This window comes from Castor canadensis, chromosome 5 (assembly GCF_047511655.1).
Source record: "Castor canadensis chromosome 5, mCasCan1.hap1v2, whole genome shotgun sequence".
Classification (NCBI taxonomy): domain Eukaryota; kingdom Metazoa; phylum Chordata; class Mammalia; order Rodentia; family Castoridae; genus Castor; species Castor canadensis.
Genome location: NC_133390.1, coordinates 67,649,270 through 68,225,985, shown reverse-complemented (window position 1 = coordinate 68,225,985; position 576,716 = coordinate 67,649,270). Strand labels below are relative to the sequence as shown.

The 576,716-nt window shown below is 39.8% G+C and overlaps 8 protein-coding genes, 1 non-coding gene and 1 pseudogene across 33 annotated transcripts; 4 read left to right on the top strand and 6 right to left on the bottom strand.

The window, feature by feature from the left end:
* Positions 1–14,225: 14,225 nt before the first annotated feature.
* Gpr156 (G protein-coupled receptor 156) lies at positions 14,226–101,805 on the top strand. Of its 2 annotated transcripts, XM_020162134.2 has the most exons (10): positions 14,226–14,447; positions 33,263–33,719; positions 33,886–34,019; positions 66,095–66,224; positions 66,446–66,556; positions 71,321–71,446; positions 72,348–72,443; positions 85,363–85,599; positions 91,612–91,770; positions 98,111–101,805. In XM_020162134.2, exons 2-10 carry the CDS (start codon positions 33,624–33,626, stop codon positions 99,425–99,427), a joined length of 2,406 nt encoding a protein of 801 aa, XP_020017723.2. In that variant the 5' UTR covers positions 14,226–14,447; positions 33,263–33,623; the 3' UTR covers positions 99,428–101,805. The 2 variants fall into 2 exon arrangements, with proteins under 2 accessions (XP_020017723.2, XP_073929340.1); XM_074073239.1 differs by lacking the exons at positions 14,226–14,447; positions 33,263–33,719 and adding an exon at positions 64,564–64,786 and having other exon boundaries at positions 33,900–34,019.
* A 54,905-nt stretch (positions 101,806–156,710) lies between these two features.
* Gsk3b (glycogen synthase kinase 3 beta) lies at positions 156,711–329,891 on the top strand. 2 transcript variants are annotated; one of them, XM_074073237.1, is made up of 12 exons: positions 156,711–157,328; positions 222,562–222,755; positions 237,191–237,274; positions 252,923–253,033; positions 259,163–259,293; positions 262,246–262,352; positions 266,267–266,364; positions 285,053–285,148; positions 294,906–294,944; positions 298,128–298,314; positions 310,256–310,354; positions 324,374–329,891. In XM_074073237.1, the coding sequence occupies exons 1-12, from the start codon at positions 157,241–157,243 to the stop codon at positions 324,439–324,441; spliced, it is 1,302 nt and encodes a 433-aa protein (XP_073929338.1). In that variant the 5' UTR covers positions 156,711–157,240; the 3' UTR covers positions 324,442–329,891. The 2 variants fall into 2 exon arrangements, with proteins under 2 accessions (XP_073929338.1, XP_073929339.1); XM_074073238.1 differs by lacking the exon at positions 294,906–294,944.
* LOC141423722 (small nucleolar RNA SNORA61) lies at positions 284,659–284,790 on the bottom strand. Its single transcript, XR_012448542.1, has one exon. It is a non-coding gene; the product is annotated as a small nucleolar RNA SNORA61 (small nucleolar RNA).
* Nr1i2 (nuclear receptor subfamily 1 group I member 2) lies at positions 329,126–368,615 on the bottom strand. Of its 4 annotated transcripts, XM_074073233.1 has the most exons (10): positions 368,341–368,615; positions 345,534–345,643; positions 341,381–341,594; positions 338,429–338,562; positions 337,915–338,102; positions 336,926–337,200; positions 335,465–335,607; positions 335,175–335,291; positions 334,788–334,893; positions 329,126–333,411 (listed from the first exon to the last, which is right to left on the bottom strand). In XM_074073233.1, exons 2-10 carry the CDS (start codon positions 345,553–345,555, stop codon positions 333,264–333,266), a joined length of 1,347 nt encoding a protein of 448 aa, XP_073929334.1. In that variant the 5' UTR covers positions 345,556–345,643; positions 368,341–368,615; the 3' UTR covers positions 329,126–333,263. The 4 variants fall into 4 exon arrangements, with proteins under 4 accessions (XP_073929334.1, XP_073929335.1, XP_073929336.1 ...); XM_074073234.1 differs by lacking the exon at positions 345,534–345,643 and having other exon boundaries at positions 341,381–341,599; XM_074073235.1 differs by lacking the exon at positions 345,534–345,643.
* Positions 368,616–381,342: 12,727 nt separating this feature from the next.
* Positions 381,343–463,221, bottom strand: Cfap91 (cilia and flagella associated protein 91). 3 transcript variants are annotated; one of them, XM_074073231.1, is made up of 17 exons: positions 452,105–452,307; positions 445,503–445,579; positions 444,839–444,996; positions 443,853–443,936; positions 443,329–443,385; positions 439,353–439,534; positions 434,699–434,876; positions 429,326–429,483; positions 427,213–427,395; positions 426,103–426,245; positions 415,010–415,126; positions 413,644–413,715; positions 412,930–413,076; positions 409,953–410,174; positions 406,223–406,371; positions 405,584–405,675; positions 381,343–383,225 (listed from the first exon to the last, which is right to left on the bottom strand). In XM_074073231.1, the coding sequence occupies exons 1-17, from the start codon at positions 452,226–452,228 to the stop codon at positions 383,209–383,211; spliced, it is 2,160 nt and encodes a 719-aa protein (XP_073929332.1). In that variant the 5' UTR covers positions 452,229–452,307; the 3' UTR covers positions 381,343–383,208. The 3 variants fall into 3 exon arrangements, with proteins under 3 accessions (XP_073929332.1, XP_073929333.1, XP_020032114.2); XM_074073232.1 differs by lacking the exons at positions 381,343–383,225; positions 452,105–452,307 and adding exons at positions 399,193–401,391; positions 463,193–463,221; XM_020176525.2 differs by lacking the exon at positions 381,343–383,225 and adding an exon at positions 399,193–401,391.
* Cox17 (cytochrome c oxidase copper chaperone COX17) lies at positions 459,551–467,050 on the top strand. Its single transcript, XM_020176535.2, has 3 exons — positions 459,551–459,781; positions 461,993–462,081; positions 466,927–467,050. The coding sequence occupies exons 1-2, from the start codon at positions 459,675–459,677 to the stop codon at positions 462,075–462,077; spliced, it is 192 nt and encodes a 63-aa protein (XP_020032124.1). The 5' UTR covers positions 459,551–459,674; the 3' UTR covers positions 462,078–462,081; positions 466,927–467,050.
* Positions 467,051–474,684: 7,634 nt separating this feature from the next.
* Popdc2 (popeye domain cAMP effector 2) lies at positions 474,685–492,035 on the top strand. 2 transcript variants are annotated; one of them, XM_074073230.1, is made up of 4 exons: positions 474,685–475,647; positions 481,540–481,648; positions 486,385–486,934; positions 491,552–492,035. In XM_074073230.1, exons 1-3 carry the CDS (start codon positions 475,157–475,159, stop codon positions 486,889–486,891), a joined length of 1,107 nt encoding a protein of 368 aa, XP_073929331.1. In that variant the 5' UTR covers positions 474,685–475,156; the 3' UTR covers positions 486,892–486,934; positions 491,552–492,035. The 2 variants fall into 2 exon arrangements, with proteins under 2 accessions (XP_073929331.1, XP_020032122.1); XM_020176533.2 differs by having other exon boundaries at positions 474,686–475,647; positions 486,385–486,793.
* Positions 485,458–485,760, bottom strand: LOC109694537 (vacuolar ATPase assembly integral membrane protein VMA21-like; annotated as a pseudogene).
* Positions 492,036–499,574: 7,539 nt separating the features above from the next.
* Positions 499,575–536,223, bottom strand: Pla1a (phospholipase A1 member A). Of its 13 annotated transcripts, none has more exons than XR_012447959.1 (14): positions 535,979–536,220; positions 526,022–526,223; positions 524,038–524,215; positions 523,468–523,576; positions 522,304–522,405; positions 519,912–520,001; positions 517,863–518,030; positions 516,425–516,514; positions 511,717–511,825; positions 507,320–507,484; positions 506,541–506,675; positions 505,254–506,201; positions 503,199–503,428; positions 499,575–501,699 (listed from the first exon to the last, which is right to left on the bottom strand). XR_012447959.1 is itself a non-coding variant. In XM_020176531.2 (11 exons), exons 1-11 carry the CDS (start codon positions 536,049–536,051, stop codon positions 506,591–506,593), a joined length of 1,371 nt encoding a protein of 456 aa, XP_020032120.2. In that variant the 5' UTR covers positions 536,052–536,220; the 3' UTR covers positions 506,223–506,590. The 13 variants fall into 13 exon arrangements, 6 of the variants coding, with proteins under 6 accessions (XP_020032120.2, XP_073929326.1, XP_073929327.1 ...); XR_012447958.1 differs by lacking the exon at positions 503,199–503,428 and having other exon boundaries at positions 505,254–505,402; positions 505,540–506,201; XR_012447957.1 differs by lacking the exon at positions 503,199–503,428.
* A 3,435-nt stretch (positions 536,224–539,658) lies between these two features.
* Positions 539,659–558,282, bottom strand: Adprh (ADP-ribosylarginine hydrolase). 5 transcript variants are annotated; one of them, XM_074073222.1, is made up of 4 exons: positions 558,187–558,282; positions 548,725–549,078; positions 545,979–546,339; positions 539,659–545,154 (listed from the first exon to the last, which is right to left on the bottom strand). In XM_074073222.1, exons 2-4 carry the CDS (start codon positions 549,035–549,037, stop codon positions 544,740–544,742), a joined length of 1,089 nt encoding a protein of 362 aa, XP_073929323.1. In that variant the 5' UTR covers positions 549,038–549,078; positions 558,187–558,282; the 3' UTR covers positions 539,659–544,739. The 5 variants fall into 5 exon arrangements, with proteins under 5 accessions (XP_073929323.1, XP_020032127.2, XP_020032130.2 ...); XM_020176538.2 differs by lacking the exon at positions 558,187–558,282 and adding an exon at positions 551,399–551,550; XM_020176541.2 differs by lacking the exon at positions 558,187–558,282 and adding an exon at positions 547,178–547,334 and having other exon boundaries at positions 548,725–548,864.
* Between the last annotated feature and the right edge of the window lie 18,434 nt (positions 558,283–576,716).

Genomic DNA, 576,716 nt, shown 5'->3' with positions numbered 1-576,716 from the left:
TTTCAATAACTTTAATATAAGCATCTATAACTTTTATAATTAGAAAAAAGTTTTTAAATGAATGTAATATGACATACAGTGCTTATGTGTGTGTGTATAATATGCATAGCAAAAACTCTGAAAGAATAGTTCTCAAAATGTTGCAATAGTCACCTTTGGGTGGTGGGATTGGAGCTGATTTCTATTTTACTGTTTTTGTTATTCTATATTCCTTGAGATGTTTGTAATAAATATATTACTTTTATAAGAAAAAGTTAAACTGCTTTAAAATTTAAAACCTTTACGTATTTTCCATTCCTAATAACCATGAATGACTTGCCCACCACTCTTGGGTTCCTACTGTGGAAAAACAGCTTCTCAAATACAGAGGCAGGTTAGCTAAGCTCAAAATAGACAAAGCGTACCAGTCCCAGAAGACCACATATTTTATGATTCCGTGCATATGAAAGCCCAAAATGGGAAATCTATAGAATCAGAAAGTAGATTAGTGATTGCTTAAGACCTGAGGGTCAGGTTGGGGGAGATGGATACTAGAAGGTATGGAATTTCCTTGCCTTTTCCTTATGCTTTATGACATTTTATGCTGCAGAGTATAAGCAATAGTGATCTAGTGGAAGTCTAGATTTCAAAAAGGCTCCACAATATCAGAACCATACTGTTTTGTGATCTCCACTTTGTAGATGAGGAAACAGAAGTTAGAACTTATAGAGAGAATGTAGCCACACAGCTTGCAAGTAGAGGCAAGAGGCATGTCTGCCTCTGCAGCCCATACCCATTCTGCATTGCTGCTGTGACCTTTAGCTATGCTGGAGAAGGGCTAGAAACATTTCTTCCCAACAGCCTTTTCATGTTGTCCTTTCAAAAATTGTGGTAAACGTATAAATTACAATTTATTTTATTGTCATGCTGGGGTAACATTGTAGCATTTACAAAAGTTCTCATAATATATCAAATATATCATACTTTAATTCACCCTTTGTTTTGTTTTTAGATTGGGACAGTCTTGAACTCCTGGACTCCGGAGATCTTCCCAACTCAACCTTCCAAGTTCTAGGACTACAGGTGCTTGCCACCATACCCAATTATTTGAGCCATTTTAAAGAGTGCAGTTCTATGGCATTAAGTACATTCACATTGTTGCTCAACCATCACCACTATCTATTCCAGAATAGTCTCATCTTCCCCAATAGAAGCTCTGTATCTATTACATAGTAACTTCCTATTCTCCCCTCATGCCAACCCCTAGCAACCGCCATTCTCCTTTCTGTCACTATGATATTGACTACTCTAGGTACCTCATATACATGAAAACATACAATGTCTATCCTTTAATAAGCACCTCATCTCACCAAGCATTATACCTTCATCCTATCGTAGCAATGTGTCAGAATTTCCTACCTTTTGAAGGCTGAATCAGATGCTATTGAGTGCAAATATAATATGTTGTTTGTCCTTTCATCCATCAATGGACACTTGGATTGCTTCCAAGTTTTGACTGTTATGACTAATGCTACGTAGATATCTCTTCTGGTAGAGATCGTGAGATGTTCTAGTTCAACCTTCTCATGTTAAAATAAAGAGGCTCCGAGGAATGAAGTTAATATTCATATGAACAGTAGGTTCATACCTACAAACCAATACATCATATCAATGTGAGAAATCCCTCCCAAGAAATAAAGAAATAAAAGCATCAATAATACCATCACTAAAGAAGAGTGGATGTCTTCCAAAATTCTAAAACCACAATGGGTGCGAACTGTTTCAGGAGCACAAATCAAGTAATTTCGTACAAGTAGAGTGGGAAGATTCTGGTCCTTTAATGTGTGGGTGCCAGTCTTGTGTGAACCAAAAGGACTGAGTCACAATAATTAGCAGTTCTTTTGAGTATATATCCAAGATAAAAATTGCTGAATCATATGGCAAGTCCATGTTTACTTTCTTTTTAATGAATGCATCATTTCCATTTGCACTAGCTATAACTTCTTTCTGAAGTATTGAAATTATTCTAAAATTGACTATGATGATGGTTGCATGTATTTCTGAATACACTAAAATCATTGAGTTGTAAAGTATAAATGGGCAAGTCATATGTTCTGTGAATTAGTGAATAAATAAGTTTTTAAAAAGAAAGCAAAAAAAATTCTGTTATGAACACTAAGACTAAGCCCTTCTTTAGTTCCATTTCCAAGAGGAGCAGGACAACCACCAAGCTTCCCAGCCTCAAACAACTGGCAGTTTGCATCAGCTGTGCTGAATTATGGACATCTAGTTTGGGGGAGTCTGGTGCTCTTGTTAAAATTCTCCCTCTGGTTGCATAGGGCCACAATGTGTAAAATATTTGGTGGTGAAAGTGGGTTGGAGAATATTCATTTTATTACTTTAATTATTCTTAATATAATGTTTACTTATTTCCCACGGAGTTTTCCTTTGTGTCTTGTTCCTGCCTGTTCAAGTCCCACTCTGTCTAACAAGTGAAGACTAGGAGACAGGTCCCTGCTAAGACTCATAATGGCAATTCTTTTCTACAGCTGCTCATGCATCCAAGCAAGCACCAACAAAAAACTTTTCTTACTGTTTGGGAGTTGAAATGTTAACTTGAGAGTCGTTTAGGTGCATCCTGTGAAATAAAAAACCGAATAGCTATTTGCTAACTACTGTGACTTGGTCCTTTTGGTTTACATGAGGCTAGCACCCACATAAGGACCAGAATCTTCCCACTCACTTTGTAAGAAATTATTTGATTTGTGCTCCTGAAACAGGTCTCACCCACTGTGTTTTTGAAACACTGGAAGACAACCACCTTTCTTCAAATATTATACTGTTGATGCTTTTAATTCTCTGGATAGTTTTCTCACATTAATACAATCTATCAGTTTTTAGGTGTGCACCAAGTGTTTATATGAATATTACCTTCATTTCTTTGAGCTTCTTTATTTTTAAAATGAGGTTGAACTAGAATATCCCCAAGATCTTTGCCAGTTTTGATATTCCTTTACTGTATGCTGAGTAAATTGCAGAGGAAGGCATTAATTCAGGGGATAATTTTTCCTTTTTTTAATAGTTTAGGCTCTATTGAGAGACCCTTTTTTCTACTCAGGGTCACTGACACCTAACCATTATGCCCTACTATCTCTACTTTGCAGTCAAGAAATTGCATATTCTCATTGTCATCTACCTGTTCAATTATCTTCCTTTACTTCCCAATAAGACCCCTTCAATTCCATCAAAATGGGCAACTTACCTTGAGCACTTCTGCCCCTGTGCACACACTCTTTCCTCAGGTTAGTTTCAAGGTAAAACTTCTGTAACTTTATTTTTAACTCCAAAGGAAACAAAATGAAAAGACAGTTAAGATAAGAATCCAAGAAGGTAGAGAATAGAAGTTATCTTTTTCATGAAAAGGGTTAGCATGGGAGATAGGAAGGGGAAAGCTGTAAGGCTTAACCTGGTCAGGGTAGAACTGTACATTTACAGTCTATTGATTCAACGTTCTGGGTTTCAGGAAAGAGCCTATAAAAGTTTATATCAAGAACAGGGACTCTGCCTATAACAAAGCATCACATCTGCTAGTCTGACACAGGGGTGCCTTTCCTTCTGATCTACCTTAAATCCTCCACTCTGCTTAAGCAGAATCACTAATGGTACAAACAATCCAGGCAGGGATTTTATCTTCTGAAGGTTTCTATTAAAATGTGGAAGGATACATTTTCTAGCTCTTGTTAAGCTCCCTTTAGTAATTTCATAATTCAGCTGGATACCTGAGCAATTCCAGGTATGAAACACTTTGCAAGTTAACTTCAAGAAATGACCCAAAGACCTAAATTTAAAAGTGCCCCAAAACATGTGAATGAAGAGCTCGATTCAATCCCACATTAATTCTTCGAAGAAATGAATTATTAACACAAATTACTCAATAAAGAGCAATAGTGATTATTCTAAACATGGGAAACATTACACCATTTCCATTAAAATAAGGCATAAAACAGGAAAGCTCACATTATTGTTGTTCTTTTTTTTGTAGATTCTGGCAAACACAAGACAAGAAAAAATTAATTATAAAACCTGGGAAGATGTCAACTTGTTTATTTTCTGTAGATATGTTGTTCATCCAGAATTTTCAAAAGATTCCTTTTTTAAAATAAAGAATTAATAAAAATTAAGGTGGCTAGAATACAAGATACATTTTAAAGCTTGATCGTTTTTCAATATATATTAGTTATGGAAATGGGAAAAATATTTCCTCCAAAATTGTAATGAAACTCAAAATATTTAGTAAAAATTTAACTAAGAAGATAGAAGCACATGTAGAAAAACAGAATAAGGACTTCCAACAATGTATACTTTCATAAAAGCATTTAAGAATACTGGCAAAAATGGTTAAAATCAACTTTTAAAGGTTGGAGATGTAGCTCAAAGATAGAGCACTTACCTAACACGCATGAGGCCATGGGTTCAATCCCCAGCACTACAAAACACAAAAATTAAAAACCCAAAATCAACCTTTCAAAAGTGTAGAAATTAATCAAAGGCTCATAACGATATGAGGAACATTTATTCAAATAAAATAGTTGAATCTTGATCGGAACAGAAGGAGTTGTGGCAGGTTAAGTTATAACTTATTCTATTTCTATCTCCCCCTCTTCAGTTCTGTAGGACTCTTAAAAATCAAGAGCTTCAGAACCATGAGAATTGCAAGAACAAGCATCCTTGCAGACCCTGGAGGAGACAATGAATTTGGAGCTCCAACAAAAGCTCCATCCATGGAGAATTGTCACTATTTGACCTATTTGACATCTCCTTGGAAAAGCCCCATTCACAGGGCTTGTCTTTATCTGAACTCAGACTAAGAAAAATTCTATTCCAAGGTGTTTGTCAAAAATAATCAGTGAGTCAGGCATGATAGTACACACCTATAAACCCAGCTTCCCACCCTCACACCCCTTTCCCCCAAAAGTGTAAGTAGGAAGACTGTGGTCTGAGGCAGGCCTCAGGCTCGAAAAAGCAAGTCCCTACCTGAAAAACAACTAAAACAAAGAAGGGTTGGGGGCATGGCTCAAGTGGTAGAGCACCTGCCTAGCTAAGCATGAGGCCCTGAGTTCAAATTCCAGTACCAGCAAAAAAAAAAAAAAAGTTACTGGCAATTCTTCAACATCACAGTTGCCTGAGGCAGCAATACCAGTTGGGACAAATAAAATGCTGGCCAAAGGTTTTAAATCTAGTTGGGTACAGTGGTACACATCTATGGCCCCGGCTACTCAAGAGGCAGAGGTAGGACCAACAAGATGCCAGGCCAGCCTAGGCAAAGCTAGTGTGAGCCTATCTGAAAAACATACTAAAAGCAAAAGGACTAGAGGTGAAGTTCAAATGGTAGCGTGCTTGCTTAGCAAGCAGGCGCTCCTTAATTCAAACCCCAGGGTCAAAAATAAATAAATATTTTAAAATAAATAAACTTTGGAGAATGGGATGTCCACAGGAGGATTAATAAGTGCTGTCATGTTCCTGGGATGCAAAAGGGAAAGTGCATTTGTAGGGTTGTGTGCATAACCAGAAAAGACCTGAGAAGGCCCTAACCCCACCTGCGGCTGAGCCAGAAGCTCTGAAAAGCAAGAGGTGAAGACTAAGACCAGGTTGCAAATTGTTGGAGCATTGAAGGCTTGCCCAAGCACACACTTAGCACACACACCTCCTCAGCAGAGGGTGAGAAAATTATTGGTTTAAGACATTTAAAAAGAAATCTGTATTCAATCATTAGCTAACTACTAGCTAGCTAAGCAGAACTTCAGTGCTGAATAAAACAAAGAGCACAGACTTTGTAAACTTAGTCCTAGGTCCCCAAACAAAGTAACAAGCAGCAATAGCAGTTACAACAATAACAACAATAGGAACACCATGAAACACCACCAACCAACAGCATAAAAACAATAGCAAACACCATGGCTTGTGTAGGGAAATCTGATTTTCAAAGTTGTCACATGACATCATTGAAATATTCTCATTTTCAACAAAAAGTTGTGAGATACACACACAAAACAAACAACAACAACAAAACCCAGGAAAATATGGCCCATACCCAGGAGTAAACGGGTGAGGAAAATAATCAAAAGAAACTCTCCAAGGAAGTCAGATTTTCGATTAAAGCTTTTAAGTCAGCTATTATAAAAGATATTCAAAGAAGGGACACTATGTGTGAAGAACTTGTTTTAAACATTAGAATAAAGCAAGGCATGGTGGCTCACACCTGTAATCCTAGCTACTTGAGAGGCTGAGATCAGGAGGATCGAGGGTCCAGAACAGCCTAGGCAAAAAAGTTTGTGAGACCCCATCTCAACAGAAAAGAAAAAGATAAACAAAAGCTGGGTGTGGCAGTATGACCTGTCATCCTAGCTAGGACTGGAAGCCTAAAATAGGAGGATAGCAGTCCAGGCTGGCTTAAGCAAAAAGTGTAACTCTATTTCCAAAATAACCAGACTAAAAAGAGCTGGAGACATGGCTCAAGCTGTAGAGCACCTGACTAGCAAGTATGAAGCCATGAATTCAAAGTCCAGTACTGCAAAAAATACAAATCCATGAGAATAATATATCACAAAATAAGGAAGATAAATAGATGTTAAAAACATTTTTAAAAGAACCAAATAGAAATTCTGGAGATGAAAAGTACAGTAACTGAAATAATAAACTCATTAGTGAGATTCAGCAGCGGATTTAACAAGTGGAAGAAAAAACAATCAGCAAATTCCAAAGTCCATTGAGATAATCCAGTCTGAAAAAGAGAAAGAAAAATGAATAAAAACTCAAGGACTTGTGTGACATCAAGAAGCATACCAAGTAAGCCTACTGGAAGTTTCAGATGGATAAGAAAGAATGGAAAGAACACAACAACATTTGAAGAAATAATGACTAAAAACTTCCCGAATTTGATTTGTTAAAAAAAGAACTAAGTGCAATAAATACAAAACCATCCACATCTGTACACATCTTAGTCTGTTGGTGCTACTATAATAAAATATCAGACTCAGTAACCTATAAGTAATAGAAATCTATTTTTCACAATTCTAGAGGCTGGAAGCCCAAGATCACTATTCAGTAAGAGCCCAGTTTTGCTTCCAAAATGGCACCTTGTTGCTGCATGCTTCAGAAGGGATGAACACCCTGTCCTCACACAATGGAAGGAGACAGGGCAAGAAAGGTACTCCCTTCAAATGCCATCCCCTTGATCAGGATGCTGATCCCATTACTGGAGCAGATGGTGAATGATTTAATCATCACCAAAGGCCATATCCCTTCACACTGCTGCATTGGGGATTGTGTTTCAATATAAATTTTTGAGAGGAGACCATGATTCAAACCATAGCAGGACATGTCATAGTCAAACTGTACAAAGTCAAAGAGAATCTTTAAAGCATAAAAAAACAAATGGCTCTTCACATACAGGTGATCCTCCCTGAGATCCACAGCTAATGTTTTGTCATAAGCCATGAAGGCCAGCAGGTGCTGAGTTGACACATTCAAAATGCTGAGAATGAAAAACTCAGTCAAGAATTCTATGTTTACTGAAACTGTCCTTCAAAAATGAAAAAGAAGGGCAGGGGGAGTGGTTCACTGATAGAGCACTTGTCTATTCTGCATGAGGCCCTGGGTTTGATCTCCAGTAAAACACACACACACACACACACACACACACACACACACACACACCAAATACCTCAGACATTGCAGGAAACCAGAATTTTTTGCTTGCAGACCTGCTTCACAACAAATGCTAATGGCAGGCTGAAACAAAAGGATACTGGACAGTAACTCCAATCCACATGAGGAGACAGCATTGGCAAAACTAATTAGGCCAGCATGAAAGACAGTATATATATATATATATATATATATATATATCCTGTTTGTAACTCTTCTAGTGATTTAAAGTACAGCCCCATAAGGCAGTAGCTAATTATAAAACTGTTAATAGGCTTGTACACAAAACAACACAAACAATAGCACAAAGAAAGCTGCAAAAAATAGAGCTAATTGGAGTAAAATTTTTGTAGACTATTAAAATTAAGTCACTATTAATCAGAATTAGATTATTATTATTATTATTATTTTGAAGTACTGGGGCTTGAACTCAGGGCCTGCACCTTGAACCACTCCACCAGCCCTTTTGTATGAAGGATTTTTTGAGATGGAGTCTTGAGAACTATTTGCCCAGGCTGGCTTCAAACCATGATCCTCCTGATCTCTGCCTCCTGAGTAGCTACTGTTGGAATTGATAACCCTCCAGTGCTGAAAACAGAAACACAAGAGACAGAAAATCTTGACAAGGCAATTTTCTCTTGAGCAAGAGGGTGCAAGCCTGTGCTCACTCCCACTAAGCAAACACACAGCACAAAATGGATGACAGTGGCTCCTCCTTATATCCCTGATGCAGTTGTACCTGCCCCTCACCTGGGATTTGTCCAGGTCAAAGGTTCACAGTCTCCCTCGATTGGCTAAAAGGCTTGAGGGATGGGTTAGGGCATGCAGTTTGGCGGGCAATGGAGTTGAACAGAAATCCGGAAGGAGAAGTAAGGACCATTTAAACATGTGAGTCACCTAAGATGGTGACCTGAGGAATTTTTAAGTAATCTAAGAGGGTAACAAATACTTTGATAGAAAAGATCATTTTTCTTACACTAGGATTACACATGTGAGCCACCAGCACCTGGCAAGAATTAGACTAGTTTTAATTCAGATATTAACCACAATGCCCAGGGCAACACTCAGAAAATAATCAAATATATACACTAAAATAAACGGAATAGACTTGGAGACTTCAGTGGCTGAGATGAAGGAGAATCCTTTTAAGATACTGCCATCCTGAAACTCATGGTGTGAATTCCTGGGACAGGAGTCCATTTGTCCTAGTGAGCATCATGCCCACCCTTATTGTGGTCAGGAGAGTGTTGTTGATTCTAAGGTATTCCTTTTTTGGGGGCACTACTAGGGTTTGAACTCAGGGCTTCATGCTTGCTAGGCAGGCACTCTACTGCTTGAACCACACTTGCAGCTCAATATTCCAAATTAAAAAACAGACAAGAACATATATATATATGAGGCAAAAGGAGATCTATACATGTGTATATACATACACATTTATATGGAGAGGTTGGCATGGAAAGGTTAAGGAAAGCTGTACATTGTTTCACCTTTTAATTAGTTGGGAGTGAAGGGAAGAATGGTGAGGGGAGAGACATGTAAATACAGACTAGGACAGAAGGCATCTATAAGAAAACACAGCATATATGAAGTTATTCCATATATCCACGTGCATGTACCTAAAAGAGGGGCATAAAAATATCACTGGAAACATTAACAATGGCTGTTTCAGGCTGTGGGGGTTTATCCCCTTCCTTATACTTTTTGTATTTGAATTTTCACAGTAAGTACACAGTTTACGTGCAATCAAAAAGGTTATTTATTTAGAAATACGTGTGGCCAATTGCCTTAAGGGACGAAGATGAGTCAGAAACACACCCCATCTTGCAGGCACTAATGGTTACTAGAGACACAGGAAGACACAGCCAAACTTAGCAAGGACTGAAACAGTCACAGGATGATAGAAAAGAGATGTGGATTAATCTCACAGATCTGAGAAAATCCCGAACACTGCAAAGGACAAGGCACTTGGCTGGACATTGAAGGCTTGGGACAATTCAACAGGTAAAGTCAGGCATAAGGGAAATCCAGAAGAAGGAGACGTGTGCAACATAAGCAGAGGCAATAAAATCCAGGGCGCATTCAAGGAATGGCAGTTGGCTCACCTTGGGAGAATTAGAAGGCAGGAGGTGAGAGGACAGAAGGTTGGAAAGGAAGGCTGATTCCCCACTCTGAAAGTTAAGCCAGTATGACACCTGCACAGGACAGTGACTGCAGGTCTGTGTTGGGGGGCTGGAGGGATAACTTGCTTGTTTTGTTCACAGAGTGACTTTTCTTAATTATTTTTTAATTTTTTACACTTTTATTAGCATAAATGAATTGTGCAAAGGTGTTTGACTGTTATAATTCCATACAGACATGCAAGTACTTTGATCAAATTCTCCCCCTTTATTATTCTTTCTTATCCTTTTCCCCCCTCTTAAAAATAATTTTAATAGGTTTCATTTTTCTGTTTCCAAAAGTACTTAGACTATATTTACCCCTTCTTCACCCTCTCCTATCACCCTCCCCTCCCACTGGTACCTTCCTCCAAACAGAATCATTTTGAAGGTCTAGATTCTGCATATGAAGGAGAACATGCGATGATTTTCAGTACTATTCTATGACATAATTTCATTCCTCTTTGTGGCTAATACTCCATTGTGTATATACATTTTTTTTATCCATCACCTAGAGTGATCCCATACTTGAGCTATTGTGAATAATGCTACTATAAACAGGGTTATACCGGTATCTCTTACATTCCTTTGGATATATGTTCATGAGTAGTATAGCAGGATAATTTTTAAGGAACCCCATATTGATTTCCAGAGTTGCTGTGAGGCGGGCTATTAACAGGGAAAATAACCATCCATGGGACTCCCTTCTCTTAAGCAAACAGATATCCCCATGCTAGAGTTTTTTTTCCTACTACTTCTCCAGCCCCACCCTGAACCAACTCTAGAGCACTGAATCCCCTCCAAGCTGGTTGTGTGATAAGGCTGTGTTAAGCATACCCGCCAGCTGCACTAGTCCCAAGGACCATCCAGGTTTTTCCCACCTTCCAACTTGTGAATTGGTCTTTAAACAAAGAGATCAATGTTTCCATGCCACCTGGCAGGGGCCCACTGCTTTTCTCTTGTGATGCTTCCTCTTCCCTTTCTTCTTTTTCTTTCCATAAAGTTTTGCAATTTGTGTCCCTATCCAGTTCTCTGTTCAGGTGACACAAGAACTTGGGATGTTCTGGACTAGTGCCTTCTTAAACCACTCAGCCCAGTAACAGCTGCACTAATTTACATTCCCACCAACAATGTATGGGGTTCCTTCTACCTTCCCCATCCCATCTTCACCAGCATTTTTTGTTGTTTTCTTGATGATAGCCATTCTGACTGGAGTGAGGTAAAATCTCAATGTCACTTTGATTTTCATTACCTTTATGGAGAAGGATGTTGAACATTTCTTCATGGATTTAGTTATTTGTACTTATTTTGAAAACTGTTCATTTACCCATTTATTAATTGGATTATTTATACTTTTGGTATTTAATTTTTGGAGCTCTTAATATTTGCTTTGCAGAAACTTTTTTTTGTTTGTTTGCAGTATTGGGGTTTGAACTCAAGGCCTACACCTCAAGCCACTTCACCAGCCCTTTTTTGTGAAGGGTTTTTTCCAGATGGGTCTCACAAACTATTAACCTAGACTAGTTTGGAACTGCGAGCCTACTGATCTCTGCCTCCCGAGTAGCTAGGATTACAGGTGTAAACCGCTGGCATCCAGCCAGAAACTTCTTAGTTTGATGTAATCCTATTTTTCAATTCTTGTTCTTATTTTCTGAGTAATTGGGGTTCTATTCAGAAAAGCATTACCTATGTTCATATCTTCAAAGATCTTCCCTATGTTTTCCTCTAGTATTTTCAAAGTTTCATGAATTACATTAAGATGTAAGTACATCTTGAATTAATTTTGTACAGGATGAGAGATAGGGGTCTAGTTTCAGTCTTCTCCATGTGGATATAGTTCTCCCAACATCATCTGATAAAGAGGCTGTCTTTCTCCAACATAGGTTTTTGGAACTTTGCCAAAACTCAGATCACTGTAGCTGAGTGACTTTCTTGCTGGGTCTTCTCTTCTGTTTGATTGATACATGTCTGCTGTACAGTACCATGATGTGGTTCTGTAGGATAATTTGTATTGTCATTTCTCTAGCATTGCTCTTTTTGCTCAGAATTGTTTTGGCCATTTGGGTTTGTTTCAGCTATTGTGCTTTCAAATGAATGTTAGGATTGATTTTTCTCTTTCTGTGAAAAATAACATTGGAATTTTAGTAGGAATTGTATTAAATCAATAGACTGCTTTCAGTAGTTTACCCATTTTCACATAGTTGATTCTGCCAATCTATGATTATAGAAGGTCCTTATATCTTCAGTTTCTTTCTTCAGTGTTTTATAGTTTTCATTGTAGAGGTCTTTCACCTCCTTACTTAAATTTATTCCTAGATTTTCTTTAGGCTATTGTGAATGGGATTGTTTTCTTGATTTCTTTCTTAGTCTGTTCATTGTTGGTGTAGAAAAGCTACTGATCTCTTTGCATATTGATTTTGAATCTTGTTACTTTGCTGAAAGTGTTTTTCAGAACTAAGAGTTTTTTTGGTGGAGTTTTTAGGGTCTTTTAGGTATAAAATCATGTCATCTGCAAACAGGGATAATTTGACTTCTTCCTTCCCTATTCAAATCCCTTTTATTTTTTTCTCTTGTCTTATTGCTCAGGCTAGGAATTCTACTATTATATTGAATAAGAATGAAGAGAATAAACACCCTTGTTTTGTTCCTGACTTTAGAGGAAATGTTTCAGTGTTTCCCCATTTAGGATGTGTTAGTTATATGTTTCTTGTATTTCACCTTAATTTTGTTGAGGTATGTTCCTTCTCTTTCTAGTTTCTTCATGATAAAAGGGATATTAAATTTTATCAAAGACTTTTCCTGAATCTATTCAGATGATCATGTGATTTTTGCCTTTTATTCTATCATTTTATTTTGTCTTTTATTCTGATTTTTGCCTTTTATGTACTGTATTATGCTAATTGATTTGCTTATGTTGAGCCAACCTTGCATCACTGGAATGAAACTAACTTGATCATGGTGTAATGTGTTGTTGAATTCAGTTTGTGAGTACTTTATTGAAAATTTTTGCATTTATGTTCATTATGGAAAATGGTCTATAATTTTTTTGTCATGTTTTTATCTGGTTTTGATATTAGGGTAAAAGTGGCTTCACAGTATTTTTGAGAGTGACATTCTTAAGTCTGTGTTGATGGTGGGGAGACAGAATGCAAGAAAACCAGTTAGGAAACTATTAAAATGATTTAGCACAAGGTAGTCAAAGTCTAACCAAGAGCAGCAATTTGTGAATACAGAGAAAGGGAGGTACATAGGACAGGTCCAGGTAGAAGATGGAAATCTTCAGTGCCAGCAACGGAGGGCTTAGAGATACTCCAATCTGAGAAGCAGAACACTGGAATGGGAAGTGGGGACCAAGCTGTAAGGAAGATTCCAGTATCTTGTAGAATAAAGAGGGGGCATTAAGAATAACTGACTAGGAGCCTAGAGGAATTCTGAGTTAAAACACGAGGCCCAAGAGATCAGAAGGGCAAATCCTTAATCTCCAGCCCGGTTCTTGGATCTGAAGTGAGCAGTTGCTCAGAAGCCATCTTAAATCCAGGGACCTCCAAATTGAAGGATCAAATTGACCTCCTCAGGTTCTGCCCGTTCTAAACGAAAGGGTGTGGCTGTGCAGAATAAGATCTGGAAAGAACCCTACCATATGGTCAGAGTCAGGGTGGCCTTACTTGGCTTCCCCCTTCTCGCTCCCTCTACAACCTAGGGTTCTCTCAATCCAGTGGCAAAAATGTGGAATTTAGAGAGCTAGGGATGTGACTCAAAGGTAGAGCACTTGCCTATTAAATGCGCAGGATTTTACAATGAAATAAATGAAGAAATAAAAAATCAAACTGGATTCCGGGGACCCTCTCCAGCTCTCTGCCTCTATGACTTCCCCTTAAGGGTGTTCTAAACATCAAATCTCACACCTGTTTCTAAGTGACGGACAGTCACCTGGGGGGAACTCCTTTTTGCATTCTTGTTAAAAGTAGCATTCTTGTCCTTCTGATTAGAAAATAAATACAAATTCTATGCGAAGAAACTGGAGTCCCCAGAAAGGATAAAATTTAAAAAGAAGAAAGAAACGAAAGAGAAAAAAAGGGCAGGGAAAGGGGAAGGGAAGACCAATGGGTAAATCTCCCAGGAATGAGAGCATTTGCATGGAATCCCTCCAGCCTGGAACCAGGGCGGGTCTGGGACGGAGCCCGCGGCACCAAGGCCCGGCGGGCGCCCGGGATGCGCCCCGGGGGTCCCGCAGCGCCCCGCCTCCAGCCAAGCGCACGCGGGCCGTGGCGCGGGGCGGCGCCAGGGGAAGACGCGGGCGCGGCTGCCAGGCCCGGGGCAGAGGCGGCTGCCGGGCACCGCGCGCCGCGCACTCCTCAGAGCGGCCATGGGCGCCGGTCCCCGCCTCCGCCCCGCTCGCCCGCCTCGCGCCCTGCCAGCCCGCAAGCCCACGAGGGACCCGGCGACCTCGCGCGTCCCGCGCCGGGCGCCCGCCGGACGCTTCTCCGCCGTCGGGGACCTGGTGAGATGAGCACGGCGCGCTGGAGGATCCCAGATCCGGGCTTTGTGGACCTCGCTGTGGACACGGCATCCACAAAGCATCCTACAGTTCTTCGGGAGTGGGTAAGAAAGTCTTAGAAACTTAGAGGAACACTGGTCATTCATCAGAGATGTGACAATTTCGCACAGCCCTGTAACTGGTGTGAAGAGGGCCGGCTGTAGATATTGTGCTTTGTTGAATAAGCGACAAACTGCTGAGAGAGAGAAATCTGTAAACTTTTATTGCTCTGTGCTCTGTCCAACTGCCTTATTTCTGGGTGCAGAGGAGTCCCCCGGGCCCTGCAGCATCCTGTGCCCCGGCCAGCACAGCACTTTTCCCAGTTAAGTTAGCTCCAGCAAAAGTAGAGGTTCCAGTTAGAGCTCAAGGCACATAGGTGCTACTGCAGGATGCAACCTAAGTCTTTCTTTAAAATTGAGTTTTGTGAGCATTCAGGATAGAAGTCTGTGGGGAGAGAGGTCATGGCATGGCTACTCTTACCCTTCCTTGGGTTTTAGGTACATGCAGGCATGAGTAATAGGTAAATTACGCCCTCGCCTATAATGAAATGTCTTGTGCAGTTCTTTAACCCAGAGCATAGAGGATGACATGAAATTTTTGCATACCTAGGTGAAAAAGGCAGATTTTCCAGGTGGGGATTAAACACTGGAAAAATTGATGTAGCTGTTAGGCAGCAAGGCCTGCAAAAGAAAACTGACTTTTCTCCATCATTGGCTACATTCTGTCCAGCCCATCTCCCGGTAGCCTGGGTAGCAGCCAGGCTTTGAACACAGTGGAGTCTTTCATTGCAGCAGGTGGGGCAAATGGACATGCAGATAAATGGGCAGTGAGCAAATAAGCACTTGCATATGGGTGAAGGCAATTCGACTGGGGAGAGTAAAATGCTTTGGTAGGCTTTGTTTGACTTAGGCATCACTCTGGAGGAGTGGATACGTGTCTTGGGCCCCCATTTTGCCAGCTTCATTCCACATCAGGGCCACTTCTGTCTCCAGAGAGTTCCTTTGTTTTTCCCCTCTCTCAAGTCCAGCTTTTAGCTTCTCCCTGTTCCCCAATAAAGTCTAGTGTTGGTCAGACAGAGAGTAATGGTGCCTGAGGATAGAGAACCTCAAGTCCAGTGAAGGCAGAAACGTGACTGAGAGAGAAGCAGAAGGTGGGTGAGATGAAGCAGCTCCCAGCCTAGCAGGCTCTCGAGAGTGAAGAATAATGATTGAGGACAGGGAATACCTGAAAAGGAGAAGAGGGGCTTAACAGTTTGTTTCCTGTTGAGGGTTCAAGGAGTCTCCCCCCACACCCTGGGTTTTGTTTTGTTTGTTTGCTGTTTGGACATAGGGCCTTTCCAGATGGAACTGGAGGAGGACAAGGGCCTCTCTGAGTAGTGCCCTGTCTGTTCCCAAATTCACATTTTATCCTGTCCCTTGAATGTTTTCAGAGAGTAATTGAGAGCTGGGGAGAGAGGAAAGGAAGGCCAAATAATGAAACAGGGAACAACGTAGGCTGAAAAGTTTTGATTTGGTAGTTGAACAGAATGTTCTTCGGTCAAAAAAATCAGAGCCTTTATTTTACAGAACGGGCTGGGAACTTCAATTTTTATGTTTACTTGCTGATTAATTTGACTGATAAAGGACACTATCAGTGTCCTATCTATCTTTCCTCCTATCTTTTTTTTCCTCCAACATTTTATTCTGAAAAATTTCAGGTATACAGATTTAACTCTCTCTCTAACATGAACTGCTTAATAAAAATGAGGATTTAGAATCCAGATGTCTGTGATTCAGCCCTGAACAGAACTTGAATCAGAAGGTAGCTAAGAAATAGATGTATGAAGGAAATTAACATTTTGGGGGGAAAGATGAATTTTACTCTTCCAACTCTCTTCTCTAAAGAATCTTGGACAGATCTCTTAATTTCCTTCTTTTTCTCATTTGTTTTTAAGCTTAGGGTAGTTTGGGCACATGGTAAAGAGGTGAGAAATGCACGCACACATGTAGAGATAGCATCTAGACTTGTCTGGGTAACCCAGGCTGGCCTAAACTCCAGATCCTCCCACCTCGGCCTCCCAAATGCTGGAATTACAGAAGTATGCCCTTTTCCTGTCTTTAAGACATAGATTGTGTTATGTGACTCCCCTGGGTCATGCCCTCCAACAGCTTCCCCTTGAACTTCAAATAAAACCCAACTCTGCACCAGGACTTTGTGTCCTGCCTGCTTGGCCTCACTGGACCAGGTCCTGTCGCTCACTGCCCTCCTTGGTTTTCCCTCAAATACTGGCACTACTTCTTCAGCTCTCCAGGTCTTAATGTGACCTTCTCAATGAGATCTTTCCTGACCACCTGATCTAAGAACAGCCTTTGTCACTACCACCTGACTCTCCTTTCTCCTTCCTGGCACCCATCACTATCTGATACTGTATATCTGTTTCCTTGTTAATTGGGAACATCCCCCACTCCAATGGAAACTCCATGTGGACAAAAGATTTTTTTTAATTTCAGGTTATATTCCTGTTTGGCATGTGATAAGCAATGCATAACTACTTTTGAATTAATTAAATAATTGAATGGCACAAATAAGGCATTGTCTCCATAAGGGTTATGACACCCTTGGTAAAATACTAGAAGTCCTTCTAGGTAGTTTAGGTAATCAATATTTTATAGGTAAATGAAGATCTTGGAGCTCAGTGACCTTCTTTCTCCTCACAGCACTTCTGAGGTCTGTGCTAGAAGCTGGGCCAGTTTTGACAACACATCTCAAGCAAGATATACAAAATTTCAGCCCCAGAAAATTTCCTCAGGCCTCTTTCTAGGCACCCCCACTATCTAGAAGCAGTTCTGATTCCTATTATTTGGATTTTGCTGGTTCCTAGACTTCATACAAATGCATTTACATTTTGCTCTACATTGTATCTGTGAGGTTCATCCACGTTGTTGAGTATATTGTAGTTCATTTATTTTTATTCCAGGCTAGCATTCAATGTATGACTATCTTCTGCATGTTTATTCGTGCTCTTATTGATCGACATGTGGGTTGTTTCCGGTTTAGGGCTATTTCGAATGATGCAACCATCAGCATTCTTATAGGGTCTGCCTTCTTTTGAGTCCTAATACTTAATTTGAAAATCTTCCTCGTGCCACCCATGCCCAGAGATGTACGACTAGATGCTGAGGGCTGTGATTGAGATAACAGCCTGTGTGCCGCCCAGCTCCTCCGAAAACTGACCTACCTCCCACTTCCCCAGGGACAGCACCAGGAGCGGCTATGCCAATCATGGGGGGCTCTTGGGCACACCTTAAATGTTTTTAGGTCCTTGAAAGAGACACTGTAGAGTGTTTCCTGCCATTGCCAGTGTATTCCCGTCCACCTCTCTCAGCTTCTCCATTCCAGTACTAGTGAACGCTCATCAGCCTCTGAGCTTAATGCTACCAAGGTGTTTAAACATTCATAAGCAAGGGTCTTGTTCGGAGCCTGATAAAATATTTATGTGTTTCCATGGGGCATTGGTTTCCATCTAGCTCTCTCAAGGTGGTTTTCTAAGAGGTTTGCCATAACCGTGCAGTACTCAGATGGTGCGGCCTGAGAACATTGTCGGGTAGTGAACACAACCTCACAGAGCACCCCGCTTTCTAGGGATGAGGGAGGATGAGGACACGGAAAAAGGAGCACTCAGGGCGTGTGGATGGAACATGTGCTGTTGAGAATGGCTCTGAGAAAAGAAGGCTTGTTGTGTGGTAGCCTTCAGGGTGGGAATCCAGAGGAACAGTGGAAAGAACCTGTTAAAATGAGGAAGAATTAATTGAGGTGGGCTACCTGCCTTCTAAATGGAAGAACCCTGATGTGACGAGGGTTACATGAGACTACATCCGTATTATAATTAAATTATTATATCTGGCTATGGGTCTGAGGGTCGGGGTGGGGGCGGGGAGCTAGCTGGGATTTCCAGGTGGAGGGGACAGGGCCACTCCTCTGAGGAAGAAGTGACTTTTGTTGAGTTCTGAAGGAGGTGCAGAGGGCGTTCCTAGAAGGACAGAATAACTTGAACAGGTATCTGAGTGGGGGCCAAAGTGCCAGGGTGGGGTAAGTAAGGGGAAGGACACGGCAGGGTTGCAGTAAGAGGTAAAGCTGCAGTTAAAGGCCACCAGTGAAGGGCACAAGAGTGGACCTCGGTCTGTTTGTTATGGGAAGACATGTCAATTTTGACTGTTCAGATTTTGAGTCCCTCTTGGGGGGCGCATCCAGCCTCGGCAAGGACTTGAGGTGTGTGTAGCATAGCCTGTGTCCAGGCCAGTATAGAGGCTTTGTGCAGTCTGCTGTAAGGGGGTAAAGAAAGGAGGCTAGAGTCATTCAGTGCTGCCCCAGAACTGGCCAGAAGCAAGTCTCACCTCGCACCTTCCTTCCCGCAACAAACAGACACTCCACTCATGATGTCCCAAGTCACATGGTATCCCTACGCTGCGTGCTGTGTCCTGTCTCTGTCATGACCCCTTTTCCTCAGTGGGGGGAGGTCTAAATACCCCTTCATCACCTGAGTCCAAGTCTGGGCCAGTGTATTTCAGATGTGAGTTACTGGGCAACAAAAGGCGAAGCAATGAGGCTGGCACACCATCCCTCCAGAGCCCAGGCCCGCTGTGACCAGCCCACTGGGCTGGCACGAGAAGGACACTGGCAGTGGGACGTTCTGGTCATGTGCATGGATAATCCATGGACAGGGCCATCGGTCACCTTCCACCCGTGCTGTCCTTCCAGGCTGCAGGTTCCTATTCAAAAGTGGCCATACTTCTTAATAAACTGAGATAGTTACGTTTTAACCTGGAATGAAAATATGTAGGAGGGATGTTAAACGCACCAGTTATCTATACCTGATACTCATGATCGGAAGAGATAATTGTGGAAGTGAAGGTTCTAGAAGCTAGTCTTGAGTGCTCAGTGAGGAGATTTGTACATAAGCTGTCCCTCGGTATCTGTGCGGATTGGTATCTGCCCTTGGAGATACCATAACCTTTTATTGCTCATGTCTCTTATATAAAACGGTGTGGTATTTGCATATAACTTGCACATATCCTCTCATATACTTTAAATCATTTTTGGATTGCTTATAATCCCTAATACAATGCAAATGCAATATAAAGAGTTGTAATATTCTATTGCTTAGGAAATAATAACCAAAAAAGTTTGTGTATGTTCAGTACAGACATAATTTTCTTTTCCCCAATATTTTCAATCTGTGGTTGGTTGAATCCACAGATACAGGACCTGCAAACGCAGAGGCCATCTGTAAACAGATTATCCAGAAAGCTTCGGAGTTCTGATAGGAAGAAGAGGCTTCTTGGAATGAGGACAGGAAGTGACATGGGAAGGCCTTGTGGAAAACCATGATTCTCCCAGAGTCGTGATGGTTGGAACGGTTCCAACCATCCAACCATCTGTTGCAGAGGCATGGGTTCCTGGGTGACATTGGGAAAGTGTGTCCTGGGCTTCCCATTGCAGGCTGCCCTATTGGAATGTCAGACTGTGCACACTGCTAACTATCCATTCTGCTTTTCCAAGGATGTTTGGGAAGACCTTGAGAAAGAAGGTAGAAGTGAGGGCTTGATGGTGTGGTCTGGGCTGTAGCTGTGGTAAGGACCTGAAAGTGCTGGTGGGAGTCTTTATTGCCTCTAATCTTAAATATTCCTGATTTTCTTTGTGAGATAAACTCTGTCATGGTGGAGCCATGTGAGCTGTAATGTTTTCTCTGAACACCTGAAAGGGGCCAATGCTAAATTGAGTGCCTTTTCTGAACAGACGTTTTAATGATTTTGTGTTGTTGCCTGAGTCGGTAATGCTGCCTGCTTTTGGCTACTGCTAGGATAAACCTAGACCACTGGAGTGAAGAGGGAGAGGGAAAGCTAATGGCAGGAGACAGGAAAGGGAACAGAGTAGTGGCCTGCTAGGATTTTAAGTACCCAACTGAGTGAGAAACTGGGATGGAAGAAGATCAAATAACCACTCTTGGGAATCTCTCCATGCAAATCTTGCTGACTTCCAAAGCAGCTGTGAGGAGAAAGGAGAGGAGGAGGCAGGAGGCTGCTGCCACAGTCAGTCTGAGGCCTAACCCACAAAAACACAGGAGTGCTGGTCTCAGCAGCAACACTGGGTCCCAACTCCCCATTCACACCTCCATACATTCCCTCACTGTCGCTCATCACACTAGCTACAAATGTGAGGCGTTCATCTATACGCAAAGATACCCAGGTGCAGACCACTCAAAAAGGTAAACAATTCCAAAATAACAGTGGGAAGTTTAAAAACGAGTATTTTTCTTTTTTCAGTTTCTCGTGTTTTCCATGTTTGCTGTAATAAGCATGGGCTTCTATGATAACCAGGAGAACATTAAGGGAAAACCTATTAAAAGAGGTTAAGTAGGGATAGAAGAGGTGTGAGTGGGGGCGAGTAGGATTGTAGAAGAGAAAAAGGTGTTGGAAGAGGAGTGAATAATTTAAAAAGTTAATTTTTCACAGACTGCTAGCTTCTTCCTATTTGTCTTTATTTTTGGATGTCTTATGTCTCTCCCCCATCCCCTTAAGATCTGAAAGTGTCTATTGGGACAGAACCAAACTGTAAAACCTGAGCCAAGAATCATTTCTCCAGGGCCATTACCTTGGCTGGTGCCAGTAGGAGGGCCTCCAGGTGGCTTCCAGTGGTGCTCAAACTATCTTCCACCAAAGTGTTAACACAGACCTCTTCACCCTGGGTGGCAGCATCTCTCCCACTGTTCCAAGTTAGTTCCTACAGAGGCTGAGCCAGCTTTGCACTTTTCTCTCAAGCATGGAGTAGAAACCAACAAAGCCTGTGAATAGCGGGTTTTTCTCAAACAAAAGCCTGTGCTATTTTTTCGTCCACGACTTTGCAGGCCGCTCACTGGCTCAGCTGGCCCCTAGGGAAGCTCTGTGGCTGTGGCTCTGGAGAAGTAGATATGATTTTTCATTTCACAACCACTGGCTTTGTCCAGGGGCATTGTCAATTCTGTGTTTTAATTGGCTGCTGTTGAGTGACACAAGGTGAATCCTCTCTCTAGGAGCCAAAGTTATGATCTGCCTTTGTCCTCTAGGATCAATTAAAACCAAATGCCAGAGAACCACCTTCCCCATGGAACTCTGGGGGCTGGCATTACTTGCAGTTACGAAGTCTCAACAAATCCTTCTGAAATTTTAAATTTTTTACATTTCTAAATTATAACAACAATACACACCCATTATAGCAAGTTTAGTAGGAAAGCAATCTATAAGAAAATGTTATTGGATCGCCACTTTCTCTTCCATGTTTTGGAGAAAACTATTGTCAAAAATTTAGTGTGGGCCTAGGGTTATAGGTCAGTAGTACAGTGATTGCCTCACATGCACAAGGCCCTGGGTTCAATCCCCAGCACTGCCAGAAAACAAACAAAAAAGTTCAGTATGAATTCCCTCATGCCTTTCTATATTCAGACAAACAGATGTAGAGATAGTTTCTATTTTGTATGTAAATGGGATCATATAATACCAGTTTTTCTGTTTGTTTCATTTATTTCTGTTGTTTTAATACATACAATTGACCCAGCTTATTTCTATTCCCTACCTAATATTCCATTCTAGAAAATTCCAAAATTTCTCCCATTATTTCCTATTGATAGATATTCATGTTTTCCTCCAGAGTTTTTTGCTTATTTTTACACAACAAGTTTTGTCTCAATAAACCTTCCACATTTATCCATCCACTTTGGAGCTGCTGGAGGCATTTTCTGTGGTGCTAAGGACATAACCCAAGACCTTATGCCTGTCGGGCAAGCAGTTATACACTCCCAGCACTCGTACACTTTGGTTCTTATTTCTGTGGGAGAGGTTCCCTGAATTGGCATTTCTGGGCCAGAGGAAATGCATGCCATCTTGACTCTCACCATGGGTCTCCCCTCCAGCACTCATTTCCCTCCCTCCTTTGTCTTTCTCCCAGCTCTCCCGCGCCTTTCGCCTTTCTGCAGGAGGGCCTGCAGGGAGAACTCACTGTGCCAAGCGTGGATTATATGGGCTCAGTGGAGAGTGGGGTCTGCAGGATCCTGGTTGCATTGTCTCTCTTGTTTCTGGTTGGCCAAACTGTTGACAGTCCCCCTTGCTCATTTACTCCATGCTGTGGAGTGGAATTACACTTGGCCTTCATCTGTGGCAAGAGCATCTCAGGGTAGCATGCTGGGGGGAGGGAACTTTCAATCAGCTCAGTTACAGCACTGCCTGCAAGGCCGTATGTGATGTGTGTTTCTGTTCTGTCTTTTCTTTAATAGCTGTGCTGAGAACGGCTCTTCCATTCCCGGCTCAGGCTTCTCCCTCCATTTTGAGGATTTGGGATTTGGGGAATTTTATAAGTATATAGTTAATCAACTGTAACTGATTACTTGACATGAAGGTAATTAGTTAAGAAGGTAGGGGTCTTGGAGCTTAAGGATCAGTGCCAAGCAACAGATGTGAACATTTTTAAACAAATGATTTCAACAAACCTGGAGTTCAGGATGAACTTCCCAGGAGCATTTGGCTTGCACATTGAGTTTTGCTCTTGTTGGGCAGGAGTGCATTAGTCCCCGAGACTGGAGAAGAGTGGGGTTCCCCACCTCACCAGAGCTGCAGAAAATACCAGAAACATGAAGGGAAGCTGGTGAGTAAAAGTGAGATACGGCAGTAAACTGGTAAAACTGTAGTACATAGATGAGACTTACAATCCCCAGGGAAGGCAGGGTGTAAAAAGAGGACACTTTGTGGACATTCGTGATCTCTAAATCCATATCAGAAGCTCCAGGGCGAGCCTGTGTTTAGCATGCACACATTTAGCTAAGCAGGGAAAAGAAATGATCAAGTCCTGTAGGCAGGGAGTTTGCTATTGGCTTCTTTTTTTGGAGTGGTTTGGGACTTGAACTCAGGGCCTCATGCTTGCTAGGCAGACGCTCTACCACTTGAGCCACTCCACCAGCCCTGCTATTGGCTTCAATATGCTACCTTTTTTACTTAGCAGCTTTGGAATGGATTTCTGTGTCCTAAATTGAACTCTAAAGTAAGAGAAACCCAGAACAGAAGTTGTTGCAATTAATTTCTAGGGAGAAATGTTTAACTTTAGTTCGTCCGTGTGTGTGTCTTCAGAATAAGCACTACCCCTTTGTTAATACATATGTTTATATAAAATTTTAATTTTCAAAGATGTGGTGAGTAATAATGATAGTAGAACTAGTTCCCATATTAGGTTTGTCATTAGAATTTAGGGACTCCATGGTGAATCTTAATCGGTCTCATAGTTAATGGCAAGGAGAAATATATCTTACCCGTTTGCACTGTCATTTGTGTTTGTAGAGTAAGGGTCTTTAAACAGGTGGTCTTGGCAGAAAAAAAAATTAAAGTTAAAGATACTTCAGGACATTAAGCATCTGTACCTGACAACAAGGGACTGGTGGCAGTAGACTGTTGTTCCCATGGGGGACATCTAAAAGCTGGGTATAAAAAAATTATTTGAAGGCATAGAAGACCGCCAGTGACAGCTAAGCCTTGAGAGCTAAGATCTCAGGAAGAAGAGAAGCTCGTTGAGTGCACCACGTCCCAGACTGCTTTTTCTCTCAAAACACTTGCCATTTATTGAGTAGCATGTGAGGAGACACTAAGAACCCAAATGATAAGCAGCCGTTAGGAGTCACAGAAGCTGAGCAGAAGTCTGCAGTCTAATAGGCTGAGGAGGAAAAAAAGTGAAATTCAAGGATACCAAATGACCTGGGACACGACTGGGTCATGGAATGAAAAGAGGGGTAAAGAAATTAATCCTTAGTCTAAGCAATTTTCCTTCCACATCATTCACTGACTTCTAAATAGCTCAGGCAGCAGGTAATAAATCCAAGCAGAGGAGCTGAGCACAGTAGCTCAAGCCTATAATCCCACAAACTTGGGAAGCCAAGTTAGGCCAGCCCAGGTAAAAAGCAAGACACTATCTCAAAGAACAAGCTGGGAGTGATAGTGCATCCCTATAATCTCAGGTATGTGGGAGGCAGAGATAGGAGGATCAAAATCTGAGACCAGCCTAGGGCAAGAATTGACAGACCCTATCTGAAAAATAACTAAAGCAAAAAGGGCTGAAGGTATGGTTCAAGTGGTAGAGTCCTTGTGCAAGTCCTGAGTTCAAACCCCAGTAACAACCCCTCCCCACCCAAAAAAAAAAAATCCAAGCAGAAAGAAAGTGCTAAAAAGCTGAGAAGCTAATCAGAGCTACTTGAAGTCTTATTGGTCTGGGAAGATAAAAATTGGAGTATGGATCTTACCAAGATGGATGGGCCTGAAAAATGCCTATGCTGTTTATTGTGGTTCCTGAAGGATATGCTGGAGCAGTCAGAGGAAACCAGAAATGGATCAGGTCTTATACAACACCAAAACCCAAATCCCAATCAGCTCAGTGGCCAATTGGATTAAGGTTTTTATTTTGACACCCCAGCAGAAGCCTTCTCCAGTTCTTTGGAGAAAAGAATCCAGAGCCTCTACAGTTTTATATGTGGTTTAAGATACTCAGTGAAACAAAACAAAAACAGGCATCCCAGACACAGTTTAAAGACTATGGTGCAAACAGGGAGAACTCTGACTTGAGCAAACAAGAGCTTTAAGTCTAAGGAGACAATGGTTAATGAGTTCAGAGGACAGGAGTACCAGAGAGCGCCACAGAGAGAATTCCAGAGATTCCCTCGGGGTACACTGTCTGCAGTTTTGATGTGCACTAAAGTTTGCTAACTACTGCATTACAGATTTACAGAAAATCCTATTCTCCACCCTGCTTCCAGATTGGGTTTAGAACAATTTAAGGAAGTGGCTACAGAATGTTGTCTAATGTAGCCTGATGTTGATAGTTTACATTTTCTATCTTCTCCTCAAAGAGCCCAAGTTGCTCTCACACAAGTGTGTCCTGGGTGCATAGCAATGCTGGGCACCAGTGCAAGGAAAGCCGGTGTCCAGCTGAAACTGGAGTGTAGAAACACAGCATTTGAGTCCACTTATAAAAGCTTTTCTACCAGAAAGCTTTCCAGGGATGAGCCCCAGAAATTCCAAGGGCTTTGGCTCTCAGCCTGCTTTGTGGGGTAGAACATTCAGTGTCTTCAACAGACTGACCCTCACAAGTTGTGTGGCACCCTCACAAACATCCTTGAAGAAGTGCCCAGTGCCACCACACTCAGTTAGCAAAGTCGCTTACTGAATCCACTCAGCCTGTGTTCTGAGTACCCCGCAGGATAGAGGTCTCAGCTGTAGCAGCATAACCTTGAGCTGTCCAAAACCAGCTCTGAATCATTGAAGTGATCATTCTTTCTGTCCTTCTGTTGCCTAAAGCTTGATTTGTTATCACCCTTGACTGTTTGGCTGATGAGACATAGCACAGGGCACTTCACAGCAGTTCTCATTAAAAGAGGGCAGCCGAGTAGAATTCATTCTTGGCTCTTAGTAGTTTTCAAATGAGAATTATATTGCATATTAATGAACACTAATTGACATTTGTGACTGGTTTTTATGGAAATCATGCACGTATAATTTGCATAATAGTACCTAACTGATTTTAGGTAACAATGCGACTCTGGAAAGTTAGTGAGGGTTTTTGTACAGTGCTGGGTTTTGCTTTTGTTTTTTTTTTCAATTCTCAAGTCCAGTCTCTGCAATAGTATGGAATATAAACAAGTCTCTAGAACCTGAATACAAGGCAGCAGTAACTCACAGCCAGTTTGTATGGTTGTGCCAGCTTGTTCCTGAGAGGTAGCAAAACACATCAGGGTAGGTCTCTGAACCCGTAGTAGCCAGGGGATGCTCCCGCACTCCCTCTGCCTTCATGAATCAACTCTCCTGCTTCTCCTGAACTACAGGAGTATCTAGTTGGCCCTGAGGATTGTTCCTAGGACTCGGAAGGCTATATAATGTCTTCTGAACATCTCTGGGTCATGTCAACAAATGTGTGTTAATTACCTGCTATACTCTAGGCCCTGTGCTAGGTGCTAGAGCAAGACCATCTTGGCTACTTCTGGCTTCATCTCTAGCTCTTAACATAATGACTGCTGGTAATGGTTAATTAATGTTTATTGTGTTAACTTGATCTCTGCCCTTGGGAATCTGTAGTTCATTCTTCTTACAAAATTTGATTTTAAACAAAATAATGATCTTTGCTCTTGATGCTAGAAGAAACATCAAGGATTTAGAATCCAGGACTCTGTTAGGAAATTTAGAGAAACAAGATATCCTTGGCTACATATGCCCCAAGTCTTCTAACTTGTGAAAATGAAAGAAGCCACTATTTATTGATGATATAATAGGTATTGGTTGCTTTTGCATACATATTATCCACTGTATGATTTAATCATCAGCAGAATCTATGAAGTGTAGATAATATTATCTATTTCATAGGGTGGGCACCTAAGACTTGGAGAAGTAACTGACTTAAGGAGCCATATTCAGAAAATTATGGAACTAAGATTTAAATTCAGTGGAGACTTTGCCTGTTACAGTACCATTTATAATGTTAGTTGATGCTAGGATGAGTGAAGTAGTCAGACTGCAGATGCTGGGATGGAACCGTGAATTGGCCGGTGGACCCTTGAGTGTGCTGTGCATTCAGTTGACTTACTGTTGTAGCTATCTTAAAAGCAAAAATGTCATTTCTTTTTCTTTTACAAAATCACAGAATAGGAGGGTGAAACAGGTTCTGTGTGGGGAGGGGTCGGGACCAGTGGGAGGGGGTGGGGAAAGGGTATAGGAGGGTGAATATGGAGCAAATACTGTGCACACATGTATGTAAATGCAAAAATCATAACTGTTGAAACTGCTCCAGGAATGGGGGCAGGGGGATAAAGGAGAATGGTGGAGGGGGTAAATTCAACTATGATTTATTTGATATATTATAAGAACGTTTATAAATGCCACAATGTACCCCCACCCAGCACAACAATAAAAAATAAAATAAATATGTTTGTCAGAGTTGAAAAAAAAAAAAAACCTACTGTTTACAACACTTCCCTAGGTCCTGTGGGAACCCAAACCAGTAACCAGGTTCCCTATAATTTTACCAAGAAGCTAGAGAAGTTCAAACACTGTATGGCAGGTTTTTTGCAGTGCTTGGAATAGTAAACGAGTGCCTATGCATGCTAGGCAAGCACTGTACCACTGAGCTACATCCTCAGTCCTAGATCAGTCTGTAGAATCAGCTTTTAAGTTCAGGTTTATGAGGACAGATCCAATAAGCTCGTGTGCAATCTTTTCACTCCTCTGGCATTCTCCAGTGCTCTTGCCCTGCCGTGTCTTTTCCTCCATCATGCTTGATGGGTTCTTGATGGCTTCCAACGCATTATCTTACTTATTCCTGTATGTGTCCACCGAGTATTGTTTGCCTCCCCCATTGGAACACAATTCTATAGCAGTTAGGGACCTTAATTTGTTCACTAGTGTTTTCCAGGTCCCTAAAATAGAGGCTGTCACATTGCGGGTGCTTAAAACAGTGTCACATTACTAAATAATGGAAATCCCCATTAATATACATACACGAACCCCTTATACATTGATCTCATTACTTCCTAATCCTGGAACTGTCAAGATTCAGAGTTTTTTTTTTGTGGAGTTCCTAGTGTGCATTTATCACACACACTAGATAAGCATTCTACCACTGAGCAGCTTTCCCAGCTCTGACAAGATACAGTGTTATTGTTAATAACACATGTTCCTCCTCAACCACTAATGAGAATACGAACCAAGACAACTGTGTTTGGAAAAAAAAAAAAAGGATATAGGTACCAGGTGTAAAGGAGAATTCAATATATGTATATTTTCCCCAATAGGTAATGCTTACTTATGAGCATAGCTTTAAAAAAATAATAAAAACTTTTTTTTTACATTTACTCACACATTTATCATTTCCAACACTCTTAATTCCTTTTCATAGATCATTTGCATCTGGTATCATTTTACTTCTGCCTAAAGAACTTCCTCTAACATTTCATGCAATGTGTGTCTCAGATTTTCTCCAGCTGAAATGTCTTTATTTGACTTTTGTTTCTGAAAAGACATTTTCACAGGGTATTGGATTCTGAGTTGACTTTTCTTGTTTTGTTTTGGTTTGGGCAGCACTTTAAGGATGTTGTTCCATTCTCTTCTGGCTTACATGAGTTCTCATGAAAAGTCTAGTGTGAGTCCTGCCACCATTCTTCTGAACATACTCTGGCTGCACCTAAACTTTTACCTTTGTTGCTGGTTTTCAGCAATTTTATTATGATGTTCTTTGTTCTGCTTTGTCTTTCAGTGTTTATTCTGCTTGAGGCTTGTTAAGTTTCTTGAGTCTGTATATTTATGCTTTCCATTAATCATGAAAAAATTTGACCATTTTAAAAATACTTTTCCAGTCCCTTCTCCTCCCTGTTTCCCTAGCAATACAAATTGCATGTATGTTAGATCACTTGCTATTGTTCCCTGGGTCGCTGAGGCTATGCTCATTTTTATCAATCCTTTTTCTCTGTATGCTTCATTTTGGATAATTTCTATTGCTCAGTTAACCAGTATTTCTTTTTATAATGTCTAATATAGGATATTTTAATTTCAGATATTATATTTTTATCTCTAGAAGTTCCATTTGAGTTTTCCTTGTATCTTTCCTTTCTGTCCTGATTTTGTTCATGCTTTGCTGTATACTCTAGAATATATTACTAATAATTGTTTCAAGGTCTTCTTGTGCTAGTTATATATCATTTATGTTATTTCTTTGCTTATTTTTATTAATCTATTTTTAAAAAATGATGGTTATGGGTAATTTTCATTTTTTAAACGCTTGGTAATTTTTTGCATGTTTGACGTTTTGAATTTTATATCACTGTGTGCTGAATCTTACTATATCCTTTAATGAGCATTGAATTGTGTTCTAGAATTGGTGAGTTCTTTTGTGGCTCACTTTGGTCATTTTAAGCATTAACATGATAGATTAGGAGTAGCTTCTAGCCTAGGGGTTAATTTAGTTCCATTACCAAGGTAGGACTTGCCTGAGGATTCTGTCAAATGTATTGTGTATTACGGGGTCTCTCTACTCTGGCTGGTGGAAACACAAAGAATAATAGCTCCAGGAATTGCCTAGCTACTGCCTGCCAGTGGTTATTTCTTCAACTTTCAGTCATTTTCTCTCATTCCTGCCAAGATCAGTACTCAGAATAAGATTGAGGCTACCTTGTAGATTCCCTAAACTCTGTCTGTCCCTTTGTCTCTGTACTCCTTCTTCTCCGTGATTCTGCCGTACAACTTCTAGCTACCTCGACATCCCCAAACTCTGATATATTTTTACTTCAACAACACTTCTAGGTTCTGTTTGCTTTTTCTTCAGGCACTACCTCTTAGTAGCCACCGTCCTGTGATCTGTGTTGCCTAATGCTTGAAAAGACTTTTTTTCATGTGTTTGCCCAGTTTTCCAGTTTTTTAGAGCAGGAAGTAATCCTTCTAGCAGTTAATTCTTCATGGGTGGAAGTAGGCATTCTACCAACTGCAAAATAACTTGTTAAAGACAGTAGTCATACGATAGTTTTTGATGGCCACAAGTAATGTATGAAAGAGTTGAGGAGGTTCTGAGGAAAGGTACATGAATTCTGAGAGCTAGATAACTGTAAGAGACCATCGTGTGTTTGGGAACCATGTTAGCTAACGCAACATCTATTTTCCTGGACCAAATTGCTGGGAAGGTTTCTGTAATCTCTCAAGTAAACTGCAAGCATTACCATACATGGCCTTGGATCTGCTACTGTCCCTAACAGTCATCTTATCCCTGGAGACCTTGTATATAGGGAAGTGGGGCAGGGAGATGTTGCTTTTGGAGGGACCTGGCAGACCTTTCTCCTTGAGCCTTAGATTCTATATCTATTTTTTGGTCCAGTACTTCACCATTATCTTCTGACTACTCTCTACCCAGTTTCACAGTCACTCAACACTTTGTTAAACTATTCGACTCTGTCCCCTCAATGACTGAGCCCTTCACTGTTCATCAGCTCCTCATGTGCAAGCTTATGTGAATGTGTGCCAACTTTGAACATGTATATCTGCTCCATAGGGAAGCTTAATATCATGGTATACATAAAGTTCCTATACTGCGTATCCAGGGACTGAAGTGGAATGGGGGTGCTCACATTCAAAGTTCCATGCCCATGAATTCAGCCCATTCAAAGGGACATTTCAGATGTCCTCAGAAATGTATCCCAGATCAGAGCATTGCATCTCCCAGAAATTTAGAGAACAACCCCATCATGTTCACACAATTGCTCAAAGATAATTTTAGCATAATACTGTCAGCCCTTCTGAAACTTGGTGTTAACCAGGGTTTCTCAAATTTAGTGCTATTGGCATTTGGGGATGGATAGTTCTTTGTTGTCTGGACCATTCTATGAATGTAGGATGTTAAGCAGCACTCCTGCCTCTATCTCCTCCTATATGTCAGTAACACTCTCCTCCCAGCTTTGACAACTGCAGATGTCTCCAGACATTGACAAATATCCCCTAAAGGTGCAAGATAGCCCTAGTTGAGAACCACTGTTATAGATACTATGATGTCCCCCACTCCAGGGAACCCACAGAAGGATAACTCTGGAAACCAAACCTAGATAAACCCAACAGGCCAGTGGTATCTTGGAAGAGGTCAGTCTGGAGTGTCTGCTCCATGTACAGTATGTACTAGGAGGACATTGACCTTAGAATGCAAACTCCTAGATCCAAGTCTTGCCTCTGAAGATTTGGAGCAATGTTCTCCACTTCTCTGCTCTTCTATTTCCTTATTTGAAAATGAGGAATAATATTTACATCACACAAGACTGCAGTAATGAGAACAAAGTGAGGCTCATGTATACATACACACACCCATACATAACAATATGCTTCTTGCATAGGACAGAAGGATGCATACACATGGACTTAAAATGGTTCAAAAATAAGTAAACTGAATTTTCCAGTATGGTTAAAAGGGCAATATTTAAAAAATACATCTGCCAATCCATCACGTAGTATAGTTCTCCCTATAATTAATGATTTTGATCTATGCTATATGGCTCAATAGGGGATGTCTAATTAAAAACAAAAAGAGTGCCTTTTCAGTAATTAGGTTTAACCTGAATTAGAATTCAAGTAGCCAGATTTTTATATATGCTTCTTATTTTTGCATTCAATAATCTGACCAGATTGCACAAGAATTTAAATGTCTTGATGGGAGACAGTGGTTTTAGTTCTTTGGGGATTGTATTGTAATGAACCTGGTAAATAATTCAGGAACATATTAGAGACCAGTGAATGGGTAGCACCTGGTGCAATATCATTCATGCCTGTACCCACAGCATACAAAAACAGCATTCTACACCTGTCACTATTGTTCTGGCCTAAACATAGGTCCTAGGTTTTGAAAATATTGAAATAGTAATTAATACTTTTGTCTAGTTTTCCTTCATGATCATATAATACTGTGCTAAGCTGTTTCAACAATACCAAGCAGAAATGTGCATTCTCATAAATTCCCTTGTCAAAATTTCAATAGATTTTTCTCTGTTAAGGAATGAATCGCTTTAAAGAATTAGGGCTATATGAGGGAGATGGACATGGGAGGATTGCAGTTCAAGACCAGCCTGGGCAATCATAACTTTAGTGAGACCTTATCCTTAAAAAAAAAAACATGCTGCGGATGGTGGTACACATCTGTAATGCCAGCTTCAATAAGAGGCAAAGATAGGAGGATCACAGTCCAAGGCCAGCCCCAGGCAAAAATTGAGACCCTATCTGAAAAATAGCTGAAGCAAAAAGGGCTGAGGTTGTGGTTCAAGTGGCAGAGTGTCTGTCAACAAGCACAAGATTGAGTTCAAACTCCAGTACTGAAAGAAAAAAAAAAGGAATATGTCCACTTCTTCTACTGGCGTTATTTTAAGCTTGTTTGGCATTCTGCCTTTGCTCTGTAAAGTTAAACTTTTCTTTTCTTTTCTTTCCTCCTTTCCTTCTTGCCTTCCCGCTTTCTTACCTCCCTTCTTTTTTTATTTTTTTGAGACAGGGTCTCATGATGTAGCCCAGGCTGGCCTCAAACTCTGTTTTGGTTCCTTTCTTTATTTCTTTGGCAGTACTGGGGTTTGAATTCAGGTCTTCACATTTGCTAGGCAGGTGCTCTACCATTTGAGCCACTCCTCCAGCCCCTGGCCTCAAACAGGGACTACAGGTGTGCACCACCACAGCCCACTAGAACTTCTTTTTCAATCACAGTATTTATATTTTAAGCATCTTCTGAGAGAAACATCATCCTCAGGCAGCTTCTCAGATTCTCCCCCTCTTACCTGACTAGCCTGCCTCACCTCATTGAGCCTGACAGTTTAAAAGCAAACAAGCGCTCTGAGCAACCCCAACTGACTGGACATAGAATTCTTCTACACCCTGAGGGACAAGAGCTACAGTGGCCTGTATGGACAGCATGAGTCGCTGAGTCCAGCACCACCCAGGATCAGGCAAAGGGTTAGCTAGGAGACAGAAAGACCCTGGAAGAAGGGGGGCTTCCTGGAGGGGAAACTGAAAGTGTGCCTTGTAAGTCTAAAGTGGAATTTTCATAGCACTGGGCAATAAGAAGGATCTAAGAGAGACTGCAGAGCTTTTCACGTAGAAATTGTTAGATATTGCTTATTATAATGGCGTAAATATATCAATATATTTAATATTTTAAACCTTTGCAATATGTAATAACAGAATATATAATTATACAATATATGTATTATATGATTACATAATGCAATTTAACTGCATGCACATGTGTGTGTGTATGTGTGTGTGTGCGTGTGTGTGTGTGTGTGTGTGTGTGTGTGTGTGTGTTAATAGATCAAAAGATCAAATTCCTTTCCTTCCATTAGGGCCCAGTGTGAAAGCAATTGGAGCAGTGACTGCCCTCTGGTGGTGATCCAGAATCATCACTTTGTATAACCTAAGGGTTTCTAAGATGCCCACTCTTGATCACAAGGTATACACTGGCAGCAGGGGACCAGTTGAAGGATGTCTGATGTTGGAGTTTGACTGATAATGGAGGCTGACAAATGAACCCTTCGCTTCCACCTGAATTGGTTGTTTAGCCTGGATTCTGAACCAGGAGCCAGCTCTACAATGGGGCCTCTGAAGAAAAGACTGTTGCTGCTGTGTTGTAGTCAAAGGTCTGCATCCTTACCAGCGGGTAACCAAGACTGTGAATAAGTGCACACTGAGCGGGCATGTGGTGACATGGAGACTGAAATAAACTGCTCTGAATTTTGTGATAGTTTTCCTGGCCAGGAACTGGATCAGAGACCCATTCATGATCTCTGCAGGACAACAATTGTAAGTGAGCAGCCATGGGGCATTAGTGGTGGGGAGGGGAGTGGTAGTGAAGGAGGAAGAAGGAGAGGAGGAGAAAGAGGAACTTCTCATGTGGACATGTATTTCCCAGCCTTGGTGCTGTCTATAGGAGATCCTTTATATCTAACAGCTCTTTATTCTTCCTCAGACCTCTTCCCAGCACAGCAGTCCATCCATCTCATTATCTCCTGCCCTCTTGGGTGTTGTTTGGACTTTTCTCAGCTGTGGACTACTTCTGATGCTCTTCTTTCTTGCCTTCACAGTTCGCTGCAGGAAAAACAGGTAAGCAGCCCCATGCCCAGCTTCTCATCCCCTGTAGCCAGAACTGAGAAATCCAGAGGGCTAGCATTATTTGGCATTACAAATAGCTAGCTAGTATCAGCAAAGCTTTCCTCCCACTGTGGCACTGTGCTATGTGTGAAGATCTGGCCAAAACACTCCTGGCCTTGCAGTATAATTCCTTTAGGGAAGAGAAAGATACAGCCCAGTGCTGTGCTTAATTACTACATGGTAACCAAGGAAGAAAATGAAGTCTTTCAGCAAAGGAGAGTACATCCTTCTGAGAAGATGAAGTATTTGTATTAAAAACAGATTCCATGTAAAGAAAATGTCCAAAATAGCATAAAAGTTTGTTAGTCAGTTTGGGTGGGTCAAGGTTTCCACAGAAACTAGCTTTACTGCCTGGCTATTCTGCTAGATGATTCTAGCAAACTTGAAGTCACTGGTACATCAGAGTAAGCACTTGTGGTTCCCAGGGAACCACAAAAGAAGCAAAATGGCAGCTTTTCTGAAAGAACTCTGAGAATTTTGCCTTTGCTGCTCTCCAAGCCTTCCCTCAGCTTCCATCCCATCTCTCCCATCCCTATGCTGTTGCATCCCCCACACACACATTACCAAGCTGTCTCCTGAGAAGCCCTGCTCCAGTCCTCTCTCTGGTCCACAACTGACTTCTGGCTGGAGCCTGCAGTCAGGATTCAGCCACTCCTCCAGAAAGGCCAAGCTCTTCCAGCCCCACTCCAGCCTTACACCTATGCGATCAAGTGGTTGTGCTCCATTGGCCATGGATTCGTCACTCAGATGAGGATCAGTCAGTTGTATTTGTCTAGCAGGCATCTGGGGAACCCTTGCCACTTTGGCATCAAGGACAGGGAATTGTAGCAGTGGCTAGTTTGGCTGGATGTACCTCAGCATCGCAATGACACATGGCACTGAGTACACTCCCAAGGCTGCCTTAGCCATTTTCATTCCGTTCCTCAAACATACTGAGCTTACTCCCATCTCAAGGCCTTTGTGCTTTCTGTCCCCTTTCTGTTCCCCAAGCCTGACAGTCTTCCCTAGAACTTCCCGTGACTAGTCCCTTCTTATCTTATAGATCTTAGCCTCAGTGTCACCTCTTTACAGAAGCTTTCTCTGACCGACCATCCTATGTAAAGTGACAGGATGGCCTACCTTACCCAATGGCCACCCAACTTCCTGTCTCATTCCATAGCCCATTGCTCTGTTTATTCTCTACATAGGGAGCATACCTGTCCAATAGTACCATATTTATTGAATTGTCTGTTTTGTCACTATCCCCTACTAGAGTGTGAGGTCTGTGATCACAGAGACCTTGTCTGCCATGCTCACCATGGTGCCTCCAGCATTTGGAACAGACTTTGGAGCATGACAGCTGTGCGGCAGCTATAATAGTGATCCTGGGAGGAAGTTTACTTGAATCCCAATGGTGGCCACTGCCAAGAAAATGAGTAGGAAAAGTCAAGCATTTCAATGTCAGAGAACCACAGAGTATGGCGTTTTCGGCTGCAACCCATGTCTATAGTGCAAACTAATACTCAAATGGCAAATAAGAAAAGGATATCATTGATTCACGTGTAATTCCCCTCCCCTCCTCCCCCCCCCTCCAGCTAACCAAGAGTTTAGAGCATTCCAGGGCAAGCTTTGTACAGTTAAAGAAGGCTTAAGCTAAGAACACGATGGCCTTGTCTTCCCTTAGTGCAGGTAATGGCCAGTTTAATGGGTTCAAGAACTGTGTCGTCCCTATCCACGAAGCTGTAGGAGTAGATGAGGAAGCAGAGGAAATGTGCCTTACGCTCAATCAGTAATCAATTGATTGTTGAAGAAAGCAGAAAAAATCCAAAGCATATTTTAAATTTTGGTGATAATGTTATCTATTAGAGATAAAGGCTCTGGCAACTACAGCTTGGGATTTAAGAATATTGAAGACAGTGGTAATCTTGGGCACAAGTGGTAATGGACATTTACTGAGTGCTAGTATTTTAATTATATAATCATTTATTAGTACTTTTGTTAAAAAGTTAAATATGAATTGAGTGTTAGTGCCCGTTGTATTTTTCTCTAGCTCATTATTTTTAAACCCAGTTTTGCAGAATGCAAGGGCTAGCAAGCGTTAATATATCTTGTTAAAACAGAACACCTGTAAATAGCATTAAAGTAGAAACACCTATACTTCTTTTATTCTACTAAAGATTTTTACTGCCTTGTTTGCAGTGGGAGATAACTTGGCACAAAGAATAAAATAATAACATGTGCTATGAATAAAAATACATTTTAAAATTAAGTGGCTTACAAGGTCAGACAGGGAAGATAAAGCAAACCATTTTCAAAAGTACTTCACTGCATAATAAAATTTGTCCAAAGGAGCAGCATCACAATCAGACGCCTCATTCCATTTCAGTTCTGTGGTCTCTTAAATTTGTGTTAAGAGACTTGTGTACTTGTGTGTGCCAGAGGAACAAAAAAATTTAATAAAAATAACACAATAATGTTTAAGTTCAGTTGCAGATACTATATATTTTAAAAATATTGTTAAATGTAGGCTACAACAGAAAATCAGTGAAATTTGAACAACTCTATAGACCAAGTTGACCTAATTGGCATTTAATATAACCCTTCACCTTACAGCAGACTACACCTTCTTTTCAAATGAATGTGGAACATTTACCAAGACAGATCACATTCTGAGCCATAGAAATAGTTTCATAAAATTTAAAAGAATTCAAGTCTTACAAAGTATGTTTTCTGAGCACAATGGAATTAAGTTGAAAATCAGTAACAGAAAGAGCTTTGGAGAATCCTAAAATAATCAGAAAATAAGTAGAATGCTTTAATATGACCCATGATCAAAGGAAAAATCAGAAGGAAAACTAATAACTCTTTTGAATTGAATGAAAATGCAACATATCAAAATTTGTTGAATGCCTGCAAAGTAGTATTTAGGTGGAAATTTAGAGTACTAATCTCTATATTAGGAAAGAAAAAAGGTCTCAAATCAGTGACCTCACCTTCCACCGTACAAAGAGGAAAAAAAGGAGCAATTGAGTACTAAAGTAAGTAAAAGAAAGTTTAAAAAGGGAAACAAGTTTCAGGGGAAATTAATAAATTGGAAAACAAAATCAATAGAAAAAATCAGTGAGACCAAAAGCTGACTCTTTATGAAGATCAATAACATTGACCAACCTCTAGCCAAACTGATAAGAAAATGAGGGCAAGAGAGAAGATAGTGTGTTCATGGGTTGGAAGACACAGTATTGTTAAAATATCAGTTTTCCCCTAATTGATCTATAGACCCAACCCAATCACAGCCACATTCCCATCTTTGTTTAATTGAAAACCTAATTCCAAAATTCTTATGAAAATATGAAGAATCCAGAATAGCCAAAAAGCTTTAAAAAAGTTAAGTTACTGGAGTAGTACCACCTGATTTTAAGATGTATTACAAAACTATAGTAATGAAAATAGTTTGGTACTAGGCAAATTGAGACATGTCTAACAACAAGAAAGGAATACACTACAGAAATAAACCCATGTTCATGTGGTCAACTGATAGTCAACAAAAGCGCAAAGGCAATTTAGTGGAGAAAGAACAGTCTTCTCAAAATGAACTTTGATCCACACCATATTCAGAAATTAACTCAAAATGGACAATAGGCATAATTATAAAACCTAATACCATAAATTTTATTTAACAATAAGAGAAAATTTTTGTGACCTTGAAATAAGATTTCTTAGATTCAATATCAGAAGTGTTACTCATAAAAGAATATGTTGAAAAATTAGACCTCATAAACATTAAAAAAAAATCTCTTTCACAGGGAATTCTAAGAGGGTGAAAAAAAAGGCACGGTCTGAAATAAAATATTTGCTAATCGTGTATCTGATTAACTACTTATATACATGTGTTCAAGGGAAATGAAACTATGTCTATAGAAAGAGTTATACCTAGCAACTTTATTTTTAGTAGTTAAAAAACTGGAACTAGCACAGCTATCCATCAATAAACGAATAAGCAAATTGCTGTGTGTTCATACCATAGAGTACTACTGAGCAATAAAAGAATGAATTATTGATACTTGGAAGAATATGGATGAATCTCAAAATAATTATACTGAAATAAAGAAGCAAGGCAAAAAAAGAAAATTTAGATATAAGTAGATATGTTCATTACTTTGATTATGGTATCTTATGGGTATACACAGATCCCAAAATTATTAGATCATGTACTTTTAGAATGCTTGTATCTCACATTTTAGTAGCTTCATTGAGGTATTAAGACATGTTATACAAGCATTCTTTTTCTGAGAAATTTCTAATGGGGAGAAAGTATACCATATCTTGTATCCTTTGTAAAAGGGCTGTGCTAGGGATCCTAAAACCCATCTGGTAACTTTGCTAGATGTTAATAATTGATACAGGAGAATGTTTTCTTTTTTCCCAGATTCTTCATGCAGTTTAATAAGGACCATAATAACCTAACTATTGGAACACAGCAGGTATTTCAGGTCCAAAGGGAAGCTCTCCTGGTGCTTCTCCTGACATACACAAAATAGGGGTAATGTTGTAAGATCTGCATTAAGTTAAACTTGTCCAATAAAGTCTTTTATTCTGAGACCTTATTTCACTATCACTTGAGATGATGACTCTACATGGTACTTGCTAATGACATCTTGTTATAGCTTAAAATTAAAAATAGCATTCCCCTAATAATCTTCAGTATCTTGGATTTTACTATCTGAGAAATCAAGAAATTTGAGTAATAATAATTGTGTAGGATACGAATTTTTAACCCTTCTTGCAAACTAAAAAGTTAACTTATTACTGTTTCATGAATGTTAGCAAAAGACCCAAGACAAAGTACTTAAGAGTTCATTACAGCAGAAATAGTAGTAAGAGGCTTCAGGCCTCAGGAGGACAATGAAGAGCCCATGATGGGTGCTTGCACACATGATGCACTGCCATTCAAAGACAGGAGCCCTGAGCCTGGAGGATTCACTGCCTTACACTGAGTTATAACAAGCTTGTTTTCTGTCTGTGGGAGATTACCTGATTGCTTAAGGTTACTCACTGCAAACACAATCGTGAGAAGGGGCCTGATAATGCACAGCGAGGCCCTTGCTTCTTGGTGTACCCAGCAAGAATACACAGAGCTACTCAGGACCCATGGGAGGTTTGCATCTTCTACTGGGAGCTCTTAATAAAGCCACCTGCCACCTCTGCCTTTCCCCTGGGTGGGCCCAAATACTGGTGAATGGTTGAGGTATGTCTATCCCCGTGACCTCCTTGTTCCACCACAACTTTCTTCCCTGTTAGAATCCCACACAGGCCCTCTAACTGCATCTGGAAGGGTTGATTTTCATACTTTGATGTACCCAGCTGTGTTTGCCTTCAGAAAATCCAACATACTGCATGAGTCATGGTTCTCAAGCATGCTTTTGGTGTACCCATCTCAGAATCTCTCTGACTCCCTAGGTTTTACATAATTATCCATTATTATGAAATTCCTCAAATCTTGACACTTTTGAGAAGGGTTAGACTCATCTTTATTCTTTCCACTTCTAAAAGCCTTATATTATCATCTAAGTGAGGGGTATCTATCAGTGTCAGTAGTAAATATTTACTGAGCTAAATACCTGTGTGCTCAGGGAACTGTGTAAAATGTGATTTAAGGATTTCTGAGAGCTTTGAATGCATCCCCTAGGAAGAAAAACATGAGCAAGTCAAAATATGCGTTCTGTTTTTGATAAATAGCCTTGCAAAAAATAATGCCTTGCTGCAGGGATAAGAGCTTTGCTTCTTTCATATGGATTGTTTCGGGTCTATCCTCTTTGTGGTTTGATTAATTGGAGCAGAAAGCAAGGTGACTGGGAGTAAAGGAAAACAGTACTGATTTTTTTGCACACTATTGTGCTCTACAGGGATTTCTGTGATCTTCTCTAGAATCTCTGGTTTGATGGTTACTGACCAAGAAGCAAAAGGGGAAGCCAGTCAGTCCTAGAATAAATGCCAGTCATATAGCTCATTGTGGGGATGGTGGTGAAGGGTCACAGGGTGGATAAGGCAGTGTTGACAGAGGCAGATCCTACAAAAAGGAAGCTAAGGTTCATAGAAGGGGGAAAATGTATCTGTAATCAACTCCAAAGGGTTGGGCAGAGAGCTAAGAATAGGTGATGCATCATGAGGTCAGAAGTCATTGGCCTGCAGGAGAGGTTCAGGAAAAGAGGTGCAAAGCAAAAGCAAGGCAGAAAGATCTAGCATTGTGAGCAGGAGTGAGGTCTTTCTTGGGTACTGACTGTGGCCAGGAATGTAGGTAGATTGGCAGATGGTAATGAAGCAGTCAGGGTAATGCATGGGAGTAGATTTAACACATCTTTGTGTCTCCATTGTGCCTGAAATTCACTCTGTTTCCTGAATGAGCAATTTAACTGGCCTAGAATATAATAGAGAAGGATGATACAGGTGAGTTCTCAGTAGACAGACATTTTTATTCTGTTTTTGTTTGTTTTGAGACAGGATCTCATCTCACTATGTAGCCCACACTGGCCCTGAACTTGTGATCCTTCTGCCTCAGCCTCCTGAGTGCTGGGATTACAGGCCTGTGTGTAGTCTAATGGAACAAGATAAAATCTGGAAATAGTTAAGGAGTTTTGGAGGTTTTCCATAGATTGTGCAGGGTCAGTCAGCAATCCACATTGTGGGGAGAGGGAAGGGAATGCAACTTGAACCTTACCTCAACAAAATTACTTCAGGTGAAAGGCAAAACAGTGAAGCTACAGGAAAATAATAGAAGAGAATAGCTTCATGACACTGGGACAAGAAAACATGTCAAACAACACAAAAAGTACTATTCATAAAGAAAAAGATTGCTAAATTGCTCTGCCATAAAATTGAGAATTTCTGTTCTTAAAGACACCATGAAGAGAGGAAAAAGTCAAGCCATAGATTGAGAATGTATTCATCAAAGAATTTTTATCCAGAATAAAGAACTATGAATCAATAAGAAAAATACAAACCACTCAGTTTTTAAAAATGAATTTGATCCAAGTACATTTTATGTATGTATGGAAATAGAATGAATCCATTTTTATAATTAATATATGCTAATAAAATAATAAATAAATAAAAGCAAATAAGGACAAAAGATAAGAACTGGCATTTCACAAAAGGGGATATCTAGATAGTCAATAAACCAGTGAAAAAGGACTCAACTTCATTGGCCATCAGAGAAATACAAATGAAAGCCTGATATAACACTGTGCTCACTTGAATGTCTACAATAAGAAAGACTGACAGAATTAAATGTTGAGATGAATGAGGAACAATGGGAGTTCTTATGCATTGTTATGGAAGTACAGTCATGCACCACTCAAACAGCAGGGATATTGTTCTAAGAACTGCATAATGAGGTGATTTCATCATTGTGTGAGTGTCACAGAGTGTATGTACACAAACCTAAATGGTACAGCCTAATACACACCTAATTTATATGGAACATGGCTATATATGCAGTCTGCTGTTAACCAAAACATTGTATATGGCTCTTGGCTGTATAAATTGATGCAATCATTTTGGAAAATTGTTTGGCAATATCAATTAAATTTGAACATATTCATACCCTAGGTCTCAGAAATTCCAACAAAATTGCATACATATATTCACCAAAGTATTCTTAACAATTTTTCTATATATATTCTATTTTCTATATATATTCTTAGAAATTTTTCTAGAATATTCTTAGCAATACTATAATAAGCCTTAATACATTTTGTGTTGCTGTAACAGAATACCTGATGCAGGGTAATGTATTTTTTAAAAAGAGCTTATTTGGCTCAGGATTCTGGTGACTAAAAAGTCCAAAAGTCATGGTGCCAGCATCTGGCTGTGTCATAACATGGCAGAGAAATGGAAAGAGAAATGGTCACATGCGAAAGAGACCAAATATGTCAGGGTAGCCTCACTTTATAAAAGCTTGTTCTTTCATAGTAATGGAATTCCTAGCCAAGGCAATTAGGCAAGAAGAAAGAATAAAGGGAATACAAATAGGTAAAGAAACTGTCAAAATATGCCTATTTGCAGATGACATGATCCTATACCTTAAAGACCCAAAAAACTCTACTCAGAAGCTCCTAGACATCATCAATAGCTACAGCAAGGTAGCAGGATATAAAATCAACATAGAAAAATCATTAGCATTTCTATACACTAACAATGAGCAAATTGAAAAAGAATGTATGAAAACAATTCCATTTATAATAGCCTCAAAAAAAATCAAATACCTAGGTGTAAACCTAACAAAAGATGTGAACGACCTCTACAAGGAAAACTATAAACTTCTGAAGAAAGAGATTGAGGACGACTCTAGAAAGTGGAGAGATCTCCCATGCTCATGGATTGGTAGAATCAACATAGTAAAAATGTCTATACTCCCAAAAGTAATCTACATGTTTAATGCAATTCCCATCAAAATTCCAGTGACATTCATTAAAGAGATTGAAAAATCTACAGTTAAATTTATATGGAAACACAAGAGGCCATGAATAGCCAAGGCAATACTCAGTCAAAAGAACAGTGCTGGAGGTATCACAATACCCAACTTCAAACTATATTACAAAGCAATAATGATAAAAACAGCATGGTATTGTCAAAAAAACAGACATGAAGACCAGTGGAACAGAATAGAGGACCCAGATATGAAGCCACACAACTATAACCAACTTGTCTTTGACAAAGGCACTAAAAATATACAATGGAGAAATAGCAGCCTCTTCAACAAAAACTGCTGGGAAAACTGGTTAGCAGTCTGCAAAAAACTGAAACTAGATCCATGTATATCACCCTATACCAATATTAACTCAAAATGGATCAAGGATCTTAATATCAGACCCCAAACTCTAAAGTTGATCCAGGAAAGAGTAGGAAATACTCTGGAGTTAGTAGGTATAGGTAAGAATTTTCTCAATGGAACCCCAGCAGCTCAGCAACTAAGAGATAGCATAGATAAATGGGACTTCATAAAACTAAAAAGCTTCTGTTTATCAAAAGAAGTGGTCTGTAAACTGAAGAGAACACCCACAGAGTGGGAGAAAATATTTGCCAGCTACACATCAGACAAAGGACTGATAACCAGAATATATAGGGAACTTAAAAAACTAAATTCTCCCAAAACTAATGAACCAATAAAGAAATGGGCAAGTGAACTAAACAGAACTTTCTCAAAAGAAGAAATTCAAATAGCCAAAAAACACATGAAAAAATGTTCACCATCTCTAGCAATAAAGGAAATGCAAATTAAAACCACACTAAGATTCCACCTCACCCCTGTTAAAATAGCCATCATCAGCAACACCACCAACAACAGGTGTCGGCGAGGATGCGGGGAAAAAGGAACCCTCTTACACTGTTGGTGGGAATGTAAACTAGTACAACCACTCTGGAAAAAAATTTGGAGGCTACTTAAAAAGCTAAACATTGATCTACCATTTGATCCAGCAATACCACTCTTGGGGATATACCCAAAAGACTGTGACACAGGTTACTCCAGAGGCACTTCACACCCATGTTTATTGCGGCACTATTCACAATAGCCAAGTTATGGAAACAGCCAAGATGCCCCACTACTGACGAATGGATCAAGAAAATGTGGTATCTATACACAATGGAATTTTATGCAGCCATGAAGAAGAACGAACTGTTATCATTTGCTGGTAAATGGATGGAATTGGAGAACATCATTCTGAGTGAGGTTAGCCTGGCTCAAAAGACCAAAAATCATATGTTCTCCCTCATATGTGGACATTAGATCAAGGGCAAACACAATAAGGGGATTGGACTTTGAGCACATGATAAAAGTGAGAGCACACAAGGGAGGGGTGAGGATAGGTAAGATAGCTAAAAAATGAGCTAGCATTTGTTGCCCTCAATGCAGAGAAACTAAAGCAGATACTTTAAAGCAACTGAGGCCAATAGGAGAAGGGGGCCAGGAACTAGAGAAAAGGGTAGATCAAAAAGAATTAACCTAGAAGATAACACACATGCACAGGAAATTAATGTGAGTCAACTCCCTGTATAGCTATCCTTATCTCAACCAGCAAAAACCCTTGTTCCTTCCTATTATTGCTTATACTCTCTCTTCAACAAAATTAGAGATAAGGGCAAAATAGTTTCTGCTGGGTATTGAGGGGGGGGAGAGGGAGGGGGTGGAGTGGGTGGTAAGGGAGGGGGTGGGGGCAGGGGGGAGAAATGACCCAAGCATATGAATAATAAAAAAAAAAATTAAAAAAAGAATAATAAAAAATAAAAATTAAAAAAAGAATAATAAAAAAATTAAAATTAAAAAAATGAATAATAAAAAAATTAAAATTAAAAAAAAAACCAAAAACTTGTTCTTTCTGAAACTATCCTAGTCTCACAAGATGAAACCCACTCCCATGAGTTGGCATGAATCCCGTCTTAAGTTAGTGTTTGCATGGCCCAAAACACCTTTTAATGTTTCCACTACCTCTCAACCCTGTTACATTGGGGACCATAACTTAACATCAGTTTTGATGGGAACAAATCATATTCACACCAATGCAATGCTCACACTGGAAGCTGCTCCAGTATCCATCAATTTAACATTGAGATAGCTCATGATCTATTCAGTGACTGTATACTACACACAATGAGAACAAAGTCTGCAGTTACATTCCACAATATGGATGATTCTCACAAAAATAGTGTTGAGCAGAAGAAGCCACACACAGAGATTAGACCCTATACGATCCCATTTATATGGTGCATAGATAGGCCAATCTAATCTAAGATGTCAGGAGTAAGGACAGCATTTACCCCAAAGGTCACAAGGGAGAGGAAAGGGGAGGCATAGTGACCAGAGATAGCAGGAGGAAGTCTTCTCAAGTGCAGTGTTGTGTCTTCTTGACCTGAGTCCTGGTTGCACAGGTGTATTTGATTTTGAAAATTCAGTGAATTGTACATTTATATACATGAAATTTTCTTTATACTTAGTTTTCTTCAACAAATTTTAAAAATTATCTTTGGATTTCTTTATAAGACAAAAAGGAAACATCCAAAAAAGGACATAGTTTATTAGTAGAAACAAAAAAAACTTAATACTATTTTCTAAAAAACTTTCTTTCTCTACCTCCTGAACAACTCCACCAGCCCTTAAAAGAATCTCTGATTTACAACTGTATTGTGAATATTGAAGGCTATGATGGATAGTTTACTATAAATGAGACTTATTTATGGTACCACTTATAATAATAAAAAAACTAAGAACTTGTCTTTACTTAAAGACTCAATTAAATGACACCAAAGGCTCAAACAGCAAAAGTAAAATAGACACCTTCAACATCATCAAAATTAAAGATTTCTGTGCTCCAAAGAATACCATAATGAAAGTGAAAAGAACCAACAGAATGAAGAAAATGTTTTAAAATCATATATCTGATAAAGGACTTACAGCTAGATATACAAAGAATGCTTACATCTCAACAATAAAAAGGCAAACTAAGATAAAATGGTATCTTGAATTAGCTTTGCTGCTATTGTGCTTCATGTAAATGGATTCTTAGGGGTGTAATCTCATTCTCATGGTAGGAGTGTAACTTGGTACAAACAGTTTAGAAAATAGTTAAAAATGGGCAAAGAATCTGAATAGATTTATCTCTCTAGAAGATACACAAATGGCCAATAGGCACATAGTTGCCCATGAGGGAAAGGCAAATCAAACCTACCATGATAGACAACTTTGCATCTACTAGGATGGCTGTAATTAAAGCATTAACAAGTGTTTATGAGAATGTGGAGAAATTGGACCACTGATATTACTGGTGGGCATGTAAAATGGTACAGCTGTTGTGGAACTAGTTTGTGAAACTCCCAAAATGTTAAAATGTAGAGTTACCATGTGACCTAATAGTTAAATTCCTAGGTACATACCAAAAAAAATGAAAACCTACATCCACACAAAAATTTGTGAATGAATGTTCATAGCATTTTTTTATATTAGCCCCAAGGTGCATATAACTCAAATGTCGAATTTAAAAACCAACCACAAAATACCATGCACTATATGATTCCAATAGATCTAACTAAATTTTACTATTAAAAGTCAATACAGGCCAGGTATAGTGGTTCATATCTGTAATCTCAGCCCTCAGGAGGTTGAGGAAGGAGGATCTAAGTATGTAGGTTGGCTACATAGTGAGTTCCAGGCCAGTGTGGACTACATAGTGGAACCCTGTCTCAAAACAAATAAATAAATAAAAATTGATAGTGTTTTGCCTTTGATGAGAAGGGAAAGGATAATAATTACCCGGAGGTGTTGTGATGTTTTCTTATTTTGACTTTTGTATAGCAACATAGATATTTTCTTTGTGATAATTCAATTAATTATACATTCATAATTTATATACTTAAAGAATGCCTTTCATAGCCCAAGATTATTTATTTATTTATTTACTTATCTACTTATTTATTGTACCAGAGATTGAATCCAGGGCCTCATGCATGCTAAGCAAGCACTCTACCACTTGAGCCATGCATGCCCCCAGCCCTTTTGTTTTAATTTTGTTTTTGAAATAAGGTCTGGCTAACTTTGCCTGGGCTGACCTCCTGACCTCAATCTTCAGATCCTCCTGCCTCTCCCAAGTAGCTGGAATTACAAGGGTGGGTCATCATGCTAGCTGATTTTTTTAAAAGGCAAGCTGTCAGGGATTTATTAAGTGTAGGAGTCATGAGGAGGAAGTGGCTATGTCTTCAAGGGAGTGTTGAGGACAAAGAGTCAACTTCCAAACACTTTTAATATAATTCCAAATGTTGTACACGGAATGTACCCTTCCCCCCCAAATTCATACATTGAAGCTCTAATCCCCAATGTGACTATTTGAAGATAGTTTTTTGGGTTAAATGAGGTAGCAAGGTAGGGCCCTAATCCCGTACAACTGATGTTTTTAGCGGAAGAATTGGAAACAGAGGTCTTTGCATGCATGCTCAGAGAAGAGGCTTATGAGGACTCAGCAAGGGAACAGATGTCTAGAGGCCAGGAAGAGATGCTTCCCCTGAAACCAACCCCGATGAAGTCTTGATCTTGGACTTCTATCCCCCTGAACTGTGGGAAAACAAATTTCTACTGTTTAATCTAACAAACCTGCAGTATTTTATTATGGCAGCTTGAGCCCACAAATGCACCAAATATTTTTGCATGTGTTCAACTGCTTCACCATAATAGCCTTTCTTCCTTTGATCAAATTACTCCATCCACATTTAGTTTTACATTTCCTCTCTCCTTTGTTTTCATAAATGTAGCTGAGCATCCAAATTCACTTGGTTTGGACGCTCACAAGATTAGCCAGTAATCTGACATTAATCAGTGCCTGATCCATTTCTATGCCACCTTTCCTCCCCATCCTACTGAGAAGCTTGCTTTTGCCTTTTTTCTTTTGATCAGATAGTAAACATCTTTTCAGGCATTTTGAATTTTGCTATTGTCAATGGTGAGTGTGTGTGTGTTGGGAGGGGCGGCGATCACCATGTTAATCTATGCACAGTGACCTTTGTTTCTCTCTGACTGAGCAGATGTAGGAATTAATCATTGTCACTCCTGGATGGTGCGGTTGCAGCTGTCCCCCACTGCCTTTCTGTCCCTGATAGATTTATTGGTGTGTTTTGTTTGTTGAAAAACATGCCTCAGCACAAAAGAGCTGGTAAATTAGAGGAGCTTATCTGTAAGTCTGTTTTTCCCTATATATCTGTACTTAGATATTCTGAACTTTAAAAGAGAGAGCAAGAGAGGAAAAATGAGCTGGTGCTGCTGTTTCTGTAATGTCTGAATGATTCTTTCCCATTGAGAATTTTCACATTGGAACTGTGTCATGGCTGTCCAGCCTAGGATTGCAAAGAACTGATTGTCTTTTACCCTCTAGATCCTTTTTGTTCACAGCTGTAGCTTAACTCCAAACTATTAGCTTAGTCTCTCCCCAGAACCTGGGCATATCTTGGCTCTTAGGCACAAGAATATTAGTGGTCTGGGTATACTTAGTGCTAAATTCATTTTATAGCAGTCCCCACTATAATCTTCAGATCAAAACTGCCACTTTCTGGGACCCAGGCATCCCCAATATGTAGATACACTACAGCTTCAGCAAATCAACCCTCAGGGATACCGACACTAGCCTGGATGGAAATCAAAGCAGCCACCACCTTTTAGAATCCCCCGTAAGTTTCCTGGGCCTGATTTTTGCCTGTTTTTATCCTCACTCCCTCCATCAGATCAGCACATGCCAGGGCAGAGGCTAACAGGGAGAAGCCAGGTGCCTGTTCTGAGTCTGCTTGATCATTTTTGGCGGCCCATTGACTGCTCGGAATCCTACACCTGGCATAGACATCCATGCTGGCCTGGGCCTGTCTGGCCCCACCCCTCCCCCTGACTGGGAGCTCTGAAAATTTTCTGCCTGAAAGACTGTGAGGCCCACTCACAGTTTTCTCTTTGTTGACTCTGTCTGTTTCTTTTCCTCAGAATGTCTCCTGGCTTTAGACATCCTTCAATATTCAATCCCTAAATCACTACTGCCTGCTCTGTTTCAAGTTCTCAGAGTCTGGCTTGTGGATCCATCCAGATTCCTGAATTTAAACTCTTCCAGGATAAACTTTTCAGTCACCATTTGAGCCTCAACTCTGACCGTTTTTCTGTCTCTCATGGTATACCAAGCACCTTCATATGAGAAGGTTATATTAATCCTCTGAATGTCAACCTTCATGGATAGTGCCTGTACCAGGCAATAAAATTTAAGGATGATAACAATCATTCTTAAATTACTATGCATTTTGCTGTTGGGTATTTTATTTTTTCATAGTCTAAATTTTCATACCTGAGCCTTTAAATGTTATCTTATCTTTCAAGTATTGTAGAATTTTATTCGGTCACACTCAAGATCTCTTTGTGATTTAATAAGTTGCAGTCTCAACCTCACTGGTCTCTTTTCCAGATTGCAGATTGCTGTGTCCTCCTTCAGTAAGGACAGGTCATTCCAGTTTTCCTTCTCTAGAATTTATTTTCCTCGTATCCTAAAGGTGACTAATGTAGAAATTTCATTGTGGCACGTTGAGAGACTTTAGCCTGGGCTTTAGGGCTTTAGAAGTAAAGAGAGGAGGTGGCCTAATTTCGTATGAGATATACAAAAAAATAAATAAAACAAAAATGATATTGGCAAGTGAAATCATTCTCAAATATCCACGAGTAAAAGCGCCTGAGATACTTATGAAGGCTGTAGGAATACAGTTACTCTTTTTGTCTTTCACGACAGTATCAAATTCACCTTTCAAAAGTTTGCAATTCAGTGTGTTTTAATATAATCACAAGGTTGAGTAAACATCACTCAATGGTGATTCTAATGTTAGAGAATTACTAATTCAGAATATTTTCAACACCCCCAAAAAGAAGCCCTGTACCTGTTGGCAGTCTCTCCCTCTCTCCCCCTAGCCGCAGTCTCTGGCAGCCATTAATGGATTTCTTTATGGCTTTTCTTATTCTGAACATTTCATATAAATGAAATCATATGAGGCTTTTGTGTCTGGCTTTTGTCATTTAGCATAATCCCAGCTTGCTTACTGGGTATGTCAGTGTTGTAGCATTAAGCAGTACTTCGGTCCTTTCTATGCCTGAATAACATCCCATTGTATGGATGCTACAAATTTTGTTTATCCATTCATCAATTAAAGAATATTTTGTTCTTTCCACTGTTTTTGATATTATAAATAATATGCTACTCAGATATTCATGTACAAGTTTTTGTGTATACATAAATTTTACTTATCTTGGATATAAGTAGAATTGCTGGATCATATAGTGACTGTGTTTACCTTAAGTTCAGAACTGTTTATCAAACTGACTTCACCATTTTGACAATCTCCCCAGCAGTGTAGAAGGGCTCCAATTTCTCTACACCAACACTTGTTATTGTCTTAATTCTAGTCATCCTGGTAGGTTGTAATTTGGTATCTCATTGCGGGTTTTATTTGCATTTCCTTGATGACTAATGAGACTCTTCATGTACTTATTGACTACTTCTGTATCTTCTTTGGAGAAAGTCTATCAGATCCTTTGACGGTTTTTAAAATTAGATTGTCTTAGGAATGTACTTAAAATTAAATTAGTAGTTCTCAAAATTGATTCGTATTATAATCTCCTGCAGAGCTTTAAGAAATGCCCAGAGTTGACCCAGAACAGTTCAATTAGAATATCTGGGGGATAGAAACCAGGCAGCAGCTTTAAAAAATTGTTCACTGGTTCTAATGTTTGAGATCCATTGCTATAGATGAGATGACCAAGGTGATAATATAATATAGAAATAGTCATGATTGGGACACTTAGAAATTATGAGGGCTATGGTTGTAGCTCAAGTGCCTAGCAAGTGCAGTGCCCTGAGTTCAAACCCCAATACTGCCAAAAAAAAAAAAAAGGAAAAAAACTGTAGAAATTATGTCAGGTACTTAAAAATGGGAGACTTGACCCAAATGTGAATTATAAAATGGCTTATCAGGTCAAGAGGCAGAGGTTGACTATTTAATAAGGACTTTCGGCAGAATAAGCTTTCCTATAACAGAAAATTTGAAATCACCTATAGCTACAGAAAATGACCTAGCTGTGGTTCTTGTCTAGTGACTTGGAATTGGTTTTATGAGGTAACCATGAGAGAGTATTCAAGTAAATGCTAGTGGTATGATACAATTAAATCCATAAGCCCAGAAAACTTATTTCAATTATTCAGTGTTCACTAAGGAAAGTGAAAAATGAGTGTTAGCTAGGAGAAAATTGAAAGGGTTTTGAAAGTCATAGGAAGATTGGAAACTCTTTTAAGAGACTTTATTGGAAGCATGGGAAAAGAGCAACTGAGAAGTTTTTAAAATCCAAGCACATAAAAATGTTACAGTCACAGTGGTTGTTGTTCAAGAAAAATGACATCTCTCAAAAAATGTAAAAGGTTCTCCAGAGGAGAGCAGGGCGCTCACAGTATATGTCAGGTTAGGTACAAAACAGGAAAAAAGTCTTTGAGAAGCACTTTCGAAGACAGTTGAAAACGCATAAAGGGATTGTTGAAAATCTGTTAAAAGGAAGAGGCTAGATAGTGGTACCTTTTGCTACCAATAGTGAGGCACAGAGAATGCTCAGGTACCCAGAGAAAACAGACTAAGCTAATTACATTTTCTGAATTTATTGAGAAAGATACCAGAGGATTACCACTCATAAATTGCCTCCTATGGATGGATCAGTAGTAGTTGGTCAGATAGTTTTCTGTGTTTTACATATTTAAGTCAGGTGGGCAAAATAAATATAGATTAATCATGGGGAAATACAGGTATTTGTTTTGAGACTCTCAAAGCCTTCCAAAAGAAGTCTTGTCTTGGCCAAGCCTCCCACTCTTATTACCACCAAGCCCCTTAAAAGAATAGCCATCTCTACTTCCTTGTCTCTAATTCATTCTTCAACACATTCTTCTTACTCCATGAAAAGTCATAAAATCTGATTCCTTGCTAGGTTATTAAAGCAGCAGCTATCTTCTTAGACTTCATCTGTTTTAGCTGACAATATATTAACATCATTAACCATCTCCTCTTCATCCTTTCTGAAATACTCTCTTTTCTTAACTTCTACCATATATGGATGTCTGGTTTTACCTCTCATCTTCTTACAAGCCACTTTTATTGGCTCCAGAATTCCACCTACTCATTTCATTTTGATATTTCTTTGGCTTCTGATGTTGATTCACTTCTTACACTACACCCTTCGTCTGATTTTAACCCTGCCTATGATGTATCCCCATCCCTGTCTTTCTCCAATCCCATCGCCTAACTTCATAGTTGTCACATAGATTTTAATTTAGACTCCATGACCAAAACCAGACTCATATCTTTTATTTTTTTGACAGTACTGGGATTTGAACCAGGGCCTCATGCTTGCTAGGCAGGCATTCTATCACTTGAGTCACTCCACTAGCCTCAGACTCATATCTTAACACCAGTATTGCTCTCCCTCCATGTAGTTGATATCATGGTTAATATCACTGCAATTCATTCATTTCTCATTCTAAATTCCTTTGTCTCCCTACATATATAGGTAGTATCTAAATCTCAGATATTTAACCTCTGAAATAGATCTCAACTTTGTCTTTTATTGTCCATCTCCATTGTCCAAGTATAGTTCTAATTTGCTATTTGTCTAGACTATTGAAGTAGCCCCCAACCCATCTTGCCCACTTCATAAGCTAGGCTACTATCCTTTGCCAGCAATTGAATACACACACACACACACACACACACACACACACACACACACACACACATACCCTGGATTTCAAACAAGAATTCTTCCATAGGTAGAATTTAAGATTTAAGGTCTGTTGTAGACTGACCCTAATGTACAATGTTCTCTTTTTCCCTTTAACTTATGCTCTGGTCGCACAGAAAGTGGCCATTTCTTGAGCATACCATGCACATTTGTTCCTACCCTTCTTGTTTCAGGACTCTTCCTCTGTTAATTTGAATCCTCAAAGTCAATACAATAGATTTGTATTGTCATACCTGCCACAATTCTGGCATACAGAAGGTGAGTGATAAGAATTCAATGTATTGAGCTACTTAGAAAAAACTGAATGGCTCATAAATCGCTGCACCGTTCTCTAGAAAACAGTTTGGCAGTTTGTTAGAGAATTAAACATTCACTAGCTGTGCAATTCAGTCATTGCTGTACTGGGTATTTACTTGAAAACATATGGTCACATAAAAACCCATATATAAATGTTTATAGCAGCTTTATTTGTAATAGGCAAAAGCTGGAAACGCTAACAATGAACTATATGGAAAAAATTAAGAAAGCAATTCCATTTAAAATAGTGTCAAAAATAAGTGAAATGAAATCTTAGGAAGAAATTTGACCAAAAATGTGAAAGATCTGTTTACTGAAAAGAACAAAACACTGATGAGATAAACTGAAGAAGACACAAGTAGATGGAAATATATCCCATGTTTATAGATTGGAAGAATAAATATTGTTAAAATACCATTTTACTTGAAATGATACACAGATTCAATGTCATCTGTACCAAAATTTTCATGGTGTTTTTCATAGAAATAGAAAAAAGTTATCCTAAAGTCCTTATGGAACCACAAAAGATCCCAAATAGCCAAAGAAGTCCTTAGCAACAAGAGCAAAGGGACAGGCATCACACTACCTGATTTCAAAATCTGCTATATAGCTGTAGTAATAAAAATAGCAGGGTGCTGGCATAAAAACAGACATATAAACCAAAAGAGTAGCATCCAGAATCCATGCATTTAAGTCAATTCATTTTCAACTAAGGTGCCAAGAACACACAAAGTAGAAAGAACAGCCCCTTCAATAAATGGTTTTGGGAAAATCAGATATCCATATACAGAAGCATGAAGTGAGACTTTTATCTCATACCATATACAAAAATGAACTCAATAGGAACTAGAGAAAAGGTTAGATCAAAAAGAATTAACCTAGAAGGTAACACACACACACAGGAAATCAATGTGAGTCAATGCCCTGTATAGCTATCCTTATCTCAACCAGCAAAAACCCTTGTTCCTTCCTATTATTGCTTATACTCTCTCTACAACAAAATTAGAAATAAGGGCAAAATAGTTTCTGCTGGGTATTGAGGGGGTAGAGGGTAGAGGGAGGGGGTGGAGTGAGTGGTAAGGGAGGGGGTGGGGGCAGGGGGGAGAAATGACCCAAGCCTTGTATGCACATATGAATAATAAAAAAAAAACTGATGATTAAAAAAAAATGAACTCAAAATGAGTTAAAAACTTAAACGTAATCCCTGATACTATAAAACGTCTAGAAGAAAGCAGTGTAAAAGCTCTATGACGTTGGTCTGGGTAATGATTTTTTGTTGTTGTTGTTATAACCCCAAAATCACAAACAACAAATTGGATTATATCAAACTAAAAAGCTTCTGCACTGCAAAAAAAAAAAAAAAAAAAAAAAACGGAGTGAAGAGACAACCTGTGAAAGGAGGTGAAGTATTTGCAAACCATACTTCTGATAAGGGGGAAATATCCAAATTATACAAAGAATTCAAATGACTCAATAGCAAACAACGAGCCAATCAAAGAATGGACAAAGGAACTGAATAAGCATTTCTCAAAGACGTACAAATAATCAATAGATGTATGAAAAATGCACAGCATCACTAATTATTAAGGATATGCAAATTAAAGTCACAATGAGACATTACCTCATATCTGTTAGGGTGGTTATTATCAAAAAGACAAAAGATAAGTGTTGGTAAGGATGTAAAGATTATATACTGTTCCCCATTAGGTAAAACAGTATAGAGTTTCCTCAAAAAATTAAAAATAAAGCTACATATGATCCACTTCTGGGTATGTGTCCAAAGGAAATGAAATCAACAATGTTAAGGAGCTATCTGAACTTGCATATTACTGCAGTACTATTCGCAACAGTCAAGATATGAAGCCAACTTCTGTCAACAGATGAATGTATAAAGAAAATGTGATTTATGTATACAGTAGGCTGTTATTCAGCATTAAAAAGGGAGACTATCGTTTGTCACAACATGTACGAAACTGGAGGGCATTATACTAAGTGAAATAAGCAAGATACAGAAAAGCAAATACTGTATGAGATCATTTACACATGTAATCTAAAGGAGTTGAACACATAAAAGCAGGGCATGGTGGTTGCCAGGGACTAGGTTGGGGTGGGAGGTACAAAGGAGGAGCTGTTGCTCAGGCAAAGGGTATAAAGTGTCAGGACAAATAAATTCTGGAGAGCTGTCGTACAGTGTGGTGACTATAGCTTGTAATAAAGTCTTCTATACTTAGAGATGAATAAACGAGTATAGCTTAAATATGAGCAGCAGAAAAATTATAAGTATATCCAGCATGGTGGTACATGCCTGTAATCACAACACTTGGAAATCAAAGGCAGGAGGGTCATAAGTTCCAAGCCAGCCAGGACTACATAGTGAGCCCTTTCTCAAAAAATAAAAGTATATGAGGTAGATATATTAGCTTTATTTAATAATTTCATAACATGTACATTTATCAGAGTATGTTATTCACAGTAAATATACAATATTTGTTGGTCAATTATATTGTAATAATTCTGAGGGGATTGAGAATAACCCAAATGTCCTTCAGCAGGTGATGAGACATTCTACAATGGAATACTACCCAAAAATAAAAATAAAAATGGGTGGTAGAGTGCTCACCTAGTAAATGTGAGGCCCTGAGTTCAAACCCCAGTACCACCAAAAAATTTAAAAATCTATCAAATAAAAATGGAACAAAGTATTGATACACACAACTTGGATGGATCTATAGGGCATTATGTTTAGTGAAAAAGCCAGTCACAAAGGTTTATTATACACAATATAGTTCCATTTATATAACATTCATCATGGACTACTTTGTAATGATGGAGAACAGAGCAGGGGCTGCCAGGAGTTAGGGTTGGAGGAGAAGGGTGTGAGTATAAAGGAGTAGCATGAAAGAGTAGTAGAGCGTGTGTGTGAGTGTGTGTGTGTGTGTGTGTGTGTGTGTGTTAGCTGTTCAGTCCCCTGATCTTGTGATGTGACATTAATTTACATAGATGACTAATGTCATAGAAACACACAGATTGCATGTAAATCTGATAAAATTCAAATACGGACTGTAGTTCAGATAGTAAGTACTACATAGTGTCAGTCTCCAGGTTTTGATCGTGATTTCTGATTGTGCAAGATGTTACTGGGAAAAGCTGGGTGAAAGGTACACAGGAACTCTCTGTGCTGTTTTTGCAACCTCCTATGAATCTTAAACAATTTCAAAATGAGAAGAAAGAAGAGAAAAAGAAAAAAATTAAATAAAAGCACTGCTTGACATAATGCTGAAATGGGGCACAGGAAGTAGAGGAGAGCTCACTGCCTAGTGGCAGTGGGAAATGAGGAAAGAAATATGGTGATGTCTTCTTTGACACCATGTGATAGTCATGGCCCAGTGCTGTCGACCCCTCTCAGGTCCACTGATCACTCCTCTCTCCAGGAGGAGTGAGCACTAGGGTGGAGAGAAGGGTGAAAGCTTCCTTTACTGCAACTTTGCATGAGGGGAGAATGAGGAAATCTTTCTTCAGTGAGCCTGGTTGGGAAAATGGGAAAAAAGGATGACAGTTCCATGTTATCAATGTTCACAACAGTTTACATTGTAAATAGTGAAAGATTGAATGGCATAACAGCTCAGGCTCTGGAATAAAATCCCACTTCAGATCTCAGCTTCCTCCTTACTCGTTCCGTGGCTTGGTCACACTACTGAACCTTGGTGAAGCTCATCTCCCTATTTAAAGTCACAAGTGATGACACTATTTATCTCAGAATGCTGTGAAGATTTTATTAGAGACTTCATGTAGAGCACATAGCAGCTGCTTAGCACATGTTGAATAGGTAGTCCATGTGGGCTAGTCTTTTTAATATTATCCTACATCCCTACCAATACTCTTAAGAAGTAGAAAAATGCACTCAGATTATTCTGACCATAGTGAAGTTTTGATCATTCAAAGGTACTTCAGGATCCTCTTTTACTTCAAACTCATAAAATCAGCACTTAGTCCCTACATGTGTAAATACAATTTGACTTAAAATTAATAGTTGCTACTTTCTATCACGTCTTGTATGTGTTCTGCACCTTAGGGACATTGTCTCTTACCTTTACAGCACACTAAATAAATACTACTTCCTCCATTTTTCGGTTGAAGAAACTACATGTATAGCTAATAAACTAGTCAGTCTGATTTCAAAGTCCACACTCTCCACTACACCATGTTACCTTGGTATTCAGCCATGAGATGCTTACACACACACACACACACACACACACACACACACAATCTATTAGTTACTCTTTTTACATCAGATTACAAGACAGAATATGTAACTCCTGTCACAGCCTGGAGCACACATTTCCAGGCCATTGCCAAGACTAAGGCTTAGAGACACTACACCTTGACAAAAACCAAGATCACAAAGCCAATTGCAGTGAGAATTCAGTGTGGATTTCCAGCCAGTGAGTAAAATCAAGAGGCATAATAGGAAGTCTTCTAAGTCCAAGGTCTAAGCCAGCAATGGGAATCTGGAGGGGTAAGCAAACCCCTCAGAAGGCACAGTAGGCTCTGTGCACCCCAGAGACTTGAGACGTCCCCTCTGTCTCCTCTTAATGACACTGCCAGCTTTTGTGGAGCCTCAGTTGAGGAAGCAGGTAAAAACCCTTGGCCTACCAACACCACTGCACGGTCCAGAAAGGCATCTGGAAAAGGTTCATTAAGAGTGAGATGGTTACAATAGCCTCAAACAAAATCAAATACCTAGGTGTAAACCTAACAAAAGATGTGAAAGACCTCTACAAGGAAAACTATACACTTCTGAAGAAAGAGATTGAGGAAGACTATAGAAAGTGGAGAGATCTCCCATGCTCATGGATTGGTAGAATCAACATAGTAAAAATGTCGATACTCCCCAAAGTAATCTACATGTTTAATGCAATTCCCATCAAAATTCCAATGACATTCATTAAAGAGATTGAAAAATCTACTGTTAAATTTACATGGAAACACAAGAGGCCACGAATAGCCAAGGCAATACTCAGTCAAAAGAACAATGCAGGAGGTATCACAATATCTGACTTCAAACTATATTACAAAGCAATAACGATAAAAACACATGGTACTGGCACAAAAACAGACAGAATAGAGGATCCAGATATGAAGCCACACAACTATAAGCAACTTATCTTTGACAAAGGAGCTAAAAATATACGATGGAGAAATAGCAGCCTCTTCAACAAAAACTGCTGGAAAACTGGTTGCAGTCTGCAAAAAACTGAAACTAGATCCATGTATATCACCCTATACCAACATTAACTCAAAATGGATCAAGGATCTTAATATCAGACCCCAAACTCTTAAGTTGATACAAGAAAGAGTAGGAAATACTCTGGAGTTAGTAGGCATAGGTAAGAACTTTCTCAATGAAACCCCAGCAGCACAGCAACTAAGAGATAGCATAGATAAATGGGACCTCATAAAACTAAAAAGCTTCTGTTCATCAAAAGAAATGGTCTCTAAACTGAAGAGAACACCCACAGAGTGGGAGAAAATATTTGCCAACTATACATCAGACAAAGGACTGATAACCAGAATATACAGGGAACTTAAAAAACTAAATACTCCCAAAACTAATGAACCAATAAAGAAATGGGCACGTGAACTAAACAGAACTTTCTCAAAAGAAGAAATTCAAATGGCCAGAAAACACATGAAAAAATGCTCACCATCTCTAGCAATAAAGGAAATGCAAATTAAAACCACACTAAGATTCCACCTCACCCCTGTTAGAATAGCCATCATCAGCAACACCACCAACAACAGGTGTTGGTGAGGATGCGGGGAAAAAGGAACCCTCTTACACTGTTGGTGGGAATGTAGACTAGTACAACCACTCTGGAAAAAAATTTGGAGGCTACTTAAAAAGCTGGACATCGATCTACCATTTGATCCGGCAATACCACTCTTGGGGATATACCCTAAAGACTGTTACTCCAGAGGCACCTGCACACCCATGTTTATTGCGGCACTATTCACAATAGCCAAGTTATGGAAACAGCCAAGATGCCCCACCACTGACGAATGGATTAAGAAAATGTGGTATCTATACACAATGGAATTTTATGCAGCCATGAAGAAGAACAAACTGTTATCATTCGCTGGTAAATGGATGGAATTGGAGAACATCATTCTGAGTGAGGTTAGCCTGACCCAAAAGACCAAAAATCGTATGTTCTCCCTCATATGTGGACATTAGATCAAGGGCAAACACAACAAGGGGATTGGACTATGAGCACATGATAAAAGCGAGAGCACACAAGGGAGGGGTGAGGATAGGTAAGACACCTAAAAAACTAGCTAGCATTTGTTGCCCTTAATGCAGAGAAACTAAAGCAGATACCTTAAAGCAACTGAGGCCAATAGGAAAAGGGGAACAGGTACTAGAGAAAAGGTTAGATCAAAAAGAATTAACCTAGAAGGTAACACCCATGCACAGGAAATCAATGTGAGTCAATGCCCTGTATAGCTATCCTTATCTCAACCAGCAAAAACCCTTGTTCCTTCCTATTATTGCTTATACTCTCTCTACAACAAAATTAGAAATAAGGGCAAAATAGTTTCTGCTGGGTATTGAGGGGGGGAGCGGGAGGGGGCGGAGTGGGTGGTAAGGGAGGGGGTGGGGGCAGGGGGGAGAAATGAACCAAGCCTTGTATGCACATATGAATAATAAAAGAAAAATGAAAAAAAAAAAGAGTGAGATGGTCACAGAGCCCCTGGCAGCTGGGGCCACTAGGGGGAAGTGAAAGAACACTGGAGGAACCCATGCCTCTGCACGGTCACTATCTGGCTGTCAAACTACATGCAGGTCCCTTTATCTTAAAATGAGGATGTCAGGGAGTCACTGGCTTTCAACCTGTGGCCCTCAGGGACTCCAATCTTGCCCTAGACAACTGGAGAGGGAAAAGTGGTGGCAGCAAGGAGGTCACACCTTTATGTGACCTCCTTCTATCTCTTCTTAGAAGCACCCTCCTTCTGTCTCTCCTAAGTCCTGAACTCCAAGACCTCTCTGAGTCTAATGATTAAAATTAATTTAACAAACAGTAAGTTTGTTACTAAGTTACTACTCTTCAGAGCCTGTGGAAGGTGCTGATGGAGACAATGTTGGACCAAACCCAGAATCTTGAGTTCCCCAATTCTGGCCTGGTGGAGAATGATTCCAGCAGGCTACTTGTTCAGCATTCCTCTTCGGTCCCAAGATGCACCAAGGCCCAACCCTCTCCTCCACAAACCTGAGAATGGGAAAGAGAAGAAAAAAGGGAAAGGAAGCCTCCCGGGCCTGGCAGGTGAATCTCTCCTGCCTGAAAGAGATGAGCTTGCACGTCACCTGGGAGCTGATGATATGCAGCAGCCTCCTGGGATTGGATGCTTTGTGGCCTACTCAAGTCAGGGCGTCTGCGCTGCCTTTTTGGAAGTGCTGCAGTTCTCCCACTAGGAATTGCTCAAGGCCTTGTCCTGCAGTGAGAGGGAGGAAAAGAAAGTTGAAATCACTGCCTCATAAATTACAACCCATGCCAAATTGTAACCCTAGAGTCTAAGGTTCTAGAATACAAGAGAATATTTTTGTCTTTCTGCTGCCCTCTACCTTGCACTTAAAAGCACATTTGAAATACATTTCAGTTGCATGAGACACAGAAAAAAATACATTTGGAAACTAATTTTTTTAAAAAGTCCAATGTGGAATATAGACATAATACTCCTAAATAAAGCCATACAAGCCTCCTTTCCAATAAGGATACCCTTCAGGACTTTTACTTTTCTCCTCATCATCAGTTTATCTTGAATTTATCAGTATACTTTTTCACTATTTTCCCTAAACTTGAACTGTTAGAATGAGGTAATGGGCATTTGGTCCTATATCTCAATTTCTGTCTTTTAGCTTCTAAAACAGTTACCAGGTATTGTGGTTCATACCTATAATCCCAGCATTTAGGAGGCAGAGGCAGGAGGATCTCAAGTTGAAGGCCTGTCTGGGCTACATAGCAAGACTCATTAACAAAACAAAACAGTGAAATAGTTGCAAGGATACATTTTTCAATTGATCTTTAGTTACCTTTACAGTCCAAGAGAGCTATGAATTCTGAAATATATATATTATAAATATAAATGTGTATTTGTGTAGTAATACTTATGTATTCATATCCATAGATTTTGTTAAATGATTCAGTAAATACTGAGAAAAGAACGCTCAATATTAAGTTTAAAATTTATCCTATTTTAAAGGTGGAAAAGAAAGAATAAGTAAATTGTATTTGCAGTGAAAAGGTTAAAAACCAAAAATGTGGTGTCCTAATGAGCTGAGAGATTATATCTCCTTTGGCTTCCTATATTCTTGACAAGTTCATATTTGGGAATTATTGAATTAACACAGAATGGTCATTAACAAGATAGTAAGTAGTAAGGCATGGGGACACTGAGGTCATTGGTTAAAAGGGAATGTGAAGGCAGGATATTTTGCAGTTTCTTTTGTACTTAATACCTAAATATTTTATTTGGATGATGATTGATTGGTTGGTTGATTGGAATGTAAATTCTACAACATTTCTGATAACCACATCAGCCTGTTCCTGGTTAAGGAAGAGAGGCAGACATGCATATGACTGGGTTATTAATAATCCAGCAGTAGAGGGAAGAACTTGCCTCTGGAATAACTTGAGAAGGGACGAGCTGGAAGGGACCTTAGATTTCACCAGGTCCATTCATCAAGTGTTTAGCAAAAAAATGCATTCAATGTCCACATGGGGGTTTAGTGTTGGGAGTTCATTATGAGCAATTCTAATTGGGAGAAGACTGCAAACAATAACAATAATAACAAATAAATTATATATTATACTAAGAAGTAAAATGTACTGTGAAGGAATGGAGAGGAAGGGAATAGAGCAGGATAAGAAGAGTTTGGAATCTGTGAGAAAGTCATAATTTAAAATGGGGATGTCATCATAACCCTGGTTGATAAGGTAATATTTGAGCAGGATATGCAGGGAAAAGGGAATGAGACATGCAGATATGTGGATGGAAATATCCAGGCAGGAAACACAGCACATGAATGCCTTCAGTGTTTGAGTGTCTGCTGTTTTCAAGAACAGCAAGGAGGACCCTGTGACTGGAGGAGAGTGGGCAAAGGGAAGATGTAGGAGATGAGGTAAAGAGATAATGGGGACCAAGTGATTGAGCTTTTGAAAACCCTGGTAGAAGCAGCTTTCCCAGGGAAAATGAAATCCATTTGGGTTTTGAACAGAGAAATGACATGATCTGATTTGTCTTTAATGCATCACAGCCTGCTATGTTGAAAATAGACTTTAGGGAAGTTGCAGGGTGAAAGCGGAGAGACCAATTAGGAGGCTATTGCAAAGTAAGACTTTGATCAGGTGGTGGCAGCAGAGGTGATGAGAAATAGTTGAGTTCTGGATGTATTTTAAAAACAGAACCAACAAGATTTCATGACATACTGAATGTGGGATGTGAGCAAGAGTCAAGAATGGCTCCAAGGTTTTTGGTCAAAGAAAATGGAAAGACGAGTTCCCATGATCTGAACTGGGGAAGAATATGGGAGAAATAGGTTGAAGAAGAAGACAGGAGCTAATTTAGGATTGGTTGTAGCAAAAAAGCAGCTTATTAATATTTAAAGTTCCTTAAGTAGAACTATTTCAAATGATCATAAGACCCAGGGTGTAACCTGGTATGACTTCTGAAGTAGAATAAAGTGCTGTTTTTATGATTAAAGAAGTAAGAACTCTGAAGATTGAAAGGTTAATGAGATCTCCTGGAATGGTCCTCTAAAACAGAGGCCCAGACAGGACAGGAAAATACATACCAGCCCTTGTGACTCATGGTTTACATGTAAATGGTTAGAGGTCACACTAACATTAGTTTGAGGTGTGCAGAATTTGAATTAGGTTTGGATTAGACTCAGAGATTAGAAATAGGCAGAGGAGCAACAAAGGTCTTATTTGTGGGAATGTGTCAGATAACATGATAAAGCTGTTTGGAGCTTTGCATGAAATAGATTTATAATTCCATTGTCACATTGATCAAAACAGTGAATTGAAAGAGAAATTCAATAAAGTACCACAATTTAAATCTTAATTATTTTACAAGAGAACTTTACATTTGGTTTTGTGGTGTTACAGCTCAATGACACCATTTACATCAAATCATGTAGCATTTTGGAAATTGTTTCAGACTCAATGACTCTAAATATAATAAGTCTCCAAGTTCAAAAAACCAATAATTTATAAAGAATTTTAAAACATCATACCTGTGAGCTAGTAGATGTCACTTAAGCATCAAAATTCATTAAAGATTATTGAAATGATAACTCAGGATTATACAAGTTCTGCAGGGGCAGATGAAAATTTACCTATAGACATTGAGGCCTACTTGAGAATAGAAAAATCAAGAAAGTTCTTGCCTCACATTTCCAGTCAACAAATGAAGGGAAAATAATAATGAAATCGTTATATAATCTTTTTTTTTTAAATTCTACTTTGTTTCAGCCTGCCAGTCACCTAATTTTAGACTTTATTAACTCTTCATAAATGGATCACAAGTCATGTAGATGTCGCTATTTGTAATTAAGTATGTAATATTTATCTTCTGGCTGTGTGGAAAATATTTGTTTGTGGCTAAATTAAAATGCTCAGCTATGTAGACTTCATCTTAGTTCAACAAGAAAATATAAATGACATCAGTGGTTGAATACTTACCAAAGTAGCAAAGATATTTCTCAGACACCATAATTCACCTACTGAATTGTAGATAATTCACCTTTAAGTGGCTTTGCAGGTGTTCACTCTGCCAAACAAAATAGGGAAATCATCTATTCATTTTTTTTCTTTTCTGAGGCAAGATTTCAATAAAATTGCTCAGGAAAAAATACCAGAATATACATATGTAAGTCCACAGCATGTCTAGTCAAACAGTGAATTTGCACCAACGGCTGAGATATGAAGACTATGTAATGTCTGTTTCATCAAAACTAACTAAATTGAATTCCTCTTAACTAAATCAGAAAGGAGACAAATTCTAAATCAGGATCTCATGTAGTACTGAATCACACAAAGGAGACTGGATTGTGATGTTCAAATTAAATGGGCTCAGAGAAGTGAGCAACCAGCCTACCCATCAGTGATCTAAACACAGCTGTGACACCAGGCAGGTATTTGGTGACGAGGTTGCCATCAGATATTCATGGCTTATGTGCAGGAGCATATGAGCGGCTGTGGGAAGAGTGGCTTCAGGTATTTGTCTTGCAGGAACCACCCACTTTTCATTACCACTGCCCAAGTTCTGCCAGCCCAGGTCAGCAATGCCCTGTGATCTAAGTCAGAGTCAATTCTGGTCCCTCTAATGTAGGACTTTTCTTGTGGAGCTGCTGGTCAACATCATTCTTATTTATGTAGCTAATATTTACCACATATTCCCCCTTTTTACGTGGAGAGGCAAAGAAACTAAGAAAAATCACCCTCCATAAGTCCACAATGTGAAGATATGGTGACAGAGGATGCAGACCTGAATGAATAGTTGGGATGGTAGGATAGGGTTAGATCTTCTACTCGAATATAGGACACGTAAGGTAAACTATAGAAGAATGTTCTTTATTCATGAGACTCTTTTGAAAAGTGCTAAATGTGTCATCTTGAGAAAATAGATCTGAAAGTAATGTGCAGGCTGTATTAGAGCAGAAAAATAAATTGGTGTTACAAAGAGCTGAAGGTTGTACCAAAAATCTGAAAATCGATGTGCTTGCATCCCCTTAGAGTTTGCAGAGACCTTTGGCCCACATCTCACTCAATCCTCACAATAGCCTATCCAGTGGATACGAAATGAGACAGTGTCTTCATTTTATAGGTGAGGAAACAGAAGGCCTATGATAGTCCACGACAGACTCAAAGTCACATGGCTGTGAGTGGCAGAGCACATATTCTGACCTGACAGACCTGACTCCAGTTTCAGTGCTCCTAGCCTGGTTGTATCCTGGATAAATGTGACAGCAGGAAATGAGAGTGAGGGAAAACTCAGAGAAAGGCTTTGGAACAAGAAGGAGAAAAACTTGGTGAATGATAGGATAAAGGTAATTAAAAAAAAAAGAAAATAGAAGGAAAAGGTGATTCCTAGGTTTCCAAAATGTGGGTGGCAGAGTGGCTCAAGCGGTAAAGCAAAATTATAATTCTGGCCCTTAGTGTTAGTGACATGACTACTGTGTGCCAGGCCCTATGCCAAGCGCTCTGCCATATTCTTCATTAAATTCTCACAGTTCTTAGAGGGAAAGAATTATTGTTATCCTCATTTCATAAAGAGTATACATGACAGTTGTTCTCACTTTTAAACAACAACAACAACAAAATCAATGTTTTTGCTTAAAGACAAGGTTAAACTCAACTGGATTCGTTGGTCTATGGCAGCAGTAGTGGGGGCCTGAGTCTTTGGTTGGTAGTTTGGTATTCCTGTGTGTATAGATGTATTATTAATGCCAGCCACAGGGTAACCAAAGTGGCCCCGTGGTGGTTATGACATGTGCAAACTGCACCATGTTAAATAGATGCTTTGGCCTTGGCCTTGGTCTCTAAGATGCTTGGCTGGGTAATTGAGAAATGAATGCTTTACTCCTCCATTATTTAAAAATGAAAGTATAACTAGTAACTATCAAATAATTATTAGTATTAATATTACACTTATGTTGAACACACTATCTATACTACAGTGCTTAAATATAATTACATTCCTTTTTGTTACTTGTTACTTTTGTTCGGTAGTCATCAGTCACTGTCCAATACCCTGGCTTCCCCCTTAGATGAACCAATTCATATCCTGAATTTCTGCTGGTCCCCAGGGATTGTCCACATATCCCTCTAACCTCATTTCACACTACTCTATGAAAAGACCCTGCCCTAGTTTCCTGCTTTTGATTTCTGCTTCCTCTTTCTTGATCAAATAGAGAAAGAAAAAGTTTACAGATCCAATAAACAGTGTATACAAAAAATTCCAAAACCCTCTCCAAATAGCTCATTTCTGAAAGATCCAGGCTCTCTCTCTGGGTATCTACCTGCTAGTGATGTATTTACTGCCTGTGACAATCCCTTAGCAACCCTAAACGTTATGAAGAACATCCCAACTCGCTGACGACACCTGTGTATAGGTTGACAGCCTTCTTTTAAAAGACTTAAGAGTTATACAAGCAAGAAGGGCCAGAATGTAGTTCTTTTTGAAAATAAATGTAACATCTAAGTATTCATTCAGAGGGCAGTAAAATGGTTTCCTCCCAGTGGCCCTCACTCTGGGGCTACAGTGGAGCTTATGGTGGGGAGGAAGCTTTGATCTTGAAAATCTCTAACCGTAGTGAAAGGATTATGGCTCTTTCTTTCTTCCTATTCCCATCTAGGATTGTGAAGATGTCTAGCCCCAATCTGAATATCGTGACCTTACTGGGCAGCTGTCTGACTTACAGTAGTGCTTACCTGTTTGGGATTCAGGATGTAGTAGTGGGGTGCTCCATGGAAACTCTCATTCAGGTAGGTGATTTTTTGAAATTTTGTTTTGAATATAACATTAAAGTTTTAATACTTTTTTCACCAGCTGCTCCTGTGAGTGGTGGTTCCCTGTATCCTTGGTGGGGGCACCAAAAGGAAAAGACTACTCAGTGAGACCCACCTTCTACCCCATGCCTCTGTGGGCCTGAGGTTTCGCAGATCTGAGTACATGACTTTTTGCTTCTGTCCCCTTCCACCTGTAGATAAGACTGTCCATGCTGTGCATTGGGACCTCCCTTGTGTTTGGCCCCATTCTGGGGAAGAGCTGGCGACTCTACAAGGTGTTTACCCAGAGGGTTCCTGACAAGAGAGTGGTGAGTAGGCAGCCAGTACACCATGCTGGATTGCAGACGGAAGCTCCACAGTGGATCAAAAGCTAGAGAATCTGATACATATCACTGGGTCTCATTCAAACCTAGCAGTCATGTGGCCTCATTTGCACAGGGCCTGGCAGACTGTCACTTGGTACTGCTGGGAGGCAGGTCTTTGAACATGAGTCTACTTCATGTGTACCCCCAGGTCCTGGGGGATCCTGTGTGCTGGCTAATACCTGGCAATAGTGGAAGGGAGAGTAAGATTCTCAGAGAGACTGGTGCTTGGCACAGATGTGAACTGGAAGTGGAGGGAGAGAGAGTGGTTACAAGAAAGTTTTGGCAAGAAAGCCAAGTGATTTCCCTCCGCAGAGCCCCATTCTTTTTCTCTGCAGCAAGCAGTTCTCTGTACTGAGGACGACATAGCTAGAGCAGTAGCAAGAAGAGGACATTCTTCAGCAGACAGAATCAACCCTGGAAGCCACATATCAGCCACATCGCCTATTTGTCCCTGACATCAGGCCTCAGTGTAATCACCTTCTTCCATTTTACCTGACTCTCTGATATGATTGCCCAGACCTCAAAGCCTGACCATCAGCCTTTTTAGCTAGAGGCTCTGCCCAGACCTAATATATCATTCAATCAGAGTCTACTTCTCTAGGATGATGAGATTTTTTTTTTTTAGCGTATATTATTGAATCATGGAGAATGTTTATCAAAAGTTCAGCTGTGGATAACCACACAGATGAAAAAGATTGCCTAGCAGGACAAAAAGTTCATCCCTTTAGAACACTGATTCCTTTTTCAAAAATAGCTTTTTTTGAGTCATAATTGACACACAATGCACATATTGAAAGCATATGATTTGATAAGTTTTGACATATGTAGAGACACCCATGAAACATGATGCAGTGAATATATCTACCATCCCCCAAAGCTTCCTCAGGCCCCTCTCCTGCCCAGTCCTTTCATCCCCTGTCCCTGTCCTCAGGACACCATTGATTTCGTTTCTGTCATTATAGATTAGTTTGCATTTTCCAGAGTTTTATATAAGAGAAATCATACAATATGTACTCATTTTGTCTGACTTATGTTACTCACATAATTATTTTGATGAATTTTATAATTATTCATCCATGTTTTTATGTGTTGCAGTAGTTCTTACTGTTGAGTAGTACTCCTGGTAAGACATACATTTGCTTTTCTGTTCATCTGTTGATGGATGTATGGGTTGTTTCCATTCTGGGGCTATTAAAAATAAAGATGGTGTGAACATTCATGACACATCTTTGCGTAGACTTATATTTTCATTTCTTTTTGATGAAAGTATGGTTTCATCGTGTGATAGTGTATATTTAACTTTTTAAGAAAGTGCCATCTGTTTTTGAAAGTGATTGTAGCTATCTGCATCCCAACAATAGTATAGAGGGTCCATTTTCTCTGCATTCTTGCCAATGTTTGATTTAGTCAGTCTTTTTCCTTTGGGCTATTCTAATAGGTATGGCTAGTAGTATTTCATTGTAGTTTTAATTTGCATTTCCTTACTGCAGTGTTGAGTATCTTTTCACATATTGCTTTGATTCCCATATATATATATATATTTATATTTTAGTGAAAATGTCTATTCAAATCTTTCATCTATTTTTAAAAATCAGATTGGATTGGGAAGCTTATTGAGTTTCAAATGTTCTTTCATATCCCAAGCAAAAGTCCTTTATCGAATATATGATTTGTAAATATTTTTTTCCACTTTGTGCCTTTCTTTTCATTTTCTTTAATTTTCTTGTCTTTCAAAGAGAAGACATTTCTAATTCTGATTTGTCAATTTGTTCTTTATGGAGTATGTTTTTAATATTATATCTTAGAAATTGCTTAACTTAAGACATCAGAAGACTTTCTCCTGTGTTTATATCTAGAAATTTTAGAGTTTTAGTTTTCACATTTAGGTCTATGATCCATTTCAGCTTAATTTTGAAATATGGTTTGATGTGTTAATCAAAGTTCATTATTTTACATATGGATATTCCATTGTTCCTATACAATTTGTTGAAAAGACTGTCCTTTCTTTACTAAATTATTTTATACTTTGTTGAAAATCAGTTGTTCATAATTGTGTTAGTCTATTTCTGGACTCTCCATCGTGTCTCACTGTTGTGGTTTATTTTATCTTGACAGGAACCCTAAATTACCTTGATTTCTGTAGTTTTTTATTAAATATTGAAATCAGGGAATATTAGTTCTCCAGTATGTTCTTCTTTTTCAATGTTGGTTTGAATAGCCTAGGTCCTTTGAATTTCCATGTGAATTTTTAATCAGTTTGTTAATCTTTACAAAAATTCTTTTGTGATTTTGGTTGGGATTGTGTTTAATCCACAGATAAAATCGTAGAGAATTGATTTCTTCACAACATTGTGTCTTTTTGAGCCATAGATGCAGTATATTTCTCCACTTATTAAGGTTTTCTTTGATTTGTCTCAGCATTTTTTTTATATTTTTCAATATAGCTCTTTCATGAAATTTGCCACTCTTATCCCTAACTTTCATGTTTTTATGCTATTGTATGCATTTTTAAAATTTTACTTTCAAATATGTTTTTCCTAGTATATAGAAATTCAATTGATGTTTATCTGTTGATGTTGAGTGCTGCAACCCTGCTAAACTTCATATTAGTTCTAGCAGCTTTTTCTATAGTCCATCAGATTCTCTACACAGGTGATCGTGTCATCTGTGAATAAAGATCTGTTGTCTGATGGCCCTGGCTAGAAACAACAGTACAACCTTGAGTAGAGGTGGTAAGAGCAGATGTTCTTGAGTCATTCTTGATCTTACAGAAAAAGTGTTCAGCCTTTCATTACTGAGCATGGGTGTTAGCTGTTGTTTTATTGTAAATGGTGTTCATCCAGTTCTTATTTTTCTGAAAATTTTTATAAAGAAATGTTGGGTTTGTTAAGTTTTTTCCTGTGTCTGTTGAAATGATCATATGGCTTTTCTTTTTTAATTTGTTCATATGGTGGATTAGGTCAAATGACTTTAGGATATTAAACCAACCTTGCATTCCTGAGATAAACTCCAATTGGTTATGATATATAACCCACTTTGTATATTATTGGATTCATTTTTATAAAATTTTTGTTTAAAATTTGTGTGCTTATGCTCTTAGTGGATATTGCTTTGTCATTTTCTTTTCTTCCAAAATCATTTTCTAATTTTAGCATTTGGGTAATGCTGCCCTTAAATAATGATTTGGAAACTACTCTCTTCAATTTCTAGAACAGTTTATATAGCAGGGGCTCACATATAATATAAATACTATTAGTATATATATATATACTAATACTATTAGTATATAGTATATAATATAATATAAATACAATAGTGTACTTCTATTCTTCCCTAACCCATCTCTGTGTTATTGGTTCTGTTTTTACATATTTTATGAGCCCTATATGCAGTTGTCATTATGTTTGCTTAATCAATTATCTTTTAAAAGTATTTAACATTAAAAAGAAATCTCATATTTTTCTATGCAGTTACCATTTCTAGTGCTCTTAATTTCCTACATAGATCCACATTTCATCTGATATCATTTTCCTTTTGCCTGAAGAATATCTCAAATTCTAGTGTAGCTCTACTAGTGCTGAATTCTTTCAGCAAGATAATCTCTTTCTCTCTCTCTCTCTCTCTGTCTCTCTCTGTCTCTCTCTCTGTCTTTCTCTCTCTCTCTCTCTCTCTCTCTCTGTCTTTCTCTCCCCCCCCCCCACTCTCCTCTGTCCTCTCTCCTCTCTCTCTCCCTCTCCACTCTCCTCTCTGGATTGGGTTGTACTCAGGGCCTTGTGCACACCAAGCAACCATTTCACCATGGAGCTACATCCAGCCACTGAAAGATGTATTTCAAGATATGGAATTCTAGCCTGAGGTTTTCTTTTCTTTTCTTTTTTCAGTACTTTGATGATGTCCCTCCACTGTCTTCTCACTTGGCCTTATATCTGATGAAAAATCTTATATCTTCATTATCTTTGTATAAGGAAGACTTATAGCATGTCTTTTTTTCACTGGTTACTTTGAGGAGTTTCTCTTTGTTGCTGATTTTGAACAGCTCAATCAAGCAGCTGATTTGTTTTATCTTACAAACACCATGAATCATTACAACTGCTGTGCTTCTTTCCTTCACTGGTTGTCAAAAGCTCAGATCCACATTTCTGCTCCAATTCATCAAAGCTCCTCACCTGAACCATTATCATATTTTTTATTTTTCTCTTCCCTGGTATTTTTCAGTGTTTTATCCTGTCATATTTTTTTCTTAATTTTACTCCTATGGTCACAAAAGTAATATATTCTCTTCATATTAAATCAACTAGTTCATTCATGTAAATAAAATGTTAACAATTCCTTCTGTATCCATTCCCGACTCTCAATCCCACCTTCTGAGATAATGGTTACACTGGTGCTAAAATCCCCACATTTTTCTATGTGCTCATAGAAACATATCTAGAAGTAGCAGTTATTTATAAGAACCTTTAAATCCCTTGTTAGAAAAAGGCAGAAAGTGAAAAAGTTCAATAAATGGAAATGCTTAATGGTAATAATGATGAAAAACCACATAGAAGTAATTGCAAATGTTTGGTGATTGTTTGTCTTTGATGGCTGCATTTGAAGCTCTTTGGGAGAGCTGTCCTGGAACCTGTAGCTCAGAGCATGTGGGAAACTCCCGCACCTATGTCATATAGCCAGCAAGCAAGGGGATGTTTGACATTGACTCTTTTGCAGATTATCAAAGACCTGCAGTTGCTGGGTTTGGTGGCAGCACTGGTGTTGGCTGATGTGATCCTGCTGATGACATGGGTGCTGACTGATCCCATCCAGTGCCTTCAGATCCTTGGGGTCAGCATGACGGTGAGGGTCCAGTCCCTAAGGAATCTAATTCCTGACCAGAGGCATTATCCCAGCAGTATCCACTGAGTGTCCATCTTTGCAACAAGAAGAGGAAGGAGAGTCAGCTGTGGCTGCCATTAGCACCTGCCCCTTGTCTGCAGGCTGTGCTGCCCCTTCCACTGCTCCTTCTGCCCCTGGAGGTCTTCTTATGGGTGTCCCCTGAAGGTCAGCACACTGGAATCTGCTTGACAGTTACCAGCTTTCACATCATCAATAATGAGAACCTTCACCTCCCGGAAGTTGTCTTGCCCTGATCAGAGAGAAGTAGCAGAGGTATTTTGAGGTAGTCTTTGGAGTCAGCCAACTCTGATTCAAATCCCAGGTCTACCAAGCTCACCAGTTGTGTGACATTGGGGAGGTAATTCAATCTAAGTCTCTTTCCAGTTAGGTAAGGTGGAGGTAATGATACCTTCTATCTCTTAGGGCTGTGAAGATGCAAAGAAACAATTCAGGACAAGGACTTAATGTGCCTGGCACAGTGTTCAATTAGAAGAAGTATTGTATGTCTCCAGCCTCAAAGGGATTGGGGAATACAGTGGAATTATATCAGGATTCACTTTATAAGGATTCAGCTGTTTATAAGTAACATCCCCTGTATTTTAAATCACTGTGCTAGCAAAGCATGTGACTGGGGGCTGCACCCTGCTGCCACCCAGAAGCCGCTTGTCCACCCACCTTTATCATCTCCCTCTCATAGTCAGTCTCATTTAGGTTCTAAGGCATCACCTACATTTTCCCCTTTTTGCATACTGAGGGGGAAATTATGTACTGTCAAGGAGTTGAACTGCAGGGTGTTCACAGGTCTGCTGTGTGATCCTGCTGATGGTGGGCACCCTCAGTCCTGACCCTGTGTCCCTTCTAGGTGACAGGGAGAGATGTGTCCTGCCTTCTGACCAACACATACTTCTGTGCTTCACAGTACTCTGATGTCTGGATTACTCTTGTTTTGGGATGCAAGGTTGGTAACCATGTCTCTTTGGGATACAGTCTATGTGTCATCAACAAAATGGATATGAAAATGGATCTGAACTAATGAGGACTGTTAATTAATGGTGTCTGCAAAGAATGTTGAGCTCAGAGGAGGGCTTTGTTGATGCATAAATCCTAAAGCCATGACACCTTAATTTCTCTACATTTTTGTCTGTTTGGAGGGTCACTTTTCCAACTCCTGTCCTCCCTCAGTCAGTCTTCCCCACATCATCAGGAATTCACCCACTGTTTTCAAGTCATGGTCATGGTCTTGTTTTCAAGTTAATTTGTCAATACCCTTTTCTCAGCAGCTCCCCTACGAGAGAAATTATGAAGACTTCTACCCAGCTTAATTATCCTCTGCATGCCTTTACTATACCTTTGTGTCTTTGTTAAGATTTGGGTCAGGGCTGGGCACTGATTATAGGATGGTGCATGGCTGTAACCCCAGCTATTCCAGAGGTGGAGGCAGGAGGATCTTGAGTTTGAGGCCAGACTGGGCAAAGTTAGCAAGACTCTATCTCAGAAACAAAACAAAAGGCCAGGTGTAGTGACTCATGCCTATAATCTCAGATACTCAGGAGACAGACATCAGGAGGATCAGAGTTCAAGGCCAATCTGGGCAAAAAGTTACTAAGATCCCATCTCAACAAATAAGCTGGATGTGATATGACACAGCTGTAATCTCAGCTACCAGGGAGGTGTAGGTAGGAGGATCCCAGTCTAGGAAAGCCCCAGGCAAAAAGCACAAGACCCTATCTGAAAAACTAAAACAAAAAGGGCTGGTACAGCTCAAGTGCCTGCCTAGCAAGTTTGATGCCCTAGTTTAATTCCCAGTACCACAGAGGAAAAAAATTGGGTCAGGTATCCTGTTGCTGTTCACCCACCGCAGGTTGGAAGCAGGTCTGGCTCTAAGACAGATAGCACCATCCGTGGTGTCCTTTGATTGGCTCCAGCTGCCTCACAGTGGCTCTTATACTGCCCCCCCACCTTCCATCATTATCCTCATTTTTTCATTAGATGAAGGGTACTGTCTCCAGTTGGTGCAGGACACCCATGCAGGGCTCTGAGGGAGCCCTCCGAATGCACTGTCCTCTTACTTGGGTTTTGAGGGGGCAGAGAACTGGCTCTGAGGTTACAGGACACTACATGAAGACCAGGGCCAGCCACACCTGACATGAGGCTGCTGCTGACTTCCAGGGCAGAGAGAGAAGCCTGGAAACCGATTGCTGGAGGAGGTGGAGGAGCTTCTGTGGCCTGATGGCCTTTGAGGAAACTCTACTAGGCTCACCTCTAGGAAAGTGTTAGAAATATCTTTAAGATATTGGGGTATCACGAGAGAGACAACACTACTCAGAAGTAGTAGAAGTAGGCAAGGCAAAATTTACTTCTGCAGAAAGGTGCACACCAGGAAGTCTGGGAGGCATCACACTGGGTGGGAAGTCCATGGGGGTTTTAGTGTCCTTCTCCTGTCCCTGGATTGGGCAGGTTTTGATCTGATAGTCTACATTGTTGACTAATTAGAAAGTTAGGAGGGAGCTTTGGGAACAAAGAAGTTTAAAAGTTTAGGGAAGCAATAATTGTTTTTGGTTATCAGCTACGGAACCGGGGCATCTAGCAGAATTCTTGCCCTGGCCTGGCTGAGGGTAACAACCCTTTGTCTTAATAGAAACTTTTATCATGTTAAGTCCATGAAGCAAACATATGGGAAGTGAGTTAGTAAGGCAGTTATTACTGATTGAATTCTTTGACAGAAAAGACCTGACCTAAGCTGAGTCTTATAATTTCCCCTTTTTATTTACAGTTCTTTTCTTCAAACTTAGCTAGCATTAATTAACTTTCTTGTTCAACTGTGTCTAATAAGAGGAGATTGTCTGGGTAAGAGATGGGAGTCTGGTGAGTGCAGTCTCAATTAATCTTTGGATGAGCCTTCTCATATACAGAATGAGACAGCACCCTACTGTGGTCATTACTCCTAACACAATTATCAGGGATGTGAAAATGGATTCCATTTTCCAAACCATTGTTCCATCAAGCTATTAAGTGGATCATCTACTCTGGAGTTTTCTGCAAGATCATTGGCAAGAGTAGTTCATCCCTGTAAAGCCTTTGTGATGGTGCCATCAGGGGTGGTATCATTGGGGATAAAAGTACAACATTGACCTCCTATCATTACACAAACTCCTCCCTTTTCTGCTAACATCACATAGGCCAATTTGTTTTCCCATGCCATTCGGCTTGTGGCATCTAATTGCTCTGCTATTCCCTTGATGGCATCTCTAGTGTAGTTAACAAATCTCTGTTGGTTATAATAGAGATAATTGATCCAATCTATATTTTTATTGACTGTGGACCACCAAAATAGTTCTGACTTGAAGCCTGCTGCTATTTGATTTCTAGCCTTGAATTCATCAGGGACCCCTTGGGGACTTTAATGGCATCTATGTAAGTCAAATGACACTCCTGGAATCATCCCTTCTGTCCTTCTTTTATTTTGGAACTTGAGCCCTCTTTTTGACTAGCTAGGTTGTCGAAATGCCAGGGTGAAAGAGATAGCCAATTGAACCAAAGCACAGGTTCCACTCCAATTTTTTGGGAGAATCTCAAGCAAAGGCCCTCTACAGACATCTGCTCAGGCTTTGGCCAATACATTTTGATTGCTTATCTCATCGAGGAATCAACATTCATTACAGCCAGTCAGGTTACCCATGAATGTCAATGACTCCCCATACCTAGAGAGGCACGAGATGTAATTGGTGTCAGGGGCTTCGAGAGGCTTTCTGTCTTAAGACCTTTTACTACTAGAAGCAGTAATGACAAGTTCTTGTAATACTCATTTCCCCAAACCAAATCCTCCTGATATAGAGGAGTATGCTTGCCATAATGTTAGGGTCTGAGGTCCATCCTAGTGGGAATGAGACCACCTGAGTCTCTGGTCTACCTGTAATGCATGAGTAACAACTGATCTTATTTAAGGCATATACAGAATATTTTATCCATTGCATCCAGGCAGTTGTCTCTCCATATCCAGTCTCTATGTCTAGGGTTTGTCTTAAGTCAGTTTCTACTGTTACTTAAACCTTTTCAGGATTGTTTAGTGACTTTTCCCCATTATCCTTCTCTGGAGTAAGGTTGGTAAAGTAGGCTGAAGATACAAAGGACGATTGGGAAGGTTCTCCAATTTGGTTTTTGAGCCTGCTTATGAGGTCACATCTGGAGATTGAGGACCCCTGTTCCATAAGCACAGGTGGCAACCTGTGGATTCTCCCAAGCTGACTTTGTGTTAAGGATGGTCAGTAAGAGAGGATTACATTGGAGATGTGGGCAGTTTTTGGGTGGGATACCTTTAGTTAGACTTATTTTGGGGTTTAAAGGATGCTAGGCACCTCAAAGGGCTAGGTGCTCTGGGGTCAGCAGTCCACCCCTGAGGTTGAATGGTCCACCAAACATCATCCCAGTCCAGATAAGGCCCTAGCCCATTAGTAGAGGTCTCCCCTTTGGACATAAATATGTATCCTCTTGGGATAATTGCCTTTGATAACTTAAATCCCCACAAGATAGGGCTAGACCGGCATCAAAGCAGCTAACCTGAGGGTCAGGACCTTTAGTTATATTTGTAACCAAACTTACAGGGTACATACTATCTTAGATAGCAAGAAGCCATTTATAATCTTCATTGGACATAGGTAGTGCAGGCTGAGCACAGGAGATTGCACCTAAGATTACCAGGCAGGCTCTTAGAGCCTTTTTATAGACAGTTTCATAGGGTCCATGTGTGGAGTGGCCATCCATCATTCTTGGCGAGGATCAGGAGAATTTTTGGCTCTGGTATAATGGGTCCAACCTCCTTCTGCTGTTGGGAGAGCTGTCTCAGTCATAATACCTGATAGGGTCCTTCCCAGATGGGCTCAAGTTTGCTCTCCTCTCATGTTTTTACCAGGACACAGTCTTCAGGTCTGTAAGAGTGAGCTGGGAATTCAAGAGGCGGAATTGGGGCCAAAAAGCCTTGTAGCCTAAGAGAAAGTAAAGTTGAGGAGACACCTAGTTTGTAGTTTTTAAGAAATTGGTCCTTTGTCTCCATAGTGGGGAGATCTGAGGACCTTCCTAAATAGGGTAACCCAAATAACATCTCATATGGAGACAGGCCAGTGTCCTTCCTAGGGGCTGTTCTAATTTGGAGGAATGCTATAGGAAGGCCTTTGGTCCATGGAAGTTTGGTCTGTAGTATTAATTTGGTCATTTGTCTCTTTAGGGTTTGGTTCATTCTTTCTACCCTTCCAGAGGATGGGGGGTGCCAGGGAATATGATATTCCCAAGACATATCCAAGTCTTGAGTAAAATCTTTGATGATGGTGACTGTGAAGTGGCTCCCATTGTCTGAGTCTGTATTTTCTATTAATCCAAATCTTGTAACTATGGACTCCAATAATACCTTGGCCACATTATGGGCAGTGGCACTGGGCAATGGAATCGCCTCCACCCAGTTAGTCAATGATCTGCTGTAACCAGGAGATATCTCAGTTGCCTTACCTTGGGCAACTTCAGTATAATCGACCTGAACACTTTGAAATGGTCTTAATCCTGGGCTCCTTCCTCCTGGGAGCTGTTTTCTTGAAGCTTGTTTATTGATCTTTCTACAGGTCAGGGAACTCTCAGTTACTTGTTTAGCTATGGTGTATATTCCTATTTTCTTAAGACTATATCACACATAGCTGGGTATGTGATGACTTCCTTTATGTAAATGAGATATTGTTTCTTTCATTATTGATTTGGTGAGCATTTCTCTACCATCAAGTAAAATCTATTTTCCTTTGGGAGTTTTGGAAGCCCCAGGTTTGATAATTGTTTTTCCTCTTGAAGATGAAACTTCAGGGTATGATCAGGGTAAGATGGAAAATGGGTGCCTCAGATTGCAAGGCAGACTCTTTAGCAGCCTCATCTGCCATTCTATTTCCTTGGGCCTCCATATTGTGCCCTTTTTGGTGATTTGAACTACTGCTATTTCTTTAGGTTTCGTTAAGTTTTTTAGGACTCGAGTGATTAAGTTCCTTGTGAACAATATCTTTTTCTTTACCGTTAATCAAACCTCATTCAGTCCAAATTTTTTTGAATGTGTGTACTACTCCAAATACATATTTGGAGTCTGCATAGTTAGTTCCTTCCCTTTTCTCTAAATGTTTTAGGGCCTGATTAAGTGATAATTCACAAGTTTGAGCTGACCAATTATTAGATAGTTGGCCTGATTCAATTGCTAAGTAAGTTCCATCTGTCACTGAGTATCCGTTATGTCTCTCCTTCAATTACCCGGGAAGAACCATCCAGAACCATCCACAAAGAACTTCTCACTGGTCTCAAGGGAGTCTCTTGTAGGTCTGGTCTTACCTTGGACTGGTATTCTATCAGGTCTAGACAGCAGTGGTCAATAGGATTTGAGGATTGTCCTCCCACCAAGAATTCACCTGGGTTTAAGCTATCATCCAAGGTGAGTATCAGATCATCCCTCTCCAACAGAATGGCCTCATATTTTAAAATCCTTGAGTCAGTTAACCATCTCCCTACCTTCTGGCTAGGGATCATTCTCAGTTGATGAGGCGTGCTTACCATGGGGATCTCCCAAAAGTCAATTTTCTGCTCTCCTCTGTTAGAAGAGCAGTGGCTGCAACTGATTGAGTACATTCTGGCCACCCCCTTGAGACTGGATCTAAGATCTTGGAGAGGTAGGCAACTGGCTGTCTTTGTCCTCTATGGTCCTGCTTTAGGACCCCTAAGGCTGTTCCCTTATCAACAGTTACAAATAGGCTTTTCTGAAGAGGGCAGAGCTAACACTGGAGCGGTGACAAGGGCCAGCATGCTTTAGAGTGCCTAGGGACTGTAATTCCTGATTTCTGAAGAAGAGGGTCAGGTTCTTCATCTAAAAGTTTAAGATAAAGCCCCTTTGTTTTAAGGGCATATGAATCTATCCATAATCTACAGTATCCAATAAGGCCCAAGAATTTCCTTAGCTCCCTTTTGGTAGTTGGTAGAGGCATAATAATTATTCCACAGATCTGCTCTGGGCTTAGTCTCCATTGTCCTTCACTAATAACATGTCCCAAGAGTTTAATTTCCTTCTCCACAAGCTGTACTTTGGACTTTGACACTCTCAGTCCCTGTTGACCCAGAAAATTAAGCAAGGCAATAGTTGCCCCTGTTACCCCTTTTCTTTTTGTCCTCCGAGATTAACCAATCATCTACATATTGGAGTAACTTAATCTGTGTGTGGGGGGGTGTTAAGAGTCTCTAATACTTGTTCAAGGATTTGTCGAAACAGGCGAGGGGGTTCTGTGAATCTCTGAAGCAGAACTATCCATCAGTGTTGTATGCTTCCCATTTGGGGTTCTTCCAATTTAAAGTAAAAGAAATCTCTACTTTTCGCAGCTAAGGGACAAGCCCAAAAGGCATCCTTTAAGTCTACTGCACTAAACCATTTATGATCATGTGGTATCTTGCTGAGGAGGGTATAAGGATTTGGGACCACCAGGTGTGTCTACTTTGCACAATTTGTTTGATGGCTCTTAGATCCTGGACTAATTTCTAAGAGCCATCAGGCTTCTTAACTGGAGGATTGGGGTGTTTTAAGGGGACATGCAGGGTTCAAGAAGGCCATTCCTGAGTAGTCCCTCAGTGAAGGGTTGTAATCCCAGCCTACCGTCCAGAGGAATTGGATATTGTTTCCTCCTGACAGTTTCTCCTTTTTTAGTTCAATGTGAATTGGAGGAACTTTTAGTCCTCCTCGGTTTCCATCCCTAGTGCAGACCTCTGGAAGAATTTGATGTTCTTCCTCCAGAGATAACAGGTTGAGAGACACCTGCATCTGTTTTTGATGTATGTTTAATCCTGTCCCCAATTCTGACATTAAGTCTTGGCCCAAGAGACTGGTTCCTGCTTCAGGGACAAAGAGAAAAACTACTTTTGTCTGTCTATCTTTATATCTTAAGGGGCTTCTATGAATAAAGGGACATGGAGTCTCTCTCCTTTCACTCCAGAAACTAATAAGCTTTCAGATGACAACTGCATACAAGGAGGACGGAATGCTAAAGACGAGTAAGCTGCTCAGAATCAATTAAAAAGGTTATTTCATTAGTTCAAATCTGACCTCTACATTTATCAAGGGTTCTTGGAAGGATCCCTTAAACTAAAAGAGCCCCTGACACCCCTAGTCTTCATCAACATGAGAGGTATCACCTGTTCCTCCTTTTTCCAATTTGGGCATTCTCTCTTGGAATGCTGCTCCTTACCACATTTGTAACATTCATTTCTCCCTTCGTTGTCCCTTGGGGTGTTGCCCTTTCTGGCATCCTCCTTGGGGAGCCCACGGTCCCTGGGCCCATAGGCCCACTTTATTTTGAGTCATTTGCTCTATGGTGGACAGCACTATCTTGGCCTTTTGTTTTTGTTTTTCTTCATCTCTCCTTGTATAAACCTTTTGGGCTTCCCTTAATAGTTCTTCCATATTTTTACCTTTTCAGTTGTCTAATTTTTGTAACTTTTTTTGCTGTCAGGCCACCTATTTGTTACAAAATGAAATTTTAATGTACCCTGATCTATGGGGTCCTCCACATTTACTCCTGAGGATCTGCTCATCTGCTCTTTTAACCTGTTTAAGAATTCAGCTGGGTCTTCCTCTTTGCTTTATTGGACGTCAAAGACCCTGGCTAGGTTTTCAGATCAGGAACTGCTTTCTCAAATTCCCTTTAAAATTAAATCTCTGAGATCTTTAATGTAACCCCAATGAACAGCATCATTATTATCCCATTGGGGATCCTGATTGAGAATCTTTACATCTGCAGGGAGGACATTAGGACCCAGAGGATGCTCATGTTCCCAAACCATCATGGCTACCCTCCTTATCATTCCTTTTTCCTCCCTGGAGAACAAGACACTTAGAATGAACATTAGTACAGCCCGTGTGTAAACCTGTGGGTCAAGAAATTGGTCAAGTTGATCTACTACCCCATGTGGCTCTTCTAGCAGAGACCTTAATTTTCTTTTTAAATATTTTACCTTCAAGCCAGTGAGAGGAACCTTAATAAACCCAATTCCCCCACCCCCTAAGAGAACCTCTCAGAGAGGGTATAGGGTCTGGGATTATTTTTCATGGTGGGGGGGGCAGGGAGGAAGGTTTTGAATATCCTATTTACATTGCTTCAATTCCCTTCACAGTCTGGAGAAGGAAGTGCCTAGTAAGGGAGGGCCTAGGCTGCTGCTGCTCCACAAGGGCCCTCATTTTCTATCTCTTTTCCCTCCCTGGGTGAATTTGCCTATAGGCTCCCTGGCCTCCTGGATGGAGAAGGTTCAGGGGCAGAGCCCTTGCGTCCATAATGGGGAGGAAGGCAATCAAGGGGCTCCCATTTGCTTTCTTTCTCTTCTGATTTAGAGTTTTCAGTCTTGGGCATTTTAAGCAGAAACAAAGTCATAGGTCCCCTCCACCAGCAGAGGGCATAATTTATTTCTTCCTGGCTTACTGGGCTTTTATCAGTTTCATATTCTATGAGTACTTGGCAGACCCAGTTTTCATTGGAGCTAAATTTTGGCCAGAAAACAGACAGTCTTAAGTTTGGCTCCTGTGTCCAAATGAAAGAACGATATTTAATCATTTTTTGTTTCTTTTTATCTTTCATCCTAAGATTTTCTGCCCAATATAGTAATAATGAGACTGAGAGGGTTATCTGGAGGAATAGAAGATGAGTGTACTTTCTTGGGAGTCTTTCCTAAAACTGAGTTTTTATTTCCCATCCTGAAATCCTGGCTCCTCAGGAAAATATTCAATGTCCTGTGATGGGGATTTCTTATACTGTACCCAAACTGCTTCCTCCTTCTTCCACCAATTCCCTCATGGGCTAATGGGGTTAGGAATCTGGAGTTGCCACATGTTTTGTGTCTGGGACAAGTTCCAGTCACACCCACACAGCCTCTCTCCAGGATGTCCCAACCACCAAGGCAGTACTTGACTTTCCTACCTTGGTCCCATGCACAGAGTTATCAGGTCCACCTCGGTGCTTGCTTGGGCCAACCCCCTTTCCCAGCATTGCCACAGAGATAGTGAATTCCCCCAGCCCTGAGGCTGCTGCAACAAGGCAGCAGGACAGTTCTCCCCTGAGGAGGGAGTCTCCACAGCCCCATGGGTGATGTGAGAATCCCAGACGAGCCCCCACGCTATTAGAAATATCTTTAAGATATTGGGGTATCACGAGAGAGACACTACACTACTCAGAAATCAATAGGCAAGGCAAAATTTACTTCTGCAGAAGGGTGCACACCAAGAAGTCTGGTAGGCATGCACACCAGGTGGGAGGTCCACAGGGGTTTTATCTGATGCTATTCTGTCCCTCTTCTGTCCCTGGATTGGGTAGGTTTTGGGCTTACAGTCTTCACGGTTGACTAATTAGAAAGGGACCAGGTTAGGAGGGGGGTTTGAGAACAAAGTTTAAAAGTTCAGGGAAGCAATAACTGTTTTGGTTATCAGCTCCAGAACCAGGGCATCTAGTGGAATTCTTGCCCTGGCCTAGCTGAGGATAACAACCCTTTGTCCTTAATAGAAACTTTTATCCTATTAAGCTGAGTCCATGAAGTGAGCATATGGGAAGTGAGTTAATAAGACAGTTATTACTGATTAAATTCTTTGGACCTAAGGAGATTCTTATAGAAAGTGTGGGAGGCCGTTGCTTCTGAGGAACTGGTCTGGGGTGGGCAGGCAGGGCAGGGAAATGTGAGCCTTAGAACATGACAGAATGGGAATGAGTTCTGACTCCCCCCCTTCCTGACTGACCCTAGAGTTCATTTAGCCTCTTGGAGCCTCTGTTCCCTCCTTTGTAAAACAGAATGATGATGACATCACCTCAGAGCTGCTCCAAGCTGCTGGATAGTTAGTGATGTTGAGGGTTTTCAGACACTCCTGGCCCACAGAAAGAGCTCAGCCATGTTAGATATCATTGTTATCATCAACATCATCATCATCATTGTTATTGTTCTGCGGTTATCCCCTAGACAATTTGGAAACATAGTACTCTCCCAGTTCCTGGAGCCCACAGCAGAACTAGTCCTCCCCAGCTGAGCAAGCCAGCATCTCCCCCATAACACTCTGGACCGCACCTTATTTGTTTTCTCCATTGCATTGTACATACTCCCATTTCCTTTTATTTCTCTGTCGAATCGTTCTGTAGGACAAGGGATGAAAGAGGAAAGAGTGCTGAGAACCAGGAAATGAACTGAGTCCAACCCCAAAGGCCCCCGTCAGTGAGGCACCCCCAAGTGAAGCCCAGTCTCCATATTGAGTCCCAGCGCCCCACGTGAGCCTGTCGGCTACCTCCCTGCCCCACTCTTGACAGTGAAGGCAAATGACATATAAGGACCAGGTGTGACACACTCAGACAGGAGAATTTATTCACACCTATTTTCCATGAATGGCAGACAACAGCCAAGGAGTTAAAAGGAATGAAAGCCTTTAGGACCCAAATCATGAAGCAACAGGGCCATCGACCTCTACAAAGAAATGAGATCTCCATGAGCAACCCAGAGCTCCAGGAGGAAGTTTAATTGAAATAAACAATAATTCAGACACCTTCTGTCCCAGTGAGTCCTAAGGGAAAAAATAGGAGAGACAATTTCCCCTTGTAGGTAGGGTCTGCTGCCCCTTGTCAGCTTGAAGCAGATACTGAAAATGTACCCCACCCCCGCTTTAGCAACCCAATAAAAGAATTTTTTGGAATATTGCCTCTCAGGGGGAATTTGAGGTAGTCTAAATTAGGGACTCATAAAAAAAATTACATCTTAGATTAACCATGCTTTGGCTCAGGAACTGCCCTCACCTGGCTGGGAACCACCCATTCCCCTCCCTGGTCCTTGATTGGCTTGGAATCTCCTTCTCCCCTTCCCATAGGTCATCATAGGTTTTAAAAGCACCTGAAGAACAGAAAAGCTGTCTCGGCTTCCGGTTTCCGCCAGGGCCTCACCATGCTTCCCTTTATATTTCCCTTCCCTAACTTTTAACAAACTCCATTTATATCCCCCCAAAAAGAATTGCAGACAAAAATACGATTTTATTAGAATCATAAAATTACTAATTAAATTACCAATTTTATAAATTACTAATGATGCAGCTCTATCAAATGCCACCTGAATTAATCAGTTACCCAAAAGTCAGGCCCCCTTGCCCCTGACTTTTGTGTCCTCCCATCTGTGAAGATCTCAGAGTGGCCACAATCAGCCCGTAGGCCCTATTTGAGACACTGGGGTTTGAGGCTCCCAGAAGGTATCTCTGCCATGCTGATTTCTTACCCCATGGCACAACCAATGCTCCAAAAATTATATCTAGAACCATCCCTGCAGGTGAAGTTAGCCAGGTTGTGTGACTGCAGGGTCACTGGGAGGAATCCTGTAGATGCGTGACCTGACTTTCCTTATTGTCCTGAACCCCATGGTTCCCAGCCCCAGCCCTGCCCCATGGCATCTTCACAGCCATGTGGTAAACATATTTGCTCACTTCCTGTCAGCCTCCCTACCGGATTGGGCACCCTGAAAACCAGGACCATGACTCATTCTTTGTAGCAATGCTTTCTGCCCTAGCCTAGTGTGCCACTCTCCATGAAGTCAAAAGACAAGCACGTGTGGGGTTTTATGTTACACGTTACTGATTAAATTTAAAGCTTTGATTGCTGTGGATATGCAGCCCTTTCTGGGAAGGGCTGGGTGCTGTGAATTACTTTCTCCTTAGTACAAGTGAGAACTTTGAGAGCAGGTAGGTATTCATGAAGGGAGGGAAAAAATAGGGCCCCTGACTTCCTCATGGTGGGGGCAGGGAAGGTCCCAAGGCAGGGAATGTAAGTGGCTACCATGTCGCCCCTCCTTCCATCTTGCCGAGGTCGCAGCTGCCTTTGTTCTCCTTTTTTTCTACCTTTCGTGTCTCACAGCCCCACTGCACAGAGCCTCAGGCAGCCTGTGGCAAGGCTTTGTGTCAGTTAGAAAGCTGTGTCCCTTAGAGGCAAACGCTGGTCTTGTAGGCGCAGAGCTGGCAAGCAGATGGTGCCTTTGGATAAATTAGAATCCCCCTTCTCACTCCTCACACACACTCAGCACTGCCCTGCTGTGGCACAGGACTGACAAGTAGACTCCAGGCCACTTTCAGCTCCCACAGGCCCCCTCAGCCTGGTGCAGAGCAGAACCACAGCAGCTCACGGTGCCCCTGCCCTTCTAGTGCCTTCCACCCCTTTCTGTAGGGCCCTTACGAACCCATACGAACCCATCCTGGGCCTTGCCCCTGAAAAGCCCTGTCTCATAGCTGGCTTACTGACAGCTGATAAACTCATTCCTAATGACGGGGCAGAAAGCAAGTTTATTAAGTACCTACTAAGGTTAAGTATCTACTGAGAGTAAGGAACTTCCCTAAGCGTTTCCTGTGTGTTAGCTTAGCAAATCCTCGGTTTTATAGAAGAGGACATTGATCCCAACCATATTGCTGTGCCCTGGTTTTTGTGTGGTTATTTCAGTTTTTGTTGTTTGTTTATTTGTTCTGGACATTGTGGGGATTGAACCCAGGGCCTCACCCTTGCTAGGCAGGTGCTCTACCACTTAGGCCACACCCCCAGCCCTTTTGCTTGTAGTTTATTTTCTAGGTAGGGTCTCATTATTTTTTCGGGGCTGACATTGGACTGCAATCCTCCTACCTCTGCCGCCTGAGTAGCTAGGATTACAGGCATGAGTCTTGTTCTTTTGTGGCAGGGTCTCACTAACTGCCTGTTATAGCCTTGAACTCTTGATCCTCCTACCTCTGCCTTCTGAGTAGCTGCAATTACAGGCATAGGTCACGGCACCTGGCTGCTGCTTTGCCCTGTTCCACTCCTCTGCGCCTCGGTTCCCCTCTCTGTCTCCAGGGGCTGCTGCTGCTGTATGGTACCTACCTGGCTGGCCTGACCGACCACGTCAGTTCTCCTCCTGTGAACCAGTCCTTGGCCATCATGGTCGGGGTCAACCTCCTGGTGCTCGCTGCTGGGCTGCTTTCTGTGGCTACCCGATACTTGCACGCCTGGCCCAACCTGGTTTTTGGACTCACATCTGGAGGCATCTTTGTTTGCACTACCACAGTGAACTGCTGCATCTTCGTTCCCCAGGTACGCTCCAGGGAGAATTCTGTGAGGACAGTCCTTTTAATTGCTGAGAGGTTTTGCTGGACATGACAGATCATCTTGATTTCTACTGGAACCTTTCCATGCTATTATTGGAGAGTCAGAGAAAGGCACTCTCCTGCTTTGTCCCATCTCACTAGCCTGGGGAATGACAGCTCTGCTCCTGGGTCAGCAGGCCAGAGGGGGCCCCACTGTAGTGGTGCCTGTCCCTTAAGGTCCTCACATACCTGCTTCCTTGCCCACCCTCCAGCTGGCTTCACTCCTTCCCAATTCCTCTCCATCTCTTTCTTTTCCTAGCCTGGGAGAGTGGAGACTTTCTTTCTTTCTCTCTTTCTTTCTTTCTCTCTTTCTTTCCTTTCTTTCTTTCTCTCTCTCTCTCCCCCTCTCTCCTTCTCTCTCACTCTCTCTCACTCTCTCTCCTTCTCTCTCCCTCTCCCTTCTTCCTTCTTTTCTTTCTTCTTCCCAATTTTTGGTTGCAAATTCCCAGGGAAAAATCTGTTTGGAATTTTATGATTTAAAATACCTTTCTTTCTTCTTATTGGAGGAAAATTTAGAGACATAAAAATGTGGTTCATATTATGGGGAGTAAGAAGAAAAAAAATCAAATAAAGAAAAGATAGAAGCAAAAATATCCAGACAGCAAAGAGGAAGAAAGGAAGTCGTAGGGAAGGAGTAGTCCATAGGCTCTGGAAGGAAGGCCTTGTGAACTTGGTTATGCTGTGCCTGAGGGTCCCTGAGCAGCACCCATCCCCATAACAACTGGGGCATTAGGCACCTTATTTGCCTCCTACTTCTCCTATATTCCCCAAGGCCTCTCTCATCCTCTCCTCCCTCAAGCAGCTGATTCCCTTGGCAGCTTCCAGGTGACTGAGCCACTTCTCCTGGGGTTGGCAGGTGGAGGGTTACAGTGTCAATGCAAGGGAAGGGAGAGCTTTAGCCATGACAGCATGGCACGAGCACGGGCCCTTTACCGTTCTTTCTGTTCACTACTTCTTGATAAACATACTCAGCAAAATAAACAAACATGGAAAAATCTGCTGCAGCAGCATTAGAATCTAAGGATGGGTATTGCGACTGTGCCAGAAAATGGAGAATATTTTGCAGGATCTCAACGTTGTAAGAACTAGATTGCAGGAAGCCATTTAGAGTGGATGTAGCAGAAAAGGGCTCTGGGAGGGAGAAGCCTACCCCTCAGCATTGTTCATTAGCTGGTCTCTGCCAACAACCCCTTTCTTCCTTGCTTGTGTCCACTATATAGGCTGAAAGACCCACACATTTGCTTTGCCAACCTCCCTTATAGCCCGAGGTGCACCTGTGACACTGTTTGAACACTGGAGGTTTTCTGGGAAAGCTTTTGCCTTGAATGTGTGTGATGCCTATAGTGATGGCAGTCATCTTGCCACCATGAAGGAAATACACCAACAGAATATATTATCCTAGGAAAATTAGCTCTTCCCATGTAAGACTATAAATTCAGGGAAAGGGGATCCATAAAGAAAACCTGCAGTTCGCAAAACAGACCCCAGATATCTGAAGAATTGCTGAAGCTGCTTTCCTCTGAAGTAAAATAGAAGTTTTTAGAAGATATCTAATTTGTCTTGTAATAGAATTCAATGCCTCTCCTTGACCAAAGCAAACCATTTTACAAAAGGACATGGTCCTAAGATAATGAAATACTGAATAAGGGTGAAAATATGGTTTGAATCTTAAGTCCCAATAAAAACATTGAACAGGCAATAGGACACCACAAAGTATTGACTTAGTTAATTAAGAAAATAAAACAAGACAGCAGATAAAATTGAGACTAAATAGGAAAGTACAGAATAGATCAAGGTATACAATTTAGAGCTTAACTGGAGTCTCTGAAAAGCACAGGATAATTTGAGACAGAGATAATCATCAGGAAAAAACCCATCCCCATCTGATCATGGTCCATGTCTAAGATGGAGTGAAGCAAGGTCCACGCCTGGCTCTTGTTATCTGTCATCTCTCCTCTCTCCCCTCTTCCCTCCCACCACTGTACTCTGAACCTAGGCCTCCGCCACAGAACAGCAGCTTCCACTGGTGTTTGAATTCTCAAACTAGGACAGTGGTGTATCTGGAAACACCCCTTTCTGCATACAGCTTGAAATCTGACTTCCAGGTTCTAACTAAGCAACAAGCCCTTGATTTGCTAAAGTGGGAGTGGGGAGATCATCCTGGGTTCAGGAACTGGGTGGATGGACAGTGTTGTCCTTCCTCCTGGCTTTCTTGAGATTCCCTGTCTCTCTATCCCTCCTCTTCTGTTTTCTCTCTTATGCTTTTTCTCCTCTTGAACTGACCACAATGCTAAACTAAAAAATATATTTTATGGTCTATTTTTTTAGGTTTAGAAGATAAATTATTTTTCAAAATATAAAAATTACTGAGGGCTGTGACTAAATTGATTTTCCTCTCTGGCTCAGAGAGGTCTTTGGTAGAAGAACGATCTCCCTGTGAAACTTGCACTGTGTGTCACCAGGATGGCAGGACAGCTGAGTGACTTGGAAAGCGTGCAAGGGGAGCTACAGAGAAGGCAAAGGTGGTAGTGTGCAAACTCCACTGTGATGGGAGGGGTTCGGGAAAGCAAAAGCGCAGATACCCCAAAGGGCCTCTAGGCGGCGCTGGAGAGCCGAGTGTAAAGGATGCCTATGAGGAGCACGGACCGAGAAGCTTCCACACAGGCACTCAGGAAATGCCTAAGTGTTTATGCCAAGCACTGAGATCATCACCAATCAGCCAGCCCCTGCCTTTGTGGCGTGAACGTGACCCCTCCCCCATCCCTCCGCTTCCTTGAAGAGGCAGGTGGGCCCTGAGCTTGGAGATTTTCTCCTCCTGCCCCCAAAGCATTTCATGTGATCCTCTTCCTAGAGGATACGTAGGACTTCCCACTCTGCCTTACAGGCCCTGCTAGACTGGTCAGCTTTTTAAAGGACAGCTGCGTGCACTTACTCAGGACTCCCTTCAGCCATTTCTTGGCTGCTGGGAACATGGTAGTGAAGCTACCACCTCAAGTCTAGTGGGGAGCCAACATGAGAGGAATTAAAATATATGTGTTAAGTGCTTTGAAGAAGCCACACCCAGCCTTGCAGGGAACTTGGTGGCACCTCCCAGCAAATGGAGTGCTGGAGGTCAGTCTTGAAGCACTAGTAAGAGTAGACCCGGGAAGGACAGCGGGTGGCATTTCAGATGGGATAACACTATGACCAGAGGCAGAGAGGTAGGAGAGACTATATGCTAGGTCTGTATGTTCGGAATATCACAAGTCTTTGCTATTTTTAAAGCACAAATGGAGACAAGGAGAGTGTGGCAGGAGGCAAGAGAGGCACATATGGAGAGCTTCTGAAAGCCCTGGTGTAACTATTGAAGACTTCTCATTTAATCTCACTGTATTAGCTTCTTGTTGCTGCTATAACACATCACTGCAAGTGTGGTAGCTTAAAATAACATGAATGTATATCTTGCAGTTCTGGGGGTCAGAAATCTGAACTGGGTCTTGACTAAAATCAAACTGTCATGAGATCTGTGTTTCTTCTGGAAACAGAAGAACAACCAGGTCATGAACCTCCCTTTTAGATCCTTCTCTAGGGAGAATTCATTTCCTTGCCTTTTCCGTCTTTCGGAGGACCCTCGCATTCCTTGGCTCACTGCCCTTTCCTTCTCCTCTGAGCTAGCACTGTGGCCCTTCAAATCAACCTCAATCTCTCTCTCTCTCTCCCTCTCTCTCTCTCCCCCCTCTCCCCCTCTCCCTCCCCCTTCCTTTTTCTCCATTCCTCTAAGTGTGTTTCTGTTGTCACACCTCTTGCCTCCCTCTTATAAGGACTCCTTTGATGACATTGAACTCACATGCACAAACTAGTCTTTCCTCAAAATGTTCTTTGCTTTGCAGGGCCCATAGACAGCAGTGACAGAAAGTATAGAGAATGTTTAGGTTATATGGCTTAAAAGTGCCCAAGGAAGAAGACGAAGGGGATGAAATTGAACAACTTTGCTCCTCTATCTATCCTTTGCCCAATCGGTCAGAAAAAAATCATAGAAGACATAGACTTCTAGAGTTGTATCCAGAACAATCTCCCTATCCCAAAATCCTTGTTACGTTTGCCTTTTGCAGTGTAAGGTCACATATTTGTAGGTTCCAGGATTCAGAGGCAGGGAAGCATTTCTGAGGGGGGCTGTTACTCAGCCTACCACACCCACATGGCCCAAGAATGAGCGAGCCTATCCTGGAGGAAGCACTGCAAGCCCTGAGGCTCATGTATAACTATATGCCAGAAACCCTAAAGGGTCAAGTCTGAAGAACCAGGAACTTCACAAGCAGGGAAGTTGGGGTTGGAGGGCTTTCATCAAACGGCATCTTGGACAGCTTAGGGAAAAACTGACCCACAATCCTAAAGGTGCCTCATGCGTGTGGTGAGCAACTGCTTACAGCCCTGCAGAGAGAGATCAGACTGGGGGTGCAGGGGCTAGAAAGGAAACACCACTGCTAAGGAGGGGGATGCTGAGAGGGAACAGGAACACCTCATCCCTGCCAGGGCAGTGTATAAAGAACATCCCTCGCAGGTCAGCTCCCTCCACACAGGACTAGGGAATGGCCCTGTGATGTCAGTTCTAGTAGCTGTTGCTAAGGGACTCTGTAGGAAGGGGGCCTTTGAGAAGGATCTGAGAGGGAGATTCATGACCTGGTCCAGCAAAAACAACTCAGACTCCTGATAGCTTGATGACACAAGCCAGGTCAGCAGAGGACCCAAGAAGACCTGGGTGAGAAGGTTGTGCCACACCTGAGGGTGGATTGAGAATCCTGCCTGACTGATGAAATTTGGATTGCTTAGGAAACGTTTGATGAATCAATAAGGAATTCCACAGTTCCCTTGGAGCCCCTGGGATACCTCAGCATCATTTCTTCAGCTAACATGCCAGAGTCTCCAGCATACATGTCTTAGCTATGCAGAAAGAGAGGCTTCCACCATTACAGCCTCCTGTCACCCACATCTCTGGCACTCACCAGGTGGGTGTGGTGTCCTAGCAGCTTCAGAGCAGACCCTGTCAGTAAATGTTCTATGTCAGCTCCATACCTGGTAAAGTGGACCAGCTCATGCCTCCACAGATTGATTCTCAAGGCCAGTTTCTGCTAAAGAACATCCCTAGGATACCCAGGGCCAACACTCTCCATTGGCTGTGTGAGGACATGTGGTTTGGCACACTGCCGGTAGCTGTGGGACGCCCATGAACTAACTTTGGGAACTCAGACAAGTCATAGTCCTTCTATTCAAGACTTTCCTCATTTGTTAATGAAAAACCATGGTTACATGTCAGATCTATCATTTTTATTGACATCTGAGGTTTTCTATCTGTTTGAGCCTTGGCCATTGATTTGAGTTAGAAGGCCACCAACAAGGAACTAGGTTCTCAATAACAGGAAGTACCTCATTACTCAACACCTGAAAAATAATTGAAGTCAGCTACAAGTTGGATATGAAGGTGCATACCCAGCACATGGGAAGCAGAGGCAGGAGGATCTCAAGTTCAAGGCCACCCTGGGCTACATAGTGAGACCCTGTCTCAAAACAAAAACAAAACAAAACCCAGCTTCAGTTTCATTTGAAACATACAGTGTTTAGAATGCCTGCCCCTATGGCAGCTCTTAATCCCTAGCTTCGGAATACAGCTCTAGAAGTCTATGTCCTCTATGATTTTTCTGACCGATTTGGCAAAGGATAGATAGAGAAGCAAAGTTGTTCAATTTCGTCCACTTCATCTTCTTCCTTGATTACTTTTAAGCCATATAACCTTCACATTCTCTATGCGTTCTGTCACTGCTGTCTATGGGCCCTGCAGAGCAAAGGACATTTTGAGGAGAGACTAGTTTATGCATATGTGTATCTGTGACAGTGTCATTCCTTGGTATTTATGAGAAAGAGCAAGGGAATGTGTTTCTGGGTGTGTAATTAAATAAATAACATGTGTTCTTTTTACTAACAGCTGAAGCAATGGAAGGCATTTGAAGGAGAAAACCAAACAATCAGACACATGGCCAAATATTTCAGCACTCCCAGCAAAACCTTCCATACCCAGTTTGGTGAGGAGCAGAACTGCCACGCAAAGGGGGAGAAGAGCTCCATGGAAAGGCTCCTCACAGAAGTAAGCGGTGCCCCCCCACTGGAGGATTCCCTGTAAAGAACTCCAGCCATGTGTGGGTGGCCCCCACAGGCTCTTGTGCCCCACCCCCCAACATTCTCTTTTCCTCCCATTCTCCCACATTCCCCAGTAGCAAGCAAAACCTCAGCATCTCCCCAGTGACCCTCATCTACTTCATTCATTCACGGGCAGGTATATATTGAGTCACTCTTGCATGCTGGGCATTGTGCTAAGTGCTGACGAACAACACATAGTTCCTGTCCCTGTGGAATTCACAGTCTAGTGGAGCAAATAGATATTGATCAAGTAAACATACAATCATAAATCCTAATAAGAATTATAAAGGAAGAATTCTGGGTAGTACATCAGATTAATGGGTCACCACCCATTAGGGGCTAGGGAACCTAACTGAGATCAGTCAAAAAAGACTCTGCAGATGAGAGCTGAAGGTTAAGTACAAGTTGGCCAGACAAAGAGTACAGGGAAATTCAGAGGGAACAGCACTGGAAAGGCCTTGAGTTACAGTGGATGCTAGCATCTATGTGACACATTTTTTCTATATACATAGAGTAGTACCCCTGTGTCCAAGATCCCATGGAGTCCTCACTGACTTCCCCAGGGATTAAAAGGGGATCCCAATCATTTTGTCATCCCGGAAAAGTCCTGCCATGTGTACAAATGTGGAAGGGGCTGAGCAAGGGCCTATCAGTGTCTTCACAGCACTAATGCAGATCCAAGCAGCCCAGCCCTCATTTCTTTTGTACGTGTGCCAGAGTTGGCCCCTCTCCCAGACAAGCATTGCGTGGGCTTGAGGCACGCACGTGGGCAAGCGTGAGGGTTGCATTCCTCAGGAAGAAGGCCCAGGGCCCAGGGGGATTAGTCAGTTTTTTGGCACTAAATCACATTCCATATTTTTTCAATACAGAACATACCTGAGTAGGTGCTGTGTGGGAAACTATGTTTTTGCAATGGGACTGGCCCCTGGGTGTGAACAGTCCTGTGAGATATTGGTTTGGTGGAGACCTAACAAGCACCCAGATGAAGGGCCAAGCTTCCCTGGGCACCCACGGACCCTGTTCTCTAGCCTCCCACACCACAACCTCAGTTCTGAACCTTTATGTCCATCAGAGAAACTTCTCCATTTCTTTACTATTTATCATACATTCAGGACGTCATTTCAAAGCCAGATTTCTCCTCACCTGGCAAGAGAATAGCATTGCCTTTGATGCTCTGTGACGTCTTCAAAGAGGCATTTTATTTTTCCAGCTAAACAGAAGGCCAGGAACTTGGCTAAAGCTGCCAGGATGGTTTTCATTTACAATCAGCTAATGCTTGAACAGCCAGGCAGACTGGCTCTTTAGCCTTATGGTAATTTGTGCTGTGCTTTTTGTACTTCTGCCATGCAATCCTGTTTCCCACACAGTGGCTAAATCTTCTGTATCCAAAAGGATATCTTGAGTCTTCAGAGGGAGAGCCCTGACAGGAACAGGTACATAGGCCATAGAGGGCTGCCTCTCCAGCACCTGCTCCACCTCGAACATCTTCCCCAGAATAGCTCTGAGAAGAAGCAGACAGTCCTAGGGCCTAGGGCAGGCACATGAGAGAGCCCAGTATCTGCATTTCCAGTGCCAAACCTGCCTGTAGATTAGCACAAATAACCTCTTCTGCCCAGTTATGTGCTGAGCCCTTTCTGCAGCCTCTCTGTAGCCTGGAGCCTCCTCTTACTTTCCCACAATCTGGGCTGTCCACCTTCTCTTTCTTGCCCCTCTGGCCTCTGTGATCCAGGCTTCCCTGGAAGCTGTTAGGGCAGCATCCACCACTGACCTTCCAGTCTGAGTGAGGGCAGCAGGCAGAACCCTTCCAGAGAAGCAAGAGGTTGGGTGCATCCTTAGGGCCTGCACCCCATGAAACCCTCCTGTGGACATTTTGCCTCCCCAACTGTGCCAAAGTAATAATTAATAAGCTCATTTGAGAGCAGCTTCCTTAGGAGGTCAGATTGTGGTCTTGTGATGGCAGGGCCTCACACCAGGCCTCTAATTAGAGTGCAGCCATGGTGAAAACAGAGTCCCACTTCCTTTTCTGGAGGAAGGGAGATTGACTGTTTATGTTGATGTTTCTAAATCTGTTGCCAGCCAGCCTCAGATGTTTGGTTTGCTGGGATAAGAATACTCTTCCAATCTCCCGTACTTTCCTATACTCAAAGGAGTTGGTGGAGAAGGCTGAAGAAGGCATTTTTACTCACTGGGGTGTCATCAGCTGGTGGCTTCTTCCTAACTCACTGAGGCAGTAAAGGCCTCCTGAGGCCAGCATCACATGCAGAGTGCTCTTCAGGAGGAGATGTCAGGTCTCTCCTGTGCACTCATCACAGTCATATGATCCTTAAAGACAAATCAGGCACCTCCAAGTATCATGAAGGGCCTGAATGATCCCCCTGTTATTCACCCACTCTTCTTTCCACTCACCCCGCAGCACCTAGACCCTACCCCTGCGCCAGGAGGGAGAGAGAGAACAGGCAGGTAGGTCTCCCCTGAAAGTCCCTCCATCTGACTCACCAGTCACTTAACTGGTCCTGGCTCACTCCTGGTGGTAGACTAAACCCAGGTGAAACTGGGAGTACCAAAATTAGCAGTACCAACATCTCCTTACTGCTCTACACAGGAAGTGGTGGGTCTGCCTGGTGGGTGCTGCCACAATACTGGACTATTTAGTTAAGTTAGTGACCCATTAACAGACATTCTGGGCAACTCTTGCATCTAAACTTGAGAAGTTACCACCGGCTCAGGCCACAGGCAATTTGTATTATTATTTGAAAGCAGGGAACACTTTTGTTTCTAGAGCATGATAAATGTGTATCCCAGAACTCATACTCATCTTCCAGAAAAGGTGGCCAGAAAGAGGCAGCATTTTTTTTCTTTTTTTATTATTCATATGTGCATACAATGCTTGGGTCATTTCTCCCCCTTCTCCCACCCTCTCCCTTACCACCCACTCCACCCCCTCCCTCTTCCCCCCACCCCCTCGATACCCGGCAGAAACTATTTTGCCCTTATCTCTAATTTTGTTGAAGAGAGAGTATAAGCCATAATAGGAAGGACCAAGGGTTTTTGCTGGTTGAGATAAGGATAGCTATACAGGGAGTTGACTCACATTAATTTCCTGTGCGTGGGTGTTACCTTCTAGGTTAATTCTTCTTGATCTAACCTTTTCTCTAGTTCCTGGTCCCCTTCTCCTATTGGCCTCAGTTGCTTTAAAGTATCTGCTTTAGTTTCTCTGTGTTGAGGGCAACAAATGCTAGCTAATTTTGTAGGTGTCTTACCTATCCTCACCCCTCCCTTGTGTGCTAAAGCTTTTATCATGTGCTCAAAGTCCAATCCCGTTGTTGTGTTTGCCCTTGATCTAATGTCCACATATGAGGGAGAACATACGATTTTTGGTCTTTTGGGCCAGTCTAACCTCACTCAGGATGATGTTCTCCAATTCCATCCATTTATCTGTGAATGATAACATGTCGTTCTTCTTCATGGCTGCATAAAATTCCATTGTGTATAGATACCACATTTTCTTGATCCGTTCATCAGTAGTGGGACATCTTGGCTGTTTCCATAACTTGGCTATTGTGAATAGTGCTGCAGTAAACATGGGTGTGCAGGTGCCTCTGGAGTAACCTGTGTCACAGTCTTTTGGGTATGTCCCCAAGAGTGGTATTGCTGGATCAAATGGTAGATCAATGTCTAGCTTTTTAAGTAGCCTCCAAATTTTTTTCCAGAGTGGTTGTACTAGTTTACATTCCCACCAGCAGTGTAAGAGGGTTCCTTTTTCCCCGCATCCTCGCCAACACCTGTTGCTGATGGTGTTGCTAATGATGGCTATTCGAACAGGGGTGAGGTGGAATCTTAGTGTGGTTTTAATTTGCATTTCCTTTCTTGCTAGAGATGGTGAGCATTTTTTCATGTGTTTTTTGGCCATTTGAATTTCTTCAAGAGGCAGCATTTGGTATCCTGACAAGCCCCTTCCTATATGGATGTGCTTGTGATATTGCTGTCCCCACACCCTTGGTCCTGTGTCATCTGCCCAAGACCATCTGTTACCCACAAGGATCGATCCCTGCTCCTCTCTCTTTGAGCATCAGAACTCTCTGAAGGTGGACACAGAATCTGAGCTAGACAACCCACTGCTGCACTCCAGAAAGATGGCCAGAGTGTGCTCATGCCCTGCCCACCTGCTCCCAGCTCTCCTGCTTCCTGCCCTATAAGCTTACACTTAGGGTGGGCACACCTCTGCAGCTGTCACCTGCCAGCTCTTCAGGGCATGACCTGTTTATCCACTGACATCCACACACTTGAGTTACAGAACCGCTCCAGCCTCATTCATCTTCTGGGCTCCATTCTAGAACTACTGAATCAAGCTATCAGGGACATAGCCCCAGTAATCCTTTTTTGTTTGTTTGTTTTAAGCTTCTACAATAATTCCTTTTTATAAAATCATCACACATTAATTATACAGATTAATGGGATTTGCTGTGACATTTCCATACATGCATATATGTGCATTGATCATGTCCATTCATCCTTCTTCTATACTCTCCCCTATCACCTCTCTCCCTATTTCCTCCAGTCCTCTTCCTACTCCCCAGTAGTCCCTCTTCTACTTACAAGTCATTTTGTAAGTGTCCACACATGTCAGAAAACATTCAATGCTTGTCTTTCTGTTACATCCATTTTCCTGCAGATGACGGGATTTCATTCTTTATGACTGAATAATACTCCATTGTGTACATATACCATATCTTTTTTATTCAGTCATCTGTTGATAGACACCTGGCTGATTCTTTATCTTAACTATGATGAATAGTGCTGCAATAAACATGGACATGCAGGTATCTCTTTGTATGCTGACTTCATTTCCTTCAGATATCTACCCAGGAGTAGGATAGCTGGATCATCTGATAGTTCTACTTTTAGGTTTTTGAATGAGCTCCATACTCATTTCTACAGTGGCTGGACTAATTTACATTCCTGCCAATAATGTATAAGGGTTTTTCTCCACATCCTCACCGGCATTTTTTTTTTTGATAACAGCCATTCTAACTGGGGAGAAATGGAATCTTAATGTAGCTTTGATTTGCATTTTTCATATATTTGTTTGCCATTTACATTCCTTCTTTTTCTGATGATCATTGCCCATTTTTAGTTGGATTCCATTCCTTTTGTTGTTGTTGAGTATTTTGAGTTCTTTATATATTTTGGATGTTGTCCTCTGTTCAATGAATAGCTGACATATATTTTCTCCCCTTCTGTTGGTTTTGTCTCTTTGCTGATGCTTCCTTTGCTGTGCAGAAGCCTTTTATTTTGATGTAATCCTACTTGCCAATTCTTGCTTTTGTTTCCTGTTAAGCTTCTATAATAATTCTGATGTGCACACTTCTTTGGTAGATACTGACAGCTGATATTGCCTCATGGTAACTTTGGCCTCTCACCCCAGAGGTCCAGCCTAGGGACGTGATAGTACCAATCCCAGATTCTTATTGGCTCCTCCTGGCTCCATCCAATTTGTCTGGAATCTCCACCCTTCTCTGCATTCTTGCCATTTCCCAGACTGTTTAGCAACAGGCAAAATACTTGTTTCCCCATTTTTTTGGCAGGGGCTGGTACTAGAGTTTGAACTCAAAGCTCATGCTTGCTAGGCAGGTGCTCAACCACTTGAGCCACTCCAGTGGTCCTTTTTTTTCCCACTGGGTATTTTCAAGGTAAGTTCTCGAATATTATATGCCCAGGTTGACCTTGAATTGCAATCCTCCTATCTCTGCCTCCCAAGTAGCTAGGGTTACAGGTGTGAGCCACCAGCGCCCAGCTTTGTTTCTCCATTTTTTATCCCTCGGAGATGTGCTTCATATTCATCTGTAGTTTACAAAAGTGTGAGAGACCCACATTTGGACAATCCTAAACACTCTTCGAGCTGGCATACTACAGAGTGCCCTGACCCTCTTGGTGCTGGGGAAGGTGAGAAGACGCTGAAGCCACCAGCAAGCAGCTAGGTTGGGCCTCTTCCCTCCTCACAGACAGTGCCACAGCCTGGGAATTGGCAGGGGGAAGAAGGGCACAGCAGCTATTCAGTGCAGTAGCCTTTATTGAGCACCATCTGCCCGTTAACTGTGCTAAGTGCTTTGTGTGCACCGACTCATTGCACGAGGTTGAGGTCGCCTCAGCCTGAGGTCACCGGGCAGATGTTAGAAGAACTGGAATTTAAACCAAGGTCTTCTCTGATGCCTCTTTTCTCCACCTTAGGAGGCAGTATGGAACCCTTAGCCACATCTTTGGTTGATGGTTGTGCTTGTATTTTACAGAAAAATGCTGTGATTGAAAGCCTGCAGGAACAAGTAAACAATGCCAAAGAGAAACTAGTGAGACTGATGGCTGCTGAGTGCACCTATGACTCCCCAGAGTGGGTAGTCCCACCCACCTCTTCCCATGGCAAGGGTGTCCCAACTTCAGCCTCAGCCTATGGGCTGGCAGATCAGGAACCTTCGGGATACCCCTGTGTCTCTCAGAATGATATCCATGTGGCTGCTGCAGACTACCCAGGCACCTCAGGACCTTTCCCATGTGTGCACAGCCCCAGCACACCTGAGAGGAATGCCAGCCCCTCCCCAGGCCAAAAGGAGAAGATATCTGACTTGAAAGGCTTTTCTGATCATTTAAACTCAGGTTGTAGCCAGAAGTCACAGGCTGAACAAAGCCACAGCCCAAAGAGACAAGACCAAGGACCCATGGTCCTCAGCCAGACTTTCATTCCCAGCAGAAGGGCCCAGGAACAGAGGCAGAGCTCAGAGGAACCCCCAGAGAGGCTACCTCGGGTCAGTTCAGTGGTCAGAGAGAAGCTTCGGGAAGTCTTACAAGAGCTGGACCTGGGTCCTGAGGCATCCCTCTCCACTACCCCATCTTCTCCCCAGCAGCCCTGGAAGAGCAGTGCCTCCCGCAGCCACCAGAAGCTGCTCTTTTCCAAGGAGCTGGGCTTCAGCCCACATGTGGTGAGGAGGAGACGGGCAGCCCAGCACGCTTGCTCACACCTCTCTTCCTCTGTGCCTTACTATGTGGGGCATCATGCAGGTAGAACCACTTTTGGGGCACACAATGGGCTGAATGTGCAAAGTGGGGATAGCCCCAGGCTAGATGCTGAGATACCAAGGCAGTCTTCCAGAAAACCCTCACCACCTACAGACCATCAAGGGAGGCCAGGCACTCTGAGGGGCAGCAAGCAATGTCATACAGAGCCTCAGGGGGTCAGAGAGTGCCTTACAGCTTTTCCTCCCCGGCCTTCTGTTTCTGCCCAGGCACAAAGTTCCACCATCCCACACCTACTCCCTTCACCAGACCTGCCTAGACGGTGGCAGCTTCAGCCCCCTGGAGCCCCCATCTGTCCCTCCTTGTCTTCTCAGTGCAACTACCTTGACACTGAATCCAGCAGCTCAGATGAGTTCTTCTGCCACTGCCACCGACCCTACTGTGAAATCTGCTTCCAGAGCTCCTCTGACTCCAGTGACAGTGGCACATCAGACACTGACCCTGACCCTGCCAGAGGGCTGGGCTCCTGGGAAAAGCTATGGGCCCGCTCCAAGCCCATTGTGAACTTCAAAGATGACTTGAAACCCACACTGGTTTGAAAAGCAGCCCCGTTGGTCTGGACTGAGAAGGCAGTCCAGGTCCAGCCAAACCAAGGCCTGCAGGGGAGAGGCAGAGTATGTCCTTGGGAGAGCATACCAGCACCCTGTGCTTGACCAATACTGACATTGTCTCAGCTGTGCTCATCTTGTTACTCTGAGCACTTTTTGGTGTACAAAAAGTGAGGTATTGCCTGTCTTGCTACTACCTCACAGGATTTCTGTCAAAGACTCCAGTCGAGTGACTATAAAAGGCACTGATTCCTTAAATAAATGGGTTATAAGAGCTTTCCACCCAGATCAGCCTGTATTCCATGAAACTCTTAATGTATACCAGAGAGCCAGCTGGATGGACAGGAAGATGGAGAGAAGGATAGGGGATTTCTGCAGAACCTACTACATGGTAGACTATGAGCCACTGAACTAGACTTTCAGAGGACAGACCTCAATTCTCCTATATCCTTGGTCCTACCACTCCTGGAAAGGGTAATTTTCTTTCTGCTGAAGGTTGTAAATAGCACCAGTCTTGGGCTCTAACTTCTGGACAGACCTAGCAGGGGCCCCTCTACCCTACTATTTCTTCTTCTTGCCCATCCACCATCACAGCACCTCACTCAACATCATCCCCAAGATATTCCGGTGTCTGTGTGCCCATGGCTACCTAGGTCTCTCTTGTGGGCTCAGATAGTACTCAAGGCCCATCTCCCAGTGAAGAAGCAGAGTCCTGAGGGAAGCACATATCAGGATATAACAGGGTGGGAAGACCTTGATGTCAAGAGGTACATTTAGTGCCATTGAGATTGCATGACCACCAAAGACACACAGACCTGGAAACAGAATGGGGAAATGGAAAGGAAGAAATGGGTGACAAAAAAGTCAAGAAAGAAAGCAGGCTGTGAACATTTCTCTTGAGTCTGGTTTGGTACTTGGCAGTAACTCATTACACAGCACACGCTGTCATTTTTTTACGGATGGGGACTATGAGACCTAGAGAAATGAGGTCACTTCCCCAACATCACACTGATGGAGAGTGGATGATGGAGAATTTGCACACAGCTGGTGGCCTCCACGTTGAATTTCCTGGGGACGCATCTCTTCACTTACTCTCCTGGGAGTGGCGGGCTCGGCTCAGCAGACAGGAAAGCAAAGGTAGTGCAGTCCAGGAAAACAAACCTAGAACAGGTCTGCACTTCCTGCTGCTGGGGCACACCTGCACCTCCAAAGAAACCAAGGAGCTGGTAAAGGATGAGTGCCAGGAACTCATCTACCGCCAAAGCCACAGGGAGAGCACAGCTGGGTCCACTTTACTTGTGGCTGAGCCGGTTGTAATTTACAGGCTGTCCTCCGCCTCCATAACCTTGCCACATCTGGGGATGTTCATAGATTTTTGGGAAGGAGTTTGGGCCTTAGGGAGTGGGTATTTGTCAGTAAATGTCCCTCAGATTTATCTAGACTCTTGAGTCTGCTGATAGCTCTCAACCCTCCAGCTTCTGGACCTCCTGGCAGCACAGCTTCTCCTGATGTCTACTTCTAAATGTCAAAATTTATTCTGTGTGTGGGTTTGTAGTTTCTGTGTGTGCTGTTTGCTGTCCAAATGGTACCTTAATAAAAGAGAAATAACTCCCAAGGCAAGTCCTCTGAGATTATAGTCTTGGGCTAGGGAGGTAGGGCCTGGGGAAGAGTGAAGCACCCAAAGAAGGGAGACTGCAGAAGCCATCAGAGTTGTTTCTAGATTCTTCTGCCTTCCAACCATGTCTTCTGCCCAACTTGCATTGGTAACAGGCTCTCCTGTGGTCTCCCCATATAGCTTTCTGTCCCAGGAACACTCACCCTAGTGGATGGAGGAGACACCTGAGACCCTAGACTTCTCCCTACCCCTGGGGATCCTGTGGCTGGGCTTTACTTCTCCTTGATGGGGAACCTCATGCTGGCAACCCAGTGATGCATTCAACCTTCTCACCCTATCTGCTTTGAGACCTCGGTCCCACCAGCCGGCCTTTTCACACATCCACCCTTCCATCTAGACTTTCCCTACTTGTGCACTTTGTGAATTATTCACTCTTCAAGACTCAAGTGGAGCACACATTCTCTCTTCAGCCTTTCCCAAAAGCATCCACAACTAAAACTAACAAATCCCCTGGTTGAATGAGAAAGGATGCTTTGGGTCTAGGTTTTGGACTTAACAGTATAGAGGCTTCTATTATGCATTTTGCCTCGAATGACTTTGTAAGCCATACTAGGCATGATTAAAAAGGTGGACAGTCTACCCCAAATTTTCCTTAGTTATAACTTAGTTTTAAAACTATGTGCCCAGCACCATGGCTACCTACCCAAAAAAAAAAAAAATTGTCTCCAAATTTGTAGTACTACCAGCTTCTTTCCTGTAAAGCTTCCTCCCAAGACGAGCTAACCCAGTGATGCAATTTCTAAAGGGATGAGCGTGCCGTTGACTTTTGGCACACTCTTAGTTATGCTCTTGAAGAAAGGGCAGTAAATTGTGCAAGGAATCCTGGAGAAGTAAACATCGCCTCCACTGCCATCAGTAGGCCATGTCGCTACTAGCCTTATGGTGTGGACTGGAGCCAGGCCTGATTGTGACACCAGAATATGTTCTCTGCTGATTGAAAATCTCGGGACTGGAGGTGTTCATCCTCATGACGAAGATTTGTTCCTATCTCCTGATGTGTCCCAAACCCTCTTTCCTTAAAAGATCAACCTGGCAAAAAGCACCAGATGTAGGGAGCATGTTTTTTAAAAAAACAAAATAACAAAAACAAAAACAAACATTGCTTTGGAAATAGCAAAGAGAAAACGCCATGCATACTGCATAAAATCTCTTGTGAGTCTGAGCCAGGCGTAATGATGCAAGCCTGTAACCACAACTACTTGGAAAATGGAGGTAGGAAGATAACAAGTTCAAGGCCAGCAAGGACAAAGTTAACAGGACCCTATCGTAAATAAATTGAATACATAAATACAAAAGGGGTGGGAAGTATAGCTCAAATGGTAGAGCACTTACCTAGCAAGCACTTGGCCCTGGGTTCAATCCCCAGTACCACAAAAATAAATAAATAATAAAAATCTCTTATGTGTCTATTTTATTACATCACATTTAGTGTGTTTCCTCCACGAACTGCAAGTTCCTAAAAGCACTGAGTATGTCATGTTTGTCTCTCCTCTACAGCAGCCCTAAAAGCACTGAGTATGTCATGTTTGTCTCTCCTCTACAGCAGCCATCAGAGAACTTTGCCCAAAGTCTAAACCCAACACATGCTTTGTGGGTGAATTTCTGGGGAGAAAAACAAACAAAGGAAGAAGGCAAAGACCCTGTAGTGGGACAAGGGCGGGGCATGAACAAGGAGACAGAACCATCTGGCTTCTCTGCCTTCCAAGGCATTAAGAACATAAAACACCACCACTGCCAGACCCAGAAGAAACTGAATTCCTAAAACGACAGTACTGGAAGTCTCCTGGGGGGAGGTGGACTAGGATAATGGAGTTAATGGAAGAGAAACAAGAGCATTCTTTTGATGTCTCCTAAAGATGCCTTTTTTGCAGGCTTATTAATGGGCAGCAAGCAGTATTCACAGGAGGGTATCTGTTCACCTCCCTCACTCTCTCCTTCCTGAGTCCCTTATCTCAGAACCCAAACTGCAGTCTCTCCAGCCCCTCTGGCTGTGCTTTTCCCAGGAACACCCTGGACTCTATTCAAGGAAGGTCTCGTGTATCTTCGGTGCTCGAGAGGCTGAGAGCAGGAAGGTACCCACCTCCTGGTCCTCAGATTTTGCTGTCCCTCACCTCTGGTACCCGCTCTGATCTCTTTCTCTATGACATGTTCCTGATCTTAGCAGCCCCAATCAAACTGCTTTGGAATAAGGGAACCTGTTGGGTGCGATGTTCAGTGCACTCTAGTGACAGGAAATGCCAGTGTCACAAGGCAACATAACCTGTTGCAAGCTTGACGAATCTGGGTCAGGGTTTCCCAAGATGTGTGGGCTCAGAGAATGAGTGCTTGGGGGAAGACCTGAAAGGTCTGTGGTGACAAAGAGAAAAAAGGATAGAAGAAGGGAAGGAAGACAAGTTCAAAGAATGGAGAAAGGGCAAGAGAGGAAAAGATGATGGAGGAAGCAGGCAAAGAAAACACAAGCAACTCCACTTGGTCAGTAGGCAGTTCGTGGCAGTTGCCTCTTCTATAAATGAAAGCACTGGCTTCTGTTCCCAGTGGAGAGAGAGTGAGGCTGGCTTCTGCAAAGAAAGGCAGAGATAGCCTTGGGAGTCCTTTCTTCAGTGTGAATGTGACTGTTGGCTCATTTGTTCACTTTCCCCACTAGATTCCTGGAGCCTGGAACATGCTATATTTATCTTGGTGTCCCCCACACCTAGCACTGTAAACCTGGCACATGGTTGATGCTCCTCAAATGTTTTTCAAAAAGAAAGAAATCAAGGAAGGGAAGGTGACCCAGTGAGAACTATCTTATGGAGACCCCAGTGAGGCAGTTCCCAAAAGGTCACCTGGGAAGAAGGATTTAGTATCCCATCTGTTCATGGGAGGGGTGTAGTTTTGCTGAGTCATCTCAGTTTTAAATCCCTGGAATATCTGAGCCCTTCATCAAAAGTAGACATGTTAGACAGGCTGTCTTCTCCACTAATTGTTGGATAATAATTTTCTGTTCCCACTACAATGCCTGGGCTAAAAGTCACCCACATATCTATATGGCTTTTAGCAAATTGTATAGCTTCTTTATACCTCAGTTTCCCCAAATATAAGCTGGAATAATGACACCTACCCCTGAGGTAGTTATGAACGCTGAATGAATTAATATGTAAAATGGTTTGAACTATGTCTGGCATATAGCAAGCATTGTAAAATTTGTTAAATAAAATATCTTTTAAAAAATAAGATATCTTTTAAAAGTTTGTAAATATCTTAGGTGTTTTGAAAACACATTTATATTAAGAAATCCCTTTTAAGTTTTGCTTTATACTTAAATTCCCCTTTGTTACCTTCAGCTTTTTCCTGTGGGAATATACCAAGCAAAGTGAGGATAGCCCTTTTGTTCAGCCCACATTTCTTTTTTTGTGGTACTGGAGTTTGAACTCAGGGCCTACGCCTTAAGCTACTCCACCAGCCCCTTTTGTGTGTGTGTGTGTGTGTGTGTGTGTGTGTGTGTGTGGTGGGTTTTTTTGAGATAGGGTCTCAAGAACTATTTACCCAGGCTGGCATCCAACCATGATCCTCCTAATCTCTGCCCCTTGAGTAGCTAGGATTATAGGCGTGAGCCACCAGTGCCCTGCTCAGCCCACTTTTAAGGCAACAGAATTTTCTCCTGAACGCTTCTCAGTTAAGTGCACTTCCTGCAGGACTCAGGTATCAAGGCAGGGACAGAAGGAGAGGTATAGTTGGAAAGTCAGGAAATCTGACTTTTTTCTTGAATAGACCCAAGACACACAAATAATTTCCTTTGTCAAATAGTGCATATTTTACAATAGAAAAAATATACAGGATACCTACTATGTGTCTTTTAGTACGTGTCTCCTTTAGTACTTAGAGGCACTCTACAAAGTAGTCTCCGCTGTTTCCCAGATGAGGAAACTTCAACTGGGAGAAGCTAGGTAACCCCGAAAGTCATACACCTAGTTAGAGACAGAGCAGGAGGGTGCACTGCAATCTCACTTGATTTCTAAGCCCTTTTACTCCCCAGAGCACACACTACCCAAAATTCCATGCAGCAGGGCAGATACCCATGCCAAGGTTTTCTTAGGACACCAAAGTTTCCTGAAGAAAAGCAAGCTCGTCTGGTTCTGTAGGTCTATTGCAAAACCCTCTGTGCTGAGTCATAGAGGCTGCTTTCTGAAGCTACCTGATCACTCCCACCCCCTTCAGGAAGTTCAATGCTGAATACTTGTGATACTGGGGGGAAAAAATTGAGTGAGCTACTCAGTGTTTAACAAGACCACGGCTGGTGGAACAGAAAGGTGCTGGACCAGACACCCAGAAGACCCTGTAGTAACTGGAAACAGTGCAGGCCTCAGAGCTGCTGAGACTGGGGAGGGGCCACAGAACCCCCTTTTCGATTGCTGAAACTCCTTGCTCTCCATTTCCTGTGGGGCGATAGCTCACTGGCTCGGGATGTGAGGCCCTACACCTGGAGCTTCACCTCCAGCATTCTCACCTTACCTAAAACTCTTCAGGTGTTTCCACAGCTTGCCCCACCCAGCTCAGACTCTGCACTTGTACTCCACCTCCTCTTGCCTTCATTTGAACTACCCCAGCCTGATGAGCCCTTCCCTTCTGCTCAGTTCCAGCTGTCATCAGATTTAGTAGGCAATAAGTCACATACTCCTGATCTGCCCCATGGCCACACTTGTATTTGTTGGTCTTAGACTGTTATATAAATCTTTTATTGTTACCTTTTCACATGCTCATAGCTTGCCTCTCCGATAGATTATCAGAGCTAGGTGGTGAGAGCCATGTGTAATTTCTCCTGGCATTCCCACACCATCTTGCACAATCCCTGATGCTTGTAGATCTCAGTCAAGATTTCTAGGTTCATTTTGGAGAGGAGCCAACTCTCATTTTGCTCCCACTCTTTCTGTTTATACCAAGAGTATCCTGAGCAGAGAAAAAGGAAGCAGGTGGTATTTTTCTCTCAGACCATACCTGAAGTTTAGCATTTCAGCAAATCTCTGCTGTCTCGTTGGAAAGGATAACAAACATTTACTGAGAGCCCGCTGTGTGCCAGGCACTGGGACATCAGGGCTTACACGAACTGTTGAGAGAAAGTAAGCTCACAGGACTCAAGTAGAAAGGTGCCTGTCTCAGTCTATTTTGTGTCGCTATGATAGAAGCACAGATGGGGAAATTTATAAGGACCAGAATTGTATTTTTCAGTAATCCTAGCTACTTAGAAGGTGGAGGCAGGAGGATCAGCCCAGACAAAAAAAAAAAAAAGTTAATGAGACCCTTTTTCACCAAGTACAATGGTTCACATCTGTAATCCCAGCTACAAGGCTGGCCTTGGGCAAAAGCGCGAGACCTTAAAAAAATAACAAAAGCAAAACAGAGGTGGGAGCATGGCTCAAGTTGTCCTGACTTCAAATCCCAGTACCTCAAAAAAAAAGAAAGAAAGAAATTTATTTCTCATAGTTCTGGAGGCTGGGAAATCTAAAATCATGGAACCAAGTTCAGAGCTGCAGCCTCTGCAGGGAAAAATACTGTATCCTCACATGGTGGAAGGCAGCAGGGCAAGTGAGCCAAGCACTGTGTGAAGCCTCTTCTCTACACATCTTAATTACATTCATGAGGGGGAGACTTCATTGCCTAATTACCTTTTAAAGTCCCACCTTTTAACACTTTCCCATTAGCAACACCTAAATTTTGGAGGGGATACATTCAAGCCATAGCAATTACTAAATCCCTGGCCCCAGATTCCCCAAATCTTCAAACACCACCACCAGCAGCACTTCTCTGGATGATTTCTATCCCTGAGAACAGCTATAGGAAGCTGAAGGTGTCAAAAAAAATAAAAATAAAAAGAGGGCGAACACATTAATCTGCTGTTGTTGCTATTGTTCCTGCCATAAAGCAGAGTAGTAAACATTGGAAAACAGGAACAGATCTTTCACACATTCATCTTATGTCACAGCAGGCACTGTTACACTCAGGAAGAGGAGGCCATACCAGCGGAAAGCAGCAAGATGTCTTAGTCCCAACAGTTATCCTTGTCACTTGGAACTGCAGGACTTCCAGGCCGTGGCCCTAGTGACCTAGGCCTTGCAGTCAGAAGCCTCTGCTATCAATCAGGTCCTAAAAGGTTTTCTTCCCTCTGAAACACTAACTGCCATTCCTGGGACATCCTGAGTCAAGTTAGGGTCTGAACATCAATATTTTTAAAGTTTCCAAGGTGATGATGTTAGAGTGTAAAGAATTCAGAGCCCCTGAGCCTTGAATCCATCTCCTGGGATGTCAGAAGGAAGCTTCTAGGTTCTGTCTATCATTTCCATCCTCAGGCCTTGCCAAACCCGGGCCTGAGGCAACCCCACTCCTCCCTAAACATAGCCCACAGGTACTGGGGAAGGCAATGGAGCATGAACATTACACTCCTACACCTCTCCTGTTCCTCGTCCCTCTTCTCCTTTTCTGTCCCTAATCTCAGATGCTCATCTCTCCTCCACAAGCTCACCTTGCCACCTTCCTACCACTGCACTGTCCCTTTCAGCAGCTGCTGTGACCCAGCACCTCACTGGCACACACTTCCCTGCTACTTGGTCTTAGAATGTAAACTTCTATAATTTGGCTCTTAAATGTCCTCCAAAGATCAATGTGGTAAAGGATCAGTACCCAGTGTGGCACTGTTGGGAGGTAGTGGAACCTTTAGAAGGCAGGGCCTACTGGGAGGTCTTTAGGTCACTGGGGCTGTGCCCTTGAAGGGGATAGCAGGACAAACTCTGGCTCCTTCTTTTTCCTCTTTCTCTCTTTTATTTCCTGACCATGAGGTGATAAGTTTCACTCTGCATGCATTCCCACCATTGCCATCTGACACCCCTACCAGAGGCCCAGAGGCAGTGGGGCCAATCAATCATGAACTGGAGCCTCCAAAACAATGAGCCCAAATACTTTTTTCTCTCTAAAGATGATTTGTCTCAGGCATTTGTTATACTGATAGAAAGCTGTCTAATACACAACCCTCATATATGCGTGCTCTGTCTTCCTCCTGGAATCATATATTCTTTGGCAACAAGAACCATTCCTTGTACCTCTTTATGCTGTGACAGCAACAATCCTGGGATGTTGTGCACACAGTAGACATACCAGTGCTTAAATATTGAATGGAGAAAAAGAAAACATGAAACAAGAAAGGACAAATTGTTCTTCAACAACTACTTCCTACACATCTACCATGATGCTGGTAGAGAAACAGTGAATAAATAAATGAAAGACAAAATAATTTCCCAGAGTGACAAGTGAGATTTAAAAACATAGCGTAAAGTGTTGAGAAATGGATGAACACATAAATGAATCAGTGAATTTACCAAATTTCTAGTACACACAAGCTACATGAATATTTAAGTTATGCCCACCCAGGATTTTCCCCACCAGATCATACAAGAGGGAGCCACTAAATATCTATATTAATTGGCTCTGGTTGTTATTAAAAAAAAAAAAAAAGACACGCTGCTACTTCTCTTCTAGCTGCATCAGAAAAGATATCCAAGTCCCACACCACCTGGACCCCTGCTTTCAGTCCCTGGGCCAACTATGATTAAACAACCAAAATTTATTGGCTCACAGTTCTGAAGGTCTACAGGTCTGAGATCAAAGTGTCAGCAAGGTTGGATCCTTCTGAGGACTGTGAAGGAGAGACCTGGCTCCTAGTCTCTGTCCTGGGCTTGTAGATTTTTGTCTGTATCTTTTTACATTGTCTTCCCTCTGCATATCCCTGTGTCTGAGTTCCCCCTTTTTATACAGACACAAGCCATATTGGATTAACTTCATTTAATTACCTTTTAGACCCTCTATCCCAATAGAGGAAACTTCTATTACTAGGAAACTTCTACTTACAAATTTTGGGATAGAATTAAACTCCTAGAAGTGTCCAAACCAAGTTTTCACCTTTCTGTCAAGATCCGCATACCAGTCAGAGTTTACAACTTAAAGATTCATTTACTCCTTTGTATGCTGTTTGAGGGCCGGAATGTTGTGATTGTTCACATCCTATTTCTTGAGTCATTCATTAACATCATGACTGGCCCATGGAAGATACTTCATAAATAAATGATAGGTTGAATTCACATTTATCCAAGAAAACTCAGGGCAAAGAATGAAGCTGCTTAACCCAGGAAACTAAGAAAGGTTCATAGCCTGCAGCAGTTCTTGGATCTCTCTGAGTCAAAGGAAATTATGTTTCCATGACACAGAGTCTGACTCTGGATTTCTTAATTAGGGGTATTTTTGCATGATGAGAGGAGACTTGTTTCTGAATAGTCATTGCTTTCCTCCTCTCAAATCAATGGCCCCTGCTTCTGACATGAGAATTATCCCTACAGCAACTACATGAGTCATAGGGAGAAGGTTGGGCTCCCAGGAGTGGGGTGACCAGCAGGGAAGAGGGAATCATCTCTAGCCAGAGACACCTCACCAGGATGCGTGGGAGAGCAGGAGGGCTCTCAGCCTCTCGGTTGCCAATGCAGCAGAAACAACAAGAGTTTTCAACTGACGGTCTCCCCACCTTTAACTTACACCTAGCTGCTCAGTAAAGGTATCCAAAGTCCCACATCACCTGGACCCCCTGCCTCAGCTCCCGTACTAACTATGAGAGGTCCAGCACCCAACAATCCATGGGTGTGAGAGGTGTGGGCCGTCAGCACGTCTGGCCTGACATTCATTCCCATACTGAAGTCTACTGTGGGCTAGGGTGGTCCCATAGAGGCCACAGATGTGGTATCTTAATCTAGACGGCCTGGGTTCTCTGAATGGGGCACTCAGAGACACCTGAAGACATGCTTCCTATGTTGTCTTCCATCACTAAAAATGTTGAACAAAGGTTTCAGCAAAGGCTTTGTCAGAGTGGGCAGCATTCTTGAGATTACCTGTTCAGATAAACAAAATGAGGAGTCATGGTGAAGCAGTAATAGGTTCCAGTGCTTTTTCTAACTGTATCCTGTGTCACGTGTCCAGTCCACCAAACTGGACACAGCAAAAGCCTAAGACTGACATTTGGAAGGTGACCCGTGGTTCTGAGGCACATCAACCAGAACTTCTGACAACATAAAGAAGAGAGCCTTTTCCTCACATTGTGGCAAAGACACTACTAAGGAGCCACCATGCTGCTAAAACAGCTAAAAACCATCCAGGCTTTCGGTAGTGTCTTTGAGGAAAACACACAGAGGGCCAGGACCAAATCCTTTAACTACAGCTTCCCAAGGAGACACTGGGGAGAGGACTCTCACAACCAACACATACTGCTGATGACAAGACTTTGAGTTTTTGCTTTGCCCCTCTGTCCTAAAACTTAGATCAGCGTTTATCAAATGAGGAAGATATTTTAAGGAAGCTACAAGAACTTTCTGAGAATTTTTGGAAATTTGGCCTTTTATTTCAATGATAATATAAAAATAGTTCTTAGTTTGTTCTGAATCATCTGGATGACGACCTTAGATCGCCATGAAATTTCAGGGCCTAAGATTGTGCTTGTGAATGTTTTCACAACAAATTCAAATGACGTCAGGGCCTGCTGTATAAGTGAGAATTTTGAAATGGTTTGAATATAAAAGAGTGGTGGGAAAATTGAATCATCATATAGCACATGATCAGTGTGAAAGAGTGTATTCTTCAAAAATAAAGTTCGGCCGTATTCCTGGCCCTAAATGCTCTCTGAAACTTTGCCACTACCCTGTGGAGAAATGGAGCGTCCTCCCTTTAACCTACGTAGTCTTTTTGAGCGCCTCGCGAACTGTGATTGAAGTGATGCTTGCTGAATTTTCAACTTATGTTATTTTTAAAAAACGAAGAAGACAGAGTTTCTGCCTGACTCTTTCTGAACACCTGCCCTTGGAACACAGTTCTCTGTTGTGAGGATATTCAGGTGTCATGGAGAGGGCGTCTGGCCACAAGGCCCAGATAAGACCAGCCAGCAACCAACATTTACTCTTAGACCTGTAGGCCAAGTCTGGTTATTGCCTTGTTTTTTATAAATAAAATTTTTTTTTAGAATACAACCAAACCCATTCCTTTGTCTATGTCTGCTTTTGCACTACAATGGCAGAATTAGTTATGACACAGACCACAAGGCCCATGAAGCCAAATACTATCTGCAATCTGTTCCTTTAGGGAACAAGTTCCTCAACCTCTGTAGGAACTGATTCCAGTCCCCAGGTTTTGAGCCACTCTAATCAAGGTCTAGTGGAACAAAGATAAACTGTCCCCATGAAGCCCTGCCCAAATCTTAGATTTGTGAGCCAAATATTATTGTAATCCATTGCATTTTGAGATGGCCTGTTTCATAGCAATAAATAATTAAAAATCATTTTAATTATGCTGAACTCAAGAGAACTTGGCTGGTAATGCTGCATTCAAACTCTTAAGCTTGGAGCTTACCTTTGTGTATACCAACAGCAGCAAGTGTAATAGGTAATCCCAATAAAGGATTTTTCTGTTCTCCATTCTAACAAGAATTAAATTAGATGTTCCTTTAATTCAGATTTCAATAATACCACCATGCTAGTTTTATCTCCAAGAAAAGATAATGCTGTTATCTAGTAACACCTCATTAAACTTGGTCTCCAAGAATTGCTTGCCCACAGCATTGTGGTTAAGTGAGAGGTCTGATTATCCTATACTATCAAGCACTGCTCGTTTATCAGTAGTAATAATTTCTATAACATATGTATGCACACAGGTATCCTCTGCATGAAAATAACTGAAGCCAAAATGCAAACGCAAATTAAATATAGGACCAGAAACAGAGCTACTTCTATTATTAAACCCCTCTAGGCTGTATTTTAGCAAAGCACCATCTCACACATTACATTGTACACGATTTTGTGGATTTGGGGTTTACCATGATGATAACTTGTTTTTATAATTGTATAAGTTGTAAATAGAGCTGTGAACTTAGGATTTTATGCCTATATATGTGTGTGTCATTAGAATGCTCAGTACAGCAAGACTGTAAAATATTTCTTTCCTTTAAAATATGTCTATAAAAGAAAAGGACAAACCTTGTATGATTCCACTCATATGAGATACCTAGAATTCATAGAGACAGAAGAAGAACAGTGGCTAGAAGGGCTGGGTGAGAGTGGAATGGAGAGCTGGAAATGAATGGATATGGAATTTCACCATGGGATCACAAAAAGTTTCTGGAGATGAAGTTTCTGGTGATGTTTGCACAGCAATGTGAATCTACACTTAAAAATGATTAAAATTTGAAATTTTATGATATATATGTTATCACAATAAAAATGAGGATTGTGCTGGATGCTGGTGGTTCATGCCTATAATCCTAGCTACTCAGGAGGCACAGATCAGGAGGATTGCAGTTCTCAGCCAGCCCGGGCAAATAGTTCTCAAGACCCTATCTCAAAAAACCCATCAAGACCCTATCTCAAAAAACCCATCACATAAAAGGGCTGACAGAGTAGCTCAAGGTGTAGGCCCTGAGTTCAAACCCCAGTACTGCAAAAAAAAAAAAAAAAGAATTGAATATTGCCCAAATATAAGAAATCCTAGCACAGGTTTTAAAAGCAGCTGAGGATACTTCTAGGAACCTACTTTCCAGATATACCTGTTTAACATAGACTTTTGAGGTTTTAATGCTCCTAGAATGAAAAGAGTCCCTCTGGAAAAGGGAACCAAAGAATTTGTGCTCAGGGAAAAGCATCTCTCCTTCAGACTTAGAGATGCACCAGCCACAGTCACCCACAACTCTTAGTAAGAGGCCCTTTGACAGACCCCATTATGGGAGGAAGGAAGTGATTCCAAAGGTTGGGATTGGGGAGCTCTGAGAGGAGATGACCTTGACCAGGAAGCACAACCTGGTTAACCTTTCCGTGGCAACTCAGCAGTTAATCCTTTTTTTTTTTTATTAAAAATTAAATTATGTGAATTTTTTTTCTTTTTCTTTTATTATTCATATGTGCATACAAGGCTTGGTTCATTTCTCCCCCCTACCCCCACCCCCTCCCTTACCACCCACTCCGCCCCCTCCCTCGCTCCCTCACCCCCTCAATACCCCGCAGAAACTATTTTGCCCTTATTTCCAATTTTGTTGTAGAGAGAGTATAAGCAATAACAGGAAGGAACAAGGGTTTTTGCTGGTTGAGATAAGGATAGCTATACAGGGCATTGACTCACATTAATTTCCTGTGCATGTGTGTTACCTTCTAGGTTAATTCTTTTTGATCTAACCTTTTCTCTAGTACCTGTTCCCCTTTTCCTATTGGCCTCAGTTGCTTTTAAGGTATCTGCTTTAGTTTCTCTGCGTTAAGGGCAACAAATGCTAGCTAATTTTTTAGGTGTCTTACCTATCCTCACCCCTCCCTTGTATGCTCTTGCTTTTATCATGTGCTCATAGTCCAATCCCCTTGTTGTGTTTGCTCCTGATCTAATGTCCACATATGAGGGAGAACATACGATTTTTGGTCTTTTGGGCCAGGCTAACCTCACTCAGAATGATGTTCTCCAATTCCATCCATTTACCAGCGAATGATAACATTTCGTTCTTCTTCATGGCTGCATAAAATTCCATTGTGTATAGATACCACATTTTCTTAATCCATTCGTCAGTGGTGGGGCATCTTGGCTGTTTCCATAACTTGGCTATTGTGAATAGTGCTCAGCAGTTAATCCTTAACATAACTTCATTTTGGTTTTTTTCTGCCTCAAATGAAAACCCCTCTTCTAGCAGAGGGCAACCTCTGAGCAACAGTAGAGACTAAGGTACTTCCAGCAGGAGCGGGAGGATTGGTGAAGGAAGTGGTGTGCTCAGAGGGAGATCTGGAGGCAAGCATTGCAAAGAAATAGCAGTACACACTTACTGCTAAATTGTGTGCTTTCCTTTTTCTCTCCTTCAAATTCGTTATGTTATTCATCTGCTTTAGATCTTCCCAATAAAACTGTTTTTGTTTCCTCTTTAAAGAAGAGAAACTGAGCCCAGAGAGATTAGCTCATTTGTGTAACTTGTCACACAGCTTATAGAAAGCCAAAATGATGACTTGGGTCTCTCCAACTATAAAAACCTTGGTCCCTGCCCCTTTCACCTCCCTTTTGTATCAGTCCTGGCCTTCTAATCCTGACCTTCACCAGCTCTGTAATGGTTTTGCTTTGCTACACATCAGCCACCTGACTGGAGTCCATTGGGAAAATAAGGAAACAATACTGACCAATACTTCCAGCTTGGCAACAGGAGAAGGCCATGCCAGGGCCACACATGGTAGCAAAGGAACCAACAGACATCATTCAGGGGCCACTGATGTGGGAGTTGTTGCTCCAGAATGTTTAATTGAATATGCTGGTGCATCTAGGAACAAAGCTATTCCATAACACAATTAGCCAGGCTAACCCCTCTTTCCTAGCAAAACAGCGCCAAGACTTGCCAACTAGCCATACTATTTAAAAATAGTTCTAAAAATAATGTCACAAGCAACTTCCATTTGTCCCTTTCTAGGAGAAGGTAAACAAGTAAAATCAAAGGCAGCCACCTCTTCCTGTATTTGTTTCTTCTCTTAGGGCCAACCCACTCTCCCACCCCACATCTGCTCTTCCTCCTCTCAAGGTTGCTCCATCAACTCCTCTTCTCATCAAGTTAGACACCGATGCAACATTAGTCACTGACATTTTTTGAGTAATTCTTCACACTTTAATATGAATTAATTTCTTGTGTGATATTGGCCAACTTGACATTTTGATTGATGTTCTCCAGTAACCAAACCAAGGAAATAGAAACTGAAAAAGGACAAAGGAGGTTGTACTAAGTGACATGTACATGCCATGACAATTTCACACTTGAAGGGGTTGATAGTGTAAGAATGGAGCTCACACTATAGAAAGGTTTAGGATACTGAATGACAATTATACAGCTGGCCCCAGACCAGAGGCCTGACCCCAGAATACTGTGATGTGACTTTGGTCTCCTTCTGGTCTTTGAGAAGCTCATAAACATCCCTTTCATTACAACAATCAACTCTTCAATATCTACCCTTAATTTTACTAGAAATATTTATGAAATAACTCAGACAGTGGCTGGGGATGTAGTTCCATGGTAGAGTATACAAAAATCACTCAGAGAAACATTAAAAGTGAAATAGAAAACCTTTAAGACTCAGTAGGCATTCCATCTGACCACACATCCCAGCTATGCAGAGGAAGAGATAGGAGGATCTCAGTCCCAGACTGGCAGACAAAAGCGTGAGACCCTATCGACAAAATAACTAATGCAAAATAGGACTTGGACTGGGGCTGGGGCTCAGGTGATAGAGCACTTGCCTAACAAGAGCAAGGCCTCCAGTTCAAACCTCAGAACTGCAAAGAAAGAAAGAAAAGAATAGAAATGCACGTTCAAGCTCCAGCTAGACCTGCTGAATCAGAATCCACACTTTTACAAAAATCCCCAGATGACTCACGTGCACATTAAAATATGAGCAGATTGTACTTGAGCACACCTTTAGACCAAGAATTTCACAGTGGGTGTGGTGTCCCTGTAAACTCTGGGATGCTCTGTCTGACCCCATTGAAATTAATCACATTTACCAGTCTATGAACACCTGCGGTTACCAGTAGTAGTGTATAGTCCATATAAAAACCAAATGAAGGATGTCTTAGACTCTGCAGACCTACTGCACTCTGGGTGTGCTTTTCTTATTGAATGAATCAGATAAGGCCAAGAATGAGTAAGCCACTTGGAGTAGGAGAGTCATGTGACCTATGGAATGGGGGACTTACATTCTGGGCTTACTTGAATGATACTCATGAAATCTGAGAGACCTCTGAGGTCAAATAGTAAGCAGGCAAGCATGGCTGAGTGCTGCCCTCAATCATGCAGTATTTTCTTTGAGTGAGGTAGAACATTGTTCCCAAGTGTTCCCAAGGACAGAGGAGTTATAGTTAAGAGCAAAGTATGTTCTTGGGGATGCTAAGAATGGAGTCCACCTGGGAAAAGAGCCCAGACCATCCATGAAATTGAGCAGATTGCCAAGTCTAAGCCCAAACTCATCTCTGGTAAATGAACAGCCATAGGTCCAGACAGCAGGTGGCAGCCTGGGAGTTAGGCAGCCAGTATGTTCACAGCCAGTTCAATATGGAGGAATCTGCTAAGACCTAAAAGGGCATCGTGTGGGGTCCAGGATCTCCAGTTAGCACTTGTAAATGAAGCCAGATCTGGAGTTTAGGAACAGAGGCAGAGAATGAGCTCTTGTGCTAAGAAACAGAATTGAGTAAGGCAAAGACATTAAACATACTTTCATAAATTTTAATAAATGCATGAAGAAGAAATGGAAAAAAACTAGGTCCAAGGAGACGAAAGTAGGATGGGATTAGGACAGAAGACTCTTCTGTCCACAAGTCAATCTTATCCCAAGAATCCAGAATCTAGTGAGCTGTATCACTCACTTCCTTCTTTCATCTTTTCTTGGTATACAGAAAGTAACTCCTCTGCCTTCTCCCTAATGAGGTCCTAAGAGCACCCTTTCTTTCTCTGTCTCCAAATATATGTTGGCTTTTCCTGCTAGAACGTGAAGGGAGGCTTACAATCGCTTGTAACTTAGAAGCCATCATTTGTGCATGAAGTGTCCAGTCAGAAATTGTTCCCAATTCATGTGAACCATGTGTGCGTTTAGCTATGTAGTCATATACGTGTGACTGGGAAAGTCACACGTATATGACTATGTATATGCACATAATATATTAAAAATAGCTGGGCGCTGGTGGCTCATGTCTGTAATCCTAGCTATTCAGGAGACAGAGATCAGGAGAATGGAGGTTCAAAACCAATCCAGGGCAAATAGTTCATGAGACACTATCTCGAAAAAACCCTTCACAAAAAAGGGCTAATGGAGTGGCTTGAGGTAAAGGCCCTGAGTTCAGCCCCAGTACCACACAAAGAAATGAATTTTTATAGTAGTTATTTAATAACATTTTATATTTATGATATTCGTTAATTTCGTGGCAACAGTTCAACAATAACTATATATTTGTTATTAAACTGTTACCATAAAAATTAGCCAAACCCTCCCTCACCTCAAACAACTATTTTTAACTCTCTGACATTCCTGTGTGCCTCAAATTGAAAAACATATCTGAATATAACCTGTGTTGTCCCAGGCCACACCTGCTGACAAAAACTAGGGTCAAAGTAATGGCAAAAATGGCACTTCCCTGACTCTGCTGTTGCCCTCAGTTACTATTTCTAGGAGTTCCTAAGCAGGAGTGGGGATAGGGGTGGCCTTGGGTATTTTTACAAACAAGTTCTTTTTAGTTACAAAGTGATATCTACTGCCCTCCTCTCCTCATGTCCTGACAGCTTTGGTGGTCACCTCCTGCCGGGCTCTACACCCAAACTGTAATGCCTTTGCCAACACCTCCACTGAAGCTACTTTACAGATTTAGTCACCTCAGAGGTCCTCCCAGGACACTCACTGTCTTGGGGTCTCTGATATCACAAGCTCAGTGAATGACAAGGTGCTACACTTAGAACCACACAGTGAGCCGCCTTCCTGGCATACCTGAGGTTGTATGCCGTTGCCAGTGCCGTAGAGATGGCTTGCCATCTAGACAGCCCAATAAGTGTTCATGTGGGAGAGAATCATGCTGCAATTAATTAGTTATTTTAAAATTCAGCCTTAAAGAAGAATGGAATTATGAGGATCATCATACTGAACAAAATAAGCCAAATTCAGGAAGACAAGTATCACATGTTTCCTCTCCTGTGTGGATTTTAGGGGTTTCTCCCCTAAAAGGACATGAAAATAAAAGGGGGTATTAGAGATATGGGAGGGGAAGAGCAACAGTAATAAGAAAGTGTGCTGGAAATACCACTCTTGGGGATATACCCAAAAGACTGTTACTCCAGAGGCACCTGCACACCCATGTTTATTGCGGCACTATTCACAATAGCCAAGTTATGGAAACAGCCAAGATGCCCCACCACTGACGAATGGATTAAGAAAATGTGGTATCTATACACAATGGAATTTTATGCAGCCATGAAGAAGAACGACATGTTATCATTCGCTGGTAAATGGATGGAATTGGAGAACATCATTCTGAGTGAGGTTAGCCTGGCTCAAAAAACCAAAAATCGTATGTTCTCCCTCATATGTGGACATTAGATCAAGGGCAAACACAACAAGGGGATTGGACTATGAGCACATGATAAAAGTGAGAGCACACAAGGGGGGGGGTGAGGATAGGTAAGACACCTAAAAAACTAGCTAGCTTTTGTTGCCCTTAATGCAGAGAAATTAAAGCAGATACCTTAAAGCAACTGAGGCCAATAGGAAAAGGGGACCAGGTACTAGAGAAAAGGTTAGATCAAAAAGAATTAACCTAGAAGGTAACACCCACGCACAGGAAATCAATGTGAGTCAATGCCCTGTATAGCTATCTTTATCTCAACCAGCAAAACCCCTTGTTCCTTCCTATTATTGCTTATACTCTCTCTACAACAAAATTAGAGATAAGGGCAAAATAGTTTCTGCTGGGTATTGAGGGGGGGAGCGGGAGGGGGTAGAGTGGGTGGTAAGGGAGGGGGTGGGGGCAGGGGGGAGAAATAAACCAAGCCTTGTATGCACATATGAATAATAAAAGAAAAATGAAAAAAAAAAAAAAAAAAGAAAGTGTGCTGGAGAGGGTGGCTATGATCAAAGGACATTACGTGAAAGTGTTGAAATGTCACGATGAAACCCACTACTTAGAACAATTGATACACACTAATAAAAAATTCAGAATCTTCTGCCCTAATGATTAGTGGTAACAAATGATGACACAGACTAACATTACCATGGAGAAGTGGAAAGAATTTCACTATAGAAATTCAAAGGATAAAGTTAAAAGGGCTGCAACTCAGCATGGGTTTTTAGAGATTAGCAAAATTGTTATGGCTAGGAAAAGCACTGAAAACTTCTTAAGTGAAGATATGTGAACACAGGTGCAAAACCAAGAAAGCACAGGACTTGCTCAGTGACCCACTTGGCTGGAACTACGAGCTCGTGTAAGGAAACAGTGAGAAATACAGCTGGAAGGTAGGTTTGGGATTGCCACACTGAAGACAACTTTTTTTTTTTTGAGACAAGATCCTATGTTGCCCAGGCCCTGAACTCCTTAACTCAAGTGGGCCTCAACCTTCCTTAGAAGCTGGAACTAGATGCACAGCAACTGGCTTGATGAGAGCACTTTCTTTTGGGGGTGGGGTCCTGGAGTTTGAATTCAGGGCCTTCCCCTTGCTGGGCAAGTACTTTACCATATGAGCCATGCCCCCAGTCCTTTTTGCTTTAGGTTAGTTTTCAGATAGGGTCTAGTTTTTTTGCCCAAACAGACCTTGGATTACAATTCTGCTACCTATGCCTCCCTCATAGCTGGGATTACAGGAGTGAGTCACCACGCCAGGCCTTGACAATAACTCTTTTTTTGAAAAAACTGGGGTTTGAGCTCAGGGCTTTGCTCTTGCAAAGCAGGCACTTTAACACTTGAATTAATTTTGCTCTGGTTATTTTGGAGATAGGGGTCTTATGAAGTATTTGATCCAGCTGGCCTCGAGCTGTGATCCTCCTGCTCTCAGCCTCCTAAGCATTAGGGAGCTTAGCTGCTTAAGTCATCAAACCCTAATTTATTTATGTTTAATTTATATTTTATATCTATTGGTACATTAGAAGAAGAAATAGCTTCTAGTGACAATAAATTCATCAGAGAAAATGAAAAGATGGTAGATATTATGAATTGAACTTTCGTTTAGAAAACCAGGACCTGTGAGATAAATGTATTTCAAATGTGATAGGTACATAAATTCAGATGGCTTAATAAAATAGTTTTTCCCAGATCTGTCTAAAATATGAGAGATCTTTCTTCAAGTGTTTCCATTGATGTTTGACATTTGGTTTCATTTGTTTTGATTTGGCTTGAGTCTTTTTATTTTGTTTTGCTTTATTAATTTTCAAAACTATTACAAGAGTAAAAGGAATTTTTATTCTTATTTTGACATGTTTGGTGGGAGAAGATTTTACTGTAGAAGCTGGAAGTTTACATTCTCACTTTCCCAGCTCCTTTGCCCTTGGGCAAGGGGAAGCATCAAACAAAGGTGAATTTCCTGGACATTGAAGCAGGGATGATTGTCACCAATAGGCAAGTTTCTCTTTGGGGAACAGATGAAAGCAGAAGACTTTTTTGCCTTTTTAGTAACACTAGTTTTCAGACCAGCAGCCATGGTATCCAGAATCTATGGGTCAGTGGCCGCGTGAACTGCAATGGCAAGGGTTAGTGTCAGCAAGAGCAGCATCCTCCCAAGACTTGCTCATGGTGTGGTTTGGGGCTACCTTGTGGTTGCCTTCTTTCCAAATCTGGTTTTACAGACTTTAAGGTGGTTAAGTAAGTTCCCAATCTCCTTTCCACAATTCCTCTCCCATTTAACTGGGGCTTGGTTGGCTGCTATTGCTTACAAGAAACTTGGCTGATATATGTCACTGTAAAAAGAAAATATTAAAAATAAAGACAAGACAAAATCACTCATAATGTCATTACCCAGACAGCAGTGTTTTATATTTTCTTTATATAGCCATATACATTAAACACACACATGTACAATTAGTTAGGGTGTTTTTTGATGCACCTTAACTAACAGACATTCAGCCTATACTGTTCCTAGTAAAACTGCTATACTTGGCATCCTGACCTCTAAATTAACCTAGGCTTCATAGACCCCAAAGTATAGACTGACCCCCAGCCAGCCTAAATGATTCTGGCTTGCTGGACTCTTTGAGTCCACCAACATCAATTCATGGAAACATGAAGTCTGCATCCTACTAACCAGAGTGACTGTCTTCCAATTAAATGTGGCAACCAGCAGCTGCCTGCAAAACTCCAGGCTTTGTCCCCCTGCAGAGGTTCATCCACCAATTTCCCAAGGGCTTTCAGCAAAGTTCCTTTATGGTACAGTCTTCCTGGACTGTCATCTGAATCTATGATGTGTTCCCTATAGTTCTCTTCTCTGTTCTCTGCAACCCCTTTGGCTTGGAGCTGAAAGTTTCCCTTGGTTCTTGATTCTCACACTTGTCTTTTCTTGAGCCTGACATCATCCAAGGTTGTCTTGAAATCTGGCCTTGGGCCACCTTTAATTCCACCCTTTCCTCCTGGAGTTTCCTGCCTTTAATTGTTCTACTGACTTACTTAACCAACTCCTGATTTGTGTCTTGGTGTTTCAGATTACACAACCGGACAAAGGTCAGGACACTTGATCTCTAAACTTGGTGCCAAGAATTGGGTCAAAGAGTCAAATGTCTCCTTATACCTACAGGTATCCTATAATTATGGCAAGTCAAGAAAAGGGAAGTAGTGAAAAAAAATCATTAAAAACAAGGCAATCCCGGAAGATTATGGGCTAATTTTCGCTTTTTTTTGTAGTTTTCTATATTAAAGCATATTCTTAAACAATGTGATAATTTTGACCACATGTAATCCATTGATAACTAAATAATGTTTATCCATATTGAAAAATCCATTTTAGAATGATTTTCAAGTATATATTAAACCCAGTTGACCTGGGTTTTTGTTTGTTTGTTTGTTTTGCCCTTTTAAGGAGTTACATAAAAAGTTTCAATTTAGTTCAAGAGAACTAGAAATAATGATGAATAGATCAAAGTGTCTACTAGGTATTGAGTGTTATTAATTACAGAAACCTGAATTAAAGTTTCCTTTTGTTTTAGCAGGGAGTCCTTCATAAAGATCAGCACCTATGTCCCCTCTACCCCAAGGCTGAGGGTCCTCATGTTTGTGTAGGGGAGCCAAAAGGAAAGGAAGAAAGGGTATAGAATAAACAATATCCTAATGTCAACATAAACCTCTATTTCATTCAAGTCTTTAGCGGACTCTATTGCATACTCAAATGTGTCATGGAAGATTTGGGGAGATGGGGAAGGAAAGGAAGACATCACTGAAAAAAGAAAGAAAAAATTGAACTCCAAATTGGGTATGACAGAGGAGCACAGGAAAGAAAAAGATGCCAAACATGAGATGCAAATGAGACATCAAAAACCAGAACTAGAGCCCTGTTACCAGTATGAGCTGCCAGCCCCACCACTTTCCTGCCCCATGTCAGAGGAATATGCTGTCGCCTAGGAATATAGGCCAGGTGAGGTCAGGTGGCCAGATATTTCTTAAATCTTGAAGAATAAAATCACCCCTCCTGACACTGGGAGTTAAGAATTGAGTATTTCACCTCCTATGCTCTACTTTGGTTTTTCAGGAGCCTGTTGTTATCTCCATTTGCATTCTGCTACAGTAGGACCTACCCAACAGAGAAAAACACAATTAAGGAACTTACTTATTGTGTTGGACTGACTTCTTGAGCACTATGCATTGGTCATCAGGGACTCATTGACACGAAAGCCAAATGATGTTGCCTAAAAAATTTGTATCTTTAAATTGTCCAGCCACCTTGAATATGCCCATCTTCCTGTGACGTTCAGAGACAGAGGAAATAGAGAAAAATGTGTACTTCCAACCACAGAGTGAAGGAAAGCAAACACCCATTAGTAAGGGTGAATTGACTAAATGAATTGATGAATGAATGAATGAGTGAATGAACAAGTGAATGGAGTGAATGAATAAGCACACCTTTCAGAAAACCCTGAGAATAGCACGTGTTTCTTTAAAAATATTTTTTTTCTATTCTTAATTGAGAAAAGGCTGCTTTTCTGACTTGGTTTGCTCTTCAAAGCCTGGTCATAGCAACTTACATTTAAATTGTTTACCCTGCATGATCTCACAGGTTCTGAGTCACATGCCAAGGAAAGGAGTTATGCTGTCTCCTGAATTGAATGTACGAGTCAGGGGATGTTTCCTCTTGTTGTTTTCTGTGCCAACACTTTCAACTATAGGCATGAAAGTCCCTCATCCACAGTCTTAGGGTCACTCTGTTCCTGAGCCGATCTCAACCACGGCATGTCTTCTAGACCTACCACCTACTGGGGCCTAGATTCAATCTTAACACTCTTTATGCATCTTGGGTGGGCATGGCAACCCAAGTGTCCATTATGCTACCGTATCCCCCAACATACCACATTTATCCATCTGTACTTGACCTACTCCTGCTTGCCCAGAGTTCTGCCCTGAAACCTGGACTATTTACTCAGAATCTCAACTCTACCTGGATCCTAGCAGCCTTTCTTATTCTCTCTTGCACCTTTAAACGGAGGCTGAGCAAGGATTTGAATGAACAGAAAATTCATTCAAACTTTGAAAGTTAAGCTCCTGTCTTTTCCTGGTCGGAAGTGTTAACATTGTCTGGAAACAGCTCCCAGTCAACAAAGTGACCTCCGTTTGGTCGATACATGGAGGTGAGCCAACAGTTTTAAAATAATATCCCTGATTATCTAGGCATATGGAGTGTGCATGGGGCTAATACCGGTCTGGTAGGCAAGATATGGTAGCAAATAGATTTAAAGTCGAGTGGCTACCATCTGTAGCCATGGTTTAGTTTGAAACCATCTGTTCATTCTTGGCAAGTATGGTGGCTGGGTCTCCCTTCTTAGAGAAAGACAGGTAAGAGCTAGCTCTTACTTAATTGGCCTGGAGTTCAGGGTGCAGTGTCCAGTTCTAATAGGATACTGGCTTGCCGGAGGATACTGGCTTGCCAGACAGAAAAACTAAAGTAGGTACCTCTTCTATAAGCTTTAACACAGAGTAGGAGAGTAAAGGGCAGAGCTTTTCAACTGTGGGTCTCAGTGAACTAGTAATTTTGAAATCAATTAAGAGGGTCTCTACAAACATTTTCAAGGAAGTGAAATTAATTAAGGAATAGTGGGAGTCAAAAACATTGAATATAGTAAGAAGTGTGTTTCCTGCAAGTTTTGCTTCAGGTATACGTGCTTGCTTATGAACTAACTCTCTCTGAGATGATATGTGAGGAACAAAGGGAACTGAGGGATAGAGGGACAGATGTATTTTCACTTTGAATTTGAACTTTTTAGCATATACAGAAAATGGAAATGTAAGCAACAGAAAAAATCTGCAATAAATATAATGGTCAAAAGTTCAATACTCATAAACAAATACTACAAGAAAACCACAATTACACAAAAGACAGATTTTTTTTTGCAACACTATGATAGCACCAAATTGGAAATGACTCAAATGTCTATTAATGGAAAAGAAAAAAACTGTGGCACAAGCCTACTTTGAACAATCATATAGCTGTTAAAATGAATGAAGATCTATATGTACCAACATGAAAAGATATCCAAGTAATATCATTCAATGAGAAAACATTCCATAAGAAAGGTCAGAATGATGTGTGTCACAATATCACTTTTGTATAAAGGAAAATTTATTTATTCAACAATTATTGAAGATTGACAAAGTGCTGGGAACCAGTATAGCTGTTGGGGCTCCAGCAAATAATAAAACAGACAAAACTCTTGACTTTGTGGGTATTATGTTCTTATAGACTGACAACAGACAAAATTAATAAGCTTTGTAAGATAAGAGAGAAATGTACAATGGAGAAAAAAATCAGGGAAAGAGAATAGAGATATGGGTAATACAGGTTGCAATTTAAAATGGAGTGACAGAGGAGACCTTCCACAGAAAATGACATTTGTGCATAGACCTGAAAGAAGAGAGGAAGGAAGCCATGTGGTCACTGACAGAAGAGCCTTCCAGGCAAAGAAGAGCAAGTCAATGGTTCTGAGGGAGGAGCAAGCTTGGATAGAGTGTGACCTTGGAGTTGAGGTCAGTGTCACTGGAACAGAATGAGCAGAAGGAGCATAACTTTTACACACCAAACAATGTAGGTATGCACAAGTTTAACAAGTTATTTAAATTCCCTGGGCAAGTAGATTGGTGGCTGTGACTAACTAGTCCACATAAGAAGATATACAGACAAAAACCCAACATTTAAAACATTTGCATTGCTTCTCAAATGCAAAAAATCAAATATTGGAGGCAGGCATTTTCCCCAACATGTTCCCTGGTCATCACCAGCCTGGTGGTACTGTAACTCTCTATTCTCCACTAGGCTGTGAGCTTTGTGAGTGTGCAAACTGTTTCTATGTCTGTTCTGTTTACGTTTTCTCTCTGGAGTCTAGCACTGTTCTTGGCGCTCATGGGCATTCATAATGGCCAGCAGTTAGAGTGCTTACCAATTCCAGGAACAGTTCTGGGCACTTAACTCACTTAATCTTCACAACATGCCTTTGGGGGATGTACCATTGTTAAACATACTCTACCAAGGCACAAAGAAAGCAAGTAACTTAACTGAAGGTCGTATGTCAAGGTAAAAATTTAAACCAGGCATCCTGGTGCCAGAACTTTGACTTAAATCATTACAATGACTTTTAATAAATAGGCTCAATAAATTTATCAGGTTGGAGATATAACTTAATACTAATATTAACTAAAATAAAATTAATAAAATCTCTTGCTGGAGAAGGTATGAGAAAATAAGCATACCGCCCCACTCACCGGAGCACAGGGACTTAATAGAATCTTTTGGAAGAGCAGTCTATAAAATTTATATCTGTTCATTGCTTTGATTGACAACTTCTTTAATGTACAAGGGAATAATTCAGAATGACAAAAAGTTGTTTGAATAATAATGTTTATAGCTACACCATTTAAAATAAGGAAAAATTGGACATAACACAAATGCCTAGATTTGAGGACTGCTTTTCCAAAATATGGGGTAAAGCAATGTAAGTATATAACTATTAAAATGATAACTTTGTCATCTATATTTATGTCTTAAAATGTGCATATGAAAAAAGCTAAGTGGGAAAATAATCAAGTTAACATGTACACAGGCACCAAAACTAAATATTCTAGTTTTGCAGTGATAAAAATCAAGACATTTACATGAGTAGTTAACTGTGTTAAGACAATAAACTCTTTGTGCTTGTTCTATAAAAACTTATAAATGTGTAATAACAGACAGTTCATAAGGCTGAATTCATGAGGCAGGTTCTATAAAGCCATTTCCTTTAAAAACTGCCTGGAATGTTGGTTCGTGTACATCCAAACCTAGGATGGGCAGAGAAGCCCTTTCAAGCATGCTCCAAGGTGTAGAGAAGTGAAAGAGAGCATATGTAAAGCACTTTACACTATAGATTTTTTTCAGAAACATAAAACATTTACATTCAATAAGTGTATACATTGGTTAATTATTCTCTCCAAATGGTTGGTTTTCAACTCTAGCTTTAAATTAGAATCTTCAAAATATATATTATTCCCATAGAATATTTTCAAACAGATATAACTAGGTCCTAACTCAATCCCTCACCATCTCCAGGATTGTAACTTAAACATACGTATTTTGAGTAAAGATTTTAAGGAAATTCTAGTAAATATCTAGGTTTAAGAACAAGGAATGACACTTAGAAATGTATATACACATGTATTCTTAAAACCAATCAGTGTCTCCCTTCAACAAAATTAGAGATAAGGGCAAAATAGTTTCTGCCGGGTATCAAGGGGGTGGGGGGGAATGGGAGGGGGTGGAGTGGGTGGTAAGGGAGGGGGTGGGGGCAGGGGGGAGAAATGACCCAAGCATTGTATGCACATATGAATAATAAAACAATAAAAATTAAAAAAAAAAAACAATCAGTGTGACCATTTTTCTATATCCCCTAAAGGATTAAATCTTTTATTTTACCTAATTTAATAAGTAATAAGTACTATCTCCCAATGGATACATTTATTGAGCATAGTCATTAAAAGGCATCAGTAAAATATATACTTTTGAAAATGCTGACTGAAGACTAGAAACAATCTAAATATCCATCACCTTCAGACAGGTGAAATAAGTAATCATACTTCCACACAAAGAAAAATTATACTGATTTTAAAAAGAATGGAGCATAACTGTGTAAAAGTAGGAAACATCTCAAAGATACATTGTCAAAAAATAAGAGCTAGAGGAGTGGCTCAAGTCGTAGAGCATTTGCTTAGCAAGCACATGGCTCTGAGTTCAAAATCCCAGTACCATCAGAAAAAAAAGATAACTGTGAGGCACAAAACAATGCATTTTTTATGTTGCAGTTATTCCCTATTTTGCTATCTTACCCTCAGCTTATATATTTGTAGACTAGATCTGTAAGGAGACACCAGAAATTGTAACTAGTTACCTCTGGAGACTTTGGAGATTGAAATTTCAGTGCTTAAGTTAAAGTATAGATTAACTTTTCATCAAACATCTTTACAGGTTCTGTACCTTAAAGCATAAAATACAAACAATGAGGTATAACTGGAATTCCAATGACATTAGTGAGCTTTCCATCCCTGTAACAAATACCTGGGATAAATCAACTTAAAAACAAGACATATTTAGTTTGGCTTATGGTTTCAGAGATTTCAGTCCATGATCACTTGGCCATGTTGCTTTGGGTTAGAAGTGGCACAGTACCTCATGGTGGGAGCACTTGGCAGAGGAGGCTTATTAACCTATGGCAGCTGTGAAGCAAAAAAAGAAGGGGCAGGGGTCCCAACATCCTCTTCCAAGGCACACCTCCACCCACATATGCAACTTCCTTCCATTAGATCCCACACACCTCTTAAAGGTTCCACCACCATCACATAGTACCACAGGCTGGCGACCATGCCTTTACCACATAGGCCTTTGGGAGACATTTATCCAAACCAAACACCAGTCTATCTAAATTTCATCCATGATTAATTGTTGCTAAATTATCTGGGATATCAACCCAGATGTAAGTTTGATGGTTACACACATCTTTCGTAGGCCTCATTCCCTTCACCATTTTGTTTTCAAGGCTGTTAAATTGATCTTTCTTCCAGTGTTCAGCTCTTAATTAGTAATTTGTCCTATTTTTCTCTTTGCGAATATATCTGTTCCTGTATCTTGAAGCATTCTTATTTGAGCTACCTGATGCTTCCTGGTGATGTAATCAGCAAGAGATGCGGCCTTTGTCCTCTTTCCACTAACCTAAAGAGGTCAGAGGGACAATCCCCCTCCAAGAGAAAATAAGCAAACACCCTAGAGTTCAATACCTTTGTTGGATTCAGCACCATCTTTTCATGATTTCATTCAATTGGGTTTCTTTTAACAATCATAATTTCTTCCCTAGCAGGCCTTTCTCATCCTAACAGCTACAAACATTTCTGTGCAATGAAGTTCTTTATTAAGAAGAAAAGTTTTGAGAATTTTTAATAAATTTGCTGCTAAGTATTCCCTGGAAAAAATTTTCAAAAGGAATTTTTAAACACAATTTGAACAAAAAGCATTTAAGTATATTGTTTGCTAATAATTTCTCTTCTGGGAGGCAATACCTACGGCTTACAATTATCACAGAAACATCACAAGAACTGAAGGGGTCAACTAGTTTATTTCCCATTAAGGATGAAAATCACTGACACATAACGTGTGGTCTTCCCAACTTTCTTCCAACATTAATAGTTTCAGTTTCTTAATGGTTCTCACTGTTAGAAAGTTTTTGTTTTTGTCTCTTGAGACACTATGTATTCCGTACAGGCCTCAAACTTACAATCCCCCTGCCCCAGTGTCCCAAGTGCCAGGATTTGTTTTTGTTTTTTAGTGTCAAGCCATGTTCTATCTTCTATAATTTCTACCCTCAGATTCTTATTTTCTTTCTACTTAGGGAAAAAATTAATACCATACTGCTAGGAAACAGATGGTACATTCAAAATGGATGGCTAAGGAGAGTTTAATAGAGGAGCTATTTACAAGGACGTCTTTTCCCTTTAAGGAACAAGGCAAAGGATATCTATGCAGTATTTATCATTGTGCTGGAGGTTTGGGCCAGTGCCATTTAGCAAGAAAAAAAAAATGAAGGGTTTCTGAATTAGAAAAAGGGAAATAAAAACATCTACATTTCTTACAGAGGGAGTGCTGCAAATTAATTTTTTTAACTTTCATGTGCCTGAAAATTTTTATTAGCTCACCTTTGTTTTTGAACGATATTCTCCTTGTAGAATTCTAGGTTGACTTTTTTCCCCTTTTCAGTACTTTAAAATGTTGCACTGTTTTTCACTTGTATTAGGTATTGCAAGAAATCTGTCATCTTGTCTTCCTTCTTTTGTATGTAACATGCCTGAATACTTTAAAGTTTCTCCTTTCACGACAGCTTTTGAACTTATTACATGTCTTGGCATGTACTGTGCTTGGGGTTTGCTGAGATCCTTGACGCTGTAGGTTTACAGTTTTCACCAAACTTGAAAAAATTTGGTCATTATTTCTTCAATTATTTTTCTGTCCACCCCCTCTTCTTCAAAAATTATAATTATGTGTACATTAGGCATCTTAAAGTTGTCCCACAGCTCACTGATGTTGTCATATTTTTTTCATTTTTCTTTTTGTTCTTTAATTTTAATAGCTTTTCTTGTTATGTCTTCAAGTTTACCAGTCTTTTTTTCTGTGATGTTTAATCAGCTGTTAAGTACATCATTGTATTTTTTAATCTCACACATTGTACTTTTAGTCTTTAAAAGTTTGATTTGAGCTTTGTAAATAACTTTCATGTCTCTACTTAAGTTTTTGAACCTATAGGATACCATTTTAATATCTTTATCTAATAATTCTAAAATCTCCATCACTTCTGGGCTGATTTTAATTAATTGATTTATCTTTTCACAATGGGTTATAAAATCATGTGTGTGTCTTTACATGCTTAGTAATTTTTTACTGGATTCCAGACATTGAGAATAATAATGATATGAAAACACCACACACACACACACACACACACACACACCCCCCGCTATGCAATTTCTCCATACACTACAAAACATTCCCTAATTATTGGAAACAATAATTCTCTTAGGTACTAGAGTAGTCTAAAATGTAGGGATCTTTGGGGTTTAGATATATGGAATTTATAAGTCATTAATCATTATGTATGATTTATTTTTCTAGTGAAGAAGTTATGGTTGATGAAATCAAATGTCTTTTTAAAAAAATCAATAAAAAGTGGTGGATAGGCTAACAGTCCATATTTTCTTCTATTCTCTTAGTTGATGAATGACCTGGGACCAACTGCTTATCTTTTAAGGAAATCTACCTGCTCTTTTTATTAATTTTATTTACATATCTTCACATGACTTTCTTGAAGTATTTCCCTATTTGTAACAGCAGGTTTACAAACTGATGATTTTTTTCACCCTTTGGGTGGTCACCTGAAATTAGTGTCTGTTTTTATTGTTATTTGTTTTGTTGGTTAGTTTGGTTTGGTATTTTGAGATGAGATCTCTCTATGTTTCCCAGACTGGCCTCAAATTCCTGAGCTCAAGTGATCCTTCTGTTCCTGCCTCAGCCTCCTAAATAGCTAGGACTACAGGTGTGTGCTATCACCCCTGAACAGTTTTTAAGGACAATTCCTAATAGGCTTTACCATTGCGATCTCAGTTTTCTTGTGGGTAATGAGAATAACAAAACTTAGCTCCCAAGGATGGCGTAAGGACTAAATAAGAGTGTGGGAACCTGCCTTAAAGGATACCTGCCCTGTGGAAGGTCTGCCATGAATGAGAGTGAGGCAGGGGTAGGAATGTGGATACTGGTTAACTTTGAATCCATGTTTTCCTAATTGTGGCCCTTTTGCTCTGAGCTTTGTTCCAAATCAATCTAATCCTGAAGTATTTTTAGATTACATAAGAAATATATTTGAGAAGGCTTATTTGATTCTGTCTTCATACCTGACCCATTTCTTTTGATATCACTCTTAACTCCAGAAAATGAAAGTACTTGCCATTTAGCCACATGATCTCTGGGAACCAGACTGGACATTAGTGGAGAACAGTGGTTCTCAGAGAGATCCCCAGACCAGCAGTGTGGGTATCACATGGGAGCCTATTAGAAATGCACATTGGGGATGGGGGGGACTCCAGAAATCCTAGATCAGAAATTCTAGGGAAGGGATCCAGTAATCTGTTTTAGCAAACCTTCCAGGTACATGCTAAAGTTTGAGGATTTCTGCTAGAGCAATAGATGAGTAAAAAGCTGACTGTCCTGGGCTGGAGGTGTGGCTCAAATAGTAGAGTGTATGCTCTGCAAAGTGTGAAGTCCTGAGTTCAAACCCCAGTTCCACTGAGAGAGAGAGAGAGAAAGAGAGAGAGAGAGAGAGAAGAGAGAGAACTTTCCTTCATAACCAGACCAACTTCAACAACAGGTTAAAATACCTATGGTACAGGAAAAATGAAAAGTTGAGAAGGAAATGGGTATGCACAAATGCATGTGTGTGTGTCTACTCTTTGAAAATCAAAAAGACTCCTGTAGCCAGAGTCCAGAATAACAGTAAGACTCTGAGGTAGCTGTGGACCTCAAAGAATTTTGAAAAATTATGTTCTTTTCAATTCATTTTTTTCATCATAGGTTTAAAGAGTTGGAAAGGATATAATTTCCAGCATATTATAAATAAATCTATTTCATCACTCTTAAGTTTTTCTAATGGTATCCAAATACCAGTGTACCTTGATATGTACTTCATCCACTTTAAAGATCTGTAACAAGCTCTTCTTTCACAGTTGAAATTTTATATATTTTAACCTTCTTGAACTTATATTTCTAACCCACTTTCTCCACAGATTTTTAACCTAATACAGTATATTTCTATGCTTGAAGTCTTTTATGGGTCACCCTATCATTCTTCCACAAAGACATACGCATGTGTAAGTTGTAGATTTAAATTTTTCCCTGTTACCACAAAGCTCTAAGTGTTAAAAGGTTTCCTTTGCACTGAGGCACGACATGATTACTAGGAGTGCCCAGCTGAGCACAATGGCCTACAGTATCTTACATTTTAATAACCTTATTAAATAAAAAGTAAAGTTTTTATTGGAATTGCAATCTTTAGATGAGATTGAGAGACAGTTTATATATCCGGGTTAAAGGAATTGTCACAGTACCCTTTTGTTGCCTGGAGATTTAACTTCAGGGTAATGTGCAACAATAAGATTTAAGATATCTTCTGTAAAGTAAAAGAATCATCATGAAGTATGAGGAGTATGCAAGTGCGTACTCAAATCAATTTTAGGAGAGTTCATGTGCAACTTGAGTTACTTGAAATCAACTCCTGAAAACCATTTGTGCCCCTGTGCACATTGGAAAGTCACCGCATACCTCCAGGAGAACCTGAATTTGAAGACTACTGTGTATGAAAAGGGTGCTAAGTACTGGGCATGATAGCTCACTTCTATTATCCCAGCTACTTGGGAGGCAAAGATTGGGAGGATCGCAGTTTGAAGCCAGTCCAGACAAAAAGCTAGTGAGACCCTATCTCAATCAACAATGCTGGGCGTGGTGGCATGTGCCTGTCATTCCAGTTATGTGGGAGGTAGAGATAGGAGAATCACAGTCCGAGGCCAGCCCAGGCAAAAGTATGAGATCCTATCTGAAAAATAACTAAAGCATAAATGGCTGGGAGTGTGAATCAAGTGGTAGGGCATCTGCCTAGCAAGACTGAAGCTCTGAGTTCAAAACCCAGTACCACAAAAAAAGGAAGAAGGAAGGAAGGAAGAGAAGAAAAGGGAAGGGAAGTCAAAAGACCCAGTCTTGTTCTGAGTTTTGATTCTGTCCCCTTGTGCAAAGTGGGGGGGGGGAAATCTACTTGTTTATTGGGTTTGTACCATGTACCAGACGCTTATTAGTTGCTTTCACATTTTATTCATACACATAGTAACTATATAAGGCAGGTGTGGTAATCATTAGCTCCTTTTTTTTTTTTTTTTGGCACGTCACTTTCAGATTGGCCACTACCTGTCTGTGTGGTGGGGATTGGTACTGGCCTCCCAGAGGTTCACTCCCCAAGGGATTAGGAGGTGATGTGGAAAAGTGGTGATTCTAACAGAATCTATGTTGGATTAAAGTCTAAAGAGTTTGACCTGACATTCAATCCAGGCAGAATTAGACAGAGCAGATGTCAGGGAAAATGACCTGGCATCTGACAATGGGACCTCTCAAAGGAAGTCAAGGGAAAATTCATGTAGCTCTACTCAGGTTCAATAAAACCTATACAAAAAAGTATTTCCATTTCTTATATACAGTGAGATCTGTTGAAAATCTGATAAAGTCATAAGACCTATAATGTGCCTAATTCAAGAGTCAGTTAGAAACTAAAGTGAAAGAGTAACTAACCCCCATTAGACTTTAGAATTTTGGATCATATGACTATCATATGAATTTTTAAATTTTACATGTATTGTACAACATCTCAAAAACAGTAATCTACAATTACTACTTTGACTTCATTGCTACAAATTTATTCCCTAATTTAGTTCTTAACTGCTTGAACCTGGCTCTACTATTTCACCAGAATTACTTTCTCCAAGGTCATCATACTACTTCCTCATTGATAACCTCACTAGCATTGTCAGAATTTTTGTTCTCTAGGAGCTTTCAGCTGCATTCTGTGTGACTGGTTTCTCTTCTTTCTACATTAATGTCCTGCCTTGGCATATCTGACATTAAACTCACCAAGATTTTCTCATACCTCCTAAGCACTCCTTTCTCCCTTTCCTCTTCCAAGGGCTCCTTTTATGTAGCCTTAAGTAAAGGTTTTCCCCTTAGCCTTGTCTTTTTTCAGTCTTGATGATATTCAACATCCTCATCCTCTAGGGAAAGTTTCAAGCATCTCTGTTGATGACTCACAGGTCTACATTTCAGATTTGCACTCCAGAATCTAAGTACTGAAATATAATTGCTTGCTAAATATTCTCAGGCTTTCAAATTCACTATGTCCCAAACCTAATACTTCATTGTCACCTTGAAACCTGCTTCTCCTCCTGTAGTGGGGCTACTATCCTTCCAGTCACCACACTAGAAATATTGCTCGCTGACTTTTGACTTTTCCCAGTATGTTTCTAGAAAGTAACTAGGAAAACATAAATAAAAGCATGAAAAAGGCTTGTAGGCTTGCTTCAACGACAACGAAGTAGGGAAAAGCTGGGAATAGTCCTAGTTCATAAGTGGTCTGCCTGGAGGGAGGGTCACCCTTTGGGACAGTGAACTAGCAGTTGCTGTATCAGTAGGTTAGAAGCCCCACGGATAATGTCTCTTTTCTGGCCACACTGCTATAATTCAGTACTTGTGTTTTTTGTGTCGGATTATTGTAATAGCCTCCTAAATATAAGGCCTTGACTTAGTTTTCAAAACCTACCTGTACAAGTCAAGACAGGAGAGATGTGAGCAAGCAGTAGAAATGGCAAGAGGCTGAGGAGGGTGGTTAGCTGGCTATTAAAAAAAAAGAAGCAATAGTGTGAAGTGGATCTCAACAAAGTTCATGCCATGTTGTATCACATTATAAGATCTAGAACAAGTGACATGACAGGGCCTCTCTAGTTAGAGTGTGTGGCAAAGTGGGAGGACCACCTTCTGCTTGTGCAAGAGCATACTAAAACAAATAGAGACAAAAGGAGTTTGTTTGAGAGAGTAATCAGGAATGGTGAAAGAGCCCAACGTGATTTCTTTTGCAGATTGTTGATTAGCTGGAGATCATTAACTTGAAGAAGATACAAGGGGGAGAATAGAGTTGTTTTCATATCTGTAATGTACAGTCTTGTGGAAAGTGCCTAAGAACTTAGGAAATGTCAGAGCTGCTCTGAGCTGGAATGCATTAATCTCAATAGCCATCATATGCCCCCTACTCTGTGTGGGGCATTGGAGAGACACACGAGGCAGGACAGTCTCTACCCTCGTGGAACTTGAGTTGCACTCTGACAGATGATAAGCAGGTAAACAAACAAATGAATAATGTAATGTCAGAAAGTGATAGAATCAGCCACCATAGAAAATGATACTTACCAGATACCAGGAGGACTTGAGCCTGGCTTTGACCACCACTCTACCATGAGGTTTTAGAAGAGATTTAGGTACTGGATGGGTCATTGATTTAGAAGACCTGGGGAAAACATTGATTCCCAGATTTTATGATTTTCCTTTTTGACTGTCACCTACCAAAATAGGAATTCCTCACAGATACCCCAAGGCTTAGAAACTCCAACACCCCATTCCCCTTGCTATTCCAGGAACAAGCCTGCACTGAGTGAGTGAGTCAATAGTGACTCAGTGTGAATATTTGCCCATGTGGTTCTTTTGCCTGGAATGTCTCCCTCACTTCCCTGCTGCTCAGAATCTGACTTGTCCATAAAGGTTCAACTACTCGATGTTACTGAAATACACTGTTTCTTGGGCCCTGGGCCTGGCGGCACTTACTGTGTAGTTCTATAAATGCACTTACTATATTTTACCTCTCATGACTCCATTATTTCTCACTCTGTTTCCCTACTAACTGTGATTTTCCTGAAGGCAGGGACCATATTTTTCTCTTATTATTCCCCTCCTCAGTGCAAATGTTCCTGTTCAGGGCTTTGCATCCAAAAGATACTGAACAAATAAATGAATGTTATGCCTGGCAGTACACTTACTCATTATTATCTGTAATGAATTAGACATGGCCACTGCTGGATGTGAGAAAGAGAATAACCTATTGATTTATTTAAGGACCTTTCCTCCCTAATATCTTCATGTCTCAATATCTTCATTTATAACATACCAACCATACCTACCTCACCATACCTACTTATCAAGTTCCTACTTTACAAGCTTATTGCAATGATTAAGTGCACTAATCCATGCCAAGTACCTCGTTCAGTATCTACCACATAGTTCTCACTAAATATTATGATTATTATCATCAATATGAGGCATTCTTGCCCTCTAATAGCTTTACAGTTAAAAGCTTTATAGTTTAAAGTTATGTTTTAAGGGTATGAAGAAAACGAATTTCTGTATAGACATAACACGTGAAGGCAGATGATTGATCTTATATTTGGTAAAGTTTCTATCATTGTTACAGGCAAAGATAAAATTAAGATGCCAGTCTCAACTTGTATTGAATTTGAAAATAGTGTAATACAGCTAGGATGCACACCTGTAATCCCAGCATTTGGGAGACTAAGGCAAGTGGATTGCAAGTTCCAGGCCAGCTTGGGCTACATAGCAAGACCCTGTCTACAAAAGAAAAAAAAAGCTAATAGAAAGACTGAAGAATTCTGTAAGGACTGGAAATGAGACAACTTTCCCCTAACAGATAAGAAAATGGCTAGTTCAGAGAAATTCTGTGACTTGCCCAAGGCCACAAAGCAGAGTCAGAATGGGAGAGACTAACCTTAGCCTTCAAGATCTGCCTGGCTTCTTGGTCACTGCTCTCTCCACTGCACCCTGCTGCTTCTCAATTGTATGGTTGAAGGCACCTCAGGTTGGAGGTGCTGTTGCTCCAAGACTTACAGCCCCATTGCTAGCACACTGCCCAGCAAGCCTAATTTCAGGATGCAGATACTCTTGAAGCCTTCGGGAGAACTGACTCACAGGCTTAGTCAGGTAGGCTGAGTCCTGCAGATGGAGGCTACCTGGGGCTCCCTTTGTGAAGGGCTGGGGACAAAGAGAATCTGAGGCTTGCCTGATGTGCATTTTACCAAGGAGAAGGAAGAGAGGATTACACGTTTCTGCCTCTGATGTGCCAGGAAGACAAACTCTGGACTAGATCCAGACATGCTCAAAGTGCCAAAGCCAAGAAAAGAGGATTTCCAAATGATGCTTGGGGCAGGAAGCAAAACTCAGAAAGGGCTATCTCCCATCCCCTGCTCTTTCAGAAATGTGTACTCTTAACAAAGAGTTGCAAAGAGAGTAGAGTTACCCTGATCTCAAGCAAGGGAAAGGTGTTAAATGCAGAGGCTAGAAGAAGCCAGAGAAGAAACTGAATCCCACAGGAGGAAAGAGACACTAAAAGCATATCTTGCTGCTATACCTGAGTCTTGGCCTTAACAGAATTATACACCAAGGGACTACTGAATAGATTTAATGCATTATATTTATAGAGGGCTTTCTGTCACAAAGAGTTATTTCAATACTTCACAAATTCAATTTAATAAATATTTATTGAGCTTTTCTTGTATCCAAAGTGTTTAAGGCCAGCCTGGACTACATTGAGTTTGAGGCCACCCTGGCGCACAGTCTCCAAAAAAACCAAAAAACAACCAAAAAAACCCCACAACAACCCCCAAAACAAAACAAAATAACAATAAAGTACTGGTGGCATGGCTCAAGGGACAAAGTATTTGCTTAGCAAATGTAAGATTCTGAGTTCAAAACCCCAATACCACCAAAAAACAAAATGAGGAAATAAAAAGCAAAATACAGCCACTTTCCCTCCACTGCAACAGGATGGCATGACCTCTAAATCCATTTCTCCAAAGTATAAATCAAAATCACTTACCTCTCTCTCTGGCTTATGGAGGGCTCTTGTGCACCTTTATTGTGTGCCAGGAAAGAGGGAAGCTGTGGATGACAGAAGAGTCACTCACCTGAGGACTAGTGTATGTGTATGTGCATGTGCCTTTGTATTAATGCAAGCAGCTGTTTTGTGCAGAAAAGGACAAAGTCTGCTCCACTGGGCTGCTTTTGACCTTTGTTGTAGGCAGCTCCTAGTGCAAAACGGGTAGGTTTTTAGTGGTAAGGTTTGAAAAGGAGTAACTGTTAGCCTGGACTAATACATTAATTTGTAGGTATATTAAGACTTCACTTAATTAAAAAAAGATTAAATAAATAAATAAGTAAAACTTCACTAATTTAGGCTCCATTTATTGGAATTTGAAATAATCTGAATAAGTACTAATGTCTATGTACCATCATAATGTAAAATGATGATGAGTTTTTTTTACAGTTCTGTAGTCATGATTTAAACACTAAAGAAAACTTACAAAAATCCCAAAGCACATTATAAGCAGTAATTGATATTTAAATATTTAAGAAATGAATTACAAGTATTCTGACCAACTCATTCAAGGAAATGCAGAAATTTATTAGTCTCATATTGAGTAACATCATGTATTTGAATGCTCATAAAAGTTTCTTTGATTTCTTTATCAATATTATTATAATCAAGGTTTTCCTTCCCTTTTCCCTTTTCTTGCCATTAGTGATACTCAGTAAGGCTAAAGTCACTACCTTCCATTTTCTATCCCATAAACAAAGAAAATGTGGTTTCCTATCTTCTAGTTGGGCAAGTCATAACAAGGTCATGGCATTGAGGCTCCCCAACATAGTTACCCTTGAAATGATCTTGTTAGCTTCAATTCAAAGGAAAAACTTGGTGAACAAGAATAATTTGATGGGTCATTCCCTGGGGAACTCTTGACACACCTGTGAATTATTACAGTTCCTGAGTCATTCAATTTACATAGAAGACACTTGCTACAAATTTCCCTTCCAAAGCTCATTGACCAAAAGAGTTTGCACATTTATTCCCAGCTTTAGTGTATTCCCTATATTTAGGTCATTGCTGCAAGCAGTGTGTTGCAAGCTCGATGGAGTTTTAAATTCTCAATATGGCTTCATGCATCATTTGTGACATCCTGTTCCCTGGGTACCAGTTCTACACACCTGTGCTTAGGATCAGAGGAACAAATCGTGCATGCAATGGAAACATGCTACCTTGCCCACAGTGGAAGGGCTCTGTGTGGCCTTGAGTATATCATCTCATTTCTCTGGGCTTCACTTTCCCCAGCCATGAAATGCAAGAGTTGGATGAGCACTGTCTTTTTGATTCCTGCTAGGTCCGACAGTACCTATTTTTACAGCATGAAGCAGGAAGAGGTAAGATTAGAAAATTGTTAGAGGCTGGTGGTGTGTGGCAGGAGGGAAAGTTGAAGGAGGACTTTGAATGTAAGTGTAAAAAGCTTAGATTTTCTATAACAGACAGAGGAATTGATTTAGGTTCCTGAGAGGCAGGGTGAAGTGATGACTGGCGTGAGAGTCAGATCCATCTGACCGACTGGGGTGTTAGATGCTCTGGAATGGATTTAGGGATATCATGTGCACACTATAACAACAAAGTCAAAACAAACATCTTCTCATTATTTTTGCCTTCAGAAGGGAAAACATGCCATTCCAGTCTTCTTGAAAAGAGATAATGAAGAAACTGTATGCTAAAGAGAAAATTTAGGATAGAACTCTTGTTATCTGCCAACAATCATCCTCACTCACATCTTACATGAGTACACATCTTTAAAGATTTCAAACAATTTTCACAAGCACTGTTTCATTTCATCCTCTCAAGAATCAAATATTTTCCAGCAATGGAAAAGTTTCTAAGCCATGGCCAAAAAGAAACTGATCACAGACTCTTTTAGGTGACCTTGCCACAGTAGCATTTTCTTATGGGATGGAGCAGACAGCTAATGGTTACACAGAGCAGGGACTCTTGGGGAGCAAGTCATGAGTAACAAGGCATGGAAGTCTACCCTGCACTCAGCTGAACAGCAAGTGGGTCCCTCCTGGACATCTTTATGAGTTTCCCTTGACTCTGTTACACTGCCCAACCTTTGGGAGATTAGAGTCCCTCACACAGCCAAGTGATTTTTCAGGACAACTATCCTTTTATCTGAAGGCGAACTAATAGGCATGTCACACGCAACCTATCTCTAAACAAGGAAACAGGTTTAAATTGACCTGAGATTTTTCTATCGATAGGTAGTAGTTATCTTAAGTGCTGAGTTGATTGAGAAGAATCCTGATGTTTAGTTATCTATTATACCTACATTGGTACAGAAGGGAAGAATGGTGGCAAAAATTCTTATTTTTATCATACCTACCCTAGGCCTTAACACTTAGGACTTAAACCTCCCACTCAAGGACTTATCTGGGGCTTCCAATTTGCCAGGTCATTAGTGAAATGCTAGTTAGTACTATTCTGCTCTTGGTCCAGCCTGCAGCAAGTTCTTCAGCAATGGTCCATAAGGCCATCTCTAAAGGAGACTGGGCTCTCCTTCTGTGTTATAGGTGCCTTTGCCATCCAAGATGGAATTTGATTGTCATTTGGCTCTGAGCGTGGTAAGCATCCTCTTCCTAAAGGAAGATAATCCTAATTTTAGCCAGAGAACATGTTGCTTCTTCAAGGAGCACGATGAGGCTCTTTTTCATAAATAGTCATTTGGATGCTAATAACTTATATCCTCAACACTGATGCCCAAGGCAGTGTCTTTCCATTGACAACCTGGGAAAAGTACTGAAGTTTATTCCAGATTCACTGGGTCCTGGGGCACTTTCCAGAGAGAGAGAGAAAAAAATCTATTAGATTACTTAGTAGGGTCTCAACCAGTCTCTAAAATTTGCAACTTTTGACTCACTTACTTTGTAGATAAATTTTAGTGTTGACAAAATCTTGTAGAATACCATGGTCCTTGAAAATGCACAAAATGTCAATGCAGATTTTCTCAATTTAATTTGCTTTTTTTTCTGTAAAGATTACAAACTACTGCTCAGCTTTTCACTCTATTATGAAGTAATGCAAATCCTAATTAGATAGGAAGTTCCCTGTCTATGTGCTCATTCTTGGCTTCCAGAGTGGCTGTCAAAGTGAGCTCAAGTCACTACTTCAACACAGTATGGACAGGAAAGTAAGGACAATTTCTGTTTTGCTTCCAAAGAAAACATTAGTATCCCTGTATCTTCTTAGTGGCTTGCTACCTACCTCTAACTCCTCATTTCCTTAAGTATTCTTTTACCTATTCAAATTTGCCCTGCAACATAACCTTACCTTCATAATTCTGACTTTATAGTCATGGAGTCTTGTTTCCTACTAATGAATCAAATATTCTTTTGCAGTATTTTTTTTTCTTTCCAGTATAGGAAGTCTACTATCTACAATCTTTGATCATTTTCTCACTATTTCCACATTTTCACAGTCCTTAAAAGTAAGGGAGTCAACATCTTAACTCTTCTTCTCTAATTCCACTGTTTCTCAGCTGTCTCATCTAACCTTACAGAGTAAGTGATCAATTCCGTATGGATGGTGTCTTGATAGAGCTCCAAATTTCCTTCTAGATACTGGCCTTGTTTCTCCTCCTGCTTTTGAGTTGTGACATGTAAAGATCCTGGGGAAACCTGTTAATAGAGTTATATTGGCTTGGAGTAACTATAGTTTTAGTTTGTCTCAAGTGTTGTTGCATCCCTTCACCTTTAAAAAATTTTTGTGATTCAACTCATCTTTCTCTTGAGGCCATCACTCTGGCTACAGGGGTGGGCATGTGAGATAGAACTGGCCAGTAGAATATGCCATTCCTTAGTTCAGTTATCCCCTGAACATTCCCTTATTTTCTGGGTATTTGTTATATGCTACTTTGGCCAGCAATTATCTTTTATAGTCATCCATCAAACCATTCAGCAAATATTTGTTGAAGATCTTCAAAATACCCAGTCTGTATCTTATCTCTTCCAAACAAGATGAAAAAATCTTTTTTGTTTTGCTTTTCTTTGTTTTGTTTTAAGATAATTTATTGAAGTTTTCCCAAACAAACCTTTTGGGAAGCAGGAGGTCCATAGCATGCCCCTGCAACAAAATAAATGTCTACAAAGAGGAATTACAGGTTAACAGGGGTGGAGAGAGAAGATCAAATTGAATAAGTATTGGCTCGACCTTCAAAGCAGGTGTTCCTGTAACTAGGAGCCTGAGATGCAGCTCAGTGGTAGGACTCTTGCCTTGGAATGCAAAAGGCTGTGGGCCCCATTGACTCCAGCAAGGAGACCTGTTGCTATGGGAAGGTTTACTTAAAATTTCATCCATCTAGTTTTTCAAGAGTCCACCAGTTGGGGAAGGGTATCAGTGTTTCGAAAAGGTTTTGTCAGCCATTTTCAAATGAAAATCAAAGCAATGGCCGAGCCTCTTGCAGCCTCAGTTAGCAGTCTCCCCACATCTATTTCAAGACAGTGGGTAGCACTGGAACCAGGAGTCTAAGGTCTAAGTTCTGTTGGAAACCTGGAATTTCCTTTGCAGCCCTTCATGTCCTAGGCAGTGTTACGAAGTGTCCTCCACCTCAGGAAGTTGGGACCCCTTTCCAACAACTGTCCTGTCTTTAGGAGACAGAGGACCCAAGCACTTAACTTCCCTCCCTTCTCATTCCAGAGTACACTGGCTTCTGACTAAAAATAAGCTGGCAGGCAGGATGAACATGAAATCTGAAGAGTTGATGCTGTAGAAGCCAAAGTCACACAGGCTTTCCAGGATGCTTGCCTCAGACAATGTGAAAAATCCTTAAGGGCAGTGTCCATATCTTATATTCTTTTTTGATTCATTCTCATTAAAAATGATACTTTGGCTGGAAATATTGGTACATCTCTGTAATCCCAGCTATTCAGGAGGCAGTGATCGAAGTGATCCCAGTTTGAGTCCAGTCTGGGCAGGGAGTTAGCAAGAATCCATCTCAATAAACAAACTAAATGTGATGACACATGCCTGTGGGCCCAGCTACATGATAAGCATATGTGGGAGGACTGCAGTCTGAGGACTGCCCTGAGCAAAAAGCTTGAGACCCTATCTGAAAAAAAAAAAAATAAAAAATAAAAGAAGCTGGGGGCAGGATGCAAATGGTAGAGCTCCTGCCTAGCAAGATTGAGGACATGGCCAGGCACCAATGGCTCATGCCTGTAATCCTATCTACTTAGGAGGCAGAGATCAGGAGGATTGTGGTTCAAAGTCAGCCCAGGCAAATAGCTTGTGAGACCCTATCTCAAAAAAAACCATCGCAAAAATAGGGCTGATGGAGTGACTCAAGTTGTAGACCCTGAGTTCAAACCCTAGTACCACAAAAAAAAAAAAAAAAAAATTGAGGCTCTGTGTTTAAACCCCAGCGTCACCATAAAAAATGCTTTGCACATAATTAATATTTAGTAAATATTCAGTAATTAAATTATAATTACAATCATAATTCAAATCTAGTGGGACTCTATACACATCTTTCCTTTAAAAAAAAATGCCCAACTCACGTCAGGCACCATGAACATTGCTCTGTATTCTAAGCATGCTAATTTCCAAGGTATCTATTTTTATGCAATTATTAAATATTAATTACTACAATATATAAATACACCAATGAGAAAAATAACCGTGAGAAAAAAGGGGGTGTCACTTTATAAACTGCTATCATTTTATGAGACTTTTCTTGCCTTCTTAGAGTACACATTTGTGCCTTTTCTTTAATATTATTCCAAGAACATAGTGGAATGCCAGGCATCTTAGCCAGAAAAGGTATAGTTTTCTGTACCTACTTTTTTTTTTGAAAACAGGGTCTTTGTAGCCCAGGCTGTTGTTAAACTTGTGATCCTCCTGCCTCAGTTTCCTCAATATTGGGATTACAGGTATGTAGCACCCTATTCAGATCCTTCCATTTTTTGGTCTATAAAATTGGAGTAATATTACCACTTTTGTTCACCTTATAGGTATCAATGCACATCTAATACCATAATGTTCATTATAAACTATTAAGCACTATATGAAAGGTAACCCCAGAAGGTCCTGTTTGGCCAGGTTTAGGTTCTTAAAACAGTGTTTTAGGTGGAAATTACATATTTCCAAAATTACCCTTTTTAAAAGAACTTCGATATCAATAAGTTTAGTCCAGCTAATTTTTCCTCCCAGGATTGAAAGGAAAAATTCCTCCTATGAATTGGAAGGTGTTGCTTTGGGTGAGCATTAGATAAATAATTGTATGTAACTTGTATTTGTGGGTCATGTTATTAAAAAACCCAAATTATGCCTGCGTTTTCACAAACTATGAGTATCCTCGGTTCGGTGACGATCACACTAATGAGCACCAGAACAGGGACTCCTGAGTGAGTGAGCAAACTGACTCACACACCTTGCTGGGTTTTTTTTGTTTTGTTTTGTTTTTTGTGGTGCTGAGTTTTAAACTTGGGACCTCGTGCTTGCTAGGCAGGTGCTCTACCACTGAACTACTCCCCCAGTCCCCTTGTATTCTTTATGAGCTAAAAAATCTGATTATTAACTAATTGCTCGTGGATTTGCAATCTATATTTCATTGGCACCTGTCAATGCCAGAGCTCCAGTTCCTTGTAAAGTCCTCTGCTCATAATTTCTTTATTTTTCTTTTCTTCTTTTTGCAGTACTGGAGTTTGGACTCATGGCCTTGTGAATGCTAGTCAGAGACTCTCTTTGGAGTCATGTCCGCAAACCTCCTTTTTTGCTTTATTTTCTGGATAGGGTCTCACATTTTTGCCTTGGGCTAGCCTGGGCCCCATGCTTCTACCTACCTATGTCTCCATGTAGCTAGGACTAAAGGCTCACTCTTGGCTTATTAGTTGAGATTGGGTCTTGCTAACTTTTTGCTCCAACTGGCCTGGAAGGGCCTACACCTTGAGCCACTCCACCAGCCCTTTTTTGTGATGGTTTTTTTTTTTTTTTTGAGATAGCGTCTCCAAACTATTTGCTGGGGCTGGCTTCAAACCAAGATCCTCTAGATCTCTGCCTGCTGAGTAGCTAGGATTACAGGCATGAGCCACCAGTGCCTGGCTCAAAAACAAGTCTTATACACTGTTGGTAGGAATGTAAATTAGTACAGCAACTATGGAGAATAATACAGAGGTTCCTCAAAAAACTAAAAATAGAATTACCATATGATCTAGTAATCCTACTATGAGGTATATATCCAATACAATGGAATCAGTATATCAAAGAGATACCTCAACTCCCATGTTTATTGCACAATCTTCACAACAAAGAAGATATGGAATCAACCAAGATCTCTATCAATGAATAAATGGATAATAAATGTGGTGTATGTACACAATGGAATTTGAGTCATAAAAAGGATGAAATTCTGTCATTTGTGGCAACATGGATGGAACTGGAGGACATTACACTAAGTAAACTAAGACAGAAAGAGAGTGATAAATACCCTATGTTCTCACTCATTTGTGGAAGCTAAAAAAGTTGATCACATAGAAGTAGAGAGCAAAATAGAGGTCAGTAGAGGGTAGGAAGGGAGGAGGGAGGAGGAATAGTGAGAGGGTGGGTACCAAAACACAATTAGAGAAGGGAGCACCACAGGGAAACTATAGTCTACAAGTAATTTTACATCTCAAAGTAACTAGAGTAGAGTTTGAAGGTCTTCAACACATAGAAACAATAGTATTTGAGGAAATGGAAATGCTAATTACCCTGATTCGGTCAACATACATTGTATTTACTATCAAATTATCACACTGTACCTCACCAATAAGTACTAATATGCTAATTTAAGAACAGAACAGGTATTATCAGCAGCCATATGGGTATCTGCTGCTGAGGCTCCTGTTCTGTTTCTGTTCTGTTGTCTTTGAAAGTTTCTGCTACCTCTCAGTAATTCAGTAAGCCAGAATTGTTAACCCAGTTCACCACTACCTTCTGCTGGACATCTTCATGATCCACACTGAACCCTCAAGGAATAAAATTCTTCTGTGTTTCCTGGAGCCTCCGAAACTGTAAAATTATGCCTTATTTTCTGCACAAGTAGAACTAAGTCCTGATCTCTGATTTTTGGATTGTATTTTGTGAAGTTACGGAGATTCACATACACATCTATTTCTGCCTTTGATGTTCTCCAGGGGAGTCCACAAGGCTGCTAGAGTATGAATTCTTGAGTTAGGTAGGTATAGTCCCTTCAGTTCAAAGGTGACATCCAAAATAGGTTAACAGCTGGCATGGCTTGGACTTTGACCACTTGGGACACTCACTGGGGCACTGAAGTCATGTGAATTGAAAAAAACCAGGCCATTTTTGCCAGCTCTGTTGTCAACTATACCAGGATGTCAGCACAGTTGAAGAAAAGAGAAAAACAAAAAAACAAAAAAACCGGGCCAAACCCCCTCGTCCTCGGCATCCACACTTATCTGCAGTCTTTTTGCCAAACCCATACTTAAATCACCTCGTGGCAGCCTGAACCCCCCATTTGGCAGATATACCTGCTGATGTGTTTGATGCCCAAGGTGTCAAGGACGACAGAGCCTTGTCCTTAAACTGTGATTCTCTGCTGTATCTGAATGTATCTAACTTAAAAATTTGATCCTCACATTATATTAATTCAACAAGTATAGACAGTTTTTAAATGTAAAAAAATGCAGAAAACCAACAAATTAATAAAAGAACTTTTTTACTTTAGGACATTTTATCTGAGGCCACATTTACTGAATTCCTTCTATGAGCAGCATCAATGGAGATCAAGGGAAACACTTCACATGTCCATGTAACTCCATTTGAGAAGGAAGGAGACTAGCTATGATGATCACCCAAGTGTGTCATTTTGGAAAATCTGTTGAATTCTTATTTTCTGCTTGGTAGTTTCTCTGGTGCTTAGAAATACTTCACTTTACCTCCTCTGATGTTAGATTAAAAGCTCAACTCTCAGATTATAGTTTAATTACTCAGTGTTCCAGCTGATGTGGTGATGTAAGAGATTTTTTTTTTTTTTGGCAGTACTGGAGTTTGAACTCAGAGCCTTGTGCTTGCTAGAGGCAAGTGATAGGCAGGTACTCTATCACTTGAGCCACACTCCAGCCCTTTTTGCCTTACTTATTTTTTGAGTAGGGTCTCATTTTTGCATTGGTTGCCTTAGACCTCAATCTTCTACTTACCCCTCCCAAGTAGTTGGGTCAACAGGTGTGAGCCACTGAGCCTGGAGAGATCGGATTCTAATTGTAAAACGGCCTTGGAAATATTTCAAAAATGCAGTTGAAGAAACCAAAGTCAGATTTGATGATATATACAGCACTTTTTTCAAATGCTGTGAGCAAACTGTGTTTCCTGCCATATCTCACACAGTCCTGGCCACACAATAAGCACTTTCTGGTGGAATTAGGCAGATATATAGTTCTTTTCATGTGTTCTCCAACATAAACCAGAAAAATTTATGAAACTGTATACAATCCCAGCCAAGTGCTTAATGATAGAAACTAGAATAAAAGAGACACTCTTGATAAGAAGAGTAAAAAAGAAAACTATGTTCAAATCATCAAGAAATGCTAAGAAAAAGTAGAAGTGTACTGATAGGAGGATGTATTCAGCATGCTGATTCTCCAAAAAGGAAAGAAAATCTGAACTGCATTTTCCTGAGAGTCTGGAATGCTCCTAACAGAACAGTAAGAGCTATTTAGGGAAGTAATGGTTATTTTTCCTAAATTATTACCGTGTGTATGTGTGTATGTGTGTGTGTGTATGCTCACACACAGGCGTGTGCCGGGGCCTTCTGCATGTTCTTAATGATAACTTTTGTCTTTAAATACTAGACACTACCAGTGCAGCCACAATATTGATGGTAAGAATAAGGAACCACAGATGTGTTGAAACATTAAGGGGTTTACAAAACTGAGCCCTAAACCTATGCCCATAAGAATCCTTTCTGGTCTGCAATCTGGCGTATCCTACTAGGTCTGATTCAGATGTTACACGGAAGCACACATTCCTCAGGGCTTTGTGTATTCCCTCCCATTTCCTTTCAGAATTCCACCCAAGTCAGAGGAATGACGGCAGAGCCATGACATGTCTTGATGGCCACAACACAAATGAGATTGGCCTCACTACGTGGGGGGGTGCGGGGGTGCGGGGGACGGGACACACAGGCCCTTTCTGCATTTTGGAATTCCTTTCTGTTTGGCCCATAGGACTTAATTTTTTTCAGATTTTTTTTAAACTCTTCCAGTCAAGATATTAAACAGCTAAGCAACAGAATGCCAATTTTCTTGTAGTGTTTATATTTGCCATCAACATAATATAAAGACTTTAAGACTTGTTCTATTCTAAGAGATGCAAATTCTCTCTCCTTGTGAAGAAAATCTGACCATTTCTGATTTACTGCTGGCTGGTAAAGTCCTAAAGTATTGGTTCTGAGAATTTCTTGGGCTTGTAGTCATTATTATATTTTAACACAAACAAAACAAAGCAGAATTACCTAGAATTTGTTATAAAGTATGCTTAAAGTGTTCACTGAACACATGCTTAACTACTTTCAATTCATGTGAATTCATTTACTCAATGAGTAAGTGAAAATGTGTGCATTATAAGCTTTAAAAAGCTCTTTAAAATGTGAATGAAAATGGGATAAGATAAAATTGAATTAGTTCAAAATAATCTAATCAGCAATAAAAAAGTAAACCCCATGATTATCCCCTTAGGAGCAAAAATGTGACAAGCATAAAAACTGAAAAGAAGTCCCCAAGGGTTTGTTTTTCTTTTATCATAGATAGTGCACTCCTTTAGATGCTAAAATTATTTATGTGATATGTCAAAGGCTTGATATGAAACTTTTAATACAGTCTGTCTCCTTCACAGTGCTAATGTTTCAAACGCTTTCCCTCTTCTTTTCGGGTACTCATCTACTGCTTTCCCATTTGGGTACATCTCATTGGTTGTAAGATTCAGGACCAAGTATGCTGTCTTATTAGCCATGGAAACATTTTCAACAACAAGACAAATCACCCAATGTATGCTATTTCAATGATAATGTCTTATATCTGCTAAAATACCTCCCATAATTCTCCAGGCTACAGGCCAAACCTAGATTTGTCTTGTAGCATTTGTTCTGTGTAACATTCAATGCTCCCTCAAATGTGATCCCAAATTACCCTTTCCATCTTATCTTCCATTAGTCTCCTCTATCAGTTTTCTGTTCTAGCCAAACTGGTTTTTCTGAAGTCAGATGAACAGATTTATGCTGTCCTTAACTGCTTGGACAGCTCCACCACCTAAGGGTTTACTAAGAGGGGATTTGTCTGGTGAGTTGGAATTGAAGTGGTGGAAAGTAATTTACTTCCCCTCTCTTTTCTTCATCTCCAAATCCTACTACACATCCTTTAAGACTCTCTTTAGACTGAAGTGTCCTCACTTACTATACAGAGGACTGATGAGTAATTTATTTGCGCATATGTTAACCACCATATTAGTATGTTCTGCCTTACGTTTTTATGATTCAAAATGTGACCTTAATTTTTCATTTCATTACTTAACATTTCATGTATTTCTTTCCCCAGATGGTAAGCTCCCCAAGGACAGACACACGGCACCATCCAGGTGCTTCTCTATATTAGATTCCTTGAATTTAGTATGTACTTAAGAGATATTTCACTAATATAACTCATTTAACCAAGGATTATCAGTAGTATTGTTGTTTGGAAAGTTGTGTTGAGAATTTTTAAAAAGAATTTCACTGTAATTAGAGACCTCTGAAGGACATAAGAATCACAGTGAAGAAGTGAAATTTTGGGGGTTAATTCTCTTTAAAATCAAATGAATAGAAATTATTATAAAATACGAAAGTGAATATTTTAGTCTGTAAATATTTTAATACACAAACAAAATTATTCCAATTTTCATTGGTATTCAATATATACATATATATTCTTGGCAGTACTGGGGTTTGAACTCAGGGCCTCATGCTTGCTGGGCACTCTACCACTTGAGCCACTCCACCAGCCCTTTTGTGTTGGCTACTTTCAAGACAGGGTTTCTCAAACTATTTGCCTAAGCTGGCTTCGGATAGCGATCCTTCTGATCTCTGCCTCCTGAGTAGTTAGGTTTACAGGTGTGAGTCACCAGCACATTGCTGGTATTCAGTATTTTCAATATTGATCCAAAATTTACTTATTGTTTACAGAATGGGAAATGTGGTACATGTACACCTGAAATTCTCTACTTTTCAATTGTTATTGTTTTATAAAGATTTTGAGTTGCTTTTAGTCACTGTATATATTTTTACTGGTTGCTTAATAAGGAGCTAATATAGCTTCATTTACTTAATGACCTATTTAATACTAATTTCCTATAAAGGAATACTAATTTCCTATAAAGGAAAACTAATACTGTTTTCCTTTATTTTCTCTTGGCCCAGATCTTCTGTGCTGCCTAATTTCAAACTACCTCCAGGTCTGAATATGTATGTGTAACATAAATTTCTGTCATTGTATAGCTTCTTTTCTTTGCTTTTGAATACTCTTCCTTCCTTACTTGTTTGGACAACCAATCTTTGTTTAAACTAATGGTTTATAAACTTTATTGTTCTTGATATTTTACTAACACGATAGGCACATTATAAGATATACAAGATTTAAGTTACAATAAAAAGATTAAAGTTATATTTTTAAAATAATTCTTTTAATTATTTAAGTCCCCACACCTTTTTCGTTCTTACATTGCAATACCCCTCCCCCCAGCCCCAATCATTAACAGTGTCCCTGATGCAGTGTCTTTACATGTTTTGGTGACTGTGAAGACTTCCTACAAGCATTGCTACATCTCAATCATATCTTAATTTAGGGTGAGCCTTGGCTTTAATAAAGGATAGTAATTTCATATTTCAAAAACTTTTCTTGAGTGGGGGAGATGAGAATTAAAAGGTAAAATGCCCCACTGGATAGGGGAAAGTTTATTTTATTGTTTTAGCTCTATTGCACAGCATGGTGAATATGGCTAAAAACTGAGTATTGTACATTTTAGTATCACTATTAAATGGCCTCATGACAAAAATGTCAAATATTTGCAGTCATGGATAGATAAATTAGCTTGATTTAATCATTCCACACTGCATTAAAATTAACATCACTTTGGTCCCCATAAATATATAAAACTATAATCTTTCAGTAATAAAAAAAATTCGAAAATTTCAAAAATTTTAGGCCTTGTTAAATGTGATCAGCACATTGTTTTTACTTAATGATTTAACTAATGAAAAGCTCCTTATCAGGAGTAGGAGCATGTCTGCTTTGTATTTTGTCTACTCACTCTTAAAACTATTAGTAAAATCTGTAGTCCTGTATTTTACTTGCAGAAACTATTTTTAGCAATTTGTGAAGGTTAATTTAAAAATCAAATATGATCTAGAAAAGCACTTACTTAAGCACAAGTACCATTTCTTGTAAAGCATAAGTAATATGCTGCTGAAAATTAAAAAAACAAACAAACAAAACGGAGGGCACCTTGAATTCACAACCCCTTGAGACTGTGGATCTGCCTCCTACCCTGAGGATAATTGTATTGTGGACCATGTAACATCTGTTCCTTTATGTAAAGACTCAGTAGAGCACCAATGTCCACCAGGAAACTAATTTTTGGAAATGTAACTTTTTACTTTTTAAGATAAAAATAAATTCTAATAGTTCTAGTGCTTCAAGGATCATACGGTTCAACCCCTACATACATATACCCAACTCTGGACACTGCTAGTTTAATTATAACTTGGAAACCAATCCCTGGGACACTTTCCTTCCCCTATGCTTGCTCTACCTGTATGTGTACAAGTCTACTTCACTTTAAGAGTCCCTGTAAGGGCCGGGGGCATGACTCAAGTGGTACAACACCTGCCTGTCAAGCGTGAGGTCCTGGGCTCAAACCCCAGTATCACAGCAATATGAAAAATTTAAAAAAGAGTCCCTCTAGGACTGGGGGCAGGAAAGTAGTCGTCTGTGGATGGTTTTTGTTCATCTTCATACTTCTATACTCCTAAGGTCTAGCACAGTGTCTTACAAAGACATCAAGAGCTTGATAAATGCTCACTAAATAGACTTGAGTGGTTTGATTTGCCTATTTTAGAAGGAAAAATTGCCAGGGCTAGGGCACAAGTTAACCTACAGGTTTGAAAATTCACCTTCTAGCTGAGTGGATTTGAGCAAAGTACTTTGTTTGTTCCTCAGTTTTCTCATCAGTAAAATAGTGGCAATAATAATAATACTACACCTACCCTGCAAGGAACTCTGAACATCGTATCTCCCAACACCTAGCATAGTATTTGGGATGAGCTAACTTTGTTATTGATTAGTGTTAAATAGCTCTTGCTCTTACTTTCTAGTTAAGCTCCAGCTGATGATTCCTAGTACAGTCAAAAAGTCATATTTCATTGCCCTTTCTTTGATATGTCAACCTCCTCACATGGTCTACTGTCATACCAATTTCTTTTTGGCATTAAAGGCTACTTACAGAAGGGCAAATTCTGTAAGCTACTTCAGAGCTTTTAAAAATGTCCCAATTTCTGGTTCTTCTGCTCAGCTCTGAAACTGCCTCCTTGAGTCCCACTAAAAATGCCTGTCTAGCTGCTGCTGACCTTTCCGGTTAAGACTATATTATATTCTATGTTCCTGTGAATATATAGCAAAGTTATTGACAAGAGGAAGAAAATTATGACAATGCTGGAAAGTGTGAAGATAAGCTCATTCAAAATGCAACCAAAGTTATTATTTCCATACATCTATGTGTGTAGTGCAAGTATACACACAGGTAATTTTACCTAAATGGAATTTACAGTATTACTTCTTGAAGGAAGGCAGAGTGATGTAGTATAGAGGTTGGATTCCAATCAACTTGGTATAAAAACCCATCTGCCATTTATTGTGTGACCTTGGGCAATATATTAATCTTAAAATTCACCCCCCCACGCCTATTTTTAAAAAAAGTCTATCGATGCTTATCTCTTGAGGTTTTGTGGAGGATAGAACAGGCACCAATAAATGGAAATTTATTTTCCTTTCCTCTTAATCTTCACTTTGATCTTGACATTGGAGGGCTTTTCGAGGCTTCATTACAAAGCAACTCTTTCCATCTGCAAGTGCCTAGAGTACAGAGACCATATCTTATTAAATTTTGAAGACAAGCACCCAATGACATTTAGATATTTAATATGTTACTAAGTAAGTGATGCCCTAGGGAGAGTTTGCTCATGGACTTCTGTTTGGAATAGTTCACTCTGTGTTCATCTAAACAAATTGCCTCTCATAGTCTATATACTACTTCTTTACTAAACCTGCCTACATTTTCTTCTAGCTTCAATTAAAAAATGCAGCTAAGTATGGCTGGTGGAGTGGTTCATATGGTAGAGTGCCTGCCTAGCAAGTGTGAGGCCCTGAGTTCAAAATCCAGTACTGCCAAAAAAGAAAAAAAAAAAAAAGGCAGCTAAATGACTTTTGAGCAAGCCATTCGATCACTCTAGGGTATAGTTTCTTCATTTGTGAAAACAGAAAAACAGCTTCCCTTCCTATTTTATTGGGTTATTGTATTGACCAAATGATAAAATGCAAGTCAAGGTACCTCAGAAACTGCAAAGTGCTATATGAATGAATGCCTGTTAATAATACAGGATGCATGAAGCCATTTTATCATACATTTTAATTTATTATCTACTAGCTTATAAAATCTCACTGATTCTTTTTTCACTATTCACCTGTTCTGTACCACCTAGCTTTCCTACATTTATTTTTTTTTGAATCCCTTGGTTTATTGCTACTTCTGGTTTATAATCACTGATCTACAGATAAGGGACCATCTGACAAGTCCTAGAGGAAACCAAACTGTTTCTAGGTGTCTGAATCCTGGCTCTGCCATTTTAGTTTTGTGGATTATGAAGGTTAGTAAACTTTTTGGGCCTCAGTTTCCTCACCTGAAAATTGGAAGTAGTAACAGTACTTATTTTAAAGGATTGTTGTAAATTTAAATGAGATAGTGTGTGTGAAGCATTTAAGAATCTGGTCACTGTAAAACACCCAACAAATATTAACTATTATAAATGATAAGTGGTGGGAAGCAGGTGAGAAGGTAAAGAAGACTAAAAGTTTAGTTTTATTAGTTGAATGTTAACTTTCAGTAGTTCTACATTTTTTTTTTTTTTTTGTGGTCCTGGGGTTTGAACTCAGGGCCTACACCTTGAAGCCACTCCACCAGCCCTTTTTTGTGAAGGGGTTTTTCGAGCTAGGGTCTCCCGAACTGTTTGCTCAGGGCTGGCTTCGGAAACACCCTCCCCCATCCTCCTGATCTCGCTCTTCAGTAGCTAGGATTACATTCGTGAGCTAGTTCTGCATTTTTAAAATGAACCTTCCCATCTCAAGTCCTATTTGCAGACTGAAATACGTAAAATTTTTCTATAAAATTTCCCCCCTTGGTCAGATTTTTATAAAACAGCATCAGTTCAAAATACTTGGAGGCAGCAACAGAAAGGCTGCTAATCATAACCTTAAGGTATACATTTTTTGTACTTACTACTACATACAAAAAGAGCCAGTTTGTATAACCTAATATTTGTTATTTACTTTCTTGCTGGTTGGGAGCAAGGGATGGAAAGTAAAGAAAAGGAAGGCAGGATGTAAAGCTTTGCCTCACAGCATCTTAGGAACAATGGCAAAGGTCTTTCATAATAGCATTGGGGTACCATTCAAATGACAGAGTTGCCAAGCAAATGATTTTGCTTTTAACATTCTTTACCCTCCCCCAAGGCATACAGTGACCTCATGTTCTCTTTAGATTGCAAAGAACAGGGCTAATAAAACCTATGCTCAGGTTTGAGATTACAAATTGATTGCCTGTTGGCCACATCTATTCTGGCCTGGAGGGTTTTGAAATACTGGTTGCCAACATTTAAAAGTCTAGAGATGTCACACAGAAATCCAATTTTAGGGTTCTCTTGGGAAGAAAAAATAGAATATCTCCCTATACTAGACCCACTTTCCTAGGGGCAACAATCTGCTTGGGCTGAGCAGCTGCTCCCTTTAGTGACGGCATGGATACTACTTTCCATATTCCCCATTGTCTTGTATCAGGCCGGTCTCACTGTTCGCTTTACTTGTCTGGCCTCTCTTAGACATCCGAGTCCCCGTATCCTCCCTAGACCTTTCCTGTGTCCCGTCAAGGCTTACTTTGTTACGTTCCAAGTCTCTCATCGCTTTCAAAGCAAAAGCTAGATAATCTGATCAAGTACATGTATCTTTGCAGGTGCTTTCTGGAGACAGCGTCTTAACAGAGAGGGATGACTGCAGACGGAAATTACAAGCACCACTAAATTCCGACCGGGATACAAGGGCCCGTTCTACTTTCTCCAGTCTGACGTAGCCATACCTCACAGTTCCCTGGTAGAACAATAGACACCGGCCTGTGAGAACAATCTACCCCTACTGCACTTTCTAGATCACCCAAGTTCCACAAGAACCAAGGCTAGGACAAGCAGTTCCGACGCCCCAACTTGCTCGGAGGCTTGGGGACTTCCAGCAGAAGGCATCTCCCTCACCTGCGCTCGGTGCTGGGCAGTCGCGCCCAAGGAGCGCGCGCATCCAGCATGAGCTCATTGCTCAGGGGCGTTTCCAGAAGGCCGGGCCTGGCCGCGTGGGCCTCGTCCTACGAGCGTCCCCGCAGCTGCGCGGGGTGCGGCTGCTCCGAGGCGCGCAGCCTCGCTGGCAGCTTTGTTCCCACTTTAGCATATGAGCGCTCGAACCCGGCCTTTCTTCTGGGGAAGACGCCCCCGGTACTCGGCACGCGCGAGCTGCGAAGGGCCTCGGGCACGCAGAACGGGCCGCGCCCCAGGGAGAGCCTCTGGTGGGCGGGGACAGCCCCTCGCCCCTTCGCTCACGAGAGCGCTGCCAACCCAGCCCGCCGACCGCAGCAGTTTCGGGCTGGCTGCGCAGAGGTCCTGCGCGTCCTAGTTGCGGTTTCCACATGGGTTTGGAGCAGCCGTAGGCTAGCCCATCAGACAGTCCGCCACGACCCCTGATTGCCGATTGGCCACCGCCATGCGCTTCGGCCTCCCTCCTTTTCCCTTTTACCCCCACTCCTGCTCCGAAGCTGGAAGCCAATGAGAAGGCGCTTTATAGGCGCCCTCCCTCCGCTTTCTTCTTCTTCCCATCCCAGCGAGGGAGGAGAAATTCTGACTGGCCAGGTGTCCTCGGAAGCACCTTTCCCTTCACCAATCACCGAGAACCGTACACTCCCAGCGGAGTTTTCCAACCAATGACAAAGCGGTCGCAGAACCCAGCCGTGCAGTTTCTCCCGCGACTCCGGCTTTCACTGTGCTTAACTCTTCTTGTTTTTTTTTTTTTTTTTTCCCCTGAGGGCCGGCAACTTTGATTGGCCACTGTTGCCATTGTCGGATTTGTCTTCTAGCCAGCCACAGAACAAGGCGAAACCACCTTCTTTCCCTTCGGCTACCTTCGGCATTTCCCGCTCTTTGGGCGTGGTTTTCCAGCGATACTTTCTAATTGGTTCTTCATTCTCATCGGCTTTTTCCGGAAGGGGCCGCAAACAAGAGACGTCGTTGATTGGCTCCGCTTTGGGTTTCGGCTTCACAGCCGAAAGCAGGCGGGCGCGGGCTCGGCGGGCGATTCCCAGACGCCTGTTATGCGGGCGGCGGGGCTCCGGGTGGTGTAAGGCTGGGTGGGGGAGGAAGGAGGCGGAGAACGAGTAGGAAGGGGGAGGGGGAGTGGGGAAGCGCTAAGCGGCTGCGCAGACGGTGCTCCTTACACAGAGCAGCCCCCGACCCGGGCGAATGCGGGCTTGTGGTGCTGCTGCTGCTGCCGCCGCCGCCGCCGCCGCCGCCGCCGCCGCTGCTGCTGCCGCCGCCGCCGCCGCCCGGGCCGACTGACAAAGGAAGGAAGGAAGCAACCGAGGAGCCGGCCTTGCAGCCGCTGACAGGGCTCCGGGCTGGGGGCAAAGCGCGGACACTTCCTGAGCGGGCACCGAGCAGAAGCGAGAGGCGGAGGGCGGCCGCGCCGGTGCCGTGGACAGGGGAGGGGGCCCCGAGGGACGGAAGCGGTTGCCGGGTTCCCATGTCCCCGGCGTATGGGGAGCAGTCAAGGAGCCGCTGCCTGGGTTCTGAAGGGAGCTGCCTCCGCCGCCGCCACCACCACCACCGCCGCCGCCGCCATGGCCGCTGGATCCAGCCACCGCCTGCAGCTGCTCCTGGCGCAATGAGGAGAGGAGCCGCCGCCACCGCCCGCCTCTGACTGACTCGCGACTCCGCCGCCCTTCAGCTCGCCGGGCCCCGCCGTCAGCCCGCCGAATCCCGCCGCTGCCCGGGCCGCAGCGTTTCCCGGCCGTCGCACCCGAGCCACCCCTCCGCCCTCCTTCCCATCCCCCTTCTCGTCAAGCGTGAGCCTCGTGATCCTTCCGCCGCTTCCCTTCTTCATTGACTCGGAAAAAAAATCCCCGAGGAAAATATAATATTCAGAGTACTTATTTTCAATCAAGTATTTATCCTCGTTTCACGTGATATATATTTTTTAAGGAGCTCCCTCCCCCACCCTTTTCCTCCTCTCCCAGGAAAGGGAGGTGAAATAATTGTATTTTTTCCCCCAGTCCCGGATCATCTATATGTTAAATATCCGTAGCAATCTGTCTTGAAGGAGAAATACATCGCTCGTTTTTTTTTTTTTTTTTAGTAGCTATACAAAAGCCAAGATTTCGAAGGCTTTTTCTTTTTCTTGTGGGAGAACTTAATGCTGCATTTATCATTAAGCTAACACTCCAACATAAAACAAAAGGAAGAAAAGGAAGGAAGGAAAAGGTGATTCGGGAACAGCGATCATGTCAGGGCGGCCCAGAACCACCTCCTTTGCGGAGAGCTGCAAGCCAGTGCAGCAGCCTTCAGCTTTTGGCAGCATGAAAGTTAGCAGTGAGTATCGATTTTATTTTACACCCCTTCTCCACCTCCCTCTTCAAATAAGAAACCTCGGAAATACCAGGATCTTAAACTCTTAGGCCTCCTGATGGAACAATCAGATAGGCATTGAAAGAGGGCAGAACCTGTCTTCACTCAAGGATGAAGCAGCTCCTTCCTTTCTTGTCTTCCCGTCCCTCCTCCCCGGTCTCATTAACCTTGAATGGAGAGAATACGGTTGTTATTCGGATGATTTAATTGGAAACTAATTTTCTTTCTTACACTTTGCTTGTTGTTGGTAGTCAGCTTTATCAAGTCCTCGAGTGTTTCCACGTTAAAATTGTGATTGAAGAGTTTTCTTGCTCCATCTTTTTGAGTAAAGAGGACAAGACTTGGCTCATAATCCATGATGTGCATTTGCAGAATGTGCCTTCTGGAATGAAGGTGGATACTGTAGTTAGTTCAGGTCTCAGGGATTAGAATTTATATTCGTAATAGAGACATTAAATGTCCCAGATTCCTAATTCTTTTCTTTCTTTCTTTCTTTCTTTCTTTTTTTTTTTTTTTTTTTTTTTTTGCCTGTGTGACTATACAAAGTATTTCTTCTTTATCTGGGCATGAACTTGCTCCGTGGTTGGCATTCACGTTTGAAGGCCAGCGATGATCCCTCCTCCCTTTAATAGGGGAGGGTGGGAACCAATAAATATCCAGCAGTTGCATCTCTTAAGTGCATTGTCTTCAGTTGAATAAGTGGCTTAATGTATTATCTATTAACCTTCCTGTTTTGACAGTGTCAGTCTGCCACCCTATAGCATGTTTAATCAAAAGGTAACTTGGAAGCAGGTCCGAGTTTTGATTGAGGTTTGTATTGTCATAGTGCCAAATACTAAGTTAAATGTCACTGACTCATTGTCATTTCAGTTCAGTTTTGAAGTGCCATTGCATTTATTACTTGGTAAGTGTTCTAGAGTTCCAAGGGGATCCCGTTTTAGGACTGTTTATAATACTGTTTCATTAGTTTCTGTCACATTTACCTAAGACTGGAGTTAGTCACAAGAATATGGATTTAGGCCTTTTGGTCTTGGCTTCTACAGAAGGCTGTGGTCCCGGAAATAATAGGGATATTTGGGTTGTATTGGACGTTGTTCAGGGTTGTCTCTGTTGCTAGACTGTTCTTTTGCCCTGGATTTGTGTTGAAAAGTGTGGTTCTTGAAGTGCTTGGTATACTAAGTATCCAGTGTTCCAAAGTATCTATTTCTGGAGATGTTTATGTGGTATTAATGACAGCTCATTTAAACATACTTCCAGAATTTGACAGAAACATATATATTGTTTCCTTATTGTCTGAGAAAGGGCCTTGATGATGGTAAACTACTTTGTTGCCTAGAGGAACTAAGAACTGAAGAAGTAAGATTAAAAAAAAAAAAAAACCAAATGTATTTGCCATTATGTGAAATTGTTTATAACATAATTTGATCACTTTTAATTGCATTTAAGATTTCAAGTCATGTTGGCTTTTGGAACTTGCTTGAGTCCAAGGTAATACCTGAATGGGACAGATTTTTGAAAGTTAACAATTTTTTTCCTTTTCAGTGACTAGCTAGTAGAGAACACAGGGTATAGGAAGAGGGAAGCTGATTTTGCATCTTTCAGAGAGGGATCATGCTTTCTAAGCACTTTGTGGGGTCATTTGAAAGGAATTTGAAAAAATTCTGGAGTAATTTTCAGCTATGATGAAGCAAATCTTATAATAGCTACTTAAGAGCTTCTTGTGGTACTGGAGTGTTCATATGTTTTACATTTTGGTCAGGTAGTTTAAAACCCCTGAAAATCAGTTTTAGGCAATTCATTTATTAGACATATTTGAGATCTGTAATGCTAGATTCTGATGCTAAATTTTGGAACTGTTCATTTTATTTCCAGGATTTTCTTTGAAAGTGATTTCCTAGTTCTTGATGGTTAGAAATGTTGATGGAAGATGGAGTAATTCTTTGGTGTGTAGGTTAACGTGTGTAATTTTATATTACCATATTGGTCAACGTAATATTTCCATAGTTGGAGTTTAATGCTGATTTTGTGTTTTGACAACCTCTTCTTTAAGGACTTACAGAAAAAAGGGGGGGCTAATAAGTATTTGTTACGGTGCTGGTGTTCTAAGGGGCCCCTATTCAAAACATAGATATATAACTTTTGGCCTCAGAAGTTTTAGTGGTTAAGGCAAATTGTGAGGAAAACAATAGCATAACTGAAAGATTATAAAATGTAAATTGTATCTGTTGTTCTGAGAGACAAAGAAGAGGGGTGGTGAAAAAGAAGGGTTAGGGAAGGGAAGGCTTCTCAGAGGTGTGTTTAAAACAGGTGCTAAAGGACACTGTAACTTCAACTGATGGAGAAGTGTGAAGGATTCTAGGTGGAAGGAATGTACAGAAGCAAAGAAATGGTGATTTTTGTCTGAGAGGCAGCAAGCAAGTTGGTAAATATGAATTAAAGGGGCCTAAGTAGTAAAATAAGAAGAGATGGAATTCAACAAATAGGGGAGGGTTAGCTGACAGAACAAAAGGGGCTGCCTATGTAAAAGTTTAGTTGAGATTCAGGAGAGATCTGGATTTACTGTAGATTGTTAAATAAGATATTTGAAGATGATTTGGACAGCTGAGTTGATGGATTTATGTAGAGAAACAGACCCTTTTAGGGAGATAGTAGGGTATGTTGTGAATCATGAAGGGAAAAAAGTGAAATGTGAAAATGGTATGATCAGAATAGATTTGAGGACAGTGAGTGTAGAACTGGCAGGACTTTGGATTGGACTGAAGGGGAATATTTGTGAAGGAGTCAGGAGTTAAAAATATATTCTGAGGTTATTGGTCCGGAAGACTTGACTGCCCAGTTATATTGTTAATTGTAATGAGAAAATTGAAAAAGTGCTGCGATGAGAAGGTAGATGAGTTCCCCTTTAGGTTCCTTTGAAATTCAGCAGACAGCATTTAGTTACTGGAAATGATATTTAACTTTTCAGTGTATTAATTTCAGTTTCTGATTTTTCTGTACCTAAAAATGTCAGGAATATATTTGGGAGCAGAAAGTAGATGTTTATATTTAAGTGCTTTTGACTAAAGTCTAAAAAAGAAAATACTTTCTAGCATAGATTTAAAAGCCTCACACTTGAAACTTAGTTCCGTGGTAATTTATTTGGAAACAATGAAAATGCTTGTCGCAATAAACTGTGAACTAAACATTTTAGGTAACTTTGTGTAGCCTCTAACTTAATCCTTGGTACATGCTTAAAGTTTTTTTTTTTTAAACTTGTGCAGTGGCTCATGCCCATAAATAAGCCTAGCTACTCGGGAGGTGATGATCTGGAGGATCACAGTTTGAGACTAGCCCATGCAAAAATTTCATGAGATCCCATCTCAACCAATGGCTGGGTATGGAGTCATGTGTCTGTCATCCCCAGCTAGAATGGGATGGATTTGGTCCAGACCCTATCTGAAAAATAACCAGTACAGAAAAGAGTTGGTGAAATGACTCAAGTGGTAGAGCATCTGCTAGCAAGTACAAGGCCCTGAGTTCAAACCCTAAGACTGTCAAAATAAAACCCAAAACACCAACTTTAAAAAAAAAAAGATTATTCTTTTACTTTACATTTAAAATAATAAGTACAGATGGCCCTAGCAGAAATTCAAAGTTGATTTTATCCCAAGTACTTTTTGCCCTTTTTGTTAAGGCATTTATCCTACATTTCAATCAACATATTTCAAATACTTTTTTTCATTTGCTATTAAAACAAGTATTTTTTGTTTGCATCCAAGTTTGAATGTTATTGAATAAATGTTAATATCCTATACAGATCCTTGTTTAGAATCACATATTTTACTCAAAATAGAGAAAATAAGGGGACTATCTGCCCATGGCAACTTTGGCTAAAATATTGGCAGTAAATACTTTTGGTAAACTAATGGAGATGTAGTTAATTACCTAAGTTTAATGTTTAAATAAGAGGTTTGGATAGAGGAAAATAAGTCAGTGACTATCACTTAAGTTATTTATTCATATAAAGTTTTTTGATCAAAATTTTTATTAGCAAAGAGAGTAATTAAGGGTAGTTCTATACAGAATACTGCAGTAGTAAGTTGAATGGTGTTTAACAGTAAAGAATAGGTAGCAACTGAAGTCTTTCTATTTTTCAGGGAAGTTTAGTCTCCTGGCATCTCAAAATAAGATTATTAAAAAAAAACTAGCCATTTTCTTGGTTATCCTTTGTTAGTGCAGAAAAGATTGCTCATGTGTGACACTGAAAAGTAGAATCTTACTTTTCACTCCTTTCCCACCTAGACTTACCTAAAGTTGTTAAAATACTTATTGGAATAAGACTTGCATGTTGTCTTTGTTTGTACCTGTAGAATGCTGTCAAGTAGCAGACACAGATACTAGAAAGAAACTTCAAAGGAACCTAGAAATTCACAGATCAATTTGTGGGGGATTGGGGCTGGATTTAGAAAATGAAGTGACATCTTCTCATTTCAGTGAAACTAGATGGTAAGCCCACCCTATTCGTGGATTTATTACATGTGGTTTTGACCAAGTGTAGTGAAAAAATAATAAAATCAAAGATGTCAAAAACAAAACTAATTCTCGCTCACATCACACAACTCAGTAGATGCAGAGAAGCTATCAGTCAGTCCTGTGTTATTGCCAGTTGTGTTTAAATGAATGTGTGATCTGCTGAGTATTTCTCTTCCTTTAATTTTGTGAAAAATCTGCCTCCCCCAAAGCAAATGGTGCGCCCAAAGCAAGGTAAAAGTGAATGTATTTAGTTTAAGTGGTAAGTGAAAATGTGAGATTTGTTGAATGGCGGCATGTCTTTAGGGGAAGTTGGACAGTGTTAGGGAAAAATGAATCAAGCATCCACAGTACAGCATTGAACTCTGCACCCAGAGCAGTGGTGTTTTTTTCTCAACTGTGGGCCATCACTTTTGAACCATATACCTGTGGATACCAAATGGCTTTTGTACTTGTATCCTGTCTTGTCTGTTCCTTATATTGGACTTGAGTTGCTGGTGTGAGATACTGTTTTGGATAAACAAGGCTGGGACAGCCAGAATTTTTAAGTACCAGCAGCAGATTCTGAGACTAGGGAAGCCCTATGTTTGTGTGCTTTTTATACTTAGAGAAGGTTGAGGAAGGAGCCTTAAATAACGGAGGAGGGGCAGAGCACATGGGTGTGAACAGAGTTTGTACTGGTACTAACAGGTCCAACCTGATTCCCCAGATATCATTCTAAGAACAATCACCATGAGCATAGGTATTTGTTGGGACATTTAACATTTTCTAGTTCTTTTTTTTGGGGGTGGGTGGTTGGAGGAAGGGGAATTTTGCCCAATTTCAAAAACAAAAACATTTTCATGGTTTATGGGTTTTAAAGAGGTTGTAGTCTTTGTTCCTATGTTTGGTTATACAAATTGTCTTTGAAATACTTGAATGTGTTGTAAAAACCTGTGTGAAAAGCATGGTAAGGGAAAACTGACAGCTAAAAGAGAATAGTGTTTTCCCAAACGTTTCCTACCATTAAACTTAAACAATAAAGGACTAGTTACTCCATGATAATATTTATTTTTAAGAGAATTTTTATTCTAGTTTTTTTAAGCTTTTTAAAAAAATTTTGGGTGGTACTGGGGTTTGAATTCAGAGCTCTGTGCTTGAGAGGCACTCTACTGCTTAAGCCCTTAATCCAGTATTTTTTTTTTTAAAGTAATACTCAGTATGCAGTGGACATTCAGTAAATTATTCCAAGCCATACTTATGCTTGCAATGCACTTCGTCTGGTACATGATACAAAGACACAACTTTGTAGATTTGGGTCTGAGTTACAGTCTCCCTTCTTTTGCTTATATTATGAAGACAAGGTGGTTGAGTCTTATATTTTTGTGTTACACAGTTTTCTTGGAACTTATTTTGCCAAACCAATTTTTCCTTTTCAGGATACCATGGACGATGATGATATAAACTGAGCCCTTATTATATTCTGTTACTAACGTGGTCTGGGATTGTTAATTTCCTGATTGCCCTTTTAAATCAATATAGTGATAAAAAGTAAACATTTTTGAGGAAAGAGGAACTTTTTTCTAGGAACTTGACTTTTAAATGATTGTATAACTTAATTTATAGGCCTAGGACTTAATAGGCATGCTCTAAAGCCAGAAAGGTAGTCAGTAACCAGGCAAAAATATTAAGAAATCTTGGTACAAAGCAGTAATATTCATATTCCATGTATTCATTACCATTAATTGTATCATGGTACAATTCTTGACTTAGGAAGGTAAAAATAAATAAGTTATCTTAGTAGATGTGACTACAAATAATAATGTGGAGTACTTACTGAGTATTTACTAAGCACTCTGCCAGACTCCTTACACACTGTCCTATCTTAATCATTGTGACAACTCCACAAAGTAGTGACTATCGTTGTCCTGACTTTATAGATGAAGCAGATGAGATTCAGAGAGATGAAGCAACTTGTTAAAGATTACTTGGCTGGAAAGTTGCTCATTCAGGATTTATACTTGACCTGATTCTAGAGCCCTTGCACTTTTTCTTGTATGTTATAGAGATTGGATTGCTGTTCCTTAACATGTGGATTCCGGAGATAAGTTAAAGTGCCTTTTGCTTTTAGGACAGTCTTTCACTGATAATTTAGCAGTGACTGTAAGACTGTAAAACTTTCATCATTACTGTTGCTTTGAAATTAGTTCCAGACATGCCTGTTAGCCAATATAGCATTTATCCATTTATAGTTACATTGAAAAAATTCTCAATTCTTTTGGGGAAGTCTTCTTTTTTTTTTTTTTAATTTTTATTTTATTCATATGTGCATACAATGTTTGAGTCCTTTCTCCTCCCTTCCCCCGCCCCATCCCTTACTCCCCCTTACCCCTCACTACGCTACCCGGCAGAAACTATTTTGCCCTTCTCTCTAATTTTGTTGATGAGAGAGTATAAGCAATAGGAAGGACCAAGGGTTTTTGCTAGTTGAGATAAGAATAGCTATACAGGGAGTTGACGCACATTGATTTCCTGTGCATGTGTGTTACCTTCTAAGTTAATTCTTCTTTTCTCTAGTTCCTGGTCCCCTTCTCCTATTGGCCTCAGTTGCTTTAAAGTATCTGCTTTAGTTTCTCTGCGTTGAGGGCAACAAATGCTATCTGGTTTTTGAGGTGTCTTACTTATCCTCATACCTCCCTTGTGTGCTCTCGCTTTATCATGGGATCAAAGTCCAATCCCCTTGTTGTGTTTGCCCTTGATCTAATGTCCACATATGAGGGAGAACATATGATTTTTGGTCTTTTGGGCCAGGCCAACCTCACTCAGAATGATGTTCTCCAATTCCATCCATTTACCTGCGAATGATAACATTTTGTTCTTCTTCATGGCTGCATAAAATTCCATTGTGTATAGATACCACATTTTCTTAATCCATTCGTCAGTGGTGGGGCATCTTGGCTGTTTCCATAACTTGGCTATTGTGAATAGTGCTGCAATAAACATGGGTGTGCAGGTGCCTCTGGAGTAACCTGTGTCACAGTCTTTTGGGTATATCCCCAAGAGTGGTATTGCTGGATCATATGGTAGATCAATGTTTAGATTTTTAAGTAGCCTCCAAATGGGGAAGACTTCTTAAGACAAACATTAAGAATATTAGGACTTCTGCCAGCACAAGAAAAATAATATGTAGTATTTTTTGTTTAGTGTTAAGTCAGAGTACTGTTTTCTATTGAATAAGTACTGACACTTTGTAAATAAATTTGGTATAACTCCAAGTAATGTTAGTCATTCTTAAAGATTATTATTTCTCTCCATTTCTTCTCTTTATTAGAAATTTTTACCCTTTTAAAATTTGGTGGCAAACTTCAGGACATATTTTTTAAAATTGTATATTCAACCAATTAGTTATAGTACAATATAGTTATATATTGGACATTTGTTAGTGTCTGAAAATGGCGTCCCCTGTTGTCCCTCCTCCAAAGGGTAACAGTTATATATCATCTGTTATCTGCTGGCAGATGAAACACACTTTCTCACTTACTGGTCTCTAGGCTTTTGATGGTTCTTTATTATGATTTAGCATGTAGTTGTATTTCATTCAGTTGTCTGGTTTCTTAAAACCATACATTAGAAGGGAATGGCTGGATACAGATGTTAAGTGCTACACACCTGCTGAATAGAATAGACAGGAGATTCAAGAAAACATGCATACTGGGATTATTTAGTGTAGGCTTAAATAACTCGAGGGGAAATCACTCTGATAATTGTTCAAAATATTCACCTAGGCAAGGTTAAATTATACAAACTTAACTCTCTTTTAGACAGGAGGCAGGAAAGTCTTTTCTGGAGAGTGGGATTCTTCAATAGCCTCACTATATCAAACATCTTCTATAATTTCTTGGCCATTGAAGTGATGAGGAAGAGAACTGGGTCATATCTGATTGACCAACCTCTAGTTGGAGTCTACCAAAGTCTTTATTTAGTATGATAGCCTAGGTTGTGTTCAAACTCTCTCCTCTGTAGTCCATCTGCATTTTAGTCCAGTGTATGTTTCTCACTCTTCCATATTCCATTTACATACAAATACTCAGCAACAGTTTTAATCATTTTAAGACTTTCTACTTTTTTTTTCCTTGGTGGATGTATGGAATTTACATTTTGTATTCTTACCCGCTTGGCTCCTGTTTGTGGAATCCTATGCAGGACTGATGGGATCATTTAAGCTTCCTTTTGAATTTTGAATAGCTATTTAGAGAGCACGTTTACCAAATACAGTCTGGCCTATGTAATGAGAATGGAAAAAGGGGGTATTTTAATTGTTGTGATGAAGAAAAAGGATGATCATAACAAAGAACTTTTTCTTCTTTTGTAGGTCTGAGGTGGGTGTTTTAGATTTCTTAACAAAGAAGGCTAACCTGTTTTTTTAAGTGAGATATTCTTTATACTTCTCTTGTTCTATAAAATTAGTTAATTCTTTCCAGTTAATTTACTGCTTTCTTTATGACTTGTTTTGAAGTTATTGAGTCAAATAAATTGCTAATGGTACATTTTTAAGTGTTCAGAGACAGTACCTAAAGAGTTGAATGTGCTGGATTTATGCCTGACATCAGACTTTCAGTATAATAGCAGGTATTGCTGATATTTTGGTATTTTAGGGCTTTCATGTTATACACATTATTTAAATTGTGAAAGAAAGAGGAAGCTTTGAGTTGGTAGGGCTTCAATAATTAGATATAATTACATGTATATACAAGAGCAAGGTACATCATCTTTACATAGCGTCTGGTAATAGCCAAATAATATTAATTGGGTACTTTGTCCAAGACAATTACATGTTTTATTTACTTTGCCTTCAAACAATGTAAAAATGGTTCAAAATTTAAAAGGTGTACAGTGAAGTCTTCCCATTTTTTTGCAGCTACCTTTTCCCTTTCTGATAGCCAGCATTACAATTTCTTAAGTATCCTCCATAGATATTTTAAGTCTTTAATGATTAATGATTTCCATGATGGACTTATTTGTGTATATGTACCAAAATCAACTCTGGTTTTAATAGAAGAGTGTTAGAATTAAAAGAAAATTTAAATCAGTTACTCTAGAAAATTACTATTGTTTTTCTGCCTAGTAGATTATTAAACTTTGTTTTTCTGAATGTGAATTAGATGGAGAATAAATAAGAAGATGAGAGAGTTCCTTTCTTGGTAATTAGAAGTAAAATGCAAATAGTCTTAAGCATTGAGTACTTAGTAACACATTTAAAATATTTCTGACTGTGCATGTATTTAAGAAATTATGTGTAGTGCCAAATAGATGTAATCTGTCTTCTTTCTGGGACTAGATGCTTATTTCATGGTAGAGAAAAAGACACAGGAGAATTCATTTTTTCCTTTAACTTTCCATTTTTCTAACATCTTAGGTGAGAAAACCTGTTCTCTTGAGAGATCAGAGGCGCAGAGTGCGTCAATGTTAATGAAGCCTGTGCCTTTTACCTCTTTAAGAGCGCATGGTTTCATTCTGCTCCTAAACTAAGCATTCCTTAACTCTTTTTTTTTTAAAAAGACATTATTTTTAAGGGCTGGCAGATTGGCTCAAGCGGTAGAGCACCTGCCCAGCATGTGCATGGCCCTGAGTTCAGCCCTTACTACTGCCAAAAAAAGATTTATTTTTATAAAGTAATAAATTCATGTGATTTAAAGAAGTCAAATAGTATAAAAAAGCTTATAATGGAAACTCGTCTATCCCCAGTCCTACTTCTCAGGTGCAACCTTAAGGATGATAACTTTTTCCTGTAGTAGTTTTTGTCATATTTTAAATTAATATGCTTTTAGTTTTTGTTTTAATATTAGATATTATTTTTTGTCTTCTCAATATGGTAGATATCATTTATTGCTGCGTCCACCTCCCTTTTGCTGTTATGCTAATAACATTATACCACTATTTTTAGTTAAACTATTACTTAAATTATTCTCAGTATCTAAACCCTGATATTATTATAACAGAAACAAGCAGTATACAATATTCACATTTCCTTTTAAAAACAGCTTTTTTGAGATAATTCACATACCATAAAGTTTATCCATTTAAAATATACATTTTAGAGGCTTTTAGTATTTTCATAGAGTTGTGCAGCCATCACCACAGTATAATTTTAGGATACTTTTATCACCCCCGGAAGAAATCTTGTACCCATTAGAACCATTTCTGATCATCTCTTTTCCCCTAGCTCTAGGCAAGCACTAATTAATTCCTTTGTATTTGTATACATCTATTTTAAAAATTTCATATAAATGGACTTACACACTTAAGTGGCTTTTTATGACTGGTTTCTTTTACTTAGCAGAATGTCTTCATGAGTCTTCCATGTTGCAGCATGTATTAGTGCCTCCTTTTTGATTGCTTAATAATATTTTATTACATGGAAATACCACAGCTCATATATGCATTGATCAGTTGACGGACATTGGATTGTTTCTGCGTTTTGGGCTAGTATGAATTATTCCTGCCGTGAACATTCATGAACAAATTTTCATGTAGATATATATTTTCATATCTTCTGAATATGTACCTCAGAGTAGAATTGCTGGGTCATATGATAATTCTGCATTGAGCATTTTAAAGAACAATAGAACCCTTCCCAAAATCACATTTCATTTGTTTAAAGTTTTTTTTTTTTTTGTAACTTTACTGTTGCCATTTGCATTGACATTACTTTAATTTCCCCATCACAAATGTACCATTTTATTGGACTCTTTTCTCTAGAAGGCTTTGTCCTCTCACCCTCTTTCTCTTCCTGGAGCTTTTTTTTTTCTTAGAGCCCTTGTTTTACTGCTGGTATCTGACCTGGTTGTACTCCAGAACCCATTGAACAGCTCTGACTTCATTCATTGCTCTTCAGGGTTGACTCTCCTGTTTCCTGGATCCAGTATCTTTGTATCACTGAGTAGTTCTTATCTAATACATTCTTGTGACATCAGCCAGCAGTGCCCAGAGTACCAGCTGTTTGGTACATTTATCTGAAAAAGTTATTAGTTCATTATTTTTTGTTTTTGTTTTTCTTTCCTTCTTCCCTCCCTCTTTCCTTCTCTCTCCCTCCTTCCTGCCTTCCTTTCCTTCCATCTGTTTCTTCCCTTTCTTTCCTCTTTTTTTTTTTTTTCTTCTCATTTTTCTTCTTTCTTTGACAGTTTTGATAGGTAGCTCAGGCTGGCCTTTAACTCACCATGTAGACCAGGCTGGCCTTAAATTTGCAGTTTTCCTTCCTCATCCTCTGGAGTACTGGCATTGTAGATGTGTACCACCATACTGGACTCATTGTTTTTTCTCTATTTGCCCTAATAGGGCAGTTAGGAAGGTGACACTTTTGACAGTTGTGTTCACCTTTTCAGTATTTAGACATTGAGAAACAGATGTTGATGGTTACTTTGTATCATTATGATGAAGTGATTACCATGCTAACATGAAGCATCAGCATGAAACAAGTATAGAAATCTGAATAATATGAAGGAGTTGTTTAGGCCAGAACTATTCTGAATTATGTAAGCCACAAATGTGAGAGACATAGACAATTTCAAATTTCCTGTGGGCATAGACAATTTCAAATTTCCTGTGGGTCCCATAAAGTAAAAAGGCACTGATGAAATAAAATTTAATACAGTTTATTTAACCCTGCATATCCAAATTTTCTCTCAACATATAATAAATATAAAATTACCATTTTGTATATTTTTTGGTAACAAATCTTCATAATCTAGTATTTCACACAGCATACTGATTTTGAAAAGACACATTTTAAGTGTTTGGTAGCCACATATTGCTAGGCAATTCAGGTTTAGAATTTTGTTCAGGAATTATTTTCAATCTGCCCAGTCATTATATATTTTAGTTATTTTCAAGTAAGGGAAAAGATGTGTATAGATTAAAAATACTTCATTGACTTGCATCATTGAATTTTTTAGTCATATTTTCAGTTTACTTTGAAATTTTATGTCATTAAAGAAGGTTGAAAGAATTCTATGTTACCCAGAAAGTGCTCTATATAAGGGATAATGATTTTCTTCCCCTCTTTTTTTTTTTTAAACTGGTATGCTTGTTAGATATTATTATTGCCATGATTGTTCTAGCGCAGTGAAATTTTATTGGCCCAAATCATCTGCTATATGTTCTTTCCCCTCAAAGTCTCAAAGACCTAGTCAGATTTCAGAGTCTCAAATGCCACCCCGACTATTTACTCATCCATTTCTTACCTTGAGGCATGGAATTCACTTGCTTATACTTCTTGTAGCACTCTATATGACCCTTATATTCTGCCTTATATTGTAGTTAACTTGTCTCTGCCTTATATTCTAGTTAACTTGTCTCACCTTTCTCAAGGAGATCATAAGTTTGAACATGGCAAAAAAATATTTTATTCACCTTTGTATTTCCTGCAGTGTGGAACATAGTTTTCTATATAGGTTACTTCATACATACTTGAGCTGAAGGTAGTTTCTTGGGGTGGTAAAGTATATAGTAGTGCTACAGTAAGGAATTTGTAAGTTACCAAATGATCAGTGATGTCTAGGAACACTTATTTTGATATGAGAAATTGATTTATAAAGTTAGACTTGATTTTTTTGACTCAGTATGAGGAACAATAGTAGGGAAAAAAGAAATGTGGACACTTTAGCATTGAGTAACTCTACACTCTTTGGATGATTGGCTGTATGAATGAAAGAATCCAGGTGCCAAATTAGACTCCTGGTAAGCATAGTGCTTTTAAAGCACTGAGCATGAGGAGTTACAGTAACCTCAAGTCTTTCCAGGATTTTATTTGGATTGGATGAGGCTAGAAGGGAAACCTGACATCAATTTCTTTTCACCAAGTAATTTATTCTGCAAAAGGGTAGGGATAAAGTAAGTATAGAATATTTAAATATGAACAGTTTCTTTCATCATATGCACTTGGGATGTAATTATAGTATTATAGGGGAGTAATGAAAAGTCTAGATCTATAAGTAATAGTACTTTGATAAACTATATCAGTTCTAGAGCTTTCCCAGAAAGGGTCAGGAATATTAGTTACAGTATGGGTTCTGTTGCTAAATAATGCAGTTTCTTAAATAGTTGTAAAATGTGTCCATATTTGATTCTGAGAGAAATAAAATTGATTTCTGTTGCTCTTCATGGTATTTGCCTTTGGACCAATTGTATACATTGTGAAATGTTTGGCTGGCTTGAGATACAATTCTTAGACATGGAGGAGATTTATTTTTCTCTGTAAGTAGGAAATACTTGCTAGGCTCTCTTGAAAGAATTGTCACTAAAGAACAAGTTACAGTTATATTTAAATTCAATTGAACATTAGGGATAACTTACTGAGAGACTTTTAAGACATGTATATATACACACACGTACGTATACATACGTATATACACATGCTTGCCATATATACGCACATATATTCATGTATTTTTATATATATATGTAGGATATGATTTTCTGTCAGTTTCTAGAAAATCAAAGAATGGCTGTATACTTTGGTAAGACAGAGGAAATATTATAGTATTATATTTCTGTTTTACATTGGGTAATGACAACCTAGTAAGAAGCAAAATGAGAGCAAGCGGGCCAATTCCTGGGGTCCTTAGGAAAGAAAAATCCATGGAAACAGGAGACTGACTCATGCTTTTTACATGGTATGAATATAAATTATATACATTGTTTGCTTTCAGTATTTTGGAATATGATATTGTTTGATATAGTTTTACACTATGTACAGTTTTTAAAAAAAAATCCCACATATTTTTTTGTTGTATTTGTCATGTATTCCCAAGAAAGCCTGTGCACTTTCTGAAAGTTTAAGCAAGAGATAAGAGATGCTGCTATGAACTAAAGAGTGAAGGTTGGAAAACTAGAGAAAAGTTTGTGGTTATAGTGGATATTGAGTTTCCCTGGATATTATTGGAATGGCTAGATCTTTAGCACTAGAGTACATCAGGTTTATCTACCTTTTGAGTGTCACATTTAACTTTCTCAGTGCTTTAAACAACATTATCCCTATGTAATGGGTGAGGAAGCTGAGGTAAACAAGTTTTAATTGCTTGTTCAGGATTTTACAGCTAGTAGAGAATAAGTATAGATGTTGAATCCAGGCCTTCCAGATTTTTCCTGAGCACTTACTACATCATTGCAGTGTACTAAGCAATTTAATTCTATCTTATTTAATCTCCACTACAATCCTGTAAGACAAATGTAATTTACAAAGGAGGAAACAGGTTTATTGGGCCTCATACTCAGCAAGATTCATAGCCGTTAATTGAACTTGTTATCTTAACTGCTGCACTATATGACCTTTATAATTTGGAAAGGAAATAGGACAATTCTGTGAAATTGGGTGAATTAAGGTTTCTCAGGATAAGGTTTAGGACTTTTATTTACTTTTTGTCATGTTACTTATTAAGGAAAAGTAATTGTCAGTCATATACAAATAAACTTTAACTAGTTTTCTTCTGTTAAAGTAAAAAAATAATAGCGAATACCTTTCTTTTAAAATTGATCAGGCTCTCTATTAAACATTAGCTATTAGAGATGGATAAAAAGTACAATTAAGTGGGGCATGGTGGTACATGTTTGTAATCTCAGCACTCTGGAGGCTGAGGCAGGAGGATTGTAAATTTGAGGCCAGCCTGGGCTGCAACTATGTTAAAAATGAGTTTTGACCCAAAACCCATTATCTTTAACTGACAGGTAATTTAGACTAGAGCTCACTCTTTTTTTTTTTTTTAGTGGTGCTAATGGGGTTTGAACTCAGGGTCTTGTGCTTGATAAACAGGCACTCTACCACTTGAGCCATGCTCTAGCCATCTTTTGCTTTAGTTATTTTTCAGGTAGAATCTTGTGATTTTGTTTGGGGCCATTCTCAGACTGCAGTCCTCCTACCTACAGACTCCTATGTAGCTGGGACCACAGGCATGCACCACCATACCCTGTTTATTAATTGAGGTGGAGTCTCCTGTTTGCCAGGGAGGGCCTTAAACTGCTCTTCTCCTGATCTTCACCTCCTGTGTAGATGGAATTTCAGGTGTGACTGTACTGGACTAGTTTAGACATCTTATTTTAGCGGTATTGGAGTTTAAACTCAAGGCTTTGCACTTGTTAACCCTTGAACCTTGCCCCCAGTTGTTCATGCTTTAGTTTGTTTTTATATACAGTCTTGTACTTTTGCCTGGGCCAGCCTAGGACACTGATCCTCCACATCTGGAATAGCTAGGGTTATAGGTGTGTTTTCCATGCCCAGCTGTTCTTTTGAGATAGGGTGCCTGGGCTGGCTTTGAACCATGATCCTCTTATCTCTGCCTCTGGGAGTAGCTGGGAATCTATAGATCTTATTCTTAATGACTTTGCTCTACTAAAGAGTATGTGAATGAGTGTACAAAAATGGAGTCCTGCTACTTCTGGTAACTTGCAGGTGCTCATTCTGAGCCTGATCAACACAATACTTCGGTTCTTGCCTGATTCAAGGCAAGAACCGAAGTATTCTACTTCACCTGCTTCCGTCCTTATTTCCTTTGGCCACTGTTCCCATTTTTTTGTTGTTGTTGCTTATATTATTCTTGCATGTGAAGAGTCTTTGTATTTAGCTTGACATTTATTAAATAACGAGTGTTAAAAAAAAAACCCTAGAAATTTAAAACTTTGAGTCTTAGACATTAAATTATCACACATGAATCTCTAGTTATGTTTTTCTTTGAACTTGAAATCCTCCTTCCTCAACCTCCTGAGTGCTGGGATTATAGGTACATGCCACCACACCCCACTCAACTGTGTAATTTTTGGAGGTAGTTAAGTATTAATAGAAAAGGTTGTTTTATAGTTCTTGGTGAAAATTTTCTGTGCCTTTGAATTGAACCTTCTTTGTCGATGAGTGTTTTAAATTTCACATTATTGTAAAATCTTGTGATTATACAAGTTCAGATATAATGTAATTGGCTTCTATCCTCTGTCATGTCTGTTGTCTGCAGATGAGACCAGGTACACTATTTATTTCATAAATTTCTAAGTAATGAAAACTGTGTGAATTTTGGAAAAACACTGTTTTCTGGTAACTTTGGAAGAACAAACCCTGTTTTCCAAACAGTTGGATTTTACTGGACAGCACTTAAAATAGTGTCTGGGTTTTAATGTGCAGTATGAAATTTATGGAATACTCATACTATCTGGATAGTACTTATTTGTCAGCTCAACTATACAGAATGAAGTTGTTATCTGGTAGGTAAACACTGAGGAGCAAAAGAATTATCAAAGACTCTGAAAGGTTTTTTTTTTTTTTTTTTCCTCCCTTGAACCTATGTGAAACTCATTTGGTCAGTGTTTCCAACAATAGTCACTCTAAACAATGTAACGCTGGAAATAAATATTTTGTGACCAAAGAAGTTTAAGGTGTGCTGCCTTCAGCATTCCTTGAAGGATTGGTACTCTTTGGGCCAGCTTTGCCTTAGATATATTTGAACCTTGCTTTTATTTGAGAAGGGAAGGAAGCCACTGTTTCAGTAGCGTTTACTTCACAGGGCCTAAGTGATGTCTCCATTTTACAGAACTTGAGGCCTTGGGTGGAGGTTAAAGGATAGGAAATTTAATGGGGCAGAACTGGGAATGGATCCTTACTGTCGCTCCTAGATGTTTATTATTTTGATCTTGTTATGGGTTTCACTCCTTAAGACAGTTATTTAGCAGTAATATGAGGAAAAGACTCTGCTGTCCTATTTAGGGAAGAGGGAAAGAAAGGATAGTAAGTTGACCATCTGACACAGGTCCCATATCCTTTGCTTTGCGTAGATTAACTCCATGTTCCATAGGGAAAGAGTTCAATATTATCTTTATCTATTGCCTTTTATCTACCTTTGGCTTTGTAAGGTCATTGTGGCCCCCTCTGATAAGGTATAGTAGAGTTTAGTGTGTTTACTAACTTTACAGCTTCAGTTTCCTTATCTGGAAGTTGTGATAATACTTAAGGGAAGTAATTATGCACATAAGATACACAGTGTCTGGCACACAATATTCTTTGCTGCTGCTTCTATATTTGAGGGGAAAATAACATTACCAGGTGCCTTTTTCAAGATGGAAGTCCCATCTTGAATATATTTTGTAGGGCATTAAGAAAATTGCAGTTTCTACTAGGGCTCTGACACTTCTTTAAATTAGTACTAGTTATAACCAGCAGATACTAGCCATGTAGATTCCTTTAAATATTTGTCTTCTTTTTAATGTGAAATGTATATTTTATGTAGATAAGATATTTGTGTGGTCAGCCTTTTTAGACTGCAAAACTATTTTGAGGCTCATCTGTATACAGTAACAATTTGGTTTGCATTGACTATTAGGTATTAAATGTTTAATTATAAAGTATTTAAACATGAAGGCCCACCAAATTACTATGGGATGTGAAAATCTTCTTTTCTCCCAACTGTGATGTCTGTAGTCTTAACCAGTAACTAACTTAAGTGGTCTGAGATGCACTCCAAAAACCTAGAAAAATATTTTGGATCATTCAGAACCACTAAGGCTGTTAATTGTGGATTGAGTTAAGTAGACTGTTGTAGTTTTTTTCCTTTTAGTTTTTATTCTTTCCTCTCTATTTTGTGGAACTGGGGGAAAGAAGCCCTTTCTCTCTTCTGAAAATTTACTTTCTTCCTATTTTTATTTCTTGAGTGATTCTCAGAAAGCAAAATACTCTTTATCCTTATTAGGACAATTGTAAAGGAGCAGTGACCAGTGCCTCACTGCTTTATCATTAACTAAGGTGAGGAAGGGAAGAGTGAATCACAGGTTCCTTCTTCTTTTCCACCTCTCTTCCCCCTTGACTCTATGGCTTCTAGTAAAATGGAGTATTTTTCTCTAAACTTCCTTTATTTAGCAACCTGGCACTCCCAAACATATGGTGAACATTTTTTCCATTTTGGGGTTTTTATTTAAAAATGTTTGTAAATTATTAAGAAACTTTCAGTTATATAAAACTAGACAGAATTGTGTAATGAACCATCATACATTCATTATCAGTTTCTGTAATGAGTCATATACTGTCAGTCTTGTTTCATCTATGCCCTCATCACTACTGTTTTAAAGTAAATTTCAGATATCATAGGATTTTTTTCTAGCAAACATTTTATTATATATCTCTAAACACTCAGTGTTCACATTTCCTCAGTTGTTTCTCTTTTTCCTTAAAAAGTTTTGGTTTGTTTGGATTCGGTTCCAAAATGTAGCCCATATGTTGAATTTGGTTGTTACTTGTATTTCTTCCCCCAGTTAATTATAAGTTTTTTTCCCCTGTCTTTTCCTTGCCATTTATTTATTGAAGAAACCAAATTTGTTCTTCGGAACTTTTCACAGTCTGTATTTTGCTGATTGTATTTCTGTGGTCACAATCAGAAATATAACCAATGGTTATATTAGTTATATTTTTTTAGTTAAATGTATAACATCAGGTAGTACATAATATCAAGTTACCACGTTTTGTGATTGGTCACTGGGTTTATTCTTTCTAGCCCGTCCACTGTCCATTGTATAGTTCCCTTTCATCTAGTGGTTAGAGTGTAGTCACACTTGTCCTGTGCATATTGTCTGTGGCTGCTTTTGAGATATATAACAGAGTTGAGTAGTTAAGCCATACTCTGTGACCTGCAAAGCTTAAAATACTTACTTTCTAGCTCTTTACAGAAAAAGTTTGCTGATTCTAATCCAGATCATTATTTCATTAAGGGCTTCCAGTGTTGATATTTTTTTATTCCTTGTGTATTTACTAGCTGGAGTGCTTATATTAAGAACAACTTTACCTCATCAACAGTATTACTATCTGGATGAAAAGGAGGATATATGTGTGATTCCTTAGCTAGTATTTGTTAGAGGTGCCAGTGAATTTTTAAAAAAAGTATCTACATGAACATATTAGATGTTTTAATCTTGTACAGTTATTCCCAAATTGTCCCATATTTGCTAGCCTGAGCCGCTTCGTGTTGGTTCTTGTGTCCTTCAACAGAACCTCAGTAGTCCTTGGTAGCCCAGGTTGCTTGTATGGTAAGATGTTCCACTCATCTTGTATGTCACCTGCCTTAGAGCTAAAACCAGCTCTCATAAGGGGTGATGATTCCTTTTAGTTGGAAATAGTATTGAGGATCACAGTCTGGGTGTTTGTTGCTAAAAATAAAAAATTTTTAGGCTTTTGTAATAAAGAGACTTTTTTTTTAGTTTGGTAAAATAAACATAAACTTACCATTTGAAGCATTTTAAAGTGTATACTTCAGTACCCCAAAAGAAACTATTAAGTAGTTATTCTCCATTTTCCCATTGCCACAGACCTTGGCCCTTTTCAGTTCCATAGGTTTGCTTGTTTTGGATATTTCATATACTTGGAATCTTACGTTATGTGGCCTTTTGTGTTTAGCTTCTTTGACTTTGTAAAATTTCAAGGTTTATTCCTGATGTACTGTGTAACAATGCTTCATTACTTTTTATGGCTGAATAATACTCTAGTGTATGGATATGTTACCTGAACTATTGAGGTTGCAAGGAGGAGGTCTCCAAAAGGGAGGAGGCCTCTATCTGGCCTTTGGGTTCTGAGTTTGTGGCATTGTTACAAAAAAAGAATTTTAGGACACATAGAGGTAGATACCAAAAAAACTTACTAGTAAAGCAAAGCAAAGCAAAGAAATGATAATGCAGATCCTAGAAATGACTAGGGCACACCTGATAAGATATGCAGTGAGTGCTCTAGCATCAGGGATGTTTATGGTGAAAAAGTGGGTTGGAGATGTGGCTTAAATTTGCCTTAGAGTTTGCTCTGGACACCTGAAACATTTCATCATTCTTGCTGTTATTCTGTTCTATCAGTTGAATCCAGAGATAACAAGATTGGTGAATTAACTACATTTTGAGCCATTATGACGTAGACATCTGAGTATACCTTAAACAAAGGATAGTTTCTGCCTAATGCTCCCTTCAAGACAGGTGTCCTACCTTAAATCAGTTTTGCCCTTTGTAAACACTTCTGTGATGAAAGCAGTCATTTTCTTAAATGTTTTGTTTCTAGGACAAGTGTCTTTGTTTAAGCTATCCTTATGCAATTCCTGGAGCACACTTAATTATTTGGGCAAGCTGGCAGGGTCAGAGGGTGGGAGCTACTTCCTATCTATCCTGCCTCCGATGCACATACCACATTTTGTTCAGTTGTTGGACATAGGGATTGTTTCAACTTTTGGCTATTCTGAATAATACTACTCTAAGCATTTGTGTGCAAGGTTTTGTTTGAACACCAGTTCTTTCTTTTGGGTATATACCTAATGATAGAGTTGCTGGGGCAAATGGTATTTCAATGTATATGGGAAATAGTCTATGTTTTCTACAGCAGCGCCATTTTACGTTATTGCCAGCAGTGTATGAGGGTTCTAGTTAGTTTCTCCACAACCTCTCTAACAATTATTTCCCACCCCCCCTTTTTTTTTTAATAAGAAAGACAGCATTTTTGCTAGCTTAAGATATAAACAGCTACACAGAGAGATTCCTAGTATTGCTTCCATGCACATATGTATTACAACCCCAATTGCATGACTCAAGTGGTAGAGCAACTGCCTTTTCCCTGTTTTTGATTATGGCTGCTCTAATCAGTGTGCAATGATTTGCATTCCCTAATGACTAATGATGCAGGACTTCTTTTCATGACTTTGTTGGCTGTTTTTGTTTCTTCTTTGGAGAAATGTCTATGCAAGTACTTTGCCCTTTTAAAATTATGATGTTTACCATTTTGGTATTGAGTTATAAGGGTTCTTTATAAGTACTTATATAATTTTAAATTTCTCATTTTTGTGATTAGTCTTTGCTCTTTAATAAATGAAAGTTAAATTTTGATGAAGTCGAAGGTACTTAGCTTTTTTTTTTTAACTTGGTTCTTTTGGTGTAGAAGGTTATGGAGATTTACTTATCTGTTTTTCTCTAAGGGTGTTGTAGTCTTATTTTATAGATTTAGGTCCCTAAATCACCTGAAATTAATTTTTATATATTGTGTGTAAGGTAAGAGTCTAGTTGTTTAAATTCCATTTTTTTTTCATAGAACCTTAGAACCTGTTTTCCCATTGAATTGACATGGCATTGTTATTCCTAATCAAATGACTATAAATGCCTGGATTCATTCCTGGACACTCAATTTTATTCCTTTGATCTATGGCTATCTTTATGACAATGCTATGCTGACTTAATTACTATTGCCTTGAAGTTTAAGTTCCCCAGTTTTGTTTTGAAGATTGTTTTGGGTATTTGGAACCCTTTGCAATTCTGTTATGAATTTTAGAATTAGCTTTTCCATGTCTGTAAAACAGCTCTTTGGGATTTTGATAGAGATATGATGAATCTGTAGATCACTTTGACATCTTTTTTTTTTTTTTTTTAGTGTGTGCTTTTATTAATATAATGGTTCTGAAGCAGGACCATCATTTCCCTCCATTGTTTTTCACTTTTTAAAAAATTTTTATTTTATTAATATGCGCATACATTGTTTGGGTCATTTCTCCCCCTTCCCCTGTCCCCTCCCTTACCCCCCCTTACCCCTAGGTACCAGGCAGAAACTATTCTGCCCTTACCTCTAATTTTGTTGAAGACAGAGTATCAGCAATAATAGGAAGGACCAAGGGTTTTTGCTAGTTGAGATAAGAAAGCTATATAGGGAGTTGACATGCATTAATTTCCTGTACATATGTGTTACTTTCTAAGTTAATTCTTCTTGAACTAACCTTTTCTCTGGTTCCTGGTCCCCTTCTCCTGTTGGCCTCAGTTGCTTTAAAGTATCTGCTTTAGTTTCTCTGCATTGAGGGCAACAAATGCTAGCTAGTTTTTTAGGTGTCTTATCTATCCTCATACCTCCCTTGTGTGTTCACGCTTTATCATGTGATCAAAGCCCAATCCCCTTGTTGTGTTTGCCCTTGATCTAATGTCCTCATATGAGGGAGAACATACGATTTTTGGTCTTTTGGGCCAGGCTAACCTCACTCAGAATGATGTTCTCCGATTCCATCCATTTACCTGCGAATGATAACATTTTGTTCTTCTTCATGGCTGCATAGAATTCCATTGTGTATAGATACCACATTTTCTTAATCCATTCTTCAGTGGTGGGGCATCTTGGCTGTTTCCATAACTTGGCTATTGTGAATAGCGCCGCAATAAACATGGGTGTGCAGGTGCCTCTGGAGTAACAGTCTTTTGGGTATATCCCCAAGAGTGGTATTACTGGATCAAATGGTAGATCGATGTCTAGCTTTTTAAGTAGCCTCCAAATTTTTTTCCAGAGTGGTTGTACTAGTCTACATTCCCATCAACAGTGTAAGAGGGTTCCTTTTTCCCCGCATCCTCGCCAACACCTGTTGTTGGTGGTGTTGCTGATGATGGCTATTCTAATAGGGGTGAGGTGGAATCTTAGTGTGGTTTTAATTTGCATTTCCTTTATTGCTAGAGATGGTGAGCATTTTTTCATGTGTTTTCTGGCCATTTGAATTTCTTCTTTTGAGAAAGTTCTGTTTAGTTCACTTGGCAGTTTCTTTATTGGTTCATTAGTTTTGGGAGAATTTAGTTTTTTAAGTTCCCTATATATTCTGGTTATCAGTCGTTTGTCTGATGTATAGTTGGCAAATATTTTCTCCCACTCTGTGGGTGTTCTCTTCAGTTTAGAGACCATTTCTTTTGATGAACAGAAGCTTTTTAGCTTTATGAGGTCCCATTTATCTATGCTGTCTCTTAGTTGCTGTGCTGCTGGGGTTTCATTGAGAAAGTTCTTACCTATACCTACTAACTCCAGAGTATTTCCTACTCTTTCCTGTATCAACTTAAGAGTTTGGGGTCTGATATTAAGATCCTTGATCCATTTTGAGTTAATGTTGGTATAGGGTGATATACATGGATCTAGTTTCAGTTTTTTGCAGACTGCTAACCGGTTTTCCCAGCAGTTTTTGTTGAAGAGGCTGCTTTTTCTCCATCGTATATTTTTAGCTCCTTTGTCAAAGATAAGTTGGTTATAGTTGTGTGGCTTCATATCTGGGTCCTCTATTCTGTTCCACTGCTCTTCATGTCTGTTTTTGTGCCAGTACCATGCTGTTTTTATTGTTACTGCTTTGTAATATAGTTTGAACTCAGGTATTGTGACACCTCCTGCATTGTTCTTTTGACTGAGTATTGCCTTGGCTATTCGTGGCCTCTTGTGTTTCCATATAAATTTAACAGTAGATTTTTCAATGTCTTTAATGAATGTCATTGGAATTTTGATGGGAATTGCATTAAACATGTAGATTACTTTTGGGAGTATCGACATTTTTACTATGTTGATTCTACCAATCCATGAGCATGGTAGATCTCTCCGCTTTCTATAGTCTTCCTTAGTCTCTTTCTTCAGAAGTTTATAATTTTCCTTGTAGAGGTTGTTCACATCCTTTGTTAAGTTTACACCTAGGTATTTGATTTTTTTTTTGAGGCTATTGTAAATGGAATTGTTTCTCAGTTTGTTCATTATTAGTGTATAGAAATGCTAATGATTTTTCTATGTTGATTTTATATCCTGCTACCTTGCTATAGCTATTGATGATGTCTAGGAGCTTTTGAGTAGAGTTTTTTGGGTCTTTAAGGTATAGTATCATATCGTCTGCAAATAGGGATATTTTGACAGTTTCTTTACCTATTTGTATTCCTTTTATTCCTTCTTCTTGCCTAATTGCTCCGGCTAAGAATTCCAGTACTATGTTAAATAGGAGTGGAGATAGTGGACATCCTTGTCTGGTTCCTGATTTTAGAGGGAATGGTTTCAGTTTTTTGGCGTTAAGTATATTGCTGGCTGTAGGTTTGTCATATATAGCTTTTATGATGAGGTACTTTTCTTCTATTCCTAGTTTTCTTAGAGCTTTTATCATGAAAGGTGTTGGATCTTATCAAAGGCTTTTTCTGCATCTGTTGAGATGATCAAGTGGTTTTTGTCTTTGCTTCTGTTAATGTGGTTTATTATTTTTATTGATTTTCGTATGTTGAACCACCCCTGCATTCCTGGGATGAAGCCTACTTGGTCGTGGTAAATGATCTTTTTGATATGTTGCTGAATTCGGTTTGCCATTATTTTGTTGAGGATTTTTGCGTCAATGTTCATTAAGGAGATTGGTCTATAGTTCTCCTTTTTGAAGGTGTCTTTGCCTGGTTTTGGGATATCACTTTGACATCTTAACAATATTGTTTTTGTATACATGAATTCAGGATGTCTTTCTGTTTGTTTAGGTCTTATTTAATTTCTTTCCCTCAGTGTTTTATAGCTTCCAAGTCATAGTTCTTTGGATAAGTTTATTCCTGAGTGTTTTTTTCCTGGGCAGGGTGTTACTGTAAATTGAATTGCTTATTAGTTATTCTTCTTACATTGCTTATTGGTAGCATGCAAAACATTCAGATGTTCTTTTTGGTGTGTGTGTGTCAATCTTATATTCTTCAACTGCTGAAATTTATTTATTTATTTGGAGATAGGGTCTTACTTGGTAGCCCATGCTGGTCTGGAACTCCTGCCCTCAGCCTCTTGAGTCCTGGGAGTAGAGGAGTCTGCCACTATGCCCAACACTATCACATTTTTAAAAGTTATTTTCTCTTATGCATCTTAAAAATAGTCACTTTATGTGTATGCATATATATTGATATTAATGTAGTTATTTTGAAAGTATAGAAAATAGTTGTCAAAAACAATTTGTAAGAGTTCTTTGCAATTAATGTATGTTATATTATGGATGTACAGTCAAATTATAATTTTAAAACAATTTGAAGAGATTCTGTGAGTTAAGCCACCCATTTGATACATAGTTTGCTTTGTTTATTTTGCTGTCAGTTTTTTTTTTTTTTTTCATTTTTCTTTTATTATTCATATGTGCATACAAGGCTTGGTTCATTTCTCCCCCCTGCCCCCCACCCCCTCCCTTACCCCCACTCCACCCCCTCCCGCTCCCCCCCTCAATACCCAGCAGAAACTATTTTGCCCTTATCTCTAATTTTGTTGTAGAGAGAGTATAAGCAATAATAGGAAGGAACAAGAGGTTTTGCTGGTTGAGATAAGGATAGCTATACAGGGCATTGACTCACATTGATTTCCTGTGCGTGGGTGTTACCTTCTAGGTTAATTCTTTTTGATCTAACCTTTTCTCTAGTTCCTGGTCCCCTTTTCCTATTGGCCTCAGTTGCTTTAAGGTATCTGCTTTAGTTTCTCTGCGTTAAGGGCAACAAATGCTAGCTAGTTTTTTAGGTGTCTTACCTATCCTCACCCCTCCCTTGTGTGCTCTCGCTTTTATCATGTGCTCATAGTCCAATCCCCTTGTTGTGTTTGCCCTTGATCTAATGTCCACATATGAGGGAGAACATACGATTTTTGGTCTTTTGAGCCAGGCTAACCTCACTCAGAATGATGTTCTCCAATTCCATCCATTTACCAGCAAATGATAACATTTCGTTCTTCTTCATGGCTGCATAAAATTCCATTGTGTATAGATACCACATTTTCTTAATCCATTCGTCAGTGCTGGGACATCTTGGCTGTTTCCATAACTTGGCTATTGTGAATAGTGCCGCAATAAACATGGATGTGCAGGTGCCTCTGGAGTAACAGTCTTTTGGGTATATCCCCAAGAGTGGTATTGCTGGATCAAATGGTAGATCGATGTCCATCTTTTTAAGTAGCCTCCAAATTTTTTTCCAGAGTGGTTGTACTAGTCTACATTCCCACCAACAGTGTAAAAGGGTTCCTTTTTCCCCGCATCCTCGCCAACACCTGTTGTTGGTGGTGTTGCTGATGATGGCTATTCTAACAGGGGTGAGGTGGAATCTTAGTGTGGTTTTAATTTGCATTTCCTTTATTGCTAGAGATGGTGAGCATTTTTTCATGTGTTTTCTGGCCATTTGAATTTCTTCTTTTGAGAAAGTTCTGTTTAGTTCACGTGCCCATTTCTTTATTGGTTCATTAGTTTTGGGAGAATTTAGTTTTTTAAGTTCCCTGTATATTCTGGTTATCAGTCCTTTGTCTGATGTATAATTGGCAAATATTTTCTCCCACTCTGTGGGTGTTCTCTTCAGTTTAGAGACCATTTCTTTTGATGAACAGAAGCTTTTTAGTTTTATGAGGTCCCATTTATCTATGCTATCTCTTAGTTGCTGTGCTGCTGGGGTTTCATTGAGAAAGTTCTTACCTATCCCTACTAACTCCAGAGTATTTCCTACTCTTTCTTGTATCAACTTAAGAGTTTGGGGTCTGATATTAAGATCCTTGATCCATTTTGAGTTAATGTTGGTATAGGGTGATATACATGGATCTAGTTTCAGTTTTTTGCAGACTGCTAACCAGTTTTCCCAGCAGTTTTTGTTGAAGAGGCTGCTATTTCTCCATCGTATATTTTTAGCTCCTTTGTCAAAGATAAGTTGCTCATAGTTGTGTGGCTTCATATCTGGATCCTCTATTCTGTTCCACTGGTCTTCATGTCTGTTTTTGTGCCAGTACCATGCTGTTTTTATTGTTATTGCTTTGTAATATAGTTTGAAGTCAGGTATTGTGATACCTCCTGCATTGTTCTTTTGACTGAGTATTGCCTTGGCTATTCGTGGCCTCTTGTGTTTCCATATAAATTTCGCAGTAGATTTTTCAATCTCTTTAATGAATGTCATTGGAATTTTGATGGGAATTGCATTAAACATGTAGATTACTTTGGGGAGTATCGACATTTTTACTATGTTGATTCTACCAATCCATGAGCATGGGAGATCTCTCCACTTTCTATAGTCTTCCTCAATCTCTTTCTTCAGAAGTGTATAGTTTTCCTTGTAGAGGTCTTTCACATCTTTTGTTAGGTTTACACCTAGGTATTTGATTTTTTTTGAGGCTATTGTAAATGGAATTGTTTTCATACATTCTTTTTCCGTTTGCTCATTGTTAGTGTATAGAAATGCTAATGATTTTTCTATGTTGATTTTATATCCTGCTACTTTGCTATAGCTATTGATGATGTCTAGAAGCTTCTGAGTAGAGTTTTTTGGGTCTTTAAGGTATAGGATCATGTCGTCTGCAAATAGGGATATTTTGACAGTTTCTTTACCTATTTGTATTCCTTTTATTCCTTCTTCTTGCCTAATTGCTCTGGCTAGGAATTCCAGTACTATGTTGAATAGGAGTGGAGATAGTGGGCATCCTTGTCTGGTTCCTGATTTTAGAGGGAACGGTTTTAATTTTTCTCCGTTAAGTATAATGCTGGCTGTAGGTTTGTCATATATAGCTTTTATAATGTTGAGGAACTTTCCTTCTATTCCTAGTTTTCTTAAAGCTTTTATCATGAAATGATGTTGGATCTTATCAAAGGCTTTTTCTGCGTCTATTGAGATGATCAAGTGGTTTTTGTCTTTGCTTCTGTTAATGTGGTTTATTACGTTTATTGATTTTCTCAAACTCCTAGAAAAACAAGAACAAGCAAATCCCAAAACAAATGGAAGGAGAGAAATAATAAAAATAAGAGCTGAAATCAACGAAATAGAAACCAAAAAAAACCATACAAAGAATTAATGAAACAAAAAGTTGGTTCTTTGAAAAAATAAACAAGATCGATAGACCCCTGGCAAACCTGACTAAAATGAGGAGAGAAAAAACCCAAATTAGTAGAATCAGGAATGCAAAAGGGGAGATAACAACAAACACCATGGAAATCCAGGAAATCATCAGAGACTACTTTGAGAACCTATATTCAAATAAATTTGAAAATCTAAAAGAAATGGACAGATTTCTAGATACATATGATCATCCAAAACTGAACCAAGAGGAAATTAATCACCTGAATAGACCTATAACACAAAATGAAATTGAAGCAGCAATCAAGAGTCTCCCCAAAAAGAAAAGTCCAGGACCTGATGGATTCTCTGCTGAATTCTATCAGACCTTTAAAGAAGAACTGATACCAACCCTCCTTAAACTGTTCCATGAAATAGAAAGGGAAGGAAAACTGCCAAACACATTTTATGAAGCCACTATTACACTTATCCCAAAACCAGGCAAAGACACCTCCAAAAAGGAGAACTATAGGCCAATCTCCTTAATGAACATTGATGCAAAAATCCTCAACAAAATAATGCTGTCAGTTTTTAGGAGTAACTTTTTTCATTTTGAGTTTTGTTTTGTAATTGTGTAAAATATTTATATCATTCCCCAACTACAATATGGGGCAAAGTCAAAAAAGTACTTTTTTCCTTCCCCTGTCTAGGTAACCATTTTTACATTTTTGGTTAAAGAAAAATAAATGTGTATACTATTCATTGTCCCCTCTTCTTTCTAGATAAAACTTAGACTTCTTGTTTTGTATTTTGTATTTTCTTTATTTAATAGAAATCCAGGAGGTTGCTTTTTATGTGTGCACAACACTTGATTTTTATCCAGCAGTCCCATATGTATGGATATTAGGATATTACATAAAGAAATTCTATGGAACCAGTTGCTTGGTTCTTCTGGTGCTAAAACTTTGAGATATTTTATTTTCATTTTTATCATGAAGATATTTTACCAGAGATACTCAGAATAGTATAGAAGTGTTCACAATACTGCCATCTGTCTGCTTTTTTTCTCATCTCATTTTCAGAAATTACCACTAATAAGTTTGCTCAAGACATTTTTAGGCATGTACAACATTTATATATAACAAGTATTTTGAAATAAAATTGGAATTGTATCTTGACAGGGTCTCACTATGTAGCCCATGCTGGCCTCAAAGTCCTGATCCTTCTGCCTTGCCCTCTTTAGTTCTGAAATTACTAGTGTGAGCCACAATGTCTGACTGGTTTTTAAGATTATATCATACTAAATATAATGTAATATGATATATCAATATATATGTATTGTGTGTGCATATATGTGTGCATTTTACAAATTTTCTGTAATTCTTGCTCTAAAATTCATAAGGTGGTGTGTTCAGCTATATTCCTCTTTATTTTCCTTGTTGACTCAAACTTCTTTTTTGAAAAAAAAAAAAGAATTTTTATTGTAGCAGTCTGTTACAGTTTAATGCTAAAAGTAAGAAAGGTAAAGTTGGGTCGCTTATTAACCATGAGAATCAAATGTAAGTTCTTTAAAAACTGGGAATAGCCTTGCCTGTCTTGTTCATCCCTGGGTCTCTAGCACCGAGGACAGCGACTGGCTCCCCATACTTTACATTTTCTGTATCTGTTTTGTTTCACTATAGGAATTATATCTGGATCACAGCATACAAACCATGTATATTCTTTTTGTCAGTATATCATTGACATTTTCCCATGCTAGTACTTGTTCTTTTAAGTGAGTGTACTATGGGGGGTACCATAGACTACACAATTGGTAGTTTTTAAAAAGACTTTAATTGAACTCTTTATTTTCCCTTTGACTTTGGCATTGGTATTTTGTTTACATATAATAGTGTAAGATACTAAATTGAGGATTATGATGGAGTGAGAGTGTATAGTTTCCTGTAAGTTCTTTAAGCAAACATGTGTTTATAGAGTGACAGTGTATGTAATGTCTTTTAAAAATTACATGATTATTCTGACTATGAATATTGGAATAATTTATTTTGAAATATTTTTCATAGCAAGTCACATAAGGAGGAATAAAAATAGTCAGCATGTGAAATAAAATTCAACTTAGTATAACTAAGGGAAACAAATATAAAATGAGATAAACTTAATACCCCTTGTCTCCCAAATTGTCAAAAGTTAGAAGTATTCAGTTTGTGACAAGGGTTTTTCAGAGATACATTGCTGAAGTAGAATAAGTTCAGATATTCTCTCTGGAGAACAGTTTGACAGAAATTTCGAAGTTATACTTCTGGGTCTTTATTTTAAGGAAAAGTATTAAGAGTATACCCACAAACTTACATATACTTGAATGTTTATGAAAATTTTTGTTCTGGGTCTAATAACAGTACTACTTAGTGCTTTCTCTATGTCGAACATTACGTTTATTTATTTGATCTTCTCAATAGTTGTATGCTAGTCACACATTAGGATGACAAATTATAACATAGAGGAATATTTAGCATGGAAATAAATTCATAAAATGGGTAGAAACAGCATGTTGTAAAGAAATATGTGCAGTGTGAGTCCACTGACTGCAGCACAATCTAGAAGATAATTAACCTGTGATAATATTAGCTAGAATTTTTGGGTAGTTACACTTACAATCCTGTTTTTCAAATATTTAGTTTTGTTCTTTTTGTTGTTTTTATTTTCTGGTTATTCTACAGTGAACATTTATTCTCTAATAAGAAACTTGTTATTTTTTTAAGTGTCCTTTGATTTTGCAAAAGGTTTTATTTCAGGATTTCCATGAACAGTAAATTCTCTAAACACTTTTAAAATAGATTTCCCTTAGTAACAATTTACATCAATAAGAAACTCTTGGTGAGCTCTTAAAATAGGAATTAAAATGAAGCTCACTTGTACAGTCTTTGATTTTCTGCTAATTTGTTGGTCTTTTTTGAGGATAAAAATGGAAAGAGTAGAAAGCTGAGAGTAAGCATCTTAAGTTGGAAGCCTGACAATGGCATTGTGGTTGCTGGGAGTAAAGCTTTACCAAAAATGAATGAATGAATTTGAATGAATTAGATACACTTTCATGGTATTGTAATCAACTGTTTCTCTTTCTCAAAGAAACTGAGTTAACTCTTGTAATTATTGCAGGGTGGCAGTACTGGGGATTGAATTTAGGGCCTTGTACTTGTCAGTCATTTTTTGCTTTCAAGTTATTTTTCAAATAGGGTCTTAAGCTTTTTGCCCAGGCTGGCCTCAGACCTCCATCCTCCTACCTATGCCTCCTGCGTAGTTGGGATTACTACATGTGCCATCATACCTAGCTTGCTTGTTGAGATGGGTGGTCTTCCTGGTTTTTTGCCTGGACTTGCCTGGAACTGCAGCCTTCCCTATCTCTGCTTCCTGAGTAGCGGGGATCACAGGCATGAGTTACCAGGTCTTGCCCCTAACCTTGAAATTGGTTTGTTTCAACTCTTCTGAGTCTTGCTACCCTTTACAAAAAAGTGAAAAAATGAGCTTAGAAGGTTGCTGCTAATGATGTAATGGGTTCAGCAGGATCTAGGGCAAAACCCCTGCTATTTTTATGTAGTTTAATCTCTTAAGACTTTGTTAAAATGTTTTTCTTAGGTCTTCTTTTACCTCTTGTTTTAAAAACTGCAGCCCATGACCCTATACTTTCTATTTTCCTGTTAACATTTATTTTTGTGGTGCTGGGAATCAAACTTAGGGCCTGACATATGCTAGATATCTGTCACTGAGCTACATCTTATTCCATATTCTTAGTATTTTATGATAAATAACAAATTTTTGCTTGTGTCTACTCTTCCTTCTTTTCCCCTCTCTCTTTTAATATGTACGCTCCATAAATGCAAGATTTTGGTTTCTTTATTAGTTCATTGTACAGTCCCAGAATTTAGAATGGTGCATGGCACACAGGATTTCAACAGCTTTTTTTTTTTTGGAATAAATGAATAGGAAGCACTCAGCATTGGTAGATGGTTGTATGTTCTTATTGGTTGATGGGGGTAAAATTTAAGTGTTCACAGAAGGTTAGAGTTTCAAAGTTGTTTTGTAATATGTCTGTTTCATTTTAAGTCTAGTAATTAAATTGTAGGCAAGTTGGAATTTGAGAACTTTGCTTCCTAGCACATGGTAGCTTATTAGATATTCCTAAATGAGTCCTGAAAAAAAAAAAAAAGCTAAAAGTGATTGGGGAAACCCTACTTGCTGTGACTGGGGTTTGAACATAGGGCTTTGCACTTGCAAAGCAGTTTGGTCATTTTGGAGTTAGGTCACATGAACTGTTTGCCTGGGCTAATTCTTCTGATCTCACCCTCCCAAGTAGCTAGAATTGCAGGTGTGAGCCACAGCAAGTTTCTGGTTTAATAGGCATAGCCTTTTTGGTGAGGGAACTAGACTTAAGATTTTAGAGCTCTGCTTTCTTACTCTATTTTTCTGTTGTTCTTGCCAACTTTACAATTCACCTCAGGACTTTGTGTTTGTAAATGTAGTCCTTTGGAAATTGGATGTTGTGAGGAAGTGGGTTGGTTAAAACTTCCTGCAAGATTGTTTTTTTTTGAATCAGAACTGTTGAATGTTAATTAGCATCACAGCTTTGTTGGAAGGTTTTTAGACTTGAGTGATAATGGTCCTCTATTAGAGAGGCAGAGTATTAGCTGTTCTAAGGCCTCTACATTTATTCATCCAACACTTCAGGCCATCTACATGCTATGTTCTGTGCTAGACCCCTAAAGATAGCAAAGTCAAATAGAGCAGATGAAGAAAAGGTAAAAAAAAGTTCCACAGTGCATCTTCTAGTTTGAAGTTTTCCAAAAGTCAGAGGAATTTATTTTCTTGGTCAATTAAAATTAAATCAAACACAAAAGTTAATGTGAGCCTAAACTATTAAGACTATATCTAATCAGTATAATTTTAATAACAATTTGCCAATGAGTCAGAGTTTACATGTATGTGTCCTTTGAAGAAATTAGTACTTACTGAATATTTAGAATGTCTTATACTCTTTATATGCATTCTTCTTTTAGTATAGTTCTTACAACAATCCTGAGAGATAAGAATTGTTACCTTAATTTTACAAATAAGAAAATTGAGTATAGAGAGGTTAAGTAATTTGCTTAAGGTTCACAGCTTGAAAGTGGTGGATTTTAAACTAAATTTCTTGAAGGCACATTCCACTAATGTAAAGTACTATCAGTAGACTGCTTTAGAATCCCAGTCCTGTTTAACTCTGACATTAAACAAATGACTTACTTTGAAAATTTAATTTCCTTCATCTTTAAAATGATGATAATGGTAGTAATAGTAGTACCTACTTCATAGAACTGTTGTAGAGGTAAAATTATGTAATACATGAAAAACAGGTTGGCCCATAGTAGGTACTTATTTAATAAATATCAGCTGTTAATTATTTCTCCATCTTTAGAATTTTGATTTTCCAAGTTTGATGTTTTTGAAAGTGTTGATTAGAAGGGTGTTACTATATTTGAAAAGGGAATGAATTCAAATAGAATGATATTGCAAATTTTGTATGTCTGGGAGGAAGTGAGAGTTTGCAGCATTTACAAGGAGATTTATTTTCTGAGGTAGATTGGTTGTTACAGCTGTTTAGGGAGATTTTTCTTAGAAGAATTTAGAAATGTTATATTTCTTGTCAGGAAATGCCTTTCTTTCTGATTGAATATTATAAAGTGTTTATACTATAAAGTATTTGAAAACAAGAGGGGAAGCAAAAGCTGAGGTAGAATTAATATGAGATATTTTAATTGAGGAGTGTGGGGTAGGGTGGGCAGTAGGGGTTTTGTGGACTAGATGTTTTAAGACAGGAAGTTAATTTAACATCACCTGGTGGGGTTCATGAATATTGCAGGTTTAGTATTAGAACAACTGGGTAACCTGTATTGTAACTCAGGGCAAAACTTGGAGGGCAGGAAGTTAGGGTTTGTGTCATGCTCTGAGAAAGCCCACATTCACTTTTTATGTATGTTACTTGTGCTCTTAAAAGAGAAACAATGAAATTGTCTAGGATATGATAACTATCAACTTGAGTCATTCTTTTCTTCCATCTATCAAATAAATTACACTATTCCATTAAATGTTTTCTAGTCCTGTTGAAAATTTGCACCTTTTTTGGTATAGGAAATGTTCATGGGTGAAAAATTCTGCTTTGTAAGGTCACCTTCTCTATTGGGTATCTCTAACACCCACAGATTACCTTTGTAAGGGAGAGGAGCACTTAGTATGTTTAAAAATAGTAAACTGGATTATTTCTCTCTGAATTTCTTAGGATGTGTTTAATGATGTTTAATGTTGCTAAACCCACACAGGAGTTTTAAATGCAACAGAAGCATTTTTTACTTCTATTGATAACCGGTTTAGTAAAAAGATAGTGTTGTAAAGTTCATCAGTGATTCAGCAAATTATAGAGGTTTCATTTCTTTTTAAAAAAATATTTACTATTTACATAGCTATGTTTATGATCAGTGTTACCAAATGATCATAAGTGCCTTGGTTCATGTCTTGAGGACAAAATATCCCTCCCAGCCCTGTTGAAGCTGACAGTGATAGGTTAGCCACTTGACCATTAAGTGGTTCTAGTTTTTCCTAGAAGGGAAAAGAGATGGGATCTTTGTAGACTGTTGAAATAATGTTAAATGCCTTTCAGTTGAGGAAACTACTATACTGTTTATAGGAAGTATTGAATTATCTGCTTTAGTATTTTTGGCTTGGAGTGAGCTTTGGTTGTCTTGTATGAAAGGTTGCTTTATGGCATAGTGCTTTTGAAAATTAATAGTCACGGTAACACTTGGAAATTTCAGCAACTCTTTTGGAGAGTTTCTTATTTAAACTAAAGCTCCCCTCCCTAAAAAACTTTCCATTTCTGTTAGCCATAAAATAATTTCCCTTTAAGTATAGTCAGTTGCTATAATATACTTGTTTCCCAAAGACACATTGTGTCAATAAAAATTGCTTTTATATTTTTGATTTTAGGAAATTGAGTTGCTGATGGCTCAGTACAAAATTCTTTTAAAATTCCCAATGAAAGTAATTTTTTCATATGTGAATTTAATAGTAATATTTTATCTTTAAAAAAATTATAGGTGTGAAATATATATATAAAACTTAAGCCATGCTGAATAAATTAGCATTTGATGACACAAGTCTAGTTTTTGCTCCAGACCACTGGCCTTTCCTTTCATGTCTACTATTATTAGAGAGTAAGTTAGTTATTGATTTATAACAGACCATTTCAAAACTGGGATTAAAACACCCACCATTTATTACTACTCATTAGTCTTTGGATAAGCTAGGTAGTTCTGTTGATGTAAATGAGAGTTATGTGATCTTCTGTGGACTTCCTCTTGTGCCTGGTGGCTTAGCTAGTAGATTAACTTGAGCCTCATTGGTCTAGGGTAGCCTCACTCCATATATGTGGTGGTTGGCTGGGTGGTCCACTGTGGAAATAGGGTCATATTCTTAGATAGCAAGAAGTTCAGCTGTCTTGTTTGGGCTTGTGTTTCATCATGGCTGAGCATTTTTTCAACAGAGAGGAGTGGGAATATCAAGGAAGGGTTCTTGAGATCTAGGTTCTGAGTTGGGACAATGTCACTTTCACTGCCTTCTGTTGGGCAAAGCAAGTCATCTAGCCACTTTGGATTCAAGATGTAGAGAAAGACTGTAAAGCCACATTGATTAAAAGCGAAAGATTTTGCAGTTAATCGCCCACATTTAATATAGTGTTTTAAGCTACACACACACACACACACACAGTAAAAGTAATGATAAATCACAACACATTCTGCTTAATAGCTGTGTTATACCTGTGTAAGAAAAACGATCTTTTCTATTAAAGTATATGTCACCCTCTTGAATTACTTAAAATTTCTCAGGTCGCCATCTTAGGTGACTTGCAATGTTTAAAGGGCTCCTGTTTCTTCTTCTGGATTCTTGTACAGCCCCATTGCTTGCCAAATAATGTGCCCTAACCCATCCTCCAAGCCTTTTAGCCAATTGAGAAAGGTTCTGAACCTTTGACCTGAACAAATCCCAAGTAAGGGGCAGGTACAGCTGAGTCAGGGATATAAGGAGAAGCCACTGTTGACCATTTTGCGCTCATGTGTCTGCTCAGCTGGAGTGAATAAGTGCTTGCACCCTTTTGATCAAAAGAAATTGTCTTGTCAAGATTTTCTCTGTCTCTCGTGTATCTGTTTTCAGCACTAGAGGGTCTTTAATTCCAACACCTGTAACACCCAGTTTATATTATTTCCTTCAGTTACATCTTCTCCACATAGTGCAAACTAGGTTCTTCTAATTAAATATTCCCAATTAGTAGAGATGATAGTTGAATAATTCCCTCAGACTCATTAAGAAAACTGGAAAAGAGATACCTAAAATTGTCCAGTTGCCTATTTTATTCTGATTAAATTTTTCTGCCTTTCCTGAAGGCTTTTGTCTTTCTAAAATCTAAAGCACATTAAATAAATCTGATTTCTCATAGTTTATTTAGTTTTATTTTCCATTGTTCTGTTCTCTGGCTTTCCCACTTTAAAAAAAACCCATTAACCTTTTAAAAGTGGCATTTAGTACAGTCCCAGTATATATGTACCACCTTCATCAAGTTTCACAGCATGTTCAGCTCCCTGAAAGAGAACTGCTTACTATGTAGTCATTCCCCATTCCCTCCTCCTCTTATCCCCTGGTGTCTGCCTATCTGCCTTCTGTCTCATCAGTTTACTTATTCTGGGCTGTCATATGTTTTTAACCATTGTGCATCTGTTTATGTTATTTATGCCTAAAGTATTCTAAATCCTACTAGATTTCTTCAGTGTTTTACTCACTGATTTCATCCTCATATTCTATCCTGCGGTTTAATTTACCTACAGTGACTCTTAGCACTCCACTCTGCTGAGTATGCTCTTCTCAGATGGTTTCCTCTTGGTTTTCCCTGTGGAGTGTTCTGCCTCCTGCCTCTCCCCATTTTAGTGTTTATATTTCCATCTCAGCCTTTTGTTCTTACTTTACTCACCTACCTTCCCTTGGCTGACCTTAACTACTTCTATGACCAAATCTAGACCTCTTCAGAATTCCACACTCAGATGTTCTTTAACTAAAACAGAAACCATTTTCCTTTCTCACTTTCTGTTCTTCTGTAAACAAAATGAAAAATCACTGTTCATTGCCTGTCTTCTTCATCTCTCTTGATAAATGGCACTATAATTCATAGATATCCCTGGTTTTGTTCCCAAGAGTCAAAGTCATTTCCTCTTTATACCTAGTTCTCCATCTCTAGGCATTCTTCAAGTCTACCCCCTAAAGATCTCTGGAATCTATTCTTCATGATTTCTACAGCCTCTACTTTAAGTTGAGGATCTTACCACCTTTTGCTTAGATGAGAAGTTCACAACTGTAGTTCACAAGGCCAAATGTGGCAATGCTTATTTTTGTAAGTCAAGTTTTAACTTGAATACAGCCTTGCTCATTAATTAATATATTCATTGTTTATTGTAATGAAGAATTTTGTACTTGTGACTGAGACCATAAGGCCTCCAAAGTCTAAAATATTTACTCTCTGGACCTTTACAGAAATTTTTTCCTACCCTTGTGCTATTACTGAGTTTCTGTCTCTAGCTTGTCCACCCTTCTCCTTCTCGCCAGGTAAATATTCAGAAGTCTGGTCATACATTGCATGAATCTTTTATTTAATATTTATTCCTTACAGAATTGAATTGAAGACCTTTATCATGACATACGATTCCTGTGTACCTTTCTGGGCTTATTTCAGAAGGCATCCTGATCTCTGGTGTGTGCTTTAACTTCTACCCGAAATGCTTTTTTCTCTGTGTTCTCTTTCTGGTAAATTTCTCTGTCTCAGGAAATCTTTCACAGATACTGTCTTCCTGGGAAGTTGTTATGGTTTAAGTCTGAAGTGTGTTGAAGGCTTAGTTCCCTAGCTAGTGGTGCTATATGTGGGGTGAGTGATTGGATCATGGGGATGCTAATGGATTAATCCTTTGAATAGTTCATAGCTGAATGGACTATTAGGAAGCAGACCTAGTTGGAGAAAGTAGGTAACTGGGAACGTGCCTTTGAAGGGTGTATCTTATCACCAGACCCCTCCTTTCTTGCTCTGCTTCCTGCCTGCTATAAAGTGAACAGCTCTACTCCATCACATACTCCCTGCCGTGATATTCTGCCTCAACATGGCCTAGAAATAATTCAACCAAGTGTTCATGGACTGCAACCTTTGAAACCATAAGCCAAGTAAATGTTTTTTCCTGTAAGTTGTTTTATCAAGTATTTTATAACAGTGATGAAAAGTACACAGAAGTCTACAGACATTCCAGATTATTCCCCTTTTATTGCTTCCTTCACACAATTTACAACTTCTGTTACATTCATGACTATTGTGCAGTGTTATCTATTTAACAGTATTCCCCTGGGAGACTTCAAAAACCGACCAGGGCCAGTCCTAGAGCCAGGCATTGTCAAAAAGTGTTTGTTGATCCAATTGCTTTTGTGTTAGTCTCTTCTTAACTAGACTGTCAATGCAGGAATTATGTCTCAGACAACTTTTACATCCTCTAATTATATGGAGGGAAATGCTAAATACAGTAGATACAAATTTTGTTAAACTATTGATTCAAATTATCTAGATGAGGAAGCATAAAGATTCCTTTTGGAAGGCATGGACATTCATTAGAGTAAGACTATCTAGCTAAGTATATTAAAAAGGAACTTGATTCCTTAACTATTTACCTACTAACTTAACTGTTTTCTCCATTGGGAATCTGATTGACTTCCTTTGAATATTTTCTATTATCAGTTAGGCATTGTCAGATCTATTCTGCATAATGTACATATGAAGAGCAATTGATATGGAATGTGCTAAGTGGGTACATTATTGTAGGATGGAGTCATTCTAAAAGTACTGAGTTAGTCAAGCTGTAAGTGGGAGCAGAAATGGAGTGCTACTGGGTGCTGTTTCTTTACTAGACTAATTTGCATTCTTGTGGTATCTTTGGAAAGATTCCTAGTAGTAATAGCAACAGCAGTAGCAAACACCATTCTAGTGTTTTTCATGTGCCAACCACTGTTCTAAGCATAGTATATAAGTTAATTTATTTAGTCCCTATAACAGCCCTATGAGGTAAGAACCTTATTTATAGATGAGGAGTATGAGGCACAGGAAATTGAAATAAATAAGCATGGCCAAAGTACAGCTCGTAAGTGGTAGAGCCAGGATTTCACCCAGGCTGTCTGGCTCCAGCCTAGCTCTTAGTGACTGTGCTAAACTTTTTCTGTGGATCGTGGGACAGTTATGAGGACATAGTTCTTTCATTCTTTATTTCCCTGGGAAACAAACTCTGAAGTTTTGGGTCAGTAGGGGGAAATGAGAAAGTACTAAATGTTACAGGTAGGTTTTTATTTTTATTTTTCGTAAGACGTGTATCTATCATGATTAGTTGGAGTACTTTTTTTTTTTTCAACTCTGGATTTTGAACTCAGGGCCTCATACTTGGTTAGGCAGGTTCTCTACTACTTGAACCATGTATCCAGCCCTTTGTGCTTTAGTTATTTTTCAGATAAGGTCTCAGGTTTTTGCCTAGGGTTGTCCTCTTACCTGTGCCTATCAAGTAGCCAGGATTGCAGGTATGCATCAGCACGACCTATCTGGAGGATTCTTTCCTTCCTTCCTTCCTTCCTTCCTTCCTTCCTTCCTTCCTTCCTTCCTTCCTCCCTTCCTTCCTCCCTCCCTCCCTCCCTCCCTCCCTCCCTCCCTTCCTCCTTCCCTCTGCTCTATTTTTATCTTTTACTTAAGTTGAAGTTGACACAGAAAGTTTTTGTTTGTGGTCTTGTCTGTCCCAAGTTTAGTTAGTCTGTGGTGCTTACTAAATGATTGGTTTAGGCAAAGAACTTTGACTATGGGGATAACAGAGCCAAGTACATTACAACTGGAAAGTTAAGTGTATATCATGAAACATAAAATCATATATGTGGTTCCAGAACTTACAATCTTTATGAAACTGTGAAGCTATATAGTCTCTTTCTATAAGTATATTAATAATTGTGATAGCCAAGAGAAAATCACTATTGGAACTGTTTGAGGTTGAGCTTCTTGGTGTTCCATTTGGCTGGCTTAACCAACACATGGAACTGTAACTTATACACAGCAGACTGCATGAAGCTTAAGGGTACAATTCAGTGTATTTACTACCACCTAGATTAAGTATAGAACATTTCACTATTACTCCTTTCTTGTGCCTCCCTCATCACACAGTAGGTAGGTATCCTACCCTGTATGTTGCTTTATTTTGTTTAAAATTGTATTTGTTACCATTGACTTGTATTAGTTTGTCTTCTGTGTCAGAGTGCAGACTTGGTTTTGTTCACCAGTCTGGCTCAACAACTATTTATTCAGTATGTTAATTAAAACATAGTCGATTGTTTCATATATTACTCTGTGGTACCCAAGTGCTGTTTTAGTACTAGGTGCTGAGGATAGATGATTGACTTACTTCAGTTTTCTATGAAGAGGCTTTTGACATTTAATATGACACTGACACCAATTTTAAGACGAGAGCAAAACCATGCTGGTGTGTTTAGTTTGTGCTGCTCTTTGCTCATGTGAATGTTAGGAAATAGGAGAAAGTTGCTGTCAGTGAGATAATGGCAGGCTATCTATTGGATTGCCTTCTTGAAACTATCTCATTTCTTACAGTTATCTCAGATTCTTAATTTACACTCTTAATCTTTTTGAATACCTTGCAAACACTTGCAAAAGACTAAATGTTGTTCTTATGGAGAATTGTGAAAGAAAAACAGATTATTTGATCTTTAGTTTCTAAGATACTTTGGCTGTAGTTTATAGTTCTTTTCTATTACTTTAGTTGAAAACAATGAAAATTCTGTTTGCATGTCTTTATTAAGTGTGAGATAAGCAAAGAATTTATGGCTTAGAAGTCCTGTGGTTTTTGTTCATTTTGGCAATACTAGAGTTCACACCCAGAGCCTCTCACATGCTAAGCAAGCACTTTACCTTCAGCTACACACCCAGCTTTAGTTCTAATTTACATTCTTGTAGAGGAGAAAGAAAATTTTGTGGTGAAAGTGACTTACAATTCTGATTGCTTCTTCTGTCAAGTTTAACCCTCACATTATACATTTGATGAAACTGGAGTGCAGAGAAATTATGTTATGACTACTCTAGTACATAACAAGAATCCGAGCAATCTTAATTTATGAGTTTCTGTTTCTTTTGCATCATGTTGGCAGTAGTATCCCTGGAGAGCTTTATAAACATGTATGTGCTAGAACACCACCCCCAAAGTTTTAATATTTATTAGATTTGGGGTGGGGCCCAGATTTGTGAAAAGATTATAGAAACAAAGCAAAACAATAAAGCTAAAGCACTTTATCTCTTAAAATTTTAATAATGAATAAACCTTCCAAGTGATATACTGTTTTCTGACTTGGACTCATTGTGCTATTATGTTTTTCATTCTCACATTCTCTTCTTTTCAGTTAATAGACTTTCTAGTGTTAGGTTTACAGAAAAAGTGAACAGAAAGTACTTAATTCCTATATAATCCTCTCTCCCTCCTCTATTTCCCCAATATTGCCATCTTGCATTGGTGTGGTACATTTTTACAATGGAACTTATTACAGATACTTTATTACTAACTAAAGTCCATAGTTTATCATTCATTATTGCCTCTCTACCACCTGTGCCACACTCCCAGTCCTTTTTGCTTTGGTTATTTTTGTGATAGGTTCTCAAGTTTATGTCCAGGCTGGTTTGGACCTCGATTCTCCTGCTTATGCTTTCTGAGTAGTTGAGATGACAGGCATACACTGCAATGTCCAGCTTTTTTATTGGTTGTGATGGGGTCTCAAGAACTTTTGTCCATCAGCCCTCGAACCACAATCCTCCTGATCTCCCAAGTAGCTGGGATTATAGGTGTGAGCCACTATACCCAGCCTGAGTTAATTTTTGTGCATTTTATTTAATTTTTACCTAAGTTTTGTTGTGTAATTCATTTTCTTGCATGTGAATGTCCAGTTGTTCCAGTACCATTTTTCAAAAAGATTGTCATGCTTTTTTTGATGTTCTTTCAAGCATGAATTTTGGTAATTAAGATCAAATAAGATACCTGAGGTTATCATAATTAATACTTTGACTATATCATGCCCTTAAAAGTAGCTTAACTGTAAGTAGCACTGTGAGGGAGAATTTGGGCTCTGGAATAGACCAGTTCTTTTATTCACATTTTGAATTTGCCATTTCATCCTTGAAACCTTGAATGACTTGCTATGCTATGTCTTACTTTCCTCCTACAGAGCCTAAGAATTCTTAGGTTAAGTGAATAATCTATAAGATACAACATTTGATATAGCATTTGACATATGTAAAATTATTGATAGTAAAGAATTCTTCAAATGTTTTACATACTTTTAATTCATCACTTTCTATTGTTTTTTTTAATTCCCTACAGTGTATTTTAGGGAAGTAATAAGGATGTTTAATCTAAACAAGCATAAAAAGCATACTTGGATTGTTTCTGTCATTATTGATGCCTCTGAGCAGAAGGAGAGTTTTATTACTGGCTTACAGTAACCACCATTTGAAGATCATAAAGTAAAAAACTGGACTTTCGTATTCTACATACTCAGCATTTTCTAGACTCAGCAGACATCAGCAAGTAGCTGAAGATGAAAGGTTATGTGTGTAAGATGATGGTGACAGTTCACTATTTCATTCCTTTGCATGTAATATATTACTTACTGTCTGCTTGCTTATATATTTAGGATTGTTTCTTATTTTAGGTTTTGTTTGAGTTTTCTCCCTAATAAATGTGAGTTCTTGAATATCTGTCACAGAACTTCTGAATAAAGAAGTATGTTGCTTAATTGCTATGGATAAGCTATTTGTTTTCAGTTACTATGTTCTTTTATTTTACCATTTGATCCTTTCTTCCATAGCGTAGATGGAGGAACTATTTACAGCATATTAGTAAATGCTTGCCTGTTTTTCAGGTTAGGACTGGGTAGGCTAGAGGGATAAAGTTCTTTAGGGTAGTACCCCAAGTAAAAGCTAAGCAGTTTTCTGTTTGCTTCAAGTAATTGCCAATGAATAAGATGTATTTCTGTGGTTTTTCTGTAGTAATAATTTCTGTGTGTTTAGGAAACAGAATATTGAAATGAAAATTGTTTAGTGCTCTGATAGAAATTGCTCCCCTACTGAGTTACCAAAAAGTTGGGGTTTTGTACACACGTACTTAAATGGAAAAGTGAGACCTGTTGAAACTATTCCAGGAATGGGGGCAGGAGGGATAAAGGAGAATGATGGAGGGGGTGAATTCAACTATGATACATTTTGTAAAATGTTTTGTAAATGTCACAACGTACCCCCAGTACAACAATAAAACAAAGTTAGAGTTTGTTGATTAAAGAAAATTTGATTTTTAGGCTAACTCTATTTCTGTGTTTAGGAACTTATAAATGTGTGTTAACAGTGTTTCTAAAATGTTTATTGAAATGTACTACTATTTTGATCTCTGTGTATTCAGCTTCTTTCTTAAACCTACCAGGTGGCATAGATTTTTTTTTTTAAATTCATTTTTCCCCTCAGAATCATTTAATAATTAAATGAATCATGGTACCTCTTTCTCTTAGGATACTTTAATTGGTGATGTCCTGAGGATATTAAAACAGCAGCAACAATTAGCGATCAGTTAGTTTAAAGCATAAGAATTCCTAATGACAGTTTCTAAATTATTAGAATAAACTTAAATATATTCATGTTTTTTCTGCTAAATAAATTGAAAAACCCCACAAGACTTTCTTTGATAAGTTGTACCTGGTACCCATTTCAGATACTCAACACATTTCAGAGCACTAGTAAGCTCGACATTGCATAGAATATAAAAACTTTTAAATGTATATTCCATTCATGATAAAAATACTCAACAAAGGAATGGAAGGGAACGTCTCAGCCTGAGAAAGAGCATCTGTGAGAAAGCAAACAAACCCCCACCTCATATGGTGAAGCCTAGATTTCCTGGCTGTCCTTCTAAGGTGAGAGGCAAGAGAAGTGTAGCCACTTCTGCTTTTATTCAGCATTGTACTAGAGGTTCTAGCCAGGCAAGGGAAAAAATAAAAAGGCAATAAAAGTAAAGCCTTTTCTGTTTGAAGATGTATGAAGAAAAACCCTAATCCATTAAAAAAAAATGATTAGAACTAATAAGTTCCCTCAAGGTTGTAAGGTACATGTCAGTGTAAAGATTAATTGTATTTCTATACAGTACAAATGAGTACACTGAAGACAAAACTAAGGAAACAATTACACTTAAAATAGTATGAAAAGGAATACAATACTTAAGAATAACTATAAATTCATTCTAGAATTTATAGTTAAATAAATAATTTCATTCTAGAAATTATGAAGCATTCTTTTTTAAAAAAATTTTAATTTTATTCATATGTGCATGCAATGTTTGGGTCATTTCTCCCCCCTTCCCCCCCCCCGTCCCCCCCACAAAGCATTCTTAAGAGAAAAATTAAAGTCCTAAATAAATGCAAAGACATGCCAAGTTCAGGAGTTAGAAGACCTAATATTGTTTAGATGACAGTGCTCCTTTCACCTATGTATTTAATGCCTTAATCAAAATTCTAACTGCTGGAGGGAGTAAACTTGGTTAATGTACATTGCATGCATCTATGGAATTACCACAACGAACCCCCGCCCCCATACTATTAGTGCATGCTAATTTAAACATTAAAGAAAATTTAAAAAAATAAATAGAAAAAAATAAAAATATTTACTCCTTTTTTTATTTTTATTTTTGTCAGTACTGGAGTTTGAATTTAGTGCCTACCAGGCAGGCGAGTTACTGCTTGAGCCAGGCCTCCAGCCCTTATTTCTCTGGTTTGTTTGGAGATAGGGCTGGCCTATACTGCGGTCCTCTTATTTATGCTTCCTGCCATAGCCAAGATAAAAGGCACATACTACCATGCCCACCAGTTCATTGAGATGGGGTCTCACTGGCCTCAAACCACAATCCTAATTTCAGCCTCCCAAGTAGTTAGGATTACAGATGTGAGCCACTGAATCCTTCATTCTTCCTTCTTTAAAAAAAAATTCTAATGGTATTCTTTTTGCAGAAATTGGTTAACTGATTAGAAATTAGATCTTGTTTTAGTTTCCTAGGTCTGCCATAACAAAATACTCAAAACTAGATGGCTTAAAGTAGTAGAAATGTATTTCACAGGTCCAGAAGGTAGATGTTCAAAGACAAGATGTTAGCAGGACAATGCTCTCTCTGATTGCTATAGGAAATAGTCCTCCATTACCTTTTCTAGTTTCTGGTGTTTGCTGGCATTGTTTGGCATTTCTTTGCTTGTAGATCACTATAGTCAATCTCAAAATGGATTGAAGAGTGAAAACTATAAAACTCCTAGGAACAAACACAGAAGTAAATCTTCATGACCTTAGATTAGGCAGTGGCTTCTTAGATAAATACTGTGCACATAAGAAAAAAATAGGTAAATTGGTCTGTAAAAAATTTTGTGCTTTAAAACATCATCAAGAAAAAGACAGCCTATAGAGATGAAGAAAATATTTGCAAATCATATGTTCTATGAAGATACACAAATAGTCAATATGGACAAGAAAAGATGTTTAACATTATTAGCCACCAAAGAAATCTGAATGGAAACCTATTTCCCATCCACTCGGATAACTAGAATAAAAAAGTCAGACTGTAACAAATACTTGTGAGAATATGTAGAAATTAGAATGCTCATTCCACTAAAGGTAGAATGTAAAATGATGCAGCCACTTTGGAAAACAGTCTAGTTTTCATACTGTATAATCCAGCAATTCTACTCACAGTTATACATTTATATATACAGGAACACAAATGCTCATAGCAACATTTAATAAATAGCCCAAAGTAGAAGCAACCCAACTGCCCATCAACTGATGAATAAAATGTGGTATTTCCAAAGGATGGACTGTTATTCAGCAGTCAAAAGAAATGAACCATACAAAGCAATCTGCAACATGAATGAAGCTGCTTTGAAACATTCTAAGTGAAAGAAGCTAATCACAGAAGACCACATGTTCTATAATTCCATTCATATGAAGTATCCAGGATATGCACATGCATAGACACAGAAAGAGTAGGTTAATGTTTTCTTAAAGCTTATGGGATGGAAGGACTGGGAAATAGAAATTCTGGTGTGCGGAGTTGCTCTTTGGTATAAGGAAAATGTTCTGAAATTGGAGTGATAGTGTTACAAGTCTGTGAATATACTAAAAGTCACTGAAATGTAAATTTTAAGTGGGTACATTTATGTTATGTGAATTATATCTCAAAGTCATTTTAATTCATATTGTATTTATTTATGTTTGCAGTACTAGGGCTTGAACTCAGGGCCTCGCACTTGCTAGGCAAGTGCTCTACCAATGAGCCATGCCACCAACCCTTTTTGTGTTGGTTGTTTTTGAAATAGGGTCTTGCTTTATTTACTGGGGGCCAGCCCGGACCACCATTCTCCTACTTGTGCTTCCCCGCTTAGCTAGGGATGACAGGTACCTGTCACTGGCTCAGCCTTTGGTTAAGATAGAGTTTCTCAAACTTTTGCTCATGCTGGCCTTGAACCGTGATCCTCCTGATCTTTGCCTCTCCAGTAGCTAGGATTACAGGGTTGAGCCACTGTGCCCACCCATATTATCGTTTTATAAGGTTTTGGAATCCTATATTCTAGGTGAAAACTACACATTAAATATTAAGTAAATAAGAGAAGCTATAAAATAGAAATATATAAGCTGCCAGATGGTACAGATTAGTACTATTCAGTAAAAATATATTACAAGCCACATATATAATTAAAAATTTCTAGTAGCCACTTTATCTTTCCTTCACTGTAACAAATACCTGAGGTAATCATCTTATAAAGAGAAAAGTTTTATTTTGGCTTACAGTTTTAGAGGTTTTAGTCCATGATCTGTTGGTCCCATTGCTTTGGGCTTGTGGCAGCATATCATGGTGGGAGTGTGTGGCAGAGTAAAACAGCTTACCTCTTGGCTGGGAAGTGAAAGAGAAGAGGGTGAGGTTGGGGCCCCACTATTCCCTTTTGGAGGTATGTCCCCAGTGACTTAAAGGCCTCTAACCAGGCTCCACTGCTTATGCTTTGCTTGTGATATTGGGGATTTAACTCAGGGCTTCATGCTTTGCCATTTAGCTGCACCTCCAGTCCCAGGCTCCACTTCTTAAAGATTCCATAGTCTTCCTGTAGTGCTACTTCATGGAATAACCTTCCAACATAGAGTCCGTTGGGAGAAATTTAAGATGGAAGACGTATAGTGACCACTTAAAAAAATGAAAAGGAATGGATGAAATTAATATTAGTAATGTGTTTTGTTTAACCTGTATGTAAAAATATTAACATTTCAAGTAATCCATATAAAAATTGAGATGTTTAAATCCTCAATCTGTTATGCGTTACAGAACATCTCAACTCAGACTACTCACTTTCAAGTGTTGATGTCCTCATGTAGTGACTGTTTATTGGACAGCACAGGTGGAGACTATGTGAATCCAGAGAGAGAAATAATCGTGTAGTCTGGTAGGAAAAGTTATACATAGTACTTGAATTATTTTGCTTGTTACTTCATTTAGTGATTCAGTCTTTTCATCTTACACATATTTGAGCTCTTACTGTATACCCTCCCCAAAAAAACTATAACCAAAATTGTACACATCTTATCTCCTCCTATAGAGTTAGAATATTCCCTGCAAAACAAGGGATGATGACAACTTCATGTTGGAATTAAGTGAAATATGAAATGTAACATACCCAACACAGTGCTTGTTAACTTCTCTGCTCACTTCAGGCTTTTGTCTCTGTACCCTTTAGTGAATGCATGAGTTGGGGATATGGTGAAAAGAGGCTTACGAGATAGCATTCTTGGTTACCCATGAAATTACATGACTTCTTTTCTTTTCCTCAGCCTCTTTCCCTGCAGGGCTCTGTTTCTTGGTCCTAGAACTCAGGTTTGTACTGTTAGTACAAAGCGCTATTTAACTAGTGTTAAGTGGGTTTCTGTGGGTTGGTTTAAGAATGTAATTGTTGCTTTTTCCAGAAATTTCTATGTTTTATTCCACAGATGAGGTGGCAAAACTTTGTGTATTTAATAAATTGAAAGAAGTATAATATGCCTAAAGAATAGTGAACAGGGAAGAATGGTGAAGTGAGAATGAAACCAGATCTTGACGATTCTTATGGCATATGCTAAACTTTACATTAAAAAATTTTAATCGGGAAATGAGATAGACAAGTGTCATTCTTAAGTGAGAAGTTAAATCTCTAAAGGGTGAAAGAGTGGCCTGTGTTTACAGAGCAACTCTCAAATGATAATTTAAATAAACACCACCTGTTTATTTAATTTTGGTGGGATTGGGGTTTGAACTCAGGACTTCACGCTTGCAAAGCAGGTGCTCTTATCTCTTGAACCACCCTTCCAGTCCTAACACTGTGTATTTAAAGTTCAGGAGTATATGAAATAACCTGGGAAGAGTATGCAGACAGATAAGAAAGGGGATAGAAGACTAAGCCTAGAATAACTCCAATATTTAAGTGTAGATAGAGGAGCTGGCTTAGAAGAACCTCTAGTGAGCAGTGTGTTTTGGATGACTGACAGAATATAATGGTTCTGAAATGGCAGTAGGGAACAAGGAGGACATTATCTAAAAATATTAGAAGAAACTGAGTAACATCAGACTGTGGGGTTTATTGATAATCTCTTTGTAAGAGTTAGAGTTTCCTTAAGGCCTGAAGGTGGAGCTTGCTTGCTCATCAGAGTAAGAGTTCAGAGGGCATTCTAGAATGGGTGGGATTGAGGAGTTAACTCAGCTAAGTGGGATGTGTAAAGAATACTTGAGGGATGAGAGTTAATGACAACTTGGAGAGGCTAGTGTGCCTGGCAGAGACTGAAATAAAGACTTGGTGTGATAGTCTTTCTTATAGTCTCTTGTAGACTGGAGGGATCTGTGGCTTTAGTGGTATAGCCTGAAAGGTTCCAAATAGTTGGTTGGATGAGGAAGGATATTTTGGCAGGTAAGCCTGCTTCTGCAGATTATAGTTGTGGCATGATGAGGCTCCAGGCTAGCTTCATGTCGTTCCTTTGTTAAGTAGTAATAATGCAGTGTTGATTATTGTATGATTTAAATGAACAGAGAGTGGTTCATAAAAGTTGAAGCTGGCTGGGTACCAGTGGCTCATGCCTGTAATCCTAGCCACTCAGAGATCAGGAGGATCATGGTTCAAAGCCAGCCTGGACAAATAGTTTAAGAGACTCTATCTCGAAAAAACCCATCACAAAAAAGGGCTGCTGGAGTGACTCAAGGTGTAGGCCCTGAGTTCAAACCCCAGTACTGCAAAGAAAAAGAAAAAGAAAAGAAAAGTTGAATCTGAATAAAGTATAACCTTTTAAGAAATCTCGTTTTTGTTCATGTGGAATCTAGACTTAAAAAAGATAATATGACATGATTGTAAAAGGGGGCCTGTTTGGTGGTGGGGAAAGGAAATTAGGGGGTTACTTGCCCATAATTCCATTGTTATTTTAAAATGTAGTAAGTTGTAAATGCATTTAATATGTCTAAGCTGAAAGACACAATTTGGCAACACAGAATAGCAAAGAATAGGTTGTCTACTCTGTGATAGTGAGGTGGACAGGGATCTGGGGCTTGTGCCACTGCCCAGCATCATGAGAATATGGTACCACATATTGTTAGCCTGGCTGGGAAAAGATAAAAATTCAAAGTTCAAAGTATGGTTTCTACTGAATGCATATCACTTTCCCACATTGTGTAGTTTGAAAAATTGTAAGTCAAATTACTGTTAAGTTGGAGCAGTCTCTATTTGCTTATTTACTAGATGAAATGGTAGGCACTTTTGGGGTTGGGAGTAATGACTAAAATAAGAAGTGCTTTCTTAACCTGTAACTTAATAAGAGATGGAAGGTAAAAACTAGACTATAAAACCAACTGTTTGAAATTATTCTCTTCATTTGGTTGTTTAAAATTATGTACTTTTCAAAGCTGAAAGGTATTTATAGTTCACATTTATTCAGTCCTTTCACTTCATAAATAGGGGAACAGACCTAGACAGGTTTCTTAACTCTCATAAACCAAGCAGTGGCAGAGGCTTGGTCTTTTTCTTTTTCTTTTTTTTCTTTAAGTAGTGTGTTGGTTTTTCCATAAACATGTACGTTATCATCGACCCTAGCGTTTTAGGTGACTGATTTTGTTTTTTCTGTTTGAATGCCAGTAGATTATTTTTTAATCTTGAGATTAACCAGAATACTTGTCTTTGTTATTTTGTTTTGTGTGTTTTAAAAAAATTTTTTTAATGGTTCTTTATTCATAAACTTGATGCAAGTTTACAAAATTTACTATACATTGCCAAATCTGCGATGAAAAATAAAATCCAAAAAAAGAAAGCATGCCACATGTGCAGCTGTCATTTTTGCTAGGTACTAGGATAAAGAATTCAATAATACAGTCAAGATTTAGCTTTAAATTTAAGGAACTTCAATGCTTTAAAAAAAAGTTCTGCCTTGTCACTTGTTATCTGAGAAATGGCTTTGTTTTTTGAATAAGAGTCTCCCTAGGTAGCCCATGCTGGCCTAGAACTCTTGATTCTCTTTCTCTGCCTCCCCAGCGTACTTGTTTTTTTCTGAGTGTTTTTTCTGGTATACATTGTACCTTTTGTCCTGTAAATAAAATTTCCAGGAAACTTGTGTTTTTGAATACTTTTTCTGTTCATTTGTGGAGTTTTTTGGAACAGTGATTATCCTTATGTTGAATTATCTTTGTTCTTTACCATTCCTTCTGAATTCACTATGATTTCTTTTCTTCCCTGTCATTCATTTTCATGATGTTCATTCTGGTGGTATTTTTTTGCTGTTTGTTTATTAGATCTGTGATTGTTATTATTAGATTTGTGATTGTTTTGTTGAGCTAAGAAACAAATTGAGAACTGTAGTGGGCCAAAAAATGGCCTTTCAGAAGATACTTGTGTTAGTTAGCTCAAGCTGCTATATCAAAATACCATGGATTGCTTAAACAATAGACATATATTTCCCTCAGTTCTGGAAATTCCAGGCCAAAGGTGCCAGCAGATTCAGTTTTTAGCGGAGAGCCTCTCTTTGGCCTGAGAATGGCTATGTTTTCACTGTATCTTCACATTATGGAGAGAGAAAGCTCTACTGTCTCTTTCTCTTTTTAAAAGGGCACTAAACCCATCATCAAAGTACCTTCATGACCCCATTTAAACATAATTACCTATCAGTGGCCCTCCATCCTAATTCCATCACAATGGGGTTTAGGGCTTCAACCTATGAATTTTAAGGGGCCTGAAATAATCAGTAATAGCCATATCAAATCCCTTCAACCTGTGAATATTACCTTATGTTTGCAGATGGTAGTTAAATTAACAATCTTGAGATCATCCTAGATTATCCCAATTACAATTGTCAGTTTAAAGAAAACACAGAAGGGAACAGACAGAGGAGAGAGTTAACCACTGAGATAGAGAATAGAATGTTAAAGCTACCAGGACACAAGTGAAGTAATGCTTTCAACTGTTAGAAGCAAGAAGAGGCAAGGAATTGATTTTCTCCTAGAGCTTCCAGAGGAATTCAGCCCTGATGATGTCTTGATTTTGGATTTCTGATCTCTAGGACTCCCCAGCAAGTGGCAGTTTGTCACTGCAGCGATAGGAAACTAATGCAGTTTCCCTTTTTTGTCTGTTGTTTTATCAGCCTAGATTCAGTGTCTTGGTTTAATTAAAATTCTTCTGTAGCACCTAACTCTTAGAAGGAATTATTTTCTGCTTAGTAGATTTTATTCCAGTAATAGGTATGAGACAGAATCTCCCACACTCAGTGGCCAGTTATAGTTCTTGGTTTGGCTTTTGCATGTTTTTTTCTTACAGTACATTTGTGTAGTTTCCTCAACTTTATTATGGTTAAATTGATCAGTTTTTCTCAATTTTTTTTTATATGGTGCCCACCAGCAAAATCTTCCTGAGTCTTTCTCCTTACTCTGGATCTGTTTTTGTCTTTGAATGTAGCTGTTGTTTTTAATCCATTTTTCTGTAGCCTGAGGGTGTGATAGAGAGGTAAAGAGAGGTCCTCTGTCAGTGCAGTCTATGTAAAGATCTATTTGATCACCAAGACCTGGAGTATATTCTACTTTAGTGGGACTGTTTTTTTCTCTCACCTTCTGACACTAACCTTATAGGTAATGAATGAATAAGACTTTTTTGGGGGATAAATAACATTTAAGTGTAGGAGACATTCCCTATATTTCCTTCCCTCTCTCCATAGCTGCCTATGGCATTATCATAACCCACTTTAAAAAAAATCATATTGAAGAGTATCATAGATAGTTCTCAGTTTAAAAAAAAAAAAAAGGTATTTTTTTCTGTCCTGGGTGAAAAAAGGGATACTAATTGATTTTACTTTCTCAGCCTAGATGATTTAAAAAAAACTAAAAACAGCATGTGTTTTGTTTTCACTCATGATAATTGTTTTCACTCATGATAATTGTTTTCCAAATGTAGCATGATAAAATGTCTAATTTCATAAATAATCTTCCTAATTAGAAGTTGTTTACTTTTTATCAACTTCAGTTTCAATAGAAGTATCTAACTAGAGATGGCAAAGAACATCTGAAAAGGGCAAGTTGTGTTTCAAGAGAAATTGTTTCCTACCTTTATGTCCTTGAGTTCTGACATTGTAAGCAATGGGTAAGCAGTGTGGGTGGTACTGTGTTATGGGGTGTCTAAATATGTTCTTCCATGATCTACTTACAAGAGAATCAGCCATATGTTTTAGGCAGTGGCACTGGAACCAAGTCCTTATTGCAGAGCCTCTATGAATGTAAGAATGTGTCATTCCAGTGGTCTTTATTTAATAGAACTCATCTCTTTTAGCAGAGCTTTGTGGGATTGACCCAGTTGACAGCTTTGCTTGAGGAGTGAACCCGGACTTGTGTTATTTGGATGGCATTGCTAGGCTTTCTAAAGCCTGTTTTTTAAGGGGAGAAGGTTGGGGATGTCAAGCCATTTTTTGGAGGAATATAGGGACAAATAAACCAATGTGGATTGATTCCAAATAATTAGAATTAGTTGGGATGTTAATTAACGTGTTTTTCTCTTAGGATTGGTCCTTATTATAGTTACATTAACTTTAAACATAGCATCGCTACTCATATAGTTGTAAATTGAAAAAAATTAGTCACAATTTGAAAATGAATGAGTTCTCTTACAGAATTGGAATTTATGACAGAGTGCTCATTACCTGGTTATTTTATTTTCCATGGTTAATTTAAGGAGATTCTTGTAAAGCTATTAGGAAGTAATCTATTTCCATTGTAATAGTTTAACAAATTTAATTGAAATATTTTAGGTGTATCTCTCCGTTAATCTCTCCTCTCCCTATTATACAGAAAAACTTAAGCTGATAAACAGATTGTGTTCTAATAATGTATAAGTTGTTTTGGAAATAAGAACATATTTTTCCATGGAAAGTTTTATAAATACATAACATAGAAGTGCCTAGGTTCCTAGGCTGTCTTATAGAAACTTAATAACTGAGCCATAGTTAATTCAAATACTTACATATTTGTAGTGCCAAATAATATAAAGTAATAATTTTATAGGAATAATAATTAAGCAAAAAAAAAAAGAGGAATTAATTTTGAAAAATTCTCCTGGATGCTGATATTTGATTGATAAAAAGAAGGGATTTAATCACAGGGAGATAGAGAGTGGAGACTGGTGGGAGGCTGATAGGCCTTTCTGCATACTTTCAGCAGCTTTACAAGACATTAGTGCAGAACAAATACTAGCTACGGCTAAAGGTTGATTTTTAGCTCTTGAAGTGGAATAAAGTCAAGAGAGACTAAGATTTGAGCACTGTGGAAGGTAGGGTAACTTAGGATTTATGTTTGAAAAAGTTGCTTGGAGTAGATTTAATTGACATGAAAATAATGCAGTTTCAGGAAATGGAAGGAGAGTATACATGTGAATGATTGCTGATATAAGAAATAACATGTTAACAAAATGTTGGTTAGCAATCCTTGTGCTGGTTAGATACTGCTGCCTGGTATCTTTGGGAACTGTTCAGAATGGGAGTAGTATGGTACTTTCCCAATTTTGTATGGATGATTTCAGAGTTGGACAGCAACTACCAAAAATATTTAAATAGCTTAATACACATTTGAGGTTTGTTTTTTTTTTTTTTTGCTGGGACTGGGGTTTGAACTCAGGGCTTTGTATTTGCAAAGCAATTGCTTTACCTCTTGAGCCACACCTCCAGTCCTAAATTCAATTATTCTTAAACAAAACATTGAATTTACCAAAAGCAAGACATTGCATTTTAGCTAAACTAGTAGGAAATTCCTAAAGCTATTGTATTGTATAGAGGAATTTAGTCTTCATATTCCTTTTTGTTTATTGATTAGAAAAATCTCGCTTCCCTGTTTTTTCAGATCCCAGTATATTTCATATTTACAAAGTTAGGACATGTTCCTTTTATTCCCACTAAAGTAGCAGCTGCCATTCAGCAGTGGATTCCTTTGTATTATGCTAACGTCTTCCAAGTGCCTTAAATGTTTGCTATGAGTTCCCTGGTTTGATTTTTCTTTAGGGAATTCTGGCTCTCCTTTCATTTTAGATGATTTATTTCTCAAGTAGCCTTATATCTCAGGCAAAATGAGACAGACTTTTAAAAAACGTGTTCTTCATCATTCTGAGCGAGGTTAGCCAGGCTCAGAAGACCAAAAATCCTATGTTCTCCCTCATATGCGGACTTCAGATCTAGGGCAAATACAGCAATGTGGTTGGACTTGGGTCACATGACGAGGGGAGCACATACGGGAGGGATAGGTAGTAAACCTAAAACATGAAAGCTTTGATAGCCCCACTCCAGAGGAACTAATACAGAAACCTTAAAGCGACAGAGGTCAACATGAGAAGGGGATCAGGAACCAGTGTAAAGATCAGTTAGAGATGAATCAACTTGGGTTGTAACATGTGTACAATGAAGCAATGCTAGGAATCTCTCTGTATATCTGTCCTTAACTCAACTAGCAAAAACACTTTGTCTTTCTTATTATGCTTATGTCTTCTCTTCAACAAAATGAGAGATAAGGGCAGAACGTGTTCTGCCTGGAAGCCACGTGGGATGAGGGGGAGAGGATGGGGACGGGGAATTGACCCAAACAATGTATGCACATGTGAATAAATGAATTAAAAAAAAAAGGTGTTCTTGCAGTTTCTAATAAGTTACGAGGACTTTTACTCAAAATGTGTAGTCATATTGGACTAATATGACTATAGTTTACTGCCTTGTAAACTATTAAGTGCTCCACAAGTGGTATGTGGTGATCAGGATTGGTATTAGAAAAGATTGTCAAATAGGTGAATTTTGTCTTTGCAAGTGACTTAATCCTTTTGCGGTGGTGACTGGAAGGCATTTTAGAGGTGCTTATTTCGGTGACCTTCAGATCTTAAAAAGTTTCCAAAATATAGTGGAGGCCTGCAGAAATTTGTTCACTTATAAATGAACATTTATTTTATAGCCTGCTATGTTCATAAGCATAAATCAGGGACACTCCAGTAAATGTGTGAGGAACGTGATTACTGCCTGCATATAATGGGTATTAGCTGTTACATTGCCATTGCTAGGCATGTAGGACCAACCTGTGGTAAGCAATAGTACTTCGGGAGAAAAACAAATCCTGCTCTCTCTCCTCCCCTCTGTCACTGTTTGCCATTTAACAGCAATTTTTAGCTTAATAACTTCCACTTTAAAAGTAGGTGGGGTAGCTCAAGTGGTAGAGGGCAAGCACAAGGCCCTGAGTTCAGCCCCCAGTACTGCCAAAAAAAAAGTATAAAAATTTATGTAAACTTACAGGAAATATTTTGGGTTAAAGGGTATAGATATCTTTGATTCGTACTTCAGGGAAAGGCAGGATTACATTGGGAGTATTCGAGTTGTCAGAAGGCAGTATTCAGGATCAAAGGTATGTGTGGATACAAACAGACCTAATCCGTATATGTAAAGTGTGGTTTCTGCTGTTCAGCTCACTATGGACTAGAATTAAATACACCAGCTTTGTAAGAGCTATTTTCTGGTTTCCTTTTAGATTTGTGAATGTTGAAGATTAAAGCCTTAAGTGTACTGTTTAACCTCCCTTTCCATTCCATATTGGCTAATTTCTAAATCAAGTGGGTACCTTTAAGACTTAAAGACTAATGTAATTTCTAAAAGTCAAAGGTCTTTATGAACACAATGCAAGCCTTTTATGAGGATTTTCATGGAAATTAAGGAAAGGCTTAGATCGTGTGAAATATTTATTCATCTTGGGTTTTGCTTTGATTTTATTCCAGTTCGTGCAAATTAGAAAAAAGAGGAATATATGCTTCGTTCTGACGGTTTTTAAGTAAAATAATATTTAAGTTGAGACTGCTGAAAATTAGCATGGTCCTTTCAGATTTTTGATTTCTTGAGTGGTTTAAAACAATACTATAGTCCTAGCAGAAGTAGAAAGAGTCCATCGGAGCTGTTCAGCGGGCGTTCGTTGGAGGAGCGTTGTCCGCGGGCTGCGCGATCCGGCTCTTCATTGGTCAGCCTTCTCTCTCTCTCTCTCTCTCTCTCTCTCTCTCTCTCTCTCTCTCTCTCTCTCTCGCTCTCTCGCTCTCTCGCTCTCTCGCTCTCTCGCTCTCTCGCTCTCTCGCTCTCTCGCTCTCTCGCTCACTGTGCACTGTGCGTGGAGAAGCGGCGACTGCGCTCTGCGGGAGGAGAATGGCCCGCACCAAGCAGGCTGCTCGTAAGTCACTGGTGGTGGGAAACCCTAGCGCCGCCAGGAAACGCGCCCTCCTCTCCACCTGCGGGTGAAGACACATCACCGCTACAGGCCTGGGACTGTGGCGCGCTGACCGATTCGTCCTTACGGAAATCGACCCGCTTCCTCTCCGGAAGCTGCCTTTCAGAGGTTGGTGAGAGAATCGCCCAGGATTTCAAAACCTGAAGCCCCTGGTGCGCCTCAGGAGGCCAGTGGAGCGCACCTGCTGGGTGCGTTGGACTGTACCAGTCTGTGCCACCCACGCCTAGAGTCACCATTGTGCCCAAAAACATCTAGTCGCGTCCCCCATCCCCCAACAGGGACAGAGAGCTTGAGGGAAGGTAGTTTCAATGGCGTTTTGTAGTCGATTCTGTAAAATACTTTGGTTTAACTTACGACTTTCTTTGGTAAGAAGAAATTGTTTATAGTATGTTGCATTTGTATGTACATCATTACATCTTTGGCTTAGGATGAAGGCGAAAAGTGACAGTTCACAGACCTTAGCGATGAGGACTGTGGCTCAGGAGTGACAATTGCTAATAATGCACAAGAGAAGGGTGATATGTCTTGCTTCTCATGATGCATGTTTCTGTATGTTAATGACCTGTTAGCTATTAAGGTGTTAGAACTGATAAATGTGAACAGGGTCCTTTTGCAATAAAACTGGTTATGACTTAATTACCAGCGTTTAACAATTTGGGACTTAAATCTGACCATACACACTGATAGAATGTGGGTGTTTTCAAGGGTGAACAGACAACTCCTAACCACCATGTAACTTAACAGTTTCCTTAAAAGAGAAAATAAATATGGCAGCTATTGAATACACTGTGCATTTATAATAGCGTTTTATAAATTTTAACATTTTACATTCACCTGCAAAAATGAGTCAGCTAAAATTAGTTGAAAAGAAGTATGGCTATTTCAAAGTAAAAATCTGGTAGCTAGTTGATACTTCTATCAGAACCTTTTATAAACATTTGAGATGTTCGGTTTTGCTGAACACAGAAAGTCAGTTTCTGAGTGCAGTAGGGCACGGTTTTCCAGTGAATGGACAGGTCTGAATTCTGTGGGCAAGCTTTATTGAGGAGGTCCCCGGGCAAATAAGTGAAACTTTTCAAATACCTTATGCTCTCCCATGTATTAAATGATTGTTCTGTGTCTCATAAGACTGTTGGAGGAATGAAATGCATATTGTGGTTCTTTCTCAGAGCATGGCAAAAACTGCATTAAGAATCATTTGGGGAGTGCTTATTAAAAATAAGATTTTTGTGAGCCTTACTTCAGACCTGCTGACTTCTTGAGGGATAAAATTGTAGAATCTTCATTTTTGCTAAACTCTCTCAAGTGATTCTTAGGCCTACTGTGAGTGGTGCTTACAAGCTGTAAACAGTTGTCAAGGTATGTACTTATATACACATTGACAAATATTGTATGTAAGACCTTAGCTAGGTCTCCTGCCCAGTATTTAACCATTGTTGCATATCTGTAAGTACATCAAATGTGTCAAAGTGAGTTATTTGTTATTTGTTGCCATGTTTTCATTGAGTCCTCCATTCTGTTTTACTACTGGTCAAGGCTCTTCTATATGCCTTATCCCCAGGAATTTGTATTTGATTAATGGCAAGCATAGGAAGAAGTAAACTTGGTCAACTCCAAATCCTAACCAAGTTGCTGGAATGATTCTTATGTAAATTAAATATTCAACTTTTGCTGAACACTTCCTTTGTGCTAAACCCTATGCTAATAAGCAGTAGGGAAATGGAAATGATTGAGATAATGTCTGCTTTTCCTAAGTGTGCTTAGTGAAATAAAGGACTCACTTTTAATAATTATAGAACATTGTGGTAAGCACTGAAGTAGGTCACATATAGTGTGGTCTAATAAGTCAAAGTTCAGAGAAAGTATAATTTATTTAGCATCTGCTATGTGGCACGCAACTAAAAAAACTACTTCATCTATGTTACTTAATCATCACAAGAATTCTGTGATGTAGCAGTTATCTCCATTTTATAGAATCGTAGTGGTAGAATGTGTGATTCAAACCTTAGTAGAGGCCAGGTACCATGGCTCATGCCTGTGATCCCAGCTAGTCAGGTGGTATACTGGGAGGATCGAGGTTGGAGGTCTGTCCTGGCAAACAGTTAGCAAGATCCCATTTCAACCAACAAGCTGGACATGGCGGCAAAAGCCTGTCATTCCAGCTGAGTGAGAGGATCACCATCCAGGCTGGCTCAGGCAAAAAACAAACCCCAAAAAACCAAAAACCATGAGACCCTGTCCTCAATATAACTAAAGCAGAAGGGTTTGGGGACATGGCTCACATGGTAGAGTGCCTTCCTAGCAAACCTTGGTAGGACTTCAGAGTTCATATTTTTTCTACTAAATAATTATGCCTTTCTTAAAGACAAAATTTTGACTGGTTTTATTTATTTATTTTTTTTTAAGAAGGAAAGTTTTATAGTTCTTCAGAATTGATGCTTGTTAATCCCATTAGCAAGCTCTTGTTCTGTGATTTAAAGGCTCTGGAGTAGTTTCTTCTGTTCTCTGCTACCCTGTGGTTTCCTTTCCATATTTAGAAGTGATGCACAGGGAAATCTCCAGAAACTAGCCTCTTGTGTGACATCTGTGTGTTTGTTTGCCCTGCCTCTTCTTTTGTTTATTTTTCCTATTTCCAAAGGGAATTCAGTAAATTCTTTTGTTTGATTTTTACCAATCCTGGGGATAAAAAATGTCTAAGGGAAAAGGCCTTGTTAGAAAGACTTTTTTTTTTTTTTTTAAACACATCAAAGTTACAAAGAAATTGCCCTGGAATTTTTTTTTATCACGCTATTTATCATTAGGATTGATTTCACTGCATCACCTACCTGGATGGTATTCCCTTTATTTCTTCAGTGTCATATTCCAAGGTATGTGAAAAATTGAGCACTCTGCCAGGAGATTCCACAAAATGGAATAGAGCCCCAATTTCATGATGAGAATTAAGTTCATTTTAGAATTTATCTTAACTGTGATTCTGTAAGCCTTAGTTCGTTCTTATTTCCTTTGCTAATTTTTATGTTTGTTCTAGTAGGTTTATTTTGGAGAGAACATCTTGCTTTAATAGAAGTTCTTTTAGTGAGTTGGTTAGCATAAAATGTTATTTGAACTTTGATTTTAAAAATTTAAAAAACTGACAATGGCAGTGCTTCCTTTTCTGACAGCTTTTAATCTTACCTTAAAATCTGTTATTTGTCTTTGTGATAGAGCATGATATGCAGTACTGTTTTTCTATATTAATGTTTTTGTTAGGTAGAAAACATCATGAAAATGCTTTGTACCTCATGTGTAGTCACAGGTTGGTATGCTGGTTTCTCTGGGCTTTTGTTGCAGTTATACAACTTTATATTATTTATACACAGAGATCTCATTCTGAAGCAAGGGAAGATTTGCTCACCACAGCAAGATCACCAGAATATTTCTTGGACTGTGTCATGAGTTGCTTAGTTTGTTTCAGCAATGTGACTTACTAATAGTGTCTAAAATCTCTTCATTAAAAATTTTCCAGTTACTGTTTTTCTCAGCTCTGAATCCTAAGAAGTGGCTTCCTTAAGGGAAAAAAAATCAAATGCCGTTGTTAAATGAACAAAAGTATGTTCAACTTTGAGATTTATCATTCATATAAGATTAGAATGTCAGTGCCAAATCCTTAAATATCCTCGAAACAGCATTTTGAGTTTTGGGTGATCACTTTATACTTTGGATGTGGTCCATGTCACAGTGTTAACATTTGTTCATCTCAGGGTGGGTTGCTTTACTTCAAAAGACTTCGAAAATATGACCACAGTACTCCTTACAGGTACAGCCCTGTGTTTGAGAGATTGGGAACTAGGCTGCTTGGATCACTTTAGAATATGCCTAAACTTGCTAAAGGTTTTGTAAAAGCTGTGTTCTGTTTTTAATAGTCTTCACAAGAACATTGTTCTGGTGCATGCTGTCTTTTTGTTGTTTCATGAGGAGTCTCTTGTGGTTTATACATTTAAGATTTCTCTATTGTGGTAAAAAGTAGGGGATATAACTCTATGTTCTAATTATAACAGGATATTTGTGCCATGTGAGCAGATTCTAATTGTTTAGAGGAGTCCCAGGAGTGCTCTGGCCAGAGAGGGCCTGGAGCGGAGCTAATTCCCACTATTCTGCTGCTGCGCCTGAGCACAGCAGCATAAAAATTCAAAAATGAAGACCAATTTTATTATAATGGCTAGTATTATATAATTAGTGTGAGAATCATTGTACCATGTGTTCTGGGAAATTAAATATTGGGGAGAGTGCTTAGTTTTTTGGTAGTGAAAGTGGTAGAAAAATTTTATCAGGAAAGGAATACAGTTTCAATAAGATGAAACGGGGTCATCTCATCTATAGAGAGAATTGAGAATGACTTTTTTTTCTTTTTTTTAAATGAGACAGATTTGCTGTAATTTCTAGTTGGTTTTTTAATGAGGATTTTGACCTCTTGGAAGCAATGCTTCTCTATTGGTGTGGTCCAAATTAATCCAATTTCTAGTGGCAAATATTAAATTGTTTGGATGTCACAGAATTACTTGTTTTTTGTTTTTTTCTTTTTTTTTGTGGTACTAGGGATTGAACTCAGGGCCTTGCAAGGCTACGTGACCCATGTCCCCTGTTGTTTTAGTTTGCTTTTCAAACAAGGCCTCGTACTTTTGCCTGTGATGGCTTCAGACAGTGATCTTTCTACCTCAACCTCCAAAAGTAACTGGAATCACAGGCATACACTACTAGGTCCGGCTTGTTTTTGAGATCACGTTTTGCTAACTTTTGCTTAAGCTGGTCTTGAACTATGGTCCTTCTGCCTCTACCTGCCAAGTGGCTGGGATTACAGATGTGCACCACCACACCCATCTTAAATTTTTATTTTTCATGTGCTTTTTGGGGGTATACATTTCAAAACTTAATGTTACCAAAGTGTCTTTGGAAATAGATTTTTATTATTTTTTTAACTAGGAAGGAGTAAATTAGTTGAGGCCTGAAAACTGTAATAGATTGTTCATTCATTGCCTTACTCTGGAGCTGATCTTTTTTCATTTTATCAGAAATATCTCCTTTCTTTGAAGAGAGGGTAGGAAATAACATGAAGTTAATCTTTCAGCAGTAGTAGGAAGGTTATAAAATATAGCAGAGGTAGCACAGACATGTAAAGAGTTGTGCTACTTAACATTTTTCAGTAAATTAATCTTTCATTTGCACAGTAGACATGATGTATCCTTAACATTTATTACAAGTATTGAGGTAGATGAAACAATGAATGGGAGAGTTCTTTGTAAACAATGACATTTTATCCAATCAGCTGATTACAGTGCTAAGTGGTGACATGTTTTTCCTTGGCACAATATCTGCTGACTGCCAGTGCTGGTACTGTTCATGCCAAATCATCCCCAGTGTTACCTTATTATTTTTTTCAGCTCTGTTATTTCAGATCTTCAGTAGAACAGTCTGAAGAGTGTTATGTTTTCAGAATAAAACTTCTAGGATGCTTGAGGTCTGTGGAAAACTTGAGAGTTATTGCTTCTAGTATGGACAAACATTTCTTATGAAGAGTTCTCTAACTGCTTGAGGGAAAATGGAGTAAGTCTTTTAATGCCTGTTTGCATAGTATGTACCTTTTCTGTAGATGTACAAGAGGGTGAAAGGATTGGTCTTGTCCACATCAGATCTTCCTTTAAAGTGAAGAGGTCTCGAGAACCTGTTTTGAGTACATGGGATTAAGCCTGCCTGTTTAATCTTTCCATTTGCAAATCACGATGCTAGAAGACATTCTCAGACTTAAGCATAAGAAGTGCTGAGTTCCAGAGTTCTGATGGGTGTATTTCATTCCGCTTCACAAACCCCTGAGAAAGGTTTTTGTAGTAGCAAGGAAGCAAGTGGGCAAAGTCATCACAAATACTTCTGTTGGTTCTCTTAATGGAGCACATACAAAGCTGTAGCTCCTGTTTTCTTTATTGAAATATCATGCAGTAGAAAGGCATATGTTTTCAGAAAAATTTGTTTTCAATTAAAATTGCTGTGTATAACAATCATTTTAAAAGTCTATTAATTCACCTTAATTAAAATGACAATATTTTGTTTTGTGAGTTAGTCTTGTGAGACTTTGCAAGCAGTTTGTTCAGTGGAATTAATTCAATGTTCTTGACATCTTTCTTTGGTGATTTGATTTTAATTTGGATGATCTAGGGAAAAGTCAGACTGGTTTGAAATCATTTCTGCTTTTTATCTTCGAGACAGTTGGATTATAAGAATGTATTCAGTGCTTTGGATATTAATCCTTCTGGATCTTCCTTTCACTTTCTCTTTGTTTAAAGTTTAAGTTCAAAAGACTGAATCTTTCTTTAGGAATGTAAAAATCTAGAAAAGAATGGTTTATTTTTCAAATGAGGAAGAAAATAACTTACAGTAATATTTATAGTCAACTTGAAAAGTTGTAGTTAAAATTAACATAGTCAGATTTAGGGAAATGGGGAGCATGATAATTCAGAGCTTAATTTGACTAAACTGGGTTTCTAGCAAATATATCTAACCTTTATTTTACTATAAGTTTAGACTTGAACACTCAAACTCTGAGGTCAGGTTGATTGTGTTGTGAATTCAAAGCATAAGTAATAGTGTTTCAAATAAATATTGTGGTGCAGACAAGATTTGAGTTGTCTTTCCATAAGTGATATTGTGCAAATTAAATCATACATATTTGGGTGTTTTACCTTGGAACTAAAGGCACACGTGTTCAAGATATTTGACCATGATGTAATAGTGTAATCAAAATGTAAATCACCTAGCTATTTTATGTAGAAGTCACTCATTGCTTTCCCTAATTCTTTTGCATCTTTAGAAAGTAATCTTTTAAGCAAGAAAAAGGGTTAATCTCACAGACATTACTTACTGGCTTTTGTCTGCATTAAAACTTCATAAATTTAAATGGTTAAAAATACTGGTTATAGTATGCTACCAATATCTTAGATAGTCATTTATCTAGCAATTTATATTTGTTAGAGGAAATGCTCATGAGTCTTATTTTTTTTCTTATTAGGTTAGTATAAGTCAAGTTAGTATTCAAAAATTGACATAATGAAAGAGTAATAGAAAAAAATACAGTTCATTCAGTGAGCCTAAAGTACTTAGACTGTACTGAGAATTGAATTTAGATTTATCAGGAAAGCAAGAAGAAAGAAGAGTCATAATTGCTATTTCAGTATGATTCTAGTTTCTAGAACCTGTTCATATTCTAAAATCACTAAAAGAACAATTTAAAACTCTGTAAAATCAGACGCTAGGCACTCTAATATAGTTCAGAATAGTTTAAGAATTCGGAGAATAAGAAATAAGATTATTGTGGACTCTGCCTAATTAAGTAAGAGGTGGCACTTGAGCTTGAATTGAGGGTGTTTTGGGGTTGTTGTTAGGGATGGGGGAAGGCGCAAAAGGAAAGATCAGGGCTGCATATGAGCAGAGACCAAACCAGTAAGCTTCTTACATATGGGGCTCATTTCACAATGGGTTGGATTTTGCTTTTAGGTTTTACATCCGTTAGCCCAAAATTAAAATTCTTTCCCCGATCTGACCATTTTCCAATAGGTGTTGTAGTAATTTTTTCAAAGAAAGTAAGATACGGGGAAGCAAAAACTCAAAACCTTACCTTCCAAAAGGTAGAAGGGTCTAAATAGGGTTGGCATGTTTAAATATTTTCAGTTGTATATATTCTCAAGTCAGAGGCCTCAAAATACTGCAAATTCTGATGGGGTTTGCTATTTGACCTTGGGCGATTTTAACCTTCTTGCTATTACTTTTTTTGTTGTTTCAGATAGGGTCTCATGATGTAGCCCAGGCTACCCTGGAACTCATAATCCTTTTGCCTCTGCCTACCAAGTGCTGGGATTACAAGTGTACACCACTACTCTTGGATTTCCCATTACTTTTACTATGGGGACAATATATTTATTTCGTGGAGTTGCTGTTTTAAGTAAATAATGTCCTATACATATATAAGCATGACCTATAGAATGTCTGAATGATGGTTAAAAAATTGCTTATGATCAAAACAACTCTACATGATAAACTAAGATGTGCATTTAAAGTAAGTTGTAGTAAAGAATACACTTTGGCAGTGTTCTCAGTGTAATTCTGTGTAGTTCTCATTTTTTTTTTTTTAAATCTTTTTCTTCCTTTAGGAGATAAGGATGGCAGCAAGGTGACCACAGTGGTGGCAACTCCTGGGCAGGGTCCAGATAGGCCACAAGAAGTCAGCTATACAGATACTAAAGTGATTGGAAATGGATCATTTGGTGTGGTGTATCAAGCCAAACTTTGTGATTCAGGAGAATTGGTTGCCATCAAGAAAGTATTACAGGACAAGAGATTTAAGGTAAAACCTCTGGTATTTAATGTATTTTGTTGCTGTTTTAATGCATGTAAATGATTTTTTTCAATTGCTTTTTCTTAGCTACTATAACGACGTGATTTCTAGTTTTATATTTTATAGACACAATATTTACTGAAGCTTAAAATAGTACTTTTGTAAATCATTGCTGAGTGATATATTTGTAAAATCCTGTGAAAGGGAAGTTAAAAAATAAAATTCTTTTTTAAAAAGTGTCCTCTCCTTGCATTGTGCCTCCTTGATAAAAGAGATCAGAGAAACACTGGCAGAGCATATGTGCAATTAATACACTTTGACTGTGCTACCTTTCTTGAAAAGTATTCTTTAATCCACAAAACAACACTGTTACTTTTCCCCATAACTGTCTTTCTTTGATGCCTTGTTTCATTTTCCTTCTTCCCCTAGGAATCAGCAGTCCCTAAAGTGCAGTTCTTGTCATTTATTTTCATTTCTTACACCATCTTTATGCATGGAAGCTCGGATGTCATCGTTGTATTGTGGTATATAGTGAAGATTTACAAGACCTGAGCTCTAAGTAAGGCTCTGCTAGTAACAAGCTGTGCAGTCTTAAGCCGTTCTCTACTCCTTCTACTTCTGTAACATTTTACTGAGAGCTTCTCATGTGCTATGAACTGTTTTAAACATTAAGTCTATAAAAATAAGTACGAGATAATCATTGCTCTGAAACACCACACAGTGTATAGTATGTCTATCTACCTGCTTTAGAATGCCAAGAATATTCTAAAGAGTTTTTTTTTTTCCTGCAGTTTTAGTTTCCAGCTGGGTATGGTAGCCTGCTCCTGTAATCACAACTACTTGGGATGTAGAGGCAGAAAAATCTCTAGTTTGAGCTCAGCCCTGGTAAAGGAACAAGACCCTATGGCAAAAACAAACAAACAAAAGTCTGGTGGGTGTAGCTCAAGTGATAACAGTGTTTGCCTAGCAAGGTGCTGGCTTGGGTGAAGGACTTTGTGTCTGCATCACCACATGACATTGCTAGAGCATGTGCAAAGGGAGAGTTCACTTGGTGATATAGGAAGCCAGAGCTACAGAGCATCTTGGGTTAGGCTTGCTCTTTGAGCACTCTCAAAGAGCTCGGGTCCCACAAGAACTACATTAATTCCCTTTGAGGAATTAAGGCGGTGCCCTTAATGGTCCTACTATTTCCCATCAGGTCCCATCTCTTTAAGGTTCCCTAGTGCCTCGCAATACCATCGCACTGAGGACGAGGCTTCCAACATGTGAACCTTTGGGGGACACACTCAAATCATAGCAGCTTCTTTTTTTTTGAGACAAGATTACCCATGTTTCTTGTGTTGCCAGGACTGGCCTTGAACTTGTGATGTTCTTGCCTCAGCCTTTGAAGTAACTGACCTTACAGTTATATATCACTGCATTCAACCAAAGCATAGCAGTGTCCTGTTTGTCACTTGTTCTCTTTGCTAAATACTGTGCATATACAAAGACCCAGTTCAAATTCTCTCTATGAAATTTTCCAAATGATTCCATCCAGCCATATGGTTCTTGCTTTACTAAATTCCTTAACCCTTATTGTCCATATACTAAGAAATTCCATGATTTTTATGACAGGATCTCCATATTTATTGTCTCCTGGCTTTTTTTTTTTTTTTTTGGAGTAATAGTTAATGATGTAAGTATTCACTAATACTTACCAGATCCTTATTGTATGGAGTTTTTTTTTAAAGGCGTAGTTTTACTTAATCCTTACCATTGTATTATAAGATGGATACTGTTTATTATTTGGGTAATAAGTACAAAGAAATTATAAATTAACTGGATCCCATTGGGGTAAACAAAAATTTGAACCCAGACATTCTGTCTCTAGATCCTACTATATTTTATCATCACTGAATCAAACCCTTCCCCCTGCTCTGACATACAATATTAAACCTTACTCTATATTGTAGTATCAGATTCTCACACTTAAACCTCTGTCAGTATTGAACCATGCTGTCTTTTCTCTCCCCTCCAGGTAGAAAGAGATTGGATTATGGCTATATTATATTTTATTTTATGGGTATACCCTAATTTGAGTCATTACCCTATTGATAGCTATTGAGGGTTAGCTATTAAACAATGTATGTGCTTTATTGGAATAAATTTCTTATAAGCAGAATTTTATGGCTATAGAGTAAATTAATTTTTGATACAAGCTGTCTTCAAGTTTGATTTGTTTCAATTTAAATGCACATTATTTGAATAGGAATAATACCCATTTCCTGTGCAGTCTGTGTGTATAAGGAAGATTTTTAAGTTTTTCAAGTTTGTCATTTTAATTTACAGTTTTATTTCATATGCTGTTATTCTTTAACCACTTTTAAGGGTTTGTATCTTCTGTACTCATTTGTTAAGGATTGCATTAATTACCTATTGTTACCTACCATTAATCAGAGAACTTGATGCAAAAAAACCATTTTATCTCAGTGCTTCTAGAGATTGTGGATTCAGGTGTGGCTTAGCTAGGAACACTAGGCCCAGGGTCTCACAGGACTGCAGTCATGGTATTAGCTGGGGCTATAGTCTTTTCTGAAGGCTTATCTGGGGGGTGGGGTGGTGGTATATATCTGTCTCCAAGCTTACTCATGTGTGAATTGACCCACATGGGTCGCCTGTTACATGTGCCTTTCCATGATTCCTTATGACATGTCATCTGACTTTCCTCATGGCAATTAACCCAAGAGAGAAAGAGTGAGTAAGCCCAAGACACCCAAGGCAGAAGCCACAATCTTTCTATAAACTGATACAGGAAAGGTGCGGTGATGAAACAAGAGGGTAGTGCCAGGAGGCAAGAGTCGCTAGTGGTTATCCTAGAAGCAGCTTGCTTACACTAAGAATTTTGAACGATCTTTGGTATCATTCTGATAAAAGGCCTGCTCTGTTCTCTTTATAAACCATCTGTTTTTCTCTAGTAGTTGTATTTCTTTTTACATATTTCTTGAATCCATTGTTATTACTGATAGGCATATTCTCTGTGGTAGCCTGAGATTTTAGTTTGGTTCTGTTATAGGGGTATATAGAATAATATCCCCTTTCCTACTTCTTTCTTAGTAAGAAAAAAGAGATTTTGTTCATCTGGAAAGCAAATGGTCCCAGAGAGGAATTGACTCCTGCCTAAGGTTCTACTTAATTTTTAAATTTAAACAATTTTTGAATTTGCATACATTAATATGAACGGATCAGTTTAATTTTGTCTCTCATGAAAAATCCTTTTAATCTTACCAGATGGAAGTGTTCTTTCTTCTTTAGATGTCTTGCATAATTAAAAAAATAATTCTGATGACACTTAACAGTTCCTATTTTATGGCATCTTTATTTGTGTACTTGTATACTTACCTAATTTTGAAAACTTTTTTGTGAGGGGCAGTACTAGGGTTTCAACTCAGGGCCTCCTACTTGTTAGGCAGGCACTCTACCACTTGAGCCACACCTCCATCCCCTCCCATCATTTATTGTTTGTTCATTCATTCATTGTTTCAGTTCTTTTTCAGATAGGGTCTCACATTTTTGCCCAGGGCCAGTCTCCTACTCTGCGTCCCACATTGCTTAGATTACCAGTGCACACCACCATGTCCGGCTTGTTGGTGAAATGGGATCTGGCTAATATTTTGCCCAGGCTGGCCTTTTACCTCAGTGTTCCCAATCTGTCTTCCAGGTAGCTGGGATTTTCAGGTGTGCATCACCACCCCCAGCCTGAATTACAAAGTCAATACTGAGGTCTGCTTTATTGTTGTTCTAATGCCCAACCAAATGAAATTTGGATGGAATTGAGTTACATTTCATTTTCTAGCCTAGCAAGCATGAGGCCAAGTTCAAACCTCAGTACCACCAAAAAAAAAAAAAATGCTTGCATTGTCCAGAATTAATTTTTAAATAAAATTAATTTAAACTTGTCTAAGCAAGTTCCTTAACTTGTCTATGCCTCTGGCTCCTCTAGAGTAGAGATAACAATATTGGCTGCCATGGTAGGTTTATCAGAATCAAATGAAGTTATGAAGATAAAGCTCTTAGCTCAGTGCCTGGCTCATGGTAAATTTTCAACATTCTGTAGCTGTTGGTGTCATCATTACTATTGCTAATCATAATACATTATGTATCATAAACTTACGATACAGGGTTTAAGGAATGTACATTTAAGTTAGCATTAACTTACACACTAGAGCCTCTAAAACTAAGAATTCAAGAACTTATAATGGGCTAGAGGTATGGCCATCCCCTTTTTGTGATAGGTAAGTTGTTTCTATACCTGATAGGGAAAAGTATATATAAATTCTGTTTATTGTTTCTACAAAATGGGAGTTTAAGCTACCTGGGCAATAGGTCATTATATTACTGTAATTTACAAATAAGATTTTCATTTTACAAACTGATTTTAGCAGTATTAAAAGAAAATGTAAATTTCATCTAGCGAATCCATTATGTTATATATATGTACTAAGTGCAAAATTGAAATTAAATACGAGGAACTTTCCTCTTAATTTCTAGAGCAGGTGTTGGTAAACTGTGAATCTGCTTCTAGTTTTTATAAATAAAGTTTTACTGGAACACAGCCACATCCATTTCTTTGCATATTGTTAATGACTGTTTTCTACTAGAACAGTAGAGTTGAGTAGTTGCAACAGAGTACATATAGCTTTGCAAGCCTTAAGATCTTATTATCTGGTCATTTCTTGAAAATTTTTGCTTGTTCTTATTCTAGGACATTATTTTAGTGGTTCTTGTTTTACAACTTTGGTCATTCTCAGTCTCTTATGTTGATTCCTTTTCCCTAAGTGTAAGTGTTCCTCAAAACTCTTTGATGAATATCTTGTCTTTTGTGGGGCTTATGTGATACCATATCTAGATTCTACTTTCTGCTAGATTCTGCTTTTCTGCTGCACGGGAATCTAGCCAAGTCTTGCCATCTTTTCTTACTTTACATCAATTGTATATACTTCTGTGGCTTCAAGAACTATCCAGACCTCTTGCTAGAGAATAAGATGAACATATTCAGATTGCTTTCTGGAACTTTCAACTTCAGTGTTCCTCAGTCATTTCAAACTGAACATTTCCAAAGATGAATTTATTCCCTCCTGTTTCCCAAACTGCTTCCTAGGTTATATTAATAGTCACATGAGTAAGAAGCCTGAAAAATCACCTCTTCCTCCTTCCACTTATCAATCCAGAGCAACAGGTGGTCAAAAAACTGTTGTTCTTGCTCTTGCCTCTTAGACCTGTTTTCTTCCTTGGATTTTCACTGTTTTTACCTCACAGCAGTCCTAGTTTTATCTGTCTTCCTCTCATCCCTTCAGTAACCTTGTTAGCTAGTGATCTTCCCAAAACAAATCTCTTGCTTGAAACATATCACCGGTTTTCATGGCTGGTGATAGTTAAACTTTTAGCCTTATATTTAAGACTTTCCACCTGACCCCTTTGCAGAATTTTGCAGAGTAAGCAGCAGATTTTTCTTCTCTCTTTTTCCACTTATCTATACCACCTTCCTTTTAAGTTTTTTTAAATTTTATTTTTGAATTATCATACATGAATAATACAAGGAGATTTGGTTGTGACAGTTCCATACATGTAACTTGAACAAGTTCACCCCTCCATTATATTTCTCTCGCTCTCTCTTCTCTCTGTTATATCACTTTCTAAGTGAGAGACGGAATCACACTGTGTGGTTGATTTGCTCATCCATTAGAACATGAAACCTTGGAAGACTGAATGTTTACATTTTCAGAGCCACATTTCTGACATGTAGTTGACTTCAAAATATTTGTTCTGCACACTGAATTATTTTGAGATTTTTTAAGTCAACTATAGGGTCTTTAAGGGGAATCTGAATTTACTGTGGAATCAATGAGTTAGACATAGATTAAACACTGTCTCAGTCTTAGTGTGATTACTAAGAATGGGTTACAAAATTTGGATCACCCTTGTTTTTTGCAGATATATTTTAGGAAAGTATTCTTTAAAGCAAAACCTTTGAAGTGAATCCTGTTTTACTTGATTTTTTTGAAAGTGGAGTTTTCAATGGTGGGGGAAAAGATCTTCCAGTAGAATAAACTTTGAAGAAGAAAGGATGATAGACAGCCATATGCTGCCTACATACACCCACAGTATTAACCTTGCTGGTTGTTTCTCACCTAAAAGTTCACTGTTCCTTTATGGAGCTTTACATAATGGCACATAAAGTACCCTTCTGGGAATTTCTTGACTCCATGCTTTGAGCTTCTAGAAGCTTTTCTTCTTTATTTAGGTGTAAAGTGGCAGGTGATAGGAAATTGAACAAAAGCCCCTGTATCTATGTGTTCTTTTTTGTTGCTGTGACAATATAGCTGACACAAACAACTTAAAAGGAGTAAAGATTTATTTGGGATCATGATTTCAGTGGTTTTAGTCTATGGCTGGCCAGCTTCATTATTTCTGGGCCTGTGCTGAGGCAGAGAATCTTGGTGGAAAGACATTGTAAGAGCTGCTCACATCAGTGTAATCTGGAAGTAGAGAGAGAGAGAGAGACAGGAAGGGGCCGCATGCAAGGTGAATCTTTCCAGGGCATGCCTCCCCAGAGGCCTACTTCCTCCAGCAAGGCCCTATCTCTCAAATATGCTATCGTTACGAATCTATCAAGGGATTAATTCATTGATTAGGTCCAAGTCCTTAGGATCCAATCCCTTCTCAATTTTTGGATACACTAGCTGGAAACCAAGCCTTCAACACATGAGCATTTGGGGGGACACTTCCTGTCCAAAGCACAGTCTAATTTAGAGATGGATATGTTTGGGTATTGGTTAAAAATGAGAGAATAATTTTTCCTTTAAATGTGTCCTTTAAAGTAAGTTTGGAATGATTAGTAAGAATCTAATTTATGTGTAATCTTTTGTCTTTTCTATATTGGAAAACTGCCTCTATGGACAGGTCATTCTATAGAAACTCTTTCAGATTTGTGGGGGTGGGGATTTAGGGTTCAGTCCAGGGCCATGTTCATGTTAAACTCTAAAACACTGAGCTACACCCTCCTGCGGGATTTGTGCTTTTTAGCTATGATCCTTTAGTGAGACAAAGTATACATTGCAACTGTGTTCTTGAAAAATAACTGAAACAAAACAAGTTTCTTGAAAAAAAGAAAAAAATCTTGACTCAGAATCTAAAGTTCTAGCCTAACCCAGCCTGTCTTATCTAGTCCTTTTTCATTGCTGATTCTCTGGGTCCCATAGTTTGGAAAATATGAAAGTTAGAAGGTAGAAGCAATTGCAAGAGCAGAATTTACTTCAGTAACTTGCTTTGAGAGCTCTGTGATAAAGGTAGAAATTTTAATTTTTACTCTTAAAAGAGTTTGTAGAAGTTTGAGCAAACTGTAAGTATATAGTGACTATATTGTAATATTTTATAAGCTCTTTTGTAAACCATTGTATAAAACACAACTGAACTGTGGTTGTAATAATGAATGTAATAATGTATATGATAAATTTCAAAACATTTTGAAGTGCCACAGGAAAAACTGAATGTGTGTTGGATCACCTAAGGGTGGCCTGGGGCAGGAGGTGGAAACTAAGCACTTAAGGATAGGTAGAATGTGTGTAAGTTGGAGACAGGATCAAGGCAGTTCCCTGGTTGTGGCTTAAAATGAAACAATATTCTCACTCAGGAATAAGCAGGGTCTAGGTATAATGTAGAAATCATATTGTTTGTGAGTGGAAGATAACATTAAATTGACAAGGTTGGGCGGGGGGAAGAAAGGAGAAATGACCGAAACATTATATGCACATATAAATAAAAGAAATTAAAAAAAATTGACAAGGTTATGAAGTGATTTTTGTGTGTGTGTGTGGCTTTTAGTCTAAAGTGTATCTCCTATAAATAGACTATAGCTGTGTCTTTTTTAAAATCCAGTTTGGCTTTTTGTATAGTTCACATTTGAATCACTCCTCAAGCCCCTTTTCACTTTTAGTTATTTTTCATATATGATCTTGCATTTCTAACCCAGGTAACCTCAGACCTCAATCCTCCTACCTATGCCTTCTGAGTAAGTGGGATTATAGATGTGAACACCATGCCCAATTAGTTGGTTGAGATGGGGTCTTTGTTAGCTGTTGGTTTAGGCTGGCCTTTAGCCACAGTCCTCCCCAGCTTCACCTCTTGAGTAACTGGGATTACTGGTATGCACCACCATGCCCATCCAATTTGTTTCTCTTATGTTGTTTTTATCTCTACCTTCTCACTTACTGCCTTCTTTTGTTTTGAACAAATATTTTTAGTATATCATGTTAGGTTCAGTGTTGAATTTAATATTTAAAAAAGTTATTATCTTAGTGATTGCTCTATAGATTCCAGTTTGCATTTCAATCGATCACAGTCTACTTAAGGAAAATGTAGCACCTTTACTCAAATACAGCTTTATCTCCCTCCTTTGTGCTATTAATGTCATATGTATTATATTTTAATTATGCCTCAAACCCAGCAATACTTATGTCTTTTGATGAAATTAAAGAAAATAAAAGTTTCTTTTATACTTTCTCATATTTTGTATTTTTAGTGGTTTTTATTTCTCCTTGAGGATTCAAATTAGTATTTTCATAAGGCTTTTTTTTTTAAAAGATAAGCAGCCTTATCTTTTTTTTAATATCTTTATCCTTTCATTTTGAAGAATAGCTTTTATTTATTAGCACATATTAATTGTACAGTTGTATTAGATAATTGGTTTCACTGTGACATTTCCATACATATTGTATTCACCCACTCTATTACTCTTTTTTACCCTCTCTCCCACTTTTAAAATCTTTGTTGCAAGTTTTAAAAATGTGTTTCATTATGACCTTTTCATACATACAATGTATTTTCATCATATTTGAAGAAAAATTTTATTGTAAATAGCGTTCTTGGTTAATAGGGTTTGGGGCATTTTGAGTTTTTATTTTTTAAAATTGCCTTTTGGCCTCCAGTTTTGTCTGCTGATTAATCAGCTGTTAATTGTATTGTTTTTCCCATATTTATAGTAAATGATCTGGTTTTTGTTTTTTCTTCTTTTTTTTTTTTTTTGGCAGTACTGGGGTTTGAAGCCAGAGCTTATTAGGTAAGCACTCTACTACTTGAGTCATGCCCTCAGCCCTTTTTTGCTTTATTTGTTTTTCAGACAGAGTCTTGAGTTTTTGTTCAGATCTAGCATTGGCCCACAGTCTTTCCTACCCATACCCACTGTATAACTGGGCCCATGCCAGGTTTGTTTGTTGAGATGGGATGTTGCTAACTTTTTACTCAGGCTGGCCTTAAAATGTTTTCCTCCTGAGCTTTGCCTCCCCAACTAGCTGTGAAAGCAAGAGCCATCATGCCCCACTCATTTCTGTGTTTCTGCTCTCAGGCCCTTTTATTTCTGGTTTCAGACTGTTTGAATGTAATGTGCCTAAATGTATATCTGTGTTTTTCATATCTGGACTTCATTGACTTTCATAGTGTAGATAGATTAGTGTTTTTCATTGAAGTTAGGAAATTCCTTCAGACATTCTTTTCTCTTCCTTCTTTCAAATACTACCTTTATACCCATGTTCCTATGTGTGATATCCCAGAGTGTCTGAGTCTCTGTTCATTTCTCAGCAGTCTTTTTCACTTTGTTCTCTGAGTTGCATTCTATTTCCCCATTTTCAAGTTTACTGTTTTTTCTTTTTTATTGCCACTTCAAATATCTTCTTTTCCCCATAGTGAATCTTTTATTTTTGTTACAATATTTTTCAAGTCTGGTTAATTTCCATGTTTTAAAAGTGAACCTTTCTTTATTGATACTCCCCTCCTTGTGTTATTGTCATGGTATCTTTCTCTAATTTTCTAAAGAGAGTTTTGTTTGGTACTTTGAACCTAATTACAGTAGCTGCTCTGTATTCTTTCTAGATGCAACAGCTCTGTCTATCCAGAGTCAGTTTCTGTTGACTACTGTTTTTGAAAAATGGAATATATGTTACCTTTTTCTGATTGTTGCATGTTTCACAATTTTTAATTGAACATTTTATGTTATACATTGTAGCAATTGTGGATTCTGACTTTTTATGAACCTTCTGAAGGTGATTGTTTGGGGGTTTCGTTTTTGTAACTTGCCTGGTTGTAATCTATAGAATCTTTCTCCACAATAGTTAGAAACCCCTAAATTTTGTGTTATTTTTTTAGCATGGCTTCTTTGGGGTTGCCCCTTAGTGTAGCTTATTGGTCAGCCAGTTATTCATTTGAGATCTTTTTGGTACTTAGTCTATGTCTGAGTTAGGAAGTATGTTCAAAATTCAGGCAGTTTTCAAGTTGGCCTCACCTTTGTTTTCTCTGAGGCCTTCGTGTGTGTGTGTGTGTGTGTGTGTGTTTTACTGGAGATCAAACCCAGGGCCTCATGCAGAATAGACAAGTGCTCTATCAGTGAACAACTCCCCCTGCCCTTCTTTTTCATTTTTGAAGGACAGTTTTGGTAAACGTAGAATTCTTGACTGAGTTTTTCATTCTTTCAGTCAGCTAGGGTTGACCAGGGAGCTTATTCAGGTCTTTCATGTTCCTCCCATTTCCAGGATGTCTTGCCAGTCTTTCATTTGCCTCACCTGAGACTACAGGATAGTAGAGATGTGAGCTTCCCCCCCCACCCCCCTTTTTTTGTTTTCTATCAGATTTGCTGTTTTTACTGCCAGTGCCAAATGATTACTGCCAGTTCTAAATGATGGTAGTCCCCTCTGGAAGCACAATTTCCAAATTTTCATGGAAACCATCACGTGGTAAAACTGCCTCACTGAGTCAGGTGGTAGTAGGGGAATGAGAGCATCCTGTAGGCAAGAAGGCTTACTTCACCCTTCTAACTATGGAGTCTGCAATTTTTCATGGGTAATCATACTTTAATTTGTTGTTTCCCTTGATCAATTTCCAGTTCTTTAAAATAGTTGTTTCCTATAATATGCTCCAGTTTGATGGGTGTTTTGCGGGAGTGGATTTCCAGATCTTATCATTCCTCTATAACTAGTAGTCTCCCCTCTTTTAAAACTTTTTTCCTGTTAATACCCAGTGCCTCCTACACCCACTTTAGTTCAATCTTGTTAGGCTTTTGACAGCATAGTTCTACTGAAACCAACATCCTGCATTTGCCATATTGTCAATTTTCTGTTTTAATCTTATTCAACCTTTCTGCAGCTTTTGAAGTAAGTGGTCACTCACTTTTTTTTTTTTTTTTTTTGGAAAACTCTTGGCTGCTCCACTATTTCTATTCCTTTCCATTCCATGAATTTTTCTCCTCCTGTGAACTTCTTCCCTAGGTGACACCATCAGGTCCCTTTGCTTTAAATCCTTTATGCAAATGGCTCTCAGATATATGTTCTTAGACCCAGTTTCTACCATGAAGTCACACCTGGCTTTCTGGTAAGGTTTTAAATTTAATAAATGGATTTTAAGCTTAATATCACCATAGAACTCTTGATCCATGTTCTTCTTCAACTTTTCTCTCTTCAATTTTTAGAATGCTCTCGAAAAAAGTAAACAGATCATAATCATTTCCCTTCTCAAAATCTTCATTCTTTTATTTCCTTTACATTTGGAGTGAAATTCAGTTTTTTACCATGATTGACGAGGGCTTCTATATAATTGCCCCTGCCTACCTCTCTGAACTTACCTTCTAGGAATGATGTAACCATGTTGTCCTACTTCTTGAACATACTAAGCCCATCTCTATATATTTACATTTGGAGTCCCCTGTTATGCCCTTCCCTCAGACCTTCAAATAGTTTGTTACTCTCATACTATACAGTTTTTTGTGAGGATCTCACCACTTTTTTTTTTGTTTTTGGTGGGACTGGAGTTTGAACTCCGGGTTTGATGCTTGCAAAGCAGGTACTCTACTGTTGGTGCCACACCTCTAGTCCATTTTGCTCTGGGGTCTTGTGAACTATCTGTTCAGGCTGGTCTCGAACCACTGTCCTACTGATCTCAGCCTCCTGAATCTCAAGGATTACAGGTATAAACTACTGGTGCCTGGCCCTTGTTAGTCTTGTTCATTGTCATATCCTTAACACTGAACAGGACTGGCACACAATAGGCACTCTCTGTGGAATAGCAGTGTTTCTTATAGCATCGGGGTGTCATTAGCTAACTGATAATGATTCAGTGAAAATAAACAGTGGGATAACTGTGTATTTAATGCATCCCAGGCATGAAAGTTTATTGAACATTGGCTTGAATAATACTTAGAAAAATTGCTCTATTAAATTTACATTTTGGATCATTTAGGGAATTCTGTATTTTTGTAGTACAAGGAACCTAGCACCTTGTGTATGCTACGCAAGTGCACTATCACTGAGTAATACTCCCAGCCCTGAGGAATTTTAAAATGAGTAAATTTAATAAACATCATTTTTAAAGGGATAGAATATGAACAGAAGAGACAAACATTAGGCAGATAAATGCTTAGGTTCCCATCTTTGCTTTATATGGGACTTCTTTTTGATCAAAGACTAGTATGCAGTCTTCTACTTCTGTTGTCTGGGAATAAATAATTCTCTGTTACTTTGCTTAATAAGTAAAAAGCCAGTCAATTTTACTAGCTATATGTTATGGGAGGGATGAGTCTTGCTTTATTGGCAGTTCTCTTTCCAGTCTAGCTACATAAATGTGAATTGGCAAAAAAAAGAAAAAGAAAAAAAACCCCAAAACCAAACCCCACAAAACAAATACTTCCATCAAACAGCTTGAGTTTAGAATGGAAATGGACATAGTTTTTAAACTGTGTTCTGCTCTCTGCTACAGTTAAAACTTAGAGTCTGTTAGCAGTTGTTATCTTTGTGAACGTAATTGTACTCTAATCTCTATTTATTGCTTGGCTATGTGTTTTATAGTAAGTAATAGATTCACAGATTAACATCTTATAAAAGAATTTACGGTATCACAGCATACATAAGCCTCACTCTGAAGTTCAGTTTAAAGGAACATGTGCTAATTTCTGCTCCTGTCTTCTAAAATCTTGAGTCCACTCTGCTCTAGGATAGTTCTGACCAGGATTCTTGGCCTCTGCACAACCTCCCTGTGTTTTTACCTCTTTTTTTAACAGTAATACCATTTCCTTCCCAGTTTCTCAGGTATATATTTCATCTTTTTAGCTCTCTGAATCATATTTTCTAGCCACGTATTTTGGTATATCTAACCTCTGAGAATATTGTTGTAATATATTCTCCTTGTTAATCTATAATGTATTCAAATTTACTATGGAAAAATATGGTAAGAAGTCATCATATTATTTACTGTTTTATTTTCAGGAAGAATGAGCATAACTGTAAAACTTCCCAAACGGAAAACTGTGTGTTCTTCAAACCTATCAGGATTGTGTAATTTCTAGTATGCCAATTTTTAATCTTTTCTAAAACTTAGCAGTTGAGCCATTTCAATTGCGTTAACTCATGTTTCTTTAACTATATCCCAGAAAAAATAATAAGATTGCAATAACTTTTTCACCCCCAGCCTCATTTATTTGTTGAGAAGTTTAGTTTTTTAAATATGGTTGCAAAAAATTATACTAGTTACAGCTTATTTTAGATAGTTTTTATGAACTCTATAGTCAGTGGTTCTCATACTGTCTGTGGCAAAGTACCAGTTTTTATTTCTAATTCACCAGACTGATGTTTTTGCAAAACACAACATCAGTGAATTAGTAGAAAACTGATTTTTTTTTTCTTTTGTGGTACTGGGGTTTGAACTAAGGTCCTTAGGCTTGCTAGACAGAAGCTCTACCACTTGAGCCACACAAATGTCCCCCCACTCCACAAGCCCTGTTTACTTTTTTAAAGTTGTTTTTTGGATAGGGTCTTGAATTTATGCCTGTGTAGGACTGGACTGCAATTCTCCTATTTATGTTTCCCATGTAGGTGGGATGACAGGTGCATGCCACCATGCCCAGCTTTTTCTGGTTAAGATGGAGTCTCCTGAGCTTTTTGTGATCCTCCTATTCTCCACTTTGCAAGTATCTAGGATTACAGGTGCAAGCTACTGCAACTGGCTTGAAAAGCAAAATTTTAACTCAGAATGTAGGTCCCAACTTATATGATCAGTTTCATGGATATAAAATTATTCTGTCAAGTTACTATAAAAGATTTTAAGCATACTCAATTTCTGTATTTATCTAATTGCTGAGGAGGAAAAAATAGATCATGGGCTTGAAATAAATACATTACAAAATAGGATCATACTTCTTTAAGATGGTTCTTGTTGCATAGACTGGTCTTGAATTCATGATCCTCCTGGCCTCAGCCTCTGGAGTGCTGAGATTGCAGGTGTGTATCACCACCTTCAACTTAATATACTTTTTAATAGCGTATCTATATAGCCTGCTGTTTGTAATGTTTAATGTTATTTTAAAAACATCTTAGTCAGTATGGTGAGTAGCTGCTTTTCTTTAAAAATTATTTTCATATGTTTCTTTGCAGAACCGAGAGCTCCAGATCATGAGAAAGCTAGATCACTGTAACATAGTCCGATTGCGTTATTTCTTCTACTCAAGCGGTGAGAAGGTAGGTCTGAAAGAGTGTGGACTAAACACTGCGATAAGCTTGTTATCCTTTTACAAATAACCTCTCCCCCAACTCCAGCTAGTTTCGCTAATTAGATGGAACAATTCAAAACACAGGTTGCAGTGATTCTGAGCTCAAAATATCGCCATTGAATATCATTAGTTATGTCAGGAAAATGTTAATGGAAAGATAATGAGTTTTTAATAATTTTCTTAAAAATTGGGCATGGTGGTATATCCCAGCTCTTCGGAGGTTGAGGCAGGAAGATTTTGAGTCCAGAATGGGCTACATAGTAAGACTGTCTTGAGAGAGAGGGAGGAAGAGAAGGAAGGAAAGAGGAGAGAATAATTTTCTTCTTTTTTAGTGACTATCTCTCTTTAGTTCTCAAGCAAATTTATATCTTTTGTTTAATATCTTTATTAATATCTTTAATTTAATATTTATGTGTCCCTTATGTGCTTATGAAACTCTGATATTTCATATATTTAATGGAGGACCATGTGTTTAGTGGACGTTGATTATAGGTGATGAGGAAGTAGGAGGACTTTGGTAGGAATTGGCCAGGGAAAATGTTGTAAAGGGTATAGTATACAGAACGTATTGTATGTGGTCACTATTTCTGATCACATTTAATTCTGTGAAGGTGAAGGATAGCTAAGTCTGTGCTGTAAACCTCCACATGCTTTCTTTCCTCCCTTGGCCTTTCTCTTCAGAGGATGCAATAACTAATGTCATTGTATTCATTGAAGCTAAAAGCAAAGACAACTAGTTTCTTATGCTTTACCTTGGTGTCTCTGTTCCTTTTTCCCAATTTCAGTCTTTCCTTGTTTTTTTTTTCCTTTTCTCTTCTTTTCTCTGTCTGGTTTGGGGCAAAGGGACAGGAAATTAACAACCAAATCATTGATTTTTTTTTTTTTTTGGCAAAATTAATATGACTGAATAAATTCACTTGACATTTTGGATTTCTCATGTTGTTTGATCCACAATGCCTTTTGATTTCTAGAGTATTCTTTTGATTTTAACTTTTCTAGTGTGAGTTTTTTTTTTTTTTTTTAATTGTCCATTAAGCTGTATTTAGATTTCCTTGGACATTCTTTTTTCCCCCCATAAGAAAACCTGTAGTATGAGAGGATACTTGTGTCTTTAATTCAAGGATGTGACAGTCATGTCTGCTGATCTATAATTACTGTGTGTTATAACTTAAACATTTTTACAACCATAATTAGCAAATCGATCATTTATTGATTGACACTTGCTTTTTTTTTAAGTTTAAATGATGCCTCTGTTTATATAAACCCTCATTAACTATTTTGAGCTCTTTTATTTCTAAACCCATTTACTTGATTCATTCTACATTTTCTTTTATTCTTTTAACTTACCAAACTGCCCATTACTGTCTTTAATCTTATCTGTTTTGGCATGTCTTTACTTTTTCCTGTCCCTTCCCAAATAAGATTATAGAGGATCTGCTGTGTTCACAACAGTTTTATAATGGAATTTCACCTCCTCATGGTTTTTGATATTAGATGCTAGATGTCTTAATACTCCAGGGAGGAAAGTAAAGGTCAGAATTATTTGTTCCATGAGCCATGGTATTACATTTAGATACATTTGCAAAGGCCTCCTTGCAAAGTCCCTAAACATTTTCTCTCAATTGCTTATTTTAGTTCATATAGCATTCCCTATATACCAGGTAATATTTTAATGCTTTACAAATATTAACTTATTTAACTTTTATGAACTTAAAGTGTAGGGCAGAAGGAATATCAAACCTTTGAATGCAAGGTACCTGATGGGTTATCTGTCTGATTTTGGTTTGATGGCAAGCCCTTTCCTTTATGTAATCCTGCCTTGTTGGTGACAGCTGACTGGCTACTATCTAAGTTTCTCACAGTATGAATTCCTCCCTGCTGCTGCTTACAGATTCTGATTTATGTTAAACATTCAGAAAAGTCATTAACAAAAGTTGAAACATACTTTCTAATATTTTATATATCAGAACTTTTTCTTAAGCAATGTAATTTTTCCAAATTAAAAAAAAGACACTTCATAATGTTAGAGAAAGGGAGGAGGAGATACTGCTGAAAATAATTATCTTTGGTCAAAAAAAGGGAACACCATTAGTGGGTGCAGTAGCTCATGTCTCTAATCCTAGCTACTCAGGAGACAGAGCTTGCGAGGATTGCAGTTTGAGGCCAGACTGGGCAAAAAGTTAGTGAGCCCCCATCTCAACCAATAGCTGTGGGCATGATGGCACACACCTGTCATCCCAGCTACGCAGGAAACATAGATAATGGTTCAGGATGGCCTGAGCAAAAATTGAGACCCTATTCCAAAAATAGCTAAAGCACAAAGGGCTGGTCATGGCTCAGTGGTAGAGCACCTGCCTAGCAAGCTGATCGCCCTGATTTCAAACCTCATCATCATCTTCTCATCTCCCCAAAAAGGAAAGTTTTCTGAAGATAGACAGAAATACACAGGTTCCCTTAATCACCAGTTACCAAAAACATCATTTCTTATAGCCCTGCTCATGGTGTCCACTTCTGCATTGTTCTGGCAGGACTAACCTACCATTTAAGAAATCATAAGTAAACTAATTCTATCCATAGGAGAGGATGGGTTCTGCTGTAGAGTTGAACACTCTGATTCTCCAAGAATTGGTTTCCATGCTGGTTAGAAAGGGATCTCAACACCCTTAAAATTCTTACAAATCTTTAAAGAAATTTATTTCTGAATGTCAGTCCTGCTTTTTGGTAGGTACTTTTCTTACATATGCCTGTGTACTGCCTCTGTGTGTGTGTGTGTGTGTGTGTGTAGAGAGAGAGAGAGGAGAGAGAGAGGAGAGAGAGATTTGGAGATTTGGAAAGTGGAATTATAAATTAATAGTTTGAGATGGGCTATGAGACATGCAAGTACAGATGTTTGGTGTGTAATTGCAGGACTTTATACATGCTGGGGCCAAGTGGAGGCATGACATTGCTACTATTGCTGCTATTAAAATAAATAAATATTTTAAAAAAATTTACTGAGATTTGTGGCTTAATATCTGGTCTCTCCTGGTACTTGAGAAGAATGTGTATTTTGCTATTTAGAAATGAAATGTTCTATACGTGTCTGTTAGGTCCAGTTTGCCTGTAAGTGTTCAAGTTCTCTATTTCCTTATTGATCTTCTGTATTGACGTTCTGCCCATTATTGAAAGTGGTATAGTAAAGTTTCCAACTGCTATTGTAGAACTGTTCCATCATTCAGTTGTCAGTTTTTCCATTATATATCTAGGGCTCTATTCTCTGATGCATATAGTATACAGTTAATATATCTTCTTCATGAATTAACTCTTATCACATATGTAATGTTCTGGAGTCCTTCTGTTTTTCTTGCCAGTGCTCTTACTAGACAGTGCTCTAGCCAACAGTATAATGTTGACTAAAAGAGGTGAAAGCAGACATCCTTGTTCTTCTCTGTTTTAAGGGGAAAGCATTGTTTTTCATCTTCAAGTATGATGTTAGCTTTGCGTTTTTTACAGATGTCATTTATCAGTTGAAAAATTTCCCTTCTGTTTCAAATTTGATGAAACATTTTAATGATGGAATGTGTGAATTTTGTCAAGCGCTTTTTCTCCAGCTATTCAGATGGTCATGTGGCTGTTGTTCTTTATTCTAAATTAATATTTTAGTACTAGAGTGCCCCCTTTATTTGTGGGGGATATGTTTCAAGATGCCCAATGAATACACATCCAAAACCATGGACATTACCAAACCCTATATACTAGGGTGTTTTCCTCCTGTAAAAAGTTAATTTATAAATTAGGCACAATGTAGATTATTAGCGGTAATTATAAAATAGAACAATTATAACAATACAATATAATAAAAGTTCAGTATCTGTCTTTGTCTCAAAATATCTTAGTGTACTGTACTCACCCTTCTTGTTGTAAGATAATACAGTACCTACATGATGGGATGAAATAAAGTGAATGATATAGTCATTGAAACGTAGTCCTTGAATGTAAGCATTGCAATACTTTGACAGTTGATCTGATCTCTGAGAAGACTACTGAGTTACTAATGGGTTGGTACTGCATATAGTATAGATATTCTGGACAACAGGGTGATTTGCATCCTAGGTGGGACATAATAGGATTTCATGCTTCTCAGAATGGCAAGCAATTCAAACTTATTTTCCATTTAATATTTTTGGACAGCAGTTGATCATGAGCAACTAACTAGAACCATGGGAAACAAAACCAGAATAAGGGAAGAGTACTGTAAATTGGGTTTTGAGTGTTCAACCTACCATGATCTATAATTATTTTTTTCTGTTGCTGGATAGTATTTTTCTGAGGATTTTTGCATCTGTTTTCATGAGAAATATTGATCAGTAGTTTCCCTTATCATGTCTTTGTCTTGTCATGTCTCTTTCTTGATGTCAAGATGATACTGGCCTCATAGGATGACACTGACAAGTGTTCCCTCCTCTTAAAGTTTTTGGAAGAGTTTGTGAAAAATTAGTATTTGTCCTTCAAAAACCTAGTAGAATAATGAAGGGGACAAACCAAACAGAAGGACATTGTGTGCACATATGGAAATGTCACAACAAAACTCACTGTATAACTGTTACATACTAATAAAAAGCTAAAAATTGAAACGGCTTAGTAGATTCCAAGTGAAACCATCTCTAACTGGGCCTTTGTTGCATTCTTTTTTTTTTCCCAGTTGTAATAGGTTCTTTAAATTTTCTGTTTCTTCTTTTGTCCATTTTGGTAATTTTCTGTTTCATCTAAGTTATCTTATTTAAATGCACAATTATTCATACTATTTCCTTGAAATTTCTAATGGAAGTTGTGATGACCTTCTTTCACTCCTACTTCTGATAATTTGAGAAAATGCTCTTTCTCTCCCCCTCTCTCACTTGCCTTCCTTCCTTCCCTCCCTCTCCCTATCCCCTCCTCCCCTTCTTTCTCTTCCTCAGTTTTGTTGTCAGTTTTGTTGGAGTTTTTTTCAGTAAGTCAACTTTTGGTTTCATTGATTTATATTTTTCCTAATTTATTCTCTAATTTATATTTTTCCTAATTTATAGTTTTCCTAATTTATTCTCTAATTTATTTCTGTTCCTTTTGCTTTCTATGGGTTTAGTTTCTTCTCTTCTTCCTCTTTTTTCTTTTCTTCCTCTTCCTCTTCTAGTTTCTTAAGGTAGAGGACAGGTCTTTGATTTGAGATTTCTCCCTTTTTATGCCACTTATTTGTCAAAGGTTGTACTTAAGTTTCCTTAGCCAGTTAGATTTCTTCTCTTCACCACTGGATGTGTACATGGTTTGGGTGCTGCTATTATATAGTTGAGGGAGTTTCCAGTTGTTTGCTATGTGCTCAACTAGGAACTAGTAAATTAGAATTTTCCCTATGATTACTCCCAAAAAGCAATAGTTGGGGTATTCATTCTTCCACCCTGCCAGAGATGAGTGTGATCTACTTTTAAGCCTGGTTTCCTAGGTTTAACCATTGGGGTAAAATGGCATATTAGTCAGTATTTCATCAAAAATTATATGTAGACCCCTTGAGCCAGTAATTCTTTTGTGCTGCATTGATGTGTCTATGTGAAACTTGAGGAATGCTTTCAAGTCCCATGTCCTACTTTTGATTCCCCCTAACTATGTGTAGCCTAGCACCTGTGGGCATCTTTATTGATCTCAAGAGATGACTGGGATTCCAAGTAGGCTCTTTCCTTGATTGTCAGTATTAGGCTTCTAGTGACCTTGTGTTTTGTTGGTATCATAGAAATACTATCCTCCTCTTAATTATTCTCCATAAAATCTTCATTGCTTTAAGCAATGCCCAAAAGCATGAAGTTCTTTCCATTCTGTTGCAAATAAAGGTCTCTTTAGGTAGACTTTATGGGACACCCTTTTCCTCTAATAGAACCCCTGTTCCACTAAACTAGAACTAGTGATAAGGACCACTTTTCTCAAAGTGATACTCCCTACTTTATGAGCAGGTAATGGAGAAAAAGCAGTAGCAGGTTCTTTCCTTTATCATTTACTCCTGGCATGGGACCTTTGCCCTGTGAAATAGTTGAGGCTGAGACTATTAGGGCTTTAGCCTGCTGCATGTACAGTAGTGCTTCTGTCTTGCCAATGGGGACTAGGTAGAGGAAGGAGGCCCAGCCCTCTTGGTTGTGCCCAGCTGGAACAGAGCTTTTGCAGCTCAAGACTGGGATGAATAAGAAATGCCACTGGCCATCTGTCCTTTTTGGTGTGAAGGGAGGACTAGTCTCAGACTAGAACCTGAGGTAGGTTTCTTGGCCCTGCTTGATTGGAGTGGAGTGCCCAGGTAGTGCTCCCTAGAGTGAATATTAGGTAGTGAGGTAAGGGAGCTCGTCTTTGCTCAGATACCACAGATTCTGTTTTATCAAGATTTAGTTGATTTTCTTAACTGTTTTTTTATTTGTTACATACCCTTAGAACAGTTTCCAGATACTTTAAATGATTATTTTTAAATTATTTTATCAGTTACATTTTCATTTTGCTAGGAAGAGATTCTTTTGAGCTTCTTGCTCTGTCATTCTGGAAGTCCTGTTTCTCCCCATCACACTCTCCATTATTTTGTATACTTTGTTAATGTACTGCTTTGGAGAATTGTTATGCTAGGTATAAAAGATGAATAAAATAGTGATTTTCAGCTGTAGTGAGTCCCTACAGTAGTACAGTGGTCTAGGCTAAAAAGTAATCACTGAACATTGCTTTTTGTCATTTGTCTTTTGCAAGCACAATAAATTGGTGCTAATATACTATAATGCATTACAAAATGTACCAAAATATTTTGAAACATCAAGTAAATATATATCCTATGTATGAATACTAACTTTTATAAAATCTTATGACCTATAAAGTTTTTCTATTCATTTTCTCTATTTTTTCTTATTTAATCATAACAGTACTGCAAAGTACATGATGATGTTATTTTATGTTTTATCATTAAGAAAATCAAAGTCTACTGTGATTAAACAATTTCCTCAGTTTGTATTTTTAATAATGAAATTTATAATCTCAAATGCAGATTCTTCAACTGTAAAGTTTCTGTTCTTTCCAACTATTTTCTCTTTAATTCTTAAAATTCATCTCCTTTCAGTTATTGGCACTGCATTTAGATATCAAGGTAAACTATAAGGTCTTTGTCTAAATGACTTTGTGGTTTAGTGGGTGGGAAAGACAGGAAAAGAAATACACTACAGAATGATACATGATATTGAAATTATTTTTACTACTAAAAGTAGTATGAAGAAAAGTAAGAAGTTGTCCAAAAGGATCAATGAAGGAATTACATAAAAGAGGTGATACTTACTGAGGGTTTTTGAAGCCATATAGGAGCTATTTGGATAAATCATATAGAACAGGTATGTATCAAGTTACACTACAGAATGTTTTAATGGTTTGATGATGTTTAACATCACAGTTTATGTAGAGGAGATAGAAGTAGTGTATACTTGCAGATGTATAAAGTATGGGAGTGTAGAGTTGATAAAGGGGAGACTAGGGAAGTAAAAATGGGTTAGTAAATGATTATTTAGGTCAAGGTCAACCTCCCAGTATGAAAAGGAGGTTATTGTTTTTTTAATTAAATGAAACCTCAAGTTATAGAAGCATAGCATAAATAAGTGTAACGATATACATCTCTCTAGATTGATTATCTAGATTAAAACTTTTACTTATGAAATGCTACCATTTTCATTGGACTATAACCAAAGGAATGACAATATAGGTAATGTAAAATTCTTGTGTTTGATAGATTATGAAGATTTATTCACAAAGTATAAATGCTACTATAGCCTCAAAAAAAATCAAATACCTAGGTGTAAACCTAACAAAAGATGTGAATGACCTCTACAAGGAAAACCATAAACTTCTGAAGAAAGAGATTGAGGAAGACTATAGAAAGTGGAGAGATCTCCCATGCTCATGGATTGGTAGAATCAACATAGTAAAAATGTCGATACTCCCAAAAGTAATCTACATGTTTAATGCAATTTCCATCAAAATTCCAATGACATTCATTAAAGAGATTGAAAAATCTACCGTTAAATTTATATGGAAACACAAGAGGCCACAAATAGCCAAGACAATACTCAGTCAAAAGAACAATGCTGGAGGTATCACAATACCCAACTTCAAACTATATGACAAAGCAATAACAATAAAAACAGCATGGTACTGTCACAAAAACAGACATGAAGACCAGTGGAACAGAATAGAGGACCCAGATATGAAGCCACACAACTATAACCAACTTGTCTTTGACAAAGGTGCTAAAAATATACGATGGAGAAAAAGCAGCCTCTTCAACAAAAACTCCTGGGAAAACTGGTTAGCAGTCTGCAAAAAACTGAAACTAGGTCCATGTATATCACCCTATACCAATATTAACTCAAAATGAATCAAGGATCTTAATATCAGACCACAAACTCTAAAGTTGATACAGAAAAGAGTAGGAAATACTCTGGAGTTAGTAGGTATAGGCAAGGACTTTCTCAGTGGAACCCCAGCAGCACAACAACTAAGAGATAGCATAGATAAATGGGACCTCATAAAACTAAAAAGCTTCTGCTCAACAAAAGAAATGGTCTCTAAACTGAAGAGAACACCCACAGAGTGGGAGAAAATATTTGCCAGCTACACATCAGACAAAGGACTGATAACCAGAATATATAGGAAACTTAAAAAACTAAATTCTCCTAAAACTAATGAACCAATAAAGAAATGGGTAAGTGAACTAAACAGAACTTTCTCAAAAGAAGAAATTTAAATGGCCAAAAAGCACATGAAAAAATGCTCACCATCTCTAGCAATAAAGGAAATGAAAATTAAAACCACACTAAGATTCCACCTCACCCCTGTTAAAATAGCCATCATTAGCAATACCACCACCAACAGGTGTTGGAGAGGATGCGGGGAAAAAGGAACCCTCTTACACCATTGGTGGGAATGTAAACTAGTACAACCACTCTGGAAAAAAATTTGGAGGCTACTTAAAAAGCTAAACATTGATCTACCATTTGATCCAGCAATACCACTCTTGGGGATATACCCTAAAGACTGTGACACAGGTTACTCCAGAGGCACCTGCACACCCATGTTTATTGCGGCACTATTCACAATAGCCAAGTTATGGAAACAGCCAAGATGCCCCACCACTGACAAATGGGTTATGAAAATGTAGTATTTATACACAATGGAATTTTATGCAGCCATGAAGAAGAACAAAATGTTATCATTCTCTGGTAAATGGATGGAATCGGAGAACATCATTCTGAGTGAGGTTAGCCTGGCCCAAAAGACCAAAAATTGTATGTTCTCCCTCATATGTGGACATTAGATCAAGGGCAAACACAACAATGGGATTGGACTTTGAGCTCATGATAAAAGCGAGAGCACACAAGGAAGGGGTGAGGATAGGTAAGACACCTAAAAAACTAGCTAGCATTTGTTGCCCTCAACGCAGAGAAACTAAAGCAGATACCTTAAAAGCAACTGAGGCCAATAGGAAAAGGGGATCAGGAACTAGAGAAAAGGTTAGATCAAAAAGAATTAACCTAGAAGTAACACCCACGCACAGGAAATCAATGTGAGTCAATACCCTGTATAGCTATCCCTTGTTCCTTCCAATTATAGTTTATACTCTCTCTACAACAAAATTAGAAATAAGGACAAAATAGTTTCTGCTGGGTATTGAGGGGGTGGGGAGGAGAGGGAGGGGGCGGAGTGGGTGGTAAGGGAGGGGGTGGGGGGCAGGGGGGAGAAATGACCCAAGCCTTGTATGCACATATGAATAATAAAAGAAAAAGAAAAAAAGAAAAAGAAAGAAAGGAAAGTGAATCAAATAAAAATGTGAATAAGAAAAACAAACAAACAAACAAAAAGAATTAACCTAGAAGGTAACACACATGCACAGGAAATTAATGTGAGTCAACTCCCTGTATAGCTATCCTTATCTCAACCAGCAAAAACCCTTGTTCTTTCCTATTATTGCTTATACTCTCTCTACAACAAAATTAGAAATAAGGGCAAAATAGTTTCTGTTGGGTATTGAGGGGGTAGGGGGGAGAGGGAGGGTGCGGAGTGGGTGGTAAGGGAGGGGGTGGGGGCAGGGGGGAGAAATGACCCAAGCCTTGTATGCACATATGAAGAATAAAACAATAAAAAAAAACAAAGTATAAATGCTACTGATGCAGACGAAGTGGTAATTATCATCTGGTTGAAAATATTAATCTAGGCATTTCTTTTGACTGTCAGTTACCACCATTGAATGTTATTTTATTGGTTGGATATTGTTAGAAAGAATTGAAATAACAAAGAAGTGTAGTAAAGTCTTATTTACCTAAATCCCCTAATTTCACCCTTGGTAGAGGTGGATTGCTCATATGAGGACATACACCTTAATGCAGTGTTTTACATATTGTTTTGAAACCTTTCCCAGCAGTTCAGTAATAGGGCTTTTTATGTCACTCTACATAGACCTTGACATCCCTGTTTCTACCTTTCCTGTTGTTAGCACTAGTGCTTGTTAAAGTTGATGAACATTTCTAACAGTTAATAAGGTATAATGTTGATACATTATTAGTAATAAAGTGCTTTTTTTGCTAAGCTGTCATATATTTTGGGCATGTTTTGTATGTTTTCTAAAAGTAGTATAAGTTTTACATTTGTATGTAATCAAATTGTATTGTTTTAATAACTTGTAACTCTTTTGTACTCTTTTGTTTTCTTTTGGTACATTCATTGCTTTTGGTTTTGTCTTAAAAAAACCTTTTGGTAATTTGGTAGTTTTGTTTGTTTTGGAGTCTGTTTGTTTGCCACCTAAAATTCTCTGACCCAATTCTGAGGAGAATCCTCCTGGGCCGGCTTGATGTGGTTTTGGATGTCTTATCATTAAGTTGTCTGATAAGTTGTCTGATGTACTCCTTTGCATCCCACCAGATTTTTAGAATGATATCATAGTTTTAAATAAAATTCAAACTTCATACTATTTGGTTTCTTTGACCTCAGAAGTCATCTGGGATAAAAACATCATAATAGTATCCATTTTCCAAAGCTCAGATAGTGTTATCCTTGCTGTTATTGAGTTGTTAGGTGGGATCAAATTTTGTTCATTTCAGTGTCTCTTCATATGACTTTCATGTAACATTTGTAGAGGAGTGCTTATCAGTGATCAGAGAGTAGTCATAAAATAACAAGGAAAACTGAGCCATCATGAGAAATGCTTCCTAAAGTACGCATCATGTAATTTTTTTTAGAGGTTTCTGATTAAGATCCACCTTGTATATACAAGGTTCCTTTCAAAGGACTAGTTACAGTATCTCCTTAGCCAGTTTTGGAAGCCCAGCAGCAGCCCTTTGAGGTTAGTTTCTCATTATGCTAATGAACTATAGTGTTCACTATCTGCATCTGCAATCATGTTCTTGTGTGTTGCCTTTCTGAATTTAGCTTTTAAAATTTACAGCTAATCCATGAATCTTCCAGAATCTACACTAGTAATCCTAAAGGGATTACATTAGGATTTCAGTCGACCTCAGATATTTCGGAAAATTATAAATACTAAAGATGCTGAATCTTGGTCCTTCTTGAAATGTTAGTGTCCCCAGATTCTTGAGTGATCTTTCAGGAACCTCTGAATAAAACTGTACTTTGAGAATGTGAAATACTACTGCTTTCTTTGTATGTAATGTTTCCTAGGGCTGAACATTCTCTTTTCATAGGTTTTTTCCTGTTTTTAATTCATATTAAAATATTAATAGTAAGCCCCCGTATTTCTCATGGTGTAGTGAAATAGAATATTTAACCTATAGCAGACATGACTTTTTTAACCTTCCTTTGATATATTCTGCTTTACTAATATGAATAAAATCTGCCTGAAAGGAATCTCATCAGTAATTCAAGTACAAAGTAGAGAGGAATGATCTTTACTGATCTAAATATAATATTTTATATCCTGTGTTTTTCATTAGCAGTATCTCAAATCAGTTCTGTTAACTTGTGGATGGGATGTTCTTCAGTTCTTTGGCTGTAACATACTAGTTGATGTCCCAGGCACAGCAAAAGAATCACAAAAAGTAAAAAAAATAGTAAGGAATGATTTATTAGCAAGGGAAAGGTATATCTGGAGATGTGAGACAGGCAGCTCAGATGAGGACTGACTGGCTTGAAGTTGTAGGGGCTTGGGTTTTTGTTATACAATAGGGTAGAATTGCTAGATGGTGCAAAGTAGGGAGTCCTCTGGCCCTCTGCAAATGGTTTTGCAACTGCACAGTGCCTGCCCAGGTGTGGAAAGTCACACACCTGCACTTTTGAGAAGGTAATGGGAGGCATCTGCACATTTGATCCTCTTTGCTGTTCCTCTTTTAGCACTACCAGTAGAAGGTCATATAGTGGTCATTATTCCCCTCATAGTACATGCATAGTCTTGGCACAGGAAATGTGCTGGTAAGGAGGATATAGTGCTGTCATCTTAATTCCAGTGGCATTTCCTATTTCAGCTCTGTTCAGTTGTACTGCCATTTAATTTCCAGATGAATTACTGCAAGACTTTTTTGTTTTTTTCTTCAAGTGGTCCTGGGGTTTGAACCCCAAGCTTCATGCTTGGCAAAGCAAAAACTCTGCCTCTTGAGCCACAGACTCACCATTTTGCTCTTGTTATTTTGGAGATGGAATCTCACAAACTGTTTGCCCAGGCTGGTCAAACCAAGATCCTCCTGATCTCAAACTCCCAAGTAGCTAGGATTATAGGTGTGGGCCACTGGCTCTTCAGGGAATTGATATGCAGCTTGATCTTGATTCTGTCTGGTCTGTCATACTAAATAAATTAATACTCTGATTTTATACATTGGGCTTTATCCTTTGTTAAGTTTCAAGTTATGAGTTTGGTTTTTATTCCAGCCTATTAGAGCTCATAAATTTCTTATTCAGTCTTGCATTTTAAGCTATTCTTCCTAGTTTGTGTCATTCTTAGGTGGTTGGATTGAAATCAGAGATTCTAAACTGACTGCCACATTTATACCCTAATACATTTTATTTGACTACCACATTTTGGTGGGAGTTGTTTATTAGGAATGCTTTTAGTTAAGTCTTACACTGGTTTACCAAACACTGCCCATTACTTCATTATAGCTTGGCTATACCTTTATATTTGTTACTTAGACATTGAAGGCATTTGCTTTTGCAACCCCTAATAAATAAAATTACCTATTATGAGGTTAGTCACCTTCCTATCACTGTGACAAATACTTGAGAAAAACAACTTAAATAGGAAAGATTTAGTTTCAGAGATTCCAGTCCATGGTCAGCTGGCTCCTTTGCTTTGGGCCTGTGGCAAGGCAGAAACATCCTATAGGAAGGACTTTGCCATCTTACCACATGGCAGCTTACCTCATGGCAACTAGAAAACAGAACATCCTGGGGTAGGATTTGGTCGCTCTTTCATTGGTATTCTATTTCTGCTGTTTGGAAGGGAAATGTTTACCCTGTGCCTATCTTGCTATTGTATGTTGGCAGTATATAACTTGAATTTTTATTTTATAGGGCCTCATAGCTAATAGTTTGCCTTGAGTCTCAGAGGAGACTTTGGACTTGGATTTTTGAGCAATGCTGGAACTGATAAAACTCTGGGGACTCTTGAAGATGGACTAAATACATTTTGTATTGAGATAAGAGTACAAGGCAAGGAAGGGCCTAGGGACAAAATGTACCCTTCAAGGACACACTCCCAGTGACCAGCTAGGCCCCACCTTCTAAAGTTTCTGCCACCTCCCAGTAGCACCTCCCTCTAGGGGCAAAGCCTTCAACACATGAGCTTTTGTGGGACACTCCAGATCCAAACCATGGCACTTACAGAGGACAGAGCTTGTAGTCTTAACAACTAGAAACTCTTTCGCATTCGTCTTTTAATTCTTCTTTTACATTCTTCCCTTTTTCTATGATTGTTTAGAAAATGATGTAAATTATAATCTAGTGCTATACACATCTCTAGGCTGTTCATAAATATACCATGGTTAACATTGTCAAGTAGTTTTATTAAAATCAAAAACTCTTATAATTGAGTAATAGGTTTTAAAAAAGAAAAGGTAGCTTTAATATCTATACTAATGATCTGTCTAATACCTGAGACTCAGCATTCCTGAATTCTACTTATGCAAGTTGAGTATTTCATATCTAAAATGCTTGAGACCAGGAAGTGTTTCAGATTTTGGAATATTTGCATATACATAATGAGATATCATGAGAAAATGGTATCCAAGTCTAAACATGACATTCATTCATGTACAACTTAAAGCCTGAATATAATTTTATACAGATTTTTAGTGTACCTGAGTCTTTTTACTTTTTTATTGTTGTTTTTGAGATAGATGTCTCTACATTGCCCCAAGTGGCATGGAACTCCTGATCTGAAGTGATCGTCCACCCTTAGCCTCACAAGTAGCTAGGACTACAGGTATACATAACTTAATGTTTATATCTTGACTGTGACCTGTTACATGAGGTCAGATGTAGAATTTTCCACATTTGACACTCAAGATATTTGCAATTTTGGAGCATTATGGATTTTTACTATATTGCTTAGTTTCTGTGTGTTGTGAGTTTCTTCTTATGCTCTAGAACCTTGCTTCATCAGTTATCCCTTTCCATCCATATAACTTTAATCTGTCCTTATCTTCTTAGTCTACAAATAAATTTGGTAAATAATACAAATGAAAAAAGCACAGCAACAATTTTTCTTTGATTTTACTTCCCTTTAAGTTACCAACTGCTAGAATGTCTCCTTACTTTCACCACCAGAGATTTTGTAAGAACAAATGAAATTAACTTCCTCTTGTTCCTTGCTTGGCATTTGCTTGTTCTTGAACCCAGAATTTCTGGAACATTGACCTTAAGAAGGTAAAGCAGAATAGGATTTTTTTCGCAACTTCTCACCCCCCTTTTTAAAACATGTAGCAGCTTGGCTAACTTATTTCTAGCTACAAAAGTGAAGGAAGAGTTTCTGGGGATAGAGTTTCTGGTAGGGGTATATTGTGATAGCAAGCACCATCATTAGACTGAGGTTGGACAGAGAAGGGGTGCTGGAGGTTGAAGAGGAAGAATGGATAAAGAAAGTAGTCTAGAAAAGTGAATGGACTAGGCAGGTGTGTAATTATTATTGGACCAGTTGAATTTACTGATGATGACTTTAACCCCTCCTCTTCCCTCCCCTCTCCTGTACTCTTTCAGCCTGATATCTTGAGTATAGGTTTGTCTTTGCCTACAATGCTTCTTTTATACACAATTCAAAAGTCTCTTTTATACCTGCACCCTTACTTCCTCTGTAGGGCTACTGTCATATGGGAAATGCTCAGTAAATGCTGAAATTGAAGTTCTCTACTTGAGTTTGGTAGGTGAGATGATTTCAAATCAGGATACCTGAATTTTTTTCACAGTTTTGAAATAGCTATGTTTTAAACATGGAATTATTAGTTAGTTGTGGTAGACTTGTATTTATAGTTAAGTTTATAATAGAACGTGATTTTATCTAATTAAAATTTGACACATGAAACTTCGCTTTAAAATATGAACAAGTGAATGTATGGAGAATTTAGACCAATTCCTAATCTGTGTTTTAATAAATTCTTTTCAGAAAGATGAGGTCTACCTTAATCTGGTGCTGGACTATGTTCCGGAAACAGTGTACAGAGTTGCCAGACACTATAGTCGAGCCAAACAAACACTCCCTGTGATCTATGTCAAGGTATGTAAAAACGTAACAATTTCCTATTTTAGAAAATACTTACTGTGAGCCAGGGATAGTACTGGCTATGTTTTAATTACATTATTGCATATAATACTCAGGAAAAACTGCAAAGTAGGTATTGTTAGTTTTTTTAATTCTTGTATAGTTTTAAAACATGAAGTCTTCCCTTTTTAAAAATTTCAGCATCAATGGGCTTTGAACTCAGTGCTTACTTGTGCTAGGTAGATGCTCTAGTACTTGAACCATGACATCAGCTCCCCCTTTTTAAGGTATTTTTTTGTATAAGGTCTCATGTTTTTTTGCCTTGGACGTGGTGCTCATACCTATGCCTCCTAGTACCTGGGATTACAGGTATACACAACCATGTTAAGTTCATTTGTTGAGATGGGGTTTGTGCTAACTTTTTGCCTGGATGGGGCTCTAACCACTATCCTCCCCCATCTCCCAAGTAGCTGAGATGACAGGCATGAACATCTGACCATCAAATCTTCACTTCTTTTTTTTTTAAATCTTCACTTTTTTAATTTTCATGACTTACACTAAATATACTCTGATAAAATATAGTGAATTTTTTCACAGACAATGGTGGATTTTAATTCTGAAAGCCATAGCACCTTTTTATTATTTTCTGATTTTATTGTATGAGAGACCAAAATAAGAGCATACCGCATAAACTTATGTAAAACTATATACTTATAAATATGTTCAAATTCAATGTTCTCTTGACATTTGTAGATATATTTATTGCATCTGTATCAGAACATAAACTTTTGGCAATTCTAAACCTATAAGCATTGTTTAGTTTTTGATGTAATATTGATGCCATCTTACTTATTTATAGAACTAATAGCATGTCAATGCACAACCTGTAATACCAGCACTCAAAGCTGACGCAGAAAGATCATGAGTTTGAGGCCAGCCTGGACTACATAGTGATACCATGTCTCAGAAAAAAAAAAAGGCAGGGGTAGGGGCTAGATGTGTAGTTCAAGTGAAAGAACACTAGCCTAGCAATGGCGAAGCCCTGAATTCAAAACCCCAGTACTACAATGAGAGAGAGAGAGAGAGAGAGAGAGAGAGAGACTGAATACACCTTCATTACATATAATTGATATACAATAAAAGAACTAAAAAAATAAAAATTTTGCACTTTATAGAAATGACTCTAGAAAATAAAATGTCATTGACCAAATGTTTTATGTTCAGAGTTTTGAAGTTTTTCTTAATTTTTACAATTTCAAGCTTTACTGTAATAAAATAGATACCAAGGCAGGAACATTAATAATAGAATTTCTTTTAGGACTTTTGGTAGCTAGGCACTTTTGACAAAGGCATTCAGGGGTCCTGTTGAATTCGGTGTTGATTCCAGTATAATTTTATTTGCACTTATCAAATTTTTTTTGAGGTTGTGGATAAATTGATGGTAATAAGAACCTTCAGATATATTTTTTTCCTATACATTTCCTCACATACTTTGTTTCTGGTTTTAGCAGATCCTATTCTAGATAACTAGCATAGTAAAGTATCTCTTTGAACTCACTAAATCTAGAGTGATTATTTGAGCTACTTAGTTTAGAATGATGATGGTTTGGTTCTGCCTGCCGTGTGGTTTTTACTATTGCCAATGAAGAGCATGGGCACATTTATGAAGAAGAGACTCTAGATCTGTTTTCTGAAGACCTGGTTTTGAGGTCCAACATTGCTACTTAGTTATGTGGTTTTTATACAAGTCACTAGTCCATTTTCTACTGAGCTTCCACATTCATAAAATTAGACTTCTTTCTGCCCACGATATAGCATTGTTGATGTGTAAAAGAAGTTTATCATATGAGAAAACACCATGGTGGCTGTAAAGTAGAACTAATAGAAGGTCTTAACATGATCACAAAGTGGCATATTGTGGACATTGAATGGGAGGTTGGGCTGTTTTTTAATTGTTGTTTCAGTTCTTTAATTCAACCAGTAAGTCCCAATTGAGTCAATAATATCTGATGCCTAATAAAATGTTTCATTATTCGTCTTACAATCAGAAAAAGCTACCTAAGTAACAATGAAATAAGGTAAAATATGTTATAAGAGTGGTTCAGATGTCAGAAATACCATATAGTTTTTAATGGCAAAATCTTGGAAAAGAGAAGGGTACCCTGATACTTGTGTTGGGTCTACCCTCCAGATTTGTTAACCTCTCCACAGAGAATGTGATCGCTTGCTAAGCAGCACCTATTTCTCATTATCTTTTTTTTCTTTTTTTTTTTTTTGTTGGGACTGGGATTTAAACTGAGAGTTTCATGTTTGTAAAGAAGTAGCTTTACCACTTGAACCACACACCTCCAGTCCCTTTTCCTCTGGTTATTTTGAAGATAGGGTCTCATGAACTATTTACTGGGGCTAGCCTCAAACCATTGATCCCCCGAATCTCAGCCTTCCAAGCAGCGAGGCTTACAGGTGTGAGCCACTGGCACCCAGCCCCACTACTTCTTAATGTAAGATAGGCCAAGCAACTTTCTGTTCAAATATTTGCCTGCAGAATTTTTGCTTATTTGTGTATATTTTCTTTAGTACTCTAAACATTTTTTTGTTGAAAATACCAAGTATATTTAAAAGTAGATACAACAGAATAGTGAACCCCACATGTACCTGTCACACAGCTTCAACAGTTATCACTTGTTAGCTAACTTTATCTCATCTGTACCTCCCTCTACCTTGTAATTCCTTTATTATTATTTTCATATGTAAGTACTACAGTATATCTGTATCAAAGATCAGATTTTCTTTTAAAAAGGGGTAATTCTGGTACTGTTGTAATAGTACAAATCAATCATTAGCATAATCAAATATCCAGTTTATATTTCCCATGTCTTATAATTTTTTTGACAGTACAGGGGTTTGAACTTAGGGCCTCACACTCACAACTACCACTTCCTTTTAAATTAGAATATTTACATTCTTCCAAAATAAAATCTACAAAACAAGATTATGTTCAAAGAAACTTAACTTTTATCTCTGTTACTTCTCTGTTCCTTTCTTCCCTCAGGGTTAAATATTTAATTTTTTAGAAACAGTTTATCCCTATCACTTTTAAAATAAACACAGATATAATTACTTTATCCACTGCCTTTGCCCTTGCCTATAAATGGTAACATAAGATATACATTTCCCTGTATGTTTTTTTTTTAATTAAAAATACATCCTGGATATTGCTGTGTATTTTCTTATGTGTATGTATGTGATATGTGTGTAGCCTTCCCTTTTATATCTGCATGTTTTTCATCATATGGTTGGAAACTTTTCCAGCCACTGACCTATCAATCCATGTATTATTTTTCAGGTTTTATCTCATCTGATTTCTGTTACTACAAATAATGGTGTACTAGAAAACCTTGTTTGTGCTCACATCTTTCTGTATAAAAATAAAAATTGTTGGGTTAGATGTCTGATATTGTTTAGCATTAAAAGATAAATAATTTTCCCTTCTGGGAAAAGGGGTCATTCTTTTATATGACTACAGCTCTTCTAGTACCATCTTCCATGATAAATACTGAGAGTCAGCTGTTGGCTGTAGGCATTTTTCTTTCGGAACACAAATCTAATGTTTAAGGATCTGAAAAGATAAACAGTGTCTGCAGTTGACGAGTTTATGAGTTGATCTCCTTCACTTACTCTACATAGTTTTTTGGGTTTTTTCCCCCCTGGTTCTATTATATGAACAGTCTCAAGTTGGGAGATGGAAATAAACCTCACCATCTCATAAAGACTTCTTTGATGTACATGTTACCAAAATTGAAACTGCATTTTTTTGTGATCAGCATTGACCTTTTGTGGAGTTTCTGAAAATGCTTTGTTACCTGTTTTATGGTACTGCCTACCTTGTAGTTGATGACAGTTAATACACACGTTTAAAAGGTTTTGAGTACTTTTGCTTTTCTAATGAGCATCTTTTAGAACTGAGTGGCTTTTAAAATGGTACTCTAAAACAGATAACTAACACATCATTAACTTTTTTTTTAAGAGATGGGGTGTCATTGTATTGCCCTGGCTGGTCCTGAATTCCTGGGTTAAGCCATCCTCCTACGTCTGTCTCTCAAGCGATGACAGGCATGTGCCACTGCACCTGGCTTAAAAAATTTTTTTTAATGGGGAAAAACTAATTTAAGGACAAGGTCAGGGTTACATAAGGGAGCTGGATGCATTTTTTGTCAGTGATAAAATTGTTATTCTCTTACTTGTTTTAAACATGTCGTGGCACACAAGAGAGGATACTGGAGTTGTGTTATATTTGATTTCTTAGAACTGTGTTCCTTGGGGTTTAATTTCATCCCCTATAAAATGAGGACAAATGTGTGTTTCATAAGTGATTGCAAGAATGAAACAAATGAGTAGAAATAAACTTGGTCTTGTGACTGGTACATGTTAAATCTGTTATATTTCAAACAGTTCGATTATATTTGAGCTTGTTTTCATTTTTGGTTTGTGGGGGTTGAACCCAGAGACTCACACATGCTGGAGAAGCACTCTACCTACCACTGAGCTACATTCTAAGCTGTATTTGAGTTTCTAGAAAATAGTTGAGTCTTTTACTTAGTTATGTAATTATATTACAAGTATATTTTTGTGCCTTTATTTAGTAGAGTAAAAATATGGCAAAACAGAATTTTAAGAAAGAAGTATTTATCCAAGCCACTACAGAATATAGAAATGTGATACTGGGCACATTGCTTAAGCAATTTGTGAGTCTCTGTGCCTGTTACTTTATGTTTAAAATGGTAATAATAATACTTATTTCATTATGTTATTATACAGATTAAATGAAATGGTATATGTAAAACACTTAAAATTGTGCCTGGCACACAGTAAGTTGGGTTTTTTTGTAAATATTTTTGCTATCTTTCTAGTGTAGAAAGCTTTCCAGCTTTCTTATAAAGTACTTTTACAAAGTGAAATAACCATGAAAAGATAAAATTGCATACTTCATTCTTATTCTTCACTTTTTAAAAAGAGTGAAGAGAATGGAAATAATTTAACCTTTTGGGTGAAAAAATATAGTAAAAATGGCATCCTAAAATTAACCTCATTTAAACTGTTAAGCATTTTTAAAAGAAAGCTTATGTTTTCAATGAGTTTTGCTAACCTAAATATTAATACCCTGAAATAATAGCTAATGAAATTTCCCCATTGGTAAATTAATGCCTGTGAGCTCAGTTGCATATAGGAGATAATTTTCTTCATAATAATGAATGAATTAAACTCTGAAAGTAAGCTTTAGGGCTTGGAGATTGGTTCTGTGAATACTGATACAATAATAGAATTACAAAGGTTTAGAAAACATACATGGAAACCTAAATGCTTTACTTATAACTCTAGTAGCAAAATGCTGACCTTATTGAAGGTCTTATTTATGCATTTTATGTCATGCTTTTATTTTAAATAAAGGTTTAGGGTATACTCAGTGTATCTTTTTGTGTTACAATTGAAAAAAAAATCTTTTAAGGTGATATTGGTAGTCACCTAGGCATCTGTTTGAAAATGACATTTAAAGTCTACTTCTGACATATATTAATAGGAAGAGTGATGATGATACTAACAGAGTTTCTGATGTCTTCTTAAGCAGTTGATTAGATTTCTCATTCCACCTCTTGATTTTCCTGAACCTCAGTATCAATAACCTGGAGGCTGACATCTTAGGAAAAATAATTCTAAAGATAATACTAGAAATACTTTTCCATTAAACAGTCTGATATACTAGAAAAAAAAAAGATAAACTTAAACGTCAGAAGATCTGGCTTCTGGTCCAAATGATACTACTTATCAGTCATAGGATTTGGAATAACTGAACTTTTCATTTGTTTTTTAAATAAAAAGCCCATTGTAACTGGCTTGAAGTGAGATGTTAGTAAAATAAAAGACTATGACACACTTTGTAAAGTTCCTTTTTTTTTAATGTCATTAAAGGATGGTATACATATATGGTTAATGATTCTTTAATTAGTTAATTCATATAGAAATGACATGAAACTTGACTGAGGGAACTTGAATGTTAATAATCATCAGCATTTTGCCTGTTCTCTTCGAATGTTACTTTATTTACTGCTAAATAGGATGTGCTCAATTTTAATTCATTTATTCCAGTTGTATATGTATCAGCTGTTCAGAAGTTTAGCCTATATCCATTCCTTTGGAATTTGCCATCGGGATATTAAACCACAAAACCTCCTGCTGGATCCTGACACGGCTGTCTTAAAACTCTGTGATTTTGGAAGGTAAGCCAACTTTCTCTTTCCCTTCCTTACCCTCCCATCTCTTTCTGTTCCCCCACCCCCACCATGCTCTTTGAAGCATATTCCTTTTACAGTGTCAGTCTAAAACTTGTAATCCTTACATGGGGAGTATAAACTAATACAGTTCCTTGTGAAGGTAATTTTGATAACTTCTGTCAGAATTATAAATTCCAACTATTGAACTCTAGAATTATTTCCTTTTAGACACATTTACAAACTAGTGTATATACAGAGATTTTTTTCATAGCATTGTTTTTAAATATCCAGTAGCAGGACAGTGTTGAAATAAATTATGATACATAGAAACAGCCTACCCAGTAAAAGAATGAGGCAGTGCTCTCTAAATTGGAAGGGAATAATTTCTAGGAAATGAAAAAAGTAAGCCTTGCCAGGCATGGTGATGTATGCTTGTAATCTTAACACTCAGGAGGCTTGTAGCCAATAAAGGCTATGTAGGAATTTCTAGCCCAACCTAGGCTAGAACTCAAAAAGAGAGGGGAGGAAAAAAGGCAAGGTCGGGAGTACATACTACCTTTGTTTTAAAAACACAGTGTGACTGTGTGCATGAATTATATCTATTATCCCATAACATTGATTGTCTCTGAGAAGGAAAATTGGGAATATAGTATACTTGGGAAACTTGCTTTTTGATTGCTTGTGTTCTTCAAACTTATATTATGTATATATAGTCTTTTAAAAATTATTTCTATGTCATTAATCTCAATTCAAGAATGAGGCAAAAGGTCTAAAAACAGCTTTTTTTTTCCTCTTTCTTTATTAACCTTTTATTCTCCCTTTTCTGAAAATTCCAACATATTTTTATTTCCTAAACTCCTTTCTGGATAATATCTGTGACTTTGTAATAAAACCATATCCTTTCCATCTCCATAGTTTCCAGCATTGTGTCTCTGTGATACAACTACAACATGCAGTCAAACCTAAATCTCATGTTAACACAGGCAAACTCTGCTGTTTCTTCTCTGCTGTCATCTCAGAGTACTCTTTCATCTCTACTTCCGAAGACATTTCTATATCACCTGGATTCTCTCTAGCTTTATTCTTTTTTATCCTTGTCACAAATTTTTATTTTTCAGTTTAACTTTGACCGACATCTTCTGGTGTCTGTATTCCTACTTCTTCATAAGACTTGTACATCAAGTACAATGGGTACATTATGGGTTTCACAGTAGAATATACTTTTCACAGGCTGTAGCCCTTCTTAAAAAACCAAGCAAATCTGCTCTATCCTAAGTTAATTCTTAGTCTCACCACTGTGTTCTCTTTCAAACCATTCCCATCATGCTCTTTCCTAAATTCACACGCTTATGCCAGGATCCAGCTTGCTTTGCAGACTCTCACTCTGGTGAAAAATATTAAGTCAAAACTTTTATTTGATGCTTGAAAGAAACACTATTGCTTATTATGTGAAGGAAAAATTTCCCAAATCAGATGAGTTTTATTATTAAAAAGACATTGAGACAACAAGTATAATAGTTTCTATTCTTACCATGATATCACAACATTGGTGGGACAGACCATTCTCTTGGGACATAAAAATAGCTTGTCTAATAAATTTTGAATGGGGGATTTCATTGTATGGTAGCAGTTAATTTTTATAAGCCCTCTGGTAATAAAGGTGCCTTTTTTTGTATTTAACAAAACTGGTTTTGGCAGGTAGGGTTTAGGAGACATTTTAGACTCTTAGGTACTAGGTAGTTGGTGGAGACTTGAGCAAAACAGTGTTATTCTCTTCTTAGTAATTCTTTACTAGGTGGAACAGGGCTTGGAAGTTGTTAAAGTACTAGATGAAGTATCTAAGGACTTAAGATTATGTGTGACCACTACATTGGGCAAGGAGTTAGAGCCAGCCTCACTTGTAAGAAAAGGAAAGTAGCTTCTACAGGAGCTTATTTATTTGTGTCTTTAGGTTATATTGAAAGACATCTAAAAAGAGAGAAACTGCAATTTTAAGTAAGTATTTTAAATGGAAAATACCACAGCAGAGATAGAATCCATAGGTTGTGAATTATTGCTGCCCTACAGTTGAAGCTTCATCTTTTTTGAAGTTTGTTGGACAATGAGTATTTATACAGTTAAAAATTGACCAAAATGTACAAAATAAAGTAGAGTGAGTCTGTATTCCTTGAGATATTTATCCTGAGTCAGAAGTGGCCAATTTCTTACAGTTCTAAAGAAACATACTGGGCTAAGGAGTACTCATTCTTACATTCTAAGTCATTAGCATGCTTTTCAGTGGGGAGAGGTATCTCTTATTTTTCTGGCCATCTATTTTATGACTATTATTGTTGTCTTTTGTTTTTGTTTTTGTTTTGGTGATACTGGGTTTGAACTCAGGGCCTTGCATTTGTTAGGCAGCATTCTATCCCTTGGTCCACTCTGCTAGTCCTTTTTGCTGTCATTATTTTTCAAATGGGTTCTTGCTTTTTCCCTGACTAGCTCAGACCATGATCTTCTTATTTATGCTTTCCGCATAGCTGGTTTGTCACGCACACGCCATCACACCAGCTTTTACTGGTTTAGATGGGATCTCATGGACTTTTTGCCCAAGCTGGAGATCTTCTGATCTCCATCTCTTGGGTAGCTGTGATTACATCTGTGAACTACTGCATCTGGCTCCACCATTATATTTTAGAAGTAGAATTCAGGGAACAAAGAATCAGAAGAAAGTCAACATTAATTCTTTTGTAATTTTTAATCTTTTTTTCCCCTTAGGTAACATTTGACAAATGCTTTGTTTAAAAATTATTGGTTTTTTTTCCAGAGTGATATGATAAAATTGTTGATTTGTTGGAGATAGTTATTTTCTTTTGGATGTCACATGATTGGAATGATACGAAGCTTAGATAAACATTTGGTATTTTGAGTAGTAGCAGTATATTTAAAGACTATTTATTTTTACTTTTTTTGTATTAGTGCAAAGCAGCTGGTCCGAGGAGAACCCAATGTTTCGTATATCTGTTCTCGGTACTATAGGGCACCAGAGTTGATCTTTGGAGCCACTGATTATACCTCTAGTATAGGTAAGTACTGATTCTGAATATAATGCATGTAATTGTTAATTGCATCTTGATTTTAATAATTGATTACTTTTACTGCTGTGAAAAAAGGATGTGTTCTATAATATATTTTTCTTAGGGATGAAATACAAAAGTGTATAGAATTTTGGAGGCTGGAGATGTAGCTCAGCGGTATAGTGTGCTTTCCTGGCATGTGTAAGGCTCTGGGTTTGATCCCCAGCACCATGGGAAAAAAAAAGTACCAAATTCTTAAGATTTCATCTTTCAGCATTTAAGATGTACCTACTATTCTGTTTTAGGGGTCTTTTGAGTATTAGAATTATAAAACTATTATTTTATGGTCGATTAATGCATTTGTTTTTATCTTAAAAGTTTCAAATAAATCCTAAGAAGCATACCTTTTTTTACATCCTTTTTAAAAATCCTTCTGAAATTTGCACTTTTGAGCTTGATTCTCACCTAGACAATTTGTAAATAATGTTATTTAATTAGGTTGATAATGAAATTGATAGGACAACTGACCATATTGCTGTCTCAACTGGTTATTTAATTTCAAGTCAACTTAAGTTATTAGTAGTTCAGTAAACCCATTGATTCTTTAGAAGTCTTTACCAGAAATATTTAGTGTTAGAAAGACTAGAATAAGAACGGTTAGTTACAATCTTCATCGCCCTTGCTTTTTCCCCCATTTTAGTGCATTGGCTAGGTGTGAACAGAAAGACCATGATCAGTGAGATTGAAACAGTCTTTCTAATAAAAAAGAAATTTTCTGGTAGGAACAAACACCTCTAAACAGGAACACATCATTATTATTTTACAAAAGGGCAATATGGGACTGGAAGTATGGTTCAAGCAATTTAGCACTTGCCTGCCTAACAACTGTGAAGACTTGAGTTCAAACCCTCATACCACCAATAAATGAATGAATGAATAACAAATGGATAATATGCCGAAGCACACTTTACCACCAATAAATGAATGAATAAACAAATGGGTAATATACCAAGGCACATTTTCAGTTGTGCCAAGAGGCTGATTGATACATCATTTCTTTTCTCCTCTGTCAGTGCAGATTTCTACCCAGTTTAAAAAAGGCACATTTTGTGAAAATAAGTTTGCCTTCAGGACTTGGGAAAATGTTCAGAGTGCCTATGGCTCTGCAGACCACACTTTGAAACCTGCTTCACAAGAGGAGAGATTATAATGGCGCCCATGTGTGTGTGTGTGTGTGTTGTGTGTATGTAATACTAAATCTTATCATGACTATGTTATGTGGCATATATTAATGGAGAAATGAAAAATGCTGCAAAGACTCTGTGGCCTGGGGTCTACTTGAGTTTGACCTACAAGTTTACTGCTACTGAACTGTAAAGTGGAGATTGATAATTCTGTCTTCCTGTCTTAGTGGCTATGATGAGTGAAGAGAATATTGATGAAAGTACCATAGACATGTAAGGTGGTATTATTTTTGTGATACTTATTAATTTGACTGACCCAAGAGCAAATTTTAACCCTTTGTCTTTGGGGGTATCATTGGATTTTCCACTTGCTCAACATTTTGTTCAAATGCATGATACTACTTCTTTGTACACAAAATACTGGGTTGAGCTGTACTGCAGTCACTTAAAGGCAGTTTAGTTCTTCTAAAGCAGTCATAACCTTATCCTCTGATACATTAAGGAATGTTAAACCAGGGCCTTTGCCCCTAATAAGCCTGAATTTGGTCTCCCATTTAGATTTAGGATTTAGCCTGCATCTCCAGGCTCTGTAAAATTTGTAAACATACCAAAGAAATAGAGATTTGGGAGTACACTAACATAGGTACATTTCTCGAAATTGTTTTAACGACAGTGTTTGAAGTGAAAGTCACTAGTTCTGATTAGATTATTGTTATTCTTGGATATAACCATAGCTAAAGCACTTGACTCATTATATTGTTTTACTGAGAAATGGCAGAATGAGAACAGAGGCTTCTTTAGGACAAGGAATGAGCTTATAGACCTTTAAGTAAAGAATCTAGTCTTCTGTAATAGAGTTTTTCAAGACGTGTCTTGATTGGAAATTAAGAATGGTTCCAGTCCTAGTGCTATGCTACTGAACTTCTTTTGGTAATTCATTTAATTTTGTCGTGACATAATTTCTGTGAAGTATGTTAAACTAACTACTTGACCTTGAAAAATCACTTGATCATGAAACAAAATGCTATTTTGGCTTAAACCTTAAATAACTAAAACTCAGCAGGCCAAAGCATTGTTTTCTTGGATTAGCCTTCTTTTGAGTTGGAGTTTTATTCTGTTTGGAGAGTTTCATCATTTGTCCTATGACATAAGAACAGAAAAAATTTTTGGTTATCTCCTAGAAACTGAGTGGTAAGCAATTTGGCTGATTTAACATAATTCTTTTGATTCTTCTGTTGTAATTGCTAGGAAATAGTATTCTTTGATGTGATTTTTCACTCCTTATATTCCCCATATGTATAACTGAATCCTGGCAAAGAATGCATTTTCCATTGTTACTGTTTTTATGAAGGCATAATTATTTTAACCTTGTCTTCTGAGATGAATTATTCTATATTATAGAGGAAAGAAGTGGGTACATATTACCTTCCATCTAATTAGCTTGCTAAGGGGATATTACTCGGATAAGTACTTACAGGCTGGGGATATAGCTCAATGGTATAACACTTGTCTAGCACATCACAAGGCCTTCAGTTCTATCACCAGCACTGCACAATAACAAAAGAGAGAAAGAAAATAGTAGTTACTGGAATAGATACTTTCAATCTGTCTTTTATAGCGTATCTCACCACATCAGATTTTTAAATTATTGTTGTCTCCATTCTATTCACTATTACTTGTTTTCCCAGCTGGTTAGTGGGAAAACCCAGCAATGGTTTGTCTTCACCTCCCTAAAATACTTGAGTGCTAATACATAATTAACCCAGGAATCTGAGAAACTTGGAAACTAAAAGGCAGCTTTTCCTTATAGAAAGTCCATATAATTTATCTTCAAATACTTTTGAGAGAAAAAGAGGATCCTATTAGTGATTATCCCAGGATAAAAATAAACCAGACCTATCATGGATAAGCCAGAATGTATGCTTTAAATTATCTTTTAAAGTTAATTAAATTTATTAAGCTAAACTTGATACATTATTAGATTTATTTAATAACTTATTATTCAATACAATACATGTATATGTATTATATATACATGTATTATTATTTGCATTATTTTTTCAAGTTTTCTGTCAGGATTGAAGTTCTTCTTTAGACTTAAAGGGAATTATTTTTGGACTAGGGGCATGGCTAAAGTGGTAGAATGCTTGCCCAGCAAGTGTGGAGCCTTTGGTTCAATCCCAGTATCACAAAAGAAAGTGAATTATTTTTATAATCTATGAAATCAAATACATTCCTCTGTTTTTGCCAATATTTTGCATTTAAAATGATAATATATATAAGCTCACTTCTCTGTCATCCTGCAACATCAAAATCAACCATTTAACTCTTAAATGTTTTTCAGCATTTGCATTGGCTTAAAACCCAATTTCTCTGGGAGATTGAATCAGTGCTGTGCTTGCTGCATCTACTAATGTGCAGAGAATGTGTCACTTTGAGTTATTGTTAAGAGTGATAAATAAGTAGTCATTCTGTAGTTTTGGAACTCTGATCTTGTTATGTGAAGACTTGATTACGTGATGGTAGATAATGATAGACTTTACTCTTTATTGGAATATTCTCATTGGACTTATTTCCTCCTTACTAAGATTAGTGCTTAATTTAAAAATGATTAGAGAAGTTTTTGAACTTTTTTTCCTACTTTGGATTATTTAGTATTTTCCTTATGATAACTTACTTTACATTTTTCAACTCAAGCTACAATAGTTTTAATAAGCCTCTGTTTTATTTTCTCATTAGATGTATGGTCTGCGGGCTGTGTGTTAGCTGAGCTGTTGCTAGGACAACCAATATTTCCAGGGGACAGTGGTGTGGATCAATTGGTGGAAATAATCAAGGTGAGAAAGTTGAATTTGAACTTTTGAACTGAAAGGAATTTTGGTGCTATTTTAGTAATACATCACAAACATACGTGAAGAAACTTAAAAAATGGAAAAAGTGACCTAAGGTCACTTAACAAGTCCAACTATAGAGCAGGTAAAAGAATACACTAGCCTTTTGGTTTTCTTCTGTTTTATGATTCTGGAAAAGCTGTATATATCTGATTCTGGAAAGGGATTTATCTGTTACTAAAATGTATGTAAGCTGGATAAAGCAGAAGCAATGTATGGTTTTGTTCACCATGTTCTCTCTGGAACACATGGGAGATACTTGTTGTTATTCAGTATATCAGTATTTGCTGAATGAAAGAATGAATACCTATATGTATACCTGCTTCTACTGATAGAATTAGAATCTTACTTAAGGTTTTAATACAAATTTATGTTTTTATTTATTTAGTTGTTGAGACAGGCTGACCTCAAGCTCACAATTCTCCTGCCTTTAGCTTCCTGAGTGCCGGAATTACAGATATGCACCACCACACCCAACTCTATAATTTTAGTTGTTGGAGCTATCATCACCTTTATTGGCAACAGAAAATTCAAAATAGTATCTTGAAATTTATGTTTTCTTTTTATGAAAGATCTGAAATTTTGAGCTTTTAAATGTCATATTTTAAAAGTTTTTAATATTTGAGGTCTTAAAGAAAGCTCCTTCCCACCCCCCACATTCACCTTTTAAAAAAAAATCTACATTTAAACCACTAGATGCATTAACTATGGTTTCCAGTTTGGCCAAAGCAACACCACCAACTGTTTTTTCAGCCTTATTCATGATTTCTCAACTTTTCCATAGATTTGTAAAACTAAAAATCTTGTTAGAGGCCATTCAGTCTTACCCTCTAGCTAATAAAAGAGTCTTTCAGTTGTATTCCTGAGATGATTTTTCAGTGTTTTCTTGAACACTTCCTACATTAGATGGCTCCTTTGGGTTGTAGCCTGTTTTATATTTGGACAGCCATGATTCCCTGGTAATTTCAACCAGTTGAACACAGGACTATGATCAAGTTATTTTAAAATCTTTGTACTTCATTCTACAAAAATATTTTTTCTTTTGACCAAAGGTGGTTTGGCTAAGTGGCATTGTATAGACACATGATTGTAAAGGCCAGATCAGTTAAGATCAGTGATCTTCCTTACTCTCTCTATAACTTCTTACAATTTACAGCTGAGACCACTGTGGTAACCATCTCTTTGTGGAAACCATCTTTTAGTTTCATATGTAACCTTTAACTTTGTTAACTGTACTACTTCCTGATTTCTGTACTACATTCAGATCTAAGTTTAAATACAGTGTGCTCTCTTTGCTTCCAAAATCCTGAGTGCTCATTGCCTAAATTAATGCTGTATTGCAGAGTTGACCTCTGTAAAAGGTTGAATAAAGTATTTTATGCTTTATGGATCAAAAGGCAAAATCAAGGATGTTACATAGGTTCTAAATAATAAAAAAGAAACATTTCCGTAAGATTTTTGTCAATGAAATTCAAAATACATTAATTGAGTATAATTTTTGTAATACAGATCTATAATCAGAATAAGTTTGTTTTTGAGGGGTATAATATTTCTCTTAATTATGATTCAAAGTTAATATTCTCTATCATAAAATTTATGATCTATAAAATTCTTACCTCATGAGCTTTACCAAAACATAAAGGAGACTGTAGCTTCCTGTTCCTGCTCTAGTACCACAGCTTTTCTTCTATTCTAAGGTTTTCACTTAATGTACTTGAGTCTACTGTACCACAGTTCTCTGGAAATTCTCTCTCATATTTGTCATATGCAGTTAGCTCATTAGAATATTGTATCATTTCTCTGCTAAATATAGTAGCAAACATCAGTGTTAAGTCTGTATATCATGCCTGCTATGATACCATAAACTTTTAGGTCTAGAGCTTGTTTGTACCACTTTTAGTCAGTCCTTATAATTTAGATTTTGGTAGAAGCAGTCAGCCCTAGTCAGGGATTCAAGAGTGGGTTTGAATTTTCCATCAAAGGTGGTCTCATACATGCCCAATTCAGTTCTCAAGTTTTTGAAATAATAGTCATGAGCTCTAGTCCTTATGGTAACTAGAGAATCCACATTAAACTGTTCTTTTTTTCCTGTTTTCTATCTTGGGAATTTCTCTGGAATATCTGGGGTAGCTCACCCCACGTGAATAGATATCTCTGTCTCTGAATTTGAGTTTAAACAGGAAATGGAAGTGGATAATCATATACCAAACTTCATGAGATTTTTTTTTTTGTGGTGGACTTGAGTCATAATTTTTAATTTTTCTAAGCAGGGACTTTGTTTTATTGTTATGTTTAATATGAAAAGGTACCAAAATATTTTCAGGAAAAGCTTGATTTGAATCAAGCTCCTAGACCACTGCCCATTCATGAATTTGAAATTGCCTGGGAAATTAATAAGAGTTTATGTGGTTGTTGTATGTGTTGTTGATTAAATTATATTGGCTCAGATGTCCATGCCAGTAATTTATAGCATGAATAACACAATTTTATAAATGGAACTAACTTTATGTAGTTCCAGTTAACCTTTTTATTCTCCATCCCTATTTTCTAATAAGAAAGATTTTACAAAATATTTAAAATAAAATTCAAATACAGTATCTTCAGAATAAGCTAAAACCATAAGACCACAGAACTGAAAGTCATGAGGAACATTTCTAAGCATAAAACTACTTAAATTTTAAGATTATCAGGTTAGCATTACATTATACTAGTCCATCTCTGCATATACAAAAATGAAGGTTTGCATTTTTACAACAGTTGTAGAAGGAAAAGTTCTGTTGACACCTTCTCAGATAATAAAATATTTTTTCTTAAATCTCCCTTAATACATACTGGTCATAATAAATCTTAAGAAATACCTGACGTGGTTTCAGATATATAGTGAAAAGTAGAATGTTCTTGGAAACTTCCATACCAGGAATTTGTAAATATACATTCACTGGTATAGTACTATACGTTGACCCATCTTGTCTCAGTCTTAGAAATGGGATTATTTAGAAAAGACAGTCTTCTGTAGGCTTTTGTAATCCTGATAAGGATATTAATTAATAGTTACTTTAAAAAATAATTATGTGTCCCAATTTTCATGCTCAGTGCAGAAGATGAAGAAAGCACATAAGTACAAAGAAAAGAATAAAAAAACAAAAGCAATCATCACTGTCATGGCATCTTATGAAAAATAGTTTTGTAAATATTTTGATGTTTAAATAAAACTGCCATCTTAGGGTTTTATAGACTTTTAAAACTAAACAATTTTTAATATTTCACATGTTCAAAAGGACATTTTTAATTGACTACATAGATTCCATTTCTTTCCTGGCAAGCAGTCTTTTCACCATAAGTGGATGATTTGTTGAAGAAAATGTGGTAAAACTATTTAACCATAAAAAGGACAAAGAACATAAATGAACCTGGAGAACATTATGCTAAGTGAAATAAGCTAGTCATAGAGAAAGACACACCACATTCTCACTTGTATGTGGAAGTCTAAGACAACTGAACTATAGAAGCAAAGAATAAGAGTGGTGGTAACGAGTGGCCAGAGGATAAGGTGAATGGGAAAAATTAGTCAAACTTTACAAAATTGCAGTTAGAAAATAAATGATCACTACTTAAGGTAAAGAATAGGTTAATTGCCTTGATTTGATCCTGCTACACTGTGTACATCTAACATCACTACATCCCATAACTATATAATTAATAATTTTCAATTGCTGTTTTTAAAAAAATGAACTCATAATGGAATAAAGACATAGATGTAAAAACCAAAGCTATAAAGTTCTTCAAAAGAAACAGGTGTAATCTTTGTAACTTTCAATTAGCCAATAGCTTCTCTCTTTTAAGAATATTTATATTACTGTATCTTAGTTGTACAAATTAATAGATTTCATTATGACACTTTCATACATGTGTATAATGTATTTGATACTCACCTCCCCCATTACCCTGTTATTCCTCCTCCCAGTCATCTCCTTTCTCTTCCCAAATGGCTCTCCTTCAACTTGCATGTCTTTTTTTTACAAAAACTAAATTCTAGATTCACGTGTGAGAGAAAACGTGATATTTATCTGAGGATGGTTTATTTCACTTAACATAATGATCGCTAACTCCATCCATTTTTCTATAAATGGCTTTCTATATGAAATGAATAAAACTCGAAATTGTCTTTATTCATTCATCTGTTGATGGTCTCTTAGACTGATTCCTTGGCTTTTCTGAGTAATGCTCTAATAAACACAGGTATTTAGGTAACTATTGTATACTGACTTAGATACGTTGAGATATCTAAATGTATGGCTAGTTCATATGGTAATTCTATTTTTAGCTTTTTGAGGAACCTCCATACTGATTTCCTACATCCTGGCTGGGCTAGTTTACATTCCCCAACAGTGTACAAGATACAAGAGGTCTTCCTTCCCCGCTCCCCTCATTCTTCACACTGACCATCATTTGTTATTTTTTGTTTTCTTGAAGATAGACATTTGGAATGGAGTAAAACTGAATAACAGTGTCATTTTCATTTGCATTTTCTTGCTGGCTAAGGATGCTGTACATTTTTTCATGTGTTTATTTTCCATTTGTACTTCTTCATTTGAGAACTGTCCAGTTCATTTGCCCATTTATTATATTCATTTTGTATTTACTTTTTTTAGTCCTTTATGTATTCTGGAAATTAATCCTCTCTCTAGCAAAGGTTTTCTCCCATTCTGTAAACTGTCTTTTCACTTTCATAATTAATTAATATGAAGAAGCTTTTTACTTTGATGCAGTTCCATTTGTCATTTCTTGCTCTTATTTTACTGACCTATTGGAGTCCTATTCAGAAAGTTATTGCCTATGTCTGTAGCTTGAAGTGTTTCCCCCATGTTTCCTTTTAGTAGTTTGAAAGTTTCAAGGTCTTTCATTAAGGTCTTTGATCCATTTTCAGTTTTTGTACAAAGTGAGAGATATGGATGTACCTTCAGTCTTCTAAAGGTAGATATCCAGTTTTCCCAGGACCATTTGTGGAAGACAGTGTGTTTTCTCTAATGTATGTTTTTGAAACCTTTTGTCAAGAATCAAGTGACTGTAACTGTGTGGGTTTATTTCTGGGTCCTCTATTCTATTTCATTGGTCTATGTGTCTGTTTTGTGCAAATACCATGATGTTTCTATTTCTGTGACTTTGTATTATAATTTGAAATCAGGCATTGTGATACTTCTAGCATTGCTCATTTTACTCAGACTTGTTTTGACTCTTTGAGGACTTTTGTGCTTCCGTAGGAATTTTAGAATTGTTTTTTCTGTTTCTGTGAAGAATGTCATTGGAATTGTGATGGGGATTGCATTGAATCTATAGCTTCGTTTTGCTAACGTAAACATTTTCATAATACTCTGCTGATGTGTGAACATGGGAAGTCTTTCCATCTTTTAGTGTTTCTTCTATTTGTTTTCAATGTTTTATAGAGTTTTCATCACAGAGAGCTTTCACCTACTTGGTTAGGCTTACGGTTAGGTTTATTCTTAGGTATTTGTCCTGCCCGCCCTCCCCTCACCCCCCCCCCCGGAGCCCCCTACCCCACCTTGGCTGTGAATGGGATTGTTGTCCTGGTTTCTTTTTCAGCATGATTTTTATATCCTTCTTTGCTAAATGTATTCATCAGATCTAGGAGAACCTTTAAGTATAGAATCATATCACTTGGAAATAGGGATAGTTTGACTTCTGATTTTCCTATTTGTATGCCTTTCATTTCTTTCTTTTGCCTTTCAGCTCTGGCTAAGAATTCAAGAACTGTAATGAATGAGAGTTCAGTTTTCCTCCATTCAAAATAATTCTAATTATAGTTTTTTTGTACATAGCTTTTATTATATTAAGATATGTCCCTTCTATTCCTAGTTTCTTCAGAACTTTCTTTTACCATGAAGGAAAATGGAATTTTATCATTTTTTCTGCATTTGTTGAAATAACCATATAATTTTTGTCCTTGATTCTGTTTGTATAGTGTGTCTCAGTTTATTGATATGTGTATATTGAACCATCCTTATGTCCCTGAAATGAAATCAGTTTGATCATGGTAGATGATCTTTTTAATGTGTTGTTGAATTCTATTTGGAAGTATTTTGTTGGAGATTTTTCATCTATATTCATCAGGGGTATTGGTGTATGGTTTTCTTTTTTGTTGTGTCTGTCTGTGGTTTTGGTATCACAGTAATACTGGCCTCATAGAATGAGTTCGGAAGCATTCCTTGCCTTTCTATTTTATGAAATTGTTTGAGAAGTGTTGCTGTTAGGTCTCCTTTAAAGGGCTGGTAGAATTCAGCAATAACTGTGCAGACCTGGGCTTTTCTTTGTTAGGAGATTGTTTATACTGCTTCAATCTCATTACTCTCTATAGATCTATTTTGGTTATTTATATCCCTTTAGTTCAATTTTGGTAGGTACTATGTATCTAGAAATTTATCCATTTCTTCTAGAATTTCCCATTGAGTTTTCAAGATGTTAGTTTTCTTCTGAATTTCTGTGGCATCTGTTGTAATATCCTTTTCATCTCTAATTTTATTAATTTGGGCCTTCTCACCTTCTTTTGATTGATTAATTTGGTTAAGGGTTTGCCCATATTATTTTTTCTTTTCAGAAAATCAACTCAATTTCATTAATTGTTTGCACTGTTTGTTTGGTTTTTTTTAATTCTCCATTCATTAGTTTTCACCCTGATCTTTATCATTTCTTTCCATCTACTAATTTTGGGTTTGGCTTGTTCTTGCTTTTCTAAAAGCTTGAGGTGTATCATTAGTTTATTTAGTTGAGATCTCTCTTTTTTTTAGTATAGGCATTCATAGCTATAAGCTTCCCTGTTAGAACTGCCTTTGCTATATCCCACAGGTTCTGGTAAGTTGTGTTTTCATTTTCATTTGATTCTTGGAATTTTCATTTCCTCCTTGATTTCTTCAATGAACCACTAATCAAAGTATATTGTTCTATCTCCATGTTTTTGTATAGCTTCTGTACTTTCTTTTTGCTATTGATTTCTCATTTTATTACATTACTGTCTGATAAGATATAAGAAACTATTTCAATTTTTTTGTGTTTGTGAAGACTTCTTTTAAAAGTTGAGCATGGTGGTGCATGTCTATGATCCCAGCTACTTGGAAGCTGGAGGCAGGAGTATGGTAGGTTTGAGACCAACCTCAGCAAAATTAGTGAGGCTTTTATCTTGATAAAAAAATAAAAACAAAGAGGCTACAGAGTGGTATACTTGCCCAGCATGCACAAGATCCTCAGTTCAATCCCCAGTACCACCAAAAAACAAGAACAAATAAAAGAGAACTAAAATGTAATATATTGTGGAGAAATTTCCACAGGCTGCTGAAAAGGATAATGTATTCCACAGCTGTTGGATAGAATGTTCTGTAGATGTCCATTTGATTGATACTGAAGTTTAACTCTGAAGTAAGTTTGTTTGTTTTTAATCTAGATTACTTAATAGGAGTCATGCATTAAAAAGTCCCAGCATTATTATATCGGTTCAGTAGTATTTGTTTTATGCACCAATGTTTGTAGCATATTTATTGACAATGGTTATATCTTCTTCGTTTTTAATATGTAGTGACCTTCATTATCCCTTCTGATTTTTGCCTTGAAGTTTGCTTTGTGAGATATGGGTACAGGTACTGCTTTCTTTTCATTTCTGTTTTCTTAGATTATTGTTTTCTGTCTTTTCACTTTTGAGGTGTGTGTGTGTGTGTGTGTGTGTGTGTGTGTGTCTTTGCCAGTTAAGTGAGATTCTTGTAGACAGCCAACAGTTGAATTTCATTTTTTAATCCATTTAGCCAGTCTGTATCTTTTAATTGGAAGGCTAAAACTGTTCACATTTAGGGTTATTATTGAGAGGTAGATACTAATTTCTTCCTTCTTTATCTTAGAGGTTTGCTGGTTTATTGAGTTACTCATGTTTGAGTCTTTCCTACTTCTCATTTGCTCATCTATTCTCCTACTAAGATTTATGCTTTCCCAAATTCTGGTGCTTGTGTATATCTCTCTTTCTCGTCTGTGTGCTTATTCCTTTTAGTTCTTTCTGCAATACTGACTTAATGGTCATGAATTGCTTTAGTTCATCATGGAATGTCTTTATTCTTTGATTTTAAAGAATGTCTTTGTTAGGTATAATAGTTTTGGTTGGCAGTTGTTTTGTTTTAGGGCTTGAAATACATTCCCACTTCCCTGATCTTTGGGGTTTCTGCTGAGAGAGCTTGTTATTCTGTTTAGTTTGTCTTTGTAAGTAACTTGGGGCTTCTTTCTTGTAACTTTTAGTATTCTTTCTTTGTCATTATACTTTTAGCATTTTAACTATAATAAGACATGGAGAGATTCTTTTCTTGTTATGTCTATGTAGATTCTAAACAGGCAATAGTTTCTTAGATGTGACACAAAAAATACAAGTAACAAAAGAAAAAATAGATAAATTGAACTTCATCAAAATTAAATATTCCTTTTTCTACACATATATGAATATGGAACACTGAAACCGGTAAAGTCATTTTAAGAAGTGGAAAGGGGAAGAAAGAGGGAATGAACCAAACCAGGGTACATTGTACGCATATATGGAAATGTCACAACAAAACCCATGTACAACTATTACATACTAATAAAAACATTTGAAAAATTAAGTGTTTTCAACAAAGGGCACCATCAAGAAATTTCAAAGGCAGCCAGTTGCAGTGCAGAGGCTCAAGCCTGTAAATCGTAGGTACTTAGGAGGTGGAGATCAGGATTGTGGTTTGAGTCCAGCCTAGGTAAAAAGTTTTCAAGACCCCCCATCTCAACCAATGGCTGGATCCAGTGCCACGTGTCTCATCTCACCTCCATAGGGAAGCACAAATACGAAGATTATGGTCCAGGCTGGCCCAGACATATATGCGGAGACTCTATCTCAAAAACAACCAGTGCAAAAATGGCAAGGGTGTGGCTTAAGTGGTAGAGCGCCTCCTTAGCACGTAGGAAGTCCTGAGTTCATCCTCATGTTACCACAAAAAAAAAAAAAATTTACAAAGACAGAATGGGAGTAAATTTTCACAAATCATGTCTGGTAAGGGACTTTTATCCAGGGTATATATAAGGAATTCTTTACCACTTAACAAGGAAAAAATGCAGTCTGTGAAAATTAGATAAAGCATCTGCATAGACATTTCTCCAAAGAAGATATACAAATGGATAGTAAGCACATACAAAGATGCTTGGCATCTCTAGTCATCAAGGACACATGAGTTGATACCATGATGAATACCACATCATACTCACTACAAAGAGATGAAGACACAGAAGTGTGCCGTTGAGGATGTGGAGACATTGGAACTTCCATATATTTACAGTGGGCTTGTAAATAGTGCAGTTTGGCCCTTCCCTGAAAGATTAAACATTGAGTTACCATATGATCCAGCAATTCAATTTATTCAATTCATATCCAAGAGAATTGTAAATATGTCTACACAAAACTTGAACACAAAGCTTATAGCAACATTGTTTGTAAACAAAAAATGGGAACAACTGTACATTAACCACTGAATAGCTAAGAAAATGTCACACAAAAAAGATCATGTTATGTGATTTCATTATATAAAATGTCCAGAATCTTTGAAGACAAATAGTAGACTAATGGTTGTCAGGAGCTGGGAGGAATAGAAATAGGAATGGCTGCTTATGGGTTAAGGGTCTCATTTTGAAGTAATAAACATATTTAAAGTTAGATAACAGTGATGGTTGCACACCTCTGCAAATAGTCTAAGTGGCACTGACTTGTAGAATATAAGTGGGACAGATTATATCTCAAAAAAACATGACTTAAAAAAAAAAAGACATGTATGAGAGCATCTACTCGTGGAACTATTGTTAGGATAGCTTTGCTGCTTCTGCCATAATTTAAGGAAGGCAAATAAACTCTGATCATAGTTTTGCAAAGATGTCTATAAGGACTTACCTTATATGTACCTCTCACCTCTCACCTATACTTAAAAAAAAGGGAACAGAGAAGCCAGGCATGGTGGCATACTTCTGTAATCACAGCATTCACGATGAGAGAAGAGGATTGTGAGTTTGAGGCCAGCCTGGGCTACATAGCAAGGTCCAGAGCAGCCTGGGATAAAAGACCCTACCCTGTCTTTTTTAAAAAAAGGTTGAGTTAGCCAACATTTGTTGAGAAAGAGTGACTGGAATAGAGCATGGGCATGTAAAGGAACCCTCTTATAGTAGTCCACAGCCCCCAGGTTGAATAAATACTGTACTAAAATTCTTAAGTTGTACTAAAATGGCATGGCAACTTGCTATTCTTTGCTGAATTAAGACTTGTGTTGCTGCTGTGACTGCTTTTTACCACGTAGCTTTTAGAAGTCGAAAGGTGACTCTGAAAGGAAAACATTGCACCTCAGAAAGGGACTGCTTATACCAAAATTACTGTCATGTTTGGGAGAGGTAGAAATTTTATATAATCTGCATGTATTTAGAGCTCATTATTTTAGATACTTAGTGTAGTAGATTTTTAAAAAGAAAGCCTGTACATTGTAGAGAAATTCCAGAGCAGAAGACATTTCACATCGGTCCTATAGAAGTAAAAATTTATAGTACTAATTTCATTGTCATTAGAAGACTGATACTTTGAAATAGAATATGTGTCTTCTAGTTTTCTAGTTAGTGAAATTTGTCAGGCTTAGGATATAGACAACCAAACAGTATTCCAAATTGAATATGTGGTTCTTCTATGCAGAAAAGAAATGTTTAATTATTCAGACATGTATACAATCATACAGTTATTTTCACTTATTTTGAAAGTATTTATTACCTATTGGTCTACCCATACATTCCCTCAGTCTTTGAAGATACATATCACCTTAACTATATATTTTGATTTAGTTACCAAGTTTTGCTAGATGCTGGGCTCAGAACATAGAAGGCCTTTTGCCCTCAAGGAGTTCAAAGCTGGATTGAGAGGAGGAAGGGATCAACTGAGGGCCACAGAGGAAAGTATGTGTTACCCAGGAATCTGAGTAGAGTACAAAGGCTGTAGCATTCCATTTGGAGGTACTGCTATCAGGAAAGGCTTCATAGGAAAGATAATTCTTAAAAGCCAGGCATGGTAGCACCCAACTGTAATTCCAGCACTCAGGAGGCTGAGCAGGAGAAGAATCATGAGTTTCAGGTCAGCCTGAACTACAGAGTTGCAGGCCAGTATGTGAGACCCTGTCCAAAAAAAAAAAAAAAAAGATAAAACTGAATCTTGAGCATGGAAAGTTACTAAGTTACTCAGTATTTAGAGAGGGAGGGAATGGTTAAATCCTTACTGAAATAGGTCTGTTTTACGTTTATTATGATTGCCGTTTATGGTTTATGAATAGCGGGGTTGATGGAATATGAGTTTACCAGTAAAGAGAAGTATGGAACTGTAAGCAGTTGCCAGATCACATTAGCCTATGGGTATATGAAAGCAGAATTTTAAGCAGAGGGTTATTGTAGGTTTCTTTCACTTCATGCTCGCTTTGCTGAAGTTTGGCGACCTCTGGTGTTGAACTATAAAAAAGCAAGCCAGTGGAAGAAATGTATTTCAGAGCTTTTGTTAGGTGCTTCCTTTGGCTTTATTTCTCTGAAGACAATAATTATTAATTCATAATTCCTGATTTGATATTGCTCAGTGTCTAGATACATTTTTAATTAATTAAATGATAAAAGTACAAGAAATGTGGATGGGACCAGGTACAGTTAAAGGATTGATTTATTAGAAAAGAATGAACAGCATTCCCAAAGGGATGTGACTGATTCTTTCCATTTTTTCCACCCCCACCCCATGATGCTCAAGTTCAGTTACCATTTTTCACAAATTCCAAATATATAACCTATCTGGAGAAAATCAAGTAGAAATATATGCTTAACCTAATTAAAAACTTAATATAAAACCTAGATATAACAAAAGTTGAAGTAGGATAGTTGATTTGTCAAAATGTCTTTTATTTGTGGTACTGTTATAGATGGCCATGCATTCAGAATCTTTGTTTTTAGTCTGTCACTTGCTTACTTTTTAGCTTTAATATTGTCCTGTATATTACCTAGTCCTTATTCTCCACTCACTCTACTAGTGTGTATAGAATGTGCTTCTGACTAATCTGCCTTCTAGATTCCTTAAGTAAAATTAGCTTTTCTCTCTCCTTTTGGGACTTTTCCTGAACCTCTTCCTCATCCCAGTCAGTATTAACACTTTGACCCCTCACATTATCTACATTGATTTTTTATACTGATCTTTGCTTTTGCTGTTGATTTACATATGAGTCACTTGACAATAGAAGCTAAATAAATGTGGGGCTTTTTTAGAAGGGCGGTGGTTTGATTTTTTTTTTGGTGGGGGGAGGACTGGAGTTTGAACATAGGGCTTTATGCTTGCAAAGCAGGGGCTCTACCACTTGAGCCACACCTCCAGTTCATTATGTGTTAGGGACACATTGTGACATTTACAAAAGTGCTTACAATAATTAAATTCACCCACTCCATCATTCCCCTTTATCCTCTCCCCCCTCTTAGAATAGTTTCAGCAGGTCTCAGTGTTCCATTTTCATAAATGAGTACATAGTATTTCCACCATATTCACCTCCTTCACCTTTCCTTATGTCATCTCCCCTCCTGTTGGTACCAACCCTCCAGACAGGACCTATTTTACCTTCCTGTCCTTCATAAAATTTTTCCTTGATAATATCGTACCTTAACTTTCCTAAAGAATATGCAGATTGTATATAAAATAATTTTGATTTTAAGGTTTGACTGATATTTTTAGTGCTGGTTTTAAAATAGCATTCTAGGAGGATGAACATCTGATTTGTGTCATGTAGTAAAAGCAACACAAATTACACAATGGTCTTTTATAACCAAGTTAATATATAATTTACATATTATTGCATGTAAAAGTGTAGCCATTTTAAGTGTACCGCTTAATGAGTTTCAACAAACATACTTACCCCTGTAACTACCACCCTGCTCAAGAACATTTTTAGGGACTCGGGGGAGTTGTAAAATGTATATGAAACCTCCAAAGACCCTAAATTGCCAAAGCAAACTTGAGCAAAAAGAGCAAAGTTGGAGATACAGTATCTGATCTCTGAATGTAATACAAAGCCATACATTTTATGGTACTGGCATAAAAATTCACACATAGACCAGTGGAACAGAATAGAGAACCCAAAAAGTAGATCCACACATCTACAATCAACTGAATTTTGAAAAAGGCATCAAAAACATACATTAGAGACAGGAAAGTTTAAGAGTAGTGTGCTGGACCAGGCATGTGGTACACACCTGTAGTACCAGTCATGTGGGAGGTGGAGATGGAAGGATCACAGTTTGAGGGCAGTTATGGAAAAAATGTTAGTGAGACTCCCATCTCTACAGTAAAGCCAGGTAGGTAAGTGGGAGGCAGAGAGAGGAGGATCATGGTCTGAGGCTGGCCAAGCAAGAAGCAAGACTCTTTATCTTTTAGCCTAAAACTAAATGTGGTGGGGTCGGAGACCCTGAGTTCAAACCCTAGTACCACCAAAACAACAACAAAAAAAACCTTAGTCCTTAATACTTATAAGAAAGAAAACAGAAACAGAATGAAATTCTGCCATTTGCAGCAGCATAGGTAAAACCAGAGGGCATTGTGTTAAGGGAAGTAAGCACAGAGTAACCACACATTCTTACGCAGGCAAACTAAACAGTTAATTTCAAAGATGTGGTTATCAGAGGTTAGGAAGAGGGGATAAAAGGTCAAATAACGTTAAAATACAAGTAGATAGGCAGAATAACTTTCACAGCACAGCTGGGTGACTAGAGGTTGTAGCAATTTATTACATATTTTAGAACGAACTAGGAAAGAAGAGTTTGAAAGTTTCTACCACAAATACTAAATGTTTAAGAAGATGGCAATGCTAATTATCCAAATTTGATCATTGTATCAGATTCCCACACTATACCCAATACGTACAATTATTATGTATCAGTGAAAAAAATTAAACATATATTCACTATAGAAAAGGATTCAGGACATACCTTTTTCTACACAAAAGAACTTAGGTCCTTTTTTTTTTATGACATAGTCAATGTAGTTTAAGAAAGTTACTTTTTTAAAAAACTCTCTCGTGTTTTCTACCATTAATACTGGGGAGAGCATTTTCAGGAGTCATACCTGCCACAGACTAACTTTGAGACCTCAGTGGTCCTTAGGCTTCTTCAAGTGTACATTGAAATAATAAAGACCCTGTAAATTTTAAATGGGAAATAAGGTTGTCACAGTTACTAGCACAGTGCTTCTATATTCTAGGAGCTCAATAAATATTGCTTTCCATAGTTCTGTTTCTTACGTACTTTTTTGAAAAGAGAATTGATATTTGATATTTGTTGACTCCATTCAACTCATTTGAGGTGATTATAGTCAGCTTACTCTTCTCATGACTGAACTTACCTAGATCAGAAAGGAGTTCTTTGTGGCCAGCAACAGTTAACATCTTTCGGGCTTTACCCATCTCATTGTCCTTTAAATGATTAACTTCTTTGGCTTCCACTGTATTTTCTGTGGGACCTCTTCTAGCCACTTGAAATTCTGTCTTAGTCTTGTAAGAAAACTTCTCTTTTTCTTTATGCTTATGTCACGTAGGTCTACATCTTTAACACTCTTCTACTTGCTTTGCCTGTTAAACACTTTTATAGCCACCTATCTTCTATATAGCATGTACTTCCAAGCTATTTTTCTAGCCTCTAGCTCTCTTCTAAATGATATGCCTAATACTCACACTTGGTAGAGAAGAACTCTTTCTGATTCTTCCAAAACAGCTTGTGTCAATATTACTTTCTCTCTATGTCTGCTCCTTCATGCCTAATAACCTAAAACATTTTTTCATAATTACTAAAATTACAAACTGAATTGTTTCTACTCCAACCAGATCTCATAACCGGACTCTGATATTACCTCCTAATGTTGTACCCTAGAAGAGATTTAAATTATGAACCAACTCTGCTTTTAACTAGGTCTTACCTCTGAAAAAACAGATGCTCCTTCTATTTTTTTTTTTTTTAGTGGTTCTGGAATTTGAACTCAGTGCCTCATCCTTGTTAGGCAGACACTTTACCACTTGAGCCACTCCACCAGCCATAGATGCTCTTTCTGGGCCTCAGTTTTTCTCATGTTTAAAAATGTTTGCTCCAAAACAAACAATGAGCCAACTCAGCAGACTAGAACCCATGGCCAAATATAATCTGTACCTGTTTTTGTTATGGTTCCTTTAAGACTTAATAAGACATTTTAACAGCTTGTTTTAATTTATTTATCATTAGAACTCACTAACAGAAATTATTGCTTTTTTTCCTGTTTTGTTTTGGTTTTTGTGGTGGTAGTTGTTTGAACTTAGGGCCTCCCACTTGCTAAGCAGGTATTCTACCACTTGAGCCACTCCACCAGCCCACATTTTTTCTTTCTTGAGAAAGGACCATGTCATAGTAAAGTATTCTTCTTTAGTGTCATATTTAAGAGCTTTTTGAATTTTTTGTATTCTGTAGTACGTGGTGAATCCTGTTAGTCAGTTTGGGAAGAATTTGCCCTTAAAACTTAAAAATAATAAAAATAAAAAATAATTATAGTTAAATATTTAGCAAGAGAAATTAAATGTAGAACATACTGTGATGTTGATATGTCTGTTTCCCCATCTAATAACCTTAGCGATTCAAAATTATGTGACTGTAAATCAATGAAATCATTACCATATTGTTCTGGCAAGCTTCTTTATTTACCTAATTGCTTTTTTAGAGTAATTGATAGTGAATATATCAATGCCATTTTCATTTACAAGTTAGTAATTAAAGCTTCTTAAAAGTCACAAATCCACATTTTGAAGGTGAAGAACACAGCTGGTTAAATTCTGACAAGTAGTTTTAAGTATAATTAAGAATCCTTTTTATATCATTTCTGTTCATCAAAGCAGGTTATGTCCCAGTATGATCACAGATGTTTCCACATACATGTGCTAATATGTATTGAAGAGGGATACTACATGTGATAAAAAGGAGTAGAGTAAAACGTTATAAATGTTGGGCCTTAATGATAAATATATACTAACCTGCAACATTTTGAAATGCCTCAAAAAATAAAATGTGTTGATATATGTATAGAAGGTTGGAAATGCGATGAGCCAAATGTAGTAACTAGTTGGGTAAAATGTTTTAAAGGGCAGTGCCTCTGAATTTAAGGAAACAGGTGTAGGAGTGAACATACACATAGCACATCTTCTGGCTTTCGCATTAAATTAAAACTTTATATAGTAAGCATACCTTGTGTATTTTGGCATGTGTCTCAGCCATTTTGTTATTTATTTCATGGATCTACTTCTATGAAACATATAAAACAATAAAAATTTTAATGTGAGGAGCATCCCAACTCTTTTTTATACAGTGTAATTCTTGAATTCTCTCATGCAGCTCCTGTAGGAAAATAAACTAAATGTCTGGTGTCTGGTAACTCCAAGTAATCTGTGTCCATACAGTAAAAGGATATATTTACCAGTATTTAGCTATTACTACTTTTGTCATACTTACCAGCTCATAGAGTTAGGACTTTGTCATTGTTACATAGAGGAGGGCTGCACAACAAATAAGCACTTTTGTAAATGTCACAGTGTACCCCAGTACAACAATAATATAATAAATTTTTTAAAGAATCAAAAAATAAAATTTATTTTGTAAATTATTTTACATATTTGCTATTTATGAGGTCTTTATATATATTCTTTATTTTTAGTTGACACATAGTAATACACATTTGTGGGTTGATATTTCAGTATATGTATATATAATGTATATCATATCAGGGTAGTTGACATATGTCTTTTTATTAGAAATGTTCAGAACCCTCTGTAACAGCTATTTTGAAATACTCAGCTATTTTTTGTCAACCATAGTTAATACTACTGTGCTTTAGAACATTATAAAATTATTTTCCCTAACCATCCACACTACTAACCTATTAACCATCCTCCCCCATACTCTTCCCACGCTGTGGTAATCTTTGTTCTACTCTCTACTTCTTTGAGATCAACTTTTAGGTTTCATCTAAGTGATACTGATTTTTCTCTGCCTGAGTTATTTCACTTAATATAAATGTCCTTCCATTCCTACCATGTGTTGATGCAAATGACAGAATTTTGTTCTTTTTTATGGCTGAATAATCCATTGTGTATATGTACCACATTTTCTTTATCCATTCATCTGCTAGGTATGATGGGTACCTAGGTTGATTTGGTATCTTGGCTGTTGTGAACAGTGCCTCAGTAAACATGTGAGTGCAGATGTCTCTTCAGTATTTTCTGAATGATAAGAGTTCTTCATATATTCTAAATACTTTGCAGAATGTTTCTCAAATGTTTTCTTTGTCTGTGATTGTCTTTTCTTAAGAGTACCTTTTGAAGAACAAACCATTTAAAAGTTCAGTGAAGTTATGAAAGTTTTAATGGGGTCTAAAGAATTAGAACTAAGAAAAAAATGGAAATTGTCACTTTGCTCTGAGTGTTTTTAGAACTATCCCTGATTATTTATTCAGTGATTGGTACCACAAACTAGGTACTTGTACCCTTGCATTACTCTCCTTTAGTGCAACTATCCTTAAATTGTAAATGGTCTACTACTTTATTTCAATAAACTTATTTTGTACTAAGTCCTAGAGTTAAAAAGATAGGTCATGTATGGTATCTGTCTTCACAGTGTGCTCATGTTTCTTGCTTATACTTGTCTTGTGCAGCCAGGATCATGTACTTAACTTTGTCCCATGCCTAATACAGTTTTAGAAGCAAAGAAGTGCTCAATATATTTTTGCCTTCCATTATAATTACGCTTATTTCAGTATACAAATATGTGAGTTCTTTGTAGCAGGAAATCTCTTGTTTTCTGTGTCCTCCACAGATCCTAATGTAGTTCCTATATACTGGGGACACTCACCAAATATTCAGTGATTGAGCAAAATTAGTGATGACAGTACTTGAGAAGGTTCTCTGATTAGCACATTGGTAATCTAACCTTTGGCTATACCTTATTAAGTAAGTAAAAGATACTCTCATCTCAGATGTTTACCAGTGCAAATAAGTTGTTTTTCTAAACTGAATAAAGCTGCCTGATTTTCACCTTAAATTTTTTTGTTAGTTATTTGGTTGGTTAGTTGGTTAGTGCTGGAATCAAACTTAGAACCTCACATATTCTTTTTCCTTTTGGGGAACCTGTTTGAAATTAACCCATATACTATATGCCAGGCTGCAACACTGTGAAGCCAACTTAAATATTACTTTTCCTCCTTTCACACCTACCAACACCAGTGTTCAGATATGACAGGAAAGGGTATCAAAGGGTTACTTGAATATTTTTTAGTAATTTTTTATGATCCGGATTTAACATCAGTATTATCATATAAGTCTATCAAAGAAGATAATATAGCATGGAGTTTGTAGTCAGTTACAAATTAAAAGGCTTTGTCAAAGTATGCTGTATTTACTGAAATTATATGCTTTATTAAGTTTGAAATTCCCTTTTTTCATTAAAACCAATGCATTGAAACAAAAAGACTATTTGTAAGTGTACAAAAAAGATGGCAATAATTTCTTTATTTATCTAGGTCCTGGGAACACCAACAAGGGAGCAAATTAGAGAAATGAACCCAAATTATACAGAATTCAAATTCCCTCAAATTAAGGCACATCCTTGGACAAAGGTGAGTTAAGAGAGTACATCAACCAACAGTTAACTAAAACTTTGTCAGTGTTCCTAAACTAAACTATTTTGAAACCACATAGCTTCCCTAATACAAGTGCAGAGCAGTTCTGCATATAAAGATAGTTGAGTAGTTGTCTTTCAGTTTCATTGACTATGTATAGTTTTATTCCCGTTGATTTCCTATAGACAGTTTCCAGCTGGACTTTCATTTGCAAGGTAAGAACAATGTGCATATATCTTTAAAATATTGGAGCAGGATCTGATACATAAATTTTGGAAATCTAAAATTCAGAACTCAATTTCTTTATTTACATAGAGGTACATAGTTCATTATCATATAGCAAATAATAACATACATTTCATATGTTTTCTTTATTCCTTTAAGCCACTAAAATATATACCTTATTATAGATGATACTGTGTATTTTTATTTGTATTCCTATGGATATTTTGGGAGCTATTACAAAGCTGATGTATTCTGCCAGGAGTACACATTGAAAGCAGTTAGTATGTTTATAGGATGTCAGTAGCCATTGGAAAGCCTAATCTTAACATTAGATAGAACCAATTCTAAAGAGCACAATTACTTATTTGCTAGATGACCTTTTTTTGCTTTGATATTAACTGAAATTATTTTGAGAAAGATTTTATTTCACAGTTTTTTTTTCACCTCAGTTTGATTTGTGAAAGTAAGTATGCAGAGAAAACCATAGAATAGCTTAGGGTTTATAGTTAGAGTCAATCTCTAGCTTCCTTTTTTTGCAGATTCAAAAACTCTGGCCATAGATATCAAGTGAGTTATCTAAGACTATATATAGGTGTCTTGTGACAAAGTAAGCATTAAATTGTGCTTGTGCGTGGTGTGCATTCACATGTGTGCACACATATGTTTAAGTCTGGATCTTTTAAGCTTATAGTAATGTGCCAGGCACCATTTACATACATATATGTATATCATGTATTTTTTGTGGATTAGAAATGGTCAACTTTTTAGTATGTATTTCAAGAAGAGACTTTCTGTATTTAAATTGTCCACGTGGTAGAGCACCTACCCAGCAATCATAAGACCCCTGAGTTCAAACCCCTATACCACCAAAAAAAGAAAAATTCCATATAACAGTTTGTTTTGTGCATTGATAAGTTCATTTAGTTAGTTATAAGTTTTTTATAATAAAAGGTAATGTAATGTAGGCTATAGATAAATAAATTTATACTTCATAGAATCAAAGTAGGCCTGTTTCCTTCTCCCTCCCCCTCCCTTTCCCTCTTCAGTTGTATTATGATTCCAGCTACTTAAAGTTGTCACACTCTCATTACCTCTCTTTAGAAAATCTTTATGACTAGTTATTTCTTTCCTATTTGAAACAAAGACCTCAGTAGTATTTTAGTGTTTTGTAATAATATTTAGGCACTATCATTCTTTACTGGCCAGAAATCAAGGTGTTGCCCCCTTCGTTTTTAGGATTGATCATAAGCACTAGTCTTTGGTAAAGAGTTTTTACTTAGAGTGTGTTTTGAATTTGAGTCAGAAGATATTAGGGGCTGTCACATGGCTTTAAACCCAGAGAATCCCAGGTGACCTGATGGATTTGGGGGATAAGCTGCAGTTTGGATCCATTAAAGTTATTAAAAGTAAAAGTGTTTATAGTAAGTGATTAGAAGTATACTATGATGTCAACTAGGTTAAGGGGAAAGCAAAAAAAAAAAACAACATGGAAAACTGTGTATTGAATAAATACAAGGAGTTATTCCAAAACACATTTGAGTAAAAGGAGCGTGAATAATTTTATTTTCTTTGTTTTGTGTATCCATATTTCCATATATTCTCTAATAACCATATTTTCATGCGTGAAGAAAGGGAAATTTCATTTTTTGGTATAATCTTAAGTATTTATCATATGTAGAACACACAAATAGAGTGATGAAATTGAGATCATGGGATCCCAACAGTCCCCAACCTCATTTTCTCTCTCACTCTCTTTTTAATCAACACTACCACCTACATTAGTGTGTATCATATTCTGCATTTTTCCTCTGGATTATATCTTTCCAATACAAGTATTAGCCAGAGTGAAATGTGAGGAATGGTTGATTATAATTAAAATGCAGGTAACAGACTGGTCCCAGTGTCTCATACCTGTAATCCCAGTTACTTAGGAGGCAGAGATAAGAATTTTTAAGCCTGCCCTGAACAAAAACCAGACGCTCTTTGAGAGTGCCTGCCTAACAAGCATGAAGCCCTGAGTTCAAGCTCTAATACAGCCAAAAAATAATAATAATAAAATGTAGCAAACAGAAGAACTGTGGTAAAATGGTATGCTTCAAATTTTCCTTTGCCCTCTTGGATTCCTAATGTTTCTCTAATATCCTTAATGCTTTTCAAACTTAAATAATCTATATAAAAGCCCTTTTACTTAGGTCTCATTCCTATGCTATGCATAGATAATGTCTCAATTCTCTTATCTTTTCTGTTAAGATTACTATGAACCCTTTCATCTAGTGTTCTTTGACATAATTTGTTCTCACTTCATCTAAATGCATACTATGCAGTGAAAACTTCATACTATATAGTAAGTAGGTTTGTGTTAATTTCTCATTAGCACACAAAACTCAGAAGTTTTGTGGTTCCTTTCTCTCAGCTAGATGATCAAAATATGCCTGTTTTGATTTTTTTTAAAGTTTATTGTCCAAGTAAAAAATACAAAAATTGAAGTTCCTAGGGGTAGCTCCTTCTCATCCTATTATGACAGTTTACAGCAACTTGAGGAATTCTACCTTGGCTATGGAATCATTTAAAAGATGAACATTATGTTCTCTAAAAGGAGAGCATCTTGCCCATGGGGTCTGAAGAACAAGAGTATGAAAACAATAATTGCCTTTCCTTTATTGGTGTCTTTCATTAGAACCCACTCATTTCCTAAAGCTGTGGATAGGTGAAGCCTGGTTTCTTGGGCTGCAGTGTACTACTACAGCTAGATCCCCAGAATGATTAGCTTGTGTTTTCAAAAAAGCAGAAATAAAGAGTAAGGGAGAAAAAAACCCCAAAACTATCTGCCTTGGAACCAATGATATAATAATGCAGCTAAGTAGGAAAGCTAGAGAAAAACCAAAAACACTGAGATGATCCTGTTATAGAATCTTGAGAATGTAAAAATCCATCAAGTTGTCCTTGACCATTACATAATATTGATCGAAACTTGATTCATTAATAAAGCACTTGTTTAAGTAGTCTAGGAAATAGGTGCAGTTGTTTTCAAACAGAGACCATTAGTGGAAGTTGGAAATAAACCCCTCTGCATTGTTGTACACTTGGAGGAAAAAAGAAATGAAAGCAAAAAGCAGTGACAAAAGTAGGTTGAGAATTAAATACATTTAGAGATTGGTTTGGAAAGAAGCAAAGGAAGCTTAAATTCTAAATCCAATATGTGGAGGTATGGTTAAATGACAGGTTGTTAGATATGAAGTAAGGATTAAACACAGCTACTCCTGGTGTTTATGCTTCAACCATTTTCTTTTGTAAGGTAGTGGTTATCTGCCATGTCTTTTCTTCGGATTCTTTTGAAAATACAGCTATAACATGCTTATAAAGGATTATTTTATTTTAGTTCTAAATAAATGTGTAAGTTCTACCTCCAGAATACTTCTCTGATTTACCCTTTTTTTCTTTTTTTCTCTCTACCACCCTGGCCTTAGTTTAGGCTATTGTTATATCATAGAATTGTAAAATTAACCTACCTCCAAACTGATTTCACTCCTTCAGTTTTATACCATTTCAATCCATCCTACTCATTGCTGTCAAAGTCAGCATTCTGAAAAGTAGCTCTGATATTTGTCATTCCTTTTTAAAACTCTTCTCTTAATTCCTCATAGTGTTTAGGAAAGTTTGTCATAAATTACATATAATGAATGACAAGGGTGATTGTCCTGATTTATGCTTATCTAGTATAATTATAAATTGCTTATTTCTTTACTCTCAAAAGTGTCCTCATTTGGATGACACATTATTAATCACTTTGTTCTTAATCTTTTCTACCTTTACTTTCCAGGAAAAAGGTTGGTTCTGTTCCTGCTCCTAACTGTTTCCCAAGTTCCCCCAAATTCATCCATCCTTAAATGCATATTGTTAACAAATGACTTTAAAAGTTTAGTAGATTAGGGATTTCTAATATGATTACATTATTCTAGGACTGGGGGCATGACTCACATGGTAGAGTATCTATCTAGCAAACATGAGGCCCTGAATTCAATTGCCCAGTACTACAAAAAAATAAATGAAATTTTAAAAATTACATTATTGTTATGTGAGGGTTCTTCCCTTACCCCCCTCCCCAGTTTCTGTATGGTAAGTATCCTTTCTTTGGCCTGGTAATAAATAATCCTATGAGGTCAGACAAGGAAGACAGATGTCTGTATGTTCATTCAGAGTAATAGTAATCATAAGTGATAGAAATGGTTTGTGGAAGAAAGTAGACTAGAATCTCAAGGGCCTAATCTCTTACCCTTATATTAGGGTTATTTATTATATCAGCTGTATACAGGAATGTTGTTCAGCTTATAGTTTACTTTGAAAGACTACACACATTTTCTGGTCTAATGAACCTGTTTCCTAATTGTTCCCCAGGGAAAACACATTCATTTCTACCTCTTGCTGGTGTCTTTCCCACCCACCCTCCCAACCCATTCTTATTCTCTGCTTACCAAGTCTTAACCTTTTTCAGGATCTCAGGTCCCTCTTCTCATTGTCCCAAGTTCTCTATAATTATGCCTCCTATCTTATGACTTCTGAAATACCTAAGTCATACCATATGGTTATAGAGTCCCTAACTTCTGTTTTATAATGTTAGTGTGGATATGAATTACCTCAAAGTGTTTGTTACCAAGCTTTTGGCATATATGGTAGTTTAATACTCAGTAGTTAAATGTCCATAGGTTTGTAGGACCATAGGTCATTTGGTAAGTATCCCACAAAACATTATCCACAAAAGCCAATCCTTACATACTTGATTTCTTAGAACGCTCTTGACATGCTTCAGTGCAAATGAATACTATAATACTACTGTTGGAATTGATAAACCTCCAGTGCTGAAAACAGACACACAATTGACAAGGCAATTTTCTCTTGATCAAGAGGGTGCAAGCATGTGCTCACTCCCACTAAGCAAACACGGAAGCACAAAATGGATGACAATGCTCCTCCTTATATCCCTGATGCAGTTGTACCTGCCCCTCACCTGGGATTTGTCCAGGTCAGAGGTTCACAGTCTCCCTCAGTTGGCTAAAAGGCTTGGGGGATGGGTTAGGGCATGCAGTTTGGTGGGCAATGGAGTTGAACAGGAATCCGGAAGGAGAAGCAAGGACCATTTAAACATTTTAAACATGTAAGTCACCTAAGATGGCGACCTGAGGAATTTTTAAGAATCTAAGATGGTAACAAATACTTTGACAGAGAAGATCATTTTTCTTACACTACCAACTAACAGAGTAAGCAGAAAAATTGAGTTCTGAGGTCAGACTCTACTAATTATTTATTCTCTATGCGTTAAACATAACAAACAAAATTTTAAGACTTTCTTGATAATTTTGTTTTCAGTACAAAATTTTTCAGAACTTGACAAATTTATCTGTTTCAACTATTATTCAATACATTACTAAAAATGCCCTCAAAGGGGCCTGAAAAGTACAAAAGAGTATTTATTGTCAACTTTTTCTTTAAAGATCCACTCTGTCTACCTTTTTTTTTTTTTTTTTTTTCTGGCTTCTATATCTTACTCATTTCATTCACATGTGTGCTAGAAAACATAAAAAACATGTTGGGGTTTTCTGTTGGTTCATATGATTGCCACATACCTATTTCATTCTGTTGCTTATGATAAATCAGATTTGATGTTATTACTCAATACCCTCTGCCCTGAACGCTCTACTCATTGTCACTTAGCTTGTGAATACATAAAGTATGCTCACTACTGAAGTTTCTCTATTAGTGCTGGAATTGCCACTTTCTCTTCTTTCTAATCCTATTGTGTGCATAGGTTTCTTCATTTTCCTATTTACTTGAACTAGATATTCCCATTTCCTTGCTGATACACATTAAAATCCAGCTTTCAGCTGGGCATGCTAGTGCATGTATATATGGTCCTCATCTACTTGGGAGGCAGGAGGTTCACAAATTCAGGGCTAGTCCAGGCAAAAATTAGGGGCACCATATCCCTTTTTAAAGTGGAGAGTGGGAGACTGGGAGGGTGTAGCTAAAGTGGTACAGTGCTTGCAAGTATGACACCCTGGAATCTCCAGTGCCAAAAACAAACACAAAAAACATGCAGCTCCTAGGAGTTGTCTACCATGCACTGAGCCCTGGGTTTGATTCCCAACAAACATACACCCACTCACAGCTGACTGGGGATAAACTGAAAAAGAAGAAAGAAATCTGTTTCACGTTTTTTCTTTAAATCCTGTACTTTGTAACAGGATTTACAAAGTAATCCAAATTACAAAGTAATGCTGTTCTGGATACCATAAAGAATGCAAAAAAACCCCAAAAGAGTGAAATAAATAGTTCTTTGGAATGTATAGTTTTGTCCTTTAAAACTTACACCTGAAAAGCTCAGTTGAAGCAAGTATTAAGTAATGTAAATTAAGTACTTTAAATGTTCAAAGGTGTTCCAAACACTGTACTCGGTATAAAAGGCAGACCTTAAGTAAAGATGATGAAGGGAAAAAAGAAATCTTAAAGACAATAGGGGGTGGGCTGTTGAAGGAGAATTAGGATTTGCTTAGGTGCAGAAAAAGGTTAGGATTTGTATCCTATGTGGTGAATATACTAAGGTGGGAAGATGTGGTTGAAAAGAAAATAGTCCTGTATTCTTGGAAGGTCAGCTTAACTGTCATCACTGTTTTGTGAACAATAAACAATTAAATTGGGTAAGTAGGTATTTGGTAAATTATACTTAGGTGTAGGCCTGTTGTATTGTTTCATCAGTAATGACAGTACTTTGGCATAGTTAAATGCTGATACCTATGCATAACTTTTCTTATGCATAGTAGAACTCAACAAAAACTCAGTTAATTGAAATTCACTGAATGCTAGGCTAGTTTTGTCATGGCTGTGGAAAGGATTCTTTGTGCTTCTTGTGATCAACCTTCTATACCTGAATTTAGGAACTGATATCTTCAAAAGTTAGAAAAATGTATCTGTTCAGTAGGTTTGACCTGTATGTATTCAGCTTATGTGTCTACCTTGTTAGATACTAACTTCAAACAGCAATTTTGCTTGGTCTGTGGGCTCTCTGAAGGTTGGTTTTCAGTAGCTGCTGTAATCATTTTTGGTAGTATTAAAGGGAATTGGATTACCTTGTTTATCAGTGCATCAGTAGGTCAATGTATAAAAGTGTACATCAGAGGTAGTAAAACACCATCAAAGAATATTTTTTAAAATAGTGCATAGCGATTATTTAATTATACACTACCAAAAAAAGCACTTAGGTGGACTTAATTTCTTTTCTTAGTTGATTAACATAAACAGCTATTCAACAGATCGATGCCATTGACTCACTATTAATCTTGTATTTGGGGCTGCAAATTGTAAATAATTTTAGATGATTAATAGATTGAGAACCAATATTGGAGTTGCTCTTTAGATGTATTCGCGATTTATTGGTTTTTAAAATTGGGAGTTTATATTTTTTGTATGAACAAAAAACAGTGTCAGTTTTATAAACATCACGGAAACTAGTGAGGAATAGCTGTTTGGAACAGTCACAGAATTTGTTCTATGTTCTATTACATTAATTATGATTGTCTATAACCAAAACAACTGGCTGTTTTTATATTGTCTGGTTGACTGCATAATAATAGTTGGTGAGAGCTGATGCTGTGAGAAGCAGCTTTAACCGTAGGCCTTGATGTGATTGTTCATAAATGGTCATTTTAAAGGGCTTGAGATTAGTCATAACAATTAGCTCCAGGTTGAACTTTGATGTTTAAAGTCTGCCCCAGGACATGTAGAGGGAAAATTGCCTCTGTTGTTTTTCAGTTACCCAAATGCAAATTTATTTTGAATAATTCTTCATTTCAATACCACAGAGATTTTCTTTTTGAAAAAAATAATTTTTGTTAGTTTTTTCTATGGACCTAGTGTTTGTGATTAGCGTTGGTATTTGTTTCAATTTAAGAAAATATGTTGCTGCATAGGTGAGGTAGTATTTGAATCACTTTAAAAAGTTCATGTCAGTGTTTTGGTTCTTTTGAAATTTTCCTTTCTCTTTTTTTTTTCCCCTTTTTTTTCTTTTTGCTTTTCTTTCTTTCTTTTGTTTTGTTTTGGTTTATTACTTTTGTTTTTAGTTTTTAAAGGGGTGTCCATGGCCTTGCTACATACTTGGCTGGCCATATTTAGTCTGCGCACTAATTGTTAGTTGGCCCGGTAGAATCTTACTTTGTGCTATCAGTTCTTTTAGTATGGTTTTCTATTTTTGTCCGCTTGGTTGTGTTTTGAGATTTTTATTCTGATGGGCCGGATTTTAATCCTGTAACTAAATTTTAGTCTGCAGACTAAAAGTAATCCGCGGATTATTTATTTTTGCAAAATATTTAATTCTCCCACTGGAAACTATCTTAAAAGAATGTTACATTCTCTTAGAATAGCCAAGGGAGTTCACAGCTACTGGTGAGTTCTGTTCTTTTTTTGTTCTCAATACCTAGACATAAAAGACCCTGCTACCTACATTGCATATTTGGCTCCATTGTGCCTAGGTGTTGGTGTACATTACTATTCATGTCACCTATAACTGTGACTGTCCCTTAGTTGTTTGTTTATTGTATAAATTTTGGTTTAGCTTTTGGTGGGTGAATTGGGCATATTTGCAGATGGAACTGTGTTGAATTTGTAGTGCTCAAAGATGTAGGATTTTTTTTTTCAGTGAGTTTTTCCAAAAAGGAAAAAATGTTCTATTATTTATTTTTCCTTAAGTAATGGGTGCAAGGGTATGAGGGGGCAAAGCCCACAATAGAAAAAGTAAGTTTATACCCGCACTCCTGAGGTGATATGTCAATTTCCTGAAGAGTCCTAAGATGATGAGAATGTCAGCAAATAAGCATCTTTTAGCAGGGAAGTCAATCCAAATATGGAGAATAATCCGCGGTGGCCTGATTCTCCTTAGCTCACACAAATTAAAATATCTGGCTTGAATATAATTACTATAATAATTTATAGTAATATAAATTTAATATATTTAATACTTTTCTCTCATCACTAATATAGCCAAAAAAATGTTTATACTGTGTAACTGGGACACATTAATTGTGAAAAATTAGCATATTGGGAACATACATCTTTAAAAGCAGGCTAATAATGCCCCTCCCAGCCATGTTTATGGATGATGAATCCAGGTCATAGAAGACCACTTTACTTTGGGAACTTTACTTCTAGATTTCATTTTGATTTTAACTTTTTTTGGTTTTGTATTTTTTTAGTAAACACACTGGCATTGGAACATAAACAAAAATTAAAATGTTTCTTTACTGTGCCTCACCATTGCACAAATCAAAAAAAATTTTTGCATACACTTGTGGTGAAATAATTTTTAAAATTTGGACTTGCTACTGTGGAGACTAATGTTTAAAGTTTATAACTGTATAAACATTTTCTATGTCCCCCTACACCATGGATTTCTTATAACATTGGATATATTTTTCCTTGCTGGACTATTCTCTTTTGTATTGACTTCCCCTGTTTGGATTATTTCACTGCATTATCATCTTAGGATTCGTCAGGAACAGGACATTTCACCTCAGGAGTGCGGGTATGTACTTAATTTTTTTTTTTCCCCAAAATTTCAGCGCAGGTCTATAAAACTCTGGAAAACATTTTTGAAGGGCTGAATAATTGCTTATTCTTGAAATGTAGTAGTAAAAGCAGTGTAGGTAGCTATGACTTGTTTTCATTCATTGTATAGTACAGTTCTTATGGTACATATTAGGCTGTCAGTCTCCTAGGTGATGCATTGGTATCTGGGTTGAAATTTACAAATTGAGGAGTTTTTAAGTTAGTATTCTTAAAGAATAAATGTAGATGAAGATTCATGAGACCAAAAGTTCTGAGTGTTAAGCAATCTAATGAATAAGGAATGATGGGGTAGCAGAAACTTCTTTATTTAAAGCCAATTTTCAAACATTGGTTCCTTTTTTTAATTTTTTTTTTTGTAGTGGTGGTGGCACTGGAATTTGAACTCAGTGCCTTGGGCTTGCTAGGCAGTACTCTACACCTGAGCCACACCACCAGCTGGTTTTCTTTTCTTTAAAAACAAAGATAATTCAGAGGAGCTTGTTTCTAGTTTGGACTGTAATTTTTTGAAGTTGCATGCTCCCATTCCATATATATACATATATATATAATGGCCAAAACTTAAGCTCTGGGAGGTACTTGGTTAATTCTCCACTTAACCTTTATCCACAAAATAATACTGAGCCAAGGCATTTTTCAACAAAAGTCTCTCAAAGAGTTTAAAATAACAATAGATACTTATAAAAAGGCTAAAATGTATCTTAGTACCAAAATGGACGATCACTTGTAGCCACAAAGACACCAAACAGACATGGACAGCATTTTTTTAATATCAAAAACAAGCTTATAATATTAGTTCATTAAAACCTTTTACTCAAAATCTTCATTAATATAAAGTGAGTATTTTTAGTTAAAATAACTCACCATCTACCTACCTTGTATTTGAATTTTAGCAGGAGATATTTTTACTTTTTTGGTGCTATTTTTAAGTCTACTTCAAGCAGATGCAAATTACCTCAGGAATAAAATGTGTCTATCATTGGGGTTTAAATATTTTTATGATAGGTATTCTGAATTTTCCCACTGACTATTTTGTTTTTGCACTCTGGATTTAATTTTGGGCCTTGGGAGCAAGAGAGGGGAAGGTGATCAAAAACAGTGAAAAAGCTATAAATTTTAAATAATATACAATATTAGGGTTTTCTTGACTGAGGCAAATCCGAGTACTCAAAAACATAAAGACAAGGCAGTGTTTGCTCTTACAGAGGGCTTTCTAAACATAGCCAGTAAATTGACTAAGACTTTTAAAGCTCTGAGATCTTTTAAAGCTCTAAGATCCTACTCAACCCAGTTTCTCAGTTTCCATGGAAAATAAGCCTTTTCAGTAATAAATTACATGTTAAAAAACAAACAAAAAAAGCTACCTTTCACCATCTTTGTAAAAAGTCTACAGAATATGTAAGGATTCTGTAGAGGTAACTAGTTTCTCCTACTTTTAACCTAAGTGAATAGCCAGAAGACATGAGCCATTCTCATTAGGAAACCTTAGCCTCCCAGAGCCCTTCGTGCCCTACCAGTCTGTATGCCCTTTCTTCACTTACAGGTCTACTTCCTGGATTGGAGGCATGGCTCCAAGTGGTAGAGCCCTACTTTGCAAGCCTGAAGCTCTGCGTTCAAACCCCAGTCCCACCAAACAAATAAACAAACAAACAAACAAACAAAAAAGGTCTATTTCCTTTCAGTTATTTGTGTCTGCTTCTTTAATATATCTGTCCACCTTCACCCCACCTTTGGTTTTAGTTGTATTTTTTTTCTTTCAAGGGATATATTTTCCTTTTTTCTTTAGTTTCAGAGGCTTTTTGTTCATCTTTTTATTTCTATTCCCCTTTTTTATATTTAACTGGCTGTAATTTAAAATGAAGTATATTATCATAATTTTAATATATTGATTTGTTTTAAGACACAACTGAGTAGAAAGCTGTGTATTCTTTAAGCAAATTAGTTTAATTGCAGTTTGCTTCAATATAGTTTTCAATTGACTTTTTCTATGGCTTAATGGCTCTTAATGAAAAATACATTTTCCCCTCTCTGATTAAAACTCTAGAACATTCATTCAAATGAGAGTGATCTGACCACACTCATGATAATAGCTACTTGAGAAAACAATGTCAAACATTTCATCAAAGCCTAGGTACTCAAATAATCATAGGCTCTGTTTATTGAGGAGATTATACCAAATCATTAGCATTTATAAAACTAGTATAACAGCTTTTCTTTTTTAAAAATTGATAGAATGATAAGAGTGAATAATATTGAAATAGATTGCATTCATGTATGAAGAAGCTATAATGAAATGCTCTGAAGCTGTTGAATAATAGAGAAGCAGGGTAATAGAGAAAGAATATAGAGGGGGCCAATCTGATTGAAGTACAATATATGCATGTGTGAAATACCACGTTGAAACTCCCTTGAGCAATCAGTACACACTTAAAAAAATGAAGGGCAGGAAAGTAAAACAGGTTCTGTCTGGGGTGGGTACCAGTGGGAAAAGGAGAGGATAAACAGAGAGGGTAAAAGAGAGGGAATATGGTCAGTATACTTTGTGTATGTGTATGGAAATAGACCAGTGAAACCTACTGAAATTGCTCTAAGGAGGGGGGAATAAAGAAGAATGATGGGGGGAGGTGAACCTAATTTAACATACATTGTAAGCACATATGTAAATGCCACAATGCATCCCCTCTGTACAACTAATACATGCTAATAAAAATGTAAATATATGTATAGGCAAATTGCCAGATTTAAACAGTGCCATCCATTATCAACAGTTGTTCTGCTAAAACTAATGCCAAAGAGGCAATCTTTTATTTATTGCCACAATAGCCAAAACTTTTTTTGTATTCTTCTCATTGTGCTTGCCTCCAGAACTTTATATGTGCCTCTCATGTTTCATATGCATGTGTAATTGTGTTGTTTTATGATTAGCATATGTAGATCTTTCTCTTGAGTTGTTCTTATAAAATCTCAAGTACTTCACCTCATTGTGATGAATCACATGCAGTTTACTCTTGCAGTTCTAGAAGCCTCCCGTCCCAAATTTACCATGTTTTGTACATGTTAGGAATTAACTCAGTACTCAGAGTTATTTGCTTAGATTATTGCAATAAAGTATTAATTGTTCTTTCCCTTTTTTATCCTGCAGGTCTTCCGACCCCGAACTCCACCAGAAGCAATTGCACTGTGTAGCCGTCTACTGGAGTATACACCAACTGCCCGATTGACACCACTAGAGGCTTGTGCACATTCATTTTTTGATGAATTACGGGACCCAAATGTCAAACTACCAAATGGGCGAGACACACCTGCACTCTTCAACTTCACTACTCAAGGTAATTCTAAACACTTAAAAGCTACACACTGGGTGTGAAATTACCCCCTGTTTATGGACATCTGTGGAGGACAACAACAGGGGTAGGAAGCACCCTCAAATTTTTTAAACCAGTCTTTATATGGTCTCAAACAAAATAGTGATAGATAAAAATTTTCAAATAGCCATAATCTCATTTTAGTAAATTTTAGCACATGAGAAGTTAATAGAGATTTTAATGAGTAAGTTATTGCTGATAAAACTAACATACATTGTAGCCCTTAGGTTTGAATCTGAAACTTGCTCTATTAGCATTTCTTGCTTCCTGGTCATTTATATCAAGTTTTTAAAACCTAGAAATAAATTAGTGGCTGTATTTGTTTAAGTTCAGATATCTTATAAAAATAGGTTGAATTAGAGACCTACAAATGCTTTCTAATATCTTACATAAGAGATATATAGATAGAGAAATTTCCATCCTCTCTGAGATTTGGCACCATTGCTGCAGAGAAAACATTGAAAGGAAAATTGAATTTGTGCATTCATTGATGGTTTCTGAAAAACCTGGGGATAGTCATTATTTCTTCACCATTTTTGTGTTCACTTTTCCGTTTTTCTTGATTAAGACGTCCAGCAATTCATTCGTTGATTCATACTCTCTGATGATGTGATTTTTTTTTTTTTCCCTCCTTTAACGGCAGGGCTGCAGAGTGGCTTAAGCAGTAAGAGCACCTGCCTAGCAAGTGTGAGGCCCAGAGTTCAGACCCCAGTACCACCAAAACAAAACAAACAAATAAAACTTTACTGCCTGTAAAAAGTTTATAATTCCCTACAGATAAAACAAGAAGTAAATAGTGGATGTAAGTAAGGCTTAGTCAGTCTAGTAAATGTAGAAGGGAGATGAAGAGCTTTCTGTGACCAAGAGAGAGACACATGTCCTTTATTCAAAAGTGAACATTTTTCTGCCATATTTAAACTTTTTGAAAATTTAATGTGGAAAAGACACATGACACAAGCAGTAGTTGTGGAAGACCTGAGTGAATAGTAAAATAGACTTGCATAGTTGGGTTCACTATAAACAATCTGACAATATTATGTGAACTACTACATTTGAAAACAAGAATGGGTATTTTTCAGACTATTTATAGTTTATCAGAAACCATCTGAAATGTTGTTTGAAGTCCTGGTTACTCCAATATCAGTGAATGGGGGTGCGGTATACAAAGAAATAGAGTTGAATATAGAGCCTAGAAAAGGGAAGTGAAGGTACTCTTGATAGCTGTCTAAAAATACCTCAAGAACAGCTCTGTAGAAAAGAGTAAACATATTCTTTCTTTCTTCAGATTGTAAACTTGAAAGTAGTAGCAGAAAATTAGAAAGCTATGTGTGTATGTATGCATTTGGACTTAATACAAAGACTTAAGTCTCTGCTACAGAAACTGAATAAAATTATTGATGAGTTAGTGATGAAATTTTCAGTAACAGTGGAAAAAGGTGTTTTCAAAATATTGTTCTTTATACTTGGAAGTATTGCGAAGAAAGCTGGGTAGTGTCAGGTACTGTAGGTAGAGTTACTCCAGTTTGGCAAAAGGTTAAACTGGTAGACAGTAGACCTCTTTCAGATTCTGCGATCCCATGCCATGTAAATTTTAGACCTCGGGAAAATAAATTTTATTTTTATTTCTTACTGCTTTTGTTTTAATCAAGAGCAATATATGTAAAGTGAGGAAAATGTTGAAAACACCAAAAAAATGGAAAAAATTAAAATCACAACCCCAAAATAATCAGCATTCAAAATAATCATTTTTCTTTAGCATTTTATAGTATAATGCTTTTCAAAATTTCTGGCACATATACTGATAATCCTTACACAGAAGATAATCTCTTATTTTCCCATTTATTTCCCAAATGAATTTGGTAACTTGACTTTTGGGGGAAGAGGAGTTGGGTTTTTTCATGGGATCTTACATTTGGGGCCATGATCAGCCTCTGACCACAATCCTACCTTCATCTTCCCAAAAGCTGGGACCACAGGCATGCACCCACCACATCTGGCTAATTGCTTATTGGTTTAGATGGGATCTCACTAACTTTGCCTAGGTTAGCCTTGAACCTCCATCTTCCTAATCTTCACCTCTCTCTGTAGCTTGGATTACAAGCATGAGCCATTGCCTCTGGCATTGAATTTTTTTAAATTACACATTACATATATTAATGTGTAATATATTACACATACACATATGTATTAATTTAAGAATTTTGCTTTTTTACATAATAAGTTTTATAAAATAATTTCATTCAAATTCTATGCTTCTTCTTTCATATCTGTATCTTTATAATCAATTTGAACCATCTGATTTTTTATGTTAGGTCACCCAAAGTTTTTTATATGAAGCACTTCTTAAGTCTATATAAGTACACCATAAATACCTGTTACAGGTTTTATTTTCTTTCATACTGTAGGTATATGTTTATTTCTACACAGTATAGCTATTTACTAGATTGCTCTTTTTTTGAAGAGGGTGGTGGTTCTGGGGTTTGAACTCAGGGCCTCATGCTTGCTAGGCAGGTACTCTGACACCTGACCCATGCCTGTAGCCCTTCTTTTAAAAATTATCTCTAAAGGACTTATGGATAGTGACATCCAGCACTTGGAACTGTGGAGTCTTAGCATTAGAAACTACGAAGTTAATGTTAAATTTCTTTGCCTTTTTTTTTTTTAATATTATATAACCATAAAGTTTCACAAACCAGCAATGATTGAGGTTCTTTTCTTAGTGTCTTTTCTAAAAAGTACTTTGTAACTCAGAATAAACTGAGTAAGCTCTTTGTCAGGTGTGTGGCTTGGTAAAACCTCAAATACTACGTAATGTTTATGACAGGTAGATTCCATAGGCTAATTGTCTTTATATTCAAACATACATGTCCTTCATTGCATGTGTATATGTGTATCAAAAGTGAGATAGTGCTTAGGGATGGGGATGAAACTAAGTGGTAGAGTACTTGCTTAGCATATGTAAGGCCCGAGGTTCAATCCCCATTACTGCAAAAGATTCAGTGATTTTTTTTATTTTTTTATTCGATCAGATTTTAAAATCCAGAGTTAAAAGCTGGGCATGGTAGAGCATACCTGTAGTTCCAGCTACTCAGGAGGTAGAGGCAGGAGGATTGCAAATTTGAGGCTGGGGCAAAGATAGCATGAGATCCTGTCTCAAAAACAAAATTTAAAAAGACAAGGCTTTAAGGGTTGCGCAAGAGGAAATACCCTGGGCTTAATCTGCAGTACTGGAGAAAAAAAATCCTGAGTTAAATTCCATTGTTCAGATTTGGCAGTTTTTAAAGTAATACATTTGATTCTCTAGGCACTGGCTAAAATCTTTCATGATTACTGAAGAAAATTAATTTTTGGAACAACTAATTCTGTGAACTTCTAATATATATTTTTGTGGTACTGGGATTTGAATTTAGGGCCTTACGTTGAGCCACTCCACCAGCCCTACTTTTGTGATGGGTATTTCGCAAACTATTTGCTGGGCTGCTTTCGAACTACCACCCTCCTGATGTACCTAGGATTACAGGCATGAGCCACTGGCAACAGGCTCTAATTTTTTTTTAAAAATTGAAGTGAAATTCACATAAGATTTACCATTTTTTCAACAGTAAACAATTCAGTGTCAGTTAGTACATTCATCTTCAGCCAGTTACCACCATCCAGTGCAACTATCCTGTTGGATCACTATCCAATTATCACCTTCATCAGCTTCCAGAACATGTTCCTTGCTCGTGCAGAAAACCCTGTTCCTATTAAATAGCAGCGCCGCAGTAACCCTTCTTTCAGCCCCTAACAGCAACTAGTTTCTTTCTGTCTCACTGTTTACCTATTTTGAGTATTTCATTTGTGTGTCCCTTTGTTTGTTACTGCCTTTTTGTGTGTTGGTGGTGGTGGTGTTCTGGGAATCCAGCCCAGGGCCTTTTACAATCTTGGCAACCCCTGAACTGGATTCTCAACTGTGTGACTGCTTTCACTTAACACATTTTCAAGGTTCATCCACATAAGATATATATCAGTACTTCTTTCCTTCTTAGGGCTGAAAAACATCCCATTGTGCGGATATAACATGTTTTGCTCATCCATTCAACTGCAGATGGACATCTGGGTTGTTACTACCTTTTTGTCTGTTGTGAATAGTGCCATTGTGACCATTTGTGTGCAAATATTTGTTCAATACTTTCCATTCTTAGGAGCACTACTGAGTCACAAGGTAATTTTGCTTAATTGTTTGAGGAACTATCAGACTATTTTCCACAAGACTGCACATTTTACATCCCTGACAACAATGTTCAAGAACTTAATTTTTCAACATCCTTGCCAATACTTGTCCCTTTCCAGTTTTAGTTTTGTTTTAATAGCCTTCCTAGTAGATGCAAAGTGTATCATCATGACCCTAAGCTTATTGCACTATAATGAATCAGAGCTTGATAAATACTGTTACCTATTCTCTAGTAAATTACATTCAGAAGACAGATTGACATGAAAATAAATTGACTTAGATTTTAGAATAAAGAACAGGCTCAATTTCAAGGAGACTAAATAATTTAGTTCATGCTTTATCCATACATATCTAATAGTTAGAAACATTTTAATAGAATGAGTGTTATTTTATTTTGGCATTCTAAAATGTTTTATTTGCCCATATATCAAATACAAATATGGCTGTCCATGTGTCTAAGTATACATGTGTTTTTCAGGTTTGAAGAGTACATGTATATTTAGATGTAGTGTGTATAGACACAGTGTAGTCTGTGCCTATAAGTGTTTATATTATTCTGTGAATATCAGTGGAAAGGAAGTACATGAATCTTCATGTAGATCCTGTAGATATAGCCTAGGAATCTTTTCTCATCATTTTGAGATAGGGCCTTCCTATATATTTTTTTTAATCATTAAAATGCCCTGTCTTAACAGCCATTCTGTAACTGGGCATTGATCACATGATAGTACTTTCTCCTAGTACTTCTAATTCACTGTTGTTCTTGAACAATATTTTTTAACAGTGGAATTTGAATTCAGGACCTTGCATTTTCTTGGCAAGCATTCTAACACTTGAGCAGCACCCCAGTCCTTTTTGCTTTAGTTTATTTTTTAGGTAAGATATCATGCTTTTTGTCCAGGCTGGACTTAGACCATAGTCATGTTATCTCTGCCTTCTGAGTACCTGGAATTACAGGCACATATCACCAGACCTGACTTGTTTTTGAAATAGGTTCTCACTAAGTTTATAGTCTGCATTTGCCTTGAACCACAGTCCTCCTATCTCTGCCTCCCATGTAGCTGGGATTACAAGCATGTGCCATCACACCCAGCCCTGAACAGTATTTCTATATAAAAAACAGCTGTCCATGGAGGAGGTGTTATTTGATATCATTCTGTTTGATACTCTATGTTTTAATTTTGGAGAATTGTCTCCATATGGTGATTTTGTTTCCGAAAGCAAAGATGTAATTATTGTTCAAGTGCAACTTTAAAGCCTAGACTAGTTAATGGTAATTAGTAATGATCAGACTAAAACTGTAATTCAAGAGGTTGAAGAAGCATAACAGTCACCCACTTGATTATAGAGAGAATTCAGATATTCTATGTGGGGGACTTGGAGATAAGCAGTGAAGTTCTGCCCTCCTCCATCCCCACAACAAATTTTCAGTGATGTTTGCACTGCTGCCCCCAAATAAAATGAAGGCAATCCCCAATCTACATATAGAAGGTGGTCAGTGAATGTTTGAATGTGTAACAGTACCACTTTAAATAAGCAATATTTATTCATGCAACCAGTATTGACATATTTAATGTTGCCTGTAGTTGCTGTTACTGTTTTTTTAATTAATAAAGTAAACCTGTCATATGATCCAGACTATGCAGACCCCTCTTATTTTTCCAGCACTAAGGCCTTAGTGTGTGAGGACCCTCTGACTGACAGTATTATCTGCAGTCAGACATTGAAATCCAGGACGTACCTTTGATATTTCCCTCCCTTTTCTCTCCTTGCTCCTGTCATTAGATCATAAAGAGTAGGCATATAGTTGAATGAGCCTCAGAAAGCAGATAGAAACAGGAAAGTACAGTAGGGATCAGTGTTTTCTTATTTACAGATTTGTTGTCTATTCCAAGGCTGGACTACATTAAGAAATAAGTTATTTTATGTTTAAAGGAATGTCTTACCCTAATTCTACCACACAACATCCCCATCTCAATTCTTTCAATTTGTGTGAAAGTATGAAGTTTTACTAGTTGAAATTACTTCAGCAAGCTTTGTCCTCAAAAAAATATAGGACAAGATAGGGTTGGCACAGGGATGGTTGCAGATTAACATTTACATTATCATTTACATTAATAAGATTTAATTTAAAGAGTATGCTCCTCTCACTCTTAGCTTGGTTTTGTGAGAGAATGATAGCTTTGTGGGGAGATAAAGAAGAGTGGTGGCATATTGACAAGGCAAAAGAAGCTGGTTTATCAATTCTAGGGAACTCTTACTTGAAAATTAAAAAAAAAAAAGTGCAAAAAACGTGTTACAAAATAGGAACTGATGAAAACAAGTTAGTCTAGATGGGTAATAAAAACAAGTATTCTAGAACCTCAGCTTGTAAAAGGTTTATATTTCCTTCATTTGAGAAAGTAGGCTACTTATTTATAAGATTTATTGCAACTCATTTATTATATTTAGAAGGTTCAGTCATCTTTGGAGGAATGGTTTTAAAACCTGTTTTTCTGTTATAAAATATTGATTGCTAAAGTATGGTCGGTTTATTTGTTTACTTTCCTTTCTGAAATATCCTGAGCATTTTCTACTAGCCTGAATTGCCCTCAGATGTATCTAAATTGAGCACAGTGTTTCAAATGCCTGACTGATGAATTATCTTTTGATACTGTTCTCAGATTGCTATGAACCCTGAGGTGGGACTTTTTGGTCTTTAGACTTACTATAATAGCAATGATAAATTTTCACTTACCATTTATTTATATGTAGGATATGTCAAAGGAATTGATGTCAGAATGATTCTTTAATATTTTATAAATAATCTAGCTGAGTAAAATTTCTAGGTAATAAGGCTGCACTCATCTAGACATTGAAATTAGAGGCCAGTGGGGAGACACTGATGGAGAGGTCAAGAAAATTCAAGAGTGGGCTAAGATGAGGAAGGTAAGATTTAGTTTAGGCAACCACAGTACTAATGACAAATAATGTTGACTGTATGCAGGATTTTAGACTCTTTATTTACCAATTTTATATGAGAATCATTATTTTTCCTGAGATTATTTGGTCTATTCTTTTGCTTTGGACATACTACTGGAAAAAATATGGAATCATATAGGAAGAAACAATTTAAAAAAACTAAAAGTTCTCTGTGTAGTTTGAACAGATAGACTTCCAGGAAAGATCAAAACACTGGTGGCATATGATATATAACCAAGGCAGTAATGAAATACAGCTTGGCATTTGGAAAGAGTAGGTCAGACCTAAATTCTAGTTCTCTCTAACTAGTTGTTGGAGACTAGTTATTAATTGTAGACTTTACCCAGGCTACTATCTCTACCTGGGTTTTCTCGTTTTAAAAAAAAATGAGATAGTTGGATTAAAGGATATTCAACTTCCATCTCCAAAATTTTGATTATAAAAATCCATTGACTCCATATAGACAAAGAAGAAATGAAAAAAGTAAAGCTAACCATGTGAACCGTAATCGGGTGGAGATTAGGTAAGATTGTAATATAAATAAGTACAGGAAAACCTAGACTGTTTCCCCTTAGAATTCAAAATATTGGCAGTATTATTTTTATTTGTATGTGTTTATTTTATTGTGATGCTTAGAATTGAACTGAGGGCTCTAAGCATGCTAGGCAAGGGTCCTTGCCTACTACAGAGCTATATCCCTGTCCCAGCATTTTTTAAAATTTCCAAAAGGGTTTTTAGTTGAATAAAGAACTCAGTGATACTTCATTTGTTGCACTTCATCAAGAAGGAAGTTCTGGAGTATACGACTTTCAGATTAATCACCACAACTTCAAATTTTCTAATGTTTTGCTAGATAAATTCTAAAATATACCTACCCTATAAATGTAGTACATTAACAGACTTTTTTTGGTGACTGGTCTAAATTGTGCTGCCCCCTGTAGGGTAGCTCCAATACAAAGTAGTCATGGGTTTGGACAAAAATCATGTAATCTTGAAGCATCAGCACTATTCCAAAACAGCAGGAGTGAGCCTTGTAATTTGCTTGCTACTTGTCTGAATTTCTAGCTAGTTTAAATGTAGTTTTCTGACTGAGTATGGAATATGTAGTCACCATGAGGAACTTGGTCAAGGGTTTCCTAGGCACTTTGAATTTGTTGGAAAAGGGGATAAGCAGTTAACAATGTGTTTACTTACTCCTATAAAAAACAATACCAACAAATAAGCAACATTAGAATTCAGTGATGTATGAGATCAACATCTACTCACTGTTGCATTTGAATTCATGCTTAAAAAGAGTACACAAATGAAATAAGGCACTCCATTGTTTAGTCATTTAAACTTTTTTGTGAATAGGGAGAAATAGGTTCTGGCATATTGATAACTTCTGGCAGTTTTCACGTATGCATAAAAGGCCTGATGCATGCATGTAGACCTCACAGCACTTACAGACAAGAAAGAAAATCTTCCTGTTTTATAGACTTCTTTCTGGAGATCTTCAGGATGAGCTTCAAAGCTAACAAATGAAGAAAATTCCCTTCTTCCTGACTTCTTCCATGCGGTTCACACATTACTGCTTTCAAATTTATTCTCAGCTTACACACAACAGTTTGAACAAGAATGTATTATCACTACCACCAACAACAAAAACAAAAACAGGAAACTTTTTACCTGTCCCTTCATTCCTACCTGTGAACTTGAGAATCTTATACTTGGAAGAACAGAAAGTTTAGATCAAGGTTTGCCAACTAGATTTAGGTTTTGTTATTCCTTTTTAAAAGATGCTTTATTAGGCATTATTGAGTTTATTCAGTTTGTCTTTTCATGAGGAATTTTTCTTCTATAGTATAAACAACAGTGAAGCAAATTTTGCTTTAATGAGTTTGGTTTACCTTTTGGTTGATTGTATTTGTCTTGGTTAATTGCTACCTATGTTGAAAATCATTTTGCTTTTATTTAAGTTGTGAATTAAAAATAGTTGATTATGGATCACATGAATTGATTTATAAACCATCAAAACAATTTGTAATTTCCGTGATAAATATGTGGGGGTTTTTAATCAACAATTTCCAACTACAGTTGGTTAAAGAAATTCTTATCATGGAATAACTTTTCTAGTCTTTTAAGTTAACAGCCATTGCTGACCCATCCTGTGTTTCAGTTTTCTCTCACTTCTCGAAAGCTAGCTCATTTTAATATCATGGGCTTCCTTGTTCCCTTTTTATCTCCCTACTCTCAAGCTTAGCACATGTATTTAGTAAATAAATAAATAATGTTTTGCTTTTCAAAATCAGTGTCTTCCTCTTCCCCTGCTTCAAGCATACATACATATATGCTTCTTGGTCCTGATAATTGCTGTTGCCTTGTTCTTTCTATTTTTGCCGCTGTTTTTGCATTCTTTTGCTGTAGATTATATCCATACTCACTGTCTCTATTTCCTTATTGCTTATTGCCATAGACAGTAATCACTGAGACTGAAAAACAAATATGGCATCTTTGGACTAATGTGACAGCCCTGTAGAAGTGCCCATGGTCTATCCCCATAGAAGATACATATTTGTGGAGAGAACAGGATTATAGCAAGAGTTCAAGGAGGCTTCTTCATTCACACAGGCAAAAGCTCTGACAGTTGATAAGCTTCCTAAAGCAGCAAAGACCAAGCAGATAGAAGCAATGGCTCTTAAGGAATGGTTATAATTAAGGAAGAGAAGGACAATGGATACAAAGGTTGGAGGGATGTAAAACCAGTAATGATAGCACATCTTAGAATTCTTCATTTTTAGGGTGTTTGACTCAAAAAAGTTCACAAAGATCCTCTCTGGTATTTGGGTATGGCAAAGCTTCCAGGGTCCTGGAGCTTCCCCTTATTTTATTCGCTTTTTCCTTCTCCATTTATTAACTCCCTATAAAAGGCCAAAATGACAGTCGACTACCTGAGGAAAAAGAGGATTGCTTTTTTTCCCCAAGTCTTGTACCTGTGTGTGCATGTTCATGGACAAGACAGAAAACCACCATGACCCACAACTAGGTGTGCACATATACAGAGGGAAAAGTAATCTAGAAGAAAATGGGCAGCAGGGGCCATAGGAAAGGAACCACAGATCACTGATAACCAATTTATTGTAAAGATTTCCCAAATAGTAGCTTTGTCACAATGTCATTATTAAATTCTTTGGTCTTTCCATTTTTCAGGTTTTCTTTTAGATGTTGGACATGTTTATAGACAACTTTTAGCTTGAAAACGTCCCTATCCTAAATAGGTTCATTTCCTTTCTTGCCAGTTTATTTGTTCAATTGTTTATTTCTACTTCTGTTGATCGAGCAAGAACAATTACCTTTTTATCTCTCTGTCCTAGGACCTAACATTGTTTTATGCTCAATATTATTTAGATGTATGAATATGTGGGCAGGTAGATAGATGAATTTTAAAGAAGCTTTTCTATTTTAGGAAATTTTAATTTTAATTGGAATGATAAATCTAAATTTCTTTTAGATTGATGAACAGTAATGTACTAATTCTTTTTGTGTTCCTAGAACCATAAAGTCATCACAGTTACCAGAAATTCTCTCACTTTTCTAGGAAAAGATTATAGGTTAAAATTTGACTGACTTTAAATAAAATGCCATACATGGTATCTTCCTGTTCCTCAGTGTGACCCAAAATAGCCACTCAATCTGATTGTAAGAAAACCGTATCTCTTAGAACCTAATAAACAGAGTAGTGGTTTTCCAACTGTCTTCATAAGGAAGACTGTTATTTGACAAGCTGGACTAAATTTTCTCATATAAGGGGGAAAATTAATGAATAGTCTTCTCAGATTTAAACATTTCCTCCCATTAATTTCCCATAAATTTCAGTATCAGTTCATGCTTTTCTTTGCAGAATCTGGTATCACTTAGAATCTAATTTAATACAAAATTTAGACATTTAGGTATCAAGGTGACTAAATCAGTGTTATGAGGGGCTTTACATCCAAAAACATTTTAAAACTACTGCATTGAGACACTTACCTCCCTTCCTAGGTGCTTAGAGGGAGACATTACCAAGGAGTGACTGCTTAATAGGTTTGCGGTGATGAAAATGTTTTGGAACTAGATAGAGGTAATAGTTGTACAACATTGTGAGTACACTAAATGCCAGTTATGAGAATAAAAATGAGCACTCACAGGTTAAATTAGAAATATACAGTTGGATGAAAACATTTCTATTTTCAATAAAAACAATGAGACTTTAAGCAAATGTTTCTTGAATCCTTTTTTGAGTAGTATCTAGGTAAGTTTTAAACAGTTGGGTAGGTTGGTCTGTACATCAGTTGTGCCTGCATACAGACTGCACACACATTTTCTGCTGTTAACACCTTCACCCTCAATTCCTGTAGTTAAGTACTGCCAAAGTAGGATGACATATTTAGGTCAATGAATGGTGGAGGCATATCTTACTAATATGCCTACTGTCAAACTATTGGTACTACTTTTCCCCAAAATACATTTCATTCTTGGGAATATCTTAATTTTTGCAGATACGTGCCTTTGTTATGTATCACAGTATTTCTGTGGGCTTCGTCTGTAAGTTGATTACTAGCTCATTTATTTAGTTAGAGATACAGGTTTGTCATATCTTTTTTCCTGCTAAACTGGTATTTTAATTTAGTTTCTTACATAGTTTGCTACCAGAAAAAAGTGTTACATACAGAATAAAGAGTGGGCTGTAATCTTTTGTCTTACCTTCTCTAGAACTTTCAAGTAATCCACCTCTGGCTACCATCCTTATTCCTCCTCATGCTCGGATTCAAGCAGCTGCTTCAACTCCTACAAATGCCACAGCAGCCTCAGGTGAGGAAACATAAGTCTCTCCTATAAAAACATTCTCTTAAAAAAAAAAAAAACCATTATCTCCATTTTATGGGGTGAATATGGATATTTTATTTCTTTTAAAGTTTCACAAGCATAGTACAGCCAAATAAACAAAAGTGAATAAAATACTGCTTTATTTCTAAAACGCAAAAAACAAAAGCACTCCATAAATACTGTGTATGCTTTATATAGTCCTATAAATATTTATTTATGTAAGTTGTAAATACCCTAATGTCTTGGTTAATATGTGTCAAATAAGATGTTTATAGCAGAAGACAATCTGTGTAAATGGAAGATATTTCCCTTTATTGCTGTCCCCCTGGTTGTAAATTATATTAGCATACTGAAGAGGCATAATTTGAAGATACATGAAGTACAATTTGATATGATAATCATTTGAAAGGGTTAAAAGTGCGATGAAAATATACTTAACTTTTAAATCAGAATGTGACTAGACTATCTCATGTATATATACACACTTACATGGCATACGCACACACACAGACACACACACACACACCACACACACACACACATACCACACACAAATTCCCAGGTTAGAGGTAGAGTGTGCTGTGAATCCTTAGCCAATTAGCGGTGGGGCGAGGTTTAGTGAGAACCACTGTCATTGCAGGTATTATGAAAATACGTAATCCTTGAGTGAATTTGAGGCATAGTGAGAGAATGCCTGCAGCATGAACACAGCTTTCCTCTTAAAGATTTTTCTGGATCTGCTCCAGGGTACAGGTGGCAGAGTGCTATCTAAAATGAAGTTAGAAACATATAATAGGTGCCAAAATTAGGGAGTTGCCAAAAAAAGCAGATGACTCCATTTTCATTAAATTGTCACATTGAACCAGGAAAGGTCAGACCTATTTATGCTGCAGGAGTTAAAAATCTTTCATTTTTAGTGTTTGGCATTCAAATATAAAGATCGAAATTTATCTCTGGTTGTCTGAAACATTGTTCTTTGTGTCAGTACAGTTTTGGGGTTTGGGTAGGGTTTCTTTGGGCTTTTTATTCTGGTGGTACTAGTGTTTTGAACTCAGGGCCTCCTGCATGCTAGGCAGGTGCTGTACTACTTGAGCCATACCTCCAGCCCTTTTTTGCTTTAGTAATCTTTCAGATAGGGTTTTGCTTTTTGCCTGGGGCCAGCCTTAGACCACAGTCCTCCTACCTATAAGCACATACCACCACCCAGTTTATTAGTTAAGATAGGGTCTTGCTAACTTTTTGTCCAGACTGGTCTTAAACGGTAGTCCTCCCAATCTCTGCCTCCTTTGTGACAAGGATTACAAGCACGAGCCACTGCTCCTAGCCTCTGTCCAGTTTTTTAATCTTTTAAAATGTTGACTAAGTAAGTCTAAAAACATCTCATTCTAGTCCATGTTCTACCTTCCAGGAAAGGTCCAGAAAGAAAGTCTCTTTTGTGGTTCCATATGTGTCCACACATACTATCTGGAGAAAGTCATTTGTCTGATTTGTTCAGTCTGTGAAATGGAGTGGCAATGCTATGCCAAAATAATGTAAAAATCAAATATGTGCCAAGATGTGCTTTCAAGTTTTTAAATGTAAAAATACAATTAAAAACAAAAACAAAAATATTGTGACCTGTTTGTTTAGAACAAAACCAGAATTACTTAAATGAGCTAAAAAAATGAAAAATACATTACTGGCCAGATTAGATTACATTTATTGTTCACAATATGAAGTGGGCTCTAACTACTTAATTAGGAACTAAAACATTTATTGAGCTAGTTTCCAGAAGTTTTATTAAAATTATTTCAGACTGTGTAAATATGGGCATTACAATCGTTAAGTTTTGAGTAATTTAAAATGATTTTCTCAATGTGAGATACTGAACTGTTTAACTATGCTTGCATCTCAGGTTTTGAGGCACATCATATGCTTAGAAAGGAGCCTGATATAACCTGATTTTTATATTGCTTTAGTACAGGTTATAGCGGTTAACCCAAAAAAAAAAAATGTTGCTATAGTCTTATAGCTATCAAAAATCAGATATCACATAAAAACAGAAAGTAGCATTGGACTTTTAACCTGAGAGTTTAAAGTTGAAATAAATCAGGATTTGAGGAAGTTAATTGAAGAGTAGTAAGTTGAAGTCAAAACTAAATTGGAGAAATGTCTGACTTGGTGCCATGGAGGACTGCATATATTGGCTAAAGTGAATTCAAACAGTGTCCCATTGCATTAGATGAGAAGCACATTGCTGGCTTAAGAGAAGCAATATTTCTGGTCTTGCTGTTTGAGAAGTATTTCTCCTTACAGATCTCAGAGATGGGGCTAAAAGAGATGTACAGTAAATGAAATTCTTATTACTATTCCAACAGTAAATAGATGTGAGTTTCACTCATATGGATACTTGTTTTTTGCATGCTCCTCCATGCAAGCCAAAGGCATAAAATCACAAGGAACACAGTTTTCTAAGGGACCAAAGTATGTATTTCTCCAATGCTGATCTAGACCAAGGGATTGACTACATGGTCTTAACTGTTTTTATTTAATTATATATGTATGTTTAAGTAAGAATTTGGCAGTGTGATTTGTTTTTTTTAGAAAGACCTTAATTAAAATACATATACATGTCCTCTTTTTCTTAGCTACAGTTTCCTTATTCATAAAAGAGAAATAGTATATAGCTCTTACTACATAGAGTTGTAAGAAGTAAGAGATATGAAAGGTCCAATATCCTTAGCCCTTTGCCTGCCATTTAGTAGGCCCTCAGGGAAAGGAAACTGCAATGATTATTTTTAGTATTGTTATTGTGAGGTAAGGATAGATCCAGATAAATTTATATTTAAAAAAAAAAAAAGCCATGTGGGAGGCAAGGCAACATTGGCATCTACAAGGAAAGAACCTGTGACTCCTCTCTGACAAATGGAACCCCATCGCTCCACACAGCATAATGAGGGAATGCTTGCAAGTGTGACAAAGCTGTTCTTGCAAAGCATTTCTTAGTCTGCCCCAGGGTACAAAGAAACTTAAACTACAAAGCTCCAGACCTAGACTATCTGAACCTGGAAATATTTCAAATTTTAAGTTTTCAGAATCAGTATTTCTAATCATCCACCCTAACCATACCACCACAGTAATATAGCCCAGCATGCTCTGAGCTTAACTAGTTACAATATGAACTTCTAAGATACTGAATTAGTTTGCTTACTTGACTAACTCAGTGTAATAGAAGGGCTGGGAGCGTGGCTCAAAGACTGAGTTCAAACTCCCATACTGCCAAAAAAAGGGAAAAAGTCAGTGTAATAGAGACTGTACATGAAAATAATTGCATTTTAGAGGCAGAGTCACAGAGGCTTGTAGATAACTGCAGAAGCTTTTATGTTTATAGCTTGTGTTAATAAGAATGGAGTTTTCAGACTTTCATGTAGACCTGGTTACAAAGCTCAATCCTAAAGTAGGTGGGATAAAAACAGAACAAAGCAGAGTGACAAAGATTCTATCAACTTTAATTATACTAGTTATATTATGAAATAAGCTGAGTTTCTCTTATTCACTGTTAGTACCCAAAGCTATTAAATGGCTCCTAGATGTTTGTCTTATTAAATTTTAAATATGTTTTAGGCAGAAATCTTGATTAATTCTCTATATTGCTACTGTTGGAAAAGCAAAGAAAATAGACCTTTTCTTATCTAGACTGGATAAGCTTTTAAGTTTGTAAATTGAAAGTATATTTCTTTATCCCCTTCTCTAAGATCCTATTGTGATTATTCTGGAAATACATGTTGTTACTCCCTAGCCTCTCCAAAACCTTTGACTAATACAGTGAAATCTCTTAGTAATAGTTTCTCACCTTCCTTGAGAAAGGAAGTAATAGTTTCTCACTTTGATGATGTATCTATTAACATTGAGGAGACTATTTTTGCAGGTGTTTCAACTACTATTTCCTTGTCTTCAAGATTAAGGTAGTGACTGCAGGTGCACTGATAAAAACTTTGTTAGTAAACATTACAATGTATAGCTACCATAGTTCATACTTTTCAGATACTAATCCCAGTTTAGGACCCTTATCCCCATAATAGATCTATTAGAAGGAAAAAAGCTACTATGTACAGAGCTAAGAATCACACAATAATATGTAACAAATTATATATAACAAAATTTTATATGTAACAAACAGGAGAGCCAGTCTTCCAAATAGTCAACAGCAGGAAACTTTTAATGCATGTGAATGTCCACTTTTATGTAAGCATTTAAAAAACAAATATTATGGAGCTTATAGACATTTGTAGAAATACTCATTCTAATTTATGTGGAGAAAAATTTTAATTATTACGAGCCTGTTGGTAACTGTGCCAAAGTGTGTGTTTGCATGTGGGTAGGGATTAGCTACATAAGTATAAAATTCAAAAGCTTTGTTAAATTAGTAGCTATGAGTATTGATTTTTTTTTTCCCAAAAAACTTTTACCTTCTTTTTGTTTTTAAAATGCTTCAGTATCTTGGGGTATTATAATTGATTGTTTCTAACTAATGTAAGAACATCTTAAAAATTACACAAAGTACTCTGAGTCCATAAGGTGTGATTTCTCATGGTTCTGGGACTTGAACTCAGGATCTCACACTTGCTAGGCAGACACTTCACCACTTGAGCCACTCTGCCTGCCCTCTTTTGTGTTGGGTTTTTTTGAGATAGGGTATCATGAACTATTTGCCCAGGCTGGCTTCAAACTGCAGTCCTCCTGATGTCTGCCTCCCAAGTAGCTAGGATTACAGGCATGAGCCACCAGTGCCCAGCCAAAGTGTGATTTCATGTACGTATGTGTATGTTTTCTTCACATCCCCAGCAGATCATCTCATTCATTCCATTTGGAACCATTCATCTAGACCGTCTAGAGTAATAAATCTCAAGACATTATAGTTTCATTAATCACACTTGAACTGCTTTAGAAATCATTTGATCCAGTATCAGATGGGTTGAGTAGGAGATGTGGTAAAGTATTTCAGTTAAAGCTGTTTTCTGTCTTTACCAGTTTGGTATTTTGGTCTCCCGGATAAGGATTTGTTGTTTGCTGTTGTGTCTAAGGATTTGGTTGTTGTTGTTGTTGTGTTGTGTTTATGCTGCTACAAATTTGAAAGCCACTGATTTGAGTTCACCTCTTTATTTAATCTGCTGAACAATGATCATCTGTTCCTTGATTATATATTCAGTAACTGAAACTCATGACTGTTAAAGTGAGCATATTCTGTCTTTGCATCACCCTATTAGAAAGTTTATCCTTTTTTCACTCTGAAAATAATTATTTTGTACCTTCTTCCATTCATTAATCTTGCATTGGAATTAATATAGAACCAAGCCAAAATCTCACTAATGTGGCCTCCTTTACGATTTTAAATCATAGTCCTGCTATGTTAAAAAGTATCAAGATGTTAGGTTTTCTACACAATTCTATGATCTTCACATTTCACAAACATGCCAGTTTTTTGCCTCCTTATCAAAGGAGACAAGGCCAGGTCTCCTAGAGATTGTTTGCCTTTCCCCAAGTCACTGATAGATTAGGGAACTGGGCAAGGCTTACTAGAAATTACTCTTCCTGTAGTCTTGGAGGGATTGGTTGCCTCTCTTGCTTAGCTATAGGCCAGTGTTGTAATAAGAATCTTATTTTTAAAAAATGTTTGGGAAATGCTTTGTTCTTTGTCAAGAAAACTTCTAGCCTTTTTTTTTTTTAAAGCAGAAATTATACTGGTTTATCTTGAGAGATATGGGGTTAAGACTTAGAGAAATTTAGTATTTATTACGTGAATTCTGTAATCCATTTTAGATTTGTTTCTTGGACTCTAGATTCTAGGTTTAAAGAAATTTAAAATGTATAGATTGTCCTCACCTTCTTTAGGCTGCATTTTGTTTATTAGATTTTTGTTGTATCCTTACCAGGTTAAAAACCCTTCTAACATAAAAAGCAATCATAATAGGAGTTGGATAAGGTCTGTCGACTCTGTCATTCTACCTGGTCAGGAAGCTGAACTTTTCTTGATCTTGCCTTAAAAAGCTCTTGCTGTTACCTTATTTAAATGAATTTTGGCTTATCTTTACAGGTTTGCACTGTGATTTTCTATTCTTTGAGTATGTGCGCCCTTCTTCTTAAAGTCATATGTTTTAAATTAGTGAGCTCATCAGAGATAACCCTTTCAGTTGATTTCTCCTTTATTTTGCAATAAGATTATTTGTAATTGCTTGATCAAAATTTTGGTTTTTTGTAATTTTCTATTTCTTGTTATAACTATTGTTAGTTATAATAGTTATAATAGTCCCTTTTGAAGACACTATTCACAAAAGCTTATCTGTTTGTTCTCTGAAGTTTTTGAGATTCCTTTTGCTAAAGTCTAGTTCAGCTTTAGGTCCCCTTTCCTTACCCCTATTTTACCCCAGAATTCCTGTCACCTCCATATCACCAGCCATTTCTTTCTAGTTTGGTATAGTTGAATCCAGAGTAATTTATCTCATTGCTTATATGTTTTGCCACTGTTTTTGAGAGATGAAATATTAAGTAAAGTAAGTCCATTTATCAGGTGCTTACTTTTCTAAAATGAGAGTTATCATCCCTCATCCCCTCCCCAGGTACTTGTGTCCATTGTCGCTGCCAGCTTTACCAGTGTGCATTGGGAAAGCTGTGTTCATGTCTTGTCTAGTTATAGAATCTATAGTGTATTCCCTGACTGGTGCTTCCCTTCCTAATCCTATCTTTTCTGTTTCTCTTTTTTTGGCTTGAGGTGTGGCTCAAGTGGTAGGCCTAGCAAGTGTGAGGCCCTGAGTCCAAACCCTAGTACTGCCAGAAAAAAAGTCTGTTTTCTCTTTATCTTAACCAGATCTATGTAGAATTTCATAAAAGACATTTTTAAAACAGTTTTCTCTATTAAGAAATATACAGTTTTATTATTTTTATTGGCATATATTGTTCAAAGTGAGAGGCTTCTTGTGATATTTCCATACTTGCATATAATGTACTCTGATCATATTCACCCCTCTGTTACTCTTCCTTATTCCCCCTGCCACCAGCATTCCCCCTTATTTTAAGTTGCTTGCAAATTTTTAAGAGGGTTTCATAATGACCTTTTCATATGTGCATACAATGTATTTCAGTCATATTCTCCACCTTTTGTTTCCCTCCCTCCTCCTAAAAAAGTCCCCCTTCTGCTGGTTCTCCTCCCCAAAAAAAGAAGTCCCCCTTTCGTGTTCATGTCCCTTTAGGGTGGGTCTAGATTCTGCATATGAGAGAAAACATATGAGGGAATACACTATATTTGTCTTTCTGAGTCTGGCTTATTTCACTTAACATAATGATCTCCAATTCCATCCACTTTCCTGCAGAGGACATAATTTCATTCTTCTTTATGGATGAATGATACTCCATTGTGTATGTATCATTTTCTTTAGCCACTTATCTGTTGTAGGGCACCTAGGCTGATTGTGTAACTTGGCTTTTGTGTATAGTGCTATAATAAACACGGTGTGCAGGTGTTTCTATTGTGTGTATATAACATGATTTTTGAGGAATGTCAATATTAATTTCTGTAGTGGCTGCACTAATTTACATTCCCGCCAACAGTGTATAAGATGTGTCATCTAGTCCTGGTCTTTGTCGTGTCCTCATGTCCCTTCATTCCTCATCCCCACTTCTCCACCCCATGCTCACCAGCATTTCTTGTTTGTTTTGTGTTTTGTTTTGGTTTTTTATGATAGCCATTCAGACTGGGGTGAGGTAAGATCTTCATAAAGTTTGGTTTGCACTGTCTTTGTGGCTAAGGATGTCAAGCACTTCGTGTGTTTATCAGCCATCTGTGCTTACTCTTTAAACTGTTAGTTAACTTGCCCTTTTATTAAGTGAATTATTGTTTCCTTGGGATATTTAATTTTCTGAGTACTTATATATTCTGGATATTAATTATTTGTCAGATGAATAGTGATGTGCAAAAGCTTTTTAAGCTAATGCAATCCCATCTGTCAATTCTTGCAATTATTTCCTAAGCTATTGAAGGCCTATTTAGAAAGTCGTTGTGTGTGTCTGTAGTTTGAAGTGTTTTGTCCCCACGTTCTCTTTTGGTAGTTTGAAAGTTTCAAGGTCTTTCATGAAGACCTTGATCCATTTTTGATTTTTGTACAAAGTGATCTGCCTTCAGTCTTCTACAGATCAGAGATCTTTCCATCTTCTAGTGTCTTCATTGTTTTGTTGTAGAGATCTTTCACCGCCTTCATTAAATTTATTCATAGGTATTTTGTGAGGTTTTTGTAACTGAGATTGTTTTCTTTATTTCTTTGTTATCATAATCATTATTGGTATATAGAAAAGCTGCTGGTTTTTCTATGTAGATTTTTTATACTGCTACTTTGCTGAAAGTATCAGATCTAAGTTTTCTGGTGAAGACTTTAGGTCTTTGAGTATAGTATCATATTATCTACAAACAGGGATAATGTGACTTATTCCTTCCCTGTTTGCAGCCCTTTTATTTCTTTCTCTTGCCTTATTTCTCTGACCAGGAATTCAGACACTATGTTGAGTAAGAGTGGAGAGAGTGAATATTCTTGTTTCGTTCTTGACTTTAGAAGAAATGCCTTCAGTTTCTCCCCATTTAGGATAATGTTGACCATAGGTTTGTCATGTATAGTCTTTATTATGTTGAGGTATGACCTTCTATTCCTTGTTTCTTCAAGGCTTTTTTCATGAAGGGATGCTGAACTTTTTCTACATCTTGTGCTGTATTACATTTATTGACTTATGTATGTTCAACCATCCTTGCATCCCTGGAATCTGGAGTGAAGCCAACTTATCATGGCATATGATCTTTTTAGTGCACTGTTGAATTTGACTTGCAAGTGTTTTACTGAGGATTTTTCTCTAGTTTCATCATGGAAATTGGTATATAATTTTATTTTTTGGTTGTGTCCTTACCTGGTTTTGATATTGGGATAATGCTGGCTTCATAGGATGAGTGTGGTAGCATTTCACTTTCTATTGCATGGAATAGTTTGAGAAACATTGATCTTTCAAATACAGGAAAAATTCAGCTGTTGAATTCATCTGGTTCTGGACTTTGCTCTGTTGGGAAGCTCTTTATTACTGCCTCAGTATATTGCTCTTTATAGATCTTCTTAAATTGTTTATATCCTTTTGTTTCAATTTTGGTAGATCCTATGTGTCTAGAAACTTAACCATTTTTTTTTCTAGATTTTCCAACTTACTGAGATAGAAGTTTTCAAAATAGTCTGTCTTGATCATCTGAACTTCATTGGTATTTGCTGTGATTTCTCTGTTTTCATCTCTAATTAACCTGAATCTTCTCTCTTTTGGTTAGTTTGGCTAAGGATTTGTCCAAATTATTTATCTTTCCAAAGAACAAACTCTTTACTTCATCAATTGTTTATTTTGTTCTTTTAGTCTTCATTTCATTCATTTCCACCTGATCTTTATCATTTCTTTCCATCAGCTAATTTTGGTTTTGGCTTGTTCTTGTTTTTCTGAAGCTTGAGTATATATATGTTATTTGAGATCTCCCTAATTTTTTAGTGTAAGCACTCATAGCTATAAACTTCCATCTTAGAACTGCCTTTGCTAGTTTGGGTAAGTTGTGTTTTCATTTGATTCTAGTAATTTTTCTTTTCCTCCCTGATCTCTTAATGATCAGTAACCCACTGATCATTAAGGAGTATATTGTTCAGTCTCCACATTTGTATAGTTTCTCTAGCTATTGATCTCTACTTTTATTCCATTATGATCTGATAAGATACAAGAAACTATTTCAGTTTTCTTGAATTAAGACTGGCTTTATGGCCTATAATACAGTTATTTTAGAAAATAAAAATCTATATTCGTGGATTCAAAGTTAAATCACAGGTAAAATTATTTTTTATCTTTATATATGCATGGACAGAAAGATGTCCTTATATTTTAAGTGGGCTTATGCTATTTTGAGGGTGGAGGTATATTACTATATATAATACATTTGTGTATATATATTGCTACATAGTGTTTAACTGATATTCTAAGGCTGTACCATAATTTATTTAACAAAAGTCCTATTCTTCAACATTACAGTTGTGTCCAAACTTTTTTGCTATTCCAAAAAATGCTTTGAAAATATCTTTGCATAAAACCTTGCTTATTTACTTAAAATAAGTTTTAGGAATAGATTTAAAAGTAGCGTGAAAAGTTAGGAGAATTTTAAAGTTTTTGATACATGTTGTCAAATTGCCTCCCAGAAAATTTGTCTCAGTTTACATCTCCCACTGGCAGTCCAAGTACTTTCCCATTTTCCTGGAGAGGGAGGTATACATATGTGTACATATTTTCAAGAGTTATCAATTTGGAAGCTAAATGTGTATGACATTTTAGGTGCACAGACTTCCATTTTAAACCATTCCAGTTTAACAAACACACTGACACCAATAAGATTCTGTCTACCCGATGTTAGGGCCAAATTCACTTTGACAGTTTATATATAACTACCTAAAATCAAACCAGCTTAGTCATTGCAGTGCTAAGCATCACTTATAGAAAATTGTCTCTGTTAGCACATAGCACAAAACATGTGGATATCCAATCAGTAATTTTTTCATGTGTTCCTCACATGTTCCTCTGATATCCTTCAGTTCCTTGCGTGAAATCACCTGCTTTTATTTGTATAATTTTTCTTACTCATTGTTCCTAAATTAGATGTAGTTAACTTAAAGATGAATATGTTATCTGTGCTCCCATGGGCGTTAGTTCCCTACCCTGAACAGTCAAGTCTCTTAATTAAAAGTTGTCCTACCTCTTAGCTCCCAGGCAACTGAGACCTCTCTCCTACCAGCAGATCAAATATAAGCAGTCTTGTTGACAGCCCTCCATGCGTTGTAGAAGATGGGTTGGCTTACAGTCATCTGAATTTTGCTTCTTTGTTTGCAGTGATTGAAAGCTACCTTGCCATATTTTTTCTAGGAGTAATATGAGAAGAGAGTTGATGATTTGTTGCTGAGGAGAATTTCATTTTCCTCTGTTTATTGTTAACACACACACACACACACAAAATCATTTCATAGTAGACATTATGAAGAGATATGTAAAAGTTGGCTCTTCCTTACAGGTAGAACCTTGATCTCATTTGTATAGATCATGATTTCAGTTTCAGTGTAAGCCTAGGGTATACTTTGATTCTTGTGAATAGCAGTCTAATTTGTTACTGTGGCAGTTAATAACACTAATATCCAAGCCATAGTTTTATAGTAGCAATATTCTCACTTGGAGCAGCTTGACTAGACTGAGTTAGCTACATGTTATAAGTAATACAGTATGTAATATATCTCAGGCTGCCAAAAGCTTAGTTTTTACAGGAGTTGACCTGTCATGAGGCATTTCTAACCATTATGCCTGGTGAGTAGAAACACATAAAATAAGCTTTAGAGAGATTAGAATCAAGACAGAGCATAATAAAAGAAATAGAAATAAAAGTGTACTTAAGTTTGCAAGTGTGTTTATACACTTGTACTTGTAAAACAAAGGGCTAATTTGATTACCTAAAATACACTTTTACTAATATGCAAATAACAGAAATATTAAAAAGTGATAATTTTGTAACTTTTGAGAACTTGAAAAGTGTTTAAAACATATACAGAGCTAAATTTTAAATTTTATTTTATTTCATTTCAGTTTAAATTTAGATAGCCATATGTAGCTAGTTCATAGTATTAGAAAATGCAAATAGAACATTTCTTTCATTAGCACTGTTAATTAGAAGGTTTTATCTTCTGTAGAACCACAGTTCTAGAATACTGATTCATGGTGCCAAAGCCTTTAGAACCCCATCTCCTGTGTTTACTCTCTGCTCTGTCCCTCCAACCATTTCATTGTTTTCCACTCACTTTTTGTTTAAAACCCAACATTTTTAAGTGTGAGGCCCTCCATTCACTCTGTCCCCATTTGCAACATTTGATCAACCACATTTGGCTCAAGGCAGGTGGATAGGACTTGCTGATACAATAGTTGGGCATGGGCTATCAGGAGGACAATGAAGAATCAAGGCCACAGTTTCTGAGTTTATGACCTAAGAAGCTAGGGAGAGTGATTTCCTCACTATTGAGACAACTGACCATTAATCCATGACTCTAGCAGCTGTTAACAGATCAGAGAATCTAGAAAACATACACACAATGTACACATACCTGATGTGGATTTCTATGTAGAGAAATGTATTATAGGACAAAAATTACAGCTTCATTGACTTTGTTGGGAACCTGGGCATACTAGCAAAAATAATTATTTTAATGCTTGCAGCAATTCCTTTTGTGATTTTTAGTACAAAAGCCTTAAGACTATATACTAAGGAAACATTTCAGGAAAAAACAATTGTTTTTTTAATGTAATCACTTGTCTTGTATTATTACTATTTACCCAATGAAGAGATTGAAGGGATAGACAGGTGAAGTAACTTTTTCCAAAATCACACAGCTATTAAGTTGTATAACTAGTATTCCTAGTAAATGTTCGTAGAATTGGATTAGGTTTAACAAAGGTATATTAGTGTAAAGCTCAGAAGAGGATCTCAGGACTAACAACAAGAGACTGGAAAGTCAGTTAATTACTCATTGTCAGATCCTTTATAATCAAAAGATCTCAGCCTATCTTTTAAGCCATAATGTCAGGTAGCATCGCTTTTACCACTATTTGTGTAAAAGGATGAGAATTAAGAAGTAAAATGTACTTATTTATATGACAGCAGAGCTAAAAGCATCTGTGTTTTGAGGAAATTAAATGAACTAAATATAACCATTCAGATTAAGACTGGATTATGTATATATAAAGGCAGATTATTTGGGAGATAGGAAATCAGGACTATAGAATGATGTATAGTTTTTACAGAGTAGCTATAGAAATGGTAAACTGAGCAACTATTCCTTGAACAGTGAAGTTGCTTTGTATCCTTGAGGTTTTCTGCGTCTCACTCTAATTTAGAAATTCAAAGTAGAAAAATACAGGACCAGAGGTTTGCCTTCAATCATAACATTGGTTACGCTGCCCATCATAGACATGCGGAATTACAGATCCCTTCAGTACTAGAGAGACAAAAAATTCAGAGTGCCTTCTGGTATGACTAGCCTTGATGGCCAAGAGCAGTATGGTTTCTAGGGAGATAGCTCTTAGAAATTGCCTATCTCAAGTCAAACTATGTCTTTTGCTCAGGGCTTAACATGGAATCCTGGGGAAGAAAATTTGGCCAATAGTACATTCCCAGTCATAGTGTGTGGTGCTAATGATAAGCCACTGAGATGGCAGTCTGCTGTCTACGCATGATAGAGAGCCAGTGTGAACACAGTTTGATGCCCACTTAATTGTTCATGGGTCCTGTGAAATAATAGTGTGTCTTTAAAAAGGGGGAAAAGGGACAGCAGTTCTAAAGCTGCATGCATTTAGGGAGGAATCGGGCAATGTAAGCTCTTACTGAATTGAATAAGTGAATTGGTACAACAGTGACTAGTTTTTTTGCTTTTTTTTTTTTGCTACAGTGGCTACTTTTTTTGTTGTCTCTGTGACTAATGAAGAGTAACTATACTTAAAAAACAAGCAACTGAGTTTGATTTATGCACAGTGTTTAGGCCTGTCAACCCTGACCCATATGACGTGCATTACCAACTTAAGCAGGTGGCGTGTTGGAACATGGCTCAGAATATTTAGGAGGTTTTCATTTATTTTCAAGTGAGCTAGACTCCAACTGAGCGCCCATGTACTACTAACCCCAAGTTTTGACAGAAATGGTTACTGATCCCTGAGTCTGTAACTTACTCAGATACTTTCTTCTCTGCAATGGGACTGTGCCAAGGCATGAGTTTAGCTCTACACAGAAAGGAATTCAGGTTTTATCCTATTGGCCATATTTAACCCAACAGTCTAGATAATAGTTTGGAAGGCCACACAGCTCAGTATGCAGTTGAGGCAGTGGACTTATTCTCTTTGGGTGTTAGAGCTTTGCTCATGCTGTCTTGGACTTTGAATTTGCAGATGCTAATGCTGGAGACCGTGGGCAGACCAATAACGCCGCTTCTGCATCAGCTTCCAACTCCACCTGAGTAGTCCGGAGCAGCCAGCTGCACAGGAAAAACCACCAGTTACTTGAGTGTCACTCAGCAACACTGGTCACGTTTGGAAAGAAAATTAAAAAGAGGAAAAAAAACCTGTTCATTTTAGTGTTCAATTTTTTTTTATTATTGTTGTTCTTATTTAACCTTGTAAAATACCTATAAATACAAACTAGTTTCATTGTATTCTCACTCTGTGGGAGATCCAAGGGGTGGGAGGGGTGATGGGAGGGGAAAGCGGAGCACTAGAACACACAATCTCTCTCCCATGACAATCTGTTTACTTTTTTTTAATCAAAAGTCTGCTGTTGTATACTTTAAAAACAGGACTGCTGCCTCATGCCCCTTCCACAAAAGAAAACTCTGTTCTGTGCTGAAGTTTTTTTGACCTTTGTTTTGTTTTTAAAGTCTTGTTAAGACTTTGGGTATAGTGCACAGCTTGAAATTGGTTGGGAGCTTAGCAGGTATAACTCAACGGGGACTTAAATGTCACTTGTAAAATTAATCCATATTCTCGGGTATTTAAAGACTTGCCTTTGGCATATTGGTGGCAGGTGTGGCAGACGAAAAAGGAAATGTGTATCATTCATAACCCAGGGAGGTCAATAAAGTTTGAAACTGCAAGGGCATCTTCTTAATTGATTGGTTAAAGTTTGTTTTGCTCTTAACCAGCGCTAGTGGCGAAGGAGCTGGTGTAGGAAGGCTGCCAAAGATAAACAGCATGCAGAACTCTGACTTGCGTGCTCTATGGTGGGTTTTTGTTCACCTGACCAAAGATTCTGTGTGGATCTTGGTACACTTTTAAACTGGTGACCTAGGAGTGGACAGAAGAAAGTGAAGCAAGCCGCTGGGCACACGAGGTCAGAGGCTGACAAGCCCCAGGAGACAGGCCCAGGCGGATCTCACCACTGTGAATGAACTTGTCCAGATTTTTTCTAAACTTCACTTCCCTTGGAAAGATACACTTGAGAGAAGACATTAGAGTTAAATAATGTGAACTGTAACAGTCTACTGCTTTATTTTTCATATTTTTAATTGAAAATCAAGCTTGCAGGAATTGTCACATTCTATACATAGCTCTAATTTTAAATCCAAATCTAGAATCTATATTTAATTTCAGCTTTTTTAACCTCATGCTTTTTAAATTTATTTATTGATGCATGTCAGGCCATGATTTTAGATGATAGGAATATTAAAAACTACATATCAAAATGATAAACAGTCACCTGTACCTGCTGACTTTATAGGAAAACTGATTATATAATGTGTATATATATGTTATATATACATATATTCAATACTGCCTTCTCGTTTTTGTCTACAGTATCAAAATTGACCGGTTGAAGCATGAGAAGAATGTTTTCCCCCACACCCAGTTGAGAGTTTTTGTTCTGTTTTTCTTTGTTATCAGTGAATGGTGTAAGAATCAGTCTCTTGTTTTTGAAGAAAAAGCAATATTCCTTGGAAAGCAAGGAGGATTGAAGGATTATGTTTGCAGTGAGGAAGTAGGTTTTCATAACTAGTTTGTTTTGTACTTTTAAGGTTGGTATCTTTGTGGGCCTTATATACTCTAAAATGAACCTTAGTCACCTTGGTGCTTATGGGCCATTACTTGACCTTTGAATCTTTAAGGCACAATCAGTTATATTTTACATTTAAAGATCACTTGAGTGATGGCCACCTTTCCTTCCTACCCACTCCTTCCCAGCATACTTTCCAAGGCTAGCTAATAACTGTAGGGTTGCAGACCTAGGTTGTGTGTAGCCTGCCTTTGCCCTTGTCATTGCCACCTCACGTTATGTTTGGGGTCTCATCCTCCAGGTGGTTAGGAAGTGGAGTCTTGGCAGCCCTTGTGTAGGCCCTAGCACCCTGTCCTGCTTCTTAACCATGTATGTGACTCTCCAGGAGAGTCGTACTGCCTGCTGAAGTGAACCAGTACCCAGAAAGACAACTGGGAGCTATCTTAATTTTCTCTCACTGTTAGCTAAGCTCTTTAGGCCACAAAAGAGGTTTCTCCAACCTCTGTTTATGTCAGAGTTCAAGAGAAAGGAAACAGTCAAACCAAATCAGATTGAATTTTACTTTTTACAAACTGCTTCTGACAGCTATTTTAAGATTTGAAAGAGTCTGAAATCAAAGTATTTGGCAGCATAGCTCCTTAAAGGGGTGACCTGGTAGACCATTTGCAGAATGAATTTATGAAGAATCTTAACAGGCAGGTTGGAGACAGAGAAATGAACCTGCTTTCAGATCAAACTGCCCAGCTAGATGTTTGGATACAGACACTACACTGGACTTGGTGTGCTCGCTAGAGTCCAGAAAAATCAGTGCTTGTTTTAGGAAACACTTCTCCCCACCTCCCCCCAATAAATGGGGTAAGAGAAGAGAGGAAAGTTGGATACTTTTCTCTCATTTTAGTGTGCGTGTGTCCATGTCTCTGTGTGTGTGTGTGTGTGTGTGTGTGTGTGTGTGCGCGCGCGTGCATGAGGGCTGAAGTGCACGATTTTTCTTTCTCAAGGATCATGGCAGAATCACAGAACTCTTTTATACAAAAAAGTGAGATCCAGGTCTCTGAATATCTTTTTGTAAATAATAATTAAAAAGCTCCTCACCAAATTCAAGCTTGTACATTATATTTTTCTTTCAATGTTTTTAAATTTAAGTTTTATTGTTTTGTATGTAAATATGTGGACCCAGGAACTGTTATTAATGAGCAAAAAGTTACTGTTCAGGGCAGTGATTCTGTTTAATAATCAGACAAAATGTAGACGAGCTTTTTAAAGCCATATAGTTTTAACTGTACAGTAGGTACCGGCCTGTATTATTGTAACAATAACTCTAGCAATGTATAGTGTATCTATATAGTTTGGAGTGCCTTCGCTTCCATGTGTTTGGTTTCTTTCATTTTTAAAATTTTAATTAATTTCCTTTATCCATATCTCCCTGTCTGTCCCTTTCCCTTTGAAATAACTCATAACAATATCTTCACCCCCTTCAATGATACCATGCTCAGGAGTGGGAAGAAGAAACCATGTTCATAATCTCATTTCATTCAAGCCTTGCCTCTGTTTTAGTTCTGAATGTTTCCTTCTCAGAAGCAGTGACCAGCTTCATTTCATACTTGGACTTAGTGTAGTGCAGGGAGCCCTAGAGCCGGAGGATAACAAATAGATTTTGCTCGTCTCTTCCACAAGCCCTTGCCATGGGTCTTAACAAACAGCAGATTCTGGGAGCCTTTCATGCTCGCGCTCTTCTTACATACTTCCCTCCCAAATGAGAGAGAAAGAGAGAATTGCTTTTTTATAAATTGAGGTATCATAGTAGCAGGTTTTGATATATCAATGGTCTGAGTGCTCTATTGCAATTGCTAGCAGTTACCACACAGAGACCATGTGCTGATGGAGAACTGTTGTTTTAATGAGGTAGCTCTTAGCCCATCCCCTCCCCTCTACCATCTTTATCCATTTGATGAAATGTCATTTTAATTTCTTTTAAAAAAAATCAGTTTAATTCTTACTGTGTGCCCAACCTGAAGGCCTTTTTTGGGAAAAAAAAAATAGTATTTGTTTTGCCTCCACCTACTCCATATAAGATGTTGTGAATAGAGGGGAAAAAAAAAAAACTTTACCAAACCAAAGGTTGCTATTTTTGAAACAGCGTGCGTTCATTCCGGCAAGGCAGAAGACTGCACCTTCCTTCCAGTGACATGTGTCATTTTTTAAGTCCTCTTAATTTTTAGACCCATTTTTTTGGTTTGTGTTTTAACAAAGCATGCCTAACCAGTCATCTTGTCTGCACCAATGCAGAGGTTTCTGAGAGGAGTGTTAATACGCTCTATCCCTGTGGATAGAAAGACACTGGCATTTCATTTGTTTTTCCCTTTTCCTTCCTAAGGATTTAGCTTTGGACTCTTCCAAAGGAAGCCTGGAAGTTTGGCCAATGCCAGCTCCCCAGGAATTTGGGGGGGGGGGTTTCTTTGTTTTAAACCAAAATTGAATCTAATTCCTATTGCTCATGTTAGGATCATTCTAATCACAGAGACACTTTTCTCCCCTGTTAAAAACAGAAAACATGCTTTACAATAAAACTTTCTGGTAGAAACCTGAGCCACTGAAAATAAGAGAAAACAACTAGAGGCAAAGTAGGTCTACTTTTGAGAGGCAGAGGCTTTGAAAGTAATCCCTGGGGTTTGGATTATTTTCACAGGGTTATGCCATCTTACTCGAGTTTATTGCTCCGTTTTTGCACCTCCGCAATAAAAAGCAAAATGACAACCAGTACATGAGGGGTTATCTTGACAAAGTAGACTTCCTTGTGTTAATTTTTAAGTTTTTTTCTTACTGTATCTGTCAATAGGCAGATACAGATAGATGTATGAAAATGTGCTTGCCTGTAAAATTTGCATTTATAAATGTGTTGCCGATGGATCACTTGGGCCTGTACACATACCAATTAGCGTGACCACTTCCATCTTAAAAAGAAATCTAAACAAAATTTATTATATATATATATATATATATAAAAGACTGTGGGTTGTATACAAACTATTGCAAACACTTGTGCAAATCTGTCTTGATATAAAGGAAAAGCAAAATCTGTATAACATTATTACTACTTGAATGCCTCTGTGACTGAATTTTTTTTTCATTTTAAATATAAACTTTTTTGTGAAAAGTATGCTCAATGTTCTTTCCCCCCTTCCCCATTCCCTTGTAAATACATTTCGTTCTATGTGACTTGGTTTGGAAATAGTTAACTGGTACTGTAATTTGCATTAAATAAAAAGTAGGTTAGCCTGGAAATGAAATTAAAATTCACAGTGTGTGGTCTTTATTTCAGTACCCATCCCTCTTTCTTCACCCTACCTATTTTGCCACTGCAATATGTAGTCACATCACCATCTCCACTTCTCTAATAGGAAAACATGAACCTTTGTTGTAACAGTCGAGGTGTGAACACCACATTGCGTTCTTTGAAATGACCTTACTCCTGTACAGCCATAAGAGGTGCATCTTCAGCCTGGGAATCTTGGATTTGCTGGAGAGGAAGCTGTGCAGACACTGCTTTGAAAAGAAAGAAGATATCCCTGAAAAGGGACAGTTGTAAAAACATGTATAAGCTGCTGTCTTTGATTACTGTGTTCATGGTTTGGTGTAGCTGTATTTTTTTTAACTTTCATCCTATTAACAAACGGTCTTTGGGTTCTCTGTAAAACATGAACACCACGAACAGTGGGGCTGTACTTCCCGGGTAACCAACATGTTGTGTTTGAGTCTGCTCATTTCCAGTACTGGATGATGTATGTCAACATGTTATGTCTCTTAGTGCAAAAAGAAACTTTTTTTTTTTTTTAGGCTGGCTAACTGTCAGACCTAGTCATCTGAAGGCTAGAGATAAGGTCATGTGACTGCTGCTTCAATAAAAAATTTATATTCGATAAAGGCTGGTACTCTTTTATTTATGAGGCGGCAGACTGGGCTAATTCCATTAACATTTGAAAAAGTTAATTGGGGGTGAGGGGAGACTGAATCAGCAAAGACATACTACTTGTGGGATGGACATGCTGGCATGGAGTGCCTTTATGTCCTGCAAGATACTCTTTTACAAAGGCTTAGAAACCTGAAATGCTCCTTAAATAGTTCCTTAGTCCTTCCAAAAAGTGATTGGTCCTTTGGGATCATATTTCCGGAAAGCAGTGATCCTGGAAGTCATTTTGTGACAGCACATGAACAAAAGTGTGGGATGGTGTAGGAATAGTGAGTGAATCACTCATTAGCACCCTCGTGTAGGAGAGCTGTGGCTAAATAAAGGGAAGGCAGTTGGGAGAACAGGCTGCTGTGGGAGATGACAGGTTGAGAGTGACAAGTTATCTGGAGCTAGGAGGAGCTGCTTAATGACGTTTATCTTTTCAACCTCTACTCCAGAAAGAAGAGGCCACCTTGGGCCTTTCCACGTGAAGGTTTTTGATGTCAAGACTTGGCAGAGGCTGCTGAGTGGCTCTGACTGGAGGGGTGTGGAAGGCGGGGGGGGGGGGATGGCTGATAGATCTGCAGTGATTTCTGTAAGCATTTTCCCTGAGCTTTGTATGAGTAAGCCCTCCTCCCCTGACTGAGCCAGGAGCTAGAAAAAGAAGTGGCCACAGAGGTGCCTAGACACTGATGCTTAATTCTACTTGCTTAAAAGCTCAGGGAAGGAAGTCAGGAGGCCCAAATGCATGAGAGAAGCAAAGCGAATGTGGCTCCTAGTCCTACACATTTGAGGGGCACAAGGCCCTGCAGGAAGTACCCTGTAAGGATGCTCTTCCGGGCATCTCACAGAAGATGCTCTTCCGTGCATCTCAGTGTGAATTTTAAACTACTCTTAGAGTAGATACACTTAGTTTTTATAATCTGTAGAAGTCCTATGAACACATCAATTTTGAATTTGAGGAACTGCCTGTTTTTTAAATCAATACTGTCATGCAGTAGTTGAATCTTCATCCCATTTTAATCTTGCTTTAGCCTCCTCACCTTACCCTAACCTACATCTAGCAACAACTTTAGGCTCTTGAATGAATAGCACACTGAAAGTTATTTTCCTAGAGAAAATAATACTTGTATGAAATGAAATACAGCTGGATGGAATTTGTATTTCCAAATCAAAATCACATTTTTAATTATATCTGAGTCTATAGTTAGTCAAAATTCCTGGTAACAAAAGCTGTATTCACTGAGCTCAATTTACCCATTTTCTTTTCCAAAAATGAGTGCTTTCTTCTCTATGCAGAAAAGGCTGGTAAATCTGAGGGACTATCAGGGAATCAATATCCCAATTTGACTTACTGCCTTTGACTTATTAATGATTTCTTTATGTTCTCAAAAGTTTGTCCTGCTTCTTATAAAATAATGTTAAGCAATTACCTGTTGCTTAAAATTCATTACTTGCTGCTTCATTTGCAACCAAATATTACACATTTAAAGTTAATTCAATCACTACATTTCTAATTTTGCTATATGAAATATATACATGCAGTACTGGTATTTGAACTCAGGACCTTGCACTTGCTAGGCTAAGCAGGCACCCTACCACTTGAGCCACACACCCCACCCCTTTTGCCTTAATTATTTTTCTAATAGGGTCTTGAGAGATTTTTACTCAGGCTGGCCTGGACCTGGTTTCTCCTGTTTATGTCCCCACATAGCTGGGATGACAGGCAGGGTGGGGTCTCACTAACGTTTTGTCCAGACTGGCATCAAACCATGATCCTCCTGGTCTCTTCCTCCTGAGTAGCTAGGACTACAGGCTGGTCCTCTTTTAAAGTTTTATAAAGAACAATCATAAGCAAGCAAAGTTAAATAACTCATTTTTATGTACTTGTACCAGCAGAATCTTCACATACATATAAAAGGCAATAGTAAAATATATGTGTATGCATGAATTTTTTTTTTGATACAGGTTTCATTGTGTAGCCCAAACTGATCTCAAACTCACTATCCTGCCCCAGTCCCCTGAGTGCTGGGATTACAGATATGCACCACCACGCCCAGCTTTGTGTGTTTTTATTTCTATTTTCCCACTCCCACATTTCTTTCTTCCCCAGAAAAGAAGACCAAAAATGTTTACATTCTCAAGCCAGAAGTTCATTACTTAATTCCTCTTGCCTTCATTTAACATTAAACCCAAGAAAAATATGTTAAGCCTTGTTCTTACATTGGAACCACCTTATATAAAATGAAAGAATAGCTTGTGAAATGAAAATATGGAGATAACAAGGTAGACACTTCCATACTCTTTAGCTGTGAGATCAGATGTGTGCACAGGAATATCAGTGCAGGCAAGTGGCTCTGCTGGCACATTTATGAACTGACTGTCACCTCACCCTGACACCAAATACTCCAGTGCTCCATCCTCAGGAGCCAACCCAGGCCTCAGTCAGATGGGGAGCAGATGTGCCTACATCAGGTCATATACAGGTACCCACCCTTGGGGAACCCTCAATTTGGTCCCAGGCACCACAGAAGCCAGCGCAGCTCAGCATCCATATAAACTTCTTTGTGTTTCTTATGTCACATGTCACTTGGTTTGACCCCCATAATAATAGCTTGCCATTATGAACTGTCATAACAGGTGTTTTAATGAACTGTTCCTAACAGGTATTTCAGCTTTGTTTTCTTAACTATATAAACCCTTTAAGGTCAGGACCCACATCTGATTCAATGCCGTGTACTCCACAGCAGGTTACATATTACTGGTGTTTGGATGGATGAAGAAGCCCAGAATGATGAACCAAGACAAGGTCATGACAGTCACTTCAGGCTTAGAAGACACTAAGCTTAGACGACGCGAATGCACTTGCTGATTGAGCACAGGGCTGGAACCCACCAAGCAGCTGGGGGATGGCAGTGAGTGGGGAGCGGGAAGCAGGAACATTAGGGGTGGCAGGGAAAAGACCCAAGCCAATGGACTGGGGTGTGGGTGTAGGCTGTCACATGGCCCAGGTCCATCACCCTTTCCCTTTCCCCCAACACTTTAATGAGAATTGAGGATTTATTCCCATACCGTAGGGCTTATCTAAGGTGAGGGCAGCCTTGCCCCTCTGATGGGTCTGACCTATAGCCAGCCCTCTCCACATAGGGTCCATGGCTTCCCTCTCCACAGACTGAACTGAGGGTTGCAGGGGACAGACCCAAGCCTCCTTTCTGAGGAATGCTAGGCAGCTTTGGTTCACAGGGCATTGTTGCTACCAGTGCTGTCCATCCATCTAGCCCCAGAAGCGGTGGCTCAGAGAGCTCAGGGTCTGGCTGTCCCACGAGGCACCACCCAAGAGCAGCAGCTCAGCCATCTGTGCTGCTGATCAGCTCCCGGATGAGGGGAGTGGTGATGAAGGGATGTGAGTCTTGGATGCGCAGCAGCCGCTGGGTGTGCTGGGCGTTGATGCTGCGCAGTTCGGTGAGTACTGCTATGATCTTCATGAACAGGAACCTGCAGGCCAGCCAGAGGAGACATTGGGGATGGCCCACCCTCTCCCCAACACGTGTCAGCCTAGCACTGCTCTGAGAGTGCCCAAGTTCAAACCCAGGACATCTCATGTCAGCCAAGAGATGAAGCTTGACTGAATTTCTTCAGCCTGTGCATAAGGAGGACAGAACAGCTTTCCAGTACTTGAGGAGAGAGCTGTAATCTCACTGCTCCACACCAGCCGCGGGCTTGCACTTGTGTGCATAGACACCTCGGTGGAAAATTCAGGACTTCCAGGTGCCAAATGCATAGGTTAATTTGGGGGTGAGGAAGTCACTGTCTGACTAAGGTCCAGGGCCCAGGACCAAGCAAAGTAGTTGTGGAGGTTAGAACCTGGAGGCTGGGATCCCTTCCTGGATCTAGCTTTGGATGTATTGTCTAAACACACCACATGACTGTGTTTCCCCAAGATAGTAAAGAAGGGCTAGCACTTCCTTCCATATAGGGGAGGGTCTAGCATCCCAGCATGCTGAGCCAAACAGAAGGCTGGTGTGGGCCATGAGAGGACTCTGAGTTACAAGAACATCATGACACCCAGGGCTGCCTTAATCCTCAAGGCATTAGCTCTCTGCAAACCAAGTTTCTCCTGGTCCTCAGTCTGATGTCCTTGGGCATCAGATTGGACACTAAGATGTGGGCATACTGAGAACCACTGAAGGTATGCAAGCTTCTGGGAGGCCCAAGTTCCAAACAGCCTTCCTCTTTTGAGTTATGGCCAAGACAAGGTAAGAAGTTTCCAACCCCTGATTTGTGTTCTTCCTAGGAAATTCAAGAGCTTGAACTTTGGATGTGGTCTGGCTGGGCCCACTGCCAGCCTCTACCCCTCTGGCTATGGAACCCTGGGCAATGGTCCTGAGCCTTGGCTTCTGGCAGGATGGTGTTGATACCCACCTTGTGGGAGTGTTTTGAGGACTGAAGGTGATAGTATACCAGGGCTGGCACATTCCAGTCAATGACAGCTGTTATAGATGTATTAATGATTACCATCATGGTTGGTATCATTGTTATCTTTACTGTCATTGTAGTTACTACTGGACATTGCTAGAAGAACCTATAGGAGACACAGGGAAGCATCTGGGTCTTCCCATCACTTGATGATAGAGTGTGGAAAGCCCTGGACAAACAAATGTCCTCTCAGCTGGGCACAACTTCAGACCCCTCTCAGGTTTCTCCATGACTAGGCTGGAACTTAGGCTGACTGGACAGGAGGCCTAGAAGGAGGTCTGGTCATCAGAGGCTTCCCCAGGCATAGCTCTGGTCTGCTGTCCCAGAGAGACTCAGGCAGGCTGGGGCCTGGAGGCCAGGTGAGATCTTCATCCACCCTCCCTGCCTATGCTCACCGGTGGGTGGGCTGTGGCCGACTGCACTCAATGTAGGCCTTCAGGGCCATGGCAAATCTCTCCTGCAGCTGGTCCACCACGCTGCGCTGCACCACACCTGGGCGGTCTGTGGGGAAAGGAAGGCAGTATGGCGTCAACAAAGGCAAGGAGGGGCCAGAGGGGCAACTGCCAGTCAACCACTCCAGGAGCCTGAGTCACCCAGGCAGAGCAAGGATAGAGGGGCTCTGCATCACCCCACTGACCAAGGAGAAACATCAGAGTCCACACTCTAGCTGTGCAAGAGTGGGGAACAAGGAAGATGGCTGGGACCTTCCCCTGAGGAGGCTTGAGGGCGGATCCCCTAGCAGATCATTGGAGGGGGTGTCAATTGCTGGGAGGGGCCATCACCTGGGGAGAAGAGGGAGATGGCCTGCATCAGCACATACTCTTCTTTGTGCAACTGTAGCTTCTTCAGCATGTAGTGGAATTTTATCAAGGGATCCAACAGAAGTTTCTGGAAGCCACCTGTTGGTGGATATTGGGGTGGGGGAGTGTTTCAGGAAGTTGACCCAAGAACCACCTTTCTTCACCAAACTCTTTTGTTCTATCACCCAATCTTTTCACCCCACGATCCCAGGATATCCTGGTGTAACCCCTTCCTCCTTAAAGCCCTCTCCTTCCTCCCCCTTCCAGGGCACCTTCAGGGTCTTCACAGCAGTAGGCCAGCCGACCGCAATCCCAGGTCCCAGTCTCTGTGTTGAACAACGTGTTGAACCTCAGTATGCATATCTCAAAGGTGGCCCCCTTCAACAGGGAGATCTGGTCCTCAATGGGCAAGTCCCTGGCAGCAAGGATGGGGAGGGGATGACAGCTCCCAGGGAAGCTGCCCATGGGCTGGCACCAGAACCCACTCCCATAATCCAGAAGTTGGAAGAGAGGGAGAGAAAGAGGCAGGATAGAGTCGTTCTCCTGAGGACCACTGCAATTGCTTTCTGGTCGCCTCTAATCTCTCCCCTTTCGCAGTTCAGCCAAGCAGGTTACTTTCCCCTACAATGGTCCCCTCCTCTCCTTCTGCCTTCAGAGATACTCCATGTCCACTTAGCTTGTATCCAGATCCCTTAGAGCCTGTTCCACCCCTGCCACTCTCCTCTCAGCCACTGACCTACAGTGGTTCCTGCTTCTTAACCTCATACACTCTGTCTCAGTTTTTCAGTAAGGAAATACTGCTAGCTCTTCAGGCCAAGCTATGTCTTTGCCTCTCCCCGATACTTCCAGAATGCAGAGCCTTTCTACATATGCCACCCTTTCCTGAGCTCCATGCACTGACGATATTGGCTGCTGGTGTTACATTGGATTTAATATGTACCTATTTAATATGTACCCTTTGCCTCCAGGCAGCCCCAAGCTTTGAATCCCACTCTTAGCACATGCCCTCTGCCTACCAATGAAATCCACCTCTTTGTGCCTGTGATTCAGCCACAGTTGATGAGACTCCTCAAGGCAAGGTGGCCAACCCAAAGCCAAACATGCCTACTCCAAATCCAGCCCCATAGACTACACCTTACAGAGCTGTGGTTTCCACCACACAAGGGCTACTGGGCCTCCTGCTGACCCCACTTGTCATAGTTGTTGCCTCCAGGCTTAGCTCTGGAGGGAACCTGGCCCTTTGGATCTCAGGACCGTCTCCCCTGTGACCTGTTCAGCCTTGTCTTGGCAGCAGACAGCTGGACACCCAGCACCTGTTTCTCTCTCTCTCTCTCCCTCTCTCTGGACTTTCTTCTTTTTCCTTCCAACTCATTCTTTGCTCTGAAAATGTCAAGTTGTGATTTCTGCCCTTATGGGGGAAATAGGGAAGGGGAATTACTATCTGAATATCTGCCATATGTTGGCTGCTCTTTAGATGTCTTCTTATTGTACACAGCAGTCCTGTGAAGTAGACATGCTTCGCTCCCACCTCCAGATGGGAGGCTGAGACAGTTAGGGTAAATGGCAGAAGCACAGCTATAGACTCAATGGGTCAGATGGTCAGGGCTCTAGTCCCCAGCAGAACCAGTACCCCAAGGGACAGAGACAAAAGGGGTGGACCTACCCAGATCCTCTGAACCTCTGAACCATTTTCTTTCCTCTCCACATCCCTCCACCCAGCCTGCATGTCTTACCTGAAGCAGGAGATGACTTTGGCAAAGTTGATGACGCCTTTGAACATGTAGGTTGACATGTCAGCCAGATGGGGCAGCATAGGGATGATCTCCTTCCCGTTGCTGTTGGCTGGGGGTCTGTAGTTCCAAACGCTGCCATCTTCCCCCCGCAGCTGCAGAGAGAGCTTCATGGGACACAGCTCTTCCTTGATCTGCCTCCAGGAGAGAGCCTCTTCTCCCACTGACGTCTGTAGAAACTCTGGAATCTCCTGGCCACTGCTAAACACTTCCGGCAGCTGTAACGCAAGACAGGGGTTGGAGATAGGAGAGATTGTGTGTTTCCATAGACAGGTCCCCACAGACAGCCAGCTGCAGCCTGAGAAGATGCACGATGGCAGGCCCACATTCCTGTGCACACACATGTGCACACACAGACACATACACTGCTGCTTTCTTCTCTCTGGTGTATCAGGTGGTGCTTTGTGCATCTGTGAATTAGTGGTTGCACACATCACTGCCTGGTCAGGAGGGAGGGTGAGTGGGGCCTCCCACTGGTGTGTCAAAGCATTCCTGATGTTGGGCTCCTGAGACTCAGAAGGTGTCTGAGCTAATCCAGTTCTCTGAGATGGGCAGGCCACCCGAGATACTTGTGGGCACACAGGAAAGGAGGCATGGGCAGAGACACAAGTAACCAAGAACACTGGTTCAGAAAATTCATCCCCAACAGGAGCCAACCCTGTCCTCATAAAGCCCTGAATGCCAGCAACTGGGAACCTCTTAGCTTTGCCTCCTCCTATCCTCAGCCCAATTCCTCCCAACTTGGGCCTGTGCGGGAATCACCAAGGGTCTCTTAACCCATCTCTGAGTTTCTGACTAGGGGGAGAGGATGCTTGAAAATTTGCATTTCTAACAAGTTTCCAGGGTCTCCTGCCATCCCTGGGCCCAGAAACATACTGGGAAGCCCTGGGGAGAACACTGGGGTACTGAGCAGCCTGTCCTAAGCCTCCTACTCGGAAATCCTTGAATTGAGAGAAGGTGGTGTCAAAGGTTTTCATCTGAGCGTCCATCAGCTCCGCGATCAACATCCGCTGCTCTTCCGTCAGCCCCTGCACTCCGGGAGGCTGAGCCTCGATCCGTTCCTTCTTCTTCCTCATGATCAGGGCGCGCCTCTGCTCCACCGCGGCATCAGACATGATCACTGCGAGTTGAGCAGAACAAGTTCAGCACACGTCCCCAACAAGGTCACGGTCCCCCGGTGTGGTCACACAACCAAGAGAGCAAAAGGAATCATACAGGGACAGCACAACCCTGGCTGGCGACGCCCACCACACCGCACAGAGCAGCGAACAGAGATAGCCTCCGTCCCCAAGTCCCCTCTACAAGTTGTCCACGTGGCCTCCTGTTGGCGCACAGAAGGCTCACGCGCCCGCCCTCGGCGCGCATCCGCACGCGCGCTCCCGCCCGAGCCCACGGCGGCCTCTCGCAGCACAGGGGGCCGCACAGGCGTAGCCCGCCCACACTCACTCTCCTTCTTCATGCCGCTTTCCAGGCACTTGCGCAAGCGGCAGGCCTGGCACTGCCGCCGCGTCTTCCGGGTGATCTCGCAGGTGCCCTTGCGGAAGGGGCACCTCAGCCGGACATTGCGTTTCATGGCCCTCCTGTGAGGGGAGGAAGAGCGTTAGGTAGGTTGCGTGGGTCGGTCACTGGCTCCTTGATAGGCCAGGGCCCCAACACCCCCCATCCCCCCCACCTCTCTCGACGGCGCACACAATGGATATTTGGAGAGCCTAGCCTTTGCTTTCACAGTGGGGCTTTATTGGAGGCTTCCTCCCCAAGGTCCAGGTCTTAGCTAGAGGAGCAGGGGAGGCGACTTTCCTGCGACAGTTCCCACAAGAAATGGGACATGCCCCTTCCACAGGCGCCTGCAGCCCCTGAGCCACTTTCTGGGACACTGAAATTCCAGTGTCCCACACTGGTGCTTCCACAAGCACCTGTCCCTCCTCCTTTAGGCCCTTGTTTCTAGGCAGCGTTACCATGGGGATGGGCCTCTTCCTGGATTTCTCCTTCTTGTAAGGAGCCAGAGAAAACCTGACCCCAGGAGTAGCGTCAGAAACATAAGCAGGCCACTCCCTTTCCCAGTTCTCATTCTGGATTTGGGGACGGGGGCAGAGGGAGGAAACTTTTCTGCCTTACTGGACAATGACTTTCCCATTGCAAAGTGGATCCTCCTGATTGGCTTGAAGGCAAAGAGCTTCGGAGCCTGGTGGAGAAGAGCTCAGCACAGAGGCCCAGGCTTTTGCAGCAAGCAAGCAGGAGTGGGTGACCCTTTAGAAGACTCTGGCAGCCACCCTCTCTTCTCTAGCATCCTGACCTCCCGCAAAAGACCCTGTCAGGACACCCCTAACAGTTTTCCCTCATTTCCACAGCCGGATAGAATGACACAAGTTCTCCCTTGGTTCTGGCCTCTGGTTTTGACCCAGCAGTGTGGAAACTGAGGGAAGCCAGCTTGAAAAGAGCTAGGGGGCCTGGTGACTCATAAGTGTGAGCTCAGAGGACTGAGGCCTCAGACGTGACTAGCCTAGGGGAACATTCCTCCTGGATGCCATACCGTCACCCCTTGCCTCTCCTGCTGACCTGGCCAAGAGACCTGTGATGCTACTCCACAGCGCACCCAGAATGGATAAAAGGCGAAAGGGGGCTCAACTCTATTACAGACATGCTGTATCAGGTGCTAGGCTACATATTTTGCAGAACTTTGCAAAGATCATCTTCAAAACCCTGTGAGTCATCCTGTCACCTGCCTGCCACAGATGGAAGCCAAAGCCAGATCACCACCTGCCTGACCTCCAGGTAAATATAAACTAGGGCTTGAGTCTAGGTCTGCCTGATGTGGAATTCAAACTCCTGCCCACTGATATGTGTTGCCTCCCTCTGGGAGTCCCAGGAATAACATCCAAATGAGGAGAGAGAGCAGATATTCCCTCATGCCAAGGCAGTCTACACGGATGCCGCTTGGACAGAGCTCCAGACATCCTCTTCTGTGCTAGAAGAATCTGGATCTGGTTCAAATGGGCACCTGGCTTCCTGTGGCCATGTGGCACGTGCCCAGCTCAGGGCTGTATTTGGTGCCCTTTGCTAGTGACTGGTAGGCTGGGCCAGCTCTAGCCTATGTGAGGGGAAGGGATCTTCCAAGAAAGGTTTTTTGTGTGTTGTTGTTGTTCCTTAGTTGAACATCATTGCTACTGCCTGGGCCCCTGACACTATGCTCCTCCAAGGGGAGCCAGACTGATGTCAGAGCTCTGGGATGGAATGGAGATGAGAAAATTGCAAAGACCTGAGCTGCAGAACTCATCAACATGGGAGCCATCAGACTTCTTATAATAAGCAGCAACACTTTTTCCTTATTGAGTAAGTGTTGTGTGACTTGTAGCTGAATACAGCTGCTGTGTCTCACCCAGTGTAGCCCAGACAGCCAATGTTCACTTCTCTCTGGAGCATGATACTTTTGAACCTGCCCTGCGCAGTTCTCTCCATGCGACCAGGCTTGGCTATGTCAGCCCTGAAGCAGGGGTTTCTTCACTCTGGTGACACTAAACTGGTCATAGCACAGAACTTGCTGCAGTGCCTCTCTGGATTCATCCAGACCTGGAAGTCCTGCTGGAGGTCCTGGGATACACAACTGAGCCCCTCCCCATAACATACCGACCAACACCCCATCTTTGAGATCGTAGGGTAGGGCTTTGGCTCAAGGGTTCATTTACATTCGAATGTCCAGTCACCAGGAAGAGCTCTGAAGTTCTGAAGTTAGGCTGGCCATCTTGGGGATGTATAAAGATTCCCAGGTGTGGCCTTGAGATGGGAACTGCATACCCTGTTCCTTCCTGGAGCAGACTGGGGCTCTACCTCACACATTCCTTTCCCTCTACCTTCCATTCTTGGTCTGAGCCCTGTGCTAAGGGGCCTTGCTGAGCTGACTTTGGCCTTTCTGTTTCTACAGCTGGACAACGTGAGCCTTCTGTCCAGGCCTGCCTTATTCTGAGATAGAATGTTTCTGTCCTTAATTTTTGGATCCTTCCTGTTTGTCTGTTTTTATGTGAGGTTTTATTTTTTTCATTTTTTTTTTTTATCATTCTTTACTCAACAACTGGGCTCCATGAAACTGATTTGGACACTTATGTTTTGCATTTTCAGTTTCCTTACTCTTTTGCTGACTAATCTTTTTTATTTAAGAACACATAGGTGAACAAAGGGATATCTTAATGGGTACCTCAGGTAGACTTGAAGAAAAAGAATTTCTGTAAGGTATAAGTGTCTCACTTTGACTAACTGGAAGAGCCTTGAGTGGGCTACCAGCTCACACTGAGAACCTGAGAGTCAGATCAAGCTGTGGCCTGGAGGATTAACGGAAGACCCCAGTTAGATGTGACCTCGTATGTCAATGGTGGCAAGTGAGTGAAGGTTGATGGGTGACCTTACCTGAAAAAGCCCTTGCATCCTTCGCATGTCATGACATTGAAGTGATAGCCATTGGCCTTGTCCCCACATACACGGCAGATTTGGAGAGCCTCATCTTCCTCATCTACATTGATGGTGGACTTTCGTGGGACAGAGTTTGCTTCTTCTAACTGTACAAACTCAACATTGTTCCAGATTTCTTCAGGTCTCATCTCCAGGTTTGCTTCTAGGCCTCCTGCACTAGAAGTGAAAAAACACAAGAAATGACCAGGTTGGACAGTGATGTGCTAGGAACACTCTGTCACTTCTGAGTGTGACTCAAATTTGGTTTGATGAGCTAACCTCTCATGAAAAAGAATGTGGGTGAGGGTTTGAGTCGTAACCATGTGGCATTTTTGTACAATAGGGCCCTGGAGTAGAACATGTGAACAAGAACATGGGAGAAAGAAGGGTAATAGGGGAGGAGGAAATGAGAAGAGAAAGAGGAGGCTATCTGAGTTGAATCACAGCAGCAGGACTCAAGAGGACTGAGGTGAGTAGGCCATGACCTGGTCAAAGGCCCAAACATGGAACAGTTTGTGGGTCAGGCTACTGCTCAGGATGATTTCTGGGGCTGAGATGATCTAGGGAAGGTGGTCCTTCAAGTATGGTATGGCACAAGCTCCCAGCGACAGCTGGAAACACTGAGCAGAAAGGGTTTTCAGATGAATAACCAAGCAGATGGGTGACAGTGGAGTGAAGCCAGGATCACAAAGCAAGAAGAAAGCGCTCTATATTCCTGTGGAGCTGGAGAGCAAGTGGGTATCAAAGAACTTGTGCTCATTCTTAGAGCTGTGCTCAAGATGTCTTCCCTAGGCCACATCACCTTGAGAGTAGACTTGAATCCTACTTGGATTGGGCACTAAAGATGACAAGCAGAAATTAGGGTCTGACCTTTCCCACTGTGCTCCCCAAAATTCCGTGTAGTGCAACCACACCACACATGATGTTACCTTTTCTATAACCAAGATAAAACTCCTATCTTAGTAAAATTTCAACTCAGAGAACAGTAATTTCTGTTTACAGCATCATGACAGAGATACCTGACAGTTTCACCAGTGACAGTTTCACTAGTAACAGAAAATGGGAAACTAATCTGTCCCTGACCTCAGCTCTCCAGAAAACTGAATGAACTTGAACTGAACAGGTATGTAGGGGGATCTCCCCTGATTGTTCAAATCTAATTTAACTTCATAGAGAAATAAGATATATTTTGAGTTGTCACAAAAACCTCAAGCCAAGGATTTGATTTAAAGTGCTCTTGGGTTAATAGTTCTCCCAGAAACCCAGAGGGACAGCTACAAACCCTCCGCTTTGGAGGAACTCACTTCCACTTTCTCCACATATTTCTACATGTGTATAAATAATTACGCATGCAATTTTCAAGAACTCTGAGCAAAAAGCCACAAATCATGAATCAAAGATTAACAGCACCATGAGCAAGAGTCAACAAAAACAAACAACTTACAACAGAATTAGACACACAAAGACCCCCTGAATTATCAAACAGAAGATGTTTAAATAAATAGTAGAAGGGGTTGAAAATGTAAAAATAAATAAATAAAAGCCATAAAATTGACCAAGCAGATTTGAAAAATGAATAAAAATAGACTATAAAATCTGAATGAGGGAGGGTAAAAGAAAGAAGTTAAGAAGGTGAACATGGCCGGGCTCCGTGGCTCATGTCAGTAATCCTAGCTACTCAGAAGGCAGAGATCAGGAGGATCATGGTTTGAAGTCAGCCCAGGCAAATGGTTTGCAAAACCCTATCTCAAAAAAACCCTTCACAAAAAAGGGACTGGTGTAGTGGCTCAAGGTGTAGGCCCTGAGTTCTAACACCAGTACTGAAAAAAAAAATTGTACTTTCTATACAAGAATGAATATAGATTTTTTAAAACCTGTTGAAATCACTTAAAGGAGGAGACTAAGGTAGAAAGGCAAAAAATAGAGAGGATGAACCATTTTGGGTTATAACACATATATACATGGAAATGTCACAATGAAATTCTTTCTATAGCTATCTTAAAAAATAAAATCTGAATGATGACTATATAAACCAATAATAATGGTGTCTTGGGAGTTAGAAAAAGAAAATTCAATTGAAGTATGCAACAACATGTAAGTCAGGAGACTGTATGATTATAGTGGAAGTTTTCTAAGGAAAGAGAAAGGTAGTAAGTAGCTTAGACTTTGATTAGTACAGTTTGATTGTCAAAATATCTAGGGTAAGCACTAAAAGCCTAGAAATAAAATGTATGACTTGGTAGCTAATAGGGAGGAAAAAATGGAAGGGAAAAAAGTCCAAAAGGAGGCCCTAGGGAGTTAAAAAAGAAACTGAGTGGCAAATGCAGAGCACAAGATAAGATGCTAGAGATACAGAAGAAAACACAGAGGAAACATTTCAAAACACTAATGCAGGCAAAGATTTTTTGAATAGGATCCACAAAACATAGTCAATAAAAGCAAAACTAGACAAATGGATTATCCCAAACTAAGAAGCTTCTGCACAGCAAAGACAACAATTAGCAGTGAAGAGACAACCTGCACATGGTTCATCTGAAAAAAGATTAATATCTAGAGTATATAAGGAACTCAAATAATGATTATAAATGGGTAAATTATCTGAATAGACATTTCTCAAAAGAAAATACACAAATGAGCAACAAGTATATGAAAAAATGCTGAGATCACTAATCTTCGAAGAAAAGCGAATCCAAACCACAACGGGATATGATTTCTGGGTGTCTGGGAGAACTACTAACACAAGAATAGCTGTTATCAAAAACACAAAATAAAAATGGCTGGTGAGGATTCAAAAAAGGGAAGGATTCAAAAAAAGGGAACTCTCATACATTGTTGATGGGAATATAAATTAGTATGGCTATATGGAAAACAATTTGGAAATTCCCCAGAAAAGTAAAAATTGATCCACCATATGACCAGCTATCCCACTATTGTATATAAACCATATACATATATATGTACATGCAAATACACACACATACACAGGAAATTAAGTCAGTATATCAAAGAGATTTCTGCACTCCCATGTTTATTGCAGCACTAGTCACAATATCCAGGTTCTTTTCACAAAAGGAATGGGTTTAAAAATGTGGCATATAAAAAAAACAAAAAAAAATGTGGCATATAGGCACAAATTGTATTTTTCAACCATAAAAAGGTTACAATCTTGTCATTTTTGGCAATGTAGATATAACTGGAGACATTATGTTAAGTGAAATAAGTCAGGCACAGAAAGACAAATACTGCATGTTCTCATTAGTGGAAGCTAAAAAAAAAAAATCAATTTCTCCCTCAGGAAAAAAAGAGTAGAATAGTGCTCACTAGAGATTAGGAAGGGGAGTGAGATAGAGAGAGGCTAGAAAATGGGTACCAAAGTACAGTTAGATAGGAAGAAAGACTTGTAGTGTTCTAAAGGACAGCAGAGTACCTAAAATCACAATTTAGGATATGCTTAAAAATACTTAGAAGAGTCCAAAGGCTGCCAATGATACACGTTTGCCAATTAGAGTTGGAAATGCTAATTACACTGATTTGATCATTATAGATTATATACGTGTGAAATTATGGTGCTGTACCCCATAAATATGTTCATGTAGTATATGTCAATAAAAATATTAAAGAATTTAAAGACAGTAGAAATACCAAATATACTGGTAGCCATGGTGGGGAGGTATTAAGATGAATGCCAAAATCTCACGCTACAGTAATTGTATAACTTTTGTTTTGCTTTTCCTAAGTTTCCTGTTAAACAGACAGATTCTGTAGGTTTTTCAAGTCATTCTCTCATATCCTTGGAAAGCCCAGTTAGAAAACCCATGACAGCTGTTCTCCAAAGGTGGTCCCAAGAAATCACACCTCCTAGGTTCACACACTCATGCAATTCCCACCCATGAAGGCTCTAGGATAGTCTGTAACTTGCTTGGACCAATACAATGTGGGAAAGTGTCACTGTGCCAGTTCTGTGCTAAGCTGCAAGAAGCCTGCTAGCTTTTGCCTTTTGGGGAGCTCTCACCCACCATGTGACAATGCCTGGCTACCTTTCTGAGTAACCACACAGAGACCCCTGCATAATAAGCCACATGAAGAGGGAGTGCCCTGAGGTCTCACTGACCTGGGGAGGCCCAGCCAGGCATGTGAGGGAGCCTTCCAGTCTTCTTAGCCCAGCCATGCCTGCAGATGACTATAGCCTCAGTCAAGCACGTGTGGAGTAGAGCTCCCCAGCTGACCTCCAACAACAGAGAAGTCATGTCAGAAAATAAAATGGCACTTATTTAAAATCCAATACATTTGGGGGAGATTTGCTACAGGACTGAAGATAATGGGAACAATCCCTGGGGTTTTATGAGAAACAGATCTGAGCTGAGGGAGGGGGAAGGGGCAGCAGGGACTTTTAGATGTTCGTGAATTCCAAACTTCTTTGTCAACTATGCTTTGGGTAGAATAGGATAAGGACGATGAGCACTCTCGATGTGACAGATTGAGGCTCAGTGAGTACAACTCTTCACACCTCACAGGGCCGCCCTGGGGACCACTCATGACAAATGTCATCAATGTGGCATGCAGGGAGTTCATGCCCAGAAGCTGGAGGGGCCTCAGTGAGGAAGGCAGCTGCTAGCTTCCTCTCCATGGACTGTTTTTCTTTCCATTGCTAAGTAGGATAACTGCGACAATGCATCATGTCTTTCCTGATTAAAAAAACAACAGCAACAACAAATTTTTAAAAGCCATAAATAGAACGATTCTTCCTAAGGCAGTAAGAATAGTGTGCCTTATCAATAGCCAGTAACATACTTTCTGAAGGAACACAGATTTATCTTCAACCCAAACAGCTGGAAAATAAAATGTCCACTATGCTAGTACGGTTAGTCAGAGAATTGCCTGGCACAGTAAAACACGAGACTAAACATATGATAAAGCTTTTACAAAGCAGACCAAATCAACAGCATTTAAAAACTAAGAAGTCAGTTATGGTGGCACCTGTCTCTAATTCCAGCACTCAGAAAGCTGAGGCAGAAGGATCCTGAGTTCAAGGCTACCCTGGACTACATATTGAGACCTTGCCTCAAAGAAAAGAAGGAAAGAAAAGAAAAGAAAAAAAAAACACTTTAAGAAAAATAGCTGAAACTAAGAGATAGCATAGATAAATGGGACCTCATAAAACTAAAAAGCTTCTGTTCATCAAAAGAAATGGTCTCTAAACTGAAGAGAACACCCACAAAGTGGGAGAAAATATTTGCCAATTATACATCAGACAAAGGACTGATAACCAGAATATATAGGAAACTTAAAAAACTAAATTCTCCCAAAACTAATGAACCAATAAAGAAATGGGCACGTGAACTAAACAGAACTTTCTCAAAAGAAGAAATTCAAATGGCCAGAAAACACATGAAAAAATGCTCACCATCTCTAGCAATAAAGGAAATGCAAATTAAAACCACACTAAGATTCCACCTCACCCCTGTTAGAATAGCCATCATCAGCAACACCACCAACAACAGGTGTTGGCGAGGATGCGGGGAAAAAGGAACCCTCTTACACTGTTGGTGGGAATGTAGACTAGTACAACCACTCTGGAAAAAAATTTGGAGGCTACTCAAAAAGCTGGACATCGATCTACCATTTGATCCAGCAATACCACTCTTGGGGATATACCCAAAAGACTGTTACTCCAGAGGCACCTGCACATCCATGTTTACTGCGGCACTATTCACAATAGCCAAGTCATGGAAACAGCCAAGATGCCCCAGCACTGACGAATGGATTAAGAAAATGTGGTATCTATACACAATGGAATTTTATGCAGCCATGAAGAAGAACGAAATGTTATCATTCGCTGGTAAATGGATGGAATTGGAGAACATCAATCTGAGTGAGGTTAGCCTGGCCCAAAAGACCAAAAATCGTATGTTCTCCCTCATATGTGGACATTAGATCAAGGGCAAACACAACAAGGGGACTGGACTATGAGCACATGATAAAAGCGAGAGCACACAAGGGAGGGGTGAGGATAGGTAAGACACCTAAAAACCTAGCTAGCATTTGTTGCCCTTAATGCAGAGAAACTAAAGCAGATACCTTAAGCAACTGAGGCCAATAGGAAAAGGGGACCAGGAACTAGAGAAAAGATTAGATCAAAAAGAATTAACCTAGAAGGTAACACCCACGCACAGGAAATCAATGTGCGTCAATGCCCTGTATAGCTATCCTTATCTCAACCAGCAAAACCCCTTGTTCCTTCCTATTATTGCTTATACTCTCTCTACAACAAAATTAGAAATAAGGGCAAAATAGTTTCTGCTGGGTATTGAGGGGGAGGAGCGGGAGGGGATGGAGTGGGTGGTAAGGGAGGGGGTGCGGGAAGGGGGGAGAAATGAACCAAGCCTTGTATGCACATATGAATAATAAAAGAAAAATGGAAAAAAAAAAAGAAAAAGAAAAATAGCTGAAAACTCTGAAAATTGACAGACATAGACATATGTGACAGACACAGGATAAATACGTAAAAATCAGAAGGTTCCACTTATACCATCCACAAATGATTATAATATAACATGAGCATAGCAGGACTATATGAGATAAGAAATGCCTGGATGGAGAATAAAACAAAAGTCTAAAACTCCAAAGTACAGAGTGGAAGGAGAGACTTAAGACTTAATATTGTAAGGACATCCAGTCCTCCCAAATTTATTTTATAGACTTGATGTAATCAAATTTTGTTACAGTTTGAAAAAACTGAGTCTTCATTTGTAAAGGAAACAGGCATGAATAACTAAAATAATTTGTTAAAACAAATACTGATGGGAACAGATAGGAGTCACACTACCAAATTGTCAAACTTACTATGAATCTGCTGGTAAAAACATTGAGATAAAAATTTTAAATTCTCAATAAAAGAGAATATATGCAAGAATTTAATATACAATGTGTTACTCACACAAATCATTGGAAAGAAAAAGGAATATTCAATAATTGGCACTGAAACTGTCTTTTATTTGGAGACAAAGATCCATCTATGCTTATGACAATAAAACTCAGGAGAACTAAGTATAAAGGACAAAAACAAAACAAAAATAACCAAACACTAAAGGAAATGTAAGTATCTTTCTGAGTGGAGACACACTTCTCAGTATAAAAAGTAATGACGGAAATCATAATAGCAAAGAGTGATGCTATATAAAAAATTGAATTATCCATCAAAAATGACATACTGGAGAGAAAGTTTGTAACAAGCATGAAAATCAAAAAGAGATAATTCTTGATCAAATGAAATGTAAAGTTTTACATATAAGAAAATGTTCAACCTTACTAATACCAAAGAAACACATCTAAGTAGTAATAATACATCACTTGTCGCTGTCAAATCAACAAGATCTAAAGACAAGCAAACAGACACCACTGTGTCCTCTGCTGTAATGCAAGGGAAAGAGTCAGTTCTTTGCTCTGGCCAAAGAACTGACTGTGAGTTAGATCAAACATTGGGAATTAACTGCCAATCTCACAAAAAACTTTAGGGATAGAGAATCGTGAAGTGATGCATTGGAAATACAATCAGTCAAATCCAGAATATAAAAATTTGTATGAGAAAAGGGATTAAGTTTCTCTGACAAATAAATAACAAGGAAGAAAGGGGGAAGAGATGAAGGAATTCTAATGGTGTAAAATTTTAAGAGATTTTTTTATCCAAAAGCAATTTGTGGAATTTGTTTGGATCCTGACCCAAGCAGACCAACAAAGTCATTTAAGAATCAATTAGAAAAACTAGTGCACTGATGTTCTTAAATTATATTAAGGCTGGCACCAATAGCTAATGCTTGTAATCCTAGTTACTTGGGAAGCTGAAGGTCAGCCCAGGCAAATAGTTTGCAAGACCCCACCTGCAAAATTGCCAGAGAGAAATGGACTGGAGGAGTGGCTCAGGTGGTAGAGCGCCTGCTTTACAAGAGTGAAAGCCTGAATTCAAACCCTAGTCCTACCCCCCAAAAAGTTACATTAAGGAATTATTCATAATTTTTAAATATGGGTTTTTATGTAAATAAAGGACCCCATCAACCTCTTTTCTCTTAGAGGAGAAAGTGGAAGTATTTATGGATAAAATTATGATATTTGGGACTTGACTTAAAATAATCCAGTCAGGGACAGAGGCATAACTCAAGTGGTAGAGTACCTGCCTCAGGAGCAGGAAGCCCTGGGTTCAAACTTCAGTACAACCAAAAAGTATCCAGTGAGAGTTTTGCTTCCTTATCAAATGCAGTAGTCATGTCATGCAGATACTCCTGCTTTAAAAGCTAGGAAAAGGTCGATTAATCACAAAACCATCATTTTTTTAAAAAGACATTGCAGCACCATGAAGCAACAAAAATAAGTCAAAGTAAACCTTCAGTGAGGAGAGGGCCCTTATGATGCCAGCTGGCCTCTACCTCCTTGGGAGCAGTCTCCAATTCCGGGTGTGAGAGATCAGCCTGGGCCAGCAAAGGGCCTTAGTCTAGAAAAGAGAAACCAGTGAAGATTTGGTGCTTATGGGGGGCTGGGCAAGAAATTAGAAACTAAAGGACCAATGCATGGCCAGTTTCCCTGTGGGATAAGATGTGCAGAACTGGACTAGAAGCTTCTAAAAAGCAGGATGATCTCTTCCTCAGCTGAGCAGTACTTGGAAGACAAAATCTCATCATAGGTAGAGGCACCAGCCCCGCAAAAGTGGTCGTCTCCCCCTCAAGACAATTACAAGATCTTGGAGTTTTGTGGAGCAGAATGCTAAAAAGGTGTACGAAAAATTTCTAGAGGGCAGAACTAAATCTTTTGCAGTCTTTAATGATTGAAAAGACAGTCCACTCAGGTTCTTTAGTCAAACCACTGAGAAGGCCAGGACTGAGGAACAGGGACAAAGCAGAGATGAAAGGAGTCTCACTAAAAATACAGTGTATCGCCAACCTGCTTTGCTCCTCAATTAAGTCAAATTGGAGGGATCAGCACCTCCTCATTCTGCTGCCTAACAGAGCAAAGATGGAAATGTCGCCTGGTGGACGCCACCACCTGGAACTTTCCCAGTTATGTTATTCACCCCTGTCTGGCTAACAATGAAAATTTCTAGACGTGGGAAGAGGAAGTAAAGTGTAACTAATTATCAAGAGATAAAATAGAGACTAAAAGAAGCAGAGCCACAGTGGATCCAAATACTGAAATTGCAAGGGCTTAAAAACAACTATGATTAATGAAAAATCAATAGAAGATAATATGGATAAAAAGGAGGACATAAGAGGTTTCAATGTAGAATTGTACTCTATGAATAAGTAAGAGACCCAGGATCACCAAAATAACATGGAAAGAGAAGAAATCTGGAGTACTTACACCTTTTGACCACAAAACTTATTACAAAAGTTCTATGACTAAGACAGTGTGCTATTAATATGAAGATAGACATAAAGAATGACAGATCAGAATTGAGATTAAAGATACAAACCCATGCCATTTAAAGCCTTACCTTTTAAAAATGGCACTGGGAAAATTGGATGTTCATATGTGGAAAAGATGAATTTACCTTACCTCACACCATACATAAAAATTTATGTATAGATCATAGATATAAATGTAGAGCCAAAACTATAAAAACTATAAAAATCTGAGATGAAAACATGGGAGTAAATCTTCTTTACCTCAGTTTAGGCAAAGATTTCTTAGATAGGACACCAAAAAAATGAGAAAATGTGAAAAGATAAATTGAACTTTATTAAAATTAAAGTTATTTTCACTTTCTACACCATTAAGTGAAAAAGTGAAAAGATGATTCACAGACTGAGACAAAATATTTGTAAAACTATCTATCAAAGAAGGGTTTTCTATCCAGGATCTATAAAGAATACTTACAAGTCAATTATAAAAATATAAAGAACCCACTTAAAAATGGTCCAAAAATTTATTTTTTTTATTTTATTATTTTTTATTGTTTTATTATTCATATGTGCATACAATGCTTGGGTCATTTCTCCCCCCTCCCTCAACCCCCCCCTTACCACCCACTCCACCCCCTTCCACTTCCCCCAACCCCCTCCATACCTGGCAGCAACTATTTTGCCCTTATCTCTAATTTTGTTGTAGAGAGAGTATAAGCCATAATAGGAAGGAACAAGTGTTTTTGCTAGTTGAGATAAGGATAGCTATACAGGGAGTTGACTCACATTAATTTCCTGTGCATGTGTGTTACCTTCTAGGTTAATTCTTTTTGATCTAACCTTTTCTCTAGTTCCTGGTCCCCTTTTCCTATTGGCCTCAGTTGCTTTTAAGGTATCTGCTTTAGTTTCTCTGCGTTGAGGGCAACAAATGCTAGCTAATTTTTTAGGTGTCTTACCTATCCTCACCCCTCCCTTGTGTGCTAAAGCTTTTATCATGTGCTCAAAGTCCAATCCCATTGTTGTGTTTGCCCTTGACCTAATGTCCACATATGAGGGAGAACATACAATTTTTGTTCTTCTGGGCCAGGCTAACCTTACTCAGAATGATGTTCTCCAATTCCATCCATTTACCAGCGAATGATAACATTTCGTTCTTCTTCATGGCTGCATAAAATTCCATTGTGATAGATACCACCCAAAAATTTAAGTAGTCTTTACACCAATGAATTTATGAAGACCAATAAAAACTTGGAAATACACTCAAATTATTAATTATTAGAGAGATAAAGATTAAGGGGGGGGCATGGCTCAAGTGGTAGAGTACCTGCCTAGAGACATGCAGATCAAAACCAAAAAAAAAAAAAAAATCCCTCTTACAACACATAAGAATGACCACAAGCAAAAGGACAGATAAAAATTGGTCTGATGTGGAGACACAGAACTTTCATACATGGGAAAACAGTTATTCTGTGACTTCAAATGTTAAACACAAATTTCCCACAGGGCCCAGCAATCTCCCTGGTAGTCAGAGGACTTTGGTCTTTGCTCCCTGGGGCTGGAGATGAAGTGAGCATGACTTTGCTGTCATTGTCAAGAACCACCCACAGTAGATTAACTCACTCTACTTACCAACTTCTGACGCTCAGTGGCCACACAACAAAATGGAAGCCACTGCCAGAGTCTGCCTTGACTTTAGGCATGAAAGGCTGAGGAGAATGTGCCATTATAAGGATTGTTACCACACACAGGTCTGACAGGAGAAGACATGGAGAAACAGTTGACTGGGGAGGAATCCTGACAGCACAGCCACTCGGAAGCAGGCAGAGGGAAGTCTCCCAGGTACAGAGAGTGTGCTCTTCAGAAAGACAGGTTTGAACTTGGGAGAAGGAAGGAAGGAAAGTGGCATATCCAGAGATGATAATGGCAGGAAATTTAAGGAAATTGTGAATTAAGTTTCTGTTCTAGGAGAAGGGTCCCCACAAGTACAATGAGAGGGGAGGACTGGGGCTGGCAAAAGACGGAAGAGAGAGGAGTAGCACAAGGTCTTGGGGTTTCCTGATTGAGGAATGAGGAATGAGAGGTTTGAGCCATGAGATACAGCAGGCTGGGTGTGAATGGCTAAATGATCTGAGATGACTCAAATGTGGGACAGATGAGGACTTCAAACCAGAAACACACCCCAGAAAAACTTGCTCTTGCAGAAGGACATGTGAACAGGAAGTGTGGAAGGGAAGGTGACAGGAAGAGACTTTGTGCTTTGAAAGTGAGCGATTCACCAGTAACCTTTGAAGTCAAATATTTAGACTGTAAGAGAACAAAGGTGAGCCTGTCCACAGATGCCCCCAGGCTGGAAATCCAGGATGGGTGTGGGGAGTGATTGTCTTTAGTGCAAAGAATAAGATGCTCAGTAGAAGATACAGGATGCTGCCTGTTAGGTTGGGAAGTTTAGCAGAGATGCGCAGTGAAGAACAAATTCCCCCTGGAACACAACGAAATACTAGACAAGGAATGATCACTGGCCATGGGATGGTGGGGTAGAGTTTGGGAGGTAACAAGAGAGAAAACCAAGGATGCAAGAACAGGGAATTGTAGACTAGAAACAGTCAAGGAACAGAATGAAAGCTCAAGACCTTGACCCCCTGGAGGCTCAGACAACAGAAGCAGGATGACAGCATTAAGAGAAAAGAGGGCAGAAAAATGGGACCGAAGAGAAACCAAGGTGATGGGCAAGTTCCTTAAGGTAGCAGGTGAAAAGAAGAGGGGCATCTGGTTGATACAAAGGCCAGGGAGGAGTCACAAAGAAAGTCTGTCAGTGCTGTGGTCATAAGCAAGGGGAAACAGCTGGCAGGGAAACAAAGTGAATTATGGCACTTCCAAAGCAGGACTTTATTAAGTTTACTGCACAATGGCTCCGGGGCTCCTTCATCACCTTCTTTCTGCCTCTCTCCCCAGGCACATGAAGCTAATCTGTTATTTGGGGAGCTTCTTACAGCCTGTTTATATTGCACTTTGCCCAAAGGCTTGTTGGGGTCACAGAGAGAGGAGGGTCACCCTTTGAGACACAGAGCATCTCAACTTCTGCCCTTTCTTGGCTCCCTTGATGGCCTCTGGAATGACCAACCCCAGCCACAACCAACTCTCCAGCCATCACAGGTGTTTGGAAAAGAAACTTAACTGGGTGTTCAGTCATTGGGTGAGTAGAGGTGCCCTTAGCTTACATGGGGTCTAAAGCTGACACAGTTTGAAAGTTCTCAACACAAGCTATATGAAATTAGGTACCAAAGAGAATATCTATTTGTGAGAAAGATGAGAAAAGAAATTATGATAAGTTACAAATATTAAAAGGACAAGTAATGATCATCACAAAATCCAGAAAAAAAACCATACAATTTTAATTAATTAATTAATTGTGTGGCATGCCTTTATATTTTTTACTGTATCCTTGTTGGTAAACAGAATACTGTCCCTCACATATGTCTGCATCCTAAATCCCAGAATATATGTACATGTTTCCTTATACAGCAGAAAGGTCTTTGCAGCTGTAATGATAAGAGTATAGAGCTGGAGACAGAAGACTATCCCAGTTTATCCAGATGGGCCTACGAAACTTAAAATCATGGATACTTCCCTGGGTTTGGTCAGAGAAAGGGATATGTTGTGGAAAGGGGTTGGATGCCAAGTTGAATTCAAAGATGGAAGAGGAGGCTATGAGCCAAGCAAGGGAGCAATGTCAGAAAGGGCCAGGATTCTCCCCCAAAACCTCCAGAAGGAAGCCTCCATTGGCTGGGCAAAGATGGGACTCAGTGACCTACAAGAGACCCCATTTCTCCTTCTACTACACTGTCACTCTTGTCTGAGTTGCAAGGATTGGGTTCATTCATTTTCCTTTTGACAACTCTTGTGGGGGACAAGTGGACTTCGGCAAGAAGAGAATGTGGGCAGCGAGGTGGGAGTAAGAGTGAGGTGTGCTTGGAGACAGGGCCCATCAGACAACTTCTATTTAGGACAAGGATCAAGGAAAGCTTTTGATAGAAGAAGGTGATCATAAGACAGGTGTCAGTGAGGCAATTACATGAGGGGCAAATGCTGTTACATGAGAGTGTCCTCAGTCTCCTGTCTCTGTCCCTGTACAGGAGACTTACAAACACTACCTAGCCTGACCTGAAGGAAGAGGTGCTCAGTAGCCCCTCCCCCTTCCCCTTCCTCAGAGGGGCTCCTGGTTGGACCAGGCCCAGGTACCTGAAGAGGGGATGTGTAGGTTTCTGGCATAATTGCTCCCTCCCAGGAACAAGGGATCCACTGACCCTTTCAGATCCTGTCCTGAGCTGGATGTCAAACATGTGAAGAGACAGAGTCATTTTAAAGGGCCAGCTAGCTGGATCCCTAGGCCCCTCGGAACCCCTGGAGCTAGGGGTCACCATATTCAAAGGCTCTAAAACATTGCTGGACAAGTCAAAAATGAACTGAGCCACAAATAGGTGCCTTTCTTACCAAAGGATTCTTCACCTGAGGCGAAACTTGAACCCTTTCTTGACTGTGCACAGCAGACGCTGTGGTGTTCAGGGCTCTAATACACCTGTCATGCATGGCCACTCCGGCCAGCCACCAACCCTGAGGACAACCTGCTTCAGTTAGAAGACAGAACCAGAAGCAGAATAATGTGTACTGTGGGCTATTTTCAGGGAATGAATGGACTACTATCTAAACATTTAATCCTATCTTCCAATAAGTTGTTGGGTTTGGAAAATAGCACACAATAAATGGATTTTGACCATAAGGACCATGGTACACAGTTTTTACTAAAGGAACATCACTTGCCAAAAAGCACCCCAAAAGAATTCAACATCGTTAATCACTGGGGAATGGCAAATCAAAGTCACAATGACATGCCACACTGCATTCACTCATTTACCTCATCTTTGTGAGGGTGGTCGTCCCCACAAAAAACAAAATTGTCAACAGGCATTGGCAATGAAATGACAGGGAAAAATTGGAACCCTTGTGCTCAGTTGGTGGAAATGTAAGATGGTGTAGCCACTATAGAAAATGGTACGGCAGTTCCTCAAAAAATTAAAAATGCCACCGCCGGTGGCTCACGCCTGTAATCCTAGCTACTTGGGAGGCAGAGATCAGGAGGATCACTGTCCGAAGTCAACCCAGGCAAACAGTTCATGAGGCTCTAACTCGAAAAATACCCAAAGCAGAAAAGGGCTAGTGGAGTGCCTCAAGTGGTAGAGCGCCTGCTTGCCTAGGCATGAAGTTTGAGTTCAAACCCCAGCACTGCCAAAAAAAAAAAAAAATGAAAAATGGAATTACCATATGATCCAACAAACACTTCTGGGTGTGTTTACATAAAAAGATGAACTCAGGGTCTTGAGGAGATTTTTATACACCCATCCTTACAGCAACGTTCTTCATCCTTGCCAAAAGATGGAAGCAACCCAAGTGTCCATTGACAGGACATTGAGCTCAGTAGTACAGCACCTGCGTAGCAGGCACAGGGTCCTGGGGTTGAGCCCCAGCATTACAAACAAATAAACAAAAGGAAACAAACAACAAAAAACCCCAGGTGAATAGATAAACAAAATGTGGTATATACACGCAGTGGAATATTATTTAGTCTTGAAAGGGAAGTAAGTTCTGTGAAATGCTACAACATATGAACCTGAAGAACATTGTGCTTAATTAAATAAGCCAACTGCCAAAAAACAAATAGTGTCTAAATTTCCTCATTGGATCATATGGTAATTCCATTTTAAAATTTTTTTTTTTTTTGGCAGTGTTGGGGTTTGAACTCAGACTTCATGCAAGGAGGCACTCTACCACTTGAGCCACTCCACCAGAAAGAAAAAAGGAGAATGGTAGTTGCCAGGGGAAGGGAAATGAGTTGTTGTTTACTTGGAACAGAGTTCCAGTTTTATAAGATGAAACAGGCCTGGAGATTGGTCGTACAACAATGTAAATATACATCTTACATGTGCATTGCACTGTACATGTAAAACTGGTTAAGATTGTAAAGTTTTATGTTATGTGTATTTTATACCATTTAAATAAAAATCCCTAAATAAATGTGTTCTGTCAGTACCTTTGTGGCTCTGGAGAGAGGAAATAGTCAGACAGACATGTGAAGTGACTCACATAAACGGTTGTTTACAGTTATGTTTGGTTCTGAGATAGTCCCTTTCCAAGGAAAGGGCATGGGGAAGGTATGCAGGTACATTTCATCTTGCAACGAGACATCTAACAGCAGTGGAACCAGGTCACTGGGACTATGGGGAGAAAGGAGTGGGCAATTTGGAGTTGAAGCATCAGTGTACAAGAAAAGGGAGAGAAACGGTCAAAGAACCATGCATGGCCTTTAGGGACAGAAGTGACCGGAGACAGCAGGATGAGATATATATGTGTATGTGTGTGGGGGTGGGTAATCTGTACGTATATTAATACACAAATGCACATACATATGTATATGTGAATTGCAAATCTGGCCAGAGTGCAAAGAAGAGGAAAGAGCAAGTAAAAGGAAAATAATAAAAGAATACAGAAATTGGCAAAGGAAACTTATGCAACTGTTGGCCTCGTCCAATAAAGAAAGAAGCTTGCTAAGTTTATTAACTCACATTTACAGAGGTTTTGTTGTTTACAAAATGATTTCAAAAGCATGATTTCATGTGGAGATGCTGTGACGTAGACAGAGCACTGCTTATCCCCAGTGGAGGGGAGTGGGGAACGAGGAAGAGTGGGGGCTCTGAGGTGTGTCCCCGGTTTGTGAAGACAGTCAGTAGTAATGGTAGGACTTCCTTCTTTTCCCCTTTATTCTTTTTATACTGCAAATAGATAAGCTCTGTAAGTTAAAGTTTTATCACAAAATTCATGGGGGTAAAATGAGATCAAATATTTAAACGTATTGTGATCGAAATGTTCTTCCTCCTGGGTCTGACATGGGTCAGCCCCCAGAGGCCACTCAGGTAGCAAACATTAGTTTATGAATTGAAGTAAGAGAGGGCTGTTGCTTTCTTAATGTGACCATAAATGAAAGTTGGCCTTTGTGCTTCCTGGGACTCTGTCATCACATCTAAGAGGTCAGAAGGCTGTTATTTCACCTGGATCAGAGGTAAGAGCTGGCATCAGCTCAAAAGTACACCCTGTCCCCTTTCCAATATATAACTAGGTGTGATGACCTCTGACTGCCTGTCTTTCACAGTGTGCGTGGAGGCCTTTATTACCTATGGTTGTACACTTTGATTCCTTGATTGGAACTCACAGAGACTGGGAGAATCATTTCATATATTACAGAAAGATCTGGATTCTCTCAGTCTCTCTCTCTCTCTCTCACTCTCTCTGCAGTTGGAAACTCAGCTTTGTTTTTTCAATGTTGAATAGAAGGGCAGGGGGTAAGGATAGATGAGCATGGCTCAGTCTCCTCCAAAGACATCATCTAGAAGGCCCCCATGTGCCAAGGGGACCCCACTTGCTCCCCATGCCCCACAACAACACCCAGAGTGTGATACCAAGGCTAGTGGCTCACAATGTCATGATCCTGAATCAGTGTTGTTCCATTCCTTAAATGGCAAGACTTTTTCACAGAGAAATCACAGGTCTGCTTGCCAAGTGTCCTGGTGGCTACTGGGTCATCTCTGCTTCCATCCACCTTTGGATGAGATGTCTAATTAAGAGAAAATAAAAGGAAACTAAAATATTTCTCCCTGAAATACTGAGGACAGTTAAAACTCAGTGAGTCACTCTGCCCTTCCTCCTTTGCCTAAAAACAAGACAGAAAATTACTAAGACAAAGTTCTTAAATATTAATAATGAAAAACAGGACAGTAAAATAGGCACGGGGGGCACTAGTGGAAGGGGGAAGGTAAAGGAAGGAGGTTAACAGGCAAAGACACCTCCAAAAAGGAGAACTATAGACCAATCTCCTCAATGAACATTGACGCAAAAATACTCAACAAAATAATGGCAAACCGAATTCAGCAACACATCAAAAAGATTATTCACCACGACCAAGTAGGCTTCATCCCAGGGATGCAGGGGTGGTTCAACATACGAAAATCGATAAATGTAATAAACCACATTAACAGAAACAAAGACAAAAACCACTTGATCATCTCAATAGATGCAGAAAAAGCCTTCGATAAGATCCAACATCATTTCATGATAAAAGCTCTAAGAAAGCTAGGAATAGAAGGAAAGTACCTCAAGATTATAAAAGCCATATATGACAAACCTACAGCCAGCATTATACTTAACGGAGAAAAACTGAAACCATTCCCTCTAAAATCAGGAACCAGACAAAGATGCCCACTATCTCCACTCCTATTCAACATAGTACTGGAATTCCTAACCAGAGCAATTAGGCAAGAAGAAGGAATAAAAGGAATACAAATAGGTAAAGAAACGGTCAAAATACCCCTATTTGCAGACGACATGATCCTATACCTTAAAGACCCAAAAAACTCTACTCAGAAGCTTCTAGACATCATCAATAGCTATAGCAAGGTAGCAGGATATAAAATCAACATAGAAAAATCATTAGCATTTCTATACACTAACAATGAGCAAACTGAAAAAGAATGTATGAAAACAATTCCATTTACAATAGCCTCAAAAAAAATCAAATACCTAGGTGTAAACCTAACAAAGGTTGTGAATGACCTCTACAAGGAAAACTATACACTTCTGAAGAAAGAGATTGAGGAAGACTATAGAAAGCGGAGAGATCTCCCATGCTCATGGATTGGTAGAATCAACATAGTAAAAATGTCTATACTCCCAAAAGTAATCTACATGTTTAATGCAATTCCCATCAAAATTCCAATGACATTCATTAAAGAGATTGAAAAATCTACCGTGAAATTTAAATGGAAACACAAGAGGCCATGAATAGCCAAGGCAATACTCAGTCAAAAGAACAATGCTGGAGTTATCACGATACCTGAATTCAAACTATATTACAAAGCAATAACGATAAAAACAGCATGGTATTGTCAAAAAAACAGACATGAAGACCAGTGGAACAGAATAGAGGATCCAGATATGAAGCCACACAACTATAACCAACTTGTCTTTGACAAAGGCACTAAAAATATACGATGGAGAAATAGCAGCCTCTTCAACAAAAACTGTTGGGAAAACTGGTTAGCAGTCTGCAAAAAACTGAAACTAGATCCATGTATATCACCCTATACCAATATTAACTCAAAATGGATCAAGGATCTTAATATCAGACCCCAAACTCTAAAGTTGATACAGGAAAGAGTAGGAAATACTCTGGAGTTAGTAGGTATAGGCAAGGACTTTCTCAGTGGAACCCCAGCAGCACAACAACTAAGAGATAGCATAGATAAATGGGACCTCATAAAACTAAAAAGCTTCTGCTCAACAAAAGAAATGGTCTCTAAACTGAAGAGAACACCCACAGAGTGGGAGAAAATATTTGCCAGCTACACATCAGACAAAGGACTGATAACCAGAATATATAGGAAACTTAAAAAACTAAATTCTCCTAAAACTAATGAACCAATAAAGAAATGGGCATGTGAACTAAACAGAACTTTCTCAAAAGAAGAAATTCAAATGGCCAAAAAACACATGAAAAAATGCTCACCATCTCTAGCAATAAAGGAAATGCAAATTAAAACCACACTAAGTTTCCACCTCACCCCTGTTAGAATAGCCATCATCAGCAACACCACCAACAACAGGTGTTGGCGAGGATGCAGGGAAAAAGGAACCCTCTTACACTGTTGGTGGGAATGTAAACTAGTACAACCACTCTGGAAAAAAATTTGGAGGCTACTTAAAAAGCTAGACATCGATCTACCATTTGATCCAGCAATACCACTCTTGGGGATATACCCAAAAGACTGTGACACAGGTTACTCCAGAGGCACCTGCACACCCATGTTTATTGCGGCACTATTCACAATAGCCAAGTTATGGAAACAGCCAAGATGCCCCACCACTGATGAATGGATTAAGAAAATGTGGTATCTATACACAATGGAATTTTATGCAGCCACGAAGAAGAACGAAATGTTATCATTCGCAGGTGAATGGATGGAATTGGAGAGCATCATTCTGAGTGAGGTTAGCCTGGCCCAAAAGACCAAAAATCGTATGTTCTCCCTCATATGTGGACATTAGATCAAGGGCAAACACAACATTGGGATTGGACTTTGAGCACATGATAAAAGCTTTAGCACACAAGGGAGGGGTGAGGATAGGTAAGACACCTAAAAAATTAGCTAGCATTTGTTGCCCTTAACACAGAGAAACTAAAGCAGATACCTTAAAAGCAACTGAGGCCAATAGGAAAAGGGGACCAGGAACTAGAGAAAAGGTTAGATCAAAAAGAATTAACTTAGAAGGTAACACACACACGCACAGGAAATTAATGTGAGTCAATGCCCTGTATAGCTATCCTTATCTCAACCAGCAAAAACCCCTGTTCCTTCCTATTATTGCTTATACTCTCTCTACAAAAAAATTAGAAATAAGGATAAAATAGTTTCTGCTGGGTATTGAGGGGGCAGGGGGAAGAAATGACCCAAGCCTTGTATGCACATATGAATAATAAAACAATAAAAAATAAATAAAAAATTTAAAAAAAGGAAGGAGGTTAAGGTGACGGTATATGGCAGATGGACTTCATATGCCTATATGAAACAGAACTAGAAAACCTCTTGCAATTGCTTTAAGTGGGGTAGGGAGGGGGCTGAGGGGGAGAAACGATGGGGGCAATGTAAATAATGTACAATGTAAGGCTAATTGAAATTGTCACGACACATCTCCTCCAGCCCCCATATGATGAACATATCCTAATAAAGAATTTATGTATATAAAAGACAAAGTTCTTTCTGCCTCCCTTCCTGCTTCCCGGGTAGAGACAGAAGGAATATCCTCCATGACTGTCACTAGAGAAAATGTTCTCAGCTCAGGGACACAAACAGGCCTGAGGAATCTAGGAACTTCTTCTGTCCCTGCTTTTCAAATCTTAAACTGCTTGCCGCTTTGTCTTGTCATTACTCTAGGATTTTATTGTTCTTTGCTAAAATATATATTTTTGAGACAGAGTCTCATTATATAACCCAGGCTGGCCTTGAACTCACAATCCTTCTGCCTGGGCAATCTGAAGTTGGGATTAAAGGTATGAACCACCATGTCTGGCTTGTTAAAATGTTCTTTAAGAAAGAATTCCAAGCCACTGCCTTGAGAGAGCTGCTTTCCTTCTGTGTGATGTGCACTACGTTTTAATACGTTTGCTTGACTTTGTCTTGTTAATTTTCCTTCTGTTACAGGAGCATCCCAACTACTACCTCATGACCTTGAGGAAAACATATCCTTTTCCTCCCCTTTGAAAATAAGGAGAAGAAATTATTAGATGCTCAAAAGCTTTTAAATAAAACTCAATAACCATTTGTGATTTAAAAATTCTTAGTTAACCAAAACAAATAGAAGAGAACTCCATTAACCTGAAATAGGATATGTTTCAAAAACTTTTACCATGCATTGTACTTGTTGGAGAAGCAATAGAATTATTCTCATTAAGATAAAAAAAATTAGAGATTTTATGCTGATACTATGATGGAGAAAACATTTGGAGAAAATCCTTTTGCTACAGCATACCTATAAATACTAGATTAATTTTTTAAACTTTGTTTTTAATGCAGGATTGGGCAGAGAAGAAAGTAAGGGAATTCTTGAGAGCCAAATTTGTAAGATATGCCAAGCAGAGAAGTCAGAAAGGGGAGTTGGTGACTATCCTAAGATGGCTGAGCCTAGCCGCCTGGAGCTCAGGTGTTACTGGGAGCACAGGGGACCCCACAGAAGCAGACTGGGCAGTTCATGGCTGGCTCAGGCTTGGCTCTGGGTAAAGTAGGAGGAAAAGTTTCCTTTGAGAAACTCACTAACTTGCTAACAAGCCTGCAATCAGTCAGGTAGTCTTGAATTCAAAGTTAAGCAACACGTATGGCCAAGGTTAGGATGGTCCTCAGGCTCCTGGAAAAGGTCTCTGTAGGCAACTAGTTTCAACATCAGCTTCAAAGAATCCCACAGAGAAGGTTCCAAGAAATGTGAGCTCACGGTATGAAATGAAAGTAGATTAAAATTAGAAACATGACAAGAATGCCAAGGACAGCTAAGCTTTAGTGAACAATACTTCCTAGAATTGTGCAGTGCCCACCTCACACAACCGCATGCATCAACCCTGAGACTACCCTCTGTTGTGGCTATTCTTCAACAATGTGCTTGAGGGCCAAGAGGAGGCAACAAGGCAAAAAAAAGAAAAAAAGTCATGTAGGCAAGAAAGGAATAAAACTCTCACTGTATATGAATAATATTATTGTCTGTCTAGAAATCCCCAAAGAATCTATTACAACTATTAAGAGAATTTAATAAGGTAATAGACAAAATATCAAAAAACAAATTTACTATATATCAGAGAAAAACAACAGTTAGAAAAGATAAAAGCTCAGGAGGAGAGAATAAATACTAAAGAATTTATATGTTTAAGTGGGAATTTATTTATGTAGAAAATACACAGGAAAAGAGATGAACTTTTTATTAATAGATATTGGAATAACTCACTGCAGTAAGTCCCACAGAGACAAAAGGCTCATTTTTCAATGACAAAAGTTACAAGTAAGTGTGCCAGAATCCCTTCCTAATCTTAGAAGCTGTGTAAGTTTCCTGAAATAAACCTCTGAGAACAAAATACACAAAGGAGGAAATTGACAAATTCAGCTACATCAAAATAGCAACGAGCATCACAACAAGAGTTAAACCTTTTGTGGACTAAAAATATGCCATAAACAAAGTTAAAAGACACATGGCAGAATAGTTGTTACCGGTGTATCAAAGAGTCAGCATCAAGAACAGACACCGAAGGGCTGGCAGGTGGCTCAGAGACGGCACACTCACCTAGAATGTATGAGGCCCTGGGTTCCATCCCTAGCACCGCAAAGAAACCAAAAGCAAATAAACAAACACTCCCATAAATGAGTGAAAAAAAAACCCCAATATAAGATGAGCTAAGGATATGAAATTCCAATGGCTGAAAATTATAGAAGAATGCTTAATCTCACTTATAATCAGGGAAATAAAAATATTTAAATAATGGTACTATCTTCACTCATCCAAGTGGAAAAAATAATACAGTATGGAACACAAAGCAAGTGTGCTGAGGGGTGTGTAGATTACCATCACCATGGAGGGCTACAGGACAGATCCACAATCAAGGTTCGCACACCTACCCGGCAGCGGGCTGACGTACGTCTCTGTATTGTGTGTAGGCAACACTTGTATAGCGGGGCCAAGCAGATGTGAACAGTGAGGGCCATTGCTAAGACCGAAACAAAAATGTATCAAAAATGAAGTGGTTAAATAACAGGAGTCTACACTGTGAAATACTACAGAGCAGTTAAAATAAATGAGGTAGCACAGATTTGAACAAATCTCCAAATCGTGTTGTTGAGTGAAGAAACAGAATGAGGACATCACGACGACAGGTGCATCTCCTGTCGTGTCTGCACATATGGATGCAAAGAAAGTGGTCTGGCAATAAACCACCACTCTCCTTGCTGTAGCAGGAACGGGAGGTTAGGAGCGGCAGGATGACCAAAGGAGAATTTAGTTTTAGCTCTACTGCTTTTCTCAAAAATAGTTTTGTGGCTATCTATTATATTTTTCACAACAATTTAGGTTCAGGTGATTGCTTTTAGAATGAGTTAGCCAACATTTTCTGTGAAGAGAGTTAACATTTTAGGCTTTGTGGGCCAAACTGTCTCTTCTGCAGCTATTCAGTTCTGCTCTTGTAGACCAAAAGCAGCCATGTGCAAAACACAATGAATGTGCATGGCTGTGTTCCAATAAAACTTTATTTATAAAAACAGCTGGTGAGCAATACCAGTCTTGGGGATATACCCAAAAGACTGTGACACAGGTTACTCCAGAGGCACCTGCACACCCATGTTTATTGCAGCACTATTCACAATAGCCAAGTTATGGAAACAGCCAAGATGCCCCACCACTGACAAATGGATTAAGAAAATGTGGTATCTAAAAACAGACATGAAGACCAGTGGAACAGAATAGAGGATCCAGATATGAAGCCACACAACTATGAGCAACTTATCTTTGACAAAGGAGCTAAAAATATACGATGGAGAAATAGCAGCCTCTTCAACAAAAACTGCTGGGAAGACTGGTTAGCAGTCTGCAAAAAACTGAAACTAGATCCATGTATATCACCCTATACCAAGATTAACTCAAAATGGATCAAGGATCTTAATATCAGACCCCAAACTCTTAAGTTGATACAAGAAAGAGTAGGAAATACTCTGGAGTTAGTAGGTATAGGTAAGAACTTTCTCAATGAAACCCCAGCAGCACAGCAACTAAGAGATAGCATAGATAAATGGGACCTCATAAAACTAAAAAGCTTCTGTTCATCAAAAGAAATGGTCTCTAAACTGAAAAGAACACCCACAGAGTGGGAGAAAATATTTGCCAATTATACATCAGACAAAGGACTGATAACCAGAATATACAGGGAACTTAAAAAACTAAATTCTCCCAAAACTAATGAACCAATAAAGAAATGGACATGTGAACTAAACAGAACTTTCTCAAAAGAAGAAATTCAAATGGCCAAAAAACACATGAAAAAATGCTCACCATCTCTAGCAATAAAGGAAATGCAAATTAAAACCACACTAAGTTTCCACCTCACCCCTGTTAGAATAGCCATCATCAGCAACACCACCAACAACAGGTGTTGGCGAGGATGCGGGGAAAAAGGAACCCTCTTACACTGTTGGTGGGAATGTAGACTAGTACAACCACTCTGGAAAAAAATTTGGAGGCTACTTAAAAAGCTGGACATCGATCTACCATTTGATCCAGCAATACCACTCTTGGGGATATACCCAAAAGAGTGTTACTCCAGAGGCACCTGCACATCCATGTTTATTGCGGCACTATTCACAATAGCCAAGTCATGGAAACAGCCAAGATGCCCCAGCACTGACGAATGGATTAAGAAAATGTGGTATCTATACACAATGGAATTTTATGCAGCCATGAAGAAGAACGAAATGTTATCATTCGCTGGTAAATGGATGGAATTGGAGAACATCATTCTGAGTGAGGTTAGCCTGGCTCAAAAGACCAAAAATCGTATGTTCTCCCTCATATGTGGACATTAGATCAAGGGCAAACACAAGTGGATTGGACTATGAGCACATGATAAAAGCGAGAGCACACAAGGGAGGGGTGAGGATAGGTAAGACACCTAAAAAACTAGCTAGCATTTGTTGCCCTTAATGCAGAGAAACTAAAGCAGATACCTTAAAGCAACTGAGGCCAATAGGAAAAGGGGACCAGGAACTAGAGAAAAGGTTAGATCAAAAAGAATTAACCTAGAAGGTAACACCCACGCACAGGAAATCAATGTGAGTCAATGCCCTGTATAGCTATCCTTATCTCAACCAGCAAAAACCCTTGTTCCTTCCTATTATTGCTTATACTCTCTCTACAACAAAATTAGAGATAAGGGCAAAATAGTTTCTGCTGGGTATTGAGGGGTGGGAGCGGGAGGGGGTGGAGTGGGTGGTAAGGGAGGGGGTGGGGGCAGGGGGGAGAAATGAACCAAGCCTTGTATGCACATATGAATAATAAAAGAAAAATGAAAAAAAAAAAAAGAAAATGTGGTATCTATACACAATGGAATTTTATGCAGCCATGAAGAAGAACGAAATGTTATCATTCGCTGGTAAATGGATGGAATTGGAGAACGTCATTCTGAGTGAGGTTAGCCTAGCCCAAAAGACCAAAAATTGTATGTTCTCCCTCATATGTGGACATTAGATCAAGGGCAAACACAACAAGGGGATTGGACTTTGAGTACATGATAAAAGCGAGAGCACACAAGGGAGGGGTGAGGATAGGTAAGACACCTAAAAAACTAGCTAGCATTTGTTGCCCTTAACACAGAGAAACTAAAGCAGATACCTTAAAAGCAACTGAGGCCAATAGGAAAAGGGGAACAGGAACTAGAGAAAAGGTTAGACCAAAAAGAATTAACCTAGAAGGTAACACCCACGCACAGGAAATCAATGTGAGTCAATGCCCTGTATAGCTATCCTTATCTCAACCAGCAAAAACCCTTGTTCCTTCCTATTATTGCTTATACTCTCTCTACAACAATATTAGAAATAAGGGCAAAATAGTTTCTGCTGGGTATTGAGGGGGTGGGGGGAGAGGGAGGGGGCAGGAGTGGGTGGTAAGGGACGGGGTGGGGGCAGGGGGGAGAAATGACCCAAGCCTTCTATGCACATATGAATAATAAAAGAAAAAAAAAACAGCTGGTGAGCTAGTCTGTAATCCTAGCTACTTGGGAGGCTGAGATCGAGAGGATCTTGATTCGAGGTCAGTGCAGGCAAACAGTTTGTGAACCACTTCTTCAAAATAACCAGAGCAAAATGGACTGGAGATGTGGCTCAAATGGCAGAGTGTCTGTTTGCAACCACAAAGCACTGAGTTCAAAACCAGTCTGACCAAAAGAAAAAAGCTGGTGTGCCAGATTTGGCCTGTGAGTTAATGTTTACTAATCCTAGGTTTTGACTAAATTTATAACTGAAATATTTTTAAGTAAGTACTTTTGTGTGCAGAAAAATAATCTTTCCTATTAGCCAACTGACCCTGCTTAGAGTACTTTAGACTCTGGCTGTGCCATTGAAGACTAAACCCTCATCTCAGTGGAGACACGGGTCACCTTTCATCTGGTGGTGACCACTGTCCTTCACAACAGTAATGCCACACAACTATCCACACAGAAGGGACACTGCCATACCTGACTCATGGAGTGAAGGGTCAGTGGCCTTGGAGGTATCTCCTGGCCAATCCCAGATATGGAGGGGCCTTAGGTCAGTGCCTCTGGCCATCACCCAGCCAGGCAGGGCTGGGCTGTGCTTGGTCCTGGGGGACAAGGTGCCTCCCATCACAAACAGAGGAAGAAAACAAAGCTAATTCAGTCACAGGGCTGTGCATGAGTGTGCAGAGGGGGGCTCCAAGGGACCCCAGTGAGGCGATGAGGGTTTGTGACAGTCATGCTTGAACTCAGAGGCTGCCAACACTAACCCAGTGAGCCCAGAGGAGCTGGAGTAGGTTGTTCCTGGCTCCCACAGTCTGGAACAGGGGTATTTTCTGGGTGAGGGACCCCAGCCCTGTCACAGAGAGGGGGCTGGCTGTACATATGAGTCATGCTAACTCCTGGAGAAGGAGGCTTCCACTGTGACTGTTCCTGTCAGAGGCAAGTGCAAACCAGGGAACAGGGCGATGGGGCTTGATAGCGACTGTCTTCAGGCTTTTTTTCAACCTAGAAATGAGGAGAGTAGCAAGGCCACTTCCCAGTCTACTGTGTTGCTGATCTCAAACATGAGACATGTGTGTTCCCAGGCACCTTCCGCACAGAGCTGGAGGGACACTGGTCCCCAGTAGAAGACAGTAAAGAAAGAAAAACCATACCTGCTTGGCTGTAATGGCCTTCCGCTGACCTCTCCCTTGGGGTCCTCTGTGAACAATCAGGAGCGAAGGATCAGCCCAAAGCCAACACACCTGCCCTGGCTGCGTGGCTGCCTGGCTGCAGACCGGCCTGGCCTTAGCCTGTCACATTTTGTAGGAGTGGACACTGGGCTCCCGTGCTCGGGCTATGGCACCCCCGGGCATGAGCTGAGCCTCTCTCACCTACATTTCAGCCCAAGTCCAATGTAGGCTCTAGGTGGCTCTGTCTGGCACTCCTAAGTCCCAAGTCCAGCTCCTGAACTAGCAAACGCACGGGTTACCGTATATACTCTCGTTACACCGCCCTCCTTTTTTCCCCCTCAAAGTTATTCACTGCAAAACACAGACACTAAAGGGGAGGGGCCGCGCATGTGTCTGGGCAAACTTTATGTCTTTGAGGGTCTCTGTGCTTTAGCCACTGGGGGTAAAGTTTCTTTGAATCTGGTGCTCCTAATACTTCTTCCTTGGTCTAAGCCCCTTTCCTGGACTGTTATTTCACATGAAAGGGATCAAAGTTCTGAAATATGACAGCCCCAGTTGCCAGCATGCTTATGTGAGAGGGAGGGAAGCCCAGGAAGGACACAGGATTGTTGTGAGATAAAGGTGTGACCTGACTCCAACCTCAGGACTAAAGACTGACTGAGAAGGGAGACTGGGTCAATGGGAAAGTTCTGAGGGCTTTTTCCTCCTCCAGGCCCTGCCAGAACTGGGAACTATTGGCATATCCCACTTCACACTGCAGGGGAGGTACCTGGGGCCTAGAGTAAGTAAGATTCTGGACTTAGCTCTCAGTGGAGGCAGCCTGTCTAGTGTGCTGTGAGGCAGCAGGACAGTAGCATGGGGCTATGTCCTGGGCCTGAAGGTCCCTCTGAGAGCTACAGAATGGAAGACGACACTCAAAGCGGGTGAAAAGGCTGAGGAGGGTTAAGATCTCACCCAAGACTTTTATTTCCAACATTGAAAATAGGCCTTTCTGTGCTGACAGACATTTCTACAGCCAGAGAGAAAATGGCAGGATCCTAGCTCAGGTCAGGTGGCTTGCCAGACGTCCTCAACCATGGGGAATACACCTAGCTTTCACCGTCTCTTCCGTCTCTCCTGGCTTGAAAGGGCCTGGCCTTGCCTCTCTTTTAAAAATGGTGACTTGTTTACAGCTGAAATAGGGAATAAAAGATGCTATGAATCTTCTACTGATGCAGAGGAACCATTCTAAGGTCTCTGAAGAACAGAAATCCTTCTGGATCTCTCTTCCTCTGGATCTGTTGTACGCTGTCATGAACCATAAGGAGAAGTGTGCAGAACTGCCAGGCCTTACTAGTCAGTAACTGCAGTGCTCATAGCAGGCATGGCTCCATTTGGAAAAGAGAAAACATCCAGAAAATATACCCAAAAGACCAGGAGTAGGAGCCTTCTCTTTGAAAGTGGTTCCATGTCATCATAAGTAGAAGCAGTGACATAATTTTTTCCTTCCTAGAAATGGCAGATTCCAGCAATTGGGGTTGAGGAGGCACCACCAAAATTGAGCTCCAGCTGTCCTAGACCCTACAATTACTGAGGCTCCATAAATTATCCTGGTTGTGTTTGGAGTCCCAATCTCGCTCATTTCAGAAAATCAGAATGCTGTTTTCACCTCATCTATGAATTACACTGCAGAATGTGCTGTCTGTGACTTAGTCTCCTTCTCAGTTATAATCTCTGCTATAGTTTTTGTGTCTGGTATGTTCTCTAAAGGCCCATGTGTTAAAGGTACGGCCCACAGAGTCATGCTATTGGGAGGTGGTAGAAACTTTAGGAGGAGGAGATGGAGATTACTGGGAGGTCTTTAGGTCTTGGGGTGTGCCCCCACAGCGGTAGTGGGACCCTGGCTCTTTGCTCTTTCTCTCTCTGGCTTGTGATGAGGTGAGTGATTTTGCTCTTCCATTCACTCCCAGCCATGGGCTTGTCTCATGGCAACTGATCACATACTGAAACCCCCAAAACTGTGAGCCAAAGCCATCTTCTCTTTTGTAAGTTTATTATCTCAGGTGTTACAGTCATGAAAATCTGACTAACACAATCTGCATGGGGGGAAGACTTCCTTACCTGTCTCCTAGAGTACCAAATTGCATTGGTGGCAGTCAGCTTAATAACTCAAACACGGTTTTTACTAACACTGGTTTGAGTTCTGCTTTTATTGAAAAGAAGAAAGAGCCCACTCACAACTACACTGAATCGCCCAGGAAGCTCATGCCACTATTGCATGAAACGCACACTTACTTAAAATTTATTATTCAATGAGTTGCCTCTTAAACATGTGAAACCTCTTAAATTTTAAAATTAAAACTCAATGATGGTAAGTACCATGCTGAAGAAAAATTACACTCTGATAGCAAAGAGGTCATTGGGCATTTAATATACATGGAACTATGTAAAAACTAAGAAGTGATGTGCAATTTTATCTTTATTTTTTAATCAGTAATGTATGGAGGGTAAAGGGACTGAGGAAAGAAGGTGGAAATCTGGAATCTACTTACACAGATTGCTGCTTTCTAGCAACATTAATATGACATTTACTTTCTCTAAACACTGTAGCTTTTAGGTTCTTTTGCTCCACAATATTATATCAGAAGATTTTGAATAAAATGTAAATTTAGGGGTCATACAGAGAACACCTCTAGTCCATAAGCTGGATCACCTTTCAAAAATACTGTACCTGAGACTGGTGGAGTGGTTCAAGTAATAGAGAACCTGCCTAGCAAGTGTGAGGCCCTGAGTTCAAATCCCAGAACCAAATATGTATATATATACAGATATATAGGTGTGTGTGTGTATACATAATATGAATGTGTGTGTGTGTGTGTGTATACAGTGCCTAATCCATAGAAAGATAACTGAACTCCAATCATATTTACAATGGTTGGGGTTGTTTACCCAGTCAATCAGACCTGTTTTTTCTCTATAAGTGAGAGGTAACACTAACTTCCAGAAAGGGGGAAGAGAGTTAATAAATTAGCTTAAATATTTAAGCATCTTAGAATTGTTAATCACATTTTCTTTACTTACTTTTATTTTTTATTTTCATTTATCATGCTTTTAAAAATTATGGTAAAATGTAAGTAGCATAAAATCAGCCATACAGACCATTTTAAGTACACAATTGAGAGGCATTAATTATACCTCCAGTGTTGTACATCCATTATCGCTATCCATATCCACAACTATTTCATCACAGCAAACAGAAACCCTATAACCATTAAACAGCTCCCCATTATCCTCTTCCCTCATCCCTGATAACCTCCAATCTACTTTCTATTCCTAGGAATTTGCCTGTCCTAGATATTTCACATAAGTGTAGTCATGCAATATTTATCCTTATGTGTATGGATTGTTTCTGTTAGCACAATGTTTTCAGGGTTCACTCATGTTGTATAATGTATCAGAATTCCATTGTGCATCCCTTCACCTTTTGGCTACTGTGAATAAGGTTGCTACAAACATTGGTGTACAAATACCTGTTTGGCTCTCTGCTTTCAATTCTTTTGTGTATATACCTAGGAGTGGAATTGCTGGGTATTTGTGCCCCCCACCACCAAATTCATATGTTGAAATCCTAACCTCCAAGGTAGTGCTATTAGGAAAAGGGTGCTTGGGAGATGATTAGTTCATGATTGGGGTTCTTTAAAAAAGAGGACCAAGAGAGACCCCTTGTCCCTTCTGCCAAATGACATTATAGTGAGAAGGCTGCCCTATATGATAAGAGGGTCCCCACCAGACACTGAATCTACGGGTGCCTTGATTTTGGATTTCTTAGGTTCTAGAACTATAAGAAATAAATTTCTGTTGCTTGCAAAGCTACCCAGTTAATGGTATTTTGTTATAATAACCTACATGGACTAAGACAATGGGGAATAAAGTAGTTCCACGTCCAATATATTGAGGATCTACCAGTTTTCACAGTGACTGCACCATTTCTATTCCTGTCAGCAATATACAAGGGCTCCAATTTCTCCACATCCTCTCCAATACCTGTTATTTTCCATTTTTCTTTTATCTCACTTTATTATTGCCACTGTAGTAGGTACACAGCAGTATGTGTTCTCTCACTGCTTTCTGGCCTCCATGGTTCTGATGAGAAATCAACCGTTGATCTCGTTAAGGATTCCTCTTGTATATGATGAGCTGCTTCTCTCTTGTGGCTTTCAAGGTTCTCTTTGTTTTCTGACAATGTGATTACAATGCAGCTTGGTGTAGATCCTTTGTGTTTAGCCTGCTTTGAGTCTATTGGACTTCTAGGATGCATAAATTCATGTATTTCATTAAATTTGGAAAGTTTTTAGCCCTCCAAGTATTCTTCCTGTTTCTCTCTCTGTTCTCCTCTGAGATTCCCCTAGTGCATATGTTGGTGTTCTGCAGGTTATCTTTGTCTTTGTTCACTTTTCTTTGTTCTTTTTTCATTCTGTTCCACAGACTGGATAATTTCAATTGTCTTCAAGAGTCTTAATTTTTTTTTTTTGCATGCTCAAATCTGCTATAATTTGTAACATTCTCTTTTTGTTTATACATGGTTTTCCTGGTTTCCTTTAGTTCATGTTCATGGTTTCCTTTAGTTTTGAATATACTTAAGATAGTTGTTTTGATGTATTTGTCTATAAGTCAGTGTCTAGACTTTCTCATAGGCAGTTTTGTAAGTTTGTTTTTTCCTTTGAATGGATATTTTTTGTTTCTTTGTACGCTTTGTGATTTTTTTTGAAAATTGGACATTTAAATACTACCATGTGTTAACTCTGGAAGTCAGATTTTTCTCCCTTCAAGATTTGCCCTTCCTTCCTTCCTTCCTTCCTTGCTTCTCTCTCTCTCTTCTTTCTTTGACAGTACTAGGGATTGAACTCAGGGCCTCATGCTTGCTAGGCAGGCACTTTACCACTTGAGCCATGTCCCCAGCCCAAGATTTGCTTTCCTTGATCATAGAAATTTTAGCTTATGTTCAGCCAGTGTTTTGATGGAGATTTCCTTGAATTCCAAGAACTAAAGAAAACAAAAAAGGCAAAACCCCATCTCTCCTAGCCTTTGTGGATTGGCTGTTAATGGGGCACTCACTTACCTTGATCATTTAAAACAATGCATCAACCTTCACTTTCTACTTGCATTGAGATTAGAGATCAGCCAATGGTTAGGGTCTTCTCAGATCTTTTCTGAACACATAGTCTGTCCTGTCCTGGCATGTCATTTTCTAAATTCTCCAGCACACACAAGCACTTTTGGATTGCCCTGATTTCCCAAAGAAACTCTCTCCCTGGCTTTTCCTCCCAGGCAAATTTTTAGTTTTATTTTTGTTTTTTGTAACATTAATTACAATATTTTTGAGCAATAATTTTCACTTATGTTCTGCCTGTGGGTTCCAAGTTAGGCAAAACAGATGCATATCTTACGTAAATCCTTTAGTTATTTCCAAACAGGTGAGGGCGAAATGACCAACCACCTTAATTTGCACATAAGGTGTGCTATGCTCCCTTTAGGTGCCACTCTGGGAGTACAGGCTGCTGTCTTCAAGACTGCTGCTGAACTAAGAGAAGGAGTGGCAAGGGCAAGTAGCAATGTCACAAAACTTTTCTACAACTCCCTCCAATTCTCAAAATAGTAGTAAATTTCCTACCATTCCCTTGATTCAGCATTTTCTTAGTTGGTGTGAACCTTTCATTCTTTCAGACCAATAAAGTTGGTTCTGACAGTAACTGCTTGGTTTTCAAAGTTTCTCTGGAGGGTGGGGAGTTTGGCACTGCTTGCTCTACCATTTTTGCTGTCCCCAATGCTAGTGAATGACTTGTTTTTTTTTTTTTTTTTAACTGCTTCTTTTGAATGTCTTAGTTTCCTGCTTTGTACAAGTAGATGATTCAGGTTGCTTTTAGTGAGTGAAGTGATCAATACAAGAAAATCCTGTTCTGGAAGTACGAGATTGTTTTGTTTGGAGCATTGCATACATATTGGTTATAATGGGTGAATGACCTCTTTCAGATGGGAGTTACTTGTCAGTCTTTTTGAAAATGACTAGTACTTTGGGAGTCCCATACAAATAAGTCATGAGGACATTCTCTTATGTTTTATTCCAAGAGTTTTATATAGCTTAAGTTTTTAACTTAATTCTGAGACCCATTTCAAGTTAATTTTTGTATCTGGCAAAAAGCAGATGTCAAGATTTATTTTCCCCTGTTCTAGCTATTCGGTTGTTGTAGCACCATTTGTTGGAAAGTCTTTCTTTTCCCCATTGCACAGCTCTGGTACTTCAGTGAAAAAAAAAAAACTGTACATGTATGGGACTATGTCTAGACCCTTATTCTGTAACATTTATCTATGTATCTATTCTTCTGCCAAATACCACACTGTCTTGATCACTGAAGCTTTATAGCAGGTCCTAAAGCAAAGTAGCATGACCTTTCAACTTTGCTCTTTTTTCTTTTTACTTGCATATCATAGTTGTATGAGGGGAGAGATACATTGCAACTGTGTTTACAATATATCTTAGATTCACCTCTTCCATCACCATTGTTCCTTTGTTCTTAGAACAATTTCAATAAGTTTAATTGTTCTTTTTCATACACAAAAAATACATCCACCATACTCACCTTCCTTCTCTGTTTACTCCCCTTCTCCATTGTTACCCATCCCCAGATGAGACCTGTTTTACCTTTCTCTCCTCCATTTTTTTTTATTATTCATATGTGCATACAAGGCTTGGGTCATTTCTCCCCCCTGCCCACACCCCCTCCCTTACCACCCACTCCGCCCCCTCCCTCTCCCCCCTACCCCTTCAATACCCAGCAGAAACTATTTTGCCCTTATTTCTAATTGTGTTGTAGAGAGAGTATAAGCCATAATAGGAAGGAACAAGGGTTTTTGCTGGTTGAGATAAGGATAGCTATACAGGGCATTGACTCACATTGATTTCCTGTGTGTGTGTGTTACCTTCTAGGTTAATTCTTTTTGATCTCACCTATTCTCTAGTTCCTGGTCCCCTTTTCCTATTGGCCTCAGTTGCTTTTAAGGTATCTGCTTTAGTTTCTCTGTGTTAAGGGCAACAAATGCTAACTAATTTTTTAGGTGTCTTACCTATCCTCACCCCTCCCTTGTGTGCTAAAGCTTTTATCATGTACTCAAAGTCCAATCCCCTTGTTGTGTTTGTCCTTGATCTAATGTCCACATATGAGGGAGAACATACGATTTTTGGTCTTTTGGGCCAGGCTAACCTCACTCAGAATGATGTTCTCCAATTCCATCTATTTACCAGCGAATGATAACATTTCGTTCTTCTTCATGGCTGCATAAAATTCCATTGTGTATAGATACCACATTTTCTTAATCCATTTGTCAGTGGTGGGGCATCTTGGCTGTTTCCATAACTTGGCTATTGTGAATATGTCCTCCATTTTTTTAAAAGTATACATTGAGTGTTCAAGGGGAGTTCACCTAGGTATTTTACAAATTCCTATATGGCACTTAATCAGGTTAACCCCATTACTTATCCTTTCTCTATCACCCTCCTCCCCTACAGTGCATTACATTATACTATCTTCATACATAGATGCATTGTGTTCCAATATTATTCACTCTCTGTCATTTTTTCCCTCTCCTGCCTCTTTGTAGTCCCCTCAGACAGACCCACTAATACAATAATGTTCAACTTTGCTCTTTTATCAAAATAATTCTGGTTACTATGACCTTTGCTTTATTATCCAAATTTTGGAACCAAATTGCAAAGTTATTAAAATACCTGTAAGTATTTCAATTGTGATTGCATTGAATCTATTGACTGATTTGGGGAGACTTGACTTCATAATAATATTGAATGTCCCAATACATAAACATGGTACAAATCTCCATTTATTTTGATCATCTATTTTTCCCAGCAGTGTTGCGTAGTTTTCAGTGCAGAGGTCTTCCATGTTTTCTAAAAAATTTATTTTTGCTGAGCACCAGTGGCTCACACCTGTATTCCTAGCTACTTGGGAAGTTGAGATCAGAGGATCACAGTTTGAGGTCAGCCCTGGCAAATAGTTTGAGAGGCCTTATCTCCAAAATAACCAGACCAAAATGGACTTGTGGTGTGACTCAAGCACTAGAGTGCCTGCTTTGCAAGAGCAAAGCCATGAGTTCAAACTCCAGCCCCCACTAGGATAACACTATATTTCTCAGGCTGGCTCTGAACTCCTGGACACATGTGATCCTCCTTCCTTAGCCTCCTGTGTAGCTGAGACTGCAGGCCTGTACCACCATGCCTGGCTCCCTGTTCACTTCTAAGTGCATTTGCTGCTTTTAGTTTGTAAAGTCACAAGATTGTGTAACAGCTCCCAAACCTAATCAAGCCTTCCCCCTCTGACAACAAAGCTGCTGGGCTTGAAGGACTCTCCCCTGGAAAACTACCAGTACACTGCTTCTTCCTGAATCTCTGGGAGGGGTTCATCAGTCATCTCTGATTAGATGTCTGGTTCCCTAAAATGAGTGATTTTGTTAATACTATCTAGCTGTCTTTTTCTTTTTTTTTTTAATTAGTGGAAAATTGTAGACCTCTTTTGTCTACCAACACTGGAAGCTGATTTTGTAGCTATATCTTAAAACAATGTCTTTAACCTTTATTAAAAATAAAGTCAGTGAAAAGAACATTTCTGTATCATCTCCAAAGCCTCTGTTGGAATTTCTTGTGTTGTTTAATGTTGTTTGTTCAAGGATAAATGAGACAAATTCCTTTATGATTTTTATGCTCCTTGATAAACTTTGAATGTTGAACAGCAAAAAGACAAGCCTTTACCTATTAGAAATGAATGTAATAAATTAGAGTTTTGTTGTTCAAACTCATTTCATACCAGAAAATGTCAAGACATGAAACATGTTCTCTAAAGTCACACAAATGTTTGCTTTTCCAAACAGCCTGCATGTAGAATTTCATTTGATAAATTCTTACTGAGTGATTAGCGTAAGAGATGATGCCAGGTGTGAGGAACATCAAGGGGCAAACTCAGGAGGCTCGGCCCCTGTGCGACCTGCACAGGCCAGTCAGTGGAACGCTGACACGGGCAGTTACAGGCAGGTGGATGTGTGCTGTGGCAAAAGGACAAGGTGCTCTGACCATGCCCTGCTTCAATGCACCCTCCCACATTTTCATCTTTACCTTTAGCGTCTGTTAGCTTTAAAAGATGATTAAAAGCTGGACTGAAGACATTGAGGCTTGTCTCTGATGGTCGGTGATTAGGGAGGGAGGGTCTCCTGGTGAAGGGATACTCCACTCCAAACTGAACCACATTAAATTTCACGGAAGATTTTTAACCCTACCATCATGTGGGGTCCACTGCTACAGATTCTGTTTTGGTGTGAGGTGAGGTCCAAGAGGTGGTTTTAGCGTGTGGCCACAGCAAACATCGCTGTTGTCCTCACTTTGTTCCTCAACGTTTAACCCTAATAATAAAAGATGCCTGTTCCAATGAGTCTAATCAAGTTTTCTAGAAAACTCTCCTGTGTAATACTTATGGCTTTCTTCTACTGCCCTGATATCTGGTAGAGAGAGAGAGTCCTTGCTCTCAACACTTCAAGTCTCTACAGAATAGAGGGTACTTATTCCTCTCTCTTCCCGACTGGAGGGGACAAAGAATGAGGTGAAGATGCACTGCATTCACATTCTGTCTCTTACTCTTCCCTACTTGAGGTGGAGAAACTCATCTGAGTGGTTATAGACTATGTCAACTGGGCCACCGTCCAGAGTGGATGCAGGGCATATGCTCTAACCATCTCTGTTTTGCTGTCTGTCTGCTAGTGATAGTCCAAACAGCTGGCTGGTGCTCCCCAGATGCTTACCAGACGCAAGGTGCTATTCCAAGCCTTTGACATTAATTATGTCTTCGCACCAATCCCATGTTGTACATTTTATGGTTATCTACCTTAAACGTGAGGAAACTAAGGCTTGGTGAGATGAATTAGCTTTTCTGACACACTAAAATTGGACTGGGATTTCTCTACCAACAATCTCAGTCCATAACCTACTCTCTCAGCTTCCATACTGCTGGACCGCTAGTGTCCAGCTTGGCTTTGCTCAGTCACAGGCCCGTTCACTGTTCCTCACCTGCTCACTGGCTTTGTCCAGTGTACTGGAATCTGGGTCAGTGGCCCTCTGTGCAGCTTGCTGCATAAATGTACCTTAGGTCTTCTTCACAGATACAATTCTACCCCTAAGCAGTTACTACAGTCTAGAAATGGGTGTAGGGATGAGGACTAGTAATGGAAACTTCTTCTTAGCTAGTATACACTTGGCTCAGCTTCTAATACACTGTGTCTGAGTCCTGCACTGCAGGAATTTGGAATCTCCAACAATTTTGTGCTAACACTTTCCCATCCTAAAGATGATCCTATACTCACACTTCACACTTTTCCCTTGGATTTTTTTTACCTTGCCTTTCCTTAAGCATTTTGAAGGTAGGCAATTCTTCTTCCTCCTCCTCCCCCTTCTTCTCCTCCCCTTTTCCTTCTCCTCAAATTTGAACTCAGAACTTTGAGCTGCACTCAAGCCATGCCTCCAGACCAGGCAATGGCTCTATTTAAAGGCAAAAGGGAGTCAGGTGTGTTGGTGAACACCTGTATTCCTACCTGTGTGGAAGGCACAGGTAAGAGGATCGTAGTTCCAGGACAGCCTTGCAAAAACCCTGAGACCCTATCTGAAAAAATAGTCAAAGCAAAAAGGGCAGGGTGTGTAGCTTAAGTGGCAGAGAACTTACCTAGCATACAGGAAGTCCTGGCAGGGAAACACACAAGGATTTATATCTGATGATGTATGCATGCAAACATTTCTTTTTTTTTTTTCATTTTTCTTTTATTATTCATATGTGCATACAAGGCTTGGTTCATTTCTCCCCCCTGCCCCCACCCCCTCCCTTACCACCCACTCCACCCCCTCCCGCTACCACCCCTCAATACCCAGCAGAAACTATTTTGCCCTTATCTCTAATTTTGTTGTAGAGAGAGTATAAGCAATAATAGGAAGGAACAAGGGGTTTTGCTGGTTGAGATAAGGATAGCTATACAGGGCATTGACTCACATTGATTTCCTGTGCGTGGGTGTTACCTTCTAGGTTAATTCTTTTTGATCTAACCTTTTCTCTAGTTCCTGGTCCCCTTTTCCTATTGGCCTCAGTTGCTTTAAGGTATCTGCTTTAGTTTCTCTGCATTAAGGGCAACAAATGCTAGCTAGTTTTTTAGGTGTCTTACCTATCCTCACCCCTCCCTTGTGTGCTAAAGCTTTTATCATGTGCTCATAGTCCAATCCCCTTGTTGTGTTTGCCCTTGATCTAATGTCCACATATGAGGGAGAACATACGATTTTTGGTCTTTCGGGCCAGGCTAACCTCACTCAGAATGATGTTCTCCAATTCCATCCATTTACCAGCGAATGATAACATTTCTAACTCAAAATCAGTTGTATTTGACACTGGTGGCTTGTGCCTATAATCTTAGCTACTTGAGAGGCTGAGGTTAGGAGGACCATGGTTCCAGGCCAGCCTGGCCAGAAAAAAAAAAAAAAAAGTTTGCTACACCCTATCTGAACAGAAAAGGAAAAAAAAAGCTGGGTGGGGTAGTGTGTACCTGTCATTCCAGCTACAGTGGAAAGCGTAAAACAGGAGGATCAAAAGCGAGACCCTACCCTCCAAAATAACTGCAGCAATAAGGGCTGGAGATATGGCTCAGGTGGTTGAGTGCCTGCCAAGCAAGTGTGAAGCCCTGAGTTCAAACCCTAGTACTGCCAAAGGAAAGAAATCAGTTCTGATTTTATATTGCTATAGATTGTACTATTCTAGCTCCAAATCCCCACATAGCTCCAGTCAGCATGATCACAAGGGATTAAGTACGAGTCTTTCTTATCACTATAGGTGTTTTATTTCCAAGAGCAAAGGTTGTAAAAGTTGGAACATTTTAATATAAGCCATTATAAGTAGAAGGTTACTGGTACCAGGAAAAAGTTTTCCTCCTGGCAAATTTTAATTTATCAATGAGAACCCTATAACAACTTTTGTTTTCCTTTTTTGCTGTGGCTATTTAAATACAAAACAGCTTTAGAAGACCTCCCAGGATAAAGACTTTTAAAGGAAGTATTCTAAGTTTCATTTTCTTTGCCCTTTAATAGAAGCTACTTTAAATCTTTTTGTAAAATAGATATTGACTTTAACTTTAGTTCAACACTACAGCAGGGTTGGGCAAACTAAGGCCTATAGGTCAAATCCAGGCTGCTGATTTTGAAAGTAGAATTTTAGTGGAACGCAGTCATATTCATTTATGTTATCTATAGCTGTGTATAGAACCCTACAACTGCAGAGTTGAATAGCTATAATGGAGACTATCTGACCTGCAAAGCTGGAAACAGTTAATCTGGTCCTTTCCAAAAGAAGTCTTCTGTTCTCTGCTGTATAACATTCCCTTCCCACCTTCTATCCCATCAGCCCTAACCCACTTCTCATTTTGTGTTCCTGAAACTTTATTTCAAAAGTGAATCAACACATGATAAAGTGAGAGCACACTAGGGAGGGGTGAGGATAGGTAAGACACCCAAAAAACTAGATAGCATTTGTTGCCCTCAATGAAGAGAAACCAAAGCAGATACTTTAAAGCGACTGAGGCCAATAGGAGAAGGGGACCAGGAACTAGAGAAAAGGTGAGATCAAAAAGAATTAACCTAGAAGGTAACACCCACGCACAGGAAATCAATGTGAGTCAATGCCCTGTATAGCTATCCTTATCTCAACTAGCAAAAACCCTTGGTCCTTCCTGTTATTGCTTATACTCTCTCAACAACAAAATTAGAGATAAGGGCAAAATAGTTTCTGCCAGGTAGGGAGGGGAGAGGGAGGAGAGGGAAGGGGTGAAGGGGTGAGGGAGGGGGCAGGGGGAAGGGGGGAGAAATGACCCAAACATTGTATGCACATATGAATAAAAGAAAAGAAAATGAGGTAGGGAGGGGAGGGGGGGAGGTGGCCCAAATAATGTACACACATGTAAGTAAATACAAAAAATGATAAAATAAAATTAATAAAAGATAAAAAAAAGTGAATCAATGTAACCTTTACCTAGTTCTGGGTAGCAGTTTTTAAGAAACAAAATTCAATTGCTTACTTAGTGGTGTAGTACTTTGCTATTTGTCTGTAATCCTAATGAGGAAAAAAAGTTGTCCTAATCCCAGTTTTCCTAGGACAAGGTAAACTCTTTGAAGTTTGTACAATCGGGCTTTCTTTTCTTTTCTTTTTTCCTGGCACTAAGGTTTAAACTCAGAACTCACACTTGCTAGGCAGGGACTTTACCACTTAAGTCATAATTCTAGCCTTCCAGCCTGTTTTTTTTTTTTTTTTAACTTTAGTTACTTTTCAGGAAGGTTCTCATGTGTTTACCTGGGCTGGCCTGGACCACAATTCTTTTACTATGGCCTCCTGCAGAGCGGGGACCACTAGCTATGGGCAGTGGTGCATATCACCATCCCTGGCTTACTGATTGAGATGGAGTCTCACTAACTTTTAACTGGACTGACCTCAAACCACAATCCTCCTGATCTCTACCTCCTGAGTGGCCAGAATTACAGGTATGTACCACACCCAGCCCCATGTGTTTTTTTCAGCTCAGAATTTTTTTTATTCAAGTTTGCTTATTGTTTCTATTTATTTGGTCTGGCTTCTTCTTCGAGAATTTCTATTGCTTGTACAAGTGGTCATCCAGGGCTAATCTCTGTCATTTTCATCTCTTGACCCTTTCTTTTCTGTCCTGTATTAAATAATTTAACAATTTTTTTGCCAATATCACCAATTTTATTCTCTGTTGTGATACTTCTGTATTTTAATTGCATCCAAATGAACATATAAATTTTGTCACTGACTTTTTTTTCTTCTTTCAGTTCTGTGGTTGAACTCAGGACCTAGCAAGTGCTGTACCACTTGAGCCATACCTTCTTTGCATTTTTTTCTTCTTAGCCAGCTTTCTTCCCTTTTCAGTCTTTTTAATGTTTTGAACTTACCTGTTTTTATTCTTCCCTAATTCAGTTTGCAAGGAGGGTTTTTCTTTTTGACTCCTACTAAAAACACCAGGTGTTTCTGAAACTTTTCTTGTCACTTATAGTAATATATTTTGTTCAGTTCTCCGTGTAGCATCTATTTTCTAAAGTCTTTACATGGGCTCCATGTTGATTTTGTTGGTGGTGCTTTTGCTTACTGACTGTTTTTTCTATTTGCCAAACTTTAAATGAGGAGGGATCCACTGAACTCAAGGACGGACAGATGCCCTTCAACAGTGAATATACGTGCAAGATCCAAAGCTCAGTGGTGGGTTGATATGCCTTTGTACGGACATATCCGTGTTTACTTTTCCATTCCAATGGAGATAAACATGTGGGTTTCCAGTGTGGGGAGCATCATGGATAATAATCTCTATAAATTTTCTTCTCATGCATTTCTATTTGATGTACACCAGGAGGAGAAATGCTGGGTCATGCATATTTTTGACTTAAGTAGATAATGCCAATGTCCTATGAATATTAAACCAAAACTACTTAGGAAGTATTCACATTTCTTTTGTTTGATTCAACAAGCCAGCATATTACCATAGTAAAATGTTGCAATGAGACACAAGAAAATTTTCTCTTGAAGTAGAGCATCTAGGAAACACCAAGGAGAACAGAGCTCTTTCATTTGACTATTATCACTGCAAGCTGTTTGAGTCATTGGGAGTTTAAGGGAAGCAAACCCCTTTCCTCTGCAGTCACACATCGACAAGCCCTTGAGATCTGCACATCTTGAGAGAAGCACGGACCACTGAAACTCTTTAGATGATTCGTACAGCTCTTTAAAAAAAATCATAATCTGTAAAAACAACATGAATGTTTAAGACTGTCATCTTTCATAAACATTCACTACCAGAATGAATGAAAATGACTGAGCTACAATGAAGTAGAGCCCTGGCTTTGAAGTCAGACAGCCCCAGACAGATCTTAGCCCTGCCGTTTATAAGCCTCTGGATCCCAATGACGTTTCTTTCTTTCTTTCTTTTTTTTTTGTGGTACTGGGGTTTGAACTCAGGGCTTTGCTTGCAAGGAAGGTGCTCTACTGCATGAAACACACTTCCAGCCCTTTTTGCTTAGTTATCTTTCTAATAGGGTCTTGCACTTATGCTGGTTTGGACCATAATCCTCCCATTTATGTTTCTTGCATAGCTGGAATGACAGGTGTGAGCCACCATGCTCAGCTTTTACTGGTTGAGATGGGGGTCTCATTAACTACTTTTTTATCTGGGCTGGCCTTGAACTGCCATCCTTCTGATCTCTACCTCCTTAGTAGCTAGGATTACAGCAAGTAAAATAGCCACCAAGCCCAACACCAAATGTTTCTTACCTCAGTGTCTCAGTTTCCAAATTCTAGCACCTTAAAAAGCTTTAATTAACAAGGTTACAACTGAAAACTTAACACGTGTACATTATAAAAAATTCAAACCACAAAAGGACATCAACATGAGGAAAGTGATCCATGCCTAGAAACAACTACTTACCAATTTCTTGTTGATTTTTCCAAAAATATTCTGTGTATATGCCAGGCATAATGCATATGTATATGGGCTTGTATATATACTTATTACATACAAGTCAAAAATTATCCATATATGTATATACATACATAGATAAAAGTTTGTGTATATATATACATGCATATACATATATACATATTTATTTATTTACTTCTGACTTTTTAAACCATGTTTGCCTTTACTTTAGTGCTCACCCAGACATCACTGAGACAGTCAGACATGCTCAAGAATAAGTAAATTCATCATCTTTGATTTTCATCATCTTTCAATTACATACAGACCATAGCTGCTTACACATTTTACAATTGCCTCATTTTGATGGTATGTTTGTCATCATTGGTGGGGTAGAACACAACTGTTTTTCAACCTTTAAATATATGGTTTAAAGTAGTTTCAATTTACATTCTTGACCTAGGTCTCATGAATATCCAGAGAAAGCCTGCTTACAAATGTTCTGAAAAGCACTTATTATTATTGCATATTAATTGTCTTAAATGTCATTGTGACATTTTCATACATGCATGTAATATACTTTGATCACATCCTCCCATTGCCCTCCCCCTCCCTGTTCCTTAAAGAGCACTTTTCTGTGGAACATTTGTTTGGAAAAAGGTGATGTGTGATGTTGGAGGCTATACATATTGTTACTGATTCTCTTTCCATTTCACTTTGACTCACCTCAAATATCCTTTATAATTTTATCTTATTCTTTTTGACAAAGGTTGCTTGTACTTATCACTGCATGATGTTTTTGAAAGATGTATACATTGTATACTAGCTAATTAATGGAAGTATTACTTCATGTACTTCACATTTTTGTGTGCTAAGATGGCTTAAAATCTTAGAGATTTTCAAAAATCCACAGGATCTACAGCCACTATGTGTACAACAGACCTCTTAAACTTACTCCTAGCTAAATGAAATTTTGTATTCTTTGTGCAACATCTCTCCAACCCCTGGTAACCACCTTTCTATTCTCTACTTGTAGGAGTTCAACTTTTTGATTCCACATATAAGGGAGCTCAAAATACATGTATGAGCTTATGCCTTTGTTCTGATTATTTCTGTGATGTCCACTTAGTATAATATCCTCCAGGCTCATTCGTGTTCCACAAATAGCAGGATTTCCTTTTTTTTTAAAATCAAGGCTGGATAGTACCAGTTGTGTAATGTATACCACATTTTCTTTATTCATTCATCTCTGGATGGACTATTAAGCTGATTCCATATCTTTGCTATTGCAAATAATGCTGCAATGAACATGGAAGTGAGGATGTCTCTTCCACAGACTGGTTTTATTATCTTCTCAGTAGTGGGATTGTTGGATCATATGCTGTTTTATTTTCTATTTTTGAGGACTTTCCATATTGTTTAACACAGTGGCTGTACTAATTTAAATTCCTGCCAACTCTGTTGAAAAGTTTCCTTTTCTCTACATTCTCTCCTACATTTGTTATCTTTCACCTTCTTGGTAGTAGCCATCCTAACAGGTGTCAGATGACATCTCATTTGGGTTCAAATTTCCAATTTCCTAATTAGTGATGTTGAGCATTTTTTTTCGTGTACCTGTTGACTAGTTGGATGTTTTCTTTTGAGAAATGTCTATTCAAGCCCTTTGTGGTTGCTTAGGTTGTTCATATTATTTTGGATGAAAATTTCTTAGTTATCAGGTGTATGGTTTGTGAATACTTTCTCCCAGTCTGTAGGCTGTCTCTTCACTCTGTTCACTGTTTCTTGTACTGTGCTGAATTTTTAAAGAAAATCTAGTAATTTAGTAATCTAATTTGTCTATTTTCACTTTTGGGTCATATTCAAAAAAATGACTGCCCAGACCAACGCTATGGAGTTATCCTTGTTTCCTTCTGGTAGTTTCAGAGTTTTGGTTTTAGGAATAAGTGTTTAGTCCATTCTACATTGACTTGCTTTATATGACATGAGATGAGTCATTTCATTCCTCAGCTTGTAGATATCCAGTTTTCCCAACACCATTCATTGAAGGCATTGTCCTCTTCCCATTTTGTGTTCTTGACACCTGTGTTGAAAGCCAGCTGACTGTACATGCATGGGGTTTTTTTCTGGTCTCTATTCCATCCCATTGATTTATGTGTCTGATTTTACACCAGTATCATGATGTTTTGATTACTAGAGCTTTGTAATAGATTTTGAAGTCAGAGTGTCCTTTTTGCTCAAGATTGATTTGTTTAGTTGTGATCTTTTTAACCAAATCCAAAATTTTAGGATTGCTTTTTCTATTTCTGTGAAGAATGCCATTGGTATTCAGATAGAGATTGCATTAATCTACGAACACGTAGGTAATGTGTCAGTTTTCCATCACTGAGACATGACAATCAACTTAAAGAGAGATTTCAGTCCCTAGTCTCTTAACCCTGATGCCTGTAGGTCTGTGATTAGACAGCACATTATGGTAAGAGCATTTGGCAGAAGAAATTGCTCACCTTATGGTAGCCAGGAAGCAAAGAGAGAGTCAGGAAGGGGCCAGAGCTCAGCATCCTTTCACATCCCCAATGATTGGCCTTCGGCCCATTAGGACTTACCTCTTACAGATCCTTTCATCTCCTAAAAATGTCACAAGCTGGGGACCCAGCCTTTGGGGGGACACTTATCCAAACCAAAACAGGTAATATGGACATTTTAACAATATTAATTCTTCCAACCCAGGAACAAAGGATACTTTCCATTTATTTGTGTCTTCTTCAATTCTTTCATCACTATTTCATAGTAGTCAATGTATCTTTTTATTTCCTTGCTAAATTTATTCTTATTTCATTTTTTGTAGCTATTATGAGTGGATTTGTTTCCTTGACAGTTTTTGGATAGTTTGTTGCTAGTATATAGAGGAGTACATAGGTTTTTTTTAATAAGTTTGATTTTTTTCTTTTTTTGGTGGTACTACGGTTTGAACTCAGGGCCTCATGCTTGCTAGGCAGGTGCTCTTATCACTTAAGTCTTACGCCAGGCCTAAGAATATAGACTTTTGAATGTTTATGTTGCATCCTGCTTCTTTACTAAATTTGTTTATTAATTCTAACAGTTTTTTGGTGGAGACTTTAGGGTTTTCCATATATAGAATCACATCATCTGCAAACCCGGGGAATTTAATTTCTTCCTTTCCAATTTAGGTGCCTTTTATTTCTTTTGCTTGTCAGTTTCTCTGGACGGGACTTCCAGTACTAAGTTGAGTAGAAGTGATGAGAGTGGATATCCCTGTCCTAATCCTCTTCTTAGAGGAAAAGTTTTCACCCTTTCATCATTGAATATTATGTATGATGCTAACTGGGGTTGTCATATATGGCCTTGTTATAGTGAGATACTTTCCTTCTATACCCATTTTTAAGATGTATGTGTGCGTCAACAAGGGGATTGGACTATGAGCACATGATAAAAGCGAGAGCACACGAGGGAGGGGTGAGGATAGGTAAGACACCTAAAAAACTAGCTAGCATTTGTTGCCCTTAACGCAGAGAAACTAAAGCAGATACCTTAAAGCAACTGAGGCCAATAGGAAAAGGGGAACAGGTACCAGAGAAAAGGTGAGATCAAAAAGAATTAACCTAGAAGGTAACACCCACGCACAGGAAATCAATGTGAGTCAATGCCCTGTATAGCTATCCTTATCTCAACCAGCAAAACCCCTTGTTCCTTCCTATTATTGCTTATACTCTCTCTACAACAAAATTAGAGATAAGGGCAAAATAGTTTCTGCTGGTATTGAGGGGGGGGAGCGGGAGGGGGTGGAGTGGGTGGTAAGGGAGGGGGTGGGGGCAGGGGGGAGAAATGAACCAAGCCTTGTATGCACATATGAATAATAAAAGAAAAATGAAAAAAAAAAAAAAGAAAACATTTTAAAAGTAGATGAGGAAAAAGCACAAAAGTAAATTGCTTTGTCATGATTCATAAAAAAAAAAGATGTATGTGTGCATGCGTGTGTGTAAGGATGTTGAATTTTGTCAAATGCTTTTTCGGAATCTGTTGAGATGATCACATGGTTTTTGTCTGTATTCAGTTAATATGGTATCTCTCATTTATAGATTTGCGAATGTTAAACCGTTCTGGAATCCCTGGGATAAAGCCCACATTTTCATGGTGAATGACCCTTCTTTCCTTGTGCTATTGAATTTAGGTTGCTAGTATTTTGTTGAGGATTTTTGCATCTGTGTTCATCAAGAACATTGGATTGTTAATTTTCTTTGCATATAATGTCCTTGTCTTATTTTGAAATAAGGGTAATATTGCCTTTATAAAATGAGTTTGGAAGTATTCCCTCCTCTTCAAATTTTTTGGGAGAGTTTGTGAAGGATTGGTTCTTTAAATGTCTTGTAGAATTCATCAATGAAGCCATCAGGTCCTGGGCTTTTCTTTGATGGGAGAACTTTGTTACTGATTCGATCTCATTGCTCATTACTGATCTGTTCAGATTTTCTGTTTCTTCATGATTCAATGTCTAGCTATTTATCCATTTCTTTTAGATTATCCAACTTTTTGGTGCATAACTGTTCATAGTAGTATCTGTGACATTTTGTATTTCTGTAATATCAGTAATGCTGCTTCTTTCATTTCTGATTTTATATAAGATTTCTTCTTAGTCTACTTAAAGGCTTTCTAATTTTGTTTATCTATTTTTAAAACCACCTTAGTTTTGTTGACCTTTTCTATTTTTTTTTTCATTTAGCTCTGCTCCAGTTTTTATTATTTCCTTCTTTCTACTAATTTTGGGCTTAGTTTGTTCTTTTTCTAGTTTCTCAAGGTATAATGGTAGGTTGGTTTTTTGAAATTGTTCTTCTTTTCTGTTTTGTTTTGCTCTGAGGGCGATTCTGGAGAGATTTAACACGGGGGCAAAGACCCACCCTGAACGTGGGCAGCACCATCCCAAAGCCTAGAGTCCCAGATGGAATAAAAAGAGGAAAAGGAGAAAGCCATTTAGGCAGGAACTCTCTTCTCTGCTTCTCTGCAGCCATGAGGTAAACAGCCTCCTCTGTCACATGCTCCCACCATTACCACAATGTTCTTCTTCACCACAGGCCCAGTGATTGACCAGGCAACTGTGAACTTAAGTGTCTCTGAAACTGTGAGCCAAAGTAAATCTTTCCTTCTTTGAAATGTATCTCTAAGGTGTCCGTCACAGTGATGAAAGGTCTGAGTAACACACTGGGATCATTTTTCTTCTGCTTACAGAATACATGTGGCAGGGTGAAAAAGAGAGAAAGAGAGAGAGAGAGAGAGAAAGAGAGAGAGAGAATACACTCTGGTTTTTCTTCTCATAAGGACACTAATAGCGTCATGAGTGTCTAACCCTCATAACCTTATCTAAATGTAACTATCTCCTAAAGGTCCCATCTCCAAATACCATCAAATTGGGAGTTGGGGCTTCAACATATGCATTTTACAGGGACACTCAATCCATACAGTTGTGCCCTAGGACCCCCAGAATGCATGTACTTCTCACACACAAAACATATTTGGTCCATCCCAACAGTTCCTAAAGTCTTAACTCGTTTCAGTATCAAGCCTAAAGTCTAGAGTTCAAACCCTCATTTAAATACTATCTAAATCAAATATGGGTGAGATTCAAGATACAAGTCATTCTAAGGCAAAATTCTTCTCTAGCTGTGAGCCTGTGAAGCCAAATTACAACAGTGAGCAGGCATAGGATAGATAGTACCATTCCAAAAGGGAGAAGTAGGAAAGAAAAAAGGGGTGATGAGTTCTAAGCAAACCCAAAACCTAGTAAGGCAAATTCCATTGGATACTAAGACTTGAGAATAATCTTTCTTTGGCTAATGTGCTGCCTTCTAGGCCCTCTGGGATGGCAGCACCATCCCCATGGCTCTGTGGTGGTAGTCCTGATCCTTTGATTCAGCAATGTGCCATCCCATGACTCTAGGTGGGGGTCCTTTTCTTGTAGCTCAGCTGGGCTGGGGTCCCACCCTGTGGCTCTTCTGAGCCAGAGTCCATGGGGTGGTCCCACCCTGCAAGACTCAGAGTGGAGGCTGTCTGGCCTGTTAATACTGGGGCAATGGCCCTGGTGATTCTGAATCTCCTTTGGGGTTATTTTCCCTCTGATGAATACTGCATTTTCACAACCTAACAGCTCCTTTGTCCCATCCTATTGAGTCCATGAAATCCAACTGCCTTGCTTAATTTCATCCTGTCTCTTCAGTTTAAACTGGCAGCATTTCCACTCATAGAATTCCATAAATTCTTTATCAAATGGTTGTTCAGCCATACCCTTAGTGTTCTCATCAGAATGTTTTCTCATTTTTTGCAATTTTGATAGGCTGAGAACTTTTCAAATCTTGAAGCTCTGCTACCTTTTTGTTTAATAATTTCTTCTTCAGTACATATCTTGCCTTTCATTTACCATAAGAAGTCAGGCAGAACCAAGTCACATTCTTTTAATATTTTACTTAGATATATCCTCGGCTAAATATCCAATTTTATCGTTCACAAGAACTACCTTCCATAAAACATTAGAACACAGTTCACAGATTCCAAGATGGCGGCTAGAGGGAGGAAGCAGAAAGCGAGCCTCCTATAGTGAAATCTTGGAGAGACGCTGGAGACACACATTGCAGGCATAATCACTGAGAAAAGGCATAACTTTGACCCCTCCACACCTCCAGCCGGCGCAGAGAATCTCCACTTCACATTAAACAGAGAAACAAGGAGGGCCCCCAGGCTGCCAGTCGCCAGCGCCCAGATGGCTTGGGAAGACGTGGACCAGGTGAGCTTCGCGGTACCATGGTACTCCCACAGACAAGCCTGGGCCAGAGCAGCATAGCCCCCTGGACAGACTGACCTCCAACCAGGGAAAAAAAAAAGAAACTGAGTAATAGCAATAAGAACAAATAAGACATGCAGGAAAGAGGGTGGGGCGCACTGAGCACCGAAGATTGGGGGAAGGGAATCCTTCCCGGGACTGTAAATAAACAAGCAGGGCTGGCCGGAGAGGCTCTGGCAGGAGCGGGGGCGTGCGCCCAGCAACCAGGAGCGGGAAAGCTGGTGAGATTGGCAGAGGGAGGAAAACTCCACAGGAGAGGAGGAAGACCCACTTCCCACGTGAGCTGTAAACAAACATGGTGGCTGGCAGGAGCAGCAGCACCGCCCAGTAATCAGGAGCAGGAAAGCTTGTGAAAGCGGAGGTGGGAGGAGAACTGCACAGGAGAGGGGGGACAACCCACCTCGCACATGAACTGTAAATAAACACGCAGGCCTGACAACGCGGGTGCAGTGTCACCTTTCCCAGTGTTTGGAAAGGGGAAAGCTTGTAGCAGAGGCTCACAAACAGGAGAAATCTGAGCAACAAAGCCTGCAGGGCCAGGTGAGTGCTAAGCTCACCCCAGAGATCTGCATAAATAACGCCTCCAGCAACAGCAGGCTGACAGCAGCAGGCAGGCAAGCCACAGCTGCATATACCATTCTCAGAACTGTTTCCAGACTCTTTTTCTTTTTTTTTCTTTGTCTCCCTACCTTTGATGAGAGAACAACCGAATTACACCTGCAAGCTGAAAAACTTACTGAAACTGTATTGCATTTGAACTTGGGACACTTGGTGGGTTTTTTTTTGTGCATGTGTGAGTAGTTTTGTTCTTCTTTATGCATCCCCTTTGATGAGACAACTACAGAACAACATCTGAGGCACCATCTCTAGGATTGGAGACTGAGACTTCACTGCATTTGAACTTGGAGGTTTTTTGGTTTGTTGGTTTTTTGGTTTTTTAAATTTTTCTATTTTTTCATTTTATTTTAATACATTTTTATAAATAGATTTTTCTTTCATTTACTTATTTTTTATTTTTATTTTTACCTTTTTTTTTAATTTTTGATTTTCAATCCTCTCTCTGTCTCTCTAATGTCTGTTCAGCTTACTGTCGATTAGTACACTAAAACTTCCTGTTTATACCTTTGAAATCTTCTTGTCTGACACCTTGTTCTGTTTTCTCCCTCCAGTCTGTGTATTTGTTTTTCCCATTTCTTTAACTTCTTGCTTTCCACCTCAGCTCACCCTTCCATTCTAAATATTACCATTGCTATTATTACATGCAAGAAAATAATTAATTGCACACAGTACAGGAACAGTAACAACACCAAAGACAATGACAGGAAGACAGAAAAAACAGGGAAACCAGTTTCCACACAGCAAAAAATCAGTACAGGAACCAGAGGGGAAGAGAGAAAACAGGTACTCAGATCCAGACTCCAACAAAATGAAGATAAACTATGCCAAAGGACCCAATGAAGCCTACTAGAATAATTTAAAAGAAGACATACTACAGGTACTCAATGAGAATTTTATAGAGATGATACTGGATAGGGTCAACCAAAATGTACAGGAGACACTCAAGAAATTCTAAGACAACAAAAATAGAGAATTTGAAAAAGCAAAAGAAGAAATAAAGGAAACCATAGAAGCACTGTATAAACACCAAAGTGAAAGAGAGAACATGATGAATAAACAGATAAATGAACTCAGGACAAAAACAGACAACATTAAAAAGCAAAACAGCCAGGATATGGAAAACCTCAGAAAAAAGAACGAAACAGAACTGCAAGACAAAACGGAAGGCCAATCCAGCAGAATAGAACAAACAGAAGACAGAATCTCAGAACTTGAAGCTGAAATGGTAATGAAAGGAAAAACCGAAGAACTATTAATTAAACAACTCAAGACCTGTGAAAAGAAAATGCAAGAACTCACCGACTCCATCAAAAGACCAAACTTGAGAATCATGGGCATCAAAGAAGGAGAAGAGGTGCAAGCGAAGGGAATGCGTAATATATTCAACAAAATAATAATGGAAAATTTCCCAAATCTAGAGAAAGATATTCCCATACAGATGTAAGAGGCCTCTAGGACACCAAACAGACCAGATCAAAATAGAACTACCCCACGACATATCATCATTAAAACAACAAATTCAGAAACTAGGGAAAGAATATTGAAGGCTGTAAGAGAGAAAAAACAAGTAACATACAAAGGTAAACCCATCAAAATCACAGCAGACTTCTCAACAGAAACATTAAAAGCAAGAAGAGCATGGGGTGAGATCTTCCGGGCACTGAATGAAAATAACTTCAACCCCAGGATACTCTACCCAGCAAAACTATCATTCAAAATAGATGGAGCAATAAAAGTCTTCCATGATCAGCAGAAACTAAAACAATATGTGACCACAAAGCCACCACAACAAAGGATTCTTCAAGGGATTCTGCACACAGAAAGTGACACCCAACTTAACCATGAAAAGGCAGGCAGCACCAAACCACAGGAAAAGAGAAAGCAAGAAAGTAGCGAGTAACCTCAACTTAGGTACACACAATCAAACCTTCAAACAACTAAGAGAACTAAATGACAAGAATCACCACATACCTATCAGTACTAATGCTTAATGTTAACGGACTTAATTCACCCACCAAAAGGCACCACTTGACGAAATAGATAAAAAAGGAAGATCCAACAATTTGTTGCTTACAGGAGACTCATCTCACCAACAGAAATAAGCATAGGCTAAGGATGAAAGGCTGGAAGAAGAGTTACCAAGCCAATGGCCCCCGAAAACAGGCAGGAGTAGCAATACTTATCTCTGACAAAGTAGACTTCAAACCTACATTGATCAAACGAGATAAAGAAGGACATTCCCTACTGATAAAAGGGGAACTAGACCAAAAGGAAATAATAATTATCAACCTGTACGCACCCAATGTCAACACACCCAATTTCATCAAACATACCCTGAAAGACCTAAAAGCATATATAAACGCCAACACAGTGGTTGTGGGAGACTTTAACACCCCATTATCATCAATAGATAGGTCATCCAAACAAAAAATCAATAAAGAAATCCAAGATGTAAAATATGCAATAGATCAAATGGACCTAGTTGAAGTCTACAGAACATTTCATCCAACTTCTACACAATATACATTCTTCTCAGCAGCCCATGGAACCTTCTCCAAAATAGATCATATCCTAGGGCACAAAGCAAGTCTCAGCAAATATAAGAAAATAGAAATTATACTGCGCATACTATCTGATCACAATGCAGTAAAAGTAGAACTTAACAACAAAAGTAAAGACAAAAACTATGCAAACAGCTGGAAACTAAATAACTCATTACTTAATGAAGAATGGATCATCGATGAAATAAAAGAGGAAATTAAAAAGTTCCTGGAAGTCAATGAAAATGAAAACACAACCTACCGGAACCTATGGGACACAGCTAAGGCAGTCCTGAGAGGAAAGTTTATAGCCATGAGTGCATATATTAAAAAGACTGAAAGATCCCAAATCAATGACCTAATGATACATCTCAAACTCCTAGAAAAACAAGAACAAGCAAATCCCAAAACAAATAGAAGGAGAGAAATAATAAAAATAAGAGCTGAAATCAACAAAATAGAAACCAAAAAAACCATACAAAGAATTAATGAAACAAAAAGTTGGTTCTTTGAAAAAATAAACAAGATTGATAGACCCCTGGCAAACCTGACTAAAATGAGGAGAGAAAAAACCCAAATTAGTAGAATCAGGAATGCAAAAGGGGAGATAACAACAAACACCATGGAAGTCCAGGAAATCATCAGAGACTACTTTGAGAACCTATATTCAAATAAATTTGAAAATCTTAAAGAAATGGACAGATTTCTAGATACATATGACCATCCAAAACTGAACCAAGAGGAAATTAATCACTTGAATAGATCTATAACACAAAATGAAATTGAAGCAGTAATCAAGAGTCTCCCCAAAAAGAAAAGGCCAGGACCTGATGGATTCTCTGCTGAATTCTATCAGACCTTTAAAGAAGAACTGATACCAACCCTCCTTAAACTGTTCCGCGAAATAAAAGGGAAGGAAAACTGCCAAACACGTTTTATGAAGCCAGTATTACACTTATCCCAAAACCAGGCAAAGACACCTCCAAAAAGGAGAACTATAGGCCAATCTCCTTAATGAACATTGACGCAAAAATACTCAACAAAATAATGGCAAACTGAATTCAACAACACATCAAAAAGATTATTCACCTCGACCAAGTAGGCTTCATCCCAGGGATGCAAGGGTGGTTCAACATACGAAAATCAATAAACGTAATAAACCCACATTAACAGAAGCAAAGACAAAAACCACTTGATCATCTCAATAGATGCAGAAAAAGCCTTTGATAAGATCCAACACCATTTCATGATAAAAGCTCTAAGAAAACTAGGAATAGAAGGAAAGTACCTCAACATTATAAAAGCTATATATGACAAACCTACAGCCAGCATTATACTTAACGGAGAAAAACTGAAACCATTCCCTCTAAAATCAGGAACCAGACAAGGATGCCCACTATCTCCACTCCCATTCAACATAGTATTGGAATTCCTAGCCAGAGCAATTAGGCAAGAAGAAGGAATAAAAGGAATACAAATAGGTAAAGAAACTGTCAAAATATCCCTATTTGCAGATGACATGATCCTATACCTTAAAGACCCAAAAAACTCTACTCAGAAGCTTCTAGACATCATCAATAGCTATAGCAAGGTAGCAGGATATAAAATCAACATAGAAAAATCATTAGCATTTCTATACACTAATAATGAGCAAACTGAAAAAGAATACATGAAAACAATTCCATTTACAATAGCCTCAAAAAAAATCAAATACCTAGGTGTAACCTAACAAAAGATGTGAAAGACCTCTACAAGGAAAACTATACACTTCTGAAGAAAGAGATTGAGGAAGACTATAGAAAGTGGAGAGATCTCCCATGCTTATGGATTGGTAGAATCAACATAGTAAAAATGTCGATACTCCCAAAAGTAATCTACATGTTTAATGCAATTCCCATCAAAATTCCAATGACATTCATTAAAGAGATCGAAAAATCTACCGTGAAATTTATATGGAAACACAAGAGGCCACGAATAGCCAAGGCAATACTTAATCAAAAGAACAATGCAGGAGGTATCACAATACCTGAGTTCAAACTATATTACAAAGCAATAGCAATAAAAACAGCATGGTACTGGCACAAAAACAGACATGAAGACCAGTGGAACAGAATAGAGGACCCAGATATGAAGCCACACAACTATAACCAACTTGTCTTTGACAAAGGCACTAAAAATATACGATGGAGAAAAAGCAGCCTCTTCAACAAAAACTGCTGGGAAGACTGGTTAGCAGTCTGCAAAAAACTGAAACTAGATCCATGTATATCACCCTATACCAAGATTAACTCAAAATGGATCAAGGATCTTAATATCAGACCCCAAACTCTTAAGTTGATAGAAGAAAGAGTAGGAAATACTCTGGAGTTAGTAGGTATAGGTAAGAACTTTCTCAACGAAACCCCAGCAGCACAACAACTAAGAGATAGCATAGATAAATGGGACCTCATAAAGCTAAAAAGCTTCTGTTCATCAAAAGAAATGGTCTCTAAACTGAAGAGAACACCCACAGAGTGGGAGAAAATATTTGCCAGCTATACATCAGACAAAGGACTGATAACCAGAATATATAAGGAACTTAAAAAACTAAATTCTCCCAAAACTAATGAACCAATAAAGAAATGGGCAAGTGAACTAAACAAAACTTTCTCAAAAGAAGAAATTCAAATGGCCAAAAAACACATGAAAAAATGCTCACCATTTCTAACAATAAAGGAAATGCAAATTAAAACCATGCTAAGATTCCACCTCATCCCTGTTAGAATAGCCATCATCAGCAACACCACCAACAACAGGTGTTGGCGAGGATGCGGGGAAAAAGGAACCCTCTTACACTGTTGGTGGGAATGTAAACTAGTACAACCACTCTGGAAAAAAATTTGGAGGCTACTTAAAAAGCTAAACATTGAGCTACCATTTGATCCAGCAATACCACTCTTGGGGATATACCCAAAAGACTGTGACACAGGTTACTCCAGAGGCACCTGCACACCCATGTTTATTGCAGCGCTATTCACAATAGCCAAGTTATGGAAACAGCCAAGATGCCCCAGCACTGACGAATGGATTAAGAAAATGTGGTATCTATACACAATGGAATTTTATGCAGCCATGAAGAAGAACGAAATGTTATCATTCGCTGGTAAATGGATGGAATTGGAGAACATCATTCTGAGTGAGGTTAGCCTGGCCCAAAAGACCAAAAATCGTATGTTCTCCCTCATATGTGGACATTAGATCAAGGGCAAACACAACATTGGGATTGGACTTTGAGCACATGATAAAAGCTTTAGCACACAAGGGAGGGGTGAGGATAGGTAAGACACCTAAAAAACTAGCTAGCATTTGTTGCCCTCAACGCAGAGAAACTAAAGCAGATACCTTAAAAGCAACTGAGGCCAATAGGAAAAGGGGACCAGGAACTTGAGAATAGGTGAGATCAAAAAGAATTAACCTAGAAGGTAACACCCACGCAAAGGAAATCAATGTGAGTCAATGCCCTGTATAGCTATCCTTATCTCAACCAGCAAAACCCCTTGTTCCTTCCTATTATTGCTTATACTCTCTCTACAACACAATTAGAAATAAGGGCAAAATAGTTTCTGCTGGGTATTGAGGGGGTGGGGGGGAGCGGGAGGGGGTGGAGTGGGTGGTAAGGGAGGGGGTGGGGGCAGGGGGGAGAAATGACCCAAGCCTTGTATGCACATATGAATAATAAAAGGAAAAAAAAAAAAGAACACAGTTCAGTCAAAGGTTACCTTTTCTCCAGTTTCCAGCAACAGTTTCCGCATCTGAGACCTCAACAGCAATACCCTTGGTGTCTGTGCTACTATCATGGATCTCAACACTCTTTGTGTCGCTACCTATTGCCCAGTTACAAAGCCAGTCCCACATATTTAGGTATTTATTATAGTAGCACCCAATTCTGGTATAAAAAAGTCTGTATTAGTCATCTGGGGATTCCATAACAAAATACTATAGACTGGATGGCTTAAATCACAGAGATTTATTCCTTTTGGAATTCCAGAGACTAGAAGTCGACAGCAGTAAACACAGCTATCGTAAAGTCCATGCCCAATAATTCCACTATTTTAGATCCCTTTCCATCTGTTTCTATCATCTATTGTTTCTACTACTGCTTATTCAAGTTGTCATGCCTCCTCAGGTACCTGATATCCTTGCTTGTGTTCTGGAAATTGTATATTATGTTAACTTTCTCCAAAAAAAAATTTAGGTTTTATTTCTGACAAGTTACAGTCAGAATCAAGAATCAAGCATCTCATTAATTCAACTTCTGCGACTGAGATTTTAAAAATCCTTTGGATGATTATAAGCTAAACTGTACTGCATGCAGTGATTCTTCCTTATGGGTAACCCTTACTACTGGGGCACAGCCTTTTATAGTCTCTATCCAAATTAAGGGGGCTCACCAGGGCCTCAATTTGGACTCTAGTTTTTGTATTCTTACTTTATGCTTTTAAAAGAACTGCTTAGCCTTTCAGCCACATTTTCTAGAATTGGCATAGTCCCTCAGGAAACAAAAACAAAAATAAAATAACCTTTGAAGTCACTGAACACATAAAACATGCAAACAGGAAAGCAGAGGCAGGAGGTTTGAGAATTCAAGTGAGATCCTGTATCAAAAACAAAACAAAACACTTGCCTAGCATGTGCAAGGCCCTGGATTCAATCCCCAGCACTGCAATAAATAAACAAACAGCAAAATGGTAGTTCCAAATACCAGGCCCAACTCTCTGAATTTCTGTCTCCTCTTAGATTTTGGCCCAGAAGAGCGCCTCGCTATTTCACTAGCTCTCCAAGCCACATGTATGCATCTACCTCTGTGGCCGTGCCTCCTGCCTGTCACCTTTAGCATTACTAAATAACCTCACAACTGCCTTCCCTTCCTTCCCTCTGCAAGGAAGAGGGAGAAATATATACAATTGGGCGCAACTAAGCTTCATGTTCCAACCATGTGATTTATTGGTTGATCTTTGCTGAGAGTCTACAGTTAGTCTGGCCACCAGAATTCTTTTTTGCAACTAGATTTTATGACTATCATATGGAACAGTGTAAGATAGATTTGAACTGTGTAATTTACTAATCTTATTTAATTTTCATATCAGAAAAAAAAGATACTCCAATCCTCTGGCTTACTTTTATCACAATACTAAGGTAGGCAAAATGCTTGGTCCTGCTTATGGAATGGCTCAAGTGGTAGTGTCTGCCTCGAAAGCATGAGGCCCTGAGTTCAAACCCCAGAATTGCTTAAAAAAAAAACAACAGAAAACCTTGGTCCTTAAATTTGTATTTTATAAATAATAGATGGCATTCTATATAGATACATGGTTTATATATTCAATAATTTCTAAGGTTATTTCATTACTTTTTTGGTTTAGGTTTTTATTGAGACAGGGTTTCATTGTGTTGCCCAGGCTGGTCTCAAATTATTGGGCTTAAGACATCCTCCCACCTCAGCCTCCCAGGCAGCTGGGACTGTGCCCAACTTGGTTATTTTGTTATTAATTAAAGCCAAAAGTTTTTTTTTGTTTTTTTTTTTTTTGGCGCTGTAATTTACAGCCACAAATTGACATCTCAAAGTCATGTACCTGTTTTCTCTTGGCTTTTTCTTTGTGTGTGCGGTATAAGGACTAGTGGTTCAACTCAGGGCTTCACACTTGTTAGGCAGGCGCTCTACCACTTAAGCCACTCTGCAGCCCTTTTTTGTGTTAGGTATTTTTTAAGATAGGGTCTCGTGAACTATATGCCTGGAATGACTTCGAACCACAATCCTCCTGATCTCTTCCTTCTAAGTAGCTAGGATTACAGGCGTGAATTACCTGCTTCTTGGTTCTTTCTTAACCTCCCCCTTACTTCAGTCTTCCTTTCATGATCCCTACTTTGGTTAGGACTTAAGATTCCAGCAGATCCTCTGCAGAGAGTGCATGCATAGGCAAACCCCAAGTGAAGGGAAGTGATTTGTACAAGACTAGACAGCTACTGGCAGAGGTGTCTAGTCTTGCCCCAACATGACAGTGAGCACAGTAGAAAAGCACAAATGGGTCTCCCCCAGAGAAGGAAGCAAAGGTTCGCTCCCTTCTCATAGGGTTTTACTTTCAGTTGACTCTGTACCTCTATTCTTCTAGGAATCCAATAGATAATGTGGTATGTGTCAACTGCATTACTAAGCGACCTCAACTACTGACGGTAAAAAAGACCCCAGACAGGTAAACTGCATCTGGACAGGGAGGATTTACCAGCACTGTTAATGCAAACAGGAAAGGATGGCTCTGAACATCCCTCAGTGTGCTGATCTTTGTTACTGGGCAAATCCATCACGGGGACCCTGGAAGCTCTATTTACAGGACTGTTACAGGAGATTCTGAACCTGGGGTGTGAGGTTCAGAAGCCAGACAGCTCCTATACCATCTAATGTGAATCTCTTTTCCTTATGCCTGAGTTCTGTATCCTAGGGCTAAAGAAAACTGCTCTGTGTCCTGTGTGCGCAATGCGAGAGCTCTCATAGGGAGAGAAGTGTCTGCTGTTACCCCGCAGGAAGCTGTGTTTCCTGTCACATCTTGCTGGGTACATTCATGCCAAGTGTGGCCTATATTAGTCTTGTATGAATGTTTAGTCGAGCCTAACATCAACCCCCAGTGTGCATTTCAGGAGACGTTCAAGTTGAACTGGGCGATTCGATACTTCGTGCTATGCTTGCAATGAGCACAATGCATCAGAGCCTATCCTGTCCACCTCCAGATGAACAAGCCTTTTGGAGACAGTGCTCACAGACTGGGTATGGTGGTTTATTCCTGCAATCTCAGCTACATGGAGGCATAAGTAGGAGGATCACAGTCCAAGCCAACCTGGGCCAAAACATGAGACCTCATCTGAAAAACAACTAAAAGTAGAAAGGGCAGGAGGAGTTGCTCAAGTGGTAGAGCGCTTGCCTAGCAAGAGCGAGGCCCTGAGTTCAAACCCTAGTATCAGCAAAAGAAAAAAATTAAGTTCACACACTCTACAACTTTATTTGCAATGGAGTACAGTTATATTATAAGATAACCCACAAAAAGAACCTTGAGTCCTGTTTTCGAGATCACAAGAGTCCATTTGCTGTCTTACGACCTCTAGCTATCATTTCAACCGTAGGCGTGTGGACCTGGACGACCAGAGCTAATTTAGATGGAAGCACTTCACTTTCTTAAACAAGGGCAGATCATCCATATCGTGCTGAGTAGAGCACAAAGCTGAAGAATGCTGCCTCTCCTCCTCCTCTGCTTCCTCGGGGATGGGAAATCACACTCACTTAGCCATTTTCCATGTCTTGCGTTTCCCTGTCGTCTTCAGTTCGAGTTTCTCTGGTGGGTGAATTCTTGGCAACTGAGCCCTCCTCCTGCAGCTGCTGGGTGACGCTCTGCCAGACCATGGCTTCTGTGTGCTGGTGGATGATCTCATGGGCCGCCAGGATGTGCTTCCGCTGTGCAGCCCTCACTGTGCCAGAGTGACAGGAGAGTTTTACTCGGAGAATCTGAATGAAACCATTCCCAAATGTCCTCAAGGGGTAGTGACAAACATGGTAATTTTGCAAACCACATATATTCTTCTTAGAGCTAACTGAATTAAGGAAAAATTAAGAATTTAGAAGGACATGTATTGCAAGCATGGTCCCCAGCTGGTGACACTATTAAGAGATGATTGATCAGGAAGGCACTAATATAATCGATAGGTTAGTACATTGATAAGTTCCTGGCTGACTGAGGTATGTGGATCACTGGGGCGCACCTTTGGAGGGTGAATCTGTTACCAATCCTTTGTCCTTCATTCTTTCTGCTTCCTGGGCACATGAAGTGAGCAACTTTGCTCTGCCAGGGCCTTCTGCCATGACACTCTGCCTCACCACAGCCCAGCAACAACAGAGCCAGCTGACTACAACTGAAACCTCTGAAACTGTGAGCCAAAATGAATCTTTCCTTTCAAATTATTTCTGTAAGGTATTTTGTCATGGCAATGAAATTAACTAACCCCAAATCCACACCTTATTGTGGGGGTGGAGAGGTAGGGTAGTACTGGGGTTTTGAACTCAGGGCCTTGCATTTGTTAGGCAGTGCTCTACCATTTGACATGCGTCCAGCCCTTTTTTGCTTTTAGATCATTTTTCAGATAGGGTCTCAAGCTTTTTGGACTGCAATCCTCTTTCCTATGCCTCCTGCAAAGCTAGAATTACAAGTGTGCATTATTGTACCTGACCTATTTTTTTGAGATGGGGTCTAGCTGTTTTTTCCTGGGTTGGCCTTGATCCTAAATCCTCCTAATCTCTGCCTCCCTTGTAGCTGGTATTATAGGAATGAACCACTGCTTCTGGCCACACACCTATTTCTTGCTGCTCCCACTCTTTATTTAGGCCAGCATTTTCCTTCACTCCAACCCTTAGCAGCTTGCCTCACCTAGAATGCCTGTACTCAGAGTCATGCCCTTTTTCAAAGTCCAGTTCCTCCGGAAAGTCTGCTTGGATTCAGTCAGCTCACATTTCCCACCTATCATGTACACATTTATGCCAACCCACGCAGCACTGAAGTGTTTCACAGGAGTTACATTTTGTTCTCAATCTGCGTTATCAGTGATTGTGGATGACTGATTGGTTTTAACAAAACTCCTGTCTCACACTTCTCTTTGGACCTTAGTTTCTAATATCGAGGGCACTGTTGATTGGTGACGAGGTGGTCCTAGTTCCAAATTCTAAGTGTCCTTGTCAAGCTTCAGCACTGACTGAGGAAGTGCCTAAGCCTTTGGAAAAGAGCGTGTTGCATGAGTGATGATGATGACCTACTGTGCCAAGCACTGATAAGCAAGTGGCATCAGTTATCCATTAAATTCCCACAATCCTAAAAGAGAATTTTATTAATATCCTCACTTTCAGAAGATAAACATAAACACAGAGCAGTCAGGCAATTTATCCAAAGTAATATATAATATGACAGTAAGAAGTACTCTAGACTGGGCATGGTGGTACAGGCCGGTCATCCCAGCACTCAGGAGGCTAAGGCAGGAGGATTGTGAATTTGAGGTAAACCTGGTTTACACAGTGAAACCCTGTCTCAAAAAAAATGTACTACAGATTCTTTGCTATTCTGGTATTGGCTACTTTACATAGGGTAATTCACACAGCTCACTGCACTTTACAGCAGTGTGGTTGAAAATGCAGGGGATTTGGAGCCACATAGGTCATGCCTCAATTCTGCAAGCATATTTGCAAGCACTAATTCCTTAGCTGAAAAGGGAGAATGCACCTGCAGCTGTTGTAAGAAACTGAGAGCCTGGTGCTAGTGGCTCACACCTGTAATCCTAGCTACTTGGGAGGCAGAGGTCAGGAGGATAGAGCTTTGAAGCTGCCCCTCTCACAGCAAATAGAGACCTTATCTTTAAAAAAAAATTACAAAGAAGGGGCTGGCAGAGTGGCTTCAGTGGTAAGAGCACCTGCCTAGCAAGCGTGAGGCCCTGAGTTCAAACCCAAGTGAAGCCAAAAAAAAAAAAAAAAGAAATTGAGCTAATGTACATTTTCAAATGGTTAGTGCACTGCTTAGAATTTTAAATGTGTGCATTTAAGACTTGGCTGGCACTGGGTGGGAATGGGGCTGGGGAGAAAAGATGAGAGAAATGTAAATAATGTACAATATAAGTCTGAGTGGAACTGTCACTTTGAATTCCCCCCTCTGTAATGAATACATCCTAATAAAAATTTTTATTTAAAAAAACTTGGCAGTTACTGTTATTTTATACCTATAGACTGACTCTTTAAGGTCTTTCTGAATCAGCAAATTTTTAAAAGTGAGACAACTCAAAATGGCCTGTACACATCAGACCCTTGCTACCCACGGGAATACGGTTCCCAGGAGACCTGTTGAGGAAAACCGGCCAGGGCTCAGGATGCACAGAGTTCAGTGCTGCACTGTGGGTGCTCGACTTGCTTTTCCCATAATGCCCCCAACTTGCACTAAACAAATCTAAAATTTCACTTTCTCACTTAAATCAAGCACATTCACTTTTACCTTGATTTTTAGGTACCACTTGCTTTTGGGAAGACAGATTTTCACAAAATTAAGGGCAGGGAAACACTCAGCAGACAACAGGACAATTTAAACACAACTGAACTGACAAAAACGTGGGACTGACGAGCTTCTCACCATCCACTGAGATGCGTGGTACACATGTGGGAACTTAAATTTTTTTGGTTTTGACATTTCTTTTGATTTTTAAAAAAAAGTATTTACTTTTGTGATCACCCTTGGCCCAAATCACATGTAATAAATCTGTGAATAAGGCGGTAATTGTATAAGGCGGTATACAATTAAGATGTATAACAACATCTTAATTGTAGGTAAAGAGTACATATCATAAGGTTGACTTATTTGAAATGAGAAGCAGAAGTTCCTCTCTGTCCACACGGCATTTTTGATTTGGCATGCTATAAAGGAACATCCCCACCCCCCAAGTCGCCCATAGACAGTCTCACTGGATTCTTCCACTCAGGTTCCTCCTCCAAATCTCTCCCTTGGGACCCAAAAGGACTTGGGGAAGGGGATCTTAACTAGTAAATGTCAAACCCACTGTTTCCCCATCTCCTTCACATCCCACAAGTAGAACAGATCTGGTGCAGGCTGACCTGACTTTGGACCTAGGAGTACAAAGGAGCTGATATTTTCTTAAGGATCTAGAAAACATAAGACTCCATCTATGCTGTAAGGGGATGGAGAAATATGTATTTCTTGACCTAAAGGTTAATTTTGTGGTACAGGCACTATTTACACTGTTGATGGGAGTAAAGCAGTCTTTTGTGGGGCAATGGGGTAAAATCTATCAAAATGTAAAATGCATATGCCCTACTCGCAGCATTTGTGCTGCCAGGAATATGCACTTGGAAGCATGGCCAGAGAGGCGTAGTTAGAGAAAAACACACCAGAAGCACACTAAATGCTTATCGCCATGGGGAGTGGGTTTAAAAATCACACAACTGTCACATAATTGGGAAAATACAGAAACCCTTTGTCCTAGTGTGTTAGAACTCCACCATCCCCTTACCCTCAATCCTGTAAACATCCCACACTTTTCTGTTTAAACTTGCCCTGAAGTTCCTTGTGTCATCCTGGAAGCTTCTGCACTGCTCACCTGAATATTGGCCTTGTCCTGATGTCACCCCACTCTGGGATCAGGCCTGGCACCCATAGTTTCAGAACTCAGGGAGAACCTTCTTTTCCTTTTTAAGACATTTTTCTCTCCTTCTCTATTCACTAAAAGCATTAATCTTTTTCAAAAATGTCACTTTTGACAAATGATAAATTGAGATACTTATACTTAGTTGCAGTCCCAGCAGAAGTTCAGAATTGATGGTGCAGGGAGAGTAGCAGAACAGATCTAGATCCTTGGGCACCCATGCTTTTCCACACCCACAGTTCTCGTACCCTGCCTGCAAAAGGCTGCTGCAGTGTCAATCAGATACACGTCTTCTAGAAACTTGGGGACTTCCTTTTAAAGGAAGTTGGGGCTTGCTATTTGAGAAGCTTATAGGAACTGCATCCCACCTCTGAGAGGCAAAGAGAAGCTGCAGTCAGACAGCAGGACAAGAACAGACACATTCCAAAACAGGCAGCTCAGTGCTTCTCCTCTGGAATCCCAAAGTAAAGCTTACCTTTTTCTTTGACAGAGTCTTTTTGCACTTCTGGAATCAGAAAACTATAAACCAACTCGGCAACAATCTCCTCTGATTGAAGATATGTTCGACTAAAAAATAGTAATAATAATAAATAAATAAAAATTATTTCCTATGTTTCTTTGCTTGAGCTGTTGATTTACACCTAGCAACTCCACTGCCCAAATCCTTCCATCACCTTTTCCTTGACTGAATGATCTGACATGGCACATTCCTGGTAAGCTTGTTTACTCCATGGAAAATTAGGATTTGTCCTTATCCTTCATTTACCAGACTACGAGGAAGGGAATGTTAAAAATTCAGCTTACACATGGAAGCCAAAAACTTTGGGATCAAGTCCAAGCAATGATGCACACACACATTTCCACACTGTTTTCACGATTCCAAGTATTCCAAAAGCATGTAATAAGAAAGTAATCCACATTGCAAGGGACCTCAGGCTGCTGCCATACAGAGGTGTAGGGATGTTGACTTCTAACAAGTTACATCAGGAAAACAGTGGACACCCAAGCCTGAGTTGTATATTTATTTCTCCTTAGTGGTGACATCTTAAGCTCCTAAAAATTTCTACAAGAATAATGGTGATGAATGGGCTGACTATTCTCTTGGTGGGCTCACCGGCTTTCCATTTCGTAGGCAATGTCATTGATTTCCTCAGCCACCTTCTCAATTTCTGCTCTGGCTTGTTCTTCTGCAGTATTCTCTTCAGTATTCAGTATTATGTCTTCCAGATAGGAGGTGACAGTACTCTGGTGAACTTTAACCACCTGCAAAGAAACCCCAAAATACCCCTACTTACTAACAGCTGTTATATGCAAGGTAAGAAAAACACGAACATTGGCTGACCTTCTTTCAACAAGTACACTTCATTAAGTCAACAGTTCCATCCATTTGTCACCCACCTACCTACACACTCATCCTTGGCAGTTCCCATCCATGGAGCCCATTTGGAACTATGGATTTTACGTGATGGGTAAGCAATAAGCACTGCCAAAGACCTTGGCTTCAGATCAATGACCTAGTTTGAATCCTGGCTTTGTCCTTATCAACAGTGTAACTTGGCCAACCTACCTAACTGTGGCAGAGGCTTGGAGGTATTTTCCAATGTCCTTTCTTCCGTCTTAACAAAACCCTGGGATTTTAGCTGGGCAAACAGGTACTTCGAGTAAAGGGTACATTTTCTAGCACTCCTAGGAGCTGGACACAGCCATTTGGCCAACTTCTGGCCAAGGGAATAATGCAGAAATGATATGTGCAACTTCCAAAAAGACCTCTTCAAGGGAAAGGCTTAGCTTTTTCTCTTTTGATTTCTTATTTTCCTGGGGACAGAGTGCTGAAACACCAGCAGTCACTTTAAATTTACCATAAGGGCCAACCTTAAGGGCCAAAGAACAGAAAATTAGAAGGAACCTGGATCTCTGAAGCATTTATTGAACCCGCTACCAGCCCTGACTGCTTCTTTTTAAAGATTTCTTGAAATCATGAAGTAAAACTTAGAATTCAAATGTGCAGAGCACATAAATGTGCAGAGTATGTATGAGGGTAATGCCAGCACCCATTGGTCAACTGCCAGGACCTCAGAAGGCCACCAAGTCCTTCCTGGCCACAGCCCCTTTCCATGTTCATGACTGTCCTAGAGAACTGTCCTATGCTTTATGATTCTGCTCCCATGGTATGCAACCATAACCAACACAGGTTAGCTTTGCTGTTTGACAGGTGTGTGCACAGGAAGCATCACAAGCATCAGCTATGATTAAGCGTTCTGTCCCCTCAACAGATGGTGAGCATCTTGAAAGTAGGGAGCTTTTCTAGTTCATGTCTGCATGTCTCTTTGGATCTGAGATAATGCCCAGCACTGAGGAACAATTCAGGACCTGTTTCTTGATGGGTGCCTCAGCACAACAATGAATGTGTGATATTTACTGTACATCTAACTATAAAACACTAACCTGAAACCCATGTGTTCCCCATAGACTGTCTCAATAATAGCTCAATACAATGTCAATCAAATGACCAACCAACAAAAATATATTTGCTGAATGTCTAGTATATACAGCTACTGATGCTGATGTGGAAGGCCCAAAGCAAGCATACAGCATGCCTGCTGTCACAGAGACTACCTCTCGTTCAGGAAGCAACCTGTACATATATGGAGCGATTAGATAGCTGAGTCATAACACAGTAGAGAGGCAGGAAGTCTGATGTGCTCCACTCACAGTGAAATATGTACTTGTATGTTTACATACATCTGTATAAATGAGTAAGCTTCTGGACACGTTTATGCTTGGAAGTGAATGATTAAATAAGGGAGCATTGATAGCTCTGTGTGTGTGCATATGTGTGCACATGTGCTCCTCCATGTCTTTACGGATATTGTACACACTGGATATATTTGTGAATATTTCTCAGTGCTTCTTTTATGGAAATTTACCATATTTATCTCTGACTTTGGTTTGTGTGCAGATGTATTTATCTATATGAGTGTCTGTAAGGATGGAGGGTAAGGAAATAGGAAGGAAAACAGCAGCTGTATTTTAACTAAATAGACTAGGAATTAAAATGATGGCTGGTATTGGAAACTGAGGGTCCATGGCTGGGTGCATTCACTGCATAAATCGTCCTTCAGTCAGGCTGGAGAGGTTATCTTAACTCCTGTCCTTCCTAGACATCCTGACATTTCTAGCATTTAGAAGACACTTCCCCAAGAAGCTTTTCACCAGCTTCTGCCTTCCTGTTTTTGAGCAAAGTGGTTCCTGTTTCTTTTCTTTTTATTCTCACCCATGGAGTTGGTTCTTTGCATCCCCAGCTGGTTTTTCCTTAGTGGTATTAAGTATTTAGCTCTGGTTTGTCAATAATTTCTGAATCTCAGTAACTCTTTTTGAAGCAAAGTATGCTCAGATGGCAAAAAGACAGAATAAGAATTATCATATAGGCTGTTATGCATTGCAGATAATCTAGTCAAGTTGGAAAGCTGAAGTTGACACATATAATCCAAAGCATCTCAAACTGTAAAGAGGAAGGGCAATCCATTTAGCTTTAATCAAAAAAAGTATTTTTTGTAAAAAGAACCACACACTAAATAGTGTTCATGGATTAATCCTGCTTCCAGGGGAATTAGGTAAACCATTAAAATCTTAGACCAAGTAAGAAGACTCTGCAAACTGACATGGCATATTTTTTTTTACTTGAGGAACTCAAAAGTATCTTCAAATAGACAGAATACTCTTGTGTAGTGTACTGTCTTAAAGTTACAGGCTAGCTGGTGGCCCCATTCTGCCCACATCTGGTCCAGAGGAAGTGCTCACATAGCCTTCCCTTTTTAGATTCTAGTCACGTGGTAGCCATGTGGCCTCTTCTTGCTCACCTTAGTGCAGCTGGTCAGCTCAGCTTCCCCATCCTCCCTGTTTCTATCTGAACGAATACACAATATGCTCTCCAGCTGGTCCCACTGGAGATCCTCTCTCCTGACAGAAAAAGTATCCTCACCTCTGTCCCCACATCTCTAGGTATGGGGGACAGTGCTAGTCATGGCACTGTTCCCCTTAAAGAAATCTTCCTCTCAAATCTCTCCCAATGTCCACACTTCATATTCTCTAAAAGGGTGAGAACTTTAAAAAATTATTGGTGCCTAGAATTTCCTCTAAATTTGCATCTTGATCACGTTGGAATTTCAAATCCACGTCAGAATGGATTGGCCAGAATTCTAGTTTGTCAACCTGGTACATAACTCCCAAACTCATATCTTTAGCCAAAACCTCTCTTCTAAATTTCATCTTGAATACTCACCCAATAAAATGGTAACTCACTTAGCTGTCCCAGACTACATTTAAATTGAATTCTGGATTTTTTTCCTGCCACTAAACCTATTCCTCACTCCACTGACCTTCCTCAGAAAATAGTAGCATCATCTTCCAGATGAATAAGCACTACACTGGCGTCCTACTTCAGTTCCCTCTTTCTCACTCTGGCCTTAACTACAACAGCCTCCTTCCTGGTCTCCCCCTTCCCACTCTGCCCTCCCTCCAAACCTCCACACACAAGCAGAGTAACCTCTTTAAGTTGTGTCACCGGGCCCCATTTGTTTCCTTCATGAATCTACAGCATTTTCTAACTCTATACTTAAGTGCTGCTACTTAAGCCCTAGGAGAGAAGGGACCATGTCTGGGTTTTCCCTACAGAGTATCCCGCAGTGCCTTTCCACAGAGCCTGACCTGGAGTAGGAACCCAATGCATATTTGCTGAATAAAGTGAAAAAGCAAAATCCAATGCCATTTCATGTCAAGAGATTCCTTTGGCTTAACATGGCTCCTTCCAGGGGGCTTCCATTCACCCAGCCGTCCCCACTTACCTCCTTAAATATCTGGTCCTCCTCCCGCAGGCGCCTCTGTTCCACCTGACGCCGACCACTCTCTTCTGCCTCTCGCATCCGCCGCTGGCGCTCAGCCAACATGGCAAAGGCATGGATCCTCCTCTCCTCCTGCAGTCTCACCAGCTCTTTCGACAGGAAGTCTAACATGTCTGCCAGAGCCTTTCCCTCCAGGCCAGCCAAATGGTTCTCAATCAGTGACACCTCAAAAATAAAGAAACGCTTTTAAGGATACAAATTCCACTACAAATGGCGATTTAATTATTAAGAGTGCTGGATTACTCAGAACTCTTGACAGTCGATCTGCTGTCTAACTGCAGTTCGTTTTTACTAGGAATGCTACATCTCCATTGGCCCCCATCCCAAAGGTTCTTCACTAGGAAAACTTCTCACAAATATAGACAAGAGAAAGTAGTCTGCTCAGTCAGTTCCTGGCAAATAGCAGCCCTCAACTTGCAAACAGGATTTAGCAAAACATTTCTGTTAACAGCCACTGGGATGTATTTTTTTTCTTTCAATTTTATCTAGAAGGTCAAGTTGTGTCTTCCCAGACATGAAAGAAAATGTCAAGATTCTTACTAAAGACAATATTAGAGCTTAATGAAATAGAACCTCCTAAAAATTCATTCACTGGTGCCTTTTAATTAAAAAAATTAAGTTCGAGGAAATTTAAAATCTTGAAAAACATGCAAATAGAAAGCTTTGGTACTTTTAGTCTTTTAATAATTCAAAGCCATTAGCAACTATCTTTGTAACAGTGTGGGAAAAAGCTAAGTGTCCATGTGATCACTGAGGTAAAATAAGGGAGCTTTCAGCCAGGAGGAGGACAAAGTATGCATCCTTGGGTACTGGCTTTGACATATGGGAGAGAAAAGCTCATAAGGTTATTTATCCTGTGCAATTTAATCCCATGCCCTCTCCTGTCCTTGAAGAGAAGGGAAAGGAAAAGGGCTCTTCTTCTTGCCATATGCTGCTTTAACACTGACCATTCTCCCTCTCCTCAGATCCCCTTTCCAGTCATATCTCAAGGGAAGGAATACTCACAGGTCTCAAAGGCAGGGTGGCCACAGGGTGAGATCATCAGTCAAATGTGGTTGTTAGTCCAGGACCCTCACCCTCATCCTCGCGCACCTTCTCACTCAACATGCCTTCTAACCACAAAGCTCAACTTTACTTATGAAATAGGCGGAAAGTGAGTATGAAAGTATAGCATCTCACAACTCCTTCAGGTATAAACAGCGGACCTTCAGCACAGAGATCACAAATGGATTCTCTCCCTGTCTGCAGAGAGCATCACTCCCTCACCTGGGGGCAGATGCAACCCTTAAGATCCTAAGAAGGCTACCTGTTCATGTTTAGCCTCCTTCCTCACTAAGAAACTTGGGTATGCTCAGGTAGAACAATCTAACCTGAAATATTTAGGAAGGTGATCCTGCTGCAATCCAACCATAAAATGTATCACATAACTGGGAATTGTGTATTCTCTGAATAGTTTTCCACAGAAATGAGAGAAGAAAAGAAGAGGGATCAGCATTGCTGTAGGTGTACGTGAGAAGCCCCTCCTCAGACTCCTGCATGTCACTGGTGTACCTCAGTTACAGCTGAAGGTAAGTGGTCCTTGGTTGAGTGACAGACTTTCCCATTAATTCCTCCTTTCACTCTTAACTGCCATGATCAGTCATGTGATCCACTACATGGGATAAATGGGTTGAAAAGCCCAATTGGCTTTGCTGCATCTGTTAAAGTTCATTGTCAGGAACTTATGGGCCAAGGAGGGCATTTTTCCAGCCAGAGTGCCAGGACCTGCTGTTTTCATGTCATCTGCCCCCTATTTGAACAGCTCAGGGACGGCAGGACCTCCAGATTCTGACACTCTAGTGTCCACATTCGTCTCACCTTTCTCTGGTCCCTTTTTCAGGTGTCACAGATTGTGACTTTCTTACTTTCTCCTTGCCTCAACCCTCCCAGCTGCTCCCCCAAGTGACCAGCTATGGTACCATTGTCATGTAAAAGAAGTACAGCAGAGGTCATTTCTGAACTGCTTACTGTTTGTGCTCAATTTCCACATAGCACAGGGGTTATGCATGTTATTCCAGTGGATAGAATCAACTTGGCTGAAAGTATGACTTTCTGAACACTAAACTCTGCAAACCGATTCTTTTTCAGATTGACTAACAGATAAATGGGAAAGGGAGATGTATACCTATACTATGCTGTAGCTTGCATGTATAGATGGATGCTGGAAGAAGCCAGAAAAAACATTGCATTGTTAGCTTAGCGCTGCAGTCTCAGCTGTGTCAGGGAGCAGAGAGCAGGTGGTCACCATGTACTTGGAGTTCACCCAGCAAGATCTACATAAGGCTCCAAAATTCAGAAATGAGTGCTAATATTTTAAAACAAATCTCATTTTTCACTTTTTTCATTTTGCTTTTATGACTTATTCATTCTGCTAACTCCTCACTAACTGAAATACAGTAGAGTCACCGAGTATTTTTTTAATTGAAAGGGAAAAATCTTATGGCTGGAAAAAAAGCAGTTGCATTTCTTGTTTGTTTGTTGCAAATAAAGAGAAGAATACCATTGCTAAGAATATTGACAGAGGGAGGACATAGGGAAGAAGTGAAGAAGGGTGAATGTGGTAGAAATATTACGTACTTATGTATGAAAACAGAAAAATGAGACCTGTCGAAACTATTCTAAGAATGGGGGAGGAGGATAAAGGAGAATGATGGGAGGGTTAATTTGACTAAGATATATTGTAAGCTCTTTTGTAAATGTCATAATGTACCTCCAGTGCAACAATAATATGATAATAAAAATGAAAAACAAAGAATGCTCTCAGAGCACTGGGGTGGAGGGGAATGTCCTATTTCTTCTCATTTCATCTATTGTTATTTTAACCTTGTTTGTGCAATAAGAAAACAAGAGGGAAAATGTAAGAAGACAGAAGAGGAAGAACCTTATGCTCGTGCAAGTTCCTCTGCCGCTGTAAGGCCAGGGTCATTTGCTTTTCGGCTTTTTTCATCAGCTTATCGTCTTCTTGGAGGGCGTGGCTGGTACGCAACTCCTGGATCAACTCCAACCGCTTTTCTTTCCCTTCAAACATCTGAACCAAATCAAATCAGAGACTGGTCATTACCATCCTTCCGTGCTGGCGCTAGGAGTGGCCTGCAGCAACCTGTTAGACCCCTGGGAACAGCAGGTTCTGTCCTGCCTTTGGGACTCACAGAACAGATGTGTTTCTCATAGAGTTTTCTGCACCTTCAGGAGCACAGGCAAAGAAACAGCACAGTTTTCAGTGAGCTATTAGTTCAGTTTCTGAAAATGTCTCTCAGAGACAAGCTGACAACTATAAGGTTATATTAAGAAACTACAACCTTCTCCTCAACTTCCTGTGATCCTTTCCTAAGAACCTGGGGGTTGCACTTTTATTCTGGGGAATACTGAAAGAAGAGAAAAGAGAGTGCAGTAGGCAGGTGGTTCCTCTCTCCCTCCTTGACAAGGTGCTGCCCACCTGGACAAAGCAGGTACTGGAAGGATGGGAAGGTAACTCAAGAGTATAGCTGAAATAGGCCCGCAAGGTGTAAGAGGGAATTCACCCTGGATCCAAGCACGTGTGCATCCTATAAAGGTGCTTCTCACACGTAAAACACCAGTGGCCAGGCCTACGCACCATATTCTGAACGACTCTGCCTCGAAGCAGCTGTTGCAGGCAGATCACAGCCATTTCTATCTCTTCTTCTTCCTAAAAGGAAAAGGGAGAACCGAGCAGCTTGAGAAGAGCAGCAGTCCAAGCTCCAATTATTTTTGAAGACTGATTTCAAGCAAGAAACTCTGCTAGATGCCAAAAGGATTTGAATGGAAATAAATCATGGCCTCTTGCCCTCATGGAACATGCGGTATTTTAAATGGCACTTAAGTTTACATTGAAACTCGTAATCATTACTAATTCATACTAATGACAGGACTGTCATACTGTCCCTACAAATGATGCCATTTCCAGCAAAAACTTTCTGGAAGCAACAAGTGTAGCTTACAATATCCTTTCAGCAAGAGTGTGTTCATGTTTGAGCATGAGTAACAAAGAATACAGCTAGTCCATGTTAGAGTGAGGTGCTTCTCACAAGAATTTAGCTAAACTGCTAAAATCATAATACACTCGGAAAAATTAACCATCTTCAAAAATCATCTTAAATAACTGAAAGGCAGGAGAACAGGGTGTGGAAATCTAATTAGGGTGCCTCTATGGTAAAAGAAGGCAACCATTCAATGGTGGCATTAAACCCATGAAAGACAACAGGAAACCAGAGACCTGCACAGAGGCTGGAGAAGGTGCACCTCTTGGCCAGGGGGTGGTTCATCCCATTGAGGGACATCCCAAGGAGAGGTGACCTGATGACACACACCACTCTTCTGAATGTGGCTTGATTTCCTGTGGGGACTGCCGTCCCCTGGAAGACATGGCAGACATTGGGTATTGGGCCTCCCACCAGGCAGCCCTTGCTCTCTCCATAGCACAGCAGGAACAGTAACTATCTATTGTGGTGCCCCAGCAGCTCCTGTGGGTTTTTTTAGCCTGAGTCCATCCTCTAAATTCCAACCAACTTTGGTGCCTTGCCCAGGCTGAGTCTGGTGAGGAGTGGTCTGAGTGACCCCTGAGCCATTCCTCACCCAGAAGACAGCCTGTCTGGATACCACCTCTGGCATTTTTGTTCCTCTCTGACTCCTCCTCATATGGGAAGAGGCACAGTAAGGTGACTGGTTATCAGTCAGAATTCTTTTAGTATTTGGCACACCTGAAGGTTACCATCCAATGCCTATTTTTTATGGAAAGAGTTTTCATTCTTGATGTTTTTATTATTGAAAATGATTGGGTTTACATTTTACTTTATTTTTTGTGTGTGTTTGATATGTGAAACTAAAGACAAACCCAAAGAAACTTAAGAAATTACCACCGTTCAATTAGATTCTTTTTTTTCAACCCGAACTATGCTAAGAATGAATTGACGGCAATACTGAATTGCACATTTTGAACTTACATAGGAACTCATTTCCAAGGTTGGAGTTGGAAGCCGAGGCTGAGGGATGGGTTTCCTTTGAAGGAAGCGCAGAGGTTTCTTTGCTTCCAGAACTTTATTCTTCTTGTCCAGGAGTGCCTGAAAGGACACACTTAATGTCATCCCTTACCTTTGCATTTTCCTTCACCTCCAGATCCAGGCCACAGACCTGAGTAGCAATTAGAAATACTATCTCTACAGCTATGCTAGGTCAGTTCCAGAAAGTCCCCACCAAGGTAAGTGTGTTTCCTACAGGAGGCTAAACATGGCACACAGTCCTAGCACAGTCACTTTAATCAAAGATTTGGGGGGGTGGTTAATTTTGGTTTTTTTTTAAAAGGTTCTGGCTTGTGTATAAATAAGCAAAACCTACAACTTCAATTTTTCCAGAAGTTTGTTGCTTTAAATGAATGCCTGAGTGAAAGGAAATTCTCCTGTGAAGCAAATGACTGAAATATTTAGTGTTTTATTGTTACAGGGGAACTAAGGGGCATTAAAGAGCAAGTGTCTCAAGTAGAGGGAGACCTTTCCTTTGTTCTGGAAGCCTGAGCATCTAGATTTTCTTAAATTAATTTGTTTCCAAGTAAAAGAGTGTGTATGTTTGTATTTTTACATGCTATTTTTTCACCCTATTTTTGTGGGGGAGGTGAGGTGGGACTGGGGTTTGAACGCAGGCCCTAGAACCTGCTAGACAGGCACTCTACCACTTGAGCCACACCTCCAGCCCCTTCACCCGATTTTTGATCATCAAAAATCCTGCCAAAATCATACATAAGATTTTGTTAACATTCCACTTTATCCATAGGGGAATACTTTTAATTCAAAAGTACCAAGAATTCTGATGTTTGTGGTTTTAAAATCATACCCTCAAAAGTTTTAATCATACAGTAAATTTATCTTATATTTTTCCATACAAACATAGAAAAGTGATATTAAAAAACAAACAAAGTCAAAGGTTGAAACTAATAAAAGTAGGCAAATTATGAGTGAAATTGACCACCATCTGTCTGTGGTTGCAATGGAATCTCTGAGTTTCTTCAAAATAGAACTGACAGCACGCACTGATCTGTAATCAGCTCTACAGCAACCACAGTTGGTGAGCCAGCAGAAAGAAGCAGAGTCTGAAAGTCATGACCATTCTAAAACAGGCATCTCCTGGATGGAGTCCGGAACATATCACAAGAAGCCACATCAAAACCAGTCAGTCACAATGGGTATGCTGACATGAACGTGGGAAAACAGGCACCCCCACATACTGCCAACACATCATTTATGTGAGAAAAAAATGGCAATATCCATCAAAACTGTAAATGCATGTACATATCTAGGAATTTATCTTTTAGAGACATGCTCACCCATGTACCAAATTGCAGCACTGTTTTTAATATGCAAGAGTTACACACAATTTCTATTAAAAGGGAAAAATCAATGATTAAATACATTTTGATACTTTTATACAGCAATATATCATGAAAGTGGAAAACATAATAAGAAAGCTTTTCTAGTAATATTGATATAGATTTCCAATAATGTTAACTAAAAACAAAAAAAAGCAAAGGCAGAACTGTATGTTTTATATATTAACATTTGTATAAGAAAAATTTAAAAGATGTTTACAACCCGGAAGTGGTTGCTCATACCTATAATCCTAGCTACTCGAAGGCTGAGATCAGGAGGAGCTAAATTCAAAGCCAGGCTGGGCAAAAAGTTTGAGAAGCCCTATCTCAACAGAAGAAGCTGGGCATGGTGGCACACATCTACCATCTCAGCTACATAGGAAAGCACAACTAGCAGGATCATGGTCCAGGCCAGCACAGGCAAAAAGTAAGGCCTATCTCCAAAATAACCAGAATAAAAAGGACTGGAGGCGTGGCTCAATCTGTAGACATGCCGCAGGCACAAAGCCCAGAGTTCAAACCCCAGAACCACTCAAAAAAAATATATACATATACATATTTCTTTACATATATTCTTAAGCACACTCATACATGACATGTATGTATATATATATGTGCATGTATATATTTACACAGCCTCATATACACATACATATATCTTTGCTCATATAAAATATCTCTGGAAGGATAGACAGGATCTAAACAGGTTCTTTCCAGAGAAAGAACTTTATAGCAGGGAGATGGGAATAGAAGGCAAATATTAAGTTAACATTCTCGTATAACTCATGAATTTTGAGTTGGGTAAATATATTCCCCAGTTAATAAATGAATTAATTCTAAATATAAGGGGAAAACTCCAAATTTTAGAGAAAAAAATACAAGATTTTCAGAATTAAAAGAAAAATCTTTTGGTTAGGAAGTTCAATGGAAAGCATATTTGACAAAATAAATGAGATTTTCTTCAATCTCATCCTCAAATTTCCTTTAAAGGTAGAGTTGAGAGAGAGACAGAGACAGAAAAAGAATATACTTCTTAAGCAGAAAAAAAGATCAAATTGGTAGACTCCTTTAGTCCACTTAATGACACAGGCAATTTCTTTTTTTTTGGGTGGTACTAGGGTTTGAACTCAGGGCTTCATGCTTACTAGGCAGACACTCTACCACTTGAGCCACTCCTCCAGCCCCATACACAATTTCACAAAGCATCAAAAAACATGTTCCAAACCCAGATGTGGCGGTATATACTTACAATCCCAGCACTCTGGAAGCTGAAGCAGGAGGATAAAGAGTTCCAGGCCAGACATGGTTACACAGAGTTACCCTGCCTCAAAAAACAAAACCAAAGATACATATTCAAGCCTAAATTTCCACCAAGAATGCCATCAAACTTGCACTGTGATAATTACTTTATGCTATTCTGGGAATTTCTCCTTCATATTTCACTTTTTTTGGCAGTTCTGGGGGTTGAACTCAGGGCTTCATGCTTGCTAGGCAGGCGCTCTACCACTTGAGCCATTCCACCAGCCTTCTTCTCCACATTTCTATGATACAGATCACTAAGGGTTTTGTTGTTGTTGTTTTTGTTTGATTTGCAGTACTGGGGATTAAACCCAGAGCCTTGCACATGGCAGGCAAGCACTCTACAACTTGTACCACTTCAGCCATGCCCCCAGCCCTTTTTCTTTTTAAACTGATTTTTATTGGTGGACATTGATTGTACATAGTAAGGATTTTCATTATGAGATTTCTATAGGTGCTTACAATGTACTCTGATCATGTGCCCCTCCATTGCTCCCCTCCCCCTTTTCTCTTTCCCTTTCACCTCTCCAGTAGCCCCTCCTCTATTTTCATGAGCTTGTTTTTATTTTTCCCAACTTCTACAAATGAAAAAAAAAGTGATATTTATCTTTATGGGACTGGCATATTTCACCTGACATGATGATGTCTAGCTCCATCCATCTTCAAGCAAAAGACATGACTCATTCTTCTCAGTGGCTGAGTAAAACTACATTTTGTATTTATATACCACATTTTCTTTATCCATCCATATGCTTATGGGCACCTAGGCTGATTGCACAGTTTATCTATTATAAATAGACAAACAAATAGGGCATACAGATAGCTCTATTAATCAGATGACTATCATATTCTATGATATATCCAGAAGTGGTATGGCTAGATCATATGGGTGTTCTATTTTTAATTTTTGAGAAACTTCCATACTGATTTCCACAATGGATTCCACCAGCAGTGAATATGAGTTCCTTTTTCCTCACATCCTCACCAGCACTTGTTAGTTTTCTTGATTGTCAGCCATCCTGACTGGCATGAGGTGGAATCTTACTACAGCTTTGAGTTGCATTTCCCTGATGGCTAAGGATATTATACATGTTTTTCATGTACTATTAGCAATTTGTACTTCTTCATTTGAGAAGTGCCTGTTCAGTTCACTTGCCCATTTGCTAATTGGAATATTTGTTCTTTTGCTGTTTACTTTTTTGAGTTCTTCCTTTATATATTCTGTCAGATGAATGTTTGGCAGATGAATTTCCTGTCAGATGAATGTTTGGCAGAGATTTTCTCTTTTTCTATTGGCTGTCTCTTCACTCTGTTGATTGTTTCTTGCTTTTTTAACTTGATACAATCTTACTTGTCAGTTATTGCTATTATTTCTTGAGCTACTGGAGTCCTGTTTGGAAAGTTCTTGCCTATATCTGTATCTTGAAGCATTTCCCTGCCATTTTTCTCTAGTAGTTTCAAAGTTTCTGGTTTTACATTAAGGTATTTGATGCATTGCAAGTTGATTTTTATATATTGTGAGAGAAAGGGGTCTAGTTTCTGTCTTCTACATGTGGATATCTTCTTGTGTAAAGAATGTCATTAGAATTTTGATGTAGATTGCACTGAATTGGATATCACTTTTGGTACTATAGCTATTTTAACAATATTTATTTTGCCAATATATGAACATAGGAAATCTCTCCATCTTCTGGTGTCTTCTAAAATTTCTGTCTTCAGTGCTTTATAGTTTTCATCATAGAGGTCTGTAACTTAGTTCTGTTTGTGCCTAGGTATTTTGCGTTTTTTTGAGGCTATTGTAATTGGGATCACTTTCTTGACTTCTTTTTCAGTGACTTCATTGTTGGTGTATAGAAAAGCTACTGTTTTTCTATGTTAATTTTGTAAACTGCTACTCTTTTTTTTCCCCCCTTTATTGTTGTGCTGGTTGGAGGGTACATTGTGGCATTTAGAATGTGTCAACTACATCACACTTGAATTCACCCCTTCCACTGCTCCCCTTTATCCCCCCTCCCCAGATTCATGGAACAGTTTCAGCAGGTATCATTTTTGCATTTACATGCATGTATACACACTTTTTTGCACTGTATTCACCCTCCTACCCCCCTTTCTCCACCACCTCCCCCTACTCACTGGTGCCAACCCTCCCCGCTCCTTGGCAGGACCTGTTCTGCCCTCCTGTTCTCCAATTTTGCAGAAGAGAAAAGAAAAAAATATATGACATTTTTGCTAGTTTGACATAAAGATAGCTACACAGGGAGTTTCCTTGCGACATTTCCATGCATATATGTGTTATACCCCCAATTGGTGTAACCTGCTACTCAGCTGAAAGTGTGTGTAAAATCTAAGAGTCTTCTAGTGGAGTCTTTATGGTCTTTTAATTACAGGATTATATCATCTGCAAAGAGGGATAACTTGATTTCTTCCTTATCTATATGTATTTCTTTTACTTCTTTCTCTTGCCTTATTGCTCTGGCTAAGAAGTCAAGGACTATATTGAATAAGAAGGGAGAGAGTGGATACCCTTGTCTCATTCCTGATTTTAGAGGGAATGTTTCAGTTTTTCCCCATCCAGTATAATGTTGGCCATAGGTCTGTTGTATATAGTCTTTATTATTGCGAGGTATGAGACTCGTATTTTCAGTTTCTTCAGGGCTTTTTCATGAAAGAATGTTGGATTTTGTCAAAGGCTTTTTCTGCATATATTGAGATGATCATGTGACTTTTGTCCTTGTTTTCGCTTATATACCACATTTGCATATGTGGAACCACTTTTGCATTCCTGGAATCAATCCAACTTGATTGTGATATATGATCTTTATAACGTATTGTGGAATTTGTTTACAAGTATTTTATCTAGGATTTTTTTAATATCTATGTTCATCAGGGAAATTGACCTATAGTTTTCCTTTTTTTTTTTTAATCCTTTTCCAGTTTTGGTATCAAGGTAATGCTGGCTTCATAGGATGAGCTGGGAAGTGTTGCTTCCCTTTGTATTTTGTGGAAAAGTTTGAGGAGCACTGGAGAAAGTTCTTCTTCAAAGATCTGATAGAATGCCACAGCGAATCCATTTGGTTCTGGGCTTTTCTTTGTTGTTGTTGTTGTTTTTTTAATCATTCTTGTTTTCAATTTCATTGCTTGTCATTGACCTGTTTATTTGTATCTTCTTAGTTCAATGTTGGCAGGTCATATGTGTTTAGAAATTCATCCATTTCTTAAAGATTTTCCAATTTATTGAGTATAAATTTGTAAAATATTCCCTAATGATCTTCTGGATTTCAGTGTATCTGTTGAATGTCACTTTTTTCATCTCTAATTTTATTAATTTTGGTCTTCTCTTAGTTTCTTTTGGTTAGTTTGGCTAAGGGTTTCTCAATCTTATTTGTTCTTTCAAAGAATCAACTCTCAGTTTCATTGATTCATTGCATTTTTTTAGTTTCTATTTCATTAATTTCAGCTCTGTTCTTTATATTTCTTTCCTTGTACTTTTGGGATTAGCTTGTTCCTGATTTTCTAAGACCTTGAGGTGCATCATTTAGGTAATTTATTTGTGATTTCTCTGATTTTTTTAAGGTAGGAATTTAAACATGAAACTCCCTGTTAGAACCACTTTCATTGTATCCCATAGGTTCTGGCATGTTGCATTTAAATTTTTATTTGCTTCAGGAAATTTTTTATCCTTCCTAAATTTCTTTATGACCCACTGACTATTTAAAACTGTATGGTATAATCTTTGTGTGTGTATTTTCTGTAGTTTCTCTCACTGTTGATTTCTAGTTTTATTCCATTATGGCTTAATAAAATACAAAAAGTCATTTCAATAGTCTTATATTTGTTAAGACTTGCTTTATGTTTTAAAATATGACCTGTTTTAGAGAAAGTTCCATGAGTTTCTGGGAAGAATTCTGCAGCTGTTGGGTGGAATATTCTGTAGAAGTCTGTTAAGTCCACCTGTTCTAAAGTGCCATTTAATGCTCAAGTTTCTTTGTAGATTTTTTGCTGGATGATCTATCAATTTGTGAGAGTGGGGTATTGAATTATTCATTATTATTGTATTGAGCTCTATCAGAGCTTCTATGACCAGTAGTATTTGTTTAATTGGGTTACCAATGTCAGGGTGTACATGTTTACAATGATATATCCTTGTCTCTTTTGAATAATTTTGGATTATAGTCTACTTTGTTAAATATGAGTGAAGCTACTACTGCTTACTTTTGGGTTCCATTTGCTCAAAATATCTTTTCACTTTAACTTTGTGTTTATCTTTGCCATTGAGGTGTGTTTCTCGTAGGAAACAAACAATTGGGTCTTGTTTTTTTGATCCAGTCCACCAGTCTGTTTCTTCTCATTGAAAAACTGAGATCATCACTGAAAAGTATGCATCATTTTCTATTATTTTGTTGTTTTTTTTTTTAATAGTGTTTGGTTCTTTCCTAATCCTTAATTGCTTTTCTACTTTTCTGTGAGATTCATTCTTTCCCCTTTCCTCAAGGTTATGTTTATCTTTTTCTTCTGTTTGTGGGATTCCTTTAAGTATCTTCCACAGAGCTGGCTTAGAGGTCATGGATCCTCTAGTTTTTGTTATTATACAAGGTTTTAATTTCTTCTTTAATTATAAAGGATAGATTTGCTGGATATAGTCTAGGTTGGCAGCTATTTTCTTTCAGGGCTTGAAATACCTATCCCATGCTCTTCTGGCTTTTAGACTTTCTGGAGAGAAATCTGATGTTACTCTGATGGTTTTGCATTTATATGTGACTTGCCGTTTCTCTCTCACAACTTTCAATTTCTTTCCTTGTTGTGTATGCTTAATATTTTAAGTATAGTATAATGTGGAGATGTTCTTTTCCAACCTTGTCTGTTTGGTGTTATAAAAAACCTCCTGTACCTATACAACCTTCTCTTTCCCAAGATTTGGGAAATTTTTACTGTTATTTTGTTGGACTTTAGTTTATATCTCTTCTCCTTCTATGCCCATGATTCATAGATTTGGTCTTTTAAGGGTGTCCCAGAGGTCCTGTATGTTCTGTTCATACTTTATTTTTCTTTATTGTTGTCTAAATATTCTAATTCATCTACCTTATGTTTAAGCCCTGATATTCTTTTTTCACTTGATCCATTCTTTTTCTGGTGGGAGTGGTATGTGTGCTTAAACTCAGGATCCCAAATCCTCTACAATTTGAGCCATGCCCTCAGCCCTTTTTGCTGTCATTAATTTTTCAGATAAGGTCTCATGCTCCTACCTGGGGCTAGCTTTGGACTGAAATCCTAATACCTATACCTCCCACATAGCTGAGGTTTCAGACTTGTACTACTATGCTCAGCTTGTTTGTTGAGAAGAGATCTTGCTAATGCTAACTCTACTTTCTAGTTATACCATTCTATTGGTAAGGCTTTCAACTGAGTTTTTAATTTGATTTTTTGAGTTTTTTATTTCCAAAATTTCAATTTGATGTTTTTTCAGAATTTCTCTCTATTGAATCCCCTTTCATATGTTGCATTATATTTCTTATTCTGTTCAGCTGTTTATTTGCATTCTCTTTTAATTCATTTAGGTGCTTATTCATGTCTTCTTTGATTTCATTGATCTTTCTTTTAAATTCTTTGGGATTTCATCTGCTTCACTAACACTAGTGCTCATTATTGTTGCATGTTTGACTGTTGGAGGAGTCACACTGACTTATTTTTTCATATTTCTTGTGTTTCTGCATTGGGATTTGCATCACTGGGGCCAAGCCATTGCTTGGAGATTCAATGTCATATATTCCATCAGGTGAAGTACTCACAATGTTCAGGCAGGACTAGATTGTGGCAAGACTGAGGTACAGTTTCTCATCAGCATATTGGGGAGTGTAGCTCAGTAGAGAAACCTTTGCCCAACATGCTTCAGGCACTGGGCCTGATCCCCATCACTTCTCAAAGATAAGTAAACTAGCTTCATGTAGCTCACAATTGTTAGATAGGTCTATTGTGAAAGTATAGTGATAACTAACTAAAAATAATCATCACTACAACTCCAAAAACCCTAGAGAATAAGGGAGTCAGTTTAGTATTATGTGAATTTAGAATATACTAGTTAACAAGGAATGGAAAGAAAATGAGAGGAACAGTTGTAGTGAATACTAACAGAAACATAGAGACCTACAACTGGAAAGAGGAGAGGGGAAGTAAACAGGGCAGTGATGAGAAAGAAGGGAATAGACAGATAGAATCCAACTAAAGGTGAAGTGGGAAAGTGAAAAGAAGAGGGAAATATTAATAATAAAGTCCAGGAGACAGTCAGCCAAAAACAATGTCAATAAAGAATATTTGCAGAAGGAGAAATAGAGAATGAAAGAAAATAAGGGTTGGAGAAACCTGATCTACTGAAGACAGGGTGGTCACATCTGCAAGTCCCTGTCAGAAGTTGAGGGAGGGAGACTGGAAGCCCAGGCTGGGCCTTGTGGGAGAGACCATCTCAGAGACAGAGGAAAAAATAAAACTACATAAAAAAAAATAACAACAGCTACTAAAAAAGAAAAACAAGCAGGTCAAAAGAGATCTAAGAAATTAGATGTTGACTAGAGAAATGGTATAGGGAAGTATAAAAGCAAAAAAAGGGGGGGGAAATAAATTATATAAAAAGGATAAAAAATATAAAATTTTTAACTGATCAGAGTATTAAACTGATCTCTATAGAAAAACAATCTGTCAAAGAAAAGAGGAAATAAAAGGGGGAAAAATGTGGATTTTTTTGGTTTGTCTTTTGGTAGTACTGGGGTTTGAATCCAGGGCTTTGCACTTGCTAGGCAGATGCTCAACTATTTGAGCCACAGACCCATCACTTTTTATCTTTAGTTATTTTTCAGATAGGGTCTCCTGTTTTTTTTTTCCTGGAGCTGGTTTAGGACATAGATCTTCATATTTCCACCTCCTGAGTAATTGAGATTACAGCCACATGACCACACATGGCTACTCTTTGCTCAGGCTGATCTTTTTTTTTCTTCAGACTGGTCTTGAGTCATGGTCCTCTCTGTTGTCCACCTCTGTTGTAGCTGGGATTATGGGTATGGGCCACCATCCCTGGTCTGTACAGATGGGATTCCATAGTGTGGTCTCAGCACAAACCATTCAATGGCCTCTTTCCCTGGCCAACTCACAGCCTGCTTCTGGTGGGAAAGGTCTGTTAGTAGCATCTCCTGTGTGATGGGACTGCAGGTGTAGTGATCACACCTCAGGCTGATGGGTCTCAGCTGCACACCCCCATGCAGGCTCTATACTCCCAGTAGCTCTGTCCCCACAGGAAGGGCTCCCACTCCCCAGTAGGTCCCAGCCATTTGCCATGTGGAGCTTCCCTCTGACTAGCCAGCTCTCTGCCAGGTCGGCGGTATTAGACAAGCGTCCCAGTAGGCAATTCTGGGATCCCGTCCCAGGGCCTGTGCTAGTCATTACTCATTTCTGGTTATCACCCATTTCCAGGCACTGTGCCCACAGGATGCCATGTCCATTGGGAAAATAATACCAAGAAAATAAGCAAGTTCTAGTAAACCTAAGAAGAGTTAAGGCACCAATAAATAATTCTACAAATGAGTTAAGGCACCAATAAATAATTCTACAAATGAAAAAGCTGGACATGATCACAGATAAAGCAAATATTTAAAAGATTATAAAACACTACTATCAACTACCATGTACCAAAAAAAAATTAAAAAGTTAAAATGAAATCTCTAAACAGAATATAAACTGATGCAAAAAGTTATGTAAGCTGTAAAGAAATTTTAGTAGCTAAAAATTTTCCTATGATGAAAATATCATTTGAGTTTATATTTTCCAAACTGAAGGAATAGTTCATCACATTCCTTTAAACCTTTCCTCGAAAGAAAAGGAAAAAAAAGAACGCTCCCCTGTTCATTTCAGGAGACATGCCTGACACCAACCCTATACATAATCAAAATGAGAGAGAAAAACAGGAACACATTTCCCTAATGACTACAGAAGCAAAATCTTAATCTACTTCCTCCAGAAGCCTCAGCCCAGACCTACTGAAGTGGAAATGCTAGGGCATTAGCAAGCCCGCCCTGGTAATCTATGATCCTGAAGGTTGGATGGCCATTAAACTTTCTCACTGAATTTTAAACTAGATGAGAAAGGAGTTCAACATGACCCTTCTATTCATGGTGCCCTGATAACAAATATGAAAGGGACAGAATGGAGCCTATTACTACTATTAACACTGACAGTGATTCCCTAATACTAGAAATCTGTGTATCTCAGCACAGTGTCTCTAACAGTGACATGTTAGACCCATGGTCACTGCTGCCCAAGACAAAGTGAAATTTTGGGACTTAAGCATTTCTGCAGATGTCACACTGGAAAGTCTTGTCCAGGAAAAGATTATACCTTATGAATCTCAGCCAGCTCATAGTCCATCCTTGTTGTCTTCTTCAGAAGACCAACTTTGGTGGTAATGACTTTTGGTTTTGGAGGTTTGATTCTTGGTTGTGTCACAAAATCTGGGAGACAAGACTCTAGTTCAACTAATCCTGTGGGAAAGAAGTACATGATTTAGGATGCAGTTTACCATTTTTAGAGTACACTGTTAATTTTAGTAGCTGTTTGTCAAGTGACTTCATTGGAGTTGTTAGTAAGATATATGTCACATAAGAGATAAACTGAATTGTCCCCTGGAATGTAAGCACATTTGTGTATGTGCTGAGAGAATAAAATGAGAAAGATATTCTAAGACAAAAATATTGTCCGACAAAAAGGAATACATCCATAATAATATTCAACATAAAATGGATGATCCTTTGATCCGCTATGTCTGAATTTATCATATTCTTCTCTGGATATCACCAGCCAGAGCAGCAACTCCAATGATGTCATCTTGGTCATGTGATGCTTCAATTTGTGAACTGAAATTTACATGATTTAAATCATCATCTTGCTCTTCATAAAAGACATAGTCATCTCCATGAATTCAATCACCTGGTATCCATCTGTTGCCTCCTAGTTTTCTGACATTATTTTGAAAAGGGCTGATTTCATTATACACTTCTTGTTTGCTTCATAAAGCTGGTATAAAAGTTTTTCCTATTTCATTTTTGCCTAAGTTTGATCACTAATGACATTAAACAATTTAAATTTTTATTTATTTTGAGGTGGGTTCTTCCTTTGTTGCCCAGGCTGGCCCCAAACTCCTGGATTCAAGTGGTTCTCCTGCCTCAGCCTCCTGAGCAGTTGGAAACACAGGTGCATGCTGCCACACCCGGCTAGCATTTTTAAATGATTAGTAGATAACTGAATTTACATTTTGCTAAGTTAAATTCTATAGTAAATTCATTTATTCTTTGAGTCTTAGTAGTTTTATTGGTTTGTCTGAACTCATACTAATAAGTATATTAAACCTGTTCATTGGTGTTTCTTACAAATATTTTGTTGAATTTATACACTTAATCCATATGTCTAAGATAACTCTTAGGCTTGATTACTAATTATGTAAATTTTTACCTTCATAGGTGTTAAGGTAGTGGTTTTTCACTACAAAGTCCTCTGAGTTGTTGTCTGGGAAGCGGCCAAGGCGAGACAGAGGTCCGTAGACCTGTGATGCATAATCAGAGTAATCCCTGATGATATCTCTTCTCTCCAACTTCCCTTCTACATTCTTTACCTTCCCTTCAAGTCTTCTGATTGCTGAAATAAAACATACCTCTATGACTATCTCCAAAATATTGTTAGGAACTATAGATGCAGAATAGTAAAACAGTTCTAATTTTATTCATGGGGAAGCTACTGAACTGAATGAATTTCATGGTGACGAACTGAACCAGAATGGAACACTAAAAGCAGAGGTCAGCCATCTGTGTGGCTGAGAATGTCATGAGACAAGCAGGAGTGGCAGAAGCTGACTCAGCTAGAATCTCGACTGGTACTCATCAAAAATATTTTATAACTGCAGGCTTTTACAAGCCTTGGGCCAAGAAGAAATATTTCATGAAAGTTTGTTAAATGAACAAAACCAACTAAAAGTAAATGGAAAGTACATGTTCGGTGGAATGCTAGGGAAAGGGTTCTCCCAGGCATGGATAATTAACAGAGAAGAATACAGTTCTACCTTGGCTAACACCAGGAAAATCAGAAGATGCCCCAGCTTAGAGCTTCCAAGTTCTTTGCAGAGGGAAAGAACTCCACTGTGCATAGGAGAATTCGCCTATGGACTCATGCTTACCACCTCCACCTGCTCTGCTTTCCACTCTCCCCAGACAGCCCCACATGATGCACTCTCAATGGATGTGAACTCACATCACAGGACTTTGAAGTCACAGTGCGGGAGAGCCAGCCAGCCACTGCTGCTTGACAGGCATTGTTTATGTCTCACTCCCAGTGCTTGTGTGGGACTTAGTGTGTCAGAATTAAGTACAAATAGTTTGGATTTTATTACTTATCTATACAAGTTGGTCAAGTTTATCATTAGTGATATCAAACACTAAAAAAGTGTCAACAATATCTTAAAGGAATACCTTGCAGCTAGTTAAGTTAAAAGTTATTTTCTCACATCCAGAAAAAAATTAAAGGTTACAAGAAGATAAAAGAGGTTTTGTTTGGGAGTGGGGACCAGTGGGAGGGGGAAGGTGAATGGAGAGGTTAAAGGAGGGTGAACAGGGTTGAAGTACTTTATATACTTGCATGAAAATAGAACCATGAGACATGCTGAATTGTTCAAAGATGGAGGATAGAGGGATGAGGAAGAATGATGGAAGGGTGACTCTAACAAAGATACATTGTAAACACATATGGAAATGTCACAATGAATTCCCCCCATACAACTAATGTATGCTAATAAAAACATTAAAAAGTAAATCTGAAGAAAGAAAACAGTTAAAGGTTAAGTTCACTAAAAGTAAATTTTAATTGATAATTTAATTTTTGTAATCATTTTACTTTTGCTGGAAAATTAAGTTTCAAATGACTTTTTAAATGTGATGAAATTGCTATTGAGTGTGCATATGGATTGCTAATTTGTGTATGTATGTAGATGATACAAGTTTTTAACTTAGGAAATAAAGCTATAAAATTAAATTAAACATTAAAATTTTTAATTTTTAAGATAATTTTAACTTGAGTTTTTTATTTAGTCATTCTTAATCTAGTACTGCATAAAGATTAAGGTATATACTTCCTTCCTATGTATAAAGTGCAAATGTATATATACTACAAAAACATATATACAAAGGACCTGTGGTATTAAAATTTCTTGAAGAGGCATTTAGGAAAAAAATGTCTAAAATGTTACCACTGGGGGAAATATGGGGAAAAAAGGTGAACAATAGGCTTTCTACCCAGGGCCTTGACCTACGAATATGGAGAACCCAACGGAGCACACATGTGCACATATCCTAACGTCAATACTTGACTACCTGTTAGAACAGTCACTTGATTTTCTGAGAGAGGGATCTGATTTTCCTCCACTCTACCACCTTTGAATAATAACTCACTCTCATCCCTAACACAATTGTTATACCACCACCAAGACAGAAATACATCATAGCAGAATCAGGTTCGGTCAAAGACCCAAAGCAAAATCCCCTTTCCATTTCCTTCCTCATTCACACCACACCCTTACTTGACACGTGTCTGCGCTGGATTTGTGCCACTTTTGCTTCTTTTGCTTCCTGCAGTCTACACCACTTCGCATTCAAGCGTTTCAGATTCAGTTCCTTTTGATTCTCCTCTCGCCTCTTCAGCAGCTCCTTCAAAACTTCCAGGCGAATTTCCTGCAGTCTTCAAGTAGGTTACAGAGCATTAAGAAGTGTGTGGTATCTCAAACAGGGCATTCTAGTAGAGAACAGGGAACAGAGGCCACACAGGAGCTTCTGTGGGCATCAGGTTCATGTGATTTAAAAAGAGCCCTCACTCACAGAGGAGAGGTGGGGGGAGGCAACTCATTAGCACCTCTCTCCATAGCAGGACGGTGTATACATAGGTGTAGTTGCGGAGGGATGGTGAGCACATACCAGGCAGACAGGTAAAAGAAGGGCTCTCAAGGCAGACAGGCTTAGAGGCATGACAAGAGGTTTGTGGGCAGTGTAGGTAAAGCGGTAGGGGTTAAGTAATAGTGAACAGAAAAATGAGGGACTGGGGATGTGGTTCAATGGTAGAGTGTGTACGTGGTATGCACCAGGCCCTGGGTTAGATCCCCACACTGTGAGACAGAGAGAGAGAGAGAGAGAGAGAGAGAGAGAGAGACATGCTATCTTGAGGGTGAATATGAAAATGCCAGTGGCTAGTGCATAGTAGGTACCAGTAATTTCTTGTTCCCTTTTCTGTGTTCTCCCAGGGCTGCCCTGCTCACATGTGTACCATGTGCAGATAACTAATGGGAAACCTGTCCCTCCAGTCCAGATATTTCTGAAGTAGTTTCTGTCTCCTTGAATCAACTGATGCCTTGGACAATCTCAAAAACATCTACTTGTTTTGTTCCCCAAGAACTCTGCATCTTCCCTGCACTTCTTGCATCTGTCTCCTTGCTGATATTTCTGTCGTCTACCCTTAACCTGGACCCCCGATGCTGGTCTCTCTCCTTCCAATCTTTGTTCCACTGAGCTGTCAAAGTTTCCTTTCCTAAAACAGAGCTTTGAACAGTCTTACTCCTACTAAAAATTCAGGCATTGATTTAACTCATTCATCCAACATTTACTAGATGCCTACTGTGTGCGAGGCAGGAACAGTGAGGTACAGCCCCCCACAAGAAGCAGTGTGCTGGCAGGACTGGCACGTGAACCAGCACGTGCGGCACACCAGATAAACTCCAGCTGCAATGAAAAGGCCTCTGTGGGAGGAGAAAGGACAGTGTGGGAGGTGGCAAAGGCCTTCTAGGAGGTTATGCTGACTCAGCAGAGCACTGGGGATAAACAAGGAGTGGATGTGCCGTATCCACAGAGAGAAGGCAGGTCCAGCTGGATGTTCTTGTCAAGGCAATTAGAGAGATCATAACTGTGTCACACCAGTAGAGCGTCTCATGAAAGCACATGGTAGGGTGAGGCAGTATGACAAGTGAGTATGAGAGGTAGGTGCTTTTAAAAATGAGCCACGCACCAAAGTCACTTTCCAGGGACAGAAGCACTGGTTCGTGCCTACAATACCAGCCACTTGGGAAGAGAAGATCATGATTTGAAGCTAGCCTAGGCAAAAAGTTAGTGAGACTCCATCTCAACAAATAAGCTGAGCATGGTGATTCATGCCTGTACCCCCATCTATGTAAGAGATGTAGGTAGGAAGATTGTGGTCTGAGGGCTACCTTGGGCAAAAAAGGGCAAGACCCTGTCCAAAAAATAACCTACAGCAAAGAGGGTTGGGGGAGTAGCTCAATTGGTAGAGCACCTGCCTAGCAAGAATGAGACCCTAAGTTCAAACCCTAGTATAGCATAGCAAAAGAGAAAAAAAAAAAGTCACCTTCCTCTCTGGAGTGAGAAATAGTTATATGTCACATAATGAAGTGTTCATATATACCACAGTGTTCCCCTAAGATTATAAGGAGCTGAAAAATTCCTATTGCCAGTGACATCACAGCCCTCATAACATCATAGTACAACACATCATGTGTGAGTGGTGACACTGGTATAAACAGGTCTACTGTGCAGCCAGTCTGACAGAGGCACCGCTCTGATGCATAGCACTCAAGGATGATGATAAATGGCTGTGTTACCAGCTTATGTATTTACAACACTATACTTTCATTGCTATTTTAGAGTATACACCTTAAAAACAAAAAAAAAGTTAAGCTGGGCGCTGGTGGCTTATGTTGTAATCCGAGGTACTTGGGAGGGTGAGATCAGGAGGACTGTGGTTTCACCCTGGGCAAAAAGTTCATGAGAGCCCATTTCAACCAACAGTTGGATGCAGTGATATGCACCTATCATCCAAGTCACAGCAGAAAGCTTAAAATAGGAGTATGGTCCTGGCTGTCTGGACAAAAAGCAAGACCCCACCTCCAAAAGAACCAGAGAAAAAGTAGCTGGAGGTGTGGCTCAAGCTGTAGAGAACCTGCCTTACAAGCACAAAGCCCTGAACTCAAACTCCAGTACCACCAAAAAAAAAAAACCATTTACTGGAAAACAGTCTGCTGTGCATATCGAGAGCCACGCCGCTGATGTATACCAGCTGAGTTGTGTAAGTGCACTCTGTTATGTTCACACAACAACAAAATCACCTAACAACATACTTCTCAGAACATATCCATGCCATTAAGCAGCCTGTAACCATGCTAGTAGGTTCAGTTCTCAACTTCACCACTCTGTCCCAGTTTCTTCAATTGCAAAATGAAGATGACAGTAGCCACCTCAGAAAGTTGTTGTGAACATTAAATGAGTTACTACAGACAAGGTGCCTCAGAATCCTCTGGAGAGCTTGCTACAGCAGAGTGCTGGGCCCCACCCCCACTCAGCAGAGCTGCCATGGGGCCTAAGCGGAGGCATTTCTGACCAGTTCCCAGCCAATGCAGACGCTGCTGGCCTGAGGACCACACTGAAAGCCACTGGCAGGCAGTAAGCACTCTACAAGAGTTACTCGAGAAGTATCTGCATTCTCTTCATCATTGTCACCAACATTCTCAGTCACCTTCAACACTCAGAGGCCACCTTTCCCAAATCACACACCTCGATCCACACTGGGTTCCTCCAGCTCTCTAATACCTGGCCTGGGAGCCCTTCCTGGGAAAGGCAGGTCTGAAGGACTTCAGCCACATCCTCTGCCCACCTCCTGGCCCTCTTCCCCAGTAGACCATAAGGAGCTCTGCGGGAAATAGTTTCCTCTTTTTCCCTGTTTCCCCAGCTCACAGTGCAGAGGTCAGCATGCAGGAAGACTCAAAATATGTTTATTGACACCACGAACAACAGGTGTTGGCGAGGAGGCAGGGAAAAAGGAACACTCTTACACTGCCTGGTGGGAATGCAAATTAGTACAACCACTCTGGAAAAAAATTTGGAGGCTTCTTAAAAATCTAAACATAGACCTACCATTTGATCCAGCAATCCCACTCTTGGGGATATATCCAAAAGACTGTGACACAGGTTACTCCAGAGGCACCTGCACACCCATGTTTATTGCGGCACTATTCACAATAGCCAAGTTATGGAAACAGCCAAGATGCCCCACTACTGACAAATGGATCAAGAAAACAGTGGAATTTTATGCAGCCATGAAGAAGAACAAAATGTTATCATTTGCAAGTAAATGGATGGAACTGGAGAACATCATTCTGAGTGAGGTTAGCTTAGCCCAAAAGACCAAAAATCATATGTTCTCCCTCATATGTGGACATTAGATCACGGGCAAACACAACAAGGGGACTGGACTTTGATCACATGATAAAGTGACAGCACACTTGGGAGGTATGAGGATAGGTAAGACACCCAAAAAACTAGATAGCATTTGTTGCCCTCAATGCAGAGAAACTAAAGCAGATACTTTAAAGCAACAGAGGCCAATAGGAGAAGGGAACCAGGAACTAGAGAAAAGATTAGTTTGAGAAGAATTAATTTAGAAGGTAACACACATGCACAGGAAAGCAATGCAAGTCAACTCCCTGTATAGCTATCCTTATCTCAACTAGCAAAAACCCTTGTTCCTTCCTATTATTGCTTATACTCTCTCTTCAACAAAATTAGACATAAGAGCAAAATAGTTTCTGCCTGGTAGCGAGGGGGTAGAAAGGAGAGGGAGGGGGCAGGGAGGTAAGGGAGGGGGCAGGAGGAAGGGGGGAGAAATGACCCAAACATTGTATGCACATATGAATAAAAGAAAATAAATAAATAAAAATAAAAAGGTTATCACTCCTTTAAAAAAATATATATGTTTATTGAAATTGTCTTCAGTTTAACAAATATACGCCCTTTCTCCAGTGACACCTTCAACTGGCCAGATACATTCTTAATGTCTTCAGTGCCTTCTGACAAGGAATAGTCCTCTCCACAGTACAGCAATAAATTAAAATTTCTGCAAACAAGACTGGATAACTTGATACCTACTTTGCCTCACCCACTATTTTCTAGCAAATTTCTAGCCTTTACCAAAACGTCACATAGTCTGGATTCAAGCTTAATCAGAAGGTATTGCAAGAAAAAAAAAATGAACACACATGCACATGCTTTCAATTCAATACTAAGCTGAGTTTGGTCCCTTGGTCTCTAACTCTCATTTATAAGGAGACTTGGAAGCATTGCTTGGTCAATAAAATACCCCATCATGGCCTAGAACAAAGACAAGGGCCCTTGCTTTCCTTTTTGGGAACTTGTAATTTTGGGTTCTTACAACTTCTCATTATTTCTACAAATCAGCAACAACCTTGTTACCAAAATTCTATCAGTTACAATGACTGAAAGCTCAAGTGGAAGAGCCTCAGCGTGTTGTTAATCATGCATAGTGTCAACTAAGCTCATCTCTTAATGGAAGAGGTCTACAGCTTGCCTTTCAAATAGGAAATGCACCATCAGCTCCAGCTAAAATCCAGGTGTCCTAACTGTGAGTCCAGTGCCAGGGGACTAAGGGATAGGACTGGCTAGGAGGCTATTTGTTGGGCTCTGAAGAGGCTTGAGAGCAAGAGACGGTGGAACCTGGTATGAACACAAAGGGACAGTTTGAAGAGGTTTTGCAGGAATCATCAGAATTCTGTGACCATCTAGATGGGTACTTAATAAAAAAAGAAGAGAAGAATCAGAAAGGCCTGGGAGGAGTGCTGGAATCTGAGTTACGTGCTGAACTTCACACGCTGGGGGCATCCCCCACTTTCCATGTTACCGGAGAGAAAACTGGAGCACTCTCATACCACATCAGGAATGTGTGATTGCTCCTGAAAGAAATGAAACCCAATCTCCTAGCTCCCTAGGTTGAGGATGGCTTTTAAGCCAGACATATGGGAAAAGGCTTTATAGATTTTAAAGAAAGTATGACCATTACACCAGTCAGGGCAAAGACAGTTGTTAAGTGACAGAGAACATACTTCTCAATCTCTTGTTCTCTGAAAGCCCACTCCTTCCTCTCCATAGCGTTCATCATCTTCCTCCTCTTCTCAAACTGGAAGGTGTCACTCAGAGGCGGCAGACTGGCTTCCCAAGCACGTTTCTCCCGAGCTCGTTCTATCATCTCCACCTCAGCCTGTCCTGCTGGGAGACCTCGCCCTACAGGAAGAGATGTCACACCTTAGGAATAGATGGGCAAAGCCATATGCCACCAGGATGTAATCTACTCCTGTCCTCTTCTCTGAACTCAAGGGCTATGACAGGATGAAAGACTAATAGGAAAGGTCCTCCGGATGTGCCTCACAGCTGTGTCCTGTGCCAACTCTTGCTACTGACTGAGCCACGAGATGTTTTCACTGCCCGTAAGACACTGGAAAGCATTTGAGAAATATATGTGACCAGCGGATAACTGTACTTTGTAATGTCCTGTACTGGAGAAATGCAAAGATTACCAAAGTCCTGAGGGGAAATATGACAAGAGGTCGGGAGATGTTGTATGAGGTAAAAAACAAATATTTTTTAAAAACAGCAGATGCTGAAGGAATAATCATAGCTGAGAATTCATCATCGTGGCCTTTGACCCCTGCAGTGAGTTGTCTCTCTCTTCCAATTTTAAGAATTCAAAGACCCCCAAGTGAGGCAGGTGGGTGGGATCTTCAACCTCCTGACCAGCTCAGAGACACTGGCTGAGACCTGACCAATTTATGCCTCCTTGGACCAAGTTTTGGGGACCCAGTCACACTCAGGTGACTGGCATGTCTCAATGTGGCTTTGATTTACTGTGTCATCTCTCTGGACCAAGCACTGCTAAAGGAAATGGGGCTAGAATAAGTTTCCTACCTGATCACTGAACTCCCAATAAACCAACTTTTGTTTTACTTTCATCCTAAAAAATAATTATACAGAAAAGTATAAAGATATAAAAAGTCAAATTCTACTAAATACAATAAGCTACTTTGCAAGTTTTTGCTTTATTTGTTTCAAATTTTTTGTGTTTATATTTTTCAAAAGCAAGTAATATATGAATTCACTGTTTTTTAAAATTAGGACATTACAACTCACGTATGAAAACGGAAAAATAAGACCTGTTGAAACTATTCCAGGAATGGGGAGGAGGATAAAGGAAAATGTTTGAGAGGGAGAATTTAAACATATTGTCAGCACTTCTGCAAATATCACAATGTACCCCTAGTATGACAATAATAGAATAAAAAATATTTTTAAAAATAAAAATAAATTTAAAAATAAATATTTCCAATCTTAAAAAGTAAATTAAGCAAATAACAAAATAAAATTTTTAAATAAAATAAAATTAGGACATTATGGGAGGCAGCTAAAATTCTCCTATCCTCTGCCTGCTCATCATGATCACCTTTCCAGAAGCAATTACAGCATATATTTAGTGGGTGTCCTATCAATTCATTTTTTACCTTACATATATATGTGTAAAGAACTGAATAATCCCATGTGCAATAGATATGTAAATATTAAACATATGGAAGTATACATACAGTATAATTTTGTGTGGAATTTTCTTTGGTAATTAAAAGAACAAAAAGTTTGAAAATAATATAAATACTCAGAGTTAACAACTATACACATATTCTGTCATATATATTTTGCCTTTTAATAAAAAAAGATTAAAAATAAAGTTCAAAAATAAAGTTCATCTTTCTTCTCATTACCATAGTGTGCCCCATTCCCTTCCCCCTTTCCTAATATAGATACAAAAATAAACTTAGAACTCTCTTTCCAGACAGCCTTAGCATTTTATATAGATTTACGTACCAATGACTTATAAACGCTAACACTTCTTGAGCATTTAAATTATATCAAGAACTGTTCTAATTCATCTGATCCTCAGCAATTATTCCTGTTTTGCACACCAGGAGACTGACTAAGCAGCTAAAAGGTGAAGTAACTTGCACAAGGGCACAGCTGCCAAGAGGAAGAAGTGGGGATTTGAATTTGGTAGTCTCAGCTTTGTATCCTTATGCCTACAGTATATACCTTTTCTAATAGAAACAAGAAGGGACCAGAAACCAGATTTGGCTCAAATATGAAAAGTGAACTCCATAAAAACTTAGTACAGCATTATTTTTTATTTGATGTTTGCATATATAGTATTCTACTGCATGTATCATTCTGAAACTTGCCTTTTTTACTCAGCTTTTTTGGGAGACTTGGCCATTTAAATCTTCACAATTTAAGCTCTCTTCTCAGATGGACATTGAGATTGCTTCTAATTTTTTGATTATGCATAACAAATGTCCCAGTGTTGGTCTCATTGTGCACATACGTGAGCTTCCCTAGGCTTCTCAGAAGTGGAAATGCTAGCTAGATCATAAAATGTGATTACTTTAATTCTGGATTCTGCCAAATTTACCTTCAGGAAGCACATTTTTGCTGGTGTCTTCTGAGATTCCCTGACAGCTCCTCTCCTGGTCTGTTTCCTCACTTCCTCCCATGTTGCTTCTGCCTATCTCAGTTGCTTTTTGTAGTCTTTACAAATACTTAGTAGTTCGTAGATTATGTATAAGTTTTACTTTTTTATCTGAAAATGGAGTTTGTGTGGGTTTTGTTGCTGCTCTTGTTGCTTTTGCATAATTTGGGGGAAGAGAAGAGAAAAAATACTAATCTATACAAGCATAGTTCAGGAAGGGGTAGGAATATGGATCAGAATTGTTCCAAGGTACAGATTTTGGGGGGAGAGATCCTATCTACCTAAGCATGAATTTTCCCATTCGTAAACACATGTATTGCTAAAGAACCATATAAAATTTTCTCCATTAATGCCCTGCATGTTTATTAAGTGATTTTCACTTTAGTATTCACTTAATCTGTAAGGATTAAATAAATTAAAAATGTAAAACACTTGCAACAGTTCTTGGTACATAGCGAACACTCAATTTTTGTGCTCAGTGTCGTCCTTTTTCAGTATCATTACTTATCACTTCTCTCTCTCTCTCTCTCTCTCTCTCTCTCTCTGTGTGTGTGTGTGTGTGTGTGTGTGCGTATCTGTCTGTCTTTCTTTACTGGGAATCAAACCCAGGACCTCACACATGCTAGGCAAGCACTCTACTAGTGTGCTATACTCCCAGGCTTTTTTACTTATCTTTATGTAAATCTTTGATTAATGCATACTACACATGCAGAAAGATGCAAAAATGAACATCCCATATAACCAGCATCCAGATCCAGAACAGAATATTACCAGAATGCTACACTGCCTATCAGACTCCTTTCCCAGTCTCTACCAAGGAGAATGACCATTCTCCTATCTAACAAATTAATTTACTTTGAATTGGTTTTGAGTTTTACGTAAACAGAATCAGAGTGTAGGTGGTCTTCTCTATCTCACTTCATTTATTGAGCACCATATATGTGAGATTCGCTCACATATGTGAATCTCATTACTACGCAGCATTCCGCTGATGAATGTACAGTACTTCATTCACCTACTCTATGGTTGATGAGCATTTGGGTTCTTTTCAGTCTGGAATTATTATGAATAGTGCCACCATGAACATGTACATGTCTTTTGGTGAATACACTTATGCATTTCTGTTCTTAGAATTTTGTATTCATTTTTCTTTGGTATGTAGCTAGGAATGAAACTTCTGGGTTGTAGATATAAGCACATTACATAAATAAATTTATTTAATCCTTATAACAGCCTTTGAAATAGATACTTTTGTTATATATGAAAATGTCTAAATTTCATTCTCATTCTTTAAAAATAGCTTGGCTAATAAAAAAAATTCTAGATTTGTCTTATCGTCTCATGACACCTTAAAGATTATACAACCCAGACACTGGTGGCCCATGCCTGTAATCCTAGCTATTCAGGAGGCAGAAATCAGGAGGATTGTGGTTTGAAGCCAGCCCAGGCAAATAGTTTCACAAGACCCTATCTCAAAAAAACCCTTCACAAAAAAAGAGATGGTGGAGTGACTCAAGGTGTAGGCCCTGAGTTCAAGCCCCAGTACCACCAAAAAAAAAAAAAATTACACAATGAAATGTTGGTCTGGTATTTTTCCTTTATAGATAATATCACTTCTCTCTCTAATAACTTTCATACTTTTTTTCTTCTATTTGTAGAGTGAATCCTTAAAGTTGATCCTGCATCTTACTCAATGGGACTTTTCTTTGTGAAGGCTCATGTCCTTTTTCGGTTCTGGTAAATTCTTAGCCTTTGTCTTTTCTTGCATTGCTTCTCTATCATTCCCTGACCTTACTGTCTGGATCTTATAATTCCATCTCACAAGATTCTTCTTTTTCTTTTGTCTTGTTTTACCTTAGTATATTGTGTTCTGGAATTTGTCTTCATTTTTTTCATTTATCTGTTGGCCACTTATATGTCTTCTTTTGAGAAATGTCTATTTATGTACTTTGCCCACTTTCAATAGAGTCATGTTTTCTGGTTATTGAATAATTCGAGTTCCTTGTATATTTTAGCTATTAGTCCTTTATCTGATGTACCATGTTCAAATATTTTGCATACCCCATCCATGGGTTATCTCTTTACTCTAGAAACTGGCATTGCCGTTATGTATGTCATTTCTAGGAACTCAATAGCACTCACAGTTATTAGAATTGTGATCTGGAAATAGTCTAAGAGAATTGTCAACTCACCCCACGTCAGAGTAGCCAGGGTCAAGAGCTCAGGGATAGTGTCCTGACACACTACATATTCTGGAGAGTAAGGATCTGTTTGAGCATCGGCATCACGATAGTCAGTCTGAGTGCCCACAGTAGACTTGGAAGGGACGGGTGGGTACCCAGAAGTAGCAGGAGAAAAAACATATGGTGCTATCCTACAAGGGGAAAATTAGTTTAAAAATTGAAACTCAAAATGATCATTTAAAATGTTATACAGTCATGTCGAAATAAATCCTCGAACATCACTAAGTCCACTCCCCCCTTCAAATGCTGATGGTATAAAGTTATGAATCCAGTTAACCAGGATTATGCCCCAAATCTTGACAGAATTGTCTTGTTATTCTCACTTCTTCCAAGAAACTGAGTGGAAATAAATACCTTGCTCTAGTCACAAAAGTGTCTATTGGTGTGTCATTGGGCAAGGTTGTAGTGCAGAGCTATAAAAGACAGATTTTTGCATGTTGTACGGCACTTTTGGGCCTATTCAGAATTGCTACATACAGTGGTTTCATCCCTGTTTTCAGTTACATACCCGACTTAGCTGCTTCTCTCCAGAAATATAGGAGCAGAGGAAAGAGAAAAAGTGCTTTCTGTGAAGGAAGCAAGCCTGCTTGCCTCTTTCCACAGGGTAACTCAATTAATGCTGGGATACTATCTCAGCATGTGGAAAAGTTACTGCATCTCTTCACAGAAATTAATTCTGATCATTTAAAAATCTAATTTAAAAATGAGACTATAAAAGCATTAATAGAATGCATAAGTAAATATTTATATTATCTTCATATAAAGGTCTTTTTATTATTGTTGTACTGGGGGGTACAATGTGACATTTAGAAAAGTTCTTACAATGTATCATAGTTGAATACACCCCTCCATCATTCTCCTTTATCCCCTTTCCTCCCATTCCTGGAATAGTTTCAAAAGGTTTCATTTTTTCATTTACATACATGAGTACATGATATTTCAACCATATTCATCCTCCTAAACTCCTTTCTTATATCTTCCTCCCTCCCACCGGTACCAACCCCAAACAGAACCTGTTTTTCCTTCCTGTCCTCTGTTTTTGTAAAAAAAAGAAGAAGAAAGAAATGACATTTTTGTTTGTTTAAAATAGCTATACAGGGTGTTTCATTGTGACATTTCCATGCATATGTGTATTATAACCCAAACTAAAGATCTTTTTAAACATGGCTCAAAAGCTGGAAACTTAAAAGAAATGACCAAAACAATTTCTTAATTTTCTTTTTTTTTTTATTGTTTTATTGTTCATATGTACATACAAGGCTTGGGTCATTTCTCCCAAGGCAGGGGGGAAAAATGACCCAAGTCTTAATTTTCTTCAGCCTATTCTTTTCCCCATTTCAGTTGGCTTTAGGGGAGAATAAAAATATAAGTGAGAAAGACCAGGGATCCTTTCCCTACCTCCTCCCTAAACTTGACTCAGACCCAGAAAACCACATCTGCTCCCTGTTCAGCTTGACCCCTGCTGTGTCCTGGCAGGGTCATATGCTCTGGCTATGGAATTCTTCCAGAAGCCACTGTGGCTCTATGTCCTCTATCCAGGTCCTCCTCCTCCTCCATCACCACAGCCCAGGCACCAGGAGCAGACCCTGTCTACCACAATCACAGTCTCCTAGATTAGTAGAGCTGCTCTCACAAAGAGGGGCTTTGCAGACCTAGCAGATTCTATTCTGTCATTATGAATATTATTATTGAATTTTTTTGGTGCTACTGGAGTTTGAATTCAAGAAGCCATTAATGGTTTTGAAGTACTCACTTCTTAATCTACATGCCAAGATGCTTACATAGAATTCAAGAGTCCAACAGCTAGCCATGCAAGGGCACAGCTGCAGAAGGCCAGCTGCCATTGTTTAAGTCTTGGAAAGAAGCTTCCCTTATGTCACAGTTATAAAGAAGAAGGTGTTAACTACTGAAGGCCTTGAACTCCCTATAGTCAGTTTAATAACTTAGATCTGAAGCAACTACGACCTCAAAACAAATGATCCAGTGAACCAGCTTTTAAAGAATGACAGAGGGATCTATAGAGTTCCACCCATCTCAAAGCTCCCTCTTCACTCCCACAACACACTTCACAGGACTCAAGTCTACAGATGTCTCTGGGGAAACTGGCACTTCACAGAGTTATTCCATCTGGGAGAACAAGGAATATGTTCTCCACCTCACAGTCTTAAAAAGCAAGGGAGAAGTAAGATCATAATTGACATTTACTTTGAGGATTACATTTGATAGCTCATGTCTTCTTTATAAAGTATTACACATTTTATATAAAATATAACACATTTTATATTATACATTAGGAATAACTATATCCTTTAAATGTCTGCCTGAAACCTAGCCCTAAGTACATTTCTATTCAGAAGTTGAGTCTTCAAAAGAAGACCATTTTCCTGATCATTTCATGAATATCTTGGACTTTTTATCTTCCTTTATCATATTAAATTATATTGACATAGGAAAGAGTATAGCAAAAACTAAACTTTTAGAACTGGATGTGTGGTTCAAGTGGTAGAGCATTTGGTGAGCAAGAAGGGGGCTCTGAGTTCAATTCCCAGTTCTGCCAAAAAAACACACAAATAAACTAAAGGAATACTCTACTTAACCTGCTGTCATGCCCTAAAATTGAAGTCACTTTTCCCAGATTCAGCCTCTGCACTCTCTCACGATGGTCCTTTCCTTATGTAGCAGAAACCACGTCTGATTCATCTTTTCTTTGTATAGCACATACCTTGCATAGGCAAGATGATCATTAAATCATAAACTTCTAGCATTCCAAAAATATTTTATGACTGATTAGTTTTCCTGGTAAAGTGATAAAGAATTGTCACCAAGTGTGTGTGTCAGGGAAGCAAATGGAACATTTAAAGCATTTTCCAACTGCTTTTATAAAACAGCTGCTATTGGACAGGCGCTGGTGGCTCACGCCTTTAATCCGAGTTATTCAGGAGGCAGTAATCAGGAGGATCACTGTTCAAAGCCAGCCTAGGGAAATAGTTCTCGAGACCGATCTTGAAAATAGGCTGGTGGAGTGGATCAAGGTGTAGGCCCTGAGTTGAAGCCTCAGTACTGCAAAAAAAAAAAAAAAAAGCTGCTACTGTTTGAATGTATGCCCCTCCAAAATTCATGTTGAAACTTAATCTCCATTTTGATGATATTAAGAGTGGGGCCTTCTTGGGAAGCCACGCACTCTCATAAATGGATTAGGGCATAATAAACTATGCCCTTTTCGCCCTTCCGTCTCCCACCACATGAGAGGATAGCATATACCCCCTCTGCCACCTAAGGACACAGCAAAAAGGCCTCACCAGACACTGAGTGCTGGTGATCTTGAACTTCCCAGCCTCCAGAACTGTGAGAAATAAATTTCTAGTACTTATAAATTACCCAGTCTGAGGTATTTTATTATAGCAGCACAGATACCAACCTATAATAAGAAATACATTTATACCATAATCCATTATATATGTATAAGCATAGTCATACACACACACACACACCTTAAATGAAAGGTAGAAGAAAAAAAAACAGTGTGCCCTCCATATGCCTGATGCTTTGGTTATTTTCTGTTCAGTACTTTTTTTTAGATTTTGCTTATGATCCACTAGAAAAATCAATGAATAACCCATATTCATTGAATATCCCATATATCAGAAATACTCAAGCTTTGTCATATAGAAAATTTCTGAAGGGATGAGGGCTCTTATTTGCCTTCTAATAGTTTGTGATTCACAGCTTGAAAAATATTGACTTGGGCTGGAGGTATGATTCAAGCACTAACTAGAACGCCTGCCTAGCGAGCATGAAACCCAGAGTTCAAAACCCAGTACCACAAAAAAAGAAAGAATTGACTTAAGGAAACTATCTTTTAAAAGCAAATGTGGAAGTAAATAATAAGTTCAAAAGAAATTTGAAGTAATTAATAGTCACTTACTTGGTTTCTGCAAAAACAACATTGAGCGGTACCTGTTGAACAAATGGAAGGAAGGGCCTGGAAGAAGAGAACAGATGTGTGAGATTTTTGCCTTGGGTGAACTCTATGCTTTCTTCTAATTTTAATATCTGTTCCTTAAACTCCATGAGCTCACCTATTGCATACATGAGTAATGCTCATAACTTTGGCATACAGAAAATCACTAGGGGAGGAGGATCTTGTTTAAAATGCAAATTCCAGCTGGGCCCCAGTGGTTCACGCCTGTAATCCTAGCTACTCAAGAGGCAGAGATCAGGAGGATTATATTTCAAAGCCAGCCTGGGCAAGTAGTTCACAAGACCCTATCTCAAAAAAAACCCATCTCAAGAAAGGACTGGTGGTATGACTCAAGGTATAAGCCCTGACTCTGAGTTCAAACCCCAGTACCACACACACACACACACACAAGATAGCTGCCATTCTGATTATAAAGAGACTTTCTAACAAAATCAGGACTCACGTGCTCATCAGTCATTACTTTATACCTGTCAAAGTATTTATAGCGATTCCTTCCAGTAACTTCAGGATCTTCATAAACTTCTTTCGGCATCTGAAAAGAAGCGTTCGTTCTAAAATGAAACAGGAAAATGTTATGCAAGTTTATCATTTCCATATATAATTTCCACTTAAAATTTCTACACCTGTCCAGTAGGAGACACATAGAGTGCCTCACACTGACAGCAAAGTCTTCTGTACCACGCATCTGACTGGCTGTATCTTAGACGACATACAATTACTTCACCTGAGCCATGAAGCCAGGACCTAGTGAGAGGAAGTCAGCGTGGAGAAATGAGTAGATTTATGAAAGTACGCCCAAATATGCCCATTTCAATTCAAAGCACATGAGAATAATGTTTCAAAATATAATTTTTATGTCCAGGCTGGAGAATATTATCATTATTTGCTAATTACTAAATATGAACTTGTAAGTAATTTTTTTGGTTTATTTATTTATTTATATTATTGTTGCACTGGGGGTACATTATGGTATTTACAAAACTTCTTACAATATATCATAGTTGAATTCGCCCCCTCGATCATTCTCCCCACCCCCATTTTTAGAATAGTTTTAACAGGTCTTATTTTTCCATTTACATACATGAATGTAAGTAGTTTTAAAAATAAGTATTTCAAGAGATTTTACTTTGAAGGTATATTTTAGACACCTGAGAAAAGAGCACTTGCGATATCTAAGATGAATCAAAGGAACCACAAACTCAGCCACCATGTCTTTAGTGGCACATTGTCATTTAATATATGCCTAAATATTCACCTAACATTCTGAGAATTTCTACAAACCAATAAATGTCTAACCCTTGCTCCTTAATCAAGCTTGTTTTAGAAACAGGGGTTTCCTTCACAGCCATGCATTTTCAAATCATTCAGAGTAAATAAATAAAAAGATTTTTAAATAAAAACGTTCATTGAAAATATGAGTATTTTTTAGGAGCTGGAGTTCCCCAACACTTACGCAGCAAGCTGCAGGAGGGCTTCTCGCGGCTTAGCCTTGTGTCCCTGCCACTCTCTACTGATACACGGTGGGACAGGATCTGAGTTGTTCCAGTACAGAGAACAGCTTGGGTAATGGATCAGGTTACTGAACATGCTTTGAAACCTGGGAACTTTTCTCTAATGTTAAGAAAGGAAAGCAGGGAGGAAAAGGTGAACATTATATCATCAGATTTTCTAAAGCATTTTAATTTTATTATAAAAATTTTTTAAAGGTACAAAACAATGCATACAGTACAATGTATATGGCAGAAGGATCGAGAATTTGAGACCAGCCTAGTCTCAAAAGCAAATAAATGAATATCTCGAAAAAGATGCTCAAGAAACTGACGACAATGGCTGTTTATGTGGCAGGGGCTAGAGCTAGAATTACTTCACACTATATACGCTTTTGTAAGACTTGAATTCTCTAACACAAGCTCAGGCAGATTAGTTTCCACTGAAACAAATTAGTTTAGGGGTCCTTTATTCACTGCTAGTTAATGAAATCTCACAATGGACCACAAATGTAAACGTGCCTGCTCCCCTCAATGATCATAGGCATTTCTGCAGAGCTAGAACTGAGTGGGGGTTCAGTGAGTAGTCACCTGACACACTAGCTTGCCTAGTATATGCATCACACTCACCAGTCTGCTTCGAATCAGGGTGGCTTGGATGTTTGCCTGTGCATGGTCTTTCTCACTCGACACAATAAATAAAGGATCTACGAAACAAATGGGAAAGCAGCATTAGGAACAGAACATATCAACACTTTGGGTAGGAATGACAGCAAAGCAATGTCATTTATCCCCTCCTTCCCTCCCTTTGTCCCTCTGTCCCTCCCATCTCTCCCTCCTTGAACTCCTGGGCTCAGGTGATTTTCTGGCCTCAGTTTCAGAGTAGGCAGGAGGGACTACAGACTGTGCCTGGCTTATAATTTCCTAATTAGCAATGTTAGATATTCCCTAACTCTATAACAGCTCACGGTTCTGATACTCTGTCCCATCAACTAGGGAGAGTCTATTAAATCTTGAGGAGGAAAAACCTTGCATATATGCACTATGCTCCTTTACAGATGAAAGAATAAATGTAGGCACAATTTCCCACAGTCAGAGCACTATAAAGATGCAAACAGCATGACAGCTCAGAATTGGTAGACATGGTAAAAAAAATGTCACTCTATAATAAGAAATAAGTAGGACCAGGGATCTTCAGAAGTCCCCGCTTAAGTTTATAAGTACTATATGCTGATGATGGGATTAAGTGCTCTCTCCAAATTTCAACAAAAGATTAACCTGCTGTTATAAGTATCTGCTATTAGGTATATCTTTAATGATGAAGAGGATTGGTGATTGATCCGTTAAGATCAACCGTTTTGAGCCAGTCACTGGTGGCTCACACCTATAATCTTAGCTGCTCAGGAAGCAGAGATCAGGAGGATGGAGGTTCGAAGCCAGCCTCAGGCAAATAGTTTGAGAGACCCTATCTCAAAAATAAACCCATCACAAAAAGGGGATGGGGGAGGCTGGCAGAGTGGCTCAAGTGATAAAGTGATGAATACCTGCCTAGCAAGCATGAGGCCCTGAGCTTGAATTCCAGAGCTGACAAAAAAAAAAAAAAAGATAAACCAATGTGGCACTAAACTCACAAGCAGGCTTCACTTGGAGACTTGATTCCTAAGTAGATTTATCTCTAGGAAAACAATACCTTCACCAGCTAGTCTCAACAACTTGGAGACATAATTTGTCCACAGAAATTAATAAATTGGTATTGATTTAGAAATAGGTTTTTTTTTCAGAGATTCCAAGATGGTGGCTAGAGGGAGGAAGCAGAAAGCATACCTCCTACAGTGAAATCTTGGAGAAATGCTAGAGACACACCTTGCAGGCAAGGCCACCGAGAAGAGGCAAAACTTTGACCCCTCCACACCTCCAGCAGGCACAGAGAGTCTCCACTTCACGCTAAATGGAGAAACCAGGAGGGGCCCCGGCCGCCAGTCGCCCACGCCCAGACGGCTTGGGAAAACGTGGACAAGCTTACAGTTGACTAGTACACTGTCTCTCCCTGTTTATATCTTTGAAACTTTTTTTGTTTGTTTCTTTGTTTTGTTTTTTTTTCTACTTGATCATTTGTTTTTCCCTTTCCCTTTAACTTCTTTGCTTTCCATCTCCTCTCACACTTCCATTCTAAATATCACTAGTACTATTATTACAAGCCAGAAATACTTAATTGCACACAGTAACAATATCAAGGGCAAGGATGGGAAGACAGCAAAAAATTAGTACAGGAACCAGGGGGGAATGAAGAAAACACATACTCAGATCCAGACTCCAACAAAATGAAGATAAACTATGCCAAAGGACCCAATGAAGCCTACAAGAATAATTTAAAAGAAGACATACTACAGGTACTCAATGAGAATTTTATAGAGATGATACTGGATAGGGTCAACCAAAATGTACAGGACACACTCAAGAAATTCCAAGACAACAAAAATAGAGAATTTGAAAAAGCAAAAGAAGAAATAAATGAAACCATAGAAGCACTGTATAAACACCAAAGTGAAACAGAGAACACGATTAATAAACAGATAAATGAACTCAGGACAAAAATAGACAACATTAAAGAGGAAACCACCCAGGATATGGAAAACCTCAGAAAAAAGAACGAAACAGAACTGCAAAACAAAATGAAAGGCCAATCCAGCAGAACAGAACAAACAGAAGACAGAATCTCAGAACTTGAAGATGAAATGGTAATTAAAGGAAAAACTGAAGAACTATTAATTAAACAACTCAAGACCTGTGAAAAGAAAATGCAAGAACTCACCGACTCCATCAAAAGACCAAACTTGAGAATCATGGGCATCGAAGAAGGAGAAGAGGTGCAAGCGAAGGGAATGTGTAATCTATTCAACAAAATAGTAACAGAAAATTTCCCAAATCTAGAGAAAGATATTCCCATACAAATGCAAGAGGCCTCCAGGACACCAAACAGACCAGATCAAAATAGAACTACTCCACGACATATCATCATTAAAACAACAAGTACAGAAACTAGGGAAAGAATAGTGAAGGCTGTAAGAGAGAAAAAACAAATAACATACAAAGGTAAACCCATCAAAATCACAGCAGACTTCTCAACAGAAACATTAAAAGCAAGAAGAGCGTGGGGTGAGATCTTCCGGGCACTGAATGAAAATAACTTCAACCCCAGGATACTCTACCCAGCAAAACTATCATTCAAAATAGATGGAGCAATAAAAGTCTTCCATGATCAGCAGAAACTAAAACAATATGTGACCACAAAGCCACCACTACAAAAGATTCTTCAAGGGATTCTGCACACAGAAAGTGAAACCCAACTTAACCATGAAAAGACAGGCAGCACCAAACCACAGCACAGCAACTAAGAGATAGCATAGATAAATGGGACCTCGTAAAACTAAAAAGCTTCTGCTCAACAAAAGAAATGGTCTCTAAACTGAAGAGAACACCCACAGAGTGGGAGAAAATATTTGCCAGCTACACATCAGACAAAGGACCGATAACCAGAATATATAGGGAACTTTAAAAACTAAATTCTCCCAAAATTAATGAACCAATAAAGAAATGGGCAAGTGAACTAAACAGAACTTTCTCAAAAGAAGAAATTCAAATGGCTAAAAAACACATGCAAAAATGCTCACCATCTCTAGCAATAAAGGAAATGCAAATTAAAACCACACTAAGGTTCCACCTCACCCCTGTGAGAATAGCCATCATTAGCAACACCACCACCAACAGGTGTTGGCAAGGATGCGGGGAAAAAGGAACCCTCTTACACTGTTGGTGGGAATGTAAACTAGTACAACCACTCTGGAAAAAAATTTGGAGGCTACTTAAAAAGCTAGACATTGAGCTACCATTTGATCCAGCAATACCACTCTTGGGGATATACCCAAAAGACTGACACAGGTTACTCCAGAGGCACCTGCACATCCATGCTTATTGCGGCACTATTCACAATAGCCAAGTTATGGAAAAAGCCAAGATGCCCCACTACTGACGAATGGATTAAGAAAATGTGGTATCTACACACAATGGAATTTTATGCAGCCATGAAGAAGAACGAAATGTTATCATTTGCTGGTAAATTGATGGAATTGGAGAACATCATTCTGAGTGAGGTTAGCCTGGCCCAAAAGACCAAAAATCGTATGTTCTCCCTCATATGTGGACATTAGATCAAGGGCAAACACAACAATGGGATTGGACTTTGAGCACATGATAAAAGCGAGAGCACACAAGGGAGGAGTGAGGATAGGTAAGACACTTAAAAAATTAGTTAGCATTTGTTGCCCTCAATGCAGAGAAACTAAAGCAGATACCTTAAAAGCAACTGAGGCCAATAGGAAAAGGGGAACAGGTACTAGAGAAAAGGTTAGTTCAAGAAGAATTAACCTAGAAGGTAACACACATGCACAGGAAATTAATGTGAGTCAACTCCCTGTGTAGCTATCCTTATCTCAACTAGCAAAAACCCTTGTTCCTTCCTATTATTGCTTATACTCTCTCTTCAACAAAATTAGAGTTAAGGGCAAAATAGTTTCTGCTGGGTATTGAGGGGTTTGGGGGGAGGGGGGTAGAGTGGGTGGTAAGGGAGGGGGTGGGGGCAGAGGGGAGAAATGACCCAAGCATTGTATGCACATATGAATAATAAAACAATAAAAATTAAAGAAAAAGAAATAGGTTTTTAATTTGGATAATGTGAGTCAATTCCTAAAATCTAACAACTCTTTGGTTACCCAACAAAAACAACTTACTGGGTACAATCATTTGATATTCCTAACAAGGATGAAAAGCTGCAAGAGAGGTGTGTAGTACACACCTGTAATCCCAGCTACAGGGTAGGTGGAGGTAGGAGGATTGTGATCTAAGGTTGGCTAGGGCAAAAACATGAGACCCTATCTAGAAATGAAGTAAAAGAAAACTGGCCAGGGTTGGGGAGGAAGGAACTCAAGTGAAATAGCATTTAGCTAGCACAGATAAGGCGCTGGACTCACACACACACAGAGCAAGAGAATGAAGATAGACCGAACAGTACATAAAAGGTCAAAAATGTTACCAGACAAATGGATCTCACAGGGGTTTGTAGGAAAGGGTAAAGGAGCTTGCAAAGGCGCCCATATTTGTATCACTGACACTCATACCCACCCATCACAGTCCTTTCAGGTATAAATCTGATAGAAGATCAGCCAATGAGCTGGATGGTTTGGTGTTTGGCTGGCTGCCAGCCAACCTTCTCAGGTAAATTTTCAGCTAAGAACCACAAAGACTCTATACAACTGGTGGTAAGCTTCAGGATTAAGATGTCACATAGTGTGCCACCCCAACCACTGTCCTTATAATTGAAATTATAAGGCTTCCTGTCAGATGGAAGAAGGAAGCATGTGCACAGAAAGAAAGCTAGAATTGCCAAATAAAACACACAATGCCCAATTTAATCTGAATTTCAAATAAGCAATTGATAATTCTTTAAATGGCCCAAATATTATATGGGATGAAAATTTTTTACTAAAATATTATTTATCTATCTGAAGTTCAAATGTAACTATAATTCTCTATTTTTATTTGCTAAATTCTAATAGAATAACCTACTGAGTAAAAGATCACACAGTCAAAGAAAGAAGAAGTGGAGCCTGGCACCTTAGTTCTGAGCGTCCTTGTCCAGGTTCTAGACTGCTTGGCATGCTTTGCTTCTTGTCCATGAATGGCTGAGAGACTGCCTGTTTTATTGTAAGATACACACTCATTTGGCCTACTCTGAATGAATTTTTATTCTCTGCAAGGGATACAGAATAATTTAGCAATTTCTCTGCAAAAGAGATACTTAGGAATAAAAGAAACCACGGGCAGTCAGATGTATTGGTTTATGCCTATAATCCTAGCTACTTGGGAGGTGGAGATCAGGAATTTGGAACTCAGCCTGGCCAGAAAGTTCTCAACACACTATCTCAACCATTAAAGAGCTGAACATGGTAACATGAACCCGTCATCCCAGTTACTCAGGAAACATAAATAAGAGGATCCTGGTCCAGGCTGGCGGGGCGTAAAGTGAGCCCCCTATTGGAAAAATAAGGAAAAAAAAAAAAGAAGAGCAAAAAGGGCTAGTGGCAAGGCTCAAGTGGTACAGAGCTTGCTTAGCAAGTGCAAGGCCCTGAGTTCAAACTCCAGTACTGCCAAATAAAACAACTACAAAACTGGCTTAATAAATGCTTTTCTTGTCTTTGCTAAAGAGGCTTTCTACATTCCCAAGTTACCTTTGATAACAACGTGGTGGTATGTTTTCAGGAGTTTACTAGATTTATTAAGATGAAACCAAGAGTGAACAAAGAAAACTACTGGCCAGAATATTTTAGTGTTCATTACACACGCCCTAGCCAGGAAATGGGTATCCTACAGATGTCCTACCAAAGGAAACTCTGAGAAACCCACACCACATGGTTAGAAACAAAGCAAGGTTCAGGTGACAGCTTGGAACAACTGAAGGCAAAATTGGCATAAAACACCCTGCTTAACTGGCTACCATAGTTGTAGCAGTAAATTCAATAATTCAATTAACATTTATGAAATACCTAGTATATGTACCAGCACTGGTGTAGGCTTGAGAAGACTACAAAAGAATGTATAGAACAGGACTGGGTCCAGAAGAGATGGACCACAAATGGAAACTCAGGGCATTAAAATAAACTGGGGCTTTACTGGCTCTGGAGGAACCATATATAAGAAAAAAATTGAAGAAAAATCGATAAAAATAAACGTGAGATACACTGGTACTTCTTTGCCTAGAATGCCAAAATTGGAATTGGCCAGAGAATAAGAGCAGGAAGGTCACTTTCGTTGGGCAGTTTATGTATTTTGGAAGTGGGACCATTGCGTGAAATCTCCCATGCTTTTTTGGACACCAAAATGTCCGCACAAAATGTACCTTCAGGAAGGCAGCTCAGGCAGGGCTGAGATAATTATTAGGAAAATGAAGAGTAAGGTGACCCTGCGCTGGGCTGGGAGAGTACCTGCGGCTTCCCGTGCACCCGAGTGCGCTGTCCCTGGAGGGCTCAGAGTAGTCCCCACCCAACAAAGGACAACCGCAGGCAGCGGGTCTGTGCAGATGTTCCTCTTTCGTGCGCCACGCCCCCGGCCAGGTCGCTCTATCTGTAGGACCACAACCTGGCCCACGACCCTGTTGGAAGGTCTGGAGCAGCCCTTACCGTATAGGAAATCGTACGTTCGACTGGTGAACATGTAACCCCCGGGCCTTGACCTCTCCCTGCACAGGTATTGAGACCCCTGAAGGTTGTCCTTGGGATCCTCGATGGTCACTACGTGGCTCATGGTGTTGCTCCTTTCCTCCGGCCAACCAGCTACGGACCAGCTAGGGAGCCTCGCAGCTGTGTGCACCGTAGCTATGGTAACCACCTTGGGCGCTCAGGGTAAGGGGCGGGGCGAAGCGTGGATGGGCGGGGCCTGGTGTGATAAGGGGCGGGGCGAGGCGTGGAGAGGCGGGGCGCGAGGAGCCGGGAGCAGGAAGCAAAGAGGAGGGAAGCGAATGGAGCAAAGGAAGGGCGGACGTGGAGACCGGGAGGAGGAAGGCCGGGGAGGGACAGCCTCAATTCCCGCGGCGCCTGCGACAAGTTTTTCAGCGGTTCACCCAGGGTCAACGCCGGAAGTTGGGGAAAAGGCTGCTCTTGAGAAATCCCGCGAAGATTTGTCAGTTACTTCCCGCAGCTTCTTTCGGAAATCCCTGGTAAAGCTCAGACCTTCTAGAACAGTTAGGTGCTTTCATTTGGGAAAGCCCCTTTCTGGGGACTTGTCCTGAGGACTCCAGTGTTGGTCCATTTGCCTGCTAGCCTTCGGAGTGGGCTAGGCATCAGTAACTCCTAATCCGCACCCTGCTGACCTTGACTGAGCCCCAGCCTTCGCTCAACTGAGATAACCCGCTGTTGTCATTGGCTCTGCTTCTAGAAACTATAATGGACATTTTTAATGATGAGCAAAAGTGATTCCGCTTTTCATAATGAACCCCTAAGTGCCCATGGCGCAGAATCAACATTTACCAACAATCCGTCGGGCTAGTCGTCTTTCTCTCCCTGGAGGTGTGGCCAGCATGAAGCCCTGAGTTTAAACCCCAGAAGGAAGGGAGGGAGAGAGGAAAGGAGGGAAGAAATCTCAGTTACAATATTACTTGCCCTTAAATTAATCTACATCTCAAACTGATAATTTAAAAAAGATAACCACCTTTACCATATCTAACAAAGCAGTAATTCCTTCACATAATCTAATACTACAGCATTCAAATTTCCCTGGTTGAATCAAAGATGTCATTATTGTTTGTTTCATTCAAGAGCCTAAAAAACTCATGTTGCATTTTGGTACTTGTTAATCTGGAACAATGAATTTCTAGTAATTATTTATTTTGGGGATTCTTCTATAACAAAAAGTTTCTCAAGCCAACTTATTGGTTATCCTGAAATCATAAATAGGATAAGTGCTGGATTCCTCCTTTTCAGTATGGAATTCAGAGAAATGAGTCAGCATTCTAAGCAAACTCCAATGTTGGCCACAAAGTTTTTGTGTACTATACATAGTATCATTATGAATTCATGAATTTTTGCCTAGCTGATGTTTTAATCCATTATGATGGTTATTCTTTATGATATTCAAATTACCCTATTCAGCTAGTAGTGCTCCTAAGAGCTGCATTTTTATTTTTGTGCTGGGTGGGAGTACATTGTAGCATTTACAAAAGTCCTTACAATGTATTAAATATGTCATACTTGAATTCATTCCCTCCACCATTGTCCTTTATACCCCCTCCCTTTCGTTTCTCTTTTTTATGAGATTTCATAGACACTTCACTATGTTTGGTGGACTGCCTCTCTCTTTTCTGCAGATACTTCTGGTATTAACTTATTGTCTCTACTTTTAAACTTCTTGGGGTTTTTGGAAATCAATATGTACTTTGTTACCTCTAAACCTTTGTAACTTAAAATGTCTTCTCCTATTTAAATCCCTGACAAAGACTCTTTGCTTGGCTAAATCTACTTCGGGCAGATTCCTGAACCTTGTCCCAGACTCAGCAGTGTACTTCCTTGTGAAATCCAGCTTTAGTAAAGGTCCCTGCTAAATCAATTTGGAAAGACACCCCTCCCCCATCCTTGATATCTGATTACCTTCTATATCCAATTGGGTTTCTCATTCCCCAGGTGACATCAAAACACCATGACCTGCCTTTAGCAAGAATGCTGGTAAGTTGGTTTAAGTTGGTTTAGCTAGAATCATCCTTACCCGTTGTGTTAGTCAGTTTTTCAGCACTGTGACCAATACCTGAGAGAAACAATTTAAAGGAGGAAAGGTTAACTTCAACTTATGGTCTCAAAAGTTTCATTCCCTGGTCACTTGGCTCTGTTGCTTCTGGGCCTACTTGTGGTGAGGCAGATCATCATGACTGTGGAGCACAATGGCTCACCTCATAGTGGATAGGAGGAAGGGAGGAATGGAAGGTGAAGAGAGAGAGAGAGAGAGAGAGAGAGGATGGAAGGGGTCAGGGACCTTTCAAAGACACACTCCCAGTTACCTCCTCCAACCTTTCTCAGTTTCACAACTCCTACTAGTCTATTCACACTATGAATCCATCAGTTGATTAATCCATTGATGAAAGCAGAGCCCCTGTGATCTAATCATTTCCCAAAAGCCCCATCTATGAACACTGACTGCTTTAGGGACCAAGCCTTCAATGCATGAGCTTTGTGGGAGGTGTGTGTAGGGGGGGTGCATTTCGTATTCCAGCCACCATCACATCCCTAATGTTTCCTTTTAGTAATTTCAATCCACTGACCCTGCTCTGCTTCTTGGCCACAAAGTACCACTTGCCCTTTACTGTATTCACAATTAAGCCCAATCTCTCTCCCTCACTGGAAGACTCTGTTACAATGGTCCTCAATACAATTCTGCCTTACTATGCCTTAATAAGTATCACTGGATGTGTTTTTTAACATCCCCCAACTAATTTAAGGATCTCCAAGACTCAGCTCTCACTTTGCCATCTAGTTTCCCACATCACCCTGTGGGAACCGGGGTTCTGGAAACTGGCAAAGAAATGCTGATACTCTGCTGCTGCTGCCGTAGGAATAAACTGTGCTTTACCTATGACTCTAGTTTGGTGGCTTCCACCTACATTCATGAAACTGACAGGCAAGCAGAGTAAAATCTCAGACTTCATGTACTTGAAAAGTTGTAGAGACTGTTACACAGCACATATTTACCTGGGAAACTGGAAAGCTTTCTCCCCCTGCCCTACCCCTCCCCCCCAGCCCACAGAGACAGACATTAAATACTATGCAAACATTACCTTACTTTGCTTCTTAAGAAGGTGATACAAAGTCTACCTATTAACTGGACAGATGAGAATTTAAGCCTTGTAATTCTTCTCTCTCAACATATGGTGTCACTCCTTCTCCACCAGCCTCAATAACCCACCCTTACTTGGTAAAATCACCAAACCTGGGTTTAGTTAGGCCTAAAAAATGGCTGAGAACTTTTAGCATGGAAGGATTTTAGAAAGCATTTCCTAATGTTACATTGCCAGGGCTGTCATCCCATCCACAGAATAGCTGTTTGGTGCCATATATAGCTAATATCCCCATTTAATATTGTACAATAAACACATTCACTATAATATGAAAAAGTCCACTCAAGTCACTATTTCAAACTTGTTGCCTATGAATTCAACAATGACAGTAACAGCAATGAGTCCCAGAGGTTTAAAAGAGTGAAGTATTGCTGGTTAAAATCAGAATTAAGAATCAAGAACTTGCCGGGAACTGATGGCTCACACCTGAAATCCTAGCTATTCAGGAGGCAGAGATCAGAAGGATTGAGGTTCAAAGCTAGCCCAGACAAATAGTTTGAGAGACCCTATCTTGAAAAAAACCTATCACAAAAAAGGGATGTGGAGTGGCTCAACATGTAGGCTGTGAGTTCAAACCCCACTCCACAGAAAAAAAATAAAATAAAAAGGATCAAGAATTTGGGCTGGTAGGGTGGTGGCTCAAGTGGGAGAGCACCTGCCTAGCAAACATGAGGTCCCAAGTTCAAAACTAACTTCAGCATGGACTTCATAAAACAAATGGTTGAATCTTATTTTTTACTATTTAGTTTACACATGCCGCCGACTTTCAATTTAATCTCTAATGGCAGCTCTTGAACACTGTTGTTCTTTTTCTTGGAAGCAGCAGGTAAATGAACTTTTTCTTGGGGTGAAATAGGAAACAATAATTTTCAGGTTTTATACTCTTTCTATTTAATACCCAAATAGGTCATCCTACAAGTCTACAGGGAGTTAAGGCAGAGCAAGAAAGGCATAATGGTGATGTAAAAATTAAAATTGCCTTAAAGCTAGCTTATTTATCAATTAAAAGATAAAAGGAAAAGTAACCCACATGTGTAGGTTTGCTGTGTCCTTCATAAAACAAGCAGAGAGTTAAGTAGCTGAATATAAACAACTAAATACTTCACTTTAGAAAAGAATAGCTTTTGCTCTTTCCCACTGCCCCCCAAGGACAAGAGAGTATATTCCATTTCAAAGAAGCAGCCATTAAAAGAGCCTAAGGGTCTCCTTTACCTGAAGCCTGCCAATATAAGCTGAGGATATCACAGAGAGAACTGTCAGAGCCATTTACTGTACAAAAAAATTCAGTAGCACAAGTACAGATCAATGATTAATTCTGAAATAAGAAGTAGTCACCTTGCATTTAGATAAATTTAGTGTGATAACAATAAAAAGGCACAGAGAATTGTGGAGCCTCACTTACAAGTTACGGGACCCCGAACAAATCATGCACATCTCTGAACCTCGATCAGTTTCTTCCTATCTATAAATATAGATAACAATCGCAACTGATGTGGAGATTAAGTGATGAGTCACAATCTCAATAGTCCTATATGCATAGACGCTATTATGAGTAAAGATTATGTGGTTTCAACCAGTTATACATTCTTAGTCCATTATGCATTAGAATTATACATTCTTATTTACAATTTGTGCTTTTGAGATATTGTAAAATAAGTCATTCCCTACTTCTCAATATTAAGACATGCTCCTCTACTATTTGCTACTGACTTCTTAGTTTGGCTTTTCACACATGGCCTTTACTACAGCAGGAGCAGTAGTGTTTAATTTTCTCCAGATGTTTAGCCTATTTTCTTTTCTTAATTAATTTAGTGAACCATACTTATGGTATAGTAAATTTCCATGTGATGTTAATGTTGGTAGTCCAAGAAGCACTATTTGAGTCATTCAAAGAATTGATAATAGCGAATAAAGATGAAGTTAGAACACCAGGGTAATATGTTGCACTAGTAAGCATATCAATTCATAATTAAATAAAAATCTTGCCTATTTAAAGTTTTCAGATAACAGCTGGGCACCCGTGGTTCGTGCCTGTAATCCTAGCTATTCCCGAGGCAGAGATCAAGAGGATAGAGGTTCAAAGCCACCACAGGCTAATAGTTCAAGAGACCCTATCTCGAAAATACCCGACACAAAAATGGGTTGGTGGAGTGGCTCAAGGTGTAGGCCCTACCCCAGCATGGCCAAAAAATAAAAAATTAAGATTTCAGATAACAAAATGAGGATGGTCTCAATGTGGTAAATACACATATAGAAATACTCTTACACAGCACCAAGTCACAGATGTGTCTAAAGATGCCCTAAGCTAAATCTCTGAAATACAGAAAAATATGAGAGATTCTGAAACTGCTTTTGCTGGAAAGCACTGACTTCTTGAGCCCATGAATTAGCTAAAAACAAGAGAAAAGCTTGGTATCTCCATCTCCAATTTGTACCTATTGTCCTTTGCTCTGAGCCATTCTCTCCTGCAGCCATCATGGAATCCAGGAAGGGTGGGAATGATCAATAACATCTTTATGACAAGGTACTGAAAAAACTATCCCTAAGGAACAGTGCAGCCTTGCAGGACAGACCACCCCTCCAAATGAGGACAATTGCCTATAATGATGAGGCTGCACCCTAAAGCAGGAGCAATCATCTCACCGGAAACAGACTGCTCCGCTCAAGTGATGACAACAGTAACAACTTCTCCAGAACCCTAGAACAATCTGAAATAATGGTCAACCAAAACACACCTGTGACTGGGACTGTTTAATTATACATACTTTTTTGTCCTCTGCCCCCAGTTCTGTCTACTTAAACCTATACCTCATATCTGTACCCCAAAGATGGCTGAAGATGGGCTATGCTTTGCCTCTTCCCACTGCCTATTGCAGGCTGTGTAATAAACCACCTTTCTCTGCCTTCATCATGCCTCTTTATTTGGTGTATGGGGTGAGGAGCTGGACCTGGCATAAATGCCACCAACTCCTGCTTTCAAAAAAAAAAAATGAATTAATTCCCTTTTCCCAACTGTTTTGTGCAGGAAAAAAATTAGGTTCATTGTATTGCAAATAACCAGTTTGGAAAACCACTATGGACATCAGTTTACTTATCTACACAATTGAATTCAAGAAATGCCATGGTACAGGTAATTTTCAATTTTATTAATTAGTGTACTAATAAATGATTGAACAATCTGTACTGAACCAGTTGGAGGGGAGGTGGCTGAGAGTTTGATGTGTATGGAGGACAGGCATAGTGTTAGAGGACCTTTCCCCTCAAAACATCATGGATTCGATTGCTCAGGTCTTTGCTACTCATTTTCAACAAGATCAGTGAAAAACAAGAAGGGCCTGGGTGGGAGAAAGGAGGGTGCCCTAGAGGACAAGCAGAAGGCAGGTAATGTGAGAGGTGCTCAAACTGCTTTAGCTAAAAAAGCACTGACTCCTTCTTGGGGCCACAAATGAACTAACAGCAATAGAAAAGCATAGCATCTGTCCTCCATTTTTGTATCTGTCTTTGCTCTAAGCCATTCTCTTTGCAGTCACTTTGCAACCACCTTGGATTCCAGGAAAGACAGGGCCATGACAACAGACAGAAACTACTCCTAACAGTTGCCCTTCCTCAGGATGGACCAGTTGACAATAAATCCAGATTAACAACCCCAGAACCTGTCCCAGAATAAGGACTGAGATGATGATCAACCAGAACACACCGGTGACTGGGGCCTATGCATACCTTTTGTCCTCTGCTTGCCCCTACTTTCTCTATTTCAACCTATAACTTTTATCTGTACCCAAGGAAGATGGCTGAAGATGAACTGAGTGCTTACTCTGCCTCTTCCCACAGCATGTCTCCAGCCATGTAATAAACCTCTTCTTTATTTGGCATTTACGGGAGAGTGGCCGAACCTGGCATATGGAATCTCAGGAGTTCGGGCCTTGGGTCCAAAACTCCAGTTTCAGTAATGCCCCGGCCTGAAATAGGGGAATCTAGTCCGCTACTCAAAGGAACTGGCTTTCACTAGTGGTTTCTCTTTACTTGAACAGGTCATTTCACTTTCTTGGACTTCAGTTTCAACATTCGTGGAAGTTAGAAGCGCTGCTGTCCCGCGGTTCTCAGCCTCCGTGAACCACCCGCACACGTTCAAGCGATCGGTGACCTTTACGTCGGTTTCTGCGTATGCGCAGAAGCATCGTTCTCGCGTGAGGACGCTAATCCCTCCCCTTCTGCGCGCGCACTCGCTTTGGTCCCGCCCCCCCTTTCCCCGGCCAAGAGAAACAGCACTTCCTGTCCTGCTCCTGACACTGCGGAAGTGACTGCGTTTGGTTCGCCAAAGCTTGGGAAACTTAGGGTGATCGCGGTCGTAGTTGCTTTTCGCTGGAAAGATGCCCGGTCTGGCTGCCGCGAGCCCTGCCCCGTCTGAGTCTCAGGAGAAGAAGCCGCTGAAGCCCTGCTGTGCCTGCCCGGAGACCAAGAAGGCGCGCGATGCGTGGTCAGTGCGCAGCCGGGGAGGGGGCGGCCCGGCTCCTGCTCTCCGCCCTCTTTTGCTGTGCGGCGCCCGGGAGTTAGGGGGCCCCCGAGATTTCGCAGTCAGCTCTCTGTGCTCCGACTGAGCCCAGGGCTCCGTGAGCAGAGGGGAAAGGGTGAAGGGACAGGACAGAGGTCACATTGGCCCGAGGCTCGGGTTGTCTGTTCATTCCTTCCTACAAGTAGTTTTTGAGCATATTAGCACTGCTTTTGGGTCCAAAGATGTAGAAATGCGTAAAGATGCTCCCTGATTTAAAGGAGCATAAAATATATGGAGACATACACCAGTAGTTGCTATACCACGTGCCAAGGACTATGATAGATGTGGCAAGACCAGAGAGGAAACACTTCTGATAATTTTTAAGGATTCCCTCCCCCCTCAAAACTCCTTACATTTCTGAAACGTTTCCTTTCGACTCTTTTAAACCAACCAGAAGATAAAAAAATCAACCAGTCTACAATATAGGTGATTTAACGTTTATCTAGAATATCAATTCACAGAAGTTCTTGTTCATTCCCACTTTATATAACCTCTATTGTAGAATGCATCTCATTAGCAGTCCTCAGATAACGTGAATGTGCACCTCTGTCCAGCCTTCTGCCCTCACGAAGTAGAAAAATACTAGAGATAAAAAGTAGAGAAGTCATCGTGGTATACTGAGGTAATAAATATAGGAGCCGAGTTTATCAGTTTTCAGAACTTTGCAAATAACGCTGTAAATGGAGAATTGCAGTCTGGTACTGAAGTTGCTCTAATGGTAACAACAGTATGTGCTTATTGAGTCTTTGGGTAGCATGACATGACTAAGAAGAGCCCGGGATGCAGTCAGGGTTTGAATTCTGATTCACTAACTTGGCGACCTTATGAAAATTATTTAACATATCCGACTCATATCTGTAAAATCAGCCATATAAATATACTGCCTCCACAATTACCGTGAGGTTTGGTGATAGAGCCACATCAAGCGCTATCACAGTAGATAGAGCAGTCATAAATGACTTGTGAATGCCAGCCATTATCTTCAGAAGGAGCTCACTATCCCACGCAGCAGCCTCTTTCATCTGCCGAGCAGATGGGAAGGATTTCAGAATGGAAGGAGAACCTTTTCCTTCTTTAAATTGCGTTTGCATGGATTGTCTGACCACTGTGGCTTTTCCTTAAATATCTGTAGGCAGGAGTCAGTTTTTTCTTGTAATCGAATTTGGCTTAACTTGATTAAAGCTGTGTGGTCCTATATACATTACTTGTATATATGTATATATAAGTATATGTACATGCATATTTATATGTGTATATAAAAATATATGCATCTATATTTTTTTTTATATGAGGCAGGGTCTCACTGTGTAGCCCAGGCTGGCCTCAAACTCATGATCCTCCTGCCTCAGCCTCCCAAGAGGTGGGATTTTGGGTATGTGCTGCTATGTCCAGCCCTAATCCTTGTGATTTTACCAGTTAAGAGTTTTTTTAGCTGGGCACTGGTGGCTCACACCTGTAATCCTAGCTACTCAGGAGGCAGAGATCAGAAGGATGGTTCAAAGCCAGCTAGGGCAAATTGACCCTATCTTGAAACAAACGCATCACAAAAAAGGGCTGGTAGAGTGCCTCAAGGTTTAGGCCCTGAGTTCAAACTCCAGTAACAGGGGAGAAGAAAAGAAAGATTAAGAAATAGTTTTTTAATCATTAAAAGGAGATTCATCTGGCAGCTCCTGGCTACCATACCTTTTTTGGTGTTTATATGGTTGGGTCTTTAATGATTAGAAGTAGATTTATTTAGGTATGTTTGACTGTAGGGCAGAAGCAGTTAATTCCTCTGTGATAACAGGCAAAAAATTTGAACTCTTTTCTCTGCCCTTCATTTAATATAAATATTTTAATTCAGTCAGTTTATTTCATTAGAGAGCAGTGTTTCTTGGTTATAGACTAAATGCAATATTTAATGTGCATAATTGTTTCTTCTAATCAGATCTCCCCTCCGGGAAAAAAAAAAATTAGTTCTATGGAACATCTTTGTAGGCATGGCACTATAACAAGATCAAATAAAAGTTGTTTGGTATAATAGCATTTTTTTTTTAAGCTCTAGCTGCCTTCCATCATACTCATCTTCTCCTTCAATCTCTGTCACTATCATGTATGTTACTTACTAATGTACTTTATGCCTGCTTTGTTTTTTAGCATCATTGAAAAAGGAGAAGAGCACTGTGGACATCTAATTGAGGCACACAAGGAGTGCATGAGAGCCCTGGGATTTAAGATATGAAATGGTGAGCATATTGCTTTAAATTTGTGTATTACTTTACAGATTTAGCAGCTACATTCTGTCTGAGAGGTACTGTCCCATTAATCTAACGTGTGTAAGTATCACTAAAAAAAGTAACTTTTCCAATTGGTACTCGCCAATGATGATAATAAGTCAAGAGGCATTCAGTGAATTTGAGAAAGGGGGTATGTAGCTTTCAGGAATGGGCATGACAGAAGCCTTTAGAATTATATCATAGACAGAGGAACTCATGACTGTAGGATGTTCAAAATACTCTATTTCCCAAGTTAAAGGAACTAAACAGAAGATGTTCTCTATTGTTTCTAATGTGGATCTTCAGAAGTAGTACTTTCTGGAATCAAAAATGGAATTGTTTCTGTTTCTTCTATTCCATGTTTCATTCTAATAAAAGTAAAACCTCAAACCATTTTTTGAAGAACTTTTAAATTTTAATACTAAAAAGGACCTTCAGTGATATGTATTTAACAGTACCACAAAGGAGTGATTCTTCTGTTTGGAATCTCTTGCTTCAGATACCAACTTTGCTTACTCCTTTACCTCATTCAGGCATCTTTTGAAGTCTCATTTGAGAAGCTTTCCCTCAACACCCCATCCATTCCATAACACTCAGTCCTAGTTCTTTCAAATATAACTTTTCTGTGGTGACAGAATGACAGAAATGTTCTCTGTCTGCACTCCAGTATGATAGGTGGTAGCCACACATGGCCTTGGAACACTTGACTTACTACTGAGGCAGGAACTGAATTTTTAGCCATGAAAAATCTTAAAAGTCATGTGTGACTAATGGCTACTCTATTCTCTTTTTTTTTGCACTACTGGGGTTTGAACTCAGGGCCTATACCTTGAGCCACTCCACCAGCCCTTTTTTGTGATGGGTATTTTTGAAATAGGGTCTCAGGAACTATTTGCCCGGGACTGGCTTTGAACTGTGATCCTCCTGATCTCTGCCTCCTGAGTAGCTAGGATTATAGGCATGAGCTACCAACACCCATTGGCTACTCTATTCTTAGTTCCATAACCTTCATATTATTTTTTTTTTATCATCGTCATTGCCTCACTCCAGATCTGAAGAAGAGGAATTTTTTTTTACTCACTGTTACATCCCCAGCATCCAGAACACTTCACAGCATATACTAGGTGCTCAGTAGAAAACTGCAAATTAAATGAGTGAGTGACTATATGAGGAATTAAGGCTTATACTTATAAAGGACTCTTGAGGTGGATTAAGCAGAATCAGAACTAGACCTCGGTTTTCAGGCTTGGATCCTAACATCCACACCACAGTGCCACTTTTAACTTAATGATAGCTGAGAGATAATACTAAAGCCGCATACCAGTTTAATAGTAATAGAGCCTGGCTTCTTTCCCTTCCACCTCTTTGCTGTCTCTTTGGAATTTCATGTATGACCAGTCTTTTTGAAGTATTAAAAAAAGAGAGATAAGCCTATCTATGCAATAGAATATAAATATCCCAAAGTTGTTTGGCTAGACTGAGTGTTGTTTTTCCCATATATTAAAACAGGAGTAATTTGTTTTTTTATATCTTAATCCACTAAAGAAATTTTTAGATTTTATTTATTTGTTTGTTTTTAATCCCATACTATATATATATATATATATATATGTGTGTGTGTGAGTGTATGTGTGTGTGTATATATATATATAGTGGGCAAAATCATAGATTTTTAAAAAACCAAAAATAAACTATTAATGACTTAAAAAGCAGGGGGGAGAAATGAACCAAGCCTTGTATGCACATATGAATAATAAAAGAAAAATGAAAAAAAAAAAAAACTTAAAAAAAAAAAAGGGAATGGGTAAAGGAATTTGCCCCTAGCGGATAAGAAATCTGACTGTAGTGGGAAATAGACTGAAAGTCCTGAGGTTTTATTTTGATTTATGTCTAGTTTAGTAGTGTTTCACTTCATCTGTGTTTAGCCTTCATCAAAACATTAATCTTTGTGTGGATTTCACTTTTTTCATTTATTAAAAAAGACCCATAGTGTATATAGTATAGTAAGTCTATTACTACTTATACATGGCATACTTAAGTGGCTTTTAGACTAGATGGTTATTTAAAGCAAAATCGATAGAGGATCATTTTGTAAAGCAAGTAAACTTGAAAGAAGTGTGTCCTTAAAAAGTATTAACTACTTTCAAATATGCAGAAGCTCAACATTTGTGCATGGCTTCTTTGTTCATATTCAAACTCTCTTCCTAGTCAGTTGTGTAAGCTGTTGGCTAGGGCTGAACCTCCCTTGATAAAGGACAGTTTATAAAAAAAAATGCTTATTTTGGAAACAACAAAAGTTTCTCTTGAACTTCATGTGAACCATAAAGGTGATGTAATTGTTCTAGGTAGCATACATTACTTTTATGGTTTCAGGGAAGAGAGTAAGATAGCTTTACACTTCTTTTGTGTCTAAAAATTTTTGCAAAATCTTTAGATTTAGAAAACTTAATTTCATTGTGTGGTCTTGGACAGCTTCTTAACTTTCTGAACCTTAGTTTCCCCATCTGTCAAGTAGAGATAATAATACATACCCAAAGTACTTCATAGAGCTGTTGTGATGATTAAGTGATGGGTGTGTGTGTTTTATGAATTCTAAAATGGAAACCAGAACCTAATAGCCCATACCTGGGGAGATGTGAACAACAGACATTCAGTTGAAGTCTATTGTATAGAAAACTTGATGGTGTATTTTTGAATCCTGGTTATTGGAAGAACAATATGAATCCATATGGAACCTGTCTAAGAATTCAAATTGTCATAATCTCATTTTCAGTATAATAATACTTTTGAAGAGGAACAGATGTTTGGATCCCCATTGGTCCCAGGTGTATTATTTTCCCAGCCCCCATGGGGAAATGGAGGCATAGTAAAGTCAGAAAAGACTTGTTCAAGTGAAGAAGTCCATGTCTTTTATATTCACCACATCACAGGCACTTTACATTTCATCCTTGTACTTTATGGCTTTTTATTGCCATCATACTCATTTTTAGGATTGCAAATTACCTTAGTTTTTAATTTTAAAACTTTATGATGAATGCTAATTAGAAAGACCTATTTCTGAAATATATTGATATATGACCTGGCCGCTGGCAGTAGGGTAAAATCCAGCACAGCTGCCTGCACTGTTCTGAGATAAAGTTAACTAAACTGGTGTCTCTTAGACTGTTAGGCCATGTTTTTCTGAGAACAGTTTCAAAGGAAAAGTATTTCACAAACCTAGATCTTTCCAGCAATGATTATGAAAGTTCCCCAGTTGAAAAACCTACATAGATTTTAATATTCCTAATTAAAGTAGATCTTAATTGTACCTTGAACTCAGTAGGTTGGGAATAAGTCTTTTGTACCTCTTTTATACTTTGTATAAAATTAGGCTATATTCAGCCAGTGGTTCTTAACCCAGAGGTATACCTCAGAGCACCTGAGGAACATTTTCTAAAATTTACAAGCCTGGGCCCTGGCCTGCTTGGTAATTTAGACACTCCTAGATCATTTTCAAGTGAGCCTCTTTAACTATAGACCTAAGCCAAAGAAGTAATAGGCAATATGCTAAATATAAATTATGTGACAATTTAACAGCAAAAGCAGAGTCTTGAAAACTACTAAGAAAAAAATAGGTATGATGGTAGTGATTCTAAACAGTTTTTTCTATCTTATGACTTGCCTTTCTTACTGAAAGAGAAAGTAGACGAACCTGACACCTGATTAGAAATATCAGGAAATGGCTGACTAGTATCTTTTTGCCTATAGGAATCAGAAGAAACCTGGAAAACCCAGTTTGGAGGTTAAAATCTAACAAATTAAAAGGCTATATTTACATAATAAACAACTGATTATTAAAATATCCCAAGATAATCCAGAAAAAGGGTCATTTCTACCATTCAAATCTTTTTTAAAAGATGTTTATTAAGACCCTAGAAAATGCTAAGATGAGAAAGATGGCCTCTCCTGTCAAGGTCTGTACACATAGGGATATAACCAAGAGGTTTATATCCAGGGGCTTTCACAACATGGCCCTTTTTGATGTATGGTCAATAGCAAAGCATGATATGGGCTGCTATCATTAATATGTTGAATGGGTTCACTTTGGGTTATCTTTCCCACTCAAACCTTTCCTTAAGTGCACTCTTCGTTTGAGCTTTCTAGAAGAAAGATTAGATGTTTTATTTCCCTATCAACCAAAATTTGGCTAACCTGATCTAACTATCTTGTTTTTAGCATTGTTCTTCATCTTCTGGGACAGGGACTTGGGTTGCAGATAGGGAGAGTTACATGGAGAGAAGCCTGGCATTGCCAGACTAGACCAGCACCCTGTCCTCTGCTACTTTCCCTTTTTGATCTTTCCAACTGGCTTTTAAAAGGGTTGCCCTTATTCTGCCCTTGGAATTAAGGGAGTAACTTTCCACAGGAAGTGACTTGTGTACTAAGCTGACTTTCTGCCTTCCACTTTGTGGATCTTTGCCAAACATTCTTGAATCAGCAAAGAGGGATTTTCAGGTCTCTTCTGTTGAATGTCTGTGGAAATAAAATATCTTAGCCTTTTTTGGAAGATATCTTTGAGGAAAATAATCTTGCTTTTAGCTCAACAAAAGCTTAAGATTAAACAGTATAAATGAACAGTTTCAGGGATGTTTTAATTAGGCTAAAGTAGAATTTTAAAATATGTGTCTTTATTTTATGACTGAGTTTTAAATAGTTGTGGCAATTGCTTGATAATACTTGACTGAAGAATTCATTTCTAGTGGTCTTAAGTCCCTAACTCCACAGGTCTGACTTAATGTTTGAAATCTGACTTTCTAAAATAAATCTTTTCTGTAGGTGGCCTACTCTGTGAATGGATAATCCCCGAAAAATGAAGAAGATTAAACCATTTTGGAAGTTCTTTGATAAATGGTTAAAGTATTTATAATTTATTAAAAAAAGGAAAATAACACTGGTCAAAGGTCTTCAGGTGTGTTTCTTTTTGTGTCTCTCATATCCTCACAAATCTTATAACATGAATTTATTTTGTATTACTGTGTCATTCTGGGAACTGTGGATATTTGTTTTTAGAAGAAAGTAGATATTTCTCTTGACCAATAAAAATCTCCAAAATTATATATATGGAAGAATGAACACCCTTTACCAATTCAGAATGAGTATGGGAGCCTTATTATCTCATTCATTTGCTGACTCATATTTCACTCACCATGATGGTGCTCTCCTGTAATCCTAGCACACAGGAGGTAGAGGCAGGAAGATTGCAAGTTTCAGGCCAACTTGGGTCACATAGCAAGACCCTGTCACAAAACAAAACAAAACAAAATTAGCAACAAAAATCCCTTTTTTTTGAGCTACATCTCTAGCCCTTTATTTTTAGCTTTCATAAAAGCAAGAACTGGGCAAGACTTTGGTCTTAATATTAAAACCATTATTCTTTACTAGTTCCATCTTTTGGAAAAGTTTGTTAGATTTTGGACCATATTAGGGTGATTTGGCTTGGATGATCTCAACTATTTGTCATAATTATTGTGTGTGTGTGGCCACTTTACATTGCAGCATAGACTAAGATCAGAAGTTTAGTGTCTGAGGGTGAGTTATCTACTATTAAGCTCAGGCTAGTCACTAATCAAACAGCCCAATGCTATGCCACAGTGGTAACCTGGAGTAGAAGAGAGTGTAGCTCACTTGGTAGCAATCTTGTGGTCCTCTTAGTGGCTTAAGTGTTATGAAGTAGTTGATCATATTTTGCCTTTAAGTGCATTGAATTCAAAATTTCAAAAAGATAGAGGAGCACAACTAAGGGAATGTGTAATGTTCATGTGTCACAGGATGGGAAAATTGCTTCCTTTATAGAATAAAAGCTGAATTAAATCATTCCTTGGTATTCTTACCAAATTAATTGGTCATAAGAACATGGCTTTGAAGTATGACGAACGTAGGCTTAACAGGCATCTGTGTGATATCAGATAAGTCACAGTGTCTTAGAGTCTTTTTCTTACCTGAAAAGAAACAAGTAATATGTAACTTAAAAGGTTGTGAGTATTAATTAACGTATATAAAACATTTGGTGTAGTACCTAGCATTTAGTGTCATTAGCATTCTGTAATTCTTCAATTCTATATTCATATTTTAACTTGAATACTCATTTGGATATAGTACTTTTGGTGAGTACAGTATAGTTTATAGAGAAGTATTCTAGGTGAAGACTAGAATTTTGGACTCTTAAGACGGGTATAAATAAACTTCCCACCCAGTACAGATCCTTGGTAGTCTGTTATCCAAACTGCTTACTGTGTCCTGGGTCTACAAAAAGGAAAGTGAAGATCCTTAACCTCATCATCAGATGTTAATTTTTATATATACTGTTAACAGACTTTTCCTGTGCATTTTTGGGTTTTTTTGGGGGATGGGGGGAGGTGAGATGGAATCTCACTATGTAGCCCAGACTTGTGGTCCTCCTGCCTCAGCCACTGAGTGATAGGTTTGTGCCACTGTACCCAGCTAAATTTATACATTTTTAAAAGCAAAAATGAAAATTTTTCTGTATTTTCTAAATCTCATAATAAGATTATAACATGTTTTACCATCAGTATGGTTCTACAATGTAATTTGTATTAACTTTGTATGAATTCATTCTGTATCTTACCATAATTTAGCCAGAATGTTTTATAAGGTGCTTGCTATGTGTCAGATGGCCCTCCAAGAATTGCATATTAGTTTGGGACAAGATACATACCAGATACCTAAAGTCTGATTTTTTTTTTTTTTTTGGAATTTTGTTTTATTGGATGGTTTTGTGGAAATAAAGAGGAACTCACCTGAAATCCCACCGGTCTATGATAGGACCACTTTGGCAACCTTTTCATACATCTCTACCTGAGTATATGCATGCTTTCAACTGTTTGGGTTTTTTTCCCTTTCTTCCCTTTTTTGCTACTTCAACACCACTGCAGTGGAGCACCATAGGAAAGTCTTACAAGTGTCCTTTACTAATCACTTAGGTAAGGATGGGCCAGAGGCTATCATATTTTCAAGGCTTTGAATGAGAATGCCTGATTGATCTTTAGAAGTATCCATTTGCACCTCAGTATTTGAGGGTGCCTGTTTCTGTCCACTCTTAGCAACATACTGATATTTTTAACATTTGTGAGTTTGATATACCTAATTTGTAAAGGAACTACAGTAATTCTAAACTCAGGACAGGTACATTCACAGTTCATCTGTAGTGGTCCCCTTTATGTTATCTTGAAATGTTTGACTTGAAAGTTAATGAGAACAGGACCATGTCCCTGGGCACAGCTTAGCCTGGTATTACTCAAGAAACTGTCACCCCATTTTATAGGTAAGGCCAGGTGCTCAGAGAGGCAAAGGGAATCACCCCGGCCAAAAAGCTGGTGACCTGGGGTATGAGTCTAGGTCATTAGAATTCCAGCCCAAGGTTCTTTACTGTATCAGGTGTTGAATATAAAAACCACATATTTAAACATGTTCATTTAATATGTATCTAGCAAAGGCTGATTATGTATAAGAACAGCCTTAGATGGTGAGTATTTATATGTGAATTAGACATACATACTGTCCTCAAAGAACTGAGAGGCCGTTTTGTTCATTAACTGAAGACACTATGTCAACTATATGCTAAGTAGCATACAAAGATTCATAAGATATGAACTCTTTAGAGAGCTTAAAGCTTGAATGTATGAATATGAACCGTAAAAAGAAGTTGAGTGCTTAATGCTGTGATGGATGTTCTAAGATACTTCCCTCAAGAGTTCATGTTCATATTCATGACTCCCCAGTGTTTCTTTCTTTGGCTATAAAAACTGAAGTAGTAGTTTCATCTGTGACAACTGGTGCTTTTGAAGGCAAGCAATAGGAAAACCTCATTAAGGAAAACTTTGATGTAACTGGAAGTCCACAGTTAAGCAAGCTTTGGATGCAGTGGTATTTTAGGCTCAGTGATGCTGTCCAAGACTCAGGTTATTTTCATCTCAGAGCTCCTTCCAAGACTGATGAAGCCAAGAATGTGCTTTCTTCAAGACTGGCAAAAGAGAGAAACCATTCCTCAGGAATGGATTCTTAAGTCCTGTTTTTAGTTTGATTGAGCTATATTAGGCTGTATATATTTTTTGAAGCACTAATAATTATCAGAAGAATACCTAATGCTAATTGGCTTAAACAGTTATTCTCTCCTCCCTTGGATCTTGTTAGATGGCTGGGAAAAACAAATTCTTTTACAAAGGAGGAAGATGTAAATAGACACTAAGTAGGCAACCAGTTTTCTGCTAAACTCTTGCTCACCTAACCACCAGTTCACCCTGAATGGTCAGACTGAGTTTATAGGAATAATTCCTCTCAAAATTGACTCAACCGTCAAAGAAAAAGTCTAGTGCTTGATAAGTTATCTGATGGTTTTTTCAGAATAAGACAATCAACAAATGTTCAGAAAAGTGTTCCCTGAAGAATAGTCTATAGGGAGAGCTGAATCCAGATATGTTCAGCTCCAAATACCAGAATATCCCACTACATGGACATTAGCAATAGAGAAATGTAATTTACTCCCCTGTCATGAAGCCTGGAGGTTGGAAGTTCCAGGTTTGTAATACTGGCTCAGTTATTCTTTGAACAATATAGGTTTGTTCTGTTTATCTGCTCTTTCATCTTTTTTTTTTTTTTTGATAGGACTAGGGTTTGAACTCAGGGCTTTGTGTTTACAAAGCAGGCACTCTACCGCTTGAGCCATACCCCTAGTCCTGTTCATGTGCTCTTTTTCCTTCTTATCCTTAGTATGTATCTCATGGCCATGGTGACTTTAAGCATTCCATCATCACACAGTTGTATCAGGCAGAATGAAAAACCAAAAGCCACCTTAGTGTCTTATCAAGATCTATAGTTTTTCCCAGAAGCTCCCCCTACTGCTTCCTCTTCTATATCACAGTCACATGCACACCTTTAAGCCATGAAGGCAATGAATACTGTACTTGGCTTCTCCAGTCAAGCAGAACTAGTGCAGAACTTGGCAACTAGGGGAAAAGCCCACCTTCCTTAACATAATGCTCAAGAAAAACCAGAATTCCCTAAGCTTAAGAAAAGGAAATGGGAAATGACTGTAGGAAGAAAACTTATATGTCTGCTTGAGATCAACTTGGCAGGATATATCCAAAGTGTAAAATCATCACTCTGTCCTATTTTAATATCTGTATTGGAAAACTTAGTCTCAAGCCTAGTATTTCTCAAATTATATGTGCTTAAAGAACTAACATTTTTCCCAATTCACGACAGATTATTTATATATATAATGATTATAATTGTATCCACATATATAATTATTGGAAAGAATGATGGGGGAGTGAATAATATTGGAACACATTGTGCCTATATGTGAAGATGGCATAAAGAAACCCACTGAAAGCTGTTGAAGGTGGGGAGTGGGGGAGGAGGGGGACAGGGAGAAGAGAACAATGAAGGGGATTAATCTGATCAAAGTACAACATATACATGTGTGAAATATTTCCTTTGTACAATTAATACACGCTAATTTAAAAATGTGCTTAAAAAAGACATACATTATACAAGCTTCACATTTTTTGTTGCTAAATTCAAAAGCCATTAAGTTTCTGTCAAAATGCTACAAAACTGTCTAAACACTTGCTTTCAGTTTCTGTCCTTATATCAGCATGGGCCAGAATCAAATGTTTGCAAGTCCAGCCTGGGTCGTTGACCATGCTTGGGAAGTGCTGTTTAGCTGACTGGCTTCACAGCCTGACCCAGCCTGCTCTCCTGCCTGGTGTCCTGTGACTGCTGTGGAAGCTCCTATAAAAAAAACTGTTCTCTGTTACCCAAATATGCCACATATTTTTGTTTTACATTCTGTTCCCTCTTCCTGGAATGTCCTCCCCCCAACTGGGGAACACCTGCTAATCATTTTAGACCTGCTGAAATGTCACCTTCCCTGTGATATTTTCCTCAATTCTTTGCATCCCCGTCAGTATTTTTCCTTTGAACCTCAAATCTCCTTATTTTATGGGATTGCAGTTTTTCCTGGGTCAGTCTCCCCCTCTAGACAAAATGTTCCTTGAAGGTGGTAATTGTCTTGTTCATCATTGTGTCCTGTTACTGGCACACACAGTTTGTCCTGAATAAATGCTCACTGAATTGAATCAACTCAATAAATTATGTGATGTCTGTTTCTTTCCTTCACCACCTCCTCCTCAAATATTTTCCACTACACTACTTTCATGTTTGTGATTTTCCTTCTATGAACATAACTTTTAACACAATAAATTTTTCTTTCCTCTGTCAAATCTGGCTTTAAAAACAATGAAGATACAATTACAATTTTTCATTTTATTCTGATCATAGGTGCTATCCTATGGGCATCAATATCATACTTACATTGCAGGAATGATTCTCTGACATACATGTCACCATTTACTACACCTGTATAGTAAATGTATATAGCTATATAAACTCCCCCAAAGTACCTGGTAGGATACTATAGCAAAGAGAATATGTAATTTACATTCACGCTGACTTAGGTTTTAATCCCTATCACAGTCTAGCTCTGTGACCTTGGGCAAGTTCCTCAGCTTTTCTAAACCTGTACCTTCCATTAAAAAAAAAAAAAAACCAAAACAGGCTAGATGTGGTGGTACACACCTGTAATTCCCACACTTGGGAGACCAGAAGGGTTGATAATTCAAGGCCAGCCTGGTTTAGATAGGCCCTGTATCAAAAAAAGGAAATTAAAAAAACTATGAGGAAGACATAGTTGTTTCATAAATGCCAATGCCTTCTACTCAGATAAGCACATGTAGCTCAACAAGGAAGCAGACAGAGTTTAGTCTGGGCAGCAGGGCAAGTGAGCAGTAGTTAACGGGTCTGTCTGTCTCTTTAAAGGGTCAGAGTCAACCCATTGGCAGGCTGGCTGAGAAAGATGACCTGCTGTGAAATTCTATCTTGGGCAGAGCCTTGGTTTGCTTCTCTGGGCCCTGACTTTACTGCTTACAGCTGGCAGGGATGCCAAGCCTAGGAGTTTGGTGCATGACTAAGGTAGACAGCTGCTGCTTGTTAAAGCAGGCGGGTTCGTTGCGAGGCAGGCACATGACAAGCAGCATATAGTAATCAGTCCCCACACTGCACTGCTCAAAAGACATCAAGGGTCCAACCAGTGCCATAAGGGAGGTTGGGGACCTTTCTTCTCCAAGCACTCAGCCTGTTTCCTTACCACTGATTTTTACCCCTTTTTGCTTTAGAAAGAGGGAAATGGGATGTACATTTGTTGGTCAGTTGATTTTAAATAAATTAAAAGGCTGGATTCAACATGCCATGTGTTTTCACAGCACTGTGCCCAAGCTTGTGCAGTCAGTCCCACACCTACAAACGCTGTCCTTTCTCTGCCTATCTCAACCCAGTTTCTCAAATCAAGTCTATGCTCTTACATCGTCCCTCCCCAGTGCCACCTCTCCTCCTGAGCTGCCCCATTCTTCACACACTTGAGTTGTCATTTTTTTTTTTGAGGTCTCTTTCCCCTAATGGAGTGAGACTTGCCTCCTGATAGCTGCTCAGTAAATACTTATTGAGCTGAAGACTCCTACTCAGCGTATTTGATACATCTGCTTTCTTCTTAGTGCTGATTGGGTGATGGCAGCAAAGTAAATGTCCCTGCAGATTGAACATTTGAGTAGTTCAAGCACACAATAATGGCTTTCCTAACCCCGCAGCCAGGAAGAATCAAGGAGTCACCTGTAAGCCAGAGAGTTACAGTTCTTATTTTAAATTTGTATATTCCAGATTTGTTTCTTGCCAGTCCAAAATAAATCTCCCATATTCATCCAGAAGTTCCTTGGAAGTCATCTGACTTTATAGAAACGTGAGGTGGAGAATCACAAATCTAGTCCTGCATTTCCATTTAGTGTGCAAGCCTCTTAAGACAGAGTGTTAAGTCTGACAGTCTTGGGTTCAAATCCTGCCTCTACCACTTATTCCCTGTAGTAACATGTTACCTCTCTGAGCCTCCATTTCTTTCAGATTTAGAAGGAAGGTCGGAGTGATGATGGAATAAGTATATAGAATGTCTAATGGAGATGTGACACTTAGTGTTTACTAGTAGTTATAATTTGGAAATATTGGCAATGTGTTTCCACTGACTATTATAAGATCCAGATACATGCAGGGGAGAGTGAGCCTAGAATTCAAAAGTGTGCTTTACAGAGCTGTTTTGGTTGACTAGCTATCAAATGTGTAATGATATTGCAGTGTCTTAATAAAATGTGTCAAGAGGTTTTCCAGTTTTCACTGCTGGAACTGTTTCTGATAATAGTCTCATGCTTTCCTCTTTTGATATGTCCTCCTACCTCATGAGAGCCCTCTGGCCCTCCCCAAAGCCAGCTCTGCACACTGTCCTGCCCGCAGTGTGGAGGTGAATCCTCTACCTGCCTCTCTTGACCTGAGGTCTTATCTTGTCCTCTGGGAGGTATGTTAAGTGCTCTGCCAGCCTGCCTGTGTGCCTGGCCTGTTTTTTCTCACTGCCAGCACCTCTTGGATTCCAATTCCAAACATGGTATCCTTCTGGGGTCACCCTTTCTTCCGGTGCCAAGACGGAATGCATTCCAAATGGAACACAAGTGTGCTTCCCTTGCTGGGCTCTCCTCATTCTGTTTGGGAACAACAGAAAGCAGGATTTGACCGCTTCACCCTGCACGGCTGAAGTTTTCACTCTCGTAGCCCTACCTTTCTCTTGGGACAATTTATGTTTTCCACTGAAGCAAATATGAAGACTGTCCTAGGAAACCTGAAGCCAAGGGAGCTTGCCAGAGTCCTGCAGGGAGGGCCAGAGCCATGCTGAGGAGAGAAAGAAAGAAAAAAAGTTTTTACATTCTCCCTGGAGCATACTATGTTCTGGCATTCATTCCCAAAGCCACTGGGAAGCGTTTCTCCCAGCAGAGGTGACTTGGTGGTGAGAAGCCAGAGGTGAGAAGACACCTGGGGACACATTAATTCGTTTTCTGAGCTTTCTGTGTGAGAACAGTATCAGAGGTCAGCAAGGCTTGGAGACACCCCAAAGATGAACGCCAACAGCAGCTTGGTGGGCCAGCTCCTCTTCCAGGGGCCGGTGTGCGTCAGCTGGAAGCAGGCTCTGGAAGGGGCTGTCTACCACCTGGCCAACTGCTTCTTGCTCCTGGGCTTCATGGCAGGCAGTGGGGTGTATGGATGCTTCTACCTTTTTGGCTTCCTGGGCACGGGCTACCTGTGCTGTGTGCTGTGGGGCTGGTTTGATGCCTGTGGGCTGGACATTGTCTTCTGGAGCTTCCTGCTGACAGTGGCTTGCCTGCTTCAGCTGGCACACCTGGTGTACCGCCTGCGTGTGAACACACTCCCTGAGGAGTTTGACCTCCTCTACAAGACACTGTGCCTGCCCCTGCAGGTGCCTCTGCAGACCTACAAGGAAATCATTTGCTGCTGCCAGGAGCGGGTCTTGACTCTGTCCGTGGAGCAGACCTATGCTGTGGAGGGTGAGACACCTATCGACCGCCTGTCCCTGCTGCTCTCTGGCCGGTAAGCACCTGTCATTGCCATTGCCCAGAATTTCTTTCCCCAGCCCACACTTCTTATTTCCTGGTGTCCCTTTCCATTTCATGTTCCTTTTCATCAAGGGAAGGATGTGCAAGTCAAACCAAAATAGATTTTTTGAGGAGTTTACTTCCTCTTTCTCAACATTTTCCAAGAGGAAACTAGGTTATGAGGCATCTTCTGGTTGGCTAGAATGAGTGATGGATACTTGCTGCTAGGAGGTGAGCATGAGTATTTCTTTAGCCCAGATCTGAAATGATATCTCCGCCCCCCCACCACACACACCAGTGTGTGGTGTCTCAGCTGCAGCAATGTCTATAAGCCTTGGAGGGGCTACATACACCCTTGGTTCACTTTTCCATTCCAGTTTTTCTATTAAGATTCTTGCAGACCAAGAAGTCAAGTACTGTAAATCTGAGGACCCACAGTGGCAGACGAGTAGTGATGTCCACGTGTGTCTCATTGGGGATTTAGTGGAGACACTTGCCTCCTCTGAAGAAGAATGGTAGTCAGACAATAGCAATTGTCTCAGTCAAGACGTGTGTGTCTGACATTTACATTCTCACAAGAAAACACCACGGGGCTCTGGGCTGCACACTTTGTGGACAACTGTGGATTCTTTTGAAATATTGCCTCAGTGGCTCTTTCCCATCCTTACCCCCTTCTGCCAGCTTGCTTAAGACCAAGAATATGGCCAGGTGCCAGTGGCTTATACCTGTTATCCTAGCTGCTCAGGAGGCAGAGATCAGGAGGATCAAAGCCAGCCCATGCAAATAGTTCACGAGACCCTATCTTGGAAAACCTATCACAAAAAAGGGCTGGTGGAGTGGCTTAAGTGGTAGAGGGCCTAGCAAGCATGAGGTCCTGAGTTCAAATCACAGTACCTACCAAAAAAAAAAAGACTGAAAATATGGTAGAAAAGTTAAGACGGTAATCAAAAGGATCTGATTTCAAAAAAAGAATAGGAAGTAAATAAGATTGACTACACCTCAAAGTGGTAAAAACAAAACAAAACAAAGCAAAAGCTTGATGGTAATGATATGACAACTAATTTTTATAGTAATAGTACACATTTAAGTATTAACTGTAGAATTCTAAGTATTATGTAAATAGGTTTTGATTTTTTTGGCTCATAAGATTTGGGTTGAGTGAGTTATGAGGGAAGGAGACATTTCGTTTTTTTTCTGAGTGAATTGAAAGGGTAAACAAAAACAATTATCTATAAACAAATAGGCATTGTGACTATTTCCAGAATGTTTACTCCTGCGGTTCCATGCTTAAAATAAAAACAATGCAAGGAACTTGCTCATTCTTGAGATCTGTGATGTTATTTGCTCCTTGTAGCTCTTCTGTTCAAAGGAGGGAATTGAGATCAGTAGAAGTGCCCCCCATTCTACTGTGCTCATTTGCTGGAAGATTATGATTACCATATGGTCCAGGTGTCTTATGTGTGACAGATTTACTGTGAACTCACGTAAGACCATGGCCTGTGAAGGAAAGAGGAGGCTTGCCCTTCAGCATAGTCCTTCCCAGTATACGTCACGTCAAAACTTAAGTTAGAAATTAGACAGTGTTGCTGGGACAGTTTCAGCGTTTGCACTAAGGGTTTGTAATTGTTGTTTCGTGTTATCTTTTGCTGTCAAGAAAGACTTTCATGCTGTTCCAGCTTTTGTAAGTTAGACAAGTGAGAAGAGGCTTCTAGCCTATGACTGGCTTCTGAGAACCACTGTATCCTGGCTGGTTACATTGTGGTACCAAACACCAGGAAGTGGGACCCCTTTGTGCTGCCCTCCCTGTCTTATATGCAGACTGTCATGTACAGCCCTTTGTGCAAACCTCTTAGGTGGTTTTTGTTTTGTTTTTTTTGCAGCACTGGGATTTGAACTCAGGGCCTACACCTTGAGCCACCAGTCCTTATTTATGATGGGTTTTTTGAGATACGGTCTTGTGAACTATTTTCCCAGGCTGGTTTTGAACTGTGATCTTCCTGATCTCTGCCTCCTGAGTAGCTAGGATTACAAATGTGAGCAGCCGGGCCTGGCTCTCATAAGTGTTTTTTGTTTTGTTTTAAAAAAAATTGCAGTCTGTCCCTTTCAAGACACAAAGAACAAAGTAACTTATTCAAAGCCTGACACCTGGTTAAGCTGGCTTACCCTTGCAGTTTGTGTCATATAAAATGTGAAGCACAAACTCCCACATGTACAGCCCCTGAGCAGGTAATTAAGTTCTTTCTAAGCTATTCACATTGGAGGAAATGACCCGTCCTCCAGAAAATCAAGAAGGAAGACGAGACAGGTAATAAAGTAGACCAGTTCAAATGACTTCAGTGAGACTTGAAGTCTCATTAGATGTCAGGAGGCATCAATCATTGGTAGCTTGCCTGGGGAGCCAGCTTCCTTACCCAGGGAGATGATGAGAAAACCCAATCTATGCCACAGCACTCCTTTCTTTCCCAGTGTCTTTCTTTCTTAGAAAAGCTTTTTCTTGAGGCTTTGATCCCCTTTTAGGGTGACACACAAATGAGTTGTTTATTCATTTGTCGTTTTTTCTTTTCTTCCCTTCTTTCCTTCCCTCTATTCTTCCTCCCTCCCTCCCACCACACACAGATATTAATAGTGCTAGGGACTAGGGATCCAGTGTTACATGTGAAAAATATTGCCCTTCTACTCATGAAGTTTACATTCCACCAAAAAAGTGCCATAGGGGTTAACCACGGATATAGTATTTTCATGAAGAAATGCAAAGTAATCAGAGCATGTAACAAGAGTATCTTACTTTTCTGAGGAGGTCAGATAAGACTTACTGAAAGGAGTTTTTAAGCTGAGGCCTGAGAGAAGAGGTCCAGCTGAAGACAACACATGTAAAGACCCTGACATCAGAGAACATGCACTTCATTTTCTCTAGTGTACTTTCATTACTCAGGGAAGTTCTTCCAGGCAATCTATATATTATCTGGTCTTACAGCACAAGTATGTTTTTGCTCTCAGAGGCTATGGGCTGACTCTGTTCTTAGCTTGGTTTGAGACCTAAATCCTCTTCTTTCTTCCTTCTTTAGGTGATCAGATAATAGGTAGAAACAGGTAATGGTTTTTGGCAATTTGCACATGAACACACACACACACACACACACACACACACAGAGGAATTGGTTAAGAGCAAGGCTTATACTCCTTTGGCCAGAACTTAACCCCTGGCTATACCTAGCAGCAAGAGAAATAGGAATATTCAGTCTTTAGCTGAGCAGTCATTTGTCCAGTTAAAACTCTAGCACCACAGAGGAAGGGAAAAGGCAGATATTGGAGAATAGACTGCCACACTGGATTTCCCAAACCTCCATCCATCTCTATCCTTATCTGCTTCTCAGTAGACTAGACACCCTTCAAAGTTCGACTGGAAGCCATCTTTGAGAAGTTGGTCACGAAGAGACCCGGTCTCTCTCCTTCCTCTATGCAACTGTTCCACAATAGCATTTATTACTTATGTGCCTGTGACTTCCAGAAACCTACAAAACTCTCAGAGGCAAAGGCTAGATTGTACCTGTCTCTGCATCCCCAGGCCTCAGGGAACACAGGAGGTGCTCCATGAATATTGTTTTTACCCAGTAGAGTTCCAGAAGTAATGGAAGGATAAGTCCCTGCAAATGAACATGTGTACCTTCTTCCTCCTTTGCCTGATGGAGGCACCTGCTTGCCTGGTATAACTCACTTCAGAAGAGAGGTTGAAGATAAAACTGCATTTTGGGGGAAAAGAGGAAAAAGCCCATACTGAACCCTCATCTTTTCCAGATACTGTAGCACATCTGAGATATGCTCACTCTCCCCAGACATAGTTGATGACATGAATTATAACAAAGTCTCCCAGAATGCGGGTCTCTGTCCTGTAGGGGCAAGTATCAGGCTAGGTGCTGGCCACGTGACACAGACAGCAAGCAGCATTAGTGGGGTTTCTCATCCAAGTTGTGAAACCAACCCTGTGGTCATGGGCAAGTCAAGAGCAGTTGTTTAACTGGCTGGTAGTGTGGAATAAGAATATTCATAACATTGAAACAAATGTATTAATTAAAATTCCTGGGTGCAACCACTGAAACCCAGTCTAGCTAGCCAAGGGTAGGGTAAGATATTTGAAAAAGCACAAGTATCTCTTATCAGACTCAATGACAGGCATGCACCTGAGACTCAGGTAGAAAGAGAAACAAGACAGAGTTCTATTGGGCATTTCATATCATTTTAGATTTCTCTTCCTTATGGTCAATTGGGCTATGTGCTTTTTCCAAGTTTGAATTACACAATTAAAAAAAAAACAAGGTGTTAGTTACTTAACAGAAGAGTCTGTTAGTTTCATCAGTGCCTACTAGTTGTCCCCATCTAAGACATGAGTCATATTCACTTAATTCTAGCTCCAAATTCCCATAGAAGGAGTGCAGATGGCTTAGCTTGGCTTAGATGTTTTACCCCAAGGCCATCCAAGACAGGACATATGAGATCTCATTGTTCAAACACAGAAGATGTTATTGTTAAATTCTGGTTAGTGAGGGTAGAGGTGCTAAGATCACCTACAAAAAGCTCTGGTGTGCGTAACATGGTGTCATGGTAAGAACACAGAATCAATTCTGCCGTTGATAACTATGTAACCTTACACTCACCACTCAGCTTTTCTCAGCAACCGAGTTTTTTTTAACTGTTGTTTGTTTTTGTTTTGTTCTGCGTTTTGAGACAGGGTCTTTCTGTGTAACTCAGGTTGGCCTAGAACTTGCTGTGTAGCCCAGGCTATCCTCAAACTCTTGATTCTTAGCCTCCCAAGTGTAGAGATTATAGCCATTTGCCACCATACACAGCTGAGCACCATGTCCAGGTATTTTTTTCTTAGTTGTAAAACAGAAAAGAAGAATCTAAGGACTTGGTATGTAGCTCAGTGGCAGGGTACTTGCCTGGCATGTGCAAAGCCCTGGGTTTAATCCCCCACACCACCAATTAAAAAATAAACAAAAAGTTAAGTTGTTTTGCTGGGCAAGGTGGCCCACACTTGTACTCTCAGCACTAGGGAGGCAGAGGCAGGAGGACCACAAGTTCAAGACCAGCCTGCACAACAACTGCGGTAAGCAGTAAGAAAAATTTGCCTTGAGTTATTGTGACAAGTAAAAGGACACTTATGTAGTAGCACAGTGTTTGGTATATAGTGGACTCACCAGTTCCTTCAAAGGTTGAAAAGTGGCTGTAATGTAAGCATGTGATGGAGAGAGCATGGCTTTTCACGTAGCCCACTGGGAAGGTGAAGGAACAGAAGTCACCCCAGGCTAAACCTCTAGAACAGCACTGTCCAGTAGATGTTCTAGACTTCTGTTGCACAATGTGGTAGCCACAGGCCACGCATGCTATGGAGCACTTGAAATGCGAATAGCCTAACTGAGGAGCTAGATTTTTTCACTTTATTTAGTTTTAATGAATGTAAGTGTGGGCTTAAATAGCCATGCATGGCTAGTAGGTAGCAGAGCTCTAGAGCAGTGGTTCCCATTCTGGCTGCACAATAGAATTGCTGGGCAGATTTTTAAACTGATAATATCCACATCCCACCTACAGACTCTTGTTTATTGCTCTGGGATAAGGTGCAGGCCTAGGTGCCTTTTAAAGCTCCCCCAGGGCTTCTTTTCTGTAGCCTGGAATGAAGGACCATGGGTAAACAGAAGGAGGAGGGGAAAGAGGACTCAAGAGGTCTCCGTGGGTTCCCTTTCTAAACAGCTTCCATATTTAGACAGGCTACCCTTGCTTTGGGCTACCCCATGCCTTAGCAAAGGGATTTCTGCTGGATGATTTGTACCTATTAGCAATGTGTGACTTCAGTGCCAGGTGTTTCCCACACTGTCTTCTCTCCCTTTGCCAGGGTTCGGGTGAGCCAGGATGGGCAGTTTCTGCACTATATCTTCCCATACCAATTCATGGACTCTCCCGAGTGGGAATCGCTGCAGCCCTCTGAGGAGGGGACCTTCCAGGTAATAAAGAGCCCGTGCAGCATTGTCTTATCTGTCCCTCTGTTTAACCCAGCAATAGCTGCATCTCCATCTTTCCCCTTTCACATCTGTCCTTTGACCAATGTCAATGTGATACTGGGGGAGGGACCATGACCACCTCCACCTCTGTGCAAAGAGTACCTGGACTGATGGTGAGGGGGGCAGGCCAGGGGTATGCTGGTCCTTGTAGGTAGTCATGTCACTCATGTGCCTAAAATCCTCCCAGAAGACTGTAGTGCCCATAAGATACAGACTCATACTTCTTAGAAGGTAATGTTAGCCAGGCGCTGGTGGCTCATGCCTGTAATCCTAGCTACTCAGGAGGCAGAGATCAGGAGGATCACAGTTTGAAGCCAGCCCAGACACATTGTTTGCAAGACCCTATCTTGGAAAAACCCATCACAAAAAAGGGATGGTGGAGTGGCTCAAGGTGTAGGCCCTGAGTTCAAACTGCAGCACTGCAAAACGAAGAAGAAGAAAAAGAAGAAGAAGAAAATGTAAAACCTTTAGTGATCTCTGGCTGCATCTCCAATCCTCATACACTTTGCTCATACCAGCCATGTCAACTGCTAGTACTTCCCCAAATATACCACGTTGTTGTAAAGCCCTGTGCCTTGACCCCAACTTGGTCTCTTCTATGTGAAATGCATTTCTCCTTCTGATGAGAGACCCCAGGACTTCACTTCCTCTGAGGAGGTGGCCCAGTCCACCTCCCCACCCCCACTCCCCATCCCAGCTTCCACTCCACAGTGTGCTGCTCTTGTTTCTTACGTTGATGGTGCCATGTTGCTCTCTGTTCTAACAGTCTGGGCTTCTTTCCAACTTCTCCATGGTGAATTCTTTGAAGTAAAATTTTGGGCTTCTCCTTGTCTCCATCCCAGGAACTAAAGGACATCCTGGGAACATAGGAGATGTTTAATAAAGCTTTGCTGAACTGGCTTGCCAGCTTCCACTTGTATCTATGAGGCTTCTAAGGGACATTCACACCCATGTGCCAAGTGGGGAGCCTGGCTGCTCTCTGCCAATCCTTCAGACTTGGTTACTTTCTTTGTAGTTCTGGAAACTGAATGGCTAGAATGTGGCAGGCACTGCATATTTTATGGCCTCACTGATTCACACAACTCTTGATTGAATATGAGGAAACTAAGGCCCCCAAATATCATATAATTCAGGTATAAAGCAGCAAAGCCAAGAAGTATCCTGAACCTACTCTCTATGTTCTTTGGTTTTTTTCTTTTAACGGAAAGACCATGGAGGGGGGCGGGGGGAGTTATACACACACACACACACACACACACACACACACTTCCCACCCTTATGACCCCCGCCCCCCCCAACCACATAATTTGCTGGTCCTAGGTCCCAGATGTTTCCTTCCACTTACATCAGGGAGTCCCTTTAACAGCATATAAGCCAAGCCCAGAACAGACACATGCCAGGCAGTGCCACTTGGCTGAGCAGGCGTCCATCCCCACCCTGACACTTGGCTCTGTGGTGACAGAGTCTGAGAGGCAATGTTCATCTTACTGCCAGGGCCACCAGCCATGGACCCCTTCAATCATTTTCCTACCCCAGTTCTCCCATGTGTCCACCCTCTCTGACTAGCACAGCAGTGCCCTCTGGGAACTCCCAAAGCCCATGAGAATGTTCAGGAGGGCTGAGTAGCCTTGAGCCAGCTGGACCATGGCTGTGACACTGACAGGAAGGAGCAGGTGGGGGTGGCTGGCATTCTCCCCTGAGTTATGCTCGAAAGGAAGGGCTGTCACCCCAGATGGCCTCTCAGCCTGAAATGTGAGTACAAGCCTATTCCTCCCTTTTATAGTTTTAGTGTGCCCTTCATTTGGAAGCAATGAGATGCACACATTTTCTGTTGGCTGTGTTAAGTCCCATTTCCTCTTTGCAAATGGGTCCCCCTTGGGTTAAATGTTGTTCCAAGTTATGGTTCATTCTGACCTTGCTTTTGCAATTATATAGCTCTTGTTGACTGAAAGAGCAATCCAAAGTGACTGCCTAAATCATAAATCACATGGTGCTTCACACAAATCAGTCATGCCCCTCAACAATGCAGTTACATCAGGATCTGATGAATGTTGGCACTGTGACACTTTTAGTCATCAAGAACATGTCACAGGAGACACCCACAGAAATCACCACTATACCAAGAAGCAGCCTGAATCTACTGTCTATGTCCTTTTTTTTTTTTAATGGAAAGACCATCAGAAGAGAGGAGTGTATACACACACACACACACACTTCCCACCCTTATGGACCCCCATCCCCTGACCACATAGTTTCCTCCCACTTACATCAGGGAGTCCCTTTAGCAACATATAACCCAAGCTCAGAACAGACATATGCCAGGCAGTGCCACTTGGCTGAGCAGGCTTCCATCCCCACCCTGACACTTGGCTCCCCATTTTACTCATCTAACTCCTGCTTACATATGTCATCTCACTGAATCCCTTCAACCAACTCTGAGGTGAGTGTTTGAGAAAAAGCTAGGTACTTGTCAAAACTATACAGACGTGCCCATGTACATGTAGGAACCAATCAAGAAGCTGATTTCTGGAGCCCCTTATGGAAAGGATTTTATACAAAGCGTGATAAAGTGACATCAGGTTGTTTTGCACCATATAAGATTGATAGTCTTCACTTGATTCATTCATTCACAAGTACTATCTACTGAGCACTTATTGTATGCTAAAGGTACTTATGAGCAGCACAGATACACGTCCCTTCCATCACACATCCTAGTGGGAGAGACTAAAAATAAGCCTCAAACATAATAAATAGGTAAATCATGAAATATGCTAGAGGATAATAACTGTTAGTTGTGGCACCTCTCCATGTTCTCATCGTCTTCATCATTCCCACTGTCTCCATCTGCAAATACCCATCACAAACCCTGCCAGTTCAAAGCTCAGATCAATCAAATTATAAAAAATTGTGTGAGGGTTGGAGTTGGAGCTGTGGCCCACGTGGTAGAGTGCCTGCCTAGCAAGCACAAAGTCCTGAGTACAAACCCCACTACTGCTAATATATATATATATATACATATATATCTATGTATATATAGTGTGTGTGTGTGAGAGAGATTCTATACCCTTTATCTGTACTACCCTAAACATATTTCTTTTTTTTTTTGCACTGACCAGGGATTATACTTTATGTGAAATTCCTCAAGACATTCAGATTAATTACAAGGTCTACAATTGAAGCAACTTTCCATAGGAAATTAAAATGCCAAATGCAAGGACCTGGCATTCTCATGACAGTTAGGGTAAGAATTGCTGTGTGAAGCTGGTGGAGTGGCTCAAGTGGTAGAGTGCCTGCCCAGCAAGCACGAGGCCCTGAGTTCAAATCCCAGTATCAGAAAAAAAATCAAGAATTCCTGTGTGAAATGAACTTCAGACTTGCTTCACTACTTACATCTTAATATATCCAGGGGAATAAAACTGAAAAACAAGAATAAGACAAAATGCTATAAAACATTATCATTGTATGATAATCAAATTCTTCTCAGCATAACATGTAACTCATTTAAAATATTAATTTGTGCCTGATTTAAGTTTTCCAAATTCTCATTTGCAGATGAGAGACTCAAAGTTAAAACTGATTGTACAGAACCTTGTATTAGGTGGGCCAAAATGTACACTGGTCAAATGTCACTCCCTGTAATTAACTGTAACATGTTCTTTAAGCTTTATTCAAATAAAATGTATTCATTATCAATACCCAAGAAACATTTACCATACTTAAAAAATCATTGCTATCAAAAGGTGATGTTCACTTTAATCCTGTTTGCCTTCATGCCACTGTCGTGACCCTTCATTCCAGGCCATGTACACAAAGAGGGCCAGCACCACATGAGCAGCGGCCACTGCAACAATGGCAGCACAAAAGTAACTATCCCTATTAGACAGCCCAAAGGCATCAAATAAGATTTAGTTGTGAAACACAAGCCAGTGGGAACCATAATCGATCGTTACAGCTGTGAAGAATAACAGAGTCTTCAGAGTAGATCCTGAGGAACTTTTGTTTCTGAACTCAGGTGGCTGCAGCACATTCAATGCTACTTTGTCAAGGTGCTCCATGGCATCGCCGCTGTCCACAGATGCTGGACAAAGGCTGGGTGCCAGTTCCAGTCCCGTTGTGCCAAAAGTTCCAATTTGGCTGTGCTGGAAGTAGTATGTTTCTATTTTAATCCCTGCTTTACCACTTATCATTATTTGAACAAGGATTTATTATGCACCTGCTGCACGTGGTATTGCTTATTCTCTCTACAAAGTGCAATTTAGCTTTGCATCATGGGCACAGTGAATACTCAGAAATGCCTAGATGCATGAAAAAAAAAAGAATGAGGGTATATTCTCTCTCTCTCTCTCTCTCTCTCTCCACTCATCTCAAAATGTATGCAGCCATTACTGGTATCCACCATGAAACCATGGCATATGAGAGTTGAGAAAAGAAGATAGGGAAACTGAGGCTCTGGGAGGTGGTGGGCTAATGAGCAAGTTGCTGAGCCAAGCCTCCTGACACAAGACATCCTGTGTCAGTGCACACACATAAAAGTCATTCCCTGGACCTCCTCTTACAAAGCCATGGATGAGTACTTCAAGGAGAGTACAGTCATTTGCCAAGTAGCCATATGATTGCCTGTGCTCAGCATGGACCTGCTTCTAGTATAAACCTCCTCTCTCTGCTCCTGACCCCCTCAGGTCACTCTGACTGCCGAAACCGAATGTAGCTACATTTCCTGGCCCCGCAAAAGTCTCCATCTTCTTCTGACCAGAGAGAGATACATCTCACGCCTCTTTTCAGCCTTGCTGGGCTATGACATCTCGGAGAAGCTCTACACCCTCAATGACAAGCTCTTTGCCAAGTTTGGGCTACGCTTCGACATCCGCCTCCCCAGCCTCTACCATGTCCTGGGTCCCTCTGCTTCTGATGGAGGGCCGGAGTCTGACAAGGATGACAAGGAAGTCTGCCAGCCAGCTGCGTCCCCTGCTCAGAACATGCCCACCTCTGTCCAGTCAACACCCCCTTGCTCTCCTGTTCCGGGTACCAGCAACCTTCCTGCCCCTCTGCCCCTGGCCAGGATGTCCAGGCCAGACAGCGGCGCCCTGGGTGAGGACTCCACCAGTCTGGTGCTGGAGGATTTTGAGGAGGTGTCAGGATCAGAGTCATTTATGGATTATAGGAGTGATGGGGAGTACATGAGGTGAGGGCTGAACTAACATGGGCACAGTCATCGGCTCAGGATCCCATGTAAGTACGCAGGAGGCAGCTTCTGCCCACTCTGGCCAGCAGCTCGCCTTAACTCAGCTTGTAGGGACAAAAACACTGCTGCATGGAGCGTCCCCTCTCAAAGGACTCACAGCATTAATCCAGCTCAGTCCAGGTGCATGCATGACATGAAGAGATTTTCTAAACTCAGTCTTTATTTAACAGGGTGCCTTTTGGAAAGTGGGCTGGTTGACATTCAGAGTGGACTGGTTACTTGCTAATTTTTTTTGCAAGGTAGGCCACTGCTGGACTGAGGGGATTTTTACCCGTGGCATGTATGGTAAAGGGAAAAGAGTGCTGTTGTGGTTCTACTTCCTATTGACTGTCTTGGCATACAGTCAATTCTGGAAAGCAGCTAGCTGTTACTTAACCTGGATGAGACAGAAATTGCTGTGTTAAAATGGCATATTTTAAAGCAGATCAAGACAGGCTAAGAGTTCTGGGAAGAAAATGTCCCCATCTTGCTCTCCTCTTGCCCAGTAGAGGATGTGTTGGTCACTTGGGCAGAGGACTGGATGCTGCTCTGGTTGACGTTACTGGGGTGGGACAGGTATAAGAGTGCCTTGGCTTTCCCCAGCACCCAGCATGTGTGGGAGGTGGGCTGGGCCTGAATCCAGAAGGGCCTAACAGTGGGGTCAGGGTTTCCCTCCCAGGCGTGCGTACGTAGGCCCCACTTGGTATTTCTGAGAAATTGCTTTCTTGTTTCCCCTGGCTGTTCTCACAATGCTGTGACATTTTCCTCCAGGACTCTACCCAATCATGATGGAGGCCTGGCTTTTCCTGAGGAAAATCCCACTGTCCTCAATTTGAAAGGCATTTTAAGTGAAGGAGGTGCAGAGAGACCCACTATTCTTTGGGAAGCACCAACAAATTTCCTGAGAAACCAACCCAGTGGTTAATGCCTCTGGGGGCACGAAGTAAATGAGTGAATGTCTGTGTACTTTCAAAACCAAGTCACATAAAGGATGAAAGGGGGAGAGAGAGATATGAATGATCAGAGTGTAGATGTTTGATTCTGGGGTCATTCCAGGGCTCTAGCTAAGACTCATTTGCTCTGTCCCCACTTACCACTCTTCCCCACCTTCTACTTGGTCATTCTGTCCATGCTTACCCACATGTGCTATGGGTCCCTCGCTCTGTCCAATCTACCCACCTCACACTCTCATCAAGTCAGAGCTCTCAGTGTCCTCCAGTGCTTCTTCCTGGCTTTCTTCTCTTTCCCTGGTTCTATTTGCTTTTTCCCTTCTTCTCCCTTTCTGACTTCTGCCTGATCCTGGGTGCCTCCACTTGCTGCTTTTTAGTGTCCCTCTCCCTCTCCACATGTCCTGAATTCTATCTAATTACTCACCTATTTAGCTTACCTATTGCTTTCTTTTCCTTCTGTCTACTTTCTGGCCTTGCTTTCTCTTCTTTCTCCCAAAACTCCCCCTTACTAAATGTTTTTTGAAACAAGGATTTGCTGTGTAGCCCAAACTGGCCTCAAACTTGCCATCTTCCTGCCTCAGCTTCCTCACTGCTGGGATTACAGGTGAGTACTACCATGCCTGACCCTATCTTAACTCTTAACAAGAGTTAAGATTTACATTTAAGTGAAGGTGTGAAAATTCCCAACTTTAAGAATTTGGGGGGCAGCACTGGAGTTCGAGCTCAGAGCCTCTTGATTTCTAAGTCACTTGAGCCCTTTTTTGTCTTAGTTATTTTTCAGATAAGATCTCAAGTTTTTGCCCAGGTCAGCCTTAATTGGTGATCCTCCTAGGATTTCTGGTACGGTGCCACCACACCTGGTTTATTTGTTGAGATGTAGGAGGGTTCTCACTAACTTTTTACCCGGGGTTGACCTTGAACCACAATCTTCCCAATCTCTGCCTTTGGAGTAGCTGGAATAATAGGTGTGAGTCACCCCACTTGGTCTTTAAGGATGTTTCCTAAACAACAGGAGGCAGACAGCATGGTAAATAAGAAAGAGACTGGGGCTGGGAACCCAAAGTCTTGGCTTTTGTGTCTGGCTCTGCTACTAAGTAATTCTGTGACTTTGCAAATCATAAAACCTCACTGAACCTCACTTTCCTCATTGAGTTGTTGGGCCGTCTGTCCCCAGGAGCCTTCTTGAATTGATGTGAGAAGGCAAAGGATAAGATTTTCCAAGAAGGCAAAGACCAGCAGTCAGTCAACCATGCAATGGACAGTAGCCCTGGGACACTTGCATGTCTTTCAGAAAGAACTCTGCTATGATTCACTACCATTTCTCTAGCTACTTGGGATTGTTCTCCCTGTTGGTGGTGACTCCTGCTGGGCTATGGCCTAGAAGTATTCTATTCTGTACCTGTGAAGAATCTATCACTGTTATGAGACTACAGTGCAGACAGTCTATGTCAAAGGTCACATCTCAGTTTCCCGGTCTTCATCCTTAATGCAATGGTATGATATGCCTCTTTCCAAATTCAGACTTGTCTGAAACTCAATAAGAAAATTGCTAATATTACTCTCTAAAGTACAGGCATGTCAACATAAGGACAGTAGGTGTTTTGTTTGTGACAGAGAAAAAAGTGATAGAGAAAAAAGGAAAACTACAGTTTACTCTTAAACTGGAGTTTTCAGAACGACTTGAAAATATCAAATTGGCCAAATTTCAGATAGTTTTCAATTTAGCCTGTGATAATAGGATAATTTCACTTGAGATCTTTTTCTGAAATTGTAGTTTTGGATGTTTTGCTTGACTTATTTGCCATCTAAGTTATTGCTTTAATAAATAATCATACTCCCTTATAGATATGATTGGTGGGAATTTACTATTGTTTCCTTTATAGGATAGAGCATAATTCCCTATCTATCTCCTGGCACTGTAGTTACCAAAATTTTAAGCTCATTGTTATTTGTCCCAGCACAGTACTTATATAAGAGGCATTGTTAGGAAGATTCAGCCTATCACATTGACACCACTGCTGGTCTTGCACACCAATCTGATTTAAGAACAACTAAAAATAGCCAGAACTTCCTCTGGAGCTCTTGTCTGAAAAGAGTATATTATTTAGTCCGGTGGTGCCCGAAATTGAGTGAAAATAGGTGCTGCTTCGCCTACCAGACAAAGCAGTGCTGGAAGATAAGTACTCACGCAGGATCTTCCTGCCTGATTCACAGCACCCCTGACTTCCTTGGGGTTTTTCAGCTTTCATTGTTCCATTCTGTGTCTTACTAATTAGAGATGCTCAGTAAAGGAGGGACCTGTGTAGAAACGCACTTCAGAGGCAATCTGTTGAATTAGGTAATGACTCTGTTACCACTGGCTAATTTTGGCCACTTTGGATTATGTTTTCACATTGTTCTGGAAATTCTGTGGTTTGGAAAGTAAAAAGTCCATATGGTTTCCTCTCCTTCTCTCTTATGCAAATGACAGATTACAACACAGAGGCAAACTGTGGTTCAGGGAAGGAGCCCATAACTTAATTTGGTGTAGTTCTTGTGGGCAGAAATTGAAGTAAAGACTGAAAGTTTTAAGTAGAGAAATTTCAGTTTAGGGTTCATAGATTGCTCATGGGGTAGTGAGTTACTTATTGGAAGAGTTCAAGCAGGAAACAAAAGCAATCTTCTCAGGTTCTGGGAAAAAGATGCCTGAGATTATTGTGCTTAAGGTAACTTCTGACAGCCATACTGTGACTGTGACTCTAAGATCCAGACTCTGGTCCTGTTGGGAGCTGCCACTGGGAGCAGGTTCCTCATCTGTGGAACAGGCCAGATATACCTCTGTCTTCTTCCAGTTGCTGTGAGGATAACTGAGACAAAGTGTACAAAGGAGCCAGTAAAGCACTAGTCAGATGAGCAACACAGCTTAAAATTCTATCGTGTGTACAACTGTCCAGCCCCTGTCCCATACCTGATTATCCTTCTGCTTTGCCCAGTCTGGCTTTCCAAGAAGGTGGTGACAGAATCCTCTGACAACAGAAAGAGGTGGAGACCTACCAGAACATATCTAGTTCCTTAGCTTCTGGATAGCCAGGCTATGGTTTAAGTGTCTGGGAGGAGACAGATGTCAGTCATACTATGTCAGGCTCTTTCTCTAGCAGGGACTGTTGATGGTTGACAGTGGGAATAAATAGCACTTTCCTTACAGAACCACTAGAAAGACTTCTGGGACAGAAGTCTTGATCTTGAAGGTAGCCTGGCACTACTAGTCTCCAGTAGTACCCTCTGCCTGCCAGAGGCTCCCTGTGTCAGTCAGGCAGTGGAGCAGCCCCTTCCTGTGTCCCCCCACAGCTCCCAGCTCATTTTTCCACTTCTGCTTTACAGGCATTGGGTACAATTAAATTTGGGAATTGGCCAGGTGCCATTGGCTCACTTCTGTAATCCTAGCTACTCAGGAGGCAGATATCAGGAGGATCGAGGTTCGAAGCCAGCCCAGGCAAATAGTTCATGAAACCCTATCTCAAAAAAACCCTTCACATAGAAGGGCTGGTGGAGTGGTTCAAGGTGTAGGCCCCAGTACCACAAAAAAGGGTGGGGGGAGAATTGGTAGAGATTAAAATAAACCTGAAAAGAACCCTGTAAAGTTAGACAAGCTATCTGAAACCAGTGCTGAAATCTTCCCTCCTTTTCTTTCCACAGCTTCTAGAACTCCTCTCCAGAGTTCGTCTCAAGCTGTGCCCAGGGCATGGGTCCCTTTGGCTCCAATCCACACTCCTGAACTTTAATGATCACTGGACTGTTGCTTTCTTTGTGGCCAGGACAGATCTTCTGTGTTCACAGGATAGTCATGCACATACCTCCTCTTACCCACTGGAAGACTCCTGGGCAAGGTGGGAGTAGACACTAGGTGCCAGCACTACAGCTATACCAGAGTGCTCAGTGACACTGAGAAACTCACCCTCAGGAGCTGTCCTTACAAGAGAAGGTGTCCAAAGGTGCCAGGCCAGACTTCAGGCCACAAAACCTTGATAAGGTTCCATGGCCTCTGGGCCTTGCCTGTCAGATGGGCTATAAAGCACACCTCATAGGGTCATTGTGAGGATCAGTGTGACCCTGTAGGTAATGCACCTGTGACAACATGGCCTGGCACCTAGTGAGCTCTAATAAATCACCTGCTCCTCTCCCTATGTTGTTTCTTTGAATTAGTAGCTATCCAAGAAGTGTTTGCTCATGGTGGATTTTTTTTTTTTCAATTAAGTTTTAATTTGTGGAAGTAGAAACTTAAGATCCTAGTTTTCCCTTAGGCTTTTGAGTTCAACTTACAAATCTCTCATTCTATTTATGATCCTAGTATTAAACAATAGATTGTAGGAGGAATTTTATAAACATAGCTACTTAGATTTCCTTCCTTAAACATTTAAAAGTGGATTTATAAATTGAGTACATTCTATTTCCTTTTTGTTCCCTAAATTCTTTAACATATATTTTAGTTATCTATTGCTGTGTAATACCTATATCCAAAACAGTGACTTAAATAGACATAATGATCTTTTTTTGCTCATGAATGTAGCACTATCCTGGGTTCAGCAAGGCGGTGATCACTCAGAGTTTCTATGCTAAAGCTGTCAGATAGTAGCTGGGGCTGGAACCATCTCAAAGGCCTCTTCCTCATCCCTCATCCATCTGTCTGGACTGGAAAGACTCAGACAACTGGTCCACTGAGGAACCACTGAGGAACCTTGAAGATTCTCTCTCTCTCTCTCTCTCTCTCTCTCACACACACACACACACACACATACACACACACATACAGAGAGAGAGAGAGAGAGAGAGAGAGAGAGTTGGTTCATTTTTGTGCTATATAGTCCTCTTTTTTTTTTGGTGGGACTGAGTTTTGAACACAGGGCTTCATACTTGCAAAGCAGGCTTTCTGTGGCTTTAGCCACACCTCCAGTCCCATACAGCTCCCTGTTGGGTGACTATATCACAATGCATTCATTTGTTCTAATATCAACGGGTATTGGCACTTTCCAGTGTAGGGTGATTTCAAGTAGCGCTGCTGTGGACATCTTTGGACATATGCTCTGACATGTATTTCTTGAGCATATATCTAGGAGTGGGTGTATGTATGTTCAACTGTAACAAACACTGCCAAACACTTTCCTTAGAGGTTGTACCAATTTGCATTCCCACCAGCAGTGTCCCAGTCACCTTTCGTCCTCCCTAGTCATTGTCACTGTCTTTCTTTTATTTCTATCTTAGCCATTTGGACACATGTAGCAGCATGGCATTGTGGTTCTAATGCCATTTCCCTGTTGAGTGGTAAGGCTGAATAACTTTTCTGTTTCTGTGGTTTTTTTTTTTTTTCCTTTTTGGCTTTTGACCATAATATCTTTAATTGTAAAATGTCTATTCTAAGTTTCTGGACCATTTCTCCATTTCTTTGTATGCTTTTGTTTGTTTGTTTGCTTTTTGGAGACAAGGTCTTGCTGTGTAGCCCAGGATGATCCTCCTGCCTCCACCCTCTGACTCTGGGATTAGAGGCATGCACCACCACACCCAACTGTATACTCTCTCTTACTGATTTACATAAATTCTTTAAAAGTCCTCTGTTGGTTTTATGTATTTTCCCCCAATATAGCCTTTTACCTGCAGCTCTTCTCTTTCTCTGAATGGTATCTTTTGATGAACAGAAGTCTTTATTTCACTAGTAATTTATCAGTGTTTTTCTCTGATTAGTGCTTTTCGTGTCATGTTTAAGAAATTTGTTCCCCCCAAAGATATTCTCTTATCTGGACATTTTATTGCTTTACATTTCAGTGTGGCTTCTGTTATTCTGGATTTTGTTTTGGTGTTGATATGAAGGGTCCATGTGGATATTCGACTGACTGAACACTACTTATTGAAATCACTACTTTATCCCCTCTAGTGTTCAGCGTCCCCTTGGTCATAAATCAAATATTCCTATATTTATAGGTCCGTTTCAGAATTTTTAATTCTGTTCCATTGGTATTTTTTTTAATCTGTTAACAATGCCACTTTGTTGAAGTTATTGTAGTTTATGACTAGTTTTGTTTTCTGTTAATTTTCTTGCTGTTCTTTAGGTCTTGGTTATCCTTGACCTTTCCCTTTGCATCTCCTTTCAAATTTTATTAGGATCCAACTCATACTGTGGATCAAGTGTGAAAAAGTTTTTTGTCTATAATGTTGATTTTTCAATCAGAAACATGATTTAGCACTTGATTTATTGTGGCATCCTTTATTTTCTCTCAAGAGCGTTTTATAGTTTTCCAGGTATATTTTTTAGGTTTCTTTCTAGGAATTTGATGTGATTATAAATACTATCATTTATTTTTTATTTTCTCATTGTTTATCAATGGTATATATATATGTATATATATATATATATATAGTTAATTTTTCAACTTTCATCCAGTGATCTGGATAAGTTCACTTATTAATTCTAATTATTAATCTATAGAATCTTCAGAATTTTCCACAGATAAAATTATGTTTTCTATATATAATGACAGTTTTATGTCTTCATTCCTGATCTATACCCTCTTCTTCCTTCTCCTTTTTCTTTTCTTTTTGGTGCCTGTACTGGGTAGGATCTTCAGTATAGGGATAGAAAAAGGTGATAGAAGACATCTTTCTCTTATGCCTGACCCGAAGAAAAATAGTTTCAATATTTCACCATTAATATGATGTGTACTAGTTGGTTTTTATAATAGTTTTATTAGATGCAAGAAGTTCTCTTCTATGCATAATTTGCAAATTTTCATTGTGAATGAGTATTGAATCTTATCAAATGATTTTCTGAATTTGTTGAAATTATTTTTTCCCTTTTAATCTGTTAATGTTGTGAATTATACAAATATATATATATATATATATATATATATATATATATATATATTTAAATCATGCATTCCTGGAACAAACCCAACCTATTCCTAGAATAAACCCAACCTTATTAGGATGCATTTTATTTTTATGTATTTCTAGACTTGGTTTAAAAATATTTTGTTTAGGATTTTTGGATCTATGAATCTTATAATATCATTGTCAGGTTTGGGTTTCAAGGTTATGTTAGCTTTATAAAATGAGTTGATCTCTCTCTCTTTCATTCCGTGGAAGATATTTTTAAATCAAAATATTGAACCCCACTTACTTGCCTTACCTCTGCTCGCCCTGCCTTTTTCTTTGCTCAGTTACTCATGCTCAAACCCTTGGAGTCTTTTTTACCAGTCCAGTCAGTTCTGTCTCCAAAATATATCCTGAGTCCTACACACCTCTCCACTGCACCACTAATTTCAGGCCAGCATTACTTCATAGCTAGAATAAAAATGTCTGCTTTAGATCTATATCTGGTCTCCTGAGTTCTCCTGTTTCTCCTCCCCATGACCTATTCTACACATAGAAAAGTGCTCATGTGAACACATGGGATTCTGAATGTTTTTACCATAAAGAAAAAAACTGAACATATGCAAGATATCACTCTCTCACTCAAAATTTCCAATGATTTTCTATTACCCTTGAATAAAATCCAAACTTTTTATCATGTGATATTAGTCAGGGTTGGCTTACTTAATAGCACATATTTTATTTCTCTCTTAGTCACAGTCTAAGAGTTTGTGTGATTCATAAGGGCAATTGCACTTCATGCTACAAGTTGGTGAGTCAGCCAACTTTGACCATCAGGCTCTGTCATCGGAAGGAAGAAACAACTTGATTATCCTGTGCTAGTTTTCCTCTGCTTTGGCCCGGAAGTGGCCAGTGTCACTTCTGCCCACGGTCCATTGACTAGATTTAGCCATATGGATCCAATTAAGGATCAACTTTGGACTTTGTTGACTAATGGGTGGGAAGTGTGGGGAAGCAAATGGAATGCTTGATGAGTCCAACTCTTTAGCCACTTCTGACCACAGACCCTATGCCCACACTTCTTCCTGCTCTCACTCTCACTCCTCATGTTCCAGCCACACTAGTCTTGCTGTCCCTAGGACAAGCCAGCTCCTTTATATTCTTGTGCCTTTGCAGTCATTCTTCTGACTGGAGTGAAGTTCCCTCAGACCATCTCTTGGGGCTGGCACCTTCTCAGCTCAAATGTCACCAGTCCAGCTAAGATGCATGTCTCACTTCACCATAACTCTCTGTCCTCTTGCCCCATTTAGACATTCAGAGCCCTGTCTTCTCTCCCATCCCCAGTTTAGGATTCCTATTAGTGCTTGGTAGGATTTAGGTGTCCCACATAGCTTTTATGTTCTCTCATTTTTCTGAAGTCATATTGTATATTGATTCTGTCTCCTTCATCTACATTTCATGATAGAAGGCCCTTTCAGTCTTTAGAGATTGGACAGTTTTCTTGCCAACTCTTGACAGCTATTATGGAGAGTCAATGAAGCAATAGACAAATAACAGCATCTTTATAGATTTGAAAATAGCATCTTTCACATATATGTACAAAATATTTTATTTATTTAGAAATGTTTGCCAAAAATACAGATTCAAGGACCTCATATGCGTTCACATTAGGGTCCACATATGTGAAAAGAAAGTCTATGAGATTTAGCTTAATCTTTTCAGCAATAAAATTTGACATACAATCAGATTTTCTCTTGGAGAGGACAGTAAATATTCTTTAATCTCGTGAATATTTACTGGGTGTCCCCTGCTGTCAAACACACATCTGTTGGACCACATGGTTAACTAGGTATATCCTGCATGGTCCCTGCATTCACAGAGCTTAACATCTAGAAAAGGAGAAAAAGGAGCTATGGTCCTCTCCCCACCAAGGCCTTACTAAGCCCTGCTCTCTGGGGCCACCTCCTCTGTGGTGAGAGACTCCTCAGCCCCTTGGCTAACCAGGCATCCATGGCTCATGAAGAGTTCAAGGTGAGGCTGGGTCCCTGACATAGACTCTATGAACACCCTGCCAAGCTGAGGAAAGCATGGTGGGAATTACAAAGGATGTCACTTATTGTTGCTGAGGTCAGGGTATTCAGAGCTCAGAAAAGCAGAAGCCATCCAGGTGGAAGAAATGGCTCTGAGAGAGCAGCCATGGCATCTGGGCTCTAACCAAAAGGCAAAGGGGGCTATACCTGTGGGCAGGTGTGTGGTGAAGGGTAGCTTTTTTTAAACACTCATGTATGATGGACTTGAGTGGGGAGAACAAATTCAAGGGACTCAGCAGAGGCAGTGGATATGATCAGTGGGGCTTGAAATACTCAGGTCCAGAAGCAGGTGATGACCACTAGGACAGAGAGGCAAAAACCTGTGAAGACACTGGGGAGAAGAGGTTCCACACCTCTTCTCTGTAGTCTTACACCAGGGTTTAAGGGGCTTTGCAGACCTCCATACAAATCTTGGGGACTGAAGAAGTGTGAACAATGCTGTCAGCAGTTTCAATTCCTGTCCTCACTGAGTGTGTACACTGCCTGCCTCCCACTCAGAATGTACCTGCAGATCATAGGACTTTATTTCACTTTTGGTTGGCTTCTCTGACATGAGCCTTCCCCAAAGTGTTGTCTTCTACACAGCACATGGTTGGTGGCAAACTGTCACATGATTACTTAGCATCAGTTGGGGAAGCCCAAAAAGCACTCAGTATACAAATCAGATTCATTCTGTTTGGAAACTGAATCTTTGCTCAAAGGCATGGAGCTGCCCTCCCTACCTTGGGCCCTCTGCCCTTAACTCCTGTTCATCCCTCAAGGTTAACACAAATTTCCTATCCTTCTCACCCTCTCCTTGCCATCTACCTCATTCAACACTGACTGGTTCCCTGTGGGAATCTACAGGCCCCTGGACCACATCCCTCGGTGCTCATCTCTTTGGAGGCTAACTCTCTTGGCACTGGGGAGGTGGGGGGGGGCCTGAGACTTTCCATCTATTGCTGAGGTCCCAGTACTTCCTATGGTGTCATGCTTGGCATTTACTTGATCATTGTTAGATGTCTGCTCAACTCAGTTGCTAACCCTTAGTAGAATGAGTCATACACCCGTTTCGAGATGGGTAAGATTAACCATTGGGATTTTAGAGACTTCTAGTTCCACTTTGCAGTTCCCTTTTGCCTCTTTCTCCTGCTCAAGCCAGGATCCTTTCACTGACTCTGGCCACTGAGGAAGGATGGTTTTCTGTGTGGTTTCTAGAGGGCTTGCAGAGTGGCTCAGGCCTAATGCTGCCATGTCCTGCTCAGGGACAACTTGTTCTCCATGTCTCCTTCCTTAAGTGTCTGAAAGGAAAACATTAGCTACCCTTTATCCTCCTCCATTTCTTCCCTTTTCCCTGAATTTAGTTTCTTGTAAGCTGATTTCTCTGTGTTCACACTTCTGTTTCCGCACCATATCTCCTAAATTATTTTAACATCTGTCTTTTCTTCAATACAAAAGTATATATTTTAAACTCTCACATTCACACTGGGTTATATTATCTAACCTGGTAAAGCCTACTTTAATGCAATCAAACATATGTTTTTTTGTGTGTGGACACATGAATTTAGCTTGGGTCCTCAGGTCCAGCTTGGGAAGCACCTCTTTCTGGGGACCCAGACACCAGAGCTGCCATTAGCCCTGGAGAGGCCCAGAATCTGCCAGTTTAGACAGAATTCTTGGGAGCTCTGAGCTTAGAATCTGTACTTGTAAAAGCTGCCTTAGGGCTATTGGGGTTATTAGGGTTGAGATGAGAGCACGGAAATAATTGAACTGCCGGTAGTAACTGCTTCAGGACTGTGAGCTCCCAGTGACATGTCACATGATGTCCCTAATTCCTAATTTGGATTATTGACCCAACTCTCCTAGAGTAGCTAACTCACATAGTCTATGCTGAAGTAATTTAAAGTAAATTGTAGCCCACCAACCTTGGCACAAGTAACTCTTGTTCTTATTCTCTTACTAATATGTAAATTTCCAAATGGAAGAGTCCATCCTGTCTTACTTGTGTTTATACCCTCAACACCTGGCACATGGCCAGACACCTTGCTATCACAGCAATGTCTGTTATATTGAGGGTTTTTTGTTTTGTTTTGTTTTTGTGGCCCTGGGACTTGCTCATGTATATAATAACAAAAGAAACAAACAAAAAACCCAGCAACAACAACAAAAACCCCAAACCTATCTCATGAAGTTTTTGTGAGAATTCAACAAATCTATATCTCTTTATTTCTAAGTCTAAATCCATATCTATAAAAGCATTTAAAACTATTCCTCACAATATACCCTTACCCAGCACAACAATAAAAAAATAAAACTTTGCCTGACACATAGTAAGCATTCAGTAAATTATAGTTACTATTAAGAGAATTGACATGAGAACAGTACACACAGAAGGCAGACAATGAAGGCTTGCTGCATGAGTGAATAGACATTCTGGTTCTGTGACTGCTTGTCTCCAGTTTTACCCATGTCCCTTTACGCTCCAGATAAGAAACATGGCAGCAGGCAGGTTCTGGATTGAATCTTGGGTTGAGAGTCAAAGGGAGTGATCTCACAGTTGGGGTAGGTTGACTTTTAAGTCCCAACCAGGAGGGCTGCGTGAACACTGAGGGACTTTTAAAGTTGGGAATGCTGATGATAAGAGGGAAGGGACACTTTTGGCTGATCAGTCTTACCCCAGAGTAAGTGAAGTATTTACTTCCAGATAAACACTGTCCCTTGTTTATCTTCTAAAGCTTATTAAAGTTCATATTCATGTGTCCCCTCCTTCCATGTCACCACCTCTGTAATTGATGTACATACCGTGAACCATGTGTGACTATGTCAACTCTGTTGTCTTGGAGCAATAGTTGTGTTTTATTAATCTCTCTTTTTTTTTTCAATGTTGTTTCTTCTTTTTTGTTTGGTTCATTGGTTTTTCTTTCTTCCCTTTTTCCTCCCCTCTTCCTTTTTTATGATACTTGAAAAGTTAAAGGACTGTTCTGTATTTATAAATAACAAAACTATTGTGCACTCAAAAAAAAAGCTCATATTCACATGTCATAAAGAATTACAGCCATTAAAATCCACTAAATGTGCAGTGTGGTTTGTAAGTGCAAGGTAAACAGCCCACTAGCTGTGCTTTTCTCTCCTGGCTGTTTGACTTTGGGCAAATCCCTTGACATGGAGGTCTTTCTGGGTCTCCATGGTTGATGACTAGTTTACAAGGTTTTCTTAAAGAACACAATGATAATTACAGTGGATCAACTTAGTTGGGGTCAAGAATTTCTTTGGGAAAAAGAGTAAGAGAGAAATCAAGAAAAAAGAAAGATCTGGTCATAGAAGTTCCTGAACTCCAGGCTCTTCTAAGAATCTCAGAAGACTAGGAAAATTGTGGGGCAGGAGAGTAAGTTTAAATTGGTTTTATAAGGAATTATCTGGCACAGGTAAACAGAATGAACTAGGGTCAGAGTGGAGAAACTGGAGGAAAAGTGACAAGAGCAGAGGTTGGTACCCAAACTTAAGAGTTTTACAGAGGAAGCAGACAGGGCAAGACAGATGTCAAACATACTGGAAGAAATTGAGAAATGGTGGCTGAATGTGAATCAGGTATTAAGGGAAAAGATGGAAATGACTTTATTTTTAACACTGTGATGTTCTGAGTTAATGATGACTTAGGCTTCAAGCTTGGATGTTTGGATAATGATGGGTGGCTGCTATCATAAGGAGAAGATGGGGGAAGCTGGTGATTTGGTTTTGGGTAGATTGAATTTGGGGCATTATCAGGACACTAAATGGACACATAAAGCAAACAATTATGGCTTCACAGATGAGGGGTGAAACTGAGGATCAGAGAGCGTTTCAAAATCTTCATAAGGCCATGGAAGGACTTAGGCACTAGGTATTCTTATCACCCCCAAACTCTCCTCAAAGGGGAAGAAGCTAACTTCCTCTGAGGTGGAGGGCGGTGTGGTGGCCATTCCAAGGTCTGGAGTGTGCCTAGGTCAGAGTGGTATTTGAGATGATGGAGCAATGTGTCACTTTCAGGCTGTCAGACTTTGGTTCAGATCAAGATCTGGGTAAGAATTAAGAGGTTAGGAAAAAATTATGTTTCAATATAATATCCTTTATATGCAACCATAACTTCCTCCTAAAGAGATTTTAAAACATCAAATGTAACACTAGCAAGTGAAATTTTAAAACAAGATGAATAAATGAAGATTACTCTGGACACTTATGAAAAGATGTTGACCACCTTGTGCCCAAACTCCTTTTCTCTGACTACGCCATTAAATTATTGTCTTTAACTCAATTGGAGAAGCTTTTCCTTCATGTTTTAGCAAGGATTTATTTTGGTATAACAAGATAAAGTAGGGAGAAGTGGGGTAGAGGAGAGAGAAACTGTTCCCCATGGAGAAAATGGGTGGAGAATCATTTCTTGTGTGCAGCCAATGAATTATTCTGTAAGGAACACAGCTTTTAACAACCTCCCTGTCTTCTCATAGAAGCCTGACATGACACATACACAATAAGCTAGTGAGCACCACTACAAGGCACCTTAGATACAGAATGAAATCATATATGACACCCAGGTTTCTTGGAAGAGACAGAACTGGAAGTGGACCAAGCAGAGAAAGGAGATTTATTACACGGCTTGGGACACACAGTGGGAAGAGGCACAGTGAGCACTCAGCTCATCTTCAGTCATCTTTGGAGAACAGACATGAGCTATAGGTTTAAATAGAAAACAACAGGGGTGCAAGAGACAAAAGGTGTGCATAAACAGTTCCAGTCGCAGGTGTGGTCTGGTTCGTCATTATCTCAGTCCTTGTTCTGGCATTGTTATCTAGAGGGTGGTCATTCCTGAGAGGTCTCTACTTTTGGAGGTCATTTCTGTCCCTTGTCATGAAGATGTTATCAGTTCTGTCTTCCCTGGAATCGACATGATTACAAAGTTACTGCAGAGAGAATGGCTTAGAGCAAAGACAGATACAAAATGAAAGAGAGATGCCATGCTTTTCTCCTGCTTTCAGTTAATTCGTGGACCTGAGTAAGGAGTCAGTGCTTTTCAGCAAAAGCTGTTTGAGTGCCTCTTACAATTCCCCCCCTTATGTTTGAAAATTCCTCAATCCTGGCTGGTGGCAAATTAGTACAAAAGGGAACAGATGGCTGACAAGAAAGTCAAAAGTACTTGTTTATGTCTAAAACTATAAACCATTTTGAGCTGAATACAGAAGAAGTAAAAGTCAGAAGACATCCAGTTAAATAAATTGTGTAGGGAACCCTTTTTAAAATAACTCCATGAGCACAGACTACTAAAATTATGTTTTTAGTTAGGCAGAGCGGGGCTAGATTGAGGAGAGCTCTATTTAGAGAAGACATTTTGGTTGTAAGTCTAGAAACCAACTTAAGCAGACTAAGACACTGATTTAAAACCCAGATTCTGAGGTCAGATGGCCTTGGCATGAATCCTGATTATTTAACCCAGTGCTAGCTATATAACTGTGAGCAAGTTACTTAATTTTCCTGTCCCACAGTTTCTTGATATGGAAAATGAAGTAATGTATGGAATTATTAGGAGCATTACATAAAATAATTTACATGAATTGATTGGAACTCTATCTGCTTAGGAAGTTTTATTATTTTTGTGGACAATGATGTTGATGAAACCAAGGGGATTTTATTTTAAGGACATATGGGTGCCTTTTGGAATTTAAGGTCAAGACTACCTCTAGGTTTCAGTATGGGAGCAGGGAAACAGAAAGCTGCCAGGGACTCAAGTACCATTGTTTTCTGTTTCTCTCAGGAGACCTGCGACATGTTTCTCTTTCCTGACAGACCAGTCTTCTCTGTTTCTCCATTTCTCATGAGGAAATATAACTGCTGTCAGCTTTCAAATTCACATGTAACATTCCAACTACCAGAAGAAAAGGACAAATCACCTCTTACTCATAATTTTAAACTTGCAAGAGTGACATCTATCTGGTCCATCTTGGTCCAGCTGTGGCCAAGGACAGGGCAATACAGTATGATGGGAGCTGTACATCCCAGATGAAGGTCAATGCTCAGAGAAAGAATGACCTGTGAGCGCAAAAGACACCTCAAAATGTCTAGGTGTCTTCTAAAGCACTCTGGCCTTCTGACTTGAGGATTAGGAGTTTTAGGCAATGGTATTCCTCCAAAACTTCCAAATGAGGATGTCTGGCAAACCACCACCACTGGCATCATGGGTTTTAATGAGAATATGAGTATATTCTATACCCCAGATTTTACTGACGGTAATGCTAGGGAAAATTCATCCTAAATTTGTCTCCTGGCATAGATCCTTATAGTTAAAAATAAAGACAAATAACACATATGTAGCAGAATAACATTTTCATATATTAACCAATATTTCTTTTCTAAGAACTATTTGCTACCCATGACTCTACCTTCTGTCTGCTCCTCTGCCTTCCAACTCCAATCTCTCTTCTCCCTTTGCTGAAGCAGCAGCTGGCCCTGCTCTTCAGAAATGAGCACACATATCCTCCTTGCTGTTAACCACTCTACTGTCCCGTGTGCTCCAGATGTTGGGGAGGGTGCTCCCAAAACACTGCTGGGGATGGGCTCCTTTCCACCTGTTACCATCTGGGTGCCTATGGGGCCAAACTCCCATCAGCCTCTGGTGTAAAAAGGGATCAGAAGCCTTAATATTAGTTGCCTGAAAATCATATGGTGCTTGACACCAGAATGCCCCCTGGGGTCTGAATATTTTCTGTCAAACATCTTTCAAGCCTTTTCTCATCCTTTTCAACCCTTCCTTAGCCACTGAAGCTTCATCTGGGTTCACAGTCAGTGGCACTACATGAGTTTGGCTAGAATGCCCATTAGTAGTAAGGTGGCTCACATGACTATAGGGCTGGCGGCCTGGGCATGTGACCTGTATAGTCAGTCACATAAGGCCTACACTTAGAAGGGCCGTGCTCTGTGTCCTACTCTGCTGTTATCATCATGAAATTCTTAATAATTTTTTAAACGAAGGGCCCATATTTTCATTCTGCACAGAATTCTACAAATTATGAAGCCAGCCATAGGGGGCATACTGGGAGCCTTTGGGAGTGACTTCCTTAGGCAGGGTTTGAGTGTCCTGTTCTTGAACTGGTTAGAGTACTGGTGAGTCACCTGTTCTGGGGACAGATAGCTGTTATTTTGGTGTCCTTTACTTCTTAGTCCTGTGATCTTGAACATTCCTCGGCCTCTGTTTCTCTATCTGTAATGGGGTACATGTATCTCAGAGGCTTGCTGAGAGGATGTAATACGTTATTAATGTCATGCGCTCAGAACAGTCCCTGAAGCACAGAAAAAAGCTGTGCAAAGTGAGCCAATCTTGTGTGGCTGTTCTAGGGTGAAGGTGCTTTCATCTTTCAACCCTATGTTTTGACTTGGTGGTGAATCTGACTTTTGACTTGCTTTTGTTCTGGAATAGTCTCTACCCATAAAGATCTCAGTGGAGCTCTGTGAGCAGTGTGGGGGTAGGGGAGGGTCCAAGCCCTGCATTTGCCCTGCCACCAAGCAGGGTATTATCAGTCTTCCTTTTTCCTAACACCGCAGACATCCCACCTACTTAACTCCTGGTTTCCCAGAGTGAAGACCAAGTGCCTGAACATGATGATTTTAAGTAGCACATAGACCCACCTTTAAGGAACACTAAATCTCATTCTGTGAAAGCTTTGTATATTTTCCTTTCTTTCAGTCCAGTGATTACATATAGAAGAAAGTTTCTACTCAGTGTTGCTGAGTTTTTAAGACCTCTCTTATGTTTGCTAGCTTTCCTTTTTAATTAGAAAAAATAGGTCTGGGGCACAGAGCCTTCAGCAGGCCATAGCATCTAGTTAGAATTCCAAACATTATTATATTGTCATTGTATCTATTTCTAGGATTAATTTATGTAAGGGAAACTGGCTTTCCATTTAAGGTAATGATCTAATGTTTCTGATAGGGAACACCATGTGAGTGGGTTTAATGGTGCTTTAAAATAAAAGGATATTTGTGAAAAAGCACAGGGTTGTGCCTGAAAGCAAAACAGAAAGTACAGTGAAAAGCGGGTCAGGCCAGTGTAGCTCCAATTAGCATCAGGTGGTATAATTTTGATCACAGAAGCATAATATGACTTATCCACCCCTGGACACACCAAGCAGCAGGGAGCGCTAAGGAAGAAGAATGTGCTAAGCAATGTCTCCCAAGAGCCTGAGTCACAGCAACAGGAAGAGGAAGCACAGCGTGATGAAGGTCAGAGCAAGGCTGTCTCTGGGGAGTCTTCACGGGGAGCTGGGTGGAGTCAAGACAGGTGTCAAAAGGAAAGGGGAGGTTTTGATTTTGAAAAAAGGAAATAGGAAATCTATTCCCCAATCTATGCATTGGGGAACACGTGGATTCTTCAGATGCATCATTCTGCTGGCTGTGACAGGGCAGAAAATGCGCATAAAGGTGAGCATTCATGTCCTCACCTGTCCTGCAGTTAGCATTTTCACAGCCCAGAAAGGCTGAAGCTCTGGCTCCTGTGTCTTGGGTGACTTGGCCAAGATGGAGCAGTTACAGCCTGTGGCTTACATTCTTCCTGCCTTTGTCACCGAGAGTGAACCAAATCAGCAGTTTCCTTTAAAGCACATTTGTTTTAAGTTGAAAAAACAAAAGTTAGTTTCAAAAAAGAAGGATCCAAGAGGGAAGGTGGCGAAGGTCTATGTCATATCTCTGTTCCCTAAAACATTCGCCACCCGTGCCCCCATTCTCTACCCTTGTCTGTCCTGCTGTATGCCCTGGGCCTGTTTGGACAACGCGCCTCTTCTCCTCTGGCTTCTGGATGGTGGTTACTCAGTGGAGAGCAGGAGACGGAGGGAGGAAGAAGAACGAGGTTGGAGAATGTGTGTCCCTGGATCCCTCCCTGCCATGCCCCTGACTATAGGTCAGCAGCTCCCCTCCACCTCCATGAGTGGGTGCTCCCTCCTCTTGTATCTTCAGGCCCAGGGTAGGAGCAGCCTCCATGATCTCTATCCCTAGGGAACCATACTATTCCTTGTGATTTCCCCACAAAGGATTATTATAAATAGTCTTTTTTATATTAAATTCTCCTCACATTACCCCACTTGAACTCCTCATCTGTTTTTGTTTTGTTTCATTTTGTTTTGTTTGTTTGTTTGCTAAACTGTGGTTGATGCAAGGTTATTTACAAAAATCAAAGTTTGGGAAATACTGACCCAAAGGAAAACAACCTGTATTCCCTAAAGATCTCTCTGATTCTCCAAACCTCCAGACACCCAGGGTCAATGATGGCACCATCTTCCTCCTTGCCCTTTGTCTCCTCTCTTTTCCAGGTTCTTGTTTCAGAATTCAGTATCTACTGCTTTCTCCAATTCCACAGCCTGTACGTCATTGTTTCTATGTAACAAAGTTCTACCCTAATAAAACAATGAAATGAGTCAGATATTCCATGATGCTTTATTAAAACGTTTTCTCTGTTTCCACTGAATCTTAAGTACATATGGATGCCCAAGGATATGAGGCAATCCCAGTTCCGTAGGAATAGGGAAGCTGAAATGGTATTATGAAAAGATTCTCAGATTAGCCATGGAGGGTCAAGTTCTGTAAAATGAGTCATCTTTTCCCTCCATGGAAACTAATTATGGGGAAAATAATCAAGAATTGGGCCTTCCTTCTTAGCAGTTACAGTCTAGCATGAGCTACACACACACACACACACACACACACACACACACACACACACACACAGCCCTCACCACATTTCCTTCAAAACAATCCAAGGAGATGTGTCCTGCCCAGGATTATGCTATAGACAGGCTATATCCAGGTCATGAAAAACCGGCACACTTGCTTGTAAGGTCACTGGCTCAGGAAAGCAGACGGTCTCTTTACTGTAAGACAGGAGCAACAAGAGGCAAGTTCTTGGTTGGTCAGGGGAGAGGGCTAGGAATTGTGTGGGTCTTGTGTTCCCATGACCAGTAAGAGGAGTCTATAATCATCTGCAGTAGAGCCTGTTCCTAGGATTGGCAATGGAGCTCAGTGGTAAAGTGCTTGCCTGACATGCACAAGGCCCTGGGTTTGATTTCCAGCAACACATGCATGTATGCACACATGCACGCAAAAACACACCTCAATGTCCTCCAAGTGCCCAGGACTAATTAGGCAAATCATACTAATGGCAAGGGGATATGGATTCCAGATCCATACTGATGCATGTGACCAGTGACACATTTGAAGTAGAGGCTAAGGAGGAGGAAATATGTAATGAAAAAATGTTGTTCCAACAAAATCTTACCTAGAAACCAAGCACATAAAGCACAGAGAAGAGAGTTTCCTATGCTGAAGTGGGGATGGGGAGCCCATCCTTCTTGTTTCCCTTCCTAACACCTCCAACCCAAGATGGCCCTACAGAAGGTTCAGCAAAGCCCTGGTCCTTTGTTATTTCTACGTCTATGATGGCACCACACCTAAGGTCATGACTGGTGCCTCGGGGGTGGAGGGGTGGTGTCTGGGGTGGAGTGGGTCTAGGGCTCACCTGTCATTAACAGGCAGGGGGGCAGTGCAGAATGTCCCAACAATGGTAGTCCTATCTTTCCTCCAAACCCGGCTGGGAACCTGGAACTTGAACTTCACTTGGTTTATCTGGCACCGTGGGTTGGGGTGGGCTATGATTCCTTTGCCCTGGAGTTGTTGCTTAGGTCTGAAAAGAAAGGGAAAAGGAAAGGGAATGAGTTGCTGTGACACTTTCTGCTTTCTTCTCTTTGCTCTAGCCAGGCTCTGTTGACAGCCCTGGGTAGCTGTCATACTCTGTGAAGGTGGGAATATGGTCCTTTGTATTACCCTCATGGGTCCCTCTGCCTACCCACACAGTTTTGAACATGACCCAAGAAATACTTGTTGACTTTTGAGAGTAAACAATTCGACAATAGCAAAATAGTAACTCTTAGAATTTCCCCTCTGGAACACTGCCTCACTCTTGACTTCCTAGATGGAGAACCTCATGTTCACATCCAATTATCTGGAAATGGAAGTCATCTCGTAGGACCTCCCCATGCAGAGGACCACTCTGAGTGCGTTAGGCTGGATATGAATGTGTGGATGGAAAAAAAAAAAAAAAACTTGACAATAACAACAACAAAACATATCGAAGCCAGACAAAGTTGAGATGGCATCCAGGTTTTGCCTCTTTCCGGTTGTGTGGCTTTGAGCAAGTTACCCAATCCAGCAAGGTGGCTGTGGAGTCACACAGCCCTAGGTACAAATCCCAGCTTCCCCATGTGCTGCTATGAGCTGGCACCACAAGGTTTTGGTACATATTGACTTCAGCCAGGGACCTTGGAGTGAAACAGAATCCAGGTCTCTAACCCACCCTTTTGGCCTTGCCCTCAGGGGGCCCCCATTAGTGTACAAGATTCAGATACCATTGAGACAAAGATGAGGAAGGAGCAGGAAGTGACCAGCCTTGTGGGGTGCTACACAAAGGGCTGCAGAGCCATAGACAAGTCAGAATGGTGAGATCCAAGGGTACAGAAAAGGCCTGCTGTGAGAGTTCCCAAGCTGGGTCTGGGGCTTAGCCCTGCCAGCAAAGATAAGACAGTGTACATGGGGGAAGCCAAGCAGAAGCCCAGCAGAGCTGCTCAGTGCAGGAGCAGAGGAACTGGTCCTGGGCCCTGGCCTGGTCAGTAAAAACGTCTCCCCTCCACCCCAAGCTCTGAGGCAGCAGGAACTCCGAGAAAAGGGGAGAGGACATTGTGCTGTCACCCCCAACACACATCAGCGGGATAGGTCCTGCTGAAAAGTTTCCCTTTTCTTTACAGGGTGATGACATGTTTTCTTGATGTGTTTTGTTTTTTCGTTTTGTTTGTTTGAGTGTACTGGGGATAGAACCCAGGGCCTCGTACATGCTAGGAAAGCGTTCTACCACATAAACTATGCTTTTTAATCTGGGGTTAGGTGTGTAATGTGATTTTTCCTTTTGTGGAAAAATCCTGTATAACCCTATAAAAGTTGTTTGTTTCCCCCCCCAGTAGTGTTTTGTTTATTTGTTTGTTTGTTGTTTTGTTTTGGCAGTACTGGGGTTAGAACTCAGGGGCCCACCCTTGCTAGGCAGGCATTTTACCACTTGAGTCACAAGCACCAGCCCCAGCAGTGTTTTGAAACATGGTCTCTTTAAGAAACTGCCTAGCTCAAGGAGTTTATAAAATATAAGCACTATGAAAGATGCTTTGTGCGAGTGGTTTGAAGACCACGTAAATTCTCCAATTAGAAGGAAAACTTGGGGTTACACAAAGCTATACATAGTAGGGGAAAGAGCACCCACCCCTCAATTTCTGATCATCAAGATCCAAAGATGAAGGAACTGAAGGCAGAAACTCTCTCCAAGCTGGGGAGTCTTGTGAGCCTCTTGTGGAGAGGAAAGCAATAATCTGAGGGCAGCTGTAAAAGAATCTCCAGGGAGCTTCAGCTGTCCACCTATGCCCAGAGATTCCTTTGTGCTTGGTCTGGGATAGGGCGTGGCATCAGCATTTGTTTTTTAAAGTTTTCCAGGTGATTTAAACATGCAACCAGGGCTGTGTGTCACTGTCATGACAACCACCAATGTGGACTGATCCATCAATGGGCTGAAAAGATGATGAAAACACCATACTAGGTCAGGTACAGTGGTTTACAACTGTAATCCCAGCTACTCAGGAGTCAGAGATCAGTAGGATCTTGGTTTGAGGCCAGCCCAGGCCAAAAAAAAAAAAAAAGTGAGGCCTCATATCAAGAAATAAGCCATTCATAATGATGTATGCCTGTGATCACAGCTATGCAGGAGGATTTTGCTAGGATGCCCCAGCAAAATCATGAGATCCTATCTGAAAAACAATTAAGGCAAAAAAGTCCTGAGGATATGGTTCCAGTGGCAGAGCACTTGCCAGGCAAGCACAAGGTTCTGAGTTCAAACTCTAGTACTGCTGTACCTGATAGCATGACCTCGGATGAGCCTGAAGAAATACTGGCTAGTGGTGGAGTGTTTGGGAGCCCAGAGGAAGTGCATTCTTCCCAGGGGAAACTTGTCTTCCCCTAGCACAATTCATGTCAACATGACAGCCTGGGAAAGGTTTCCAAACCCACAGCTGATCTGGTCTCTCTCCTGCTCAAAATTCCCAGGGCTCCTCAACCTGCTCCCAGCACAGAAACCCCAGTCCCTAACTTGTCCTTCAAGGCCTCTCCTACTTCTTGTCACCTCACACTGGGCACCTGGACTCCCAACTCTAGGCACAGTCACAGTGCCTCATATTCTCATGGAGTCATGATTTGGGTCTTAAAAATCCTTCACTTGTCTCTCACCTCCTCAGACTCACTCAGATCTGTCTTAGGGCTCCCCTAGCATTTGTCACCATGGGTAAGTTATGTTTCAATGTGTCTGTAATGCTCATTTCCCTATTTGCAAGTGACTCATTGCCCTGCAAACCACATTTCTCAGGCTCTTTTGTCAGATGGGCTACTGCCAGAGGCAGGACTTCTAGAAGGGCTGCATTTCCCATGGGACTCCAGCCCCTGCTGAGCAGCTCCCCCCTCCCCCATGACCCAGCTCCCATGGGTCTCTCCAGGGCTCAACCAACACCACCCCTTGCTTTGTTCCTCTGGCTCTAGGGTGGTAGTGGCCTTAATCTCTGCATTGTCTCTCTGGCTCCCACCTCTCTGGCTTCCCAGCTCTACCAAAGCAGTTGTAATTTTTCCTGTACAAAATTCCCTCTATAGGACTACTGGAATGTCATTCAACCAAGACAGTGACATTATTGATCTGTTTCTTATGAGCTTGTGAGTAGCTTGACCAAATGCTTTTTAAAGAAATGCATACTATCACTCCTGACTTCTTTTCCCCTGGCATACTTGGGCTCTCTACAGTTGAGGTCTTTGCCTCTCATTTCAAGCCTGGTCCCAACAACCCCCAGGCCCAAGTCTGCCCCAACAAGGGAAGGAAATGACCAGGCATCATTACTACCATTGCCAAGCCCTCCGGGCCACTAATCTGATCCTTACCTTGCATGTACTTCCTAACTGACCTCTGCCTTGGACTCTGTTCTGGCCACCTACCTAATACTACTTCTTCTTCCCAGGAGTGATGCTCCCCAGGCTCTGGCCGGCCCTCCCTGGACTGGTGACTGAGGCCCTCCTACCTGCCGATATCCCTGAACACCCCTGCCTGGATTCCTGAGCACTGTTTCCTATCAAGGACCTGAGTCCTATGTCCTGATCACCTGTTGGGATGCCCCATTGCTGCTGCTCGTTTGCCTTGTCTGCTATCTGTTAGGGTGAACATAGGGCGGCCATGTTAGGACTGGACTCCTTCCCCTTCACGAGTGGCTTACTGGAAACTCTCCACCAGGCCCTGAAGAATAAGAAACATTCACCTTTAGCCCTTTACCAGCAACTCCTCCCTCGGCCTCCAAGAATGACCTGCCCTTATTCCATTATCTTGGGAGGGTTATTGAGCCGATTGAGGATTTGCCTGCTCAGTACCTTCCTGAGACTTCTCCCACTAACCTCCTATAACCACCCCAGTTTGTAGGCGACAGTGGGCTCTAGCTCTCTTTCTGGAGGGGGGTCCCCTGCGCAGGTTTCTTCTTCCCTGTAGAAGTCTGGGCTGACATATCGAGCCGTCTCTTCACCCATCTCTCCATGCATTTTCAGTCTGCCATGCCTTTTTTCAGTCTAACATTGTCATCTGAATACACTATGCTTGGAGCTGGTACATATCCCGAACCTGGGACCTTTCCCCAGATGTGTCTGTGGGTGGGTCTCTGGTAGCTGCTGGTCAGCTGGGCCCCGTCATTAGCAATCCCCCACTGCCTGACCTGACCTGGAATAGTTGAGCGTGTGCATATGTGAAAAGAAAAGGCAACTCCTAAGGAGAGGGGTCGGCCGTGTGGGGCACTTACGTACATGGTGATCTTGATCGAGGAGGTGACATTGCTGCTAAGAAAGGTGACCTCAATGCTAGTGTCCTTTTTTCTTGACTCTTGCAAGTAAAACTCCACAAGGCTGTGATGCACTAGGAAACCAAACAAAGCAAAGGCTGGGCCAGAGGGCAGAGGTGCATTGAGAGAAAAGCCCCAGAGAGCAGCAGGTACAGCCAGGAAGCTTGGCTCTACCTCCTAGCAGCTGAGTGCCTCAATGGGTTATCTAGCATCTCAGAGCCTCAGTTTCCTCAAGTGTAATCTGGGGATAATACAGGCTGGAGTGAGAGGTGAGTGGGTTAAGACACTTAAAGTCCTTGGAACAGTGCCTATGCCCAGAAAGCACTCAGGAAGTGTGAGTTTTTATCATTACTTATAATGCTAGAATGGGTCATTCCTCCCTGTTTGGTGACTTCTGATGTAATCTTGAGAGAACCACAAAAGATCTATCATATATTGCTGTTGTTTGAATGTTTGGTGGCCCCTCCAAAAGTCATACTTAAACTTTTTTTTTATTGTTTTATTATTCATATGTGCATACAATGCTTGGGTCATTTCTCCCCCCTGCCCCCACCCCCTCCCTTACCACCCACTCCACCCCCTCCCTCTCCCCCCCACCCCCTCAATACCCAGCAGAAACTATTTTGCCCTTATTTCTAATTTTGTTGTAGAGAGAGTATAAGCCATAATAGGAAGGACCAAGGGTTTTTGCTGGTTGAGATAAGGATAGCTATACAGGGAGTTGACTCACATTAATTTCCTGTGCGTGGGTGTTACCTTCTAGGTTAATTCTTCTTGATCTAACCTTTTCTCTAGTTCCTGGTCCCCTTCTCCTATTGGCCTCAGTTGCTTTTAAGGTATCTGCTTTAGCTTCTCTGCGTTAAGGGCAACAAATGCTAGCTAACTTTTTAGGTGTTTTACCTATCCTCACCCCTCCCTTGTGTGCTCTTGCTTTTATCATGTGCTCAAAGTCCAATCCCCTTGTTGTGTTTGCCCTTGATCTAATGTCTGCATATGAGGGAGAACATACGATTTTTGGTCTTTTGGGCCAGGTTAACCTCACTCAGAATGATGTTCTCCAATTCCATCCATTTACCAGCAAATGATAACATTTCGTTCTTCTTCATGGCTGCATAAAATTCCATTGTGTATAGATACCACATTTTCTTAATCCATTCGTCAGTGGTGGGGCATCTTGGCTGTTTCCATAACTTGGCTATTGTGAATAGTGTCATGCTTAAACTTAATCCCTAAGGCAGCAATACCAAGAGGTGGAATCATTTTAGGAAGTGACTAAGTTTAATGCCTTCATGAGTACATTAGTGACTTATAAAAGGGCTCTGGGGAACTAGCGATAGCCCTTTTTGCCCTTCTGTCTTCTACCATGTAAAGACACCATGACATAGCAAGCAACAAGGAGCCAGCTTAGAAGCAAAGAGAACAGCCCTCAGACACCAATGCCAACATCTTGATCTTGAACTTCCCAGACTCTAGAACTTTGAGAAAACTCTGTTCTTTATAAATTATCCAGTCTTTGATATTTTGTTATAGTATCACAAACATATACAAAATATTTGACTCATAAAAGACAGCAGTACCTTTCCTTCCCTCTCCACACACACACTGTCAGGGAACTTGGTTGTGTACATAGAAAAAGACTCTTCCCTGTTGTGTGGCAGCTGGTGGCCTCCATGGCATCTTGACCTCTTTTGGGCAGCACAGATGCTGCAGCTCTCAAAGTGGGTATCATTGACATACACCGAGTGAGCATGGCTCATGGTGACATCTCTGGAGCCTCCTGTCCCTCCAGCAAGAGAGGTAAAGCAAGATTACAGCTTCCCTAACACGTTATCTTTTTTTTTTTTTTTTTAGGCAAGGTCTCAGATGTCCATGCTAGCCTAAAACTCAAGATCTTCCTGTTTCATTCTCCCTAGTGCTAAGATTACAGGCTGCACCACCTTACCTGGCTACATTCTGTCCCTTCTTTCTTAAGTGGTAGGTGCACCTGGTTGCACTTTGGTCTCAAACATTTTCCCAGGCTCCTTTGGTAATGGGGACATAGCTAGAGATGCAATCCTTGTACTCCCTGACCTGTATGTTTTGTGTGTCATTTCATGGGTGACTATTGGGGGTATGCCCAACGGGTGCAGATGGTCTCAGCCCTCAATTAGAGGAATGCTGTGGTCCATCCAGGTTCACTGGACTTAGTAACAGGGTTCATGGACACGTACCAAGAAGGCAAGAACTCATGACAAGAAAGAGCCTTATGTGCTCCCCCTCCATGGAGGAAAATGTCACATGCCACACTTTGAAAACTGATGTCACATCTTCCTTTTCTTGCAGGTCTGATTGTTCATGACATTTTCCTACAGCTCTGCTTCTCTTTTCTCTCCATTGCCCAGGAAACCTCAGGAGAGCTGGGACTGACCTCGGAGGGTGGGAACTGGTCGTGAAATCAAATCTGCACAGGAGTGGGTCTCAGTGGCACTCAGTGTTCTGGATCCAACCATAGCGAGGCCTGCTTACAAACTGGGCTACCTTATCTAATCACTGAACCTCTCTGTGCCTTGGTTCCCTCATCTATAAGCAATAACCCCCACTATCACCTTATGAAACACAGTGAGGATTAAATGAGGTAATAAAACTGGGCACAGTGGTCACATCTGTAATCCTAGCTACTTGGGAGGCATAAATAGGAAGACTGCAGTTGGAGGCCTGAGCAAAAACACAAGACCCTATCTGAAAAATAACTAAAGCAAAATGAGCTGGGGGCCTGGTACAAGTAGGAGAATGCCTGTCTAGCAAACATGAGGCCCTGACTTCAAGCCCCAGTGCTGACAAAATAAAACATAAATAAATTAATTAAATAATGGAGAGAAGGAGCTACATGAAAAGCCATCCTAAAAGGAAAAGTAATATTGTTAAAAAATATAATTTGGTAGATCTTCCATCCATCCTAGTGCATGCCTAACAGAAACCAAGGATGGACACTGTCCTCATGAGCACTGCTGAGGTCACAGCAGGCCAAGAGTGCTGGGCATTGTATCCCAGAATCATTTTGGCCAGGGAATGGTCCTACTGAGTTTGCCCAGGTAGTTGGGCCAGATTTGGCCCTGGGAGCACAAGGGTACCTGCTTCTATCACCAGAATGGAAGGATGGGTACAGGCAGGCCAGTGGGTGTTCACACTGGCTTGTTTCTTTCTGTGGCCCATTTTGGGTACTGAACAGACAGGGCCATGTTTCTGGGGTATGGGGAAGAAGTCTCCCAACAGAGGAACTTGGACTCTATGACTCTCCCTCAGCAGAACCTTCAAGTGATTTTAACTTCCCAGCATTCCCCAGGTCTTCCTGCCCAGTGTATTCTTAGCCACGCAGACATGGAGGAGTCAGTTTAGGTTGCTGCCGACTTGGCTAGGGCTGGAATTAGAAGCCAGGATGCCTGGTCCCCGCAGTACTGCCTCCACCACAGATGGCCAGTGCTGGCAGGAGAGTGACAGAAATACTACCTGCTATAGCACGAGTGCGGAGACAGAAGGTGACAAGCAAAGAGGCCAGAAGACCAGGAGCTGAGTCCTGTCCTTTTTCACCCAGCTGTGTGCCTCAGGCTGTGGCAAGAAGGCAGAAACACCCCCATCTTCTTCTTTTCCCAAATTCACTGACTGACCAAGAGAGGGAAATGACTACTTACTGGGTTCCCATCATGGTGCCAGTGACTTCCTCTATACGATTTTGTTTTAGCCTCATGGTTGAGTCTCTTAAGTAGGGTTTGCTATCATTCTCATTTTCCACATAAGGATATAAAGATTCAGAAAGGTTAAGTAACTTGCTTCAGATTCCACAGCTGTGAAGTGGAGAGACTGAGATTAAACTCCAGGTCTGTGTATGCGACCATGGAGCCCAGTTTCACCAGGCCTTCTATCACAGAAAGATATAGCCACAAAGAGCGCTCTACTAACTCAACACCAGCTGATCAGAAAACCAGCTAAAATTAGGGTAGCCATATAATTTATCATCTAAAGTAGCGTAGTTTTGTCCTGTACACTCCACAAAGCAGACAGGAGGGCCCCAAGACAACAAGCCTAACCAGGAAGCATATTCAGCCTAATGCAGATAAAACAGTGTGGGGAGGAGTGATGGCTGAGCTTCTAATGTATTTCGTGGGTTCTAAAATGGACTTGCCTCTCACATTTTACATCTTATGCAATCACTGGTGTCTTAGCCTCAAAGAGATGCAACAGGTAGCAGTGCCCCGTTGGAATGGGTCTGTGAAAGGGAAGCAGACAGAGACGAGGCTCTGCATTCCTCAGGGTCCCCAGTCAGGACTGCCAGGGTGGGAGGTACATAGGGAAGGTACCAAGTGGGGGGAAAGAAGTATGAGGGAGAGGGGGAGCCAGAGGCATTCTCAAATACTGCTCTAGAGAGAACCCTCTCTAAAGGACAAATTTTAGTGGGGGGAGAAATGAGGATCAGTACATAAGTAGTCAGATGCCCCCAAGTCCTTATCTATGGAGCCATCAATTGGAGTCACTCTGACAGTTCTGGTTCTATCTAAGACCTGGTGCTGTTCCCCCACCTCCCAAGATATATTTGCAGCTGCTCCAGTCCTTCACCTCCACACTGAGCTGGTCATAGCCCTAGACCCCTCCAGCCCACACATCAGCAGAGCTGAGCTCCTATGTGTTCCCTTACTCACCACAGTATGGGGCCCTGGAAGAGGTTAGGAGGTAGACTCTCACTTCCTTAGGAAGTGGCTCTATCTTGACACCACCTTGTTCTATCAGTCCTGGAAATAAAGGAGCAAAGTTGGCAGAGCTCAGAGAAGACCACTATAAGAACCCACAGCACCCAGTCAGTAGGGATTAATTCATTCACCATGTATTCTACAGACAATGACACTGAGCCCCAGAATCCAAACAAAGTCCACTGGGACAAAAACACACATGTAAACAGGAAGTATGTTCTTCAGTCATACATCCCATTCTTGAGAGTTCATTGCATAAAACTTAAAATTATGTCCCTAACTTGTGAGCCAATCTACATGACAAATGCTTTAATGATACTTGTATCCTGTGCAGTGCAAACACAGTGAAAGAGGAATGTTTGACCTGATGACTGGAAGATGGCAGCTGGACACAGGATGTTCAGGACAGAGAGTAGAGTTAGGGCAGCAGCCATAGGACACAGAAACATGACATGGATGTGGAAGTGCACATGGTTAGCATCCCTGAGGTGTCCAGTGCAAGGATAGGTGCAGACACGTGAAGTGAGGCAGACAGTTTGATGTGGCTGTCACATCAGCTAGTCCACCATCTCTGGGGAGAATCCAGACATGTGCCCACGAGGAAGAAAACAATGTCAGCTTGTTTCGTTATGGGAAGCTATCTTCCTTTCTCGTTTTGTCAATCTGGTACCCATTTTATTGGGTGAGCTGCCAGAGTTCTGAGAGGCAGCCAGGGGTGGCGAGAAGTGAGAGAACACTGAGAGAGAGGAGGAGCCATTTCTACTACCCAGGAGTTTTTTTTTTTTTTTCCTGGAGTTTTTCACCCTGGAAAGCCCCAGGACATTCACAGCAACCATCTGCACAGGTATACAGAAGCCAGATCCCTCAGTCTTCCTAGAATCCTTTCCCCAGCCTGGTCTGGATCATCCAGCAAGCAGCCAAGCCGCTCAGCAATTAGGTACCTTCTACACCCCAGCTGGCATTGGCCACTATACTTTACACCTCTAAGGGGAACCTGTGTGCCATTCTGGGGATTCCCCATAACACACTGATGAGGAGCTGGCCTTGCTAGAAGGACGTGTGGAAGCTTCTGGACTAAGAATAGGGAAGAGCTATGGACTATGCCAGGCTTTATAAAGAGTGTTCTGAGTTGGACTTCCAGGAGAGGGCTGTGTGTGGAAAGGGTGTGACACAGAGCAAGTGTGGCAACAGGTAGCAGTATAGAGGCTGACCGCCAGCTGCCATCTTCCAGGTGACAGCAGATTGAACACATTGTCTGTTAATTTTTCCTTTTCTCAGATGGATGGGCCTCTTGACCATAGGAGATCAGGACATAAAGAGGTGAAAACAGGCGGAATTTGCATTTTCCCCAAATTGTCAAAGTGAGCCAAAGGAAAGGATAACATTTTACCTATTCTTGGACAGGAAAGCAGAAAAGGGTTAAAGCAATCCAGACAGTGTCCAGCAAGGAAGGCCTTGTAGCTGGCACAGGGAAAGGCCATCAACTGACAGGAATTCTCCAGGGCGCTGATGTAGAGATACACAGCCCTCATGTGATCACAGATCAGATAACTGTAACCTGAACAGAGGAAGAAAACCACAAGGAAGGTTTCAGTCAAGACAAATGGAAACTCCCTCCATGCTACTTACTGTAACTCTACTGAATTTTAAATTCCAGAAGACTATAAATACATGGGATGTCCCCTGCACGACATTCTAAAAATATGGACGGATATAGCTACCACATTCTCCTTTTCCCTTTTAATTTTCCAGAGACATATAAGCTTAATCTGTCAAGAAAATGGATTTGAGTTCCATTCTTATGGGAACATGCACATTCTCTTTCATAAAATGGGAACACACAGGGCTGGAGATGTGGCTCAAGAGGTAGAGTTCTTTCTTTGCAAGCACAAAGCCCTGAGTTCAAACCCTGGTCCCACCAAAAAGAAAAAAAAAGGTGGGGGGGGGGCAGGCGGAATACACAGAGGGTTGGAGAAGCTGATGTCAGTTCTGGAAAAGGTTATCTGCATTTTTACTTCCATCGTCATCCACACAAACAATTTTTTCAACCTCATTGCACCGAACTCAGCAAGGACACAATTGAGGGAGTCCACATTCATGGTCAATTTCTAATGTGCTTCTGCTAATTTGGTCAAATAACTGACAAAATGCATTTGCTAAATAGTCCTATTTTCCAAACACTTGCTTTTGTTGTTGCTATTACTTACTATTTAAATTATGCAAGCAACCCACATTGGATGAATTGAGGTAAACAGTGAGCTACAGAGTCCTGGGGTCTTCAGACTCTCCCTGCACCTTGGGACCCTCTCTCTGGGACTGACAACCAAGGCTGAGGTGTGTGTTGACCTTCCTTCCCCCATGATGGGGACACTCTCCACTACCAAGTTCCTTCCAGCATCAACAGGGAGCTGAGACAGAGACAAGCCAAGCTTGCACCCTTCTAAAATTGTGCTGTGAAGAAATGAAAAATGGTAGACTAAAACACACCAGAAATTTTTCCAAGCCACTGAAACCAAATCATCTTTCCTGATCAGAATTTCTGAAAATTTTATTAAAGTGTTTTTAAGAAGCATGTTTTTTGGAAAACTAGTAAAACTGTCAAAGTAGGTTACTGATTATTCAACATTTGAGTTGTCAAGGAATCCTTAAAATGTCATGAATTTGGTAAAGCAAAAAAGCCTAAAAACATAGCAAACAGAAATCACCATTCAAAATTTCATACAAAATACTGATGTACTGGTTATACTTATAGGAAGAATATAAGAAAAATAAACAATCCTTGATCCTTACCTTTTGGCAAATTTAGTATTATTTAAGACAATGCTATGAAGAATACAATCAATGAATACATTTTAAAAAGAACATTGAAGAACAACATATTTAGAAGAGAAGAAATGTGTATCCATTGAATGTATGCAAGATTGTCTTGAAGACAATTTTAGAGAATTGTCAGGTGTAGCAAGTTCGGCGGAAATCATCTTTGGGCTAGGTAGATTTGGGTCCAGTGGAATCCAACTTCTGTCTTGACTATGCCCTGTAGAGGATGCAGCTAGTGTGGGCTATGCCACAAATGAGGACCCAGGGAAGAAAAGAGGTTACTGGCTTGAGCAATTAGTGGTAAGGCAGCACAAGTATGATGCAGGCTTCCAATATCAGGAGTTCCCTCTATAATTCATGGCTCCAGAGGCATTCAACAAGTGCTGAGTAAAGTATTATAGGACATAGCAAAGGGTGTTGTCAGGAAGATGCTGTGTGGCCCACACTGGCTGCTTCAACAGGCAGACTGTTGGTGAATTCTGTCTGTGAAGCAGTCAAACACCAACTCTCTTTGGCTTTCTTTCTTTTTTTGGTACTGGGGTTTGAACTCAGGGCCCCATGCTTGCCAGGCAGGCACTCTTACCACTTGAGTCACTCCACCAGCCCCCTTTGGCTTTCTGACCTGCATGAAAGAACATGGGACAGCCAGGTTGGTCTTGGCCTCCATTGACGAAGTAGTCCACATGTCCAACGGGAATCCGAATACCCAAATCTGAAAGAGGCAGACCCTCATTAATGTCTTGCTTCAGGGACATAATTTTCGGATCCCACAGCAGAGTCCACTGGCAGCAGAGTCTGTGTTCTGACTTTGAATTCCCACCCTACCTCACTCCAAAAGGTTGTCAGACTTTGCAAGATGGACCATGCTGAGAGGATCCACAAATACACATATTTGCCTAACAAAAATCAAGAAAAGATTCCTTAGCTGGGTGCCAGTGGCTCATGCCTGTAATCCTAGCTACTCAGGAGGCAGAGATCATGAGGATCATGGTTCAAAGCCAGCCTGGGCAAACAGTCTATGAGGACCCCATCATCAAAAAAAAGAAGTGGCTCAAGGTGTAGGCCCTAAGTTCAAACTCCAGTACTTCAAAAAAAAAAAAAAAAAGATTCCTCAACACGTTTATGTAAATCAATAAATGCTATAAACTTGGTAAATTTCCTTGTTGAGTAGTTTATGTCTTCCTTCATGCAATAGGTCAGACAAATAAGTTTGGGGAGCCATTTCCACAGACTCAACAAACCATATTTTAGTGCTCTCCTAAAATAAGAGTGGAAATATGGCGTGCCTGCAAAGAGCTGAGTTTGAGAGAATATAGTTCTTACTTAGTTACTGTGGCTGTATCCCAGGCCCTCCCAAATGGCACATCTGAGCCATAAGTACAAGTCAGGCAAGCAGGAGGCCCTGAGTTCAAACCCCAGTACCACCGCCACCATCACCCTACCACCACACACACACACACACAGATTGATTGAACAAGTGGAATGGCCTTTTTTCAGTCCCACAGGAAAACGTGCTTTGAATGGCCGTAGAGGCCAATCTCAGGGAACTACCAAGTCACCTACTTAACAGATTTAGGGACAGAAGAGATTTGCTTTGTTTTTACTTTATATATGTAAACAAACTCTCCATTTTCCCTTGTTCTCACTGTCTTGCAACCTCCATTATACCCATTATACTTTCTGTCTCCATGAACTTGAATACTTTTTTTTTTTTTGCAGTACTTGGGTTTTGAACTCAGGGCTTACACCTTGAGCCACTCCACTAGCCCTTTTTTTGTGATAGGTTTTTTCGAGATAGGGTCTCACAGAACTGTTTGCCCTGGCTGGCTTCGAACCACAATCCTCCTGATCTCTGCCTCCTGAATAGCTAGGATTACAGGCGTGAGCTCTAGGCATGAGTTCATAGGCTGGGTTGTATGAACTTAAGTACTATTAAATAAGAAATTCATTTTATTCATGAATGGTTAATTAATACAACATGGACAGGCAGAGGCCTGTGGACTTTGATCTCCTAGTGTGCAGTGTAGATGAGAATGAGTATGTTACTGCACAGGCTTCTTCCAGAATCATGCATCTGTGAGTTTTGCATGCTAGAAGATGACCTTGAACCAAAGAGAATAAGATAGAGGTGTCTGTCACGTAAACTGCAAGCTCTTCTTCTTAGGTACAGATATTATTTCTCCTTGCTCCAGTGACACCGAGCACAGTGCCTGGCATAGACACTATTTTATATCCAGTAGAATTGAGGAGGATTGCCTGCCTCTTTTCCCACTTGGTCAGAAATGCTTAATTTAAGGCTGAGATCAGGAAGACCACAGTCCAGGCTCGCCTGGGCAAAAAGCAAGATCCTATCTCCAAAATAATCAGAGCAAAAAGGGCTGGGGCATGGCTCAAACAGTAAAGTACCTGCTTAGCAACTACAAAGCCCTTACTTCAAACCTCCGTACTGCACAGGGGCAGCTTAATTTGGTCACAATAGTTTGAGAGTTGGGGGTCTTTCCTGTGGGTGTTATTATTGGGAGAGGGATTCTCTTTTTCCACTGTACTGAGGACTGGGCTTGTTCTCTGGGGAGGAAGGAAGTGCGAGCCTGCCTGTGTGCTTTGGGAATGGAATGTCCCCATCCCCAGGGGCCAGGCAGTGAAAAAACAGCCTTTCTTATAAGTCAGCCAGGTCTCAGTGCCCTCTCCATCCCACTTGGCATAAGGTTTGCTATGGAATCAGAGAGCAAGATTCTAGAACAGACAATTTTGGTACATGAGTAAGAATCCTCCTACCTACTGGTAGCTAAAAAAAAACAACATTCATTTCAGTGGTCACAGTGGTAATGACAACCATAGAATGACAAAGCTGGAGGAGACTTTCAAGATTATTTTGGTAAACTCCTCACTGCACAACAGAAGCCCTAAGAGGAACAGGTTATATCTCCCAGGATCATATCCCCAGATGTGATCCAGTCTCCTAGTGTCTGCCCTGTGCTCACATCCCTCACCCCAGGTCTGTCACCCTAGCTCACTGTCAGTGTCTGTGTGGATGGCTTCCACAAAGAGGGCATCTCCAGCATCCAAGCGCTCCTCCAGGCTGGCTCTGGTATACTCGGGTCCAGCGGGGTCCAGGCCTGCAAAGACAGACTGCTATCAGGAGCCTCTTTCCTCTTAGTGTGGAGAGCCATGGGTTCACCACATGCCCACTCTGACAGCTCCTCCAGTTCAGATTACACAGTCCTCCCACAAGGACCAAGAGTTGGGAGAACGAATTCAGAACCACCTTACCCAAGAAACCCCAATCTCAATCTCTCAATCTTTCTCTCTCTCTCTCTTTCTCTGGCAGTACTGGGGTTTGAACTCAGAGCCTTGCATTTACTAGGCAGACTCTCTACCTTACTTGAGCCACACACCCATCCCTTTATTATTTCAGTTATTTTTCCACTAAGGTCATGTGTTCTTGCTCAGGGCCAGCCTCCTTGCTCAGGATCTGTAGCTGGGGCTATAGACACATTCCACCACACATGGCCCATTTGTTGAGACCAACTCTTTATCCAGGCTGGCCTTGAACCATGATTCTCCTGATCTCTACCTCTGGAGTAGCTAGAATTAGAGGCATGTTCCACCATACTGGGCTAAGTTGTCTTTCTTAAGGTAACCTCTGAAGGACCCAGTTTTCTTTTGTTTTGTTTTGGAACCAGTTTTTTTCTGGCTCTAAAGTGAGCTTAATAATATCAACTATTTGGCAAGGACTAATGTGAATAATAGTCACTTTCAGGAGCAAGTCAGTATCATCCCAAAGGAGCTTCTCCGAGGGACTCACAATTGTCCTACCTGAGGGCCTGGAAGCCGGGGTCTGGAAACCCCAGTCCCTTATGGCTTGAGATGGCTCCTGAGGTATAAAGTCCTCAGCACCTTTGCAGGTGTTTAACAAAACTGTCTGAAGGCAATTTCCATGCCAGGCCAAAGATATGGGCTATTACAACCCAGTTACAGATGGAGACACTAAGGCTCAAAAAGAAATACATGGCCTCCTATACTAACTGTATAGTACCATACCATTTTGTGCAAGAAGCCCATAACAAATACATTTTCCTGGTAAGAGATGACTCCAGCATAAGAACACAGGCTCAACCAGAATCTTCTACAGGGCTCTCATCTCTAAGCCATGGGAGGATGGGCAGGAGGAAGGTTACCTGTGATCCGTCCCAACTGGCCTTTGTAGAAGTGTCCCACCACACCACCAACATGGGCTCCCAGGCTGACACCAATGATGTGGATTGAGGACTCTGACACACCCAGTACCTGGAACAGGACAGTGACAGTTTCATTTGAGCCAAAGCATCTTTTCCCTGAGGCTTTGGATTCAGAGGCCCCTGAATATGACACACCCATGACACATGCTTCAGAAAAAGGGGACTTCCATCCTTGACCACATGTCCTCTTCCTGACTGCCCACCCTGACAATCCCCTCACTTCAAAGTGTGTGAATAATTCAACACCATTCCCTGTGAAGGAGCGCAGTCCACATTCACTATCTATTGTGCAGTGACACATTTGACAGATGACAATCATGAATGTTAATGAGGCTCAACAACCTATCTGTGGTCAGCCCTCCATGGGGCCAACTCAAGATTGAACTGAAGACCAACAGCTGGTGGATGTTTCTGCTTAGGCCCCAGTCCTCCTTAAAGGGTCCTCTTTTCTTTCTGACAGCTCTCTCCTCCCTAAGCAGCCTAAACTCACCTGAGGTCTTCTGCACCTACCAGGAGTTTACTGAGGAAGCGGGAGATCTCGAGGCTCAGCTTAACCACATTTTCCACAGCTGAGAAGTAGACACCTGATGATCCATACACCCAGTCCACTGCAATCACGTTCACATTTGTTGCCCGCAGAAGGGCTCGAATGAATGTGTCAATCCAGGAAGGTTTTGTGCCTAAAGCCCTAGACATGGGGCCAAAAACAGAGGAAAGTTACCTGTCAAGCTCATATTCATTGTCACAGAAATGTCTATGAATCCCAAATGCAGAGAAGTCCAAACTAAGGAAGGAGTATAGGGGGAGTCAATCATACAGTGCTCTGAGCAGAGGGAGGACATAATTCTAACGTTGCGAGGCCTTCTGTCCAGCAGTGAACTCCATGTATAAATTATACAAGGGCACCTCTTGTTCCAGGTAGATGCAGCCTCATGCCAGGGTTCAGAACTCAGGGTGGAAAGTTCCAGTCCCACATGCCTTTAGTCAGGCACCTTTGTGCGATACACAAACTCCATAAACCATACACATTGCTCTACCCTTGTTTTGTGTTATTTGTGGACAAGAAAAGACAGCTTTGTACCTTAAGAGTTAAGATTTGCAATCTTAATTCTAATTCTAGAATACAGGCTCTTTCCTTGAGGATGTTTTCATTCACTTACTCACCCATGCACTCATTCAACAAACATGTGTGAAGTACCTTTTGGCCAGGGAGTATGCTAGGCGCTTTCCTAGAAATGAAGACTAGTAAGGTATAGTCCCTATCCTTCTGGAACTTACAGTATAATAATACTTTTCTGAGAGAAGAATAATGGGAAAATTTTCAGAAAGCTTTCCTTCAGATTGGGATCAGGAAAGTTTTTGCAATGCCTGCCACTGTAGGAACAATGTGTGTATACCCACATGGACAGAAGAGCACAGACTGGGCGTATGCCCTGGGAAGCAGTTTCAGGGGATTTGGGAGTAGAAAGAATGACAAGCCTGATGAGCTCTAGCTGCAACCCATCCCTGGACTGGAGATGCACAGTCAGCCTTGGATAATGGCGAACTCTGAGCATTGCCAGGAGGGAGACTTTGGATCAAGAGTGAGGAAGTACCTCTAAGGAAGTATGTGGCTAGACCCCTGGAGTCCAGGGATCCAAGAGAGGCCAAACATCAGGAAGTGCCCACTTGAGGCTTTCTGCCCACCTGTTCATCAGATACTCTCTCTCAACTCTAGGTGTTCTATGGTACTGCAATTCCACCATAGCCTCTTCCTCCCAGAAACCTTTCTCTGTTTTTGGCCTTGTCAGTATAATATTGGGAAAAGATGTTGAAGAACGTGTAGTGATTGACTTGAAACTCAGTGATTACACATTACAACAAAATTTGGACTGTAGGGTATCAGAAATTGCAGAAGACAAGTACCTAGTTCCTGAGAAATGCTAACCTCTGGGTACCATGGAAGCAGCACCTATAAATAGATGTTTATCAAATCATGAAACCAAGGAAAAAGTGAAAAGAAAAAAAAAAAAGGAAATAAGGTCCTGAAAAACACCATGCTGTTACCCCTGAACGATCATGCAAAACCTGTGACCTCGTTGTTTGAGGTGAAACACTGAAGTGTAGGTTGCATGACAAGATTCACCTCAGATAACAAGGTCACAAGTTTTGTTGGATTATTCAGAGATGATAACATGTTGTTTTTACCCAGAGACCTCTGATACCATCCCTATAAGCTCTGTGTATACAGTGACTTGTCCAGGGTCACACATATGTACTGACCTCTCCAGTGTGCAGACAAGACTGGAGGAGTGATGTACGTCATTGACAGAAGAACAACATATGTGTGTGCACATGTGTATGAGACACCTTCAAAGGCAGAAGGACACAAGGGACAGAATAGGAGATGGGCCATAAGTCTGTTCCTCCTCTTGCTCCCCACAAACTTCCTTTGGCATTATGGTCCCTTTGTATTTCTTAGCTGAGAAGATCCTATTAGTTACTTAGTTCTCACCTGAATCCATGAATAATGAGTTTGGTTCCTAGAGTGGCATTAAACCCAGTTTTTTGGATGTCACTGCTGTCTTCCACTAGCTGCCCACAGCTAGGATCTGAAGGGGCAAAGAGGAGAAACTGGACTTTGAGGTTGGTGCCTTTGAGGAGGTTGGCATTCTGGAAGTCAGTGCACTTTGGCTGTGGGGTAGGAGGTGCATCCCCTGGAGGAAAACAAAGCAAAACCAGATATACAGACTGAGGTCATCTGCTTGTAGAAGGAAAAATGAAGAAAGAAATAGGCTTACTGGTATAGGGTTTATTATAAGTGGGCTAGTGCATCAACTGGTATTGGTTATTGGTTAAACACTGCATCGATTCTCTAACCAAAATCTGTGAATATTTTTCATGTTCTCATCAGAGAAGATGAATATCGCTCAACTAGAGGTAGCTAAAGACCACGGTGAAGTGGCTGTTGTTATGGCTGAGTAGAGTGCCTCTCTCCAAAATCCATACATTGAAGTCCTAACCTCCAATACCTCAGAAGGTGACTATATTTGGAGAGAGAATCTTTACAAAGGTACTTAAGTTAAAAAGAGGCCAGAGAGTGGGCCCTAGTCCAATATGATTGCTGTCCTTATAAAAAGAAGATCTTTGGGCAGGGACAGAGGACAGAGGAAAGATGGTATGAAGAAACACAGGAAGAGGATTGCCATCCACAAGCAAGGAGAAAGATCTAGAGTAGACCCTTCCCTTAGCCCAACCCTGCTGATATAGATTTCAGACCTCCAACCTCCAGAACTGTGACATACTGAATTTCTGCTGTTTAAGCCACCTAGTAGGTGATACTCCATTATGGCAGCCCTAGGAAACTAGTGCAGATGTCTAAAAAAGTACCCTGAGCAGTCAATGAGCAGTTCTCCTGGAGACTATGTCCCTTGCCCCATCTGAATAGCCCATCCCAGAAGGCTTCAACCCCCCTCCACCAACCTCATCACTTGTCCTAATGAGCAGTCCAGGACTCTCCAATGCCCACACATGGCTGCCTTGTCAGCTGGTAGAGAAGAGCCATAACCAGCCACACCAACTCTACAGCACCTTACACTGCACACCTTTAGACTAAGTATTTCTGGTCAAGACCATTTAGGGCCTTTTGCATGCTCTATCAGAAAAAAGACAGCATCAAACTCTTCCTTCCCAGGAAGCTGAAAATCTCACTCCTCTCAAGACCCAGCATCCCATCCCCATGTCTACTTCTGAGATGAAGAACTGCGGTCACTGACCCCCAGAACCTCCTGAAAGGAAAGACTGGCCAGCATGCATCTTGGCGCCATTGGGAGCTTCCTGGTTAGTGGCTCAGACCAGAAGTCCAGATTGCAGACTGTTTTGTGCAGGCCCCTTCACTGAGGGGTTGGCAGTTTTAGGTTGCTCAGTGCTTACATGCTGTCAGAGGTAACTGGGCAGTGCATACACAGCATAAGGTGTGGATCTGATAGTATGAGTGGATTGTGGGAACCCGGTCCATAGAGAATCCACATCCAGTGAAGCCTTCTAGAGCACCACCACCTCTTCTGCATCTGAACCCCAGACCTCATCCCTAGCACCCCCCCAAGCATAACCCTTCAAGCAGTTGAGTCTGGGACACCCTGGGATCAAGTCACTCTATGGGCAATACCCCTATTTCTATCCTCTTCCCCCCTGCTCCTCAGCCTGTACCTTGAGCAGATCCAGTAAAAGGCTATGCCTTTTGGGGCCTGAGGTCATTGAGGATGTGCCCTTGAACAGAATCATAGAAATTTAGACTCTTCTAATTCCTTTCTACTCCATGCTGAAGACGTGGCCTTTCTCTTCTATACATCTTGCCATGATGTGACATGCAAAGGATGGGCAAAACCACTGTGGCCACCTGATCTTGGACTTGAATCTCCAAACTAAATAAACATGATCTAAATAACCCTTTTTTTTTAAAGTTAATTACCCCATACATTTTGTTATAGTAATATAACTAATGAATATAATAAACCCCAACAACCATCAAAGAATTAATATCCTCCAGACATTATCTAAATAAAATGTTATAAAATTAAAAATTAATAATGAAAGTTATTTTAAAATACATTTGGAAATATAAAAACACTCTTTTTCAGCAATGTGTGGGTTAAAGAATAATCACAATGAATCTGGAGAATATTTTTTTAAAAACTTAAATGATAATAAAACAAGTACATATCAAACTTTGCATAAAGTGGCCAAATGCAGAATTTACAGTGTCAAACTAACGGGAGGCCATTGGACTGAGACAGCTCTGGTGCTTGAGTTCCTAACTCAAACCAAAACCCAACTAATAGAGAACATTGTTGGGTGGGAAAAAGAAACTTAAGCTTCACCAGTAAGAAGTTGCCCACTAATCTCCAACCATGGGCTTCAAGGATGCTGATCCTCTTCACCGAATCAAATCTTTTCTTTGCCTTGTTCTATAAAAGCTGCACCAATCTCTTCAGTGAAGTCCTGGACCATTTGTGGTCTGGAGGTGCCCAATCCATGAGTCACTGTTTGCTTTAAGATTTTAAGGTGCCTAAGTTTATCTTTTAACAGGGGAAGTATGTAACCTTAAATGCAAATACTAGAGGGGAAAGATTTAGTTTAAGAAAGTTAATCTTTCAACTCAGAAAAGAACAACACAGCAACTCTATATAAAATATAGGGAAATAAACATAGAAGTGATAGTTGAAATGAAAGAAATGAAAACAATGGAATAAGAGTGACACTGTGAACAATTTATGCATTATAGTTCAGGCTGAACTTTTGGGTATGTTTTTGTCTTTGACTCACCCCTTCCTCTCATCTCCTGCATACAAATGGTAAAGTAATCCTATTGGCTCTATTGTCAGAATCAAATATTCAGAATTCAACCATTTCACTAACCCAGTCGATACCTTGGTTTCAGACATCATCATTTCTGAAAACTGTTGTCATAGTTTGTCACTACTTTTCCTGCCTACACTTTGGCTTCTTTGGTCTACCAAAATTATCCTCTTTTAAAGTAAGTCATGGGTTGGGGTATGGCTCAAGTGGTAGAGTGCCTGCCTAGCAAGCTCAAGGCCCTTAGTTCAAACACCAAAACTGCCAAAAAAAAGAAAAAAAAGTAAGTCATGTCACACCTCTGTGCAAAAAGCCTCCAAGCCACTCAGAATAAAATCTGAAATCCTAGCAATGGATTACAAGGCTATAAACGATCAAATCCACCCTCTCAGAAACAGTTTGCCTTATCTTATTTGGTTTACTCTGTTCCAGCCAGCTCTTCTCCTTGCTCTTTCTCCTGCCAGAGGGCCTTTGCATCGGCTGTTCCTTCTGCCTGAAATGTTTCCCTTGGGGACCTACAGGATTAATTCCCTCCCCTCCTTCAAGTCAGCTTGTCAAATGCCATTTTCGCTTCTCGCCAACCTATTTAAATTGTGACCAGCTTATGCACGTCCTCCCTGTTCTCTCTGTCTTTCTTACCCTTATTTACTTGTATAGCAACCATCATCTTCTACTTTACTATGCAATTGACTAATTTGTGATACGTAGTGTTTATTACTTTTCTCCCCACATTAGAACAGACTTTCAGTCAAGGCATCAATTATATCCACTTTGTTCACTCTACTGCTTAGAATAGTGCCTGCTGTACACAACAAGCTTTGAAAACTATTATTCTTTGAAAAGAATGATAAGCTAGATGTACTTTTGATAAGACAGCATAAGGAAAAAAAGAAGGAAGTCACAAGTAAGCAATATCAGGAATAGTAAGAGGGTATAAATATAGACACAATTGACTTTTTCAAACCATAAAAACACATACCTATATCCACCCAAAAGTTGAAATATTGATATTTTCCTAAAAACTGGTAATTTCCTAGAAAAGTACAACTTACCAAACTTAGCCAAGAAAAAACAAAACAGATAATCAAATGTCAAACTGACATACAAAGGAATTGAAGCAGTAGTTTTAAACCCATCCATCAGAAAACTCCAACATCCCGACAGTTTTACAGAAAAGTTCTACCAACTTCATAATCCTCAATTTATCCATATTGCTCCTGAGAAGAGAAAATAGGAGACAGACTCCCAGACTCCCAACTCATTCTTGAGAATAATCAAAATATAATTTTTTTCTAATTTCCAAAAAATCGGAAAGAGCTACATCAAAAAGTTAGAAATGTATTTGTGTTTGGGTGGTAGGCTATGAATGATATTTTTCCATCTATTTTATTGTATTTATTTTCATAAACTTCATGTAAAATTTTACATAAAAATCTATCTATCTTCTAAGCTTTCTTATATCTTATTTATTTATTTATTTTCTGCAGCACTGGGGTTTGAACTCAGGGCTTCACACTTGCTAGATAGGTGCTGTTACTGCTTGAGCCACTCCACCAGCCCCTATTTTCTAAGCTTTCTGTCACAGGTCTATATTCCTTTTTAAAAACTCAGAAGAATACAAAGAGGTGCAAGAGGTAATACATTTCTCTTTAAATAGATAATCCCTGTTGATCCCTAAAAAGTAAAATTAGAAATCTTAAACTTTTCATAGACCCTCTTCCCAGAGGTAAATTCTACTTCCTAGCTTTTCTTGTGATTTCCCCACCCACCCCAAGGAAAAAATTATATACAGAGCAGGCATAAATTGCGTATATCTATATGTTCCTATTGTGTTGATTTTGTACTGGAAAATACCTAGAATTTAGCTAAAGAGAAAAGAATTCTATTTTGCAAGTTTAAAAGCACTAGGCCTTGAAGACTATGTCAATCAAACTAGAATACAACTCAGAACCTAGGACTCTTCGAGAAAAGGGAAGCGGTCAAAGGGAGGAAAGACCTTAGAAGCCCTTCTAGGATGCTCTTATCATAATCAATGAAGGTGGAAAAGAGAAGGAAGGAGGGCAAGAAGAGGGGGGAAGGGACAGAGGGAAGGAAGAGTTCTACGTGGATCCTATAATTCCTTGGGAAAAGAGAACTAGACTAATGGGCTTCCCTGGTTCTCTCTGGATGGTTTCTCTCTGGAATGGTTAACCCTGGCAGAGATGTTAGGTTCTGGTGCCAAAATTTCCCCTTCATGCAGGCTAGGAGTTTCCACACACATGAAGGACTTTAAGGATCAGAGTGACCCAAAAGTCAATTGACCAGCCAGAGAGTACCCCTATTTCTCACTCTGGGCAGCACATCTACACTTACCAGCTGCCCTCTGTCTATAACATTTCTCTGGAGCCCAGGGAAGGATAGGGCAAGAGTATTTATTCCAGGATAACATTGTGTTATTCATCTTCAATTTTCCTCTGTCAAAAACAGAGTTCTAGTCTCCTTCATCCTCATTTTTGCTAAGAGCTTCTTGGGACAGGCACAAGGAATAGACGCTACCACCATCTACATTCCAGGCATCTTTCTCTACTGGACTGCTGCTGTCTGCCAAGTGGGTGTGAAAAGGGCCACTGCACCAAGGCCACCAAGGCTCACTTTCAGGTGACATTGGTGAAGAGTTGGTTTGGCCTGAACTCACTGAGGACTTTTTCTTATTTGGTGCTGGGGATTGAACCAAGGGTAGCACACATGATAGGTAAGTGCTCTACCACTGAGTTACATTCCCAGCCCCAAAGGATTCATTTTTATAGAGCTCTAACAAATCAGTTAGGGAGGGAAATGACCCAGAAAAGACAGACAAAAGGATAAACAGACACTTAATTGAAAGCAAATCAAAACAGCCAATAGATACATAAAAAGATGTTCGCTTAATCATAATAAGAAAAAAATTAAGACAACAATGTAAGACTATTTTCTCATCGGATAGGTAATTCTAAAAATATTTGCTATTCTAGAGTGTTAGCAGAGAGGTGAGGAAATGGCCATCCTCACATATTAATAAATAGTTATAACCTTTTTGCAAGGCAATGTTTTTCACAACAAGTAAGAATGTGTAAGATATAAATCCTGTCACACCCAGGGACTTGGAGGGGTGACTCAAATAGTAGAGTGCCTGCTTTGCAAGTGTGAAGCCCTGAGTCCAAACCCCCCAAAAAATAATAACTTAAAAAATAAATCCTTTCAAACCCAGTATATATATGTATAAGCAGCCATTAAAAAGAATGAGGTAGCTCTGTATGTTGATATGGGAGGATTTCACATACTTGCACACAAATATTTATGTAATACACATCTTATATAAATAAGAATAGTTTATATAAAATATGCAGCAGTCACATTATACTTTTAGGACTGTGTGAGTTTATCATTAGCATATATTTCCATATATTAATTGTACTTTGTTTTAAAGTTTGAATCTTAAAAACTGTAATTTTCACTAGGGTTCACTTTATTTCTGTAACTTGGCACCTAGCCAAACTACGGAAGCAGGGATAGAGAGTTAAATACTGGCTTGTCCAAGTCTGAAAAAAGCCCATAGTTTCCCATTCTTGGGCCTGAGTGCTGAACAGGTGTTAAAGAAAAGTCATTAAAGGTAGGTGCCGGTTGCTCATGCCTGTAATCCTAGCTACTAAGGAGGCAGAGATAAGAGGGATGGTTGTTCGAAGCCAGCCCAGACAAATAGTTCCATGAGACCCTATCTTGAAAAAAAGCCCTTCACAAAAAAGGGCTGGTGGAGTGACTCAAGGTGTAGGTCCTGAATTCAAGCCCCAGTACCACAAAAAAAAAAAAAGGAAGAAAAAGAAAAGTCATTAAAGATCTTTAAAGATCTAGCAATGCCCACGTCTTGTGTGCTTGGCCTAGGCCAAGAAGGGAGTGGGATACTCTAGCAGAGACACGGTAGTTTCAAAATCACAACCAGACACACTTTGTTGTCGAATGTGGAGGTAACAGAGGAGTCACTGCATGTGTACCCTGTTGTGGGCTCCCACCACAACACGGCTCATCAGACACTGCAAAATGAGAGTAGTTCAGGAGCTCCCACCATACCTGACTCAATGTGCTAGGGGCAGCATCACCTTCAGTGAGGCTGGTCCAGACTGGCTTTTGAGAAGCGGACATTGCCAGCCCAGTGCTGACTGCTTCACCTCAGCTGCCTTTGCCCTGTCTCTATACAACTAAACCCTGAACTAACTGCCACCTCCTCTGAGCCCCAGCCTTCTCAGAAGACACATGTTCTCAGCTGACCTGCACCTGCTTTGTCAGTACACTCACTGAAATGGGCCACCCTCTGGACCCATTCTGTGACTACAGTGCTGTTTCAGGGCCAGTGTCATTTAACTAGTCTACATAAATGTCAGGAAGTAAAAATGAGGCCTGTCACCCGATCACTTTTCTCCTAAACAACCAATGTCTTTGATTTTTTGAAGGGCACCTCTGTGCCATGTCCTGGTGTAGGTTCTATGGATTCAAGGATAGTAAGAGACTAGCCATATACCCTCAGGAGCTCAAAGTCTGGCAAGGAAAATAGAAATTATCAGGAAAGCCCATAGAAGGCAGGGACACACCATGTGTGGCCAGAAAACTGTGCTGAGAGTACACCTGGAAAGACCACCTTACCCAAGTAGAGGAAGACTTCAGAAACCACCAAGATAGGACACGCCTGAGCCAGCTGGCAGACACAAGGGTCAGTTTGGCCAAGGAGCAAGCTCCACAGTCTTGACCTCCACATTTTAAGGAAAACACTTGAAATGTGTTGAGTGACTGAAAGTTTGCTCAGGTGCCCAGCCAAGAGAGTGAGTGGAGGCCCAGCTTCCACAGGGGCCCCATGCATCAACTGCTGTCCTCCTGTGACAAAGGATCCTCTTACCCAATGGGCACTCAGGTACTCCTTAATTTCCCTCATATTCATTTGTCCTCTTCCTGTCCTTTACCTTGATCTCTCTGCCTCCTTCAATCTCTTTTCTTCTCACTACTTCCTGTAGCTACCTTAATGCAACTTTTTCCTTTCCTCTTGGGCATATGTCTGTCCCTCTTGATTGTGTGTGTATACACACACACACACACACACACACACACACTTCTAGCTTTGCCTATCCACCTACTCATTTCATTTCTAAGATAGTACTTTTAGAAGAACAGGAAACATTAATCCAATAAATTTTATCACTGTTGACAATTAGGTGGGAAGGAAGAGATACATAGGAAATGGAGACTTCCCCTTCAAGATAGGTGTGAAAAGAAAGATGGCAGCAAAGGCAAGAGGACAGGGCAAGTACCCCAGAGGCCCTGCTAGCAAGTTGTTACCAGCTCACTTCCTGCCCAGGGCATCTAGAATGCCTCCAGGATATGAGTTGGACTGGATCAGTTTTGCCCTGACCCCAACCCTGCTACCTGGCTCAGGGTTTCTGCATTCCTTATGTCTGAGGCCCCCATTGAGAGGTGAGATTCCAAAAAGAGTTTGAAAACAATTCGCTACTAATCTTTCCACTCTCAAGTTTCAAATCAGGACAACCAGCATAATGCTTCCTGGTTCCCCAGCTGGTGTGGAGCTGCTCAGTGAGCAGGGACAAAGCAGCCCACCTAGTCTACGTCTCCAAACAACACCCACAACCCTTCAACAGTCTTCAGGGAACCTCCCATGGTCTCTTCAAAATGGCTCCCAACGGCCCTGTTCCCTCCTCTTCCACTGATTCACGTGACCATTCACTAATAATACAATCACCAGAGAATAAGCAACTGCAAAAGGTCAGACCCTGTGCACAGATTTTCTCATTTAGTCTTTCAGCATTCCTAGTTGGTAAAGATAATCTCCAACTGCAGGTGAAGAAAAGTCACATCCTCTAAGTCATGACACTACTAAGAAATAGCCAGGATTCAAAGCAGTGAGTGACACTAACCCAGAGCCTGTTGCCTGTCTGTTCAACACCTCCTCACTGAGCAGCATGCAACAACACTCACTGAGCACCCACTGTATACAGAGCTCAGTGCTACATGTCAGGAAGAGGCAAGAGCCCCAAACTCTCACCTTGTGGGAACAAATAACTGAGGGACAAGAAAGTCACATGAAGCCAGGCAGCAAAGTGAAAAGCCACCCCGGGTGCATGGAGACAATAGATCCATATGAGTTGGACTTTGGAGCAGGAGAATGAAGTGTTGCAAGGGATAGGAATCAGAAAAGTCCTCTTGGAAGATGGAAGGAGCAGAAATAGATCACTGGTAGTATGAGAGCAACTCCAGCAAGAAGGAGACACACATTATAAAGTCAAGGGATGAATTGGAGGCATGGCTCAGGTGGTAGAGCACCTGGCTAGCAAATGTGAGGCCCTGAGTTCAAACCCTATACTAAAAAAAAAGGGAGAGCTTTTCTTGCTTTTCTTGCAGAGAAGACAAAAACAGTGCGTTGTTGGGAACAGAGGGAAGGGAGCTTTCTGAGGGAGCTCTCCCTGCTGGTGAGGAGGGTGGGTACGTGAGGATGTTAATTTGCTGTATTAAGCAAGTGGGAACCATGGGCTGGTTCTTTACCAGGAGAAAGATACAGTGCAAATGGCAGCTGTGGGGAGCGGCTCTAACTGGCACCCTCAGTGAGGAGGGGCAAGTTATCACAACCCAGGCAAGGGGCATAACTTGGGTAAGGTGGGCAGGATTAGAAAAGGCATCTAACAATCCAAATAACAAATTCATAATGAAAACTTTCTAAACTCTTTTGGCAAATTTAAATTCTAAAACACATCTTGAAACAGTGGGTATTAGTAGGATGGAAGTGAATATTTTAGAATTAACCAAATTGCATTTTCTTATATTCCCCCCCGCTTTGAGCAAGTTGGAAAGGATTCTAATGCAGGTTTTAGAAAAATGAGTCAGCCAACCAGGGGAAGTTTAATTTTGGTGCCTGAGAAAGCATCCTGTTTACCCTCATTCCCATTATGATAGCAGGGGTTTTCTTTCCCCTCTTTTAAATTCGCCTCCAGAGAGGCAAAGGACTTTTAGGGGACCTTCCAATGGTTACTACTGATAGGACAGTTTAAGAAATACAGTCACTGACTGAAATAAGTTCCACCCAAAGCCTGAGCACCCATCCTACCTGAACTTCCAATGCTGAGCCACAAAAGAGACCCCCACAACAAGAAGCTTCTCTCCCAGAGGTCTGGGGGCATTGCTGAGCTGGAGCCTCAGAGCTGCTATGAAGTCAGCCCCAAAGCCAGAGGTACAGCGTAGTTCAAACTCCCATTAAACGCGCACTTGGGGCTCACTAATCATTAACTGGCCCCACAGCCAGTAAAAGAAAAATAAACCCTTCTTGTTTGTTTAACCTCCAGAGATTTCAGCTTCTTCTTCTCAATGAAAATAAACACACTTTCCTGTTTTTCTTTTTTTACCCAGGGGACATTGAAACACACTGTTCTTCCTCTCTGAAATGATTTACCCACCTCTCCCATTTCCCATTATGAAATGTCCTAAGACTGCTACCAAGCAGAGTCTTTCATCTCTAAGTGTTTACAAAACCCTCATTGTCTGTGGTCATGTTTGTCTGTCCAGGAAGAGGGAGCAATTGAAGGGTGGGACCCTCTCTTTTACTTTTGGATCCCTAGGACCCGGCAAAGAGAGGAGCCAATGAGACATGTCAAGTGTACTTGTACTGGACAGAGTGGAGGAAGATGAAATTTGCTTCTGGAGTGGGTTAAAGTAATGCCCCATCTCTAAGAAGAGATAATCAACTTCCCGAGTGTATGGACAAAGACACAGAACTCAGTAGAAAAGGAAAATGAACTAGCTAGACCCTCTTGGTGGAAATGGCAGAGCTGGGCCTGGAAACCACAGTGGGTCTGGCTACCACAGGTCCTCCTCACCAAAATGAGTGGCAGAAACCACAGCGTGTTTCTGTATAGGCGGGGCGGGGCGGGGGATGGCAGGCATTTGCCTGGCCAGCACTCCCTAAAGTATAACATGCTGGTGCAAGGCAGAGATGCTAGCATCAGGCCAAGATCCAACTTTCTAAACAAAGGCTGTGAGGTGAATATTGTCTACGTGAATGTGTTACATAGCTCTCAGGGCAGAGAGAGGTTAAGTAACTTGAAAAAGGCCGTGCAATTCCGGGATTAAAAACAGGATGAGTGAGCCCTAGAATCCATTCTCTGAACTTCTACACTGTGCAGCAACAGCCCCTGAAGAGGTATTGATGCCACGCAATCATGGGAGGACCAGCCCTCATTTCCCCTCATGCACGTGATCCTACTGCTCCAACGCTGTACCAGAAAGAAATGTGGCAACAAGCAGGACACAGCAGAGGTAACTACTGAAAGCTGTCCTGATGTCACAGACCAAGCCAGGCATACTAGTGCAGGTCTTTGAGGAAGAGGATGTCAGAGTGGAACTACGTGTGCAAGAGGTTGTTGGTCCTACACCTGTGAGGAATAAGAGATGCAGAAGGTGGGGACTGCCTTTAGACTGTGATGCAGATGTGACACTTGTGAAGCATAGTGGGAAGGAAAGAGGACAACATTGAGGCAGTCATGGACTGCAGCACAGTGCCTAGAATATTCTGGCCAGGCAAGTAGGGAGTCCTCAGGACAAAGTTGCTTGATAAAGCAGTCCTGTGTCATGTAGAAGTGAGTCTGTATTAGCAGCCATGCTGCTCAATACAAAGTGAGTGTGTCTTTATTTATTTATTGCATGTATTGGGAATTGGGGTCGTGATGCTTCACTCCCTTCAGTGATGGGGGTAGTGATACAGCTACAAAATAATCTTATGAAATAATAATTCCAGGCCTCACGAGCCTGCAACTACAAAATGAGGCCACATTAGTTTTTATTAAGTATATTTTTTCATAATTCTACAATCGTATGTTTATAAAACATTTTAAAGTACAAAAATGTAAGGTAAAAAACTAGTCTCTCCCTCTCCCCCTACTGTCACCATTTTCTTGTACGTTCTTCTAGAGATTTTCTGTCTCACCTCTTTTTGGTGGTGCTGGGGTTTGAATTGGGCCTCACACTTACTAGGTAAGCACTCTACTGCTCAAGCCTCTTCACCAGACATTTTGTGTTGGGTATTTTTAAGATAGGGTCTCATGAACTCTCACTCTCTGCCCTGGCTGGCTTCGAACCATGATCCTCCTAATCTCTGCCTCATGAGTAGCTTGGATTACAGGTGTGAGCCACTGGTGTCCAGTTTGTCTCAACCCTCTTTTGATTTTTATAGTTTTGGCTCACTACACAAACTCTTTTGAACATTACTTTTCACTCTAAACAAAATATTTTGGAGCTCCTTGTTCTTTTTTTAAAGGTTTATAGAATCCCATTATATACAATGTATAGTGAAATTTTAGTGCCTAACCTATCCTAGGATTTTCAGGAAGCCCAATCTTTTACCAACTTCCTCTTCAATCTAGGCCAAGAGCATGATTTTGGAAGCTTCCCTCCTGATGTCCTGTATGTTCTACATGTGAACACATGTACATGTACACACACACACACACACACACACACTCACATACACACCTCAGAAGTCATAATACACATAGTGCAGGACAATTGTCTAGTTGCCTTGGGCTGACCCAGTTCTCCCCTTTTCATGTTTGTAGTTCTCAAGAATAATTGCAGAATGTTCTGGAGTGCAGCATCCTGAAATAGCAGGGAATTGGCCAAAACAACCTGGGCCCTGTGGTAGTCCTCCTGCCTCCCCCTTTCCAGAAATAGGATGTCCTTCCATGCTTTAGCCCAGTGACTCATGTGTCTCTAGTGTATAAAACCCAGGGCAGGTCACTTATTGGGGCCTCAGCTGTGTGCAAGTAGGCACCACAGATGCAGATGAAACTCTGTCTACCCCAGGCAATGTTCCTGATCCTTGACGGACTGACTGGCAGTGAATCCTAGGTTTCTGTTGTCCCTAGCACCTGGCTATAGGTAGTTAAGTCCACTTTCTATAACTTGGTAGAAGGAAGTATTCAGTCTCATCAGACTAAGATAGATTGACAACAAGTATGCAGTGAACTTATTTCCACCTAGGGCAAATCCAAATTGTTATGGAGAAAAAGAGTATGACATGCTCTGTATTCCAAGCCACATAACTTTAGCTTTCTTTTTTGTGTGGGTCTGGGCATCAGACCCAAGGCACGGTGTATGCTAGGCAAGTGCTGTACTACTGAGCTACCTCCCCAGCCCCTACCTTCCCTTTAAAAGCAATGATACTCCTGTTCTGCTTTCCCAGAAAGAATAGGTAGACACCTGCTTTACATTTCCCCAGACAAAAGGCCACTTGTAGCTTTACCTGAACAGAGAATTTGTTTGTCCCCCAGGTAACTTCAAGCCTCCAAGTATTAACAGGGACTGAAAATTATTTGTAGCTTTAGAATGAGTAAGAGTTTCATGCTAAAATTCTATGGTTTAGTGTTCATTCCCTGAGATCTCCTACCTTCAAAGTAAAATTATTCATGGATCTTGTAGGCCTATCATTGGGTGTGAAATGCTACTGAAAAAAAAAAAAAACAGTTTCCCAAACTGCATAAGAAGCTGGCTGGCTTGAAATATGAGTCTGGGGGTTTCCCGGAGTCCCTATTTCAGGACAGACTGGCAGAAAGAAAACACCAGATAAATTAAAAAAGGGGAAAAAAAAGACATCAACAATATATAGGTAGCATAGGTTGACATTTTTTCCTTTTGTTTGTTATCACATGCTAGATGCTATTCTACATAAAACATACAATTCTATAAGGTAGGTGCTATTATTAGATCCATTTAATGCATGTACAAACAGAGGCACAGTCAGATTAAATAATTTATTCAAGGCTACATGAAGTGACACAGCAAGGATTTTAATCTGAGAAACTGCCACCAGTGACCACATCCTTATCCACTGCACTAAACATGGGTTACTTACTCTCAACCTCACCACAACTCTCAGGTAGGAAGTAGTAATCTCAACTTACCCCAGTATTCAAAAATCTGAGGTTCAGAGGGGTCACCGATAGGTCTGGTAGCAGATTCTCTGTAAAATGTCACAAAGTCTAGTTACATAGTCTATCCCATGTTCCTGTAGTAGGGAAAATGGACAGAGGTGTGAACACTGATTCAGGGGTGGTGAAAGAGGGACTCCAGAAAGCTCACCCAAATGTCACCTCCACTCAGTAGTCTCCAGTGGAAATTATCCAGCTGGAGATTTTGTTTGCCCAAGGTCATGTTTCCCAATTTTATTTGCTCAGGTTTCATCTTCTCTGTTCCTGCCTTATCTATCCACTTGTCACTTATACTAATATGGATTTCAGTTTTGTTGTTTTTGGTTGTACTGGGATTTGAACTCAGGGTCTCATGCTTGCTAGGCAGGCACTCTGCCACTTGAGCCACTCCACCAGCCCTTCAGTTTTTATTTAACTAAGCCTTAATAAATGTGTTTCAGAAGGAAGATTTACATGAAGAAGACACAACCAGCCCCTGAAGGGGGATGGTAGGTACACTGTGTCACCTTCACTTGCTGGCATTGGCAATGGAGGAAGATTGTCGATATCCCAGCCAAAATGATAGGGAACTGGTTTGAAGCATTATCTCTATTAATAAACATAAGCTTTAACCACAGCTCTGTTGATGAGGAAGACTTAAGGATTCTTTCTTCCATCTGTCCCCAATTTCACGTGACCTCTCTTGAGACTCTTGTTCTTTTGAGTGTCACAGTTAAAAGTCCATGAGACCCAAGCCCAGAGACCCTGAGTGGGTCAGCCACCCAGTACAGATAATGGCACTGAGGCCTCAAAAGGGAAAGTAGGAGCCTTGCCATGTGTAGCAGGTATAACCAAACACAGCATGGGGAGAAGCCTATATCATGGGTCTAAGCATTGGGTGGGGCATGTTAGTGGCCAAGGAGAAGAATGAAGAGGAAGTCCTCTGAAGGGGAGAGGAAGTCCTCTGAAGGGGAAAGAGGTGCTGAGAGTGAAGACATTCCCATTTCACAACTTTGCCTGACTCAGTTCTACCCTCTTCCTACTCTGTGGCCAGATGTGATCTCAAACCCACAAGCTTTCTGACCTCACCCCTTGGTTGTTGGAAGGCAAAGGACAGGTCATAGACTACTGCCATCACCATCTTACCCCTGGGTTTCATTCTGCCTTTTAGGAATGATTTTCTAATACTTACAGTTAACAAAGAGAGTATGACGGTATACAAAGAGAAAAGCCTTTGGAGACTGTAATATTGTGACCCAATAAATATATATTTGTTTTCTGTCCCCAGTTCCTAACAGAGTTCCTAAAAACCCTTGTAGGTAAAAGCACTCAGATAATCATTTGTCCTAATATTTGATCTTAGACTCCAGTTCCTGACACAGAGTTCCTATGTCCTTTGTGATTTCCTGAGTAGTGGTAGCATCTTTTGTTGTAATGAGGTAATTGCTGGGCTCCGGGATAGCCTCAGAAGGGAGACTCGTTGCCAGGGGAACCAATCATGTGATTAGAGGGTTGAACTTTTACATACCCCCAACTCCCAGGAGGGGAAAGAAGAAGTTGAGTGGACTGCCATTGGTCAATGATGTAATCAATCATGTGCATATAATGAAGCCTCAATAAAACCCCAAAAGGTCTGACTTTGGAGAGCTTCCAAACTGTTGAACATGTGGAGATTGCTAGAGGATGGCCTTCTGGAGAGGATATGAAGGATCCACATCCCTTCCCACGTGCCTCACCCTGTGCATCACCTCCTTCTGCTCTTCATCTGTAACCTTTATAATAAACTGCCAAACATAAGTACATCCCTGAGCTCTGTGAGCTGATTCAGCAAATTAAGTGAACCTGAGAAGGGCATTGTGGGAACTCTGATTTAGTCAGTTAGTCAGAAGCACAGGTCATGATCTGAATTTGTGATTGGCATCTGAAGTACGGCAGTCTTGTGAGACTGAGACCTCAACTTGTGGATCAGATGCTAACTCTAGGTAGACAGCATCAGAATGGAGTTAGAGGTCAATCAGCTGGTGTCCCTGGAGACTTGGTTGGTGGGGACGCCCCCCCGCCCCACCCCATCTTCCATTTGCTGTCAGAAGTATTAAGTGGTGTAGGAAAGTAGAAAAAAGTGCTTTGGTTTGATTTTCTCCTGTCTCTTGTAGAGATGAACCTGGGTTTAGAGCCCAGCTGCATCTCATCCTAGCTATATGACTTTAGATAGATGGTAACTTCTGGGAGACCAATTTATTCATTTGTTAGTAGGTTGTTGTGAACAGCCTGTCACACAGAAATATTGTCTTCCTCCTATCTTCTTTTTCCATACCCAGATGGAAATAGCCTCCTTAGATGTCATTCCTCCCAAGTTCCAAACCCAAAATATGAAGAAAAATGGTAAGGCTGTCTCCCCAGTCCCTATCTGGACTCCTTTACCAGGCCCCAAGCAGCCATTCCTCGAGTTGGTCTAGTAGGCTGCTTGGATAGTGAAATCATCAGAGCCTCCATTCCTGTTTAAAAAAAAAAAAAAAGTTTACTTACTCCAGAGAGGCAAAGAATGAAGAACAAATGGAAAGTATGGTTGACGAAGATCAAAGGGTGAATGAGGCCAATGCTAATTTTGCAGACCCTAAAAGAAATTATTTCCAAGACTTCTAGACAACATCTAGTAATCTTAGATAACAAAGAAAGAAAATTAACCACCATAACATAGCAGGTCAAAAAATACCATCAATCCCTGTACTGTTACATAAAGACCTATTCTGTTTTTTCAGTGCGCTTACATGTTAGCTTAATAAACGGACCAATTTATACTGTGTGTGTCACACTATGTTTATTGATATGCTCTAATATTTTGCAAAGAATTAAGTTTATCTCTTTCTCTGTTTCCCATCCATTCTCTTATCCTCCCTCACTCTCCCTCTCCTTTCTCTCCCTCTCCCTCTCTCTCTCTCTCATTAGGAAAAAGGGCACAGACCCTGAGCCCGGGTCCAGGTGAACAGGCAGGGAGAATACAACTGTCCTCTTCCAGTTGCTTCTATTTTCCAAAGAATTAGGAACAAAGGCCACCAGTTCAGTGTGAAGTTTGGGGGAGGTTCTGAGAGTTGAGAAAAGGTGTCTGAAAGCCTAAATCTTTTGAAGTGTGCCTGTAATGAAAACTGAGAATCAGCAAACAGAATAGGATCTCTGAAGAGTCTTTTCCTGTTATCTCCAAATGTAGCTAAAGCCGTATACCAGAAAACAAAGATGCTAACACCATCCCCCCAGCTCCCTGTGTCTCCTCCACCACACTTTAAAGAGACTGAAGGACTTGGACAGACAGATCCCTAGAGGATGGACTCAGAGACAGCCAGCCTGCTGTTATCAGACCTCCTTCCCTGCCCCAGCTGAACACCCAGGACCTGAAGGATAAATCACAGGGAGCCATAGTTCTGTGGCTATACTGAAAGGAGTGTCCAGCCTCATCCCCAGCAACAAGCCAAGTGAAGGAGGCCTCCTGGGTGACTGAGGTGACCACACAGAGGGGACTGTGGCATCTTATTTCTCACCCTACCAGGTGGAAAAGGAGAGAGAAGAGCATCAAGAGGCAAAGAAAGGGGTTGATGTACTCATTGGAACCTGACTAGAAGTTCACTATCATGGATTTGTAATGTGTAAAGATAACTCTGAAGAGTCATGAGGAAGGCACAGATAGGAGACTAGTTATTTACATTTGTTTAATACACATTAGGTGTCCACTATGTGCTAGGTTCTGTTAGAGGAGAATTCAGATAGGCAAATAGAAAATAAGAAAACAGGTAAGGTGCTAAAGGCCATGATGCAGAAAGTACTGAGAGCAGCTAGCAAAAACATCTGCTTAGGCTTGTGTAATGTGAACTGCAGAAATCCAGCTGCAACAAGGAAAAAAGATGATATAGTCAAAGGATATCAGGAGGTAAAACAGCCCAGCAGATGCTGTTAGGATCCCCTTGTGCCCCTTACAGATCTCATGCACCTTACAGCTTGCCACTGCAAGCATCTTTGAGTCTTTACCTGAAGACGTTCATGTATGGCTTGCTCAAAAGGCAAGCTTAGAAGTACCAGAGAGTGAGCATTCCCAGGAGTGGTCCTCAACCAATCAAGTGGTCGTTAGTAATAACATACTTTAGGTGGGACAACTATGGCTTAGGCAGTGGACCCAGATGGACTGTGCTCCAGCCACCCACAGTGGAAACCTAGTCATTCACACACCCTCTTCCCCGCCATCTCACTTCCCCATTCTCCTACTGGTGCTCCTGGAATCGCCTTCCAAATAAACCCTTTGTACTCAGATCTTTGCTTCAGAGTCCACTTGGGGGGCGGCGGGGGGCGCATATAGGGGACCCAACAGAACTAAAACAGGAAAAAAAAAAAAACCTTTTAGAACAATCATATGATAAAGTGAAGACAAAAACAGAAGGCCAGGAGATTTCCAGCGTGTGAAACACTGCCCCCATCAATAATAATAAAGGACCTTCCAGCCAGGTGCCGGTGGTTCATGCCTGTAATCCTAGCTACTCAGGAGGCAGAGATCAGGAGGAGTGTGATTTGAAGGCAGCCCTGGGCAAATAGTTCTTTAGACCCTACCTTGAAAAACCCATCACAAAAAAGGGCTGGTGGAGTGGCTCAAGGTGTAAGAGCACCTGCCTAGCAAGTGTGAGGCCTTGAATTCAAACCCCAGTGCAAGGGAAAAAAATAATTATAAAGGATTCTCCTTTATAAGAGGGATAAATTCAGGTAGAACAAGATGAGTCTGGAAAGACTGAGCTCAAGGTACCCAAGGGACTTGTATCTCAAAACTCCCTGAGAACAAGGTTAAGATTGTTGACTTTGGAAAAACTGAAAAGACTAAGCAGAAAAGGAACTCTGAGGGAAGAAGAAACCACTAGTAGTGAACCTCACTTCTCCCTAAAGGCTGGTTACAGCATCTTCCTCCGATCCAAGAGAATACAAAGCCCTAGCTGTCTCTTCCAGCCGGTGTCTGTACTCTAGGTTCTCATAGTTGGAGGAGCTTACTCCTTTAAAACCATGCATAACTCCCCACCAGCAGCCAGCGATGGCTGCTGTGGAGTCACTGTCTCCGCCATGGAAAAAGGCTCGGTGGGCGAGCTCCTTCCACGAGTCCCCTGCGGCAAGGATGGCATCATAGGCGATCATGGGGGCATCGTGCCCACTGCTGCCACCCCAGCCAGAGTAGCTCAGGGCATGGTAGAACTGATCCCTCTGCTTTACACTGAAGGGCTGTGGGAAGGTGGGGGCTGACTTGCCATCCAAAATCCCGCGAAGTTTCAGGTACTTTTCCCATTGATTTTGGAAGTAGGACCTGTAGGAAAGAAAAAATTCCATAGTCAGTTGAAAAACCAAAGTCAAAAGCTATAATGAAAAGCACCAGGTGGATATGAGAACAGATAAGTACAAAATGACTTCAACTACTTGTACCTGTATGAACTACCTAAGAAAATCAAAGTTAGCTCTAAGAGCCATTCATTTCACAAATTTTTTTTGCCAATCATCTGCATAAATAAGACACTGATCCAGTTGCTAAATAAGGAATATTCTTATCAAGTTAAAGGGTAGGAAATAAATGTTTGCCTTTAGGGGTTGAAAGTAATGTCAAGTATCCAGGGGAACCTTTGGGACATCACAGCCATGGGTGACTTCAGCAGAAAGCCTCAGGACCTTTTCATTCTAAGAAAGAGAATGTGAAGTGAACCCACAAAAAAGGGGAACATGTGGCCTTACCATTTGTTTATTAGCTAGTGGAAAAACTTATCTCTTGGGCATTCTAAATAAGGATTTCAAAATATTATTCATGTCAAGATAATACTGGAAAAAACAAGTTCCAGGGCAGTAGCAAATAACTAAGAAAGTAAATCTCAGCATAGGATGGCCACAAAAATTATAGAAAGTCAGAACACAGAGCAGGGAGATGCTGCAGCTACACTACTCAGTGAGGGTCCTCCTGGCTACTTAGGGCAACCATGGCTAGGAGAGAGCTTAAATCCTTATCGGGTGGGCCAGGAGGGGACTGGGTGGTGAGAACTGTGATGGCTGCTGTAATATCTGAATCCCAGGCACACATGCTTGGTGTACATGCACACGCAGAGTCACCCATATCCCAGCAGGGGCATGTACTTGCGGACTCACCAGTTTTGAAGATTCTCCTCCACAAAGTAGCCTGACTGGACAATGTACTTCTTAGCTTCTGGAAGCACCTCCATTAGGCCTTTTCCCCATTGATGGGGCGGTTTTCCATTCACAGCATAGGCTGTAAAAAGAGCCGACGCCAGGGCTCCCAGGTAGCCTGTTGGGTGGTGGTGGGTCATCCGGCCACTCTCAATGCTCAACTGGATCAGTACGCTCAGCTGGCTGTCGTGAGGGAACCTGAGACCAATGCACATGGCCCGCATGGCAGCACCACAGCCACCCTCATGGTTGTTGAAGGGAATTCTCCAACCATTAGGTTTGTTGGGCTCCAACTGCATGGCATTCTGCACAGAGGCACCACCTGGGGATAAGTCAGATAGGGCATGGGGTCAGTGTCACCAAAGCAAAGGCACCAGCAGGAAGGAAGAACTAAACTGTCTCCAAGTTTCTCTGACAGAAAGGGAAAGTCAAGAAGTCTGGCGTGGTAGCATACACCTATAATCCCAGCTTCATGGGAAGAGATTCAAGGATTGTGCTTCAAGGCCAGATTAGACCAGTCAATAAAATTAGCCAGACCCCATCTCAAAAAAAAAAAAAAGCAGCGGCCAGGTGCTGAGGCTCATGCCTATAATACCAGCTACTCAGGAGGCAGAGACTGGAAGGATCAAAGTTCAAGGCCAACCCAGGCAAAAAATTAGTGAGACCAATAGCTGGGTGTAGTGATGCATATCTGCCATGTGAGCTGTGTGGTAAGCACAAATAGGAGGACTGCAGTCCAGACTGTTCCAAGCAAAAACACAAGACCCTACCCCCAAAAAATAGCCAAAGAAAAAAGGGCATGGCTCAAGTGGTAGACCACCTGCCTAGCAAGCTTTCAGCCCTGAGTACCAACAAAAAACAAACAAACAAACAAGGTGGGGGGAGGTGCACACCTATAATCCAAATTACACGAGAAGGATCGAGGTCAGAAGCAGATTGAAGTCAGAAGCTAGCCCAGGCAAAAGTATAAAACCTAGACAGCACTGCCCAGGTGGTAGGTAGAGCGCTTTCTCAGGAAGTACAAGGCTCTAAAAAATAACCTGCCCAGAAAAATAATAATAATCTGACAACTGGAGTTCCTGAATATCAGAAAGAGACCATAAATTCTAGAGTGAAGCACTGAGTTCAAATGAGAAGCAGTGGAGTTGGCAGTCCCCTACCTGACAGTGGCATGAGCAGGCTTGTCCCACTTGCCTACTGTCCTGGCAAGTTGTGAACATACATGGATCCAAGCAAAGGCAACAGCACACTATGTAATGAAGTATCATTGTTCTCTTGTTGGGCGGTTTACTCATACAATGTTCATAGATGACACAGCTGAAAAAAGAAACACTGTACATGACAAATGGAGATCTGGGATGCTAAAAGTGAAGAGAGAGTGGCTGCTAAGGCTAATCCCTGGGGTCGGGAGAGGCCCCTGGGTAAGGTGGTGGGGAGCTTTTCATCAGGAGGTATTTGAGGCTAAACTGTGTTCATATGTCGAAGCCCTAAAACCCAGCATTCAGTTTGGAGCTAGGACCTCTGAAGAGCTGATTAAGCTCAAAAAAGGCCAGAAGGGTGAAGTATGTTCCAATCTGTCAAACTGTTGCAGCCTCTTCTTATGAGGGACATGAGCACACAGACACAGCAGGGATACATGTGCAGAGAAGAAAGACCACATGAGGACCCAACAAGATGGTTGCCAAGAAGGTAGAAGAGGCCAAATCTGCCAACATGCTGACTTAGACTTCTAGCAACCAGAACTACAAGACAATACATGTCTGTTGTTTAAGTCGCCCAGTCTATGGCATGTTGTTATGGTACCCCTAACAGACTAATACAGGAGGGAGAGGTCAGTTGGATGGGGGGGAAAATGTCAAAAATCACCTGGTTGTCTGAGTGGCCAAGACAAGTCCCTAAAGTGGGCAAGAACCACTTGTTAGCAGAACTGGAGCCTGAAGAGGAACACTTTCCATTTCTCTTTCCTTTCTTTTATTTATTTATTTATGTGTTTGAGACAGGGTCTTGCTATGTAGTCCAGACTGGCCTAGAACTTGCCATCCTGCCACAACCTCCCAAGTGTTACACACACACACACACACACACACACACAGAGTTTTTCTTTGCATTTGTTCATTACAAAAACTTGGAAAATACAAAGAAGCATATGGAAAATAAACTGTAAATATTCCCATCACTTAAATAAAATCACTATCTTTGTGTATGTGCTTCCAGTCCTCTCCCAGCAGAGTTGCACGTGTATTTTTAATGACAATAGACCCGTAACATATACACTGTTGTGAAGCCTACTTTTTCTGTTTTGGGAGCAGTACTGGGGTTTGAACTCAGGGTTTTATGTTTCCTAAGCAGGTACTGTGTACTTCAGCCACGACCCCAGCCCTGAAGCCTATTTTTCACTTTATGTATAATACTTTCTGTATCAGTAACTACTCATCTGCATAATTTTACATAGTTGCAAATGTGTTGCCATAATTAAGTAAATTACAGGATATTTAGATTGTTCCTATTTATTACAACTGCAGACACTACTGTTTCCTTGATAGTTCAGTCTCCATCAACAACCCTCCCTCACCTGGGCTTTGAGCAGGTCCTTCAGCTTGCTAGGCAGGTGCTCTAACCCTTGAGTCTCCCCCTCAGCTTCCATCACATTGCTACCCATTTCCTCGGGCCTGTTTTATTCTTCTCCTGTCCTACTGGCTGCACTCACCAGGGGCCCGGCCATCCATGTCTTCCATGCAGTCCTGGTAATGCTTGGCTAGGAGAGAGTACAGGCGAGCCAAGTTTGGGGATTTTCCAGCTTCCAGGAGGGCATCTGCTGTGGCCAGGTGCATCACGGTGTCATCGCTGACTCTCCACCGGCCCACGTCTATGGCATCCAAGCCGCCCAGCTTGGCCAACTGCTGGTGAATCTTCTCCCCGTCCCGAAGGAACTCCCACTTCCCATTGAAGTACCCCAAGGCATCTCCAGCAGCACTCAGCACCATGGCAGCTACATACCTCTTGATCAGTCCCTCACACATGCTGCGCTTCCCAGGGGCTGTGTGGGGGGCAATTACAATAGCTGAAGGAAGATGGAAAAGAAGACTCATAAAAAACAGAGCCCTCTGACATTTTTTGAGGCGTTATAGTAAGTGCATCTCATTTAATCCTTGTAACTGTATGAGGCATGTATTACTAAGCACATCTTACATAAGAATAAACTGAAGATGGTGAGATAATGCAGTTTCAGAAACACTAAGAGACTTGTCTCAGGTCACAGAGCTACCAAGTGGCAGGGCTCTGGGATTCTGACATAAGTTTATCTAACTCCAGAGCCCATAATTATGAGTGTATCTTTGCCTCTGGTGAGTGGCAAGCCCACTCAATTCTACAAGTCAGTCCAAGCCCATCATTTTTCTAGTTGAGATTTGGCCTTGGAAGCACATCTCTCCTTTACATAAATACTAACATTTTCTATTGGCATCAGAATGCACGGTGTGCAAAGCACCTGAACATTCATGGTCTCACGGGGAGGGAGGGATGCAGCACGCAGGTCACAGGTAAGGAAACTAAGGCGTGGAGAAGCTAAGTTCACACAATCAGAGGTTGAATATCCTGGGACCTCAGCCTTCTTCCACTCCGCCTCAGCCTGGAAGCTACCTACCTTGGACATCTGTAAAATTAATTGACAAAAATAGCAACAAATTCCTCACGTGTCCTGAGAAGTAAATGAACTCATTTTCATAGAGCACTGAGAACAGTGTTTTTGTAATTATTTTTCTTATTTATACACAACCAGGGAAGAAAAGTCTTCCTGTTATTGAACTAGAATACCTTCCCCTATAAGCCCTATAAGCATCCCTTCTTCAACAGCAATATTTAAATCTTGATTTCCTTCTAAATGACAGAGTCCTGCAGTAGTGGATCTCAGCTAATATGCCCACCAGGAAGTAAATTCCTGGTAAAGTGCTGGCTTCCGCGTAGGTGAGTCTCCTAAGAGCCCTCCTCCAGCCAGTTCCCCAGTGTGCCTTATTCCCTGTGGCAGTCAGGTTCAAAGCCCTCCACCATCTGCCCTACCGCGGGTGCACAATCAGGCAACCACTTTTAAGAACAAGAGCTAGTGCTCACCCTCCTCTCAGGTCTAGCCTTTCCCCTCACCCAATTGCCCTTCTTCCCCTCCACTTAGGTAAGCCCTGTTTTCTTCGGTTTAGCTCAGTTCCCAGGATCTCCGAAGTCTTTGTCCAGTTGCAGTGCTCTGGGCCATGGACGCCGGGTGGGCAAGCACCTGAAAGCAGCAGCAACCACGAAGATGGACTTAAAGTTCCAATACTGTTACTGACTGGACTGAACACCTGGGCTCACAATGGATGTAAAGAGTTGTTTTCATATTTGTTTGTTATTTATAAGCAAAGCTTAGGACCTCGTGTGCTGGCTGGACTATTAGACCTGACTACCAAGAACTGCAAACAAGCCATCTACTGATGCTCAAACTTCTCACCTGTGAACTGGGCAATGGTGGAGGAGGGGAGTGGGGATGCTCTCTGAAAGACCTGTCTTGCGCTGAGATTTTCAAAGCCCCAGCTTAGCTGGCCTCTGAGAATTTTTTTTTTTTTTTTTTTAAGGGACAGAACTGGGGTTTTAACTCTAGGTCTCACACTTGCTAGGCAGGCGCTCTATCACATGTGCCACTCCAACAGACCTTTTTTCCTGCTGGGTATTTTTCAAGATAAGGTCTCAAGAACTATTTGCAGGGCTGTGATCCTCTTGCTGGCAGCCTCCCAAGTAGCTAGGATTACAGGTGTGAGCCATCGGAGCCAGGCTGAGAACTAACTTGTACCACCTCCCAGCCAATGTCCTAGGCTTCCGATCTGCAAGTTCCACTCCAGAGGATGTTTTTGTGCGTTGTAAGCGGATGGAGAAAGAAGACCGCATGGTTTTCTGTGAAATTCCTCTTCAGTTTCGCTCCTGCACACATACGTAGCCTCAGCTTTCTTCAAGCTTCTCTAAACTTTCTTTTTTTTTTATTGTTTTATTATTCATATGTGCATACAAGGCTTGGTTCATTTCTCCCCCCTGCCCCCACCCCCTCCCTCACCACCCACTCCGCCCCCTCCCTCTCCCCCCCACCCCCTCAATACCCAGCAGAAACTCTTTTGCCCTTATCTCTAATTTTGTTGAAGAGAGAGTATAAGCTTCTCTAAACTTTCACCGGCGCATTCTAGCAACCCAAGTATACACTGAAAAGCAAAGGCCGCTTCCCAGCCGGCCTCTGCCTGTTTTTTGGGAGGGGGAAGGAGACGGGGGTGGGGGGGGAGAATAGGGGAGTGGGGACTCAGTTTGCCAAGCTGCCACTGCCCGCTCAGGAGAACCGAGTGGCCGCTCGGGCGGGGCGGGGACGGTACCTGGTCGCGGCGAAGCGGGGCGCAGAGAGGACGCTGGGCAGCGGCCGAGCAGAGTCGCGGAGCGAGCGCGCGCTCGGCCCCCTGCTGTGCGCGGCCACGCGCCTCCTCCCCGCGCCGCCGCGCCCGCTGCGCCCGAGCCGGGGCGGACGGGACCGCGCTCGCCCGCCACCCGCCTCTGCCGGCCTCTGTAGCCGGATGTGGCCGCTCAGGTCCGGTGTCGTCGGCGGCTCATTTGTGGCCCCGGGCTGACGCCTCGGCCTTTCCTCAGGCCCGGCTGTCCCTGGCCACCGCGACCCAGCGTGCGCCCGGAACTGGGAAAGGGCCTCGAGGGGGACCTGGCCAGGGCTCTGCCCACATCCCTTCCCCAAAGTGGGGTAACGTGGGTAACGGTAGTACCCGGCTCTCAGATGCTCGCTTTTAATCTCGTGGTTTACTCGGCAAAATTTGGAAATAAATTTTGGGGAAGTGTTAATTTCCTTCCCCTAATGATGCCTTCACTGTGCAACTGTTTAATGCCGTAAGGTCGACATGGAGATGCTCACATGGAAAGAGCATGGAGACATTTAAACGTAAATAAATAAATCATCATATTTTGAATGATGACTACATATGGTCTTATTTATGTTTATGTAAGAGTGCTGTGTGTGTCTATAAATTGGATAGAAGGATAAACATCAAATTATTAGTGATTACGGTTCTCAGGAAGGTAATAGGACAGGAGTAGATAGAGATAAAGAGAAATTTTAAATCATTTATAATGAGGACTTTAATAAATTATGTGTATAAAGAAATTTTAGAAAACAAACTAGTCTACCTCTCAGATTGTATTTACTTAGTCTTTATCTTACATACTTTTTTTAATGGGCTCACTTTGCAAATACAATAATAATTCTTTTAAAAAATCTATTTAACTTTACCAGTTACAATAATGGCTGCAAATGTTCAGATAAGGTAATGCTTCTAGAATAAACTCTTCCAGTTTGCTACAATAAAAGCATGAGTTCTGGTGCTCCATTGCTGTCTTACCACACCATGGCCAAAACCGTTTCAAGAGAAGGAAAATAAAAGCACAGAGATTAGATAAACCTTTGGCAGTTTATAGTCTCAAGTGTGTAATATCATGCCTAGTTAAATAATGAGAGGTAAAAATAAATTGAAAAAAGAGAGAGGGCTAACAGGAAATGCCTAACAGCCAGGGCCCCCTTGACTCTCCAGCAGTGCTTAGCTACAAAGTGCCATTGCTAGCACCTCTATACGAATTTCTTAAAATGAGTCAAGATGGAGAAAGGAAGAAAACAGAGGAAAACTAGTACAGGAGAAATAGGAATTCAAAAGCAACTCCTCATGGGTTGGTGGAGTGACTCAGTGGTAGAGCACCTGCCTAGCGAGCATGAAACCCTGAGTTCAAACCTTTTACTGCCAAAAAAAAGCAGGTGCTCTCATATCCTGTGTGGTCAATTCACCAAGACTCAGAAAGCAACAGATATGGGTGGCTAATTACACGTGACAACTTGACTAGTCTTCAGCACTCAGATATTTCTGTGAAGGCATTTTTAAAATGAGATTAATATTTAAGTCAGGGACCTGTGAAGGAAACAGATTACCCTCCATAATAGGGGGAGGAGGGAAGAGGTGCAGTCAACCAGTTAAAGATATTAACAAAAAAGAAAAGACTTGCCTGCCCCAGGGAACAGGGAATTCTGCCAGCAGACTGGCTTAGGACCCAAAGTGAAATAATCAGCCCTTTTCCTGGGTTTCCAGCCTGTTGGCCTACCCTACAGATTTTGAACCTGCCAAACTTCTACAATGTGTAGGCCAATTCCAATTCCTTAAAGTAAATATCTGCACCTCTCTCTCTCTCTCTCTCTCTCTCTCTCTCTCTCTCTCATCCGTTTATGGGCCTTAAGTAGTTTGCTACCATACTATACACAATGGTACAATCAATGAACATTCTATAAATACAGAACACTTGGTTCTGTTCCTCTTATGAGGGGAGCAAATGGCAAAAATTACTTTGGGAATGTGAGGAGAGCAAATGGCAGAAGTGACTTTATCTTAAATAAGGGAGACAGGGAGGCCAAAATGTAGCTATAAAGTGTAAATGCCAGAGTTAATTGAAAAAGAAATACACTTTGGCAGGCTGGGAGCAGGTGGCTTCAAGGAAGAGAAGATGGGGTTGGGCTTTAAAAGTGGAATATTTGTTAAAGATTTGGGTTTGTTTGGCCCCTGGAATGATCTCCTGGGTTTGGGGTCGTTGTCTTGTTATATAAGAGAGAGATTATCTATGTAAACTATTTACTATTGCCTATGTAAACTATGTCCTGCTCTAATTGATAGTTTCTGTAAATTACTCTTAAGTAAAAAGTGGATTAAATTTTAAGTAAGTAATTAACCTCAAGGCCCAAGACAGGGAGGAAAGAAAGAGCGCACCAAGACCCTGTAAGAAAAAAATGGGTGCCCACCTATCAGAGAACCACATCCAGGGACTTGCAAGGTCTGCCCCAAAAGCACACCAAAAAACTAGATAAAAGCCTTCATGCACACAGCTGCCATGGCTTACCTTTTTCACTAAGTCCCACCCGTCAGGGTGCTTTGCCATCCTTTCAATAAACTTTGTGCTTGCTTTACTCTGAACTCCTGTTCCAGCGTCTTCAGTCAACTTCACCAGGACATGAACTTAGGATCAACAATCCAGTTTCACCCTAACTAATACAACATCGAAATATGCCAAACACCTTGCTAGGTGCTTTTACAACTGGAGAGGTCAGGCAATAACTGGACTAACAGGCGGCTTTGTAGGATATAATGACATTAGGTTGTAAAGAACATGATAAAGAATATTTAAGGTACAGACTGGTGAACATGAAAGAGACATTTATGGCTCAATCAGGGTATTCAGAGAAAGCATGCAGAGAAAATTACTCATGGGCTGAGTTTTGAAGAAAATAAGGAAGGCAAAATAAACTTGCTAGAAGGTAGAAATAACACAAATCATTAAGACACAGGAGAAATGATTTTAAAAGAAAAAGGAAAAGGGAAACACAAAGCCATATTTTTAAGCATGGTGGTGCACACTTGTAATTCTAGCACTCAGGCTATGGAGGCAGGAGGATTGTGAGTTTGAGGCCAGCCTGGGCTATGTAATGACATCCTGTTTTAAACCAGAAAAAAAAGACAGGTGTAGCTTAGTGTATCCTTGCTGGGTCACACTGTTGAGGGTCCAGTTGAGCCTTGTCTTTGAGTCATGAGAGTAGATCATTAGTTTTCTCATTTTCTCTCATATAAATCAGCCCAAATACACCATCTGTAAGACTGGAGATTTTAAACAAGAGGAAGAAAAGGACTAGAATATCAGCTCACCAAGGAAAACAGGCTCACCGGACAGGAGCCCTAATCTGACTAAAAAATTATGGAATATGTATGTACATGGGAGCAAAGCTTAAGTCATCAAATGTTAGTGGCAGAGGGGAATCTACACAACCCGTTACTTTCTCATGAGGAAACTGAGGGTGATGAAGAGGGTTCCTGGAAGTGTGTATAACTCAGTAACACAGAGAGAAGCAGGCCTAGAACCCATGATCCCTGCACTGCCAGACAGGACTTCTTCCCCACACTTCCATGTAGACAAATGGTTTGTAGACTAAACAATGATTTCATTAAAGTAGTCTCTGCATCCCCCAAAAAGGCTTAAGCCACCTCTTGATAACAGTGTAAAAACAGTACTTAGTCTGGTGCTGGTGTAATCCTAGCTACTCAGGAGGCAGAGATCTAAAGGATCATGATTTGAAACCAACTCTGGGCAAATGATTCAGGAGACCCTATCTTGAAAAAAACCCATCACAGAAAAGGGCTGGTGGAGTGTCTCAAGTGATAAGCACCTGCCTAGCAAGCATGAGACCTTGAGTGCTATACACTTCAATTTTTTTTTTTTTTTTTTTTTACTTTCGGTGGTACTGGTGTTTGAATTCAGGACTTTGCACTTGTGAGACAGGCGCTATACCACTTGAGCCACACACCCAGCCCTTTTTGCTCCGGTGATTTTGAAGATTGAGTCTTACTTTTTTGCCTAGGCAGGCCTGGACAGAGATCCTCCTATCTTATGCTTCCCTCATAGCTGAGACGACAGGCATGCTCCACACCACCCAACTTTTCTTCCCTTGTTGAGATAGGGTCTCACAAACCTTTTTGCCTGGGCTGGCCTAGAACTGCGATCCTCCCAATTTCAGCCTCCCATGTAGCTTGGGACGACCTGTACATGTCACTACACCCAGCTATTTGTTGAGATGGGGTTTCAAGAACTTTTTGTCTTGAACTGAGATCATCCCAATCTCAGCTTCCAAGTAGCTAGGATTGTGGGCATGAGTTGGCACCCAACTATGAGGAGGTACAGTCAAATACAGCAGGAGGTAGGAATGGGAGACACCCTATCAAGAGATGCAAAAGAGGCAAGTGGGTACAAACTGGAGTTTAAAAAGCTAGACATGGCTTCTGCCCTTCTAAGCAGAACAGAAAGAGACCTGGGGAAGTCCATGTTGCTCCCCCCAGATCTCCCCCAGCACAGTAGCTTGCTTTCCTAGGCCAGGGCTTCCCAATCTTTGGTCTGGAGATCCACCAGTAGATTTTGAAATCTTTGGTAACTTCCTACCAGATGGCCTCTGATGCTCCCTTTCTCCTAGTTTTGTTGGGTTTTTCCACAGAAAGGGAAGCTCAGCTGGTCCCCTGACACCACTTCCAAGGCTCGAAGTAGAACTTCCATGCTCCAGCCCACAGCCCCAACCCCAAGGGACTTCACTGGCCACTGGAGTCTCTCAGCATCCAGGAAAACACAAACACTGTGGAGAACCTTGTGACATTTCTGCCCCATGATCCCTTCTTCAAGGTCAGCCTGGCCTAACCTGCGTGAATCCACTCTCCTTGCTTCTTCCAGAAGAGTCCTGGGAACAAGGGGTAAAAAACGAACCAGGGATGTTTAATTGCCATTGTCTTTCTAGCCCTCTCCTTGTCACTCTGAAGAGGTATCAGTTCCTTATCCCTTGGTCTCTGGCACTCCTTCCTAAAATTGCTCTTTGGAGAAAACCCTGATGTTTAGGATGGGGTAGCTAAAAAAATAAAAGAACGATCAGTTATTTCCCAATGCAACCAGTTCAGGCAGGTTTCATAGTTGTGTCTGGAACTTTAGGAAGAGTCATTCAACTTCCCCCAGTGGCCACCAGAGAAATCAACTCAAGGCTCCTTTTTGGGAGCACCAAAGGTTCTTTACTCCACCCAGTACTGTTCTTCATGGTGTGGTACAAATCAGGCCTTCTGCAGAGCCAAATTCCTTCTGAGGTTCAAGCAGTGGTTACACATGTCCATGCAAGCTACACTTTAAATGTTACCCTTTCTTAGAAAGAGTCACTGAAGGGGAAATTCCCATTCTCATTCAAGCCATACAATTTCTCTTTAGTTTTATGAACAGAATTAAATTTCCCTTTTTTGAAACCTGGAAAGCCTGACCTTTTGTTAAAGATCAACTTTATATTACATTGTAATAAGAAATAAATGGTAATTGTCTGGTTCGCTTTTCAGAAAAAATATGCAAGAAGGAAGAAGATGGAGGGGAGAGGGAAAAGGAAGAAGCAGGGAAAGGAAAGAGGAAGAAGGAGTTTACTTCATTTTAGGAATAGGTAAATAGCTTACTGTGTCTAAGCATTAAATAACACCCTACTATCAAATCCTTAACAGGCTATGCACAGCGCTCTCCAGATACTCATTCAAGCTCAGGTTCATCATGGCCACACTATCCTATTCTGAAAGCAGCAAGATCATCTCTGACTTTCTCCTACTGCTTGGTAAGTCTTCTTACATCGTATCTCAGGGAAAACAAACCAGGGAATAGAAAAGAGTGGACTTTGTAACTCTGTTACCAGTCCTGGTGGACAGGGCAGGGTGTGACAGCCAATGGCATAACATTTTTTATTAGCATATATTAATTGTACAGGGGGTTTCATTGTGACATTTCCATATATGTTTACAATGTACCTTTGTTAGGTTCACCTCCCCCATCAATCTTACTCATCCCCCCCTTCCCCTACTGTGAGGGGACAAATGACAGAGGTGACTCCATCTTGGATGAGAGAGACACTTTAGAAGCAGATATCTAAAGGGACATGGGTAACAGCAGTCTTCTCAGAAAATTAACAGGCTTCTTACCAGGATAACAAAATAACAGCTACAAGACGTGGGTGATGCACCCCAAACCAGCATGAGCTGACCTGACCTTTCTGAATGTTCTGTTTGATAAGGATGTAAATGGGCAGGTGACAGGTTCAAGAGAAAGTTGACTAGATACCAACCAATCACAAATATAATTTCAAAGTAGAATTGTTGGACCAAAGCTAGGTGGAGCCCTATATCATTCCTAGACTCCAGCTATACTCCAGCTTCTCTTTCCTTAAGCCCTCCCCATCCTGGGATCTTTGCATCTTCAATCATCTACTCTCCTGGACATGAACTTGGAATCAGCAATCCAGTACCACTACTTAAAATGATTTCAACAGGTTTTAAGGATCTATTTTCAGGCAAGTATTTAAAGTACATTGAGCAAATTCACCCTCCTTTATCCTCTATATTCACCCTCCCTTGTCACTAGTACCCCACCACAGGACCTGTTTTACATTCCTGTCTTTCATTGTTTAAGGGTATATTCATTGTTCAGAGAGGTTTTGCCATGGGAGTTCACCTGTGAATATATTATACTTTAATCTGTCTAACCCCTCCATTACTTTTCCTTACCATTTTCCCCTTACCTGTGGTGACTCTTAATGGCTGGAATCCTGAAATCGTGGACTGACCAGGGGAAAATTAAATCTTGGCTACTGTCTCTAATCTGGTTCCTCTCTTTACAAGAGGTATTCTGGTTAACTATTAATAGTCTGGTTGCAATAGTTATTCTGTTGCGAGAGGTTGCTAGCTGAGGTACCGGACTCTGAGTCAATTAGCAGGAACCTATGTTTTATTGTGCCAGCACAGACCCAGCGGACTCATGTCCAAAGGCTGAGCCCCGAGAACAAAGGGGTCTCACCTTATATACCCTTGCAAACAGGTTACAGAAGCAAAAAGCAAGGTCTAATCCATATATGGTTATATTTAATTTTATTGGCTACTTTATCCTAGTGTTAGGTGCCTTTCCCCTCCCTAGTGCTACGTGACCTTCCTCATGTTCAGATTTCTCAGGTTTTTTTGGGGGGTTTTTTCCGTTTTGTTTTGTTTTGTTTTGCAGTACTGGGCTTGAACTCAGGGCCTACACCTTGAGCCATTCCACCAGCCCTTTTTTATGTTAGGTTTTTTTGAGATAGGTTCTCTTGGAATTAATTGCCTGGGTCTGACTTCGAACCATGATCCTTCTGGTCTCTGCCTCTCTAGTAGCTAGGATTATCTCTCTGCTATGCCATCCCTACTTCCCTGCTACTTTTTCAAGACTCAGGTCTAGTCTGTTTTCTTTTGATCCTTCTCCCTGCTACAATTCTATTAATTTTTGGCCCAAGCATCCTTAATTTGCTTGTTAAATGTATTTCTTTGAGGTTGGAGACAATCAAGCTGCAGATGGTTATGAAGGCAAAGCCACACACATCAGAGATCTCTATGGAACGCTTGACAGACCCTCCCCTCTTCACTCAGAGGAAGCTTGACTAACTGTCCAGGAACCCCACCATTGCCCCTTATCAGCCTGAATCAGTCAGATGGAGTTGACGCCCCTTTTCCTGACAGAAGTCAGGGTTACCTCTAGAGGAGCGGAATTAAATAATTATACATGCAGCTTCAAAGTAGAGTAGAGGGGTGGGGATAAGTCAGGCAGAGTCCTTTATTACCTCCTAGATTTCAGCCATTATTTGGCTCAGCTCTTTCACTAAGTCCCACTCGACAGGGTGCTTTGCTATCCTTGCAATAAACTATGTGCTTGCTGTAACTCTTAACTCCTGGTCTGGCGTCTTCAATCATCAGCTATGCCAGGGTACGAACTTGGGAACAATCCAGTAACATAATGGGGGGTAATCCAGGATATTTCAATGAAAAGTAAGTTGCTAAGGCCCAGGATCTATTGCTCTCTTCCATCTTTTTTTTTTTCAGCCCACTGGGGCTTACACAAAGACCTCTGTCAAACATCAAAAACCAGGCATCTGTCATCCAGTTACATGCAAATAGCATGGCTGTCAGTCTAAAGACTCTGAGTGTGACCTACTCTTGCTGGAGTGGGTCAGCTCAATCCCCCTCTGCTACAATAGAGGGAATGTTCTGATTTCACTCCAGTTTTCTTTCTGATCTGACTTACTAAGGAGGAGCTCTGAGAATGGCTGGTGAAAGAGGAAAATTTCCTTCAGCTGAAAGGTTGCTCTGACCAGTGTGACTCCCTAGTGAGATCTGAAGGCTGAGGGTGTGACTTCCTGGCCCGCCCTGTGGCTCAAAAGGTAGCCCAGTATCAGAACCCCTGAGCTATTCTTGAACCACACAAACAGTCAGATCTTCACTTCTTTCACAGTTCTTGTGGCCTAAGAGTGGAGGTCACCCTAGTATTCCAGTACCACCAGTGGGATTGACCTGTAGAGCAGAGGTGGCTAGTTTTCCCTCATGTGTTGAGCCTGGGAACCCCCTCTCTCTCCCTCCCTCTCGCTCTCTCACTCTCTGCCTATGGAACCCTTGCAATCCTCCTTCTTCCCATTTGTCCGCTTACGTGTCATTGCAGAGGGAAACTGCTCACCCTCCTCCTTAGACTTTTGAAGTATTCTGCATTCTCTTGCCCTTGATTCAAGAAAAAAGGAAAGGGACAGCAAGAAATTCTCCCTTAGGGTGGTGAGGTCTAATCAGGGGCCCCTCTGTGTAACTTGGAAATTAGTAGATGGGACCTCTAGAGATGGCTCTATTTCCCAATGGCACGAGCTCCTGGAGGAACCTCAAAAACTTCTGACTCAGTTTCTGGGACATCTAATGGGGGGGCAGAGTCTCTGCCACCTGGGACGGACCCCACTATAATTAGACATTTTCAGTATTACTTCTTGGTTCAAGGGACTTGTTTACTGGCCCTGACAAGAATAAAAAATCCACCCATTTTCTATAGTTTAAATATCATACTTCATGATAGAGTAATAATGTCGCCATTTTGTGAATCGGCCAAAATGGCAGCCCAGCCCCTTAACAGAAATTCCTGTGCTGTAAGACAGCCCCACCCCTGCCAGAGACTATGCGCATGCACTAACTTCCTTAACCTCCCCCTCCTATAAAAGCCACTCCTCACCCAGACTCTGGGCTGCACCATCTTTTCCCCAGCCAGCCTGGCAGTTTGGGCCTGCCATTAAACTTTGCTCTATGGACGTGAGACTTTTCTCGTGAGCTTTCCTTGTGAGCAGTGTTTTTCCTAACATTTGGTGCCATGACTCGGATCGGGGTGCATTCCCAGCACTGACCTTGCTCTCTTGGCCTCCTCCACCCCACCCCTCTCTCTCTCTCTCTCTCTCTCAATTCCCATTCTCTTCCTCTGGGACCCCCGATCCTAGAAAATGCTCACTAGCTCACAGGGAAGTTCCTCCGCCCCAGCACACCTCCAACTGCCATTCACCACCAGCCAATCTTCCCTCAAGGTCCTCTCTCTCTCTCTCTCTCTCTCTCTCTCTCTCTTCCTCTCGATGAGTCCTCCTCTCATGCTGAGCTGTGGTCTCTCTCTCTCTCATTTCCTCAAAAACCCAAGTGGTAAGTCACAGCTCATTCTCATCCCTGGGAACTGGGTTCCCCACTAGGGACTGTGGACCCCCCCCCCCCGTGGTGAAGATGTTCCTTCTGGGTGTTGCACATTTCTCTCTCTCTCCTGAGGACCTGATATTTCGGGGACGCCTGCCATATCTCTCCTCAGGTCAGTCCTCACCATGGGAGTTGGACCGTCCCAAATTCCTTCAGACTCCCCATTGGGATGTCTCCTGGCCAACCTAGGGCCCCTCCGCCTAATGCCTGATCTTAAGCCCCAAAAGCTCATTTTTCTCTGTAATCAGACCTGGCCCCAATACCCATTAGATAATGCCTCCAAATGGCCACTTAATGCACTTTCAATCCCAACATTTTAAGGGATTTATACAATTTTTGTGAGCGGGCTGGTAAATGGAAGGAACTTTCCTACATCCAATCCTTTCCCTATCTCTGCACCAAACCCTACCTGTGTACTCCCTGTTCCCCTGTGCAGGTTCTGTGCCTCTAAACCAAACGAGCCAAGTCCTCTCCTGAACCTCCTCTTCCCCATGTAAGCAGACTTCTTACACTGCTCACACTGCCTGCCTCTTCCTATCATGGAGTTAAACCAGCCACTCCTTGCCAACTCTGGCGTCACGGTGATTCTGGCTCTGGGGAGCTCATGCTCCCTCCCTGTGGGCTGAGACCAAGCCTGGGGTTTATTCAGATATGCCTCATGCTACGTTGTGGGAGTCCTGTTTGATTATCTGATGACTGCTTCTCTTCCCCTCCCCCTCCTGTCTAATGTCCCTTTTTCCTGAGACAGAGACCGGAGAATGGAGGTTTCATTTTGCTGGAAGTGTTCCAGTACCAGTCAATGGGAGTGACCTAGAGACACAGGTGATGGCTAATCCCTCAGGCGTGTGTCATGCCTCCAGGCTCTGCCTTCCCCTCCCTTACCTAAGATGTCAGGACACCTTTTCTGCTTACTCCATGGTCTCACCATGTGTCCTTTGTCTCTGTCTGCCTTCCCCTCCCTGGGCTTACTGGGACCCTGCCTCTCATGAAAAACTTGTAACATGGTACCTTATGACTTTAGTTGTTCCAACTAGTTTGCCAGGCCTCTCAGTCTAAAGTAACTTTAAATCAGCTGCTTTATCAAACCAATTACAAAAAACTGCAGCTGCCACGCTCATGCCCTAACTCTGCCCCCACAAGGGGAGGAGGGAAAGCAAACAGGCGCGCTCATGCTCAGGGATACCAGCTCCTGGACACAGCAAAAACGCCTGCCATAGCTAAGAAAATCCATAGAGAGGACCCAGCACATCCTGGCCGCCAGCCACACATGGCAATGACTGCAGCCCGCCGCCACTTCCGCTAGAATAAACGCGCACAGAGTACACAGGAAGTGGGGAGGGGCGACAGGCCCCAGGACCAGGCCTAGTCAGTCAGGGTCATTTGTCCCAGGTGTGTGTGGAGGGAGTGGCACCTTGCACAAGTCCTGCTCCTAGCCCCATCTCACACCTTGGGGCATCAGACCCAGCCCTTGTAAGCCAATTGTTAGCTCAAGGTTATAGTCCCAGAAATAACAAAATAGACACTACTGTGGTCTCTAAACTTCTCATTTAAAATTTTCTATACCTTTGGTCTCAACATAAATTTTTCCCTCCAGATATTAACACTAATTGTCCTGTATGGTACTGTTATTGGCTGGGATGCCCTCTAAATGCCCTTCTCTAACTTTACAAATGATTTATTTTTTTGTTAAAAAGGTAGCCTTTATTAAAGAGGCTGCCTGCTATTAGCTAAAAGGCAGGATCCTCGCATTTTGTTCTTTCTAGCTGGACCTGCCCCATTCCAGTCTTCTGGCCTGTCTATTAAAACGTTAAAAAAAATATTAAAAGATTTGTACTGAGGCCTGGCCTCAATATGCCTTGGGTGACTAAGAGAAGTGGCCTTCACAGGGTTCCTTAAATTACAATACCATACTCCAGTTAGACCTTTTCTATAAAAGGAAAAAATAAACTGAGATCCCCATACAAATTTTCTTTCATCTCAGATTGGCTCCACAATTACTATTTAAATACTCAAACACTGGCCATTCTTTGTAAGCTACAGGATAAACATGGAAAGGAGAACCAGAAAAGCCACTTATCAATGAAAAGGTCCACCCCTACTGCTCCACCCTCTGCCCTACCTTCTAAGCCACCCCAATATTCAAAACATCCTAATGGGTACTTCCCCCTTCAACAGGTAATGGTAAGAAGAGGGCAAGTCTACGTCCACTTCCAGCTACCAGATCTAAGGGAAATTTAAAAACATCTAAACAGTTGTACTGATGCCCAGACAAATACATTCAAGCCTTTATTTCTGTGATCCAAACCTTTCAACTGACATGAAAGGATATTGTGCTTCTACTAGACCAGACTCTTATCTCATTAGAAAAGCAATGGGTTCTGGCCCACACCACTCAGGTTGGAAATGATTATATGGCTCAAGCAGTAGAGTGCGCTTTACAGGCATAAAGTCCTGAGCTCAAGCCCAGTACAGCCAAAGGAAAATATATATATATATTTGGGGATAAGGATGTAGCTCAGTGAGAGTGTCTGCCAAGCATGTGCAAAATCAAAAAAAGTAAGAAAAATAAGTGGCATTAATGTCACTTCAGCCATCTCATAGTGGAAGGAAGTAGGTTAACCTAGACCAGATCCCTCATTCTTCAAGTGAGGAAACTGAGGCCTAGAATAATTCAGAGACCTGCTCTCCAGAGTGTCAGGTGTCAATGTAAAATAACAACTTTATTGCTTTACAGCAACAACCCTAAAAAAAAAAAATCCCTTTATCTTTCTACAACATCTTAAGGATGCTATCAGGAAACATACCACAATGGACCCAGAGTCACAAGTAAGAGAGGTTCTCCTCAAAGATAAATTTCTAACAGTCAGCCCCAGATATTTGTAGAAAACTCAGTCTGTGGCTTAAGGAGAAAAGTCATTGGATCAACTAATACAACTAGCCATGCCTGTATATTATAACCGGGACATTACTAACAGGAGAGAAAAATATAAGAAACACCATGGCCTCATTGCTGCTCTCAGACAGGGCCCCACCTGACTGGGGCCTGTATCCTGAACCTGCTACTGTGGTGGACAGGAGGGGCATATCTGCAGAGAATGCTTAAGAGGGGACAGCCCAGGAGACAACTCTGCCCCCCAACCAGGACTGCCCTCTCTACAAAGGTAACCACTGGAGGTCTAAGTGCTCCCATCTCCAGATGGAAGGCAAGGTGCCACCTCCTAGGGATTTATGGGTCCTGGCCTCCTGTCCATGCTCCACTTATTAATATTGATATTGAGGAGCCTCAGGTAGTCATAATGGTAGAGAAGTGAAAGGTCATTTACCTCCTAGACAGTGGAGCCCGTTTCTTTGTTTGACCTTTTTCTCCCGGTCCCCGGTCTAATGACAAAAGTTATCATTCAGGGCAAATCTGGCCAGCCCCTAGAGCGCTAGTTTACCCAACCTTTGGCCTGCTTTTGGGGAGACCTCCTCTCTGTCACTCTTTCCTCATAGTACCTAAACCTCCAATATCCTTGTTGGGACAGGATTTACTATCTCATTTAGAAGCTCAAGTTCTCCTCCCCCTTCAGGAACAAATAGATCTCACAAGTGGATTGATGGGATGATTGTAGGGCGAGCCAGGACAGCCCCCCCCCCCCATTAAAATAAAACTCAAAAAATCCCTCATAGTTTCCACACCCAAAGCAATATCCCCTCAAGCCTGAGGGACAATGAGGCCTATGCCTATCATAAATTCCTTAAAACAACAAGGGCTACTAATTAGTTGCTCCATATAATAAATTTAAAATTCTTATAAAAGTTAATTTTAAAATACAAGCTACAAAGTAAACAACTAAAAAGGATATAGATAGGTAGTAAATGTATTTTTTGAAAAGTTAAAGGAAAAAGAAATGTTTTGGGATGAGAAAGGATCTTGTAAAGAAGAATTTGTCCTAAAGATTGTTTCAAATAGGAGGGATAAAGACAAACCATCAAAGCCTTTAGTATGTTATATGAATGTCTGAGTAAGTTTTAAAAGTGTATAATAAAAAGCTTCCATGTGTGATAAAGTTAGAGTTGAGTATAATCTAAGAGTTGCCTAAAAGATTTTTAGAGTCATGTCAAACTAAAATCAAATCCTCTATGTCTATAAAATAACAAGGTTATCTTAATATTGTTCTGCTCTGAGTAACATGTACAAAAACCATCACAGAGAAAGATTTTATCAAAGAAATTATTTGTATTTTCTTCTGATCTTGGCAAACCTTAAGTACTACTAAATCAGAGTTCATTTACATATATGCTTATATGTCTTAAATGACCACCTTATAACTGTGTTCAGTGTCTAGACTTTATCTAAATATGGTACAAACTTTTACAGAGTTAAAAGTGTCAGTTTATGCAAAATGATGAGCTAAATCTCTCTTTTATCCAAAAGTGTTCCATTTAACCTGCATCCTGACAGTCAGCCTCTATTTGCCTTTAAAGGTCCCACAAACGCTTCACAGCAACTAACCTGGTCGGTCTTGCCACAAGAATTTAAAGACAGCCCTCATCTTTGTGGACAGGCCCTAACCAGAGACTCATTAGATTGGCACTACCCAGAGGCCACCCTTCTTCAATGCAGAGCCACAGAGCCCCTCATCTGCAGTGCAACTGAGTCCCTTTTAAAACTTTCTGAACAAAAACAAAAAAAAACAAACAACAAAAAAAAAAAACTTTCTGGCCTCTGGGAATACAAGTCTCTAAGGAGAAGGCTCAATTATGTTTCCTTCAGGTCACCTATCTAGGTGTGTTCTTAAAGGGACAGACTCACTTCCTGAGTCATGAGTAAATCAACCTAATCCTCCAGTTTCCCACTCCCCCAAACCATAAGCAGCTTATAGCTTTCCTGGGAGTTACAAGATTTTACAGAATTTAGATCCCTAGGTATGCAGTCCCTTAGCAGACACCTTTTTATGCTCCTCCTAATATTCCTATTTGGGTCTTAAATAATGCATGGCCACTCATTTCTCTTAGAAAACTTGCCTCCAACAGACTCTGCTCCTCTGTCTGTCTACCTGCCTTCTCAGGGAACTTCTCAGAAAGCATGCAGACCAAATCCTGTCCCACCCTATAACAATTTCTGTTAAACCAGGGCATCTTGTTCTCCTAAAAGGATCTTCTACCCTCTCCATTGGGACTTCAGTGGACCAGCCCTCATCTGGACATTCTCATGACACCCACTGCTGTCAAGCTCAATGGGATCCCCCAGTGGTGACACCTCTCAAGCAACAGTTAGAAAAATGGAGAAGGGAATTGGAGGACTCTTGAAATTGTCTAGGGAACAGCATTTCACGGTGGTTCTCCTGGCCAATGCCCGTCCTAATGCCTGTGTTCTTGCTCTCCTATTCTTAAGCTTCCTCCCTTGAATCATACTACGTGTCTGCTATTGCTAATCAAAAATTTAACCAGTTGTACCTCTAGGGATATCAACCTCTCCAAAACCATCCAGAGGACTGCTATGAGGGCCCCCACCAGGATGCAGGAGCCTGAGGATCCTGCCCCATTCAGCGCCCCCTGCCAGCAGGAAGCAGCTAAAGAGACCGATGCTTTGCCCCAATTCCTGATCCTCAGCCCCTACCCTCATCATTATTAAAGAAAAATGGGGGAATGATAGAGTAATAATGTCACAATTTTGTGAACTGGCCAAAATGGCAGCCCCGCCCCTGAACAGAAATTCCCCTCCTGTAAGACAACCCCACCCCTGCCAGAGACTACCGCGCATGCGCTAACTTCCTTAACTTCCCCCTCCTTATAAAAGCCACTCCTTGCCCAGACTCTGGGCTGCACCATCTTTTCCCCGGCCAGCCTGGCAGTTTGGGCCTGCCATTAAATTTTGCTCTATGGACGTGAGACTTTTCTCGTGAGCTTTCTTTGTGAGCGGCATTTTTCCTAACACTTCAGGAGAAAAAGTATTTCTGCCCAAACCTGCAGCTTGACTTTTCAGCACACACAGCTGTTTTTGGACCCTCAGGCACATGACTGATGGCCCCTACTGGGAACAAATGAGAGCAGAATTCCTTTTCCTTCAGGTCAGGATTCTTGCTTTCTGCTTAGCAGAAATCCTCAAGAAGGCTCAGTGGGAAATGTAAAAGGACATTGTGACCCAGTGGGCAGGAAACTTGAAGAACGGTGACTGATGGCCCCCACTGGGAGCAATGGGAGCAGAAGCCCACTCCTTTACATAGTGACCCAGTGGACGAGGAGCTGTGGCTAAGGCCAAAAACACAAGAGAAAGGCATACATGGACCACACCAATATGGGTGAAAAAGTCTGGACAGGCCCATGCCCTCCAGTTACTCCACCTGAATGGAGTGGCATGACGGGGGAGGCCCACCCCACCCACTGGGGAAAAGGAAAGTGCTCCAAAGGACACTTGGAGAAGCCCCTTAATCCTGGCAGAGGGAGAACTACAAATGGTGTGAGGTCCCCTAGGTTAAAGGTGTTCTTTGCCCTGAGGAAAAATTCTGAGCTCTGTAAGAAAATATGTAGATGCAGCATCAGTAAGCTACCTTGCAGGCTTTAGCTCCTGCAGAAAACTTGAGGAAAAAAATCGAAAAAAAAGAGGGAAATGACAATTATAGGGCTAACATTAAGATTTTGACTCTTGGCAGATTCTTCCTCCTGTCTGCAGTTTTTCCTGCTTGCGCTGAAAGTTTTGCTGGTCAAGATCATTTTGAAGTCTTGTTATTTTACCCAGCCTTAATTGGGATATAACATTTCTGTAAATCTTAGCAAAATATCTAAGCAACTGTTCACCAAAAAGCAGAGGATCTCACTATCTTGTTCCCCACCTCCCCAGGGAGATTATACCTAATGAATGGCTGAATTGTTTAGGAGTACTCTAAGTTAATATAATTATATAAATATGTGTATTGGGCTCTCAAACATTGGGCAAAAACTTCTTTTGCCCCTGGAATTCCAGAAAATAAGTGACTAATTACTAAGGCGTGTACGCCTGTGTTTGTGTGTGTGTAAAATTAATAGGAAAAAAAACTTATTACTTTAAAAACTGGGTATCTCATCTCAATCAAGCTTATAGGAAATTGACTTCAGACTAAAAAAAAATAAAAGGAATAATTTTAAAAGCTTCAAATGACCACACCTGTGACTGGGACTCTTTAACTATGCATATATTTTTGTTCTTTGCCCCCATCTCTTTTGTCTATTTAGACCAAAACTATGACTGTACCCCAATGATGGCTAAAGATAGGGCTAAGTGCTTACTCTGCTTCATCCCATCGTGTTTCCCAGGTTGTGTAATAAATCTCCTTTCTCTGCCTTCACCATGCCTCCTTATTTGGTGTAGAGGTAAATGACAGAAACTGGCATATGGAATCTCTGGAGTTTGGACCTTGGTTCCAAAACTCTGGTTTCAGCTTTTGTGAGCTGTGCCAGGAGAAAACACATCTGTTAGGCACTTGTTACTCGCCTAACCCTGGATGGAGAGAAAAGACAAAAACCACTTCCTGCAGCTGCTGGAATTGCTTTTATTCCAGGGACCTCTTTTTTTCTTTCCATTCTGGCTGTCATCAGCTATTTTTTACCATCATTTGGTGACATTAAGTAATAAACATCTGGACTTTTGGCCATCTGTCTGACAAGAAAGTTTAAATTCTTTGTTTAGAGGTTTTTTTGAGCGTTTGGACTCGTTTAAAATTTTGTGCTAGCAATTGACAACAAAAATGTCAGGTAAGGTAGCAAAAAACCCAGGGAGTTTGTGTTGGACATCTGTGTTGCAAACTGCTTGAGCTTTTTTCATGTGCATATGTAAACATCTTAAGGATGGTTCTTATTGTAGAGTTAATGTTTAAAAAAAATTGTTAATTCTGTTCTCTCTCTCCCCTTCTTCTACTGCTACTGTTTAAAAAATAGTTTTCAAATGTCTTTCAATTACATCTAACTAAGATGCAGGCACTCAGGGAATTAACACCTGCAGCAAGGATCTTGGAATCTGGGTACTGGAGAAAAATGACCTTAGCCTGTTTCATTCTGTCATAGATGAAACTTGGGATTTAATTCTCTTTTATAATACATGGACCTATTAACAAATGGGCTTTCTGTAAATTGTTTTTATGCAAAAGATAATTTTAAGGTTCCTTTCTGTTTTTTTCATACAAATATAAGGCCCTAAGTTAAAAGGTTTTATGAGTTATTTTCAACAAGTAGGAAAAATATAAAAAGTATAAAGGATATGGTTTTAAAAAAAAAAAAGCTTAAAGGAAAGAAAACTCGTTTTGGATGAGAAAGGATTATGTAAAGAAAGGTTTGTCCTTAAGCATTGTCCCAAAATGGAAAAAAGAAAGGATAAGGACACACCCCCACATTCTCCAAGGTACAGAGCAAATCATCATGAAGTTGCAGAGTGGGATGCCATGAGAGATGGAACTTATAAAAAGTTCAGGTAAGAAATTAAGTTAATTGTAATCCAAGAGTTACTTTAAAGGTTTTGTAAGGCCAAAATTTGATGTACTGATGTTAAACTAGACCCTAATTCTCTAAGCTCATAAAAGCAAGGCTGTTTTAAAAATATTTCTATCAAAATTTTAACCATGGCTGTTGTAAGTTTTTGTCATTACAGTTCTGATCCTTCTGGAGCATTTGCAATTAAGTCCATGGAAAATTACTCTAACAAGTACTTATCTTTCAACCAAGTTAGCTTTTTTATTTTTAATTTTTTCTTCCTTTATATTATCATTTTTACATTTCCTTACATTTGTATACATTGTTTGTGCTACCTTCTCCCCACCACGTTAGCTTTTTTAAAATGCCTATTTTTTGGGGGGTTTATTTTGTATTGTATTTGTCCAAAAAGCCCACTGCCTAAGAAACACTTCTTCTAAGCCACTTTGTTACTTAAATTTGGCTAAAAAGTCTACTTGGCACTGACTCCCAGCTGACCTGCTTGTTATTTGTCCCCCCATCATGAGATGGAAACAGAATATCCAGGAGAAAGATAATCCTGGTGACAAGGAACCAGAGTGACCAATTGGAAAATCTTCAGAGGAGACTGCTCAAAGACGAACAGTTTGAAAGTAGGTGAGAGGGTGGGGGAAGCTGTCAGAATTTCAAATGGAGTCACTCGTGCCAGATCTCTCAAAAAATAAGCAAAGCCGAAAGTGTTACAGAAGTGGCTCTTATGCATGTATGACTATCTGACATTAAAGCTCCTCCAGGCATAAACTCATATTTTTGGCCAGGACCTTCTACTTAAATAGAGGCAAACTGACTGTATCTGCTGGCTCCAGACATGTCCTTTGATACTTAAAGACAGTATTTTTAGTTTTGGACTTAAACAATGGGTTTTTCTTGGACTCATATAGACCTTTCATTTAGACCATCAGGAGACAAGTTCATTGTACTGATAATGTATTGTTGCCATGGTAATCCTGCTCAGTATGAGAGAAACCACAGGTTCAGACATTCGAAAAATGTGCTATAGCCAACACCTCCTGCTGCATGCACATCAACTCCTCTGGACAGGCGGACACCCTACTGAGGTGATCCTTTATAAGGCTAAATAGTTAAGGGAATAATCAACAAATACACAAGTTGTTGGACAAGAATGGGGAGAAATTAAATGTTGGCTACTATCTCTCACCTGGTTCCTCCCTCTGCTTGACCCCCTGGTCTCAATAGTTTTTGGCCATGCATTCTTAATTTGCTTGTTAAGTTTGTTTCTTCAGTGTTGAAGACAATCAAACTCTAGATGGTTATGGAAGTGAAGCCACACTCCCCAGAGACTTCCTGGTACCTTGGACCTCTTGACAGACCCTCCACCCTTGTCATCTCAGAGAAAGCTTGACTAACTGTCCAGGAACCCCACCATCGCCCCTTATCAGCCTGAATCAGTCAGATGGAGTCAATGCCCCTTTTCCTGATAGAAGTCAGGGTTACCTCTAGGGAGAGGGGAACAAACAGAGAGGGGGAATAAAGAGCAGAAATTGTGCTGGGAATGTAAAGGAAACAAATGGCAGAAGTAACTTTGTCTTAGATAAAGGAGACAGGAAAGCGTTTGTGAAGACAAAACACCTAAAGAGATAAAATATAAACAACCCCTTAAGGAAGAGAGCAGTAGTCATAAACTATATATGGTAGGGTAGTCATAAAATGTATATGGCAAGTTTCAAGGACAGTATGGACTAACTAACAAAAAGTTAATTAAGTAATTATACATGCAACTTCAAAGTAGAGTAGAGGGGTGGCAATAAGTCAGGCAGAGTCCTTTATTACCTCCTAGATTTCAGCTATTCTTTGGCTCAGCTCTTTCACTAAGTCCCACCCGACAGGGTGCTTTGCTACACAGGAACAACAATCCAGTATCATGCAGGTCTTTGCATCCCCAGTGCTGAGCATGGTTGCAAACACTCAGTAAATTTGGGGGGAATTGGTTTGATGTGATATATGAGTGGTCCAGACATTAGTGGTTCGGAGAAGAGGAAGAACAGACAGGGAAGAGAAGCGTAGGAGAGTCCAGGAAAGCGGAAAACTTCTTAAGGGAGTGAGTAGCATTTGTTCTGGTCCTTTAAGAAAGAAAGATTTTTGGATGGGCAGAGAAGAAGGGGAAAGGCCATCTAGGAAGTAAAGGGACAGGTTTGAAGACAGGGAGCAAACAGAGCCAAGGAGAGGAGGGAGAGCAAGCTAAGGGAATGGAACAGGCTAGTTCTGAATGTCCACTTCTCTTTTCATTTTAAACATTTCGGTGATTTCCAGCTCACAGAACCAGAAAGGTTGGGTGAGGAGTTTAAAAGGTGATCACTCTCCACCACATTCAGCCAACTGTGGCACTACCCAGAAGCATGATGGCCTGAAAACCTAGTCCTGGCCACTATGTGCTGTGCCTTTCAGGTAAGGATAAGGAGGGGCCTTTCATTGTCTGTGGAGAGGCTGAGGGTCATGGTGATCACATTCCATGGCCCAAACCAGGATGCTGGTCATCGATCTTTGTCTTGAAACAATGGCCAGAAAGCTTAAGGTCCTTCACAGCTGGAGACGGCAGCCACACCCCAAATGAACTTCCAAACCCCATAGGAAGGTCATGTTTGAAAACGGAAAAACAAAACTTCCCTGAAAATTTTTGTCAATGCATTTATGTGTTTTGTTCCCTTAGTAACAGTGAACTCATACTGGGAAAGGGGTTTCTCCCCACCCTCTCATCAGTTCCAGCTCCAGAGTGCTCAATATGCAAATAGTGAAATTCAGTGAATTCCCAGGCCCCGCCCTGCCCTGTGGACTCCAGAAAGAAGGGTAGGAAGTTTGAGCTCAGCCTGGCTTTATCAGCTTGAGGAGGTGGAAGAGTTCTAAGGTCAAGAGAGGAAAAAGAACTTCTTTTCTAGAGAGATCTGATTGATGGGGGACAAAGCAAAGGGCTGACGAGATGCCTCCCCTATCACATCCCTTCGAGCTCTGCACCCCTAGTGCTTTCTGGTGCCAGGGTTGCATCTCCCTCTAGTCACCACTTTCTGGAGGGTCTTCTCCATGCACACAGTCTATGACTTGTTTGTGTGTTTTGGCTGTGCTAACTCTTGATCCTCCCACCTCAGACTCAGAGTGCTGAAATTACAGGCTTGTGCCATCAAGCTTGTCAAACAGTCTTTAACTTTTTGTTTCATTTTGGTGTCTTGCATTACTATTGGGAACTCCAATTTATGTGTGGTTTCCAGGTTTTGTGTCTTGTCTCTCACCCTAGGATTATAAAAATCCTCTCACACAAATTCATATCTTTACTATTTCCCATAAAAATTTAAAACATAATTTATTTTGCTTTTATGAAAGGGAAACAATAAATGGGTTAGAAGATCAAGTGGAGGTGAAGAAGCTACACTGAGAAGTACCAGGCCTGGCTCTGGTCCTCTTTCACCCCAGGCCTGCTTCTCAGAACAAATGCCTCTTTGAACTACTTTTCCCTTCTGATCATACAGGAATTTGAGCTCGGCTTCCTTTGTTCTGCCTCACCCATCACCTCCACCCACTTTCTAGTCTCCAGAAATTTACTCCAGAAATATTTGGTCCACAGATCATTTTAATCTCTTGTATGGACACAGCTTTAATTTTTCAAAAACATATTCATTTAGTGTGGTCTCAGGAGGAAGAAGGATTAAACACATCCCATTAGTGCAAAATCCTGGAAGAGAAGCTTCCCGTATTTTACAGTCAGGAAAGGGAACCAGCCCTAAAGTACCTGCCTGGTGACCCTTCTCCTTCTAGTCTCTCTGATTAATTCACACCAAGGTGCTGGTGGCAAAGGCTGTTTAATGTGTGCTTCTCCAAAACTGGTAGGATATTACTGGAACTCTTTTTTTTTATTATTATTAACATATATTCGTTGTACAGGGGGGAAATCGTTGTAACAATTTTGAATATCATTACGCTGTACATTGGTTAGATCACCACTAGCATTTCCCCCCACCCCCTCCATCCTCTCCATTCCCTCTCTGCCTCACTTAAAGCATCTGTGAGCGGTTTCATCATTCTATGTCATGCACGTGTATGAAGCCCATCAACCATGTTCCCTCACCTTCATCTCCTCCATTCACCCACCTCCCTCCCACAAGTAACCCACCACACTGTACTTATTTTACAGTCCTGTCTTTCATTACTAATTTTACTGGAACCCTTAAAACTTCAGCATGTCTTGTGGTCTTCAAAATTTTTGCTCATATACTCCCCTCCTAAGGAAGTTCACAAAACTATGTATTTCTTTGTTCATTTGTAAGTTGACATCTATAATTTTGTATTACTCTAAGTATCTGCAAAAGATATAGTTTCCAGTGTATTATAATATTGTCATTAAAAAAATGTTACATTGTTCTTAATGTATTGAGTGGATCTAAAGTGGCACAAATTAACCAAAAATGTTATTGAAAAGCTGGCCCCCTGGCCTCAATGGCAAATCACAAATAACAAGACCAGAGTTTTGAGAAAAAGGAAATAAGGTTCATTATTCATCAAAGCTCTGTCATCCCCCTTCTGGGAGAAAACATCTGCTTTTAAGAGAGGAGTTCAGGGGCTCAGTTCAAGTATGTGACAAAACTTATATCCTACAATAGGGGCTGGCCTTGATTCTCCCTATTTATAGTCACTGCATCTCCACAGCTGGATGTCTTGGTTGACATGTTTACTCCCTGTGGTCAGAAAGAGATAAAGGGAGAAGACAACCTAGGTTAATTGAAGAGCACAGTGTTAACCTTAGTCTCTCCAGCATGGAGAGGGAGAGAGATAGAGAGAGAGAAATGTCAGTTTCAATAACAAGCATAGCGATAGCGACCTGGCCAACATGCAAGCTGACTACAACCAAAAGTTTTTCCCTTTTCTAGTACCAGTTACAAAATTAGTGAAAACACTTCTGGATGAATTTCAAGAACATATAAAACACAGACTTATGTCTGATACATATACACCTTATTTGAAAATGTACTGTTGGTCTATTAGAGGTAACGCAGAAGTTGTTACATCCTTCCTCCTTGAAATTTTTCAAAGTATGCATCTGTGACCCAGGCCAAGGCACGGATGAGTAGATGAGGACACTGATCGGGTCTCTTCTCCCTGTAGAGATGGTGAAAGTGCAGCTGGCTTCTGTCAGCAAGCCTTCCCTGTACACTTTTCAAAGCTTAGATTCCAAGCTGGAGGTGAACAGAGCAGGCACCCATTGAGCTCTGCCATGTTTTCTCTTCCACATCCTCTTTGGTTTTTCTGGGTGCTATGGGATGGATGGTATCTGTCACACTACACAGCTTTTTAAGTAAAAGCTGTTGTCACTCCTACCACCCCACTCTTTCTAATAAATAGAAATATGCCCAAAACAGGAGGCTACAAGGCCCAACCTTAATTTAAGGAAACCACATTGATTAAAACACTAATATTTCAAATTATTCCTTTACTTGACCTCTTGAAGTTTTTTACTTTCTAGAACATTCCATTGTAAGAGTCAGATTAGGTGAAAGATAAGCCTTGCTTTTCTTCCTTCCTTCCTTTCTTTCTCTTTCTTTTCTTTCTTTCCTCCCTTCCTCTCTCCTTCCCTCCCTCCTTCCCTCCCTCTTTCCTTCCCTTCTTTCCTTCCCTCTTTCCTTCCTTCCTTCCTTCTTTTCTTTCTTTCTTCTTTCTTTCTTTCTTTCTTTCTTTCTTTCTTTCTTTCTTTCTTTCTTTCTTTCTTTCTTTCTTTCTTTCTTTCTTTCTTTCTTTCTTTCTTTCTTTCTCTCCCTCCCCCCTGTTCCCTCCTTCCTTCCCCCACCCTTTCTCTCAGCACTGGGGTTTGAACTCAGGGCCTTGACTCCTAGACAGACACTTTACCACTTGAGCCACACTCCTAGCTCCTTATCAGCTTTTGTACTTAGAAATCTCAGTGTCTTTGATAACACTAAAAAATATATGAAGGATAGCAGCTTAAATTGTGATTTTGCAGGGTGGGGGGCGGGAGCAGGAAAGTTTTCTACAGATGTTTCTACATCATACTTACCATGCTCACCAAACTCATGCACTATATCTATCATTTTCTTTTCTTTCCCTCTCTAAATTTAACTTTCTTCTTCCACAAATTCACTTTAGAAGGAAAACTATTGTATCTCTAACAGATCAGTTACCCTCTCTTAGCCTGGATTCTTGGCTAAGCTAGAGACAAAAGTCTGAGTGAAACTGCTTATTTGGAAGCTTGAGTCCAGTGGAGTAGGATGAGGAAGTGAGGCAGGGAAGGAGGGGAAACCAGTATATGTCTTGCCAAGTTGGCCTCTGCTAAAGGCAATGTGTGCTCCATTCCATTGGGACCTTCTGGGGAGCCTCGTGAAATGTCTCTCAGAACATTCCACCTGAGAGACAAAAGGGAAGAAGCAGTTATCTATCCACTTCCAGCCTCCTTTGGTCAAGGGTAACCCTGAGGACAATGACTTCCCCACACTCCTGGATTCTACATGTTTGAGTGCAGAACTTCCAAGGGTATCTCCAGCCAAGACAATAGAGGAGCTCTGGGAGGGGCCATAAGCAGACTGTGAAAAATGCAGGCCCTGGCAAGATGCTGTCCTGTTCTACCTATGTAAACAGGTTCACCCGTCCCATGTGGTCAGCTGCTTACCCATGGGTCCTCCCAAATTCTACACAGAGGGGCACAGGGATGTCAGGCTGGTTGGAGATAGTGGTAGTGGGGGAATTAAAACCTTTCTTATCCCATTCCTTGGAGCTACCATCCTGATCAACCAAGGCACACTCATCTGTCTAATACACTCCAATATGGCTGCCAGGAGCCCACTCTGTGAGGATGGTGGGGATGGGGGACCATGGAAACGCAGTTTAGGGTGGTCTAGTGAGCTGAACACTCTTCAAAAAGTGTCCACTACATATGGACCCCTTCAGGGTTCTCACAATGGCTAGGAAGGCATAACTGAGTGTAAAAACAAAACTTAAGACCAGTGAGAAACAGCCAGTCCATAAAGCTCACACACCATCCCCCCAACAAAGCTGGTGATTGACCCTTTTTCTACTCGGTGTCTTTCCTACTCTCCCTATCTCAAGGCAGTTTGTTAGTTGGTGCATGGTG

What these genes read in the sequence shown, in the direction of transcription:
- Gpr156 (XM_020162134.2), top strand. Translation starts at nt 33,624, where the DNA reads ATGGAGACTGAAATAAACTGCTCTGAATTTTGTGATAGTTTTCCTGGC. An exon ending in GTTCGCTGCAGGAAAAACAG is followed by an intron (nt 34,020 to 66,094) that starts GTAAGCAGCCCC and finishes ATTCCCATCTAG; the next exon opens with GATTGTGAAGATGTCTAGCC. An exon ending in CCATGGAAACTCTCATTCAG is followed by an intron (nt 66,225 to 66,445) that starts GTAGGTGATTTT and finishes TTCCACCTGTAG; the next exon opens with ATAAGACTGTCCATGCTGTG.
- Cfap91 (XM_020176525.2), bottom strand. Translation starts at nt 452,228, where the DNA reads ATGAGCCACGTAGTGACCATCGAGGATCCCAAGGACAACCTTCAGGGG. An exon ending in GCCCTCCTGCAGCTTGCTGC is followed by an intron (nt 443,937 to 444,838) that starts GTAAGTGTTGGG and finishes GTTTCATTTTAG; the next exon opens with AACGAACGCTTCTTTTCAGA. An exon ending in GTTGTTTTTGCAGAAACCAA is followed by an intron (nt 439,535 to 443,328) that starts GTAAGTGACTAT and finishes TTCCCCTTGTAG; the next exon opens with GATAGCACCATATGTTTTTT.
- Popdc2 (XM_074073230.1), top strand. Translation starts at nt 475,157, where the DNA reads ATGAACGCCAACAGCAGCTTGGTGGGCCAGCTCCTCTTCCAGGGGCCG. An exon ending in TCCCTGCTGCTCTCTGGCCG is followed by an intron (nt 475,648 to 481,539) that starts GTAAGCACCTGT and finishes TCCCTTTGCCAG; the next exon opens with GGTTCGGGTGAGCCAGGATG. An exon ending in CTGAGGAGGGGACCTTCCAG is followed by an intron (nt 481,649 to 486,384) that starts GTAATAAAGAGC and finishes TGACCCCCTCAG; the next exon opens with GTCACTCTGACTGCCGAAAC.
- Gsk3b (XM_074073237.1), top strand. Translation starts at nt 157,241, where the DNA reads ATGTCAGGGCGGCCCAGAACCACCTCCTTTGCGGAGAGCTGCAAGCCA. An exon ending in TGGCAGCATGAAAGTTAGCA is followed by an intron (nt 157,329 to 222,561) that starts GTGAGTATCGAT and finishes TTCTTCCTTTAG; the next exon opens with GAGATAAGGATGGCAGCAAG. An exon ending in AAATGCCACAGCAGCCTCAG is followed by an intron (nt 310,355 to 324,373) that starts GTGAGGAAACAT and finishes TTGAATTTGCAG; the next exon opens with ATGCTAATGCTGGAGACCGT.
- Adprh (XM_074073222.1), bottom strand. Translation starts at nt 549,037, where the DNA reads ATGTGTGAGGGACTGATCAAGAGGTATGTAGCTGCCATGGTGCTGAGT. An exon ending in CATGGATGGCCGGGCCCCTG is followed by an intron (nt 546,340 to 548,724) that starts GTGAGTGCAGCC and finishes ACTTATCCCCAG; the next exon opens with GTGGTGCCTCTGTGCAGAAT. An exon ending in GAGGAGAATCTTCAAAACTG is followed by an intron (nt 545,155 to 545,978) that starts GTGAGTCCGCAA and finishes TCTTTCCTACAG; the next exon opens with GTCCTACTTCCAAAATCAAT.
- Nr1i2 (XM_074073233.1), bottom strand. Translation starts at nt 345,555, where the DNA reads ATGCCTGGCTGGGCCTCCCCAG. An exon ending in GGATGCAAGGGCTTTTTCAG is followed by an intron (nt 338,563 to 341,380) that starts GTAAGGTCACCC and finishes CTCCCCTCACAG; the next exon opens with GAGGGCCATGAAACGCAATG. An exon ending in AAGCGGCATGAAGAAGGAGA is followed by an intron (nt 338,103 to 338,428) that starts GTGAGTGTGGGC and finishes CTCAACTCGCAG; the next exon opens with TGATCATGTCTGATGCCGCG.
- Cox17 (XM_020176535.2), top strand. Translation starts at nt 459,675, where the DNA reads ATGCCCGGTCTGGCTGCCGCGAGCCCTGCCCCGTCTGAGTCTCAGGAG. An exon ending in AAGAAGGCGCGCGATGCGTG is followed by an intron (nt 459,782 to 461,992) that starts GTCAGTGCGCAG and finishes TTTGTTTTTTAG; the next exon opens with CATCATTGAAAAAGGAGAAG.
- Pla1a (XM_020176531.2), bottom strand. Translation starts at nt 536,051, where the DNA reads ATGCCCCCAGACCTCTGGGAGAGAAGCTTCTTGTTGTGGGGGTCTCTT. An exon ending in GCTTTCCTGTCCAAGAATAG is followed by an intron (nt 516,515 to 517,862) that starts GTAAAATGTTAT and finishes CTTTATTTCCAG; the next exon opens with GACTGATAGAACAAGGTGGT. An exon ending in TTCCAGGGCCCCATACTGTG is followed by an intron (nt 511,826 to 516,424) that starts GTGAGTAAGGGA and finishes TTGGTTTCCTAG; the next exon opens with TGCATCACAGCCTTGTGGAG.